Raw genomic sequence first — 576141 nt, forward strand, 5'->3', positions numbered from 1 at the left:
AGAGTGTAGGGATAGAGAGAAGACTCCTCAATTTCATAAAATCCATCTAAGAAAAACCAACAGCAAATATCATTCTCAATGGGGAAAGGCTGAGAGCCTTTCCCTTAAGATCAGGAACATGACAAGGATGCACACTCTTGCCACTATTGTTCAACATAGTACTAGAAGTCCTAGCAACAGCAATCAGACAACAAAAAGAAAAACAGGTTTTCAAATTGGCAAAGAAGTCAAACTCTCTCTTTTTGCAGATGACACGATACTTTATGTGGAAAACCCAAAAGACTCCACCCTTAAATTACTAGAACTCATACAGCAATTCAGTAATGTGGCAGAATACAAAATCAATGCACAGAAATCAGTTGTTTTCTTATACACTAACAATGTAACTGTGGAAAGAGAAATTCAGGAATCAATTCCATTTACAATAGTACCAAAAAACATGACATACCTAGGAATAAACCTAACTAAAGAGGTAAAGGATCTATACTCTAGGAACTACAGAACACTCACGAAAGAAATTGAAGAAGACACCAGAAGATGGAAAAACATTCCATGCTCATGGATCAGAAGAACACACATTGTTAAAATGCCTATGTTAAATTGCCCAGAGCAATCTATACTTTCAACGCCATTCCAATTAAAATATCAACGGTATTTTTCAAAGTGCTAGAACAAATAATCCTAAAATTTATATGGAACCAGAAAAGACCCCAAATTGCTAAGGATATGTTGAAGAAGAAAAAAAAAGCTGGGGGCATCACGTTGCCTGATTTCAAGCTATATTACAAAGCTGTCACCACCAAGATAGCATGGTACTGGCACAAAATCAGACACATGGACTGGTGGAACAAAATAGAGAGCTCAGATATGGACCCTCAACTCTATGGTCAACTAATCTTCGACAAAGCAGGAAAAAATATCCAATGGAAAAAACTCAGTCTCTTCAATAAATTGTTCTGGGAAAATTGGACGGCTATATACAGAAGAATGAAACTCGACCATTCTGTTACACCATACACAAAGATAAACTCAAAATGGATGAAAGACCTCAGTGTGAGACAGGAATCCATCAAAGTCCTAGAGGAGAACATAGGCAGTAACTTCTTCGATATTAGATACAGCAACTTCTTTCAAGACACATCTCCAAAGGCAAGGGAAACAAAAACGAAAATGAACTACAGGGACTTCATCAGGATAAAAAGCTTCTGCACAGCAAAGGAAACAGTCAACAAAACAAAGACGCAACCCATGGGATGGGAGAAGATCTTGCTCCTCTTCCCTGTAGTACTGGGATTTTTAAAAAAGCTCCCCAGTGATTCCAAGGTACAGCCAATGTTGAGACCTACTGCACTAAAGAAAACCGAAAACACAGCTCTGTCACCAACCATATTTAACTGGATAGTTAAGGTAAATTAATTGCAAGATAATTTTCTCAAAGCAAAAAGCAATTCTGTCAGCATAAAAAAATATTCTTCACAGCTGTAGCTAATAATACACAGTTTATTCCTGACTATTGATAATAACTCATTTTATCAAGAAAATTTTGGTCAAAGAACTAGGATGTATAACATATGTCTTTCTATCATTTTTAAAAAATCTGACATGGACTAATCGAATGCAATAAAAACAGGTACTTCAAATTGTCAGTGACATGCTAAAGTTCCATTATTATGCTATAATTCTAAGTATGCATATTTCTAACTGCTAAAACTTTTTTTTTTTCCTAACTGCTAAAACTTTTATGGGAATATTTTATGCTGACCGTTTAGGCAGGGTTAGACAGGATAGCAAATAGTATCATGGCTTTCTTCAAACTATTTATATTATTGACGTAATAATAAAAGCATTTTTTTGCTTTTGTCTCATTACCCAAATCTGTTTCAGTTTAAAGGTTGGTCATATTATTAGCTAAGTAAAACTTCTTTATACAGGATGTCTAAAACAAAGGTCATTCCAAATGAGGAAGTGTTATAGTTGTTATGTATGCAATTCTACTTCAGTTCACCCTGTATTAAAACACTGAAAACTTCCAGGGCTGCAAGGTTGGTTCAACATCCGCAAATCAATCAATGTGATACAACACATTAATAAAAGAAAGAACAAGAACCATATGATACTCTCCATAGATTCTGAAAAAGCATTTGACAAAGTACAGCATCCCTTCCTGATCAAAACTCTTCAAAGTGTAGGGATAGAGGGCACATACCTCAACATTATCAAAGCCATCTATGAAAAACCAATCGCAAATATCATTCTCAATGGAGAAAAACTGAAAGCATTTCCACTAAGGTCAGGAAAACGGCAGGGATGTCCGTTATCACCACTGCTATTCAACATAGTACTAGAAGTCCTAGCCTCAGCAATCAGACAACAAAAAGAAATTAAAGGCATCCAAATCGGCAAAGAAGAAGTCAAACTATCACTCTTCGCAGATGATATGATACTATATGTGGAAAACCCAAAAGACTCCACTCCAAAACTGCTAGAACTGGTACAGGAATTCAGTAAAGTGTCAGGATATAAAATCAATGCACAGAAATCAGTTGCATTTCTCTACACCAACAACAAGACAGAAGAAAGAGAAATTAAGGAGTCCATCCCATTTACAATTGCACCCAAAACCATAAGATACCTAGGAATAAACCTAACCAAAGAGACTAAGAATCTATACACAGAAAACTATAAAGTACTCATGAAAGAAATTGAGGAAGACACAAAGAAATGGAAAAATGTTCCATGCTCCTGGATTGGAAGAATAAATATTGTGAAAATGTCATGCTACCTAAAGCAATCTACACATTTAATGCAATTCCTATCAAAGTACCATCCATTTTTTTCGAAGAAATGGAACAAATAATCCTAAAATTTATATGGAACCAGAAAAGACCTCGAATAGCCAAAGGAATATTGAAAAAGAAAGCCAAAGTTGGTGGCATCACAATTCCAGACTTCAAGCTCTACTACAACGCTGTCATCATCAAGACAGCATGGTACTGGCACAAAAACAGACACATAGATCAGTGGAACAGAATAGAGAGCCCAGAAATAGACCCTCAACTCTATGGTCAACTAATCTTCGACAAAGCAGGAAAGAATGTCCAATGGAAAAAAGACAGCCTCTTCAATAAATGGTGTTGGGAAAATTGGACAGCCACATGCAGAAAAATGAAATTGGATCATTTCCTTACACCACCCACGAAAATAGACTCAAAATGGATGAAGGACCTCAATGTGAGAAAGGAATCCATCAGAATCCTTGAGGAGAACACAGGCAGCAACCTCTTCGACCTCAGCCACAGCAACATCTTCCTAGGAACATCGCCAAAGGCAAGGGAAGCAAGGGCAAAAATGAACTATTGGGATTTTATCAAGATCAAAAGCTTTTGCACAGCAAAGGAAACAGTTAACAAAATCAAAAGACAACTGACAGAATGGGAGAAGATATTTGCAAACGACATTATCAGATAAAGGGCTAGTGTCCAGAATCTATAAAGAACTTAGCAAACTCAACACCCAAAGAACGAATAATCCAATCAAGAAATGGGCAGAAGACATGAACAGACATTTCTGCAAAGAAGACATCCAGATGGCCAACAGACACATGAAAAAGTGTTCCATATCACTCGGCATCAGGGAAATACAAATCAAAACCACAATGAGATACCACCTCACACCAGTCAGAATGGCTAAAATTAACAAGTCAGGAAATGACAGATGCTGGCGAGGATGCGGAGAAAGGGGAACCCTCCTACACTGTTGGTGGGAATGCAAGCTGGTGCAACCACTCTGGAAAACAGCATGGAGGTTCCTCAAAATGTTGAAAATAGAACTACCTTATGACCCAGCAATTGCACTGCTGGGTATTTACCCCAAAGATACAAACGTAGTGATCTGAAGGGGCACATGCACCTGAATGTTTATAGCAGCAATGTCTACAATAGCCAAACTATGGAAAGAACCTAGATGTCCATCAACAGACGAATGGATAAAGAAGATGTGGTATATATACACAATGGAATACTATGCAGCCATCAAAAGAAATGAAATCTTGCCATTTGCGACGACGTGGATGGAACTAGAGGGTATCATGCTTAGCGAAATAAGTCAATCGGAGAAAGACAACTATCATATGATCTCCCTGATATGAGGGAGAGCAGATGCAACATGGGGGGTTCAGGGGGTAGGAGAAGAGTAAATGAAGCAAGATGGGATTGGGAGGGAGATAAACCATAAGTGACTCTTAATCTCACAAAACAAACTGAGGGTTGCTGGGGGGAGGGGGGTTGGGGGGGATGGGGTTATTATGGACATTGGGGAGGGTATGTGCTATGATGAGTGTGGGGAAGTGTGTAAACCTGGCGATTCACAGACCTGTACCCCTGGGGAAAAAAAATATATGTATATAAAAAATATAATAAAAAAAAATAAAAAAAAATAAAACACTGAAAACTAACCCCCTATAAATCTATGCTGCTCATAATTTAGTTTGAAACAAACAGCACAGGCATCACTTGGAATTTTGTTAGAAATGCAGTGTTAGTCCCCTCCCACACCTACAGACTCAGAATTTGCTTTTTTTTAAAATAAAGATTATTTCTTTAACAGAGAGAGAGAGAGCACAAGTAACCAGAGCAGCAGGCAGAGGGAAAGGGAGAAGCAGACTCCCCACTGAGCAGGGAGCCTGATGTGGGACTCAATCCCAGGACTCTGGGACCATGGCCTGGGCCAAAGGTAGCTGCTTAACCGACTGAGCCATCCAGGCACCCCCAGACTCAGAATTTGCTTTAACAAGATCTCCAAATGATGTACACTAAGGTTCACATGACCACTTTGGATGATTTGTATTCACATGAAAGTCTGCATGACCACCTTGCCAAATTCTCTAAATTTATCAAGTTACCAAAAGCACGGTTTAAGGAATAGTGTTGAATTTATCTAATTAATATATTCAATACCCATATTCTCCTTAGCAGCATTTTTAAGTAATGTATAGCTAGTCAAATGGTCAGGGTCATTGAGTAGCATAGTCTATTAATCTATTTTTATCAACATATTTAAAAGGAAGAAAACTGAATAAAATGAAGTTATTTAAATATATTCTCAAATGTAAAAATATTAATAATAAAGGATATATTCATAAGCATATACATTTAATGTATATTCTTAGTCTTTGAAAACAAATAATATTTTTGGTAAATTGCTAAATTTGGAAAACTGGCCATTTGGTGAAATGGTCATTTATCAAATTAAGCTTTAGAACGAATGGTATTTGGTACATTGATTTCCAGTGATCAGCCTCTCCCAGTGGATAATACCTAGCATGGAAAATCTACCAGTATTTGAACTATACTTTTTTTTTTCACTGTGGTTTTAAAACCATATAAGTAAGCTGATTAATAATTAGACAATATTAAGTAGGATTAAGAGATGTGAGTTTGAGTACACAATTCACTCCCTGTATGATCTTGATTAAATTATTTAACTCTCTAAGATGTTTCCCTAGTCTACAGGACTCTTGTGTAATCAACAATAATACAGAAGTCCCTGGTGTGTATTATTCTCAACTTTTTCTTTAAATTCCAGTTGGTTAACATACAATATAATATTAGTTTCAGGTGTGGAATTTAGCGACTCATTACTTCCATACAACACCCAGTGCTCACTGCAAGTGCCTTTCTTAATTCCTATCACCTATTTAACACATCCTTCTGCCAACCTCCCCCCTCCAGCAACACTCAGTTTCTACTCTATAGTTAAAAGTCTGTTTCCTGGTTTGCCACTCTTGTGGTTTTTCCCCCTACGTTCATCTGTTTTGCTGCTTAGATTTCACAAATGAGTGAAATCATATGATATCTGTCTTTTTCTGACTGACTTATATCACTTAGCATAATACTCTCTAGCTCTATTCATGTCATTTCAAATGGCAAGATTTCAATCTTTTTGATGCTTGAGGGATATTCTATTTTATATATATACCATATCTTTATCCATTCATCAGTCGATGGACATTTGTGTTCTTTGCATAATTTGGCTATTATTGATAATGTTGCTATAAACATTATAGCATGTGCCCCTTCAAATCTGTATTTTTATATCCTTTGGGTAAATACCTAGTAGTGAAATTACTGGGTCATAGGGTAGTTCTATTTTTAACATTGTGAGGAACCTCCATGCTGTTTTCCAGAGCAGGTACACCAGTTTGCATTCCCACGGTGTAAGAGGCAGTGAGATTTGAAGCAAAGCAGGCTAAACAGTCAGTGTCTGGTATAGTCACCCTCAGGAGGTGTCTCTGTACCTATGCTGAGGGGCAGGGGAAAGAAATGGTGCCCACCAGCAGCTTTGTCCCTGGAGAGGTGTGTCTGTGAACACTATCTCTCACAGATTAAAGAAGAATGAACAGTCCCTCTCTGTGTGCCTTCTCTGCTGATTCAACTGTAAAATTCTCATGCATTTAATAGATGCATTTTGCCAGTGATATATAAAAAATTAACAATTTGCTTAATCCCTACTTAGTTGAACCCCCAAAACCACAGCCCTGAGTAAATTCATTTCTGAGGAACAGACAGCCTTGGAATCAAGTGACGAGAGTCCCTATTGTATTATGTCAAAATATTTTAAGCTTGAAGCTGCCACGACATTCCCTTGATGAAATAGCAATCAGCCAGTTCCTGCCAAAAAGGAAAAGAATGAGTTGCAGGCAACAACCAACATAGCATTAAACACCACACATGGTAGAACTGATAGATTTGCTACTCATTGAGTCAGCACAAGGAGCTACATACCTTGGTTAATAAATTTCAGGTCTTCAAATAATAATTAGAGTTGATTGAATGTAACAAAAATGGATGCTCTGGTTATGAAACTGAAGGCAGCTAAAAGGTTTTTTTTAAATTCTCTTTGGGAAAAAATCATGAAAAGGAGGACATAATGTAGAAAAGTTTCTTTTACAAAAACATTTCTTTCTTTTCGATGGAAAATATGCCACAGTGTGCTCTTATAGAACTTGAACATATTTCTCTTCTGTTTACCAAAATAATGGCCATTTGTACAGGGCCAGTTTAATATCTAAACAAAGCAGGCAACAGCTTGTCTTGCCCTTCCAAACCATGCTCCCACCAACCTAATTAGGGGCTTGAAATTGCACTAATTCTCCCTTTGAGATAAGAAATGTTATGTTCCATGGAATGTCTAACATAAATTAAAAAGGTTAAAATATAAACTCATCAATAGTCTTTAGCCCATAGACTCAAATAAATTAATGTGTTAAATTTTTACAGTAAGACATAGAACATAGAACAACTAATTCTGTCAAGAGAAGGGTAAACAACATATGAGGCTATGTCCAAAGGTTGCAAGCTAGAACAGTAGAATTTAATGGAGAGACTCTGGCAGACACTGTGGACCTATATTCCCACTGGTAAAAGAGAAGAATAAAAAGGGAGAAAGAAGGAAGATGGATGTGAACTGTGTCTGTATTTCAATTTTGCCTTAGGGAAGCACTGGTAATTTTGTTTGGATGTATCCATTATCACTATATTCTGCTTTGCATATTTAAACTCTCTCATTTGAAAATGATGGCCTTTCTAATTTTTTCAGGGTGAGATACAGAATGAATAACCCATCCTTATTTAACAGTATGGTTATGTAGGTACCTGGGGAGCTGCTGGTCCAGAAGAGATGGGAAGAAAAATGGTATAGCTTCTGTTTAAGAAGAAGCAATAAGGGGAACCTGGGTGGCTCAGTCGTTAAGCGTCTGCCTTTGGATCAGGTCATGATCCCAGGGTCCCAGGTTCAAGCTCTGCATCAGGCTGCCTGTTTGCTGGGAGGCCTGCTTCTCCTTCGCCCATTCCCTCTGCTTGTGTTCCCTCTCTCGCTGAGTTTCTCTCTGTCAAATAAATCTTTTTTAAAAAAAGAAGATATAAAGATAAGCATTGGCAGTAGAAGTCATTTTCTCCTGTCATTCAAGGGCACAAATGTGAATGCCTTTAAAATCTCTTGAGCAAGCCTTTGGGGCTCTCTATGAGCAGTTTTTGGTGGCGCACCACTGGGAACCAGGAAAGACACATCAAATTCAGTCCTTGCTCTTAAAAATTTTTCCCACAGAGGACTTTGATATGACACTAAAGACACAGAGCAGTTGTCAGTTGATTACAGCTATTTTACACTCACCTAAAGGGTCTTGCTTGATTCTAACAGAAAGGTTTATTTGGTGTGCTTGGCTTTGAGTAGTTTTCTACTATAGGTGAAACAAAGTGACCTGTTTTAGCCATGGTTGCTTTTACCAGGGCACTCTGACAAAACACAAGAAATTATGTTGGGAAAAATCATGTATTGTGGGAAAAAGTATGAAAGGTGGCAAGCAAGGGACAGTCAGAAATGTACCAAGATTAGGAGAAAAAGATAGTTACTATCTTTTTTCAAAAAACAAAAATCCACAGGTCATGAAAATATGAGTTTTACAGAATACCTCCTATATTTTGACTTAGATCAACAACTGTTATATCATTAATTTAAAAGATACCTCCTTAGAGTGAGTGAGAACCCAGGATTTCAACAGTCCGTGGTATAGAGCTTATGGCCTCCAGAACAAAAGATCTTCCACAGTGATGACAATGTGGGTTTTATCTGGTGCGCATGAACTAAGGGTAGAGAATTTGTAAGATGTATGGAATTAATAGCTCTATATTTTTTTCTGCAATTGTTTTTCAATCTTCTTGAACTAAGAATGTCAGTAAAGAGCTTTGGCCATTTCTTTGTCTCACGTAGAATGAGAATTCAGTATTTGCCAATATGGGGATTACTGGCCTAGAAAATGCCCTTGGTGCGAAGAACATTTCAGGTATACTTGTTACCATATGCTACTTTTATCCACTATGCATTTCCCTTTTTACAAACCCTTTTGTCAAGGACTGACTTTCAATAGATAGTAGGGAGGGAGCTTCTCTACTACATACAAAACCTAACCCAGAAGCAAGTCATTTGTGAATGGTTTAGCAACATGTTCGTTCCCCATGATCATGCTTTTGTGTGACTGGTGAGTGGACAGCCCCCTTTTGGGCTAAGCCTGTTTTGGGAGGAGGGGTTCTCCACACTGGATCTGGCCAACTGGCAGGCAGGGATGGTCGGGGACAGCTTTGAGGCCAAAAGAGGCCCCAAGGCACTGCCTTACCATTCATTCTGCTTGGATGGGATTCTAACTTAGAGGTGTTCAGTCATAATCCCACAGATGGTTTTATCCATAATTTAATTTAGTTACATTAAATCTTTCTGGAAGAAGTTAGAAAGGAAAGAATAAAAAAAGAAAATGAAGACGAGAAGAAAGGAGTTTGGTTTATAGAAAGTGAGGAAGGCTGTGGTATTAACAGCTTAACCATTTTACCTATTTTTCAATACTGTAATTTTAGATGGGAGGAGGAGGTTAACTAAACACAAGAGAACAAGAGAAGATTTCCAATGAAAAATAATGTCCTAAACCAAAAAAGAAAGTGGGTTCTTACTCTCTAATGTTAAAAAGAACTGCCCAGTCTCCTACTTCATTTGCAGTTGACCCATGTCATAGATTAGTTCCTAAAAGCAAAGCCTGAGATACAACTCTTGTGTAAGTAATTTATTGAGGGACTGCTCTCAAAAGGATCCTGTAAAAGAATAAAGGCATAAAGATAGAGCAGAGGGAAAGCAAAGGGAAGATGTGGTATTAGCTTGAGACTAACTTCAGCTTGATCCCCCGGGAGTTCCAAACCTTGAATTTCACATCAAGACATGATGGCCAGATGTTGGTACCTCAGTTTCAGTCAGTCATTGCCTGCAGACTGTCCTATGACTCACAGGAAGGGGTACCGTTCTCCCAGGGAATGCAGTTCCCCTCTCTCAAGAAGGTTGTAGTTGTGAGTCTTTAGCGGCTGACATTCACAACAGCTAACAAATGGATGGATCAGTTCAGTAAGCAGGATGTGAGTGAGGCAGCACCCACTACCATCCCTTTAACTCCAAAACCAGAAAGTTAGATGATGTTAAGGGTTTAGAGCAGTAAAAACAACCTTATCATAGGAATCCTTTTGTACTAGTGCTGTCATCTAATTTCCAGGGATCTTATTTGAGTCCTTATGTGGAAAGGTTTCTGAGAAAATTATAGGAGCTATAATATAATATGGCATTTTTCCCATTAGCCATACCTCTGCAATTCATGCTTTAGAAGAGATTCCTAATTATAGTCTCACAAATATAATCTTAAAAAGTATAATATCGTTTTGAACCACGCTCCAAAAGCCCTAAAAGAGGAAAACTCAATAAGGTTATGAAATTATGCTTTGAGATCCCTTTTATACCAAGCTGTAAGAGCAAAATATTTTGTTTTGTTTTGTTGTCTAATAGATTTTATTCTTGAAATAAGGGTTATGTATTTACTACACCAGGTTTATATCATTTAACAAGATGTTAAAACTAAGATTTTGATTTGATTCGTCTCCCTCAGCCCATTTACTAACAATTCTGGATCTTTTGATGAGAGATTTATTACCCCCATTCATTCTTCCCAATGGGTAGCTGTCACTAATTTCATACCTTCTCTACCTTTACTTTCTTTTATTTGACATATAAAATGTAAAGAATAAAATGTTATATGACTATGAGGAAGGCATGAGTAAGACAAACTTAATTGAGTTGATCCCCCTTCTCAATTCTTAATAATCTCAGATATTTGTTCTCATGTTTTACTTAATCTTTAATATATTTTAATTTAAAAAGAACACTAATCATACATTTTGGTCTGAAGTGATCCCTCTCCTGAAATGCCAGATGCTAACTGTAATTCTGTCTTTAAAATAAAAACCCTAAATGTTTAATAAAAATGAGAACTAGTTGGCATTCTACTCTAAACCAGCTAGCCTAGGAAAAGAGGCCTTTGCATAAAAGTGGTGTGGTAGGCAAACTTCTAAGATGATCCCAAATTATCCCTGCCTCCTCCACACTCTTGTGTAATCCTTTCCCCCTTGAGAGTGGGCTGGACCTAGTGACTCACTTCTAATGAACAGAATATAACAAAAGCAACAGTATGTCTCTTCTCAGATCAGGTTTCATAAATATTCTGGCTTCTATCTAGCTTTCCCTTTATCATTCTCTTGCTTGTTTTCAGAGAAGACTGCTTCCATGTTGTAAAATACTCTATTGAGAAGCTTATATGACAAGGATCCAAGGGAGGCCCCTGGCCAACTGCCAGGGAAGAACTAAGTCTTCAGTCCAATGACAAGAAACTAAATCCAAGATTGCTGGGAAGACAGAAGAATAAGAGGACCCTAAGCTCACCTCATCCCACGGGTACAACTAGATAACACTCACATCAGTATAAATAATCCAGAAAATGACCCAAAGACTTGCATAACGAACTTCCCAACTAAATGTAGAGAAGAAGATGCACTTAAGAGGGTAAGAAAGATGGAGATGCACTCAGGAGCCAAACAGACCTGTGGGGCTACCTGCAGAAGGGAGGGACACACTGACACAGAGAGGGAAGAGAAACAGACTGTTATACTGGGGGAGCCTGCATGAAGAAGATGAATCCCCGTAACATTTGGCTTTGAAAACCGGGAAGCCAAATTTCACGAGTTTTTACAACCAATGAAACTTAAAACCTGGAATTTTAAAAATTATGAGGGGTGCCTGGGTGGCTCAGTTGGTTAAGCCTCCAATTCTAGATTTCAACTCAAGTCATGAACTTGGGGTTATGAGATCAAACCCAGTATCAGGCTATATACTCAGCAGGGAGTCTGCTTGAGATTCTCTCCATTTCCCACTGTGTTTCCTTCTGCTCTCTCTCTCCTCTCTCTCTCAAAAACAAATAAATAAATCTTTAAAGAAAATCAGTGGACTTTGCTCTGGGAGAGCTCAGAGGGTAAGAGGAAACTGAGTCCCCACACTTAGACAGCAAAACGAACAGTCCACAGAGAAAGAGCACTGAAGCAGCAATTTGAAAAACACCTGGGGCATATGAAAGTGAGAGTTAACTCATCTCAGAGATCACTGTGGGACTTTTCCAGGAACAAAGGAGATGGCAGACACCATTTCTCTCCCTTGTTCCCCAGCATAAACATGCAGCCCCCTGCAGGAAACACTGCAGCAACTACACTCCCCACCTAACTTCCTGACACTGCTTTGAGGGTATTTTGGTGGATCTGTCCCCTCCAGCCAGGCATGTATCAGGTCTGGCTATGAAGGTCCTGTCCCCCAGAGGACGTGCACACAAACCTTGCAAACACTGTGTGTCTCAACCCATGCACCTTTTGAATCATCCTCCTCCCAATAGGCTCTTGACTAAAGACCATCAAAAGGGGTACCACGGGGCACCTGGGTGGCTCAGTGGGTTAAAGCCTCTGCCTTCGGCTCAGGTCATGATCCCAGGGTCCTGGAATCAAGCCCCACATCGGGCTCTCCGCTCAGCAGGGAGCCTGATTCCTCCTCTCTCTCTGCCTGCCTCTCTGACTACTTGTGACCTCTCTCTCTGTCAAATAAATTAAAAATATCTTTAAAAATTTTTTTTAAAAGGAGTTCCACAAGCCTTGTGGTGTACAATTAGCCCCAAGAGTTGCAAAACCACCCCAAAGAGAATTCTGCCCTTGGGAGAATAAAGATAATTACATATACCAGTTAGACTGCAGCCCCAGCAATGGGCTGAGAGCAGACAGCTGGTATGACTATAGGCTCTGCCCAGCAATGAAAGCTTCTCAGGGAACAACACAGAGAAAGTGCCTTGCAGTTTGGTGCTACTGCATCTTGCACATGCCTGGTTTGATTCAACTCTAGCCCAAGGCAGCCCCAGACTGATCCACTAACCAAATAAGGACTAAACTTTGCCAATAACAGGCAAAGAAAGACACTTCAGATGAGGGAACAGAAGGAAAAAGTGGCTCAGCCACAACAGCAAGGCACACATAACACACATAAGAGACACCTCTGAAGTGCCAAGTTCCAGTGAAGAGGGGACACTGCACTGCAAGGCACTACAGGATCTCTTCTTCATTAGGCTTCTACTTTTAAGAGCCAGAAATGTAGCTGACTCTCCTAATGTGCAGAAAAAGACACAGAGAATTAAGACAAAATGAGGAGACAGTGGAACATGCCCCAAGTGAAAGAGGAAAATATCACAGCAAAATGCCTAAATGAAATGGAGATAAGGAATATGCTGGATAGAGAATGTCAAGTAATGATCTAAAAGGTAATCACTGAAAAAAGTGGAGGACCTCAGTGACACCCTTAATGAAGAGATTTAAAAGAAAACAATGAGAGATGAAGAACACAATAAATGAAATTAAAAATACACTAGATGGAGGGATACCTATGTGTTTCAGTCAATTAAACAGCCAGCTCTTGATTTTAGCTCAGTTCATGATCTCAGGGTCCTGGGATCAATGCCCATATTGTGCTCCATGCTCAGTGGGGAGTGTCCTTTAGGATTCTCTATCCCTGTCTCTCTGCCCCTTCCCCATTAAGTAAGTAAAACATTTAAAAAAAATGCACTAGTTGGAATAAATAGTAGACTAGAGGAAGCAGAAGAATTGATAAGAAAACTGAAAGACAGAGTAATGGAAAGTAACCAAGCTGATCAGGTGTGAGAAAAAAAAAATTATGCCAAATGAGAAGAGACTCAGGGAACTCAATGATATCATCAAGTGATATAACATTCATATTATAGGGACCCAAGGAGAAGAGAAAGAAAAGGGGGCAGAAAAATTATTTGAAGAATTAGTAGCTGAAAATTCCCCTAATTCTGGGTTAGGAAACAGAATTCCAGATACAGGAGGCATAAAAAAAAAAAACACAATAAAATCAACCCAAGGAAGTCCACACCATGACACATAGTAATTAAAATGGCAAGTTAAAAAAGGAGTAATGAAAGAATTTTAAAAGAAGCAAGAGAAAAGAAAACAGTTACATACAAGGGAAACCCCATAAGGTTATCAGCTTATTTTTCAGCAGAAACTTTGCCAGAAGAAAGTGGCATGATATATTCAAAGTTCCGGGGTGGGGGGGGGGGGGGGGGAGACACCTGCAGCCAAGAATACTCCATCCAACAAAACTATCATTCAGAATAGAAGGACAGTTTCCTAGACAAATAGAAGTTAAAAAAATTCATCACTACCAAACCTGTAAGAAATGTTAAAGGGGAATCTTTGAATGGAAAGGAAAGACCAAAAGTAAGTGTAAGAAAAGTAGGAAGCACAAAAGCAGTAAAAATAAATATAACTGTAAAAATTAGTCAAGGAAGTCACAAAATAAAAGGATGTAAAGGCCTTCCCAATGTAAATTTACGCAGTTATGGAATAAACAGAGAGCTTTCCTGTATCTGCTGGGTTTTTATTGCCTTTAACTTGAAATAATCATTATACCACACATTTTGGGGTGTCTCATCTTGTACCCCTTCACTTACATACATGCTCAGGTGCCTTCCTCCCTACTTCTTTATGCTCCTGGTAGGTCTAAATCTCAATAGTAAAACCAAAAGTTTTTGAGCCCCTTGCTGGAGCTCCAGAAGGACCATTTCCAACTCAGTTCTGGCTCCTGGCTCTCCACCTCCACTGTCCTCCTCATCCTGGCCTGGTCTAGGCAGGGAAGACTGGGTATGGTCAAGATAAGGAGGAACCCAAAGACAAGTGACAAACTAGAACCTTCAAAGAGCTTGTTTGTTTTGCATTGACATTTCTTGATGTAACTGTCAGCAGTATATCAGAGTAACTCTCCTGAAGTCACATGGAGGTCCTCTAGAACTCAGTGTTCACTCAGTATCAGCATGGGCCCCTTGTGACTTCTCACAATGCACAGATGTATCTGCTATGACAGCACCTACACTTACGTCATGGATAATGTTCATCTACTACATGAGGAAGAAAATATTCCACATTGCTGAACCTTGGTTTTTCATATTGCAGATGACATGACCCTCTCTGAACAGACCCAGGAACTCCCTTACTCCAAGACAAGGACACAGTATCTTGTTGTTTTGTTGTTTTAAGTTGTAGTTAAAAAGAGACATCACCTACAGTGATAAAAGGATATAAAATATAATATCATATACCCAAACATGGGGGAAGGGAAGAGTAACTAATGACTTCAAACTTAAGCAAATATCAACTTCATGTAGACTGCTATACGCAGATGTTATATACAAACCAAACAGTAACCTCAAATCAAAAACCAGTAATAGACATGCAAAAACTAGAGAGAAAGGAATAAAACCAACTAATCATGACAGAAGACAGCAAGGGAAGAAAGGAAGAGAGAATATTACAAAAACAACCATTAAAATGGCAATAAATACATACATACATATCAATAATTAATTTGAATGTAAATGGACTAAATGTTCTCATCAAGAGACTCATTTCGGACATAAAGACACAGCAGATTGAAAGTGAAGGAATGGATAAGGATTTATCATGCAAATGGAAGTGAAAAGATAGCCAGGGGAGCAACACTTACATCCAACAAAATAGATTTCAAACAAAGACTATGAAAAGAGACAAAGAAGGCACTATATAATCATAGAGGAAACAATACAACAAGAAGATATAACAATTAATTTATACACCACACATGGGAGCACCCAAATACATAAAGCAACTATTAATAGCTATTAACAACTATTAACAACTCTTAACATAAAGGAAGTAATCAGTAGTGATAAAATGATAGTAGGTGACTTTAACATCCCACTTAAATCAATGGATAGATCATCCAAACAGAAAATGAATAAGGCATCAATGGCTTTCAATGACACATTGGACCAGATGGCACTAACAGATATATTCAGAACATTCCATCCTAAAACAGAAGAATACACATTTTTTTTTTAGTGCACATGGAACATTCTTCAGAATAGATCACTTGTTAGGCCACAGAATAAGTCTCAACAAACTAAAGAAGATGGAAGTCATACATGGTTTCTGACCAAAATGCTGTGAAACTAGAAACCAACCCTAAGAAAAAACCTGGAAACAAAATATATGGAGGTTAAATAACATGCTCCTAAACAATGGGTCATCCAAGAAATCAAAGGGGCAATCAAAAAACACACAGAAACAAATGAAAATTAAAAAAACAATGGTTTGAAATCTTTGGGATACAGCAAAAGCTGTCCTACAGAGTACATTTATAGTAATACAGACTTACTTCAAAGGCAATAAAAATCTCAAATAAACAACCTAAACAAGCTAGAAAGACAAGTAAAATTCCAAACAAGTAGAAAGAAGGAAATAGTAAAGATTAAAGTAGAAATAAACAAAATAAAAACTTAAAAAAAAATAGAACAGATCAATGAAGCCAAGATCGCTTCACTAAAAGATCAACAAAATTGATAAATCTTTAGCCAGACTAGCAAAAAAAAAAAAAAAAAAAAAAAAAAAAAAGGAACAGACTCAGACAAACAAAATCACAAATGAAAGAGGAGAAATAACAAGTGACACTACAGAAATACAAAGGATTGTAAGAAAATATAAAAAATCATATGCCAAGAAATTGGCCAACCTAGAAGAAAGGGATAAATTACACAAAACATACAAACTCCCGAAACTGAATCAGAAAGACAGAAAATTTGAACAGACCCATTACCAGCCATGTAATTGAATCAGTAATCAAAAAGCTCCTAACAAACACAAGGCCAGGCTTAACAGGTGAATTCTGCCAAATATTTAAAGGATTATCAATTCTTATTTTCTTAATTTCTTCCAAAAATAGAGGAGGAAGAAAAACTTCCAAATTTATCCTATGAGACCAGCATTAATCTGATACCAAGATGAGACAAAGACACAACAAAGAAAGAAAAACTACAGGCCAATATCTCTGGTAAACACATATGCAAAAATCCTCAACAAAATATTAGGAAGCAGAATTCAACAGTACATTAAAAAAAATCATTCATTAATGTCAAATGGGATATATTCCTGGGATGCAAGGGTGGTTCAATATTTGTAAGTCCATCAATGTAAAATATCATATCAACAAGAGAAAGTATATAAACCACAGGATCATTTCAATAGATGCAGAAAAAACATTTGACAAAATACAACATCAAATCATGATATAACCCTCAACAAACTAGATTTAGACGGAACATACCACAATGTAATAAAGACCATATATGAAAACCCACAACTAACATCATACTCAATGAGGAAAAACTGAGAGTTTTCTCTCCAAAGGTCAGGAACAAGACAAGGATGTCCACTCTTACCACTTCTAAGTTCTAGCCACAGCAATCAGACAATGAAAAGAAATAAACAGCAAACAAATTGGTAAGAACGAAGTAAAACTTTCACTATTTGCAGATGACATAATACTATATATAAAAAACCTAAAAGACTCCTCCAAAAAACTACTCAAACTGATAAATGAACTCAGAAAGGTCACAATAAACAAAATCAATGTACATAAATCTGTTACATTTCTATACAATTTAAATGAAGCAGCAAAAAGAGAAATTAAGAAAACAGTCTCATGTGCAATTGCACCAAAGATAATAAAATTTAACCATGAAGATAAAAGACATGTACTCTGAAAACTACAAAACACTGATGAAAGAAATTGAAGATGACACAAACAAATGGGAAGACATTCCATAAGCAAGGACTGGAAGAACAAATATTGTTAAAATGTCCAGACTACCCAAAGCAATTTACAGATTTAATGCAATCCCTATCGAAATACCAGGAACATTTTTTCACAGAACTAGAACAAATCATCTTAAAATTTGTGTGGAACCACAAAAGACCTAAAATAGCCAAAGCTATCTTGAAAAAGGAAGACAAAGCTGGAAGTATCACAATTCCAGATTTCAAGTTATACTACAAAGCTATAATAATCAAAACAGTACCGTACAGGCACTAAAACAGATACACAGATCAATAGAACAGAAAGCCCAAAAATAAACCCACCGTTACACGGTCAATTAATCTTCGACAAAGCAGTAAAGAATATGCAATGTAATAAAGATAATTTCTTCAATAAATGGTGTTGTGAAAACTGGACAGCTACATGAAGAAGAATTAAACTGAAAAACTTCCTCACATCATACACAAAAATAAATTGAAAATCGATTAAACACCTAAATGTGAGACCTAAACCATAAACATTCAGAAGAGAGCACAGGCAGTAATTTCCCTGACATTGGCCATAACATTTTTCTAGATATGCATCCTAAGACAAGGAAAACAAAAGCAAAAATTTTAAAATACTATTGGGACTACATCAAAATAAAAAGCTTCTGCACAACAAAGGAAATAGTCAACAAAATGAAAAAACAACCTACTGAATGGGAGAATATATTTGCAAACGACATATCCAATAATGGGTTAGTATCCAAAATATATAAAGAACTTACACAACTCAATACCCAAAAAACAAATAATCCAATTAAAGCCAGAAGACATGAACAGACATTTCTCCAAAGTATATATACACAGATGGCCAACAGACACATGAAAAGATGCTCAATATCACTAATCATCACGGAGATGCAAATCAAAAACACAGCGAACTATCACCTGATACCTGTCAGAATGGCTGAAATAAAAAACACAAGAATCAACAAGTAATGGCGAGGATGCAGAGAAAAAGGAACCCTCTTACACTGCTGGTGGGAATGCAAATTAGTGCAGCCACTGTAGAAAACATTATGGAAGCTCCTCAAAAAAATTAAAATAGAATTCCCTTAGGATCCAGGATTTCACTAGTAGGTATTTACTCAAAACACTAATTCAAAAAGATATATGCACTATATTTATTGCAGCATTATTTACAATAGTCAGCTATGGAAGAAGCCCAAATGTTCATGCACAGATGAATGTATAAAGAAGTGCTATGTATATATACTGATTTTATTTATATATATATATATATATATATATATATATATATATATATATATGATTCATATGATGGAACACGACTCAGCCATAAAAAAGAATGAAATCTTGCCATTTGCAACATAAATGGACCTGGAGAATATAATACTAAATGAAATAAGTCACTTAGAGAATGATAAATACCATATGATTTCACTCACATGTGGAAATAAACAAACATAGGAAGAAACAAACAGGAAAACAGAGACAAACCAAAGAACAGCCTCTTAACTATAAAGAACAAATAGATGATTACCAGAGGGAAAATAGGTGGAGGGGAGAAGGGTGAAATAGATGAAGGGGATTAAGAGTACATTTTCTTGATGAGCACTGAGCAATATGCAGAATTGTTGAATCACTGCATTGTACATACACACCTGAAACTAATTTAAGACTATATGTTAACTATATGGAATTAAAGTTTAAAATTTAAAGTTAAAATTTAAAAAACTGCAAGGAAAAAAGAATTGAATCCCATCAACAGCTACTTGAGTAAGCTTGAAAACATGCACCCACCTCCAGCTGAGCCTTAAGACAAATACAGTCCCTAACAACACCCTGATTGGAGCCTTCTGAGAGGGACTGAGACAGAAAAGCCAGCTATTTTCAGATTCCTGACCCACAGAAACTATGAAATAATAAATGTTGTTGTCATAAGGCATCAATTTTTGGAATAATTTTTTGTGGAACAATAGATAATTAATACACAAGGATCGAATAATTTTTCTCTGTTGTAAATCTTTCCCAAATCCTTCCTTCTATCCTTAAAATAAAGCAAATACGCGCTTCACAAGTATTTTTGGCAGGTGGTGATATAAATGTTGACAGTGATTGACTCTTTGGATTTAAATTGCCATCACTATTTCCATAGGGAGTATAGGAGCTTTATGTAAATGTATGAAGAAAAAGCCTAAATTTGATATAGAACATTCCCAAAATGTGAATTGAGAGCTGTTTTGCCTAAAATACAGATAAATCTGTGTTCTTTTATGCTACCTTAAATTTTAGTGACTTTGGTTTGAATTTTTACAAACTTCTGAGCATCAGTGATGATATATTCATTTTTTCTCAAAGACATCCTGATGAAGCACTAAGCATTTTCACAATGGAAAAAAAGCAAAATATTGCTGAAAAAGAAAAGGAATAAAAAGGAATCTAAGAAGCTAAAAAGTAGAATAGTAAGAATATTTGCAAGTCTTACATACCAACTATCTTTGTTCTCTATCATCATGTGCCAAATATATGTGAGTCCTTGTGATATTTTAAAAATTCTTTTTGAGGGACTTTTTAAAGGAATGATTTATGAAAGTTAGCTTGATCCTTAACAATAATGAGAACAGGTTTTTTTTAATTACTTTGGATTTTCTCTATTCCTGATTTCAGGAATTCAAGAGTCAAATGGGGATGTAGTCAACAATATCCTCTAGCTACAGAACTCAGACTTAGCTTCTAGATTATTTATTCCCCTTCCTACATAGTCATTCCAAAATTAAACAAAAGAAAATGCCTAATGTTTAAGAAAAGGATTCCAGAATTAAAGTACTCTTTTACATAGGCTATCTCATCTTGGTCCTTTAGGTATTATCTTCACTGGTTTGAAAAGGCATGTATCTGGAGCACCTGGTTGCTCAGTTATTAAGTGTCTCCCTTCAGCTCAGGTCATGATCTGAGGTCCTGGGATGGAGCCCCATATCCAGCTCCCTGCTCAGCAAGAGGCCTGCTTCTCCCTCTCCCACTCCTCCAGCTTGTGTTCCCTCTCTCGCTGTCCCTGTCAAATAAATAAAATCTTTAAAGAAAATAAAAGGCACGTATCTTTTATTGTGGCTTTCAAATGGCAAGAAATGGGTTTTATTTGGTAATGTTATGATTAGTTATTTGAGACAAAATGTCCTAGCATAAAATGAATTAACTAAAGAGACAGGCATTCTAGTACCATGTTGGAAATTTTCTACAAATAGAGTGGGTGCATTCTGTTGGACACTATTATTTCTAGGCACTGAAATTACAAGGATGAGTCAGATATCTGAATAGATAGCTACAATTTTAAGCATGTACAGGTATGCATAAGTATGTATAGAACAAAGAAGAGGAAGGCTTTTTAAATGAGAAATAATTATCCAAATAAACATGCATGTGTTGGTTTGGTAAGGGGCATGTTGAGAGAATTCCAGAAAGAGGTGACCGCATAAGCTAAGATTCAAAAGCAAGAAACTGTATGCTATGTTCCAAGAATCTACACCAGACCAGAAAACACAAAACTCTCTAGCAAACCTGACAAATAATTTTTACTCATTACCAAAGAGAAACTAAAATATTGTACCAAAAACTCCCCCTTCTAGCTCCATACATCTGTTACAGTTGATTATTTATGTTGAAATTTATTATATAAATAAACATGCATAAACCTCATGTAATTAAAAAGGTTTACTAATTTTCAACAATATTTTTGCTCTATCAACTCTTGAAATACAGAACACCTTCATAATTATAGATTAATATCTAGACTGGGTCAACCCTATTTGAATCTTCTCATTGTGAATAAGGAGCCATTAGTGGGCCAAACCAGGTAAATACCAGTCAGTAAAATATACTTTTTCAGCAAAGGTTGGTTGTTGTTTTTAGTTTGCTTGTTTGTTATTTACTTTCTGGGTGTGCGGTAAGTTATCCAGGAGTTTTGTAGGCATTTTCCTTATTCTACCCCAAATACAGCCACTCAACTCCAAGTACGCTTTTCTAAAGCAAAGACAGTGAATTACACCCAAAAGATATTTCTTGAGCTGCCTTATTATTTCTATGGCACCATTTATTATTTATATCACAGCCTTTCAACTTTTAGGTCACACATAGCAATGTTGTCATGGGGACAGACGCTCTTTGGCCCTGTATTTGGCCCAGAAAATAATTTCATGCCAAGAAGTGGAAGACAGCAGTGAACGATATAATGAAATATAACTATAATCCCCCACAGTGAGTGTTTGTTGATTATTTATTATTTATTTATTTTTGTCACTGCCCAAAAATATTATTTGTAGCCAACTTAGTCAAAGAATGGTTGAATACATTTTTTAATTGCTCATAAACTTTCTAGCAACTTATTTTTCTGCTGTAGAAACATTTCTTCATACCATTTTTTTTGTTTTGTTTTGTTTTTTTGAGAGAGAGAGATGATGGGGAAGGCAGAAGGCAACAGAGAGAGAATTTTAAGCAGGCTCCATGTTCATCATGGAGCTGAATCTCCCAATCCTGAGATTATGACCTGAGCTGAAATCAAGAGCCAGAGGCTTAACCAACTAAGCCACCCAGGAGCTCCTAAAGGTAATGTATTTTAAATGGGATATATTTTTCTGCCTGGTATATAAATTAAAACTATCAGTGAACTGTTACAACAAATTATATTTAATTAAGCACTACTCTTAGATTTAATTTCTCCTTATAAACTCATTACTATAGGTAGATGAGAATCATTTAGATAAAAAGTGTAATTTCATTCCTTTTTCCACTTGAGTGTTTATAAAAGAGGACTTAAGAATTTACTAGAGAATAAGAACTGCTGCATCGGAGTGGAGGCAAGATGGCGGAGGAGTAGCAGACTGAAATGACATCAGGTTGCAGGAGTTCAGCTAAATAGTTATCAAACCATTCCAAACACCTACAAACTCAACAGGAGATCGAAAAGAAGAGCAGCAATTCTAGGAACAGAAAATCGACCACTTTCTGAAAGGTAGGACAGGTGGAGAAGTGAATCTGAAGGGACGGGAAGATAGACCGCGGTGGGAGGAGCTGGCTCCTGGCAAGCAGTGGAGCAGTGGAGTACAAAATCAGAACTTTTAGAAGTCTGCTCCACTGAGGGACATCACTCCAGAGGCTAAGCGGGGGTGAAGCCCTCACAGGGACAGTGTGGTTTCAGGTCCCACAGGGTCACAGAAAGATTGAGGGTGTCTGAGTGTGGCAGAGCTCCCAGCTATCAGAGTGGGGAAACTGACTACAGAGACAGAGCCAAGGAGTGAGCTCTCAGCTCAGGATTACCTTAAACCATGATCTGCAGCACAGTTGGGCCACTGCTCCTTGAGGAGGGACACTACAAGTGGCAGACCTGGGGAGACTCACCTTCGTCCTCCAGAGGAGCAGCACAGCAGGAATCTGCTGGGTATGGAGACTCCAAACAGGGCTGTGCTCCAGAGATAGAAACGCTCAGTCGCAGGCCTGGTGAGCTCAGAGTGTGACCAGAGACCAGGGAGATGGGAGTGATTGACTGCTTTTCTCTGAGAGCGCACTGGGGAGTGGGGAGCCTGAGCTCTCACTGGGAAGCTTCACATTGGGAAGCCGCCATTTTCATTCTTGTCCTCCAGAGCTCTACGGAAAGCGTTTAGGAAACAAAAGTGCCCGAGAGCAAACTGAGCAGATTACTAAGCCTATCCTCTGGCGAAGGCAGTGCATTTCCACCTCGGGCAAAGAAATTTGAGAATCACTATAATAGGCCCCTCCCCCAGAAGATCAGCAAGAACATCCAGCTAAGACAAAGCTCACTGATCAAGGAGAAGAGCGAAACTACAGAGCTAGGGGAAAGGAATGCATAAAATTCATGGCATTCTCCCCATGATCCTTTAGCCTTGCAAAGTTAAATTAAAATTTTCTAATTTTATTATTTTATTCTATCTTTAAAAATTTCCATGTCCTCTTTTAACATTTTTAACTAGTTTATCTTAACAATACCTTTCTAAAAAATATCTTTTTAAACTTGATTATTATAGTTACATTTTATCCTTCATTGTATTTAGCCTTCTTGTTTGTATACATATAGGGTTATTTTTTTCTTAAAAATTTTGGGATACAATCTCTTCTAATAGATCAAAATACACTGTAAATCTAGCACAAGGCTTTCTTCTAGATCCAACCTGAGCACATTCTCTTTTTTTTTTCTTTTCTTTTTCCAATAAATGTATCTTATCAATTCCTTTTTTAGAATTTTTTAAAAAATTTTCATCTTTACAGTCATATTCCATCCCTTCATCATGTTCATCCTTACTTTTGTGTATATGTAAGTTTTTCTTTCTTTAAAATTTTGGAAGGTAGTTTCTCCTAAGTGAACAAAATATACCCAAAATCAAGTGAGTGGCTCTGTTCTACTCACTAGTCTAATATATATATATATTTTTTTCTTTTTTTTAAATTTCATTTTACCACCTTTCTTCTCCCCCTGCTTTGGGGTCGCTTCTGATTTGGTTAGTGTACACTTTTCTGGCATCCTTGCCACCCTTTTAGTATTTTATCTCTTGTTCATTTATTCTTATCTGGAAAAAATAACAAGGTAGAAAAACTCACCACAAGAAAAAGACCAAGAGGCAGTACCGATGGCTAAGGACCTAATCAATACGGATGTTGGTAATATGTCAGATCTAGCGTTCAGAATGACAATTCTCAAGGTGCTAGCTGGGTTTGAAAAAGACATGAAAGATATTAGAGAAACCCTGTCTGGAGAAATAAAATCCCTTTCTGGAGAAATAAAAGAACTAAAATCTAACCAGGTTGAAATCAAAACAGCTATTAATGATGTGAAACCAAAAATGGAAGCTCTTACTGCTAGGATAAATGAGGCAGAAGAGAGAATTAGTGATATAGAAGACCAAATGATGGAGAATAAAGAAGCTGATCAAAAGAGAGTCAATCAATTACTAAACAACAAGGGGAGAATTCGAGAGATAAGCGATAACATAAGACAGAACAATAAAAGAATAATTGGGATCCCAGAAGAAGAAGAGAGGGAGGGGCAGGAGGTATATTGGAGTAAATTATAGTAGAGAATTTCCCTAATATGGCAAAGGGAATAAGCATCAAAATGCAGGAGGTATAGAAAACCCCCCTCAAAATCAATAAAAATAGGTCCACACCCCATCATCTAATAGTAAAACTTACAAGTCTTAGTGACAAAGAGAAAATCCTGAAAGCAGATTGGGAAAAGAAGTCTGTAACGTACAATGGTAGAAATATTAGATTGGCAGCAGACTATCCAGAGACCTGGCAGGCCAGAAAGAACTGGCATGATATATTCAGAGCACTAAACAAGAAAAATATGCAGCCAAGAATACTATATCCGGTTAGGCTATCATTGAAAATGGAAGGAGAGATAAAAATCTTCCAGGACAAACAACAACTAAAAGAAATTTGCAAACACCAAACCAGCCAGGCAGAAAATATTTAAAGAGGTCCTCTAAGCAAAGAGAGAGCATAAAAGTCTAGACCAGAAAGGAACAGAGACATTACACAGTAACAGTCACCACAAAGGCAATACAATGGCACTAAATTCATATCTTTCAATAGTTACCATGAATGTAAATGGGCTAAATGCCCCAATTAAAAGACACAGGGTATCAGAATGGATAAAAAACAAAACCCATCAATATGCAGTCTACAAGAAACTCATTTTAGACCCAAAGACACCTCCAGATTTAAAGTGAGGGGGTAGAAAATAATTTACCATGCCAATAGACGTCAAAAGAAACCTGGATGGCAAACCTTATTTCAGATAAATTAGATTTTAAGTCAAAGACTATAATAAGAGATGTGGAAAGACAATATATCATACTCAAAGGGTCTGTTCAACAAGAAGATCTAACAATTTTAAATATCTATGCCCTTAACGTGGGAGCAGCAAACTATATAAATGAATTAATAACAAAATCAAAGAAACACATCGACAATGATACAATAATAGTAGGGGACTTTAACACTCCCCTCAATGAAGTAGACAGATCATCCAAGCAAAAGATCAACAAGGAAATAAAAGCCATAAATGACACACTGGACCAGATGGACAGCATAGATATATTCAGAACATTCCATCCCAAAGCAACAGAATACACATTCTTCTCTAGTGCACATGGAACATTCTTCAGAATACATCACTTCCTGGGACATAAATCAGGTCTCAACTAGTACCAAAAGACTGGGATCATTCCCTGCATATTTTCAGACCACAATGCTCTGAAGCTACAACTCCATCACAAGAGGAACATTGGAAAGAACTCAAATACATGGAGGCTAAAGAGCATCATACAAAAGAATGAATGTATGAACCAGGAAATTAAGGAAGAATTAAACAAATTCATGGAAACAAATGAACATGAAAACACAATTGTTCAAATTATGTGAGACACAGCAAAGGTGGTCCTGAGAGGAAAGTATAAAGCGATACCACAGAAATACAAACAATTATAAGGACATATTATGAGCAACTATATGCCAGAAAATTTGACAATCTGGAAAAAATGGATGCATTCCTAGAGATGTATAAACTACCAAAACTGAACCAGGAAGAAATAGAAAACCTGAACAGACCCATAACCAGTAAGGAGATTGAAGCAGTCATCAAAAATCTCCCAACAAACAAGACCCCAGGGCCAGATGGCTTCCCAGGGTAATTCTACCAAACATTTAAAGAAGAGTTAATACCTATTCTCCTGAAACTGCTCCAAAAAAATAGAAATGGAAGGAAAACTTCCAAACTCATTTTATGAGGCCAGCATTACCTTGATCCCAAAACCAGACAAAGGCCCCATCAAAAAGAATTGTGGACCAATATCCTTGATGAACACCGATGCAAAAATTCTCACCAAAATACTAGCCAGTAGGAGCCAACAGTACATTAAAAGGATTATTGACCATGAACAAATGGGACTTATTGCTGGGCTGCAAGGTTGGTTAAACATCTGCAAATCAATCAATGTGATACAATACATTAACAAAAGAAAGAAGAAGAAACATATGATACTCTTAATAGATGCTGAAAAAGTATTTGACAAAGTACAGCATCCTTTCTTGATCAAAACTCTTCAAAGTGTAGGGATAGAAGGTACATACCTCAATATCATCAAAACCATCTATGAAAAACCCACAGCGAGTATCATTCTTAATTGAGAGCAGTTCCCCTAAGGTCAGTAACATAGCAAAGATGTCCACTATCACCACTGCTATTCAATATAGTACTAGAAGTCCTAGTCTCAGTAATCAGAAAACAAAAAGAAATAAAAGGCATCTGAATCAGCAAAGAAGTCCAACTCTCAGTCTTTGCAGATGATCTGATACTTCATGTGGAAAACCTAAGAGACTCCACTCCAAAACTGCTAGAATTCATTCAGGAATTCAGTAAAGTGTCAGGATATAAAATCAATGTACATAAATCAGTAGCATTTCTATACACCAACAGCAAGACAGAAGAAAGAGAAATTAAGGAGTCGATCCCATTTACAAATGCACCCAAAACCATAAGATAACTAGGAATAAACCCAACCAAAGAGACAAAGAATCTCTACTCAGAAAACTAGAAAGCACGCATTAAAGAAAGGAAGACACAAAGAATAGGAAAAATGTTCCCTGCTCATGGATTGGAAGAACAAATATTGTGAAAATGTCTATGCTACCTAAAGTAATCTATGCATTTAATGCAATCCCTATCAAAATACCATCCATTTTTTTTTCAAAGAAATGGAACAAATAATCCTAAAATTTACATGGAACCAGAAGAGACCTTGAATAACCATAGGAATGTTGAAAAAGAAAGCCAAAGTGGGTGGCATCACAATTCTAGACTTAAAGTTCTATTACAAAGCTGTCATCATCAAAACAGTAAGGTACTGGCACAAAAACAGACACATATATCAATGGAACAGAATAGAAATAGACCCTCAACTCTCTGGTCAACTCATCTTGGATAAAGCAGGAAAGAATGTCCAATGGAAAAAAGGCAGTCTCTTCAATAAGTGGTGCTAGGAAAATTGGACAGCCACAATCAGAAGAATGAAACTGGACCATTCCCTTACACCACACACAAAAACAGACTCAAAATGGGTCAAAAACCTCAATGTGAGACAGGAATCCATCAAAATCCTTGAGGAGAACATACGCAGCAACCGCTTCAACCTCAGCAACTTCTTCCTAGAAACATCGCCAAAGGCAAGGGCAGCAAAGGTAAAAATGAACTCTGGGAACCTTGTCAAGATCAAAAGCTTCTGCACAGCAAAGGAAACAGTCAACAAATCCAAAAGACAACTGACAGAATGGGAGAAGATATTCACAAATGACATATCAGATAAAAGACTAGTATCCAAAATCTGTAAAGACCTTATCAAACTCAACACCCAAAGAACAAATAATCCAATCAAGAAATGGGCAGAAGCCATGAACAGACATTTCTGCAAAGAAGACATCCAGAACAGGCCGAGAAAGTGCTCGACATCACTTGGCATCGGGGAAATACAAATCAAAACCACAATGAGATACCACCTCACACCAGTCAGAATGGCTAAAATGAACATGTCAGGAAATGACAGATGTTGGCGAGGGTGTGGAGAAAGGGGAACCCTCCTACACTGTTGGTAAGAATGCAAGCTGGTGGAGACAGTCCGAAGAACAGCATGGAGGTTCCTCAAAAAGTTGAAAATAGAGCTACCCTATGACCCAGCAATTGCACTACTGGGTATTTACCCTAAAGATAAAAATGTAGTGATCCGAAGGGGCACGTGCACCCAAATGTTTATAGCAACAATGTCCACAATAGCCAAACTATGGAAAGAACCTAGATGTCCATCAACAGATGAATGGATAAAGAAGATGTGGTACGTATATACAATGGAATACTACACAGCCATCAAAAGAAATGGAATCTTGCCGTTTGCAAGGACGTAGATGGAACTAGAGGGTATTATGCTGAGTGAAATAAGTCAATCAGAGAAGACAATTATCATATGATCTCCCTGATATGAGGAATTTGAGAGGCACAGTTGGGGATTTGGTTGGTGGGAAGGAAAAAATGGAACAAGATGGCATTGGGAAGGAGACAAACCATAAGAGACTCTTCATCTCACAAACAAACTGAGGGGTGCTGGGAAGGTATGCAGAGCGCGGTTGGGTTATGGGCACTGGGGAGGGTATGTGATATGCTGCATGTTGTGAAGTGCGTAAGCCTGACGATTCACAGACCTGTACTCCTGATGCAAATAATATATGTTAATAAAAATAAGTATTTAAAAAAATATTATAATTCAAGGCAAAAATATTAACAAACTAAGAATGTTTTCTATTATATTTAATTACAAATTATGTGTTTATGTATATGACAGATTATATAGACCAAATACATCTTGGTATTAATTATGTCCTAAACAAATTAAAAAGGTAATTCTGAAATCTGTTGACAGCTGTTTTATAAGCAGCCTCCACTGTTTTTAATTGGAACTTCACTCAAAAAGGAAGTTATAGCTCTTCCTTAAGACAAGTAGGGTTGGGCATCTGGGTGGCTCAGTGGGTTAAAGCCTCTGCCTTCAGTTCAGGTCATGATCCCAGGGTCCTGGGATAGAGCCCCACATCGGGCTCTCTGGTCAGCAGGGAGCCTGCTTCCCCCCTCTCTGTCTGCCTTTCTGCCTACTTGTGATCTCTCTCTCTCTGTCAAATAAATAAATAAAATCTTTTAAAAAATTAAGACAAGTAGGATTGATCTCATTAGTCTCAGGTGAAAAAGTTTTAACTTATATGATTCATTTCCGTGATTAAAACTACTAAAGCAAGCAGAAATGGCATATATTACTTGGTAGGTCAAAAGTACTTGAATTAGTGGGGACTGTACCACAGGAGTGCATATTTGTCTAATTACTTTCTCAGAAAACCATAAAAATGAATAAAATAACCTAGAAATATGAAGAAAATTCCATCCAAAGTAAGGCAACGAATACACACACACACACACACACACACACACACACACACATTTCCCTTGAAACTGATTTAGGAGAAATATCTGTCATACACAATAAAATTTAAGTCAAAATAAAGGAGAGCTCTAAGACTGATGAACAGTGATGGGTGAAATTATCAGGTAATAAATAAGAGACTGGTGAGGAGTCCTACCAAGATCCCTGAACCTGGAAATGAGGTCTGAAAAATGTTGGCAAGTCACAGTGGAAGCATTCAACTAGGAGCCACTTTCCACATGACAGTATTATGAGGGAGAGAAAGGTAAAGGAAAGTCTACCATGTGGTTAAATGACTTTTGTTTTCCCATATTCTGTCTTTGAGCCAATCAGAATAGTATGGAGATGCGGTGGAGCACAAAAAAGGTAGGAAATAGCATGTGCTAACCAGGTTAATGCAAAAGGAGACAACAGTAGATTTGTAGTCAAAATATACAGCTGCTTCAATAGAATTCACTAAGTAGAGCTAAATTAGATCAAACAACAAAAGAAAATATTTGAGTATAAAGTCCTTATACAAGAATTAAGAGAAACAAAATTCTATTTTTCATCCCTCACCACCCCTCAAACATTGAATAATAATCTGGAACAGAGAGTAAAAGCTTCCAAAAATTTGGTGGATGACCATTTAAATTACAGCAGCCAATTCTCTGTTGCCTCAGCTTACCAGCACTGCTTTTTAAACAACTGAATGACAATACTGAAAATATGTTTTCCAGCTCAAGTTTTAATAGAATGATTCAAGTAGTGCCCAGAAAAGGATAGTAGGATTCAGCAGAATAAAAATCCATATATTTTTCAGTGATGAAAATGTTTGGGTACTACTGTACGATTATTAAAAAATAATAAGAAGAAGACAGAAAAAGCTATAAAAAGTTTTTCAGGGGGGGCATCTGGGTGGCTCAGTGGGTTAAAGCCTCTGCTTTCAGCTCAGGTCATGATCTCAGGGTCCTGGGATTGAGCCCCGCATCGGGCTCTCTGCTCAGCGGGGAGTCTGCTTCCCTTCCTCTCTCTCTCTGCCTACTTGTGATCTCTGTCAAATAAATAAAATCTTTTAAAAAAAAAGTTTTTCAGGGGCACCTGGATGGCTCAGTTCGTTAAGTGTCTGCCTTCATCTCACGTCATGATCCCAGGGTCCTGGGATCCAGGCCCATTTTTGGGCTCTCTGCTCAGCGGAGAGCCTGCTTCTCCTGCTCCCTCTGCTGTTTCTCCTGCTTGTGCTCTCTGGCTCTCTCCTCTCTTTTGCTCTCTACCAAATAAATAAAATCTTTTTTTAAAAAAACCTTTACAAAAGTACTATGAAATACAAACCATACAACAATTAGAGGAAAAATTATTCAAGAAAAGTGAAAAAAATCCCAAAGCTGTTTTTCACTATTATAGAAATAAAAATTCTTTGAAATATGAAATAAAAAAGTACTAATTAAGATATTAACACAACTAGATTTTTAAAAAAAGAAGCCAATAAACATAAAGCAAAAGAAGAGAAAAATATAATGACTGAAAATCATATTACAAATAATCTACAAAAATAATAATAAATCATGGGCAATGAATTTATCCCAGGAATGAAAGATTTGCTTAACATTAGAAAACTGACTAAAAGACTAAAAGAGATTTAACTATACATTTTCATTTCAACTGATAGAGAAAGCACATATGCTAACATTCAATAGCTGTTCAGAATAAAATCTCTAAGCCAAAAGTTAAAAATTCTAAATATAGAAGGGAACTTAATGTGTTTAAAAATCTTTAGCAAATATCAAACTAAAGTGTAATACAGTAAATCATTTCATGTGTAGGTTAAAAGTGAAAGGATGATATAAAAGGATATCAGAGTAAACTGAGACCAACAACATTCATGATCAAATGACTCAAAATTTTAAATGTTAATTTTCTTTATCTTGATGATCCATAAGCTCAATGAAAGTTCAATCAGAATTAAAATTAACATTTTTATTTGCAGAATATGACAAGTTTATTCCTAAATGGTATGGAATAAAAAAGGGCTAAGAAAAGATAAAAAGAAGAAGAAGAAGAAGAGGAGGAGGAGGAGGAGGAGGAGGAGGAGGAGGAGGAGGAGGAAGAAAAACTCTTGGGGAAAAAGAAGAAAAAGCATATTGGAGAATTTTCCCCTACCAAATATCCATAATTTTTAAAAAGTTGTTCTGGGGCACCTGGGTGGCTCAGTCCGTTAAGCATCTGCCTTTGGCTCAGGTCATGATCCTTCAGGTCAGGGTCCTGCTCAGTGGGGAGTCATCTTCTCCTTCTCCCTCTGCTACTCCCCCTGATGTGCTCTCTTGCTCTCTCTCTCCAATAAATAACTACAATATTTTTTAAAATTTAATTTAAGTTTTTCAGTGTTCCAAGATTCATTGTTTATGCACCGCACCCAGTGCTCCATACAATACGTGCCCTCCTTAATACCCACCACCAGGCTCACCTAACCCCCCGCCCAACTCCTCTCCCCTCCAAACCTCTCAGTTTGTCTCTCAGAGTCCACAGTCTCTCATGGTTTATTCCCCATCCAATTTCCCCTCAATTCACTTTTCCTCTTCTTTTCCTAATGTCCTCCATATTATTCCTTATGCTCCACCAGCATTTTTCAAAGTGCTGGAACAAACAATCCTCTAATTTGTATGGAACCAGAAAAGACCCTGAATTGCTAAGGAAATGTTGAAAAGGAAAAATGAAATTGTGGGTATCATGTTGCCTGATTTCAAGCTTTACTACAAAGCTGTGATCATCAAGACAGCATGGTACTGGCACAAAAACAGACACATAGACCAGTGGAACAGAGTAGAGAGCCAGATATGGACCCACAACTCTATGGTCAAATAATCTTCGACAAAGCAGGAAAAAATATACAGTGGAAAAAAGACAGTCTTTTCGATAAACGGTGCTGGGAAAATTGGACAGCTATGTATAGAAGGAAACTTGACCATTGTCTTACACCATGCACAAAGATAAACTCAAAATGGATAAAAGACCTTAACATGAGGCAGGCATCTATCAAAATCTTAGAGGAGCACATAGGCAGTAAACTCTTCAACATCAGCCACAACAACTTCTTTCAAGACATGTCTCCAAAGGCAAAGGAAACAAAAGTGAAAATGAACTTTTGGGACTTCATCAAGATCAAAACCTTCTGCACAGCAAAGGAAACAGTCAACAAAACAAAGAGGCAACCCACGGAATGGGAGAAAATATTCACAAGTGACACTACAGACAAAGGGCTGATATCCAAGATCTATAAAGAACTCCTCAAACTCAACACTCAAAAAACAGATAATCACATCAAAATGGGCAGAAGACATGAACAGATACTTCTCCAATGAAGACATACAAATGGCTAACAGACACATGAAAAAATGTTGATCATCTTTAGCCATTAGGGAGATTCAAATCAAAACCTCATTGAGATACCACCTTGTATCAGTTAGAATGGTCAAAATTCTTTTGTTCTTCAGGAAACAACAAGTGTTGGAGAGGATGTGGAGAAAGAGGAACCTTCTTACACTGTTGGTGAGAAGGCAAGTTGGTGCAGCCACTTTGGAAAACAGTGTGGAGATTCCTCAAGAAATTGAAAATGGAACTACCCTATGACCCTGCAATTGTGCTACTGGGTATTTACCCCAAAGATACATATGTAGTGAAAAGAAGGGCCATCTGTACCCCAATGTTCATAGCAGCAATGGCCACAATTGCCCAACTGTGAAAAGAGCCAAGATGCTCTTCCATAGATGAATGGATAAAGAAGATATGGTCCATATATACAATAGAATATTACATAGCCATCAGAAAGGATGAATACCCAACTTTTGTATTGACATGGACAGGACTGGAGGAGATTATGCTGAGTGAAATTAGTCAAGAACAGAGAGTCAATTATCATAACTAAAATATTTTAAAAATAAAATTTAAAAAATTAAAAATTAAAAAAAATTTTAAAACTATGCTAATTTAAATATTGTAGCACTGGTTCAGAGAGAGATACATAGAACCATATAACAGAACACATCCTCAAATACATAGAAACCTGATATTTGATAGGGTGTCATCACAGATAATGAGAAAAATAAGTTTTTAATAAACAGTGATGGCATAGTTATTCATATGGAAAAATGTATTTAGATCTCTGATACAACATACTACACATAAAAATCATTTCCACACAGAGTAAATATTTAAATAAGAAGAAATTTAACTTTTAGAAAAATTATGGGGTTAGATCATAACCTTGGGTAGAGAAGAATTTCTTAAAGAACTAAAGAAAAGTAATAAACTGTAAAGGAAAAATTAATAAATTTTATTACATCAAAATAAAATATTTCTTGCAAATAAAAACCACAATGAGATATCACTTCATACCTCTAAGGATGGCTAGTGTCAAAAAGACAGTAAATAATAAACATTGGTATGATTGTGGAGAAAAGTGGATAGAATATGGTACACTGTTGGGGGAATGTAAATTGATACAGCCATTAAGGAAAATACTATTAGGTTTCCTCAAAAAATTAAAAATAGAACTACAATATGTTCTAGAAATTCCACTTCTAGGTAAGGAACTAAAATCACGATTTCAAAGAGATACCTGTATTCTCATGTTCACTGCAGCATTATTTACAGGAGCCAAAATATGGAAACAATCTAAATATCCATCAAGAGAAAACTGGAAAAGTAAAATGTGGTATGTACATATACTGGAATAGTATTCAGAAAAGTTAATTCTTATGTTAAAAATCTAAATGTTTCATAAAACCTAATCCCAAACTCTAAACAATTACAAAGTACATCCAGAAAAAGAAACCTGTGGAAAGAACCAGGAATTTCCTAATTTTAAGAATAATTATAAAATATATAAGGATGCTCTCATCCTGTCAAAATGTAAAATTTAATATGTACTTTGGTAATTAAAATAACAGGTTACTGATTAGGAATAGGCCAAGATATAAAATAAATAAATTGGTCAAGCCTAATATCTATAAGAATTTAGCACATAAAAATGATGGAATTTCAAGACTGTAGAGAAAACATCAATTGTCAAAAAATGGAGTTGGAACTGGCTTGCCAAGAAGAAAAGAAAAATACATGTTTAAAGCAGTCCATACATGGAAATAAACTTAAAGATGAATAAAATATTTTAATGTAAAGTATAAGATATAAAAATATTAGAAGAAATTATAAAAGAATATTCTAATCTTGAGGTAATACTAATATGACACAGAAGCCAAAAATAATTTTAAAAAACAATGATTTTGTGACCACAGGTTTAAAAGATAAATAAGAAACAAAGTAAAATATTTGTAACATGTATTTTTTGCATAGTACTTTGGGAAAATATAAGAAAATAAGAATGACAGCCAGTAATAATAGCATAAAAGACACGAACAGGTAATTCATCAGAGAAATGGATAATAAAACCACATCAGTAATCAACAAACTAAATTAAGAGTTTTCTTTCATTCACCAGATTAACCAAAATTAAAATGTATAATAATACCCAGTGATGACAAGGGTATGGTGAATGAGGCATTCTCAGACACTGTTGTTAGAAGTGTAAATCAGCACATGTGTTTGGGCAGTAATTCAAAATTTTCTATTATACTGTGAAATATGTATTTTTCATGACTCAGTAATTCCACTTTTACAAATTTATTCTATAAAACTCTTGTGCAGGGGCGTCTGGGTGGCTCAGTGGGTTAAGGCCTCTGCCTTCAGCTCAGGTCGTGATCTCAGGGTCCTGGGATCGAGCCCCGCGGCGGGCTCTCTGCTGGGCGGGGAGCCTGCTTCCCTCCTCTCTCTGCCTGCCTCTCTGCCTGCTTGTGATCTCTGTCTGTCAAATAAATAAATAAAAATCTTAAAAAAATAAAATAAAAAAAATAAACTCTGTGCAATTGCACAAGAACATGTACATCTTGCAGCACTGTTGTGATCAGATATAATGAAACTATATGTCCATTAACAGAAAGGGGTAAATAAGTTAAAAAATATCCATACAGTGGGATATTGAACCACTATAAAAAAGAATTAAGTAGGAGGAAGGCAAGATGGCAGAGGAGTAAGGGACCCTGTTTCAACTGGTCCCCTGAATTTAGCTGGATATCTATCAAACCATTTACTTTATTTTATTTTATTTATTTATTTTTAATTTTTTATTTCTTTTCAGCATAACAGTATTCATTGTTTTTGCACCACACCCCGTGCTCCATGCAATCCGTGCCCTCTCTTATACCCACCACCTGGTTCCCCCAACCTCCCACCCCTGGCCCCTTCAAAACCCTCAGATTGTTTTTCAGAGTCCATAGTTTCTCATGGTTCACCTCCCCTTCCAATTTCCCTCAACTCCCTTCTCCTCTCCATCTCTCCTTGTCCTCCATGTTATTTGTTATGCTCCACAAATAAGTGAAACCATATGATAACTGACTCTCTCTGCTTGACTTATTTCACTCAGCATAATCTCTTCCAGTCCCGTCCATGTCTATCAAACCATTTTGAACACCCATGAAATCAGCCTGAAATGTAAGAATATATACCTGGATCTCTATAAGCAGAAAAGAGACTGCTTTTGGCAAGGTAGGATGTGCAGAATTGTGAATCTGTGGGGAGATATCAGAAGATAAACAGAAGGTGGGTTGAGCAGCCATTAGCTGTCACCTAGAAAGTGATATAACACCAGAACGCAAAATTGGAACCCTGAGAAATCTGCTCTAGTAAGAGATATCCCTCTCTGAAAGGGGGTCTAGAAATGAAAAGGCAGAATTCTAGGTAGGGCACTATGAGGGACCACAAAGCAAAAGTAGATCCCTGAAACTGTAGAGGGCCCAAGCATTGGACACAGGAAGCAGGTTATGGTCAGCAAGCCCAGGAAGAAACTCTCAGCTCGGATTGCCAGAAACCTTGAACTGGGCGAGTCCATACGCACTCCTTCCTTGAACAGCTTGAAAAAATCTGAAACCAGTGGCTAGGAAAGAACTTTAGGGGGGAAACAGAACTGATTCTGGAGCTTCAGATGCTAATGCAAGCCCATAGCTACTAGCGGTTTTAGAGGCACAAAGGGCAGAGATACCCCCGGGACCCTGAAAACACTTCTGAGAGAGTAGCTATGGGAGCACACTGTGGGAGGCTGCGGTTTTCAGAGGCAGAAGCAAAAGCGGAGACTGTTTGTACTGCAGAGTTTATTAAAGAGGGCAGACTGTGAATTTTCTCCTCTGGGGCAGAGGTTTGGCTGCAGCCATTTTTGCTCTGATCCCCTGAAGAGGCTCAGAAAGGCCCCAGGGAACAAAAGAGGCACAAAAGGCCAGTTTCCATTGAGCCCATCCCCTGATAGGGGGTGGGGCAACTCCACACAGGCAAAATTACCTGAGAAATAGTACGGCAGGGCCCTCCCCAAGAAGACAGGCTGGAGGAACAAATGGATGACAAAACTTTGGATCCTATAAGATTGTAAAATCCCAGCACCAGGGGAAAATTGCATATTGAGCTCCAAGTGTGGCCTTACAAATTGCTTATTTTTCAGATATAATTCTCCTTTTCTTTTCTTTCTTTTTTTCCTTTTCCTCATGACATTTTCCCCTGCTATATTTTTCTTTATACCTTCTTCTTATTTCACCTAGATGTCTATTATACAAACTCATTTTTCACAGTTGCTTTTTTTTAAAGATTTTATTTATTTATTTGTCAGAGAGAGAGAGAGAGAGAGAGTGAGCACACAAGCAGAGGGAGTAGCAGACAGAGGGAGAAGCAGGTTCCCTGCTGAGCAAGAAGCCCAATGCAGGACTCGATCCCAGGACCTTGGGACCATGACCTGAGCTGAAGGCAGATGCTTAACTGACAGAACCACCCAGGCATTCAGTCTGTATTTTTATGCCCTATATGTTTTATAGATATATGCTTTATTTTAGCTCTTTTTTCACTCTACTCAGTTTTACCTTTTTATATATACAAGTTTTGCACTCTTAGTCATTTTGGGACATAGTCTCCTCTAACATAGAGATTGAAATATACCCAGGAATAACTGAAATATCCTGCTTTGTCTACACAGAGAGTGTATAGCCCCCTTTCCCCTCCCCCCTTTAAAATTTTTTAAACAATTTTTTAAGTGTTTAATTTTTTTATATTTTCAATTTTTAAATTTCATTCTTGTGTTTCACTTTGGCTTTGTGTTTTTAGTGGTGGTGGTGTTTGACCACTCCAGATTTTGCTGGGATACATCTCATTTGGGTCCTGGTTGCTATTTTGAACTCTGTCCATTCGTTCAACCATCCCTCAAAAAAGTGACTAGGAAAAGGAACTCCCATCAAAGAAAAGAACCAGAGACAACGTCCTCTGCCACAAAACTAATGGACATTGGGGTGCCTGGGTGGCTCAGAGGGTTAAGCCTCTGCCTTCGGCTCAGGTCATGATCTCAGGGTCTTGGGATCGAGCCCCACATTGGGCTCTCTGCTCAGCAGGGAGCCTGCTTCCTCCTCTCTCTCTGCCTGCCTCTCTGCCTACTTGTGATCTCTGTCTATCAAATAAATAAATAAAATCTTTAAAAAAAAACTAATGGACATGGATATAAGCAAGATGTCAGAGACAGACTTCAGGATAACAATTATGAAGTCAATAGCTAGGCTTGAAAAAAAATTAGTGACAATGTAGTATCTCTAAGGGCAGAAATGAGATCAAATCAGGCCTAACTTAAAAATTCTATGACTGTAGGCTCTGAGAAACAAACAGGGTTTTGATGGGGAGGGGCATGGGGGGTTGGGTGAGCCTGGTGTTGGATATTATAGAGGGCATGTATTGCATGGAGCATTGAGTGTGGTGCATAAATAATGAATTTTGGAACACTGAAAAAAAATTAAATTATTTTTTTAAAAAATGCTGAGGGAGATGCAGTCTAAACTGGATATTGTAACAGCCAAGTTAAATGAGGCAGAAGAAGGAGTTAGTGATCTAGAAGATAAGCTGATATAAAGGAATCTAAGGAAGATAGGGATAGGTAGCTAATAGCCCATGAAAATAAACTTAGAGAGATCAATGAAGCCATGAAATGTTCCAATGTCAGAATTGTTGGGATCCCTGGATCCAGCAAGGAAATTGAAGCAGTAATCAAAATACTCCCAACAATATAGAAAGTATATTTGAGCAAATCATAGCTGGGAACTTCCCTAATCTGGGGAAGAAAACAAGCATTTGGGTTCAAGAGGCAGAAAGGACCCCTCCCAAAATCAATGAAAATTGATCAACACTCCAAAATGTAATAGTGAAGATTGTAAATCTTAGAGCCAAGGAAGATATCCTGAGAACAGCTAGGGGGTAGATATTTTTTTATGCACAGAGGGAGGAACATCAGAATAACATCAGACATGTCCACAGAGATCTGACAAGCCAGAAAGGGCTGGCAGGACATACTCAGGGCACTAAATGAAAAGAACATGCAGCTAAGAACACCTTACCCAGCAAGGCTGTCATTTAGAATGGAAGGGGAGATAAAGAGCTTTCAGGGCAGGCAGAAACTCAAAGAATATATGGCCACAAAGCCATCCTTGCAAGAAATATTAAGGGGGATTCTGTAAGCAAAGAGAAACCCTAAGAGTCACATAGACCAGAAAGAAACAGAAAACCTACAAAATTAGGGACTTTATAGGCAATGCAATGGGACTAAATTCATACCTTTCAATAGTCACTCTCAACATGAAAGAGTTGAATGCTCCCATCAAGAGACTCAGGGCTTCAAATTGGATAAAAAAGCATGACCCATCCATATACTGTCTACAAGAGACTCATTTTGAACCCCAAAACACTTCCAAATTGAAAGTAAGGGTATGGAGAACAATTTACCATGCCAACAGACCTCAAAAGAAAACTCAGGTAGAAATTCTTATATCAGACAAATTAGATTTTAAATCAAAGACTGCAGTAGGAGATCCAGAGAGATACTATATGATACTTAAAGGGTCTATCCAAGAAGAAGATTTACAGTTGTAAATATCTATGTCCCCAACATGGGAGCAGCAAATTATATAAATGAATAATGAAAATAAAGAAACATATGTATAATAATACATTAATAGTAGGAGATCTTAACACTCCACTCTCAGCAATGGACATATCATCTAAGCAGAAGACCAACAAAGAAACAAGAGCTTTGAATGACACATTGGACCAGATGGTCTTTGTAGATACATACAGAACATTCCATCCTAAAACAATACTCATTTTAATCGAGTGCACATGGAACTTTCTCCAGAATAGACCACACACTGAATCACAATCATGTCTCAACCAATACCAAAAGATTGAGGTTATCCCCTGCATATTTTCAGGCCACAGTGCTGTGAAAGTGGAACATAATCAAAAGAAGAAATTTGAAAAGAATTCAAACACTTGGCAGTTAAAGCACATCCTTATAAAGAATGACTGGGTCAACAAGGAAATTAAAGAAGAACTTAAACAATTCATCAAAACTAATGAGAAGGGACACACACTGGTCCAAAACCTCTGGGATGCTGCAAAGCCAGTCCTAAGAGGGAAATATATAGCCATCCAAGCCTCTCTCAAAAAATTAGAAAAATCCCAAATGCACAAGCTAACCTTCCACCTAAAAGACACAGAGAAAGAACAACAAATAAGACATAAACCAAGCAAGAGAAATAATAAAGATTAGAGCAGAAATCAATGAAATAAAAACCAAAAGAAAGGTAGAACAGATGAACAAAACTAGAAGCTAGTTCTTTGAAAGAATTAATAAGATTAAGAAACCACTGGCTAGACTTACCCAAAAGAAAAGGGAAAGGAACCAAATTAATAAAATCATGAATAAAAGGGGAGAGATCACCAAGGAACACCAAGGAAATAGGAACAATTATTAGAAATTATCACCAGCAACTAGATGCCAACAAATTAAGCAAACTAGAAGAAATGGAAACATTCCTGGAAACTTGTGAACTACGAAAATTGGAACAGGAATAAATAGATAATCTGAATGGATGAATAACTAGCAAGGAAATTGAAACAGTAATCAAAAACAAGAGTCCAGGGCCAGATAGCTTCCCAGGGAAATTCTACCAACTTTTTTTTTTTTTTTTTTTTTGTCAGAGAGACAGGGAGAGAGAGCGAGCACAGGCAGACAGAATGGCAGGCAGAGGCAGAGGGAGAAGCAGGCTCCCTGCAGAGCAAGGAGCCCGATGCAGGACTCGATCCCAGGACGCTGGGATCATGACCTGAGCCGAAGGCAGCTGCTTAACCAACTGAGCCACCCAGGCGTCCCAATTCTACCAACTTTTAAAGGAGAAATTATACCTATTCTACTAAAACTGTTCCAAAAAAGAGAAATAGAAGGAAAACTTCCAATCTCGTTCTATTAGGCCAACATTACCTTGATCCCAAAACCAGAAAAAGACCCAAACAAAAAGGAGATATGCAGACCAATATCCCTGATGAACATGGATGCCAAAATACTCAACAAGATTCTAGCCAAGACGATCGAACAGTACATTAAAAGGATTATTCACAACGACCAAGTGGTATTTATTCCTGGAATGCAAGGGTGGTTAAACATCCACAAATCAATTAATGTCATAGAACACATTAATAAAAGACAAGAAACATATGATCATCTCAAATGATACAGAAAGAGCATTTGACAATATACAGCATTCTTTCCTGATTAAAACTCTTCAAAGTTTAGGGATGGAGGGAATATACCTCAATATCACAAAAGCCAGCTAGTGAAAGCTGACAGCAAATATCATTCTCAATGGGGAAACACTGACAGCTTTTCCCGTAAGGTCAGGAACATAACAAGTATGCCCACTCTGACCATTATTGTTCAACATAGCACTAGAAGTCCTAACAACATCAATCAGACAACAAAAAGAAATAAAAGGCATTCATATTGGTAAAGATGAAGTCAAACTCTCTTCACAGTTGACATGATACTTTATGTGGAAAACCCAAAAGACTAAAACCGCCAAGTTATGAGAACTCATACAGCAATTCAGTAATGTGGCAGGATACAAAATCAATGTACAGAAATCAGTTGCATTTCTATACATTAACAATGAGACAGCAAAACGATAAATCAAGGAGCTGATCCCATTTACAATAGCTCCAAAAACCGTGAGATACCTAGGAATCAACCTAACCAAATTAGGTAAAGGATCTGTACTCTAAAAACTACAGAACAGTTATGAAAGAAATTGATGAAGAAACAAAGAAAAGGAAAAACATTCAATGCTCATGGATTGGAAGAATAACTCTTGTTAAAATATCTTTGCTACCAGGGCACCTGGGTGGCTCAGTGGATTAAGCCTCTGCCCTGGGCTCAGGTCATGGTCCCGGGGTTCTGGGATTGAGCCCCACATGGGGCTCTCTGCTTGGCGGGGAGCCTGCTTCCCACCCCCCCCGCCTGCCTCTCTACCTGCTTGTGATCTCTCTGTCAAATAAATGAAGAGAATCTTTAAAAAAATATATATCTTTGCTAGATAGAGCAGTCTACACATTCAATGCAATCCCTATCAAAATACCATCAAATTTTTCACAGAGCTGGAACAAACAATTCTAAAATTTGTATGGAACCAGAAAAGAACCTGAAATCACCAGGAGAATGTTGAAAAAGAAAAGCAAAGCTGGGTGCATCAACAATGCTGGACCTCAAAGTATATTACAAACTGTCATCATCAAGACAGTATGGTATTGGCACAAAAACAGACATATAGGGGGGAGGAGTCAAGATGTTGGAGAAGTAGCAGGATGAGACTACTTCAGGTAGCGGGAGATCAGCTAGATAGCTTATCTAAAGACTGCAAACACCTACAAATCCAATGGGAGATCGAAGAGAAGAACAGCAATTCTAGAAACAGAAAATCAACCACTTTCTGAGAGGTAGGACTGGCGGAGAAGTGAATCCAAAGCGACGGGAAGATAGACCGCGGGGTAGGGGCCGGCTCCCGGCAAGCGGCGGAACAACGGAGCACAAAATCAGGACTTTTAAAAGTCTGTTCCGCTGAGGGACATCGCTCAAGAGGCTTACCCGGGGTGAAGCCCATGCGGGGTCAGCGTGGCCTCAGGTCCTGCAAGGTCACAGAAGGATCGGGATTGTCTGAGTGTCGCAGAAGTTGCAGGTATTAGAACGGGGAAGCCGGCTACAGAGACAGAGCCGAGGAGTGAGCTCTCAGCTCGGGGTTACCTTGAACCAGTCGCAAGCTCGGTCAGCTCGGAGTGTGGCCGGAGGCCAGGGTGACGGGAGTAATTGGGCGCTGTTCTCTGAGGGCGCACTGAGGAGTGGGGCCCCAGGCTCTCGGCTCCTCCAGGCCCGAGACTGGGAGGCCTCCATCTTCATTCCCGTCCTCCGGACTCTACGGAAAGCGCTCAGGGAACAAAAGCTCCTGAAAGCAAACCCGAGCGGATTACTCAGCCCGGCCCCTGGTAAGGGCGGTCCAACTCCGCCTGGGGCAAAGACACTTGAGAATCACTACAACAGACCCCTCCCCCAGAAGATCAACAAGAAACCCAGCCAGGACCAAGTTCACCTACCAAGGAGTGCAGATTCAATACCAAGGAGAGCAGCGGAATTCCAAAGGAGGAGAAAGCAAAACACGGAACTCATGGCTTTCTCCCCATGATTCTTTAGCCTTGCAGATAATTTTTTTTTCTTTTTCAATTTTTTTTCTCTTCTTCTGCCAATTTTTTTTAACTTTTGCCCTTTTCTTTTTATTGTTTTTTAACTAGTTTATCTAATATATACATATTTTCTCTTTTTTATATTTTTTCTATATTCGTTTTCTTTTTTTGTTTCTTTTTTTTTTTTTTTTTTGCTGAACCTCTTTTTATCCCCTTTCTCCCCCCTCATGATTTGGGATCTCTTTTGATTTGGATAAAGCATATTTTCCTGGGGTTGTTGCCACCCTTTTAGTATTTTACTTGCTCCTTCATATACTCTTATCTGGACAAAATGACAAGGTAGAAAAAATCACCACAAAAAAAAGAACAAGAGGCAGTACCAAAGGCTAGGGACCTAATCAATACAGACGTTGGTAATATGTCAGATCTAGAGTTCAGAATGATGATTCTCAATGTTCTAGCTGGGCTCGAAAAAGGCATGGAAGATATTAGAGAAACCCTCTTGGGAGATATAAAAGCCCTTTCTGGAGAAATAAAAGAACTAAAATCTAACCAAGTTGAAATAAAAAAAGCTATTAATGAGCTGCAATAAAAAATGGAGACTCTCACTGCTAGGATAAATGAGGCAGAAGAAAGAATTAGCGATATAGAAGACCAAATGACAGAGAATAAAGAAGCTGAGCAAAAGAGGGACAAATAGCTACTGTCCCATGAGGGCATAATTCGAGAGATAAGTGACACCATAAGATGAAACAACATTAGAATAATTGGGATTCCAGAAGAAGAAAGAGAGAGGGGAGCAGAAGGTATATTGGAGAGAATTATTGGAGAGAATTTCCCCAATATGGCAAAGGGAAAAAGCATCAAAATCCAGGAGGTTCAGAGAACCCCCCTCAAAATCAGTAAGAATAGGTCCACACCCCATCACCTAATAGTAAAATTTACAAGTCTTAGTGACAAAGAGAAAATCCTGAAAGCAGCCCGATAAAAGAAGACTGTAACATACAATGGTAAAAATGTTAGCTTGGCAACAGACTTATCCACAGAGACCTGGCAGGCCAGAAAGAACTGGCATGATATATTCAGAGCACTAAATGAGAAAAACATGCAGCCAAGAATACTATATCCAGCTAGGCTATCATTGAAAATAGAAGGAGAGATTAAAAGCTTCCAGGACAATTGCAAACACCAAACCAGCTCCACAGGAAATATTGAAAGGGGTCCTCTAAGCAAAGAGAGACCCTAAAAGTAGTAGATCAGAAAGGAACAGGGACAATATACAATAACAGTCACCTTACAGGCAATACAATGGCACGAAATTCATATCTCTCAATAGTTACCCTGAATGTTAATGGGCTAAATGCCCCAATCAAAAGACACAGGGTATCAGAATGGATAAAAAAACAAAACCCATCTATATGTTGCCTACAAGAAACTCATTTTAAACCCGAAAACACCTCCAGATTTAAAGTGAGGGTGTGGAAAAGAATTTACCATGCTAATGGACATCAGAAGAAAGCAGGAGTGGCAGTCCTCATATCAGATCAATTAGATTTTAAGCCAAAGACTATAATAAGAGATGAGGAAGGACACTATATCATACTCAAAGGATCTGTCCAACAAGAAGATCTAACAATTTTAAATATCTATGCCCCTAACGTGGGAGCAGCCAACTATATAAACCAATTAATAACAAAATCAAATAAACATATTGACAATAATACAATAATAGTAGGGGACTTTAATACTCCCCTCACTGAAATGGACAGATCATCCAAGCAAAAGATCAACAAGGAAATAAAGGCCTTAAATGACACACTGGACCACATGGACATCACAGATATATTCAGAACATTTCATCCCAAAGCAACAGAATACACATTCTTCTCTAGTGCACATGGAACATTCTCCGGAATAGATCACATCCTCAGTCCTAAATCAGGTCTCAACCGGTATCAAAAGATTGGGATCATTCCCTGCATATTTTCAGACCACAATGCTCTGAAGCTAGAACTCAATCATAAGAGGAAATTTGGAAAGAACCCAAATACATAGAGACTAAACAGCATCCTTCTAAAGAATGAATGGGTCAACCAGGAAATTAAAGAAGAATTGAAAAAATTCATGGAAACAAATGGTAATGAAAACACAACGATTCAAAATCTGTGGGACACAACAAAGGCAGTCCTGAGAGGAAAATATATAGCAGTAAAAGCCTTTCTCAAGAAACAAGAAAGGTCTCAGGTACACAACCTAACCCTACACCTAAAGGAGCTGGAGAAAGAATAAGAAAGAAACCCTAAACTCAGCAAGAGAAGAGAAATCATAAAGATCAGAGCAGAAATCAATGAAATAAAAACAAAAATTAATAGAACAAATCAATGAAACTAGGAGCTGGTTCTTTGAAAGAATTAATAAGATTGATAAACCCCTGGCCAGACTTATCAAAAAGAAAAGAGAAAGGACCCAAATAAATAAAATCATGAATGAAAGAGGAGAGATCACAACTAACATCAAAGAAATACAGACAATTATAAGAACATGCTATGAGCAACTCTACACCAACAAATTTGACAATCTGGAAGAAATGGATGCATTCCTAGAGACATATAAACTACCACAACTGAACCAGGAAGAAATAGAAAGCCTGAACAGACCCATAACCAGTAAGGAGATTGAAACAGTCATCAAAAATCTCCAAACAAACAAAAGCCCAGGGCCAGATGGCTTCCTGGGGGAATTCTACCAAACATTTAAAGAAGAACTAATTCCTATTCTCCTGAAACTGTTCCAAAAAATAGAAATGGAAGGAAAACTTCCAAACTCATTTTATGAGGCCGGCATCACCTTGATCCCAAAACCAGACAAGGATCCCATCAAAAAAGAGAACTACAGACCAATATCCTTGATGAACACAGATGCAAAAATTCTCACCAAAATACTAGCCAATAGGATTCAACAGTACATTAAAAGGATTATTCACCACGACCAAGTGGGATTTATTCCAGGGCTGCAAGGTTGGTTCAACATCCGCAAATCAATCAATGTGATACAACACATTAATAAAAGAAAGAACAAGAACCATATGATACTCTCAATAGATGCTGAAAAAGCATTTGACAAAGTACAGCATCCCTTCCTGATCAAAACTCTTCAAGGTGTAGGGATAGAGGGCACATACCTCAATATTATCAAAGTCATCTACGAAAAACCCACCGCAAATATCATTCTCAGTGGAGAAAAACTGAAAGCTTTTCCGCTAAGGTCAGGAACACGGTAGGGATGTCCGTTATCACCACTGCTATTCAACATAGTACTAGAAGTCCTAGGCTCAGCAATCAGACAACAAAAGGAAATTAAAGGCATCCAAATCGGCAAAGAAGAAGTCAAACTATCACTCTTCGCAGATGATATGATAATATATGTGGAAAACCCAAAAGACTCCACTCCAAAACTGCTAGAACTGGTACAGGAATTCAGTAAAGTGTCAGGATATAAAATCAATGCACAGAAATCAGTTGCATTTCCTACACCAACAACAAGACAGAAGAAAGAGAAATTAAGGAGTCCATCCCATTTATAATTGCTCCCAAAACTATAAGATACCTAGGAATAAACCTAACCAAAGAGGCTAAGAATCTATACACAGAAAACTATAAAGTACTCATGAAAGAAATTGAGGAAGACACAAAGAAATGGAAAAATGTTCCATGCTCCTGGATTGGAAGAATAAATATTGTGAAAATGTCTATGCTACCTAAAGCAATCTACACATTTAATGCAATTCCTATCAAAGTACCATCCATTTTTTTCAAAGAAATGGAACAAATAATCCTAAAATTTATATGGAACCAGAAAAGACCTCGAATAGCCAAAGGAATATTGAAAAAGAAAGCCAAAGTTGGTGGCATCACAATTCCGGACTTCAAGCTCTATTACAAAGCTTTCATTATCAAGACAGCATGGTACTGGCACAAAAACAGACACATAGATCAATGGAACAGAATAGAGAGCCCAGAAATAGACCCTCAACTCTATGGTCAACTAATCTTCGACAAAGCAGGAAAGAATGTCCAATGGAAAAAAGACAGCCTCTTCAATAAATGGTGTTGGGAAAATTGGACAGCCACATGCAGAAAAATGAAATTGGATCATTTCCTTACACCACCCACGAAAATAGACTCAAAATGGATGAAGGACCTCAATGTGAGAAAGGAATCCATCAAAATCCTTGAGGAGAACACAGGCAGCAACCTCTTCAACCTGAGCCACAGCAACATCTTCCTAGGAACATCGCCAAAGGCAAGGGAAGCAAGGGCAAAAATGAACTATTGGGATTTTATCAAGATCAAATCTTTTGCACAGCAAAGGAAACAGTTAACAAAACCAAAAGACAACTGAAAGAATGGGAGAAGATATTTGCAAACGACATTATCAGATAAAGGGCTAGTGTCCAGAATCTATAAAGAACTTAGCAAACTCAATACCCAAAGAACAAATAATCCAATCAAGAAATGGGCAGAAGACATGAACAGACATTTCTGCAAAGAAGACATCCAGATGGCCAACAGACACATGAAAAAGTGCTCCATATCACTCGGCATCAGGGAAATACAAATCAAAACCACAATGAGCTATCACCTCACACCAGTCAGAATGGCTAAAATTAACAAGTCAGGAAATGACAGATGCTGGCGAGGATGCGGAGAAAGGGGAACCCTCCTACACTGTTGGTGGGAATGCAAGCTGGTGCAACCACTCTGGAAAACAGCATGGAGGTTCCTCAAAATGTTGAAAATAGAACTACCTTATGACCCAGCAATTGCACTACTGGGTATTTACCCTAAAGATACAAACGTAGTGATCCGAAGGGGCACATGCACCCAAATGTTTATAGCAGCAATGTCTACAATAGCCAAACTATGGAAAGAACCTAGATGTCCATCAAGAGGTGAATGGATAAAGAAGAAGTGGTATATATACACAATGGAATACTATGCAGCCATCAAAAGAAATTAAATCTTGCCATTTGCGATGATGTGGATGGAACTAGAGGGTATCATGCTTAGTGAAATAAGTCAATCGGAGAAAGACAACTATCATATGATCTCCCTGATATGAGGGAGAGCAGATGCAACATGGGGGGTTAAGGGGGTAGGAGAAGAGTAAATGAAACAAGATGGGATTGGGAGGGAGACAAACCATAAGTGACTCTTAATCTCACAAAACAAACTGAGGGTTGATGGGGGGAGAGGGGTTGAGAGAGGGGGTTGGGGTTATGGACATTGGGGAGGGTATGTGCTATGGTGAGTGCTGTGAAGTGTGTAAACCTGGTGATTCACAGACCTGTACCCCTGGGGATAAAAATATATTATATATTTATATAAAATAAAAAAATAAAAACAGACATATAGATCAATGGAACAGAATAGAGACCCCAGAAATGGACCCTCAATTCTATGGTCAACTAATCTTCGACAAAGCAGGAAAGAACATCCAGTAGAAAAAAGAGAGTCTCTTCAATAAATGGTGCTAGGAAAACTGGACAACCACATACAGAAAAATGAAACTCAATCATTCTCTTACACCATACACAGAGATAAACTCAAAATGGATGAAAGACCTCAGTGTAATATAGGAATCCACCAAAATCCTCAAGGAGAACATAGACAGCGGTTTCTTCAACATCGGCCACAATAATTTCTTTCAAGACATGTCTCCAAAAGCTAGGGACACAAAAGTAAAAATGAACTTTTGAGACTTCATCAGATCAAAAGCTTCTGTACAGCAAAGGAAAGAGTCAACAAAACTAAGAGGCAATCCATGGAATAGAAGGTATTTGCAAATGACATTTCAGATAGAGTTGGTACCCAAGATCTATAAAGAACTTCACAAACTAAATACCCAAGAAACAAACAGTCAAGTCAAAAAAAGGGGAGAAGACATGAACAGACACTTCTCCAAAGAAGACATTCAAATTGCCAATAGACACATGAAAGAGTGTTCAACATCACTAGCCATCAAGGAAATACAAATCAAAACCACAATGAGATACCACTTTACACAAGTTAGAATGGCCAAAATTAACAAGACAGGAAACAACAAATGTTGGTGAAGATATGGAGAAAAGGGAATCCTCTTACACTGTTGGTGGGAATGCAAGCTGTTGTAGCCATTTTAAAGAACAGTATGGAGGCTCCTCAAGACATTAAAAATAGATCTACCCTATGACTCAGCAATTGCACTACTAGGTATTTACCCCTAAGATACAGATGTAGTGAAAAGAAGGGGCAAATGCACCCCAATGTTCATAGCAGCAATGTCCTCAATAGCTAAAATGTGGAAGGAACCCAGATGCCCTTCAACAGATGAATGGATAAAGAAGATGTGGTACATATATATAATGGGTTATTACTCAGCCATCAGAAAGGATTTTCATTTGCATTGACATGGATGGAACTGGAGGGGATTATGCTAAGTGAAATAAGTCAAGCAGAGAAAGACAATTATCACATGGTTTCACTCATTTGTGGAACATAGAGTGGAGGACAACAGGGGAAAGGAGGGGAAACTGAGTGGGAAGAAATTACAGATGAAGAAAAACCATGAGAGACTCTAGACTACAGGAAATAAACTGAGGGTTTCAGAAGAGAGGGGAGTAGGAGGATGGGGTAAGAAGGTGATAGGTATTAAGGAGAGCATGTGTTGTGATGAGCACTGGATGTTATAAGCAACTAATGAATCATTTAACACTACATCAAAAACTAATGATGTACTATATATGCCGGCTAACTGAACATTTAAAAAAAGGAATTAGGTATAGCTACCTGTACTGATATGGAACACTGTCCATGATATATTATAATTTGCACCTATATATGCACTATATGCAACAGCTATGTTGCCTCTGCTGAGGGAAAACAGGATCTCAGGGAAACCACATCAGGAAAAAAAAATCACGGAGACACTGAAAGTTGGAAAAATCTCATCTCTAGACTTCTGATTATATAATAAACATTCTAATTAAGTCCATTTTAGTCAGTTCTCCTGTTACTTAGCCAGAAAATTTATAACTATCATAGTTGCCTTATTAACACAACTGTAAATCTGTAATGTGATGATTCTAAAATAACTGATGGTACATTTTTGGTATTACATATGCATGGCCTTTCCAAAGAAAGGAAGTCCAAGGGACGGAATGGTGAATGAATTCTACCTGCATGATTCATTGTTTCTTTTCATGAGAATAAGATTAAATTAAGTCAAATCTCCCAGATTTAGACATTAGGTAACATCATATATGTTATAAATATAAATGTTAAAACATGAAGAGTTATTCTAAAATACAAGTAAAATTACTTGTATAATTTGTTGAAAGGGATAAGAACTTTAGGAGATACTTTTCCTTTCAAATTCATTTTGCTTAATACAACACATCACACTTTATTTATATTAGTGATACTTTTAAATCTGTATGTCTTAGCTTGAATTCACCCAAAAAGCAATCTGACACACTGGAAAGCCTGAAACGGTGAAGGAAAGAAAGCCAAGGAAGTGCTTTATTGAGCTACCTAGTTCTCTTGATAACTTGGGGCTCAAATCCACTGGGAACCCTGCCACGAAACATGTAGAATGCACTGCAGATTTGCATCCCTAAGGCCTTCCTGAGGCTTCGCTTCCTTCAACTGCAAAATGAGAACTTTTTTCTTTCCATGAATCCCCAAATCACATAGAGTTCTAAAATTTGTATTTATGTATAAACACAAATGCTGCTCTGATTAACCAAAAACAATACAACAAAAAACATCATTCAGTAAGCATGAGTTAAAAATTTTAGTCATGTATTTTGAAATATATACCAAACTCCTACAGTGCTGTTGCATATAATAATGCACAATGGGAAATGCAGTAAAAAACAAGCATAACCTTTAACTTATCAAAAATTGTTTTTTTTTCTATTATAAAGTATCTACTATGCCCAGACAGTGCTGGGAAACAAACTCAAATGACTAAAGTAAGAGCTAAGAATAGCTGATTCTTCAGTTGAAGATGTTTGGGATATTTTCACTCTACCAATAAATATTTCATTATATTTTAAATATATATTGATTCAATCATAATAACTATGTGCAATCAAAAGAAAAGGGAAATAGAAACTGTTATATCTAAAATAAGAGTTTGTTACAGTGATTCCAATTTGAAAGAAACTTTATCACAACTAACATTAAAGTTTTGGAAGTGTTTATTATAGTTGTTTATAACTGCTTTTTTCTTACATAAATATGTTACATCATTAATTATTTCAATCCATTGTTACATGTTCATCTTTTTAAAAAATTTTTTTAGTTACATGTTCATCTTAACTTTATGACTTACCATTCTACATGGGTATTTATTATAATTTTATAGGTTAGAGTAATAGTATAATGTCTTCTAATTTATTAATTTAATTATATATCAAAAATCATAGATTTTTATTAATATGCTTATGAAAATTCCCTTTTCTTAAGAAGCAAAATAGTTGATATATTTTCCCTACATTTTTGGCAATTACCTTTATATTCATAACTAACAATGACTTAAGGGAACATTTAAGAATATTTAGTTTTATTTTTTAGATTTGAAAAATGAAAGAAATTTCACAATGTATATCATTTCTTTGGTCAGAATTTATCACATTATCTTATGGCTCTAAGTTGGTGTTTATATGTTTGTTAAGATTAAAAAAAGTTTTATATTTCTCAGATTTTAATTTTCTCTAATGATGTTAACTGGTCCTCTGTATTTTTAAGATTTTATTTATTTTGAGAGAGAGAGTGAGCAAGTGCCTGAGCAGGCACAGGGGAAGACACAGAGGGAGAGAAAATCTCAAGCAGACTCCATGCCAAGTGCAGAGAGCCCAACTCAGAGCTCGATTCCACAACCCCAAGATAATGACCTGAGCCAAAATCAAGAGTTGGACACCACCAACTGAGCCACCCAGATGCCCCAACTCCTCCTATATTTTAATTATTGGAAGAAAATCTTTGAAATAATCTTCACAAAACTACCCAAGCAGATTTGATGTACTCTTTATATACTTACACTGTAACAATTCTACTTATCACTGATAATCAATTACTTCCCAAATCACCTTGGAATTTAGTGGACATCTTGTAGATTATAGGGAAGGCCTGAGTAGCATGGCCTAAAAAGCATTTTACTGTAATACTAATAGTCTTTGTATTGTTCAGGGTTTATTAATATTGCATGAAATTCTCTAATGTAAAAAGAATGTATACTAATATGTACATACTTTTGAAGGTGGATATAAATCTTCTCTTAAGCAATGAAATGAACCAAAGATTTATGTGTTCACTGTGGTGTGTCTCACAACATTGTGCCCCTATTAAAGTCCTTTCCCAGTATTAATCTTTTCCTAATCCATAACACAAAGCAGTCTGTGTTTTTGTGTGCTGTTGAGAGGGCCTCATAACTGAACTCACAACAAAACTCAACTGTGGCAGAATTATTTTCATTTTTGTAGATCTCGGGAAGAAGTGTCACCTAGGGAATTTAAAAAAACAGCACAAGTATGAAACAGGAGTTTGCATCTCATTAAGAATTTGGGATTTTATATAAATTGTTTCTGACAAATGTGTGGCAGATGAACATTTATATGTGATGGTTAGGAGGAATCATTAAAGGAAAACAGCTGTGCTAGAAACCTTAGTATCTTAACCACTGGAAAAAACGTAAAAGTGTTAAGACTTTTAGCAATTCACTTTAAAGCTTTATACAGATCAACACTTAAACAGTCGAGGGTCTGAAAAAATGGAGACCCTCCCATAAGTTTCTCTTTTTATCATATAAATTTTTCAACTAATTCTATATATGTAGTACTCCAATTGTTTTTTAATTCTCCTCCCTACTTCAACCAATCCTGAATTATCCAATAAACAAATTAAGTATATGCTAAGACACCAATACAAGAGCAGCATCCAAAAACCCTTTATAAAAAAATGTGAGAGCTGATATCTAGACCCCTCCTCCTGCATTAAAGTAGAATTGGCAAAGATTTAACTTAGTATTCTTTTCTTTAGCATTAACACCATTTCTTTTTACTTATTTATCAGGGCAGAGCGCCATACTTTTCTTTGTTTAGAATCTCTAACTATTGTCTTTGTTTCTAAAGTTTTATCATAGATATTTTCAAATACTGAAGTTGAAAGACTAGTATCATAAACCTACATACACCTATCACCCAGCATCAACATTCTATAACTCTTGATAATTATTTCATCTATACTTCCACCTACCATTATTCTGAAGCATATGTCACATATTATATCATTACATTTGTAAGTATTTAACTGTGTATCTCTAAAAGAGACTTTTTTGAAAAATTGAAATCTTCAGAAAAATTATAAAAATAGCACAATGAATACTAGTATTTCTTTACCAAGATTACCAACTATTAATATTTTGTCAGGTTTACTTTATCTTTTTCTATGTAGTATATAAATATATGTGTAAACATATTCCAATTATTTCTGCTGAGTCATATAAGAGTAAATTCAAATTGCAGATATCATGACCCTTTACCCTGAAAGAGTTCAGCATGTGTCTCTTAAGAATAAGGATCCTTGCTTATATAAACATATTACCATGATCAAATTCAGAAAATGTAACATTGATACAAAACTATTGTTTAATGCATAGTTCACCTTCAGATTTCTCCAATTTCCCCAGTAATACCTTTTAGAGTGAATATTTTCCAGTGATCTAATTCAGGATTGCATTTAGTTATCATATCCCTTTAACCTCATTTAATTTGAAGTAATTCCTTTGTCTTTTTTGTTTTTCCTGACAATGACATTTTTTTCAAAGACCAGTTGGTCTGGGAATGTTCTGAATTATCTTTCTATAGCCCTGACATCAACCATCTTCATCCCTGCTCTCTAGGCCTCTCACCTCTTTTGGGTTTATGGATGCCATAGCGAGAGATGAAATTGTCTTCACTTAGAATCTCTTTGATATAGAGAAATTAAATGTGTTTGGATTTGTAGGGAAGTAGAAAGGCAATGCAGAGAAGGAAACAGGAGTGGACACTGCTAAGAATAAGCTCAAAGTCATTAAGATTCAAACATTTAATGTTTTCATTACAAGCTTTTTCAACTGTTTTCTGTTACTATTTTTAGAGATTCACTTGACAAGTGTTCCAAAAAGAACATTTTAATAAGCAAGTGTGTGTATCTAATGAGATTTGGTGAACAGCTGAGACCACTGCTTGTAATACACTAGTTTGCTTTCTACTTGCCCTAGGCTGTCGTCCACTGCAATCAGAAGAACCTGTTTAAAAACACAACTATAATGATGTTGTTCCCCTGCTGAAACATTATGAATGAGATAAAGTTCAAGCTCCATGGCACAACACAGAAAGTCTTTCATGACATGATATATTCTAGTTACCATTCCAGTTTCTCATATTTCCTTCTGAGCTTCCCAAAGAAGAATATGTATGTGTCCAGAGAAATGAGACACTATGCCAGAGAGATCAGTATTAGTGCAGTTTTCTAGAACTTCAACTTTACACAGTGATAAGGAATTGTGGCATACTGTATTTTCCAAAGATGGATGCCAAAATATATCTCAACCTACACACTCCTCTTAAATGTGAAATTTGACAATCCTCCCATCGAGAGATAGCTCTATGTTACTTTCCCATGAAAGAAATGAGAGAGATTGTGTGTGTGATGGGGGGCAACATCTTCATCAATGCCAACCATAGCATAAAAATAACTTCATCTTCAATGTTTATAGCAGGAATGTCCACAATAGCCAAACTACCAAAAGAGCCCAGATGTCCATTAACATGTGAATATATAAAGAAGATGTGGTATAAATATACAATGGAATATTATGCAGCCATGAAAAAGTCAAATCTTACCTTTTACAATGACATAAATGGAACTAGAGGGTACTATGTTAAGCAAAATAAGTCACTGAGAGAAAAACAATCATCATATGATCTCACTGATATGTGGTATTTAAGAAACACAACAGAGGACCATAGGGGAAGAGAGGAAAAAATAAAACAAGATGAAACCAGAAAGGGAGACAAACCATAAGAGACTCTTAATCACAGGAAACAAACTGAGGGTTGCTGGAGGGGAGGGGGTTGAAGGGATACAGTAACTGGATGATGAACATTAAGGAGGGCATGTGATGTAATGAGTACTGAGTATTATATATGAATGATGAATCACAGACCTGAACCTCTGAAACCAATAATACATTATATGCTAATTCATTTAATTAAAATTAAAAATTAAAAAAAAACCTTCATCTTTCAGAACTGTCATTAGTTCTGTCATTAGTAAATCCAATCATGATTTTAGACCACTAGTTTTCATTGTGGGAGGTATATATATATATATATACCCCAGGGGATTTGCAACGTTATCCACTAGGATATGGGGGAAAATAACTAGAATGTGGAACTTCCTTTTATATATTTTTTATTGTCATATATCTTTAATTTATATTTTATGTTTTTAAATTTTTTTTAATTATTTTTTAATTTTTTATGTAGGCTCTATGGCTGGGCATGGAACCCAGTGCAGGGCTTGAGCTCATGATCCTGAGATCAAGACCTGAGCTGAGAGTTGGGAGCTTAACCAACTGAGCCACCCAGGTGCTCCTATATTTTATATATAAAAAATATAAAACTACAGTCTCAGATACTGTAGATATTAGTCACACATGATTATCAAACACTTGAAATGTGGCTAGCCTGGACTAAGATGTTCAAAGTTAAATACACAACAGATTTCAAAGATTTATTATTTAAAACTATATCTCATTATAATTTTATATTGATGTCATATTGAAATGATTTTTTGAAATACTGGCTTAATTAAAACATTAAAATTAATTCTACTTGTTTCTTTTTATGTTTTTAATTTGGCTGCTAGAAAATTTAAAATTACATATGTAGCGCTCATGTGTAGCTCACAGTATATTTCTACTTGACAGTGCTGACATACAGTTTTATAGTGTAGGAGCCCAGGGCAGGCCCCCCAAAATATGTCACTTTGGTATATTGAGTATTTTGAATTAAAGTTACTTAAGAAACACACAAATGTAGGAAGACTACTTTGACCCTCCTTTGTCTTCAGAAAGCAGGAAATAAATCCCCCGGTGAAAGGTACCCTCCTATATATAATGGGAGGTAAAGAGATATTCTTATCACCAGGGATAGAGAATTCAAAGCTGAAAAGGCTGTATAAACAAACCTTGTTACTTTTACTAATTTACTACCCTAGGCCACATACTGTTTAGAATTCCTTACTATTTGAAGCCCCCAAAGTTAAGTTTTCTTTGTCCTGTTAATTCCTCATAGATTTGTCTAAAATTTATAAAAACAACATGCCTCAGTCATTTCTTTGGGTCTCAATTTCATAATTAGGCCCCCATGTGCACATAATAAAAGTTTAGTTTTTTCTCCTGTTAATCTGTCTCATGTTTATTTAATTCTTAGACCCACTAGAGGAATCTTGAAGAAAAACACTTCTGTCCCCATCATTAGTAAAGATATATATTTTTAAACTAATAAACCTGTGTTGGGGAGATATGTATTTATACATTTTTGTGATAGGATTGGGCAAACAGAGGTGTTTGGAAAATGCTGATCTAGAAAGCCAATTGGGAAATCCCTCTTTTGGCAGGGGGTATACTTTTTACATAAGGTAGGACCCAAGGCACCAAAAGGAAAGAAACAGCCATCTCTATCTTTTTGCTTTTCCTCCTACAAATTCTCCAAAAATATTCATTATTCTATAAATCAATACTCCCCTACTAGGAGGGTCCAGTTTGCACTACTTTGAACTTTGTAGTTTGCTCCATGTATCCTACTGGCAAAACTGCTAGTGTAGGTCTTTCTTGCTAACCAGCTGTCTCATAAAAAGTTGCTCTCTTAGGTGACCTCAGGTCAGGAACTGGCTACTTACTTCTGTGGGCCAAAGCAAAAGGAATGGGGGCCCTTTGTTCAAAAATTATTAAACATTTCAAGAAACCAAAAACAGAGCATTAAACTAAGTGCAAGGCCCTTCTGAGCCCTTGGCCCTATGCAACTACACAGGTCACATGCCCATGAATCTGACTCTGCCTCAGGTCACGTACCTTCTCAGAGTTTCCAGGTGTTCTCAGTTCTTTCATACCCCCTAGATAATTACTTTGAGGTGCTGAGAATTCCCTATCCTAATTTAGCAGAATGATTATAGGTCTCTATAATTATAGTTCTTGAAGTAAAGGCTCTGCTCTTTCATTAAGCTGCAAAAACCATATGTTTTCTTAAGTCTTCTCTTGAGTCTCTCAGACTGTTTCTGGATGGAGCATTCTTGGCCACAGCAAAGAGAAAGTTTTTACTGTCTTCACAAGAAAAACATCTCATTCTTTAGCATTCTTGGCAGCTGTTTGATTAAATCTGAAGTAGAATGTTTTTCTTATTGAGTAAGAGACAATGTTTTAATGATAATTATTTCTTCACACAATATAAGGCCTAAGTGACCTAAGGCATGTTAAAAGAAATGTGGATGGCTGTCATTCTCACTATTTCATTAAAATATAAGAAATACTAACAAATTTAAATGTCTCATTACTGTATGAAATTTTTTAAAAAGATTTTATTTATTTATTTGAGAGACAGAGATCACAAGTAGGCAGGCAGAGATAGAAAGCAGGCTCCCTACTGAACAGAGAGCCCAATGTGGAGCTTGATCCCAGGACCCTGGGATTATGACCTGAGCCGAAGGCAGAGGCTTTAACCCACTGAGCCACCCAGGTGCCCACTGTATGAAATTTTTATCCCAATTTAAAATATCATTATTATGCCAGAAAGCTGCTTAAGAATGATAACAGGAAGGTACAATGTTTCTCTTGAATTCAAAAAGGTGAGTTTTTATCAACAGAATTCAAAGAACTGGTTCTAATTAACTTTGTGCAAATAAATCAGAGTAATGATTGCACTACAATAACATAACATATAATTTTTATTCATAAACTGACCTTCAATAAAGTATGTCTTCTGAAAGTAGAGGAAGTTGAAAACTATGCTTCTCATTGTGGAACAGAATAGCAGCTAGTGCATGGGAACAGGCATGAGTAATAGAGGTGCGGACATAGAAAACCTGAGTGATTCAAAGATACAATAAGAGGGTACATTTCATTAAAATAACAGCTGCCATAAATCCCATGACCTAATTTCACTCCAATGGCAGATGGTTTACTTTTAAATAACTTATGCCCATACCATGTTTGTTTTCATTTTAAACTTAATTGGGGATGAACTGAACAGAAAATAAAATGTTAAGTTTTAAGTCAAGGTAAGTAGGTATCAAATCAATACATGAAAAATAATAAAGTATAGTATTAGACAACTTTCATGAAGCTATCTTGTATTTTTGTAATAAAGCATTTGTATAGCCAACACAAAATTTCCAACATTATATGTAGTCAATTAGAATACTAACAGAAATTACTTTTATAATGACATGTCACCTGGCAATACAGTCAGTGTCAAAAGTTATTTACTTTTGGTCAGCATCTTTCTCCCCAGACATACAGAAAATAAAGTAGTAGAGATATTTTAAATTATATTATAATGTAAACATATAGTAAATGCCCAAGTGAAGTGTGCTGTTATTTTTAGTAACCACTGACTCAATGTCTATTAAGAGCGAGACACTTGTTTATCTCTAAAAAATAATCATAATGCTTGCTCTGCTCATTCAAATGAGAAAATAAATAAAGAAAAAACTACAAAAAAGTCTACAAATCACTGTGTAACTATATCATATTTGTGTATCTTAAATCCTTAGGATTGTTTTAGTTCTGGGGCTCATATGGGGTCCCTTCTCAGTCAAATGCTTTCTCCATGTAGTTTAGATTATTTTTCAACTATGCTGTGACTGTTGTCCAAATGTTACCATAGCATGTTTCCTCACATTGTGGATAAGCACATGGTGAGGATGATGTCCATCTCAGGCATAACACAAAACAATTAAATTTTTGTGCTGTATCATGAGTAACATGACTGTTACTTACACAAAACATTATAAATAAATAAGATTCTTCTACATATGTTGCCTAAGTAAACAATCTGACTTAATCACTACAATTGAACTTCCTAGCTAATGTGAATTAAGTAAAAGAAGAATGGGTCTTAGCAAGTTGCATTTTCTTTAGATAGATGACTCATTTTTCACATGGCTATTGATTATTCTGTGACACATGGAAGACAGCAGGTGAATGTGAATGAAAAAGGTCACTTTGTTCAAAGTAGGAAAAATAGCTGTGATGTGATTTTCATAACAGTCAATCATATTGATTCATATAAATGCAGAAAGTGACAAAGCCAATTCTAAAATGAAACACTTCTTACTGGCTATCTAGGAATAAAGGAAAAAACCTTCCTGAAGATCAATCCAGCATTTCCAGTGGACATTTAGTTCTCTTTCTAAAAAATAGATCACAATCATCTTATTTTGGTTATATATTATAAATGTGCTGAACATGATTTTGGGGTAAAATCTACTTATCCAAAGGCATTCTATCACAACAGGATGGATATGATGAAATAAGACATAACATGGGTCTGATTCAATTATAGTACCCAAAGAATTGGTGTTTACTACTTGTTAAGCATTATAAAAACTATGTATACAATAAGATCTCTAATTTTATTCTAAATACTCAGGTCCATTCTGAGTTATAACATTATAATTTCTCACTCCAAAATCCAATTTCAAGGGACAAATTTTTAAAAGGTTAAAAAAAAAGGCACCTGGGTAGCTCAGTAGGTTAAGGCCTCTGCCTTTGGCTCAGGTCATGATCCCAGGGTCCTGGGATTGAGCCCTGCATTGGGCTCTCTGTTCGGCGGGGAGCCTGCTTCCCTTCCTCTCTCTCTGCCTCTCTGTCTACTTGTGATCTCTGTCTGTCAAATAAATAAATAAAATCTTAAAAAAAAAAAGGTAAAGACCATGGTCCACATTAATTAGTACTTGGTTCATATCATAACAAAACAAAACAGTAAAGTGGAAAAGACCACAATGATTTTATTTCATGACATATATAAGTACACTAAGGCCTAAAGAGGTAAAATGACTACTAAACTATGTTAACAGCAGAGAAGAGCCTAAGCTTACATCTCTGGGATCCTAATATCTATTTTTATATGAAATAAGTTGCTCTTGTTACTTTTGAAAAAAGATTACTATATTTCTTCTTTGTAGGATTTTGTGTCACATAGACACTTGATTAAATCCTAAATTCTGGTTTCTTTCCACCTTACACACTAGCACTAACGACAACAACAACAAAAAGCTAAATAAGTAAATATTTGGCATCATCCAAATCTCACCCTTTTTCTTCCTTGGAATAGTGCTATGATCCATTTCAATTCTGATTTTCTAATATTATCATCTCTGGAGCCTCCTCAGAGAATAGGTAAAAGAAGAAAGTTCTGGTTAGAGAACAGTGGAGACCTACAAGTTCACAAAGGTAGTCCCAGTCCTCTCAACAGACTATCTTCCTGAGAAAAAGACAAAAAATGTTGCAATTTCTTCTATAGTTTATACCAGAGCTATCCAGGGCATCTATTTAGATTGACTGTTTGGCTGTGTGGTTGTTATAAGTAGATTACAGGGTTTCACTGACAACTATAAACATCATGATATACCATAGGACCTCTCTTGGCTGCTGCTTCTTGGGTCATGTATCATTTCTAACCCATCAGTCTCTTTCCAGCAATTAACATTGAGCAAGTGTTTTTAAACATCTTTTGTATGTCAGGAAATGTGCTGGCATTGAAGATATGTGACTATGATAAACCAGGTAGCTAAAATCCGAATCTGGCATGAGAAGAAACAAATGAAGCTAACAATGTGATAAAAAGAATCTGAGGAAATTTAAAAAGTAATATGATTGGGGCGCCTGGGTGCCTCAGTCCTTAAGCATCTGCCTTCAGCTCAGATCATGATCCCAAGGTCCTGGGATGGAGCCCTGCAATGGGCTTCCTGATCAGCAGAAAGCTTGCTTCTCCTTCTCCCACTCCCCCTGCTTGTGTTCCCTCTCTCACTGTATCTCTCTCTGTCAAATAAATAAATAAAATCTTGGGGCACATGTGTGGCTCAGGCATTTGGCATCTGCCTTCGGCTCAGGTCACAATCCCAGGGTCCTGGGATCGAGCCCCACATTGGGCACCCTACTTGGCAGGAAGCCTTCTTCTCCTTCTCTCACTCCCCCTGCTTGCGTTCCCTCTCTTGCTGTGTCTCTTTCTGTCAAATAAATAAATAAAATCTAAATAAATAAATAAATAAATAAATAAAGTAATATAATAGTGCCTGAGTAACTTCCACAGGTGGTTTAATTTCAGTAAAAGGGTTGAGGAAAATCTTTCTGAGAAGATAAAAGAGCTAATCCCTAGAAGGTTAGGAAGTTGATGTGGTTGGTTTGTAAAAAGTACAGTATTGTGACATGAAATGGAAGTAGGAGATAGAGGCAGAGTTGATCATGTAAAGTTTTAAAGTCTGTTGAAGGAGGTTTTGATTTTGTTAGTGCAACAGAAAGCCACTGAAGGCATTATGGAAGGACTGACCTTTTTATAATCTCAAAATACAAAAATAGATGAGACCACAGTGATTATTTTGTTTAAATATTTTATTATAGAGATGAGGACAGTAAAGCCTACAGAAATAAAATGACTAAAAGAGTAAGTCAATAGCAAAGCTGAGCCTAAACTTGGGTCTCTGAGCTCTAGAGAAAGGCAAAAAAAGGTAAATGTCAGGAAAAAGTAAAGAGGAGATATTTTTAGATCATTATATGAGAGTAAAAAGTAACCATGGGATAAATAAGTTTTAGGTAATTTCTTCTAAATGAAGAAAATGTTCAGGCAAAGCAATAGCCAAAAAGATCAATCTGAAGGTTGGAAAAACTGTAGCACCTTTTCTTTGGCAAAGGCAACATGGACATTTGTGTATTTTTAGGTCATTAAGCTCCAAAAAAAAAATCCTAATTTCCCCTAGTAATCCTACTATGGATGTAATTGATAAACACTGTGCTATCTATATACGTTTTCAGCCATACCATCTCTTATGATTCTGCTTCCAATGTTTGCTATCTACTATATATAACTCAACAATGACATTAAATAAAATTCTGAAAGTTTTCTTTAATTTCTTAAACTTAATTAATCTCAAACATGTTTCCAAATGCCAGAATAAATTTGCAACAATAACCATTAGTGGTTAATGTTTGTTGACAGCTATCACTAAGTGCTGAAGAAAGTATATTTTTAAATCATTGATTATTTCACATATTCTGAAGAGAATATTTAATTTAGCAGAAATGTATTTATTTATAAATGTATTTATTTTCCTAAAGTGCTTTATGCTTTCAGCATGTTGTACAATCCTGGTCATTAGTTATTTCTCAAATAATACTTATAACTACTTTAGCACACTACATATATTTTTTTCAAGTGAACTTTTTAAAAAATTCAAGTATAATCAACATAGTGTTCTATTAGTTTCAGGTGTACAATATAGTGATTCAACACGCCATACATCACCAGGTGCTCATCAAAGAACACTCCCTAATCCTCATTATCTATTTCACCCATCCCCCCACCACCTCTTCTCTGGAGGAGCTTGTTCTCTATAGTTAAGAGTCTATTTCTTGGTTTGTCCCTCTCTCTTTTTTCCCTTAGCTCATTTGTTTTGTTTCTCATTTGTACAAATGAAATCATATGGTATCTGTCTTTCTCTGACTGGCTTATTTGGCTTATTTTGCATAATACTCTCTAGCCAAATCCATGCCATTGCAAATGGCAAGATTTCACTCTATTTTATGGTAATATCCCTGTGTGTGTGTGTGTGTGTGTGTGTGTGTGCACATACACATATATTTTGATTTTTATATACATGTATGATTGTATCTGTGGGATAATTTCCCAGAATTGTCATTACTGGGGTCATCGTATAAAGTACTTGTTTCTAAGTTTACAGCATATATTTCATAATGATTTAATAGTCACTTTGCTGTTTAACTGATATTTAAGGTGTCGCAAGAATTGCTTTGTCTTCTATAATGAGTATTGTACTTATTTCTGGTTTCTTACTAAACAACAAGCAGTAGCAATAACTACTATCTTAAATGGTTATGAGTTGATTGAACAGCCTGCAGAATGTGTATAAATAAAGGTTAAGGCAGACCAGATGAGCCATGGCATGACTGGCTCATTGTCTTACTGGCATAAACTTTATCACATGTAAGAAGTGTACATACTCCCATTTAGGTGTTCCATCAGCCTAGAAATAAAACACAATGACTTGTCTAGAAAATTGGAATAATAATTGCCTATTTCTCAGATTACTCCCAAAGAAAGGATGTGTGAAAAGTTGTGGATCATTTCTGCACCTAAGTGTAGGAAACTTGCTTTTTCTAGGATGTTATGGCAACATTTATGGACCAAACGTTGTTATTATCTGTCTCTGCTGATGTGTCATATTGCACAGCTCTGATGCACTACCATCTTAATTTGTGGCTATACATTTTGATATTCTATCCATTCAAAAATTTGTGATAGAATAAACCTTTTTCCTTTAACTGACTTTAGGTAGAGTTAAGGTATAATTAAGGTATGGGCAGTATATAGTCTTTTTATGAAAAACCACAAACCAATAGAGTTTAAATAATCAATAATTAATATAAATAAATATTGTGATAGTACTGAACATCTCTTCTGGCTCAGAAAATGTTCACTAAATCCAAATCTAAAATCAGTTATGAAATCCAGACAAATTATTTGAGAATAAAGGCTTGAGCAGTCTTTATTCTGAAAGCTAAAAATAAAAAAGAATTGAGATTTCCTCTTTTAAGATTTTCCACTTCCATCAATGAATTTGATATCCAAGGTAGAACTTAGGAAGGTAAGAATAATACTAAGGTAGTTCCCAAAATTAAAACAATATATAGAACAGTTATTTCTCAGAACAGTTGCACATCATTGCTATAATTCTGACAGATACTTTATTTCCATCCTAAAGCTATCATCCTAAATGAATGAATGAATGAATGGTGTTTCTAGGGTAGTCAGATGGAAGACTAATTACCCCAATCAGCCTCCTAACTAAAAAATAATATCTTTGGGGAGCCTGGGTAGCTCAGTTAGTTAAGCATCCAACTGGTGATTTAGGCTCAGGTGATGATCTGAGGGTCATGAGTTCAAGCCCTACATCAAGCTCCGTGCTCAGCAGAGAGTCTGCTTGAGGTTCTCTCCCTCTGGCCCACCCCCCACTCACACTCACTCATTCACTCTCACTCTCAAATAAATAAATCTTTTTAAAAATAAAAAATTTAAAACATCTTTTCAAGTGCATTGGTGAGTTGATACAAAAGAAAGAATTCTGTAGAAGTAAAACAGTGAAACCTGGGATTTAAGTTAATGTCAAAGTTAACCTCATCCTGTGATTTCTACTGGATCATAGACACCTTAAGCTTTTGCCTTGTTAGCTGTATTAACATGGAAGGAGGACAGGAGATAAAGCCAGGATGCCAAAATTATGAAATATGACAAGAAACCCATCATAAAGATGGGCCCAAAGGTGTATAAGTACATGGATAAGAAAATCAAGTCAAAACTAAACTAAAAAACTACAAAAAAACAACTTACTAGGGGCGCCTAGGTGGCTTAGTGGGTTAAAGCCTCTACTTTCGGCTCGGGTCATGATCTCAGGATCCTGGGATCGATCCCCATGTCTGGCTCTCTGCTCAGCAGGGATCCTGCCTCCTCCTCTCTCTCTGCCTGCCACTCTGCCTACTTGTGATCTCTGTCTGTCAAATAAATAAACAAAATCTTTAAAAAAAAAACTTACTAATCTTGAACCTGATACTGGGTGGAATAGAAAAGAAACATTGCTCTTGAAAACTTATGAATAACCGTGAGCTGGTTACCTCAAGAATTTGTAGTCTAAACTCATATTACCTGAAAGGCCAAAAATATATTGAGCAGAAAATGTAATTTAAAGTAACTCGGAGATCCTCATTAAAGATGGCAGAGTACAAAGACCCTGAGCTCACCTTATCCTACAGATAAATTAAGGCTACAACTATTTATAGAGCAACGCTAAGAAGGACATGAAGACTGGCAAAACAGCTTTTCCACACACCAAAGCATATAGAAAAAAACACATCAAGAAGGGTAAGAGGCAGCGAGTAGTCTGATTGGGACCCATTCCCAAGTACAGTGAACCACAAGTGGAAGAAAAATCACAGTGGGGGAAGTCATCCCTGAGGAGCAAGAGGTTTAAATTCCACATCGGGCAGCTCCTGCTTGGGGACCTGCACTGGGGAGATGACCTCCTATAATGTCTGGTTTTAAAAATCAGTGGGGCATAACTTCAGTAGAGCCAAAAGCTATAGGAGACCAAGACTCTGCTCTTAACAAACCCCCACACTCTCACTTACTCCAAGACTAGCACACAGGCAGAAGTTTGAAAAGCATCGGGGCTAAACCTATAGTAGATTTATTGAGTAATTTTGTGGCAAGTGCTGAAGGGGCAGGAATCAGTAGGAACTTTCTCTGGGAACAGAAGCACTGGCAGGGGGCACCTGGGTGGCTCAGTGGGTTGAGCCTCTGCCTTTGGCTTAGGTCATGATCTTAGGGTCCTGGGATCGAGCCCCACATCAGGCTCTCTGTTCAGCGGGGATCCTGCTTCCTCCTCTCTCTCTGCCTGCCTTTCTGCCTACTTGTGATCTCTCTCTGTGTCAAATAAATTTTTAAAAATCTTAAAAAAAAAAAAGCACTAGCAGGTACCATTTTTCTTACCCCCTTCTGCCTAACTGGACTGATTCTAACAGGCATTAGATCTGACACTCTCCATCTACCCTGATAGCCCCCAATTGTCCCATCAAAGCATTCCCCTACTGACTACCCACCCTATACATCTGCCCTGGCAGGCATACCTCCAAAGGAGCTCCTACCTCATCATACATGGTGGGCATATATGGCTGGGACTACCACCTCTCCAAAGTTGCTGCTATACCACCACACCCTAAGGTATCCTCAGCTAGCAATGGTACCTCTCCAAAGAGGATTCTGGTGAAGTTGGGTAGAAGGAGAGCCCGCCCACTAGGATATCTGCAACAGTGGCAACCAGCCCTTATGGTCAGCCATACTGGAGGCTAGACCCATGAACAAGTGAGCCTGCAGCTGCCACAAATAGGCCTCTCAGCCAGCTGCATTAGGCAGTCAGACCCGCTGAGCAACACACCTACACCAGCTGTATCCCACCACAACAGGAAGGCACACACAGACCACACAGGGACACCATTGGAGGTCCTGGTTCTAGTGAGAAGGGGGAATGATGCTTCTGAACATAAAGGACACATTCTGAATAAGACCACTGTTTCAAGACTAGGAGATGAATCTGATCAACCTAATACATAGAAACAAACAAAGAGAGTTGGGCTAAATGAAGAGACAGACGAATATCTCTAAATGAAAGATCAAGACAAAACCTCAGGAAAAAAAACAAAACAAAATGAAGTTAAGCAATCTACCTAACAAAGAATTCAAAGTAGTATTCATAGAGATGCTCATCAAATTCAGAAGAATGAAAGAACAGAGTGAGAACTTCGACAAAGAGAAAGAATATATAAAAAAGCAAAATAGAAGAGTAACTGAAATGAAAATTACATGAGATGGAATCAACAGTGGATTAGAGGATGCAAAAGAATAGATCAGTGATCTAACAGACAGGGTAGTGGAACTCACCCAAGCTGAATAGCAAAAGAAAAACAATTTTAAAAATGAGAATAGTATAAGGGACCTCTAGGACAAAATCAAGTGTACTAACATTTGTATTATAAGTATTTCATGAGAAAAGAGAGAAAAGAGGGCAGAAAACTCACTTGAAGAAATAATAGCTAAAATCTTTCCTAACCCGGGGAAGGAAACAGACATCCAGGTCCAGGAAGCACATAAAGCCCCACACAAGGTAAACCCAAAAAGGTAAACACTAAGACATTTAATTATTAAAATGTCAAAAATTAAAGATAAAGGCAGAATCTTAAAAGTAGCGAGAGAAAATGACTACCTATGTACAAGGGAACACATATAATATTATAAGCTAATTTTTCAAGAGAAATTCTACAAACCAGAAGGGAAAGGCATGATATATTCAAAGTACTGAATAAAAAAGAAAAACTACAACCATGAATACTCTATCAAGAAAAATTACCATTCAGAATTGAAGGAGAGATAAGAAGTTTCTCAGACAAACAAAAGTTAAAGGAGTTCATCAACACCAAACTGACCTTAGAAGAAATGTTATAGGAACATCTTTAAGCAAAAAAGAAAAGGCCATAAAGAGAAGATGATGATGAAAGAAGAAAATCTCACTCTTAAAAAAATACATAGTAAAGGTAGTAGGATCAACCACTTACAAAACTAGTATAAAGATTAAAAGAAAAAAATAGTAGAATCAACTATATAAACAATAACTAGTCAAGGGATACATAGAACAAAAATGCAAAATATGAAATTAAATACATAAAGCATGGATGGAGTAATAAAAATGTTGTGCTTTTAGTATGTGTTTGAATATGTGACCCTCAATTTAACATAGATGACTACACAATCTTGGAAAAAGAAAAAAAAACCTGGAGGGATCATGGTCTGACTTCAAGATGTACTACAAAGCTGTAGAAATCAAAATTGTATGGTACTGCCACAAAAATAGACATAGAGATCAATAGAACAGAATAGAGCCCAAAAATAAACCCACCATTATAAGATCAATTAATCTTAGACAAAGCAGGAAAGAATATGCAAAGGGAAAAAGATAGCCTCTTTAACTAATGGTGTTGGGGAAATCGGTCAGCTACATGCAAAAGAATGAAGCTGGACTACATTTTCACACTAAACACAAAAATAAATTAAAAATGGATTAAAGACCTAAATGTGAAACCTGAAATCACAAAAATCCTAAAAGAGAGCATAGGCATTAATTTCTCTGACATGAGCCACAGCAACATTTTTCTACATATGTCTCCTGAGGCAAGAGACAGCAAAGCAAAAATAAACTATTGGGACAATACCAAAATTAAAAGCATCTAATAAATAACTAAATAAATAGCTTCTGCACAGCAAAGGAAATAATCAACAAAATGAAAAGATAACCTACTGAAAGGGAAAAGATATTTGCAAATGACATATTTGATAAAGGGTCAGTATCCAAAATATATAAAGAATTTACACAATGTAACACCCAAAACAGCAAATAATCCAGTTTAACAATGTGAACAAATAACGAGAGAGCAAGAGAAAAAAAAAAGGGGAACTGAGAAGACTTGCAAAAAAATTAGAAAACAATGAACAGAATGAAATAAGCACCTTTAATTACTTTAATAATTATTATTTTAAATGTGGAAGAGCTAAATGCTTCAATCAAAAGATATAAGCTGACTAAATGGATAAAAAAAAAGACTCATCTATATGTTGTCTACAAAAGACTCATTTCAGACCTAAAGACAAAAAGAAACTGAAAGTGAAGGGACAAAAATAGATATTCCATAGAAATGTAAATGAAAAGAAAGCTAAAGGTAATAATACTTACATCAGACAAAGTAACCTTTAAAACAAAGCCTGTAACAAAAGACAAACAGGGGCACCTGAGTGGCTCAGTTGGTTAAACCACTGCCTTTGGCTCAGGTCATGATCTTGGAGTCCCTGAATCGAGTCCCGCATTGGGGACTGCTTAGTGGGGAATCTGTTTCTCCCTCTGACCTTCCCCCTTCTCATGCCCTCTCTCTCGTTCTCTCTCTCTCTCAAATAATAAAAAAAAAAGACAAACAAGGGCATTACATAATGATAACGGGATTAATCCAATAAGAGGATATAACAATTGTAAATACCTATGCACACAACACAGGAGTACCTAAATATATAAAGGAACTATTAGCAGACATAAAGGAAGAGATTGAAAGTAATACAATAATAGTAGGGGCTTCAACACCCAAATTACACCAATGGATACATCATATAGGAAAAAAAATAAGGAAAACATAGCCTTAAATGAAACATTAAACCAGATGGAGTTAACAGATATATACACAAAATCCCACCCAAAACCAGCAGAATACAAATTCTTTTCAGGCAAATATGTAATATTGTCCAGGACAGATCACATGTTAGGCCATAAAATAAGTCTCAATAAATTTAAGTAAACTGAAATCATATCAGGCATCTTTTCCCAACCACAATGGTATGAAATTAGAAATCCTTTAGAAGAAAAAAGCTGGAACAATACAAACACATGGAGGTTAAACAACACACTACTAAACAACCCACAGGTCAATAAAGAAATCAAAGATGAAATAAAAACCTTAAGACAAATGAAAATAGACATGCAACATTCCAACATATATGGAATACAGTAAAAGCAGTTCTAAGAGGGAAGTTTATAACAACACAGGCCCATCTCAAACAAAACAAAACAAAACAAAATAAAAACTCAAATAATTAAACTTATACCTGAAGTGATGAGAAAAACAAAGCCTAGTGAATAAAACAATGGAAGTAATGATTATTAGAGCAGAAATAAATGAAATAGAGACTAAAAAACAACAGAAATAATCAATGAAACTAAGAGGTTATTAGCTAGATTCAGCAAGAAAATAAGAGGACTCAAATAAATGAAATGTAAAGTGAAAGAGAATATTTATAATTGACACCATTGAAATACAAAGTATTATAATGACTACTATGGACAATTATATGCCAACAGATTGGACAACCTAGAAGAAAAGGATAAATACCTACAATCATACAATCTTCCAAGACTGCATCAGGAAGAAATACAAAATCTGAACAGACCTATTACTGGTAATGAAGATGAATAAGTAATCAGAAACCTCACAATAAACAAAAGTAGATGACCAGACAGCTTCATTGGTAAATTCTACCAAATATTCAAAGAAAATTTATTTCAAAGAAAATTTAATAGCTGTCCTTCTCAAGCTCTTCCAAAATACTGAAGAGAAGAGAATGATTCAAAGCTCATTTTACAAGGCCAGCATTACCCTGATACCAAAACCAGACAAGGACATCAATCCCTGATGAACATGGATGCAAAACTCATCAACAAAATATTAGTAAACAGAATTCAACAATACATTAAAAGGATCATGGGCCATAATCAAGTGGGACTTATTCCAGGGGTGCAAAAATGATCCAACATCCATAAATCAATAAACATGATATACCACACTAACAAAATAAAGGATAAAAATCTTATGATCATTTCAAGAGATGTAAAAAAAATCATCTGAAAGTATTCAACACCCATTTATGATAAAAACTCTCAATAACTGGGTATATAGATAATATACTTCAACATAATAAAGGTCATATATAACAAACCCACAGCTAACACCACGGAGAAGCTAAAAAGTTTTCCAAAAGTTTTTCTCTAAGATCAAGAACAAGACAAGAATGCCAACTCTTGCTACCTTTATTCAACATAATACTGGAATTCCTAGCCACAGCAGTCAAACAAGAAAAAAAAAAGGCATCCAAGTTGGTAAGAAAGAAGGAAAACTGTCAGTATTTCCAGATGACATGATACTAATACATGTCAAAATACTAGGGGCAACTCATTGGCTCAGGTCATGATCCCAAGATCCTGGGATCAAGCCCCACTTGTCCCTCTCCCTCTGTGCCTCCTCCCCACTCACACGTGAACTCTCTCTCTCTCTGTCAAATAAATAGAATTTTTTTAAAAAACCCTAAAGGTCTGCCAAAAAACTATTAGAATAAATTAACTCAGTAAAGTTGTAAAACACTAAAATTATATACAGAAATCTGTTGCATTTCTATGCACTAATAATGAACTGTCAGAAAGAGAAATTAAGAAACCCATTTACAAGTGCATTGAAAAGAATAAAATAGCCAGCAATAAATTTATTCAAGGAGTTGAAACCCCTATGTTCTAAAAACTATAAGAAAATGATGAAAGGAATTGAAGATGACACAAATAAATGGAAAGAGATACCATGCTCACACACTGGAAAAATATTGTGAAAATGTCCATACTACTGAAAGCAATCTACATATTCAATGCATCTCTATCAAAATTCCAATGTCATTTTTCACAGAACTATAACAAATATTATTAAAACTTGTATGGAACCCACAAAATACCCTGACTACATAAGTTTTGTGGAAGAAGAACAAAACTATACTTGTCACACTGCCAGATTTCAAACTATACTACAAAGCTACAGTAAACAAGACAGTATGGTATTGGCCCCAAAAGAGACACATATATCAATGAAACAAAAGAGAAAGCCCAGAAATAAATTCATATTTATATGTTCAGTTAATCTATAGCAAAGGAGGCAAGAATATAAAATGGGAAATGGACAGTGTCTTCAATAAATGATACTGGAAAAACTGGACAGCTACCTGTAAAACACTGGAACTGGACCACTTTCTTATACCACACATAAAAATTAACTCAAAATTAATTAAAAACCTTTAACCAACCTTGTTGCAGCATTGTGAATGAGCAGCAGTTCAAAGTTTATGGTAAATCACCATAGTCAGCACTCCAAGCAAGGGAACCACTTCACCCTGTATGACCCTAAGGATCCTCAGGCTGCCTCCTCCTGAGGCTCAGCTCTGTTCCCCAAATGGGCCTCTGCTCAGTTCCCCAGGGCCTGAACCTGGCTATGTAGTGAACTTCTAATACCTTAGAATCTGTGTTCTGCTGTCTGCAGAAGACTGGTGGTAATGTAACTCTCCCCCTCTCCCCACGCCCAACAATTTTTTAAAATATTTCTTTGAAGATTTTATTTATTTATTTGCCAGAGAGAGAGCACAAGCAGGGGGAGCAGCAGATGGAGAGGGAGAAGCAGGCTCTCCACTGAGCAGGGAGCCCAAAGCAGGGCTCAATCCTAGGACCCTGGGATCATGACCTGACCTGAAAGCAGACACTTAAGTGAGTGAGCCACCCAGGTACCCTGCCTCTGTCAATGGTTGTGAGCAATAGTTTTCTTGTGCAGTTCCCTCTGCATGTTTTCACTATTTTTTCCTTTTTTTCCCACACTTTTTCTCTCCTCCCCCACTCTTGCTACTCCCTCTTTAGTCAGCGCTCCCTCTCATGTGGAATGCCCACCACTCTGTTCCCATGGATCAACTCTCCACAGTTTCTACTTTCCATGGGTCACTTTTCTTGTTTAACAGATGTGCAGCTTCATTCTCTAAGAATTTGGATTGATTTGGTGGGTGATAAGAATGATTTGATATTTATTTCACTTTGTTCAAGTGAGGAGGCAGGCTTAGGGTCACCCTACTCCTCCACCACCTTTCCTCTCCTGGATCAAGAACCTCATGTTTGAGTTCATACCCGTACAAAAGTGAACTCAAAATGTGTGATGGCTCTAAATACAAAATATAAAAAATAAATATTTTTAAGAAAAAAAAAACTTCATAGAGAATCTTAGGAATTTAGGGCTAAGTACAAAATTCTTAGACTTGATACCAAGAGCACAATACACAAAAGGATAATTGAAGAAGTGAACTTCATGAATATTAAAAACTTTGGGTCTGTGAAAGAAAACATGAAGAGAATGAAAAGACAAATGTATGGACTCTGAGAATGTCATGCAAAACATATGTCCAACAAAGGACTAATATCTAGAATGTATAAAGAACTCTCAAAAAAACCCTTTTACTTAAAAGCCAAAGGTATGAAAACAATACAAATGGAATATGAGCAAACAGATAAATAAGACAGAGTAAATCTTAAGTATTCTTATCATTACTACCACAAAAACAAAATGGTAATTATGTAAGATGATGGGTGTATTAACTAACCTTACTATGGTAATTATTTTCAGTACATAAATTTTTCATTTTTTTTTTTAAGATTTTATTTATTTATTTGACAGAGAGAGATCACAGGTAGACAGAGAGGCAGGCAGAGAGAGAGAGGGAAGCAGGCTCCCCGCTGAGCAGAGAGCCCGATGCGGGACTCGATCCCATGACCCTGAGATCATGACCTGAGCCGAAGGCAGCGGCTTAACCCACTGAGCCACCCAGGCGCCCCAGTACATAAATTTTTCAAATCATCATGTTGTAAACCTTAAACTTACACAATGTTAGACATGAATTACATCTCAACAAAGCTGGGGAAAAATCAATGTAATTGACTGTACTGACAAACTAAAGAAGAAAAGCAATATATCATCTCAGCAAATGCAAAAAAATGGACAAAATTTATTAATAATAAAAAAAATCTCAGCACTTGGGGAATAAAAGTCAACTCTGTTTATTTGAGGGAGTTACTCAAAACTAACATGCTCAATGATGAAAGACTAATGTTTCTCCATAAGATGAAGAACAAGGCAAGGGCACTTGTTCTCCTTACTCTTATTCAACAACATCCTAGAAATCCTATCCAATACAGTACATGAAGAAAAAGAACAAGATGTCCAGACTGGAAAGAAACAAATCTAACACTATGGTGAAAGAACAGGGTGTCTACATAGAAAGCCTTAAGGACTTTATTAAGAATCTTGTAGACCTAATAAGTGACTTTACCAAAGTTGCAGGATACAAGGTCAATATAAAAAAATCACTTATAGAGGAGGAGGGATGATGGTGGAAGAATAGGGAACCCTCATTTCATCTGGTACCTTGAATTTAGATAGATAGTTCTCTAATCATGCTGAACACCAGTGAATTCAACCTAAGATCTAAGTAAAGAATTGTTGCAATTCTACAAATAGAAAATCAACCACTTTTTGCAAGGTAGGAGGTGCAGAGAAATAAATCTGAGGTGATATATCAGAAGATAAACCATGGGGGAAGGATTTGAGAGATCAGTGATACCATAAATATATATGTATATATACATATATATTTATAATGGCATATTACCCATTCATCAGAAGATGAATAATTACCATTTCCATTGATGTGGGTGGAACTGGACGGTATTACATTGAGCGTAATAAGTCAATCAGAAAAAGACAATTATCATATGTTTTCACTCATATGTGGAATAGAAGGAACAGTGCAGAGGATCATAGGGGAAGGGAGGGAAGCTGAATGGGATGTCATCAGAGAGGGAGACAAATCATTAGAGCTCTTAGTGACAGGAAACAAACTGAGAGTTCTGGAGGGGAGGTTGGTGGGGGCATGGGGTAATTGGGTGATGGACATTAGCGAGGGTATATGATGTGGCAAGCACTGGGTATTATATGCAACTGATGAATTATTGAACTCTACATCTGAAACTAATGATGTACTATATGTTGGCTATGAATTTAAATGAAAGAACCGCTTATATTTTTATATACTAGCAATGAACAAAATACATCTAATTTAACAAAATACATGTAAAATCTGTATGAAGAAAATCAAACACTGATGAAAGAAATCAAGAACACCTTATAATTGGGTTCTATACCCACTCCCAATGTGTGGTAAGAGTTTTTCCACACCATTAAGCAATTCCTAGGACACCAGCTGGTGTTCTATAATTCAATTCCATTCTGACACTACTACCCAAAGACAGCATGAGATCTCACAGATTAAGAGTTCTGCTTCATAAGACTCTTTTCCCACTTTGGTGGCAGCTGCTAGTCCAGGTTATCACCTGTGCTTCTAACCACATGGCTATAAATATTAGGTTCCAACTACTTCTTCCTTAGATTTCATTAGTTTGCTAGAACAGCTCACAAAACTCAGAGAAACATTTTATTTATCAGATTACCTCTTTATTATAACGGGATATAATTCAGGAATAGCCAGATGGAAGAGATGTACACGGCAGGTTAGAGGAAAGGACATGGAGCTTCCATGCCCTCCCTGACCATGCCAGCCTCCCCAAATCTCTACATGTCACCAACCCAGCAGCTCTTCAACCCTGTCCTTTTGGGAGTTTATGGAGGCTCCACTACAAGGGCATGATTGATTAAATCATTGGCCATTGCTGACTGAACTCAATCCACGGCTTCTTTCCCCTCCAGGTGTTCAAGTGGTAGTGGGTAGGACAGAAAGTTTCAACCCTCAAATCACATGGTTGGTTCCTCTGCTGACCAGCTGCCATACTTAGTTGGCCTAGGGGTGTTCTCAAAGTTGCCTCATTAACATAACAAAAGACACTTTTCATACTTTCCCCACTTGGAAAATTTCAAGGGTTCTAACTCTCTGTGTCATTAAATGGAGAATGAAGACCAAATATATTTTTCTTATTATAAATAATTACATCACACCTAAATAAACAGAAACATACAACATGTTCATGAATTGGAAGACTTGATAGTATTAAGATGTCAATTCTTTCCTAACTGATCTGTAGATTCAACAAAATCCCCCATGAAAACATAGGCAGTTAGTTTGTAGACATCAATAAGCTGATTCTAAAATTTATATTGAAAGGCAAAGTAACTAGAATAGCCAAAAACACTTTTGGGAAAAAAGAACAATGTTGGAAGACACTACTACCTGATTTCAAGACTTACTATAAAAGCTAATGAAGACAATATGATATTGGTAAAAAGACATAAAAATCACTGAAACTGAATAGAATCCAGAATTCAACCCTCACAAGTACAACCAAGTGATTTTTGACAAAGGTGTAAAAACATTCAGTTGAGGATGGATACTTCTTTCAACAAATGATGTTCAAACAATTAGACATACATATGCTAAAACACAGATTTTGACCTAAGTATCACGCCTGATGGGAAGATAAACTCAAACTGTATCATAAACTTAAAGGTAAAACTTAGAGCTATATAATTTCTAAAAGAAAACTAAAGAAAAAAATCTTTGTGACTTTGGATTAGGCAAAGTTCTTAGATACGACAATCAAAAGTACAATTCACAAAACAAATGGAGCTACTATCTTCTCTTTATTTTCTCATATAAATTTCTGAAAAGCCTAAACTCAACTCTACTTCATCACCTAATATTTATCAATGAAGCTAACCCAGTCAACTTTCTGCCTTTATCCCCACTGAAAATTGTCTCATTATTTTCTAGAAAACCTGCCAACTATCAAATATTACTGGGCTTTTTCAGTCCCTACCACTTGGGCCTCTTCGTGTTTGACATTTTGGAAAGTTCCTCTTTGAAATTCTTCTCTTGTTGTCTTTCATGATACTATTCCTTTTTTTTAAGATTTTATTTATTGATTTGACAGAGAGAGATCACAAGTCGACAGAGAGGCAGGCAGAGAGAGAGAGAGAGAGAGAGAGAAGAGAGAAGCAGGCCCCCTGCTGAGCAGAGAGCCCGATGCGGGACTCGATCCCAAGACCCTGAGATCATGACCTGAGCCGAAGGCAGCGGCTTAACCCACTGAGCCACCCAGGCACCCCCATGATACTATTCCTCTTAACACTTTCTCTGTTCATACTTCAACTTTATTCTCATAGTTTCAACTGCCAAAGCATCATGGAGGGATACTTACATACCTAACTGTCTGATACACAGCTCTAATCAGAATGCCCCAGCATGATCTCAAAATTGCCATGTATATTTACATTCTATTCCTTTTCCCAAACCTTCTCCTTTTTTCTTAATTCTGTAACTCCACTGCAAGCAGTACAATCACTTATTTGCCCTAGTTAGAAACCTGTGAGTCTCTCCAACACAGCTCACATTCCATCAATTATCAAACCCTCGTAAATATTTCTGGAACTCCTCCCCTTTCTTTCCAAATTCAAGCCCTCACAATCTTTCACCTATATTATTATAATACTGCTTTCCCTATCTTCAATAGTATACTCTTCAAATTCATCCTCATCCCAATCGAATGATCTATCTAAAATGCAAACTCGAACCTGTCACTGCATTGCATAAAACTTTCTGAGGACTTCCTTTACTTCCAAATTCCATAATAAGGAAAATTTGGTCCTCTGTTATCTAGCTACTGATGTGAAATGTTGGGATCTAGAAGTGAAATGTCAAGAAAGAATTCTTGAAATGACTTTGGTGCCCAAAAAGTAATTTTATTAAAGCACGGGACAGGACCCATGGGCAGAAAGAGCTGCATTGGGGTTATGAGGAATGACTGATTGCATACTTTTACCTTGGGAAGGGGTTAGGGATAGCATAAGTCTCTAAGGAATTTGGAAGTAAGGTTTTCAGGACTTTGAGGAGCTGTTAAGATAAGGTCATTTACTACTGTCCAGTAAAACCTTAGTCATGAGACCCTGCAGACATATATCAGTGGGCCATATGTTTGGAGGATGATTGCTAACATATATCTTGGGGAGGTTAAGATAAAGGAAGTTTCCAAAGGGATTTTTATATGTTAAAGAAGACTTACAGGATCCTGGAGCCTGGGCTAATGTCAAGCTAACATTGACTTTTACCGCTAGCAAAGTATTAACATTGAGGCATTGAGTTTCTAGAGGAAGGTCACTGTGCATACTTATTAGTGGGCTGCAAGTTGCAGGGAAATTTAATTTTTTTCCACAAGTCTTTTGCCCTTCTTCTCTACATCAGCTACTGCTTGCCTTTTCTGCCTTGTTCTGTCACTCCTTTCTTCACTATGCCTCTGAAAAATCAATGTTTACATTTCCTCCTACATACCATGTACTTTCTGTTTTTAAGGTTTTTGCTTCAACCATCTTTTCTGCCTAACTACTGCCTACTCATTCTCTTAGACTCAGCCTAGAAAACCTTTCCTGAGCCCTCTGGGCTGGAATAGGTGCCTGTCCTCTGCTGTCCCATAATACCCTGTCATATAACTCTTTCACTGTAGGAATCTCTTTGATCAACTAGACAGTGTAGTATTTTCATATCTGGGTTTATTTTTCATTCATCTTTGTATCCACAACATTTAGCACACAACCTGCTATTCAATAAATGTTTATCAAATGAACTAAATTAGTGGTTGTTGGGTTTACTCATGTGAAGCTGAATTCATCAACATAATTGACCCCTTAACAACTTTTTAACAACTTTATTTATTCTATGATAGGTCACATTTCTTGTACATTAAGGAGTAAAAAGCATGACATACTGGTTCTGAAAATAAGCTTGTGAAAAACCACCATTCCAAATGACAACAAATGGAAGAACTCAATTAAGAAAGTACTTTCACCTTCTGTATTTAACTTGGTTTTTAACAGCCTAGTCAAATAACTGATATTGCTCTAAAGCTTAGATATTCCTCTATACAAAACAACATTTACTAAGTATATAATCTAGGAACTGAGAATACAAAGATAAACAAGATTAATTCTCAAAGGGACTCACCGCTTTCCTGAGTACTAAAGAGAAATGAACAAATCATTGGGAAGAGTGTCTTATTTTAGCTATAGGGTAAGGAGGGAGAGTTGATGGACGTTTTTTTTGGTGGGGGGTATGCCTGTTTAGCATCAATTTGTTTCTGGCCTACAGATTCAATTCATCCATCAGGAGGAAAACCTCCTCCAGAGATTATGCATATGTAAGAATAAATTGTAAACAGCTATTGGAAAACAAAAACAAATTTTAAAAAACTTAAAAACACAAGCCAAAAATGAAATCAAATAACAAAAAAAAAAACTGACCTCAGAGTGAATGTCTTATAGATAGTGAGGCAGTAATATCACTTTATAGATGAAGGACAGTTCCAGATTCATCAGTGATTGTGATGGTGAAGAAGTGCTTGTTTTACTAATAAAGGCTCTGAAGTAAACTGCTAATATTAGAGACTCTGCTTTGGACTTTCATGGAGCGTGAATTATTTCCCAGGGTTGAAACAGTCATCATAAATTCTATGTGGAAGAAATACAGAAGATGGATAAATATTCCACTTTTTCTAAAAGATAATTATTCAGCTCTGTCACTAGGAATCACATTTCTCTTTCAATTAGGTCAAGTTGTCTTTGCAGAGCAACCAAAACACACGTTTCATTCATTCTGCCAATGAACTTGCAGAATGATTGCATGATCTTTTTATTTTCTATTTCTCCATTTTAATTTGAAAAAAAAAATTTATTATTTATCAGACAATTCACTATGATAAGGTGATTTCTTTAAATAATATCATTTAGGCAAAGTTAAGCAATCTGTCTTCGTCAAACAAGCAACTTAATTTGCTATCTGATTTTTTTTGTTGTTGTCATATCAAGCAACCAACTGGGACTTAAAAAAAAATAATCCCAAATAAAACTACCAGGATTTTACTCTTGCCACTTTTATTTAACATAGTACTGGAAGTCCTTGCCACAGAAATCAGACAACAAAAAGAAAAGACATCCAAATTGGTTAGTAAGAAAATTTTCACTATTTGCAGGTGACATGATACTATATGCACAAAACCTGAAAAGACTCCACCAAAAACTATTAGAACTAGTAAATGAATCCAGTAAATTCATAAGGTACAAAATTAATGTGTAAGAATCCATTACATTTCTATACACTAATAAAGAAGTAGAAGAGAAATTAAGAAAACAATCTCATTTAAAATTGCACCAAAAATAATAAACCTAGGAATAAACTTAATCACAGAAGTGAAAGACCTGTGCTCTGAAAAATGTAAAACATCAATGAAAGAAACTGAAGACACCACAAAGAAATTGAAAGACATTCCATGCTCATAGATTGGAAGAACAAATATTACTAAACTGTCTATACAACCCAAAACAATCTACACATTTAATGCAATCCCTTTCAAAACACCAATAGCATTTTTTACAGAACTAGAACAAACAATCCTAAATTTTATATGGAACCACAAAAGACCCCAGAGTCAAAGCAATTTTGAAAAGGAAAAGCAGAGCTGGATATCACAATTCAGGACTTCAAGTTATGTCACAAAGCTGTAGTAATCAAAGCAGTATACTCTTGGCACAAAAATAGACACATAGATCAATAGAAAAGAAGAAAACACCAGGAATAAACTCACTATTATACGGTTAATTAATCTTTGACAAAGCAGGAAAGAATATCTGATATCTGGTAGGAGAAAGTCTCTTCAACAAATAGCGCTGGGAAAACTGGATGGCTACATGCAAAAGAATGAAACTGGACCACTTTCTCACACCATACAAAAAAAAATAAACTAAAAATGAATCGAAATGTGAGACAGGAGAGCACAGGCAGTAATGTCTCTGACATCAGCCACAGCAACGTTTTTCTCAATATGTGTGGCAAAGGAAACAAAAGCTAAAACAAACTATTGGGACTACATCATAATAAGAAGCTTCTGCACAGTGAAGGAAATGACCAACAAAACTAAAAGACAATTCACTGAAAGGAGAAGATATTTGCAAATGACCTATCTGATAAAAGGTTAGTACCCAAAATATGTAAAGAACTTATACAAGTTAACACCCCCAAAATCAAATAATCCAATTAAAAATATGTAGAAGACATGAACAGACATTTTTCCAACTATACTGGAATTAAAAATTTTAAAAACTACCAGGATTTTAAAATAACCTATCTCTATTCTACAAAGCTATGTGTAAGATTTTTAAGAAATTTCTTTTTAAAAGGGCATTTTTAGGAAATGGAACAAAGTTTAGTTCAGTAACCACCAGCTTCCCTACTTTGTATGTGAAAAAAAGTCAACATTTAAATCACTGATTGATACTCACATCCAAATACCTATGCTGTTACATTAGAGTGAGACATATTTCTCTCTCACCTACCCTCCAAATCAACTGTCCCCTCACCACTTGTCTTCATAACTACTTCTCATTTATTTTTTTCCAAGTGTTCATAATTTCTTACAAGAAAAAATTTGGGAAATCATACATAGAAAAAAATATTTTAGGGGCTCAGTCAGTAGAACACATTACTCTTGATCTCAGGGTTGTGAGTTCTAGCCCCACATTGGGTGTAAAGATTATTTAAAAATAAAACCTTAAAAGCTTTTTAAAAATAATTTAAAAATAAATAATATATTTAGATGGTACAAAATACAAACAATACTGAAAAATATATGTTGAAAAGCAAATCTTTCTCAAACTCTTCACCGGCCATCTAGTTCTCTTCCTCAGGGATAATTCCCATTATTTGTTATCTGTTTCCTGTCAGAGAAATGCACGTATGAGCATACAAGTGGACAAATACATCATGGAATTTTAGAGCTAAGCCTCAGAAAGAGTAAATATTTTGTTACAGCACCTTTTCCCATCTCTTTTTTATTACTCAACTGTATATAGAGCATTCCTTCCATGAGATTACCAAGGCAAATAGAGTAGTCTTACTCACCTGTTTGTTATTGAATATATATTTTTGTCATTATATGAAAGATTTATTCAGTTAACATTGGGAGAATTTAGATAAAACTAAATGTCCAGCAGTGTTTGAGGAGGTCAAATATTTTAAGATAGTTATTTCTCCACTCCATGATAGATGTAATGGTGACACAAGACTGCATAAATGACACAAGACTTCCATGAATTTCCTATATACTACAGTTAAATTATCCTTATAAATCCACAGCTTAATCATCTTTCTTTATAAATCTACTCCTAAATTCCAATGGCTCCCACTGTCTACCACTGTCAAGTTTAAATTCTTTTGTACAGCAAGCCTCTTCCAATTTGACTTCAAATTACTTTTCTACTGTTGTCTTGAAACTCAAGAGCCTACTTCCTTCAAATCAAACTACTGACATTTCTATCAAACAGAAGTTGGGAAGATCCAGTATTATACTAAAAAATACTGATTTTTTAAGAATGTTAATGTCTCTCACCAACAAAGTATATTTCCTTATAATTTATAGTTTAATTTTTTTGTATTCAATCATATAGGTAACAGAAAGAAAAGATAAACACTTGTATGTACAAAAATTATACAAACATTCATGTTCTATACTTGTATGACTTAAGGTACTTGTAATTAATTCAATTTTACTTTTTAAAAATAATATGGATTCTTCTGGCCTTATAATATTTTTTAAAGCAAAAGAACAATATTCTTGAATGAATGAAACATTTTTTTCCCTATGGAGATACACTAAGGTTTCTGTTGACTTTTACTCCTTTAGAGTTACCATCTTTCTTGTGGCTTCTTCTCCAGATTTGAGCATTTTTTTGTAAAGTTCTAAGAAGTTGGTCTAGAGAGAATTTACTTCTGAAACTTAAAAAACATTAACTTTGGAAAGCCATTTGTCAATCCAACAATGAAAGAATGGCACTCGAAGTTTTACAGATTTTCCTTCACCTTACCTTAAATTTCTTTTAATTTAATCACTAATGATCTAAATCACCCTTTAAAAAAATGAACCAAAAGTATACTCTAATTTAGGTGGCTTCTAGAAGAGCTCAAAAGTTTGTTTCTTCTATTGTCTGTTTACAGTAGTTATATATAAACCATCTGTTTGTCATGAATGCTGGAACACTGAAAAGAAATAAAATAAAATGGAAAATAACATGTTTGTCAAATTATTTCAGTGGTGGGAACATTCAAAAAGACAGGAAGATATATTTTCATATGCCTTTGCCCCCTTAAGTATGAATGGGTTATTTTTCTCTAAATGTCCATCAACAGTAGAAAGGATAGATAAATTTTGCTAAGTATGTAACTGATACACTACATAGCAATGAGAATGAATCAATTATTGTTATAACCAACAGGGGTGAATCTCACAAAGTACAGTCTTTCTTTGAATTAGGATGGAGTTAATGTCCTGATAAACCCAACATAAGCTGAAGATACCATAAGCTGAAAATGCATTTATTACACCTAATCTACCAAACATAATAGCTCACCCATGGAGTACCTGGGTGGCTCAGTGGGTTAAGTGTCTGCTTTTGGCTCAGGTCATGATCCCAGGGTCCTCAGATCAAGCCCTGCATCAGGCTCCCTGCTCAGCAGGGAGTCTGTTCTCTCTCTGCCTCTGTCCCTCCCCTTGCTTGTGCTCTTTTGCTCTCTTTCTCAAATAAATTAAAGTTTTTTTAATTAAAAAAATAGCTTAGCCTACCATATCTTAAACATGCTCAGAACACTTATATTAGCTTACATTGGGCAGAACAATCTAACACAAAGACTATTTTATAATAAATTGTTGACTATATCCCATAATTTATTGAATGCTATGCTGAAAGTGAAAAATGAAATTGTTGTATGGGTACAAAGTGGTTGAACATGTATTGATTGCTTATCCTTGTGACTGTATGGCTAACTGGGAGCTGTGGCTCACTGCCAGTTGTCAGCATCACAAGATAGGATAGTACCATGTATCAGTAACATAGAAAAAGATCGAAATTTTAAACTCAAAATACAGGGGCCCCTGGGTGGCTCAGTGGGTTAAACCTCTGCCTTCGGCTCAGGTGATGATCTCAGGGTCCTGGGATCAAGTCCTGCATCAGGCTTTCTGTCCAGTGGGGAGCCTGCTTCCCCCTCTCTCTCTGCCTGCCTCTCTGCCTATTTGTGATCTCTCTCTCTGTCAAATAAATAAATAAAATCTTAAAAAAATTTAAAAAACTCAAAGTACATTTTCTTTTTTCTCTTCTTTTCTTTTTTTAGATTTTATTTATTTGTCAGAGGGAAAGAAAGAAGTCACAAGCAGGGGGAGTGGCAGGCAAAGGGAGAAGGAGAAGCAGGCTTCAAAAGACAGCCACCCAGACATCCTGGAAGTACATATTCTACTGAATGAGTAACACATTCACACCATTGTAAAGTCAAAAAATTATAAGCTGAACCATTATAAATCAGGCATCATCTGTACCCAGCAAGTATTATAACATTACTGGTACCTTAGAGGCCCAGTAACTCATGAAGAACCATTCTTGGTTATCATTTTTTGAATGTTGAGAAGCACTCTTACTCTGAACGTTTCCTCCACACAACCATTTGGTTTGGAGGAGTTAAAAGAGTGCTTCATTTTTGTCTCCAAGACTTTCTCCAAGTATGACTCTCTTTCTATAAAATTTGATAGTGACCCTTGTAGTATTTATGCATGAATAGGCATTCATAGCTACATCTCACTGCTTCCTTGTTGACGGCAATTGTAAAATACCTCAATTATGAGATTCACTCCAATTACAGAGATCTAAAAATCTGTGCTTTGGAATTGATGAGATCAACAATGGGATTTATCCTTGAATCTCTATCTGTTAGAAATCCTTGAGCCTTGGGGCACCTGGCTGGCTCAGTCAGTAGAGCATATGACACTTGATCTAGAGGTCATGAGTTCAAGCCCCATGTTGGGTATAGAGATTACTTAAAAATAAAATCTTAAAAAAAAAGAATTCCTCAAACTTAGGTTGGTGATGTCTTTCCATACTGAAGACTTACCACTTGCCCATGGGCCTATGGGCCTATGGGCCTATGAGCCATTCCAACTGTGAACCACTTTGGGTTTTTTGGGGGGAGGGGAAGGGAGTTTATTGACATATAGTTTACATCTAATATTAATTTCAGTTATACAACATGGTGATTTGACATTTATACACATAGTGAAATGATCACACACTACGTCTAATTGCCTTCGGCTCAGGTCATGATCTCAGGGAACTGGGATGGAGCCCTGCATTGGGCTCCTTGCTCAGCAGAGAACCTGCTTCTCCCTCTGCCTCTGCCTGCCACTCTGACTACTTGTGCTCACTCTCACTCTCGCTCTCTTTCTGTCAAATAAGGAAATAAAATCTTAAAAAAAAAAAGAAAAAAGAAATTCCACATATAAGTGAAATAATGTGGTATTTGTCTTTCTCTGACTTATTTCAACTAACCTAATACCCTTCAGGTCCATACCTGTTGTCACAAATGGCAAGATTTCATTCTTCCAAAATACTACTATAGTTGAGTAGTGTTCCATTGTATACATATACCACATCTTCTTCAACAATACATCCAGTGAAAGACACTTTGTTCCCGTGTCTTGGTTGTTGTGAATAATGCTACAATGAGCAAAGGAATGCATATATCTTTTTGAAATAGTGTTTTCATTTTCATCAAACCCAGTAGTGGAATTGCAGGATTGGATGGTATTTCTATTTTTAATTTTTTTAAGAAACCTCTATACTGTTTTCCATTAGGGGTTGCACAAATTTACATTCCCACCAACAGTGCACGAGGATTTCTCTTTCTCAACACACTCACCAACACTTGCTATTTTTTTGTCTTTTTTGATAAAAGTGATTCTTATGGGTATGGGATGGTATCTCACTGTGGTTTTGATTTGCATTTCCCTGATGATTAGTGATGTTGAGCATCTTATCACATGTATGTTGGCTATTTGTATGTCTTCTTTGAAAAAATGTCTATTTGGATCCTCTGCCCATATTTTAATTAGATTGGTTTTTGTGGTGTTTCATTTTATGAGTTCTTTATATATTTATTTTGGATATTCACCCCTCACTGAATACATGATTTGCAAATATCTTCTCCCATTCATAAGGTGTCTTTTTGTTTTTGTTGATGGTTTTCCTCACCGTGCAAAAGACTTCTTGGTTTGATGTAATTTCATTTTTTAAAAATTTTTGCTTTTGTTTTTCTTGCCTGAGGAGACAGGTTTTTTTTAAAAAATGTTGCTAAGGGGTGCCTGGGTCGCTCAGTGGGTTAAGCCTCTGCCTTCAGTTCAGGTCCTGATCTCAGGGTCCTGGGATCGAGCCCCACATTGGGCTCTCTGCTCAGTGGGAGGCCTGCTTCCCCCCACCCTCTCTCTCTCTCTGCCTGCCTCTCTGCCTGCTTGTGATCTCTCTCTGTCAAATAAATAATAAAAAAATTTTCTAAAAAAAATGTTGCTAAGACCAATGTCCAAGAATTCAGTACCAATGTTTTCTTCTAGTAGTGGGTTCATGGTTTCAGGTCTTAATTTAGGCCTTTAATTCACTTTGAGTTAATTTTTATATGTGGTGTAAGACAGCTGTGGAGTTTCATTCTTTTGCATGTAGCTGTTCAGTTTTCACAGCATCATTTATTGAAGAAACTGTCTCTTCCCTGTTACATATTCTTGCCTCCTTTGTTGAATATACCATATATACATAGATTTATTTCTGGGCTCTCAGTTTTATTCTATTGATCTGTCTGTTTCTGTGCCACTACTCTACTGTCTTGATTATTTAAGTTTTGTAGTATAGTATGAAATTAGGGAGCATGATATCTCTGATTTAGTTCTTTTTCTCAAGATTGTTTTGGCTATTCTGGGTCTTTGGTGGTTCCATATATGTTTTAGAATTATTTGTTCTAGTGCTGTGAAAAATGACATTGGAAGTGATAAGGATTGCATTTAAAGTGTACATTGCTTTGCATAGTATAGACATCTTAATATTAATTCTTCCAATATATGAGCATAAGATATCATTATATTTATTTGTATTTTCTTCAGTTTCTTTCATCTATGCCTTATAGTTTTCAGTGTATAGGTCTTGCATCTCCTTGGTTAAATTTATTCCTAGGCATTTTGTTTCTGATGTGACTGTAAATAGGACTATTTTCTTGATTTTTTCTGATAGTTTGTTACTAGTATATAGAAATGCAACAGATTTATATATATTAATTTTATATCCTGCAACTTTACTTAACTCATTCATTTAACAGTTTTTACCAAAAAACCTTTAACATTTTGTATATATAGTATCATGTCATCTGTAAATAGTGATAGTTTTACTACTTCCCAATTTGATTGACTTTCATTTATTTTTCTTACTTAAGTGCTGCAGCTAGGACTTCCAGTATTAAGTTGAATAAAAGTAGAGAGAGTGGACATCCTTGTCTTATTCCTGATCTTAGACAAAAAGCTTTCAGTTTTACACCATAAAATATATTAGCTTTGAGTTTGTCACATATGGCCTCTATTATGTTGACATGCATTTGCTCTATATCTATGTTGTTAGAGATTTTTTTATCAAAAATGGATGTCGAATTTTGTCAAATGCTTTTTATGTCTCTATTGAGATGGTCATATGAGGTTTATCTTTCATTTTATTGTGGTATATCATGATGATTAATTTGCAGATGTTGAGCCATCACTGAATCCTTGAAACAAATCCCACTTGATCATGTTGCGGGATGCTTTTAATGTATAGTTGAATTTGGTTTGCTAATATTTTGTTGAAAATTTTTGCATCTATGTTCATCAGAAACATTAGCCTATAATTTCCTCCATCTCCCTTTCTCCCTCCCTTCCTTCCATCCTTCCTTCCTTTCACAGTGTCCCTGTCTGGTTTTATTATCTGGGTAATGCTGGCCCCATAAAATAAGCTGATGATTTATATTCAAAGATGAATTTTTTTGTAGACAACATATATTAGTCTTGTTTTTTGATCCACTCTGACAATATCTGTCTTTTAATTGGTACAATCAGACCACTGATGTTAAAGTTATTGATATAGTTGGAGTAATATCTAGCATATCTGTTGTTGTTTTCTATGTATTGCCCTTATTCTCTGTTTCTATTTTTGTCTTTCACTCTTTTCTGCCTTTTTGTGGTATAGTTATGTCTTACTATTTTAACCACTTTGATAGTCTCAGCTTTTAAGTTTTAGTGTTGAAATACACATTTATAATTAATCCCAGTACACATTCAAATAACACTGTACATGTCTCAGGTAGTGTGGGTGCCTTATAGTGTAATATTACCAATTCCTCCCTCTTACATCCTTTGTAACATTGCTGCCATTTATTTCACTCATACATAAGTTAGAATCACTCCATATATTCAGTTTGGAAAGTTTTTACTGATAATCTCTTCAAGCTCACTAATGCTTTGGTTATGTCCAGTCTCTAATGAATCCACTAAAGTCATTCATCATTTTTGTTTGTATTTCTAGAATTTCCTTTTGATTCTTTCTTAGTTTCCATTCATCTACTTCCATCACCTATTCGTTCTTGCACATATCCACTTTTCTATTATAGCCCTTAGGATAGTAACACTTCTTATGTTAAATTCTCATTGTAATAATTCCAAAATCTCTGCCATATCTGGGTCTGGTTCTAATGTTTGACTCTTCAGAATGATTTTTTGTTTTTTGTTTGTTTGTTTGTTTGATTTTGCCTTATTGTAAGCTTTGTCTTTTTGTTTGTTTGTTTGTTTGTTGATGAAAGCAAACACGATGTGTCAGGAAAGGAACTTAGGTGAACAGGACTTTAGTGTGAGGTTTTACATTTATCCGGCAAGGAGTTAGGCTGAGTTTGGGTGCTGTAACTGTAGGTATGGGAGACTAAGATTTCCTATAGCTCCCTCGTCTTTGTCTTCTCTGTTGTCTTTGGGTTTCCCCAGAAATTCCCTCTTAAATATAGCCTGAGCCTTGTAGTTCCTTCAAGCTGTAATCCCCTATTATTATAGAAGAGCCATGTTGATGTGGAAAGATGTGGGGGAAGGAGAAGCATTATATATCCCCATAAATACATCTTCATCTTTTACTTGGCCTGTGCCTCTGGGCTGTAACCTTCATGAGAGCTTCCCAATGTTTTGCCCTTCTTTAAGTGAAACAGGAAGACTGGAGGGAGCTAAAGATGGGTATTTCCCTTCTTTCACACTGGTTAGGCTCTGGTAAAATCCACGTGGGTTAGGATGTGGTAAAATAGTTTCTTTAAAGACAAGGTCTTTATTGATGAGAACATAATGTTCTGGGCATATTTCAAAATAGTAAATTTTCCCCCTCCCTTTGCCAAAAGCAAGAGGGGATTTTTCACAATCTCTACCCTGAGAATCTAGTGGAGCTCCTGGAAATACAACTCACAGAACTATGGGTGCCCCCCTATAGCTGAGTCGCTAGGAGTTTTTAATCTCTTAGGGTAGTCCATTCTCAGTCTCCTGAAATTTGTCAATGATCCTTTATGTGTTCTTACCAGACTCCAACTGCACCTTCTGATTTCTGGTAAGCTTGGATTTTCTGTGTTCCTTTACTCTCCAGTTTGAGGATCTATGATTTGCCCTATGACTACAATTCTCTGATCTAAGATACACTGTTGATTTCCAGTTTCTTCAGATTTTTTCTTTTAAGGATAGTAATGACAACTTCTAAGCTCTTTACATATTGGGCTTGAAACTGGAAGTGGACTGTGAGGATTTTCTTAGCTATTCCGGGAATCTCTTTTAATTAGTGTATATAAACAATTTACACTTAAGTTATTTATTGATATATTATGGCTTAAGTTGTCCATTTTATTATTTGCTTTCTGTTCATTCCTCTTCTTCTCTTTTCTTACTTCCTAGTGGGGTATTTGAACTTTTTTAAGGGTTCTTTCTTGATAAATGTATAGTGTTTTTGAATACATCTCTTTGTATAGTTTTCTTAACAGTTGCTCTAGGTATTATAATATACATATGTAACATCACAATGTGCTTTTTTCAACATTTTACCACTTTGAGTTAAGTATAGAAACATGACTTCCATTTAGGTCCCTTTATCCTCACCACTTTAAAAATATATTTGTTTAAAGCATGTCCTATACATATGTTAAGCACCACAGCAGCTGGTGTTATAATTTTTGCTTCAACCTTCAAATATGATTTAAGAAATTCATGAGAAGTAGGATAATCTGTTATATTTGCCCCTATTTTTACAAATTCAGTTTCTTTCTTTTCTGAAGTTCCGAGCCTTCTTCTGTTATCTATCATTGCCTTTCTGATTAGAGAAGTTACTTTAGCCATTCCTTAATGGGAGGTTTGCAAACAAATATTTATCTTAGTTTTTCATTGTCCCAAAATGTCTTTTTGCCCCTTCATTCCTGAAGGATATTTTTGTCAGATATAAAGCTTACCATTGGCAACTCTAAATCAGTGCTTGGAAAATGTGCCACTTACTCTCGATCTCCATAATTTCCTATTAGAAATCTGCCGAAATACCAATCAATGTTCCCTTTTAATAAAACATTTCTCTCTGGCTATTTTCAAGATTTTTTTTCTTTCTCTTTGGTATTCAGAAGCTTAATTTAATGATGTGTCATGACATGAACTTCTTTGGGTTTATTTTATTTGGGGCTTGCTCAGCTTCTTAAATCTGTAGGTTTATTTCTATTGCCAAAGTTGGATCATTTTCACCCATTATTCCTTGGAATAATATCTCAGGCCAACTATCTCTCTCCTCTCTTTTTGGAAGTCTGATGATACAAATGCTGTCTTTTGCTATTGTCCCACAGGTCCCTGAGACTGTTAATTTTTTTTTTAATCTATTTTCTCTCTGATGTTCAGATTGGGTAAATTCTACTTTGCTGTAGTCCACTTATTCTATCTGTTTTCTCTACTATGACCCATTGAGTTTTTCATTTTAATTATTATACTTTTACTTCTATAATTTCTTTTTTTGCTACAGCTTCTTTTTCTTTGGTGAGATTTTCAATTTTTTTTAAAGATTTTATTTATTTATTTGACAGACAGAGATCACAAGTAGGCAGAGAGGCAGGCGGGGCGGGGGTGGGGGAAGCAGGCTCCCAGCTGAGCAGAGAGCCCAATGTGGGGCTCGATCCCAGGACCCTGAGACCATGACCTGAGCCGAAGGCAGAGGCTTAACCCACTGAGCCACCCAAGCACCCCAGTGAGATTTTCAATTTTTAAAGAGAGTTCATAATTGTTTGTTAACACATTTTTGCAATGCCTGCTTTTAAAATGTTGTCAGATAATTTCACCATCTGATTCTTTTTGATGTGATTAATATACACCCATTTACTGTTTTTATCATTAATATTTGATTTTACTGGTTCTTGCTATACCGAGGCTTTTTATTATATCCTCAACTTGTTGGAAATTGCATGAGACAATGGATTCTATTTAATCTTCTTTATCAGGCAGTTCACCTGTTTAGGTATAACTCCCACACCTGGTGGAGTGTGTGTTATGCTTTCCACTGGGTCCTGCCAACACCACCCTGGCGAAAGTGGGGCACTGACTCACACTGCTTCATTGCAGATAAGTGGGGTGGAAGGTCAGCTCCTCCTTCAGTCTTGCTGATACCTTTTCAGTGAAAGTAGGACACTGGAAGGTTGGTGTAGAAGCTTAGTTCCCTACTAGGCCCCTTTGACACTATTAGCAAGGGAAGAGAAGTGCTGTCTAGCCTTGCTTAGCACCACATCATTCAATATCAGTGCTACTGGATGAATTTGAAAGTGTAGCTCTGCACTTGCTTTATTGACACCAAAGGTAGGTGGAAAATGGAGTACTTACTAGACCTGACTTGAATCACCTTATTCAGTCTCATTGATCCCAGATGGTTTAGAGGCTCAGCTTTCCACTGAGCCCTGTGACATGGAGGAGAGTATAAAGCTTAGTAGTGACAAGTCCCATCCCTCCTATCTTATTAAACCTCAGTGCTACTAAATATGACTAGAGGTTCAGCTCATACCTGAAGCACACTGAAACTACCCTGTTGGGGGAATCTAAGCACTGCCTGCTCTGCCAGGTGGGGGATGGAAAATACTCTCCCAGCTCAGTCCCACCAAGAGAACCCTGGTAAGGGAATTAGAGCAGCCCCTCCTTCCACCAAGCAGAGGATGGAAGATCAACTGTCCAAGTGGGCCAATCATTACTGCCTCCACAAGAAAATCAGGTAACTGCTGCCTGTTTCTGATCCCCACTTAGCTTGCTAACACCACCTAGTGGTGAAATCAGAGTGCCACTTGCACCAAGTGGAATACCACTGAAAGCATGGGGGACGAGGTGTACTTTTTCTCTTGCTGTTTGTCTGGTTTAGAGTGGGTATTGCCAAAGAAGTTTTCTGTTCTTAGGCCACCCTTTTCTGGGTTCTTTGGCTAGAGAAGAAAAAATGGTTTTTCTTAAAATTCTTTTTTTCTTCACTTCTTCTGTTTGGAGACTTCTACCAGCTCCTGACCAAGATTTTGGGAGGAAGCAAGGAAACCCAGGGAACACACCACTGTGTCTTTCCTCAAGTCACTAGGTACCTAGGCTGTCACCCTTCTTTTTTCTACTCTTCAGAGTCTCTATGATTGTGCTGTATCCAGGTTTTTTTAGTTGTGGGGGGAGGACCTGGAAAGAATCAAGCTACTTCATCTTGCTAGAAAAAAAGGATCCCAAAAAGTTATTTTAAGAAGATAATGTTTTCTATTTGTACTGTACTAGAATTTTTTAAAAAATAGGGATTCAATATTTACTTTTACCAAATTCTTTTCTTCTATGTATTTGGAGGTTAAAACATGTTTTGATCTTTGATTTGCTGATTAGGGTTAGGATGAGCATTTAGAAAAAATGCATATGATGGCATGAACTTTTCTGTGAAGGAGGCAAGATGGTGTATTGACAACCATTTTTTTAATCTAAATTAATGGATTTTTAAAATCACCAATATTGTGGAGAACCCGAAGTACTAAAGGCTTTAATATTTGATGTTTTTAAGATATACAATTGATGTCTAGAAAGTGTTAAAGAATCTAGTGAAACTAGAGTCCACCAGTGAAGCTGGAGGCCTCTCAAAACAAAGTATGTATAACTTTACCAGGAGCCATTGCAATGCTTATACGTGTGATATATTAGTATCTCAGCTGCTCAGTCGTCTCCCAATATTTTGTTTCAGCTGACGTCTGATACGTCTGTATCTCATATGATAACTGCCTAAAGCCTTCCTAATTTCTCAATGTTTCAGATATACATAAGAATCGTGATGGAGGCAACACTCAACCTTTAATTGGTTCCTATGAGAAGTCCATCCTAATCTCCTATATGTGCAAAATTATAAGATAAAATTTCATTATTGGATATGTTATATACCACAAACAGACCAATGCTGACCAGCTAGATACACAGACTAAAATTAAAACACAAATACATGCCTTTAAAATCATGTATTAAGGAACTAAAATTAAACACAATGTATAAAAACTTGATTCATAATACTTCCTCTCAGAGAGATCTCAGAATCAAAAAATAAAGAACGGACCATACATCCACACCCCAATATGGGTAAACCTCAAAAATATACTGAATAAAAGGCAAGACACAAAAATGCATACTGTATAATTTGCTTATAAGAAATTCTAGAATGGACAAAACTAACCTATGATGATAGAAACCAGATCATGGTTATTGTGAGGGACATTCACTGAGATGGAGCACAAGGAACTTTCTATGGTGATAAGAATATTCTGGGTCTTAATAATGGTACAGGTTATATAAGTTTAAGATTGGTCAAAACTGAATAGTACACACATACTATTTAGCTAACATACTCCAGTAAAAAGAAAAGTCAAGATCTATATATAAAACCAAAATACTTGGACAGTATACTGGCAGTATTACTAAATTTTTTCCTCCCTTAAGTTGAGTAAAAGTCCTGGAGCTGTAGGGCAAAGCCAGGAGGAAAATTTGAAGGGCAAAAATAAGACAGCCAGTTGTAGTGGAGGACTGTGTCCTTCCCTCCAGGTGCTAAATAGAATCCTGCCTTAAGTGTATTTGAGAGTATAAAGAATCCGGGTGGGGGCAACTGGATGTCTCAGTCGGTTAGGCATCCAACTCTTGACTTTGGCTCAGGTCATGGTCTCAGGGTCATGATATTGAGCCCCATATTGGGCTCTGTACTGGGTTGGAGCCTGTTTAAGATTCTCTCTCTCTCTCCCTCTTCTCCTGTTCTTCCACCCCCTGCTTACTCATGTCCTCTCTTTTTCTCCCACTTAAAAAAAAAAAAAAAAGAATCCTATATAAAGACTAAGGAGATGGCAAACCTTTAAGTCCTCCAAACCATTAAGGGTAAATAGCTATTGTTTGCCCATATTACTGTATTAGAGAGGGCCAGAGAAAAACTATGAATTTCCAGTGGGAGAGCATCTGGAAGTTTCTGAAGAGTTAAATAGCTAGGAAGAGAAATGAACCCCGCAAGAGATCTGCAGGTGATACTAATGACCACCAAAATTGAGAAATGTATAGCCAGGGATCCAGTAAGGTATATAGTTTGAGTTTAGCAGAAGTCAGCATTCAGGGAATAGGCCCAAGGATTAGACAGAAGGAGTTTCATTATAGAGGATGTCAGCATAACAGGTGCCCACTTTACGGAAACTCATATATTTCTTTAAGCTTCCTTCCAGCTTTACATCTACCTTGGAGAGTCAAAGGCTAAACTTGTGAATTTTCTTAAGAAAAATAACAAAGGTGAACAACTTAACTTGTTTGTGTCCAAATAAAACTTTCTCAGAAATAATTTTTCTGTCATTAGGTAAAATTTTTTGGGCACTTGATTTAGAGATGTCATTTAGTTATATAAAAAGTAAAGCTTCTCTTTCTGTATGTGTATTATCTTACAGAAAAGTAGTACAGAGAACTCCCTCATATCCCTTATCCATCAACCTGCTTCCCCCATCGTTAACATTTTATATAACCATAGTTTGATTATCACAAACATGAAATTAACATTGGTACAATATTTTTAACTACACAATTTACTCAAATTTTTCCACCAATGTCTGTTTTCTGTTCCAGGATCCTATCCAGGATCCCGCCTTGCTATCAAAACTGAGTCTGCAGCCTGAGAAATATATACTACTCATTAGATAACTACAGACATTCTTCATTTCTCCAACATCTTTAAGCTGAATTGAAAATTTTGGTCAACTCTCATGAGCATTTTCACTGATGATTATATATGTGATAAATACCTGGGAAAGAACAACTACATGATGTCTTCTGTTTCCGTGAGCTCCTACGTTTGCTTTTATTATGACGAACAACTTTCTAAGAGGCTTGCCTTCTACTTCAATGACTTATTTTCTTTGGAGAAATCTTTTATATAAATATAGATAGTTACAATTTTTTTTGACTGATGATGTTACAACAACAAGTTTTTCTCCTGAAATAATCAAACCTTTTGCTCATAATGCTGTGTCAGTATATTAACTCTCAGTTACCTTGAACAGCAAAATGCCTTGGTCACATTTGGTACCTAGATTTGATGCATGGAAATTTACTGCATTTAATCACTGATCTATGTGACCAAAAATGTCTCTACCCAATAAAACAACCTATCCCAAATCAAATTACCACTGATTATATTGGTCTTCTTCCCAAACTACTTGATAATAGAGCTTAGCTGCTATCTATGTTTGAGCAAGTCATTAAGTATTGATGAATTTGAAAACACAGGTTTTGATTACTCATTTGGGAAAAGAAAAATCATTAAAGCAGAACATTAAAGTCAAATTGTATAGATTCCCTCACTTGAGAATATTTTTCTAATCAGTTTATGGGAGAAATGTGACACAAGTTTCACTTACCTTAAGCTTCTGATTTTCTCTACCAATCTAGACAGATTTCTACCAAGACCTTGACTATAGGATACTATGTAAGGTGATGAAGGGTAGCAAAATATGCCTCCCTAAGATGTGCTGCTTGGTATATTGATTATTTTGACCTGAAGATGCTTAAAAAGAGCAAATGCAGAGAGAGGATTTCTCTGAATTCCCCTTATCAGCTATAAAGATAAATCCTTCAAAAGGAATTCAATTGTCAAATCCCCTCCTCAGAAATTTCATTAAGCAGACTGGACTGACTCTTATCACAGGAGAAAAAGCTGGAAGTCCATACCACACCCAGATAAACTTTGTCACAAATGACCATACCTCCCAACTATTCTCTTATGGGCCTACCTTTCCTAAAAATCATTCAGTCTCCCCTAAGAGATCTTCAACCTGCATCCTCTTTCCTCATTCACATAGTATTTGGTCCTGCATTCTAAAGCCACATTGCTTATTAATCTGTCTTTGGCTATAGGGGTCTCAGCTGAGAACTCAGAAGGTTAGAGGGAAAATTGTTTTTCCTGCCCTATAGTGAAAAATGGCAGCAATATTAAATGTGTAGAAACCAACTTCTAAGAAGCACATCTGAAGTGTTAGCAAATGATTTAATTCCTTAATTCAAAGTGAATATAAAACATAATTATATAAATGGCAGGTATCAGTTGGAGTCATCTTTGTCAAATGCATATAAGAAAACTCTGTATAGGGGCACCTGGGTGGCTCAGTGGGTTAAGCCTCTGCCTTCAGCTCAGGTCATAATCTCAGAGTCCTGGGATCGAGCCCCACGTCGGGCTCTCTGCTCGGCAGGGAACCTGCTTCCCCCTCTCTCTGCCTCCCTGCCTACTTGTGATCTCACTCTCTCTGTCAAATAAATAAATAAAATCTTTAAAGAAAAAAAGAAATCTTTGTATGAATGTTTGCTTTAGTTCACAAGAAATCTTGGTATGAATCTTTGCTTCAGTTTGTTTATTCTGTGATTTACCCAAACAGATGAATTAGTGTTAAAAGACTTTCTATTTTTACATGGTTATTGAACCAAAATTTGGTAAGATTCCATTAGAGGCCAAGTATACTTTTAATACTAAAAATTAGGTGTATTACATGTTAACAGAATACTTTTGATTCTACAAAACAGTTTCTGAAAGACTTAATGCCTTGCTGTTTTCATTATATGTGCCACTGAAGTGAGCAATGCCTTGCTATTTTCACATATTTATACCAAGAAAAATTGGGTAATCAATACAATAATAAAAAGCCATGATGAAAGAGAAACACACTGCATATGATAAAACAATTAATATCCTTTCCACAAAAGCAAGATCACAATGGGTACCTCATGTAATTTCTGCATAGTATTTTTTTTTAAGTAAGCTCCACAACCACTACAGAGCCAACACAGGGCTTGAATTCACAACCCTGAGATCAAGACCTGAGATCAAGGATTGGATGCTTAACTGACAGAGCCACCCAAGGACCCCAATTTTTGAATAGTATTTTTTAAACTAAATATTGGAATTAGTCAATTCTATCATCTTTCTAATCTATCTTTCCCTATTAACTACAACTTCATCTTCCTGTTCAGGAATATATTTTGCATGTTGTCAGACTTTGTTTTTCCATGAGATATGCATACCAGAAATTGTGCCATTAAGGAAATGAAGTTCCACATACTCTAAGCATGGCCCAATATTTTTCAGAGGAAAATCCATACAGTAATACTATGACTTCCATCTCTCCATGCCATGTGAGGATTCTGACAAGGCTGGGTAAGAACTACAGGTACCTAAGTTGGCATGGGGTTACTTGAACCACAGTTTACTTTCATCCAGCCTGCAGAAAGTGTATTTCCACATATGGAGAACAAAGACAAGGTTTAAACTTTTAAGACAATATTGTTTTATCTAGGTGCTCATTTGACTATGTTGATAGTGGTGTGAATGCCCAGCTCAGTCCCAAGAGCTTATGACTCCTAATCTCGGAATCATGAGTTCAAGCCCCATGTTTGGTGTAGAGCTTACTTAAATTAATAAAACTTTTTTTAAAAAAGTTGAATACATTGATAGTGAAGTATAATTTAGTAATTCAAACATTTTCCTTTCTACTCCCTCCCTTCCTCTTCCAATCTTAACTCATAATCTTGACAGAAGAAATAGTTTACAGGAGCTGTTCTTTTATTTACCTTTTAATACCCACACAGGAAAAAAATATATAATAACTGAGTAATTTATGTCTCATTTGACAAACATAAATCTACTTGATTATTTTGTGCTCTACCTTAAACTTTCAGACAAATATCTTAAACCAAATATGTAGATTTAAGATAAAATAACATAGTAGCTTATATGAAAACATTAGTAAAATGCAGATAAACATATTCCTTTAAGAATCTTAGCCAAAGAAATATAATAATTAGTGTTAAGCCTTTAAAACAGTTATCTTTGGGATACTGACATAATTTAAAATATTCTGGGAACTTTTAAAACACTGCCTTCAATAATTTTATGTGGCATGCTTTTTAAAATGTCCATTTTATAACTGTTCTTTATTTTTTTTCCTTAATCAAAAAAAGTATTACCTAATTAGAACATCAACTTTACTGGACAGACATGACTTCAAATAATTTTGACTATCAAAAATAACCTTAATGAAATAAAGGGTTGCCAGTCTTGAGGATATTTAGAAGACTGCGCTATGAATTCTATGCAACCTGAAAAATATAATCTTACATGTATATAGTTTATAGTGCTTTTGAATACATTTTCTCATCTGAGCCTAATGACAATTATAAGAGATGGGAATTCCAATGTTGCAGATTAAAATATTGAGGGTTAGTGGAGTTATATATCTGTCTAATAATACAGAGCATTGAACTTCAAGTTTAGACAGAAGGCCCAACTCTTCTCACTCCTAATTTAGTTCTCTAAGTACACCATATTGCTTTACAATTCTACATATCCTGGGAAGCTTATGATTTTTCTTGTAACTTTATATGAAATTTATCTAATATAAGTTGTAATAAGATAATTCTACAGCTGCTCTATGAGATAATTTTGATAAGAACACACACTTCAATGAAAATTAACGTTTGCTACTGAAAATGTTGTCTTTGAATTCACACATTCAGATTAATACCTGAGCAGATGTAAAGCTTCAAATCTTTATTTCCAAATTTCCAGACATCTGGTACTATAAGAGTCACTGTATTAGAAAAACCAATTCTTGATACCAATATAAAATCTGGAAACATTCAAAGGAAAATAAATAATAATTCACCCTTTCTCTTAATGGTCATAATCTCCCATGAAATAAACCAAAAAATAAGTATTGCTTTCGTAGAATATAAAAGCCACACAACAATGGAAAATGGCTTAGTAATTATGTCTTCACACATGAATTTTGCTAAAAGTTATTTGCTTAGGAAAAGAAAATACTGTCAGAATCTCATTATCAACTGATTCCAGTTTCTTCTATCGCATTCCAAATCCCATGAAAATTGGGTGAACTTATAATTGTATGACGTAGGAAAAAGTTTACCTCCTGTAACTAAAAAGATGTGCTGCTTCAGCCAAGCTTAGAAATAATATATTGTTCTAAAAATAAGGTTTCTATCTTAGAAGACATATGGTGAATCTTCATGAAATCAGAGAGAGAGGAGGAGTTGTCATGAAATGTGCTCCATTAGAATTGCCAGGGGGACAGACTGTACTTTCCTACTAACAAATGTCCCTTTTTTAATGTGGTTGTCCCTATATTTTCTTATTATATGCACAAGTCCTTTACTTTTCCCCTATGAATATGTGAAATGCTTTTTAGTTCAAAATTCCTAGAATTTTTGTTTTTATTTACTTATTAAAACTCAAAGGATATACTATATATCTATTGCATATAAAAATGAAATTTTTTAAAAAGCAAGCAAACATGCTAGAAAGGAGACAACAATTCCATCCTTCAGGGTGGAGAGGGGTTGATTTGGAAAAGGTTCCAAAGAAGAAGCTACATTTCAATATGGTCTTATTGGGTGAGAAGGGTACTAGACAAGAGATAAGAGAAGCAAGACTTTGTTTTTTGATGTGGCTAAAACAAAGTGTTCAAGGAAATGTCCAGAAATAGAAAGGCAAAACTAGATTGGGGTCAGGCTGTAAATTATTTCAAACACCATGCAAGGAATTTCAGTCTTTATGCTCAAGTCAGTCACAGCAGACTTCTGGTTTTATTTAAAATATTTTTTAAATGTTTGCTAAAGTAATACACGCACAAAATTTAAAAATCAAGTAGTATAGGAGGATTTAGATGAGAAAACCATAGTCCTTTGCCCCCTCTTATGTACTCCTATTTTAAGTCATCTAAGCTGATTGTCACTATTAATAGATTTGCTAATTTAGGACATTATCCATGGACTTTCTACCACAGCAGAACAGGATTTAACTAATTTATTGCATACCTCCACTGTTTGTTCATTCCCCCCAATGATTATTATCAGCTCTTTTCCATCAACTCTAAAAAGTATCTCATCACTCTTTCCCATGTAATACGAATATACAAACACTTCCACTTTTCTCCTTTAGTTTTCTTCCTTCCTTGAAATCTACTTTATCCAAGATTAGTAACAGCGACTTCTGCGTTTTTTCTTTGTTGTTTTTTTAAAGATTTCATTCATCTATTTGACAGAGATCATAAGTAGGCAGAGAGGCAGGCAGAGAGAGAGAGAGGAGGAAGCAGGCTCCCCGCTGAGCAGAGAGCCCGATATGGGGCTCGATCCCAGGACCCTGAGATCATGACCTGGGCCGAAGGCAGAGGCTTAACCCACTGAACCACCCAGGTGCCCCTCTGCATTTTTTTTTTAATTACTATTTGCTGAATACATCTTTCTCCATGCTTTTACTTTTCAACTTACCTGTGTCACTATGTTTAGAGTTTCTGGTAGAGATCATATAGTTATGTTTTTTAATTCACTCTGCAAATCTTTTAATTAGTGTGCTTGGCCATTTATATTTAAGGTAATTATTGGAGCTTACGTCTGCCATTTTAATTTTGTTTTCTGTTTGTTCTGTTTTTCATGTTTTCTTTTTCCTGTTTTCCTGTGTTGCTTGAATATAGTTTAGAAACTCATTTTATCAATAGTGTTTTTGGTTGTATATTTTGTATAGCTTTTTAGTGGTTGCTCTAGGTACTATATTACAGACTACCGGTTTCATCTTTTTACCATTTAAACTGAAGTTTTGAAACCTTACCTCTCTTTGTATGACTTTACCCTCCCCCATTTATACTATAACAATCATATATATCCTCTACCTACATTGAGAACTATATCAGACAATGTTATAATTTTTGCTTCACCATCAGTCATAATTTAGAAAACTCAAAAGAAGAAGTCAAGTTTATATTGTATTTACCCATATTTTTGCTTATAATGTTCTTTCTTCCTTCTGCATGTTCCTTCTTTAATCATTTCCTTCCTGTTTAGAGAACTTCCTTTAGCCATGCTTTTAGGATAGATCTGCTGGCAAAAGTTCTTAGCTTTCTTTCGTCTGAAGATATGTTCATTTATCCTTCATTCCTGTAGGATATTTTTTGCTGAATATAGAATTCTGAATTCTGGGTTTACAGCCCTTTCAACATTTGAAAAATGTTGTAACATTTCTTTCTGGACTCTATAGCTCCTCCATTTTTTGCGCTTTTTTAAAATACTTTTTTTGAGGGGCGCCTGGGTGGCTCAGTGGGTTAAGCCTCTGCCTTCAGCTCGGGTCATGGTCCCAGGGTCCTGGGATCAAGCCGCGCATTGGGCTCTGCTGAACCGGGAGCCTGCTTCCCCCTCCGCCTCTACCTGCCTTTCTGCCTACTTGTGATCTCTCTCTCTGTTAAATAAATAAATGAAATCTTTAAAAAAAATATTTTTATTGTGATAAAATAGACAAAACAAAACCTAGCACTTTAACCCTTTTAAATGTTAAATTCAGTAGCAGTGCCATTAAGTCCATCCACAGTGTTGTACAACTATCACCACTAACCATTTCTCAAACTTATCCATTAAAAAATTAACCACCATACTTCCCTCCCACAGTACCTAGTAACCATTATTCTGCTCTGTCCCTATGAATTTGCCTATTCTAGGTACCTCATATAGGTGGAATCATAATAGCAGTCCTTTTGTATCTGGCTTGTTTCACTTAGCATATTGTTTTCAGGGTTCATCTATGTTATACCATGTGTCAGAACTCCAAACCTTTTTAAGGCTGAATAACATTCCATTGTCTATATATGCCATATTTTGTTTATATATCTGTCTGTTGTTGAACATTTGGGTTGTTTCTACCTTTTGACTATTGTGAATAACTTTGCTGTGAACATTGGTATACAAGTATCTGATTGATTGAGTCTCTGATTTCAATTTGTTTGGGTATATACTAGAACTGCCAAATCATATGATAATTCTATTTTTAATATTTTGAGGAACTACCAGACCATTTTCCACAGTGGCTGCACCATTTCATATTCCCATCAGCAATGCACAAGAATTTTAATTTTTCTACATCCTCATCAATTCTTTTTTTTTTCATAGCTGCTTACCTACTGAGTGTAAAGTGGTATCTAATTGTGGTTTTCATGTGCACTCCCTTAATGATTAGTGATGGTGAGCATTTTCTCATTTTCTTTTTGGCCATTTGTATATCTTTTTGGGAGAAATGTCCATTCAAGTCCTTTGCCCATTTACTTAGATAGATTTTTTTTTAACTTGTAGGAATTCTTTTTTATATTCTATATATTGATTCCTTTTTTTAAGATTTTATTTTTAAGTAATCTCCACACCCAATGTGGGGCTCCAACTCACAACCCTAAGATCAAAAGCCACATGTTCTACCAACTGAGCCAGCCAGGCACCCCTAGATATTAATTCCTGATCAGATACATGATTTATAAACATTTTTTCCCATTCTGTAGGTTGTCTTCTTTTTTTTATAATGTTCTTTAAAGCACAAAAGTTTTAAATTTATCTATTTTTTTCTTTCATTACCTATGCTTTTGTTGTCCTACATAAGAAATCATTGCAAATTCAATGTCATGGAGAGCATCTTCAGTGTTTTCTTCTAGGAGTTTAATAGTTTTAGCTCTTACATTTATGTCTCTGATCCATTTTGTGTTAGTTTCTTATACAGTATAAGGTAAGGATCTGTATTCATTTTCTTGCATGTGAATTTCTGGGGTTTTTGTTATTGTTGCTGCTGTTGTTTGTTAATGTTTCTGTAGGGGGAAAAGAACTTGGAGTTTCCAGGTAGCCATATTACTGACATCCTTCTCAACTCTGCTTTCTGATAAGAAACCAACTATCAAATTATTTCTCTTCTATAGATAAGGTGTTGCTTCCATCTGGCTAATTTTTTTTTCTTTGACTTCAGTTTTCAAGACTCTGACCATCGCATGTCTTAGTGTGGATTTGTTTGGTTATCCTGTTTGGAATTCATTCAGCCTCTTGAATTTATATGTTTATGCCTTTTGCTATATTGGAAAGTTTTTAGCCATTACTTGAGTCTTTTTTCAATTCTGCCCTCTACCCCCTCTCCTATAGGACTCCAATGACATGAATGTGTTATCTATTATTTTTGTACCACAGGTCCCTGAGACTGTTTTTTTTTTTCATTTATTTCCTCTGTGTTGTTCAGATTTAGTATCTTCTATTATTCTTTTTTTTAATTTTTATTTATTTTTAAAATTTATTTTCAGTGTTCCAGAATTCATTGTTTATGCACCACACCCAGTGCTCCATGTAATACGTGCCCTCTATAATACCCACCACTAGGCTTATCCAACCTGCCACCTCCCTCCCCTCCAAAAACCTCAAATTGTTTCTCAGAGTCCATAGTCTCTTGTGGTTTGTCTCCCCCCCAATTTCCCCCAACTCCCTTCTCCTCTCCATCTCCCCATGTCCTCCGTGTTATTCCTTATGCTCCATAAATAAGTGAAACCATATGATAATTGACTCTCTCTGCTTGACTTATTTCACTCAGCATAATCTCTTCCAGTTCCGTCCATGTTGATACAAAAGTTGGCTATTCATCGTTTCTGATTGAGGCATAGTACTCCATAGTATAGTATTTTCTATTATTCTATCTTACAGTTACCTGATTCTTTCCTCAGTTCCCTCCATTCTGCTTCACTTCTACATTTTTGTTTTATTTTTCAGTTTCAAAATTTCATTTGTTTCTTCTTTATGTCTTCTATTTCTTTGCTGACATTTTTCTCCTATTTTTTTGTATGTTTCAAGTATGTTTTCATTATTCATTGAAGCATTTTTAGGATAGTTGCTTTAAAACCTTCATCAGATAATTCTAACTTTTCTGTCATTTTGCTGTTGGCATCTACTATCTTTTTACATTCAGTTTGTTACCTTCCTGGTTCTTGGTATGACAAGTGAATTTCATTTGAAATCTGAACATTTTGTGTATTAAGTTATGAGTCTCTGGATTTTATATAAATCTTCTCTTTTAGTTGTGACACTATTCCCTCAGAGGAAGCTGGAGTGTTGGCTTCTTTCTGTCTAGGTTCCCTACTCAGTCTTGATTGACACCTTAGAGTGGGGCTTCTCATTACTGCTGGGTAATGGTTGGAGTTCTAACTTTCCTGCAGGCTTCTAATACGTATGAGGCTGGGAAGGCTAGGAGTTACTTCATTACTTAAGCATGCTATTTGGTCACTGCTGACATAATGAAGTGGGAGGTATTCTCATTCTTATTGCATAGTGATCAAACTCTTAACTCTCCACAAGGACTTCTCTGACACCACTCCAGCAGGAAGGGAGACACTCTGTAACTGCTGGGTACAGGTAGCAATCCAGGCTCCACTGACAATGGAAAAAGAGGGGTGTTCATTACTGCCTGACAAGGATGAGTGCCTCAGTTCCCACTTGGCCTTCTCTGACACCACTGCAGGAGGAATACTGGAATGCCCTGCTATAGCCTAGCAAAGTAGAAGTCTTAGCTCCTTACTTTGCCTTTGCTGGAATAAGAGTGGGTGCAGTTACAGTTTTTTATGTTTATTTGGCTAGCAGAGTGGTTATTATCTCAGTGTTTTCTACCTTGTGAGGCTGCCTCTTTCCTGATCACTTACCTAGAGAGCAGGCTCTTCTTGGGACCTTTTTGTCCATGCCTCTCATGTTTGCAGGGTGCCAGTTTCTTCAGCTCTGTGATATATGAGCCAAAAATTTAAAAAACAGAGAACTCACCAGCATGTCATTCCTTGGGTCTGAGTTCTTGTGCTGGTTTGCTTTCTTCTCTTTCTTTCAAAGCCTTGTTCTGTTGGTTTTATATATAATGTCCAGGGTTCTTAGTTGTATTTAGTGGGAGGAATAAGGAAAGGTACCACTACTTGACCTTTCTGGAAAAAGAAGCCCCTCTCCTTAATTTATAAATATAAATCAGGTCATGTTTCTGACCTCCTTACAAGTGTTAATGGCTTTTCACTGCACTCCAAGCTACTTAACACATAGACTTATAAGATCCTTTGTTCTCCAATTCCATCCTATTTCTCCAGCCTCTTTTCAGCCTTTGCCCAGTCACTAAGTTTCAGTCATTCTGATTTCCTTTCTGCTCTTCAATCACCTCAAACTCTTTATTGCCAAAGGGACATCACACATGATTTTACTTCTCCCTTGAATGAGTTATTTCTGATTTTTGGCTTCTTGTGTTCTTTATCCCAAAAGATTGTATGTATTTATGTATGTATGTATGTATGTATTTATTTATTTATTCATTCATTCATTCATTCATTTATTTAAGAGAGGGATAGAGCCTGAGTGGGCAGAGTGAGAAGGAGAGACTCTCCAGCAGACTGAGCTCAGTGCAGAGCCCCATGCAGGGCTCAATCTCATGACCCTGAGATCTTGACCTGAGCCAGAATCAAGAGTCAGACACTCAACTGACTAAGCCATCCAGGTGCCCAAGCTTGTATTCTTCTAAAGGTTGTGCCTAAAAATCAACTAGTCAGAGAAGCCTTCTCTGATAACCTTAAGGAACTTCCTCTCTCCCTCACCCCAACAATTCTCTATCACTACACCTGTACATTTCATATCAGTACTTTTCATGATTTGCATTTACACATTTATATATATATATAATACATATACATACATATTTTGTTTCTTTATTAGTATATTGTACATTTCCCACTATGTTGTAACTCTATAGGGTCAGGAGCCATATCCATTATATTCACTAATCTACCCATGGTGCTTAGCCCATTATACAATGTACAACAGTATATTACAATGCCATCTTATAATCTAGAAAGATGCTTCTTTATTTATTCATTTGGTATGCATTCATATTTCCATATGGTGGAATATACCCAAAATACTTTTGCATGTCTCTGTCACTTAGCTAGCTACATTATATTAAAAAAAAATCTATTGGCATGCTTTGGTTTATAGGATTTAAAGACAGCAACCATGTTTTACTCATTTTTGTAATACTGCTTAGCATAGGGCATATACAGAGTAGATGCCCTTTTTGAAAAATCAATAAATGATAGCTTTCATTGAGCTACAAAGTATTTGAAACAGTGCTGAAGAAAAACTAAAGAAATCAAAATATTTTCATTCCTTAGATTACCTAGATCACCAAATTTACCAAGTTTCCTTTCAAAATCAAGAAAATGTCAAAAATAATAACAAACTTACATGCTTTTCTTTCTGGATACAGTTCCTGGTCACTGAAAACAAGTGATCTGTTCCCCTCGGTATAAGCATCCTTAATATGTCAATTTTCCTAGAAGTAAACAAAACCCATTTCAGAAAAAATCTCCATAGATAAAATCTATGGAGAAAGAAAGCAATCTTCCTTTCCCACTCCCCATCTTTAATCATCTGTAGTCTGTCAGTTATTTACCAAGGATTAAATAATTTGTCTTCTTTTGTAAACACTTTTTATATTTAAAAAAAATAGTCTATTGGGATGTACCAGTTAACCTACAAAGAGGACCTCTGAACTTATCCAACACTAAATTTGCTGGTTCATATTTGCCACTAGCAAGTAAGACTGCTAAGTGTTCAGAGAAAAATGGACCTAACATATGAAGGAATTCTAAAATCTAGGTGTTTTGTAAAAAATAATGTCAAAGCTCAGAAGAAAGGACTTATATCAGGGATTTGTTTTTATCCTGCAACATTAATACAGAGTTTTTATTAATTATGGGGTTAACTTGCAGAGCCCCAATAATTAGGAAAAATGCAATCTCTTCCAGTTTGAAATTGAGGTGGTAGTGCTGCTGCCACTCCTGCTGCTGCTGCTGATTTACTAGGCCAGAGCTGGACTGGCCTAGTTTATCCAGGCAGAGGTTCAGCAGAGCTCACTCTTTGGGGAGTATTTATGGACTTCCTAGATCAGATTTGTGCCAAGTGGTCAAGTAGTACCTAAGCAGCAGCATGGTGGCAGCTGCTAGGATGGCTTAACACACTTCCATAGATTTAGCTGGTAAGGTGAAAACAACCCCAAATGGATTTAGATAATTTATTATTTACACAGACAGCAATGCAAGATCAGCAGGGTCTCAACTCCACATGCCCCTAGTTCCAGGATGATCCCAAACGTGAGAGGCCAAATGATAGATGACACAAGTGGTGGGTTGCTCCATCATCAGGGAGCAAACTCCAAACGAGAGCTGAACAATTGTTTAGTTTGAAGCTGTACCTGAAGCTGATGCTTCACTGGAACTAGGATAGCAAATGAGAAATGGACTTGGGATAGTTCTTTACAAGACTGTGTTGCCATGTTCCAGGGAAGATCACAGGGCATTCTGACAAGACATGTGTCATATTAAGGTTGAGCCTTGTCTACACGGCCTGTGTAGAGAGGTGCAAAATCACCAGAATGCCATGGCAAAACTATTCTACAATCTTATGAGAGAAGGATTTCAAAGCTAGCCTAGTTTAAAAGGTGCTATCATTCTATAAGTGGCAAAAATATAATCACATAAGGTAGGGATCATTGTTAGCGTCCAGGATATCATTAGAAAAGAGTAATGCAAGTGATGGTGGTAAATTGGAAAATCATTACCATTCATTGCCATCTGAGTAAGATACACACATAGGTGGGCTATTAGGAAGGATAGAAGAAAAATTGACTCATGAAAAGTTAATGCCCTATAATATCACGCCCCCCACTTCTGACATCTAGTTCCTCCACAGAACTTAATAAGGCCATGAAGGATATCCAAACTCACAAAACCACCAGATTCTTCTCAATTCTTACTGGAACAACATCATTTTTGCACTTCCCACAGTTTTCCATGCCTTTCTACTTGAAATTTTTCTCACTGGGCTACCATATCACTGCATTCTCTTGGTTCTTTTCATAATTCACTGATTTTTCTTTTTCTTCTGCGGGCCTCCTCCATGGGCATCTCATACTATCCCTAATCTCATTCATGTTCTCCTTTTAGTAGTGACTCTCAAAATCTTTATCGACAGTTCAAAATGAGTTTCACATTAGTATATGTGAACGCAGAAACTGCCTACTGGAAATCCCTTTTTGGCTGTCCACAGACTCTCATGTTTAGAATGTCCAATAAAAAACTAATATTCCAGATTACTTCTGCCTCCCAAAACTGCTGCTTCTATTTTATTTTAGATGGGGAAGAAATAATTATTCAGTCACCCAAGCTAGAATCTTGAGAGTCATTTTTGATATTGCTTTTTTCCTAACCTCTTATTTCTAATCAATTACCAAGCTCTGAATATTTATTAAATCTACCTCTTTCTCTCCATCCCCACCTCTACTATTCTATTTCTGTCCCAAGACATCTATTCCACATCCTCCAAATTTAACCTCCCCCCATACTGTCCCTCTCAAATCTATGCTTTCAATGGCTACCAGTCAATATAAAACATAAATATATAAATATGGGGAGTCCATTCCTGAAAATTCTTAAATGGCTCTAACTTTTTAAGTTATATTTTAGTTTAATTTTTTCCCTGATCTGGCTATTTTCTACCCCTCCCACTCTATGTACTGTCACTGCCTGCTTTGCTTTTCAAATTTACCCTTCCAGGTACCTCTACATGGTGCTCTGTAACTTTGTACACACTGTCTTAGCTGTAAGTCTTTTCTACATTTGTTTGGCTGCCATACTTTAGACCTACAATAGTCATTATCTTGCCCAAACAGTCTTTACCTCAGTAGTTAGGTACTCCTCTGCACATAGTACTGGGCACATGTCTCATTGCACTTATTACATTATCCTATTAAATTAACAGTGAATGTTTCTGCTCCCTCTACCAGTCTATGAGCATCTTGGGTTATCTCTGCATGCATGGAACCAAACTAATTTTTTTGATCAAAGGATACAACTTAGGCCAGCATATTGGTAGTGTTCAAAAAATTTTTGTTGAATACTTTTATATGTTCTTAATTAATGCCTCCAAAGTAGACCAGAAAATTCCCTGATGGGCTAGGGCTCAATGTGTTAAAAAAATAAAAAAACCCTAGGTTTCCTAATCTAGGTGGGATCTGGGATTTTTATTAGACTGTGATTAGTATAGCAGCGAAAACCTGGAAAGAGTCCTTAAAAAACCCTATCAGGATAACCTCAACTCAAGCCTTTTTCTTTACCAGGAGATGATTGCTGTGAATCTTGGTCTGCAAAGGACATGGCTTGATTTAATACAGTTTACCCTAGAGGCAGAACAGCAAAGAAAGAATTCTACTAATTTAATTATAGTCTCTGGGTGCTTCTCCCTGATAATCTAAAGGGAGGTTTGGCCCAGAGCAGCAGGCTTATGGCCCCATTTACATTTAAAGGTCTCTTTCTACGTGATTCTCTGACTATTGTAGGCATGGATAGATTGTTATCTGGTGGTTAGTTGTATTAGAGGCTTTGGTTCTTTACTCAAAGCTGTTAGTTGAATTGCACTGCAAAAAAAAAAAAAAAAAAGAAAGAAAGAAAGAAAAGAAAACATTGTTCCAGAAATTTTGCAAAGCCTTCTTTGGAGCACATTTCATACACTGTTCTTGAGAATACCTTGCATTTTGTTTTATCACTGCCAGTCTTATCAGAATTGCCTAGCTAATTTTTCTGATCAAGGTATACAACTTGTGCCAGCATAGTACACCTAACTTTTGAAATTACAGGTAAAGGTCTGGGCAAAACTAAGTGAAAAAAAGAGGGCCCCTATCCTTTCCTGTGTTTTAGAATATGGACTACCCTCATACTTATTCTCTCTGTGTTGTCACTTCTCACTCATCATTCAAAAATGAAAGATAAGAGGAAAAAATTAATTTATGATAAAATATTACTCATTAAAAAAATCTAAAAATTAAACAGATAGCTATAGCAAAACACAATCTAAGTAATCTGGGAAAATCACCAGAAAGGGCTCTACAAGACATTTTGTCTAAATGTTAAATAATTAAAAACATTAAAATATGTCTGGCATGGCAGTCTGCGGTCTGACTCAGATCTAGCTTCTTAGTAAAAGACATGGGAAGTGACAGTTAAGGCCCCTATAAAATAACCTAGGTTGGAAAATGTGGAGGTTAGAGATATTCAGCTTTTAGCTCCAGAAGAAACATTCACATTATTTACTCCTGTCTATGACCCCAAAGAGACAAAGTCTTGAAGATCCTTCCACTGGAAGGCTTCCTCCCTATCTGACTCAAACCCTAGGAGTTAGAACCATTAATCACCTAGATTCCAGTCAGAGGACCTTTGTAAATTCCACATCTCAAGTACTTAGACTCATTACATATACTATAAAATCTTAACTGAAAATATTTTGGTTAAGAGATTTTAAGTTTTTATTGAAACCTAGAGGAAGAAGAATAAAAAAAGGCAAAACTATAACAATTGGATTAAAGGGGTATTTAAAATTATCTGTTTGGATATGGTTGCAAACAACTCACAAGTTTTAGGTTTCTAATTAATTTAATTAACTTAGTATTTACCCTCTCTCTGCTTCCAAAAAGAATCCAAGTTTTTTTCCAAAGGATCAGTTCTGCTTTTATATCTAAGCTCTTGAAGTACGTATGCCATTTACATTATATTTTGATGTATATTTTATGAAACATACCTTTTCCCATCATCTTTGGAATTGTGTTGTACATTAAGAGAAGGCAAAGTTAAGCTGCCACACAGTTTGTATGTAATCATGTTATATTATACTTACAAACATAGGGCAAGACATTAACATTTTGAACAATAGGCAGAAGAATATAAAACCTAGTTTATCTGAAAGGTTGTGGAAAGAAAATTGTAGGGAAGATTTAGCTGAGTCATTTGGAGTTAAGAATGAAAGGGAGAAGGCAATGATGATTTAATCCTTTTTCTTCTCTATTAGGGATATTTGAGTGAATAGCCAGTTATGCTCTGAACTAATTAAATGAAATAATGAGTGCCTATTACATTGTCAATTTTTTTTATTTTTTGCATCTTTTATAAGGGAAACCTCAAAGAGAACTTAGGAAAAATACCTAAGGCCTTGGTGAACTCTAAGATAGTCTAAGTCCACACCAACATTTTGACTCCATCATTCTTAGTTCTTAGAATTATTTTAGTTATCTCAGGTGATTAGACTAAATAAATTCCTTACTGCAACATAAATAGGAGAATATGTACAACTTAGTTCGATGTAGGGACTTCTTTAAAATCCCCTCTCCCTGGGATCTTTCTCCTTCATCTTTTTTTCACACCAACCTTTTCATGAAATATGTATCTTTTTAATTTTACTGTATCCTGATCTTTGGTGTTTGTTTTGATTGATATTTTATTCATTATGCAAACAATATCTCACTCTAAACTTGCTTGTAATATATAGTCCATTTGCTTGTCATGCAAGCCCAGTCAGAATATGCAGTTTGGTGTCTCAGCCAAATTTGGTCACTTCCTACATTCTCACAGTTGCTGGTTAGGAACACTTAAGGTGACTGCCAGATTCCTTTGTAGTTAACTTTCTGATGAGACACATTCGGTTAACATTCAATGGACCTTCCCCTTTCAAAGTACTGTTAATTTTATGATATAAATCTTCTTACTATTCTTAAAAGGTCATATTCTAAAATCACCTTAACTTGGTATTACAATCATATGTCATGACCTCAAATTACTTACCCTCTTTAAGCCTTACTTGTTAGTTTATTCAACATTTATTGAACAATGTGTAATAGGTTCTGGGAAGAGGAAGTGAATGTGAAAGCCAAGGTTTTCTCATCTGTAAAATGTGGCTAATGACAGAGCTGTTTCGAGGATAAAATGTATGTAACATACTTGCACATTGCTCATTAAATGTTCAGTTATTATTAGCAGTATTATTCTGATAAAATTACTATATTTAAAGATTTTATTTATTTATTTGACAGAGAGAGACAAAGTGAGAGAGGGAACACAAGCAGGGTGAGTGGGAGAGGGAGAAGCAGGCTTCTGAAGCATGGAGCCTGTTGCGGGGCTCCATGGGGTGCTCTATCCAAGGGTCCTTGGATCCTGACCTGAGCCAAAAGGAGAGACTTAACAACTGAGCCACCCAGGTGCCTCATTGATAAAATTACTTTTAACATCTCCCTATGACTGTAACCTCTAATGACTCACAGTGGGGTTGCATCCACTCCATTTCTGAACATAAAACTATTCTATATATAAATTACTGATGCTAAAAATTAACTTTTCTAGAAAATACTGTTGCAATGTTCTGAGACTCCATTGGAATGTAGTGGGCAAGCACTCCAAAATGTCTCTCACACCTGATTAGCTAAGAAAAAACAACCGTAAATCACAACCACGATCTGGATTGTGAATGGAAGGTGCTGTACCTGTACCCTCTGAACCTAGATTTGTCTGGATAACCTAAATTTCTTCCCATGTACTTTTAAGTTTGGATTATTAGAAAAATAAACAAGCATACAGACAGGCCATCTTAAGTTTTACTTGGTTTGTATCGCAAGCCTGAAAACATCAAAATATTTTAACTACTGTGATTTTAGTTATTTTTAGGTGTGGTGGGGGCTGGATATCAACTTAAGTCAGTTGAGAAAAGTGGCAATTCTGCAGCTCATGCAATAGAACTAGAGAAAATAGGTCACTGCAGAAACTGGCAAAACCAATTGACATTCTTGAAATGGTTATAAAAATAAAATGAGTTTCTCTTTTACTCAACGGGGCTATTTAAGAATGACAAAGAGAAAACATCTTTAATGGTGGTAGAGAGTTTGCATCTATACTTTCTAGGATTATTTGTCGTTTAAAGTGAAGCTTCATTAGGCAAACTGTTTTTACTAAAGGTTGCACAGTAGCCTCTGTAAGATTTCTGAAGACCGTGAGTTTTGAAGGATCGTGTCTACAATTTGTCACTTATTTTAAATCCGTGTTACCCCTCAGTTCTTATATAAGATTATCTGAAAACAAAAGGACATCCCGTAAAATAGGTACTGGGCACAATCGGCTTTGCGGAGTTGGCCGAAAACCCGACACTGAGCCCTTCAAAAGGCATGTGGGGCCGAACCTGTCTCGGTATCACTACGACCAGCACTTGCAGGTTCCAGGCTCCACGCCTGACTTCCCAGGCCCCGGGCACCACCAGGGGCGGTCTGACAGCACCGGCCCTCCTGCCTCGTCATCGCTGCGTTTCCGTCTGGCGGAGCCGGTTCCCGTCCGCGGCATTCCACGCCCCCGTCTCCGCAGGCGTGCACGGGGCTCGGGAATCACCTCGGAAGCCCACTCAGCCGCGGGGAGGGCGTGAGCGAGGAAAGCCCAGGCTCTCGCTGTAACCCCCGCGCTCGGCGGTGTCCCCCTCCCCTTGACGACGGGGCCACAGGTACCTCCTCAGCAGCCTGAGCATTCTGCGTTCAACTGGTGGACGGCTCGTCCCGCAGCCGCCACGTCCGCTCAGAGGCCCCTCGGAGCCGCGGGCAAATGACTGATTGACCCCGGAGCAGGGACTCACGCCGACACCGCTGCGCACGCGCTCCTAGCGCGCCTCTACCCCGGGGCGGCTCGCCGGGCGGGAACGCGATTCTGTGAACCGCTCGCACCTGCCTGACTGACAGGCAGACCCCGGGCTCGGGCCTCGTGCTGGAGCGCGCACGCGCACGCGCCTCGCGCGCCTGCCGTCGGCCCCAGGGGCGGGACCGCGCGGCAGCGAGCGGGCGGGGGGCTTGTGGCGCGCGCGCCCCGCACCCGAGGGCTGCGGAGAGATATTTTGGGTGGCAGGAGGCCCCTCGTCATTTCCGCCGGGCAGCTTGAGGTGCCCCGGGCTTCACTCCCGCGCGCGAGGCGAGCGGGCAAGTTGGTTGCGGACGTGCGGCGGATGCTCCTTTTCTCAGAGCCTCGACCCTCGGCAGTGCAAGCCGTGAACTGAAGCCCTGGAGGGACGGAGACCGGAGCGGAGTGGCGGAGCAACAGCCGCAGCCGCCTCTTCGGGGAGCGAGCAGAGAGTCCGCACAGAGCCGCGACCCCAGAGCGTTTCTCTCCCCGTCGCCGCTCCCGCCGCTGCTGTCCGCCGTTTGCTAAGACACATTGCAGCCGCGATACCCGACACACAAAAGCCCTCTTCTCGCCACCCGCCCAGCGAGGCAGCGGCCAGCAAGGGACCGCACCTGAGGGCGGCTCGGGCTACCGAGTTCGTTTTGTGTCTGATCTCCGCGCCCGGCGCGGTAGCGACCCCGTGCCCATGGCTCTGATCATGGAACCCGTGAGCAAATGGTCTCCGAGTCAAGTAGTGGACTGGATGAAAGGTAATGCCCGCTGTGCGGAGGACGAGGCGGTCCTGGGGCGCCGGGGTACCGGTGCGCGAGAGGGAAGGGGCGCCTACCGCGGCTGAGCCCGCTATCGGGGCTTCCACTGGCTGATCGTGGTGCGCTGGGGAGAGGCTAGGGTCCTCCGGGGCAGGCGGGGGCTCGGAATCCCGATCTCCTATTGTCTTCAGTGGTGGCTCCCCAGCTAGAGAGGGGCGCGGAGAGAGCGGGGGGTGCCGGCGCTATCGGATAGGGTTAGAAGGCGGGCCGCGGAATCCCAGTACATCTCGCCTCCTCCCCGCTCCTCAAGGCGCTCCTAGGCCGGGAGGACGTGACGACCCTTGTCTCTCCCCTCAGGGAGGAGCCCCCAGGGACCTGCTCCTTTGCTTATTCCTTCCCGGGCCCCTTTGTTCCTGGGAAACCTAACGCCCCCTCGGTGGCCGCCCCTGCCAGGTGCCTTTTCCAGCGCCAACTCTCCCTACAACTTTTAAGCCGATATAATGGGGTCAGGACGCGGCTGCTCAGGTTTGGATCGGGGGAACTCCTCCAGTCTAGGCTGAAGATGCTCGGGGGATGCGCTACTTTGGGAGAGAGGAAAACATGCTTCCCCTGGGACAGCATCCGCGCTGGGATCTGCGGGCTCCTTCCTGCGCAAACCCCTGCCCCTCGACTCCCCACGTCCTTTGCCTCTTTTTCTTCTCACGGGTTGAGGCTTTGGACCTCATGGCTTTTTATTGGGGGCTTGACGCCAGGTGTAAGGTGATGCGCATTCAAGTGCCCCCTCATTTCTTCCATCTTGAAGACTCGCCCGTTTTTTTCCCTGGCAATTTCTCATAACCACAGTTGTAGACACTCGCCCTCCTAGCCGCAAACGTGGGCTTTTTCTTTAGTCCCTGGGTTTTCCTGCCTCACTATCTCCCTCTGTTGTCTGAGTTAAGGGGCTTGTAGAGGATTCCCCTCACCCCCTGACCACTGCCTCCCCCCATCACCAAGATTCCGAAAATTTGCGGAATGCTGACAGGGATGGATGGGATGAAATAAAGGGTTCCTGGCCACACTTGGGAGATGTTAGAGCTTTGCTTGTGGTTATTCCTAAGCACAAACTGTAGGTAGATTAGTCAGGAGCCAAAGGCTTATCATTTGTGAAAATGCGTGTTGCGAAGACGAGGGAGCCCCTTTTGGGGGCTTGCTTAGCTGGCAGACTTTCTAAGCTCCAGGTGCTTTAGAACGAAAGGTGGGTGATTGGAAGTGATTAAAAGGGACAGAGAGAGACTCAATCTCGTTTCCTCCTTTTCCGAACATTTTCGGCCTCTTGCTTATTCTTATGGATTTTTCTTTATACATTTGCTTTCCTTTTATTCCCTTACTTGCCCCATTATTTCTCATTTAATTAGTTTTTTTCTTTTCTAATATGTGAAAAGTGCTTCGTAACTGCAAAACACAGTACACATGAGAGTGTATTGAATTAAGCAGAATTAATTATCAACTCCCTCCGTGTGTGGTGCGTTGTGCTAAGGTGCCATGGGTGCCATGACTAAGACAAAGTCCTGCATTGGCTCATCTTTTCTGTTTCTTCTTTTCATATTTGCTATTGAAATTACGCTCTCTTAGATTCCCACCAACCCCCGAGCCCTTTGGAATGTCGGAAACAAACATCTGTCTTCTCTCTTTCTCAGTCATGGAAGAAAGAGCCAGGCGGTGCGCAAGAAGCAAGAATGCCTAATTAAAACCCTTTCTTTGAATTTGCCTAAAAGGTTACTTTGGTTTGAGTCTGTTACTGAAATACTCAATAGAAAGGTATCTTGGCTCCATGCAAGTCTGATTACCTTCACAGATTCCCATGAGGTTTGTAGCCAGTGATGCATACTCCATCTTCTTCACCTCCACCCTCCCAGTATAATTTTGCAGTTTCTTCTTTCTCTACAGTTTAGGTCGACTGAAGCAAGTAGAACATATGACATACATATTCTGACACACATTATTAGATTTCCAGCACAGTAGTCCTTTTAAAAATCTCTCCAGCCCTTTAAAAATCTCTCCAGCCTAAAATGCAGCATCTTTGAAGTTGGACTAACATTGTTAGCTGTGATTTTAAATGATTGTTATATGTAAGTTGATTAACTTATTTTCATATCTGTTAGTGATTCATTTTAGAGCTATTGGGAAAGATGAGGCCACTAGCCAAGCTAGAATTTGTATATTTCTGTACACATTAGACTAGAAGAGAAAAACTGATGTCATTATATTTCAAGTCCCAAACTGCTTACTGCTGAAATGTCTATAATCTTCATATAAATTTGATTTAAGATAATAACAGAAAACAAGATTTTAAAGAAGAGCTGGACGAAATGAACATTTCCTCAGCTTGTAATTATACTGTTATCTTAATTTTTCCTCCCTACTCTTTTCCCCAAATAAACTTTACAAGTAAACACATTAAAAAAAAAAAAAAACAAAAAAGCTTTTCACCCTTTCCTCAGATGCAGTAATGTTTAAAAGTCAACTAATTTAGGCTGTAGCTTTAGAATGGCCAAACTTCCTTTGGTGTTGTATAATGTATAGTATTATAAAGGCAGTAATAAAGAATGAACGAGACTTTTGAACAACTGCAACATTGTGGGAGTTCTTCAAACCATGCTCCTAATGTGACAGTTTCATCATCCTTAACATTTAAAGTATATAGCATATGCTTTCAGCTAGTCACAATCACAAATAGTTATAACTATTTCGTAAGGTATATGCTTTATGCTCTTTCTAGGGTGTTTTTCTCTTCACTAAACAGAAAAGGAGACATTAAGCATATAAAAATTACACCGCCATATATTTATGTTTCCAGACAATTTAGATAAGTGGTATAGAAACTCATCAGAGGAGATGAAGGGGAAAAAAAACTGATGAGATTATTAAGCTTTGGTAACATATATTCAAAATTGTTTCTGAAGGGCCATTTATACATTGCAATTCATTTTGATCTTTTTTATTAAAATGTATTTGAGGGAGGCAAATATTAAATTTCTTTATTAATTATTAGTAAAGATATAAGGAAACACTTGCATTTTTTTCTATCACCACCAACTCTACTATTTGTAAAATCCGATACTCACTGAATTTTCTTCTAACAATCAAAAATTAATGTGACACAGTGTCAGTGTTAGTTCCAGTAAATATATGAACTCCTCATGAGTCAGTAAAATAAGCAGTTACCTTCCAGATATCTTCATAGTACTTCAGACTATTTGGAAATAAAGAACTTCAAAATTAATTTTATAAAAATATTTTTTGAGAAAATCAGATATGCATCATTTAACATTTGAAACCTTTTTTCAGTAGAAAATTGAATTCAATCCTCTTGTAGTTTTGACAAAATTATAAAATGTAAACCTTTTTAGAGTAAAAGGGAAGCCTTTAGTAGAGAAAGCTGTAGGTAGAAAAGTAGGCCAATAACGGTTTCTAATTTTTGCTCAGTTTATTACTCTAAAATATATCATATCTCAGCTCTTACCTATTCACTTGCAGGGCTTATAGAAATACTTTGTAATCTATAGTTGTTTGAGTTTACTTTTTTGCCCACCGAAATATAGCAAAAACATCTGAACACTTCAGGCCCCTATTACTAATTTCAGTATTAATTTTCCTTGTCTTTGTCACACCAAATAATTCTAGTTTTCTTCTCACACTTTTTCCAACTTTGAAACTCCTCCAAAATATCCATATGACTAAGATAAAGTTATTTTCTGCAGCTAACTCCCTTCATGACATTTTTTTCCAGTGATCTTTAATCCCTTCCCTGATCAAATAAAATGAATTATTGTTTTCAGAGTCAACCAACAGGCCCTGCTTTGCTGGTCTTCTCTTATAGTCTCTGTGACTTAGCTCTTTCTACTCTTACAGTATGAGTCCTAAAATCTAAATTTTTTTTTAAAGACTTTATTTATTTATTTGACACAGAGAGAGAGAGAGATCACAAGTAGGCAGAGAGGCAGGCAGAGAGAGAGGGGCGAAACAGGCTCCCTGCTGAGCAGAGAGCCCAATGCGGGGCTCCATCCCAGGACCCTGGTATCATGACCTGAGCCGAAAGCAGAGGCTTTAACCCACTGAGCCACCCAGGTGCCCCTAAAATCTAAATTTTTAAGATAATTTTTTTTTTTCAAACCATCCCACAATTAACTGCTCTGTTCTTTTCTTTTTATTATAAACCTTTTTCTTTGAAAACCATCACTGACTTCCACTTTCTATCCTGATGACTCAGCCATCTTGAGGACAGAAAATTATTTTGGGTATTAAAAACAAAGATAAAACCTTCACTTTGCATACAACCCTACAAAAGAGGGATATGTAGTGATGAAATAAGGTCTATTTATTATAAAAGTTAAATGCTACAATTAAGAATGTATCTGATAAGATACAGAAATTTTGACAAGCATGGTGATCTCTAATAGTTTTACCCCTCATAGGACCTAGAGTTTGAGGTTGAAATATATTTTACTAAGATGAAGGAAAATGTCAAATTTTTGAGTTTAAACTGTCTTGAGATAGAGACAGAGGAAAAATTTTTCTGGCAGAAACTTGAGAAGCCTGCATTATAAACTAGTCCTGTTGCTTTTGAAAAACTGGTTTTTTCCTCAATTGCAGTATGACTAGATAGTCACCAACAATCACTTACTCTCCATTTGACATTTTTTGAAACTCAATACTTGTCATTTCACACAAAGAAGAAATTTACCTTTTCTGTATGTAGAGTTTAGTTCACAGGAAACATCATTTTATTTATACTGTCATTAACCTTTACTCCTTAAGGTAACACTCATGATTTGTGCAGATTAGGAAAAAAGAGTCTATTTATGTAGATACATTCTGGTATTTAGAGATTATTTACTCTTTATTTCTACATGGAAGGGGTTTTAATGGATTGTTTTAAATAAATTATTCTCTGCTTTGGGGAAATTAGTCTCTGTAAGGGATGGCAGTGACATTGAGAAACTTAAGCCAAAACAGAGACAGGTGCCAACTAGAACATTTGCTAAATTTAAAAAATGTTTGCATTGTGTATACAAGCACCAGTGGAAAGACAAGATGATGTTTTTAATCAGGAATCCATGGGGAAGGTGGGATTTTAGCAACTTTTTATACTATTTAACTAAGACATATTCTAAGATGGATGTAGTCTAAATAAAGGCACAGCAAGAGACTTTGGAATTGAGATGGAGTAATTAACCCGAACAATTGTGTCTAGGTTTGTCTGGTTGAAGGAGAGAGGTGGGCAGTGGAGGGAAAGTGAAGGAGGAGCCATGAGTAGGTGGCACAAAAGTACAAGAACAAATCTGCATTTCACAAAGACAATAAAACTCTCATCATGTCCTGAGTTTAAATAAATATCACATTATAAAACTTTGGCTGCCAAAAATAAGCCCACAAAGAATGTGTATTGAATTAGTACAGCTGTTTCAAATCTGTTTCTCAGGAATGATTTGGAAATAATGTTAAAGTGAGTTATTTTGAAGATTAATTACATCATTAACATTATGTTGGATATTTAGAATTTTACTCATCCAAATTCTTATATGAAGAATGAAGATAAGCTTTTAAGTTATTGCTGTTGTTCTTAAAACCGTGATAAATTATCATTTTCATGTATAGCAGAGTGGGACTTAAATTTGTTCTTAATGACTTTTAGCTTTCCATGTGACTTCCCAACAGCACCTCAATGCATAGGGTTTATTGTGAAAGATGAAGGATTAGTTTCTATAAAGAGTACTAGAAGGGTGGATCATTTGTACTTTAAAAGAGGGAAGGGAGAATAAGTAATTTTTTTAAAAATGTACCCTTAGCTTTTTATTTTTAAGATTTTGTCATAGTTCAGTGTCTTGCTAAAGGAAAGCAAATGTAGTCTTCACTACAAGATCATTGTGTTGAATAACAGTCAGTGAGTGAATTCACAGTTTTTATGCATAGCATAGGCTTGTGTTCCCCAAAATGGAATGTTTCTGTTGTTGTGGGAGCTAAATGATCAAAAGAAGACAAAGACTTGATTTTTGTTAAGTATTGTAAAACATTGTTTTTGTATTAAAACAAACCTGGATATTAAATTCATGGTGTAGAAAGCAAAATTGGCATGATTTTAAAGATGATACCAGAGGCTTAACAGGAATTCTAGGCTTGGAGCAAGCTGTTTCAAGGAGCATTTCCCAGACCTTCCAGGGTTATGAGTAAATTTCGTTCAGCAATTGTGGTTGCATCAGTGGAACAATCTGAGGAGTGCTGCTTTGGTTTTAGAAACGGTAAAATTAATGTAGTTTACTTCCTCCTGTTCTCATATTGCAAAGGACAAAATATTATCTTTTCAGTCAAGGTCATGATAATTATAGCATTTTTGTGTTTGTTGGTTGGTTTTTGTTTTGGTTTGGTTTGGTTTTGGTTTTGGCATTTTGGGGGGGGGTTGTGTTTTTTGTTTTTGTTTTTTTTTTTTTGGTTTTTTTTTTTTTTTGGAACCATAAACCTATAGTCAGCATAAATTTCTCAAGAATATTTCTCCTCCTATCCTCTCCTCTCTCCTCTCACCCCCATCAACTTAAAAAATTCAGTGGTTTCTCATTGTTTTTAGGATAAAGATAAAAACCCTTAACATGGCTTTTAAGACCACTGAAGATTTGGCTACTCCTTTTGAAATAAGCCTTATTCCTAGCACTAACTAATGGCCTTTCAATCTCTTTTGCCTACCACTGAACCTTTGTACTAAATACCGTTTCCCTTGCCTCTTTTCTTCACCCAGTTAAGTCCTACTCACCCATATCTCAAGCCTCCCCTCTTTGCCTCAGAAAAGCCTTCTCCATTCTCCAGGTCACATCAAATCCTCACTTGTATACTCTCCAGGTACCATTTACAACCTCATTCCTTATGCCAGTTTTATTTTTACATTAATTTCTATGGTTATTTGTTGAGGACAGGGACCTCATCTAATTTACATAACAAGGCATAAGAAAGTATCTGGTGAAAAGTAGGCACTCAAGAAATACTTGTTGAGGGAAGGAATACCTAAATATCACAAATTCCTGGTCCTTCAGCAAATTTGCTTTCCTAAATGAAAATGCATGTAAAGTCCCTTATAATGCTCTAATGGATACTTTGGTGCCAAGTTGTATATTGTTTGCCAGAATATATTAGAAGTAGAAGTGGGGTTGCGCTAATTCATAGTCGTATCGCTCTAGTCAATTCAGTGATCTAAATCATGGTTTAGATTCCTTTCATTAAGAAATGTGAATAATTGCAGTATATCTATAACACTTCTGTGTTTAAGCTATAAATATTATTTGCTGATGTTGTATTATTAATAGGCCAACACAGTAGGCAAACATTACTTAAAAAATTAAAACAGATCTCTTAAGAATTTATTTTTTTCATACAGATTTTCTAATTGTTTCTTCATTTCAGTGGTTTAAAAGAACTCTATGTATTTTGGAATGAGTAGTAGAGTGAAAATAATAAAATGTCTTAAATTTCTCCTCTTACAGGGACACCTGGGTGGTTCATTTGGTTAAGCATCTGCCTTTGGCTCAGGTCATGATCCCAGGGTCCTGGAATCAAGTCCCACATTGGACTTTTTGCTCAGGAGGGAGCTTCCTTCTCCCTCTGCCTGCTCTGCCTGCTGCTCCTCCTGCTTGTGCTCTCTCCCTCTTTAAAAAAATTTTTTTTTCTCCTCTTATAAAAGAAAAAAACCCATGTAAGGAATTAAAATGCTTTTTTCTGTAGTGAAAAGAAAATACCCTTTGCTTGTTAATTTTGATGATAAAATGGAAAAATTGCCTTTTAATTTAATAATAACTATTATCTGTATTATAATTAATGTTGAATTTATATTTTTACTAATAGGAATAAAATTAAGATACTTAAAAATGCATCTTAAATCAGCATTTCTTACATGATTTTCCATCTCTCCTGATACTGAAAAATAAATTTTAATTTTTTAAAGTAAATACAAATTTGGACTAATTTTTAAGGGCACTCATTAAGAACCTATGTAGTGAGTTATTGTGCAGTGTAATTTTTAAATACTCATATGGATTCTTTTGTTAATAACATGTTACTGGATAATCAAGTAACAAGTAATAGATTTTTCTAATAAAACAAGTCCCTCCCCATAAATTTACAGTAGTTACAGTATAAATCAGAATAAGCAAAATTTTTAAGACTTTAACTTAGCTTTGTGCAGAGCTGTTAACTTTTAATAAAACACCTTCAGACTTAATCTTTCTAGCTAGTACTATAAAACAATGGTTGCAATTGTGCCCTGATTTAAACTACAAGTAACTATTCAATATGATAGAATTTTTTAGACTTTAAAGATGTATTTAATTTGTTTGATTTCAATTTAAATTACAATCATTCATTCTAATAAAAGTTTTCATTAACTTAATCATACTCTTGGCAATTTCAGGGAAGAAGGGGTTATGGGTATTTACATAAATTTATTGAATCTTAAATTTTACTAAGCATGGTACCTGCTGTTTTAATTTTCTATGTTCATCTGTTGACTATCACAACATAAAATTGTTTTAAAAACCAAGATTTATTAAATGAAACAAAATTCACAATGATACTAATGTATTATAGTTTGCCAAGGTCAAAACATAGTTATATCCACTACTGAGTGTTTATCCAAAGAAAACAAAAATACTGATTTGAAAAGATATGTATGCACCAATGTTTATTGTGGCATTATTTACAATATCCAAGATATGGATGCAATCTAAGTGCCCACCAATAGATGAATGTATAAAGGAGATGTGATACACACAGACATAAACAGTAATATTACTCAGCTATAAAAAAAGAATGAACTTTTTCCATTTATGGTAATGTGAATAGACCTAGAGAATATTCCATTAAGTGAAATAAGTCATACAGAGAAATACAAATATCATGATTTCACTTACATGTGGAATCTAAAAAACAAAAGAGCAAACAAAAGCGCACAGACTCAAATACAGAGAACAAACTGGTGATTGTTGTGGGGGATGGGGGATGATCAAAATAGCTGATGGGGATTAATAGGTACAAACTTATAGTTATAAAATAAGTCATGGAGATGAAAAGTGCAACATAAGGAATGAAGTCAATAATATTGTAATAACATTTTATGGTGATAGATAGTGACTACAATTATAATGGTGAGCATTACATAAGGTATACAATTTTTGAATCATTATATTGTACACCTGAAACTATTATGTCAATTATACTTCAATAATAAAAATGTTTTTAAAAATTTGCATCATTGATATCAAGTATTACACACTTATCTCTCTCCTTTTTTTAAAGAGAGGGAGAGAGAGAAAGGAGGGGCAGAGTGAGAGGGAGAGAAGATCTCAAGCAGGCTCCACACTGAGCACAGAGCCCTACCTGGGCTCATCTCACAACCCTGACATCAAGACCTGAGTCAAAATCAGGAGTCAGGTGTTTAGCCAACTGAACCACCCAGATACCTCAACCTACATATCTCTTTTGTATTTACTTGACATTAATGTTCCTGGAAATTAGTCCGATTAGGTAGGTTGGAAAGTTTTCTAATAAGGTAATAGATAAGAAGAAACCACATTGTTAGTTGCTTTAAAAGTGTTGCCCAATATCCTTCCTTTGTTTGTTTGTTTGGATTTTTTATTTTGTTTCAGCTACATCTCCTATTTTTAAAATGGGCTTGCAACATGTTTTCTCAAATAATATCCACAACAAATCAATGGAAGGCTGGTGTCGATCCTGGATTTTACTTTTTTAAACTTGTTTACCAAAGATTATGAAAGAATCTATTTTCTAGCTGGTTGTTAGACTTATAATGTGACTTATTAATAAAAACCTTAAAATGATGGCCATAAGTAATTATGCTGAATGGTTAAGTTCAACATTAGCTGAATTCTTATTATAATTTTGGTGTGTTTCATGTATACATGGGAGTTTATTTCATATACTATTATTTTTCAACCATCCACATTATTTTCAAAATGTTTAATAGTCCTGGGGGGTTGTGATGTTTTTCCTGGCTGAGCATAAAATTCATATTTTAATTTCATGTAATTCATTTGTAAGCTTTCAAAACAAACCACTGAGCTGTTAAAGACATATAAATGAGAAAATGTTGCAGTTTCTGTTAATGGAGCTCAAAACAGACATGTAGTCCAGTTGCTGGTTTCCCTTCCCACTTGCCAGAACCTATGTGGATTCTGAGTTCAGTGTGGGAAAGAACCAATGTGCAAGGCAGGGTTAGTTGCTCCTTCCTGATTTCCCTCCATAGTAGTGCCGTGGTGAGTCTTGGGGCAGTTCCTGTTGACATCACTGTTGCTTTAAATCAGTGGCAGAGCTTTTCTTACCTAAAAGACTGTTCCTTTGCCTTCTAGCTATCAGATGCAAGGTGTTCAGTTTGATGTCGAATTGTCACACACAGAGAGAAGCTTTCTATGAAATGCTGAAGAGTAGATAATTTTTCTTTCTAATCTGTCTCCAGATATAATTCTTTAAGTATATTTATGGTAAAAACATGTTAGTTCAGATCTTACTTGGGATTTGTGATAATTACATTAGGTTTTTATTGAAGTTTACTCAATATATGAAGGAAGGGTTTGCTGATCGATCTAATAATATAAACAAGGTTGGAAACAAATTGTTTGACCCCGGAGGATATGGTGTTTTCAAGTACTGTACTCTGCCAGGAGCCATTTCCGTACTGAAAATACACTAGCTAGAAGTGAGTTCATTTTTAGTTAGAATTTCTGCATACTTTGAATCATGGTTTTTTGGAGGGGGGGTTCAGGAATATTTTTGTAAACTTTCTGTGATATAGCTTGGTTCTTCCCTTCATTTGTCAAAGTTAGGAAGGTCTATTATTGGTAGTAATCCTTAAGATAAGGAACTGTTATTGACACCCTTTTACAGGTAAGGTGCAGAGAAGTTAAGCTGCTCAACAGAGATTGTACAGCTGTTCAGTGATGGAATTAGGTTGGACCTCAACTCTTCTCTGTTGAATTGGATTTACACTTTGGTAGGTGAAGAACACAATTCAGGATTGTACATAATTATCTTCAGACTTGACTTCTATTTTTTTAAGTTTTTAATTTAATTCCAGTTAGTTAACGTACAGTGTAATATTAGTTTCAGGTGTACCATATAGTGATTCAGCACTTCCATACCACACTTCTAAAACGTTTCCTAAATTTTCTACCCTGTAAAAATTGGCACCAAATAGGTTATAGTAAAGAGTACTTTGGAATCAGATGTCTGGCTTAGTTATATCCAGACTCTATTACTTCCTAGCTCTGTGATTTTTGAGGGAGAATTTAAGTAACTTGCCAGATTTTTTCATTTTTGTAAAATAGGGGTGATGGTATTACCTACCTCATAGGGTTGTGGTATACTTAAAACAATGCCTGGTACATACTAAGTGCATGGTAAATGCTAGCTTTTTTAAAATTAAGGAATGGATTTGCATTCTGTTGGCAAGCTTCAAAGGCACAACTACTAATAGATAATATTTATTGAGTACTTACCATGTACTGTGGTGGGTGCTTTCTCTGCATTATCTTATGCCTATCCTACCCCTGAAAGATCAGAATTATCACTGCTTTACAAATGAAGACAGTTTTGCTTAGAAACATTGAATGACTTATTCTGTATACCCAAAAATTTATTTAGGAGGTGTTCAATAAATATTTTGAAAAAGTAATAAAAAATAGACGAAGCAGAATTTGAATAGATTTCTAACTGGTTACAAAACATATAATATTTCTACCTTGCCGTTCTATCAGAGGTAGATATGAAATGAGAGGAATCATGGAAATAATTTCAAAGATGTGGATGTTCACTCCACCAGACCTACCTTCTGTAGTATGTGGTAAGGTGGACTATGGTTCTTGGGTCCTTTTGGCCTCTGGGGGGGGGGGGGGGTGGGGGGGGGTGAGTGGGTGGGTTTGTGTGTGTTGAGCTGTTTCCACTCAGAATAGTGCTTACACCAATGACAAAGATGCCACATATAATTATGGTCTTGGTGACACTTTCCTATTTTGATGTGAACCTCAGGAGTTTGAGTCTCACCTCTGCTGAGTCTAGACCTAAACAAAAGATCTACTTGAGACCACTGCTACTACAAACCCAGTGCTGGATGTTTTGCTCTAAAAGGAATGTTAATAAAAATACATGGTGTCTGATAATAGATGTTCATAAATGGCTTTATATTATATTACAAATAACGGCTTCTGTTCTTTTGTTTAGCTTTACTTAGCAGTGGTTAGCATTGCTATCTGCATTTTGTTAGTGTTTCTTTGAACAGCAGACTTTATTCAGTGCATGCCTACAGCTTTGAAATTCTTACCTACCTACTAGATGGTAATTTTTCCTCCCAAATTGTTTTGTTTTGTTTGGAAACTCCTTTATCTTAGACCAGATTATGATATGATATGATAGCATAGTGAATCACAAAAGGATTTAAGTGTTAAAGAAAATTTAATCATAATCAGTCAAAAACTATTGTGAAGTCAATGCAAAATACGGAGTGGTCAAGTTCAGCTAGAGATGTTTGATCCATTGAACTTATAAAGTAGTAATTAAAGGTAAAATTCCTTCTACATTATATTTTAAAATGATACACATGGTTTTGCATGTATATATAAAATAGATATTCTAGCATGTATTTAGGAACTTAGAAGTTGGATTCTTTCAGAAAAAAAACCCACAAAAATGGTATTTCTTATTTCTCCTTGTTTTTCTTTAATGCAATTGAGGTGAGTTTGCTTTAGACTGGAAGTTTTAAAATAAGGGAAAACAACTTACATTGTTCTTTGTGGAGGGAATGATTTGATACTTCTCATTCTTTATGAAAGCTATCACAATACCCACAATAATAGGCAAAAAAACTGAACTGTGGTAATTACCAGCTCTTTTAAAGTTGCCTTAGTATTATTGTCCATTTGATTACACAAAACATTTTTCCAAAGTGCTCATTATCTTTTAAAATCCATATGAATTAAAATTAACTTTGTTTGAGAATGTTTTGAGAATTTTATCACTTTCCTTGAAATAATTATTGACATTCTGTGTTAATAAGCACTCTGATAGAGATAGACTTTTAATAAGCAGTCTGATAGAGACAGAGTTTTAAATATAATTAACACCGTGAATCTCCATCTGCATTCATTTTAAAATGTATTTAATTTAATGTTTAAAGGAAATGGCTACTAATTGCGGGACTTTTTTTTACATGAGGCTGCTTTGTCACTTTATTCTTATATTTGTGACAAGAAGTAATTATAGCAGAACAATACCTTGAGATCTAATGACATTTTTCTCCTTAGTGATGCACCAATAATGAGATCACAAAAAATTAAGGCTGGTATGTATTTCTGAAAAGTAAGGATTTAAAAATATAGACATTGTGTACCCTCAAATGAATAACATGATTATCACACCAAAATTTATTTCTTTATATCAGTAAATATCTAGTGGTTCAAATTTCTGGTTTTATAAATATCATAAACATTTTTATAGTTTTTTTTCTCAAGTCAGGGTCCAAGTAAAGTCCACATATTGTAGTCTACCTTATTCTTTTTCCCCTGCGTCATTTCTTTAGGACCAAGTACTCTTTGTATGTACCTTATGTAATGTCTCCTGAAATAAAACTCATAGATAATAAAGCCTGCCTACTAACATAATTTTTAAAAATTCACCATAATGAACATATTGTAATGAAATGACCATATTGTAATAAAAAGGAAAAAATAATTTGTAAAAATAAAATAGGTCTTTATATGTAGGTACTCAATATGACTATGCCAGGAGAAACTAATTGATATTTTTTCCTGCTTATAATGAGCATATCTGGATTTAAGAGAAGCAGTAAGTTCAGAAGTTGTTCCATAGAAGTACAAGAAGATGGACGAACAGATGAAACGATAGACACTGCAATAAAAATGAATATTAGGGGAAATGGTACAAGCTAGACTCTATAATTCCTATAGAGTATTTTATAGTCATGTGGAAAGGAACCACAGCTTTTCAGAGAAATGGGATACCTCTAGGGATAGGGACAGAATATTTAAGATGAGCCTGGAGCATCTTGTAGTACCAGAAAGTAAGGAAGTACTCAAAAATCACAATGATGACAGCATGCAAAAGACTTAGGAGTCATTCTGAAACAGCTCTCAATGGCTAAAACTGCAACAGTTTGAGGAACAAAAGTAGTATTGGATTATAGCTCAATACATAAAATTAATATCCATGAATCCCTACTGATGTAAATAAATGTCTGAATAAATAAAGAAATGAGGAAAGAAAGAAAATCTCCCCTACAGAGAATTCCAAATAATTTACATAGATAATCCCCCCTCAAAAAAGTGGCACTTAATTCCCCACCCCTTGAATGTGAGCTGCACTTAGAGACTTATTTCCGAAGAGTAGAGTGTGAGAGGAGGAAGCATAACTTGATAGTGGAGAAGCCTAGTAAACACGCTATTGGCTAGATGATCAGGGTTTGCATCATCAGTGATAAGTCATGCTGATGATACCCTTAGTATGATATGATATGTTGAGAATGTCACTTTACCCATGTGGTCTTCCTCCCCCAAACCCATAAGCCCAGTCTAATTACGAGATAAACATTAGACCCAAATTTAGGACATTTTACAAAATACCTGACCAGTATTCTTCAAAACTCTTAAGGTCATCAAAAAACAAGGAAAATATGAGAAACAGACAAAAGGAGACTAAGGAGACATGATGATTACTTGTATTATGGTGTCCTGGATAAGATCCTGGAACAGAAAAAGCACACTAGGAAAGAACTGGTGAAATCTAAACATAGTGTGGAATTTAATTAATAACAGTCTACCAGTGTTGGTCCACTAGTTATGACAAATGTATCATAGTAATAGGAGTAGTTAATAATAGAATATGGATAAGAGGTATATAGAGACTACATATATATATATAAAATAGGATATAAATATTATAGTAACTTTTCTGTAGATCTAAAACTATTCTGCAATAAAAAGCTTATTTAAATAAAAAATAGAGTTTATTTTCAGATTTGGTAATATCAAAATGTAAGCAGTATGTCATACATAAAATAGCTTTGTTTTGCCTCTATAAGTGTTAATAAAGCTTTTCAAATGCAAACAAACAAAAAGTCCTGGGATACAGGCAGTTCTTCAGTGTGTAACTGTTGCATCTGTCTAGCAACCATTTGGTAACTAGATCATTGTGAGAACCCCAAACTCCTGAAAATCCTCAAAAGTCTCCCAACAGGCAACAATGGCGCTGTCTTGACATCAAAATCTCTTTGCCTTACCTCTTTTCTCCTGTGTAAACCTCATGTTTTTCCACACATGAAAAAATTTTCTTGGATCATTGGTATACCTGGTTTTCCTTCTACTGAAATTAATGTTTTAGTTGATTAGCTTTTTTTTTTTTTTTAGCCTTTTGCTAATCAGGAAAAGTATTTAAGAAAAGGAAACTGGGGGACCTGGATGGCTCAGTTGGTTGGGCATCTGCCTTCCGCTCAGGTAATGATCTCAGGGGCCTGGGATCAAGCCCCTTATCAGGCAGCCTCCCTGCTCAACTGGAGCCTGATTTTCCCTCTGCCTGCCACTATCCCTGTTTTTGCTCTCTGGCTATCTCTGTCAAATAAATAAATCTTAAAAAAAAAAACCAAAGAAACAAAAAATGAAAAGGAAACTGAATATGCATGGGATAGGGTGGAGACCACCAATAGTTAGCTCATGTTCTTGTTTTACCCTACAAACAGATTTGAAGTTAAACTCTTGGACAGAAGAGTGTGCTATTCTAAACCTTGTTAATAAAGCTTGATTTCCAATATTCCTTCTATAATGGTAGTTTCCTGAAGACACTCTCTAGGAATGTTAGAGAAGGTGTGAAAATTTTTAAGCAAATGTTGTGGTTTATAATAATTGATTTTAAGCTGAATAGATAAATATGTGTGTAAATATATGCATGTATTTACTTAGGGCACATATCTGCTTCAGGCAGATATACTGAAATTGCATATAGCTAAATGACTTTTTCTCATTGTTTTTCTGCAAAGAAGTCAACATTTTTCTTGTTGTCGCTAAATGTAACTCCTTATTTTCATTGTATTTTGGAGTCGTGTAGTGTGTTAGTACCTGGGTTTGGATATGAGGGTGGTTGTAACTTAAGGCCTCCTTTGGTCACATCTCTAAGAAATTATATTTCAAAATAGAACTGTTATAATACTTGCACTTTATTCCTTTATCTTTTTGGTTAAGATCTTCCATATTTTCTAGTTTACTAGTGTGCATATCCTAAAAGGATCAAGCTCTGATAATAAGTAGATAAAACTATGATCAGGAATTTAATGCATTGACCTGATAACTCTTCTTCTTACCATAATAAATTGAAATGTTATAATTATCACAGTTTCAATTTACTTGATTCTTTGTTATTAATCCATGTCTATAAAAGTGTGAAGTTCTCCTGATGTTGATATGATATGAATGTCTTAGAATTGTCTTTTTTTTTTTTTACTAAATGTCTTCTTTTTACTAAATGTCTTCTTTTTCTGACCTTGTGTATGCTCTGAGAATGCCAAGATATGCATTATGTTCTCTGTGAAATGTTTCTGCTTTTTGTACAAAGTGGTATTTCTTAAGCTACCCTCACAGGAATGAAGGAGAGTTTGTTTTGTTTGTCTGCTCTGTTTTGTTTTAGTAAGGTAAGAATGCTTTGCCAAAAAAAAAAACCCTTCAAAAAAACAGCCTATTTAAATTATACACTAAATATCAAGGGTTTGGAGCTACCATTGAATATGTGACTGGAAAGGATGTTAACTTTACAAAATTCTCCAATAGATATCCCAAGTTAAAATCTGTCTCAGGATAGGTGAACAACATTTAGATTGAATTTATTTTCATAACTTTTACATTATACTTTTCATAATAAAATTGTACAGACTTTGGATGACTACCTATTTCAACAATACTGTCTTATAATAATTAAAAACAGATTGTTAGAAGGAAATTTTGTCATTTGCATGGCTTTCAAAATGCAGATGGCTTAGAAGTAGAGTTGGAAGCTTTTTCCAGAGTGCAGATGGACACAAGTTCTTCAGTGAAGTTAATTAAGAATAATCATTATAAAACAACCATGGTCTTGTAGGCTGCCATGTAGAAGTAGTATTCTACTTTCCCAAATAAAAATGCCAAATGATGCTTTTCAGCGCTGCTGAAAACATTTTACCACCTGTACCCAGGCCAGAAGACTCACTCCCCTATCTACTACCTGTCACAGATGGATAAAAAATATTAAAGGAACAAACATCTAGGAGGAAACACTATATGTGGAAGATAATACAAACTATCTGGAAGCCTCTCCTTTATAGTCCAACCTCAGTTCTGTCCTGTCTTAGCCATATGTGTTTAACTTATCTTCTCCCAAGCCCTCAGTTTCCTTATTTAAAAATGGGGATCAGGAAAATGGGTTTCATAGGGAATTCTGAAGAATAGTCAGTCAAGATGCAGTCCACGTAGAAATGGAGTTAACATTTTGACACTGGCAAATAATGGCTTATTAATTACCGAACATGATTTTAAAATGATCTTTATGGAAAGGTTACTTTAAGAATTATATTTCAATTTAGAAATAAATTACAAGATATATCTCATACATGTTTGCCTTAAGACATGGCATACAAAGAAGATTATACTGATTTAAAAATGTATCTTGGCTATGGATTTCAGGTAGATAACTCTTTCTCTGACGGCTTTATTGAAGCATTGCTAACCAGACCATTTTTTTCTTGAGTCAAATGATCACTTAAGTAATTCAGCCTCATTCTTAGAATGCTGTATCTCACTCTTCGTGCCAGGGAAGGCAATACAAAGGCTTCGCAGTACTGCTGTTGATGACTCTCAAACCTGCTGAAGTCTGAACCAGTGTAAGCCTCCTCTCAGGAGTAGCCTGCATATCATGCTTCCTCATACTTCTCAGCATTACTTAATCAGAAGGTTCATGATCATTGAAATTTCATTTCTCAGGCTTTGCCAGAAGCACGGAGCGTAAGAGTTTTGTCATCACAGGCATATACGTGTTCATTATTATGAAACACTGAATCTCTGCGGTGAAAATGATAGGCATTTATGAGCACTAGAACTCCATTTAAGTGATAAGAATGCATTGACTTTTCATAGGAGAAACAGTCAGTTGTAAGAAACAAATGAGCCAATTCATTTGAGCCTGGATCACTGAAAACTAGAGAGAATCACTGGCAAAACAATGCCTTTTCTCATTCATGTGTCACAAGTGGTATTTGGATTGAGGACAATTGAAAAGCATTAAGACAACAAATTAGTTCCCTTGTTGTATAGAACAGTTGTTGGAAAATGTACTTTCCCAAAGCTAGTATGCTAGCCTCTTTTTTTTTTTTTAATTACCAGTAGGTTTTTTTCTCCTTAGAGCTCATATTTTGGCCTGCATTTGTGTTTTTCTTGGAAAAATGTTCTGTATATCCAACACTGGTGCACTTTGTGTAAAGGATGTCTACTCACATATAAAATTTGGTTTAGAGGAATTTCTAAAATATAGAAATTAAGTGTCTTCTTTTAATCAGAATAACAGTCTGACAATATTTGACTTTAAAGCTTTTGAGAAAGCTCTTTCACCAGGATTTTGTTGTTATTGCTACTTCTTCCATCTTTTTGATATTGATGTTTCTAAATGACAGGATACAACAAAATGCCAGATTTTATTCTTCTATTCCAACTTTGAAGGTCATATGGATATTTTTGTTTGGCCCTGAGCCATCTATATCTCATTTCTAAAAAACTGTATTAAATTTAAACTAAATGAATGCTTTAAAAAAAAAAGGATATCATGAGGCAGCTCTGATTCTATCAGTTACCTTGAGAGAATCATTTGAATTTCTGGTTTTCTTTACTATAAAGGAAAGTTGGGTGATATGTTCTCTGTTAAAATTCTTAAGTTTCTGTGATTCTAAATTTTTCTTAAAGATTTATTTATCTATTTTAGAGAGAGAATGTGTGCATGAGTGGGGGAATGGGCAGAGGGAGAGAGAGAATTCTCAATCAGACTTCCTACTGAGTGCAGAGCCCAGTATGGGGTTCCATCCCAGGACCCATAAGATGACCTGAACCAAACAAAGAGTCAGTTGCCCAGTCAACTCAGCCACCCAAGCACCCGTGTTTCTAAATTTTTAATTCATTCTCATATTTGTCTTAGAAGCAATGAATGGTGAACATCCTTTAATTTTTTATATCTAGTTTAATGACTCCTAGAGATACTTGGGCCTTCTGACATTTTGGAAGGTATAATTTTATTTCACCCTGCAAATTTAGTACCAGGCACAGACTGTCTGTGTTTTACATGAAGACTTGATATGCAACAAAAGCAAAAGATGTATTTTTGATGGTTTAGGTGGATCTGATCCCCCCAAGTTTAGGCTATCAGAGTCAGAATACCTTTACAGATTTTGGATTGACAAATTCCTGGGATAATATATTACAAATGTCTCTCCTTTTTCCTTTTTTCTTCTTTTTCCATTTTCTATAATCTTTCATTCCCCAAAACTGTAACTGTTGAAAAATAGCAAGCAGGCTATTCAGCGAATACCTTCTAATCCCTTAGATAAGTCTTTCTCTGCCTGCCCCTTGGTAATGTTTAAAAAAATTTTCTTCAGGTGGTCCTAAAGTCCTACTATATAAAAATAAGGCCATTATTTACAAATGAACTTATATGGAAAACATAAGTTAGAGTGGTAAGTATAAGATGTAGATTATCTGACAAAAACCAGTACTTTTTGTTTTTGATGTACATTTTTAAATCATAGTTGTGAAATCATGGATTGTGTAATGCAATAGTTCCCTCAGTTAATTTTAGATATGTGCAGATGCATCAAACAGATTTTTATTATGGATGTACTTTCCTTAAATTCTTAGCAAAAATTTACAGCTGTTTTATAGATCTTTAACACTTATGGTTTTAATTATACTTGATAAGCAAATTTGAAACACAGATTCAAATACAGTTCTTATGTGCGTCACTGAAATACATCACTAGTTAAAACAGTTTGTAACATTTTTTATAAAAGAACATGCTTAGTTTCTCTACACACTGACACTCTTGTTCTTTGTGAAATGAACTGATAGAAAGTTAAAATCAGAAAGACCTTTTAGAAATTTCTTGGTCTTATGCCATCATATTACATGCAAGCAACTAAGCTCAGAGAGGTTAAAGGACTTGTCTAAATTCACATATCTTTCTAGTAGCAAAATTAGTATGACAACTCAATGTATGAAAGCTCAGGAATAGTATGTTGCATAGATCTTTTCATTGTTTATAAGGACATCTCTGTTAGGAACAAAAGAGAATGAGTTCTTTTGATGTCAAAGCTGGAGAATGTCTTGATTAACACATACACTTGTAAATCTACTTTGCAGAACAATCCTCTCATAACAATGTTTGGTTTAGATTTCATTATTATAATCAAATGTAATATTTTGAGAATGCCAGACCCCATTTACAGGGAGTTAAAATGCTATGAACTCATGAAAAAACTTCTTCTACTTGTCTCCTAACTCCCATTTTCTGAGGCTTTGTGGATTGGTAGTATAATCCAGTGCAAAAAATCCGAACACACAGTAGATTTTGTTGTTTGCTTAGAGCTGAACAAGTGGTTTGTTATGTTGATAGTCTATTACAACTCACTTACTTTAATAATTTGCTTTTTTAAGTATGAACAGTATACATGCACCTAAAACTCTAAATGTGGAATAATTTTTTTACCCTCTATTCTTTAACTGTCTATTACTTAATGTAACCTTATTTACACTACTGGGATTAATAGAATAAACTGGTCCTTACCATATACAAATACCTGTCCTTGATATGTCAAAAAAATGTGTTTGAAAAGGTCGAGGTCACTGAATGATTTTAAAATCTGTTTATAGAGTTTGCTTACTGTGAGATCCTCCTTTGCACCTATTTTAAATAATGCCTTCTTCCTCTATATCATAGATATTATATAATTTATACTGTTTCTGTCTCTTTCCAACATTCCTGTGTTTCAGTGTTGAAGTCCTAACAGTTGGAATCTCTGATTTCAAAGAATATTTGTTTAAAATCTAGAGGGCAGCAGTGTGACATGCATTTATCAGTAATTTTTTTTTAAAGATTTTTATTTATTTACTTGACAGACAGATCACAAGCAGGCAGAGAGGCAGGCAGAGAGAGAGAGAGGAGGAAGCAGGCTCCCCACTGAGCAGAGAGCCCGATGCGGGGCTCGATCCCAGGACCCCGGGATCATGACCTGAGCCGAAGGCAGAGGCTTTAACCCACTGAGCCACCCAGGTGCCCCATTTATCAGTAATTTGATATGGTATGTAAATTATATGACCATAGTGAGATGTCTGGCAATTATTTTTTAATAAATATATAGATACCAAATAGGGAGAAGTAACTAAATAAAAATATTTAACAAAATAGAAACAAATTAATGGATTTTTCAAGTTTAATATGTGTGTAGGTCTCTTATGTGTGCTGTCAGGTATTCAATAACTAGATGAAATGGAAAGTAATTTTTCTTTCACTATTGAAATATCATTGTGTGTTTTCTATTGTAAATTGCCTTCTAATGGCATTCACTGTCCTTTAGGAATTACTCTCTTTTATGTGTTAATTTTTATGTATTTTTCAAGATTTGCCATCCTTTAAGAAAGGCAAAATTATGTAACTTAATCACTGAAGAATGAACTCTGGCATTATGCACATTTTCTCATAGCTGCTGCAAAGATGGAGCAATAACACTTTTCTTTTTCCTGCCACCATAAGAAATGTGGTCACCTCAGGACAAGCACTGAGTCATACTTCTGGGGCCAGTAGGAAAAGTTTGCTTCATTGGCAGCCACCTGGGCTCTTCATGTTCCATGACAAATGACAAACTGGCACATGGTGTAACTAAAAAATTTCTCAAATGTCTAAGTCCTAGAAAAAATTAATGTTAAGGAGTGCAAAAACTGAAGTCTGTAACTTATTTTGAACCAGTAGATTTGAATTCTTAATTTAAGTATGCTTGTTATGAAAATTTATAATTGTATTTTACATTAGCTAAATTTATGTGATAGCTTAATATGGTAAAACTAAAGCAACTTGTACAGTAAAGAACTAAAGAATTGAGTCTTGTTTTTATATTTTTTAATGTGCTAACCAGTCTTAATAACCTAGACAACACTGGACTATGAACCTTAATATTTGTTTCCTATCTATAGATACCCAGCTGTTAATTTAGCCATGGTAATTGCTAGACTTCTAATTTAAATATATACCTAAAGTATTTATTTTACAATTACGAAGAACAGTAATACAATATTAGGAAACTTGATTGATTTCCCTCGTTAATATCGATAAAATTTTGAACCACAGAAACTGCCCCCCTCCACTTACTCAAACAACTCTAAAGCATAAAAGCTATTTTAGAGTATTTTACTGATATGATTTTCAATATCCATATGATTAAAATAAGCACCTTGTAAAAACAAAACCTTTATTTGAATGGGTTCTTTTTGTACTCAAGTCACACCTTATGTATTTGTTTATGAAAATTGATTATATATCCCTCAAATAAAAGGAAATTTGTCTTAGAGACATTTCCCCCCACTATCTTTATAGTTGTACTTGAAACATGTATTTTGCTAATTATCACAGAGCTATTTCTTTATGTTTAGATAACACTTATATTTACATGTAGGTTGTTTGGTTATTCATAGTAAAATATAATGTGTGCTACACAATTAGGTATTTTTAAAAGTTGCCCTACACATTGGAGCCTACCATAAAAACTTTTTAGGGTAGTACAGTTGCGGGACCTGGCTGGCTCAGTTGTTGGAGCATGTGACTCTTGATGTCGGTTTCAGGAATTTGAGCCCCATTTTGGTCATAGAGTTTACTCTAAAAAACAAAAAGGATAGTGCAGTTATTCTTTTCTTTTGGTGATCAGAATGTGCCTATTCTAATTCTGAATTTGGTCAGAGTTTTTTATTTTTTATATTGTTTAATTACATTAATTTGAACTCCTGTCAGGCCTAAACACCATGACTGTTGTATAACTAACCACCTCCAGTAATCTCAAGTGGTCATTCTATCACATTCTATTACCGTGGGGGAAAGGCGGGCTTTGAAGCCAAATACACTTAGATGTCAAGCCAGCTGTAGCACTTTAAACTTCAGCTTTGCTACTTACTGGTTGTATGGGTTTGGACATAGAACAACCCCTTGAGCTTCAGTTTTCTCCTTTTAAAAATGAGCAAAAAACAACATCTACCTCTTAAAGAGCATTGAAGTTGAAATGAAGTGATCTGTGTAAAAGCCAAACCTCAGTCGTCATACTTGGTAAGTCCTAAATAAACATTGGCCATTAGTATTACCACAACCAACCACACCTATAAAAGAGGGTTGTAGTCAGGTTGATAATGTATGCAAAGATCAGAGGAGGAACGGAAAAATATTGGTTATTATTTTTACCACCAGGTGTCATGCGGGTGGCCTACAATTACTATAATTGATGACGAATGTAAATAGATTTTTTTGAGTCACTCCAATAGAACTTCCTTGAAATCACATAATGAAACTCAAGAAAAACAGAAGTTTACTGAGAAGATGACTATAGTCATGAAGATTACATAAGCACTTGGTTTATATTAAAGTCAGAATCAAAATTCTGCAAAGAATGGACCACCAACTCAGCATGGCCTACTCATACAAAAATTTCTGATTATGCGGCTCGTGACTTGATATACTTGGATAACCCTGTTCTAACCATTTAAAAAGCCATACTTCTGAAATGGAGAACTCCACATATTTCCATTTGGCTATATAGAATATTTTATTCAGACTTACCAACATTTGAGTTTTAGAAGGCTTTAAGAATAACATCTGGCATATTTGTGCAATAAATAGTTGTCAAGTGAAGGAAAGAATGAATGAAATCAACCCAGCTATTATAACCCAATCTAAGTTAAGGACTACTGTTAAACTTCTGTTTCATATGTAAATTTAGGGACATTGCCAGGAATATATTTCTTCTCTTCCTCCCTTTTAAGACCTAAGAAAGATACACTTTTATATTTTAAGAGCAGAGATTTCCCCTTTATGTTTGTATAGATTAAACATTATTGAAAGCTTTTCTTCTGTGAACTAAAAGTTCAAAGGCTATTGCCTGAGTGAGAAACCAGAGCAAAATATATGAAGAAAACTTCATTTTTTCAAAAGATTTTATTCATGTATTCATTTTAGAGAGTACCAGAGAGTGCAGGAGGAAGAGCGGAGAGAGGACAGGCAGACTATGCATGGAGACTGAGCCCTGAGCCAGAGCCTGAGCCAGACACTGGACTTGATCCCAGGACCCGGGGATCACAACCTGAGCCAAAATCCAGAGTTGGCCACTTAACCAATTTACCCACCGAGACGCCCCAGAAAACATCGTTTTTAAATGAATACATTTTCTTAGTTATTTTTGGGCAAATGCCCAAATTTGGAAAATTGATTATGAATGAGAAGAAAGAGTTGAAAGAAACCTTTTACAGCTAATCTATGTTTTATCACTCCTTCCTTAGCTCTTTACAAGTGTTTTGTTGGAACAAGTATGCAAATAAGTTTTAAAATCCTTTAGTTCTGCTTTTTCAAAATGTTATTTATCTATTTGAGAGAAAGAGAGATAGTGAAAGCACGAGTAGGGGAGGAGCAGAGGCTGAGGGAGAGGGAAAAAGCAGGATGGATCCCTGATCAGCTGGGAGCCCCATGTAGGGCTTGATCCCAGGACCCTGGGATCATGACATAAGCCTGAGGCAGATATTTAACCAACTGAGCCATCCAGGTGACCCTTAATTCTGCTTTTTAAGAGCACCTTAGAATTGAAACATAAAGCTATACCTGTTAAAGCTTATTCCTTTTGGCCAAGATGTATCTTTTCTGAGCAGTGTTTTATTAAGTTAGGAATTCCATTACAAGATTGGAGGTTAGCCAGTACTAATAGTATTAGAATGAATGAACTTAGAAAACTGGGTTAGGAAATGATCAGAAAAGGGGTGCCTTGCTGTCTCAGTCTAAAGTGCATGTGACTTTTGATCTTGGGGTTGTGAGTTTGAGCCCCACATTTGGCTTATAGATTACTTCAATAAATAAACTTTAAAAAAAAAGAAAAGAAATCAGGAAAAAAGTAAAAAGGCTGGACAATCCACTAAAAGGTTAGATTCGGAATAGCTGAAATTTGTAAAAGACCATAACCTTTTGAGTTTTTATGTTCTGTGGTCAGAGATAGAGGGTTTTAAAATTGGAAATAATATATATTCCTATTTATTGATATTTATCTAAGTGCAAACATTTAACCAAAGTGGTGATGGAATGAGCTACTAAGATCTGGCTCAGAGATAATTCATCTTGACCTTTTTCAAAGCCATACAAATCAGTTGTGGGTTCAGGAGGTGTGTTATACAGTAAGAAATATGTATTTGGTTTTCCTTCCTTTTTTGACCCAGAGCTTCTAAAACCCTTGTAATTTTCTAAGTGATGAGCATGATAAAGGTGTCTTGTTATATTAATGAGCTGACTTGGACCATACCTACGGTTGGTGGTCGGTTGCCAGTGTAGCTAACCATGTGATTAGAGGGTTGGAACTTGTAGTCCATCCCCCACCTTCTGGGGAGGGGAGAGGGTTTGAGAGCAAATTCAATCAACAATGGCCAGTGATTTAATTAGTTCTGCCTCTATAATGAGCATCCATAAAAATCTGAAAGGATAGGGTTTAGAGAACTTTCAGGTTTTGAATGAGTGGAGATTTGGGGAGAGTGGCCAGCTCCAAGAGAACAGCTCTGTGCCCTTTCCCCATACTCTCTCCCGTCCATCTCTTCCATGTGGCTGTTCCTGAGTTGTAATAAAGCAGTAATCTAGTAAGTAAATGTTTTCAGAGTTCTGTTTCTGTGAACTGCTCTAGCAAATTAAACCCAGGGGCGATAGGAGTCACAGGAACCTCTAATTTATAGACAGTTGATCAGAAGTAGAGGTAGCAACCTAGACTGGGATTGTCATCTTGATTTGAAGGGGGTCTTGGAACATCCAATTTGTAACTGCTCAGCCAGAAGCACAGGTAACAAGCTGGGTTTGCAGTTAGCCTCTGAAGTAGAGGGTGGTCTTGTAAGACTAAGTCCGTTACATGTGTAGTCTGATGCTCTCTGACATACCCTGAATAGTGTCAGATTGAATTCTCTGACACCCTGCTACATTTGAAGAAGTCTTTTTTACTCTGATAAAAGGGCAAAAACATGGCTGCTGTGTTTTGTGTAGCTTTTTACTATGCTGTATATGGTTGTACAGTTTTTGCACTGCACAACTTGAGTATCCTCGGCTAAATAAACTTCATAAAATTACTGGTTTTACTTATCCAGTAAAATTGAGAAAATTAGAATAAATCATAGTATTTTAGAATGATTTTGTTTATGTTCATACTTAGATTAGGTAAAAAAAATGTTTATGCCAAAGGCTATAATTTATGATGATATTTAACAGGTTTATTATTTTTAAGGAACACAGTGTTGATATAATTTTTCTAATTTTAATCAAGCAACTAAGCTGAAATTTTAATGGCAAGTGACCATATAGATTATACTATAACATTTTACAAACAAAAATACATTTTTCGGTATCCTATAACATGAAAATAGTTGACATTTAGTTAGCTGTTAAGAATTTTATGCTACAATAGAAGATCATACTAAAATAGTAGACAGTGACATTTTCATATGTACCTGACAATTTAATTTTTTGTGCTTGGTTTACCATTCTGTTTATGTGTGGGACACAATTCCTAAATTAGTCTGTTGAATCCTTGAGCTAATGATTGAGTATATCAGTCAGCAAACCTATAGACCTATCAACCCTCTGAAAAAAATGAAGAGCCAGGAAAACACTGCAAAAGAAAAACTATTAGGGGATTAGCTTTACCAGACATTAAAACATTAAAAAGCTCCTATAATAAAAACAGCATGGTGTTGCCACATGAATAAACAAATATGCCAGTGGAACAGAATAGAAAACCTAAACTAGGCCCCAGCATATACAGAAGCTTACTCTATGATAAAGGTAAAATTAGATTCATACATCATACCATATATAAGAATAAACTCCAAATGAATTATGAATCTAAATGTAAAAATGAAACCACAGAAGTAGAAAGAAACTAGGATTTTAATCTCAATGTACATTTTAAAGAAAATTTACATAGAGTAGGAAAATTTTCTATTAAAATGGCACATTTTCCCCTCATTTTGCAGATGTCATACTTGACAGGTAACAGGCACAGTGGAAATCTTTTCTTCTTCAGTATTGTCAATCTTCTAACCTAGTACATGTATTTTCTTTTTTAAAACATCACTACCACAACTATGAATTCATACTGATACTACTTACTTACAATAGACTCATTCCCAATTTCCAGTATAGATGTGTATATATATTAGCAACTCTACCTTCAATTTTTTTGCATGAATTTTTTATCAGCTTGTGTAACAATCTGAAATATCAAATGTACTCAGATTCCATGATGGTGAAACAAGAAATGTATTTTATTTTATTTTTTAAATATTTTATTTATTTATTTGAGAGAGATCACAAGTAGGCAGAGAGGCAGGTTGGTGGGGGGGGAGCAGGCTCCCTGCTGAGCAGAGAGCCCAGAACCCTGAGATCATGACCTGAACCAAAGGTAGAGGCTTAACCCACTGAGCCACCCAGGTGCCCCAAGAAATGTATTTTAAATTCTACTGTGACTAATGAGTGGGGCACCTAGGTGGCTCAGTGGGTTAAATCCTCTGCCTTCAGCTCAGGTCATGATCCCAGGGTCCCGGGATTGAGCCCTGCATGGGACTCTCTGCTTGACGGGGAGTCTGCTTTCCCCTCTATCTCTGCTTGACGGGGAGTCTGCTTTCCCCTCTATCTCTGCCTGCCTCTCTGCCTACTTGTGATCTCTGTCTGTCAAATGAATAAAATCTTTTTAAAAAAATAAATGAATGGGGTGCCTGGGTGGCTCAGTGGGTTAAAGCGTCTGCCTTCGGCTCGGGTCATGATCCTAGGGTCCTGGGATTGAGCCCCACATCAGGATCTCTGCTCTGCAGGGAGTCTGCTTCCTCCTCTCTCTCTGCCTGCCTCTCTGCCTACTTGTGATCTCTGTCTGTCAAATAAATTTTTTAAAAATCTTTAAAAAAAATAAATGAAGTTGAATTATAGAGAAAAGGGAGTTAACTGGTGATGGGTTTTAGAGGGAGAAACCATAAAATTTAAAGAAATCTCACAAATTTAACTTGAAACCTGTTGAATTTTGAAATAAAGTAAAAGAGTTACCTATTATGCAGACACGTAATTGAGTACCTTCTGTGAGCTAAGTTCTGCTCTGGAAATACAAAAATGGTAGAGGTAGTCCCCTAGCTAGTCTACTGACTGAAATTAAATGTAGAGTCATATCCTAAGGGTCATTATATTGATTCCAGTATATGACTTTATATTCATTATACAGCTGCTATATTTTACTTAAACCACATGCTGCTTGTCATAACAAAGGTTAAATACAATGGAATATCACTCAGCTGTCAAAAAGAATGAAATCTTGCCATTTTCAGGGACCTGAATAGAGCTAGAGAGTATTATACTAAGTGAAATCAGTCAGACAGAAAGACAAATACCATTATGATTTCAATCATGTGGAATTAGGGAAACAAAACAGATGAATGTGTGGGAAGGGAAGAAAAAGAGAAGGAAAGAGGGGGAGGCAAACCATAAGAGACTCTTAAGGATGGAACAAATTGAGGGTTGCTGGAGGGAAGGTGGGTGGGGGAGAGCATAGATGGGTGATGGGCATTAAAGAGGGCACTTGTGTTGAGTACTGAGTGTTATATGTAAGTGATGATGAATCACTGACTTCTACTCTTGAAAGCAGTATTACGCTATATTAACTAGATAGAATGTAAATAAAAATTTGGAAGAAAAAAGCTATAAAAATAAAAAATAAATTGATATATTTTAACTGCTTCCAGAAAATAGCATTATGTAACATACTATTCCACATAGGGTCTTTCTTGGCAACTTCTATAATCATAAATAGAAACATGCAGCAACATGTACATAAAGTTAACTAGATTGCAAGATTAGCTTAATTGGTTAAAGAGAATCAGTGCACTTAATCACTAACCTTTCACAGAATTTGCTTTGAAAGAAAACACTGATTCTGGGATCCATATGCAAGATACAACACGCTTCTAAAAAGAATAGCAGCTCACTAGAGCTTAGCTTCTTAAAGGAGTAAAGGGAGGAAGAGGGAAGACAAGATTTTTATCATAAGCTAGGGCTCATATGTATAGTTTGAAAAAGTCCTCTAAGTATCTTTTATCAGAAAAATACTAAATTTTAACATAGCTGTATTTGTCATTTCCCCCCTTTCTATGACTAGTTGGTGTTGTATCTTAGGAAGACCTTGTCTAGCCCACTATTCTTAAATCTTTTTCTATATTTTGTTCCACTATACTCATATTTTTGAACCTGAATTTAGCTTTTCAATATGAAAAAAAATTTTAAAGTACAATACATAAAGTGGGGAGGGTCTGACTTTATATTTTTACCAAATGGGTAGCCAGTTCTTCTAACACAACTTATTAGATAAGATGGTCTCTCTTTTCCTCCCATTTAATTGCCAACTTCATATAAAATTAAAATGATGAACCTCAATTATGTAAACTAAAATTCACATGGATAGGTCTGTTTATGGATTCTCCTTTTGTGTTTCATTTATCTATTTTCTTTCAGTGCAATTAATGTTGCCTTCTAGAACTTTTATTGTTTGAATGGCAAGTATTTCCTACCATATTATAGGTTAATTTGGAGGAAAATTCATATCCCATTCACTGTTGGTTCTTCACATCCAGGAATGCATATGTCCTCTATTTACTTGGATCTTCTTTTATAGGCTTTGGTGAAATTTGATAGTTTTTAAATAAATAAATAGATTTCTTTTTAGGTATATTCCTAGGTAACTTGTTTTTATTCCTATTGTCAGTGGACTCTTTTTCATTACATTTTCTATTTGGTTTTGCTGTGAGTAGGGAAGTATCATATACTGGTCTGGTATTTGGCCACTTTAATAAACTTGCTTATTAGTCTAATACTTTTTCAGTTCATTTTCTTGAATTTTCTGAGTAGACAAACATATATGTTGAAAGTTTTTTCACTTACTATCTGTAACTCTTTTTTTCTTTCATTTTCATGTTGCCTAGGACCACTGCTCAATGTTGAATATTCTTGACCTTAATGAGAATGCTTCTTGAGTTTCCATTATTTTATTGATACTACGGTTATGAATTTTTCTAAATGTGTCTCTGCATTTGACAAGTTCTGGTTAGTTGATACATTAGTTTATAGAAATAGTGATTTGAAGTACAAGTTTGCAGTCTTCTTGAGATCTTCTAAGTATGTGAGAAATATTAATCTTATTACCATGTAAGGCCTGTTTTTAAAAAAGAAAAGGGAAGTGTTGTGTTATCCTCCATTTTTTTCCTTAATAATCAAAGTATGAAGTTGAAAAGTGTCGTTTCTGCTCCTCATTGTAACCCTTTTTGATTTTGATTTTGTGGCTTTACTAGATCATAGTCACAGAGGCACTCTACCTTTTGATGGACTCTGCCAAGGCTTCTACCTGTGGAACATGAATGAGAAATTTATTACTTTTTAAAATAAGTCTAAGAGTTGTAACATAATTTGAAACAAATGTAAAATTGTAGTTAACATTGTACTCTTAAAAATTATTAGAAGGTCGAAATGTACAATAAATAAATAAATCTAATTTCAGAAAAAAATGATCCTAATTTAGATGTTATTATCCACCTCAGTTTCAACTAGTTAACCTCAAGGCTGGAATACACTGTATGTGTTGGAGAAAAGATGTCATAGTAGAGCATTGGGGTAGTTATGATAGACTCACATGGGCCATATTTTGTTCTAGAGAGGACCAGTTTCTCCACATTAATTCTGTTCTGCTTCCTATGGTAGGTTTTTATCATTTTCAGTTTCTTTTTCTTTTTTCCTCATTACTGTGCTCTTATAAGATATCACCAACTACTTGCCTCTTCTATTCAAGCAAAAATAATTTTGGTTGTTTTTTTCTTCGTTTTGACATAGTTCGAGTGCCGTGAAAGTAATGAAATCAGCTCTTTTTATATATAATACCTTCCTGGGATGACATGACTCAGTTTTGAATAGAAATCTAAGGTTCCATTTTGAATTCTTTACCTTTTTTTGGCTTCTAGCTCTGGGAGGTCAGGATCAAGAATGCTTTGTTTGTGGGACGCCTGGGTGGCTCAGTTGGTTAAGCAGCTGCCTTCGGCTGAGGTCATGATCCTAGCGTCCTGGGATCGAGTCCCGCATCAGGCTCCTTGCTCGGCGGGGAGCCTGCTTCTCCCTCTGCCTCTGCCTGCCATTCTGTCTGCCTGTGCTCGCTCTCTCTCCCTCTCACTCTGACAAATAAATAAAATCTTAAAAAAAAAAAGAATGCTTTGTTTGTAACTAGTGGCATCCAAAACTTTTCACAAGAATTTAAAGTTGACTTTATTATTATTGAATGAATCACACTCTTCCAAAATGACTTTTAATCTGTGATGCTATAACTAAAGATAGCATGTTTCATAGGAGGCTGCTTACAATAAAAAGTAATTGTAGGTTTTCTTGCATTGTTATATATTTTAGTATATTTCATATTTTCTTTATTCAGATGTGGAATTCTTATTCACTCTAGGCTCCTCAAAAAATTTTCCATTTCTGGAATTAAATAGCCTGCTATTTAAAGTTATGAATAACAAACTATTACCTTTGGAAAAGGAGCCGTTTTGATTCAACTGTAAAATTAAAATAGACAATATTAACCTTTCTCTTACACACTTGGAAATTCTACCAATATTGTTATATCTTTCACCAACATTATTTGTAATGCTTATTACAAATAGTTTTACTTTTTTTAAAAAAATTTTATTTATTTGACAGAGAGCGAGCATATGCAAGCAGGGGGAGTGGCAGACAGAGGGAGAGGGAGAAGCAGGCTCCCTGCAGAGCAGGGGAAGCCCAACATGGAACTCCATACCAGGACTCTGGGATCGTGACCTGAGCGGAAGGCAGTGGCTTAACCAATTGACCCATCCAGGCACCCCTAGTTTTACTGTTTATAATATTTGCAAAGCAGTGCAAGAAATAGTTTTTAGTTTGTGGCTACTCAAGATGACTCTGTAAGTGCTTAGTTCCTTTCACAGGTTGATTTACAGTGGTCTGGAATATAGGTCTGTGTTGCAGTCAGTGGTGGTGTATTTATATATATGCAAATCTTGAATCCCTTGGGGTATTTCCATTGAAATTCACCAGTGGAGAGACTTGAGATTGAATTGAAACAGAAGCTTGATAGAAGGAAGCCTGGGTGGCTCAATCAGTTAAGTCGCTGCCTTTGGCTAGGGTCATGATCCCAGGGTCCTGGGATTCAGCCCTGCATTGGGCTCCCTGCTTAACGGGAAGCCTGCTTCTCCCTCTCCCACTCCCTATTTGTGTTCCCTCTCTCTCGCGCTCTCTCTCTCTCTCTCTCTGTCAAATAAATAAATAAAAATTTAAAAAATCTTGTTTGAAGATTGTTTGCACAGCTGCTTTCAGGCAGAGGCCTGAGTCTTATAGAAGGGTGAGTGAATAGCTCTTGTTGTCCAAGCTCAGAAGTTTTGGGGTAACACTTGGCATAATATAAAGTGATTATATGTGTTGGATTTTTGCTCTTGCCCTAACTTCCCCAACCCCCACATTCTTTTTTTTTCTTTCTTAGTCTCCTTTACCTAGAAGAGCGAATTGTTTATTCTTTGTGTCTCATGCAGGTAATTTCTTAAAAACTGTCTTCTTACATCTAGTGATCTTAAATTACATTTCCTGTTAGACAGTTTTTAAATTCTGAAAAATGAGTGAAGACAATGTCCATGTGTTTTTTTCTTCTTATAAACTGCTGTCTATGAAACTAGACTTTTAAGCAGTAATTTAATCAGGAGAATCACAATGACTTTAACCTCCATTAACTGTTGAATTGCCAACAATATGAATCCCGGATGAAATTATGACTTGGAGCTTTGCAAATGTTATCTAAAAGTTAATTCTTAAATTCCTGGCAAGCACGTGCAGTCTGCTAAGAAACAGATGTTCTGGAGATTAATTTGTGACTAGAGAAGCGATGTTGTTCTGCAGTAGGAGTAAGTGCAAGAGTTTTTTTAAAAAGTAGGACCATCAGACTGTTAGACACAGTAGTAGTCAAGGCCCTGGAGTCCTCCCTCACCCACTTTATTTCTGATTTGTATGTATGTATGTAGGACTTTTTTTCTCCTTTCTAATTTTCCAGTATTTCTGATTCTGACCCACATGAAGGAATTTGTGGAGTCTAAAGGGAATACAGGGAAAGCAGTGCTGACTGATACCCTTGTCCACTTTGGCAAAAGGAGAAACTCCACTTCCTAACAGACTGTGATTACAGTAGAATGCTATCATAATGAAGGAGAATTTTACTGAACAGAGGGAAAGTATGAACAATATTAGAAGATTCTTGTATCTTAGGAGCTCTTTGAGAAATGCTTAATGATAATGGGACATAAGTTTGTATTGTTTGTGGTTTCTTTTCCTTTATTTTTATTTTATTTTATTATTTTTTATTAACATATGATGTATTATTTGTTTCAGGGGTACAGGTCTGTGAATCATCAGTCTTAACATAATTCACAGCACTTATCCTCCCCAGTTTGAAGAACTTCCACTGTACTCTTTTGCAGTTGATAGCAGTTGTTATGGTTGAGACTGACTGTGCTCTTCCAGCCTGATGAATTTCTCCATGGACTTAACATTTTAGAAAATTAGGAAGTTTTCTAAACATGCATCCTTAAAACATCCAATTAAGGATTTATTTAAATAAGCATAATTACAATTAGTTTGGAATAGCTTTTTTTTCTTTTCATTTAGTTAAAATAATATCTCTAGCTTATAGAGTGAGAAATTTGTTTCTTTGTGGTTTATAAATTTATGATGAATATTAGTTGATCCTTGGGTATCATTATAAATGTATTTCCAAATTGGGACTGGTAGGCCCATAAAGAACATGACTAGAGGGGTGCCTGGGTGGCTCAGTCAGTTAAGCATCTGCCTTTGGCTCAGGTCATGATTCCACTCAGCTGGGAGTCTGCTTCTTCCTCTCCCTCTGCCACTCCCCATGCTTCTGATCTCTCTCTTTCGCACTCTTGTATGTCAAATAAATAAATAAATAAATAAATATTAGCAAAAGAAAAAAAAAAAGAACATGACTAGATATTTTGCAGCCTGTGTCTGTGTGTATTATCAGTCATCATGATTGTCCTGTTTGATAATTACTTCATCACTTGTCGAAAAAAAATCAAGTCTCTTTTTGCCTCGGACAAGCATTGCTCTGGTAGTGGCCATTGTTACTTGGGAGTTTGTTAGAAATACAAAATCTCAGGCCCCATGCCAGACCAACTGAATCAGAATCTACATTTTTTAAAAGATTTTTATTTCATCATTTGAAAGTGGGAGTGTGTGCACACACACAAGCGAGCAAGCAGTCGCACATGCCTGAGCACAAATTGGGGCAGGGGGGAAGGAGAGAGATTAAGCAGACTCTGAGCTGAGCTGAGCAGGGAGCCTAAGCCTGGCTCCATCTTGGGACCCTCAACTAACTGAGCCATCCAGGCGCTCTCAGAATCTACGTTTTAGGGACGCCTGGGTGGCTCAGTGGGTTAAAGCCTCTGCCTTTAGCTCAGGTCATGATCTCAGGGTCCTGGGATCGAGCCCCGTGTTGGGCTCTCTACTCAGTGGGGAGCCTGCTTCCCCCTCTCTCTATACCTGCCTCTCTGCCTACTTGTGATCTCTGTCTGTCAAATAAATAAATAAATAAATAAAATCTTTATTAAAAAAATCTACATTTTAATCAGATTCTCAGATGTTTTGTGTGCACATAAGATTTGAGAAGCAGTGGAAAACTGACATTGTTTTGAATTACAGTTATTAGAATTATTTTGAAGAGGTCTCGGGAATTTTAGGGGGAAAAGTCAGCCCCTCCAAGTACCTATTTCCCTAGGTCGAGTAAAATTTATGTCATAGACTAATAAAAATTATTTGGCTTTTAACATAACTGTATATGCAATCACATACTGATTTCATGAAGGACAATGAATACGAAATTCAATAATCACCATATGTTTCATTAGGCAGCATAGAAATGACTGTCAAATAAATGTAGGATTCTTTCTTTTCTTGAAAATAAATCCTTATGAATACATTTTTCTTAAAGAGTTATTTATTTTAGGGCAGGAGGGAGAGAGAGTGCACACATGTAAGTGCACACAGGGAGGAGGGGTGGAATGAGAGGGAGAGAGAAAATCTGAAGCAAACTCCCTGCTGAGCATGGAGTCTATACGGGGCTCAGTCTCACAACCCTGAGATCAAAACCTGAGCCAAAACCAAGAGTTGGACACTCAACCCACCCAGGCACCCCAAATCCTTATGAATACATTTTTACTTTGTGTTAAAAGGTCAAAATTCATAACTTTATTTTAATTTTAATATTAAGTAAAACTAAGTGATATGGAAACATAAGATGGAAAACACATGCTGACAAAATTAAATTGGGTCTAATATTTTAGAACCTGTTTTAGGAGACCTAAAGATCTTAAAACACCAAAGGTTTATTTTTTGCTTGACCCTATGATATTATTGAACAGTTAATAATGCTGACATTGATTTATAGTGGGAAGGTGTGTGTGTGTGTGTGTTTATGTGTGTGTAACACTGAAGGAAGCTCTAAACAGTGGATATGAAATGCTGAAAAAGATTTGCTTTGTGTTAAGGGACAATTGTAGATGTGTTGAGATTAGGTTTAATGGTGGATGGCAACCTTTTTCCTTCAGTTACTTTTACGCTAGAGTTTTCTTTTGTAGAAGTTATTTCATTCAGAATTCATGAGTTCCATATGTCTGAATTAAAATGATCAGGTATAACTTCTAAAAGCAGTTTTTATCTATTACTATACTGTTTTCTAAAATCACGATTTTAAAAGATGTTTCTACCTCTTTATCACATTTTCCTATTGATTTTTTAAAGATGTTTTTAATTAATATATAATGTATTATTTGTTTCAGGGGTACAGTTCTGTGATTCATCAGTCTTACTGATTTTTATTTGTTATTCAGGAGACCATGGATTTAGTTTTAAACAACATAGGTTCCACTTGTAAGATTTTTCTTTACCTTCTTTTACCAGGAAGCGCATAAGAGTGGTATAGATCAGCACAGAGGAATAACATGGCCAAAGAAAGGGCATGTTAGGTGGACCTGCATGCTTCAGCTCACATAGCTGAAATGGCAAAGTGGAGGTGTTGAGCAGGAAAATGAGTTCTTGCCAAGGATGATCATTTCTTTGGCAAAAGGCTAACTGGCCACAAGTCATTGTTCTACGCATTGAAGCCAGAGAGTTTTTAAAACACAAGTCTGAACACATCCTTCAGTCATGGTGGCTTTCTTTCAGTGCCCCATACTCAATCCTTTCTGCTACTCCTGTGTCTTTGCTGTTTTCAGAGTCTGATCTAATGCTCTTCCCTCACTCTTTTCCTTATAATTCACACTTCTCCATACCTCAGTTCTGGCCACACTTCTCCCAGAAAACCTACTCTTGATCTGTCCCATTTGGTCAAATTGTTCAGTTATAGGCTTTTGGAGCACAACACACAGGTACCTTTCCTTCCCTTCAATCTACTTGCCGTGGTTACTTGTGTGAGTCTTTACTAATTGTACTTTTTTCCCAGTCAATGAGTAGCTCAGTGAAGGAAAAGACCATGTCTGTTTCTACTCGCCGTTGTATTCATACTCCCTAGATTAATGCTTACTTTGTAACTAGGCATTTAGTAAATATTTGTTGAGTGAATAAATGGAAGTTGATATCAGGAATTGGAAAAGCCCTGGGGTAGAGATCCTGATATAGGGGACAGGAAGAGGGGAGAGATTCCATAGTTCAGCAAGCTAGCTGGTAAGATTTGAAAGTCCCGTAGAGATCTGTGTTGTGGTAGAAATATAATGAATGGACAGTTATGGATTTAGGAAGCTGATTTAAATCTGAAGCAATCATAAGTACTAAGGAAAGGCAGGAGCTGAGATAAACCAAGATTAGATGTTTCTCCAGAAGAAAAGGTGGGTCAGGAAGTTTTCCCCTTTACAATGGCACAACTCCAGGGTTTTCTCCACAACCAAATCTACCTCCTCCCTCACCCCAGGAGAGGCAGCCTTCTTCTTCCCATGGGCATATCCTCCCTACCGGAAGGGACTCTGTCTCAGAATTCAGACAAAGATGACTGATTAATTCTTTATTCCTTCCAAATTTATCTGGATGGCATTTGGATACAAAATTCTTTTTTTCCCCTCTTGGTGTGTCTAATGTATGATTTTTTATAGAATTTAAAACTCACACATTGCTGAAAAAAAATTTGGCATGTCTTAACGTTCAACAATGCTGTTTCAATATTAAATGAAAGCAGTAAAAAGATGGCAGCTATATTAATAAGTCCCGTTGTGATTAGGCAAGTTATTATTTTTTTAAGTAGTCTTTATGCCCAGTGTGGGACTTGAACTCCACCCCAAGATGAAGAGTTGTATGCTCTACAAACTGAGCCACACAGGTGCCCTTAGGCAAATTATTTTTCATGATGAATTAGTTTGTGTGAGATACCATATTGATGAGTCCCAAGTATGATGTACTGAATTTAGTAAATCATTGGCTTTGATGGTTTCTTCATAGTCAATAAAAAGGAAAATTGTGTTTTCATTAAATTTTATTATACCTGGACATAGCATGTATAATCATATATAAAATAGTAATTACACCTGTGATGTTCATATACCCATAATACCTCCCCAAATGCCTGGGTTTAAGTAAAATATAAAAGTAGCAAATTTAAACTATTTAAGATTGATCTGTTGGTTAACTTGTATTTTTCTCATTGTGGTAAAATATGTATAGTTTACTATTTTTACCATTAAAATTTTAATTGTAAAGTACACATAACATTGAATTTATTATCAGTAATATTTAAGTGTATATTTCAATGATGTTTAAGTGCATTCACATTGTTGTGCTACTGTTACCACCATCTGTCCCCAGAACTATCTTCATCTTGCAAAACTGAAACTCTGTACCCATTAAACACTAACTCCCCATTCCCCTGGCAACCACTATTCTACTTTATGTCTTTATGAATTCCAGGTACCTCATGTAAGTGGAATCATACAGTATTTGCCTTTTTGTGACTTGTTTATTTCACATAGCATAATGACTTCAGGGTTTGTGTTACAGCATGTGTCAGAATTTTCTGAATTTTTAAGACTGAATAATATTCCATTACATCTGTACACACACACACACATACACACTATGTGTTGTTTGTCCATTCGTCTGTTTGTGGACACTTGAGGTACTTCCTTTTGGCTGTTGTGAATAATGATGCCATGAACATGGGTGTACAGATATTTCCAAGACCTTCCTTTCAATTCTTCTGGATATATATCCAGAAGTGGAATTTCTGGATCATATGGTAGTTCTGTTTTTAAGTTTTTGAGTAACTATATCATAGTATTTTTCATAGCAGCTGCACCATTTTACATTCCCAGTAACACTGTACAAGAGTTCCAGTCTATTCACATCCTTGCCAGTGCTTGTTATTTTCTGGGTTTTTGTTTTTTCTTTGTTTGTTCGATGTTTGTTTTTGTTTCATAGTAGCTATCCTAATGGGTGTGACATGATATTGTGATTTTGACTCACATTTCCTTAAGGATTAGTGATGTAGAACATTTTCTCATGGGCTTATTGGTCATCTATATATCTTCTGTGGAGAATTATCTATATAAGATTTTTTTTTGCCATTTTTATTTTGTTTTCATTGCTACTGAAATGAAATTACAGGAATTCTTAATATATTCTCAGCGTTAGTACCCTGTCAGATTTCTGATTTGTGACTATTTTTTCCCATTCGGTGGGTTGCCTTTTTCTCTGTTTGCTTGTTTATTTTTTAGAGATTTTATTTATTTATTTGACAGAGAGAGAGAGAGCACAAGAAGGGGAGCGGCAGGCAGAGAGAGAGGGAGAAAAAGGCTCCCTGCTGAGCAAGGAGCCTGATGCAGGGCTCCATCTCAGCACCCTGGGATCATGACCCCAGCTGAAGGCAGACACTCAACCGACTAAGCCACCCATGTGCCCCGTTTTTCTCTGTTTATAACATCCTTTACTGGACAAAGTTTTTAACTTTGATAAAGTCTATTTTATCTGTTTTTTTCTTTTGTTTCCTGTGACATACTTTTTAAAATAAAAATCTGTAAACTTGCTTTACATTTTTTTAAATGCTTTTATTTATTTATTTATTTGACAGAGAGAGACACAGCGAGAGAGGGAACACAAGCAGGGAGAGTGGGGAGGGAGTAGCAGGCTTCCTGCCGACAGAAAGCCTGATGTGGGGCTTGACCCCAAGACCCTGGGATCATGATCTGAGTTGAAAGCAGATGCTTAATGACTGAGCCACCCAGGTGCCCCAGCATGCTTTTCAAGATATGAAGTATAGCAACATGTGTCGTTCATTTTATTTTACTTTTTTATAAGTAGGCTCCAGCCCAACATGGGCTTGAACTCATGACCCTGAGATCAAGAATCACATGCTCCACCAACCGAGCCAGCCAGGTACTCCAGGAGTCTTTCATTTTAAATTGTCATTATATTGAATAAACATATAGTATGCATCTCCAGACATTTTAGGTACCTTTTGACAAACTATCAATTTTCTAAAGATGATTCAAACACAACTCACCTATTTATTTCTTACCATTGTAAAAGCGAAACCCTGCTAGCTATTTTCTCCATGGAATTATAACCTCTGTTGATAAATGGTAACCACTTTAAAACAGGTAAATATAAATATTTTTTATGATAACAAGTTATTATTTGGTGTACAATATAATATAATTTGGGGGAAAATATATTTTAGCATTGCTGTAAAAAGCACTCCAGTGGAAACTTGTGGTTGTATTTATTGAAACTGTTATTGAAGGCAGTGTTCATTATATCACACAAGGATTTCTTCCCTTAAGAAATGGGTGAGCCTGGTGGTGGGTATTAAGGAGGGCACATATTGCATGGAGCACTGGGTATTATATGCAAACAATGAATCATGGAACTCTACATCAAAAACTAATCATGTACTGTATGGTAACTAACATAACAATTTTAAAAAAAGAAATCTTTTTTTCTGGTTTTAGTCAGGAATGGAGGAGTTTCTCTGAAAAACTGGCTTGCTTTTATCTAATGAATGTTTTTAACTATGTACCTAATGCTATTTTCCTCTTTATCAGTTTCTAGATAATTTTCAGCCAGTGTTCTAGCTCTTTCCACACGTCAGCAAGTGTCAAGTTCTTCACTGTTATGAATTTCTTATACTACCATTATTTCTGGCTCCCATTTTATGACTAATGGTATTTTCCTCTAACTATATTTTTCTCATCTACTTTTGATTTGTGTCACCTTTCTGAATTCTGCATGGGTGGGTGTGTAAACAACATATTTAAATCTATTTTGATACAAAGGGTAATTTAAATACATGTTCTTTAAAACAATGTATTTAAAGTTTTAAATTGAAAGTAAAAAAATATTTTTGGCGTAACATCTTTTGGTATGGTACAGATGGTCAGTTTGGGAACAATCCCTTTGAGGATTGGAAACAACCCTTTCCACCCTTCACCAGCTTCCTCTAATTTAGCTTAGGCTTTAAGGGCAGGGATTTGGAGTCAGACGGACCTGGGTTTAGACCTTGCCTTTCTATTTATTAAGCTGTAGGATCCTGGGTATGGTCTCTAAATCTAAAGTTTTTATCTGTAAAATCCAAATAACAACATGTAATTCATAAGATTGTTCTAAGGATTAAATGAGAAAATATTTGTGCAGTATTTGAAACCGTGCTTAGCACAGGGTGAGCACAAAAAATAAATGATAAGTATTACTGTTGATCAACATCAGTTCTTCCATTCGGAGTTAATGGAAGATTATTTCCAGCTTAGCATTTTCTAGAAGAAATTAGGACAGAGTAAATGAGAAAAGGCCCAGAAGAAAGTTGTTCTTCTTTTCTCTATTTTATTTGGTTTGATTAGGAATCCTCATGAAAAGAAATCATATACTATTTGTTATAAAGCAACTGTTTGCTTGAAGGAGGAGGGTGACTAAAGGATGGTATTGAGGAACTAGGAAGAGTTCTCAAGTAAGTGTGTAGTGCATTGATTTCAGGGACATTGCTCCTTTCATTCATTTTAATGCAACCGTAAAACAGATGTCAATTGGGTACTGTACACTGTTTAATTCATCAGGGTATATTAGCATAGAATTTGGTCCTTGGTAGTTTTCTTTAGAGTGGGGGAGGGACAGAGGGAGAGGGACTGAGAGAATCTCAAGCAGGTGCCATGCCCAGCATGAGCCTGATGTGGGGCTCAATCTCACAACCCTGAGATCATGACCTGAGCCAAAATCAAGAGTTAGACGCTTAACCGATTGAGCCACCCAGGCACCCCAGTCCTTGGTAGTTTTAAATAATTTCTTTCATGTAGGTCTGTAAGAGCATGATTTTATTAGCCACCGTTTTACATGATCCCTTCTTCATTTTAATAACTGTATGTTCCAGTCAAGCTTCATTTAGTTGTTTGTAAGCGTATAAATCTGCTTCATTGTGAAGATATATTTTTTTCAGTCTTAAAATAGTCTGATGTAGTCAAAATAGACTGAACTTCAGAATCCTGTGGGACTAGGTTTTAATCCTTGCTCTGCCAGTCAGTTACTTACTGTGTGGATTTAGGAAGCTACTTAATTTCACAAAGAGTTTGTTCCTTCATCTCTAAAATTGGTATAAGAATAGTCCCTTTGACCTGGCATGACAGTTTCCTGTCCACTCTCCAGTCCTCACCAATAACACATAACCTCCTAAAAAAATACTCCACATGTAAAGCTCTCTACTTTCTCACCCATCAACTCTTATGTCCTAACTTCTATTTCTTTCATTATAATACTCTCTGGTTAAAGTCACTGATAATCTCCTAATTGTCAGATTCAGAGTGGGCTTTGAACTCTAGTAATCTGACCCATAGATTGGGATATTTTGTTTTGGTCTTGGTTTTGGTTTTGGTTTTTGGTTTTTGGTTTGTTTTTTTTTTTTTTTTTAACCACAGTCCTTTACTGTCAGTCTTGAAACATTTTCTTCCATTGGCTTCCATCACACCACGATTTCTTCATTTTTTTTTTCATTCTCTGGCTGCACTTCCTTAGTTTTGTTTGTGGGTTTGCCTGTAACAAGCCTTTCCTTTTTGGGGTTTCTTAGAGTTCAGTTCTAAATTCTCTTTTTGCTCTACTCTTTTTCCCTATTTAGTCTCAATAACACTCATAGCTTCAATTGTCTACCTAGATGCCAGTGACTTTGAAATATATTTCTCCAGAGCAGATCTTTATTTTTGACTGACTATTCAGCATTTCTACTGGCCTGTCTCAAAGGAACTGTAATCTCACTATGTCCAGAAGAGAGCCAGCTACCCTAACCTACCTCTGTGGTGTTTCCATTGTCTGTGAATAATGGCACTATTAATCCATTTCTGTAATCCAGTAATATAGGCGTCATCTTTCCCGTGGCCATCCCTCCATCACATCTAATCCAGCATCAACTCCTGCATGTTTTATCTTCTTTCTAGTGTTCTCTTCCTTTCCTGCCATCAGCCTTGGACAGACTACCAGCATTTGATAATTACATTATTTCAAATGTCACCTAACCTGCACCTCTTGGCAGCTTCCAATTCATTTCCTATATACTACAGCTGGAGTAATGTTTACAAAACGCATTTTAATGCTACCTCTTTCAAATCCTTTGATAACTTCTCATTGCTGTTGAGTCACACTGCATCATCTTGTGCCTGGCCCATCACGCTAACCCTATACTGTTCCATTCTTTTATTTCTGTATTTCAGTCACACAGAGTTCTTTCAGTTGTTCCAGTATATGGTGTTCCTTTATGTAGCACAGGGTCTCCGCATATGGTGTTACTTTTGCCTGCATTGTCCATGCCTCCCTTTTGCCTAGCTAACAATTTTTAAGCTTACAAATCATAATGTAGTCATCAATTCCTCAAGTAAGTCTTCCATTCCTGATTTGTCATCTCAGCATAGGGTTAAGTCTTCTTTTTTTTTTTCCTCACAGCACAGCGTATTTTTTTCCTTCATAATAGTTATCATGGCCTGTATTTATACATCTGTTTTGCCAATTAAGTTATTAATGATTAGTGGTCATCTTCAGTATTATATAAATTCCATAAAGTCAAGGGCATGTCAGTCTTTGCTCAGCAGTTGATTCCCAGTGCTTAGCACATAGCAATCACCTCAGTAAATATTGATTAAATGAAGGACTGACTGATTATGTGTCAGATGCTCTCTGTGCTCAGTGCTGTGTGAAGGGGTCAGTGATGTCACCCTTCAGGATTCTCTAGTCTGTTGGGAGAATAAGGCACAAATACAAAGATTATAACAAAACAGCATGAGTAATATGTACCGTAAGTGTAAAATCCATAGATATAAAGAGTAGAGAGATCTCTCTGATTTAATGATCAAGACCTGACAGGATTTCAACAACAAAATATGTAGAATATGTAAATATTATTCTGGGTAATAGGAACTATCACATTAAGGAAATAGTTGAGTTGTTCAATTTGGCTGCAACATAGGATGCATGAATGTGTAAGAGAGAATGTCAGAAAAGTAGTTTGGGGCCTGAAGTTGGAGGTTCTTGAATGCTGGAATGAAAGATGTAAGGCTTAAATGGCCTTAAGCTTCCTTAAACATAACAAAAAGTAAAAAAATTATTATCTACTAAGTTGTAAAATGTACGACATCCCTAATCTCTAGGTTTGCAACTAATTCCTTTTGCTTGGTCTACCTGTGATTCTTATTAAAGTCATTTTTCTGTTAATAAAATATTCTTAGCAAAGACTGTAAAGACTTGCAAAGAAATAGCTTCAATGTTACTTAAAACTTGTGAAATGGACTGTTAACTTGAGGGAGAATATGTTATCTTTGAAAACTGTTGTATATGAATTCTTAAGTATATAATGGCTTTAAGCTTCATGATAAAACCGGTCAGTCTTTGTTTACTGAACATGTCATTAAAATCATTTTAGACTTTGTTTTTAAAAATTAAAAGATGAAAGTGCAGAATAATTGCATAATATTTTGAATTTTTATTTCCTGTTTATTAAAGAACATTTAAAAAGCTTGTAAGCGGGGCAGCTGGATGGCTGTCAGTTAACTGTCTGCCTTTGGCTCAGATCTTGATCTCAGGGTCCTGGGATTGAGCCCACGACAGGCTCCACACTCTGCGGGGAGTCTGCTTCTCCCTCTGCCTCTCCCCTCCCTCGTGCTCTCTCTTTCTCTCTCTCTGTCTCTCTTTCTCAAATAAATAAATAAGCCTTTTTGAAAAAAAAAAAGCTTATAGGTTTCCTAAAAATCACTTTGAGAACAACTGCTTGTCCAGCCACTCTACCAAATTCTGGATACAAAACTTTAAAAATTAAAAATTATAAAATCATTCAAACATTGTTTTGTGTGATGTGCATTTTAAGGTTGCTATCTCAGATTACCATATGTCACTATTGTAAAACTGAGCAGTTTTAAGCAACTTGATCTTATGTCCGTGGATTACTTTGTCCTCTTTTGTTGTTGGCCTTGATGTAGTGTTATCACTGGATATGTTTTTAAGGACTTTTTTGTGACTATTCTGATTTGATATGTCATAACAAAAATTTGGGAATTTTCATGTAGTCAAATCATACATCTGTCTTTTTCTTTACTGTTTCTGGCTCTGGTTTGATGCTGAACCTAGATTTCTTCTAATACCTTTTTATTTTTTTTAACATTAAATCTTGAATCTTTTAGGTAGTTGGCACTGTCTCCTGGTTTCACTGCTGATTAAGTTTTCTTCTTTACTTTTTCTTTCTTTCGGTCATATTGTAGAGAAGAGAGTTTTAAACCAGATATTTCTTGGAAATTCGTTTTGAAATTGTCTGGCATTTAAAAATCTATTCTGGTTTAAAATGAAGAACCAGAAACAGATTGTAAGGAAGCTGAATTATTTTTCAAAATGGAACAATTGCATACTGTTACCCAGTCAAGATTTTTTTTAGTCTCTTAAAGACAAAATTAACTTGTTAGAGAAACAAAGTAGGTCTGAGAAGAGTAGAAATGATGACGATCAGTGTAGTGAGGCTTGGGCTTCTCAGAAGTCTTCCAGAGACCACAGGCATCTGTGATTGGTTTTCCAATGCATCAGTCTACACACCATGTATTCTTTTTTTTTTTTTAAAGATTTTATTTATCTATTTGACAGAGATCTCAAGTAGATAGAGAGGCAGGCAGAGAGAGAGGGGGAAGCAGGTTTCCCACTGAGCAGAGAGCCCGATGCAGGGCTCGATCCCAGGACCCTGGGATCATGACCTGAGCTAAAGGCAGAGGCTTAACCCACTGAGCTACCCAGGTGCCCCACACACCATGTATTCTATACAGCTTTAGGGAGAATTCTGTCTATAGCCTTTCAGCTCTGCCAATCAGCAGAGGAAAGGAGTCTTTTCAAAGGTAGTTTAATGCATTGGTGTACCCTGCCCCAAACTTAGTAGGTGCTTAATAAATAGACGCTGAATGGAATGCTGGAAACATTGTTCCCTCGTCTGGGTCTTTTATATCAAACACCATGAGAAAACATCAGAAGGAAAATTTTACAATGAAACTTGGAGTTTAATAGTATTTTCCAAATGTTTGTTGCCTCAAATTCATTTGTAACTGAAAAAATATTTTTAATTAATGGAATAAAATTGAGTGTTTTGGTGTTAGAGTTGTAAGCATTTTAACAGATGTATAGAATTATACCACCAGCACACCATAGTCATGATACAAAACAGTGTGATCACCCCCAAAAAACGCCCTCCTATTGCTTAGCCTCTTCGTATTGGGAATACTGGCAACTACTAAAACGCCCTCCTATTGCTTAGCCTCTTTGTATTGGGAATACTGGCAACTACTAATCTGTTTTCTGTTGCTATAGTTTTGCCTTTTTCAGTATGTAGTATAAATGGAATCATCCAATAACTTATTTCAGAGTTGCCATTTGCACACAGCATAATACCTTTGGAATCCATCCATGTTGTATATATCAATAGTTCCCTTTTTATTGCTGAGTAGTATTTCATGCCATGCCCCACAGTTGGTTATTCTTGTTCACATTGTTTTTCAGTTGTTAAAACACATACTGCCTTTTTTGTTGTTGGAATTTAGAATTTTCTAGTGGCATAGGTGTTTTTGAAGAAAACTTTTCCTTTTTTTTTTTGGTTGAACAAAATATAAACTGGAATATAATCAAAAGCACAGCGAAGAGTAAATATACTTTTACTTACTAAGTAAGGGTGATAGGCAGCTCATCTGTGAATTAAAGCAAGAAATTATCAGGCAATGTCATCCGAGAACTATGTGGAAATTGTTAAAGAAATTTTTAACTACGTAGGTTCTAGATCAAAATCTCATTTTTCTAGAATATTTCAGGAATTTATTTTATTAAATATTCTGAGTGTGTTAAGTAGCTTGTATATTTACATAGGTTAGCCAGTTTTCCAATAATTAGAATACAGTAAAGTCATTTAGTGCCAAAATGCTTTAGAATGTAATTTCATCCTTTTCAGATGGTTTGGGAAATATCCCAAGATCTTAAATAGGAATTGTCTTTTGCTGGATCATTTTTCGTTATGTATCATCCTGTGCATAGAAGAAAAGCATGGTTACATAAGCTTTCTGGCTGTTTGTAATGTAGAAAATGCTTTTATTGTCTATAGTAGTTGTAATTAATACACAAATGCTAACTGATAATAACATCCAAGACTCCTTCCCCAAAAAAGCCTTAAAAATAAGAAAAGATTTTTGAATTTTAACCTTTTGGCAGGAAAACTCTGACATTTTTTGAATTGGGAAATGGCTTGATCAAAGAGTGTTTTTAGAGATCTGATAGTGATAGACTAGGCAGACTGATGCCCGGGGGAGCAGATGGGCATCAGGGCAGGCTGTACAGCATGAGTAAGCTGGTGACAATGAGATCAGGAATGAAAGGACAGAGCAGCAGCTATTTTGAATGAAGAAATTATGTTCTTTACTAACTGACAAGATAAGAGATTAAATTGGGGAATTATCTAAGGTGGTTCTGAGACTAGAAAAAAGGTGGCAGAAATAGAGAAATAACTCGCTTAGGGAGAATGAGATTGAAAATGAGGCAGTTGAGTCTGGTGTGATTTTGGTCATTGGAAAAAAAGCAGTGTCAGTGAAATAAGGGGAATGAAAACTACATTAGGGGTGCCTGTGTGGCTCAGTGGGTTAAGCCTCTACCTTCGGCTCAGGTCATGATCCCAGGGTGCTGGGATCGAGCCCCGCATCGGGCTCTCTGCTCAGCAGGGAGCCTGCTTCCTCCTCTCTCTCTGCCTGCCTCTCTGCCTACTTGTGATCTCTCTCTCTGTCCAATAAATAAATAAAATCTTTTTTAAAAAACTACATTAAAATTAAGACCTTCTGCCTTGAGTTACCATTCATGTATTTGACTCCAGAAAACATATTGAATTTATATGTGTTCATTTTTAATCTCCTGACCTTATTTTGCAGAAGGGACAAAGGTCCTCACAAATCTTCATTTGTTGGTCTTTGTTCTTCACAGTAAATAGTGGCAACAGAACTCTAACAAATGAACTTACATTTTTATTTTTTGCTTAAATATCAGAGTGTTCTGCTTATAGATAAGAGCACATGTGTTATGTATAAAATGGTGTATAAAGTAAAGTTTCCTGGAGTAAGGACAGAGTCATCTTCTTAATACCATTTTAAGTTGGTTTTTAAGATTTTGAACATTAGGGTGCCTGGGTGGCTCAGTCAGTTAAGCATTTGACTCTTGGTTTTGGCTCAGGTCATGTTCTTCCAGTCTGGGATCCAGCCCTGCACTGAGCTCCGCACTCAGTGCAGGGTCTGCTTCAGATTCTTTCTCCTTCCCCCTCTAACCCTCCCTGCTCATGCATGCTCTCTCAATCTCTTTCTCAAATAAATAAAATCTTTTTAAAAAAAGAGATTTCAAACATTGAATATAATAGTTTGCATCTTTTATATCTACTTCCACATATAGTAGATTAATTTATTTTACTCTGTCTTCTGTGATATTGTTGATTTACTGGAAATTTGTGCATCCTTAGGAGATATCTTGTCATCATTTTGTAATCTGTCATTATTTTTGGAACATCTTTCTAGATCCATTATTATGTTAATTCCTCTTCCCTGAAGTTGGTGGAAAGCAGTGTAATTCACTTTGAAAAAGTCAGAGACACATGTCATAGTAATGATTTCAAGCCTTCTTCTTAATTGTTTTAACGCGTGGTTTTTTAAGACACAAAATGCATGTAGTTTAATGTTTCATTTGACAAAAGTGCATAATTTTCTTCATGGTACACTTGTGTGGTTTTTAGAGTATGGATCAAAATTTATTTTCTGTATATTTTCTTGAGAATAATAGCAATTTGTAAGTGGAGCTTATAAAATGTACTTATAATTATTTAGAATATTGGTCAACTTAGGGTAAAATTTGGTGGAAAGTAAAGAAATATTTTATGCCACATTAAAGCTTTTTTAAAAAAAAGAGGTACATAACCACTTTTAAAATCTGGTATATATTTGTTCCCATTTTATCTATTGAATAAATGTTACAGTGTTGAAGACTAGTCATAATCACCAAAGAGCTTCTCATTCTTGAAAATGGGACAGTTCTTCTTTAAATAAAATAGTATATGAGTGAGTGAGGAGGTTTTAATTGTTACATGTATGCTGTATAGATCCCAGAATCATGAAGTTCGGGCCTTTAGGCCAATATTATGATGTATTCATTTTTGTGATTTTTGTAGATGGCTTTTTGGACCATATTTTCTCCATACACAGATTTGAGATCTTGATTGTGACCTTTCAGTCAAAATAACAAAATAAGGTCATTTATTATTTATAGTTCAGGGAGGAAAAAATTGTATATAAAAGCACTTTATAGTTCATAAATATGCATATTGACACAGAGTGACATTATTATCATTGTATTATAATATACATATATATTATAATATCCTAGCTGTGTATTTGCCATATATTTTAAATACAGGAGCCAAGATACTATATGATGGGGTAATACATATTGATCGTTAAATTAGGCAGCAATTAATGTGATCTCTCCCTTATTTCTCCTCTGCCACATATTATGTGACTTGGTCTGTAACCTTACTAATGATGCTGGTGGTGCTGGTGCTCTAAGAGATCATTTATCATTCCTTTACATAGAAGAATCATAAGAAAAATCAACTCAAAATAATAGCATTCTGTCTCCTCTTACTCTGCAATGTGTTAAGACATGAGTGCCTCAAAATGCCACATACCAAATGTTCCTTCCCTCCACTCTTATTTTTAGATTTAGCTCTTATTTAAAATGTTCCTGATTTTCTCGACCAGGTGATATAACATAAAATTATGTCTGATTTGTTCATTTTATACTTACTGAGCCCTACTCTGTGTTAGTCACTGTGCTAAGCCCTGGATTTTCATTCAGAAGACACAGTCTTCAACTTCAATGAATTTCCAGGCTATTTATTGGTCATACAGAAATGAGAACAAAATAAAATACAAAGTGGGCATTGTTGTAAAGGAGGTCTGTAGTGTAGAATGGGAGATTATGGAGTGTGTCTGGAATAAGTCATATAGGAAGGCAAGGTCCAGATCAGGAAGGGCCTTGAACACTATATAAAGGAGTTCGGATTATATTCTGTCATAAATATGAAGAAACTGAAAAGTTTTGAGATAAAGAATGACATCAGAATTTTTATGTTGGGAGAGATGAACTGGAGGGGATAGTGACTCACAACAGGAAACCCATAAAACAGTTTTAGTCTGGATGAGAGATATTTATGGCCTGATTTAAGATTAATATCTTTCAGTTTTTGTTAATTGCCTCATTTTCTTGGTGCTTCTTACTTAAAAATCTGGAGAAAAGTAATCTTGTTAGTTCAGTTCACCATTTAATCATCATTTGTATCAGGTTATTTCATAGGTAGTTGAAGCTGACCCGTCTATAGCCTGGCTGTTCACTTATAAAGTACCCTCAGTAATCCTGAAAAATGTATCCACTCTGGATTTCACTTTCAAATTTGGGTAAAATCTATATGTTAGTGGATAAGGGAGTACAGTGCAGGTGGGATAAAAAGGTAAGGAACTTGGCTCTGAAGGGAATAACAAACTAGGGGGGGAATACAAGATCTAAGAAATCAAGGAAAGGTTTTTTGTTTATTTTGTTTTTTAAGCTGGCAGAAGTTTGAATACAGGAGTCAGTGGCTAAGAAATGGTTGAAATAAAGAGAGTGTTTAATTTTTTTAATTGTTGAAGTGTGTTAAGGTGGCATGAGGTGGGATTCCAGAGCACAGGACGATCTATTAGTCTTTACAGGAAGGAAGGATAACTGTCCCTCTGCAGTGGGGTTAGGGAAGAAAGGAGTGAGATGTAGGTAAGTTTAGAAGTGGGGAGGACCTGCTTATTAACACACTTTATGAAATAACCAGCAAAGAGAAATGCTTGAGAAGTGAGGTAAAGATTTCCTATAATTGCTGAGGAAAATTCAAATAAGAGTCTAACAACTAGAGATGTCATGAAGTGGTTTTTTGCCTCCTGCAATCCATATATGGGTTGAGAAAAAGTGGATGATTAAACTAGTTCAGAGTTGAAACAGGCTTAACTTGTGACTTGGTAGGAGTTAATGCTTATTTTATTTTATTTTTTCTGTTTGTTTCGTTCCACTGTTTTTTTTCATTCTGGTCTTCCATATTTTTCTTCTGCAGGTCTTGATGACTGTTTGCAGCAGTATATTAAGAACTTCGAGAGGGAGAAGATCAGTGGAGACCAGCTGCTTCGTATTACGCATCAGGAGCTAGAAGATCTAGGGGTCAGCCGCATTGGCCATCAGGAATTGATTTTGGAAGCAGTTGACCTTCTGTGTGCACTGGTAAGGACATTAAGTGATTGGAAAGGAAACTTGTATTATTTCCGTTTAAATTTTTTTCCTCTTTTTAGTTTTTTTCCTTCTTTTTCTTCTCCTTTTAAAAATAATTTAAATGCAATTAGGAAAAACTCCTCTAACTAGAAGTGGTATTTTCCTCCTTTATTAAATCTGGTATACTATCTGGTGCCAAATTAAAACTTAAAGAGGCTTATAACTCAACCAATGACATTACATTTAGTTCAGAAACTTGTGTTAGAGCTCTCACAGCATCATTTGGGATATGCAATTGTAGATAATCAGTTATAAAGTCCATTCCCATCTAAAAGTTTTGATTTATGGGGTGCCTAGGTGGCTCAGTGCGTTAAAGCCTCTGCCTTCAGCTCAGGTCATGATCTAAGGGTCCTGGGATCAAGCCCCACATCAGGCTCTCTGCTCAGCGGGGAGCCGGCTTCCTGCTCTCTCTCTGCCTGCCTCTCTGCCTACTTGTGATCTCTGTCTGTCAAATAAATAAATAAAATCTTTAAAAAAATAATAAAATAAATGTTTTGATTTAGTAACATAAATATTAAGAAGTCTTATTTTAGAAAAATCATCCTTAATCAAATTATTTGAATGTTCTAAATGTACATATCCAATAAAAATTAAATATCATATATTATAAGGTTACTTTTGTTGACATACAAGAGAAATCAATGTCAAAATAATCCTCCAAGATTCTGATAATACACTAAATATTCCAAAAGGAACATAGATTTTTTCCATGTTGGTTAAGATGACATTTGATTGGTTTTAAATTCTTATAGATATTTGTAAGGGGGCTAGAGCTACAGTGAGATTTAAAAAAATCAGTCTTATAATAATCTGTGATTTAAATTAGGCTCAGTCAGTTACTGACATTTGTAGGCAAGTAATTTCATCATAACCTTGGTTTATTTATTTATTTTTTATTACTTTTTTTAAAGATTTATTTATTTGGAGGGGGCCAAAAGAGAGAGAAAGAAGCAAACTCCCCACTGAGCATGGAGCCTGATGCAGGGCTCAAACTCACAACCTGAGATCATGACCTGAGCTGAAATCAAGAGTCAGACACTTAACTGACTGAGCCACCCAGGTGCCCCACCTTGGTTTTTCAATATAAAATGGAGATAATAACAGTTGACTCTTGGAGGTATTGTGAAAAGCAATTGAGATGGAATTTGTGTGGTGCCTGATTCAGTGCCTGACACACAGTAGGTATTCAATAAGTAGTTAACTATTAAGATGATGATAATTAACAAGAAATGAGTAAATGATTATATATAATTCAAGATTCAGTGAATATACGAGAACTTGTGTGTCAGATGTAAGATGTATTTCCTGCCGTCTTGAAAAGCCTATGGGGGAGGGAGTGACACACAAATAATCACAATACTGTATTATAAGTACTAAAATGAAAGTATGAACTAAGTATTATAGGGGCACAGAAGAGAAAATAGCTAGCTTTAACTATGACAGATGGGTTCATATTGCAAAAGAAGTGATATTTAAGGAGACTAGAGGAAGATGAGCATGTGTTTGGAAGAACAAGAGGGAAGGGCATTCTATGTAGTTAAAACAACACATACACAGGCACACAGAATAAAGAGGATGCCTGGTGGGTTTGAACAAAGGTTAGCTATTTTAGACGACAAAATTCATGGGAAACAGTGGCAGAAAATTAGTCTTTAAAAGGCCCAATAGGTCCAGACTATAAAGTATCTAAACATCATGATAAGAGATTTATACTTTCTAGGGTGGATATTGGAGAGCCATGTAGGAATGATCAAATACTTGTTTTAAAAATGTAACTGATGGTAGTAAAAAGGAGGGAATGGAGTGGCTATAATCTAAAGACCAGATGAATAGTTTGGAAATGTTTTATTTTTTTTAAAGATTTCATCTATTTATTTGAGAGAGAGAGAGAGAGAGAGAGACCACTGGATGGGAGAGGGTCAGAGGGAGAAGCAAACTCTGCTGAGCGGGGAACCTGATGCAGGGCTCAGTCCTGGGACTCTGGGATTATGACCTGAGCCAAAGGCAGATGCTTAACTGACTGAGTCACCCAGGCACTCCAGAAATGTTTTAAATAATCTACTTAGGCTATGAGTAGGGCTTAAACTAAGGATGAACAGGAATAGAGAAGATCTGATGAATCTGAGAGGTAAGATAAAGGGAGAAGTTGAGGAAGATTCCATGTTTTCTAGCTGCAAAGATAGTGTAGATAATTTTGCAATAATGAAGGTGGGCAATAGTAGCAAGAATAGATTTAGGTGGGAATATAAATTGAGTTTCAGATTCATTGAATTTGAGTCATCTCTGAGTTATCCAGAAAGAGATACTCGTCAAACAATTGAACATACAAATTTGGAGCTTGAGAAGTAGCTGAAGATAGAGATTTGGGCGTCTCCAGGGTATAAGGATTGAATCCAGAGAGAGAGAGAGAGAGAGAGATCACCCAGGGAGGGACTCAGCTCCACCCTGGGGCTGGGAAGGAAGAAGAGACTACAGAGGAGGCTTGCAGAGTGGGCGGAGAAATGTGAAGACAGCTTCACAAGTATTGTCACAAAAGCAAGGGGGAGTGGTTTTTTTTTTTTTTTTTTTCAGTAAGGAACATCAATAATACCAAATTTCGCTAAAAGTCAATAGGATAGGCAAGGAAAAACAACCTGACTGTGCAGCCCCTGACTGGATCACTTGGTAGAGGATGCGGCTCTTGGCCCTCAGGGTCATGAGTTCAAGCCCCCTATGTTGAGTGTGGAACCTATTTTAAAAAAACGTATTAGATGGTTAAATGTCTGCATTCTGCTCAGGTCATGATCCCTATGTCCAGGGATCAAGCCTCACGTTGGGCAACCAGCTCAGCAGGGAGTCTGCTCCTCCCTCTCCCTCTGCCTCTCCCCCTGCTTGTGCTCTCTTGCTCTGAAATGAATAAATAAAATCTTAAAAAAATAAATAAAAAATAGACCTGACTGAAAGCACTTTCTAAGGAAGAGTACAATCTGAAACCACATTGATTGACTATTACCTCCCATTTACACATCTCAATCTTAACCTTGTCATTTCCTCAAAAAAAACATTTCTCTAATTATTCCCTCACCACTGGTGGAGGTTAGCCCCTTACTGTTATTCTTTTAACCCTCATCTCATTTTCTAATTAGATATTTATATGTGTATTTATCAGTTTAATGTCTGTTTCTTCTGCTAGACTGTAAGCTGTGTGGGAAAAGACACGACGCTTACTAAATACCTAGTGTGTAGCACAGATGCCTGGCAATAGTGGATGCTGAATACTTTTTGAAAGTGGTATTGTAAGAGTCTTGAGATGTTTTTCATATGATAGTTTGGGATCTTATTTTCCTACTCCTGAGATCAGAGAAATCAGCTTAGACTAGAATACACACTTGTGCTCTATCCCTTATCAGAATCAGATCACAGAAATCATGCCACGTATAAGACATAGTACTCAACATAAGGTAGGAGACCTTATTGTTTTTGTCTACTGATCTCCAAATCTGGGTCATTGTGGCCATGAAGGTGCAATAGAAGTGGCTTGGAGATGAGTGCATGATCTAGCAGATGTTACTTGCTATATCTTTCTTTTTTTTAAGAGAGGGAGAGAGTGGGGAGGGGCAGGGGAAGAGAGAGAATCTTAAGTGGGCTCTATGCTCAGAATAGATCCTGATGTGGGGCTTGGTCTCACAACCCTGCGATCATGGATCATGACCTGAGCTGAAATCAAGAGTTGAATGCTTAACCAACTGAGCCACCCAGGTGCCCCTATTTGCCACATCTTTTATAACAGTAAATAGTTGGGTGTGTCAGAGTTTGAAATTCAGGACGTTATGTTTCATAAGCAGGACTCCTCAGAGATAAACCACTTATGTGCTGGATTTCGAGCTGTCAATTTGAAGAAGGAAATAAAATTGATGATTACAGTGCTAACTACAAATAGGCTGAACCTCCAGGCAGAGTCTGGCCCATGAAAAATCTCTGCTGACCTAAACTTACTTAGAAAGATGGCTTGAGAGATAGATGTCTAGACCATTTCAGTGTTCTCACCATAGAGCTGTGGTACGTCTCTTCATATGCTGAGTTTTAATTCTTCCACAGTTCTGGGTTTAAGCACCGTAGTGTTGCATTGTTTTCTAGGAGGAAAAAAACACATTAAATTCATTCTTTCTGTGCTTATTCAGCAATAAATTGCTCATACTCTCCAAAGAGGACAAATATTGAATCTCCCTTCCACCACTTTCTAATGACTATACATCAGCAAGTTAGAAGTAAAGATATCTTCCACTTTATGCAATAAATATTTTCCAGTGAATATCAAGTGGATATCTGAGCAATGAATTCTGATTTACTTCTACATACCATTATAAAATTAGAAGGTGAGATCCTTCATCAGCAAGCTGAGTTTACTAGACCAGGAGGTGTACTGTTGGGAATGGGGAATTGTTTATTATCTCTTTAAAACTTTAATATCTCTATGGGTTTTCTACTTTATTCCTTATGTCTATTGTTTTTATTTATTTTAACAGTTATATGTTCATGCTCAAACAGCTATACCACAGGAATTAAAAAGATGAAAAAGGCATAGTCAGTGCCCTTTTTTTTTTAAGATTTTATTTACTTATTTGATAGAGATCACAAGTAGGCAGAGAGGCAGGCAGGAAGAGAGGGGAAGCCGGCTCCCCAGTGAGCAGAGAGCCTGATGAGGGGCTTGATCCCGAACCTGGGATCATGACCTGAGCCGAAGGCAGAGGCTTTAATGCACTGAGCCACCCAGGCGCCCCATAGTCGGTGATCTTAAAATGTATACAGTCCATAAAGAAGACAATAGTCATTAAAAGGTTATACAGATTTAAAGAGATCCCAGGAGAGTTCAGAAGGAAATGATGAACACTACTGTGGGGATCCAGGAAGTGTAGGTGGGATTTGCATTGGGAATTGCAGGATAAGTAGATGTTCACCAGACGGAAAGTTGGGGAAAAGTTATCTAGGCAGAAGAAATACCATGTGTAAAGACAGAATTGTGAAAGAATATGAAGTGTGCAGAGAGATATGACAATTTTGGTTTGTCTGGTGCAGAGTGGGAAGTGATAGGAAGAAAGGCAACTTATGTTTTGTATCACATTATAATTTTTTGCTTAGATTTTTTAGGTTCCCTGCTGAGTCCTTAGCACATAGAGGATATTAAATTAATGTTATTTTACTGAATGAAGTTATCTGCTTTTACCCAGAGCACTGTAATTTTTTTCTCTTGCCTCTGACTCTGAAGTTTCTGTTCCTAGTATAAGGAAGATGCAGAACATTTATCAGATTCCTCTGTTTCTTTCAAGCTATGGAATATTTTCATCTGCTTTATTTTAAAGTTAGTCCTGATGGGGAATAAATGTTATGGCAGTTGATGAAAATCAAAGGTTTGTATAGTAACTTATTCATTCATGCAACATATATGTATTTAAGCACCAACTATATTGTTTGTACCATGTTATTCTAGAAAGAAGTAAGCTGTTCATGATTTGGAGGTGTGTTAACTTTTTCCTTCTGTTACGCTATCATTTAGTATGCTTCAATAGAGAGTACAGTATATTAACTGAAATAGTAAAACATAAATAAAATATCAATGTATAGCCCTTAATTTATGCTCTGACAGTACGCCTGGTTATCGAGAAGTATAAGTGAATCATTTATGACAGGATAAGAACAGTTTTCATTTCATTCTTCATGCACTTTTCATATAATAGGTATTTTGCATGAAAATTTAGATGTCTACAATTGCTAGGATTTGTTTCTTTGCAACATAATTGCTTGGTTCATTCATCTCAAAATCATTCATTTCTCAAAAATATTCATTAAAGCAGTCCTTTTACGACTCACTCACATTTATAAAGCAAAGTATTATGAAACCTAAACACCTGCTCCATGATGCAATCAAATTAAGAGCTCTGAATAAAATAGCATTGACATTGTAAAATATGTGGTGCCAATATTGAATATTTTGTTGTGTTTAGAGAATTCACCACTAGTGAGGATATAGCGAACTTGATCTTCTAAAATGTTAAGTGTATCCTTCATTTGTTTCTTGTGCTTTTGCATGCATGTATTTAAAACAGAAGAACAGTATGAACGTAGCACCAATTATTTATTGGCTATGTTGAATCAGTGTAGCCACAACAGGTTACTGGCAGACATATATGTAAACAAATAAGTAATATATAAGACAAAGAAAATAGCTAACTACAGGCCATGTCTAAGCTTTTGTTTTCTTGGTGTAGTTCTTTCCAAATCAGTAGTAATGCATATTTGTCCCATGCATATCTAGTACAAAGCCAAGACTGTAATGAATAAATCTGCACTTTTTAAAAGTTGAGGGGATAGGTAGGAGAGAAAGATGGTGGCAGAGTAGGAGGACCCAAGGCTCATCTCACAAACACACCTAGATAACTATTTAGTCATCCTAAATACCCCAGAAATCGAACAAAAAGGGCACAGACAATCTCCACAGGGACAGAAGAGGCCACATCATAAAAGATAGGAAGTGTGAAGACATGGTTTAGGGGAGAAACAGATCAGGGTGTTGACAGAGGGAAGAGAGCCATGGTCCCAGAGAAGGGCTACAGAGAGAGGAACACACAAGGGAACACATAAGTTAAACATTTCCCCAAAGCCATTGGCTAAGAAAATGAGATTGAATTTTGTGAGTTTTTGCAACCAGGCTTAAAGCCTAGAGTTTTAAAGATCAATGGGCTTGGCTGGGATGGGGCCCTGAGGGCACTGCACTACTCCTGAGGAGAAGGCAGGCAAACAACCTGGGGGAAAACAGCCTGAATTAGCAATTTGAAAAATGCCAGGGGCTGACAGGGGAGAAATTATTCACTCAGAATGCATCCCTGAGAGGCAGCTTTCACAGAGACATCTCTCTCCCTAGGAATAAAGGAGCTAGCTAGTGCCATTTCCCTCCCCCACCTCTCAGCAGGAACACTGGCTACCTAATTTGTTTATACCAAGCCCCACCCACCACACTCTGGCAGGACTGCCCTTCGCAATCCGGTTTGCCTCAGTCCCAGCACTGCAGGACTCTCCCACAGAAGACCATCCCAGACTCCTACCCACACCACATCTCCAGACCAGAGAGTCCTGCAGGGCCTCAGTTCTGGTGGAGCTGGTGTCAGGTCTCATTTGACAAGCAGGCCAGGGAACACTTTTAAAACTCTCCATATTCAGGCCAGGTACAAAACACTGCCTACAGCAGGCAAGGAGAGCCTCTGCAGATGACTGGCCTGAAGAATAGACCAGCCAGAACACAACAGCAGAGCACATGAAGCACACACCAGAGACACTCCGTGAAGTGTCAGACCCTGGGCACTTTATGACCTCTTCTTCATAAAGTAATTACTTTCAGGGGCAGGAGACATAACTGACTTTTCTAACACACAGAAACAGAGACTTAGATGAAATGCTAAGATGGAGTGATTTACCCCAGATGAAAAAAGAAGATAAGGCCATGGCCAGATATCTAAGCAAAATTATAAAAGTAACAAGCCTGATGGAGAATTTAAAGTAACAATCCTAAGGATACTCACTGGGATTGAAAAAAGAATAGAAGACAACAGTGAGACCCTTATCACAGAGCTAAAAGCATTAAAAAAGAATCAGAGATGAAGAATGCAAATAACAAGATTGGAAACAGGCTTGATGCAATAAACAGCAGGCTGGAAAAGCAGAGGAATGAGTTAGTGACCTAGAAGACAAAATAATAGGAAGTAATGATGCTGAACAAAAAAGAGAAAGATTATGAAACACAAGAATATACTTAGGGAATCAGTGACTATATCAAACATAATAGCATTCATATTGTGAGAGTCCCAAAAGAAGAAGAGAGAAAAAGGGGGCAAAAAACTTATCTGAAGGTATAATAGCTGAAGTTTTCAGCTGGGTAAGGAAAATGGACATCCGTATCCAGAAGTCACAAAAAACCATCATCAAAATCAACAAAAACAAAGCCAACACCAAGACATTGTACTTCAATTTGCAAAATGTAGTGTTAAAGAAAATGTCTTAAAAGCAGCAAAATAGAAGTAGTCCCTAACTTACAAAGGAAAGACCCCTATGGCTAGGTGGAGATTTCTCAGCAGAAACACGGGATGCCAGAAGGCAATGGCAGGATATATTCAAAGTGCTGAATGGGAAAAACCTGCAGTCAAGAATACTCTATCCAGCAAGGCTATCATTCAGAGAAGAAGGAGAGCTAGAGTTTCCCGGACAAAAACTGAAGAAGCTCATGACCACTGAGCCAGCTCTACAAAAAATATTAGAGCGGACTCTTTGAGTGGAAAAGAGACCCAAAATGACAAATACAAGAAAGGATAAGTGGAAATCTCCAGGCACAACAACAGAACAAGTTATAATATGGTACTAAATAGATAAATATCAATAATTACTTTAAAATGTAAATGGACTAAATGCTCCAATCAAAAGACACACGATGTCAGAATGGATAAAATATCAAGACCTGTCTATATGCTACCTCCAAGAGACTCATTTTAGGCCTAGAGACATCTGCAGATTGAAAGTGAGGGGAAAGAGAAACAATTATCATGCAAACAGATGTCAAAAGAATGTCAGAGTAGCAATACTTGTATCAGAAAAACTAGACTTTAAAATGAAGGCTGTAAAAAGACACAATGAAGAGTAGTATATAATCATAAAGGGAACAATCCAACAAAAATATAAAAATTTTAATTATTTATGCACCCAAATGGGAGCACTGACATATATAAAACAATAACAAATATAAAGGAAAGAGAGGAGCAAGAAGACAGAAGAGTAGGAGGCCTAAATTTCAGCTGGTCCCAGGAATTTGCTAGATAGTGATCAAACCATTCTGAACACCTACATATTCAGCAGGAGATCAAAGAGAAGAATAGCAGCAATTCTATGAACAGAAACATGACCACTTTCTGGAAGGTAGGACATGCAGGGAAGTGAATCTGAGGTGATATACTGGAAGATAGACTGTGGGGGGGGTGGTGAGGGGAGGGAGCCTCTATCAGCCAGCTCCCAGCAATTGACAGATTACTGGGGCACAAAATCAGAAGTTTTAGAAGTCTGCTCCACAAAGGGACCTCATTTCAGTGGCTAAGCAGTGTGGAATCCTCACTGGGAAAGTGTGGTCTCAGGACCCTCAGGGTCACAGAAATACCAGGGTGCCTGAGTGTGGCAGCACTCCCAGGTATCACAGCAGGGAAGCCAGCTGCAAAGATGGAGTCGAGGAGTGGCCTCTCAGCTTGGGGTTGCCAAAAACTATGATCTGAGGCAAAGTCAGGCCACTGCTCTTCAAGCAGGGATTCCACAAATGGCAGATCCAGAAAGCCTCCCCTTCCTCCCCGCAGGAGGAGCGGCACAGGAGCATGCTGCAGGAATCTGCTGGGTTTGGAGACCAAACAGGGTCATGTGCCAGAGATAGAAATCCCTGGTCACACGTTGGGTGTCGTTTTTACCCTTTTAGCATTTTGTTCTCTTGTTCATCTGTTCTTCTCTGAACAAAATGACAAAATGAAAAAAAACTCACCTCAGAAAAAAGAACGAAAGACAGTACCAACTGCTAGGGACCTAATCAATACAGACATTAGTAAATATCAGAACTAGAGTTCATAATGACGATTATAAAGATAATAGCTGGGCTTGAAAATAGCATAGAAAATACTAGAGAATCCCTTTCTGGAGAAATAAAAGAACTAAAATCTAACGAAGTTGAAATTTTAAAAAAGCTGTTAATGAGGTGCAATAAAAAATGGAGGCTCTTACTGCTAGGATAAATGAAGCAGAAGAGAGAATTAGTGATATAGAAGAACAAATAATGGAGAACAAAGAAGTTGAGAAAAAGATGAACAACTACTAGATCATGAGGGGACAATTCAAGAGATAAGTGATACCATAAGACAAAATGATATTAGAATAATTGGGGTCCCAAAAGAAGAAGAGAGGAGCAGAAGGTACATTGGAGCAAATTATAGCAGAGAACTTCCCTAATTTGGGGAAGGAAACAGGCATCAAACTCCAGGAGGCACAGAGAAAGCTTCTCAAAATCAATGAAAATAGGTCAACACCCCACCATCTAATAGTAAAACTTAAAAGTTTCAGAGACAAAGAGAAAATCCTGAAAGCAGCTCAGGAAAAGAGGTATGTAACCTACAACAGTAGAAATATTACATCGGAAGAAGACCTATCCACAGAGACCTGGCAGGCCAGAAAGGATTGGCATGGTATATTCAGAGCATTAAATGAGAAAAATATGCAGCCAAGAGTACTATATTATGCTAGGCTGTCACTGAAAATAGAAACAAAAAAGCTTCCAAGAAAAACAGAAACTAAAAGAATTTGCAAACACCAAACCAGCCCTACAGGAATTATTGAAAAGGGTCCTCTAAGCAAAGAGAGAGATTAAAAGTCCCACAGACCAGAAAGGAATAGAGAAAATATACAGTAACTGTCATCTTAGAGGCAATATAATGGCACTAAATTCATATCTTTCAATAGTTACATTGAATGTAAGTGGGCTAAATGCCCCCAATCAAAAGACACAGGGTATAAGAATGGATAAAAAAAAAAAAAAACAAGACCCTCCAATATGCCTTCTGCATGAAACTCATTGTAGACCCAAGAGAACTCCAGATTTAAAGGGAGGAGGTGAAAAATAGTTTACCATGTTATTGATCATCAAAAGAAAGCTGGGGTGGCAATCATTATATCAGACGAATTAGATTTTAAAACAAAGACTATAAAAAGAGATGAGAAAGGACATTATATCATACTTAACAGGACTGTCCAGCAAGAAGATCTAACAATTTTAAATATCTATGCCCCTAACATGGGATCAGCCAATTATATAAACCAATAGATAACAAAATCAAAGAAACACATCAACAATAATACAGTAGTAGTAGAGGACTTTAACATGCCCCTCACTAAAATGGACAGATCATCTAAGCAAAAGATCAACAAGGAAATAAAGGCTTTAAATGACACACTGGACCAGAGGGACATGAAAGATACATTCATAACATTCCATCCCAAAGCAACAGAATACACATTCTCCTCTAGTGCACATGGAACATTCTCCATAATAGATCATATCCTGGGCCACAAATCAGGTCTCAACCAGCACCAACAGATTGGGATTATTCCCTGCATATTTCCAGACCACAATGCTTTGAAACTACAACTCAACCACAAGAGGAAAGTTAGAAAAAACTCAAATACATGGAGGCTAAAGAGCATCCTACTAAAGAATAAGTGGGTCAACCAGGGAATTAAAGAAGAATTTAAAAAGTTCATGAAAACACAACTGCTCAAAATCTTTGGGATGCAACAAAGGTGGTCCTAAGAGGAAAGTATATAGCAATACAAGTCTTTCTCAAGAAACAGGAAAGATTTCAAACACACACCCTAACCTTACACCTAAAGGAGCTGAAGAAAGAACAGCAAATAAAGCCTGAACCCAGCAGTAGAAGAGAAATAATAAAGATCAGAGCAGAAATCAATGAACTAGAAACCAGAAGAACAGTAGAACAGATCAATAAAAGTAGGAGCTCGTTCTTTGAAAGAATTAATAAGATTGATAACCCCTGGCCAGACTTAGCAAAAAGAAAGGAGAAAGGACCCACATAAATAAAATCATGAATGAAAGAGGAGCAATCACAACCAACACCAAAGAAATACAAACAATTATAAGAACATATTATAAGCAACTTTATGCCAGCAAATTGGACAATCTGGAAGAAATGGATGCATTCCTAGAGACGTTTAAACTACCAAAACTAAACCAGGAAGAAACAGAAAACCTGAACAGACCCATAACCAGTACGGAGATTGAAGCACTCGTCAAAAATCTCCCAACAAACAAGAGCCCAGAGCCAGATGGCTTTCCAGGAGAATTCTACCAAACATTTAAAGAAGAATTAATACCTATTCTTCTGAAACTGTTCCAAAAAATAGAAATGGAAGGAAAACTTCAAAACTCATTTTATGAGACCAGCATTACCTTGATCCCAAAACCAGACAAAGACCCCATCAAAAAGGAGAATTACAGACCAATATCCTTGATGAACACAGATGTGAAAATTCTCACCAAAATACTAGCCAATAGGATCCAACAATACATTAAAAGGATTATTCACCACGACCAAGCAGGATTTATTCCTGGGCTGCAGGGTTGGTTCAGCATCCTCAAATCAATCAATTTGTGACACAATATATTAATAAAAGAAAGAGCAGGAACCATATGATACTCTCAGTAGATGCTGAAAAAGCATTCAACAAAGTACAGCATCTTTTCTTGATCAAAACTTTTCAAAGTGGAGGGAAAGAGGATACATACCTCAATATCATCAAAGCTATCAATGAAAAACTCACAGGGAATATCCTTTTCAATGGGGAAAAACTGAGAGCTTTTCCCCTAAGGTCAGGAATATGGCAGAGATGTCCCCTATCACCACTGCTATTCAATATAGTACTAGAGAGAAGTCCTAGCCTCAGCAATCAGACAACAAAAAGGAAAAGCATCTGAATCAGCAAAGAATAAGTCAAACCCTCACTATTTGCAGATGATATGACACTTCATGTGGAAAACACAAAAGACTCCTCTCCAAAACTGCTAGAACTCGCTCAGGAATTCAGTAAATTGTCATGATATAAAATCAATGTACATAAATCAGTAGCATTTCTTTTCTTTTAAAGATTTTATTTATTTATTTGACAGACAAGTAGGCAGAGAGGCAGGCAGAGAGAGAGAGATTGGAGGAAGTAGGCTCCCTGCTGAGTGGAAAACCCGATGCAGGGCTCGATCCCAGGACCGTGGGATCATGACCTGAGCCAAAAGCAGAGGCTTTAAACCACTGAGCCACCCAGGCACCCCAAATCAGTAGCATTTCTATAGATCAACAACAGGACAGAACAAAGAGAAATTAAGGAGTCAATCCCATTTACAACTGTGTCCAAAACCATGAGATACCTAAGAAGAAATCTAACCAAAGAGGCAAAGAATCTGTACTCAGAAAACTATAGAATACTCATGAAGGAAATTGATGTGGAAGTGGAAAAACAGGAAAAAAAAAGGAAGTGGAAAAACATTCCATGCTCATGGATTAGAAGAAAAATATTATGAGAATGGCTATGCTACCTAGAACAATCTACACATTTAATGCAGTCCCTATCAAAATACCATCAACTTTTTTCAAAGAAATGAAACAATCCTAAAATGTGTATGGAACTAGAAAAGACCCCTAAGAGCTAAAGGAATGTTGAAAAAGAAAACCAAGTTGGCAGTATCAGAATTCCATAATTCAAGCTCTATTACAAAGCTGTAAACATCAAGACAGTATGATACTGGCACAAAACAGACACATAGTTCAGTGGAACAAAATAGAGCCCAGAAATAGACCCTCAACTCTATGGTTAACTAGTCTTCATCAAAGCAGGAAAGAATGTCCAGTGTAAAAAAAGACAGTCTCTTCAACAAATGGTTTTGGGAAAATTGGACATACACATGCAGAAGAATGAAACTGGAACATTTCCTTACACCACACACAAAAATAGAATGGATGAAAGACCTCAGTTGGAGAAAGGAATCCATCACAATCTTTGAGGAAAATACAGGCAGCAACCTCTTTGACCTCAGCTACAGCAACTTCTTCCTAGAAACATCACCAAAGGCAAGGGAAGCAACGGCAAAAATGAACTATTGGGACTTCATCAAGATCAAAAGCTTTTGCACAGCAAAGGAAACAGTCCATAAAACCAAAAGACAACTGACAGAATGGGAAAAGATATTTGCAAATGACATATCAGATAAAGGACTAATACCCCAAATCTATAAAGAACTTACCAAACTCAACACCCAAAGATCAAATAATCCAGTCAGGAAATGGGCGGAAGACATAAACAGACATTTCTGCAGAGAAGACATCCAAATGGCCAACAGACACACAAAAAGTGCTCCACATCACTCGGCATCAGGGAATTACAAATCGAAACCATAGTGAGATAACACCTCACACAGGTCAGAATGGCTAAAATTAACCACTCAAGAAATGACAGGTGTTGGCGAGGATGTAGAGAAAGGGAACCCTCTTATGCTGTTGGTGGGAATGTAAGGTGGTTCAGCCACTCTGGAAAACAGTATGGAGATTTCTCAATAAATCAAAAATAGAGCTACCCTACAACCCAGCAATCGCACTACTGGGTATTTACACTAAAGATACAAAGGTAGTGATCCAATGGGACACGTGCTCCCAATGCTTATAGAATAAATGTCCACAATAGCTGAACTATGGAAAGAGCCTAGATGTCCATCAAGAGATGAATGGATAAAGAAGATGTGGTGTGTATATATATATATACTTTGTGTGTGTGTGTGTGTGTGTGTGTGTGTGTGTGTGTGTGTGTGTATACCTACAATTGAATATTATGCATCCATTGGGGGAAAAAATGAAATCTTGCCATTTGCAATGATGTGGATGTACCTAGAGGGTATTATGCTAAGCGAAATAAGTCAATCAGAGAAAGACAAATATATGATCTCTCTGATCTAAGGAATTAAAGAACAAGACAGAGGATCATAGGGGAAGGGAGGGAAAAATGAAACAAGATGAAACGAGAGAGGGAGACAAACCATAAGAGACTCTTAATCTCAAGAAACAAACTGAGGGTTGCTGGAGGGGAGAGGGTGGGAGGGATGGGGTGGCTGGGTAATGGGCATCGGGGAGGGTATGTGCTATGGTGAGTGTTATGAATTGTGTAAGATTGATGAATCACAGACTTGTACTTCTGAGACAAATAATACATTATATGTTAATAAAAATAATAAAGGAACTAGTTGATAATAACACAATGATAGTAGTGGACATTAGTACCCCACTTACATCAATGGACAAATTATCTAAACAGAAAATACGCAAGGAAACGTGGATTTGAATGACACACTGAATGAGATAGACATAACAAATATATTCAGAACATTCCATCCTAAAAAATCAGAATACATGTTCTTTTCAAGTGTACATGGAATATTCTCCAGAATAGATTACGCATTAGATCACAAAACAAGCCTCAACAAGTTCAAAGAGATTGAAATCATATCAAGCACCTTTTCTGCCCACAACACTGTGAAGCTGGAAGTTAACCACAAGAAAAGTTAGAAATATAAGTAAATGGAGGTTAAACTACATGTTACTAAACAATGAGTGAGTCAGCCAGGAATCAAAGAAATATAAAAATACATGGAAACAAATGAAAATGAAAACACAATGGCCCAAAACCTTTGGGATGCAGCAACAGTGGTCCTAATAGGTAAGTATGTAGCAATGTAGGCCTACCTCAAAGCAGGAAAAATCTCAAACAACCTAACCTTACACATAAATAGCTAGAAAAAGAACAACAAATGAAAGCTAAAGCCAGCAGAAGAAAGGAAATAATAAAAATTAGAGTAGAAATAAATGATATAGAAACTAAGAAAACAGTAGAACAGAGCATTGGACCTGGAGTTGGTTCATTGAAAGAATTAATTACGTTGATAACCTTCTAGCCAGACTTACCAAGAAGAAAAGAGGAAGCACCCAAATAAATAAAATCACAAATGAGGGGGCAAAATAACAACAACTGCCTTGTAAAAGCAATTATTAAGAGAATATCATGAAAAATTACATGGCAATACATTGGACAACTTGGAAGAAATGGTTAAATTCATAGAAACATAAACTACCAGAACTGAAACAGGAAGAGAGAGAAAACTTGAAGAGACAAATAACCAATGAAGAGATTGAATCAGTACTCAAAAATCCCCCAACAAACAAAAGTCCAGGGACAGATGGCTTCACGGAAATTCTACCATACATTTAAAGATAAGTTAATATTTATTCTTCTGAAACTATTCCAAAAAATAGAAAAGGAAGAAAAACTTACAAATTAGTTCTATGAGTTCAGCATTACCTAATTCCAAAACCGGATAAAGACTCCACTAAAAAAGAGAATTACAGGCCAATATCTCTGACACTGTATCTCTGACAATACATTAAAAAATCATTCATGATCAAATGGGATTTATTCCTGAGTTGCAAGAGTGGGTGAATATTTGCAAATCAATGTGATACATCACATTAATAGAAGAAAGAATAAGAACCAAATGATCATTTCAATGTTGCAGAAAAAGAATTTGACAAAGTACAATATCCATTCATGATAGAAATTCTCAACAAAGTAGGTTTAAAGGTATCATACTTGAACATAATAAAGGCTATCTATGAAAAATTCATAGCCAATCTTATCATCAGTAGGGAAAAACTGAGAGCTTTTCCTATTCAGTCAGACATAAGACAGGGGTGTCCACACTCATCACTGTAATTTAACATAGTACTGGAAGTCCTAGCGAAAGCAGTCAGGCAACATTAAGAAAAGGCATCCAAATTGGCAAGGAAGAAGTCACATTTTCACTATTTGCCAATGACATGAAACTCTCTATGGAAAACCTGAAAGACTCCACCAAAAAACTGCTAGAACTGATAGAGGAATTCAGTAAAGTCACAGGGTACAAAATCAATGTATAGAAATCTGTTGCATTTCTATACACAAATACCAAAGCGGCAGAAAGAGAAATTAAGGAGTCAGTCTCATTTACAATTGCACCAAAATCAGTAAGATGCTAGGGATAAACCTAACCAAAGAGGTAAAAGATCTGTACTCTGAAAATTGAAAAATACTCATGAAAGAAATTGAAGATGACAGAAACAAGAGGCAAGATATTCCATGCTTGTGGGTTCGAAGAACAAATATTGTTAAAATGTCTATACTACTCAAAGCAATCTACACATTTAATGCAATTCCTATCAAAATACCACCAGCATTTTTTGCAAAACTGGAACAGTCCTAAAATATTTGTGGAACCAGAAAAGACCCCGAATAGCCAGAGCAATACTGAAAAAGAAAAGCAACGCTGGAGGCATAGCAATTCCAGACTTTAAGTTACATCACAAAACTGTAGCCATCAAGACAGTAAGGTACTGGCACAAAAACAGACACATAGATCAATGGAATGGAATAGAAAACCCAGAAGTAAACCTACAACTGTATGGTCAGTTAATCTTTGACAAAGCATGAAAAGAATATCCAGTGGGAAAAAAGACAATCTCTTCAATAGACAGTGTTGGGAAAACTGAAGAGCAACATGTGAAAGAATGAAACTGGACCACTTTTTTATACCACACACAAGAATAAATTCAAAATGGATTAAAGACCTAAATGTGTTATAGACCTGAAACTGCAAAAAACTAGAGGAGAACGTAGGTAGTAGACTCTTTGATATCAGCCATAGCAACTTCTTTATAGGTAAGTCTCCTGAGGCAAGGGGGGGAAAAAAGGAAAAATAAACTTGGGATTTCATCAAGATAAAAAGCTTCTGCACAACAAAGGATACAATCAACAAAACTAAAAGGCAACCCGCAGAACGTGAGGAAACAATTGCAAATGACATATCTGACAAAGGGTTAGTATCCAAAATATATAAAGAACTTAAAAAACTCAAACTCAAAAAACAAATAATCCAATTAAAAAATGGGCAAAGACATGAACAGACATTTCTCCAAAGAACACATCCAGATAGCCAACAGACACATGAAAAAGTACTTAACCTCACTCATCATCAGGGAAATACAAATCAAAACTACAATTAGATATCACCTCACACCTGTCAGAATGGCAAAAATCAATGACACATGAAACAACAGGTGTTGGTGAGGATGTGGAGAAAAGGGAAACCTCTTGCACTGTTGGTGGGAATGCACACTGTTACAACCACTCTGGAAAACAGTGGAGAGATTCCTAAATAAGTTAAAAATAGAACTGTTCTATGATCCAGCAATCACATTACTAGGCTTTTACCCAAAGAATACAAAAATACTAATTCAAAAAGATTCGTGTACCCTGATGTTAAGATCAACATTATCTAAATAGCCAAATTACGAAAGAGTCCCAATTGTCCATCGACTGATGAATGGATATAGAAGTGCTATGTACATACAATGGGATATTAACTCAGCCATCAAGAGTCTCTTAAATATAGGAAACAAACTGAGGGTTGCTGGAGGGGAGGTGGAAAAGGATGGGATAATTTGTGATGGGCATTAAAGAGGACATGTGATGTGGTCAGCACTGGGTGTTATATGCAACTGATGAATTATTACAGTCTACATCTGAAACTAATGATGCACTACATGTTGGCTGATTGCATTTAAATTTAAAAAAATAATAAAAATAAGAGAATGAAATCTTGCCATTCCCAACAACGTGGATGAACTAGAGTATATTATGCTAAGTGGAGTAAGTCAGATAAAGGCAAATACCATATGATTTCACTCACATGAAACAAATTTAAGAAACAAAACAATCAAAGGGGCAAAAATAATGAGAGAAAGGAGAGACAAACCAAGAAAGACTCTTACCTGTAGAGAATAAATTGTTGGTTACCAGAGGGGTGGTGGCTGGGAGGATGGGTGAAATAGGTGATGGGGTTTAAGGAGTGCACATGTTGTGATGATCACAGGGTGATGAATGGAAGTGTTGAATCACTACATTGTATGCCTGAAACTAATATAACACTGTATGTTATCTAACTGGAATTTAAATTAAAACTTTTAAAATATAAAATTTGAGTCAGTACTTATTGTCTGCATACTTCTGGACCAAAGCAAAGGAGTGCATTATTCACTTGTCACTTCTTGATGTAAGAGGCATGGGAGCATGATTTACTGGTGACTTAGTGAGACACAGCACATCATCTGCTCTCATGAAGGAAATAGGAAGAAAATCTATATATTGTCAGTAATTGATTTTGAGTTCTTTAGAATTGAGAACTTTGATGACAAAAATTAACTTGAGATCAACTAATCTATCCCTTATGTTAAAATAGTACCACACAGACACTTGTATACAGATAAGCTTCTAACCTATTTTTATAGTCTTACAGAATTTTCTTCCTTTTTTTTTTAAGTTAAGTCCCTGTGTGGGGCTTGAACTCACAACCCTGAGATCAAGACCTGACCTGAGATCGAGAGTCAGCCACTTAACTGACTGAGCCACCCAGGCACCCCATTGTCTTGAGAATTTTCTTAAAAATGCTTTTGAGTTATTGGTTTAACTAGTTTTATTGTGTTTATTTTTATTGGTTTAACTAGAATTAGTTTTAAGAATTTCCTCTCCATCCTCTACTACACATCTTTTGTCTCTTCTTGCCCTCTATATTCCTCTGTCCTCCTCATCTTTCTCCTCTGGTCCATGTAGGATATTTCTTTAGTAGATTTCCAATTTAGGAGCAGTTCTCTCAGGATATCCTTCTAGGTTTTTTCCCACAAGATTTTTTTATTCTCTAATTCTTGAGTTGTATTTTAAAAAATAATTTTAGTATCATCTTAAATTTTGAAGGCTTCAAAGTAGTTTTACTTTGACTTCATATTTTTATTTATAAGATCTGTTATCCTTTTTACATTATTCTGACCCTTTCTAAGAAAATATTGAGATGCTAGTATTATATATAAAGGAAATTAATGTTGTATGGCAACCAATGGCTATAGAATGAAAGTTACATTACAGGTTGATTGATTAGTTTCCTCTCTAATGAAATATTATTATTTGAGCTTCTTTAAGAAATTGTTATGTTTATAAATGGATGCTTTCTAATGAAAATCATTAATACACAAAAATGAAAAACGAGAATCCTTTTATACTTCAGGGAAGATGCTTTAACACAGGGGAAAACTTCTGAATATGGTTTCAGGAAAGCACTTCAGATGCGTCATTGAAATTTAGTTCATAGAGTCTCCAAAGGGCAGCTGGGAATGAGCTTTGGAGGGGACCAGCTCATGTTCCTGACCTTGGAGAAGGCCTTTCCCTTCCTCCAGCGAGTGAGTGACATGCATATTCAGATGTAATTGAAGATCTTAACAGGGGGAGATTAATTTTGGTTACCCAGGTGGGCTCCAAATCCAATCACAAATGTCCTCATGAGGGAGAGGCAGAGGGAGATTTGGTACACACAATAGAGGTAGCCATGTGACCTCAGAGGCAGAGACAGGAGTTATAATGGCCACAAATCAAGGAATGTCAACAGCTACCAGATTCTTTTTGAGGCAAGGATTAGAGCTCCCAGAAGAAGCATGTATCTGCCAACACTGTGATTTTAGCCCAGTGGTAGTGATTTTGGATTTCTGATCTCTAAAGTAAGAGAAAATAAGTTTTTGTTGTTTCAAGCCAAATTAATAAATAAAGAAGTTGATATAAATTGCTCTTATCTCGTCATTAGAGAATATCTTCAATAAACTTATAAAAGGATTTCCTTCTTAATATACTGACAAGGTAGAAAAAAATCTCCCAAATGTTTCAGATAATCCATGCTTAGATGCAAGAGAATCTGAATAGAATGTTTTATTTGTGCAAAGAAAATCTTTTGACTTGAGAAAATATTGCAATTCAAATTTAGTAGTAGGTATTTTTTTAAATATTTTATTTATTTATTTGACAGAGATCACAAGTAGGCAGAGAGGCAGGCAGAGAGAGAGGAGGAAGCAGGCTCCCCGCTGAGCAGAGAGCCCGATGCGGGGCTCGATCCCAGGACCCTGGGATCATGACCTGAGCCGAAGGCAGAGGCTTTAACCCACTGAGCCACCCAGGTGCCCCGTAGTGGGTATTTAATATACTATGTTGTGTTTTTTTGTTTGTTTTTTATTTGTTTGTTTGTTTTTAAAGAGATCCATGGGGGCACCTGGGTGGCTCAGAGGGTTAAGCCTCTGCTTTCCGGCTCAGGTCATGATCTCAGGGTCCTGGGATCGAGCCCCACATCGGGCCCTCTGCTCAGCAGGAAACCTGCTTCCCGCCCCCCCGCCGCCTGCCTCTCTGTCTACTTGTGATCTCTGTCTGTCAAATAAATAAATGAAATCCTTAAAATAAATAAATAAATAACAAATAAATAAATAAAATAAAAATAAAAAGAGATCCATGGCTCCAAAAGGAATATTCTTTTAATAAAAAATGTAAATTTTTAGCAAAGAACATTCAGACTTTTTATCACTATGAGACCTTCAATGGTAACATACATAACTTTGGTATTTATTCATATATGTATATGTATATATGTATGTGTATATATATGTATATATGTATGTATATATATGTATGTATGTATATACATATGTATGTATATATATGTTTTTATGTAACTTGGTATTTTATGTTTGTGTCCAAACCCTCCTCTAGTCCCTCCTTTTTTCCTCCTCCAAGTTTCTTTTCTTAAATTACCATAGAAGAAATAAATTTCATATGAAGTAGTTACCCAGTGGTTGTTGACTTAATACAGCTAAATTTCTTGTGCCATTTGCTTCCCTTTTTCATACCCCTAGTATTTTATCTACCATTTCACTTAGACATCCCCTCACATACGGCCTTGTGACTTGTAGTCCCATTCTGAACTCTATCTACTCTAAGCTCTGTAAGCACACAGAAAATCTCCCTGTGCCTCATTGTCCTCAACTGTAAAAGGAGGATAAATCAAACTTAGAATTCATTTGGGCTTCAGAAGCTATCTAAAATTCCTTGGGTCTTATGATTTTCTATAAGGTAGTAATACTTTTAATTTTACACATGACAATAACATATATGCTGCTAAGTAGTTTAATGAAAGTCATCCTTTGAGTAGGTTAACCAGCCTTTCTTGGAGGTGTTTTACAACTCACAATCAGCTCTTTTAAAATTTAATTGTAACTTATGAAGTCTTTCCCTAAGGTTTATTTGTGGAGATCTTAGAGTGTTTTGCATTGAATGTGTTTTTTTAAAAGTTTATTTATATTGATTCATATAACTTCTTTCTGCATTAATTTATAGACATAATATTTAAAGTGAAATAGTAAATATTACTGCAAATTCAAAAGTGAGACCAAGGAAAAACAAGAAAACAAAGTTAGCAAAAAGTCAGTATGATTGTTTTCGATGTGCTTCATATTTGACTGTGAGCTAGTGCAACCATGACAAAAATAAAAATTAATTCAGTTTCATAATTTGTATTATAAAAAGGAGAAAGCATATTGGATCCACTGAGGAATTTGTTTTCTTCTGGTACCATATTATAGATGAAATTTCTTATGTGTCATTATGGAGAGGACACAAAATAAAGCTATATTGCATATGATTTATTTCTTTTTCATTTTATTGTTAGGTTGTGCTTTCTTTGCTCACTTGGGGAAAGCAGAATTTTTCATAGCATCTACATTCATGACTATGCATATACTAATAGAATAGATATTGAAAAATAATTACTGGGGTGCCTGGGTAGCTCAGTCGGTTAAGCATCTGCCTTCAGCTGGGGTCATGATCCCAACTGGGGTCCTTGGATTGAGCCTCTGTGTCAGGTTTCCTACTCAGCAGGGAGCCTGCTTCTCCCTTTCCCTCTGCTCCACCCCCAGCTCATGCTTACATGCACTCTTTCTCTCTCAAATAAGTAAAACTTTTAATAAAAAAATAATTACTTATAAAAATGAATTTCACAAGTAAATGAACTTAAGTTTGGGTTTAAAAAAAATGCTTACGAGTCCTAATAATCTTTCTTTCTTGCGTGGCATAGTTCCAGGAGATAATGCCCTTCTCTTTCCATGTTCACACTAGCATTTAACACATTTTATTGTAATTTGTTCATCTGACATTTGCCCATTTGATCCTCACTTGACTGTGGGCTCTTCTGGGCCAGGAATCCTATCTTAGTCATTTTAACTCTTAGTACTAATTTTATTGCCTGTACATAGTAACATATTCAGTAAATATTTTAGTGAATGAATATATTGACTTCAAGTATATTTGTTTTCTCTCTTTTTATAATTCAGAATTATGGCTTGGAAACAGAAAATCTAAAAACCCTTTCTCACAAGCTGAATGCATCTGCCAAAAATCTGCAGAATTTTATAACCGGGAGGAGAAGGAGTGGCCATTATGATGGGAGAACAAGCCGAAAATTGCCAAATGACTTTCTGACTTCGGTTGTGGATCTGATAGGAGCAGCCAAGAGTCTGCTTGCCTGGTTGGACAGGTAAAATCTTCCACATGTTTCATAAGTAATCTTCCTCAGACACTGTCTTGAATATAACATTATTTCATGTGTTCTCGTGAAAGAGTTGGATAGGTAAAGGAATAGCATGTTATGAATGTCTAACTATGATTCATCACAATATAGGGGTATCATCAAATAGACATTAATCATTTGTAAATTTTTGTATCTAACTAAGTAGCCAATTAATAATTAGTCCCTGACAGTTTCAGAATACCTTAACTGCTTTACAAGCAAAGTCATTTTTTGGCTGTCACAACAAGACTGATAGTACTGTTTTAACTCCTAATTTTCTTTATCTTTGTATTAATTGGTCATATTTAAGGGAGTGAGCATTAGGATTCTATTTACTGTTTTAAATGGGTAATTAGACTCCGAGACTTTAATAGCATGCAGTGCATATCTCCTTACCTTGCTAAATTCATTCTTTATTATTACTTATATTGTACAATCTTGGATATCATAAACACAGTTTAAGATTTTTTTCTAGTTAATTTTTATTTATCTTAGAACACATAAACTAAAAAAAATTTTCATGATATAAAATGAAAAAATTTTAAAATATGTACTTAAACATTGTAATGTTAAAACAAATTACAATTTTTTAATTAAGCTCTTTCATTTTTAGAATTTTTTGTAAGGGATATGTACTATGTTATTATGGTGGTTAAATAACCAAATTTTAAAATACATTTTCTCTCTCATAACAAATTCTGGTAATACACAATTTTACCAGAATTCTTTCTTGAGTAAATGTCAGTGGGATATACATTATATATAATATTTTGGCTTTTTAAAAATCTGAAGCCTTATATAAAAATAAATATTTGTATTTTTAAACTAAAAGCTAAGATAATTTAACTTATATTATCTAAATTTATATGTATTAATAATAACATATAATATGATGATACTAAATCCAAATCTTAATACTAAGCTCTGGGTCATTAGCTTTTTGATAATTAATTGCTGGACAGAATATTTCTTTTGCATTATGATATCATTAAAATTTAATTCTCATAATTGTCTAAACTATATTTATCAATTGTTTAAAGTTGTACTTTAAATATGTAAATTCTATAAGTTTCATAATGATCAATAAGTAAAATACATTTGAAATATGGCTTAGTCCTTAAGTAATGTAATATATTTGTTTCAGAAGGCTTTTCAGTAATTATAAAGCTTAAAGAACACATACTCGATTTTCGTTTTATTCTCTTACACTATGACCTGCTCTATAATTGTGAATTTGCTCGACCTTAATAAATGTATTTAGTAAATTTCATTTTATATTCGTTTTACACTAGTACTTGTCAAATATGAATATAGAATATTTTCACTTTTTAGTGGCTAACATGGCTATTTATCATATAAATAGCTTCTAGAACACTATGACAGTTTCTGACATTTTACTGTATTACATAATTTTTTATGGTGACTTTTTTTATCATCTAAGAAGATGCTTTTAGTAAATGCCTGTTCACCTACAAACACATATCAGTGCACGCACACATACAAACACACGCATACACTCCATGAAGTCAATCAGTAGTGTTTTGTGTTTGTTTCATAGGAAGAGAAAATGTGATAAAAAGCCTGAAGAAAATAATTTAAATAATCTGTTTGGCTTCTATTGCTGCAAGGTTTTCACAATGCTTATTTTGTATTACATCATACCACAGTGATGGATTAAATCAAAATTTAATATTTTGACTGTAAAAATGAAATATGTACTTGGAAGGAAAAAAAAAAGACAATTTTGTGATAACTTTAAAATCATCTGCTGAGACTGTAAATTGAAAAAAGAAACTGAAGTTTATATTTTGAAGATCTTTCACAGAAAATTTCAGCTTCAGGTTGGCTTGCCTATAATGATGATGACTTTAGCAACTTAAGTTTTAGAAAGGAAAGAAGGAGGAAAAAAAAATTTCTTACATGTTAAGGCATTTGGACTTACCTGAAGGCCTTCAGAACCTGTTTAGTAGGGTAATTGTGTTTAGGCCTCTGGATCTTGATGATTAGTAGGACTGTAGTGTTGAGAAAGATTAAAGAAGGGTAAGGATAGAAGATGGAAAAGTAACTTAAGAGGCTATTTTGGGAATTAATCATGCTGCTGCTACTGTTGATGATTTTGATGCTAATACCTCTAGCCACACTCATTTAATCAAAGCAACCCCAGGAGGGTTGTCTTCATTTTACAGCTAGAAAAACTAGCACTTATAGAGGTTAAATTCAAAACCAAATGGCAAGTAAGTGGTGGAACCATTATTCAGTCCAGGCATCTGACAACAGAGTTGATCCTGCTATTTCCTGAGGTTTTTAATTAGAGGAGCAGAAGTGAGGATAGAAGAACGTTAGAGATATTTATACAGATAAATAAGATTCCAGGACCCGTAAGATCTAGAGATGACAGGAGACATCTAGGTATTTGACTTTGCTGGTCCAGTGGATGGTGATGCCATTATCAAAGCAGGAACAAGTTATGGTGGAAGATGAATGTTGAGTTGAGTGAGGCATGATAAACTGTGGAAACTTCTTTAGATTATTGCTGCTCAGAAAAAATACATGATCTATAGAGACTTGGGAATAGTTAAAATATAGGTGATAAAGTCACAGATGTATTAATATGGTGGTCTGAGGAGAGTTTTAGAATGGATTCCTTTTATTCTGCTCTATTTGTCTTCTGTACCACTTATACCCTTCTAACACTATATCATTTTCTTATGTATTGTTGTTTTTGTCTGATTATATGATGTATGCTTCAAGAGAGCAGGGATAGTCATCTGATTTGTTTACTGCTGCCACAATTATCTAGACGAGTTCGTGGCCTAGAGTGGGTGCTCAATAAATATTTTTGAGTAAATGAAGAGAACTGGGATAAGGAGTGAGCTCTGTGACCCACCAACAACTGAAGGATGAGTAGAAGTGCAGCTTGGGGGAAAAATGAGAAGGCATAACCAAAGAGGTAGGAGAGAATTAGATGAGAATGTGTCATGGAAGTAAAGGTAGTAAAGAGGTGTTTGTTTGTTTGTGGGTTTGTTGGTTTTTTTTTTTTTTTGAGATTTCAGTATTTACTTTTTTCCAACTTTACTGAGCTGTAATTGACAAATAACTGTGTAAGTTTAAGATATACAGCATATTTAAGATATACATACATATATGTATCAAATTATATATATATAAATATACATATGTGTGTGTATATATATATATATACATACATATATATATATATAGCAAAATGATTACCGCAGTAAGGTTAGCTAATACATCCATCACCTCATTTAATTACTTTTTTTGTCTGAGTTGTGAGAACATTTAATATGGTAGTAGAGTTTTAGGGGGAAAAGGAGGTGGTGAGTAGGGTCAGATGTTGCTGAGTGATTAGGTAGTTTGAGAACTGAAAGTATGTAGTGAATGAGGGAATCAGGATATATGTGACCATACTAGCAACAGTTTAGTGATTTTATTTAGAAGTCATGAAAACTGGAATATATGAATTGGTTATGAATTAAAGGTGAGAATTCCTCTCTGAAGAAATTTTTCTGTGAGATGGTTTGTAGTTCAGAATAGTTTTGTGTAATGTTAACTTCCATTTTTCATAGATTCTTAAATTTTTAGTGGTGATAGAAGAGAGGTAAATGATGAATACTACTTCTGTATTTGGGAGCTTGACTTTGCTTCCTCCTCTACGGTGGATTGTATGAATATCTTAACTGTTCCTTGGTTAATATAAATTTCAGAAGGTCCTGAAATCAATTTAAATATAATAGGACTTTATCTATAACTATGCCAGGTAAAATGCTTAGGCTGTTTGTTTTCCTGATGGTAACCCAGACTTTTATCAGAGATTATTAGTGGGTCTGTATTTAAGTTATATTTTTATTCCTTTCAAAGAAAAAAAAGTTTTCTAGGTAGCAACAAGAACACAAGACAACACTTCATATGTCCTCTTGTTTCACTGTGTCCAGAAGCTACACAGAAAACAAAACCCATTAATCATTGCTAGAATAGCCAAAAGAACATTGTTCTCCATGACCATGATTGTGAATCCTGGCCAGAATGCATCATGAAGTAGTAGTGCAAAGGAGCAAAAGGCTGAGAAAGGGTTGAATTTCAGCTCTGCCTCTAGTCCTGAGTAATCTTGAACCTTAACTTTTGTTTTTATTTTCTTTTTTAAAATAGGATATAAAACCCGCAGAATTTGAAGTTCTCTTCTAAGCACTACTATTCTATAATTCATTGACCTTGTTCACCAAAGGCATATGAGGAATATATTGAACTTATTTCCTTCTAAATAATATCAAAGGATGAACACTAACAACATTTGTTAGTTACTTGTAGAATCATTATTTAACTCCCTACTTCTTCTCTAAATAAATTTAGTTAATAATTTTAAGTTCTAGAACAAAATTAAGCTCTTTATGCTTTCTTTATAAAAGGTAAGAATGTGTCCTGTCTTGTTTATTTTTGTTTGCTTTTGAAGAACTTAGAACTTAGGTACTTAATTATAAAAATTTCCATAGAAATGACATTGACCAAAAATTCTTAATATTTTAATCTGTTGGTGTAGATTTATTTTAATTTAAAGAAACAGTGATAAATGTTTTGGCATTAAATTTTGTACTACATTTTGGGAAGAACTTGCATGCATGGCAATATGATATGTGTTTATTGCAATTTTTATTTTATCTCACTTGAAAGGGGAGAGAGGAAAAGAAAGAATAGGTGAAAACCTTGAATTTAGTTGTAGATACTGAACTAGATGCTTCATATATATCAACTCACTGAATTCTCATAAAGCAGATGTCATTATTCCCATTTTACATATGAAACAGTAAGTAACTTGCCTAAAGTCATTCTTCTACCAAGAAAATTAAAATTTGAATCTATTTTTGTTTGATACCAAAGCCCTTCTTGTTTTTCATTTGTCATGTTCTTTTGTCATGCTGCATCTCCTTTCCAATGTTGACTAATTCTTAAAAATTTTGAGGAAGTTATTCTTAGGAATGCAACATATATAAACATTTATTTTCATTTTGGTATTTCTCTTCAAGTGCTAAACAAGAGTGTCACTTCTGATTTTGGCCTAGATACTTAAAAATCACTATATAGAATTTTAATTTATAGAAAATTTAGTTCACATTCTACTTTGAAGGCATCATGAGATATCTTTTAATATCATTGAAACCTTTTGGGACTCCTGGATGGCTCAGTCGGTTAAGCATCTGACTCTTGATTTCAGCCCTGGTGATTATCTCAGGGTTGTGAGACTGAGTCCCACATTGAGCTCCGCTCTGGGCATGAGGCCTAATTAAAATTCTCTCTTTCCCTCTCTCCCTCTGCCCCTACCCCTGCTCCCACGCACATGCTCTTTCTCTCTCTCAAAAAAAGTAAAAACCTTTTGAAGTTTTAAGACTTAAAAGTTAGGGGGGAAATGTTTACAGTTCACAAAACCTTCAACTTCAGTGGAGCTTTCATCCAAATAAAATTCATTTTCAAAAACCAGTCATCTGTTGAGGGGCATGTGACGATTTGTCATACGGTTTCACTCATATGTGGAACATAAGGAATAGCACAGAGGATCATAGGGGAAGGGAGGGAAAACTGAAGGGGAAGAAATCAGAGAGGGAGACAAACAAACCATGAGAGACTATAGACTCCCAGAAACAAACTGAGGGCCTCAGAGGGGGAAGTGGGCAGGGGGATGGGATAACAAGGTGATGGGTATTAAGGAGGGCATGTGTTGTGTTGAGCACTGGGTATTATACACAACTAATGAATCCTTGAAAACTACATTAAAAACTAACGTTGTACTATATGTTGGCTAACTGAACATTAAAAAAAAGCTCTTTACATTTCTTAAATCATATAAAATCTAAGCATAACAAAATTGCTGTTTATCCCTTCCGTTTTAAATATTTACTTGAATGAAGCAGCAGACTTTCCCTGAGGAAGAGCTTCAGAGATTAATCACATTTGGTAGCTTTACTGTTTATTTTCAATGCATGGTTTACTTGTCTATTTTTAACCTACATCCTGCTGCTCTTCACACCTCATCTTTCTTGCAGTTTTATAGGGCTTTGCCAAGTCAATCTATACTTAGAGGGTTAGAGATAACTGTATGTATCACATTGTACAGTAACATCATTAACATTGTTTGTAAGTATTATTTATAGAAAAGGTTTATTTTGTTAATTATAGCGAAAGTTCATTATTTCCTCTCATTTTTTAGCATTCACACCTAATTCTAATTGTTTGTAAACGACCTTTCAAGACCACTCTATTTTGAAGAGATCAAGGAGATATTATCTTTTTATGTCATTGAAAACTTTTGAATGTTTAAGGCATAAGAGTAGAGTGACAAGGCAAAAATATTTTCTTTGAAATCTTTTGCCCTATCTTAAAAAAAAAAATGGTTGAACTGATTTCTTCTTCCATAATGGAAAACTACAGGACAAAAGCTAATTGTATACTAGGAAAAAAATTACAAAAACCAAATTACCTCAGACACTACCAGATACTATAGCCCGCTGTTGCTTGGCCTTCTTTCCTCTCGCATGCTCACTGCTCTCACTTGGCACCTCTTTAAAAAAAAAAAACAGATGTTATTTTATTCATTTGACAGAGAGACAACAGCGAGAGAGGGAACAGAAGGAGGGGGAGTGGAAGAGGGAGAAGCAAGCTTCCTGCCAAGCAGGGAGCCCGATGCAGGGCTTGGTCCCAGGATTCTGGGATCATGACCTGAGCTGAAGATAGACAGTTAACTAACTGAGCCACCCAGGTGCCCTCACTTGGCACCTTTTGTTCCAGAGATAAGCACTAATGTTAAAACTGCCACTGTTCATGGACTGCGCTCAGGCTCAGCAGTGCCATCCTGAGAAATAGTCTGGCAGTCCAGATATCCTTATTAACTTCTTAGCTTTTTAGTTTTCCTTCTTGGCTTCTAATTTGTTTAGCATTTCTGAACCACTAATAACTTTTCCATAAGTGAAGTACTTTTGTTGGAAAAGAACGTATAAAGAATACTTTCTTACAGGGTCATAAACCTTTACACTTGAAAGAGTTATAAGCATTGTATTATCCATATGGTGATTTAAGAAGAACAGTTGCTTAACATTTTTAATTTTATTTTTTCAGTGTTCCAAGATTCATTGTTTATGCACCACACCCAGTGCCCCATGCAATATGTGCCCTCCTTAGTACCCACCACCAGGCTCACCCAACCCTCCACCCTCCTCCCCTTCAAAACCCTCAGTTTGTTTCTCAGAGTCCAGTCTCTCATGGTTTGTCTCCCACTCCGATTTACCCCAACTTTTCAGATCTAAATAGGATAGTTCCTGTGATGGCTATTTATTGATGAGCCAAGGATTTTTTTTAACTTTCTGGCATCAGAAAGCTTTCCTGCCATGAATTTAATATCCTTTACTTGGAGTCACTGTGTTCGTTTCTCTAAGTAGCCTGAACTCTAGCTTGGGCTTTTTTTTTTTTTTTCCGTCAGACTGAAAAATAAATTTCTCTTTCTTTTTTCGTTTTGTGTATGAACTTATTGTGCTCATGTACTCTACAGAGCTTTGTTTCTCTATCTAGATGATCATTAAGTCATGACTGAGTAATCATCTTCGATAACTCATAAAGATTGGAACCTGTCAGTCTTCATTTATTTACATATGTGTATAGCCAAAATAATCATACCAAACATTAACATCTTCAGGATAAGAATGGTTCTTCAGTATAGTTATACATGATTTGCCTTTAAAATAAAAACTTCAGGGGAATTCCCTACAAGAGGATATCCGTGTTTTCTTTGGTATATGCTTAGAGTTTTTCCCCTAGTTTTCTTGACATTTAATCTTGAGCTAGAAACTTGTCTTACTTGAAATATGAGTGGTCAAGAAAGTGGAAAACATGCCTTAGAATTCAGTTTGCTACAGGCATTGGGTCATCAAATAGATTTTTCCTTTTATATATTTTGAAGATCAAATTTATGGGACAAATCATGCTGTATTTCATCTTATCACTTTTGAATGAAGTTTTTAGATTTTATTAACAGACTTTGACCTTTTCAAACCTAAGAACCTAAACTATTTCTACTCATGCCAGAAGCATGTTGAATTCTTAATTAAAATGCCAATTTTTATGCTTCAGTGCAACAAAAATGTCCTTTAGTTACGTTTTTAAAAAATGATTTTGTCTTAGAAATGTTTATATTTTACATCCTTTTAAAAAATGGTTTTATTGAGGCCTAATTTAAATTCTATAAAATTCACCCATTTTAGGTGTACAGTTTAATGAGTTTTAGTAGATTCAGATACACCTATGCAATATCCCTCTATATTCCAGTTTCAGACAACTTCCATAAGAATAAATTTTTTAAAGCTGATTACTCACAAAGAAGTTAATTTTTTTAAACTGAGAATGTAGATTAATTAATTACATATTTTCCCAATTAACTTTATTTGAATTCGTAATGTCTCTGTTTTAGTAAATTATGGTGAAAATATACTGAATTTTTGGAATGTAGATTAGTAAAAGACAGCCTAAAATAGGCTATGGTATATAGAATTATTTAGAAAACAATACATTAAAACCACTGGAGAGGGGTACTTGGGTGGCTCAGTCATTATTCGTCTGCCTTTGGCTCCGGTCATGATCCCAGGGTCCTGGGATCGAGCCCCACATCAGGCTCCCTGCTCGGCAGGAAGCCTGCTTCTCTCTCTCCCACTCCCCCTACTTGTGTTCCTGCTCTCACTCTCTCTCCATCAAAAAAATAAATAAAATCTTTAAAAAAAAACTACTGGAGAAAAAAGGGTCATTTAATAAATAGTATTGGGATGCCTGATAAAACCTGAACCCTAATTTTAAGTATGTCACTTATTTAAGTGAAAAATAAACCCATGAGAAAATACAGACAAAAAATGATTGCTAGATGTAGAAAGACGTAAGGATTTAAAAATATGGAATAAAATACAAATGACCATCCCAGTTGACTTTCACTACAAAAAAACTGAAAAATGTGACAAATTATAAGACAGATGACCAACTGGGAAAAATAAATACTTGCAACAAACATGAGAAACAGAATGTTAATATGTACTATGTGAATATTACCTTTGTATTTTTTAAAATATTTTATTTATTTATTTGACAGAGAGAGAGAGAGATCACAAGTAGGCAGAGAGTCAGGCAGAGGGAGCGGGGGAAGCAGGCTCCCTGCCGAGCACAGAGCCTGATGCGGGGCTTGATCCCAGGACTCCGAGACCATGACCTGAGCCAAAGGCAGCAGCTTAATCCACTGAGCCACCCAGGCACCCTTACCTTCATATTTTAAAAATACCAAAATGTAGTAGATGAGCACATAGACATTTCAAAAGAGAGGACACAGAAATCACTGATAAGATGTATGAACCAAACTTCAGAGCTTGGAAGTAAAAACTGATGGAACAAGAAGAAAAGGACAAATCCATAGTTATAATTGGGTATTTCATATCCACTCTCTTGATGTTGATAAAACTATCAGACATAAATTCAGTAAGGATTAGAAGAACTGAATGCCACCACAAAAACATTATATAATTGACATTTTTAGACTACTTCATCCAACGGGAGCAGAATACAAATTCTTTTTAAGTGCCCGTTGGAACATTCACCAGGATAGACCACATCGGCATCATAAAGCATACTTTGACACATTTAAAAGAATAAAATCCAGGGGCTCTTGGGTGGCTCAGTGGGTTAAAGCCTCTGCCTTCAGCTCAGATGATGATCCCAGGATCCTGGGATCGAGCCCCGCATTGGGCTCTCTGCGCATTAAGGAGCCTGCTTCCCTTCCTCTCTCTCTGCCTGCCTCTCTGCCTACTTGTGGTCTCTGTCTGTCAAATAAATGAGCAAAATTAAAAAAAAAAAGAATTAAAATCCAGTTAGAGTATATTTCTAACCATAATGGAATCAAACTAGAAATCAAACAACACATTTCCAAGTAGTACATGGATAAAAGAGGAAGTCTCAAGGGAAGTAAAAAAATATATTAAACAGAATGAGAAGAGAACAAATAATAACTTTTGTGGCACACAGTGATAAAAGAAAAATTTATAATACTGAATGCTTATATCAGAAAAAAAATCTCATCAATCCGCTAAGCTTCCATTTTAAGAAAGTGGGAAAATAATAGCTAATCAATGTGTATAAATTTTCAGTTAAGCAAGATGAACATTTCTAGAGGTCTCATATAAAATATTGTACCTGTAGTTAATACTATACCTGTAGTTAATGATACCATCTTGTACACTTAAGGTTTTGTAGAGGGTGAATCTTGTGATAAGTATTCTTATAATAAAAGAAAATAGAAAAATAAGAGCAAAATAAAACTAAAGCAAGCAAAACAGGGTAATAATGACAAAGGATTAAAAATCATTGAAACTGAAAACAAACACAGTGTAAAAGTTGATCAAAATAAAAGGATCATGAAGGAATACTACAAATAGGTCTTAATACATAAATTTTACAGCTTAGATGAAATTGACCAATTTCAGTTCCTTGAAAAACACAAACCAAAATTTACTTAAGATGAAATATTATCAATAATCCTTTGAGTATTAAAGAATTTGAATTGTACTTAGAAACATTTTTTGTTGGGGTATAAAAGGTCCAGGCCCAAATGATTTCCTTGGTGAATTCTACTATATCTTTAAAGAGGAAATAATACCAATTCACACATTGTTCCAGAAGATAGATGAGTAGGTAATTCTTCCCATCTCATTTTATGAGATGATCACGATCCTGTTCCCAATACTCGATGAAAACAGTACAAAAAAAGAAAACTGTGGACCAGTATCTTATGAACTTACATGTTAACTTGTTAACTTATATGTTAAAATCCTCCACAAAATATTGGTAGAACCAATCCAACCATATATAAATATAATTATACACCATGACTAAGTAGGAGTTATCCCAGGTATGCAATGCTGCCTTAACACTCAAAAATAAATCAGTGTAATCTACCACATCAATGGGTTAAAGAATGAAAATCATATGATCATAACAGTTAATGTAAAAAAGAGCATTTGGTAGAATCTTATACCCATCCTTTAGAAAAATTCTCAGCAAGGTAAGAACAAACTAGTAATACCTGAACTTGATATAAAGCATATATAAAGTGCAACAGCTAAACTTATACTTGCATTATGAAATATTGAATGCTTTCCTCTTAAGACTGGGAATAGGGTAATACTGTCTGCTCTCATCCCTCCAATTTAATAACCTATTGGATGTCATATCCAGGGCAGTAGGCAAAAAAAGGAAACAAAAGGCCTAGAGATTAGAATGAAAAAATAAAACCTCCCCTATTTGCAGATTATATATATCCTTGGATAGAAGATTCCAACCTATCTATAAAACATCTGTTAGAACTAATAAGTAAATAGCAAGGTTGTAGGATACAAAGTCCACACACAAAAATTAATTAGATTCCTGTATACTAACAATGAATAACTAGAAACCAAAATTTAAAACACGGTACAATTTACAATTGCTTCAAAAGTAGTGAGTTGCCTACACATAAATTTAGCAAAATATCTACAGGATCAGTATGTGAAAACTATAAAACACTGATATAGGATATCAAATAAGATATAAATAAATGGAGATGCATGCTGTATACTGTGTTCATGAATTGGAAGACTCAGTAAAAATATCCATTCTCAAGTCCCTCTACCGGTATAATGAAATTCATATGAAAATTCCAGCAGGATTTTTGTATAGCCATAGACTGTGTGATTCTAAGTTTATACTAAAAAGAAAAAAACTGGAGTTGTATATCAGTTTTGAAAATGATATTACTCAATTTGAACTATTATGTAACTATAGTAATCAAAATTGTTGGTAACTGGATAGACTCCGAGAGAGTCCAGACTGTTCCTTTATAGGTCTGTTTAGCTGATTTTTGACAGTGGAGAATGGCTAGCCTTTCACAAATGGTTTTGGAGCAGTTGGATCAGCATAGGGGAAAAAGTGAAACTCGACCCAGACCTTACACCTTATGTAAAAATTGACTCAAAAATGGACCACATATCAAAAGGTAAAACATAAAACTATAAAACTTTCATAAGAAAATATGACTTATGATCAGGTGAAGATTTTCTGAGATATAGGACTAAAGGTATAATCCAGAAAATATTATTAAGTTTGACCTCATTGAAATTAAAAACCTGGTATGCTAAAGATCCTATTAAGAGGATGGAAAGAAAAGCCTTAGACTGAGAAGAAATATTACAGGTCACCTATTCAACAAATAATTTGCATACAAAATGTGTTAGGAACTCTCTAAATTCAACAGTAGGAATACTAAAAATCCAAAAGCAAATGGACAAAGGGTGTGAGGAGCCATTTCACTGAAGACTATATATATATGGATAGGAAATATGCACATGAGGCTGTTCAGTATCATTATGGATTAGAAACCCACTCAGGAAATACAGATAACTATTAGATATAGGTAATAAATAACATAAATATAGATAAAACACCTTGGTGAGATTAAAGATCTAAATGTGAGACCTGAAACCATAAAAATCCTCGAAAAGAATATAGGCGGTTATTTCTCTGACATTGACCATAGCAACTTCTTTCTAAATATGTCGACTGAGGTAAGGGAGAGAAGCAAAAATAAACTACTGGGACTGCATCAGAATAAAAAGCTTCTGCACAGTGAAGGAAACAACAAAAATAAAAGGCAACTTATGGAATGGGAGAAGATGTTTGCAAATGATGTATCTGATAACGGGTTAGTATCCAAAATATATAAAGAACTTATAAAACTCAACACCCAGAAAACAAATAATCTAATTAAAAAATGGTCAGAAGACACGAAGAGAGATTTTTCCAAAGAAGACATCCAGATGGCCAACAGACACATGAAAAGATGCTCAACATCACTGATCATCAGAGAAATGCAAATTGAAACTACAATGAGATATCACATCATACCTGTCAGAATGGCTAAGATCAACAACACAAGAAACAACAGGTATTGGTGAGGATGAGGAGAAAAAGGAGCACTCAGGCACTGTTGGGAATGCAAACTGGTGTGACCACTGTAGAAAATAGGATGTAGTTTCCTAAAAAAATTAAAAGTACAATTACCATAGGATCCAGTAATTCCACTATTTGGTATTTACCCAAAAAATACAAAAACACTAGTTCAAAAAGATAGAGGCACCCCTATGTTTATTGCAGCATTATTTACACTAACTAAAATATGGAAGCAACTGAAGTGTCCATGGATAGATGAATGGATAAAGGAGAAGTGGTGTATATATACAGTAGAATATTATTCAGCCATAATAAGAAGGAAATTTTGCCATTTTCAACAACACAAATGGACCTAAAGGATGTGATGCTAAGTAAAATAAGTCAGAGAAAAACAAATCCCATATGATTTCACTCGTGTGGAATTCAAGAAAAAAAAACAAATGAGCAAAGGGGCAAGAAAGGTGACAAAGCAAGGAACAGACTCTTAACTCTAGAGAACAAACTAAACTGATAGTTACCAGAGGAGAGATGGGTCGGGGGATGGGTGAAATAGTTAATGGGGATTAAGAATTGCACTGGTCATGATGAGCAACAGGTGATTAAAATAAAAACTTTTTTAAAAAGAAGAAATATTTTGGGGGAATTCAAATTATATAGCTAACATAATGGCCAACATCAGAAATATGTAAGTGAAAAATAGGTTTAAAAAATGTAACCAATAAAGGAGATCTCTTAGACCTATGTGAGAGTGGGAGGTGCTTGAGTTGTAGAGTTTGCTAGAAGAAACAAATTATTTATGACCCAGGGCAGTTCCATATATGCATTCTTAGTAAATTTCCTGAAGAGATATAAAATAGAAGGAGGTCTAAAGCACTAAGGATGCAATAATTTCACTAAATTTTCACCTCCATGCCTTCTTTTATATTAGTGATTTTATTTTCTTTTCATTAAACTGAACCTCCCAAACCCTATAAGATTTGGCCTTAAAAAACCTGATGGGCCCTTCTTTTCACTACATCTGTATCTTTGGGGTAAATACCCAGTAGTGCAACTGCAGGGTGATAGGGAAGCTCTATTTTTAATTTCTTGAGGAATCTCCACACTGTTCTCCAAAGTGGCTGCACCAACTTGCATTCCCACCAACAGAGTTGAGGGAAATTGGAAGGGGAGGTGAACCATGAGAGACTATGGACTCTGAAAAACAACTTGAGGGTTTTGAAGGGGCGGGGGTGGGAGGTTGGGGGAGCTAGATGGTGGGTATTAAGGAGGGCACGTATTGCAGGGAGCACTGGGTTTGGTGCAAAAACAATGAATACTGTTACACTGAAAAGAAACAAAACCAAAAAAAAAAAAAACCTGTTGGGCATTCACAGGTGAGAGTGGATAAAAAGTAATGGAAAGTCACTATGAATTCTTTTGGTGGCAAAACACTTGGTAAGAAAGACTGCTGCTATTTATCTCTGACAACCTTGTAAATATAAACCTTATACCAGAATACATTTATTATTTGTCTACCACATTACTTGAAAATATAAATCTTATACCAGAATATATTTATTATTTGTCTACCACATTACTTGAAAAAAAGATGTGAAGTGACATTAATAATTGGTTTAGTACAAGATAAAACTTAGTAAGTTCATAGAGGCAGTATGTATATTAGTGTTTAACTCTGTGGAGTGTGGGTTCAGACTTCCTTGGTTTGAAACCAGCTCCTCCCACTTACTAGCGGCCACTTAACCTTTTTGTATCTCAGTGTTCTCATACGTTAAATGGGAATAATAGTGGTGCCTACTACATAGAAGCTTTGTGAAAATAATTTATTACATGTAAAGCATTTAGAAGAGTACCTGGCACATAAGTCCTCAATAAATGTTAGCTCTCATTACTAGCTCTGAATCGTGAATGTTTGTTTCAAGAAGAGACTGTATTAAGAATCTTCACTTGAAAATAAACTAAAATATTGTCTTTGTTTAAAATACTCCTTCATTTGTTTTATTTTAGGTGTAGTAAAGAGACCTTATAGGTATCAAAGAACCAATAAATATTACAAACTAAAAAAAGAAATTTGATGAAAAGCAAACATTATGTTTCTTGGGGTGCCTGGGTGGTGCAGTCAGTTATGCTTCCAAGTCTTGGTTTCTGCTTATGTCAACATCTCTGGGTTGTGAGATCAAGCCCTGAGTCAGTCTGCTTGAGAGTCTCTCTGTCCCTCTGCCCCTCCTTGCCACATACTCTCTCTTTCTCTAAAATAAATAAATAAATTTTTAGAGAAAAAAAAAGAAAAGTAAACATTATGTTTCTTGAATTTACTTCTCTTCTAATTTCTGAATTAAAAATAAATAATTTTTAAAAATAAAATTTCTGAATTTTTATCTAAAATATGTAATAAAATTTTTTTCTAAAATCCAAATACTTTTTGTTGCTATGTGAACTTTAGAACAACTCATTTCCTATCATTTAAGATCTTGACTTAAGGCTGTTGCATTTGGGGACGTTCAAAACCTGTTCCTATTTTTTTTAAAGATTTTATTTATTTATTTGACAGACATGGTGAGAGAGGGAATACAAGCAGGGGGAATGGGAGAGGGAGGAGCAGGCTTCCACCAAGCAGGGAGCCTGATGCGGGGCTCGATCCCCCCTGGGATCATGACCTCAGCCAAAGGCAGACACTTAATGACTGAGCCACACAGGTGCCCCAAAATCTGTTCCTATTAATCACAATTTTCCTTTTCCCTTTATAGGTCACCATTTGCTGCTGTCACAGACTACTCAGTTACAAGGAATAATGTCATACAGCTCTGCTTGGAATTGACAACAATAGTGCAACAGGTACTAGCTGATAGCATTTCTTTCTGTTAATTTATTATCTATTTCATACTCTAACAATGCAAAGTATTCCTTTTTTACCAATAGTTTATAAGATACTGGTTTGGGAGTTTCTTACTCTAAGACAAATGGTTCTAAATAAACTTATATATGATTTGAGAAACTATTCATGTAGCCCAATAAGCAAGCTTTTTATTTAGCAGAAGATGTAAAAAAGTAAAGTGAACCTCTAGAGAAATCACTATTAGGTTGTAGGTCTGGTAGTCTCACATTTTAGTGGGAAAGGTTGTACTTCCTTTCACAAAATGAGATTGCCCCATTTAGATAACAGTCTAAAACTTTTGCTCTAAGGCACTGTTCTTTATTACTACAACTATTAGTTTCACTTATATATTGCACATATGAGAAAATATACATAACAGCTTTTAACAATGATGTATTTATATGTCCTGGTTTTTTACTTTAAATATTATCCAACCCAGGGATCCCCAAATCAAATGCCTTCAGGAGTGCTGCAGCTAATATAAATGTTTGAATCAAGCCTAGGACAAGGTATGAAGATACATTATGGTGGTAAATTGACTAGTATGTATTTTACAATATTTAATTAAAGGTAATAATAAAACACATCTGTGAAGTCTGAAGCCCACTGTTACCATGCTGCTTAAGCCCCGGTGGCAGCCTGTTGCCACTGTGTTCTCAGGACCCAGCATTTGTTAACCTATCCAGTGATGCAGAATGAAAGCAGACGAGAAAATAAGATGATACAGAAGATTACTGGGGACGCTGATGATTTATTCTTCTACTCCTTGTCCTTTATTACCAGGGATAATTATAGGAAGAAGAGTAAGTTCATGACTTTTAATTGTGGAGCACATCGGACATTCATCAGGATTCTATCATGGCAGTGAGAAAGCAACTCGTGGTTACTCAGAGACATGCGTGGAGATTGTGAACGTTTTTATGAATTTTGAGATATATTAACAGTCTCACTGCATGTCTTTATATTTGATAGCAGTAAATTTAACTTCTGAATTTCAAAAATCCCAACTGGATAATGGGGAGAAGAGTGACATTTTAGGACAAGGGTCAACAAACTTTTTCTAAAAGAATCAGACACTGAGGACTTAAGGTTTTATAAGCTGTGTAGTGCAGGCTATCAGGGTATGTTGCAACTACTCAACTCTGTTGTAGACCAAAAGGAGCCAGAGACAATGCGTGAATGGATGGGGGTGGTTAAGTGTCTGTAAAACATGTTTTGAAAAAAAAAGGCTACAGGGTGAATTTGGCCCATAGGCCGTCTTTAGCTGACGGTGTTCTGGAGCAGTGCTAGGCCAGGATGGTCTGCAGATGAGCAGCATTATCACCACATGAAAACCTGTTAGAAATTCAGATGCTTGGCATACATCCGAAATGTACTGTGGGAAGTTCCCAGGAATCTGCATGTTTGCTAGTTTTTCAGGTGATTCTGGTTTTCCTACATTGTTCTAGGGCCCAGGAGTAAAAGCATTAATATAATCTGTGGGTTATTTTTCTTATAGTTCTTTATTATCAATGACACTTCTTAAAAATGTACTTTCTACAACACTGTTTCTTTTAAAGGCATTAAACTAAACCAAAGATTTGAGGTATGGATAACAGATTATTAGAAATTCTCTCTGATTTAGGGATATATATTACACAGTATTTGTATGATAATCTTGCATAGCCTTTTAATATAGGTATGTGCTCAGTAGCGATCTGTATTAAGCAATCCTAATAAAACAAGAATTACTAAGTGTTCCATATCCAGATCTGTAATAACTGTATTATATTTGTTTTGTAAGCTTTTTATTTATACATGAGACCGAAAACAACTGATACAAGGTAGAATTAAGTGTGAGGATTAAAAATATATATTTTTTAACTTTTTATACATGAGAAACTCCTATTTATTGTCAGTTCTATGAGAATGTAATCCATCTGATATCACCTTGCAAGATAACTTCATTTCCAAGCATAATTATGACAGAAAGTGGTGTTTTTCAGTTCTTTCCTCTCCTCCAAATATCTGGACCTGAATACCCTATTTAAAGTTTGCTTTTGAGTAATTGGACAACTCTCTGTTGCTTTATAAACTGAGAGTGCAAATCTAAACGGCGATTATGTTGTTTTCGTGACAAAGAGCACTCAGGTGTATTCATTTTCGTTTGATTAATACAGAATGTTTTCCCATATCAAAAGGGGATCAACAAAGTGATCTTGAAAAAAAATTAGCTTTAGTTAAGTATAGAGTGAGGTCATAAATGGGGAGTTTTCTCTGTTTAGGGCTTACAGGTTCCAGAGCATACCTTTTCTAAACTTCAAATGTTACATCGAGAAGAAGGTCTGAAATTATTTTCAGTGAATTAAGATCTTCTGTAGAGAGATTGTCCAGTGGTGAAAGTGTGGTTTATGTCAGATATGACCAACCAACTCCTACCCAGTCTGCTATTTTAAGAATCTACTATCCAGGTGACAAGTGGTTCAGCTTTTGTGTCCAGAATGTATGAGTATCTGCTATTGACAACTTCACAATCAACATATGCCGTTCTGATACTGCCCTCAGAGGCTGTTTATGCTCTCAGCAGGACCTCTAATAGCTTGCACTGTGTGGCCTGACATTCTCCTTAGGAATCTGCTTCAAGGCATTAATGGGTTTAAGTCTTTCTCTTTACAGGTCAGGAAACATTAGGTAGAGAGAGATGTTTTCACAAGTTGAACTGTGTGTACATTCTGACTTGACCACATACAGAATTACTGAAAATACTCCAGATAATCGAAATACTCCAAATACGCTCAGATGTAGGACCTTCTGTACTCTCCACCCACTGTACACTCTGTTCTAAAGAAGATGCCTTGCCCTTCATAGGTCATGTTGCTCTAACACTACCTGTTTCTATTTTTTGAAGTTCAGCTTGTAATATATGTCACAGTTCCTTCTAACTCGCTCCCATTTTCCCATGACATGTCCTGTTCCATGTGTCACCTTTAAGATGCTTCTGAACAAAAACCTCTGTACCTAGCTGGTTTGGGTTCTTGCCTTGCCATCCCAACATGCACCTGACCAGATATCTTAAATCATCTATTTTAACTAGGTCTTCTCTGTTGTACCTTTTTTTAAAAGATTTTATTTATTTATTTGAGAGAGAGAGAGCGAGCACAGGGGCAGACTCCCCACAGATCAGGGAGCCAGACTCAGGACTTGATCCCAGGACCTTGGGACCATGACCTGAGCCAAAGGCAGATGCTTAACTGACTGAGCCATTTAGGTGCCCCTATTCTGTTGTACCTTAAAGAAAATGTTAAGATACCAATTTCCTTTGCAGAAATATCTGTTCATGTCTTCTGTCCAATCAAGAAATAGGCAGAAGTGATATCTCATTGAGGTTTTGATTTGTATTTCCCTGATGCCAAGTGATGTGGAGCACTTTTTCATGTGTCTGTTGGCCATCTGGATGATATATTAGTGTTTATAAATCGTCTCTTAAATAATCTCTTATTTTTCTACTGTTACATGATGTCATATCTTTGGTACTGAGTTTTTCTGGGTTCTTGTCTGTTACTACCTATCGTAACAATAGGAATGATGTTGATTGATAAAATAATGAAATAAAATAGGAGTTTATTGGGGCACCTGGGTGGCTCAGTTGGCTAAGCATCTGCCTCGAGCTCAGGTCATGATCCCAGGGTCCTGGAATCAAGCCCACATCTGGCTCCCTGCTCAGCAGGAAGTGTCATTCTCCCTCTCCTCCCTACTGGTGCTCTCTGTTGTTATCTTTGTCTCTGTCTCTCTCTCTCTCAAATAAATAAATAAAATCTTTTTAAAAAGTTGGTGTTGTTTCCTGATAATGAAATTACGAGGGATTTTCATTTAGACTACTTTCCTTTATTTTCTGTATTTTCTTTTGTTTTAATTATCTTTATTAACATGTAATGTATTATTTGCCCCAGAGGTACAGGTCTGTGAATCATCAGTCTTACACACTTCACAGCACTCACCATAGCACATACCCTCCCCAATGTCCATAATGCAACCACCCTCTCCATACCCCCTATTTTCTATATTTTCTAAAATGAATTTGAGCTGTCAGAAAAAAATGAATGCTATACATATTAAAGTAATACTTTGATAAAAGAGCACAGCATAGACAATTACTGTATTTTTTTAGATTTTTATTTATTTATTTGACAAAGAGAAAGAGAGCGAGAGAGGGAACACAAGCAGGGAGAGTGGGAGAGAGAGATGCAGCATTCCCACTGAGCAGGGAGCCCAACATTGGCCATTCTGAGCACACTGGCATCATAACCTGAGCCAAAGGCAGACACTTAATGACTGAGCTCCCCAGGTGCCCCTACTTACTATATTTTAAAATAAATGATACAGTTTACAGTCAGTGTCCATCTAATGATCTCATTCAGCCATTGTATACACACTAATCACTGCATTCATTTGGAATTGTACGCAGTATCAGAAGACAGGAATTAAACTTAAGCTACCAGTAAAAGAGGCCAATCGGAATAAGCAAAGTGTAGATTTAAAAAAAAAATATCTAGGGCATGCATTTATTACCAGGCTTTCAAGAAATCTCATCTGAACAGTTATGATGATAGTTACACTTTGAAATATGCTGTACTTCAAATTATTTTTCACTCAACTTTAATTATTTTTATTCCCTTTGCAGCAAGAGGAGATGATCAATATCTAAAAATAAACTGTCACAAATAGCTTTTTTCCCCTTCTTAACACAAAGGGGTGGTACTATGAAGTAAGTGGAAAATGCCTCTTGATATTGGCTACCTATATTTAAATTGGTGCTAACATTAGAGGAGAAAGAGACTATAAATTTCTTTAACAAGCTCTGTTTGGAGGAATTGATTTAATCTACTATATTTGTTTTAATTATTTATAGTTGTGATGAGTTTAGATAATTATATTTAAAGTCTTTTTAAAAGAACCCTCCCTCAACACTTTCCTTTCCACATAAGGTTGGTTGTAATAACACATTTGAACAAAAGGAGAAGCTAGTTTTAAAATCGTAAATGGAAAGAATTCTCAGAGAACCGAAGCTTCATTTAGAGCACTGTCAGAAACAGAATCAGGAAAATGAGACAGGTACCATGCACTTACTTACTTATTTATTTGAGAGAGAAAGAGAGTGGGTGAGAGAAAGAGAGAGGCCAAGTGCAAGTCACAAGGGTACGGGAGGCAGAGAGACTCCCCACTGAGCAGTCCCCAAGGCACAGGACTCAATCCCAGGACCCCAGGATCATGACCTGAGCCAAAGGCAGATTCTTAACTGACTGAGCCACCCAGGTGCCCCAGCACCCATTTACTTCTTGTCAGTATTGAAATAATTTCTATGATGCCTGCCCTAACAGGTAGCAGCTCGATCGAATATTATTCTACTGTGCCATTTTTATATTTTCCACTTCAGACACAAAAATGATTAGATTGTCACTAGTTAAGAAATGGACACAAAATATCAGTTTGTAAGTGAAGTTTTGGTGGAATTCAGAATACTTGAAGCAAAGGACCAGTGGTAGAGATCGTGAATATTGGGAGACTTGAGGCTTAGCCCTATTGCTCTAGGACAAACCGTGTGCATTTGCTTGTGCCATTTATAAACAGAAGTAATTCTGTTGTGAGAATCCAATTAGACTAAAAATGGTTCACAAATGTGAAGTAAAGTAAAAAACAAAAGGAAAGTAATATTTATAGAATGGGTGAGAAATAGAGACTTGATAAAAGGAATTAGAACAACAACTTTGTTTTAAATAGTGAATATACAGATTTTTTTTTCTGCATTTGGTGTTCGTTTTCTTTAGCTGCATCTAAAGTGAAATCTGATTACATGCTGAGAGAAAAATTTCAACAGGTTGTGAAACACTGTAGATCAGATTTTGAAATGTTGTATACCAGGTTCTGGTAATTTACTTTTACCTGAAATGTCTCCTCTAAATTGTGTATATTAAAATGTCTTTCTGTTTTCTTATGGGCTTGCTAATTTTTCAAACTTTTTAGATTCATTTTCTCAGTCCTTGGATATCACTGGCTTTTTGAATAGTGTTTGAAACATTACTTTAGATTACCATTCCCAGATGAAAGTTGGGTAAAAAATAGAAAAATCAGTAGTCTTTCACATGAGATTATTTAAATTAACTTGTGAATGCAAATGCAAATTAAAAGGAAATTCTAGAAACTTTTCTTAAAAGGTCCTATTTTAAGTGTGTAATTGTTACCTACTTGCTCAGTCAACGCTTTCCTTCTCCATCCTTCAAAATTTAAAGAAATAGCGTGTACTGTTCAAAAAAATCTTAACTGAATCATCATCAAGAACTGAAATTTCATTTAGATGTTGAGTTCTTATGATCTTTTCTTGCATTCATTCCATTGATGTTTTATGCCATCAATATAAAGGTTTATATATAGTACATCTTATAGTATGGTTTTTTTCTATATCTTTAAAAATCACAGAAGTAATATACACTTTATGGAAAAATTTGAAGTTTTGAAAAGAAAAAAAAATTGCTTATAACCCTTCTACTCAAAGAAAATTCTTGTCATCATTTTGCTTATTTTATTTCATATTTAGTTTTATGCCATTTTTTTTATTTACCACATCGTTCATATTAGGACTTATTAAAAATTCCAGTGTAATTAATATACAGTGTTACATTATTTTCAGATGTACAATATAATAATCCAACAATTCTATATGTTACTCAGTGTTCATCATGCTAACTATACTCTTACTCCCCATCACCTATTTTACCCATTCCCCCCAAATATCTCCCCCTGTTAACCACCAGTTTGTTCTCTGTTTAAGAGTCTGTTTGTATCCTTTTTTGTGTGTTCATTTTGTTTTCTTAAATTCCATGTATCAGTGAAATAATATGGTATTTGTCTTTCTCTGACTTATTTCACTTAGCATTATACCCTCTAGATTTATCCATGTTGTTGCAAATGGCAAGATTTCAGCCATATTTATGGCTAAGTAATATTGCATTGTATGTGTGTTTATCCATTCATCTATCGATAGACCATTGGTCTGCTTCTGTATTTTGGCTATTGTAAACAATGCTGAAATAAACATAGGGTTACATATATCTTTTTGAATTAGCTTTTTTGTATTCTTTGAGACCTTGTTTTTTAAAAAAAAGTTTATAAAGTGACAATATTCATTAATCTTTTAAAATACAGTAAACTGTAAAAAATATTTACAGACATCCCAACCTAAGCACCAGAAAAAGCTGTGCTATTACTTTGAGCTTTCCTACAATAAATATCTGTATTTAAATTGTGAGTATGACTTTTTTACAATTCATTTGTTCCATTTTATTCTACACTTACTCATCAGATGTATTTTATTTCTTTTATTTTCTAAACTTGTTATTTTTATTATTTTTAAAATTGAAGTATAACTGACATAAAATATATTAGTTTCAAGTATACAACATAGTGATTTGGTATTTCTATACGTGATGAATTTCACAATAAGTGTAGTTGCTGTCTGTCACCATTCAAAGTTATTACAGTATTACTGACTATATTTCCTATGCTGTAAATTATATCCCCATGAATTACCTTTTTTTTTAATAACTGCAAGTTTGTACCTCTTAATCCCCTTTACTTATTTTGCTTGTCTTCCTGACTTTGCCCTCTGGTAACCAGCAGTTTGTTTCTTCTATGAGTCTGTTTCTGTTTTTTGTTTTGTTTTGTTTGTTTGTTTGTTTGCTTGCTTGCTTTTTTAGATTCCACATGTAAGAGAAATCATACAGGATTTGTCTTTCTCTCCCTGACTTATTTCACTTAGCATAATGCCCCCTAGGTCAATGCATCTTGTTGCACATGACAAGCGTTCATTCTTTTTTATGGCTGAGTAGTACTCCATTGTATATATATACAACATCTTTATCTACTCCTCTGGGGATAGACACTTAGTTTGCTTCCTTATCTTAGCTATTGTAAATAATGTGGCAATGAACATGTATCTCTTTGAATTGGTATTACCATTTTCTTTGGATAAATACCCAGAAGTGGAATTGCTAGGTCATATGGTAATTCTTTTAGTAATTTTTTGAGGAACCTCCAGTATTTTCCATAGTGGTGACACCAATTTACATTCCCACCAAAAGTGTAGGAGTGTTCCCTTTTCTTCCTATCCTTACCAACACTTGTTACTTTTTGTCTTCTTGATAATAGCCAATCTGACCGGTGTTATTTTATTTTTCAATCTTTAGTCAAGAAAATGGAAAAAATATTCTTTTTTTTTTAAGATTTTATTTATTTATTTGACAGAGAGAGATCACAAGCAGGCAGAGAGGGAGGCAGAGAGAGAGAGAGGGAAGCAGGCTCCCCGCTGAGCAGAGAGCCCAATGCAGGGCTCCATCCCAGGACCCTGGAATCATGACCTGAGCCGAAGGCAGAGGCATTAACCCACTGAGCCACCCAGGCGCCCCAGAAAAAATATTCTTCAAAAATCAATATTGAAAGTGTTTATTTCTGATGGACAACTCGGTCTAGATTATATATGTTTTCTAATCTCTTTTCTTACCTTTACACTATTTTAAATACAAATCAGTGAAAGTAAATTGTTTACAAAATATTTTCTAAATATGCATTTTAAAATAAAAATATAAATGAACATATTGAGTGTATTACCCTTTTTAAAATGTATTCCTACCTGAATCTAATCTATTTTAAGCCAGTTGTTATTTACTCAAGATAAATACTTAAGAGAAAAGAAGAGCTTTTTTAGGACTTATTGAATTGGTATTTGTGGTTTAAATTCTTAGAACATGTATTTGTGAATACTAAAAAACATAAAAATAAAGATTGCATAATTTTGTAAAAATAAATAGCCTAGAAGTGATTTTTAAAATTTCATTAAAGATTGGGGTGCCTGGGTGGCTCAGTTGGTTAAGCATCTACCTTCGGCTCAGATCGTGATCCCGGGGTCCAGGGATCGAGCCCCACAATGGGCTCCCTGCTCATCGGGAGCCCACTTCTCCCTCTCTTCCTCACTCGTGCTCTCTCTCATTATCTCCCTATAAAATCTTTAAAAATAATAAATAAATTTCATTAAAAATTTATGGAAGGAAATTTGGCCTATAAATTTTCTGACAATAGTTATTATATTTTGCTTCATTATACCTTATCTGTATGAACAGTACCTGCTTTACCTTCTTGATTGACATTTTTATTTTATTTTTTAAATTTTATTTCATTTTATTTTATTTACTTACTTATTTTTTTTAAGAAGAACACTCACCCAGTGTGGAGCCCAACACGAGTCTTGAACTCATAATGCTGAGATCAAGACCTGGGCTGAGATCAAGAGTTGGACACTTAACCAACCAAGCCACCCAGGCACCCCTTGGTTGACATTTTATATCATTTAGTCTTCTATTTTGTGGCACAATAGTGTAGTGAGCTTTGATATAAAGTATAGCTGAGTTCATTATCTTAGCTCTGTTTTTTGATACCGTGTATGAACTTTAACAAATCGTTTCACATTTCTGATACATTTTGTTTTATTTGTAAAAATGGGTCATATCTCGTTGGATTATGGTAGGGTTGTTGTGAGTAATGGAAATTGATCTAGCCCATAATCTGGCATTCAGTGGGAGCTTAATAAATGACCATTTTAATTATCTTATATAGCAAAAAAGCCCTTGGAAACTGAACTCAGGTAGTTTTTACTCTGTAAAAATTAGAAGGAGTGATGTTCTGATAACTTTCAGTATTGCGTACCAGTGAAGAAAGACCTATTTCTAGAATGAGTACTTTTTTAAAAAGGACTTTGATTTAATTTAGGATGCTCTTTAGATTTTAATGCAAACTGATGACTGTGCTTCATATTTTGGAAGATTTTTGATGTAATACAGGAGCGAATTTTGGTCACCTGTGAACTTGCCATCCCATCCACATATTCACAATACCTAGAATTGAAAATGGAGAACTCAAAATATATAAAAGTACAATGCCTGTGTATAATACTCAGTCCTACATAATGTGTGTTGTAAAAGGAATATTAAGATTCAAGTAGTAAATCTATGTGAAGTTTTAAAGGGATATAAATTATACTGGGGTAGGCATGGTATATATTATACGGTTCATGTAGTCAGTATTAAAACCTATAAAAGCCCAGCCAGGATAGCCTCTCATTCATCTCAGACACAACTTTAAATACTATTTTTGCTATATTAGGGTTAGTGTTTAAACCTTCCCGAATCAGACATTCTAGGTGACCTGAAAATTAGACTGGGGCTCTTGAGATTGAAACTGGGGCATTTCAGACAGAAAACCAGGACAAGTTTTATATGTAAATTTTAAACAATGTGGATTGTATTACTTAGCATACTTGTTGATGGAAACATTAAAGGTGATTCTGGTTTCTTTACTTTGTATTTAAACAAACAGTATATTTAGTTCAATGTAATTATACTTAATCCTTTGTTTTCTTCAGCTGTTTTACTTGATCATGAAGTAGCAAAACCAGTATTTTTTTTAAGATTTTATTTATTTATTTATTTGACAGAGATCACAAGTAGGCAGAGAGGCAGGCAGAGAGAGAGGAGGAAACAGGCTCCCCGCTGACACAAGGCTCAATCCCAGGACCCTGGTATCATGACCTGAGCCGAAGGCAGAGGCTTTAACCCACTGAGCCTCCCAGGCACCCTGCAAAACCAGTATTTTTAAAAATACTTCTCTATATAGTCCTTATATAGTGAATCAGAAGTTAGATCTAAAACTATTAGGCATAATACCCAGATAACTTGATGACTTTTATTCTAAAGACAAATGTAAAACTAAAAATATATAGAATTTGCAAAACTGAGATTATATTATATTTGTATGCCTGTATCTTTTTAAAAGGCCTAGAATACAGTTTTATAACTGACATAAATATAAACACACACAAAGAAATCCTCATTCTTGATATAAAATATTTATTGGTAGCTATAAATTTTCTGAAAGCTCAGGATGAAAAGGTAAATAAGCGTGATAAGATTACTGCATGCTAAGACTTTAGGAAAGCACTATTTAGAACACTGGGACATAATCACAATATCCTTCCAGCTTTCTGACACTGGCCTGACTTATGAAAAAAACTTAAAAATTTTTATATATTATATGAAAATGAATGCTGAAATTGTTTTCATAGCTTTATTTTTTTTGAAAACCTAGACTATATTTATTATATATGAGCATCCTGCTGAACACTTTTAAAGATGTAGACAGTATCACCATCAGCAATAACAGAAGAACTGGAGGTATGGTGTACTATACTTGCCCAATTCTTTTACATGGCAAGTGGCAGGATAATATTTCTCAGACTTCTGTTTTCTTCCATGCATTATATTTTAAAATTTATATAATACTTTATATATATGCAAGAGAATGCGTGTCATATATATGTTATGAGGCATAACAATCAATCAAATACTCGTGAATGCGTCATCTAATAAGTAGAACATTACCAGTATTGTTTTAGTTACATTTGTGCTCCTCCCCTATCTCATTACCCCCACCTCTTCTCAGGGTGTTTATTGGTTTTTTCCCCCCTTAAAATAATTTTTTTAAGATTTTATTCATGTATTTATTTTAGACAGAGAGAGAGGGAGGGAGAGAGAGTAAGTGTACAGGGGTGGGAGAGGAGCTAAGGGAGAGGGACAAGCAGGCACCGGATTGAGCGTGAACCCAGAGCAGGGCTCAGTCTCCCAACCCAGAGGTCATGACCTTAGCTGAATTCAAGAGTTGGAGGCTTAACCAACTGCACCACGAGCCACCCCTCTTTAAAATAGTTTTATATATTTTTCTTAAACATACCATTTAGTTATGGTTGTCTTTGAGCTTTGTAAAAAATGGTATCACTGTGCATATTACTTGTTTCACTTGATTTGTGTTTCTGAATTCATTCATGTTTTGTCCATTTATGTAGTTCATTCACTTAATATAATACTTAATTGTGTATCTACTCCATATTTATTCACTTTGCTGAACATGGACATTTGGATACGTGCCTACTTTTAAATATATTACATGGAAGAGTAATTGGACATGCACAACTTTATAATTGTACTACATCCTGTTCTGAAAGTTTTATTGCTTATTTACGTAATGTACTTTCATTGTCTTCCTACTCTCTGAATTACAATATGTTTGCCATGCTGTCTTATGATGTATTTCATCTTTTAAGAGGCTATTAAAATTTTCTCACAAAGACCCTAACAAGATAGAACTTCTACCATTGTTGCTATGTTATGTGCATGGAAGCAGATATAGAAAGATGGATTATGGGTGCCTGGGTGGCTGAGTGGGTTAAAGCCTCTGCCTTCAGCTCAGGTCATGATCCCAGGGGCCTGGGATGGAGTCCCGCTTCCGGCTCTTTGCTCAGCAGGGAGCCTGCTTCCCTCTCTATCTCTCTCTCTGCCTGCCTCTCTGCTTACTTGTGATCTCTGTCTGCCAAATAAATAAATAAAGATCTTAAAAAAAAAAAGATGGGTTACATGATTCTTATCCCTACAGGTGATAAAATAAACTTCAGGAGAGAGTCCCTGATATGTTACCATTTGTCTTATACCATGATGATTCTTTTTAAAGATAAAATCAAAAGTAATACCAGTCCATTTAAGAAAAGATTTGCTGTGAGAGACTTGGTGAAAGCAGGTATCTGCCTCATGCATTTCTGTGTCTCTGGTGCCTGGCAAACAAATGTTTGTTGAAAGAATGAAAGGACTCATTTCCCCTTAAGATTCCCCCCAAAAAAGGACTACAGATTATAGGTTTAGCTGCTATAACTCACTGTGATGCTGATGAAGACCTAAAGAGAATTAAGCCTGAAAAGAAAAAAAAAAAACAATTCTTTTCAAAGTCGATGAAATCCAGGTCTATTGTCATTATTACAAATACACAATTAGTCCTTAAAATTTTAAGGCTGCTTCTTCCTATGCTTTCTCCTACTAACCCTTGCAACTTCAGGAAGATGAGTGGGGGAGGCAGGAAACAGTGGTGTGATAGTACCAGTGTCCTCCATGAAACAGGTAATGAGCTAGTGAATTGGGGAAGGGAGAGAAGATAAGAGGAAAGAAGAGGGGAGGGAAGGAGAGGTTCCTGTGGAGAGGACCAGAGACTAGGAGGAGAGGGCTAGTTTTGGAGTTAGAAAATGTTACCATTACTGTCCAGTCTGCTCAGCCTTCCCAAATAAATCCATGTGTGCATTTCTGGTATCATTTGGAATGCTTTTGTAGCTTTAAAATTCCAGTCTTGATTTGATACCAAATTTGGAAACCTGAGCTATAAAGGAATATAGAATATAATGTTGAGACTGTGTAGTGCCAGAGTAGGAGTTATGAAAGTACCTAAGCAGGAAAAAAGAAAAGGTTCGATTACGTACTTTTATTTGTCCTGGTTCTGTAACTATTTCACGTATCTTGCTACAGTTTAAGTGCCATCCCCAACGGCATTTTAAAATGTCTTTTAAAATGTCTACAGTTGTGCTATTCAGCAGTTACTAATAATATTACTGTTAATTTCCATTTTAATGTTTCACTGTCTTCCACAGGCCTCCTTACCCTACAAAATATCTCGCTAGGCTTTCTGTTTCTTCACATTTAAACTGTCTACAGAAATATTTTCCTGCTTTCTCTCCCAACTGAACTGACTTTTAGAATTGAAGTATACTGCTCTGGGCTCTTCTGTCCATTTTTGTAACCCTCCCTCAAACCCTATCTAGATGAACCCTATTCCTTATGACATTTAAAAATTATTGGAAGAACAAAATGTCTATACAAAGTTTGATGGTCAGGGAATAATAACACGGCTATTTTGAGGTTGGCCAAGTGCTTTTACAACATGTTATCAGAATCAGATTTTTTTCCTCACAATAACCCAGTGAAGCAGGTAGACCAGATGTCATTATCTCAGTTTTATAAGTGAGTAAATGGAATTTCAGAGAGGGAAAATGACACAATAAGTGACATGGCCAGGACTTAGATCCATGCTTTGACATTGTTTGTAATACTTTCTGCTCATTTCTCCTCATGTTTGGCTTTTCCTTAGAATGAGGCAAGGAGCTTTTTAAAAGCCCTGATATCTGTGCTCCATGAGACTTATTAAATTAGACTCTTTATGGTCAGGCTTGGCATGAGTAGTTTTTAAATGATGCCTCCATTGATTCTAACCTGAAGCCAAAGTTGATAACCACTGTGCTCATAATTAACTGATTTAGAATGAGAGGAGTATGAGGTGAGAAGAAAATGGATGGGTTCAAGAATAGTGTTTTCTCAAAGCCTCGTTCATGGTCTATAATTCACCTGGGGAAGCTTGTTAAGAGGCAAGTTCCCCAAACTCTACCATAGGTTGAATGACTGAGAACTGTGGATCAGTAGGTTCAACTATTTATAGGTGATATCAACCCAGAGGTGACACATTTATAGAGGAGGCTAGTTAAGCATGTTCTTTAAGACATCAAACATAAGATATTAATGAAAATGGTCATTGTGCATTTATAATAAGGGAGAAATCAATGTTAGAAACTAATATGCTGGGAACTTAATAAAATAAGAAGAAATAATAACATTTTCAGCATGTTATGGATCCTTATGTCCTACAGAGATTATCATTAAATCATTACAAATTTTCATGCTTATAAAAGATTAAAGCATACCAAAAAAATATAGGGAGCTACTAGTTACAGGCACCAATTTTCTAAGACATTCGTCTTTACTGACAAAGTAGTTTTTAATAACCCAGATCCCTCGGGTTGGGTCGGAATGACAACCAACATCACACAGGTAATTCAGATGAAATTAGGCCCTAACACAAGTGAAATAATGGACTGAGATTATACTTGATATTGGCATGTTTGAAGAACTGGTCAGAATTAAGTAATTAGGACAAGTGAGCATAGATAAGACTAATAAAATGAGACAAAAATGATATACAAACACAAGATGGTGAAAGACTAGATTTTAATGAAGTTAAGAGTGTAATCTGAGGCTGACTGCAAATTGCATTGTGTAAGGAAAGACATAGCATTTCTGAAAAGTAGTACATTTCTTGAAATGAAGTCTAGCATGTAAAATTTATAAAATGGGGGCTCTTGTCTGGCTCAAGTCGGTAGAGCATGTGACTCTTGATCTCAGGGTTGTAAGTTCAAGCCCCCCATTGAGTGTAGAGCTTACATTAAAAAAAATAATGGAATAGTTATTGCATTAAACTCTGCATTGGTTAGGTCTTCATTTTCATATGTGTTCTAGCTTTAACCCTTCTATCTGGTGGAAGATTGTATCAGTCGAGTTAAGCTAGATTATGCTGCAGTAATAAACAACCCAGAAATATTTGTGCTTTTAATATCACTCCTGTCCAGTGCTCATGCTTCATATCCAGCCTGGATTACTATAGCTCTACTCCATATCCTCCTCACTTCAAATCCCAGAGTAGCCTCTTTTTGAACATTGCTGGTCATCACAGCAGAGAGGTAAGAGCATGTTTCTGCAAATGGGGCAAGCACATCTGCCCACATTTCATTGGACAAAGTAAGTCATACAGCAATGACTGACTTCAGTAGCTACAGGAAGTTTAATATTTTCTTTAAAAGAAGGGAACGTATATTTAGAAAGCATAATACAAGTCTGGTATAGCAAAGAATATATAAAGAATTCCAGTATAGCATTATACCAGAATTTTAAGGACAATAATATTGTTTATTTGAACATAAGGAAAGCATAAAATTAAATTATGTGGAAAATTTTGAAATATCCAAAAAATATGTTGGTAAAAGTTGAGTTCAAAGAATTTCTTCTCTCTTCTCAATGATGTGTTCTTATGCATTGGTATCTCTTAGTATCTTAACTAATCTACTAAGAAACTATCTTAGTATCTTAACTAATCTACTGCAATACTGGTGATAGGTTTTGTGGGAAGGGGAAGACCTCTTGAAGTTTTTCAAAGCATAAAATTCTGTCTTATAATCACTCAGTGTTACTAGTAGGAAACCCTAAATGGATACTGATTATTTATGATAATGATTTCTGAGGGTGTACAAAATGTATGCCTAGATGTAGGCTGCTATTGTTACTTGGACAATTTAGTATTTATCAGGATTTAAGTATATTATTATCATTAATGATCTAAAAATATTTATTGAGTGCCTGGGTATCAATGTTACCTTTTCAGATATACATATTGAAAAGAAATGCTTCCATTTTGTCTAAGAAAATGCAATCTAAAGAGATAAAATGGATAAATATATATGGACTAAAGAATTTTTAAGACTAATACTTGGAATTTGTTTCAAATATACCATAATTTGCATTTATTTTTCAGGCAGCCAGAACTGATGAAGTAATGTTTAATTTATATTTTCATTTATGAGGGGTCATAGTATTTATCTTTGCTTGAGCTCCTTAGTTGAATTTGTCACAAGGGAAAAATTGTCTTTCATCACTTAGACTCTATAGATATTCTTTCCCTTATGATATATTAGATGGTCATTGCAGTAAGTAACATGAACATTTGGAAGCTAGAGAGACTTTTTGTTACAAAGAAATGTTAACTTTATTGTACAAATATAAAATTCTTGATGTCTTTTACATAATATGAATCTTCACGCATGCAGAGAAAGCCCAATTATTTTTGTTGTAAATATCTGCTGAGATCATGCAGATTAAAGTTTAAAACTAAGCTCATCTTTAAAATTATTTTAAAACTGAAACTCAGTCTATTTTGGTACAAAATTAGAGTGTAAAGAAACTAAATGTACTGTGTTAGTTTGGCAATTAGAAATTTTATTTTTTTAAAAATGGCTTTAAAATTTCATTTATGTACCTAATCTCTAAAGCCAATGTGAAATGTTTATTATAGAATGTGAAAATAGAGAATCAATGGAATAAAATACTCATAGATGATAAATTGAGACTATACTTATAGAGTGAAAAGAGAACCTCAAGAATTTAAGACACAATTGAGTTCGTTCTTTGAAAATACTGACCATCTAATGGGAGAGAGTAAGATTAACAGATAACCTGTGGAAACATAAAATATAGGACATAGGCCTTTCAAAAATGTTTAGGTCTTGGGATGCCTGGGTGGCTCAGTTGTTGAGTGTCTGCCTTTGGCTCAGGTCATGATCCCAGGGTCCTGGGATCGAGCCCCACATCCGGCTCCCTGCTCAGCAGGGAGCCTGCTTCTCCCTCTTCCACTCCTCCTGCTGGTGTTCCCTCTCTCGCCGTTCAAATAAATAAATAAAATCTTTTAAAAAATATTTAGGTCTTGACTCAAGACATGCAGAATAAACAAACTTAGCTCATGATGGGGATTAGCTCACTGCTTCTTCAGGTTGTCAAAATAAAGCTATTAAAGTTATAGGGATCACAGTCACCCTAATGAGTTTTCTGGTCATTAATACCTTAACTTGACATTTTTCCTTTTTATCCCTTTTGACACTCAATCTTGATTAGCCTGAGTAGTTTTTAGATTTATTACAGAGCCATTAAGATGCTGAAAAAACAATCAGCCATACTTCTCTGCCTGCATTTCCAAGTCTTTATATGCTAGATTAGTTTCCATATGCATTCAACTACTGAGACAGTAGTCTTCCGTTGTGAAGACTGGAATGATTAAAGCCAGACTGGAGTGACACCTGGGTATCTGGGTCAGTTACACATCTGACTTTTGAATTCTGTTCAGGTTGTGATCTCAGAGTCTTGAGATCAAGGCCCATGTTGAGTTCCATGCTCAGTGGAAAATCTGTTTCTCTCCTTCTCCTTCTCTCTCTGCCCCTCACCCAGTTCGTGCTCTCTCTCTCTCTCTCTCAAATAAATAAATTAATCTTAAAAAAATACTAAATCCAAATGTGCTTTCATTTTAGATGGCCTCTGAGGGAGTGGGGGAGAAAGTAGACAGAATTTTGAAGAGCAATATGATGCAAGGTGCAGATGAAAATGGCTGTGTTCCCTGATGGAAAGACTACAGATGACCACTAAGGTCATGCCCACTCACATTCTCCTCCCATCCCTTGTTTATTGCTCTTTGTATGTTACAACTCAATACCTTATTTAACCCAATGAAAAATCTTAGCTATTTCTTTTCAAAATGGGTCATTTGAAAATTTCAAGAGGGGCACCTGGGTGGCTCAGTCAGTTAAGCATCTAACTCTTGGTTTCAGCTCAGGTTATGATCTCAAAGTCCTGAGATCAAGACCCACTTCAGGTGAGCTCTGCCATCAGCACAGAGTTGCTTCAGAATCTCTCTCCCAGGCGCCTGGGTGGCTCAGTGGGTTAAGCCTCTGCCTTTGGCTCAGGTCATGGTCTCAGGGTCCTGGGATCGAGCCCCACATAGGGGCTCTCTGCTCAGTGGGGAGCCTGCTTCCTCCTCTCTCTGCCTCCCTCTCTGCCTACTTGTGATCTCTCTCTGTCAAATAAATAAATAAAAACTTTTAAAAAAAAGAATCTCTCTCTCTCTCCTTCTCCCCCCATTGTTCATGTGCTCTCTCTTTCTAAAATAGATAAATAAATAATATCTTTAAAAAAAAAGTTTAGGTTCTTTTTTTTTACATTGTATTTTTTTATTGTGTTATGTTAGTCACCATAAAATACATCATTAGTTTTTGATACAGTGCTCGAAGATTCATACCATTCTTCATGAATTCTCTTCTCATTCCCAAAACAATAGCAAGAAGACTGCTCCAACAAGTTTTTGGTCATCAAGCTAGCCAAAATGGTGAAAGGGTTGCCAAGGAGGAACTTGCGCAGCGATTGGTTATACCTTTGCCTCTCTTGTTTGCCAAGGATATTTATAGATCTGAAATTTAACAGTAACATTTTGATAACACATTCAAGAAGACTGATGACTGTCTATTCACTATGGACATTCTTTTCACTCAGGGCACTCAGTCAGCTTTTGCTCTTTCAATGCATCCAAATTTTGTTTGGACTTTTATCTTCCATCCATTGCAAAGCCTTTACCCCTGGCACTGCTTTCTCTGTGCCCACAAAGCTAGGTGATGACTACTTCGAATTCCTTTTAATAGCTCTCTTCTGTGTATCATCCTACAGAAAGAATTGCTTTCATTGTACTATGCTGCTACTGTAGATGTCACAATAGACTGGAATCAGCTCTTGTGGGAGAAAAAAAAAAGTGAAGCATCTGGTCAATAACTGGAAACTAAACTCTTTCATGTCTTTCTTTTCAGCTGCTGCTTTATTGTTATTTGTTTGAAAATCTTGTTAAGTGGCTTCCCATTTCATAACTGTTGGAAGGACCATAGTATATTTCTCTAGACCTGACCTTCTGGCTAGCATGGTGACCACTAGCTGCATGTGGCAACTGAAATATAAATTTAAATTAATTAAAACTAAGTAAAATTATGAATCCAGTTCCTTCTTTGCACATTTTAATTGCTCAGGAGCCACATATGTCTAAAAATTACTAAATTTGGGGGTGCCTCTGTGGCTCAATGTGTTAAGCCTGTGTCTCCGGCTTAGGTCATGATCTCAGGGTCCTGGGATCGAGCTCCGCATTGGGCTCTCTGTTCGGCGGGCAGCCTGCTTCCCCATCTCTCTCTGCCTGCCTCTCTGCCTACTTGTGATCTCTCTCTGTCTGTCAAGTAAATAAACAAAATGTTTTAAAAAAATAAAAACTACTGAATTTCAAGCAGCACAGACATAGAACATAATTATGATAATCCTCTTATCACTATAAGTTTTAACAAGTATGTTTCTGTAGTACAACTTTCTACCCCTTACTCCTGGCCACACAACTAAGCCTTCCTTCCTAGACAATGTAAGCATTCCCAGACAATGTAAGCATTGTCTGAGCTTCTGTCCTCTGCTATCTTCTCACTATACATTTTCTTTTTTAATGAATTTATTGTTGTTTTCTTGGGCCTTTAACTGTCACTTCAGTGTAAATACTCACAGGTCTGGCTTTATTTTACATCCAGTTCAGTTTACTCAGTTGCTTGCTGGACAGCTTTGTATAAAATATCCTATCTTTCAGCCACCTCTAATTTCACATGCCCCAAATATAATTATTTTATTCTCCCCAGAGTCTCTCCTAACATTTCTACTCAGCCATCCATCCATTTGCTCAGGTTTGAACCCTGGAGTAATATTTAACTTTCTTCTCCCCATCATCCTCTGTGCCTGATGAATCAGTCACCCAATTCTTATTCTTGGCTACATGTATGTCAGCCACCTCTCCTCAACTTGCTTTCCATCATCATAAACTCAGTTCAAGATTGGATTACATATTACATTTTCTATTGAAAGAGCATACCAACTGATCTTGCTACCTCCAGTTTTCTTCCATTCCAAATCCACAATTTCTTCTCCATTGTTTTCATAAACATATATTTGACCACATACTTCCGATGTTCAGACATCTCTGAGCACTTCCTTGAATCTGAGTAAAGTACACACTCCTCCATCCTCCCCAGAGATGAAATGTCTACTTGGTATATCTAGAAAGATACACAGCTTTACACAGATTCATTATCTGAAAAATGACCTGTAAATGACTCTTGTAACTAAGGGAAAGTTAAAAAAAATGAGAAAAGGACCAAGAAGAAATGGCTATTAGAGTTGTTAGCTGGATCACAGAGTTTGGACTCCTCTCCTCCTCCCCTTGCCCACAGCACACACGCTCACCATTTTAATGTTGCTGTTTAACACCAGCCATGGCACTATGTAAGCTACCCTGACTTTAATCCCTTCCAAAATAAAGTCACAAGAAATTATCAATTGACCAATTAAAGTGCTATCCTGGTTGAACAGGGCTTCAAAATAGATTGTCACGAAAAATAAAAATTGTATTCCCTTCAAAACAAAATTTCTCCAGCCTAGCGTTGGTAGCTCTCTACAGTATGACCTCATGTTATTTTCTAGACTTTCTTTCCTGTTGCATTCATTCCACATATCTTATGCTCTAGTCTGGTGTGCTTACTTCTCATCATGCCTTCGTTCATTATGTTTGCATAAGCTGAAATGTTTGTTCCCTGTGAACCCCCAATTTCCAGATTCAAAAGCTATTTAAGGTCAGTAAAGTGCCTCCTCCAGAAAGTCATTCCAGATTAACAAGTTAGGATTTATCTCTTTTTTATGAGATCTTCTGTGAGCATTTGTCATGTACCTTATATTATTATTTGATCAATTTCTCCACTAAAGAATGATGGCCAAGGGCCAAGTTTAATTTATCTTTGATTACCTGATAGTGCCTGACATTGAATTGCACTTACAAGTTGCCCCAGGAACCATTTTTGGTGAAAGGAATTGTGACTTGGGTAAATGAATGAGTGAATGAATAAAATAAACACTAACTCATATGAATTAATCACTTAAGCATTGGAGACATTTTGGTACCTTGACAATTGGATATGTGAAATACTTGGTATGAAGGTGTCATTATTAAAGGTTTGCATAGATGGATTATTTAAATATTACATATAAGCAAAACAGTATTTTTTAGGGGCACCTGGGTGGCTCAGTCAGTTAAGCATCCGACTCAATTTTGGCTCAGGTCCTGATCTCAGGGTCATGAGAGAGAGCCCTGTCTGAGGCTCTGAGCCTGGAGCCTGCTTGATATTCTCTCTCCCTCTTCCTCTGCCCTTCCCCTTTGTATGCGGGTATGCTGTCTTTCAAAAAAAAAAAAAACAATAGTTTTATATTATATGTACATGTATACTATAATATACCAAAAAAAGATATGAAAACTTAGAGCATTCATAGTTCCAAAGTTCCAAGAAATATAATTGTATGAAGCATTAGAAACATAGACTATTTTTCTTCACTTTCTTTATGTATTCAATGTTAATGAGCTATTCCTATGACTATGATACACAGTTGATGAGAGATAATTACTTTTACTGAACATCATGACCCCAGGATGCTTAAGATGTGTTGACAAAGTAGGGAACATCAGTGAGAGCTCTCATAGGATAGAAGGGTTTCTATGTGTGTAGCTCCATATGGCAGTTGCATCACTGTTTCACAAGAACAATAACTGATTATGATCCTGTGTGGGCATATAACTCATCTGTGGAGGATGGTTTCTGTGCATACTTAGCCTTCTCAAAAAGAAAAAATTGATCAAAACTAAAGAAACACTCATTATCTTTATGAATATTGTCTTGTTAGGAATTTGATACGTTTAAATGTGCATCACATAGTTGGTAGAAGCATTATATGGAAAAGAATAAAGAAGAAATTGCAAGTGTCATTTTCCATGCACAGTAAGAGACAGATCATGAGCTACTGAAGAGAATTCCTAGGAGTATATAGCAGCATAGCTCTAAATCCACTTTTAAAAATCTAAATTTAATCCTAACCTAAAAATAAGTAGAACGTCAGAGGTGTACCTTTTCTTAGCATGAATAGGTCCTTTAAAATGTGGATTTCTCCATATTTGGTGCTATTTTCCTTTTAAAACTTGGGATATGATTTTTGGGGGGAAAATATTTGGCCCTAAGTTTTAATAAAACCCACACTTGAGAAGCCAATATTTTAAATTTATGTCTTGATGGAAATAAAATAACTTATTAATAAAATGAATCCCCTAAGGTACCTACGGCTATTTAAATATTCAGCATAATAAAATGAACTCCTTAACATGATAGCTTAAGTAAATAGAACAGAGTCATTTAGTTTCTGTTCTTCTCCCTAACATAAAGTAGCAGGTTAATACATAATTTTTTGTGTTGTTTTGCTCTGTTTGGTTTTTATTATGCTGTGTCCCAACCTTTGCAAAAGGCTTTGGCTTTCAATAATGAACAGGCCCATGCAGCTGAAGGAAGGTAGAGATAGATACAAGTAGAAGCAGTTATTCAAAGTGATGAGCAGTTGAAGAAAGAAATAAGTTTACTGGGTGGAAAAAAAGGAAAAGTCAATCAATAAATTGGGGAGAGTGTGAAACAAAAGCAGATAGTTCCGCGGAGTTGAGAACTGTTTTGACTGCGCCAGCAGATACTATTTTCAAATCAGTTTATGGTCTTTCAGGTTCTATATATTTGGTCATTTTTGGTTTGATTTGTTTTGGTGTTCTTCTGTCACATCTTATCCTATAATATAGATTGTCTTTCAAAATACCATCTTCATCAAAATCATGATGGGGCCCCCACTCCAGGTCTACCCTGACCATTTATCTGGGGCTGAACCCAGAAATCTGCATTTTAACCCACTTTGCAAGTGATTCTTACATGTATACAGAGCTAAAATCTGAAAATTATTGCAGTAGTTTAGAAGTGTTTGAGGGTAGTTGGATTGCTTTTGCAGTAGCGCTGCCTTTATTTTCTTTACCTAAAAACCCACTTTTTCCAAGACTCAATTAAAAATCACCTTTCCTGGGGCGCCTGGGTGGCTCAGTAGGTTAAGCCTCTGCCTTCGGCTCAGGTCATGATCCCAGGGTCCTGGGATCGAGCCCCTCATCGGGCTCTCTGCTCAGCGGGAAGCCTGCTTCCTCCTCTCTGCCTGCCTCTCTGCCTACTTGTAATCTCTGTCAAATAAATAAATAAAATCTTTTAAAAAAAAGTCACCTTTCCTGATTTTTTAAAGGCAGAGTTAGTTGTTTCCTCCTCTGCTCCCCCAGCCCTATGACCCTGCCTTTATTATAGTAATTGCATGTGTCCCAAATGTGTTAGTGCAAATTTAAGCTTTAATAAAGCCACATATGTGAATATGCTACAAACATAATATAAACATCCTTTCAAAATTTAATTATTCCAATATATTTTATAGTCATTTGGTTTTGTTTGTTTCAGTAGTAAGTTTTTAATTTTGATATTTGTGATAGTTTTTTAGACTGGTGGAAAACCTTGTCCACTTCAGTCACCTGATGTATCTCTTCTAGATTTTGTCTTCGTTGGCCATGTCAGAATTGTCAAGTATGCATCAGTACTTCATTCTTTGAATAATCTTAAAGCTCAGATTATAGATATAATCCTTCAGGTCACTGAGAAGCAGGAGCTGATGAATGTGTTTACAAAGTTTGAAATTTGACTTGAACAAGTATATAGCACAATTCAGTGGGCACTTTGCATTTTAATGAGAAATATATCAGTATTATAAAATTTTAAATAATTGGCCTTTCACATACTGATTTCTATATTTTGTGGCCTTCATGCTTGTGAAGTTATTGAAACTTAAACTTTATGAAAACTTTGGCATTCTACATATTTTAACTTATTTGTGTGAATGCCTATCTCCCTAACCTGTGCTTTTTCTAAGTCAGGGGCCATGTTTAATATATGCAGTATTATACAACTGTTACTGAATATTTTTGGATGTATCTGGTATATATAAAATTAATCATCAACTGTATTAATATGTATTATAATTAGTATGTAATTTACTGTTTCCATCCGTTGTAACTATTATTTTTTTTAGTTTCCTAAATTGTTCCATCTTTGGCCAGTAAGAGTCAGTTAATGTTGACTTCCGAATCCTGCTGAATCCTTCCGAATCAAACCTTATAGAGTTTAATAGCTTCTTCTTATCTGTGTCACAGTACAATCCAAGCTCATCTTTTACATTTCCTACCCCAGACTTGGAATCCACCATTTTCCTAGAAGGCCCAGGCAATGATATTTGAAAATCACTAACTGAGGAATTTATTCATTATTCAGTTAATTGTGTCTTTTCAGTGGGCGACCCTAAGCAATACATACATGTACCCTAAGCAATACATACATGTACCCTAAGCAATACATACATGTACATACATACATGTACCACATGATACATCAAGAGACTCTAGGTTCTACTTACCTTCTTGTATATGTATCTACTTTGTCTCATGCTAAAATTACTTAGGATGCCAAAACTGATAGAATGATAGTAGTATCGCATAACTGTTCAGTTGCTTCATCCTATAAAACACAGTAGTTTCAGCAAAACAGTGAAGATTGAAAACACTACTACCAACAAACAATATGATTACTGACAATAGTATAAGATTTTATTTACCAGTTCTTTTTGTTATGTTACACTAGGGATGTGCAAGTAAAGTATGATATTTTGAGGAACTTGAAATAGTTATTCTCTGTGTGATTATTGTATCACTCGCAGGATATCCATTTAGATCATATTTGCTTTTTTCCTTGAGGAGAATCCCTTTGAAGTTTGAACATATAATCATATTCTCTGATTCGGGGAAGGTAGGTAAATAATCAAACTTGCATCCATTATAGCTGAAGCAAGTTGTACAGGCGGCTTGGGGAAACTGGGCAACTTTCCAACTTTTCCCAAATCATCTCTTACCAGTGTAATTGTGTTTGAAATTAATTCTGTAAAATTGGACTCTTCCAAATTCAGATGTAAGTACAGTGTACTTTCCCAGTATAAATACTTTATCTATACCTTGTCTCCCCTGTACACATAATTCATACTTAATTTATAGAGACACGAATATGGCTAAATTCGTAACCGACTTCTTCGTCAGCACAGAAGCCCTTCAGTATGGCAAGGCCCAGTCCTTAAGTTTTTCTATTAATTTGAGAAATAAATCACCTAAATTTAACTCTAAAACTTTTGCCGCTGATAAGAATATGTAATATTTTTGACAAGTTATTTTGGTGAAATGGCATTATCAAAAACTATGTTCAACAAGATCCATTTTTAAAAAAATTAAATTCGGGGAAAAAATGAAATGGGCTATCATTCCTTAAAATATACAGTACTGTGAAACATGGTTATTCTTTCAAAATTAGATGGTCAAATAGTAATTACTTAACTTCATATTTTGAAGTAAAGGTAATTAGTTTAAATTTTTAAAATAAAGACATAGAACAACAATAATTCATGGTTAAAATGTATTTATCACTTATTGTATGCCATATACTGTGCTAAGCTATTTATCCATTTTCTCATTTATTCCTCACAATACCCTTATTGGTTTACTACTAATATCATTCCCATTTTATAAATTTCTCAAGAAAAATGAGACATAGAAACAAAGTTTCTAAGCAAAGATCACTTTGCTGTATTTCTGCTCATTATAAATCTAGCAACTGCAGGTAAAAAGACAATGGTGATTTTTAAAAATAATTATAATTTCAAAGATTCTAATTTAAGTAAAAAACTATGAACTTGATATTTATTAGTAGTGTGTATCAATTTTAAATGCATAGTGTAAAGGATATTTGATAACCTACAACAGTTGAAAATATAAAAGCATTTTTGAAACTAAGACTATTAAAATAAATATGTTTTTCCTAATGTTCTAATCTATAAAAAAATTCGTATTTGAAATATTGGGAATACTGCAACAAAAAGTATCACACAAAAATTTAGACAGAGAATGTTACAATATTTTTTAATATTTGATTTTATTTCTGTTTAATGTAATCTCTATGTGTGTAAAATTAGAAAATATAGTTTAACAAAAATAAGAATATCTCTGTAACTGACCATCAGAACTAACTACTATGAATATTTTAATATATGGCATTCTGGATTTTTTTTTATTCTTATTGCTGTTTTTGCTTGAATTGTCAAGACTTTTTCAAATTGTAGTAAATTTCCTAAGAAAGTATTTTAAAAGGCATGTCTGATTTTTTTAAACTAATGAATACATTTCTTTTTTTTGAAGGACTGTACTGTGTATGAAACAGAGAATAAAATTCTTCATGTGGTAAGTATGTTTGGATTTATTTTCATCTTCATTAGAAAATATTTCTTTAACTAGTAATTAAATAAAATGGTATAGCCTGTGAAAATGAGCTCTGCTTGTCTCATAGGAAAAGTACAAAAGAATATAAAAAGTATAAAAGAACAGGTTAAATTAGTTACAACCATTCTTTTGTATCCTAATAGGAAAATATGATAAAATGTGTTACAAATTTTAAGATTGTAGTATGTAGCAAGGTTGGAATATAATGAAAAACCTTAAAAAAGAAAATTTGAAATCAGAAATTTTTTGTGACAAAAAAAGAGAAAAGTATTTGGTTGTGGAATGGGGTAAACAACCTGTCATTTGGATGAAATACTTAATAGAATAATCAATCTGCCTTTGATAAGATTCTATACTCAGCAAAGAACCTTCCAAATTTTAATTTGGTAATATTTATGTAATCAATTAATGACTTTGCAGATATTTTATTTTATTACTAGAAATGGAATGTGAGTACATTACACTTTATAGGAAGGTATTTCCTTTCTTGTTAATGAACAGTTTGCTACTTTTCTTTATAAATCTATAATTTGGCTGATGCTCATATCAGTCCTGATAACTTCTTCACCTCTGTTAGAAGTAAGTAATAACATAAGTAACACTGAAGAAGTTTAGAAGTGAATGCAATTTATTACTTTGGCAATTTCACATTCCAGCTAGTGAGAATTTAAAGATCCTATCTGATGATGATTGAGACTGTGGGTGGCATTAACCAATCAGTTCAGCTTGGAAAGCACTTGTATTTCCTTCTTTTTTTAGAGTTCTCCTATTCTTTTATTTTTTATTAACATTTTTAAAGTTTTTATTTAAATTCCATTTAGTTACCGTGCAGTGTGATACTAGTTCCAGGTGTACAATATAGTGATTCAGCGCTCCCTGGTGCTCATCACAAGTGCCCTCCTTAATCACTATCACCTGTTTCACCCACCCTTCCACCCACCTCCCCTCTGGTAACCACCACATTGCTCTCTGTAGTTAAGAATCTGCCTCTCTCTTCCCCCCACCCTCTGCTTGTTTGTTCAGTTTCTTAAATTCCACATATGGTGAAATCATGTGGTATTTGTCTATTTCCACTTCTCCCTTCCTGGCCTTTTAATGTGCTAGCTTTCAGTAGAAGGTTATATACTTGTGTGTTACTTCTCACAGTAAGACTCTTTTCAAAAAATAATAAAATAATATTGAGTTATTCCAACCACTTGGCATATGATGCTGGAATACTTTCTTTAAAACAAAATATTTAAAAAGTCTCTTTCCAAATTTTCTGTAGGGTAAAGGAAATCACATTAAGTCTAAAGTACTATCTTAACCCTAATTCTAACATTTTGTATATCCATGACCTTAGTCAAGTGTTTGAACTTTCTTTGAGATTTTTTAAGGTAAATTTTAACAATTAAAAAAATGTATTGCTATAATTGACACATAACATTATATTAGCTTCAGGTATATGACATAATGATTTGATATTTGTAGGAGACTTTGTTCTTAATATCTAAAATGAGAATATTAGGGGCACCTGGGTGGCTCAGTGGATTAAATCCTCTGCCTTCAGCTCAGGTCATGATCCCAGGGGCTTGGGATCGAGCCCCGCATCAGGCTCTCTGCTCGGCAGGGAGCCTGCTTCCTCCTCTCTCTCTCTCTGCCTGCTTCTCTGCCTACTTGTGATCTCTGTCTGTCAAATAAGTAAATTTTAAAAAATCTAAAAAAAGATAATAAAATAAAATGAGAATATTAGTATCTGCTAAGTACAATCATATGTAATCTCATGACCTTCTTTCCAGTATTTATGTTTCTATTTTCCCTTTTTCTTTTTTATGTGCACCACAAAATAAAAACCTGAGTTTTCATATAATTTGTTTAGAATCAAGTTGTGACTGAATTTGAATGTTCTCTTTGTTACTATAATAGTTGAGTCAGAGTACTCATATAAATGAGTAGAGACTACAGTAGCTTGAGATGTGCACTAGAACATCATCTGTCTCAGCCCAAACCCAATCCCTATATCTTTATTTTGCCTGGAGGGTAGGGAAGGCAATTATGAAGAGGAAGGAGAACTTCTCACTTATGAAAACCTTCTATATCCTAGGAGTTCCATAGACAATATAAGCATCAGAGTACTCTTCAGCACCTGGACAAATTGACATAACTCAGAAGTTATGAGGTGTGTCTTTTCTTGAGACAGATTTTTATTTAAGGATGAGTAAAGAAAAAGAATGGGAAAGAGAAGAAGTATCTTCTCATATATCAGAAGAAAATCCTTTCCCATGCAATAAGTTTATTAAAAACATCTATTTAATGATCTCAGTAAGAATCAGAAGAACATTGTTTGCATTAAAACAGAATACCATATTGTAAAGAAGACAAAACCACGATAGGCTGAGCGCAAAATGAACTTTAAAAAAAAAACGGTCTTTAAAAATAAGAACACGGAAACAGAAATTAAACCATGGTGATAGCTATAAAAAACATGCTGGTTATTCCAGAAAATTGAAACAATGAGACAAAAAATAAACTTTATTGACTCTCAGATTTTTAGTAAATTAATAAAAAGACAAAACATGAGAGAAGATAATGGCCATAGAAGATAGGTTATGGTTAATGCACTCTCAACTAATTATTAGTTTCTAAAGAAGAAAACAATAGAAAGTAAGGATATAATAGAAAAATTTAGGAATAGAAACTGGGAAAATTGAATTTTTCAACAAAGTCAGAAAATGAGTTGGAAAGATAACAGCTTCAAGATATTTTCTGGTAACATTTTACAGTTTTATGGCAAGAAGCAACTCTGTTCATTTAACCACGGGAAGAGACACATGAGAGGTTTTGACTTCAAAGAAACAAATTATATTGTATTTGGATGTGTACTATAAAACCATAACCGCCAGAAGACAATGAAACAAAATCCATAAATCTTTTAAGAAAAGTAATGTCCTAAAATGTTAATATCTAAATTATCATTCATGTGTGAAAGCAACAAAAAGATATTTTTGGATCAGCAAGATCACTAAGGTACCTTTTTGAAAAATATATTTGAGTAATTTTACCAAATAAATGAAGCTGAAGTTTCTAATTCCAGAATAGGAAACTTGTAGTAGCAAAAGACTGGAGTGAACAACAAAATCAGATGCCATTCATGCTGCTATAACAAAAATACCCTAGCCTGGGGGGGTTTAACCAACAAACATTTCTTACACTTCTGGAGGCTGGGCAGTCCAACATAAGGGCACCTGCAGATTCGGTGTCTAGTGAGGGCCTGTTCCCTGGTTCATAGAGAGTCTTCACATAGTGGAAGGGGTGAGACCCTCTGGGGTCTCTCTTTTTTTTTAAAGGAGAAGAGCAGGATACATGTTATGGCATATGCAGTACATTAGAATGCGATGTGCATTACAGGCAATGAAATTGGACCATTCCCTTACACCACACACAAAGATAAACTCAAAATGGATGAAAGACCTCAGTGTGAGACAGGAATCCATCAGAATCCTAGAGGAGAACATAGGCAGTAACCTCTTGGGGTCTCTTTTATAAGGACACTAATCCAATCCAATTTAAGAGGGCTCAGCCCTTATGACCGAGTCACCTCTCAATAATTCCACTCCCAAAAACCATCATATTTGGTCTCAACATAAGAATTTAGAGGGAGGCATAAACATTGAGTCTATAACACTGAGGAATAAAAAAAAATATGTGAGTGCTATTTTTTAAATGAAGGTTATTAAATAAATAAGTAAGTATCATTAGATAAATCAGAAAGATAATGCAAATATCAATGGATTTATTTATTTCTTAAAGAGACAAACTCCACATCTCTAGATTAAATGACAAAGGCTCCCATTACTTTCCAGTGGCAGTTTTCCTCAGTAAACATGGAATCCCTGTAAACAGCAATGAAATACACTTTTTCACATATCAATTCATAAACACAAATATACACACAAAGACAAACACTAAAAATATTCAAATGCTGGTGAAAATCTAATGAAATTAAAATGGACATACCTTACTGCTAGGCATGTACATTCATTAAGCCTTTTTAAAGTTTCAGGCAATTTTAAGGCTCAGAAACATTAATACTGATATTTATATAGTATTTACAGTATGCCTCAGGCACTATTTCAAGTACTGTGTATAAACTACCCATTTGGTCCTCATAACAGCCTTATGAGATAGGTTTTATTACTATCCTCTCCATGTTACAGATGAGGAAACGTGAAGCACAGGATGGTTAGTTGACTTTCCTGAAATGACACAGTTGGAAAGGATTTAAGACAGGTTTTAATGCGGGCAGTTTGACTCCAGAGTGTATTCCTAAACTGTCTTGGGAATATGGTCTAAAAGCAAATTATAAAACACAGTAAGATTTTTTTATAGCAAGAATTTAGAGCAGCATTACTTATAATAGTAAAAAATAGGAAATAATAGGGTAATGCATCAGTAAATTATGGTGCAATTACAAGATGAAATATTTACTATTCATAGTTACTATTTGAAATTATATCTGAATATATAATTTATGAATAAATTACATTTTTGAATATACCTAAAATATTTATGTTCAAATGTTCAAGGAAAGATTCTAAATAATAATGTTAATTAAAGACCAGATTAAAAGCATTATAAACGTGTCATCATTGTTGAAAATTTTAAAAGAAAATATTCTGTGTTAATATTTATTGTGTTTGCTTAGTAAGATAATAGCTAAGTTTTAATGTTTTTAAATATTTTCCCAATTTTCAGTTAGTTTGCTTTGCTTTTTTTTATTTAAAAAATTTTTTAAAGATTTTTATTCATTTGAGAGAGAGAGAGAGAGAAAGCATGAACAGGGGGAGGGACGAAGGGAGAAGCAGCAGGGAGCACCATATGGGGCCCAATCCCAAGACCCTGGGATCATGACCTGAGCCGAAGGCAAATTTCTAACTGACTGAGCCACCCAGGTGACCCAGTTTGCATTGCTTTTATAATGAAAAGTCTTACAAGTATGTATTCTATTAGATTCATAATACTGATGGCTTTCAATGGATAATTTTATAGTGCACGTGTTAGATTTCCTGATGCTCACTGTTCTTGTCATTAAAACAGAAGTCTTTTAGCTTAAAATTCTAAAGTAGTAAACTCTGAAGACCAAAAAGTTGGGTGGAAAAGAGGGTTGGTTGATTGGTTGGTTGGTTGCAGTGGTAGACAAAGATGTCTGTTAATATGAAACATGAGAATGAATAAAAGGAAACTGGACAACTTGGGTTTCCTTGGAATTCATCAGTAGGTATAATGGAAGTGACCACACAGTGCAGCCATAAAGGACAAAAAGAAAATGCAGATGATTAGTTCACTATACATCTGAGTGATTGCTGACTAATGGCAAGCAGTAAGGTATTTCCCCTCTATTGACTTGATATTTCCCTTTGGCCCTAATTACACCTCCCCTGATAGGTTGGAGCACATCTGTTTTTGCTCTGCACAAATGCTGGTTTTATACATAGTAAATCAGTTACAGGGAATCTGGAGTTTTCTTGTGTTTCATATTCTACTTTCTCCTCACTCCCACCTTTCAGTAAGTCTTTGAAGGTGAGGAGAGAAGCACTCCTGACAAGCCATTTGAGACCTTGTGCTTCAGCAGACTTCAACTGTGCTTATCACAGCCCTGCTGCTCTCATTGGTGAGACTACGACACTTGCCAGGCATGATCATGAAAGCCACATTGTTTAAATCAGATTGTGTTGAGCTCAAATACTCCTTTTACATTGACCAACAGTGTGATCTTCTATATGGCACTTGCTTTGTACTGGCGTTTTATTCCCATTGCTTTTGTAAAAATAACAGGAGGACTAAAGACAATGAATGCCTATTATTTTAGTGTTAAGATTATCTATTTGTTATATAGTACTTTACAGTTTATAGAAAGGACATTCTCATAAATGCTCTCTTACTTTTCTCTTCTCCCTCCAAGCTATTCTTTTCCTTCACTAATTTAGGTTTGATCATGAATTAGGCTGATTTTGATATGTTGACTATTTGTTATATTTCAAAAACATTCGTGTAATTTTTTCCTATCCTTAAATGTAGGAGTTCTTTACTCCTAAACTCCAGCTGGGCTGAGAGTATTGTGACTTCTCTGCTATCTAGACTAGAAATGGCTAAAACTACACAGAACCGACAGGTCTAATGGAAGAGGCCAGAGGAGAAAATAAAGAGCTCATTTGAGACTTTTCCCCACCATCTATGCTGTATCATTTATGTAAGCATTGCTTTCTTCTGACTACCCCAAATCTCGAGGATATAAGTACTAAAACAGCAGCACATTCTATAATACAATAAAAATGATCATATTGATATTTTATCTTTAGAGATTTCCTGAAAATAGCAGCACTCTAATGACATCATCAAAATAATTTTACATTGGTCTTCCAAAGATCCCTAATGCTTTGAAAAGGCAGCTTTGGCAGTTATAGCTGGACTCTTCTCTTAAAGCTGTGGTTTGGGGCCATTGCAAATGGAGATTTTTTTCCTATGGCTGACATTTTGGCTGCAACTGCAACATTTGGCCATGAAGATCATGGGCCATCTCATTAAAACGAATTCTAATACTGAGTTTTGTAGATGAAAAACATCAAGGGGCTTCTTTGTTTTCACAGTTAATGTGATCCTTCTGTCTTGGCCCCTTTCACTATCTTTGTGCTCCACCTGCAGAAGCATGCTAATAAGACTATTACTGAAATAGACATTGATTTCTTGAGCGTAGTATTAGACTATCTTCAGGTTTTGACATTTTGATAGTTAATTGCCTTATAAATTATTTTAACTCTAACTTAACTTCTCTGCAATCAGTGTCTTATAGAGGAAAGAAATCAGAATATGATGGAGGTGAAAAATGTTTGTCTTTTCTAGGACAGAAGGAAAAAATGTGTATATACTCAAGGGAATGTGGCCATACATAATGAATTAAGATAATCTCTTTTTAATGTGTCATGATTTGTATAGACATAACGAACATCAGTGTATTTATATGAATGTTCTTGCTAACATCACGTTTGCTGATCACATTAACATTATAAAATGCTTACACAGACTAACTCTGAGTGTGCAGTCCTTGTTCTCGAAGAATACTTGTTTTTGTTGGGGAGTCAAGTGAGGCAGAGTAATGTAGTAGAAAAAGTACCAATTTGAAAGTTAAAGAGATTTGGTGTCCTGACCTCATTCTGGCACTTCCTAGCTGTGAACAAACTAAATTAGCCTTTCTGATTAATTTGGAAGATTGGAGTATCTGTGTTTTCTAAGGTTTAAATGCCATAATTTTTTGGTGATAACTCACAAAGTCAGGGAAAAACAATATGGTCTCATGAAGTGATAAATTGGAGAGATGTCTTCATCTGAGACCGTTCTGTATGTGATCAGAGACACTCTGGGGTTTTTTTTGACACGTGAATTTTTTTTAAACTACAGTTGCAGTCACTATAAATGTAAAGATTTCTTCATCAAGGTAATGGAATCAATCTGGAGAGAGAAATCAAATCATAACTTAAACAAGTTTGATCTAAATTATTATTACACAGAGGCACCTGGGTGGTTCAGTTGGCTAAGCATCTGACTGTTGATTTGGCTCAGGTCATGATCTCAGGGTCATGGGATCAAGATCCCTTTTGGGCTCCCCAGTCAGCATGGAGTCTGCTTGTCCCTCTCCCTCTGCTCTCTCTCAAATAAATAGTCTTTTTAGGTAGCTAAATAGATAGATATTAAACTATGATAGAAGAGTACCTATACAGATGTAAAGAGAATGTAAACCATTCCCCAGGACGTGGTGGGGAGGATATGTACAAGGAAGGACAACTTACAAGCAGGCGCTCTCCCACCAGCCAAGGATTGTAGGTTGAGGGTCAGGACTCATTAGAGCCAGAGGGTTGCACTGGGTTGCCCAAGACAGAGCTAGTCCACTGTTACGAGGAAAATAGGAAACAACCTTCCAGGATATAAGCAAGTGATGCTGGTGGTAGGGCTCACTGAGAGAGTGGGGTGCTGTTATGGGTATGAGTTTGAGAGGGCCCCAGGATGGTGGTCACTGAGCCCAGGCCGAGACTTCAAGGTCACCAAGGAACTGCATGGTCTGGGCACCACAGGATGTTCTCACACACATCCATCACTGATGGGCCATGCAGCAGGAACAAGACAAAGCAAAATGCAACACTGGGGAACATGAAAGAGAAGCCTCCTTCCCCTTGTGATGTTTCTTTAGCGCCCTCTATTGATAAGATCTTAACAGTGTGCTTTCTGTAATTTCAATAATTTCATAATTGGCCCAATACAATTAGCTCTTGACTCCCATAAAACCACATATGGCAATTTTGAATTTCTCAACTATAAGTGAAGACATTGCTCCCTGGTCTCAGCTATTTGTTCCTATTTGCCCATAAAAAATATATATATACACACATACATATACATATGGTGCCTGGATTTTCCTGAAGTCCATCTAATTATAATGAACTGCTTCAGTCTTGTTATTTGAGTCTAAAGTAAAATGATACCTCTTCTTGATAACCTTCATCTTAATTGAGCTATTGGTATGGCCAGACCCTTGTTAATTTGGAGACTGAAAAGTAGCACGCCCCCTAATGAGTGCTCTCTCAACTACCTGGGGACCCACTGCAAGCCTGCCTAGCTCTATTTCTTGCCAGAGAGAGCAGGCAAATAGAATGGAGATTTTCCCACATCAGCTTCTGGTTTCCAGCAGATTGTTTCCCTATCAGAAACTAGAGGACAGTGGAGCCTCTTGTGTCAACTTTAATTCAGACCAAGATGTCTTGGGGATGCCATTAGAAGTAGGTTGGAAGTGTTGTGGGTCCACTTCTTGCTCTTCAGAGCAGGTACACATTTGGGACTTATATTCTCTCACTGTTTGGTACTGACCTCATCATTTACAGATGATAGTTATTTTCAAGTGTTATTGCCTCTTTTCCATTATCAGGAACACAAGAGCAGCATGCTTAATGTCAGTGCTGATCAAACTGATCACGTGAAACACTTTCTCAGGTTGTGAAATCCTTGAACATAATAGTGGGCATTTGAATCATTAGCAGGTAGTCACCCTCAGTGGTTGTTGAGTGAATGAATAGCATTATGGAATGGTGGTGGTGGTTTCTTTTTCATTTTGTTAGTGGTTTTGTTGTGTTTTTTTCCCCACCATCAGAATTTGAAACTTAAAGAAATTCCAGAGTTTTCTAGGACTTGTTGGAACAGAGTTCATGTAATCTTCATTTATTTGCTCCTACAGTTGCATTCTAAAGCTATTTGAAACTCTTAATCTTCACTGTATACAGATATAATTTTTACATTAGGTTTAAATTGAAATTTTATTGTATTATATTACTTTTTAAGTTTAAAAGAATTATCTCTCCTTCGATTCTCTTTACTCATATGAGCAAGAATTCTTCCTTTGTTGGGGAATATTTATGTAGAATAATAGTTTTGAATACCAATTAAAATTCTTTTTGTGGATTTTACTATTTCAAAGTTACCTGTAATTGTTTTACTCCTTGCATCTTGTCAGGGAACCATCAAAATTAGAAGTATAAAATTGTTAGCTCAACAGAGATCTGGCAAGTATTAAAATACTACCACTATATTTCTGAATGAGGCTTATATCATTTAGAGCTCTAATATTAGAATAAATGTGAACTGTTTTATAAAAACAAAACCTCTTCTTGTTCACAAAATACATAGCAATTGTCATTTTAAATTGGCATAGAATCACATGATCTATAATACTGAATTACACTAATATACAAACCAAACAAAAAAAATAAAAACATGCTCTGTCTTCTAGACTATTTTAATTGAAATAACATTTATATTGATAATATGTATGCACTATCAAAATAAAACTTTTGTTACTATTTTCCATTTTATTGATAATAAAACTTGAGTCATTTAAGCTGTTCTTAAATTGTAGCTTTCACATCATTGTTGCCTTCTTAAAATGTATATGCATCCGCTTGTTGTTACCCCTGTTTTATCTTGGTTTTATATTCTTGTCCCTTGTATATATGTATATACCTTAAAAAGCAGAAATGTCCTTTTGTAAAGTCTTTTTTTCATCTTTTGTTAAGCTTATGAGCCTGAAGTTCTTTTTTATGTCAAATGAATTCCTAATTTTTTAATCTGAAGATAGTTCCATTCATTTTCTCCAGTACACTCAGAATAACTGACCCAGCACTTCACTTATTTAGAAAAACATAAATAAAAGTACTTTGAGTTCCATCCACATCGTCACAAATGGCAAGATTTCTTTTTTTTTTTTTTTTGACATGGATGGAACTAGAGGGTATTATGCTTAGCGAAATAAGTCAATCGGAGAAAGACAACTATCATGTGATCTCCCTGATATGAGGAAGTGGAGAGGCAATGTGGGGGGTTTGGGGAGTAAGAAAAGAATAAATGAAACAAGATGGGATCGGAGAGGGAGACAAACCATAAGAGACTCTTAATATCACAAAACAAACTGAGGGTTGCTGGGGGGAGGGGGGCAAGGAGAGGGTAGTGGGGTTATGGACATTGGGGAGGGTATGTGCTATGGTGAGTGCTGTGAAGTGTGTAAACCTGGCAATTCACAGACCTGTACCCCTGGGGCTAATAATACATTATATGTTTATTAAACATTTTTTAAAAATTTTTAAAAAGAAAAAAAATATTTTGAGTAGCTCAATCATGTCTCAGTATGCTCCGATTCTAACCAACATAGAAAAGACTTCTTTCCTATCCCTTAACTTTTCAATATTATTTGTACTTAGAGTATGTACAGTGTTTCCCTTTTGAACTACAATAGCTGAAACTTCACATATTAATAATTACTTGATAAAGTCAGTGATAATGAAATAATGGTATCTGTTATTATGAGTTAATATATTAATGTAAGGTTGCTGTTTCTTGAATCTCCACAGTGACTAAAATGTTGCTTTTTTTAAAAAAAAAAGATTTTATTTATTTATTTGAGAGAGAGTGAGCGAGAGAGAGAGAGAGAGAGCACATGAGCAGGGGGAGAGAGAGAGGGAGAAGCAAACTCCCCTGCTGAGCAGGGAGACCGATGCGGGGCTTGATCCCAGGGCCCTGTGACCACAACCCAAGCCGAAGGCAGATGCTTAACCAACTGAGCTACCCAGGTGACCCCTAAAATGTTGCTTTTACAACAGTTTTAAAGCCATTCCTTTTATACTAAACATGCTGTGTTCAGATCTTTTTTTCCCTTTAGAACTCAGTTTTGGGTGAACCAGTCATACACATATATGAAAATATATATAAAATATGTATATACAACAGAATGTGAAAACTTTCCATTTCGTTCCGAGAAAATGTTCCATTATATTAATTCATAATTGACATTAATATGAACAACTGGAGGGGAGAAAAAGTCACAGTACCACTAATTCTAATCCATGATCCTCTTTTGTTTTAAAAGGTTCTTGACTCAGCTAGCCTTGTTTGTCAACTGCTATTTAGTCACTATTTTTTTTTTTGGTCACCATCTTGGGTAGCTTGTAACAGAATCTACAGGGTAGGTTATAAAACTCATTGCCATCCTGTGTTCCCTTTAGCTTTAATAAAGGCATGTTATTTACTAGGCTTTAATTTTAGGTTTAAATTTTTCTTTCTGTTTTTAGAATTAGAGATAAATAGAATTTAAAATTCTTTGCTATGGATATTGCAAAAATAGCAGAAGGATACCCTTAATACAAGTGATTACCAAGTCATCTTCTAGCTGGAATAGAGTTGTTCTTTTGCTGCTAAAATGACTTTAAGTTTTCCCGGAGAGCTGTGCCTTTCAGAATCTCAAATCTACTACTGTTTATCTAAACGACATTCTAAATTGCAAGAAGATTTGCAGGACTGCCTTATATTTCATTATACTATGTAGTTTTAATGTGCTATGTAACATCCACTTAATAAAGACCTAGGTTTTAAGCAACACAAAATGAAATTGATCAAAAACAAGTTGAAACTTAAGGGTTGAAACAAGATAGGGTAAGCATAATGATTAAGAATTCAAATCCTTCTTCTGCCAAGGCAATGACCTTGATCTGTTTATTTTGACTTGCTTTCTCCTCTGCTGTGCTGGCTATGATAACATCTACTTCAGGAACTTGTTATAGGGATAAATGATATAATGAATGTGAAGCATGATTGACCCTTAAACAATGCACTGAACCACGACACAGCTGAAAACCCATGTATAACTTTTGACTCCACAAAACCTTTAACTATTAGGTAGCCTACTGTTGACCAGAAGCCTTACCTATGAGATAGTTGCTTATCACAAATTTTGTATTTATAGTGTGTTCTTATAATAAAGCCAGCTAGAGAAAAGAAAATATTAGTGAGGAAATCCTAAGGAAGAGAAAATACATTTACAGTACTGGACTCTCAAAATTCTGCATATAAGTGGACCCATTCCATTCAAATCCATGCTGTTCAAAGGTCAACTATTTAGTATTGTGCCAGACATGTGGTAGGTGCTCTGTAATATTGATGTTCACTTATAATAATAAAGATGTATTTTTCTTACCGTTTGATAATTTTCTTTTTCTAGACTGTACTATTAAGTAGCAGTAGATAATACAATGCTTTAAAATGATAACATCATAATATCACACAATTTTACTGAATGAGCAAATTTACTTTTTACAAAAATATGTTAAATAACTTCCCTGGAACTTTGCCTAGTATTCTTAATGTGATTTCCTGCAGTGGCTTGATGTATGACAAAGTAATGAGTACAGAATTAGCATATAAAGCCAGGCCATTTTATACCCCTTCTAATTGACTTACTTAGTCAAGTGCCAAATACTACAATATAAAGGTTCTAGCACATTATCTCTAAAACAGGCAGCAAGGTTCTAGTGGAGTTTCTTTTCTAAGTCTTTCTATTAATTTTTCAAGATCTTTAATCTGTTAAATCCTGATGGCTTTTCTGGTAAAGTCAATGTTTTACTCATCTTTTGTATTCCAGCAGACCTTGCACATAGCAAGTATTTGGCAAACAAAATTACTCAAGAAGAGGAATCTGAGAAAATGATTTGCAACTTAATACGGTGGATTTAATTGGTATTTTCTTTTTTGTAAACACATCTCCAGTCTAGTATTTCTGCCTTTCCTCCTTCTACCCCACTTCTAAGTGCTTCCAGTGCCTAAATACAAGAGCTACTCTTGTTCATTACCAGTGTGTTCTATGAGGCCCTGAATGTTATAATGTATAAATATTGAGCCATTTATATATGACCATTACTTTCCTATTTATTTATACTTTGGACTCTTGAAATATTTCAATTTGTAGAAACTATGAAGGTTTTTTAGCTTACTGATATAGATACATATATCTGTATCAGTTTATATGTGTATATATATATATATTTATATATATGTAGCCTTTAGATTGTTAGATTTCTTTTCGCATACTGGTTTAGATTAATATATCCTTTAGATTATCATGCAATCCATGTATCTTATTTAGAAACTCTTTAAGAATTAACTATATTATCTCCCCGCCTTGAGATAAAGAGAAAATAAGAATGAAAATGTACCCACACATGAGAGGAAAGGAATAGCTAAAAGATTTAAATATGCCCAAAAGTGTTCTCTTTACTTTGAAGCAGCAGTAATTTGAAATGCAGCCAGTTGTTGTATGTTAAGTGCTACCATTCTGTCCTTTGCCCCATGGCTGCTGGTGAATATTTTCAACAGGATTTTAAACACACACACACACACACACACACAACTGGGATCCCAGGTTGTGTTACATAATATGTGAGACCTAGTGCAAAATAAAAACACCAAGTCGCTCCTTTGTTCAAGAAAAATGGAAAATTCCAAGACCGTAAGAGCAGAGCATAATACTAAGGGCAGACCCCTGTGCAACTGCACAGGGCACATGCCCACATCTGGCCCTGTAGGATTCCCAAGTTCTGGGACATGGTCTTCCTCTTGGTACAATGCTTAGCAATTCTTTGGGCTAAATACTTTCATTTCCGAGCATTGAGATTTGAACATCAGAAAGAATAAGGTGATGTTAACTCTCCCATCATGGCCATGCAGTGTGGTCACTAATCATTGTAACATGGTCAACAAAGCCGTGGAATGAATAATGAGAAAATTCATCCCATGAGTAAGGATTAAGCACTTTGAGGGTAGTGAAAGCAACAGGGGAAAAATAAGCATTTATTTAGTATGTTCTTTGGATAGGAGCCATATTAGACTGTCTGTTTATACATTAACCTGATTTGCCATATAAATCATATAAAGCAATTTTTATTACCCCATTTTCTACTAGAGGAAATTGAGCCTCAAGGGTATAAAGTAAGCTGCTGACAGTTGCACAGCAAGTAACTGGCAGTGTGGTGATTGCCCACATCTGTCTTCATATCAGAGGCATGTTCTTTCCAGGGGTATTGGTATTTTGATGGCTGATGCAGAAAGAAGTGCGATTACAAGCTAAATTTAGTTTCACAGTTTGTTTGGTGGGAGGAAGCTGAACCCAGCACAGACCGAGGGGCCATGGGCCATGTACAGAATGCAGCAAATAAAAAGAGAGTCCTTATTATCCTGACCAGGCAGAGATAACTGTGTCCCTTAACAACAGAGCAATGCAGCGGTCACAGAACAAATGTGACATGTTAGAAATGGACAGAAGATGACATTTTGATTGTTGCAAAATAATGGCTCTTCCCACAATGAAGGTAAAATAATAATAACAGTAATAAATAATAAACCAAATGATGGACACCAAGTTTCAGTAAGTACAGCTGAAAGAATCTGAAACATCTAAGGGCCAGCATATTTAAGGGAGTATACTCCAAGATTCATTCAGTTATGTTCCACTTTCTTCATGATTTTACCATGTCTGACTTTTAACCTTATCGTTATGGAGGTGGCATTTTAAATCTATTCTATAAGCAGTATGAATGGATTTATCCTAACCTAAAGTACTGGCTTTCTGTCCTCAGTCCAGGCACTGTGCTAAGTGTTAAAGCTCATTAGCTCTTCAGTTTATTCAGCTTGCATTTATTGAGTACCTTACATGTTATAAGGTCTCTCTACCTGCTATGGGTGATAGGGTGAAGGCGGGGAGTAGGAGAAGTCATAGATGAGTAGGACATGGATCCTGCCTCCAGAGGACTTTAGAATGAAATTAGACAATTTCAGACTTCAGAGAATGCTGAGGAACCAGTTTTGAGGAAGTGGCGAACTTTGCCTGGAGGAGGTAGGGAACTTTATACGAAGGTAACCTTGAGCGATAAAGTCCAGACAAATAAGTAGGAGGAGTTCACTGAGAAGATTTGGAAGATTCTTCTTCCTGGTCATTGACTGGATTTTTTTTTTAAACTTTTCTGATCATGGTCATCAGTGTTTTAGAAATTACTGAGTTCAGTTCAATCCAATGGTTGTTATCAAGGATTTCTCAGATTATTAAGCTTATTAAATCATTTGACTTTACATCTGATGAATCAAATAAGAGAAACAAAACAAAACCATAACTTTCTTGAGTACTTCAATGTTTAGTTCCTATATGCATAATTTAAAATATAGGGGTGTGTGTGTGTGTATTTTTTTCACCTGAATACCTTTCTTATGCAGATTTTGTAGACTAAAATGTCAACTACTTCTACTATTGTTTTTATTTTTCCTTGTAAGAGAGTTAAAACAGAAAGTGATTCATATGTTGCACACAACATGTGTTTACCATAATTTTTTTCTTTCAGTGTAAAACTCTTTCTGGAGTCTGTGACCACATCATATCCCTGTCATCGGATCCTCTGGTTTCACAGTCTGCACACCTGGAAGTTATTCAGCTGGCAAACATCAAACCAAGTGAAGGGCTGGTAAGAGCTACCATGTTTGTCAAAGCGACCATCCATCAGAGGCCAGCTAATGATGTGGGCAAAGCAGCCTCCAAATATGGGAATCCACAAATTCTAACAAACTTTGAATATTTTGGTTTTTTTTTTCTAGAGATAAAGTAGTGGGAGTTTGTTACTCTGAGAATTTTTATGAAGATACATGAAAATGAAAGAGAATTTTAAATGGAGATTTATAAATTACCTTGTTTACTTTGGTATTAAATTAGCATTATTATGTTCTTTCACCCCCTACCAAAATTCCTTAGGTTTATTAATTTAGGTCCTTTCTCTTTTCTTTTTGATAAGTCTGGCCAGGGGTTTATCAATCTTATTAATTTTTATTAATTCTTTCAGAAAACCAGCTCCTAGATTCGTTCGTTTGTTCTACTGTTCTTTTGGTTTCTAGTTCATTGATTTCTGCTCTGATCTTTATTATTTCTCCTCTCCTGCTGGGCTTAGACTTTATTTGCTGTTCTTTCTCCAGCTCCTTTAGGTATAGGGTTAGGTTGTGTACTTGAGACCTTTCTTGTTTCTTGAGAGAGTCTTGTATCACTATATACTTTCCTCTCAGGACTGCTTTTGCTGTGTCTGAAAGATTTTGAACAGTTGTGTTTTCATGTTCATTTGTTTCCATGAATTTTTTCAATTCTTCTTTAATTTCCTGGTTGACCCATTCATTCTTTAGTAGGATGCTCTTTAGCCACCATGTATTTGAGTTCTTTCCAACTTTCCTCTTGTGGTTGAGTTTTAGCTTCAGAGCATTGTGGTCTGAAAATATGCAGGTAATGATCCCAATCTCTTGGTATCGGTTGAGACCTGATTTGTGACCGAGAATGTGATCTATTCTGGAGAATGTTCCATGTGTACTAGAGAAGAATGTGTATTCTGTTGCTTTGGGAAGGAATGTTCTAAATATACCTGTGAAGTCCATCTGGTCCAGTGTGTCATTTAAAGCCTTTATTTGTTGATCTTTTGCTTAGATGATCTGTCCATTTCAGTGAGGGAGGTGTTAAAGTCCCCTACTATTATTGTATTATTGTCAATGTGTTTCTTTGATTTTGTTATTAATTGGTTTATATAATTGGCAAAGTTCCTTAGGTTTAAAGGAAGTTTGAGAGTTTTATACTAAGAACCAGTGTTATCTGCCCATGCAAGTAGGTGTTTTGTTTGTTTTGCTTTGGTTTGTTGTGGTTTTAACAGGACTCTTTTTCCTTAGGTTGTGTAAGCTAAACAAATGCAATATTGTTTAAAACTCACATCCATTCTTTCTTACAAGGGTGAGTAAGCAGGTGGATTTTGCCAAAACTAGGCCCACATCTAGATGTAATTTTTTTATTATGTAATAGTAAACATAATCATCTTCTATATTTTGTTCAGTTGATTAAAAAATGTATTGGTTCTAAATTTAACCCAAAGGAGAGTTTTTTTTAGTAGTTCTCTAGAAAGAAAGCATATAAAATTAATAATAATGAGAGAAAGAGACAGAAAACAAGAAACTGGCTAGAGAACATCTTACCCACTACATAACTATCGCTTGTTAGGTCAGTGCTGCAGTGTTTCTGCTTTCTCCCTATGGATGAATTTTCCTAGGATATAATTACTGATATTTTAGAAAATAGAAATCTTAGAAATAATATAATTCAGCTACTATAGTCTTAAAGATCTCCAAGTTTAACTTTTTATGTGGCTTTTCTTCAATTCATAACACTGAATTTTCAATATGAGGCCATCTATTCAATAGAGTGACTTTTCTGCTGACACTTGGCAGATTACTTTTTGATGACTATAGTTTCTCATGCTTTTGTGGCTTTTATCAGTGTTTTCCTGGGAAGATGGAACTCATGATATCAGACATAGCAAGTATGTCATCATCACAGCCTTTAATTATAATATCTAATTTTAATTTAAGAGCTTATTTTTTAGCATTTATAAACTTATTTGATTTTAAAATTTTTACTATTTTACGATTTTAAATTCTTACTATTCCTTTTGGTTATCTTTACATAGTTCAGTTTCATTTAAAACATCTTTCAACCTATAATATTGAAGAATTTTCCTATCTCTCCCTTCTCAGTAGTTATAAAGGAAAGGAGGCTCTCTCAGCATGATTTGTAGAGTGAGAAATTCAGAATTAATATATATTATATTAGACTAGGAGTTGGGATACCTGGATATAAATAATTTACATAAAATATAGCAGTGAGTGTGATCCTGAGGAGGTAGGGGATTAAAGTTAGCCTCCTTGGCCTTGCTATTTTCATGTGTAGAATGTTGGGGGTGGGAAGGGAGGGTGGATTAGATCAACCTTAAGGCTTCCTCTAGTTCTTTGAGTCTGTGGTACTAAGGACAGTATTTGGAGAAAAGAGCCTAATTTTTTCCCCCACTAATTTCCACTGAAATCATGGGAAATAGTAACCATATAAAGTAAGTCAATACAGTGTTAATTAATGGATGTTATGAAATCTTGATTTGTTTTTAATGAAAGGTATAGCCTTGGACACATCTTTTATTTTTTGAATTTGGAAGAGGTAGATATGGGTCCGGTCTTTGAAACAGTCATGAACTTAAAATGCTAACAACCAGATTCAGTTAGTCTGAGAAAGAGCTGGAAGAGAAAAGAAAATACTTGAGTGCTTATCATTTGCCAAGCATTTTCTCACAACTCTTTAGAGTAGAGACATTCTTATTTTGCAAATGAGAAATCAGATCACCAATTTGCCCTGTGTCACATAGGTAATATACAATAGAGTCAGGGTTTAAGTCCAGGTAAATCTCCATAAAGTACACCTTAACAAAGCTTATCCCGTATTTAACTTTGGAATTGTCAAAGGGAAATATGAGATGTTTAGGAGGGTAACATTAAAACTGTAACTACCTAGTGAAATCATTTTTAAAGGACAATTGGCAGCACTTCATTGGGAAAATATTTCCAAGGTAGGAAAAGAAAAACCCAAAATGTTGAGCATTAATAAAAAGTGAAATAAAAACTATTTCTTGTGATTCATGTTAAAGAGATGCCTAAATAGAAATTTTTTTATGATTTTATTCAAGTCATTTTAAAAATCAGATATCATTAAGCAAGTTTAGTCAGTCACATTTGAAATGAATAGATTTGAGGATTTTGGTAACATTTAGCATGTTCTTAGCCATAGGAAATGTCTATACGGTAAATGAAGGAAAGAAGTAGAGATGGGAGAATGCCAAGTTAAAGGAAGTTTAATTAGTTTAAAACATCTGCAGAAGGTCTTCTGGCAGTTTCAAAACAACATTTATCATAGGCAAAAGGTAATTGCATGGTTCTTCCACTGATAAACTGGGTAGATTGTTCATCGGCTTTCTACCTAATTAGTCAAATCCCCTAAGGTTTCTTAGCTTTGAGAGTTCTAAGCATTATAACAAATGATGGGAAATGTACTCGTTATGATTAAAATATGCAGCTAGCTTCTAAAATGCTTTTAAACAACAGTGATTAGCAGAAAATTAAAGGAGGGAGAATGAGAGGTATTGGAACCTATCGAAACTATTATCAGAACCAAGAGATGAGTTGAATAGAGAGGAAGGGGCTTGAGGGGATATTCTTGGAGAAGCCTCTTGGCCTCAGAGAGCTCTTTTGCTGTTAGACACTTGGATTATCCTCAGATGTGCCTTATTTTATTGACTCGACTGTGAGGTTGCTTTGGCTCCCATTGGTTAACTGACATTTGGAGACCGAGTGAAGCAAATGTCATTTGGGCAAGCTAAGCAGGAGAGAGGGAGCTGTTCAAGTCAGCTCCAGAACCAATTAATTTGGTTTGTTTTTTTAATAAAGAAGAGAGAAGGAAGAATAAAGGTTTTGATGAAATGGAAGACCAGATTTGTCTCAGTTCCAGAAAGAGCCATTTGAATTACCTGTCCTCCTACTGTTTCACCCTTTTTCAGAGGTGAACAAGTGATCAGCTCTAATTCTGTAGCCTCTTCATTATTTGGAAGAGGATTAATTTGAAACTTCATCCAAGCAACTTGCTTCTTTTATTTTCTTTGGGTACCTGAGTTTTTTGGCCATTTTTCTCATTAATACTACCAGAGGAAGATAAAAAGAATAAAATCAGTTTTGATCATTAAAAGCATTTACAACAAATGGTTTATTAAGGTTAGAAATGAAAATATTACATAAAACAATATCTTTGTTCTTTGTGGCAGTTTTAAAATTGCTTTGAGGTTGCTAGAATTGAACTCTGTATACATAGTTAGATCCTCCTTTATTTAAGCATTTTAAAAATATTTTTATCCATCTGAAAAATTTACTTTAAGTTATATAACATTTAATTACATGAAAATAATGATGAGATCCTCTTCCTTTAAATAACAGATACGGGGCACCTGGGTGGCTCAGTGGGTTAAGCCTCTGCCTTCAGCTCAGGCCATGATCCCAGGGTCCTGAGATCCAGACCCACATCAGGCTCTCTGCTCAGCAGGGAGCCTGCTTCCCCCTCTCTCTCTGCCTGCCTATCTGCCTACTTGTGATCTCTCTGTCAAGTAAATAAATAAAAAATCTTTTATAAATAAGTAAGTAAATAATAAATAACAATACCTGCTTTAGCTTACAATTGCCACTTTTGAGGTTCCTTTGTGTAATAATCGCACACAAATTTTATTTTCAGAGGCACAACTAGATTATGTCCATGGGTTTTTATTATCTCCATGACTATATTGCCTTTTCTAAACATTTATCTTAGGATATTAGACTTTCTCTATAACCTAATCATTAATGAAACTATTGAGAGCTCTTGTCAAATACCTGAATTCATAATCAGTAATATGCAGTGTTGAAAGAAATGTAGAGAGAAACATAATCAACTTCTGCCTGCCATTTTCAGAGGAGACAGGTCAATAAAATAAATTTGTAAAATATGAAACCCAGTTACTCTTTATAACCACATTGCACATAGAACATGTGTGCTAAAGAGTCACAGTCTTTCACAGTAGATGTTAATCAGTGAATAGTTGAGTTTAGTACCTACAGTTGCCAAATATTATGTTATAATAAGAAAAGTGAAGGTACACAACTCTCCTGTTAATAAATAGGTAAATCAGGAGCCTAGTGGTTGAGAGTGTGGTCTGGAGTCAGACTGCCTAGGCTTGAAACCTGGCCTCACCACCTTGGGCAGACTCCCCAGCTTCTCTGTGCCTCAGTTTCTTTATCTCTAAAACAGAAGTAATGAGGGCCCCTGGGTGGCTCAGTTGGTTAAGCGTGATCCCAGAGTCCCAGGATCCAGCCCTCCATCAGGCTCCCCACTCAGCAGGGAGTCCACTTCTCCCTCTGACCCTCCCACATCTTGAGGTTTCACTCTCTCTCAAATAAATTTTTAAAAATCTTAAAAAAATATAAAACAGAAGTAGTGATAGTTTACACCACATTGGTTATTTTGAAATAAATATAAAACGCTTGAAACAGTCCCTGGCACATTGTAACCAGTAGATAGATATCTGTGATGATGAGAGAATGATAAGTGAAGGCTGTTTTGTATGTCCAAGTGGTATGTCCTGTTTCTTTCCCTGTCTTTTCCCACTTATTCTTTCATGGTCCTTCTGTGTAAAAAACTGAAACAAAATTTAGTGTTTAGCTCTTACAAATATACTTTAAGATTCTTTATTAATCTGACATAATTTTGTTAATTCCTGGAGGAAAATGATGGCAAGGATCTTATCTTCTTCTAAGTTCTATAATGGCACCATTATATTTACCATCCCATAAATAATGGGATAAGCGTTAACTTAAAAAGTAAGTATGCTGTACAGTTGTCACCAGTATAAGGTTGAATATTACCATATGGTCATAGGCAACAACAGCTAGCCAATTTCTTAATTAATTTCTCTATGTACTTCTGTTGAGGTTATTTATTTTATATGAAATAATGAAGTTGCATTTAAAATACTAGAGTTCACAAGTAAATGAACACCTTTTAAAAATCACGTTCATTTTGTTTCATGTTAGTGATCCAGGCTTAGCCATTTTTGGAACAGGTACCAACATTTTAGACATAATACATTACTGAAATGATTTCAGAATTCACACCTACCCAGTTTTTTAATAGTACAATCCCATGAACTTTACCACTTCTTGTTTTTATTTCTTACTTATTTCAATGAAAATACAAGTCCTTTCAGTTATATGAATATATAATTAACCTAAAGGTATGGGAAATTAACATTATAGCAATTGTCTATACAAGTGCTAAAATTAGTGCTTTTCTGAAATATTGTTGGTTATTATTAAGTCCATTATATTTTAGGCTTTGAGTTCATTAAAATTCATATTTTTAATTTTTGAAAGCAATATTTTAAAATGCAAGGAACTTGTATAAGTAAAACATAGGCAATTTTTTTCCAAAGAAAAAAATGGAATCTCACTCTTCTTATTAGGACAAGGACTTCCCACACCTTACCTCTTAATTATTGATATAGAAGTATTGGATATACTTATTGAAACTTTATCATTGAAAATAAAGGCAGGAAATACAGGATTTCACAAAAGAGATGGAGAAAAAAGTTTACATTAACAATATTTTATCACTCTTCCATCTCTAGTTAGTTGTAGTTGAAGTAGCTCTATAGAAACCTACCTTTTATTGTGTAATATATATCCAGTATAATATGCTAATAACTAATATTTGAATTTCCCATTATAACTTTTATTTTGCCACAAAACAAATAGTAAGTACTGTCGAAGGAGTAAGGTGTGTTCTTTCTTCAGAATATTGAATTGCTACATATTTTAAGTTTCATAGGCAATTTACTTATCAAGTAGTTATTTAAGTTGAGTACAGGTTTCTTTTTTTTTTTTTTTAGATTTTTTTTAATCTAACATTTATTTGTCAGAGAGAGAGAGGGAGAGAGCGTGAGCAAAGGCAGACAGAATGGCAGGCAGAGGCAGAGGGAGAAGCAGGCTCCCTGCCGAGCAAGGAGCCCAATGTGGGACTCGATCCCAGGGCGCTGGGATCATGACCTGAGCCGAAGGCAGCTGCTTAACCAACTGAGCCACCCAGGCGTCCCTGAGTACAGGTTTCTTAAGGCAAACTTTAAAAACCAGAACGTTCAGATAGGAATTTTTTACTAGTTTAAACTTGGCATTATTGAATATGGATTCATGGAACACGTGGCAATTTTGATAGGATAATTTTTTAAATGATTTTATAATATATTGAAAACATTCCAATTGTATTTTTTTCTGATGCTCTCTTTTTCTAGGGTATGTATATTAAATCAACATATGATGGCCTCCATGTAATTACTGGAACTACAGAAAATGTAAGTATTATAACATTTCAGATTATAGTGTTGTTTCCTTTTTATTGTTAAACAATTTATATGTCTCACATAATTGAGGTTGACTTCTGAAGACATGAACAGATTAGGAGAAAAAAACTAAAAGAACACATTGAGTTAGTAACTGCTGGTTTGGGGAGAATTTCAGTCATTTTATTTAGTTTAGAGTACCTATTTACTTGGACAAAATCAGATGTTTTCTGTTCACAGCCAGAGATTTGTCTTTGTTAAGTATTTTCTGGCTTATGACAAGTTGCTGTGACGTCTAAAAGAATCCACACTTTCATCTGTCAAATAGTTTAGCTATATTAAGAAACTTACATAAGAAAGAAACATCAGATAATTCAGGCTTTCTGAATATGCATTGTCATTGAGCTTAATTCAATGAAGAGAGAGCATGGTATAGCTCACTGGTTTTCACCGTGAGTTCCCTCCTTGGATCAGCAGCATCAGCCTCCCTTGGAGACTTGTTAGAGATACAAATTCTTGGGCCCCACCCCAGAACTACTGAATCAGAAATTCTGGAGACCAGCCTGTTTCTTAAGAGATTTTATTTTTTGTTTTTAAAGATTTTATTTATTTATTTGAGAGAGAAATCATGTGCTTAAGAGAGAGCACGAAAGGCATGGGGAGGGCAGAGGGAGAAGCAGGCTCCCACTGAGTAGGGAGCCTAATGCTGGACTTGATCTCAGGACACTGGGATCACTATCTGAGCCAAAGGCAGACACCCAACCACCTGAGCCACCCAGGGGCCCCAAGAGATTTTAAAAGGTGATTCTAAAATATGCTCAAATTTGAGAACCAAGACAAGCAGCGGGTCAAGAGTCCCTAGGCCTAGTCCTACAATTGGTTCTGCACCTTAATGGCAGTATAATTTTTGGCAAGTCACTTACCCTGTCATTGCTTTCATTTCCTCAACTATAAATTGGAAATATTATCTGTATGACATACCTCACTAAGTTGACGTGAAAATAAGCTAATAAATGCGAAAGCATATGCAATAAAGAGCTACAGAAATGTGAAGTGATTTGTGTTGAGCCTGAACATGATCACTAAAATAGATTTGAATAGTATAATAAATCATTATTCCTTCATTTGGTTGTCCCAGACTTCCATCTTACTCTTAAGCAAGTGCTGAGTTTGAATTTTATTTTCTTTTAGAAATTCTGACAAATTACATGTTTATAGTATGTCCCTTCAAAGAAGACTAGGGCGGAGTTAATCTCAAGTTGTTATAGATCTCAATATTTTACTAACATTTTCTTTTTTTTTAAATCAACATTCTTTTCATCTAGTTCACTTACTACTTTAATCATTTATTGCCTTTTTGCCCACTCACTTCTCTTGGTTTCTTGAGAATAGTGAAACATATAATATACACTACAGTTGGATTACTGTACTAGCTTCACATTTGGTATAAAATAGGAGGTCAGAAATATCAGTTATATGCATATTGTCAACCAGTTAAAATTTTTAAATGCAGTAAGGTACTGTGAACGATACTCCTCTATCATTGATTGGTCATTTTTGTTTATTTGTACATTTCTCCGATCATTCATTTATTCATTTGTTCTTGTAACAAACTTTTGTTTCATGTCTGCTATGTTCCAGGCATGGGGCTAGGTATTGAAAGCATTTTTATTTTTTTAAAGATTTGTTTATTTTTTTATTTGACATAGAGAGAGAGAGAGAGAGAGAGTGAGAGAGGGAACACCAGCAGGGGGAGTGGGAGTGGGAGAGGGAGAAGCAGGCTTCCTGCTGAGCAGGGAGGTGGATGTCCCAGGGATCATGACTTGAGCCAAAGGCTTAATGACTTGAGCCAAAGGCTTAATGACTGAGCCACCCAGGTACTCCAAAGAATTTTTAAACTAAACTAGCTTGCTTTTCCTAAGGAATGCAACTAGGGGATTATGTGTATAAACAGGTACTGAAATTTGTGTAGTCAGACAAAGGAAAGAATCATAAATGCTGCAAATGAAACCAAAGAAGTAATCACAGAAATGATTTTGAACTATATCTTAAAGAGTTGATAGGAATGCATCTCTGTATTGTCTGGGGTCTATAAAAAAGTTGAGTACTATGTACTGCTCATATTAATTACTCAGTAATATTTGATAAATGGTTAGTGACCTAACAAAGATTAATCCTATGAGTAGTTCAGATATGAACCTTATATTAATGGCTTATCATTTAATTCTTTTTTCTTGAAAACATTTTACTATTATTGGTACCCTCAATCATATATCATGAGTAGATCTGTGTTGAGTCTTAGTAAAGCTGCTGACTAAAGTGGTTAAGCTATTTTGCTTTGCTCTGTCCTAGTTTTGTTGTGTTCTTTTAGGTAAAATGAGAAGTTTGGACAACATGATATCTAGGGTCCCATCTGACACTCAAAGTCTATGATTTATATGACTTATTCCATTTTTTACTTATCTGTGAAAGAGGTTGTTTCAGTTTCTTTCAATTTTATATACCAACTATCATTTTCTCACACCATGGTTAGAACTATTGGCTTGATATTTTTCTTCTATACTCTCCTTTAAAAAGATCAGTTGTGAGCCAGATAGCACAGGGACCGAGTATAGTTACAGCCCTATTACAGTAATGATTTACACACTTTTCACAATTGTTGCATGGTACTTGTCTAATTTGATGATATGCCTACCTCCTAAAGGTCCTGTGAAAAAAATACATTTTTTTCTTGTTATGGTACCATTCTGAGGGTTGAGTTCATATCCTAGATGAACTACCCTCTTAAGAATATATTTGTGTTATTACTTGAGTAACTGGAATTCTCTGAGCTATTATCCTATCTTGAATTCTGACCTATGACATCATCCTTTTGTGAATTTCAAATTTTGTTGAATTGAGGTTAATATTGTTTCAAGACTTCTTTGTTTTGAAATAATTAGAAATTGGGAATGAATAAAAAATAAACCGGAAATCACTTTTAAAATAAATCCGACTTTCTATTATTAGTTATCTATAGAGTGCAAATAATATATTAAACATTAGTAGTCATTTTGTTTAATTTTTTAAAGATTAATTAATTTCTTGATCTAATTTAAAGAGGTAAACTTATTGTAGTATTTTCAGGGAAAGGAAATGAGTGATAAAATTTATGTTCTTTATCATTTCCATTATTTAAATTTAGTCACCTGCAGATCGGTGCAAGAAAATCCATGCTGGAGATGAAGTGATTCAAGTTAATCATCAGACTGTGGTATGTATAATTACTTTATGAGTCAGTGGGAGGAAGTAATATAAAGATTTGCTAAAGCTTTAAAAGGATATCAACGAGATGAAATGCCTGTTTTTGTACAAAAAGATTGAGTAGCCTTTTTTTCAGATAGCTGAATGAATATTCTTAATTATTTGACAAGATGAGACATAGTTTTTAAAAAACCGTAGTGTTAATACAATTATTGGAAATACTGGTGTTGACTGAGGTTATATATACACATTTCTATATAGACAGGTACAAGATAATGTTATATGCCCCATGAACTGAGATAATAATTTTGGGCTAAAAATTAAAGTGATGATGCACACAAATTCAGCCTTTTCTGGATAAAACTTTTAAGTTTTACTTTACAAACTACAGAATTACCTAGTAGATATGTTTTGTAAGGGCATACATTCATTCATCTACTTTAACATTGATTTGTTCACCGAAGTGTCTGGTAGATTGGTTTATTTGAAATGTTAATTTTTTTAAACAAATTTAAAAATTAATAGCCAAATTGGCTCTTCAGTTCCCAAAAGAGGACTACAGTTTTTGTTTAAAACTGTTGCATGTAACTAAATAAGTTCATAAAATTTTCTTGCTCTGTGAACCTCACAAATCCCTTGCTAAGCTAAGATCTTGAAACAGTGGCGTTTTTCTGTCTATGGTAGACTTTCAAGGGCTATTTTTCTTATTGTTAGTTTTAGAAAATGAATATCATATGATTTTCACTTTGGGCCATTTTCTGTCTTAGTTGATTTACTTTCTTCTTCTGTATCTGCCAAAATAAAGTATACTCTCTAAAACAAATGAAGTTAAAATAATCTGATTATCAATATAATAAACTTCATTTGAAAAAATGTGGGTTTTTTCTGGTAAATATTCTACTTACAGCTCACCATCCTTTGGAATGAATAATTATTTCTTATTGTGCCTTTTAACTAAATTTGTTTTTGCCTGTTCTAGTCATAGAAGAAACTATTAAAAGGAAAGTCTATATTTGAGGGTAAGGAGACTGGTATGAAAAACTCCAGTCTTTCTCACTGATTCTGATGTGAAGGCAGAAGTCATTTCACTTTTGGCTTTGAGTAAACTGAGAACTTTATGCTATTAGGGAGGGGATCCTGAACACTGATAATTAAAGTTACACCGTTTCTTCAATGAGTTCATTAACTTAAGTGAATAAAAATTAATGAATTTAAAAATTAAATGTATAGGTGTTTAATAATAATTAATACAGAATTCTGGTCATCAGCAAAGCCTTTCCACACTATGACAGTTCTCATAATGAGAAAGTTGTCATTACTAGAAACCATACAAAGTGGTTGTCCTAACTAAAGTCTCTTGTTCCCTAGGATGAGGATTTGGGCAGTGGCTTAAAGCAGCTGCTTCAGTAGATGGGCAGCTTCTCCCTCTTGCACTGTTCGTGCTACATCATTTTTGCAATGTGACCTGAACAAATATGACATCTGTTCAATAGCTGGACCAGTTTCCAGTTGGTCAATTCTAAGTGGGTGGAATTAGTCTCTAATGAAAAATAAAATTGCTTAAAGGATACTGTTTGTGGGACAAAGATTCTGATGTTGATCAAATGAATATGAAAGTTTTTAAAGGACTACAGGGGAACTAATAAAATCTGTATAGATTGGTAACACTTAAATACTGTGAGAATGTGTAAATACATCTTTGCATCACAGTAATATTCTAAAATATTGAAAGCAACACAGAATGATAGTTGGGGAAACTTGCTTCCAAGTTTTGCTCTGAAATTGACTTTTGGCTTTAATTGAATCATAGTAACCATTTAAGTATCAGTTTACCTTTTTATAATAATAATAACCATAGCCAGTGTTTACTGAGTTCTTACAGTGTGCTGAGCATCGTATTACATACTTTACATATTTTATCTCATTTACTACTTAAAATAATTATACAAAAAGTGCATCTGGAAATTGAGACTCAAAATGATTAACCCACCTACAACTCAAAGCTCTCTGACTCTAAGGCCTTCGGTTTTAGTATATTCTCTCCCCAAACTCAAATTACAAAATTATCAAGCAAAAGGGGTAAGAAGTCTAATGATCATGTAAGTGAAACTCAGGTTCAGTGAGAGATTAAGGGGGGCTGGCAAAGGTAAGAGAAGAGGAAGGGGAGTGAGAATTTACATAACTAGGGCAGTGAATCAGTTGGAATAAAATTAGAAATGGGTTAGAAATTGAACTTTATTGCTACTTCCTCACTCCTTTCCTTCAGGTCTATATGTAAAACACCTATTACAATGCCAGGCACACATTAAGAGCTCAACAAAAATTAACCTTCCAACCCACCTTCCCCCCTTTTACCTGCAACAACTCTTGGGCCAGTTGGAGTCTGGTGTCTCGACAGACTGCTACTAGAACCTAAATGTTCATTTTGGATGATAATAGAGACATCCTCTGACAGGAGAATGTGTTCAATTCCTTAAAAGTAACTTTCCTTAATAATATGATCAATTACCAGATTATCTTCTTTGTGTTCAAATGAGAGGCCTATTTGTATAAGAATGGCTCATTTTATTAAATGCAGCCTAGTCTGCTCTCTCTTTCTTGCTGTTGCCTCCTTCGTGGTCTGTACAGTGCTTTCAACTTCTTACTAGACAATATACAGAGGTGATGAAATGGAAATTATCTCGGTTTTGTTACTATAAAAGGTTTGGTAGGTAGATAAATGAGTTGAAACAAGTATAAATTATTTGTAGTCTACAGTTACCCCTTCTGTCCCTTCATTAATTACCAGAGACATTAAGGGTTAGTTATGATATAATAACTACATTAAGGGGTAGACTAATACATTTGAAACACTTATTTAATATTATTTTTTAATCCAGTAATTAATTGACCAGAATAGTGGGATAATTGCCAATATTGTTCTATACCAATTTAGATTCAATAATGAAGAGTATTGTTCAGTCTTATATTTTGAATGTTATTAGCCCAGTTAGTATTTTTTTGTAATGCTAAAATTTATTACTGCTAAAGGTAGTAATATTCAATATAAAATCTGACAACTTTTCTTATTTTAAAATACATAGAAAAGCATCTTGAAATTTTTCCCTAAGGTCTGAGAAAGTTGAACAACTCACAGATGAATTCAAATACTATTTTTAAAAAATTGTTAGTATGGTATATCTTCAAGATGTCCAATTAGATGTATGTATTTTCTAGTTTGCTCTCTCTTTAAAACGTATATTTTCTTATTTGAAGTGAAACTGGAAGTCTTATGTCCTTTTTCATATTGCTATATTCTTTATTATAAATGGCTTTTAAGCTTTTCAAATCAACCTACTTCTGTGGCTGAGAAACTGGCTGCCAGGTAGGAAGAAGAAAAAATCATGAACATCCAAGCAAAGCAGACTGAACCCTATTGCATGTCTTCCCCGCCAGTGAAGATCCAACTCCTCAAAGCTGCCGGAATCTCCCAAGATTTTTTCCACTTCATCTGCCACTACATCCCTCTCTCTGGGAGATACCTCGGCATAGTTTGAACCAGCAACTCTGCCCTCACGATGCACTTTTAACACGTTTTTTTAGCTGATGAGATTATTTATAGTTATTAAATCTATCGGGGCATATTCCTAATGAATCTGTTAAATTTTATGTTAATACTGTTTTTGGTGTGTAAGTGTTTTAAAGATTCTATCCATACTAAAAACAGATATTTTCTTCTTAGGAATATCAGTTCAAAGGAGTGGGGTATGTGGTGGTTGAATCCAGCATTTGGAAAATTTCCTTTCATTTTATGTAAATATTAAAACATATTCACTATTATTTTGAAAGGTCTTCTGGAACCTGGTGACTACATTCTGGCACAAAATGGTTTAATACATGTGGCTACAGAGGCTACTGGAGTGGAAAATAACTAGGTTGGGATAGTCAAAAAGATAGATTAGAGCAATAGTTGGGATGTTGGACATTGATTAGTGAGAAATGGAGGATGAGTACTGTAAGCTAGTGTTCTTTATTATACACCAAATGGTAAACATTGCTCAAAAAGACTTACAGGTTGTGGCAGTGGGGGCTGGGGAAAGGGAACATATTAAAGGACTATTGAGTCATCTGGAAAGGTCATTCTAGCTTCATTTATATAATTCTCAAAAGTATCTCCCTTATTCTCTCTTACTCTTACGTCTCCTTTTTGACTTTGTCTTTACCCTCTTGCTCCTTTAACCCCAGAACAGGAGATTATCGTTTACAAGGGAAACCAGCATCATCAGAATGGATACAGAATGTGGTGACACTTTAAAGTCCAGCTCTCCCCTCCCCTCCCACTCACCCTACCGCCCAGTCCCTGAACTTCAGCAGGAAGTTGGATGGCTTATTGAATGGAATCAATACCATGATATTGACTAACACCAGATGTTCTTTCTTTCTCTCTCTGTTTTTAAATTTACTAAATTGTTGTCTTTATTTTTTAAGGTTTTTTTTCTTAATTCCATTTTCTTCTTCTTTCCCTTACCATCCTCATCACTTCTCACTTGACTGTTTCTCCTCCATTCTTCACCTTGCTCACTCTTTTTTATTTTTGTCTATTTTTTCTGTACTTCCTTCTCAGATAAGGAAGTATTTATCTTATAATTCCTTATGCCCAAAATATTAAAAACTGACACCTCAAATGGCAGTATTTCTGGTGTACCTCACGTCTTATTCCTGTAAACCCAAGGTGTTGCTAGAGTACAGAGGTTGAATACATTAGCATGGCATTTAACCTATTGCTTAACGAATGACTATGAAAATACCATAATATAACTCTAATAGGGTTCTGAAAAATTGGTATTCTGAAACAAAGTTAATTGTGCTCTTTTGGAAGGGAAGAAAATCATGAAGAGTCATTTATCAAAAATTAAAGGAAACAATGCATGATAGTTTTCAGTTATTCATAGTAGTATTTTATTTCAGGTTCTGCCTTACATAGTAGGTAGTTTATGAGATTATCATGTTTTTTCTTTTATTTTGCATTAAACATTGTAGATTTGATGAGAATGTGTGGAAACTGGTTTCGAAGTGCCACATATTGATATAAACTATATATTATACTTTGCCTTGAAAAATCAACTCATTACTTTATTATCAATACAGTATTTTGTGAGTTTTCTGTTACCAACTGAAATTTATTATATTAAGTCTTTATATAAAGGAGATAAATTTTATGATGCCTTAATGATGGTAACTTGCTATTAACCAATTTATTTTTTTCTGCAGATTTCTACATCCTGACTTATTTCTTTCTTAAGCCTATACTTCTTACTAGCTTCACCAGGAAAAATGTAATTGCCTTTCAAAATGGTTACTCCCAATTTATTTTTATTAGTAGTATGTATACATCCTTTGGTATCAACAGACAGTTAATATAATCCAGTTATTTTACATGGAATTTTAAGGTTTTTTTTTTTAATATATAAGTGGTTATTTTGTATGTTTCAAATGTACCTATTGGCTGATGTTCTTACCTGCTTTGGCTTATTAAGAGTGCAACTCAACTTGCAAATCAGTATCCATAGCTGCGGCCCTTTTCCTTCCCGTATAGAAAAGGCAAAAATCAGCCAGTCACAATTGCCTAATTTACTTTCTGTCTGTAATAGGGGTGGGCAATTAGTAGATAATATTTAACTGTCTGAAAAAGATAAAAATTATTGCATGAAAGGGAAACACATTAGAGTACCATAACACAGGAAATTCAAGAGATAATGATAATAATCTCAAATTCTTTTTAGGTTATTTAGCCCTAGGATTCAAATATAGGCTTCATCCACAAAATTAATATTCTGATCAGCCTGGTGGCTGAAATTTTAGGTAATGTAACCACTAATTACTTTTACATTTCTCTCATCATACTACCCTAATACTGGGTAATAGAGAATTTTTTTGAACTAGAACAAATGGCTGAGAGAGTTCAATATGGGCCCACTTGGAGCTGACACTGAGTTACCTTTTTTGTCTGAGTTGTTGGATTTCTGGTAAGATGATTTCTAAAGATAACTGTTACAGTGAAAATATTTTGAGCCCTTATGGAAGTTCTTAAATTTTTTATTGATAAAGATTTCCAATGATGTTTATTTAGCTATATATATGCATATATATACATGCTTTGGTTTCGTTTTCATACAAATAGACATCTATTGCAGTATTTGATTATATTTTCAAGTAAACATGTCTTTGTTAGATGTCTGACAATAACTGATATCATAAACATTATTCACAGCAAAAGCACATTTTTAAGCATGTCACTTTTTGAATAGCAGGGTTTGGGTTACTTTTAACTATTTTTTTCATTTGGATTCCCAAATTAAATTTAAGCATGGCTTTTCATAAGTATAGAAATTTTTTTTATTCTTTCTCAGAATTCTTATAAGTAGGAGCTATAGATTTTTAGATAACAGTGCTTTGTTTCATCCTTTAGTTTTGTTGACTAAGACTCTATTTTAAGATGTGTATTTGCAGTATCTTTGCAAGAACAGAAATGAAATATAGGAAGGAATGGCTGAAATGTAATAATTTCCTAATATATAAACACAAAATTATTTAAAAATTTAACTCATGTAAATATCTTTAAAACTTTTAGCTAAAAACCTGTATTATTATGGTTCTTTTAAAATATGTTCTTAATTTTTGGGAGATGAGGTTCGGTAGTATGATCAAAGATTCTCCCCAAAAGCCTTTCGCTGTAATGTGATTGTCTTCTTCCTCCACCTTTCCCTGGCTAAGGCTTTCAAATTCATTCAATTATATGTTTTGGAATGAAATAAAAATAGCATTGGCTTTGATTCAGTTTGCTATAGCATATACAAAGGTAAACCATTAAGCCTCCAAAATAAACCTTTGGCCTTCAGAGACCACAGCATTACCAAATACCATATGGAAATGGAAGAAGGGAAAGAGAGCTGTATGCTCAAAATGCTAAATTGTACCCACAGTTCTTGAATCAGCCAGCCACAGAAGCAGAAACACCAGTGATAGAAAGGCTGCGGGTAGGGTATGTGATAGATAACAGGAGATGATGCAAGTAACAGGCTAAGTAAATGTGTCAATTTGGTGAAAAATATGTGGGTGAGTCGTAAAACATAAAGAAAAAAAATGATGACTGTTTTCTTCTTCCCACAAGCTTCCCCATGAGCCAATCAAAAAATTCAGATGTAGCTTTACAGAACTTGTTGGTTATGGAGGAAAAAACTCCAGGAAGGTGGTGTGCAATAGGTAAAGGTACTAGTTTATTGTAGTCCCAAGTTGACTTTCTGCCTTGGACTACTTCTTCATTCTATAGCAGTAATAAATGTGCTTTCTCTTTAAATAGAGTACAAACATTGTATATATGACTCTCTGAAATTCACATGAAAATATTAAGTACTAAGACATACACGTAAACCAAATTATGAGCAACTCAACATGGTCCAAATTTTAGAGTAAAGTTAAGCCATATAAAAAACAAATGCCTTAGAAAACAAATGCCTTGATGTCCTCTTATTTCACTGGGTAAGTGCCTTTTAAAGTTAAGGAGGATGTGAGATGAAGAGTTCAAGGAATAAAGATGTAAGATTGTGGGGGTTTTCCCCTAATGAAAATAAAACCTTTAATTCCCATATTCCTTCTTTTCAAATGCTTGTTCCTTTTCTCTTCTCCCAGGATTACCTTTACTAAACTAATGTTTATAAAAATATCAACACTAAGGTTTTATATAAAATAGTTACACCTTAAGGCATTTCTGCATACTGTGAATTACCTATTTAAATTACTTCATGGCTAGAATTTAAAATCTTTGTGTGTGTGTGTGTGTAGTTACTTAGCCAAATGCATACCTTCCGGCTTATATTCACTTATATTTGAACCATGGGCAAATCTCTGTTTCTACTCAGTAAATGAATGGAAGAGCAGAATTAGGGTATCTCCAAACATACTATAATTTAATATTGTAAGAACTTCTCATTAATATTTTGTGGAAAAAGATGAATTTAGGTGAAGGTGAAGTTTCTAGATTGGTACTCAAGTTTTATAGTTCTAGGATCCTTGTAAGATACTGTATATCAAAATTCATTACTTCCAAAATGTTTATAACTATGACATTTCTTCCACATAGGTTGTTTTGCTAAAGAAAGAGGAAGTCACAGATATAAAATGTTGATTTTATTAGGTATATCAATATCTTCTTAATAATGTGAAGAAATAGAACATTATAATAAATATCTCAGCAACAGAAAATTTGGTAAAGACAGAGTGTCACTAGTCACAGCATGGTGTGTTCTGTATTAAATTAAGTCTCTAAAGTGCTTTTAAAAGAGTAGAAGGACATTTGGGTATATCATGGCTCATGTCATCAGACATTCATATAGGCACACCTCAAGTCTCTTTGAAATATCCTTTGTGAAGAGGTATAATTTATACATTACAACTTGTGAGTAAAAGTGTGTATACACAGGAGCATGTATAAATGTTAATGAATCTGTTACTTTGTCTTGTGAAGGATAATAACTTTAAAAATAGTTTAAGAAATGTTCTATCTTCCTATCTAGGTATAGAGATGCTTTCTTTTAACTCCAAATACAACTGTGCTAAAGGTAAAGAAGTTCTGGGTTGATAGGCTTCAGTTCTTACCTTTATGCTTATTTTAACTTTGGCTTCTTGGGACCATAGTGTAGAGCTTCTTTTTGTACGCTGATCAAATACTTCACCAAGTGTTTGGGAATCAGATAGGCTAGTGTATGACCTAAAGGGATCAGAGACTACTTCTTCCCTCTTTGTACCAAGAGGAAAAGAAGCCACTCATCTCTTCAGCACCAACCCCAAAGCCTCTTATACACCTAATCTGGGCAACTTATTGTCCAGGGACCTGCCACTTATGTTGGCCGTCACCCCAGGAATTACAAGGCCCACATACAAGAAAGCAGAACCTCTGTTTTTTAACATTGGGTTACCTTAAAGACTTTCTTGGGAAATTTAATCTGGTTTGTGTTGTATGTAAAATACATTTCAGTGTGCAAGTTGGCGATTATATCTAAACTAGTAAGTAATATGGCTTGCCATTGCTTAGAGACACTGGCTTTTGCTACCTTGGACAATCACGAAGATAATATTAGTAGTTCAGCTATGTGAAAAACATATTATCTATAACTAATACATAATTTGTATAAGATGCATATGGTGAATTTTAAAATACTCATTCCAACCCATGAACTTAATATGAATGAAATATTCTAAAAAATGTTGAGAAAATTGGACTACTTACAAACACTTTAAAACAGTTTTCTGGTATAAAAAATTTTTAAAATGCTTATATAATGTGTATGACAGAGCAGAGTCTTTCTATGACAAATAGGAACTTTATCCACTGTTAACATTCCTTTTCATAATGACATCACTGTGACTTTAGATCTGGAGTATCCAAGATGCAAATACTACTTTTTTCAAATGTTCACTTATAAGAAAGTTTATTTGATAATTTAGGGTAAAGAATGTCTATTATAGCTTTAATATCTTCAAGTATATACATTTAGAGGAAAATTTAATACATCTTGGTTTTGCATACTAAATTCCTGTTGGAGTTTCAAGGCACTTTATTGTCTCTGAAACACTTTCATTCTCATTTCACCATATGATGTCACTAGTCAAGTTTTTATCAGATATTAAGTATCTACCATTTGTAAAGCAAGTATTATTTGCAAATATATCCAGACACATAGGACTCTGGTTTTATACTCAAATAAATAAATAAATAAATAAATTAAAAAAACCTGGAAATCCAGTTTTAGGAGGGTAGCTGGGGAGGGTGAGGGAAAATACGTAACTTTAATAAGAGGCCGTATGTGAAAAAATGCCACTAGAGAGATACAGTGTGCTATGAGATTCACGTGAGGAAAATAGAGTTCTAGATGTTGAGAAGATTTATGATGGGTATTGCACTCACAGTGATCCATTATGGATACATAAGATTTTGTAGGTGGGAGGACAGTTAACAATCAGAAGGAAGGGTGCTTTTGCAGAGACGTGGCCGAGAAAGAAAGCAGTGTTGAGGAGAGTGTATATTTCAGTCCACCACCTCTTCCACCCATAGAGAACTGGAAGCTGCTCAAAACAGTGATACTTTTTCTTACGCTTTTCTCCACTCCCTCAAACTCCACATCCCCTTCACCTGTTGACCTCCTAAGAAATTGAGCTTATGCCAATAGAAAGCCTCTCCTCCATCCCAAAGGACAGGTTGGATGTCCCTTTTGGGGGCTCCCATTGCACCTCTATTCACCCTATATTGAGGTTCTTCTCTTTATTGTAAATGTTTCCCGCTGCTCAGTATGCTCTTTAACGAAGCTCAGGCTAGTGTATGCACCATTACATGCATACTACATGGAAGGTACAAGAGAAATAAACTGACTTTAAGTTATTATAGTTAATCTTAAAAACATTAAGCACTTAAAATATTCTGGACATGGGCGAGTCACTGCCTTCAAGAGGCTCATCGTATAGTACAGCAGTTCTGAAAATGTGGTTCCCAGACCAGTAGCCTGAGCACCACTTGGGAATGTGTTTTTAAAATGCAGATGTCACCTCAGACCTACTGGATCAAAAACTGAGTGTTAAAACACAGCATTCTGTTTTAACAAGCTTTCCAGGTGATTCTAACACATGCTAAAGTCTGAGAGGTCCATTAAAGAAAAATTAAGACAAGACAGCTGTGGCCATATTGACGAAGGAGCTATTTGAGGAAGTGATTCTTTAGTTGGGCCTTCAGAGAGCTTTTCAAAGGTTTTTAAGGGAAGAACACTTTCTCACTGTAGCAGCATTTCGGAGGTACAAAAGACTAGAGGCAGAAAGACCAGTTAGGACTCTACTTTAAATCTAGCAATCAGGTAAAGCAAGCCAGAACTAAGGCAGGAAGAAGGGACATTAGTTGCTAGGATCTATTCTGTAGGACAAGTGGATTAAAAAGGAAGGGAAGTGGTCATAGGTGACCCCATGCTCCAAATTTGAGACAACGATGGGGAACTTTTTTACTGATGTTGAATGAGAGCAGGGAGATAATGAGTTTGATTTTCAAAATGTTGCATTCATTTGAATTACCAATGGGATATTTAGAGGGTGGGGCATGCTTGCTTTCGTAATGCTTTATGCTTTAGAATTAAACAGACTTGAATATAAATTCTGGCTTTGCCACTTAACCAAATTTATAATATTGGCTGAGAAAACTTAGAAACTCTTTTTGCTTCAGTTTCTTCACATGTGAAACGGGTTTAATAGTTTCTCTCATACAGATGTTAAGACTGAAAATTCAAAGAAAAGAAACATAACATAGTTATGAAGAATATAGCATAGTGAATTATTGTTGCTTGATTATTCAGTAGCTATTAGTAAGGATGAACTGAACTGTTGGAAGTATGTCACTAGAGTTCTAGGAGGCAGGGATGATTAGATGTGAGAGGCATATACACAAAGTTGGCACTGGAAGCTCTGGAAAGAGAGGAGACCTTTGTAGGAAGACGGGATGCAGTTTTAGAAAGGAGCCTAACAGTTAGCCTAGGGTAAACACCTGCATTTATTCGTTGTGAGGAGGAAGAAAAGACAGAGAACAAGCAATCAGAGATGTACCAGGACATAATCTGTTGTTATATCACCTATTTGCATTTTCCTACCCATTCTGCGTATTACAGTTGGAATGAGTCATGATATTGGAAATCTATTGTAATCATTTAGTCTCTGCAAGAATATTGAAACATCTCTTTTGGTACTGAGCTCACTATTTTACAAGTCAGCTGATTCCTTTTTGGATGTCTTTGATTATTAGTATATTTTTCTTCACATGTATCCTTAACCCACTGTCTTGTGAATTTTTTTACCTTATTTAATTCCTTTCCGTATTAGTGGATTAGCCTCTTATGTTAGCCACCACTAGGATCCCTTCTTCCCTTTTTCAAATCTCCCTCAATCTTCCACTACAGAAAAGCTTTTATTGCAGCCAATGTAAAGAATACATGACAATCATTTTTTTAAATTACTTTTATATCATTACATGGTTTCTAATTCGGGTCTGTCACACAATATTTTAAAACTATAGCCAGAAAGAAAGGGGAAAGTGGAGAGGTAATCTTAGAAAATGATTATTTTGCTTATTTTCACATGAAGTTCTAACTCATATATTGCCTCTTTATATCATACCAACTACCCATGCCCCCCTATAATCTTCAACCATAAGTATCTCAATAGCAGTTAAAAGAGAAATAAATTAATTTCAAGAATTCACTATGCTTTATTATATGGCTGAAAATGTGTTAGGATATCACAGAACCAAAGCTGGGAATCATTTTTCCCAGAGCTTTAATACCATGTCATATTTGCCCTTGAACAGAACATAGTACAACCCAATAAATGGTTACAATTGTTACCAATTATATATAGTAGACAACATAGAAGCTAATGAAGAAATGAACCAAATTAGAGAGTTTGAGATAGCTCCTAGGAAAAGGACTATTTGAATGAGAGACTTGAGGTCCAGTTGCTGTTTAGGAGTGTAGAAGCCCTGGGTGGGACTGGTACAGCTAAAACCTACATCTGTTATTGAGAAAAATGTCACACATAGGCTGTGAATTGCTCAGCCACCTTCATTCCCATTCAGTAATTAATATGTGAACCTGATTTAACAGTTAATATCTACTGAAATCATTCACTGAACCAAAAATCAACAGATAATACAGTTCTTATTAAACACAGCTGGGCAATATTTTTTTTTTTTGCTAATCCCCTGAAAGTATAATTAGCAGAGAAGATGTGGTTCCCCCATCACTAACTTTTACTGTTTTAAATATTGTTGTCTTTCTGGTTCTACACTTTTTGTGGAAATTGTCCCTATATAATAAACAGTCCTCATTAAGTAATTCATAAAATTCATGATTTTCTAAATGGAATATTACTATTCATGGACTAAGTCCATTTATTTTGTTCATTTTGTTGTTTACAAGAATAATGTGTTTATCACTAAAAGTTCAGCAAATAGAAGTATAAAGAGGAAAATATAGACTGTAGACCTTATTCCCCCTTTAACATTTTTTAAAATTTATTTTCAGCATAACAGTATTCATTGTTTTTGTACCACACCCAGTGCTCCATGCAATCCGTGCCCTCTCTAATACCCACCACCTGGTTCCCCCAACCTCCCACCCCCCACCCCTTCAAAACCCTCAGATTGTTTTTCAGAGTCCATAGTCTCTCATGGTTCACCTCGACCTTATTCCCCTTTAACACAACCACTGCTCATGATGTTGTGTGTCTCTATGTTTTCTATATTTATATAATTTTTTTTTACAAAGGTAGAGTTGAGTTACATTTGCTATTTTGGAACTTCCTTTTTTTCTACAGAACAATTTTTATATCCCTTACTAATGGGCATTTACATAATGTACAGTTCGGGGTTGGTTTAAACAGTACTGTGGCACATGTGTTGCACATTTATCTCTGCTTTTATCCAAATCATTTCCTTATGGGATTGGAAGTAGAATTGGGGAATCAAAGGTACATACTTTATATGGGTCTTCATGGATATTTGCTTACCTTTGTTTAAAATATTCCTGATGCTATGTCAGTCAGAGGGGGAAGACTGATTGATAAATAGTAAAACTTGTGTTGAATTTAAGTATTGGGGCACTAAATTCTACACCTGAAACTAATATTACACTGTATGGTAACTAATCGGAACTTAAATAAAAACTTGAAAAAAAAAGAAAGAAAACTGAAAGAAATAATGAAAGTATATACTTTTATGCCATGTAATAACATTAAGCTATAAAATTAAAATCTAACCAAATTGTTGCTTTCTCATCAAAAAACATTCTACCTTTTCATGGAAAAACAATTCTATTTCGGGGGATTGTATATTCAAAAAGAGCATAAAGTGTGAAAGAACAAGATGAATCAAATTGCAATGAACATCATACAGGAAAACACCATCTAGCCTTAGAAATTCTCAACTAGTCACAATGATCATAACAGAAAAAAATGGAAAGAAATTGATGGATAGAAATGTGTAATTGCTGAGAATACATATGCTAAAAGAAAAAGACCATCATATTGACTGTTTTAGTATAGTTAGTAATTATTTGAATAAATAAAATTAATGAGAAAATGTGGTTATCATTAATAAGTTGTTCATAAACTCTTCATATAAACAGCACGTTTTCTCTTCTAAACTTTGAACTCAAAAATCGGCTCACTTATTTTTTTGGCAAGCAAAATGAACACTTGGATTTGAATTCATTTTGCTTTGACTCTTGGCTTATAGAAATGACTGCAGAGATACTTCTTAGCTATCAGAGGATACAAACTCAATGTAGTACACCTCTGGGCACATAATAATCCTCACCGATATGTAATGGGAGACATTTGAGTTCTCTGCATTAATGTGATTTTAAAAAAACTGGCAGCCTCTTATTTGTGTTAGGCAAGTATCACAATGATCGTTTTGATTCATATCTGGGACCCTTCCCTGAGTTTTAAAGCATTGTACCATGTCAACTTCTTTTCTGTCCTGACTTTTTCTCTTCACCATCACTCCTTTCAGCTGCAGTAGCGGTTGGGATTTAAATGAATGCTCATGCATTATGTAAACCACTGTGTCCCGTTATCCCACAGTGGCTGTAGTCCAGAGCACTGCTTCATCGTAGTCTCAGGATCTGTGATTCTTTCGGTGGAAGTGCTTATTCTTTTCAGCTTGATCATTATCTTCCAGGCAAAAACGTGGCAAATAACAGACAAGGGTACCCATTCCCTTGCACTTGGGTGCCTAGGAAGAAACTAGATTACTGTTCAGACCACTTGTCAAATCCTGCTTGTAATCCAGGATAAATTTTGATCCAATATATTTGTATGACATCCTGGAAAATTCTAATCCATTAGAGTAAAGGTTCTTCTCTCTTTTAAGTGTGAAGTGTGTGTATGTGTGTGTGTGTGTGTGTGTGTGTGTTTTAAGTCTTAGAGCAATATCTATTTTTAATGTGCTTCAAAGCATAGAGGATTTCAGTTACCTGATTAACTGCATAACTAGTCCATCTTCAAGCAAACTAACAAATTATTCTATGTTTAAAATCTTAAAAGGATGACGAGTGAAGTGATTTAACATGGAGAACAGTTAAGTCAGGTTTCAGGACATTTATTAAGTACTTGGATTTAATTATACAATATGTTTTGAGGTGATACTCAAACAGAATGGCTTCATTAAATTCAGCACATTATATTTTAAGTTCATAGGGTCGTTTGGGACACATTTCCAATAGCTTCTGCAGGGAGTAGTGTTACATTGTCGTTTTTCTTCTATTCTTATAGCATGGTAAAAGGTTAATTTTATTGATGCTATCTTCCATGCATCAGAATGTTGCCTTGCTTTGTCAGTACCAGCTATCAGTAGTTTAAAGTCAGTCTAATTTAGAGAGACTTATACCACATATCTCTAAAAGATGGTGATGAGAAAGCATGTGGTATAGCTTGCAAGCTCAGGACATTGCAAAATCCTTGTTTTCAAGAATGTGGATTTTCGAATTGTACTTGTGAACAGAGCTCGGATCTAGGCCTTGCACAGCATTAATGATGACATAATTTCTTTAAACTCTAAATTACTCCATTGGCAGGATACAGTTTTAGTCTCTGCTTTGACATGGTAAATGTCCATTATGTTATCTCATAATAATATGGACTCTAATGCAATAACATGGTTAATCAATTCAGAGATAAAATTTCTTTTTTGAGTATTTATCTCCTGAAAATTGATAGGATGGTACACCAATTATGTGGTTTTCTTTTTTTTTAAACTAATCTTATTAAAGGGGGAGAACATTAAATCTTTGAATACTGTACCTCAATTTTATTGTAATGATTTTGCTGGTTACCAGGTGGGGTGGCAGTTGAAAAATTTGGTGAATGCACTACGAGAGGACCCGAGTGGTGTTATCTTAACTTTGAAAAAGCGACCTCAGAGCATGCTTACCTCAGCACCAGCTTTACTGAAAAATATGAGATGGAAGCCCCTTGCTCTGCAGGTAATGAAGCTTAATCATAAGTCATACACCATCATTTTAGCCATAGATTATCTCAGTAATGCTTCTTTATTGTGCCTCATCTCAGCAGCATATGGATTAATCTTGTATGCTTTTGAAAATTGGTTTGTGAAATTATCTCTTCACAGCTTATCCTAATAGGCTTAATTGTGATGAAATCTGTAAGTTACTATAACTAAAACCCAAATGATAAAGAACTCTGCCTTAATTTGTAAACATTTAAAGCATAATTACAAAAAAACATAAGCAATTTCAAGCCAAAATATGGATAGAGAAGAAAATGAGAGGTTTCATTTTGAGATGTAATCTTCTATTTAAAAGTTACACTCTCATACTTGGAGAAACTGGATGACAGTTTCTTTTAAATCAGTTCATAAGATAGTTATTTATAAACAGTAGGTAAAGAAAGTTTTATGTCGTAATTAAAATATACCTACTGCATTCCCTCTGACTGATCATTTTTTCTTTTCCACCCTGTTGGGTAGCAAAATAGGGAAATTATTGCATTAGAATTTCTGCATTTTTCTTCAGCATGAAACCACTCCAAAAAATTACTCTATGGATGTTGATAAATTATATTCATTAAGAAGCATAGTTATCTCAGAAGTAATAAGAATATGATTCTGATTAATGAATGACAAAGAAGTAATACATTTCTTTCCATTTTGGTCAATGTAATCTTCAAACGCATCATAAAAGAAGTTTTTGTCTTTCCCAAAACCTGCATTTTTAAAATAGGAGACTATTACCTTTCTTAGAAGTGTATTTTTTTTTTTAAATTGCAATTGCTCACTGAACTAGAACATTGCCCTTTGTTCAGATAAAAAAGAAAAGCAATATATGTGAGTGCCATTGTTGTCACTGCTATAAAAATTGTTACTTCTATATTAGCACCTTATACCATTCTCAGATGTTTTTCCCCCTAAAATCTTAAATTCTCCATTACACATAAATGCCCTTATGGATTATAATGATTTGTCATTGTTTAAAACTTTACTACTTATTGACCTCAAAGTTGCATTATATTTAAATAACATAAAAACATATAAAATGTTCTAACATTAAGGTCTTTAAATTTTTAATGTTAATCTTTCATTTTTCAAATGAATATATGTAAACTGTATGAATATGTCCAAAAACATTTGAATTGCAGTATATGTCTATTATCAAATATTTTTAATGTCATTAAATTTTAGAATTCACTGTTTCTTAACTCATTAAATCATAAATTAGCAGATCAGACTTTCCCATCACATCATTTTATTTTCTTGCTGTATTATAAGTTGCTTTGTTGTTCCACTCTGTAGTTTTCCTATTGACATGTCTTCCTCAAAGATCCTGAGAGGTGCAAACACTGAAGAAGAGTCCCACAATTATAGCCATTAGGGTTTTTTCTCTATATATGTGTAGTTAAGTTTAACAACTTCTCTCTAATCCCTTCTGTTTCACCTCAAACACCAAAAAGACACTATTTTCATACTGGTCCATGAACTGTGCTTGAGGAAATATATCTAGGAAATAAATTGATAATTTGGTCCCTTTTTTAGATTCTTTTCCACAAGCACAAACTGGAGATTAAGTTAATGACGCTATCCAGTTAATCACTTTTATATAAGATGCTGAAATAATTGAAAGACCAACATTTCTTTTTTGCCACACATTTGGTGTATATATTCAAAGCTGGAGAACAAAGACTTTGATTTTTTAAAATTATTTCACATCATGGTTTAATTATAATTATAATATGTTATTAGGATACTATTTCTAGGTCCATTGCTAACTGCCAAGAAATATGCCTCACCAGATCACTAATTATATTTATTCCTCATTGCCTATACAGTTACTCTGGATATATTTATAAATTTACTTTTTCAGATTGCTGAAATCAGAAAAAAGAAAATCAGCATTTCCATAAGTGCTTATATGTATCAACATTTTTGTAGATTTGTTATTTCAACTGAATTTAGTTCCACTGAAATGTATTGTCCAAGCTCGACTCCCTATAGATAAACAGTACTGTTGGGAGGGTGGGGAACTTGCTTTGAACTTCTTTAAAAACTGCCGCAGTGGCTGACTTTTTACAGAGCAGAAAGAAGAGTATTAGTTTTAATTAAATACTTCCTAATGGTGGTAAAACAAGCTCTTGGTGATAAGAGCAAAGGATAAGTTCTCCAACCTCCTATACTACCATCACCAGATATCCCTGAAATTTTGAAGACCTGAAATCGTACCATGACACAGTTGTTTCTTGACTTTGCAGCTTTGGGCTACTCCAAAATACAGAGACACCAAAAGCGTAATGGAAACTCTGGTCAGAATTTTTATAGAGTGTAAATTAACCAAAGATGAACAAAACTTGATGGTACCAGAATCTGTAGATTAAAGGTAGACTGCCTCCCAGGCGGGGGTGGGAAGTAAAAGAAATAAGGAGATAAGAAGGTCTTGCAGGCAGTTTTGGATTCCTTTGTGACTTTGCCAGAGGCCACACATTTTTCCTAGTGTCTAAAAAAGGACCTCAGATGTAAAATGCAATGCTTAATGCAGGAATAATCCTCTATGCTGACTGAAGTACCAGTCTTACTGTATTCATGCTTCTGGTATGTGTACAAACACATTGGAGCTAAAATGTCCATTAACTCAGTTAAATATAAATCTTCAGTGTTCGCACCTGGAGAATTGGACCTTAGGTTATATTTTTGTCCCAAAAGTCTACTAAGAACAATTTAGATAGAGGTTACAAAAAGAAATAATTTATGGCATTTATTTAATTTAATATGTCTATTTCAACTTCTCCTCCACCAGGCTTAATTTACCTACTAACATTTTCAAATAAAATATGGCCAGGTTTGTGTATTGTGGAAGCCAGACACTAATACACACATCTTAAAAAAACAAAAACTTTATTCTAACATGAGGAATAATTATTTTTTTAAACTAACAAGGAAATAATTTGTACCTACACAAATAAAATTATCCTTGTCTACCCTAAGGTAGAAGACTGTGAAAGAATACCACATTTTCATGAAAGAAGTTTTATTTCTCAAAATATTTGTAAGGGTAGTAACTTCTATTATTAATCAACTGCAATAATAAATTTGGATTTGGATTTTTCTTGTGAAAATCATTCATGAAATCATAGCCAAATAAACAAAAGCATACAATTCAGCTTCATGCTCACAGAGCAATTTCATTAGTACATTTCATGAAATCTGGCTGTTCTTTTTTTAAATTTCTGATTTCTCAAACATTTTGCAATAGAACTAAAAGACTTAGAGATACCTTAGTCAAATATTACAAACAAGATTTAATCTGGAGTTGAATTCTGTTGTCATCTGCACCATTTTTATAAATAGTAGTTTTACATGAGATAGAATCTTTTGTTCTGTGTGAGCAAACCAGGGATTTCCTGCTTTCCAAGAACTGTTTTTAAAAACGTGTTCTTAGTAGCATTTCTAGTAATGCCCTGGATTTTGGTGACCTTAGTGATTGCTTATGATCAAGTTCTTCCAATTTAATGAAGAAAATCCCAGGGAATTCTGGACGAACTTCAAGGTGTATTTTTGGTGTTTGTGGCTTTAAGTTAGTGTGAGTAGGTCACAAGCATGTGTGGGTGGTGTCATTTTTCTTCTTAGAAGAGATGCATGGGACAATTAGCTGGACACTAGCAAGAATCTTGGTTGAAATCATCACTGGGAATCAGCAATTTTTTAAAAACATCAAAGAACCCAGCTTTTTTGTGAGAATGCCTCTCAAATCATCACTATAATCAATGTTGGAATTCAACATACGGATGTAGGTTTCATTAAACACATTCTTATATGAAATAACATCAAGCTGTATCATTAGAATTATGTTCCTAAACTGCATTCTAATCCATAAATTTCTTATATCTGTGTGAGAGTTCCTTGTGTGGTTTTGTGCTTTTCATTTAAAATCTTATTGCTTAGCATTATCTTGATGCCATTTTTACAGGATATTTAACTTTGAGCAGAAAAAGAAATGGAAAGCAAATAGTCCTAACAGTCGATTTTGTCTGTCAACTGGTATAACAACAGAACACTAACTGGTTACATCACATTTCAAATACACACAAATGTGAATGGTTAAAGTATTCTGTGAAAACCAAAACGTAAGAAATAATAAAATTTGTTAATATCGAAGTTATGGATCAGGGTGACCAAAAAAACCATTACTAACAAAAGTTATATTTCTGAGAGTTTTATTTTAAAAGCATGTTTTGAAGAGGAAGATAACCAATATTAAGGATGACACTAGAGAAGAAAGGAAATCTTAACTAAAAATGTAATTGTGCTGACTGAAAGGCAGAAACAATTATATGTTTTACATGCTCAAATTAGTAAATAGCTGCAAGCAGTTGTCACATCAAATTTTTGTTCAGCAGTGTTTAAGCAGATTAATTAAAGTATCTAAATCACAATTGTGTTTTTCAGCCAAATGCTTTCAAATGTTACACTGACTACAGATAATCACCTAAAATGCAAAAATTATTTTTCAGTTTCTTTATTCTTTAGTTTCTCATTCTTTAATTAATATTCTAAAAAAATGTTTACTGTAACTTGAAAAAAATGGAAGTCCAGTTTTAATGTTGCAGTACTAACTATGCCAGTAAGACTGGACAACACAAGAATAAATATGCTCGTTTTAGTACAGTGTGCAGAATTTGATGACTCAGTGGATAAAGCCATTTTGTAGTGTGACTCTGATCTATATTTCTTGTGTATCATGTAACTACATATTTTTATGCACATATATCTGTATTTTAAAACCTATACAGATATGGTTTCCTGATTAAATTAATGGTCAGAAAAACAATGTTTCTTTTCTTGGTGGTCTAACAGAAAAGGAAAGATTACATGCTTATAAAAGAAGACTCAAGTCTTTTGTATGTATGAATTTAGATTCTAGAAAAAGCTGTGCAAACATTGAGAGTGGGAGAATTTTGAATACACGATTTCCTTTGCCTAGGTTCTTTTCAAATAATTTAATACTCAAGAAAAGCTTTCCCAGGGAAAGTATGCCCAATAATTTTCCAGATTAGATCTAACATTCTTGATATGGTCAAGAAGCTTACAAATTGTATACAATGTCTTGCCTTCCAAAATCCAGCATACATTTTCTCTGGAGCATTTGTTTAGATGATTAAGAACAGAGTTGCTAACATAAAACAACATTCTGGTACTTGTGTTGGGAATTATAATAAAAATGTGTTTGAACTGAGTAAGAACTTTGTGTTAATGTTCTATGCTAGAATAATGGGGTATTGTCATCCATCCGAGTCTGTGCTTATTCCCCAGAGCGACTAAAATAAATGGCCAGGTTTTATACTTTATGTAATCATAAGTATTTCAGTGGGTGTTTTCCCCTGTAAGGCAAAGCAAGCTCTTTGTGATCTTTGCATTCGTGAATTTTAGAACTACATAATGTATAACACACTGTTTTAATCTTTAATTTTGGGGTTGTCTTTTTGTCACTGGTGTCATTCAAGACTTTCTATAGCTCTATGAAAGCCAGGTCACTTACCAGACAGAGCGACAACTAAATTTAAGATAAGCTTGCCAAGAGTTCTTAAAATGTAAAATGTTTCAAATAAAACCTCAATGTCAAATGTAGTTTCTTAAGTATGGAAGCTCTTTTTCATAATCTTTAAGACCATAGAGGTTTCAGAGGTATACCTTCCAGATGTGCTCAGTTACCTTAAAAACGTTAGAAGTGGGAACATAAGGAAAAGACCTGAGCCATCAGAGGATTTAAAGTGAGATTTCAGCAATTCCTTACAAACGCTGAAAATCTTATTTTATAACAATAACAATCTTCCAATGCTGTTTAAACTGAAGGAGTAGGATATTATTACTGAAGTAATCACACATGATTTTCAGAGGAAGATTTGTGTAGTACCATATTGTAGGATACAATTCGAAAGTATTTATGTAGCTCAAACTGACAATATGGAAAAAATGTATGTGTATGTTTAACCTAGTAGGTTTCTAGTAATAGTCCTATTGACTGTAGTAAGTTATCATTAACTGACCTAAGGTTACCAATGTATATTTGAAGAGATGCATATGATCATTTTATTTAGAATCTGGATATTTTCAGAGATGCATTCCAGTGCCTGAGAAATCTATCAGAGTTGTTTTAGCAGAGCTTTATGTCAGTAGGACCATTTACATATAAAAACCAAATGTTATGATAAGGTCCTTCCAGGAAATAACACTGTTCACATAGAATCCAAAATGGATCCATATCGTACTTGATTGCATACTGTAGCATATCAAGTTACACGGAAGCTTCATGTTTATTTGAGTAACAAGATGCAGTCTTAAAATAACCTTGTATTTAAATGACGATAATTCTTAATTCTCTTTCCATATTTTGCCAATATAAGAGAAGGTATCGAGGTGGCAAGAAGAAAATTAAAAAGTATTACCCTTATTTCTACATTTTTCTTTAAATTGGGAATTCTTCATAGTGCTGTAGTAACTACTTTCTATGTTATGAACAGATGATGGAAAGTAAATGTTGCCAAGATAGGAGAAGCTATCTTTATGCATTATTATGCTAACTTATTTAGACATTTTTCTGAAACTAAGAAATATGCTTATTAAAATGTGAATTGGATGCTGAGAGAATTCCTTTTTTGATTCGAGAGAAGCTGTATATGTCACTTTTTGTGTATTTTCACACACTTAAATGGTTATTGGTGGTGTTTGTAATTTTAATGCCACTTGTTACAACTAAGAATTTTTTGCTGGTGATTTCGGCTAATAATATCATTTATTCTGTGCTTGATTTAGTCAAATTTTGCCTATCTTTCTAATGTTCTTTAACGCCTTTTTCATTCTTTTTAATTTTGTATTCAGTTCTTGTTCAAAGGTAGAAAAATTTTTAAAAGATTATAATTTTAAATTATCACAAAAACTTCTTTTGGAGTTAAGCAGCTATTTCTATTTTCCCATGAAGTTTCTATTTTACCATATTTTATTTTTTCATTGCTTAATGTATAATTTTTTAAATAGGATTCTCAAGAAGAATGTTTACTTTTTAGTGTGGATTAGCTTAACAAAAGTAATACAATTAGTAGACAAAGTATAATGAATATATTTAATATTTACTGTGCGTTTTATTTGGTAAAAAGCATACTGATTAGCCAGATGATATCTGCATGCAGCTGAAATGTTTCCTGTGATTTATCAGTTAATACAATAACTAGCCAGTTGTGTTAAGCAATAGGGTTGACTAATTTCTGTTTTCTCAAAAGAATAAGTTGTTTTTTTTCAGTCACTTCAATTCATTGAACCAGCTGGCACAGTCAAACCTGTTATTCATTTAAACATATTTAAGAGTCTTTTTCATCTACGTATTTATTAATTTAGCGCATCATTCTAAGTGATACATTAATAGCAACTTCTTTCTGAAAATAGAAACCTAGAGGAAATAGCAATTTGAAGAAAGCTGACATGGCTAATATTTAAGCTTACTGGAAGTGGAAAGACACATGCACCCTAAGGAATCCTAGTAATAATCCACGTAGAATGCTAGTAATGGTCCAGGCAGAATAAAAATTCTGTTGGTCCTTACCTCATACTTCATGGCTATTTAAAATATACTTGTAAGCACTGACTATCGTTTCTCTTTTTTCCTTCCATCCCTCCTTTCTTCCTTTTGGTTTAGGAAAGGAAGAGGTGGGCACTAACCAAAAAAGATTATCTTTACTTCTATAAGTGGTAAAAAAAAAGGAGAGAAGTCTTCAGAATAGAAAGAGTGACCCTAAAACAAAAGAAAGAGAATAAAAATTTGTTAGATTATTTTTAATTGCTTATTTTTTTTAGAACTTGTTCTTTAGTTCACATGCAGTATTAGAATAATTTAAAATAAGAGATACTGGAGCATTTAAAAAGCATACTGAATATAAGTTTTTCTCTCACACTGTATGTTACAGAGTTTTGGAAAGCAATGTACTGCATAATGGATTTTTTTAATATTTCAATAATGATGAAAATTACTTATTTTTATGTCATCTGTATCTAGTACCAAGATGTCCTAACAAAGAGGAAAGCAATTATACAGTCACATCACAGTGATTATATATAGTATGTCTAAAGACTTGATCTAAAGAACCTATCATTCAGAGATGTGCTGTAGAGGCATGTAACACATCACTAGAAACAATACGCTTCATTTCCTCAGACTTCATGGTGTTCATCCATACAGATGGCTCTTGATTACCTACATAATCTTGTGATTTCCCATCGCCAAGACTTTTGTTACTAAAAGATACATAATTGAACTGACACTCTTTCAAAATCGGCAGTTAAACAAAAGTCTACTGCACACTCATAATACTTCAAAATTTCTTAACATGTAAAGTTTCTGACCTCTTTTACATTGTATGAGATAGAATATTGTAGAGTCCCAAAATAAATTATCATTTTTCCCTTCTCTCTCTCTTTCTTTAATTTCTATTTCACATAGATTAAAATTTAGCCGTCATTTTGGCAGGATGTGTGATTTCGAGCTATTAAGGTGAGCTGTGTAATAAGGAAGGTCAAAACCCATGAATTTAGTCATAAACTATGTAGCCTACCCTAGTGGCCTACATTGTGCATTGTATTTATGCTTGGTTTTTTGAATATTTTGTTTATCTGTAAAAAAGCATTGTCACAATATAAAATAGCTGTAATATGCCATTTTTTTTTGGTCCAGCAATACATGTTAAAGTAATAGAATTGTGGGTCTATATAGATTGGCTAAAAGTGTTTTCATATTGGCTAAAATGGCAACATCTTATCATGTGAAGTTACAGTTCATGTTGTGATCATTACTTTTGTGTTTGCAATTGCACCAAAATCCTTATTTTTAATATGTTATTGTATATATAGCTAATCCATAAGATCTGTAAGATAAACATGAACATTTGTGAATTTTAGTCTCACTTTAGGATAATTTTTCAAAGCAAAAGATCATTCCAAATGCTTTGAAGCTTAGAATTGGGAGAGCTCTTAAGTTAATGCATCCTGGTGTATCACTTTATTCAGTATATATGCTTTTTTAATTTTTAAAAAAGCATTTCATACTTAAATAGGCATGAAAATGTGATCTATAGAGGTGTATCTAAACATTATTTTAAACCAATGCTAAATGTGTGTGCCTATGAAAGGTGGAATGATTGTGTTACATTAATCACCATACTTTTGAAGGTGTACCATAAAATGACCTTGAGAAGACAGTTAGTTGTGTTTATCTTTATGAAAAAAGAAAGTATTCTCTCATATTGGCCTTTCATCCTCCATTCTTGTAAACTTTTCTGAGAATCTGTGACATTCTGCTAACTTAGGAGTATGGTATATCTTTTGGGGGGAAAGATAAGAAATATCTTTCTTGTGTATCAGTCAGGATGTGAGTGAACTAATTTTTTTGAAAGTTACTCTTTATTATCTTCCCTTCAAAGGTGGGATTCCAACAAAGCAAATTTAATTTAAATAAGTTTCTGACTGTGAAATAAATCTTACCATTATGAAACACTGAATGGTGCTTTTACCTTATAAATAGTTTTTACATGGTTATGCCATAGAGTAAGGTGAGTTGAGAACTAAGTGGGAACCTCTAAAGTAATAAATTATTTGGTTTTGGAGATTGAAAAGAGTATCTGTGTGCTAAATAACCTGCTTCTTGATTTCAGCCAAGTTCAAAAACTTTGCAGAAATAGATAATTTTAAAATGATAACTATGTGTCGTTGTTGTTGTTGTTTTGTGTGTTGTTTGTGTGCGTATGTATTTTCTTTTTCATTTTAACCAGCCTCTTATACCTAGAAGTCCCACAAGCAGCGTTGCCACGCCTTCCAGCACCATCAGTACACCAACCAAAAGAGACAGTTCTGCTCTCCAGGATCTCTACATCCCGCCTCCTCCTGCAGAACCATATATTCCCAGGTATGAAACCAGCCATCCCATTGTTCTGGGCAGCTTCTATCCAAAGACTAGCCTAACTATGTAAACTGTGAAGTAAATTCTCAAGGAGCACCTTGAATGTTTTCTTAGATAGGAACTCTAAGCATATTCTGGAAAACTATTGCATTGTAGAGAATGCACTTTGCTTAATAATAGTAGTAATGGGCACCTGGGTGGCTCAGTCGGTTAAGTGGTTAAGTGGCAGGGAGCCTTCTTCTCCCTCTCCCTCTGCCTGTTGCTACTTGTGTGCCCTTTCTCTCTGTCAAATAAATAATAAAACCTTTAAAAATAATAATAGTAGTAGTAGTAACAATAACTAATCTGTATTAAACACTATGCATTAAGTATCTTGTAAACATTTTCTCATATAATAGAAAAGAGTAGGAAAGTAACAATAAATAACAATTGGGATTCTTTTAGTAAGTAAGGAATAAGTGAGGGTTCTTGGCTAAGAAGACCCAGAACATCTCAAGTTACTTTGAAGCATTCTATACTTTTTTTCTAAAAGAGAAGTTTATAGGTAACTTCTATGCCTTCTTATATGTGTGCAATGAGGGAGCTCTTGGGGGAGGGGGTAAATGATGAGAAGAGAGAGTATAGTATCCCCCCTAATATTTCTGTATCTACAGTTTCTCCTTGATTAGTTCAATAATGTTTCTGTCAGAAAGTGGAAAGAATTTGCAAGAGAATGAGTTGCCTTTAGAGCCTATTTTCTAGATTTCTTGAGGCTATATCTCTGTTTCATTTCCAGATTCTATTTGAAATTCCTGGCAGGTGTGGAAGATTACAACTTTGTGCCATAATGCATTCTGTCCAAAGCATTCTGATATCCAGCCTTGTGGAATATAAAAATTATGGAAAGGGGCCAGCACTAAATGGGGATAATTAATACCAATCACAAAGAATTTGGTTCCATTTTTAAATTAGGTTTGCAGTCATTCTAAAACAGTAATTTAAGGTCCCTTATTTTCAAGCCACACTTCATATTAAATTTCTTCAGTATATAAAAGAACTGAAATTCCTTTTTTAATTAATTTTCGTTATTCTTTGGTACACCTAATGTTTCAATTCTCTCAGATATGAGGGTACTGACATTTTACTATCTAAATGTTACATGACAGCATAGTGTGTCTGCAAATACTGTATTGTTGTCTAGTAATAAAACTGTAGTCCATTTTATAAACATTTTAGTTCTTAATTTTGAGAATTAAATGTAGCTGTGGGAACATGGTTTATGAGAAGACATAATTTACTAACCTGGCTTTTCACAAATCTTTCTAATATGTAATTTACAGTCTTACATTAAAGTTACAATCAGATGCACAGCTCCATCTGATATCCTAGCCAAACGCAAGTGACATTTTAATTCTATTAAGATGGTGTCAGGCTTTGAATACTCTTGCATGAGGAACAATAAAAATGTGTGCTTCAAATAGTGACTCTTTAGTTTGTTTTCATTTTAATTGGAAAGACTTTTATTTCAATGCAAATGGTTATTTAAGAAACCTTACCCCAAGGGCTACATGTACAGATAAACATCAGAAGATTATTTTTATCAAATATCTGCAGTTTTTTAATCTTCTTTCCTTTTCTCTTGTGTAGGTAGGAAAACTTATTATAAAGAAAGTATTTCCTAGATAGAAACTGTTTAAAATATACTTCAGGAGACAAAAGAATAAAATGATTGAGTTCTGTCCTCTGAGTATGGTGGAGATAGGATTATGGCAATGTGCGGAAGCCAATAAAAAGCTTGAACATACTATTTAAAAATACTAAAGATATTAGAAGTTGAAGTATCAACATGTTGATACTTGTTTTGTCAGTATTGTTTGAAAGCTTCATACTTTTCAGTAAACTTCATAATCACTTTAATTATTCTACATATTTTTTATTTAATGTAATTACTATTTCAGAATATGAAAATACTCTAGATATATTTTGAGTTAAATTATTAATTATCCAAGGCACACAGTCATTTGATATAGCACAGTCAGAACAATCCATGCATCTGAGTTCCTTGTATATATAAATTATCTGCATTTTCAGGTGTGACTTGAAGTTATGGCATGGATACAGCCTTGACACTTTTTTCCCATTTTGCTGTTTTGATATTAAATGGGGCTTGCCTAATTTAACTCATCTGAATGTTTCTTTTTTCCTATATTAAAAAAATTTTTTTCTGTAGGGGAGGCATATTAGTGTTCATTTGAATTGTAAATAATAAAAGCTTCCTCACCTTAAAACCAAAGAAACCCTTAAAAATGGTAGGGCTAGTTGTCAGGTGGAAACTTTTTCATGGGCTTACAATTCTTTGAACACATTTATTCCAGAAGAAAATATGGTTGAAAAAAAGTGCCTTTTCTCTAAAAGAGAAGACACTCATATACATGGAATGAGTAAAATTTGGTCAGTTTTTTATTATATGTCTTATGACTATATGTAGCTTCATTAAGCATTTACATAATTAACCAAATCTCTTTTTCCATGACAAAAATCAAGAATTTGTAGGTCTTTGCACAACTCTGAAGTTCAAGCACTAGCTTCTGTCAGTTTTACTCTGAACCATAAAATATAAAGAAAATCCACTAAAGCAGTAGTCTAACTTTACATCTATTTCCTTAAATCCTTTTCAGAGTAAAAGTGTAGGTTTATCTCGTACATAACACTAAGAGATTTTTTTTAAAAATCTATACAGCAGGACCAACTAATATGTTGAGTTACTCAGAGACTCATGATGTGAGTACATACACACATGCACACATAAAGAGATACGCACACAACTGTTCACACACTTATACACAGAACACATATATCGGTTCATTCTACTGCAAAGATTGTGTTTGGTTTGTACATTTCTTAATTAAACTTTATTTGTATGCGTTTCATATGGACATGTTTAATAAATCAATCTTGTTGGTATGAGGTGAGACCACCTTTACTGTATCATTACAGAGTAAGTAATATCAGCCCTTGCAATTTTCTGCCATGGGGATGTCCATATAAATAGAGCATGGTGAATTAACTAGGGCTGAGTCACCCTCTGATCTCAGCTGCATTAACATTCATGTCACAGGCCTGATAGAAATGTTTTCCCATTTACAGATAGGCAAAACCTTACTCCAGTGCCATGAGTTCGTCAGGGCTGTTTTAAAGCTAATTGCAGTGTCAATTTCTTTTTGGTAGAGGACTAACAGTAACAAAAACACCAGGCAATTTGTTCAGGAAAAGTTTTCAGCTTGCTGAAAATGAAATTCTGCCTGGATTTTATATTTGTTTTCTTCATGTTGCCTGAGAACTAGCTGTCCAGTGCAATTTAGCAATAGGCAATATTTTTAATTTAAAAAATAAGAGTGAACAGCAATGTAAATGGCAGTCTCAACTTGTGAGGTGTTAAATACATGAGACAGCTTGCTGATTCAATCAGTCTTGAGAATATTATTTACTTCTTTCAATATATTTCAAATACTAGGAATGTAGCTCTCTTCATTTGGACAGACCTAATCTAGACATTTGCATACACCTACAAAAGCATAGTATACCCTCGTACGGAAGTATAGAAGTATAATATTCTTGCTGAACTGTAACTCATATTTTAGGATTGATTTATAAGCTCATCACCATTTTATAAGACATAATAATGTCAATTAAAATTGTGTTCCTTTTATCTGTCTCATTATAATTTAGCTAATCTGTTGATTTAAGATTTCAGTCTTAGCACTTAACATAAAATTAAATTTTTCTCTGGTTTGATAGCATTCACGACACTGAGGGTAGAACTGGAAGCAATTAAGAACTAGGAGGAGATAAAATTAATGATCTGCAAGGGAAAAAACATTGCATTTACAATCATAGTCGTGTTCTAGAAGACAGGCTTTTCTAACAAAGACTTCATAGCTAGTCATAGTGAAACACATCATAAAATAAACAAGGTTCAATTTAACCCATCCTAAGTGGAGTATTTCTACCAAAATTCCACTCATTAGGCGCCCAATTGCCTGGGCTGTGTAAATTAATACTGTATGTGAGTAACAATTTTAGGGATCCCATAAATGATTAGATTTTTCTTTTTTAGAATCCTATAGAAAATCAATTTGCCATCATCTTAAATTCCATATCTTGTCAGGTTTCTCTGTGTTCTCTCCACAAGAAGTGTTGCTGATTTGCAATGAAATTTTGAACTATCCATTTAGAATTAGTTCTATGAATGTGTGTTTTTGATATTAAATAAGATACATAGATTTTAAATATTGAAAGTCATTCTATTCAATAAGGTTGATTTTAAATTACTAACAAGCTGTTTGAAATTCTTATAATGCCAGTTTACAGAATGCTAATTTGGTTCTTAAGGCTGCAAATGTCCTTACAAAGGTGGTAGTTCTTAAACACATCTTTGTTTTTAAGCAGTGCAAATACTACTGTACATCAATTAGTTAAACTGGCACAAGAAAGCTATGTTGGTAGCATCGTTAAACTTATACCTACTATCTTGAGCACCAAAAGTAATTTATGTGCTGACATGATTTCCTTTGTATGACATAGCACAGTGAAAATGAACTAGAGTGGGAGTTAGAAGATCCAGGATTCATGTCCAGCATTGTCATTTATTAGCTGTGTGACCTTTAGGCAAGTTATTTAACCTCTCTGATCCTCAGCATTTATTTTCCTACAATATAGGGATAGTTAAAAATTATGCTTTAAGCCTCAAAGAAAGTTTAAAAAAATCAGAAGATATATTGTAGGAGAAGGATATTATAAACTGTTTTAGACCCTCTCTCCTATTTTACCACCCTAACACTTTCCTACATCCTTCTCCTTTACTTTTCTTAAGGGATGAAAAAGGAAACCTTCCTTGTGAAGACCTCAGAGGACATATGGTTGGCAAGCCAGTGCATAAGGGATCTGAATCACCAAATTCATTTCTGGATCAAGAATATAGAAAGAGGTTTAATATTGTTGAGGAAGATACTGTCTTATATTGCTATGAATATGAAAAAGGAAGATCAAGTAGTCAAGGAAGACGAGAAAGCACCCCGACTTATGGTAAGAGTTCTTTTCTTACATTGACAGGAGAACATGTCTCACATGAGAACCTCTATTTCTTTTCATAGACTTTTGGGTTATGAAATTCCTTGATTTACTTGATAGCTTTTGAATCTTTATAATTGATCTGTGTCTGTCATGTGCTTCTAAGTGGAATCTCAACAGTGTGAAGTGTGATATTAAAAATTATTCAAAATTTTCCAAAGATAGGTAAGAATAGTAGGTAGCATTTTAACTCATTAATGACTTAAGGACACCTTGAATCACATGTAATTTTTGTTATGTCAGATATCACCAAATTGGAATAATTGAATTTTCCTTTTTTTAAAAGATGAATGCTCCTATTAACTTGACTTATATAAAATTGACTCCTTATTCCTCAGGGATTAAAAAAATCTTTAGATAAACTTTCTGGGGAAAAAATCTCACCACAGTTTTTGTGTTTTTTTAAGAAGTTGGAAAATTTGAGTGGAAGTGGGTTCTAAATAGGAAACACACACTGTATTTAAGTCAGAGATGACCTTAGAGTTACCACATCCCTAGGATTTTTCATCTTTGACTTCTGTTTTTCTGTGCATGACCAAGACCAAGAGACCAAGAAAATAATGCAGTCACATGTACTTTAAATTGATACATTGTATGTGAAAGATTTGCCTATGAAGTTGCCTAAAGTTAAAGTAGTAAAGCTATTATCCTACCGCAAGAGTGAAAGGATTTAATTGAAACTCTGTGCTCCTCCTTTTCCAGTTTTCAAACTGATCATTTTTAGTGAGGAGCATAGAAAATGGGAAAGACAGTATTCTTGCTGATTAGTACAGATGATCAGCTGGAGCTGAGTAGAAGGACAGTTGTCTTTAGGGGTTTTTTCCACTTGCCCTCCTTACTTGTCCACTATGGCCATATGTCTCCCTCCTGTGGTTCCAAATGATTGGTCATCATTTACCTTACTTACTACATGTGCCTGATTTCTTTACAGCTCTTTGGTAATAATTATATATGAGAAGTTTTGCCCCAAATGGTCCTAAACAATAGGAACCATACTTACCTTGTGTTATTCTCTGTCCATGTGCATTTTTAAATCATAATAAGTAATGATTTTTTGAACATAGCTCCTCAATTATACTATTCTGTGGGTACTTTTCTTAAACTGTCATAAATGGAAGGTATTTGCGCCTTCACTTTTCTCCCCTATTATATTGTAAACTTCTGCAGTACAGAGCAGCATAGAAGCATACCATCTTTGTTATCCCTACCCTTGCTTTATCACATAAGATCTTTATTTTTATTCATTCATTCCACAAGTACTTACTCACTATCTGTTATTGGATAGGCAAAAATGTATATCAAGTCTTTTTTTTATCTCTTAGAATTATTTTGGCTCTCTTCTACTTATTTTGAAATAGATAAGAATGTTTAAGGGAAAATTCTAGTCACCAGATGAAGTTGATTGCTGATAGCTTTATAAAAAATTGTTACTTGATTCTCACTTGAATGGCTTTGTTAGTCTCTTCAGACTACAGTTTTAAATCACCTAGTGTCATCATATTCTACAAATCCTCTCTCTCCCAATAAAACAAAATGCTGTTTAAGTTTTAGAAAATTAAGATATCCTATAGATATATATTTTGTAAAGATTGATTTATTTTAGATAGAGGGAGAGAGAGCACAGAGGGGAGGGGAAGAGTGAGAGGAAGGAAGAGTCTTAAGCAGACTCTGCTCCAAGCAGGGAGCCTGACATAGGGCAGGACTCAATCTCCTGACCCTGAGATCATGACCTAAGCTGAAACCAATAGTCAGTCACTTTATCCACTGTGCCATCCAGGTCCCCAATATGATAGAGTTTTATAAACAACTTAGAAAAAAAGAAATATATATGTATGTGTGCTTAAAAAAGGGGTAGGAGGTTTTTTAAAAATAAAGTTATTTTACTTTTGATCCCGGAAGGTTTTTTTTTTTTTAACTTTTGAACATGAAATATAATCTGAACTGTCAGTGGAAATACTTACAGATGCTTCAGTGAAGATTTTCTAGCAGTTTAATGTATTAAAACCTTTTTAAAATCAGATCATAAGTAATAAATTCTGCCTGTCACACACATGAATTTGAGTCCTTAATTTTCCCAAAGATTAATTCATTTCTAAATTCATTCAGCAATTATTTGTTGTGTACATAAAATCATCCAGTCACTGGGGGTTCAAAGGTGAATAAAACAAAAATTTTCCCTGGAAGGCAGTCATAACCTAGAGGGAAGAAACAAATAAAGAGATGCATTGTAATAACTTTAGGTAAGTAGGAATATGTGAACAAAGTAGTACACTAGCCCAGGAGCTGAAGCCCCAGAGTCTTCCCGGGAAGTCACATAACTAAAAGTCGCATTTGTGCTGAGTTTTTAAATAAGTAGTCATCTAGGGTTTCTAAATGTTAGTTATCCCCACCAAATATCTGATAATTTCTCAAACCTCAGTCAGAGATCTGAGGATTTGTATAAATCTTTCATCCCAGAACCTAACGGTCCCAATATAAATTATTTCAAAACTTGATAAGCAATTATCAATTACTTCTTTATTTAATCTATAAAGTAGTCCCATTTCATAGACTCCCAAGTGTGACATTATTTCCCTATATTTAAAAAATAATGATAATAGGGGTGAGTGGGTGCCTTAGGCATTTAAGCATCTGACTGTTGGTTTCAGCACAGGTCATGATCTCAGGGTCCTGGGATCAAGCCCTGCATCAAGCTTCACGCACAGCGGGGAGTCTGTTTCTCCCTTTCCCTCTGTCCCACCCCCTACTCTTGCTTGCTCGCTCTCCCTCTCTTTCTCTCTCTCAAATAAATAAATCTCTAAATAAATAAAGAGAAAATATATATAATTCTGTTAAAGTATATTGCATAAAACCTAAAGTACAAAAATGTTCATGTTTCATATTTTCTGGAAATGACAATAATTTAACATGTTAGTCCTTGTGTGATGCCTTGGAATGTAATGAAGAAGGTATTTGGGCTTACAGTACTCAACTTACTTCTTAGTCACAAATACCCTTATCTTATATAGGAGCTTAGCCGCCATTCTCTCCTATTAACTCCCCAGATTACATGTTTGTTCCAAGAGGTTTAGAGTTAAGATTATAAGAGTATAGATAGGATTTTGAAAAGCAAAGGAGAAACATGATTCAGTACTTTTTATGTTTTTGGTTAAATGGGTATATACATGTCATATTACCTTAGTACATTCATATTTTAAAGTTAGATATATAAAACAAGAATATTTAGGGAAGCTCTGCTTTTGGACACAGTGACAAAGAAACACATGTAAAGAAAAATACCTGAAAATATCCTAACTGTGGACTTTAAAATATATATTTTTTAGGCAAGTTTCTCATTTTATATCATAGACCCACTAGTTGTTGCTAAGAGTAAGTTAAAAGAATTATTATTTACCCTAAACTATCAGACAAGTATAATACTGATAGACAACAGATGGCCCTTCTAGAAATAACTCAGTAATGCCTGTGAGCTTTTATATATGCCAGGCACTGTGCTAAGCATTTCAAAGGCATTGACCCATTTAATCCTCACAACCCAGTGAAGTAGGTGTTAATAGAATCCTTATTTTACTGATGGATTAAATAACTTACCCAACTAGTAAGTAGTAGAGCTGAGATTAAGTACCCATACATATTTGGGACTCTACCAGTGGTACTAGCTAGCTAAATGTGATGAAAGTAATTTGCTAAATTGTAGAGAAATAATTTCCAGAAATTGAATTTCCTTCCAAATTCAAGCATTTGATTTCAAGCAAACAGAAGTAGGTCTGATTCTATATGGTCTCGTATGTGTTGTTTTATATTTATAGGCATTAGAGTAAATATGTTTTTACATAGACATGGCCCTGACAGACCTTAGGAAAAGGTAGCTAAATTGAGGGGTAAAATTAGCAACAATGTGTTATGTCCTTTTTAAATCTGAGAACCTAAAATGGGTTCTACTTTCTTAAAAAGATAGATGAGACTAATTTCTGGAAACACGGAGTGGGGGAAGCAGCCTACATCAGTGGTTACTAGCACTGTGGCATCAGCCCTACTTGGTAATCCTGTCTTTTATCTAATTACTCTAGTGTGAGCTTGGGGATGTTGGTCTCAATTTTCTCCTTTGTTAAATGAAGATGATAATACCTGTCTCATAGACTTTTTGTGAGAATTTCATGACAATGCATTGTAAGTTGCCTGGAAAGTGTGCAGTATATTTAGTCTCATTGTTGCCACTGTTGCATAGAAACTTCAGTGCTGCTAAGAGAATACACGTTAAGTATTCTCACCTCACAGAAAAAAAGATAACTCTGTGATGTGATGGATGTGTTAAAATTGATTGTAGTCATCGTTTCATAATTCTCTGTATATCAAATCATCACATTGTACAAGTTAAATAAACAATTTTTATTTATACCTCAATACAGCCTGGGGGGGGGGACCAAAAGAACTTAAAGATCTCAATACATAAATAATAATAATAGTATCAACCACTTTAAACTTAGAAGAATTAGGGTAAATAAACAGTGCAGTTTTTAAGTAAGTAACTTTAATGTAAACATTAGAAGAGGGGCAAAAGAGAACAGCATTAAATCCCTTAAACTATTTGGTCTCATCTACTCATGCTTCAAAGGTAAAGGTTTGAATTTGATGAGATCAGTTGCTTGGCAACTTTTCAGAATGATAATGTGCCCCATCAGCTTTCCTTTTTGCTGTTCACAGACTCTTCACCCTTGCCTTTCCATCATACCACATTTCTATGCATAGAAACCGGCTAAAAGGTAGATACAGTTAACTAAGTCCCTTTGTGGCTATGGAGTGGTCATATTTTATAAGAATAGGAAGAACACATATTTTTTTACAATAATATCACATAATAGTAGTGGTTTGAAGGAATCTAGACTTTTCTGATTTATTGAGAATCCAGGACCTCACAAAAAACACAGGAATGAGTGCAGAGCTGTTATTTTAGAAATGTTCCTCATCAATGTTATTTTTACCCATTGTGCACTGAGGAAAATTAATTTCTATACCATTATAACTGAACATTTTCCACTCAAGTAGTTGGGACAAGAGAAAACTACCATGTGCCATTTATCCACATGAATAGCTAATGGCTTGAAATGACTTAAACCAGTATGGTGAAGAACCTATGGGCAGTGACACTATGAACTGTTCTATTGGTGTGAGGAGAGGAAATGATCCATAGGTTCCAGAGTCTCTTATCATACTTCAACACTGTCTTTGTCTTACAATGTCATTCTACCTTTTAGTCAGCTAAATTATAATTAATAGCACTGTTTAAAACTTTTCTTAAAGGATTACATGCACACAATACATTCATACTTCTTTATTTCTGAATATAAGCCTTCTCTCTTTCCTGTGATTTTTTACATATAAATTGTCTAACTAATCAGGTTAAAGTTCAGCTGTCACTCATCACCTATGCAAAAAAAAAAAAAAAGAAATTGGGATTCTAACCACAGAAAATGTCTTTGTTCAAGTAAAATGTACCATTTCCAAAGAACTAACCATAGAAATAGAAATTAGTGAATCAAAAATGTAGAAATATGAGATGTATACTATACCCACAGGAATTGTTATTCCTTTGGACTTACTTAATACAGTTCATAAAGACTGCATGTTGATTAGCTTCACAAAATAATTTTGAACATTAAGCTGATGGTGATAAGGGACCATGTAATGGATAGAAAAGTAGTTCAGCAATTGTTTTGAGAGAAATGGAAACGTGTCTGTTCCTAATGTAAGTATCAGAGTAATCAATGAGAAAAGGTACTCTTTCCTAATTTGTGCAATTTTACTGATAGAAATAGCAGAGCATGAATTTGAGGTCAGATAGATCAGAACTTGGTATCACAGGTTGGCCTTTAATAACTGATTGACCTTGAACTTGAGCCTTACATCAATGTGTTTTTGCTTCCTTATCTGTAAAATGAGATGGCAGGATTACTTGTGGTGTTTTTATGAGGGTTAAATGAGATAATGTATGTCTAGTACTTGGTACTGTTCTTGCCGCATGGAAAGTGCTCAAGAAATAGTGCCTAAATGAATTGTTCCTACTCATAAATGAAAATGTTCCAAAGATTGTCAAGTGCCTATAGATCAAATTAACAATCCATCCTCTCCCTGTGGAGGGATTTAATAAAAGACAAAAGGGCTAGAAATATTCCCTTTGTTTGGTCTCTTTCCCTACCCACTAACCAGCCATTTAAATCATAACAGTTAAAAGAAATATGAACAGATTCGGTATGTTTGTTTTGGTTTGGTTTTGAAACGCAGAAGGAAGAACATTCAAATAGGTAATAATACTAAAAACTGCCCTGATCCAAATCTTCTTTTAAGTTCCATTATGGAAAACAGTAGCTCATACTCTGGACAGAAAGGCCTAAATAAAACCTCACAGCATCAGAATTCTCAGAACAGTTCAGACCCCACACCTTTTTAAAGTTTAATTGCTAGGGAGGAAAAGGAGAGCAAAAATAATATATAAAATAAATAAAATAGTTGGAGACTCCCAAAAAATGAAACCAGGCAAGAAAACAATCAGCTTGAACAAATTAAAGTGCTAGATAATGAATAAAATAATAAGATGAGGAAAAAGGAACTCTTTTTTTTTTAGTTTTTATTTATTTATTTATCATCTTAATTTTATTTTTTTTCAATGTTCCAAGAGTCATTGTTTATGCACCACACCCAGTGCTCCATGCAATATGTGTCCTCCTTAATACCCACCACCAGGCTCACCCATCCCCCCACCCTCTCCCCTCTAAATTCCAGAGTACCAATATGTGGGTAGAATGGAAAGATCAGCAAACCAAGTGAACAAAACGGATGCAACTGCCAGAGGAAAAAAGTAACTCTTAAAATGAATTCATCAACAGAAAAATATGAACTAGGTGAAATAGTGCTTCCCTTAAAGACAAAATGGGAAGCCAAGAATAGAAAGAGCCTACCTAACTCAGGGGTTCTCAGCTGGGGTTAGTATTGCCCTCCAGGGTACATTTGTAATTTTGTGTGTGTGGGGGGGGGTGTTTGTAGTTGTCATAACTGCGGGTGGAAAGGCTACTGGCATGTAGTGGGTCGAGGCCCATAATACTAGTCCACATCCTACAAAGAGCAGGACAGCTCCCAGCAATAAAGAATGATCCAGTCCACAATGTCAAGAATGCTGCTTTTGAGAAACCCTTAGCTAACTTAAGAAGAATCAACTACAGACAGATTTAGTACTGAAGCAGATACGTATGACTAGAAAATCAAAGAGCCCTTGTATGATGCAGGGCCAATTGCTTTTTTTTTTTTAATTCAAAGAATCTCTGAAATTATTGCCCTAAGAAGAGACTTACATTTACTCACCATTAACATAGTCTCTGGGCAAAAGTAATATAATGTTGTGAGTGTCTGGGATGACCTATCCTACCCTACAATAGAAAATCCGATTGTGACATTCCCTGGAGCAGGAGGGGACCTGTATTCCCTAGTTGAAATCAAAGTGAATTTTATCCTATGGAAAAAAAACTGTAGTAAATGGTAGCTAGGTAAAATTTAAGAGTGGTTAGTGTTAGCTTTCACATCACAGTGTGGATTAAGGATCCATCATTTCCCCAAATACGTTCTTCAGATCTCTAGTTCTGAAAGAGGATGTTTGCAAAACAAAGAAGTTTTCTGGTTAAATATGACTGGAGACGTCTGAGTATTTTATCCCTTTCTTGGCAATTAATAAGTGCATGTAAGCATACTTAAAGGCTTTGAAGGTCTTCTTGAATTTGGATTGCTTATTGTTTCCCTGATGTATTTGTACATTGAATCTTTTTTTTGTTTTGGTCACAAAATACTTACTAAGCTCCCAATGGAAGGTTTGATGGAATACATTTTGGGCAATGCTAAAATAGACTTTGGTAGCTCCTCTTAAAGACCAATGATAAAAATTCCTTTATGTTTTAAGTTACAAACATCTGACTTAATAGGTAAGGATTTGGAAAGACCTCTATTCTTGTTTGGGGTTGGGGATGGAGAATCTGAAGCAGGCTCCACGCCCAGCACAGAGCCTGACATGAAGCTCAATCTCACAACCCTGAGATCTTAACTGGAGCCGAAATCAAGAGCCTGGTGGGTGTTTAACTGATTGAGTCACCCAAGTGCCCCTGGAAATGCCTCTACTTTTAAGTCAAAATCTACCCCAGCAAACGGTGTATTGAATGTCACCTTCAGTTTTATCTTGCAGAAAAGCCATTTTCTAGAGTAAATCTTATATGTCCAAACTCAAATAATAAATTATTACTTGTCCAAACTCACGTAGTAAATACTAACTAGAAAGATTAGTGCATGGTGTTCTGTACTCCAGGTTCCTTGTAGAATTACTGGTATCACTGCAAAACAGTTTGCCAGAAATCATGGAGGATATAGATCCTTTGGACGGGAGAGAGGGGAGGAGGTAGAAAATGTCAAGTGTTATGTCGAATCTTGTTAAATAAGAGATAACTAAAAATTGTACGTTGATTACCTTAAAGATTGGAGACATTAGAGCAAATAATTAAGGCGATACAGAAGCATTTAAAAGTATACATATGAAAACCCAACATTCTTTTGTAAGTCTCTCAGCTTACAAGTTGACACATCATGCCAAAGCAATGTATTTTCCATCTTTGTTAAGGTGATGGACAGCAAATACAAAGCTACATCCACAGTTTATGTTCTAATCCTCCATTAGTTCTTCACATAGCTTTTAAGAATTTTTTGCAAGAGTTGCATACTGGGTGGGAGGACACGTAAACAAAAGCAGTCATCATACATGTCATTGAATTATTTTTGAAGATAAAAGAATTGGATTTTTGTGTAATGCACTGGTCTTGAATTCATACCAAGGCAATGTGATGTAGCAAGGAGAGCAGTGGGATAGGAAGTTGGAAGTGTATTTGTGGGCTGACTCCAACACTAACTACTGGTGAAATCCTGACGAATTAACTTTGGTGTGTCTTAAGTTTTTCATCTCTCCCTTTCTTGCCAGTTGTACTGACTGATGTAATCCCAAACGGAAAATTATGTGAAAGGAATTATAAAGTTATTACAAGATATCATTCTGTTTATTTCAAAAGAGAGTCTTCAGTTGATGGTCTTAATCATTGTCTTTTTTACTCTTCATGAGAAAAGGGGACTCTTTTCCTTAAGTTGATAAGATTTTCAAGACACTGCTTTACTAAGATTTTTTTTTTTGTAAAATAGAGTGACTAACATTACACTGTATGTTAACTAACTGGAATTTAAACAAAAACTTGAAACTACAAAAAAAAATAAAAGAGGGCTTTAATTTGTGGTTAACTTGAAAATTGGATGTTTCTAACCAAGTAACATTTCCATACTCATGTCATCTTTCTTGTCCACAACTGTATTAATGCTGAGCACAGCATGGGGCAATGGTATTTTAGCATAGCTCATTTTATCTTACCCACCAGAGCCATCAGAGGAGGACCCAGAAGTCTTTTGCCACTTAAACAGTATTTAAACCATCTGAATCTTTCCTAATCCTCACACCCCTCTAATGTAGAAGTGACTCTATGCACAGTGGCAAACGTTTCAACTTAGGAAAACCTGTCTTTCCAGACTCCAATGTGTACTGCACAGTTGTTCTCTTTGTAGAATTGTTACAAAAGGTAATCTTATTTAAAATATAATTAGCCTTGAAATCAAGTGTTAAAAGTCCCATATAATTTTTGATACAGTTCAAAATTTTCTCCTTCAATAACTTTTATATTACTCCCCATTTAAAATCTAGATCACTTTTAAAAAGCAATATGAAAATTTAAAAACAAGATGTAGTTTATTCTTTGAAATGAGATTATAATTGTTTTTGTTCTCCATTAATGAAACTGAAAAGATTTCAAGTTAATAGTAATTAGATTTGTATTTGATTTAGATTATTACAAGGTTTTAAAGCCAGTACTTAAATAATCATCACATTGCAATGTTTACAACCCAACTTTTTCCCAAGCTCTTTTATCCAAAAATGAAATTCAAAAAAATATGGCCCTAAAGATCAAAGTGCCTGTTTTTACTTATTTTATTAGATCCAGATATGTTGCTTTTATTCTAAAAAATTACTGACTTTCCATTCAGTTCCATGTTATTCCTCTTTAAATGTGTTATTGTCTACCTTAAATTACCTCGGGATGTTTTCCTAGAAATGCAGTCAACCATCTGAAAGTAATTTTTCTGTCTGGTATGTGGGGAGTTTGATGGGTATATGTGGCATGCTTGTAGCTTAACATTCCTTACTACACTCATTTTCATGAAAATATTGGTTAAAATATTCAGAACAGATGTGTATATGTATATATTTTTTCTCCTTAGACTCTAGAGAAAGCTTTTTTTGTGAGCATTAAAGGGCATGTCAGATTTCTCTGCAGTCTTTTTTTCAACTGTAAGAGAGAATATTGCTTCTCAGGTGCTGTTTATCACCTTGAAATTTAATGATTTTAGCATGTCTGAGAAAAGAATTAAAAAGGGGGGATAAATACAATTGAAAAAGGCAGCAATTCAGTATTATTTCAACAGATATCATGGGTAGCCTATTACAGGAATGTCTTCACCTATCAGGAGGCAGGACCCCTCGTTTGTTGGTTTGTGGTGGGTTTTTTTTTTTAGATTTTATTTATTTATTTGAGAGAGAGAGCGTATGCATGAGTTGGGGGAGGGCCAGGCAAGGAGGAGGAACAGACTCCCTGCTAAGCAGGGAGCCCAACATGGGGCTTGATCTCAGGACCCCGAGATCATGACCTGAGCTGAAGTCAGATGCTCAACCAACTAAGCCACCCAGGTGCCCCTGGACTCCTATTCTGATGTATTACCAAACTGCTCCCTAAGGCTTGATTTGTTAGAAATGAAGGCAGTCGGTCAGGTTGACATACTACATTGGAAGGAAGGGAGGGAAGGTGGGAGGGAAAAGGAAGGAAAAATGAGGGGGAGGGGACTGGAAAGTCGACAGGAAGGAAGGAGAAGGAAACTATGAAAATAAAAATTAATGGCATAGCTTGGACAGTTTTCAGTCCAGGGTTTGAGGAAGGACCCCTGTTTACTTGCTTAACAAGTAATCAGTCACTAAGTATTGAATAGTTACTGTGTTTAAGGCCATGTGCTATGTGCTGGAGATACCACAGTAAACAAGAGAGAAATTTCTCTTGTGAAATTTACATTCTAGAAGAGGGCCAGAATTCAAGCAACTAATTTAATAAATACTTATTTGACTATAAATGGCATGCTATGAAGAAAAACTACAACAGAAAATGAGAACAAATACAGAGAAACCCGGCCTAGAATAAGAGGTCAAGGAGAGCATCCATGAAGAAATGACATTTTTGGGGCGCCTGGGTGGCTCAGTGGGTTAAGCCACTGCCTTCGGCTCAGGTCATGATCTCAGAGTCCTGGGATCGAGCCCCGCATCGGGTTCTCTGCTCAGCAGGGAGCCTGCTTCCCTTCCTCTCTCTCTGCCTGCCTCTCTGCCTACTTGTGATCTCTCTCTGTCAAATAAATAAATAAAATCTTTTAAAAAAAATGACATTTTCACTTAGCTTTCAAGGGTGTATGTGAATTTAGCAGAAGAGGAGAGGAAAACCAGAGGAGGACAGAGTCCTGAGTCGGATGAAGAAAATGTTACAAAGAAGGGAATAATCCTATGCATCAAATGATACAGATAGGTCAAAAAAGTCAAAGGTTCTAAGAATTGTCTTTTGGATTTAGCAACATGAAGGTGCTAGTGAACTTGACAGTAATGGTTTTGGTATAGTTTTGAGGGCAAGAGCCTAATCAGAGAAGGTCCAAGAAAGAGAAAGGAGGCGATTCCACATAAAGTGGGATGCTACACTATGTCTTTCTATGTCTGGCTTATTTCATTCAGCATGATGTCCTTTAGATTCATCCATGTTACCACAAATTTAGGATTTCCATCTTTTGTGGCTGAATAATACTCTGTTGTATACATATACCACATTTTCTTTAGCCACTCATCCATTAATGGGCACTTAGATTGTTTCCATGTCTTAGCTATTATGACTAATGTTACAGTGAATATGGGAGTGCATGTATCTCTTTGAGATACTAATTTTATTTTCTTTGGATATATACCCAAAAGTAGGGTTGGGGAATCATATGGTAGCTCTGTGTTTTATTTTGCTTTGTTTTGTTTTGAGGAACCTCAATACTGTTTTCCATTTTTATACTTGAAATTTGAGAGTAGATCTCAAGTGTTCTTACCACACATACCCACACATACAAATGGTAACCATGCGAGGTGAAGGATGTGTTAACTGGATTGTGGCCATCACTTCACAATGTATATGTACATTAAAACATCATGTTGCACACCTGAAAAATCATGTTGTAAGCCTTAATATATAACATTCTTATTTGTCAGTCAGACCTCAGTAAAGCTAGAAAAAAGGGAGAGGAATTAGAGAATGAGAACATAAATGAGTTTTATATTCTAGGAGTTTTTCTGCAAAGGAGAGCGGAGAAATGAGGTGCTAGTTGAGTGGCAGTTTGCTGGTGAAGGGAGGAGGTGTTTTGGTTTTTTTGAAGATTGGAGAAATTACAGCATGTTTATTTGCTAATTGGAACCATTTGGTAGAAAGGGAACAATTGATGGTCCAGGAGAAAGAAGCGAACATTGCACGAGATAGTTTTGAGTAAGTAAGAGGGACTAGGATCCAGTGAAGGGCCCAATAATTTGGGTTATCTCTAATGTTAGTATCCTTCCATTCAAGCATTCAAAAAATTTTAATCATTACCTGCTGTGGGTCAGTATCTTTGCCAGGAGCACTCATAACAAAGATACCTAAGACCCAGTTTCTGCCAAAAGGTAGAAAAACCTTTAACAGAAAGATATAATACAGTATCATAATATATATACCAACAACACTATGAAAGAGCCCAGAAGAGCGAGCACTTAGCTCTGCCAAAGGCCAGTGTAACATTTGCAATAGCACCAAATATGCTTTCTTATCTAAGGGAAATGTCAGTTTATTTTCAAGCAAGTCTATGCAGTAATACTAAAACGTAGCAATTTCATTTAAAAACCAGTACTTTAGATCATTACAAAGTACACCATCATTGTCAGTATTCTTTCTTTTAAAGATTTTATTTATTTATTTTTATGTATTTTAGAGAGAGAGAGGGCACAAGTGGGGGAAGGAGTAGAAGGGGAAAGAATCTCAAGCAGACGTCCTGCTGAGCATGGAGCCTGGTGCAGGTTACAATCCTGAGACCATGACCTGAGCTGAAACAAAGAGTTAGACGCTAAAATGACTGAGCCACCCAGGCAGCCCTCATTGTCCATATTCTTAAAATTATATTTAGTGTTCTATTTGTGTTTAGTTACAGCTAAATATAGTTCATAATAAAAAACTACTTGCCATTAATTTCAAAATAAAATTCAAATAAAATCCAAAAATAATTATCTTTCAACTCTGCATTTATTAGAATACAGTAAGAAATACAGTGCACAATTCCTGCTTCTATGGAAATCCAAGTTAGAAGTCTCCAGTTGTGCAACAGATATGACAAGCAAGTAACAAAATAGTGTAAACTGTGAGACCGTAGCATGGAGATATCACAAGGCTTATGGCAGGGTGTCAAATATACTGTACAATTAATAAATATTTTATGCTTGGAAGGATAAAAAATTTTAAGAGAAAGTGGTCAGCAAAATTTATAATAGGGCTCTTAACTTTATTTTTTTACTGTATTCTTGACTACTATTATTAATTTTCATCATGAGTTAGTAAATACAATTGTCACTACCTAAAGAGATGTCTTAAAATTTTTCAGATTATTTTTCAGAGATTTATTATTGGTGTATGTACATTTCCATAAGGAGTGAGTCAAATGTACTTAATAAGCCTTTAAAAGTAATTACAAACATAAAAATACTTTGCATATATTAATAATAGTGTACATTTGACTTAAAACTAAAATAATTATACTACTCTTCTTTCTTTTGACCAGTGGTACTGCAGCAACAAACCATAAATTTATTTTTCCATTTATACTTTACTATTTTGTGTAATTCCAATTACTTGCAGTGGCAAACACTTCCACGCTACAATCAAAGATCTCTGTATTTGGAATTAGGAATAATTTAAGCCATTCTCTATTTTTCATTTTGCCAAGCACTGCTGTTTATATGAGCATTTCCTCATTCTCTTTTATTAAGTCTGTTTCAATATTTCAGCACAATAAAAAAATTTATAAAAGCAGTAATACTTATAAGCAACATTATTTCTTATAACCAAACAAATAATACTTTTAAAAATGATTATTTTTACTTGGCATTGCTAAATTCAGAGCTTTATAACTAGTAAAAAGCAAAAGACTGATGTCCTCCAAAAGTGAATTTTATTTTATTTTATTTTATTTTAAAGATTTTATTCATTTATTTCATGAGAGAGAGTGAGAGAGGGAATACAAGCAGAGGGAATGGGAGAGGAAGAAGCAGGCTTCTGGCCTAGTAGGGAGCCCGATGCAGAGCTCAATCCTAGGACCCTGGGATCATGACCTGAGCTGAAGGCAGATGCTTAATGACTGAGCCACCCAGGCACCCCCAAAAGTGAATTTTAATTAAGGGTTTGATCTCAGCTTTTTGTTTAATTCAAACCTTTTTCTCAATTTTGTATTAACAATGTACAGTATGCTCTACTAAAAGATCACCAGAAAATCAGTGTTTACTCTTTTGCAAATTTTTTTTCCTATGGTTAATAATATAACCAGGCATATCAAGGGCTTTAATTATATGCCTCAATGACTTAGCTCCTTGAGAATCTCAGAGAAGATGACCTGACATACAACAGATAGATACAGTTATTTATTTCATATTCTATGCAAGAAGCATGTTTCCTTTTGGTTTTGTGCATATTTATTTGACTCCAAACAATCAATTCTTTGAAAAATATCAAAATACTTTATATATGCATATAATAACATATAGACTTATTTATTGGGTTGTTCACTTTCCAAAGGATTTTCTTGGTGACAGGTAGAAACAGTTTTAGGGCTGTTAATTGTTTCAGTTTCAGTACACACATGCTGAAATGGACTTTACTTTAAAAATCAGATTCTAAAGAAATAAGTTGTAGGAATTTTGGAAACACAGAATTCAAAACATTGAAAATATGGAGGATTGATTCTGGCAAGCAGTTGAATAGGCATGACAGAACTGAACCTTTCCCAAAAGTTTTACCTAACCCTGGGAGGGCAGGATATATGGACCTGCATCAGCTCTCCCAAAGGTCTCCCTTTATAAAAATGCAGAGATCTGCTCTATGAGAATTTTGGAATCTTAGGTGATTGTTTTTAAAGTAGTTTGCACACCTTGAAAGGAAACCACTTTTAAATAAACAATATATTTTTTGGCTTATTAATAATTTTATCATATCTACTTCATCCTCAGACTTTCAAAAAGCTTAGCAAAATATACTATGTAAACTCTATCATTATACATAGTATAAAACCATAAGGTTACATCTTCCTTAGGAACAGAATTAAAAGTCTCCTAATGGAATTTTTTTAAATACATGGACTGATCATAGTAACTGATCATGAAATTTAGCTGGGCAAGGAAGGAAATGAAGAAGTATATAGTGACTGAGAGGCCTTAGAAGGGGGGAGGGTCAGTAGATTAAGGAGGAGGATATTTGGATTTGGGGTTCTGCAGGAATTGCACTAGAAATACAGAAGACTGTAGTTGAAAAATGGGATGCTAGAAAGGATTACAGCCTTTGCAGTTAACGGGTTAAGCATATAACCACAGGAGTGGGTAGAGGAGAGAACCTCAAGAAACTGAGAAACCAAAATATTGGAGGATGAATATTGAAGTCATCACGAATTATGGCAGAAGTAATGTTTAAATGCCTGGGTTTCATCCCTGGTACTACACACTTCCCAACTGTGTGTCCTTGGGCCAGTTACAATACCTGTCTCAGTTTCTTCATCGGTAAAACGAGGGTAATGATAGTCTATTTCTCCTAACTATGAGGATTAAACAATTTAATATTTATAAAACCCTAGACAGTTTTTGGCATATGGTAAACGATATATATATGTTTAGTACTATTATCACGTGCATCATAATCATCATTATTATGATCCAGTCCCGTGAGAGTCTTGGCTTTTCATTCATTTAAAATTTATTGAGCAGTTATTGTATGCCAGGCATTGTGCTAGGTATGCTTTTTAAACATTTTTGTGATTTTCTTAGGCTCTTTTGTGCTTCAGGAATTTCAGGTTGATCAAAAATAATATACTGGAGCCTCACCAAAAAGTTATGCTTGCAGTCTATATCATGAGTTCTGCTTGCTAAAGTAAAATGTTATTTAGTAAGACTACAGACAGAGGGAAACAGGCCAGGCCGGCCAATGCAGTGATTACTTGGATCTGGAATCTAGACTTGTTCACAATAGCAAAAGAGATGCTTGGGGGTGGGGCAAGCCCAGCTATAGGCCATAAATGGGAATCCAGCCATATTGGTGAAGCATGGTGATAAATCCAAAATATATTGTGACAGGAGTTAGGAGGCAGTGGAGATGGGAAGTCAGCATGTAGCATTCCAACAGCCACAGCAGGTTAATATCCTTGCAGGCATGTTAAACACAAGGGGCTACTATCTTGGAGACTGGCTATCAAGATTTAGACACTTGGGCATTGGGGAATAAGGCAGAGAACCAGTGACTGAAGAGAAAGTGAAATCCCTAAAATAGTGATACTCTTTGTAAAGGACCATACCCTTAAAGTCTGGGGCTCCTAAGAGAGCAAGCCTAGGCTGTTCTTTATTATTTATAAAAGGATACCTTAAGATTGCATTATCACCTGGCCAGTTGCCACAGGCAGTTTCACCTTCTGGCTCAAAACACACATTTTTCATCTACACAAATGCCAACCATAACGTTGCATATGAGTGAGTGTGTTTTGCAGACTGTAGCTAAAAATCAGTGTTAAGTATGAGCGGACATGGGGAAGAAAAACAATGTGATGTGAATTTTGTTCTCTGTGTTTAGGCAAGCTACGACCTATATCTATGCCAGTGGAATATAATTGGGTGGGGGACTATGAAGATCCAAATAAGATGAAGAGAGATAGTAGAAGAGGTAAGTGTTCTAGAATTTCAGTGTAGGCTGGGGTGTTGGAACAAAAAGCAAATTTAAATGTTCTTTAAATAGGTTGTTATGGCTTCAGTGGAAAACTTCATTCTCTCGTTGATTTGATGATACACCCAAACCAACTCAGACCAACGTTTGACTATCTTAATATGTTATTAAATAGATACCTTCTCTGAATATCTCTTAAGGGATTCAGGGCAGATAAGTACAGTGTAAAAAAAATAAAAATCTGATTGTTATGTCAAAGTCACTATTTGGAAAAGAAGGTCAGAAGTGTGAAACTGCATAAAAGAATTAAGTTCAAAGAATAGGAAAAGTTTGTGATCAGTCCCCATTGGTCCGCAATGCAACCTCACTACTTTTTAATTAGTACAATCTTAAAATGGGTATTGACGTACATGAATAAAGCTAATGGAAACTGGGCCAGTGACTAATGAAAACCATATAGAAACGGAAAAAAAACACTTTGCTTTTTTTTCTCTTCTGTTTGTTGTTCAGGGTTATCTTCTTACTTGGGGGTGGGCTACACATGAAGTATCTACAAAAGTAAGTTTTTATGTTCACTTATCCTGCTGTTGATGTGAGCAGTAAAGAGAGCCACTGGAAGTCTCACTACTAAATGGGACTCGACCAGCTGTGGATATGATGAACTACTTCTGCTTTCTGAAATAGAGAGCCATAAAGTTCTAGATAAAAAATAAAACAAAGCAAAAAACTATTCATAGGACCTCAGCTCACTAAGCTTCCTTCATAATATATTTAACCCATTTGCCTGTTATTTCTAGCTGATGTGCTGAATTTACCACACAGGGATAAACAAGCATGAATATCTGCTTCATTAGTCTAGTTAACACTTATTTCATGGAGTGAACATTTCAGAAAATGTTGGTAAATACAGGAATATTGACAGCTTCCTTTACATCTAAGTATTCATTCCATTTTCCAAATTTTAGTTTCTGACTTCATTTGTGTTATAGAATCAATCAAGAAAAAAGTAAAAAGAGAAACATATATGCTATTACTGAGTCATTGTTTTGAGACTTGATATGATGATGATATCTTGGGGGAAAATGCTTTATGAAGTTCTAAGTGATGGCTGTCAGTTTAAGCATAGATTCTATGAACTAAGTTTCCTGACTCTTGGTTCAGAATATGGGTTTTAAGTTCTCCAAGGATGCTAGTCTGTTATAGGTCACTGTTTGTCATCGATTTTTGGCAGAATCTCCCTGGGGAACTTGTTAAAAATTTTATGAGCCGCACACCCAGAATTTCTGATTCAAGTTTTACAGTGATTGTCATATAGTTGGTCCAGAGATAAAACTTGGATAAATAATCTGTACGCTATTTCTTATTGCCCTATGATCCCAAATGATTATGATGCTCTATGTTTTTACTACATAGGTATTTTATAAATTAAATCAAGTTACATTTCAGAAATGAAATCTAATAGCACAATCAGGGAAGAGTGATAAATTTGGAATATTTGCATATTTATATTGGTGTATTTCTCTTTTTATATAGAAAACTCTCTACTTCGATACATGAGCAATGAAAAAATTGCTCAAGAAGAGTACATGTTTCAGAGAAACAGCAAAAAAGACACAGGGAAGAAGTCTAAAAAGAAGAGCGATAAGAGTAATAGCCCGACTCACTATTCATTGCTACCTAGTTTGCAAATGGATGCACTGAGACAGGACATCATGGGCACGCCTGTGCCAGAGACCACACTATACCATGTAAGTAAAATTTCAAAGACTCTGTGCGATAGCTTCTATTAGGAACCTGGGCCAAATGACTCTTTTGGGCAAAGTCCAGATTGCTTATCTTTATCCTATTGCCAGATTTTCATAAAAGGTCCTAAGTTTAGAAATATTTTTAAATTTATTTAAATTTAAAAATATATATATTTATATATTTAAATTTATTGATTTGTTCTTCAGGTCATATATTCAGTGAGTTCATATGTTATAGCAGGTTCGATTTTTTAATGAAATAATATGCTCAGAATTGATGGAGAATAATAATTAATTAGGTGATTAATCACCTATAATAATAAACAGTAAGTAGATAGCTATAAAATTCAACATTAAAGATAGGATTTTTAATGCATTCATGAGCATCTTTTATGTGCTAGACTTGGAGCATGGTGCTTGAGGTAAACATGAGAATACATAGATAGCACATTATTATATGAAGAGAAAGACACACCAAGGATTCCAATGGAAATTGATTGTTGTAATGGGTAGGTGTAAGAAGTATAGGAGGAACATGGGAGAAGGAGGAACTTAGCTTTCTGGGGAAGTGAGAAAAGGCTTAGAATGGGGAGTATTTGGGTAAAGAGGGAAAGATGAGAGGCACGGGAAGATATATGGAAGTATGCCCCAAATGTGTGAGAATTTGGTATGTTCCAGGAGCTTCCTGTTGCTCAGAATGACCAGTTCATTAAAAATTGAGGGAAAGCCGCGTAGGGCTCTCTGCTCAGCAGGGAGCCTGCTTCCCTCTCTCTCTCTCACTCTCTCTCTCTGCCTGCCTCTCCATCTACTTGTGATCTCTGTCAAATAAATCAATAAAATCTTTAAAAAAAAAAAAAAAAAAAAAAATTGAGGGAAAGCTTGTGGGGAAGGGGTAGTAGATGGGCCTAGAGAGGTCAGCCACAGTTAGATCAGGAGTTTTATAAACAAGTACTTAGGCTCTTTCTAGCAGTGATTAAAAAAAAAAGAACTATTGAAGAATTTTGAGCTGGGAACTCAAATGATGAGACTGGCCTATTGGATCTCTATGTTGAGGAGTACTGAGCAAGAGGTCTGAGATCAAAGTTGGAGCCATTACGCCCAGGCCAGGCAGATGATGAGAAACTAGGATAGTGACAGTGTGGAGGTTGAGAATGTTATTAGCCAGAACATTCAATTGACAAAATCAACCCATTGTACACCATTTTGGTTAAAAGGGAATTTGTTGTGCCAGTGGAACTATAGCATCTTACTAGGAGCCCTTGAAAAACATGGATTGCAAGTTTTAAAGTAATTTGGATCACAGTATCAAAATGCTTAATCTGTCAATGCAGCATCTAGGTATACAAGGTATGAAAGATAAATAGCTCCTATTTGAGTTACTTTTCTGAGCCAATATTTTAAATCTTCTGCTTAGTTATTCTAAAGCTCTCTCATAAAACTAGAGTGTAGAAAAATATTTCCATTTATTTGGGTGGAAGTAGGAGAGCAATGAGCTCTTCTAGGTCCTCATTCTCTACCCTCCCCAAGCCTCTTCTCTCTAAGAGATAGTGCCCATATCAAAACCTGCTCCCCTAAGTGACTGACACATCAAATGATTGTACTTGCCACAGTCATTTTGTAGTCAGTCTGAAATCAGTACTCTTAGCTGTATGAAGGGGGCCAATTTTGCTGTCACTAGTCAGAAATTCTGTCTGAATACTAAGCTCCCTCTAGAATCTGGTGCTCCAGTCATAAGTAATGTTGTGCAAACAAAGACCTAAACATAAGGGACAGGTGGTCTGTTTGAGAGGGAGGTTGGTAGTGTGAAATGAGGCTGCAGAAGGAGGAAGAGACCACTTCACCCAGAACATGTAAACTATTAAAGGGTTTGGATTTATCCTAAGAGGAGAAGTAAGCCATTGAAGGCACATTTAAACACTCAGCCTTTGCCATCTTGTCAAGCACATCTGGACAGGAGTAGACTGTAAGAGGAAGGAAAATAGATGAATCTTGTGGATTTGAGTTATTAATTTATGGAAGATAGTAAATGGTGAATCAAACTGGTAATGAGGAATATCTTGAGGATTGAGTATTGTAGAGGAGTATAAATCGTTACCACTTCCCTGAAGGTTATTATTTCATTATATGTATCAAGAACCAAGTCCAGTAGCTTCACTTCTAGATTATTCTAAGAAAGAAACCAGTCTGCTTTTGCTCCCTATTTGTATTATGTGACCTGAGTCTGTAAGAAGGCATTTCCCAGATAGATGATATTTATCTCGGCTTTTGACAGAGGAACTGCATACAGTAAGGAATATTATTAGTTGTCGGGGCTGGGGAGAGTCCTCCCATGTAACACTGACCCGCTAATCCTAGAGTAGAAGGCTTGACACTTTCTAACTCTATTCTCCGGTTTAAAGGAAGCTAAATGGGGGTGCCTGGGTGGCTCAGTGGGTTGCACCTCTGCCTTCGTCTCAGGTCATGATCTCAGGGTCCTGGGATCGAATCCCGCGTCGGACTCTCTGCTCAGCAGGGAGCCTGCTTCCTTCATTCTCTCTCTCTGCCTGCCTCTCTGCCTACTTGTGATCTCTGTCAAATAAATAAATAAAATCTTTTAAAAAAAATAAAGGAAGCTAAATAATTGTTAGCCCTAAAGTACATGCCTAACCAATGTTCAAATGCCTATAGCCAATGTCCACAAAGAGAAAATGGGGTTTCACTTGGCTCTAAGATCCTTGAGGACCTTTTAAGCCTTGCACTTACTTAACATCTTCACAGGTATCAAGGGAGCTTCAGCACTGATTGTCCTTCACACCTCACAACAACCACCTTGGCAAATGACAAAACTCAAACTCAGAAAGGTTAAGTGATTTACGCAGAGCTGTGTTGCAAAAAAGTGTGAGAGTAAGGACTAGAACCCAGATCACCTACTTGAGTGGTCTTTGCACTCTACCCTGCTTCTCTATGCATGGTAGGCATTCCTTACACAAATGAATTCATGCTTTAGTGACTAACTGCATGAATTTTGAAAAAACTTGATTTTAAGAAGCATGTGCCTTCATATGTTGATTTTAAGAACATTTTCGGTATCTGGATTAACTTGCACCCAGATTTCTCTTTTGCTCTGTTACTATTTTTCATTAAGTTCAGAAAAACATACAGATCTGCTGCTCTTATAAACCACAAGTAGTTCTTTGGCATAATCTATTGCTCAGACTATGGAGTATTATAGTTCAAATTGTTTGGACCTTGGAGACAAAACAACATACGCTTAAATGATTGTTTCTTATATTTCACAGGAATTCTTCGCTTTTTAATCTGTTTATACACACCTAGTTAAAAATTAAAGGATTTTTCCTTATATTAAATTGTCCCAAAACACAAGATCAATATCAATATTTAATCACCTTCATGATGAACCACTAAACATTCTTACCAATTATTCCTTTGGATCACACAGCTAATTTTAATGGCCTAAGATTTATACAGCTCCCTGTGGTCTGAGTTCACATTTAGACAAAATTTAGTTGAATTTAATAACAGGATTATATCAACATTAAATATCCTTTGAACAGTTTACCAAAAAACTATATTGTGGATGTGGGGGGAGGGCAAGTGAGGTTCCCCATAAACAGATCTAGGCTAAAATCCCCATTGGTCTGTTTTGGAAAGCAGCCCAATAAAAATACACAAAGCAAGGCAAATACAGTTTGCTTTCGCTGTTTGACTCATTCCTCTCAGCAATTATAGCAGAAATGTGTATATATTAACAAAGAAAATTGAGAAGTTCATGGTATTATAAAACAGTTTTTTATTCATCTATTTGTTATTCCAGTATATATATTTTCCTTAAATTGTTTAAAAGGAACTCACTCCCTATGCTCTGACTACACTGACCATCCACTAGTATTTGCTATCTCTTTCCTTTGTGATATGCTATGCCTTGTACTGAAACTGCTTTTACCCTTTTTTACCCCCAGCTGACTCCCGTCTAAACCTGAAATTACAGAAGGGCTTTGCCTGACCACTACCCTCTAAACTAAATCAGCTTCTCCTACTTAAGTCTGTTAGCACCCTTTATATTTTCTTCAAAACCTTTTTTATGATTTATAATTATATACTTATTTATGTGATTATCTGTTTAATGTCTTTCTCCCTTATACATAGTAGGGAGGACATGCCCATGTTCATGACAAGAAAGGAAAGTTTTTCCATTTTGTTCAGCACTCTATTTCAACACCTAATATAGGTATAGTATCTTATAAATGTTCAGTAAACATAAGACAAAGAAATGAATAAGTGAGTGAATGTGACAGGAGCTCACTGTCATTCCCACCATCTCTCAGTTGATGTCCTCAGCCTGCAAACAGCTACCTCCATGTGCCCAACCCGAACAGGCCTTCAGTTGGAATGTAATCATAGTGGAAATCGCCAGGAACTTATTACCATAGGCTCAGTGTCCCATGTGCCTGGGGAGAGCCCTCAGACTCTGAATATCTTCTGTCATGTTTATCTAGTCCATATAACTAAATTCTTCCTTGGTTTATCAATTAACATTCCATTTCACTCCAATAATCGGAACCCTGCCCATACTGGCACCTCTGCCAAGGAGCATCTGGCTTGGTTTGCTGCTACAGAAGACAGACCATGTGCAACCTACCACTGGCTACCCACCCATTTAAAAGGGTATTGGAAGTACCTGGTAACTTACACTTACCATGTTGGGCTTCCTATCAAAGCAGGTCCCAGTTTGCACCTTTAATCAGGGTGATTTACAAGACTTCTCTGCTTTACAGATGCCACTAGGGCAAGAGGATTAGCTCCCCATCAGTCCCCACCCCGCCTCCTCTACTCCAGCTCAGTTTCAGTTCCAGCTCATACTTGCTTTCTTTCTATCACTGCCATCTCACTAGGGAGGTCACGATATACCTGTCAGCCAAGCATGTTAGGGTATTTTTCTTTTCTTTTCTTTTCTTTTCTTTTTTTTTTAAAGATTTCATTTACTTATTTGGCAGACAGAGATCACAAGTAGGCAGAGAGGCAGGCAGAGATACAGAGAGAGGAGGAAGCAGGCTCCCCGCTAAGCAGAAAGCCTGATGCGGGGCTTGATCCCAGGACCCTGAGATCATGACCTGAGCTGAAGGCAGAGTTTTAACCCACTGAGCCACCCAGGCGCCCCTTAGGGTATTTTTCAAAAGACGATAATTTTATTTTACCTACTCACTGATTCTCTGTCTGAAAATGCAGGAGTTGTTAGCTGCCAAAGCCCTCATCTGACCTTGAAAGCATAGGAAGAAAAGTCAGGCAGCAGGTGTGTGTGTGTGTGTGTGTGTGTGTGTGAGAGAGAGAGAGAGAGAGAGAGAAGGAGGGAGGGAGTGTTGGGGGGAGAGAAAGGGAGACAGAAATTCAAATGTAGTGATAAAAGTTTTTAGATAAAGAATGTTTGGATTCAGGTCTTTTTTTTTCTTAATAAGATATACATATGACAACTTGTTCTCACATTAAAGCTGCTAAGCTAAATTCATAAACAGAATTATATGCTATATGCTATATATGCTGAGATGCCGAAACAAGCAAAATTTGATAATGGATCCAGACAACATGCAGGTATACTTTCATAAACTGATTAATGTGATTTTAGATGGCTTATTCAAAACAGATTTAGAGTAGGTGTTCAAAAATCTGGATACTCTTTTCATAACATGCTAACACTTATGTGGTTTGTCTTAGTTATTTAGGATATAAAGGCAAACATTCAGTTGTTGTTTTACTTCTTATACATACTTTTAGCCATCCTCATCAACTTGTGAAGGTATTTTTGGTGAAACCCCTGGAAGAAGGAGGTGGGGAGCCATTAAAAGACATTTTTAAAATTTTACAAGTAGACGAACATTATGAAACAGACACTCTTTTAAGTAATTTACAAATCTTAACTCATTTCATCCTCATAACAGCCCTATGAAGAAGGTGCTAGTGTTAACCCCATTTTATAGATTAGGAAGCTGAGGCATATAGATTAAATAAATAGTAAGTGATAGAGCTGGGTTTTGAACATTAGCAGTCTGCCTCTTTGCATACTACATTGTCTCTCAAAAAAAACAGAAACCATAATTTAACAGAAACTCTATAGCAGTTCTAGTAGTGTCAGCCATCCGTAAAGCCCAGTCTAAGTGCTGTGGAATATATATTAACTAATAATAATATTGCAAGTGTTGCTATTAATAGTAGCTGACTTTTGTTGATTGCTTACTAAGTTCCTATTGCTAAACATTTATACACATTATCTCACTGAATCCTCAAATTGACCTTGTGAGATTGCTACTGTTATTATATCTATTTTGCAGAACCGAAATACACAGTTTGCCTTACTTGTGGTAAGTAGCATTCTGCTACTTTCTAGCTGTGTGACCACAAGTAAGGAAAACTCACATTTCAAACTCACTTTGAAATGTGAGTTCAAGCAGTCTGGCTCCAAATTTCCTATCTGTAGATGAATAAAGCCATTTCTACTCATAAGTATTTTACCATCAATTAGAGAAGACAGAGCTATTATTATCACAATGATGCAAAGTATGATGTATTTTCAGGACATAAACATTTATAATTAAATTTATCTAGTCATGAAGGTTGGTTTGTCTAATCGCTACCCAACTTGGCTCCATTGTTTCAGGATCAATGACAGTAAGATGAAACTAAATTTTAGTGTCTAAAAAAGCCATCTCTGACCTGTTATTTATAACAACCACTTTTTCTGCATTTTGACTTTACCCACTTGGAGAACAGCCATATTACACTGTAACGTGATGTTTTTCTTTATCAGGATGCATGAAGATGTGTTGGATATCCATTGTAAACATTATTGTATTCATATTTGTATGTACTCTCTGATTCCTATGGATGACTTGATTGTTTCTAGAGTGTTAATGTCAAATTTAGTAAACCCCTGCATATTGTGAAAAGCATTCCTATTGGGCCATTTTACTGGAGCAGTGACTCTCCACATATAGGTTATCTTTGGCACAGTGTTCCTAGTAGGTGAAACTTGATGCAGAAATGAGGTCCTTTCTTTGATTCTGATGTGCAAATAAGACATCATAATTACACAGATTTTCATTTTCATCTGTGACTAGGTACTGCTTACTAATAACCTACTATTGATTTTAAGAGGCTATAAATTGAATAATTATAAAATAATGCATTAGTAGAGTTTACCAAATATTCTAGTTTACGGTTTCTCCAAAAAGTCTAGTATCCATGCAATTGACAGTGCAGTCACGCTCTTACTGCACAAGCACAAGTGCAGATGGTTCAGGTTCCCACCATTTTCGGGAAGAATGCTATAATGATATGTCATTAGGGTTTGTTTTAAGTTATCTGTAGTTTTCAGTTTCTGTTTCATTTTCATTATAAACTACCATTACACTTCATCACTTGTGGTTTTCGTTTCTTTGAGGTTGCTTGCTTTTACTGTGTAGCATGTTGTGATTCGTATCACTCACAATTTTCCAGAAATGATACTCTGAATCATCCATACCCAACAGTACTTACACAGTCATAAAGTGGGAACCAATGGACCGTGGAATCTGTTGGTGTGTCTTAGGGGGCCACAATCAAAAACTGTTAAGACGCCCTACTTTAGACTGAAGCCAGTCTTTTCCGTTTCATGTTTGAACGAATATGGATTTCACTCAGCTAGTTCCTGGTTAGATAATGGCTGCCAGGAAGCAAAACACAAAATCTGGCTTCATTACTTAGGCATCATACAAAACAGGACTCAAAAGAATTAAATTAGGAATTTATTAAGTTGAAATTTATTAAGTTTGAATATGATTACTAATTCCTTGTTGCCTGTGAAATAATGAAATGAAAACTAAATTGTGATGAGAAGTCTTCGGCTTGGTTGTTAAGGTCAATATTTGGGGACATACTTTCCTTGATCACTGAGATCAAAGAAGCCCCATTCTCTCATATTGTAGACCTATGTCTTCCAGCTTTATAGCCTCAGAAAAATATCTTCATATTCTGTTGGCAGTAGGCCTTTTTTGCTCCCATAATCATCTTACCCACATTATTTCACCACCATAACTCATTTAGTCAAACATCTCAAGTTTAAAATCCAGATAAAACTATTTTACCCCTAGAACTCTTTACCCTCTTCTGATTGAAGAATTATAATCTATATCACATTATTTTCTTCACCCAACTCCTAAATATATTACCCCTTGGACTGTTTTAGCACACCCTGATTCCACAGTACAAGTCTAATGATTTGCTGTATACCTAAATGTCATACAAAGATTCCTCTTAACTCCATGTCTGTGTCTCTTGGCCCATATCTTATATGAGAATGAAGTTTAGGGCAAAGTTAATGACTACTTTACATTCTAGTTTCTTGCAGAAAACTTTTCTAAGAACGGTGCTACAGTGCTAAATTGTTTGCAGCCTCCGTGGACCCTTCATTGGCTTTTGGCTCAGACAGCAACTGGCAGTGGGCCAAAGTACACAAACTCAACCTAGAGTCCCAGTTCTTTTTTTTTTTTAAGATTTTATTCATTTATTTGACAGAGAAGGAACATAAGCAGGGGGAGTAGGGGAGGGAGAAGCAGTCTTCCTGCTAAGCAGGGAGCCCGAGGTGGGGCTCGATCCTAGGACCCAGGGATCATGACCTGAGCCGAAGGCAGAGGCTTAACGACTGAGCCACCCAGTGCCCTAGAGTCTCAGTTCTAAATGGTATTGCTAAATCTGTTTTTGAACATCTCTGCAAATAACCAGGTTAGGCCAAGAACAGGATCCTAACAGACCTGATCCCAAAACCATCTGGAATGTTGAGAAATAGATCAGTATTTCAGTTCCTTTTCTTAATATATAAATAATTTTAAACTAACTGGATACAACCTTTCCTGCTGTAAGAAATGGGAGATTAAGTTATGTTCTTATACTTTATTTTATTGTCATAAATTTGGAGCGGACTTGAGATAGTGGTTCTTGTATCCAACAACCTCTGAGTAAAAGGGCTCAGCATTAAAGAAGAGAATTGCCTTTTCTACGATTTAGATGGCCGAGAATCATGCTGTACTTCTACAACATGAGCTTGAAGCCAGCTGTATAAACGAAACACATTTCTGAACCTCAGTTTCTCATCAGTGAAAAGATGATAATACTTACTTAACCTAGCTATTTCACAGGTAAATCATACATTGTGTATAAAGTTTTTTTTCCACTCTGCTGGGCACATAGTAATTATTCTTAATGCCATGTGGAAAAGAAATTAATTTATCTACATGGAGGGGAATTTACTTTCTTATGAGCAAGTCAGAAAGCTTTCTAGGACTAAAACATATGTCCTCTTTGGGCATTAATGAGTGTATCCATTAGGGTCTAATCAGGGAAGACGGAGCACTAAGTAATATGGAAGAATAGATCCCACTCAGTTGAGGAGCTGGTTAAGATGCTTCAGCAGAGCCAGTGGCCATGAAGAAAATCTGAATGTGAAGCCAGGGAGAGCAAGATAAACTCGAACCCATGAGTACAAACTGGAACCCTGCCTCCAACTTCCACTGTGGAAGTTCACAGACTCCTGGTCCAGGACTTGGGAGAGCTGAAGTTGCGGGCCCAGCTGCTGAGCCATACCAACAGGCAGCAGAGCAGTGACAATGTGTGTGAGCTGCAGCGCTGGGTGACATCCTGTGCCAGCCTTCAGAGCACCAGGCTGCCTCCTCCCTTGTGTTCTCCAAAATTCATGCAAATTGATTTGTGGCCAGCCCTAGCTAGAACCATACAGAGAAGGGAATTCTGAGACACATAGTTCCCCGCTTTGCTAAGTTGACACAACAGGAAGCCACCACATTGATGTTTCCTTTTCTGTGGCCACTGTAGGTACCTACCACATTAAATCTGCTTTGCAAATTCTCTAGTGACAGTCAGCATGAGAATCAGTGGTCAAGTGAAAAATTCTAAATCATCGTAAATCTGGAGTGACCTCAAGGTACAGTGTATCTCTCTGAAGGTATCATCCCTACAGCACACTGGCTTAGTTTTCCAAAACACATATTGGAAAATATAACTTCCAACTATCATTTATCTACCTTCAATCAAGAGATTGACTAAGAGAAGCAATAATTAGGATAACACATCTAGTTTACCTAAAGAGGTTTCCACTTAATACAACGCATTCACCAATTCCTTAAAGAATTCCTTTGTGTAGTCTGAGGAGGAGTACCATAAGGCCAAGACGTTGACCATGTTACCTCAGCCAGTTGCTGAACTGATCCTTTGTGTAGTTGAGTTTTAGTATCACAACCTCCTTTTTTATCAGATGTCAGCCATGAGAAACATCCATGTGAAATCCACTTCTTTGTTTGCTATAAAAGTATTTTTAAGGTTACTGTGTTTTCTACTCCTTTGTGTTCCCCCACCCACACATGTTTTTGTAATTGGGTAAGAGCTTTGACTCTCTGTGGTAACAGTGTATGTGGAGCATCTGATGCAGGGTCTGGCAGTATGGTAGCTCACCGATATTCTTAGTATCTTTCCTCCAACTGTACTCCCCAAATGTCCACAACACCGGGCTGAGATCAAGTCCAACCTCATCTAGGTGCATTTAAGGCAACCAATTCTGGAAAAGTGTTAGCACACATCAGGCCCTATAGAAATCAATTTTTCATATCTGAGATTGCATAAATTTCTTTCTCTCTCTTACTCAGTTTTCTCATCTACAAGATGAGCATAGCACTTCAGAGAGGACTTTGGGAAATGCCATCTAAATTGATAGCTTAATGATGATTTGATTCCTGCTGCAAACACAGAATTAAAAAAAAAAAAGAAAAACTTCCCACCAAGTCCTTTTTTCCCTTCTGTTAGATAAAAACAGTATTACTTTCTTAATCTCAAAATCATGTCCCACTAGATGTTTCAGAATGGAAGAGAAGAAAGAGTATGGTTTATCTTTCTCAATTATTACATTATAAAATGAATTGCATATAAAGTGACTTTAAAAACTTTCTAAATTTATCTTTTATTTTTATCCAGTCTTCCCTTTGAAAGATTTTCTGGTAAGAAAAGAAAATCTCAGAGGGGGGGTGGGGTTATGGACATTGGGTAGGGTATGTGCTATGGTGAGTGCTGTGAAGTGTGTAAACCTGGCGATTCACAGACCTGTACCCCTGGGGAAAAAATATATTATATGTTTATAAAAAATAAAATAAAAAAAATAAAAATAAAAAATAAAAAAAAAGAAAAGAAAATCTCCAAATCAAGAAAACTGCAGCAAAACTAGCAGATATAGAAACATTTGAAGTTGTTGTTTTGGAGAATTTGTCTACTCTCTAAAAGCAAAAATCTCAGAATAAAAGCTTGATATAAACATACTTTTATCCATAAAGTTATTTAGATAAAAGCTAGCATTCTTGAAATGAATTACACTGACATGGCAAGTTTCATGATGAGAAAATTTGTACAATGTATCAGAGCAACAAACCTAAATATAAAGGTATCCAGAAAAAGCTGTTAGTTTCATATTCTTCAAAGTAAAGCCAGTAAGTTAATAGCCAGGGAAATTTTTCAGTAATTATAATTCAGTCATGTCATTGCTGACAGCATTATCATGCCATATACAGTGGTCTCATTTGAGATTCTTAGGTTTTATGCGTTCTTTATAGAGGTGATTATTTTTATGTTATTTATTTCTCTATTTTCTTTTACATGTAATTTCCTTGTCACTGAGTAGTCTTCAGAAGGAAAATCTTGTTCCCTGTTTTTCCCAGTCATGAACGTTTCATGTTCTGACACCCAGACGTTGACAGCTTGCCAAATAGAAGCATCAGGAGCAGGAACTGCCCTGGTTCTGCTTTTCACCTGTTTAGACTTTCTGCCTCTGTCTCACGCAAGATCTATGTTAATTGTACACATTAGTCAAGCACCCAAAAATAGCTGTATCTAATGTGGCTGACGATAAGTTATTTCCATACATGGTGGAGCTCAAGCGTAAACTTAAGTGTCTTCCAATGAATAATCTACCATTGTTAAGACTGACACTGACTGTGGTATATATAATTACTAAAACATCAATAATTGGATCGACATTGGTGACTAGCCATTTTTTCCCATAATTTTAAGTCAGAATCATGTACAATTAGTGATCTTTGAGATATTTTCAGAGCATTTGGTCCAAATCCCTGATGTTGCAGATGAAGAAATAGAGGTCAAGAGTAGTTCAGGGACTTGACTGCAATCATAGAGCTGGAATATAAAGATCTAGAAGTCAGGTCTCCTGATTCCTACCCCAGGGTTGCTGCAGCACCAAGCATTCCATTCTTGCTGAAGCACAGACATTCGAAATGTGTCACTCCAGCTGGTGTGTTGCGAATAAACTGAAGGGGCTGACGTAAGTGTGGAAGCAGAGAGACGAGATAGGATCTGCTCGATTCCAGTGAGAGATGATAGTAGCTTAGCCCTGGGCCCTAAAGTGGAAGTGATCAGAAGGGGTTGGATTCTGGATATGTTTTGAAGAGAGAGTGGACAGGATGTGCTGACAGACTGCATACAAGACGCTGTAACGCATAGCCTCAGTGTCCTGCACACATATGTTGTCGGGAACTGTTTGATTCATGCTTTCAATAGATAATTATATGTCAGGTCCTGTAGTAGGAGCTGAGTATACCCTGGTGAGCTAGAGCAGATGGCTTCTGCCTTTACAGAAACTAATACAGTAGTTAGGAACCACATCTTGAGAAAGTGAACCAAGTAATTTTAAGACATTGCATAATAATCAGCTGCGTATCAGGTGAAAAATTGCATAACACCATGAATCAGCTCCAAGACATTTCTCCTGTGTAAAGAATTAGTGGAGAGGCAGGCTTGCCTTATTTGGATCACTGATTCCCTCATCAGTATTGACATAGGGTTTTTTAATTAGACTGAGTTCAGTTAACACTGTTAAGAGGCTTGAATAAAATGTGATTGCAGTCTCATCCTTGTCTAACTTGGCAGAGTCTTATTAGCTTTCTGTACCTTAGTTTCTATCTAATTTGCAAAATTAAAATGTTAACATGAGAGTTCCTCTCATGAAGATATTATGATTAACAGTCTCCCCCCCCAAAAAAACATGCAAATCTTTAGTTTAATCCACACAGCAATATAAGCTGTTCATTAAAATAAAATTGACAAAGCATGAAAATTAAAAATTGACAAAATGTTTCCAGTTTGGATATCCATTAATAATAAAGTGTTACCCTTAGTATCTTTCTGTTTCCTAGAATCCTTTCTTTCCACATAGCCATGTACTTACATCAAATGTTATGAGAGGTTTCATAAGTGGAAGTCATCATATCACAAGCAGTTTTTCTTTACTCTCACATTGTTACTATGACTATAGAATACTTATTTGGGAGGCAGGATTGAACAGAGTGATTAGGAGAACAGGTTTTGGGATCGACAGACCTGGGATGAATTTTAACTCTGCCACTATCTGTGTGGTCCTGAGTGAGCTGTTTATACATTCTGTGTCTCAATTTTCTCTTTTTTAAAATGGGGTAAATGATAACTACTTTCAAGATTTATTGTAGGATTTAAGGTCAATAACTGATGTAAAGTCCCTAATACTATGCTTGACACAGAAGCCCTCTATAAATGCCCTCTATAAATGATCATTATTATGACCCAAGAATGGCAGTTCCTATTTCACAAGGGTGGTGATTTTTTTTTAAGATTTTACTGATTTATTTGAGAGAGGGAGAGACAGAACACCAGCAGGGGAGGGGCAGAGGAAGAACCAGACTCCCCACAGAGCAGGGTGCCAGCACAGGACTCAATCCCATTACCCTGGGATCATGACATGAGCTGAAGGCAGATGCTTCACCAACTGAGCCACCCACCCAGGCATCCCCCGAAGCATGGTGATTCTTGTTACCCTTCTCAACTACTCACCACTAATCACTCTTCCTTCCTTACCACCCCATAGGAAAAGAGGAACCACCTTATGGGATCCTGCATAAAATTCAATCACTTCCTTCCTTTAGAATCTGATACATATGATATTCTTTTTTTTTTTTTTTTTATAAACATATATTTATTTTTTCCCCAGGGGTACAGGTCTGTGAATCTCCAGGTTTACACACTTCACAGCACCCACCATAGCACATACCCTCCCCAATGTCCATAACCCCACCCCCCCTCTCCCAACCCCCCTCCCCCCAGCAACCCTCAGTTTGTTTTGTGAGATTAAGAGTCACTTATGGTTTGTTTCCCTCCCAATCCCAACTTGTTTCATTTACTCTTATGATATTCTTTTGATGAAACACTGCTTCTGTCCCACCTAATGAGTTTGACCTCTAAATTCTACCCTCCCAATTACTGTCTTTCTATTCTTTGATAGCTTATTTATTAGCATGCTCATTATTTTTAAAAGCAGACTAATATTTGAGAGCCCGTGGAAGCATTTTCAGTCAATATAAAGTCAGCTTAACCTTACTGACGGAATCCCAAGCAACCTCACCCCGCTCTACTCAGAGACCCCATGGGCATGCAGTGTCCCATCCCCATCCCACTCACTTCACAGTTGCTCTCCCATGCAGCAGAATGTACAAGGCTACCACAAATAGGACACTTGTTCAATTCTGCATTCTTATTTCTTATAAGTGGAAGAGTTCTTGATTTAATATTTAGTCCCAATAGCATCTTACCCCCACTTCCTCATTTTAGACCCTTTTTTCTATTAGCAGGCAATAATGAGAAAGTAAGGCAAAAATCCTATTCTTTGTGAAATATTTAAATCTCAAAGACATTTATTTATTTAAAAATCAAATATGTGAAAGTAGCTATCATTTATCCCAAGTGTTTCAAATTGCTAAGCACCTTCTTTTCTTATGTGTAAGAAAATAAGCTATTGGTTTGACTAGTCAGTGCAGAAATGTTGGGACTTTGCAGAAAATTACAGTAAGAGGAAGTTGCTATATTGCAACAAGAGAGTATTTTGATTGCAAATTTTTCCATAAGTGTGGCAATTTGCAACTTGAGAAGAATTTAATAGTAGCTGAGCTTTCAAAATGTAACACAGAAACTGTCATTTTCTTCCACAATTAAAATAAGTGCTTCTGAAAGTTTCAGGATAAGAATGACCCAAATTACCCTCCCCCACACTTCCTCATCTAAAAGAGGAGGGAATAGAGTTTGAACAGAACATCTGTGGACAAAATAAAAGATAAATGGTCTTTCTTTTCAGGCAAATGTCTAAAAAAGGGATCTTTTATAGCCAAACAGAATACTGTTGCATGCATTGCCATGGTTAAGTAGAGGATCAACAATACTTTCATAATGGCCTTTTATTTTAGCACATTCTATTTTTATGGGTAGAATCATGATTTCAACGCACCCATTCATAATTCATCATATAATTATTTGCACATATATCTTTTGACACAGATTTAATGTCCTTTTGCCAGCCACATCTTGAAATCAATTTTAAACTATTAAGTGCCCTAAGACCGTCTCAGTGCAAGTAGCGCTAAAGTAAAATGGATATAAAGAAATATTTCTTATCTACCAGAAGAAACGACCTACTCAGAACATACCGATATGTGGATTACTGGAGAACAGAAACCTGGCTTGTTTATTTCCCCTGCTGAAGGACTTCTTCAGGTTAAAACCATTGGCTGATTAAGACTATATCCTGTGCTCTTTGCTGATGGTTTGCTCAACTTCCATTCACTCAACCAGTATTTATTGAGCACTTCCTCTGTACTAGGCCCTGTTCTAGCAGAAGATGAAGCAGTGCATAAAATAAACAGAATTCCTCTTTCACGCCATTTATATTTGGAGGGAAAGCTGGGTAGTAAACAAGAAATATAAGTACTTTCAGTAATGCTGAGTGCTAAGGAGAGAAATAAAGCTAGGAAGGGAAACAGGAAGTATTGAGGGCAATGAGAATAACAATTTTAGATAGGGAAGCCTGGGAAGAATTTACTAAAAAGGAAGCATTTGAGTTGTGATCTGAAGAAGTTAAGGGAGTGAGCCACAACAACATCTGGGCAAAGAACATCTCAAACAAAGGGAACAAAAAGACTAAAGGGCATAAAATGGGCCTTCGTATGCTCCAGCTACAGCAAGTGTGACTGGAACAAAGTTAGCAAGGGTAGGGACAGGAGGCAAAGGGGCCAAGCCATACGGCCTTCAAGGCCATTGCAAGGATTTTGGCATTCAAATTCAAAGTGGGATGAGAATCCAGTTGAAAGTTTTGTGTAGAGGAATGACATGATTCAAGTCATATTTTAACAAGATCACTCAGGCTCTTGTATTAAAAATAAAGAAGGTAAGAGCAGAGACAGGAAGGACAGTGAAGAAATATTTCAGCAATCCAGGTAAAGGATGATGGTAGCTCAGACCAGGGTGCTACTAGTAGAGGTAGTAAGAAAAAGTCATATTGTAAACATATATTTAAGACAGAGCTGATATAGCTCACTGATGAGCTGGCTGTGGGATGTAAGAAGAGTGTTAAGGTTGACTTCAGGATTCTGGGTGGGAACTCCTATTGGGGTAGGGGGAATGGAATTGCTATTTACTAAGTATAGAAGACCAGGAGAGGAGCAGATTAGATGACAGGTGGTGGATATCATAAGCTTAGTTTTGTAAACATTCAGTCTATTGAGTTAGGAAACCTGAAGCTCAGTCCAGAAGTCCCGGCTAACAATATCAAGTCATACATTACCAAAGATCAGAGTTTGTAGACATTCTTAGGGAGAAAGTTCAAAGAACTTTTGTCCCGATGCTCACTACAATAAACAGAAAGTATTAGTGAGGCCATTAAAAAGATTTTACTGAGGGCACCTGGGTGGTTCAGTCAGTTAGGCATTTTGGTTTCAGCTCAGGTCATGATTGCAGGGTCCTGGAATCCAGCCCCACATCATGCTCATCAGTCAGCGGGGAGTCTTCTTGAGGATTTCTCTCCCTCTGCCCCTCCCCCTGCTCATGCACTCTCTCGTGCTCTCTCTCTCAATAAATAAATAAATCTTTAATTTTTTTAAAAGATTTTATTTATTTGACAGAGAGATACACAGTGAGAGAGGGACCACAAGCAGGGGGAATGGGAGAGGGAGAAGCAGGCTTTCCGCTGAGCAGGGAGCCCAATGCATGGCTCAATCCCAGGACCCTGGGATCATGACTTGAGCCGAAGGCAAACACTTAACAACTGAGCCACCCAGGTACCCCAATAAATAAATCTTTTTAAGAAGAAAGATTTTATTAAATGATAATTTAGGAAATAAGGTAAAAATACATTTTAAAGGCGGTTAATCATCACAAATGCTTACAAAGGGAATCTATTTATGGTGATCAATAAGCATTATGAACTTATGTTTTAAATACGCACACACAGACACAGACACTCACACACTCACCCTACTCCAAACACACAAAATGTTATGATCATGGTCAAAAGCAATATCTAGCCTCCAAGGACCAGAAAAAAGAACAAAATTGCTCGGTGATAAATCGGAACTAAAGCCATATACCTGGTAACCTCTGAGTCCAGAAAGAAGTAAAGATGGCTGGGAGTCCACTGTAATGGGTATCAGGGAACAAATGGCCTGCAGCCATGGCAGGAAACTGAGGATTGACTTCACTGAGTGAAACCAACTGGGAAAGCAAGAAGAGCTTGCTCACCCATGAGAAAGGAACTTGAATAAAAACAGCCACTGACCAGAACTATGACTTGTACTTGAGTGATTCTTTCCTTACTAAATACAAATTATGGAAAATCCACAAAAGCACTTAAAATTAATTTTGAAATAATAACAGGATGACTAAGAACAGTGGATATTCAAAAGAGCCAATAACAACTAGACATCCTGGATATGTAAAATATAGTCAGTGAAATAAACACTCTATAAATGGGAGAAACCCAAAACTGGATGCAATAAGAGAGAGAATTAGGAAATTAGAAGACATCAGAATGAATTTACCTAAAAAGCATTGCAGAAATATGAGAGGATAAAAAATACGAAAGATACATGGTTGATAAATTGAGAGATGTCAACATAGGTCTAGAGGGGAGAAAAGAGACTGCTTAGGAAGACCACTTGAAGACATATTGCCTGGGAATGTTCAGAATTAAAGAAATAGTATCTTCGAAGACACACAATGAATATGAAATAGGATTATTTAAAAGAAATTATAACCTAGAAACTTCATGGTACAATTGCAGAATATCAGAGATAAAGAGAAAAATATTTTAAGAGCTACTGGGAGACTAAAGACAACTTCTGCAAATGACAGCGTAGCCACAGATGTCTTCACAGTAACAATAAATGCCAAAAGAAAATAAAGTGATATATTCAAATTGCTGAAGGAAAATGATTTTCAATTCAGTATTCTATGCCCAGCTAGGTTATTGTTCAAGAGTGAAGGATTTTCTATGCAGCCATCAAAAGAAATGAAATCTTGCCATTTGCGACAACGTGGATGGAACTAGAGGGTATCATGCTTAGCGAAATAAGTCAATCAGAGAAAGACAACTATCATATGATCTCCCTGATATGAGGGAGAGGAGATGCAACATGGGGGGTTAAGGGGGTAGGAGAAGAGTAAATGAAGCAAGATGGGATTGGGAGGGAGATAAACCATAAGTGACTCTTAATCTCACAAAACAAACTGAGGGTTGCTGGGGGGAGGGGGGGTGGGGGGGGTGGGGTTATGGACATTGGGTAGGGTATGTGCTATGGTGAGTGCTGTGAAGTGTGTAAACCTGGCGATTCACAGACCTGTACCCCTGGGGAAAAAAATATATGTTTATTTAAAAAAAAAAAAAGAGTGAAGGATTTTTATATTTTCAAACATAAAAATCTAGAAGAGTTTGCTATTCACACAGACTGTTATGAAAGAACTTTTAAAGGATATACTTGAGCATGAAACTGGGAGAAGGATGATCTGAAGCTAATAAGAAAAACACAAAAATAAAATATATTGTAAATTTCCACTGTCACGAGAAAAGCATTCATCATGAAAGCAAAGATTTCAGCCCTCTCTTTTTTTTTTCAGTCATAGCACCTTATATGATCTGCTGCGTTAGCCATTATAGTCATGGGTCTGTTCTTAATGTCTTGCTTATGTGAAAATTTTCATGATATCATTAGAAACTGAAAAAAAGTGACATCAATTAAATATTTGTCATTCAGAATGAATAATCCCATCAGTTCTACTAGAAAAGACTCTACAGAATTATAAATTTGCACCTCAGGAGTGCTTAATCACCCTGTCGCTGATGACATGAGGAAACCTTCACTGTCAGGAGATTATTTATGCATATGAACAATGAACAATTTTTAATATAAATTTGTAAGACTCTTTTGAATATGAGGCTTTTTCAGGGGTCTGCAAGATCACCCACATGTTCTGTGATCCACTAGAAAGACTCAAAAGACTCAGCATGTAGTTCTACCCACAGCTAAGATTTACTACAGTGACACAGCAAGGAGGTATAGTCAGAGCAGTAAGGAAAAAAGATACCTATGGGACCTGGAGAAATCTATGTGCAGGCTTCCTATGCTTTCTCCTTGTGACAGATCATGCAGAGTACACTCTCATCCAAGCAGCAAAAAATGCCCAGGGAAGCCCATTAAAGACTCAGCACCGAAGGCTTTTGTTGGATTGGTCATAGAGACATCCTCTGTCTAGCAACTACAAAAATTCTAGATTCCCCAAAGAAAAACAGGTGTTTAGGCCCTGGGTGAGCAAAACAGTCTTGTTGCTTAGTGAAGCTCATGTCGGTATAGGGAACTGTTCACCAGCCAAATTCCCAGATGATGAGTGAGACCAACCTTGCAAGCAGGCCGCTCTGAGACAGCAGCCTGAAGCCGTGTATGTTAACTCTCTTCTAGAGCCCTATTTCCTTAACTGTAGTTTTCATTGCTTTTCCTATTACTTTCAAAAGCATGTACAATTGACCCTTGAACAACACAGGTTATTCATTTATATGTGAACTGCATGGGTCCACTTACGTGTAGATTTTGTTCAATAAATATATTCGAAAACTTTTTAGAGATTTGTGACAATTTGAAAAAAACTCACAGACAAACCACATCGCCTAGAAATACTGAAAAATAGTAAGAAAAATGTATTATTGGAAGTATACAGTACATAATATATATAACATACAAAACATGTTCATCAACTGTTCACAATATCAAGAAGACTTCTGGCCAACAATAGGCTATTAGTAGTTAAGTTTTGGGGGGGAGTCAAAAGTCATAGGGTTGGTGCTCCTAACATCCCACGTTGTTCAAGTTTCAACTATAGTTCAATTCGTTTTCTTATTTTACAAAATGTCATGTCATATGGAAAAATTATAAAATCTCTCTTAAGATAATTTCATTGTAATATTTAGAAAGGACATCTATGGCTTTGCTTCTTTGAATGTTGGATAAATCTATATTGTGTACCTAAGAGTTCCTGAGTTTCAACAGGATGTGCACTGATTATACTCTGCAATCACAGTATGAAAACACATCTATGGGGAAAGAAAATCATTCTTATTAAAAAGGAAGCCTGGAGAGCATAAAATATGGTTTTGTGTAGATTTTAATCTAAGGAATAGCATGCAAAAGGCATAGGAGGTACCTTATATAACTTAATTCTTTTGAGTTGTCTATTATACATGTAGCTCCCTAAAAACAAACCACCCCCATCTTTATCATTTTTTAAGAATAATGAACTGTAAGATTATTATGAGTACTTCTGGAAACACAAAAGGGAAAAAAACCAATCAGTAATCTGACAGACAAACAATTTAGGGAAAATAACTCTATGTAAATTACCTATACTTGAGCACACTAGCCTGAGTTATTATTTGAGCTCTTATTTTGAAACAGAATGCACTTAGGAAAATCAATACAGCATAACGGGTTTTATCTTTTGTTTTCTCTACAAAATTTATTATGAATTTCTGTAGCCATGTATCCTGCAAAATTTTGTCAACACACACACACCACGTACAGACATGTTTCTATTGCTTTGAAGGTGATTATTTCTGGATTACACTATACATCAGCAAATTATCTGATCCTTATCTTTAGGACTGGTATCCATCTGTAATACCACATTCATGAGAATACACAAAACAAGAAAATTGCTATATAAGTAGAATGTTATTTTATGAACAAAGAAACCAAATAAAAAAGTATGTCACAAAATACAAATGTATTACATGAAACTGAGACCAGCAAATATTATGTAAGCAAAATCCAATTACCCCTTACAGGCATACCTTTGTAAAGAGGAAGATTTTGTTACCTAAAAGTCATTTTGAAGGCATATCTGTGAATTGAAATTACACATGCTATCTCTGTACCCTGTTAGCTAGCTAATCACATGAGCATAATTAACCTCATTATACCAGTGAACAAAAGTGTAGCTTAGTAGACTGACTAGAACCAATGATTTATAGTCACTGAAAGCTAGACCAGTCAATACAGTTGTGGGTTTTTCTCTTAAGACATTAAGCAGATGGGTTTAGCTGAGATGGTTGTTTAGCTAGACAAGTATGACAAAGAGAGCATAGAGCAACATAATGATTTTAATGTCGCATGAAAACTGAGTGAGAAAAAAAGACACTAAAGGGTTGTAAGGTCGACAAACTGGATGCCTCAGTGAAGATTTTCTAAAAATGACTGGGTTGGAGCTGTTGGGTTACATAAAATGTCGGTAATAGAGGTGGTGATTGGGGTGTGCTTAAGATAACAAACCCCGTCATGGGCATCGGTATCTGAGGAGAGAAGTGAAGATCATTGGAGATGAGGTACTGACATCACTTACACGAAGATGACTTCCTAGTCCTAGTAACAGAAGTAAGTGTGACAAGAAAACATTCACTCAAGTGCTGGTGGCTTATGGAAGGGAATGAACTTCAAAGTAACAAGTGACAGTCCTATTTGCCTGACTCCTTCATAAGTCCTTGTGAGAACCAAATGAGATATGGCCTGGGAAAGCACAATAAACCCGTTTTTTAAAAGGGGTAGGAAGTAGTACTACACACATACACACAAACACACACACACACACACACACACACGTGTGTGTGTGTCTGTGTTTGTATGTATAAATATATATATGTAAGAGCCCTGAGTTTTACCACTGCTTTGTGCCCTGCTTTCTCTGCCTACAAAAGAAAGACAATGATCATATCTTCTCCCGCTTCATGGGAGATTAGAAAGTTAAGTGACATGATCTATATGAATTTGTTTTGAGTTTTTCTGTTTCATTTGAGTCTTTGGAAAAAGAAAATGCTTTCTCTGGCCTGAGTTGAGAGTCATTGTTCAGCTCTGGAAAGTTCTGTACAGCATGCTGGCACTGTGGATGGCACCCTGAGTGTCAAATAACATTCTTCCCTTCCTTGGATTTCAGACATTTCAGCAGTCCTCCCTGCAGCACAAATCAAAGAAGAAAAACAAAGGTAGGAAAAAGAAATGAAATCTATAGCTGTTTAGTTTGCACTGTGATAATCACCAGCATACTTCACGCATCCTCTCTTGCCTGAGCCCATGGTGGTTTGGAAGATCACAACCCCCTAGCAAGAACTGCCAAGACCAGCTTCTCTTTCAAGTCAATTATGATGAAGGGACACCATTTACAAAAAGGTCTCGATGGGTTTTGAGACTGGGATTACACACTCCTGATTCCTTTGCATGTCACTTAGGTGAGGGGGGGGTACTAAAGATTTCCATAGTTTTCTATTCTGATAAAATATAAAAATAAGAATTTTTAAGGTTATTAAGTACCCAGATTTATCTTTATGAGCTATAGATAATCTTCTACCTTCACACCTGTATGAAATGTAAAGAGCATTTTTACCTACTATGATCTTTAGGTCCTATAGCTGGCAAGAGCAAAAGACGAATTTCTTGCAAAGATCTTGGCCGGGGTGACTGTGAAGGTTGGCTTTGGAAAAAGAAAGATGCAAAGAGTTATTTTTCACAGAAATGGAAGAAATACTGGTTTGTCCTAAAGGATGCATCCCTATACTGGTATATTAATGAGGAGGTAAGTAAGACAAAGCACACTTTGTTTTCTTATCCATTTTCTGTCTTTAATCCAAAGAACCACCATTTGGGGACTTACATTTTAAAATCATATAACCACCTTAATTTCAATTCAGGAGAGTTCCACTAGTTATTTTTTAATCTGCCTTCTTAAAATGATTGCATTTTAGGGTTATGGAAAGAGTTGTCTCGATTATTCAAATGTGGCAACATATCTAAAATACAACACAGATAAAATTCTGTGTATCTAATTCAAAATTCCAAACTAATTCTAGTGATAGCTTAACTAGAAGGATTATGCATGGAATATGAAATAGATTTTTAAATGTCTCAGTTTTGCTCGAGGTTTTAAATTTTTTTTTCTGTTTTCTTGGAGGAACAAAGTTCTTTAATAATTTAAGTAAATTAATAGCACTTGAATTTGTTTTCCTTAAAGAAAATGTGAACTAGAAGACTAGCTTTGAAAATCTGCAAGTATTCATTTCATTTGGCCCAATTGAGGGGTGGGGGAAGGGGAGTGTATATAGTATATTTAAATTGTTCTTATGATTTTCTGTTTCATTTGCAGTAAACAGATATTTATCCAGAGTAGTTATATCATAACCTACCACCTATCACAACAGATATGCAACAGTATACCTTATTTGTTGACATTTCTTTGACTCTGCATTTATTTTCATTCTTTTGCAATAGTTAACTATCAGTTCACTTTAGTAAGATTTTTTAACAATAATTTCTATTGTTAACTTGTTTTCTCAAAAAATGGACATGGTTTAGTAGAGTGTGCTAGCTAAATAAATAAATGTTAGGACATTCATCAATTTGCATTTGAAGATTAATTTTTGAAATATAATTTGATAACATAATTATGCTTATTACTATAACAAAAAATGTCTAGAGGAGTTATGTTTGTCATGGTTAAGAGAATAGATTTAACCCATCTGAGTTATGATGCATCAGTTTCCTCAACTACAAAAAGGGAGAGTAATAACAGTACCTAGCTCACTGCACTATCATATGGATGAAGTGAATCAGTTCATGTAAAGCCACTTAGAACAATGCCTGACATACACCCAGTACTCCGTAATATGCTGTTAGTAATATTTTTCAAATTGACCTCATATTTCATTTGTAAAATCTTAAAGTAACATTTTGCTATCAATATAAATGCCAATATTATATAGAAGGATTTGGTTATTTTCTGTGCTTTTGATATTATTTGTGCCAATCAATCATACAATTACATAAAAACCCTTCTATTTCACTAAGTGTATCTTATTTTATATATAAAAAACAATTTTTCCAATATTTTCATTTAACATCTATCAAATACTTTTTGTATGCCAAACAAAAAGTTATCAAAATACAGTCTTCATTTCTCTTTAAGTTCACTTGTAGATTTGTCTGCTGTATGCTATATTATATTCTTTCAAAGTGTAAGTGAAAAAATATAAGACTCTTTTATATTGAACAGTAGCTAAGTTTCATTTAGAGTTGTTACTGTGTTAGCCTTGTGAGAAGTGAATGAATAATTCCATAGTATGCATAATAAGAATACCAGCGTGCTTTTTTAGGAGAAATGTAAAAATCCCTCATCACATCATTAGGGGAAGATACTATCTATCCCAAAATTATTTTAAATCGTTCAAAATTTAGAATTTTAAAGTTAAAGGTATCAAGATTAATCTAGCAGACATCAAAATTGAAAAAAAGATTTGAAATTATTGCACTTACCTCAAAGTTGGAAGAAAAAACTACTCAAATATTGAAAAATTTTGAAAAAGTCATAAACTCTCTTTTTTTATAACATACATTTCAGCCACTATCAGTAATATCAGATTTTTATTAAGTTTTACATTTATACATACATACTGAAAGAATTAAGAATCTGTATTTTTTTTCTTTGAGATAGCAGATAGGGGTATAGTATCACTTGACTTGATATACAAGGAGCCATGAACTGATAACACCACAGATCAGAGTTTGGGAGTAAAATTCCGAGGAGCCTGGTCATGACCATGAAAGGGAAAACAAAAATGAAATCATTTAGCCAAAGGTAGTCTTAACCTAATTGGAATAACTTATATCTAACATAAGATTTTGGATAACTCTCCTATCTCGTTTTTCCTTGCCACATTAGAGGGAGGAGGATTTTATGCATTTCATTCAATTGTCCAAGTAGAAAATGACTTTTATATATATAGCATTCATACCAAGGTAGATATTTGAAGATCAAATTAACTTATTTCATTTATAAAATCTTGAATACACAGCATATTTAATTCAGGTTTGAGAAAAGACTTTTTTAGAGGCAGAAAAGGAATTGAATTATTAAACTTTAATGTATTTTACATCTGAACATTTAAAATTACAGAAAATTATGAATGGCCAATGTGGACTGAAGTTATTTTATCTGTTATAAAAGTATATATACATTCTGGTGAGAAAATTACTAATAAAACATGTTTCACTTTGACTGTTTAAAGAATTTTCTATTTCTAATGTAAGAAGGATTTTTCAAAATTTTTGTGTATATCTTAATTTGTAGTGGTCTAAATGTTTAAAGTATATCTTCAATTTAATAGAATATAACAAATAAGAGTGGGACTCTAATCTCAAAAATGTCAAATTTAAAAATTAAATGACCAGATTTATTAGTATAGATTTTTACAGCATAGTTACATAGTATTATCAGCTTCAACCCTTTGTGTATAATATCCTAAATAAGAGTGTTGCCTCTTTAGGATGAAAAAGCAGAAGGATTCATCAGTCTGCCTGAATTTAAAATTGATAGAGCCAGTGAATGCCGCAAGAAATAGTAAGTTAATTTTATTTGGGGAGAGGGAGAGAAAGGAAGGGTTTTTTTTTTAATTTCTAGCTTTTAAATTTTAGGTTACTTGTCTAATGCTTTCAAATTGAGGTAATAAGAAAGCAGTTTGTGGGCAGAAAATTGAGTTTTTTACTGATTTCTGTCATCATGGCAGAAGCATTATATATGTGAACTCAGATTAGATGTTGAGGTAATTTTACCCATAAAAATTATTGGTTCTAACTTATTTCCCAATTTGAAATAAAATAAGTGTACTTTGTTTCCTTTTGCAGTGCATTCAAAGCCTGTCATCCTAAGATCAAAAGCTTTTATTTTGCTGCTGAACATCTTGATGATATGAACAGGTAAAATGTTACTTAAATTTCAAAGTACTTAGAAAGTCAGTTAGGCTTAGAATTCTAAGCTTTTCCACATTAATGTTAGAGAATAATGTCACCATGATCGATCAGTTTAAAATAAAATGGACTCAGGCATAGCTGCATCTAGCCTTAGCTAATTTCAGTGAACAGCATTTTAAAGGTCAAAATGAACCTGTTGACTGTTTATCAAGTTTACAAAAAATGTGCCTGAATCCATATATAGACCCTTAAAAAAAAAATCCACTGTAAAAAAAAAAAAAAAGGTTTGTTTCAAAAGTCCATTTCAAGAATGTGTCTTCAAATTTATTTCCAGGTGGGGAGAAAAGATAATTACAAAAAAAAACTGACGTTTCCGAGTGCTGAGCATTTATGACACAACATCCATCTCAATTATTCAGTCCTGAGCAAAATTAGTATTTCTTTTTGTCATCTTTCTTCTATCACTGGACAAGATTATACTGCCAAGTGATTAAATGGCAACATGGTTATTTGGGGCTGTTGGAGGGGAGGGAGAAATATATATGTTTTTTTACATATATATATATCTCCGTCATCTATAACATTCTGCACCAGGTTTCCACTTTAACTTTTATGAATTTGATGACGTCTTCCTTTTCCTTCCTTTCCCATCTCTCATTTCTAGACTTCTAGAAATTGGATTTAAGATTCAGATTTTTCCTTTTCACAGGTCTTCCATAGGCAGTGCACATGACATATATAACCTACCAACAACTAGGGAGAGGCAGCATAACACAGTGATTAAGAGCATAGACTTTGGAACCAGACTGTCCAAATCCTAGCTCTCGCACTTACTAGCCGTGTGACCTTGGCTATAGAACTGGACCTCTTTATGCCAGGTATTGGCCCCTTTAAAAAATAGTCAAAATAACCATCTCCACCCAATGGACTATAGTGAGGAGCAAGTGAACACACATAAAGGGCTTAGAACAGTGCCTTTTCAATTATAAGTGCTATTTAAGTGTTTGCTGGCAATATATATTCCTTTTATGTACTTTGGGCTCTTAGCCCATTTACCTTTCTTTGTGTGTCTCCAAAAAATTAGTATCCGGGCTTTTTTTTTTTAAGATTTATTTATTTATTTGAGAGAGAGAGGGAGCAAGAGACAGGGTGGGGAGGGGCAGAGGAAGAGGGAAAAAGAAAGTTTTAGGCAGACTCCACACTGAGAGGAGAGCCCCAGGTGGGGCTCTGAAATCATGACCTGGGCTGAAACCAAGAGTCAGACATTTAACTGACTGAGCCACCCAGGCGCCCCCAGTATCCAGATATTTTTAAACACAAAATTGTGCAACTTTATAAATGTGCTTGAGCACACTAAATGAACACTTAATATGCTTTTATAAATAATCTTGTGGGTTTTTTTGACACTTGGGAGTAAAAGCACAGTTTGTCCAAAGCAAGAATATGAATACAAGGAAATGACAAAACAAGTGTAGAGAACACTTGATAAAATATTTTATTATTAATAAGGGAACTGAATCTTTCTTGTACTTCTCACAATCTTCGTTTGATTTATCTTGCAATTCTTGAAATTTCACATTAGGCAGTTAGAATTTGGAGAGCCTTTTCTCCTTAATTTGTTCTCAAAATGAAAATGTTTATTCACATGCTCATGATGTGGGGGGAAGTTGTAATGCTCTATTTTGTATTTTAATAATGTTATAATTCTACTGTTGTAGTTACTCACTATCTGTTTTATCACATGTTGAGCTCAGTGCCCTTAGGATAAAGATGAAGGGTTTACATCATGACCAAACAGAATTAGTTTTAAAAATGAACATTATCCCATCTTACAAGATGGATACACTAGAACACAATCACCTCTATCTAAGAATTAGCATAACTTAAGTATTTAACAAAACATGTTAATCAGGGTCTTTTTTAGGCATTAAAAAGTGCCTTTTTGGGACACTTGGGTGGCTCAGATGGTTAACCGGCTGCCTTCAGCTCAGGTCATGATCCTAGGGTCCGGGGATCGAACACCACGTCGGGCTCCTTGCTCAGCCTGAGAGCCAGCTTCTCCTTCTGCCTGCCACTCCCACTGCTTGTGCGTACTCTCTTTCTCTCTCTCTCTGATAAATCAATCAATCAATCAATCAATCAACAAATATATTGTTAAAAAGAAAGAAAATGCCTTTTTATAAACTATAAAACCATTCCTGGTCTCCACTCCCTGCCCTGTGTTAGCAAAAATTTCAAAAGTGTGTCATGTCACTATTCTTCCCTAGTACTCCTATGGATGTATCTGGTTCAGAATCTCATAGAAGAAGCTAAACCAAACCCATGTGTTTCATTTTGTTTTTTCTAAGCAATGAGTCAAAGGAAAAAAAAAGGATCTGATCAAATATGTCATCTCCATATCATACATTTATGAGTTCTGTTTTATGTGAGCCTTGCTTGGTACATTATAACCTTCAGAACTGCATTGTCCTGAAATACTGAATCTTTTTAAAAATTTGAGTATAATGGACTTTTATTGTTTTTTTTTCCTTTTTTTTATAATCATATTCCCAATGTCTACTTTGAATAGGCAAGTTTTTAGAAATTACCTGTTAATAGAAAGGAGGAATGCCAGTGCCGGAAATAAACAGAGAATCAGTGGTGGGAGAGATGTCCCCAACAATTTTTTTCTGTAGCCTGATTGTTAACATAGCAGCAAAATAATCTGGGCATTGTTCATTCTATATACAACCTTTTAAAGGAATGTACCTAAGTCTTCAAGAGATTTTATATGTATAATATTATAATTATGCTAATTATAATATACATATGAGCTTTATCTGGTTATTTCTTGATTTCTAAAGTACTACTTTTAAAAGTATACTTTTAAAAGTATAGTGATTTCTGACATACACATACCCAAATTTACATATAACTATATAACCATTCATACATATACCCAAATTTACATATACCTATATATATATACATACATATACATATACCAAAATGTATGTATATATACATACATATATACACATGGAATATTAAAATCTCACCTTCTATTTTCTGAGCAGCTATAAGTTTGATTGTGAGGTAATTTGCAAAAACACTTTTGAGGCCCCCACCCCCATCCATCTGTTTCCTCCTCAGAAATGAGCACTGAAACATGAAAAAAAAAATTGCCAGTATTTGTGAAATCTGTGGGAAGGAAACAAAATATCATGTTTCTCAAGTATTCTGAGACTTATTTACTGAATTCATTTGGCGTATATATTCCTTATCATGTCAGCACATATGTCCTTGCAATTGTGAGGATTCATCCATTTCTATTTGGTAATTACTATTTGTACATTTCTCCCATAATTCTTACTCAGTTTTTTCCTCTCAATACATTATTATCAGTTATTGACAACTTAATGAGAATGTTCACTTCAGGCTCAATATCCCCTTACCTATATTGTCTTAAAACATTAGTGTTACAGTAAGGTGCTGAATGTAGACCTAGTATTAAAGCACTTCCCCATCACTAAATTCAATGCTTGTATCCCCAACCAGTTTTTCTTAAAATAGCCTCCCCCCATTCCTAGGACCTTTGACTTTCTAAATTTTTTGCCTAGTTGTTTTTGTAAATGGCACTTGATACTAACTTGACATATGTTTATTTGTATTCCTATTTATTGTCTGTTGCCTTCACTAAGATGTAGGCTCTGTGAAAGCAGACACTTCGTTTTGTTTCTCTCTGCATCCTTGGTGCTTGGAACAGGACCTGGCAGACATAGGTTCTCATTAAATATTTCTCGACTCTGTTAATGAATATATATCTCCTGTTATCATGGCCTTACATACCAAATTATACTGCAACACGTATATACGTAAGCCTCTTCTAGCTGAGGCCTTAAGGACAAGTTTATCCAAGACAGCACCAACAGCTGTGTAGTGTTCAGCCTTTTGTGTGTGTAGACACTGGCCTGAGTAAGCCACACACTTTCTGAAGAGTTTTTATCACGAACTGAATTTTTCTTCTGAAAAGTAGTCGAATTTTTCAATTGTCTTCTGACATTTAGCAATTCTGGAACTCACTGAAGGCAGGAATTATGTCTTACTCATTTTTGTGCCCCTAAAACATAGCTCATTGTTCAGCATATATCAGGCATTTAGTAAATTTGTTGCACCGAAAAATCAAGGAAGCTTCTTTTTAGTTTTCTGATTCATCTCATAAGGAATTCATTGTTCTTTAAACTTCTGACAAAATGAAATTTTAGTGATGTCTTTTAAAATAGTCAGTATGAAGTACTGGATTAAAATCTAATAATACATGTTCCTCTAGTGCTATTATCATCATTTTCACCCAAAAAGCATCAGGCAGGTCTTTCTTAAGAGTGCTAAAAATTGCCCCGTAGTACAAATTCAACACCTTTCTCACTACAAATGACCTATAGACTACATTTCAATTTTGACCTTTTCTTAGTGATTAGAGTCATTTTTTAAAGGTTATTCATCATGAAGTTGACTTCTTATCATTTGTAATTTTCTAGAGTGTGGGAGTATATGCTACTGAATTTATTTGATCAATCTTTATTTTATTCCCTTTCTGTTCCAGTCCCTTCTTCACTTCCCCAAAAAAAAAAATAATTACATTGTAATTATCAAAGTAAAGTTGAGCTTTAGGTGACTTGTTCTTCAAATTAAAGCTCAAATATCCATGGAGGTGATTTTGTCAGTGAAAGACACAACTTTCTTCCCTTTTCAAGATATTCTAACAGTCTTGTACACAGTGAATACCACTGGGCATAAATGCTGAAATATATGACTTATTTCAAAGCATATCATCTTCCATCTGACACAGGAGATAAACTTTTAGGAGAAAAAGTTCTCAAACACCATTTTTTCTTAAAAATATATCTTGATCAGATTATTCCACACTTTAATGATGTTAACTATACTATTGTTTCCAAATTAAGATAGTTTGGAAGGAGGGGTTCTTCCTTAATTTCTGATTTGAGAAAGTATATGGATCATAGCTCAGAACGGACCAGTGGGAAATTGCCAGGTTAATTTAAAGATTTTATGATTCAATAATCTGATGCAGTGTAAACTGCCAGAATAATGAACACAGGGAGAGATCTGGTGGGACAAAAGATGGCGACTGAAACGATGCAGGCTCCTACACTGGCAATAGCAGCACTACTGAGAGAGGGAAGGTTTATTTTTAAGTTACTATTGTTTGTGGAAACAAATTTGCAGGATCCGAACAGAGGTTAAAATTATGTTTGTTCATTTAGAAAACCTAATACCCTTGTATTTAGAGACACATTTCCAAAGTACTCCTGACGTGTTTTCCCCTGGATCATTAAACTTAAATAACCTTCATCAAAACTAACATTTCATAGTAAAACTTATTTTGACAAGCAAGGTTCATAGCTTCCTCCCTCATCAGTATATATTGTATGATATTAAGTATCTGTAAAGGAGCATTTGTTCTGAAGACACAATCAGCAGTGATATTTGGAGTGCTTCTGAATTTGGAGCAACAGAATTAATAGGGCTCTGATCACCATAAAACCCTCTATATTATAGATATGAATAGGTTTGCCTAAGACTTTTCTATCAAAATAGCATCTTTAGTTTGGGAACAATCTGTACTACAGCAAATTATAGCTCATTGAAGACTCCATGTGTCAAGAGTAGCAAAGAACACATCTTTTACATAGAATTATCTCATATATTCTTAAACATCTTAAATATTTTTATTACATTTTGGAATTTGGGGGCGCCTGGGTGGCTCATTGAGTTAAGCATCCGACTCTTTTTTTTTTAAGGTTTTATTTATTTATTTGACAGAGAGAAAGAGATCACAAGGAGGCAGAGAGGCAGGCGGGGGTGGGGGGAGCAGTCTCCCTGCTGAGCAGACAGCCCAATGCGGGGCTTGATCCCAGGACCCTGGGATCATGACCTGAGCCGAAGGCAGAGGCTTTAACTCACTGAACCACCCAGGCACCCCAAGTCTCCGACTCTTGATTTAGGCTCAGGTCGTGATCTCAGGGTTGTGGAGACCCTCGTCAGGCTCCATGCTGGACTTGGAGTCTGCTTAAGATTCTCTCTTCCCTCACCCTCTGTCCCCCCCTCTTCCCTCTCTAAAAATGATTTTTTATTTTAATTCCTATATAGTTTTATGTAATTCCTGTATAGTTAGTAAAATAGTAAAATAAACATTATTTTAATGTTTTATTTTAATTCCTATATAGTTAATATACTCTCTTATTAGTTTCAGGTATACAATGTACTGATTCAGCACTTCCATACATCACCCAGTGCTCATGATGACACTTGCACTCCTTAATCCCCATCACCTATTTCACCCAGCATGCCTCACTCCCATCTACCTCCACTCTGGTAACCATAAGATTGTCCTCTAGAGTTAAGAGTCGGTTCCTTGGTTTGTTTCTCTCTTTTTTCCCCTTCATTCATTTGTTTTGTTTCTTAAATTCTATATATGAGTGAAATGATATGGCATTTGTCTTTCTCTGACTGACTCATTTCACTTAACATAATAACACTCTAGCTCCATCCATGTTGTTGCAAATGGCAAGATTTCATTCTGTTTTATGGCTGAATAATATTCCATTGTATATATACACCACATCTTTATTCTTAAAATACGTATTTTTAAGAAGTAAAATATAAGAAATTAAGTTGCAATGTTACTGATTTTAATTTTTTTTCAGATGGCTTAACAGAATCAATATGTTGACTGCAGGATATGCAGAAAGAGAGAGGATTAAGCAAGAACAAGGTAAAGGGATATATATACTTGTTTTACAGTTGTAGGGTTTTTGTTTTGTTTTGTTTTGCTGTTATCCTAAGCAGTGACTCACTACTGTCATTTGAATGAACATGGATATGTCAGTCTGTGCTTATTGTTTTCTGGGCACTTTGAATCCAAACCATAGCATCTTATAGGTAAGGTTTAGTAAACTAAACAATAGGGAATAAACTGAAATTTTTTGAGCTCCTAGTGTGGAGTTTGTTGCTATCTCTCTCAGTCTATTTCCAATGGAGGAAAAAACCTTTAAAAGTCTGTAATTGGTCCTAAATATCAACCAAAGTTCAGGTACTTGTTGGTGCATTGTTTTTCTCTGTTTAGCAGTTTCATAGACAGTTAAGTGGACTTTTATGCAAAGAGCTCAGATGGATGACCCCTTCTTCCATAAATTATCTCAACTGGTTATGTTCTTCAGTCATCTTCATCTGTTACTCTGTGACCTAATGGAACTTGCCTCAGTATTGACCTCAGATTTACAAAAGACAATGTCATTATGCAGAATTAAAATTTTACTGAAAGTTGTAGTCGCCATTCCAAAGTTGCTTTACATTTCCAAGAAGTATTTATTGTACGCCCTTGGAGGCATCAACAGGTTTTGGAAATCTTTTGAGACTTCCTCAAATCAAAGAAATTCTGCAGATTACATATACATATATATGTACATATACATACATATATATATGTATGTATACATATATATATGTATGTATACATATATGTATGTATATGTACATATATATGTATATGTAATCTGCAGAATTTCTTTGATATATATGTATATATATGTATATGTATATGTATCTGCAGAATTTCTTTGGTATATATAATATATATACATATCTGCAGAATTTCTTTGATTATATATATATATATTTCTTTGATACACATACACACACACACACGTGCGCATACATACACAAACACATTTCTAGTTGTGTCTCCAGTGGGCATTGCCTATTTGTTTATGTGGAGATCCTAAAAACCTTCTGTTTCCTCTCAGAGTAAAACCTCAGCCAAAACGTTACTAAACATCTAAAAGCTAAAAGTTAGAGAGCTTTAAAGAAGATAAGCAGATCCCAAAACCAGTCTGTCAGCAAATGTATAGGGCAGGGGTTGGGAAACTTTCTGTGAAGAGCCAAGTAGTTAGTATTTTAGGCTTTGCAAGCCCATAAGATTTCTGTCTAAACTGGTCGAAGTCAGCCATTAGAGTATTAAAGCAGCTGTGAGGAATGTTGCTGGGCTCCAATAAAGCTTTATTTATGGACACTGATACCAAATTATTCTTCCTCTGGGTTCTTAACCATTTAAAAATGTAAACACCATTCTTGATCCACAGGTACGTAAAAACAGAGAGCCTCATTTGGTCTCCAGGCCTTAGTTTACCTAGCCCTGGTTTAGAGCCATTGGGTGAGGGAATGAGCACGAATAGAGCACCGAACAGTGAGGAGTTAGGGCAGGGAGAGTTCAAAGAAATAGCAAACATGGTTCCTGCCAATACGAATATATCATCTTATTGAGGATCTCATAGATACACCCTTGAAATTGCTTAAGAGAAAATAAAGAACAACAAAAACAAAAAAACTAGTGAGTTACATAAAGTAAATAAGTCCTAATGATTGCACAGCATGCAACTGACTTTAAAAATTTGCTAAGTGGATGCAAATTAAAAAAAAAAAAAGAACCTGGGAAGGAGGCAGGATTAATGAGGAAATGACTTGTTAGAGGAAGTGATTGTGAGCCTGGTGTAAAGTCAGCAGCAGAGGGGAAGAGAAGATATTTTATTCAATATGAAGCTTTTGTGTGTAATGCCTTCAACTAGCACTCTGATTAAATTAAGGTGAAATAGGCACCCATCCTGCCTGAAATTACACTGAATTCTAGTAGAAAGGCTACTCTTAATATAATACAGAAAATGAAATGTAAAAGTACAAATCAAGTTCTGTGGAAATTCAGCTGGAGAGATTGCTTCCAGGAGGGGAAAGGGAAAAGGCTTTTTGTCAACTCCATTATTTGAACTTGTTCTCACAGGATGAGAAGGAAGGAGAGTTAAGGAAGTAACAAACAGCATCCCTGAGAGGGGAAACAGCATGGATAGTTCCACAAATAACGTGGAAGCATTCTCCATCAAATCAGTGTGCACAGGCAAATCCCAGCCAGAACTAGGAAGTGTGTCAGGCCAGTCATTAAGCCACATTTCTTCGTTGTTAAAAGTTTGGTTAAGGAATAAACCTTTCATACTTCAACTTAATTTATAGGCCTAAGATTGTGTTAAGAGTACTAAAAAATACTAGTCTTTCTTTTCACATTTTTTAAAGTCATAAAACAGTTCTTTATAGGTGTACAGATTTGTTTCTGTTCTTCTTAAGAGGCAAAAATTAGAAGTGAGCAATGTACTGAGGAAAATGAATCTTTGAAAAAACGTGATTTACATGAATAAGGAATCTTGGATTTTCAGGCTCAACTCTTGTGTTTTATCACTTTGAAGCTTAGCATGGTCTTGATTTTAGTGAATTTTCTTTGTACCTGGTGTTATATGGCCAAATTTCATTATGGATTAAAGAACTGGTAAGTTATATTGCACACATAGGTTCCAATAAGTATTCAGTCCAAGGATTCATGCTGCCCTGGTCATGTGAGTATATACTTCAGTGCCTTCTGGAGTGGTAAACATTCACTGGCAGAAGCTAATAGTTAATAATTCACCCCTCTCTTGCTAGCACAATGCAACCAGAATCTCTGAAATAATTTGGATTTCCACAGAGTATATATTCCTCAGGCACTCTGACATAAGTCAGAAACATCTGACACTTTCCTACTTTCTGCATAATTAGGTCTCATGATATATTCTATATAGAAAACAACTGGATGCCTGTGTCTACTCGACACTTCTATACAGTTCTTTGACATCTGCAGAGTACCATTCTCAGTACTGAAGTTAAACTTCATACAAAATACAGCTCTTTGAGGGTTGGGAATCTTTCACAAACATGCAAAGGAGAAACTAACTGCCAAGCACTTTTTATTTAAGTACCCCGTGCAGCTTGGAAGTGACTCTTGCATTGATTTAAATAAAAGTTTAGTGAATTGCTATCGGTAGCTATGGAAGTATAAAGGATGTGGGCTTCTCTTTCATTATTTGTTATTGTACTTAGAGAAAACAGGGTTACACTAAATTATGCCAAGATCACAATTTGGCTAATTGTCTGCTAATTATTTTTCTATATTTTCCTACCTTCAAGTCAGACATTCATAACACATTATTTTCTCTCATACACAAGGTCTTCCTAAAGCTTTAATCACATAAAAATGAATGAAATATATTGCAATTTTGGCAGTTTTAGATGAACAAGTCATTCTTTTTTTCAAATTATCCTTTTATATCAACATGAGAAGTAACGTGGAAATGTTCCTGTTCTACTGACAACACTGTTTATTCATGATTAGTTACTTATAAAATTGAATACCACTGCAAGAGACATTAAAAGTTCCATTTATTTTGTGCTAAATAGAAAGCTAAGAAAAATAAATTAATTTGCTCTTAGAATGCAAATCAAACTGGTTTTCAGCCTCTGAGCAAACAGTGTGCCTGTAATTTTCCACACAAACCCCAAATAAACCATGATTGAGTTTTCTGTGTAGGCTCCTCTATGGCATTCTCTGTCAAAGACACACAACTTACTGTGAGAAATGAAGTTAATTTACAAGGTGGGATTTCAGTCTTTTCTTCGGTAAGCCAAGAAAACTATAGATTGATGGTACTTTTTAGTAAACCAAGAATTACATCAAATAGTGGACTAGATTTCTTCCTAATTCGGCTGAGGGGGAAAAACAGAATCTCCCACATCTGTCACTTATAGTGATAGCTATAGAGAATTGGATAAAATGGCAATCATCTCCTTCTCAACATGCTAATAAGGACCACTTGAGGTACTAATTCCTTGAGACCCCCAAGGTATCAGTGCAAAGGTCAAGGAGAAACTCAACACAGGTGCCAGAGTTTCAAGAAATAGTGGAAAGGGTAAAAACAAAGTGATCTTGGTAAACCACTGCTTGGGGCTGGGATAGGGAGGAGCCGAGTATCTTCACCTCCAGCAATGACTTCCCTGTGGTATTTCAAGCTCCCACAGAACTACCTAACCCAGAACCTAGAGTTTCAGAATTCACTTTTCACTGCTGCAATTGCTATGAGAAAAAAGAAACTAATATCCAAGAAGTTAAACACAAGGCATTTATCTCCTATGTGATCTGGGTCAGACTGTCCTAGAATGCTACCTACAAAATCACCCAAGAAGATCAGGGTCCTAATATTTATCGAGTGCTACCAAGGTGCAAAGCGCTCGAATATATATTACCTTATTTAGTCCCCCCACCACACACATACACACATACACACAACTCTGAAAGGCGGTTATTATTAGCCCCCTTCTACCGATGTTGAAATAGACTCGGGTTTAGTAACCATGACAAGAGCACTGAAATGGTAAGTGGTATAGCCAGGAATTGAACCTACATCTACCCAACTATATAGTTCATGCTTTTCCCACCATTGTTTGTTGGGTACACCTCTGGGCAACTACATCAATTCGTATTTGATTAGTATTTGGTTAGTATACTGGCTGTCACCAGCATGGTCCATTGTAAATACCGACACAAATTTAGATTAACTAGTTTCTGCTTACCTTTTAGTCGAAGGGAATAATTAAAGTAGGAATAGCATTTTCAAAGTTTTAGTATTTTGAGGCCTGAATATAATAATCTCTCTCCATTGTTAAAGAATTGCTGTACTTGAGAGCCAGAGTAATAAAGCAGAGGGAGGAGGGGGCTTAAAGCATCATGAATAGGGGCACCTAGGTGGCTCATTTGGTAGTGTCTGCCTTTAGCTCAGGTCAGGATCCCAGAGTCCTGGGATCGAATCCTGTATCGGGTTCCCTACCCAGCAGAGAGCCTGCTTCTCCCTCTGCCTGCTGCTCTCCTAGCTGGTGGGCTCTCTCTCTCTCTCTCTGACAGAAAAAAAAAAAAAAAAAAAAACTTTAAAATTTTTTTTTAAAAAGCATCATGAATATATGCCAAATTCAATTCTCCCACCTATGTCATACAAGAGTCTCCTCAAGGTTTAGGGCAAGGTGATTTTTTAGTTCAAATCCCAGCTCTACTAATTTCTATTCAGCATATATAGTAAGCACTCAATAAATGTTAGTTATACTTATCAATAAACACCACAAGGAAAATTTATATGAGTATTACAGTATAGGAATTCCTGGGTGGAGAGGTGTTCCTGTAAAAATACATGTCACGATTTTTCACCTAAATCTGAATATCATTTAGGCCTCATGATGGTTCTTTTGTGAACATATGTTTTAATAATTTTTTTCCTCTTTTATCATCTGAGATTCATATGGGTAATGCTTATAGGTTTTTCCTTGTAACTCTTGTAAAGAATTAACCCAGAGTTAAGAGTGGTTAAGGTATTAGTGGAACAGGTTTTGATTATTGGCCTTTGTGCTGTATTTCACTTACGCAGCTGATTCATCTCTCCGAGTTTTTTTCCCTTCCCTCTTGTCTCAGGTCTGCCAAAACTAGCGGCTTACATTTTCTACCCTTTTAAGTAGTTCTGGAAGTTTGGAACTTGCGGCCCACATCAGCAAATTTGCCCTTTTGCATTTGGCAAGAATCGGAATTTGCCATGTGTTTTCAAGTAGAGGTGGGAGTATGGTGTTCTAGAGATTCATGTCAGCATGACTCTGGAAACAGCGATTGTTAGATAACCAGTGAATTGAAGCCAGAAAAGAGAACTGAGAACATTATTTCTGGAGCTCTTTATATCTGTAGATCTTTACAGATCTACAGATACATTGCTTTCCTTTTTAGGGTAAAATGATACACCTTTCAGAGGCATTATGTGTTATCATTCATTAATTAAAGGTTCAGGATAATTTGGTCTGAAATCTAAAGCACCCTAAACCCGATCTGGCTTATGCAATGTCTTTTTCTTAACTCCTTAAAATTGCAGCTGTGTATAATTGCTTGCTTTAAAGGTGGGAATTAGGTGATTGTACTCTTCCTTCCTCCTTCTTCCTCAAAACCCAGCTGAAAATAAATGTCGGTGGGCCTGGAGTAGGAGGTGCTGGGGAGCAGAGTGTAGGAGTGGAATTTAAATGTCCTTGTGTTAGCTGGTAGTGTATGTTCCTGAAAATATGGCTAGAAACATTTAATAGAATGTTATTGTATCTATGTGTGTGAATTTACAGATTACTGGAGTGAGAGTGACAAGGAAGAGGCAGATACTCCATCAACACCCAAACAGGACAGCCCTCCACCCCCCTACGATACATACCCACGGCCTCCCTCTGTAAGTTGCCAGCAGACATGTATGTAATTTGGCATCAGATTCTTTGATGATATCCATTCGTTCGTTAAAAACAGTCATGTAGTGAATTGCATGTCAGACCTCCGGATTCTTAAGAGGAAGGAAAATAGGGAGTCTAAAAGCAATAAGGGGAAAAAATATTTAAGTATGCAAAGACAGTTTAATCAGGAGAAACAGTCACCACAGATTCCAGGCATCAAATATCTGCCCAGGTTTATTAAAAAAAAAAAATCCTACTTGTGTCAGAGTAGCCTTCATGGAAATATGAGCAACAAAAATATTTCCTTAGAAAAAGGTATGTAAATGGACCTTATGTGTTTCCACACTAATAAAGTTCATTCCTGTGTCCTTCAGAAAAAACTCATAAAAATTAATATTACATCTGTATTGAACACATGTTTCAACATACATCTTTTTAGATAGTCATTGGTTCTAGATTAATGTATATGTTTATATGGTACTCCAGACTCCTTAAACCTGTGTACATTATTCTGCATATAGACTGTACTTTAATCTTTTAATGGGGTAAACAACTGTCCTGGTTTTCTTGGGACTATCCCACTTTATGCACATTTCCCATCCGAAGTACTAAGAGCATCTCAGTAGTGTCCCAGTTTCGACAATATATTGCATGGTTACGGCATCATAAGAGTCAGTTCTGCCTATCTTGGGACTGAGTCTTCCACACAGGAAATGGAAGCTGAATTTAGGTGACAACAGCAGTCAACCTAGTTATACCTCCATATTACTCTAGAGGATTTTAAATAAGAAAGGCACTACACAAGATGGTGACATAATTTGAGGCCACTTCTCAACCTTGGCTGTGCATAAGAATCACCTCTGGAACATTTTAGAAATGCAGATGCAGACATTAAATCAGTATATCTGGGGCTACAAACAGCTCACTGGACTAGACTATGGACCTTCCGTGAACAGGGACCCTGTTGGATTGATCTACACATCCCTGTGGTGTAGCACAGCACTGGCACTTAGTTACTAAGTGCGTAATAAATATTTCTGAAATAAGCAAATGGGCACTTTTTTGACCAATAACTAAAAGGGAAGCCACATTTTAGTAACAACTTTGGATGACAAAGTCTATTACCTAAGAATTTTTCCTATATGTATACACACTTTATTTAATGCAGCAGTTCACTGAGTGCAACAGAATGCAAGGATGAGCGATAAAAATGAAATCACAAACTCAGTGACAAGATATAGTTTATGTCATATTTTCCCTCTTCCCCTAAAACATCAGGGCCTGAATAATGCCTTTAAAATATTTCTGAAAGAGGAAGAAAGGGAAGCTGCAGCTTCATGACCAGCTCTTTAATCACAGCAGCATGGGGATTTCAAGAAAGAAACTATTTATGTTACTAACATGTGGGAAGATAAACTGCCCCCAGAAGATGCCACTTAACTTCTCCTTTAGCCCAAGGGGCAGTATGAACTTTCGCCTCAGCCAGGCTTGTCCTGACCACAGCTGCAGCCCCGTTTGCTGTGACCACATTTGATAAAGTTGGCTCCTTCTGCCAGAAAGGAGCCGGGCTGATCTGTTAGCTGCCAGAGCTAGAGTGAGCCTTGTCCCCAGCGGGGGCGCCTGCAAGTCCTTTACAGCATTCACTTGATACTATATGGTATGTTCCCAAACCTGAAATTCTGGGAATAAAATATCCCATTTTTCTTTTATGTTTATGTACCCTGAGGTGCCCATGCTCAAGGCAAATGCTAATCCCCACCAGGGTATAATCTCATCCTGCCTATATTTTTAACTCTTTACAAAGTGCCACAAATTGAGCAGACCCTAAGAAAGAGTTTCCTTGGCACCCATAGGAGGAGACATTCAGCTGTGAGGAAGAGGAGGGGTTCTGTCTGATTATAGGCATCTTGTTTTCACATCCAAAAGTCTCTCTCCTTGCCCTCAGCCCCAAACTCCATAAAATCCGGAAATATGAATTTGGCAACAATTGTTCACATTTCAAATGCATAGAGATTTTTAAAACTTCCGATTTGTGTTGTTGATTATTTCTTACGTAAGCATTCAGATTTTCTTATGCTTCATTGTAAAATTTCACATGTTAATATGTCAGATTTTTCATGAGAGTCTGGTAGAGCTGCATTTGAACACTCCACATCTCAGTCCCTTAAAAGATCAGCCAGGGCCCAACTTTGAGATGTCTGTGAACTTGACTAGTCATTAACTTAACTGGTAAATGTTAGCCGGTGGAAATCTGACTTGTGCCTTGCTGACAGATGTGGTCCGTTATTTCTATGAAGACTGACCAGAGGCTCCTTTCCACAGATGAGTTGTGCCAGTCCTTACGTGGAAGCAAAACACAGCCGGCTCTCTTCCACAGAGACCTCTCAGTCACAGTCCTCCCATGAGGAGTTTCGCCAGGAAGTGACCGGGAGCAGTGCGGTGTCCCCCATTCGCAAGACAGCCAGTCAGCGCCGCTCCTGGCAGGATTTAATCGAGACGCCCCTGACAAGCTCAGGATTACACTATCTTCAGACTCTACCCCTGGAGGATTCTGTCTTCTCTGACTCTGCGGCCATCTCCCCGGAGCACAGGCGGCAGTCCACTCTTCCGACTCAGAAGTGCCACCTACAGGATCACTATGGGCCGTACCCCCTGGCCGAGAGCGAGAGAATGCAAGTGTTAAATGGAAATGGGGGCAAGCCTCGAAGTTTTACTCTGCCTCGAGATAGCGGGTTCAACCACTGCTGTCTGAACGCGCCAGTTAGTGCCTGTGACCCGCAGGATGACGTGCAGCCCACAGAAGTGGAGGAAGAGGAGGAGGAGGAGGAGGAGGAAGGGGAGGCAGCAGGGGAAAACATAGGAGACAAAAGTAAGTATATTGGAGATGCTTAGCCTGTGTACACAGATTCCTAACCTTTTCAAACTGCTTATTTTAAGAAAATAGAATCTTGTTTCCCTTTTTTCTTAAAATAATGGTCTTGCTGCATAGGAAGTTAGGTATCCCTTGGAGTTTTTCTTTCAGACCTTGAGTAATGTGGGGGACAAAAGATGGATAACGAAACCTATATCCCAGGACACCCAAAGCTAGAGCCAGTGGTTTTCCCCAGTTACCCATTTGCCTTTTAAGGCCGATGATAGTCATTTCTTTTCCTTTTCATTCCTCCTCTTACCCACGTTCTTCTCCCTCGCATGCGTCATCCCTTTGGTCCACAGTCATTGTCCCCTGAGTTTGGGTTAAGAAACTAAACGCTTCATACAGGGTGTCAGCAGAACCTTGCTTGAATATGTAAGTGAATACACAGACACACACGTGCATGCACACACACACACACAACTTCCTTTTCCACCATTAAAAGATTTAAAGGAAAAATTCGGAAGGGTTTTCCAAGAAGAAATTTCAAACAGCACTTCTGTCAAGTCCAAATAGTTGAAAAAACCAGTTTCCCAAAAGCATTTATTTACTTTCTTGGTATGTATATCGATTGCAAAACTCAATTTATGTGAATCAACTCTTAAGAGAGACAAAGTCAATTAAGTAAATCCTCTGACTTGCTGGCATTAAGACTATGTTTACTAATTATCAAGTTCTTTATCCAACATCCCTTACCAAGCATCTGTTTCTAATTAATGTGCTACAACAGGCCAGAAACCCAGCTTATTTTTAAGGGAAAGGCTAAAACTCAGTTATTTTACTTAGAAAGAAAATCTAGGTTTGGCTATAAGTCCTGAATGTAAAATTACCCCCCCCCAAAACAATAGTGTTAAAGGGGTAGTATAAAACTGTTTGCATGTCTTTGTTCAAAACGAAGTTTGGGCCAGTTAGTGCAGATGTCCCAAGCCAATGTTGATAAAACCACAGTTGCTGGTCTGGTCCCACTAGGGCAGTGGATTTCTCTTTTTAAAGGATATAAGCAGAGTATATCCATCAGCCCATTTTGTGAGAAAATGAGTTTGACTGTGGGATATAGTACCATAAGTTCTTCATCATGACTGGAAAACAGCTCAGAGCTCACAGAGGACCAGCAGGTCAGGAGCCTCATCCCCATGTTAAGTTTGGCTTATTTAAAATGAGGCTCACTTTGGAGATGATTAACAAGAAAATATAGTAGACCTCCTTTTATGGGATGGATCTTCATTGCATTATTTAATGGGAATTCAATTATATCTTCTACCCTATATGAGTCTCTTGTAATAAAATTCATATGTTAATGCAGTTTCCACCTGAAATATATTTTAGCCATAATCTCCACAAGGAGCATTACAAAAGGTATACTATTGGTGCAGGAAATGGTAATTACCATCTGTTACCTGTCATGGCTTCCCAGCATTCACATTTATCAGAGATTATGGAAGAGTCTGGTGGAAGAAATACCTAGGAGCCACGTTAGGCCTCTGTAGGACTTCTGGCAAGGATGATGATACATTTTTACCATTACGATGTTTACCGAAATTAGTACATTGTTTTCTAAAATTTAAAGCTGAGTTAGAAACTGCGTTTCGACGGTCATCCAGGCGCTGCACGATGGCTCTAACTATGTGAGGTTTGTTCAGTATTGTACAAACAGAGCAGGGAAAATACTTTATCTCTGCTATTTTAAAATAAATTGTGTTGACATTTGCACAGCCCTCTGGACTAGAGAATTCTGTTCAGAAAACATCTCATGGCCGCAGGTAGAAGTCATTGATGCTATCTTTCTCGCTTAAGCCAGTTACTCCCCAGTTCCTCCTGGCCATGAGTGAGGGAGTACTGGAGAGGAGAAACCATATCCTCGAGCCTGAAAGACAAACCTGGGCCCACAGAGCATCCGTAGTTAGATGGCTTTCGAGTTTGCTCTTCCAGTGTCGCTTTTTGGCTGTTTGTTGACTGGATACATTTCTACCATATAGATGCACTCCTAAGTTGGTGGGTTTTTTCTTCAGTTTCCCAAATGAGTCAAGTGGGCAGTTATCCGGTATTATCCATCTCTTTCAGGGGCTCTTTTTCCGTGGAATAATTGGGATAAGGCCAAACAACCGTAGGAAGTGTATCCATAAATCTAGTACTGCACATTTTGCTTTTTGGTTCAATGTCGTGTGGCAGCTAATGCTGTTTCAGTCAGATCTGCTTCACTAGAGGTGGCTATGCACTGTCGTTCAGGACCCCATTTCTTTCTGGACATTTCCCCCAGATCTTGCTGCTTGATGTGTCAGTGTTCTTCAGACATTTCTCAGCAGAGCAGTGTGTTTCATGGTCGCCTAGTAGATGTTTTTTACTTAACGGAATGTATGTTTGCCTTCCTAACGATCGACTTTCTGCATTACTGTTTTTGACATTTAGGAATGTTCGAGTCGATGAACACACAATTTGAGAAACATCAGTTTTACAATCAGTGTTTTCAAAAGAATTTTTAAGGCCTGGCTAAGGGATGTCGTGTTCGTGACTGCCCCGGGTCAGCCATTAGGAGCAAGTATTCCAGGCTTCTTATCCAAATTGAGCTACTGGGTGTTCTATAGGAAGAGCCCAAATTATAGGCATGAAAGAAGCTGTGGCCACGCCATCAGACCTGAGAGCACTCGCTCTGCCCAGAGCACTCGCTCTGCCGCCCACAGCTTTGCCGGCTCCTGTGCGTGTTATAGTCGAGGCCCTGCAGTGGTGTGTTACTGTAAACCAGCCTGCTCGAGGCCAGCATTTGGTTTGACCTACTAAAGTGAACTTGCAGTAATCCAGTACAGACCTGCAGGGGAAATAAATTTTGTGTCTCCAGGTCCAAATATTTTTTCTCAGTTTATCAAGAAATTAAAAGTAGGAAGCGTCAGGCAAGTGGGCAGGAGTAATAGAATAAAATGTGAAAATATAGCCTATCTTCTGCTTTACAGATGAAGAACTATGTCATCAACCAAACTCCTCTCTTATCATTTATATTTACTTTAACTTTATATAGTATGATGTATATTATATAGTGCTCACAAGTTTACAAAGCAGTCTAAAAAGCAAGGTGTACCTAAATCGGTGACTTAGATTTTTTTTTTCAATTTCCCTGCTTATGAGGTATAAATTCAGCCTCCCTTAGGACAGTCTTCAATCTGTGTCCTCATGATTGGACTATGTTTTCTCTTATTTTGAAATTCAGTCATTTAACTGAATCATACTATGATTTTGCACAGGCTGAACTCATTTTGGTGTAAAATGAATGATATTAAAAGTACACAGATGAGACCTGTCTTGTTTTCCTTTGACTGAAATTCAGCTTGCATATTAATTATCCTGACCTACTTCACTGGCATTTGGGAGAAGACAAGTAATTTCCTATTATCCCAATTAGCAGTTTCAAAGCTTACTGAGATGTGGGCCTTCTAATACCTCAGTTAAATTAAATAATAAATTATGACTGCCTATGCAACTTCCATGGAATATAAATCATAAAAGTTGGACAAAATATAAAAATATACTTCATTCAGAAATCATCTGCCATAATAACACTGAAATACTGTTTTGGTTAATGCAGTTTGAAGTCTACTTGGAATGGCTCTTTTCTTAAACTGTCTAGTACACTGGACAGTTTAGATGAGGTTTTTCAAAAGCTTTATCCTTTTAATCCTACTGATTTCCCTCTTTACTAGCCGTACATTCTCGGTGCTTCCATGTACTTGATGAAGTTATAATGTGCTCTTTTTCATTGTCTTAGAGATAAACTACCAGTATTCTCACTTAATCTACACATTTATTAGCTTGCTCTTAGAAATCTAAAGCAAAACCCCGGGTGTTTTTGGTTTCGTTTTTGTTTTTTCCAGAAGTGGAAGGGCGGATAAAATCTGTCAGCTTGTAGCTACAATGCACATTAGGTTACCTGCCGAGATACTGACTAATGCTTCCAAAGTGGGATTCTCTAAGAAATGTATTTTTAAGTAATTTTTTTAATCTAAACCTCCTTTGTACAACATTGGTAAGTTAAGAGCTATGTAAAATATGCAGCTCAATGGCCTAATATCTTGAATTATTGAGGCAGAGAGGATGGATAATGACTACCAATACAGGGCAGAAGAAGATTAATCCTCTTCAATCATTTTAAGGGTCCTAGAGTAATTTCCTGAAGAGTCTTTAAAAGCTATGAATTTTATTTTTAAGAACATCCAGGTACAAAGTATGTGGGCAAGGGGAAGATATTCCTAGAATATGAAACTGCACAAAAGGAAAAGAGAAGCAAGTTGAAAATGAAAGTGTTACAGCACATTTTACTGTTTTATCGATTGTTGAGATCAATTATGCACAAAGAATTTAGAAGGGCATAATCACCACTAATATCTTCAGTTACAGTTCAGGTCTAAAGGAAAGAGATGGGAAAGCTATATGAGGAATATGAATAAAAAGACATGTGTTAAAATCAGAGAAAAAATAGCAGAGAACCCTAAATACGACACTTCTGTAAAGTTTAAGGGCATTATGCTTGGCTTGTTATGTAACAAGTATATATAAAGAACACAGAAAAATCTAGAAAGTATTAAACAAATATTCTCTTAATACCATATTTTCTTGAAGATTAGATATAGAGTCTAACTAAAATGCTGATACTGGTTATAGTTTGGATTTGTAATGACACCTCACTCAGTTGTTGACTTAAATGATGAGGAAATATTATTATCATTGAGAAGTTCAGAGGTGGGTTGATCTGGAGTGAATTTTGTGGCTCTACCGTGTCAGGCCTCTCAGCTAATTTTCTGTAATGCCAACAGCTCTAGGCATCACTTCTTATAAGACAGCGTCCCGAGAGCCAAAGACCAGCATCTAGGGCACCCTAACTTTAGTCTTCTTTGTAAGAGCAAGGAAAAATTTTCCTACATCCTTCCAACAGACTTAGCTCCCTATTGCATTGGCCAGAATTGCATCATACACCCAAAGAGCAAGGGAAATGGAATAACTATGAGTAGTTGAGACTAACCTTGATTTGTTTTTAAGGCCATAAAGAAAAAAATGTTGTCATTTTTTTGACAAAGAAAAAACCGCTTGTCATTACTATCCATATGAGCCTCTCCACTGTTACGTATGTTACATCTGCAAACAAATTTGTTCAAGCAGGGTGGCACTCTTTTAATGTGTGTGTGTGTGTGTGTGTGTGTGTGTGTGCAAACATATACCCCAGATCACATCACATCATTTAAGTCTTGGCACTAACGAAAGGTTTCATATCTAAAAGGGGATACATATTATGTAAACTGAAAATACAGCAAGTTAGAAGGAATTATTGTTGACTTTTGAAATGAATAAGCATATTTTCCTATAAACACTAAGTGATCAGAACTTAGAATACAGTCTCTGAATATATTTCTCAGTTGAAATCCTTGCTTTGTCACTCTACCACTTGTAAGTGGTATGATGGATCAAGTTATTTCACACCTTCTTCATGTGTACATCATGTAGTAGCAGTACCCGAGGTTTTATATGGATCAAATGAGGCAACGGCAGAAAGCACTTAGTTTCCATATGTGACACACTGTAAGTCTTGAAATAAATTTTTTATAATTGTGTAATTTATATAGATTTTATGCATATTTGGATTTAGGCAATAAGGGCAATTATAATACTTAAATAGTGAATTAATCCTGGCAAACCTCAGTAAATAACATGTACCTGACTGCGTGCCCTGACTTTGTTCAGTTCCAGCTACTGAGTTAAGCCATATGAGTTGCTGTTTTTGTAGGTCAAAATGATGAAATATCAGCGATTTTGTACATTTCAACATAATACATTAGCCATATCCTAGGAGCTAAAATAGAACTGTCCCTCACTTTACATTCTTATCACTCACTATTCCTTTCCTTTTTGACTTTGGACATTTGGGAACCCAAAAGAAAACTTGTGTTCCAAATAACAATAACTATATATCTATTTACTGAAATGAGTTTATAGATGCCATGAGGGTCTCAGTACACATATTTTCCCCTCAGAGGGTTCTACTCTGACAACCCAGTCTGACCCAGAGGACCCCCTCACCACCATAACCACCACCATTCATTCTTTGAAATATTGCCCCCTCTTTTATAATCTTCACAGCTTTATCACTCTGAGTATAATATCAAATATTATTCACTGATTTATTTTCCATCTCCACCCACCAGAATGTAAGTTTCTGAAGAGCAGAGATTTTATTCCTGTTTTGTACACCTGGTGCCTAAAATGATATATGGCCCCTGGTAGGCCAGACACTATTGGATGAATGAATGAATGAGTAAAGTGAATGAATAAATAATAGCTAACCCCTTTTGTCACCACTTTTTTCCATTTTATTACATAATAGTAATATGATTCACTGAAGTTAATGTTTTATCCATTGTGTGACATAAAACAGGAATAAAACCATTGCAGAATCCTTCATGTTGGGTATTTTGTAAAGAGAAGGACAGTACTGCATGGCCGGCATACCCTCTTCATGCTGGACACCACAAAGCTGGGGTGTGAATAATTAGAATTACTGCTTTTTGTGTTATGGCTCACTGAGAGTCACCTTCTCTACTACTGAAACCCTACCCTCCCAGTTTAATCCCATTTCAAAGATGAAGGCCACAAGAATAGGACATGTGAGAGAACCAGTTCGTGGTTAGAAACCAGATCTTCCAGCACCCCTGGGCAGTTGTTTTCCTCCCAAAATCTACTGTCTGCCAAGGCAGACTGGCTCCCTGGGTGGATGAAGCAACCTAGTTTCGTCCTGTTTCCTTTGTAAAATGGTAGCTACTGCAACTTGTACTTGGGTGAACAGCCAATAGGCCTGCATTTGCCAGGAAAACAGTCTCACGAATGTTCCTAAGCCAGGAAGCCAGATTTAAATGGCAAAATAATGAATTCTCGATGCTACAGTGTCACACCAGCAGAGGATGTGAGCAGATAAGAACTGAAGTTCACATAAAAGAATGACGGTCCCTTGCCAGTGTAGGTAAGACAAGCTAGGATTTACAGTTTCGCTTGCTACTAGTTTCATGCATCAGGAAAGCAAACTGCTTTTTTTCAGGTCAGTAATGTCATATTGTCAGGTTCTCAAGTAGAATAATTTCTAGCTTATTTTATGAGAATATGTCCTAAGTTCAATGCCCTTTACCTTGGCCACCCTTGCCAGAGAAACCTGAAGATCCCAAAAGCTTCCCTTTCTTCAGTTTGCATGATATCCCCCTCCTATGCTTAGTAACTACTGGAAGGTGGGAGATAAAGACATAGCGGGATTGCACCCAAAAACATAGATTGGAAGTTTCTCAGTTTCCCCATGTTTTTCATTTATTCTTTTGATTGAAAAGTAATAACTTGTTTATTGCTAAGTAAATAAAACAATGGTAAAAATAAAAAACAACCCACTCTCCTCACTCTCCAGAGGTAACTTCTGTTCAAAGTTAAGGTTTTAAAAATTCATTCTTATATGAATTTGTTTTCTTTCTGTATCTTTTTCCTGTCACTCAAAAAAAGGTAATTTTTCCTCAGAAACTCTTTTGATAATGACCATACTTTATAATAGAAGCAACAGTCTTGTGACAAAACTTCCATGCCGCCTCAGAACCTGGCCCCATCCCAGCATGTCCCCCTAGAAAATGCAGCAGTTACTTGTTGACCTTTTCAAAAACGATGGGAGGAGAAATGTGAGAAGAAATGACAATAGCTGTACGTGCACACTTACACGCTCTGATACACATCCCCATGCTCATGTATCAGAAGCTCATGGCCAACCTGCCTAATGCCTTGGTGCCATAAGACTTTTGCCTGGCCTTCTTAAGGAAGGTCTTCCAGTAATGTCATATGATCCCAAAACACTGCACTGAAAACAGCTAAGCCAGAGACAGCTAGGTAAAAAGCATAGCAAGTCTAACCTCTGAAAACTAGAATTTAGAACTCAAGAGATGGGCTTCAGAACCACTGTACCTGGTGGTCAGAGTTTACCTATAGCTTCTGGTTTTAAGTTATAAAATACTTATAAAATATTAAAATACTTATGAAATATTAAAATACTATATAACCCTTCTACTAAATCATCTTCCTATTTTTTCCAGTGTTCTCACCAGCTCCCTTCTTCTGGCCTTTCTTATGTTAGGCCATAAGCACATCTTAGTGCTAATAGTTGGTCTTCCATAGCTCTGTCTGTTATACTCTGAAACTTTTCCTTTAATGGAAAAATATTCTTACTATGCCATTCAATAAGGGGGAAAGTGCCTGTTACTATATATTTTAAATACAGAAGTTGGTCATAAAAAAGTATTTTAATATTTAAACCTCATGCTTGATAACTTCTAGAAGGTTCTTACCTCAGGAATGTAATATGACAATTTCATATGCACATGTTTCTATTACGAGCACAAAGTATGCCAATGAAATCAGCTTTGAGTTATTTCGCTGAAGTTGTACAATACTTGAAAATAAGAATGACAGTTATTGGGATATATGGGTGGCTCAGTCGGTTAAGTGTCTGCCTTCGGCTCAGGTCATAATGCCAGGGTCCTGGGATCGAGTCCCACATCGGGCTCCCAGCTCTGCGGGGAGCCTGCTTCTCCCTCTGCCTGCTGCTCCCCCTGTTTGAGCTTGCTCATTCTTTCTGTCTCTCCGACAAATAAATAAATAAAATCTTTTTTTAAAAAAGAATGACAGTTATTAAACTCATGGATTCAGTTCAGAGCTACAAATTCTTTAACTTTCTTAGTCATTGATCCCCTAACATTCATTATCTAGATTTAGCTTACTAAAATGTAAACTAAGCGTCCATCTTGTTGTTTGGTTTGCTGTTAGCAATATGTAGTCTGTTTAGTTCTAAGCATGTGTTCATTTATTCCTATTCACTTATTTGACATTTATTGTTTGTTTACTACATACCAGATAGTTTTTTAAGAGTTTATCTTCCATAGCTCTTCATATGTCTGCTTACAACAAAAATTAGTGCATTGTCTTCGAGAAATAAGAAAGGTCTTTCTGATAACATGAAACAGAATAAACAATTTAAAGTTTGCAGCATCTCTATTGTCTTGTGCCAGTCACTTTCCTAAGTAACCAAATAATAATCTTATAAAAATTATTCTTTGAGAGATGGCATATATTCTGTGTTCATGTTAAGGTACTTATCACTTATGCAGAATTAATAAAACTGCTTGGAATCAGATCAGATCACTTCTAAAGCGATTTCATCTTTGGCTCATTCCTTAGACGTTATGGTTGGGACACTTGCATTCCAGTTGCCCAACTATACTGACAAACACAAATCAGATGTCCAACAATCCTCATTGATTTGTACTATGCACCTTGGAAGCATCTTCTCAGTCATCAAAGGAATACTGATCTATGGTCAGTATAATATGATAGTGGCCCTAATACTATACTGGCATAGTAATATACTGACCATAGATTAATATTCCTTTCATGACTGAGAAGATGCTTCTTCATTTTACAGCACAACTAACATGGAGTTGAATTATCAGAAAAACCTACCAGTGTTAGCAGAGTGCCAAATACAGAAAATCATACTGTATTTCGATTCTCTATTTTAGGGAAACTTGAACCTTAGTATTTTAAACCGTTTTTCGCTTTCTTCCACATTTATAACCCCTAATTTTCCACAGTTTTGAATGTGATATTTTTATTGTGCTATTTCTTTTTTTGGTAAATCATTCATAGAATATTTTCACTTCATGCCTAAGATCTATTCATTTAAGACCTCCAAATTTTCTCATCCACGACTTTATTGGCTTCCTTAGCTACAATTTTTTTCCTTAAATTATTGTTGTGGTTTTTGTTGGCCTAATTTAGAGTCTATTCTGGAAGTTAGAAAATGGAAACTCTAAAACAGTCATCCACTTTAGGATTCTTGGTGAGAGAAAATAGCCCACAACTTGATATCACTGAACTTAAATTTTATACCTTTTACCTTGAACATCTCTGCTGTTTTCTCCTTGTTCTTTAACAATACCAGTACACAGGGGGGGGGTTTTCATGCCTTTTCTAAAAAGAATAGGGAGGAGGGCCGCCTGGAATCACTGTGGCTTTAACACAACCCTTCTGCCAACTCTGACAGTAAGCCCCACCCCTCACTTTGTACTCTATTGTCGACTTACACCGTATGCATGTGCTGGGCAGCCATCCCTTGATTTAGCATCCTGGGTTCTAAGACTCTTTTAGTAACATAATTGGAAGAAGTTTTGCCCCGGCACAGGAGGTGGGAAAGATGTTTACCATTCCAAAGATAATTCTGTACAAATGCTGAAGATCTTTGCTGAATAATTAAGTGAAAAGTTCGGCTTTACTTTGAATGCTTCTTTAAATATGTAACAACTTTGTGGACATTTTCTGGGTATGTGCTACTGTGAATAGTGTCTCTCTGGTTAATACTATAGAACTCATTTTAAATGCTTTATGTTAAGGTAAAGAATTCATTTAATAGATAAATTGGTTTTTTTACTAGAGAAGGCATATGACATGTGCCATGCTATATGTAAATATGCAGAAAAACTAGCCATCTCAACATAGAACTTAGACTTTGAAATATTCATTTTCCCACTTCATACAGAAATACTCTTTATACACTTTGAAAATTGTTATTGAGACTCTGCTTGGATACTTCAGGCACTCCGAGCTTACTGCCCCCAGGCAGGGTAACTCATGTTGGACAGCTGTAATTAAAAATTCTCCGTTGTATTGATATGAAAGCTGACTTTCTTCAAATTTTCCACTCACGGATCTTGACATCACAACTTAGAAAACTACAGAGCAAGTATGTAAATGGCTGACATGTGGAAGAGGGCTAAGACAGTCTTTGAAGTTTCAGAAGGCATAGTAGGTACAAGGTACAGAGGAGCTTTTTGATTGATATGAGGAGGAAATGTTCCAATGGTTGCACTTGCCCATGAATGGAATAAATGGTCTTGTCAGTTTGGTGGGCTCCCCATTACTCAATGTTTAAGAGTGGGCTGAGTAACCAGCTACCAGTTAGGGCTTCCCAAGCTAATTGGGACACTTGAACCTGATGGTTTCTTCGATCTCTAAAGTTTCATGGATCTCTTCAGTGTAATGGCATTGCTTTTGCTCTCACCACAGTGCCCTGTACATTGTACATGTCCAAAACTATACAGTGGAATTTTATTATCTAAGATATTTTGTGTTGTCTCATCTCAGAACTGAATGTATATAACCACCTTAACTTTATCACGAGTCCTAGATAATTCAGTGTCCTGATGACCTTCATCTGTATGCCTTGTTTCTTTTTAGTGTCCCCACGCCAAGTGCATTGGAACTATTACAGTACTTTATTCATAAGGATATCATGCGAAATTTAATCATATGCAGGACACGCTCACTGCTCTTGGCTTTCCTCTTGTCTCCCAAACTAGAGATACTGTCCAGAAAGGAAAAGCGAGTTTAAAATGCTCCATTTGTGTTGAATCCACATTGGTCCTTCCATTGAAATTTAAAAATGAAACTCCTCCCAATCACATCATATTCTAAAATGTTTCCATGTATCTATATCAGATCTATCATTTAGTTCTCTGTAGAATCCATGCTGGGTTTGTTTTTTGGATAGGAGAACTCTCTTTAAGCAATAAATTTTGAGGGATTCTGAGAATGGCCCTGAGATAATTTCCAAAAAGTTTGTTCAGTTTCTAAAATTTTTCTGCTGGTTCAAAGAGACCACAAAGTGGGTCTTAGTAGTCTCTTACCTTGAGAAGCACTTCTTTTTTAAATTTCCTAAGTACGGAGAATTTTCCCCATGTAGGAAAAGCGTAAAATATTTTTGAAGCAAGATGTTTCTACTTTCTTGTGTCATTTATTTTTTCTTATTTTTTTTAAACTCTGTCTCCAGTTTTTTCAGAAGCCTCAGCTGAACATTTGCCTTCCTTACACTCTTCTTATAAGGAATCAGTATCTTCTGTTTGTTCATTTCTAGTAGCCTCCTCTTCCCTCTTTTATAGAGATACTCCATCTATAGTTTTTTCTAAGGAATCTCCTTGTAACTACCTTGACTTCAGATGCATCTCCTTTCCCTCACTTATTGGAACAGTTTACATTTGTATTGCTGGAATTTCATTTTTTTAAACTACAGACCATTGAAAACTCGTATTTGTCTAAAGTTTTAAAATCCTATTTGTTATCACCTAGGAAATAGTATGTGTTTTCTCTCCTCACCACTAGAAAAACAAAAGCAAGGGACGCCTGGGTGGTCAGTTGCTTAAGTGTCTGTCTTCAGCTCAGGTCGTGATCTCAGGGTCCTGGGATCAAGCCCTGCTCAATGGGGAGTGTGTTTCTCCCTCTCCCTCTGCCACTGCTCATCCTCTCTCTCTCTCTCTCTCTCACTCTCTCTCTTCTCCTCCCTCCCCCTCTCTCAAATAAAAAAATAAAATATTTTTTTAAAAAGAAAAAGAAAAACCCCAAAATTCTAGGTCTTCTTCTGGTCCCCTGCATGTCTCAAGTACCGCTTAGTTCTTCCCTGTGGTTCAATGTTAGATCGCAAATACATTTTACTCATGTCTTTATATTTTTGATTCATGAAAGAATCAGGGCTTTATGCATGCAGCAGTTACTTACGTGTATTCATCTCATTTTAATGCATTCCTCTTATAGTTAGTATATTGGTGATAAGCAAAAATATTAGAGCTTACATAATATCATTTGTTTTTTCCTCTTCAGAAAGTTTCATACTGACCCACCAGCTTTTATTCTGCAAATAAGGGGGAAAGTAGATATAAAAATCAGGTGACCTCATTACAACCTTTGCAGAATTTTTAATCCTTTGTTGTTACATTCCTCAACTTATACCTGAATGTGTCAACATAGAGTATTAGAACCATACAGACCTTGGCTGTCTACAAAAGTTAGTAAGAGTAAAGAAATCAGAATAACAGAGATTTCTACTAATTTACTGTTTTAGACCAGAGTCCTATCCCTGATCAACCATATTTCTTGGTCAACTGAATTCAGTCTTTCCTAAGAATTATCATTTCTACATTGTAACCCAACTCACAGCCCCTATAGCTTCAAATTATAGAAACAAGTTACATTCACACCTCTTCATGTTAAGCTCTCTTTATAAAACAGTAAAGTGTTGGTAGCAAAAAACTACACTATCAGTCTATGCTGTAAAAAGATTATTGGGTGACATTTGAATATTTCTGTTTATTAGATTACTTGCTGTAGTGGTCCAGTGCTAGATATGTGCTGCCTGTGTATAAAGGACAAGGTTATTTCTTGAAGGTGATCTCTTTGTTATGGTTTTTAGAGAACACATGGTAAGAGTTTATAGCATGTGATTTAATGAAAAGTAATGTTGTTCCATTGTCCATGTTCCTTGAAATTTTCACACAAAGCCAGAGCTGTATCTCCCAACTGAATAATTAACATATCTGATAGTAAAAACAAAAGAACTAGATTTAGCCCTTCAAAAATTACATGCCTATAGTTCATTGATCATGTGTATACTAAACAAGGTTTATAGCCTGTTCTTCATTGTTATGGAACCAAGACTAAATAAATACTAAATACAACTATTTTAGGGATTTATAGCTTACAAAAGTACTGTGTATACCATTGGAAGAAGAAAGACATAGGTGTCCAAGAATTGGTTTCTTATAAATTGTAATGTGGAGAATGAAAAAGAGAATGGAATAACTTTTCCTTTATAATTCTAGCCAAAATTTAGCAATCCCACCTATTAAATTGAGCAGTGCATTTATTAGTAACTTTCAGGTTTTTAGAGTTTAATAAACACACCCCAACAGTGATAATGAAGGAGGCAGATTACACGAGTGACCCACTGTTTAAACATCAGTAATATTTCCACTGGTGATATCAAATCACAGTGTTCAATTTATGAAATGTGTAAAGAAGTTCTATGCATTACTGATATTCAGAAATATCTTCTTAGTATATTGAGATGATTGACAACAAACCAGGAGTTTTAAGCCAGTTAAACTATTTTCACAAAATGCAGAGCTGTTCTATTTCACTGTGTCTTAAGTTTAAAAGAGAAAGAAAAAGAAGGAAAAAAGACATAATACAGTTTGTTTTACTTGACAGTCATCGAAAACCTACTAAACAGGGCTTGGTTAACATCCCAAAGGTGAATCATAAAAGCAGTCATAAACCAGATGTTTTTAACACAGCATATATCTGACCAATGACTAAAAATTCCAGAACACTTTATTATATTTGCAATTTTTAGCAGAGTTAAAATGATGAGTATTGTGCCTATAAAGTTATAATTCTTATGGCTAAAGAATGGGAGCAATCTGGAATCTTTTTTCTGATATAAAAAGAAATAGGATGCCCTTGAGTTTCCAATCATGACTTGTTCCATTGCTTTCCAAATTAAGAAGAATTATGACGTATTAATGATTTATTTACCTAACCAAGTTTTATTCTATCCATTGCTCAATTTTTAAAATCAGAGGTTGTCTGTATCTGACATGCTTGTATATTACCTCCAATAGTTCATAATTCAAATAGTTACTGACCAATTAAATGGAAGCTTGAGTGATATAAGCCATTAGGTTTGAGAAAGGTAGAATACTAATTCCTATGTTATAGTCATCTCTAATGAGTGACTGAATCTTTAGAAAAACCACTTAATTGATCCAGTGATACAAGAAATAAGATATTTTTAGTGATTGGGGAATGTTTATTTAGAATGAAGGTGATCTCAATCCAGCTTTCAAAGATTATTAGAATAAAAGTATGTTATATCCTAAAAGTTAAAAAGGAATGAACAAATGGGTAAATCACTGAGATCTTTGGGTAAATTTTGGCTGCTCTTTTTCTGTTAAATTCTCAATATTTTATGGAAATGCCAAGATGAATAGGTATGTAATATGGCATTTTAAAATGGTGAAATAGTTACTAATGGCTATGTCTTAGTAGTATCTATTTTTTCTGATCCCTCTGGTACAGAAACCTAGCCATTCAAAATCTTAAAGACTAAATTTTAGACATAGTAGTAAACCCATATCAAGCACTTTGGCTACAACCCCCTCCAACACCTCCTCAGTATAGCAAGGTGATAAGATTTTTTTTTCTTTTGCAGTAGTTCCTTCTAATCAGCCTCTATCAACAGAGGACTTTTAGAAAGTATAGTTGTAGCTATATTTACAATTAAAAACTCACCTTCAGTCTTAGTAAGATTCTGACTCACGTCATTTACTCCTAATAAGATGACATATGAATAACTTGACAATCTAGGTCATTCAAAGAAAATATCCTGTAGCAGTGGCTAGACTATCACTTCATATAAGGTCTAGATCATTCTTTCTTGACATAACAGTGCCATAAATAGTGTTCTTTGACCTCAGTGACCTATCTTCCTAAGGTTCTCTCCTCTGCCACATAGTTCACATCAACGATTTGATGTAGATCTTCTTACTAAAATTGAAAATCTAGTGAGGTAAAACACCTTGCCCAATTGTTCAGTAGAGCTCTTTATTCAGTGTTCAGCTTACATTTCATATTCTAAGACATTAAGTTAAAATGCATTTTAGTAATTTAATTCAATTTAAATAATATTTATGGAGCAGCCACAGTGTTCTGAGTACATACTCTGCTAAGTGAAAAAGATATTTTTTAAAAATCACATAATCGATATTTATCATCTAGTGGGAGAGAAAAAACATCCAAATGCAACAGTATAGCATGTTAAGTATTTTAAAAGGTAAACAAGCCAAGTTCCACAAAAGCACTTTAAAAGTCTTGATTATTTCTACCCTGTAAAATAAGGCAATGTTTCACAGAGGCTGTGAAATTTGAGCTGGATAAGTAAAATTTCACCAAGAGGAAAAGGGGCGAGGGGGGTGCATGCTATGTGGTTAAAAAAAAAAAAGTAGCATCAGCAAGGGCAGAAATGGGAAATAAATGATTTAGAGAGACAAAAATTTATGCTAAAACTAGAATATAAAGGCCCTGGTATTCCATACCAGAAATTTGGATTGCATCAAAAAAAAAAAAAAAACCACCAAAAAACAAAAAAAAAAAAACCCATGATGGAGAGCCTATGGAGATCTCCTTAGGAAGATGATATAATCAGATGTAAGTTTCAGCAAGGTCACTCTCATGGCAGTGTAGAAGATGTATTGGTGTGGGAGAATATAAGAGATAGGATTAGAAAAATTATTTCAAGTTAGAAAAGTATTTCAGCAGTTCAGATGAGAGAAGCAAACGTGGAGGCAAAAAGTTACTTGCTAATGGAAAATCAACAGGTAGAGAGTAAGGCTTGAAGACTCTAATGGAAGTTTAGAACACCCCCCAATGGGGAAAAGGAAACTGAGCTAACCAAGCACTACTAAGAGATCCATCAAGTAGCCCTGAATGACCAAAAATCAGAAAACAAATTTAGAACGGTGCCAGTCAGCATGGATATACAGTTTTCTCCAGAATTGCTTAGTGGCCATGTAGGAGTAAGAAAGCAGATGGCTGATTACTGGAAAGTGTATGTGTAGTGCATTTTTGAGAGGGTGAGGGAATTGACGGGTCTTGTCAGAGTGGTCCAGATTGGATAAGGAAGTGAATTCAGGAGGGGACTGTGTTCTTGAAATCAAAGATTAGACATAGCGGAAGAGAGAGGAGAGGAAACTGGAATCAGGGAAAAGCTGTAACACTTCAGAGGCGACATGGTTCACCATGATGACAAGCTGAAATGTGTGATGTTTTTGGATTTGACAGCAAGAACCAACACAGAGGACACTTATTTCAAAACAGTCTTCAATATCTCACTTTTATGTCTGCATCTTGAAGGAAAAAACACTTAGAATTCTTTGCCACATTAGTATTTAAAGTAAGCTATCTAATTGCAAGAGGGAAATACCCATTGATAAGGGAAATAAATCCCACTTATATTAATATGATTTATTACATATTTCAGTTGTCCAGTGAAGTATATTTGATGGACATAACTTGTATTACAAGGAAGTGAAAGCTGAAGAGGTTTTAACTTGCTACCTCAGCTCTAAAGTCAGTCTCAATTAACCTGGTTCATTCAGGTTTGCAGCATCATTAACAGACCAGTCTTTGAATAAAATAATTTTAAAGATAATATCAAGGACACTCTGAATAGAATTACTGAATACCACGTATTTGTCCTTTACTTTCACTGGTGTCTCAGGAAAACTCATTTTTCCTTCCTGTGAACTATGCCTGTCTATTGAATGAAAGACATTTTAGTGATTTATCATTTCTATAAAGGTATGCTACATAGTCTGGACTTGAAATAAAATCTGCGAAGCCAGGCATGCCCATAAATCTGGATCTTTCATTCTTTTCCCATGAAGAGAGAGAAGATATTTTTCCACATGGAAACAACACTAAAATAGAATTGCCTTCCCTGATGGAAAGCCAATATATCTGTAGTATAGTGCATTTCATTAAATCTCGTATGTTTATTGAAGAGATATCTATCCAAATAATAGCTAACTTTTTTCAATGAGTGCTAACTGCTAGCTAATGTCCTTGCATGATATAACTCACTGAATCCTTACAACAATCCTAAGAAGTAAATACTGTGTTGTCCTCATCTTCTAGATGAGGTTTAAAGAATGTGGTCCAGGACTCCCAGCTAGTGAGCAGCAGAGCTGAGATTCAGGCTAAGATATCCTGACAGCAGAGCAAATGCTCTCAACCACTTACTGCCCCCTCAGATGCATCTCTTTAATTCAGGTTAAAATTGAGCAAAATGTTTACTTTTTCAATATATGTATGTATGTACACGAACATACACACACACACACACACACACACACACACCAGACCCATATAAAATAAACTAAAATATTTAGGTTTTATTACAGCAGGTCAGGATCACCATTAATATGCTCCATCAAGTATAGCAAAAACCTGCGCACCACTTTACCTTTTATTACTAACTACTGCAATCTGTGTACTTCTAATTTTAACTTATCAGAATCCAAAAATCAAGTACCTTGACATCTGTCGACAGTGAAACAGTTCCACCCCCTGAGCCAAAACTCTTGTTTCATATTTTAAAGTTTGACAGGATTCCTTTCACAGCTCATGTGTGCCAATGTTGGGATATTAGGGAAAAAATAACCACTTGCAAAGAATTAAGTCTTGAGACCAATTTGAAAGTATCTCACATGGCAGCCCAGGTTCATTGCAGATTTTCCCTCCAAGTTCTCTTTTACCCATATTCACCAAAACAATCTAAATATATCTTTCTTTTTATGAAATCAGCCAAAGAATCTTCTTATATATTTATTCTTTACTCTTTTGGTGGACGTAGGGAGTGGAAGGAAAGTACAGTGGGGAGATCCACTGATCTTCCCAGTTCCTCTTCACAGATGCCAAGTCTGAGATGTTGTAGGTTACTTGGTTTTCTCTCATGATAAAACATTACTTCCTATCACCTCTTAGAAATCCAAAAAGTCAGCTCACGTGCCTTGCAAGGAACTATTAACAAATGCAACATTCACACCTTCATCTGTTTCCAACTTCTGATTTCTCACTTGTACTATGCAGTAGGTATTATAAAATGAAAATTCATTACCAAAGTGAACTCTAGTGAAAATCTCCCAGTTTCTGCATATTCTTTTAAAATATTGTATGTAGAAGCACTTTACAAAGTAGAAAGCAAAACAGAAATGTGTTGGTATCACACTCCTTGTTATTACCAAGCTAACAAACTAAATCAATTGGCCTTCAGAATGTTTACAGACTGTTTAAATTGAAGAAGAAGTAAAATTTATTCAGGGTTATTTCTTAGGATTTTTTACAAAGGAACTCTAATTAGATTATACGAAGTTTGTGAAAACAATAATGCCTCTATTAAATTCATGGGTCCTGTTTAATAAAACCAAATTCAGAACTAGAGAGTAATTACTACTTTGAACCCAGAGCTGTCTTTTGAGTTAACATTTTAGTAGTTAATTGGTGTGGGTATCTGTAACCCACCTTCCTTAGCAGATTGCCATGGCAACAGCTGAGGTATAGTACCAGAATACTGAAGCTTCAGGCTTTGTCAGCGCTAAATCCAGAAGCTGCATTTGATTTCAGCTTGTCTGTTTCTATGGGAAGCAATGTACCACACTTCTTTACACTTCCCAGGCTTACTTTTTCATTACCATGGAGACCAGATTTGCCCACACAACCAAGATCTGAAACCATTCCTAGTATGGCTAAAACTAAGGCTTTGGGAACCGAGGCCTTCTATAATTAAAGGGCATTGTTTTGTTAAAGAAGAGTTTCTGCTTCTGCTTTTGAAGTACATTGATTTTCCACAAAGAGAAAAGAGGCTTTCTAGTTCTGTGCTGAAGGTTTACAATAAGGAGAAAGAAAATGTCATCATGACATTTTCCTTGGTCAGGTTCTGGTTTTGTGTATGTTTATGGTGTATACTCTGCATAGTCAATTACTACAGAGTAATGTTTCATTTCAAATTATGTGACAATGTTATCTAATAGTAAACACATTTAATGTACTCGTGATGGTCATCTTAAAATGCTCCTTTTAATTTTAGTGTGGGATTGTGTGAATTTGTTTCTAAATCCAGTGTTAGTTTCTTTTAAATTAGTTATTCACTTGCTCACAATAAAATCTATGTGAGAAAAGTTATTCTGGAAATTTGATCATAACTATACATGGATTTAACAAGAAAGGACTGGTGTAATTTATCACTGTAAATCCAATACAGCACATCCAGATAGAGCTGATGAATTACCTATGGAAGATGACACACACCAGTACTACTGTATTCTAATGTATTCTTGTTTTCAGTTTTTCAATTTTATCTTATTATGGTAGTAACATGGTTACACACACACACACACACACACACACGCACGCACACACACACACAAAACCAGTATCACAAAAAGAGCCAGAGTTCTACAGTTCTTCGATGCTCATACTTGTTTAGGAGATAATTACACCATAGCTGCTATCACTACAGTCTCTGCTCCATGCCCCCCACCCAGTGGCACCCATCAAAAGAGATGGTAAGGGAGTCTTAAGTGGAACTTGAGAAGCCCAAATTTACCCTTTGATTTGCACATCCTTACAAATTCATATATTTAATTTGATGGGGTTTTTTTAATCCCAGAGAAGGTAGCATGGGTCCCTGTCTTAATGTAAATAAACTAAACAGGAATTTTTTTTAAAGCCTGGCTTCAATATTTTTCAGAATATTATAAATAAGCTAGCACCATGAAGTGCTATGAATTAATTTATGAGTGGAATACAAATTGATTAATATCATTGGATTTTTGGGTTTTGTTCATTAGCAGGAAGTTAGCAATTCATTGCTATATTTGAGTACAAATTAAGTTATATGATACAGAGAACCTTCTGACATTTCAAACATTTGGATTTTGCAAAATGAGCTATCATCCTAATGAAGTCCCTGTATGGTTCTAGTTTTCTGTAATTACACTGATGAGTGTGAAATTCAACATGAGATGCTAAATGTTAAACACAGATATAGCTGGAAACCTTTTGCAGTGGCTATAAAGACATTTGTATTTGTCTATAAGAACACTGAGAGTCAGCATATCTCTAATTCCTTAGTAAAACTGATTTTCTTTAAAAGGGTAAGTGCTATATAATTTTTTCAGGAAGGAAAAAATGAAACTCCTATATAATAGAGCATTTTTAAAAAGTATTCTGCATATGTTCATAGAGTGTATACTTTTCCATCCCAAATACAAGATGAGTTTGCTAACCCAAAATGTAATAAACAATAATTTCAAGACAACTAAGATGGAGTTTGAATATTTAGTATTCTAACTTCTGAGTTTTTTACTAAGATGGATGATTGTGCTAATTTGTTTACATCCATGCTGTATTTCTAAGAAACATGATTTTATAGTGGTTTTTACCAAAATGTTTCTTCTTATGTACACAATACATTTTGAGTACCTAAAAATGTATTAATTTGAATATCATAATATTCGGAAGACTTTAACAAAGGGAATTTATGTGAATAGTTTATGGTGTAATTATTTTAGATTGAAAAATAAGAGAGAATATGAAAATATTACTGATTAAGTTGGGAAATTAGATTTGTAACAGGTTTGAGGTAAAGAAAAATAAGTATTCTGATAAGGAACGGTTATGATACAACTTTAGGCTCTTATACATGTCTCTTGAATGTTCTCTTTGACCTTGTTTTGCTGGGAAAGGTTGTCTTTATTGCTACAAAATGTAGTTGGCGCACAGTTCATCCTTGCTAGTGCTGTTAATGAGGAAATGATCCAAAACAGCAGGCTGGTATGCCAAGGAGATCACTAGCAAGGCATTAACATTTAGAAGGTATTGAAGAGGGAGAATAAATATTGCAACTATTTGTAATATCGTAAGCTCATCCAGAAGAAGTAAGCAGACATCCATTTCAAGCTTTTATAATCATAAACAATGTTACAACATGAAAGGAGATAATGTCTTTCAATTTTTAACATAAGAATGACTCTTTTTCTTACTCTACTCCCCAACCTCCCCCACACCCCGGCATACACCACCTAAACACGTGTTTCGATGTACTCTTGTTGAAAATACTTTATTATTCCACTCACTTTTGCATATCAATTCCACTTTTTCCCTTCACCTAGTCTCAGGGGATGTCATGATACTGGAGCTGATACTGAATGGCATTTTTTAAGAAGTAATCCACCGATAGGAAGATGGCAGTACTCTGAGCATAGTATATGAGTTTAGTATGAGACTAAGAATAGGGTGGACTCTGGGGCGCCTGGGTGGCTCAGTTGGTTAAGCATCTGCCTTGGGCTCAAGTCATGATTTCCACAATCCTGGGATCCAGCTTTGTGTGAGCTCCTCCGTGCTTATCAGGGAGCCTCCTTCTCCCTCTCCTTCTGCCCTTCCCCCACCTGTGCTCTCGTGCTCTCTCTCTCTCTCTCTCTCTTGCTCTCACATTCTCTCTCTTAAATAGATGGCTAAAATCTTTTTTTCTTAAGATTTTATTTATTTGACAGACAGGGACCATAAGTAGGCAGAGAGGCAGGCAGAGAAAGGAGGAGAAGCAGGCTCCCCGCTGAGCAGAGAGCCTGACTCGGGGCTCAATCCCAGGACTCTGGGATCATGACCTGAACCAAAGGCAGAGGCTTTAACCCACTGAGCCACCCAGATGCCCCATGATAACTAAAATCTTTAAAAAAAAAAAAAAAAAGATAGGGTAGACTCTATATAGCAAAAGCTCACAAAGATCTTTGTTACTGCTAATTTGAAAAATATATATGTTTTTATTTATTCTGGATCAAATTTTTAAGAATTAAATTGTGCCATTGATTGTATGGTTACTAAAGAAACTTGGGCAGTCGTACAATCCACATAGCACCAAAATCTATCCATCGCAGACCACGTTTGCTGATCAGCAACTTGGCAGAGGATATAGAGCAAAGTCCTTTGTTTAGTTTGAGTAGAGTCTAATGGAGTGGACATACTAAGTGTATCTTTACAACCCCCATTCCCCAGGAGCAGATACCCTTACCTCTTATTCCACCAAAATGTCCAATTTGGAGCAATCAAGTCAAGTGTGATAGACAAATCAAATAGGTTGGGTCATGGAAGTATAATCAGTGTCCTGAAGACATTTTTACCACTCAGCCACATAAGCACTTCCGGTTTAGATAAAACTGGAGCTGCTCTTTAGAGGGCTTATCAGGTAGCAAAGAGAATGTCACAAATGGGTTAGGAAGTACCATAGAAGAACACACCGAAAGAAACAGACAAGAAACCAATTGAGATCTATTTGGTCCCAGTTTGCCTTTTTATTCTGGCAGACCAGATATGCTAACAGATGAAATGTTGTGTCAGTATCACTTACCCATTCACCCCATTGGCAGTTCTCATCAGTGAGTTACATCACACCAATTATCATCCAGAGTGAATATGATTGATTCAATTATATCCTTTTACTATAACCACCTAAGATTGTGGAAGAGGTTGAAAATTCTCATAAATTGGGATGCCTGGCTGGCTCAGTCGGAAGGGCATGCAACTCTTGATCTCTAGGTTGTGAGTTCAAGCCCCAAGTTGGGTATAGAGATTACTTAAATGAATTTTTTTTAAGATTTTATTTATTTATTTGACAGAGAGAGAGATCACAAGTAGGCAGAGAGGCAGGCAGAGAGAGAGAGAGAGGGAAGCAGGCTCCCTGCTGAGCAGAGAGCCCAATGTGGGGCTTGATCCCAGGACCCTGACCTGAGCCGAAGGCAGCGGCTTAACCTACTGAGCCACCCAGGCGCCCTTAAATGAATTTTTTTAAAAAAAGAAAATTCTCATAAATTAAAAATGTGCACAGGGGCGCCTGGCTGGCATAGTCAATTGAGCATCAGACTCTTGGTTTCAGCTCAGGCCGTGATCTCCAGGTTATGGGAGTGAGCCCCCCACGTGAAGCTCTGCACTCAACATGGAGTCTGCTTGAAATTTTCTCTCCCCCTCCCGCTGCCCCTCCCACTCGCGCTCTCTCTCTCTCTCTCTAAAATAAAGGAATAGGGTGCCTGATCTCAGAGTCCTGGGATCGAGCCCTGCATCGGGCTCTCTGCTCAGCAGGGAGCCTGCTTCCTCCTCTCTCTCTGCCTGCCTCTCTGCCTGCTTGTGATCTCTCTCTGTCAAATAAATAAATAAAATCTTTAAAAAAAAATAAAAAATAAAATAAAATAAAGGAATAAATCTTCTAAAAATATATAATTATTCATATCTAAAGTACTTGGTATACAAAAGTCTGTTTCCTATAGTGGGTTCATGTCTCAGACTCCAACTATATTACCTCTGTAGCTATTTCATCTGGAAATGAGAATTTTATTTGTTTTATTTTATTTTTTTTCAGTGTTTCAAGATTCATTGTTTATGTACCACAGAAATGAGAATTTTAGAGATTATCCTAAAATAAATAATTCCTAATCATAAAATAGGTTGCAACAGGGACACCTGGGTGGATCAGCCAGTTAAGCCTCTGCCTTTGGCTCAGGTGATGATCCCAGGGTCCTGGTATCCAGCCCCAGGTCAGGCTCCCTGCTCAGCGGGAAGTGTGCTTCTCCTTCTTCCTCTGCTTCTCCCCCAGCTCATGCTCTCTCTCTCTCTCTCACTCTCTCTCAAATAATAATAAAATCTTAAAAATAAAGAATAGGTTGCAACAGCAGCCCATTCTGCCAGTAAGTTGCCATCCATCCACATTGCTGAAAGAAAATTTGCCAGGAATGGTTGTCTTTTTATTAAGGTTGTCTCATTGGAGTTTAATACAATATTTTAATAACCTCAAAATAATTTTATCTATGAAATATTTTTAAATGTAGGTGTGCCTGGGTGGCTCAGTCATTAAGCATCTGCCTTCGGCTCAGGTCCTGGGATCGAGCCCCACATCGGGCTCCCTGCTCAGCAGAGAGTCTGCTTCTCCCTCTCTCATACCCCTGTTTGTGCTCTCTCTCTCTTGCTGTGTCTCTCTCTCTCTGTCAAATAAATAAAATCTTTTAAAAAAAATATTTTAAAATGTAGATGAATTAGTATGGAATGGTTTAAGAGTGATCTAAATGTTTTATAGAGTAGGAAAAAAACATTTCCTCTACCCTCCTAGGTTTTTTGCCTGGGGCCTGCAAATTAAACTAATGACAGATTAACAGGAAAAAAAGCTATATAAATTTTGTCTTATGTCAGCACTTTAATTTTTATCTGTACAGACACCTTCACGGAAAAAAAGTGAAAACCCAAAGAAGTAGTTAGACCTGGAAGCTTATATACCATTTTAACAAAGGGCAATAAATTATAGAGAAGTAACAAGATCAAGGAAAGGGAATTGGGCTTCTAGGGCCATAAATTGTGGAAAAGTAAATATATGGGGGAGAGTAATGCAAGATAAAGGTTACTTTAGTAAGGTTTTTTTTTGTGCAAACCCATCTTAATGTCCGTTTTCTCTCTCCAATGATAAGAGTGTTCTTCTCCTGGTATAGAAGAGGTGAGGAAGAATATCTTCATAAAGAGAAGTTTATGTCCTGCTTTTAGGCAGATCAGGAGAAGCCAAAGGTGTGTCTATGTTTGCTGCTGCTTAATTACCTTCAGCTCAAAATAATCCTGATGTCAAAGTGGCATATTTTGGGGTGGCACATTACGGTCCCCTTCAGTTCTAAAGTCTACTGTAAGCATCAAAACTCAGCACATACATATAGACATTAATGTTTTAACCATCTTATTTTTTAAGTTTTATTTTATTTTTTTCAGTATTCCAAGATTCATTGTTTATTCACCACTCCCAGTGCTCCATGCAATATGTGCCCTCCTTAATACCCACCACCAGGCTCACCCATCCCCTCGCCCTCTCCCCTCCGAAACCCTCAGTTTGTTTCTCAGGGTCCTCAGTCTCTGATGGTTCATCTCCCCCTCTGATTTCCCCCAATTCGCTTTCCCTTTCCTTCTCCTAATGTCCTCCATGCTATTCCTTATGCTCCACAAGTAAGTGAAACCATATGATAATTGACTCTCTCTGCTTGACTGATTTCACTCAGCATAATCTCCTCCAGTCCCATCCATGTCAATAAAAAAGTTGGGTATTCATCCTTTCTGATGGCTGAGTAATATTCCATTGTATATATGGACCACATCTTCTTTATCCATTCATCTGTTGAAGGTCATCTTGGCTCTTTCCACAGTTTGGCGACTGTGGCCATTGCTGCTATGAACATTGGGGTACAGATGGCCATTCTTTTCACTACATCTGTATCTTTGGGGTAAATACCCAGTAGTGCAATTGCAAGGTCATAATATAGCTCTATTTTTCATTTTTTTAGGAATCTCCACAGTTTTTCAAAGTGGCTGCACCAACTTAACCATTCTTTAAATGTGCCCTAAACTTCAAATACTCATATTTTCTATGTATTCCAAATGTATTTAATCAATTTAAATTAATGTGTCCATATAATATACTATTAATGTAATTATATATTATGATTACATATATACATTAGGGTAATTATATAATTATAATCATACAGTTGAGTTTAAATATGTCTATATGTGTATATATATATTTGTATTTCATAAAGTAGAGTTTAATTTTATTGATAATCCTTAACTATAAAATTTTAAGACCGAAATGGAGAAAGGGTCATTCAACTACACCATGAACTCTTTGAGATCAGACCATAATCTTTGTATTTTTATCCTAACATTTGATATAGTATACATACCCATAGGTACCCATTAAATCCTCACTGAATAATGCATGTCTATAAAAATGAACTCCTCCCATTTTCTTTTTTTTGGGGGGGGAGGGGCAGAGGGAATGGGAGAGAGAGAATCTTAAGCAGGCTCCAGCCCCAGCACAGAGCCCGACACAGGGCTCCATCTCACAACCCTAAGATCATGACCTGAGCCAAAATCAAGAATCAGACATTTAACTGACTGAGCCACTCTGGAGCCACACCCCCCTCCCATTTTCTATTTTAAAGTCTGATTGGTGATATTTTGGATGACAATATAACATGGCCAAATTCCAGAGTGCATTTTTCTGAAATATCTTTAGACACTTCATTGAAAATAAACTGTTGATAAATTGAATTAACATATCAAGTACTTCTGTGACTATTAAATATAAAAGACCTCTTCAAAGGTTGCTAATAGATGTTACATTTAGAGAGTACTTTGGATGTGTCTTTATTTCAAAAAGTGGTTTTTCATGCAGGTAGGAAAAAACAGAATGGGTGGTATACTTGGAATAACTAATTAAGTCCTAAATGCATGCTAATGTCATAGTATAGCAATAGGTACATTAAGATGAGATACTACTTTCATAAGGAAATACTCTGTCTCCTGTGAATTATACACAAAGGATAGAACTGTGATTTAGCAATTTATAGGAACATTCTAATTATCTGGAAACAGTATTTCCTTATCTGTTTTGCCTATGGCTAGGTTTATCAAATATTTTATTTTACCTGGAATTGCTAATCAAAGACCCCATAAGTGCTTTAAGAATAAGAACAAAATATATTACCTTTTACTATTTATCACTTTATTTAAAAAAGAATACTTTGTCATGAAAATTTTACTTCCCAGTGCGCCTGTGTGGCTCAGTGGGTTAAAGCCTCTGCCTTCAGCTCAGGTCATGATCCCACGGTCCTCAGATCAGCCCCTCATCTGGCTCTCTGCTTAGCAGGGAGCTTGCTTCCTCCTCTCTCTCTCCTCTCTCTGCCTGCCTCTCGCCTACTCGTGATCTCCCTTTTTCTCTCTCTCTTTCTCTCTCTCTCTCTGTGTCAAATAAACAAAATCTTTAAAAAAAAAAAGAAAGAAAATTTTACTTCTGATTCATAAAATAAAAATAGTCTTTCCAGTTCCTTTCCCCTATGGTATTAAATAAAAAATAAGCAAACAGTTTTTTTACATCTGATATCCTGTCTTTTTGAACTTCAACTTTTACAAGAAAACAGGCCCTCACAATTAACAAGTGTCTTTGGTTGGAACATTCTGAACCAAGGTATATCATCAGCCCACTCTTTCAAGATTGACACTAAGTATCACCGATTATCAGTTCTTGATGTTAGATATTCAAAAAGGAAAAACCTGAATCTGAATAAATATTTAAAAGGTGAGGCTCCAGATAATAATGTTAAAGAAGTTTGGTTTATGTTTTGGTTTGTTTTTTTAAGCACACAAAACGCTCCCACTCTCCTGGGAACTCCAGGGTTGCTTGGATGTCTGCTCTCGGTGACCTTTGTTATCTGCAAGCCACTTAAGACCAGTAATCAGGGACCTTGCCCTTAAATTTGCCCTCAATACCACTGATAATGGTGTAGATGGAACCAAATTTTCTCTTAGAACTCAGAAGTGGGAATTGTTCAAAGTGCTGTCGCAGCTTAAGCACTTATTTCCATTTTCCCATTTTTTATTCTCTTTCATTCATTAAGAAAAAGATTTTTGTCACCTATTTTGAATTCAAACTTGATCATTCTCTTGCAAGTATTCGTGCCTATGTGCTTACCCCATAATCTAATTCTCAGGTATTTGATTGAAGGATCATCAGCTCTTCCCTGCAGGCTCACTGTTAGAAGGCTGATTACATTTCTAAAACTTACGTTTCTAGAATCTCTATTTCTGCTTATTATTTGTATGATTCTTAGTGGGGAGATTTTTTAAAATTTATGAAACAAAAAGGGAAAAAACATCCTCCTCAACAATCGTTTCATAGACACAGTCTGTAAAGAACTTGCATAGGAAATGGATCCAGACTGCAATAAGTTATCTTATACATGACCCAACGTGGTATTACCTCTGGGTTCACCTTTCAAATCTCAAGGGGTTTAGTAACAGGGAAACAGGATCTGTTTCTTTTTAACCAGCTGGGCTGGTGGCCTCACAACTGGAGGTTTCAGTGATGAATGGAAGTTCAATAAATATTTGTTAAGTAACATGTCAAACAGAAACATTACTGATTTTCTTGGGACAGGATAGAATGCTGCTATTGTTTCAAAATGTAACTGGTTAAAAGACTGCTAAGTAGTGAAGTTTCTTTTAATAGCAGGAAGTAGAGAATATTTTTATAGTTAGGATACTGGCCAAAAGAATGCAAAACCATCAGGAGCCATATAATTTAAGGTTTTGTTGTTTTCTTTTTTTTTTTTTTAAGATTTTATTTATTTATTTGACAGAGAGAGAGATCACAAGTAGGCAGAGAGGCAGGCAGGGAGAGAGGGAAGCAGGCTCCCCGCTGAGCAGAGCCTGATGTGGGGCTCGATCCCAGGACCCTGAGATCACGACCTGAGCAGAAGGCAGAGGCTTAACCCACTGAGCCACCCAGGTGCCCCAGGTTTTGTTGTTTTCTTAAAAGGAACATGTAATTTCCACCTGTTCTTTCAAAAAGGAATAAAATTAGTCTTATTATAATAAATCAGTTTTAACTGGTTTAGATATTGTGACTATTGGGGGATAAATGAAGTTGTCAGCTGCAAAGAAGGGTAGAAATAGGGAGGGAGAGAAGGTCCAAGGGAAGTACAAAGGGAGAGAAGAGAGAGGGTGTTGAGAACCAGAAAGAGACTTGGAAAAGTTAAAGACACATATAAGTATGAGATTTCCGGATGTCCAGGGTAGGCTTTCATGGAACAGTATCATTTACGAAGCGGGTTGGTTTGTGTTCTGGAAATTCCCCGTAGATGAGCCACACACGAATCCCACAGAGCTGCCCGGCCTGTCTGCCCCGGCTGCTGCTCACCCGGCAGATTCCTAACGCAGGGGCAGACAGTGATTTCAGGGGCCCTGAGCCTGGAAGTAACTTTACAGTCATTCCATGTGCCTCAAAAATAAAGAGGAACTATTTAACACTACCTTAAAATAAAGCTTAGAGGAATTTATTCAAGCAGTTTACCCAAGGCCTCTTTTATCTTGCCGTATTCTCTGTAGACAAAGATATTTGCATCCAGTTCCTCAGCAAAAAACCTTGAATTTGTGTGAGGGGTGACACAGTGTTATACTGGCAGCACTCGCGACTTACAAACTATGCGTATACGCGGTACAAAATTGCCGTCTGTCCATCCCGCCCTGGCCCCGATGCAGCCCATCCCAATGTGCCTGGCCTATAGCGGGGTTGGGGACGGCGGTTGGCGTAAGAATCAAAAGGGTTGCTTGCTCTAAATGCAGATTCCTGAGTTCCTTGCCCAGAAATTCTGATCCAGTAGATTAGAGGTAGGCCCCCGAAATCTGTGTTGAACAAGCAAACCTCCACCCCGGAGATTTGATAGCCAGCGTCCGGACCACCGCTAGTGGAACGAACACCTTTCCCTAAGGAGTTCTCTTCTCCCTTGCCTCTCTGTCCGGACTGGGAAGCTAGCTGTAGCCACTCCGAGGGGCCATCCATCCCCCACCCCCGCCATCCTGCACTCTGGCCAGGTGCTCCACTGACAAGGGGTTTGCAGCCTCCCGGAGTGGAATTCAGCAATCACATAAGAAACATTATCACAAATGTAACTAACATGTGACTTAACTCTCAGGGCTCTTGTTCAGGTTCAGCGTGGGTTAAATGCACTAGAAATTAAGCCCCTTGTGTAACGTTGTTTCTGAGGGGGAAAGAGGGATGTGCTGAAAACAGCTTACAAAATGTTTGAATTGCTTAGACAAATTAGGAACAGTTTAAATTTAGAAACGACCTTGTGCCCAAGGTAGTTTGCCTCTGATTTTGCCATTTGAAACTCCATGACCTTCTGAAACAAAGCGGTGGGAGGCAGAGCTAGCGTTCCAGGACTAACATTTTCTAAAATGCTGTATTGTCTTTTCTTTCATTTGACTTCCCTCTGATTACTTAATGTTTAGCCCCTTTTCTGCAAAAGAAGGATATGATGTAATAAACGTTAGTTCTGCCGATTTCTGAACTACACTGTGTCCTGTTATCTAGATGCTATGCTATGAGCAAATGCAGCCTTCCATTTTCTAAGGGAGGTGGTAATGAACAATAGGCTTTATCTGTTCCCTTTCCCACTTCGTTCCTTCTTGATAGAACTCAAAAAAGGATGCCACGGGGATATTGGAGATAGAAATCTGCCTCAGGTTAGAAAGAAAAAATACGACTGATTTGTGCGCGATGACAATTTTTGGATTTCCCCAAACCCAAAAGAAAATGAACTAAAAGAGATTACAGTTTCTTTTATCCCAATTGTTCTTTGTTGCCCACATCACTTAGAAATTTTGGTCTCTTGTTTCTTAATTCCTCACCATATGGCTTACGCTTAGGTATAAAGTCACCACTTCACCGTGTTTACCCTGTGAGGGCTTTTCACTTCTCTCCACTTTGGATGGGTCAGCGGGCGGCCTCCTCATTGGAGCCCTGCTAGCTGGGCTCTTCTGTCTCACTGATGAACACGTGGTCGCATAGGGATCAGGGCAGTTAGGTAGAAGGCAGACCAGGAAATTTTTCCTCGAGCTTCTTGATTGGATAAATCCGAGGAAAGCTCTCCTACAGAAATACAGTTTCATTTTCTTGGAAGACTGATCACTTTACATGTATATGGAGAATACTTTGAACATAAACTTTTCTGATTAGAATTACAGATGTGCATATGCAAGCATAGAAGTGGGAAAAGATGTATCTGCGCTGTGAATTATTTTGTATAATAAGGTTCGCGTTTCCAAATAACCAAGCATAAAACAAAAACTGTCCTGTTTATGGCCAAGTAGACTTGCATGCCAACAGAAAGACATGATGGTATTAAAACCATATGCAATTCTAGCCATTTTTTTCTCTTTTCTCTTCATGGGTATTGCATGATGGTATTTCGAATACAAATACTAATGTGCTTTGGAAATAATGGCACTCGCAGGTCTTTCATCATATTGTATCACTGCTTTATCATATTAGGCTAATACACTGCGAGAGTTGGTAGAACCTCTCCATGCCAAATCGGATCCACTTCTGTTGGCACTCAACCCATTGGACTCACAGATTGATAAGCTAATGTTTAGAGAATTTAGATCGGAGAGAGTCGGCACGGCGCAGACTCAACATCAACCTCTTGCAAGCAACTAAAATGGCCTCGTCCTTGCTGTTTATAACAGAAAACTGACTTTTAAAAAGCTTAGATCATCAAGTGTGTTGGATTGGGGGCCTCCCTAAAGGGATATTAAGAAGGGCAGGCCACTCTTAAGAAGAATGCAAGCTTCCTACACTGGGACTAGCATAAGATCAAAGCCCATCAAGATGGAGCACAGTGACAGAAAACTGCCATTTCTGTGGGAGAACGGAAGGGAAAGGGTACTGACTGGGCAAGGGCTGTGTGTGGTGACACCTCAGTTGTATTCTTCTGACACCAGGAAAGGAGAGGGATCAGCTCCGATAACTAGAAAACCCTGGCTATTTAATGGACTCCTTGGTGGCCTCTTTAAGGCAAAGCAGAGGAAGCAAATTCTGTGTATTAAGTGTATTTTGCATTTTTAAAACTTGACGTGCTGTATTGTACTAAACTAAGTGTAACCTATTAAGGCAAGGTATACACACCCTGCTCTGAAATTTACTATGTTTCTTCTATTATCAAGTGTATTCAGGTGCAACACAGAGACTGCTTTCGGTGACACTAATGAAGAAAATTCCTCATGCCAGGCTTTATTAGATTCCTCAGCTAAAATCCTAACTTTCTCCTTATTTCTTGGCACTTATATACAAATGGTATTGCCTCGTAGGACAGGCATGAGCTATTCTTTTTCTGTAAAATTTTCCAAATCTATAGGCTGTGGTTCTCACTTTTGAAAAAGTATTTTGTCTGGATGTCTTTCAAACTAGCTTCAGATATTATTTAATACTATGTAACTGGGTCCCCTATGGCTCAATATTGCTTATTTTTCTTCTGTAGTGGATGTGAATTTTCCTTAATTTAGTTGGATTAAGACACTCTGTAATAATTTCAATGCTAATCAATGGATATTTCATACTGTGCAATGAACAAATAATTTAACATTGTATTTGGAAATGTTTTTTCTCCTTCCTGTCGCCGCAGTGTGTGGTACTGCATAATGTGAATACCTGTAAAAATATAAATTACTTAAAAATAAAAATATGACCAGTTGGTATCAAATCTTTTTAGATAGCTAAATAATTTGCTAAGTATGCTTGATAGTAACTATCCAAAGAGAAGTAATCTCTGCTTCTTTCTCACAAATGGAATTTGTGTTGTGAATAAAAATCACATTGATCTGCCTTACAATTGCCTCTGTGCTCTAACCATTTTAATGTGTTTTTTAAGTATATATATATAAACAATGGTTGTAGTATTTAGAAATCCATTGAAAAGCTTTTTGTTCGCATTTAATATTAGTAGGATCACCTTGGGTCATTCTCACTGTTGAAGAATAGTAAAATGTTACGATAAAAAAAATTTTTGTTTGTTCTCGTTAAGGCATATGGTGACTCCACATCAATTTTTGAATATAATCGTGTCTTCGCTTTGGTTTTAAACTGTCCTCTTTATGAATTCCTGCCTGAGAGCCAAGTACTTTGACCTCCATGTCTCTACTAGTTAAATTTTCTGAATTCTATGGGCAAATCTAGAATCTGTCATTTATGTCTGTGATTGTCCTTCAAAGAACCTTCCCTGTGGATCAATAAATCAATGCCAAGGATACCAAGACTTTGCCATCTGAACTACTCATCATCAAAACTGCTATAGGGCCCAGAAAATTCAACCACTGCTTATTTCTGGCATTAAACCACACAATTTGGCAGAAACTACATGCTCGGAGAGTGAATGCAGGATCAACTTCAGTTCTGCCTCTTTGGGCACATCTTCTTGGAAGTAAGCGTGCTTTCCTGTTGTGTGGAAGGGATTGCCTGACACTAGTATGGGCTCTACTTAATTTTGATGAAGCACAAGGTCATTCTTAACAAGGATGGGCTTCACATGTTCTTCTTTAGAAAAGATTCACTCCAGCTCTTCTTTTAAAAGAAAGGTGTTTCTCCCTTAAAATCATTTTTCACCATTATTTTGCCTCAAAGATGTAAATTACTTTTAATTACGAAAAGGGTGCTTGAGTACAGAGCAACAGGTAAAAGCCAGCTCTCAAAATCTCCTTTTTCCTTTTCTGCTATAGCAAACTGCCATGTCTCCAGTTCTACAAGGCTAGGCATAGCTCTTGGCTTCTATAAAAGCATGAATTAGGAGCTCTAATATTTAATCATAAGACAATTCAAATTATAGTGTAAACTCCTGAATACATAACCATCTTTAGCATAAAACCGAGAAACACTAAACCTGTCTACACCGAACCCATTAAAAGTTTAATTGGCACCTTACATATAAATAAGTTGTTTATTATAGCGTGCTCATAAATTAGTATTCACAGAAACTGGTCCCATTTGCATCAGTGCAAATGTTCATTGCCCTTCATGACAAGAATAGTGCTCGACAGACGTGACACCCTTAGCCTGGAAGCCTCCGAGCGCTCTGCGGCTGCGCGAGAACAAATGCCTCTCACATCTAACCAGTGACTAATGCTACTATGTCCAGCCTTCTCTCCCACTTGTGACTTAGCTTTCCCCAGTCTGCTGTGCTCGTTACCCAGCTGTGTTGCGGAAGGAACAACTGTTTCCATGAGGACATCATTGTCCAATTTTAAAAGAGCACACTTCCCTTCCAAAACATGTCCCAGAAATGATTATCCGTTGTTGGCTTGCTTCTTCAAGAGCCCCGTTGGTATACCGCATCACGTTTTGTTTTGTTTTCTTTTGCTCCTCTCCTTCAACATTGTCATGCCAGGGGCAGGGAAACTTAGGTCTCCAAGTTCGTATTCTGCTCTCCTTCATGTGCACCAAAGAAACCTGAACGAAATCACACAGTAAGCTGTCATAAAAATTACACAGTCACAGGATAGGGAGACATCTTTGGAGTACTTTATGTATAAAGTAGAGGAGACCATCACTCACTTTAAATGCTGAGTGCCAAAGGCACCACGCCTGGGAGAAGAGTGGGGAATGCAAAGGAGAGGGAGGCGTACTTTGCTCAGGGAAAGTCAGTCTCCGTCCCAGTATATACGGGGCCGTTGAGCTACAGGAGAAAAAAAAAAAAAAAACACTAGAATTTCTCCTCAGGTTTTATAACTCGTCCTTTCGAATTTATTTTCTGTGTCTGTTTTGTAACATGCATATCTATTAATATACGGTAATACATGTATGTAAGTTATCAACAACGCAAGTGTTTTAACTGGTAAGGATGCATAATCAAAAAAGTTCGGAAACCACCGATCATGAATGTAGGGAAATACGTCAACCAAACACCTTTTAGTATCTGAGAGAGGCATTATCATCTGCTAAGAAGCTATTTGCAGGAAAGTTTCAACAAACTACATATTATTTTGCGTTAGCTCGTGTTTATTTTTTCCTTGAGCTTTTTTTTTTTTAAATCACCACCCAGAAGTCATGTGCAACCTGAAACAACCAGACAGTGAATCATTGTGATACCACATTCCTAGAGTCCCCCTATTTCATAGTGTAGTTAGAGTATGAATGAGAAAATAGAGGGTCTTCTTTCTCCCCTGCCAAGTAGGACACAGCCAGAAATGATGCCCTCCAGCCCCGCAACACAGAGTCCAAATCAACCTCAGTAACTTCATTGTGATCCTCAGATTATCAGCCAATGAAATTTTATGTGTGTGTTCATTTTGCTTTAATAAAATTGAAAGAGTATGTCATCTGATAAAGGACTAATTTACTCATTGTAAATCTAAATAAAATTTGGGAGGGAATTTATTCCTGCACAGACCCAGAATTCCTGAGTAAATTGGATACAAATCAAAATTTCACTGTAGCAGTGATACACATCCTCATTAGGAATTGCAGAAGGTTCCTATATACGTCCTGCGGTTTGCATGTGGTCTTCTACAAGTTGCGAATGTTCAGAAAACATTCTTTCAAGTTACAAAAGAGCTGGCTTTCCGCCAGTGCTCCAAATGGCTGAACATTGAAAGAAAGTCAATTGGGAAGCAGAACTCAACAACTGCTTGCCTCATCTTCCAAAGCAAGCCTCTTCTAGAAGAAGAAAAGCCAAAGTATAAAAAAGAGAAACCAGAAGTGAGGAGACAAAGAAGAAGAAGAGGGCAAAAAGAAGAAAATAAAGGTGCTTTCATATTCTTGCAAAGTTGCAACAGTATCCCCAAGTTGACTTAATTGGTATTCTTCTGAGAAAAAAAAAATCAAGGAAACCAATTGAAAATTATAAAAGAAAATAAAGGTCTGTTTTTGTCTTGAATGTTGAGTTCTGTGTTGTTTTGACTGTTGAGCTCAGTGAATCAGATTTATAACGTGACTTTCCTCCTCACCCCCGTCCTTTGGAAATAAAAGGACTCTTTGTCTAGTCTTAAAATGTTAAGTAATTGGTGACATTTTGTGGTAGCCTGGCATCTCAGTCCCTCATCCTTTCTCATCCCACTGCTGTGTCTTGTGGTGTTGCATATGTGTATGAAGTGTATGAACTGGGGGGAGGGGATCCTTACTTATCTCTAGTAGGAGCTGCACTATTCCATTAATGTACTTGGAAATGTTTCTGTGTTCCGTCTCATTGTGATTACTTGTTCAAATGTGCTGCCTAGAGATAAATCTATACTGAATTCTTCTTAACAGCTGTCAAACCAGATTCTTCACAGAATTATGTTGTCCTTTAACCGCAAGAAGGCGGAAAAAAACCTTTCCATTTGTATTTATTTAATAGCTGTGTGTCACTTTTTAGTATTAAATCTTTACTTATCCTTCTTAAGTAGGACCACATTGAAATTTTACAAAAAAGTCAGTCCCCTGGCCCAGTATTCCACAAACATTAAGAACTGGGGAGAAAGAAAACTGGGTAAGAATGTTTTTAAACAAAATATATACTCCGTACAGTATTAGGTAGTTATCTTAAAATAAAAATTTACTATATAAAATATAAAAATACTTCTGCCTCCCAAATTCCTATAACTCAATTCTGAATCCCTTTTTTTCTTCACATTCTTTCAAAAACTGAAAAGCTACTGATGCATTAGGCTACCTGATACATTAACCACTATAATTCACATCAGTTAGGCCTCCCACCCTTCCTGCCCACCCCCCCAGCTCTATGAAATTACATCTGGCTTTAGATGCAATCCTGTCCTGAGGCACAAAGGATGATGATGACCAAATAATTCCTCAGGGTCTCTTCTTGGCCTATGATTTATGAAATGGAATTATGCTGTTCCAACGCATCCTTGTTTTTACAACTCCCATTTAGTTACTCTCAATGACCTTATGATTTTGTGCCATCCTGGCTCCAAACCATTCTCAGTCAAAACTCCCTATCTTATTTCCATCTTGCTGTTAAACCACAAAGCAGTTCCTCCTTTGCACAGTCCTCCATTCACCCATCCCTCAAAATCATCTAGGTGTTGTTGACATCCAGGGATGAGCCAACAGAATTTAAAAAGCTGTTGTTTAAGAGGGATTTTTGTATTTTTATAGTTCTAACTTAGGCATATGATTAAAAAGTTAAAAATTCGTTAGAGAGGGATTAAAGGTAGCATGTGCTGATGATAACAAGGAACTTTCTAATGGAAGGACTCAATAACCATACTGGCCATTAGTTGCTAACCTCTGCAGCAGCGCCAAAAATTGAATATGAAACTGAAATGAAGTGACTTTTTACTGCTAAAGGTGATCCTTTCAAGTTAAGGTACTGTGTTTATGGGCTTTGGGGGCAGTTTCAGGTACACTCTCAGAAATTTTTTTTAAGAATGCTGCTCTTTAAGGAAGTCTCACAGATTCATCAACGCCTATTGTTAAATACACAGCTCAAATGACCCCTAACAAAACTGGCAGTAGAGAATTCTTGTTAAGATTGTGGTGGATTCTAGGGCCAGACTGTCCTGCTGCAATTCTGGCTCTGTCACTTACACTTACTAAGTATGTCCTTGAGCAAGGTACTTCCCTGCTATCAAATGAAAATCAAATAGATCTCCTCTCAGTATTGGGAGAATTAAGAGAGACTGTGAATGGTAATCATTTACCCTTCTGCCTGGCACATATAAATGTTAACTACTGTTATTAGCAATTAGCAATTAGGGAGGTTTTTTTTTTTTAAGTATGTCAGAAAGCCTAAAATATTCACACGGACCATGGTGGGATGAACAACATTCCATATCTACTCCTTGAGTCAATATAATTAGTATTCCTCAAATAGTACTCTTTGGCTCTCTATTAAAGGAAATGTGAGATAACCCTAATCCTATCTACCACTCAAAGCAAAATCTGAGTTTATCTTTGTTTATCATTATTGAGAAAGATATGACATCAGTGTTCAGTCGATTAAAGAACAAGATGGGAGTTTGATTCATTCAAATAGATCAAAGATCCTTTCCTGAACCAATCTCTAATTTTTTGTCCCAAAAATACATAATTGGAGTATTTCCTTCCCAGATCTTACAAACACTGAGTAGCTTCTCCTAGTATGTGCCAGATTCTTCCTTACATTTGCTTAGAAACATTCTCATATTTCATTTTAACAAAGGCATTATTATTAATGAAAATTTATGATCATTTACTACATTTACAATGTGGCAGGCATTACTGTGGCAGTCACATGAAACCTGGTACATTATTGGAAGATTTTTATAATCAGATATACTCCAGTGAATGCCATTCCATCTGACGCAGTTCAGAAAAATGTAAAAAATAATTCATTCAGTATTGCTACACCAGGAGAGCTCTATTAATCAGCACTTCTATGCTTCTGAGGATAACAATAAGGGATATTCATTCATGTATTAAAGTATTAAATTATGTGCAGGATTGTTTCTGTGTTGTGTACCTTTTGTACTCTGAATGTGATGGACTCAAGATATATACGGCGATTTGCTCTTAAGAGAATATTCTGTTAATCAAACAGTTTATTATTTGACCATTCCAAAAAATCTTACCTAATATAACTAGCAGCTGTGGGTTTTTTTAATGTAATAGAGTGTTTTCCCAATCATTCATTATCCTGTTTTCCAGATGGTTTAGATTTTTTTTTTAGTAGATTTTTGGAGTGTCCATTAACTGTCTATTACACTGGATTCATTTCTCTCTCTCTCTCTCTCTCTCTCTCTCTCTTTTTGGACATTGCAGGTGAAAGTAGGGAGGAAAAGTTAGGAGATTCATTGCAAGATTTATACAGGGCATTGGAGCAAGCCAGTCTGTCACCACTGGGAGAACATCGCATTTCAACCAAGATGGAGTACAAGCTATCATTTATAAAGAGATGTAATGACCCTGTAATGAATGACAAACTACACAGGCTGAGAATTCTCAAAAGCACTTTAAAGGTAAGATACGAAATGGAAGGAGAAATTCCTTTCAAGAGATTCATTCTTGAGCTCAGTGGATTACCAGCTACTCTGAAGAAATACAAAATGGGGAGGTGGAGGGGCGGGCAAGAAAACAGGAAGAACGTGAAGCTGAGCTGTTCCTGTGGCGTTGTCAGTGCACTGGTAGGGAGGAAATAACCCTAATAACCCTAAATTTTCATTATCATCTCAGAGTATTGGCTAAATGTTAGGTGACTTAGTTCTTGGAGAAAACAGGATATAATTAATTTTTTTTTCAAAAATGTGGGGCTGGAGTTATGCCTCGGTCTTTCGTTTTCCTAACATAAATATGCCATGCAGTTATTAATATAGTTATTAAAAGAACACAGCATGTATGCAGGATGCACTAGTGGGCACTGAAATGCTTACAGATATTTCATGAATATCTCCTACAGCACATTTGGAGTGAAGCCACAGTGATTCGTGTTCCGTGTACAAATTTTATAATTGTTCTGTTTACGCTATCAGTTCCCAACTCACATGTAACTTTCTTATTCTACATTTCCATAAGGGCTTACATTATCTCCAGTCTCCTTATTATGCCACCCCCAGACGGGGAGGAGGTGGTGAAGAGAGGGTCGCAGAGAGGCAGGAAGTTGAAGAGGGAGGCAGAAAAGAGAGCCCCCTCACTGTGTGTGTATGAGGGGAGAGGGCCTGCTCTACCAGTTCTCCCTACGCGGGCCTTCCACCCTGGAAAAATCGAAAACAGAAAAGAACTACCACACAGAGTATGTGGTGCGGTCATTTCAGGAAACAGAAGGTCAAAGGGCTCCTTTGGGAAATATTTCAGATCCATAGTGTGCTGCTGAGGTTTGGTGATTTTGAAGTATTGATGAGTACCAAGGAGATAAACTAGAGAATGCATGATTTAGAAAAGTTTCCAGGAGCTAGCAGCCAAGTTTTCAGAGTCAATTAGCTTTCAGTTGGCATTCATGCAAGCACTATTGCAAATCCATGGGACAACTTAATGGCCTTCTGGTCACTAAGGCCAGAATTCTAAAAAGAGCTACAATATTCATAAGAATAATTCTGCTAGGGGCGCCTGGGTGGCTCAGTCTGTTAAGCATCGGACTCTTGATTTTGGTTCAGGTCATTATCTCCGGGTTGTGAGATCAAGCCCCATGTTGGGCTCTGAACTCAGCCCAGAGTCTGCTTGTCCCTCTCCCTCTGCTCCTCCCTCTCTTGTTCCCTCTCTCTCACACACAAATAAGTAAAATCTTAAAAAAAAAAAAAGATTCTGCTGATCAGCCCTGCTCCAAAGATGACCTCACCTTCCCATCTTACAGAGCACCCCCACCCCATTCAGACCCAACTATCTGGTTATGAAAACAAACAGGCATTTTGAAGCCGGTCAGGCTCACATATTTTTAAAGACCTGCTTCTGTCTTGTTCTCTCAGTGCTTCATACCTGTCTTTTATGCTCTAGATTCCCAAAAGCATTTACTTCCATAGGAAAGAATTTGAGCTCCTGCCAGTGATCAGTTCATTGAGTACTGGTGAGTCACTAGGGGTGTGAGGCTGTGCTCTCTCTCTGGAGAGATGATGATGAAAAGTCACTGGAAAGAAATGCCCCTCGTTGATAAAACCGAACGGTAGAGCCCCATATTTTTTAGTGTAGGAAGTGAACAGAGGATGGAAATCTCCCGTGAGGGAAGGACAGGTGCCCAAGCAACCCTGGAGGTGTGTAGTCCCTGGAATTGTAACAGGCCCCTCACCGAGTACAGGCAGGAAGTTGCAGCCTCAGCCCAGCCTCGCTGTCCCCATCTGGCCCCAAGGACCGGAGCAACTGCTTAGGCACCTTGCTCTTTCCCGCCCAGCTCTCCCTTCCCACTTCCTGCAGAACATTCCCTAGACTTCTCTGCCCGTTCCTTGAGTCCTTAAAAGACAGGCCGTAGCTTTTCAGAGTGTCTTACCCCCTCATCTTCTGTCACCCCCCCACTCACCTGGAAGATTCACTTCTCCCATAAAAGACAGCTGTGCTGCGTTGAGTTCTCCCACAAGGAAGCTCATTCTTCACCTGAGAGCGGGCCTCCAGCAGAGAAGGGAGGGCTCCCTTGCATTGCAGACCCCCAGTGACATTCATACAGCAAGAATTATGTATTTGTGGTGACAGGAGGGTCATGCCCTCTCTCATGCAAGTATGAGGAGCTAACCATCTAGCAGGAAAGACAGGACCAGGCAAAAGTTAACTCGAGACATAGTATGTGGTAAGTCCACTCAGTGGGAGGGATAAAGTGTTAGGAGGACATAAATGAGGGAGAAAACTTTTTTTTCGATTTTTGATGGAAAGCTTTAAGAAATGAGAGGCATCTGAACTGGATCTAAAAGAATGAGGAAGGTTTCCATAGGCAGAGATGGGAAACAAGACCAGCCAGGAGAAATGAACCACACAGAGTGGGCAATCCAGGGGTACCTTGGGTGTAGAAAAAAGTACACTAGGACTTGAGTCTAAATAGCTGGGTTGGAGCTTACCAGAGCCCTTTGTTATGGGCTTCTTAAGATTTGCATATTAACTTCCTATTTTAAATGTGAATAAAATCTGTACCCAACTTAACTGTTGAATCCTTTTTGCTTTTCAGGCCAGAGAAGGGGAAGTAGCCATTATTGATAAAGTCCTAGACAATCCAGACTTGACATCTAAAGAATTCCAACAGTGGAAGCAGATGTACCTGGATCTTTTCTTGGATATCTGTCAAAACACCACCTCAAATGACCCATTAAGTATTTCTTCTGAAGTAGATGCGATCACTTCCTCTCTCACGCACACTCACTCGTACATTGAAACACACGTGTAAGTGCACTCTGCCCTCTGGCCATCCGGTACCTTCTGGTACATTGAACAAGTATATGAGGTAGTTTTATAGCAGTGTGTGGGACACTTGACAAGCTATACTTTAATGTTACCAAACTATATGAAACAAACCGTATATGGTCATGATACCACTGTCTTTAATGAGCATTTGTATATTTTATATGCAATTAGTGCTCAGCTTATGTTTACCATGTGCAAAATCAACTGTCTTCAATGACTTAAAATTAACTTTTGCAAACAACTCTGAAGACAGGTGGTCTTCAAGTAGTAAAACCACAAAAAGGCAGTTTTCTATCTAAGGTCATCTTTTCTCCCTCTAAGTTAATTTTATATAAACAAGACTTCAAAAAGTAAATCACATTTTTTCAGGTGCAGACATCCTTGTGGGTGGGAAAGAATTTAAACCTTTTTTATATTTATTAAAATGTTCTAAGAATTTTCTTAAACATTGCACAAAGTTTAATGCTGTAGTTTTATTTTTGTGAAATGTAGATGTGCATACAAGAGTTAAGCAAAATAGAGGAGCATCAACATAAGAAAAGTTCAGGTATCTAATATTCGTCTTAAAAGTCTGTTAACTTGTGAAAGCCGGTTAATGGAAATACTATTCCAAATCTATGGGGACACTTAATGGTGTATCAGGGCAAAGCTTTGTAAGATGTTTTTGTAACTAAGACCAAAATTGAAGATAGAGCTGCTTTATTTTCTTGGTTTAAATCTTCCTTTATTTTTGTAGTGATGAAATGCTGATTGTGTACAGAGGAATTTGAGAGTGGATTTTGTAAAACACAGCTAATTCGCCCAGAAAGGCAGCTAACAGATTATATATATACACACGTATATATGTGTGTATATATATAAAACTTCAGCCCAAATTCATGTTTTTAAACTCCAGCTCCTAAAAAACAAGGGATAAACTGAAATGAATCAACTTTCCAGTTAGTTTCCAATTCTCCCGCTAGTCCATTAATTAAACTTACGTAATTATATTTCAGACAGGGAAGTAAAATACGTTTAGTTACAGGCTAATGCGTGTTATAATATAGAAAACAATATTGAAAAATTAAAATGCGCCTCTCTCCTGAGGAGCAAGAGGATAATGGTCACTCAGAGATCTCTTACATTGAATTGTATGAGAGAAAGAATTTATAGAGGTTTTTCCTAGCTTCATGAATTGTTTCTATAGCGTGGATGAAGTCTGTGAAAAGTCCTCTTCATATATTTTCCATTTATAAGTATCTCGTTTTTGAAAGTGATCACAGCATGATAATGACTGTGCTGCTTTTTAGTGTCTGGCTGCATAACGTACAAATCACAATTTGCTGTTTTTTTAGGAGGAGGAAGGGACCCTCCTTTACTATTCTATATCCTAAAATCTACTTCTAATCAGCTTTATACTGTTGCCTGTACAGCTCAGTGAATGTACTTTCATCTCTAAGAGTTCAGATATTATGCCAGTGAGTATTTTTGCTGTAGAGGAGAAAGTAAAAACTCCACAGCAGGGATCTTTTTCTTTGCTTTTGAAACCAACATTGAATCACTATCGTTTTGCAGACTTTGCACACTGTACAGGAGAGTGGCCTTTCTACAGCACATTTTCAGTAATCCTATATTTAGTCAAAATGGATGAGAAATCATGTATTAATGTTTGTATGGAATTTTGGGTCTAGTGTAATATTTTTATCATTTAAAAAAACCTATTTGTAAAAACATTTATTTACTGCATGGATATTGACGTACATTAAATTTGTGGAATTTTGTATATGTAAAAAAACAAACAAACAAAAAACACACCAAAACCTCTTGTCCTAAAATGAAGTGTGCTTGTTACAGGTGTTTAGACTTGTTGATGTTTACTAGACCAAATGTGTACATTCACTTAAAACTATTTGTACCTGATGGATGTGTCATGAATACAGTGGCAACATTGTGCCCTGTAAAGAATGAGCAGTTGATGGAAAGACTAGTTGTGTTGCTACTAAGCAGCTTTTACTTTTGTAAAGTCAGCTCTGTTGTTTTAAATGGTAAAAATTAAACTAATGAATTTTAAAAGACTCGTGACTAGCTTAGCATGAAAGAGACCTTTTAACACTATATTTATCTGTACATTTTATTGCATTAGTTTCAAATCTAGGAGAGAGGCAGCACTGTAAACTGAAGTGAAATAAATTTAGCTCTTAATGAATCCTTTTAAGGCACCTACTTTATTCCTACAGAGTCCTCACCACCTTTCTTTGAGACCTCATCACAGAGCCGCCCTTCCCCGACCCCCTTCCCTAAGTCAGGAGTTGTAACTTTGCCGCCGTCCAAGCCAGAAGCAGCAGCTGTTCATGAGTGCAACGGTCTTTTCTGAGACCCTGCAAAACCAAGCTCCTTCCCCACTTAGAGGACACAAACTTGCACCTGTTCCTCTTTCCTTTCTGTTGATTCTTGGGAAGTTGGGGAGGGGGAGGGACTGCCAAAAATGTGTTGTATGTTTGTTTGTTTGTTTGTTTGCTAACAAATATAACCTACGACCTGTCTGCAGAATGAACTTTGAAAGAAGATGAAAGAAATAAGTTTGGATTTTCCTAGATGTTCCACGTAACCAGAAGAACCTGATTATTATGGCCAAGGACTGCTGAAGTAAAACTGAAACCAATGAGCTGACTAAAGCCAGGGCAAAAGCAGGCTAGGGGTAAGAATGAGGGACAGAAAAACTTAACCTAGGATATTTTCTCAAAAAAAAAAAAATTCTTTCTTAGAGATTTTCTTCCCTCTCAGTCCTATATTTATATTAAGCCATCAGAGCAGAACTATAAACATAGTTCTGAATCATAAAATCATAGTTCTCCTTACAATGACTTCATGCTTTTAATGAAGGCACTTTCTCTTCACTCTTTACTGAGCTAATGCCGTCTTTTCTAAGTATTTATTACAGCCTTTGTAGCTAACGATTTTCCGGGTTTTGTGTTTAACTTCTCGTGGTACATTTTTGGCCTTGTTTGGCACAAAAGTAATCACTGTTTAGCACCTAGGGCAATACTTTAACTATAAGAGGAAAAACAGGACCATATTTTATTTTCAAAAGTCCATCTCTAGACCGGTATGAGTCTTCCTAGAAATCCCCAGCTCACTGAAGCCGATTCATATATCCTATTTTGACCCCTTCTGTCTCCCCATTCTCAACTTCAGGGGCATTGTTCCTCCTCGACCAAGCCCTTGTTTGCATCCTTAAACTTGAGCCGCCGCTCTGATCCCAGAGTCCCATTCTTAGGAAAAGCCCACGCGTTACTCTGTAAGCCTGCTCAAGCGCGACTTTTTCTCCTCTGTCGTCCCAAGACTGCACTAACCCATTAAGCTCCGCACTAAATCTGGCGGCTCTCCGAGCCCTCCCTCCCTCTCCTCATCCCCACCCTCAGCCAGCTGCAGCACTGCGCACTGCAGGCCGTTCCAGGCCCAGGGTAGCGCGCAACCAATGTCCTCCCAGCGGTCCAGGTCGAGGTCATAGCCCACCACGTTGCGAGTAGGCACCTGCCGCGAGTCTCGCCACTTGAGGCCGCCCAGCAGCAGAGCCGTCTCCTCCACCACGGCCAGCCCATAGCAGAAGCGATCATAGGGTAGCGGCCGCAGCCGAGTCCACTGGTCGGTGCCGGGGTCATAGCGTTCGATCTCAGAGAAGGGCTCATAGCGCCCCAGAAAGGCGAACACCGCGCCGCGCAGCACAGCCATGTGGTGCCCAAAGCGGGCGGTGCTCATGGGCGCCCTCTTGCTCCACGCTCGCTCCCCAGGGCCCAGGGAGTACACGTCCCGGAGGCTGCTCGCGCCGCCCTCTCCTCTTCCCGCCTTACCCCCAGAGATGTACACGACGCCACGGTCCCCGACGGCCCCCGCGTGGCCGTGCAGCGCCCGCGGCAGCGCCCCGGCCGCCGTCCAGCGGTCCCGGCGCAGGTCATACATCTCTACGGACGCCAGCGCCTGGCCGTCCGCGCCCAGACCCCCGACAGCCAGGAGCCCCTCGCCCACCGCGCCGCACCAGAAATGGGCCCGCGCTTCCCGCATAGCGGGCACCGCCGTCCAGGCGTGGAAGCGCGGGTCGTAACGGTGCACTTCGGCCGTGACCGGCCGCACGCCGTCTGCCAGGGGTGAAGAGGCGCCATCAGGACTCTCCCCGCCCAGGACGAAGAGGAAGTTGCCTGCGGTGCACACGCTGTGCCCCAGCAGCGGTGCAGGCAGCCGCGTGAGGCTGCGCCAGCGGTGGTTGTACACGTCGAAGGCCACCACGTCCTGGGTGAACTCCCAATCCTCCTCCTCCTCCTCTTCCAACTGCTCGTCCTCCTCCTCCTCCTCCTCCTCCTCCTCCGGCTCCGCCGCAGCGCCTCTGCCCCTGGCTACCACCTGGCGGACCACGACCTCCTCGGTCACCGCCTCCCGCGCCCTGCGCCCCCCTACCAACAAGATGCGGGTTTGGGGACTCCGGACGCTGGTCTGCTCGCCCTGCAAGAGCGGCTGGCGGGAGGGCGCCGTGTGGTAGTTGAGGGCCTGGATGATGAGGCCCTTGACGCGGGCGGGCAGGGCGAGGCCAGAGCCCGAGTACACGCGCCGCAGCACGTCGGCACGTACTAGGCCGAAGCGAACGCGCTCGAGCAGCGAGGTGCAGTGGGCCAGGCGTTCGGCCTCAGGCTCCTGCCTCAGCCAGGCCAGTGCCAGACCCAGCAGCCAGGCCTCAGGCACCCGCGCCAAGTCGGGGGCACCCAACACAGCCTTGAGCGACGTGGGGTTCAGCTCCAGCAGCCCCATGGGGCCCGCGCCCCGCAGCAGCAGCTCCCGCAGGTGGCGCACGATGCAGCTCTCCGCGGCGCCCAACGTGTGCGCCAGGCCGAAGCGCGCCGCCACGTTGGCTGCGAAGCAGCAGTTCTCCGGAGCCAGCTGGCGCTCCAGGTAGCGGCCGCACAGCCCCAGCGCCTCAGTCACCTGCAGGTAGCTGGCGGCCTCCAGCGTGTCTTCCACCGTGTCCATGGACAGCGGCAGCCAGGCGGTGTAAATGAAGTCCAGCAAGCGCTGCAGGCCGGCCGCCGACGGCACGTGTAGGTGGATCACGCTGGCCCTGGATTCCCGGGTGTGGCTCTTGAACAGAGCCCTGAAGTAGTCGCTGGAACACGCGAGCAGCGACCTATGCGCCGGGAACTCGCTGCCCTCAGCCTCCAGCGTCACGTCGCACAGGAAGCCCTCGGCGCGCAGGGCCTGGTAGCCGGTGAGCAGTGCGCCGCCATGAGCTTTACAGTAAGATAGGAAGTAACTCATGATGTCCGGGGCGGGACGCGGCCTGGCCGGGGCTGGAGCCCACCCGGCACGGCCAGAAGCATCTCGGGGTACGGCACTCCAGGGCCCCCTACGCGAGCCCCAGAGCCCCTAGCAGGGCCCCATTTTTGCCTGCTCAGCTTAAAGCCCAGGGCTCCTTCATCCAGGCCTGCAGATATCCCTGTACCCTTCTCAGAGCAAACCCGGTCGGGGTTGGTTTCCAGAAGCTCCCAGTAGCCGAGGGCGCGGAATTTGGAGTCTTCCGGAGGGAGCGGGGTTTGCTTTTGGCTGCTGCCGAGGCTGCCAACGCATTGCCCGAAGCCCCCTCCCGGTCCCAGTTTGGGGAGCCCACACCTGCGCGCCAGGGGCCGCAGGGGCCACGCACCATCACCTGGAAGGGCCGAGCTGTGGGTGGACTGATTCTGAGGGGTGCTGGATCTCCGACAGCGCTGATGCGCGGATGTGGCCCGCCTCGGGACGTCCCGGGAAGTGCGGGGCGAGGGCTCTGGCCTCCCGGGGGTGGACGAGAAGGACGGACACTGCGGGCACCCGCGAGGGCCGGGACAACTGGGTATGGGGCGGAGAGGGGGGTGAGCTTGTTCCGCGCGGAGGATCAAATCAAAGCCTGGGGGATTAAGGAAGGGGGGGGGCGCAGGTCAGCGCGGCGGGTCGGAGGCATGATTGGGCGCCGTACATAACATGCCGGTAGCTCACAGGGACAGGAATAGCGCGGGGCCTCGGCCTCCCCGGCGCGCCCCGCCCCGCGCCCCGGCTGCTGGCCGCGAACCCAGGGCCGGGCCACTGGAGGGAGCGGCCTGGGCCTGGGACCTGACTCTGGTGACCTGATGAGCCGCCGGTCACCAGGGGGGGGTCTCTAGAACTCGGCTAGGGCTGCAGGGATGCGAGTCGCCCGCCGAGGACCCTGTCCCTGGTGGTGTCTAGGGAGAGGCGGCCGGCTGGACCGGAGGAGTGTCTACTCCCTGGTGCACTTGCGCCTGGGAAAGAAGCCCCTGGCTCAAAACTTTCTGCTTTGAGAAGGCCCTAATTAATCCGGCGGGGGCGGGGATTAAGCGGCGACTTTGCGCGCTGACACCCAGGAGGTCGCTGCGCTGCAGTAGAGCTACTGGCGGGAACCACGCCCGGGGGAATCTGGGTCTCCCCGCCAGCTGCGCTCGGTAACACGTCCCTCACCTGGACTCACCCTTTCGAGATGCCGGGCCTACTCTGCGCCCTTCCCGAGGCGGCCCGCGTGTCCTGGGATAGCTTGTCTCACATTCCGCGCTGGGGAATTTGCTCCCACCCCCGCTCCCTGATCCAGCCAAGTTCTCCCTTCCTGTTCTTGGATTCTGCCCAACCCATCCCTTAGCAAAGTGGACAAGGAAATTGGGTTTTCTGCCTTTGAATGACCACTTCCTTTAAGAAAATAATTCCTTCCAGTTTCTCTCCCTTACTTTCCAGACTGTGGTCTAATTACTGCCTGCTACATCCTAAGTGCCCCGACAAGATAATGGGCAGTAAGATCGCAGAGCTCGGTAGAGGCTAGAGTTTCCTAGGGCCCCTTTTCATGAAGTTATTTATAAGATGCACACAGCACAGAAATGATGACTAAAACCACCCGGTCTTGAGACATTAGGAAAGCATTTCTCCATCTCCTCCATCCTGCTCTTAAATAACTAAACGATTAATATAACTGTTCTTTCTTGCCAATTTGGAGCTCCTGTGTTTTGCTTTCATCCAGAATTGATTTTTCTATTTTCTAATGCAACCCCTCTAGCAGTCTGTTTTAAGTGAACCTTTTGAGGGCATCTGAAATAACTTGCATTTCTGAGAGTTAGGGTTGTGTTTCATAAAAAAGAAGTCGTCTAAGGAAGTATAAAAATGTATCGTTTTTGCCTCATACTTATAAGGTCTCTAATTAGAATTCTTGAAGTGCATAAAAATATTAGTAAAATGATCCTGCTTTCTTGTCAAAGATGGAATTGCTTTATGACTTAAATTAGCCAAATTATAAAATGCAGGCAGAGGCTCAAGTTAAGGGCTTGCTTAAACTCCAGAGGCTAAAAATACTCTAATTTGAATTCCTAATGTTAAAACTACAGATGGATTCAGGCAGGGTGCTGGGTTTTGTTTTTTTTTTTTTAAGTACTAAAATTCTTATTTCAAAAATAAAATACCAGTTTGGTTCAGTGTGCACAGATCCGAATGGTGAAATTAAATGGCCTTTACTCAACTTAATAGAAATTTGCTAGAAGGGATATTGTAGATCATTTAGCCAAACTTTCCTTTTCCTCTGCAATTTCTTGTTTTTCTTTTCAAGCAAATGTGGCAAATGAGCCCCAGAGAGAGTACAATTTGTCTGGGTGACTTAGATATTGAGTTACAGAGTCTGAACACGAATCCAGGGCTCTCTCCCCACTAAATTATGTGACCTCCCTTATGATAAAAATAAAATAGTGCAACACACCATCAGATTACTTAAACCAAATTTCAGAATGATAAAGTTTAAATAAAGTTTTTCAAGCGTGTTTTGACCCCAAAATCGATCACATCTACAGAGATCTGTCCATCGTCATGCATTCAGGTTAAATCCAAAATGTCACACTTACTTGAGAATAAAGCTGTGGAAGGTTTTACATCTTGACATCAAAAATCAATGGTAGGCAACAAGTATGTGTTCATTGCTGGTGCAACCTGCCATCTTTACGTATTTTGCCATTGAGGATACAATGAACTGTGTTAACAGGAGAAATTTTCATATTGGATGTGTTTCCAGGGTTTTGTCTAGAAAATGTAATTATCAATCCATCCAAGAACATTCTTGTCCTTTAAGTAATGTCTGTGGAAAGGATCAAGATTTTAATTTTTGTCCAATATTAAGTGTGCTAAATAATGCTTCAGTGTGTGCTTTTTTAGATGTCATGAGAGATGTGTGTCTTAAGCTGGATCCCCTGGAAGCAATCTCTGCAGCCCAACCTGAACATGTGGGGAGCACATGTGGTAGGCTATGATCATCACATTGAAAATGATCCGCTCTGAGTGGCTCCCCATTTAGACTATAAGTTCCTCAAGGACAAGGAGTATTTCTTGATTTTTTTAACTTGTAGCCCCATCACAGTCTTTGGCATAAGTAATGTTGAGTTGAACAGACCTAGGGAACGGTACCTTGTGCTATCATCTGTGGGAGGAGTCAAGGGTTATTAAGAGGAACTTGACGGAGACAATTAGTTCCTTCTCTCTGGTTCTCTTTCTTCCCTTCACCTAGCTGGGGGTGAAGATGCATCCTGCTCAGGCTGTGAGCTCACCACCATAGGAATCAAATGGGTAACTCTGAGTGATGCCTCACCGGACCTGACTCTTCTGAGAAGCCCCGACCACCTCCCCCAGCCCCCGCTGCAGGCCAGCACCACCCTGCAGCCAGAGTCCTCTACCCAGGTCAGTGCCACATGGCTCTCAGAATCTAGTCAGACGGGCTGCTGCTGCTTCTACCTGTACAAGGGGCCCCAGGTGGCCCCGCAGCTGCTCTGTACCCCAGTTTATATGGCCAGGCTTCTACTGAAGGCCTGGCTACACACTCTGGCATACCTGATGGGACCCCGAAATTTGCGCTGAATCCCTGACCCCTTGTCAAGACTGTGACCCACTGTCATCATTCCCTTCCATACATCTGCACCACCTGTGAGAGATTGTAGAGCTGAAGTCCTCTGAGCTCACGCCTGACTTCAGGGGGGAACTGCCGGTCAGCCATGGTGCTTCCCTTTGCCTGAATCGGCTCTATCTAGCTCAACCTAAATTTCATAGTTCTCACCTCTAAAAGAATTGTATATGTTTAAAACTCAAAACCTGCAAATATCCATGTATAGTAGACACAACATTTTTTTGCAGGTATAACATGCTTTCTTTGGTAATGACTTAATGGAGATATGATGCACATACTGTACAAGTCACTAATTTAAAGAGGACAGTTCAGTGCTTCTTAGGGTATTTACAGTTCTGTAGCCAACACTGGAGTTTAATTTGGGGACATTTTCATCCCTGCATACAGAAAGCCTATGCCCTGTAACTCTGGCTTCTCTATACCACCAAGTCCCCAGCCTTAGGCAAGTGCTAATCTAGTTTCTATCTCTGCACTTTCTGGACATGTCATACAAATGCTCTCACACGGTACGATACCCGGTCTTTTGTGACTCATTTCTTTGACTTAGCATGTTTTCAGGGCTCTTCCATTGTAATGCACTTTTGAGGAAGAAAACAGTTATGTGTACGAACAACACTGGGAACCTTTTCTCAAAACCACAAAACTCTAAAATGTGCCTATTTGATATTTAAGATACAGTGTTAGGCAGGTTAATTTCTTATCTCTCATTACGGACTCCTTGCAATCTCAATGTGCTTCCTTCCGACGCATGGCTTCTGGCAGCCTCCAGAGAGGGCCTATAATTAGAAATGGACACATTTAAGTTATCTAATTATAAAAACATGACTACAAACAATAACAGACACATAGTAGAGGAAAAACTCCTGTATTATCTTCACTCTGTTCCAAGACCACTTTCTGTGTACATTAAATTTCTCTTATCTTTGTGACATGCAGTTAAGTGAAAGAATTTCAAGGAGCGTCGTGTGTGTGTGTGTGTGTGTGCGTGTGTGTGTTTTAATCACATGTGATTTTGACATTCTGGCCCAGCCGACAGTTGAAGAAGTAGGATGGCAGTGGGGGAAGGACTCAGCTTTGGGGTCAGACCAGACAGACCTGGGCTTTGTTTCCAGATCTGCCCCATGTGACTTTAAGCAAATGACTTAAATTCTACGAGTGCCATTTTATTGTGTTTTTTTTTTAAGATTTTATTTATTTATTTGACAGAGATCACAAGTAGGCAGAAAGAGAGGAAGGGAAGCAGGCTCCCCACTGAGCAGAAAGCCCTATGCGGGGCTCGATCCCAGGACCCTGGGATCACGACCCGAGCCAAAGGCAGAGGCTTTAACCCACTGAGCCACCCAGGCACTGCCATCATTTTATTGTTTTTAAAAGGAAGATAATGACTCTACACTCATAACACTATTCAAATTTTATATATATATATATATATATATATATCTGCATATATCTGCTTCTGGTGTAAGTACACACAACAGATAGGAGTTTTTCCTTCTTTTCCCTCCCTTCACTAAAGTTTTCTGAAAACTCAAAATACCAGAGCCTAAGTACACAGGAAGAGTAATAGAGTAATTGTTCTCAGTGGTCCTCCTGCAGTATCACCTAGGAACCTGTTATGAAGTGTAAATTCTCGGCCCTACCTCAAACCTATTGCATCAGAAGCTCCAAGAGTGGGGCCCAGCGATCTGCTTCTCGAAGCCCTTCCAGTGATATGAAACACTCAAAATTATGAGAACCACTGTAACCGAGCATTGTTAATTTCTGCTCCACCCTGATATCACCACTCTCAGTAACAACTTGTTCTGGGTGTGATGTCAACATTTTCCAAAGAAGAGAGGAAACCCACTGGCTCCAGAAGGTCAGAGGTCGGAGACCCAGATGGGAAAAATTAGTGGCCTCTGCCTCATGTCATATGACTGGTCATATTAACAAAAATAGATTATGGACTTGCTTGCCCTTTCATACCCCTACAAGATGATGATAGTAACAGCAGATCACTGGACCACGAGATATGATGACTTGGTAAGAAATACATTTTCTCAAACACTTGACGGAAGAGTCAAATCAGAAGACCTGATTTCCTATCTGGAGCCACATTTTCAGAGGCTCTCAGATGAATCAGGGAGTGTCCAAAAAGGCCAGCCAGAAGGAGGGGAGGGTCTGGAAACATTCTTTCTCTCACATAGGGAGCAGGTGAAGGAGATGAAGATTTTAGGCCAAAACAAAAGAATCCTCTAGAGGTTAAATGATCACGGTCGGCAACTTTCTGAAAGGCAGGAGAGACAAAGGTGGTCTTGTGGCTACACAGGGCAGACCTAGGACCAGTAAGTAGAAGTTACAAAGAGAAATTTGGCCACAACATAAATGAGAACCTTGTAGAATTTGGAACCTTGAAAGAAAATGTGCAAGTAGAAGTAGAACACACCAGGCCATGAGAAGAGTTGTCTGAGCCTTGAAGAGGATAGGGAACTTGTCCAAGGTGACACAGCAGACCTTGTCAGAGCCCCGCCCATGCACAACCATCCCTGTCACTTTTACTCCCAGTAGCCAGCACCTGTGTCCCTTTGTGGGTAGAAACCCCCACCCCCGGCCCCTGGAGTCCTCCTTGCCAGTGCATCTGATCTGAAGCAAAAGTACCTGAAAAATTCTATCTTGACAGCTTGATACCTTGACAGCTCCCTTTCCAGGTGTGACCCACACTGTTTCCAGAGATTTCTCAATGGGACTAAGCCAAAGCCACCCTCTGTGGGACCCTACTTGGTGACTTCTCTTCCCAGTCTCACCTCCATACCCATTTTTTCTGGGAATACTTCCTAATAAATTACTTTCACAGGAGTCCTCATCTCAGAAGGAAACCCTGCCTCTAGGAAACCCAGCACAAGCCATGTAACTAGCAAATTTCTCAGAAGCGGGTGGCCCATATGTCCACAAAGGGCCATCCATCAGCCCCTTGCCGACACAGACAAAGCACAGCAGATATGTCATGGAGATGTATTTGTGTGTCTGGTGGCCCAGCAGTCCTGGAAGTCAGGACAGCCTGACGCCAGGGCTGAGCATGTCCTCTTCCACCCTGGGTGTGGTGTCTTTCAGGGTTCTTGGGGACTCCACGAATGCCAGGGTCCTTTCAAACTCAGCATGCCCCATTTTGAGCCACCCACGCCTTAAGTCTCATCTGCAGGTACCATCTACATGTGAGCTTTACCCAAAGTCTTTGTTCTATAGGATTGATTTGGTTCTTCAGGGTCATGCTCCCCTCACCAGGCTGGCTGCCTGGCCTCACCACCTCCAGCTTCCAACTCATGTGCCTGGAACAGCCCAGCTGTTTCCTTCTGATCCTTCTCTCTCCTTCCTACATGGGATGGCCTCGTGTCCATTTCTTCACTCTACAACAGTTCACATCCGAGGTCCCACTTTCATTCATGCTCATGCATGTGCCTTGCCAGTCTTGGCTGCCACTGAGCTTTGCAACTGACTTGGTTTCCAAAGGGGCAGTTGATGACTGATAATATTCTCAGCGAGAGTGATATGACCCATCTGTGGTTCTGACCAGGTGGTTGGAGACCACCAGACTCAGAATCTGCAGAGCTTGTTAAAAGGCAGCCTCCTGGGCCACACCCCAGACCAACTGGGCCAGATTCCCCAGGCATAGAGACAGGGGGGTCAACTCTTGTAATAAGCTTCCTGGGTGTTTCTCACTCACTCTCAGGCAGTGCTGCTCACAGTGTGGTCAGCTAACCCACAGCACAGCCTCACCTGGGAACCTGTTAGAGGTGCACATTCTCAGGCCCCGTCCCAGACCTCCAGAATCAGAAACTCTGGGGACAGAGCCCAGCCATCTGTGTTTTATCGAGACCTCCAGGGAATCCCCATGCACACTAAGGTTTGAGAAACAAACAGCAGCACCCATGACTTTTGATGGTTGGACCTTTTTCAAAAAGATGAAACATTCTGACACCAACATCAGGGTCTCTTATGCATCTTTCCAAGATGGCTGCATAGTACAAACCAAGTCACACAATGAAAAGTGGTTTAGATATGTCATCTGAGCACAACGAGAAATAAAATCATGGAACACCTTTGAGGTGTTGGTAAATTTCTCTGATCACCCATGCCTGTTTCAGCAGTTGTAGACCTTGGGGCCTCATACATTTTTGTTAACCAACACTCTTCCGTAGAGATATTATGCTCTTTCCTGAACTTTCCCTGTATCTGACACATGGCCAACATGTCAGCTGCACCAATCACTTCTGCTATTTTCAGAATCTTTTTCTAATGATGCCGGTCAGTGACTAACACGGAAAAATTCTGCACAAGAACTTGCCAGCAGTGGGGAGCTTACAGCATAGTTTGCTCTCAACTGCTTGTAACCTTCTTAAAGGTGTTCATAATCTTAACAGCCTCAAAATCTTGTGGCATTTGCCCATTTGTTAAGAAAAATTTTACGGAAGAGTCTACTAAGAGTTACTGTTAATGATGGGCAAGAAATGGTCATTAAACAACTGATGGTCCTCTGAGCCGTGTTTAATCCCGTCACTCAGGAAGTTTCAGTTTGAATTTCAAGCAGGAGACATTTCCCACTAGACCAGTCATCTAATTGCTCTGATCTGCCCTGCCCTCTCACCCTGCAAAGAGCACAGAATTATGAGGACATAGGGCCAAGAGTGGTGTTTCCAGAGCCTGCCCCTGTAGAAGGTCCACGCACCACCATTCCAAGGAGCAACAAGCACAACCTTGGCTTCAGCCTCCTTTAATGGTTCAGTAAAAATGGCACCACCTCTCTCCCTGAAGATGGCGGGGGAAACCCAGGATTGCCCCAGTAACTCTGAAGAAACTCAAAGGACTTACATCTCTCCTAATAACTCCTTGCTCCAATTCTTGCTTCTGCTGATGGCTCCATATCACTTGTGGTTTTTTCTTGGGATTGTTCCCTCTCTATTCTGTACTCACCCACCCATGGAACATGGTCACTAAACCTTCATTCTCCACCCTTGATTTTTCCTACAACCTGTGGAGGACTAAAAAACTTTTACTGAAATCTTGGGTAGGACAGTCACACAGAAACAGCAAAGGATAGAGTAGAAAATAAAACCCATACCTATTCCAGCTTTTAAAAATCGTCCCCCTGTCAGTTATTGCTCTTCAGGGATCATTGTGCCGTGTAGGGCTCCGTCTCCTTCCCTTCTCTTGTGCCCCCACCACCCGTCTCCCAGACATGTTTAGAAATCCAAAACAGATGCCATTTCATTGTTGAGAGAACACTTCAGCTCTCTCTTTTCTCTCAGGACTTTCACCTGGCCAGACCTGACTCTGGTGTGTGTGTGCGTGTGTGTGTGTGTGTGTGTGTGTGTGTGTGTTAAAGTATACATAAAATTTACCATTTTAACCACTTTTAAGTGCCCGGTTCAGTGACATTAAGCACATGCACTTTGTTGTGCAACCACCACCACCATCCACCTCCAGAGCCTTGTCATCATGTCGAACCAATTCTGTGTACCTGAACCACTAACTCCCCAATTCCCCGTCCACCCAGCCCCTTCCAACCACTATTCTACGTTCTGTCACTATGAGCTTGACTATTCCAGATACTTCATACAAGCGGGGTCATATAGTATTTGGATTTTTGTGCCTGGTTTATTTCACTTAGCATGATATCTTCAAGGTCCATCAATGTCATAGCATATGTCAGAATTTCCTTCCTTCATATGGGTGAGTAATTTTCTACTGTATGTATAGACCACATTTTGTTTGTCCGTTCATCTGTCAATGGACATTTGAGTTGTCTCCACCTTTTGGCCATTTTGAATAATGCTGCTCTGGACCTGGGTGTACAAATATCTCTTACATTCTCTGCTTTTCATTCTTTCGTGTGTATACCCAAAAGAGGGATTGCTGGATCATATGGTAACTCTGTTAAGTTTTTGAGGAGCCGCCATACCGTTTTGCATGGCGACTGCATCATTTCACATTCCCACCAGCAGTGCACGAGGGCTTCCATTTCTTCACATCCTCATCAACACTTGTTCTGTTTTTGCCTTTGATAACAGCCATCCTGATGAGTGTGAGGCGGCATCCCATTGTAGTTTTGATTTGCATTTTTCTAATGATTAATGATGCTGAGCATCTTTTCGTGGGCTTATTGGGCATCTGTGTATTTTCTTTAGAGAAATGTCCGTTCAAGTCCTTTGCCCAGTTTTGAATTGGGTTGTTTGGTTTTTGTTGTTAAGTTGTAAGACCTGTTTATATTTTCTAGATATTAATCCTCCATGAGATGAGTGATTAGCAAATATTCCCTTCCATTCTGTAGGTTGTTTTTCACTCTGTTAACAGTATCTTTTGATGCACACAGGTTTTTAATTTTGATGAAGTCCAATTTATTCTTTTTCTGTTGCTTGTGCTTCTGGTGTCACATCCAAGAAATCATTGCCAAATCTATATTCATTGAGACTTTCACCTATGTTTTCTTCTAAGAGTTTTATAGTTTTAGCCCTTACATTTAGGTCTTTGATCTATTTTGAGTTAATTTTTGTATATAAAGTAAGAGTCCAGCTTCATTCTTTTGCAATGTGAACATCCAGCTTTCCCAGACCATTTGTTGAAAATACTGTCCATTCTCCATTGACTGGTATTGGCATCCTTGTCAAAAATCATTTGACCATATATACAAGGGTTTATTTCTGGGCTCTCTATTCTATTCCAATTGTCTTTATGTCTGTCTTTATGTTTTGATTACTGTAGCTTTGTAGTGAATTTTAGACACAAGAAGTGCAAGTCCTCCAACTTTTTTCTTTTTCAAGATTATTTTGGCTATGAATTCTTTATGAATAATAGGAAGGAGTTTTCTGTTTCTAAAACAACCATCATTGGGATTTTGGTAGGCTTGCACTGAATCTGTAGATGGTTTGGGGCAGTATGGCCATTTTAATAATATCGAGTCTTCTAATCTGCAAACACAGGGTGTCTTTCCATATGTTTGTGTCTTCTTCACATTTCTTTTAGCAGTGCCTTGTCATTTTCAGTATACACGTCTTTCTCCATTTTGGTTAAGTTAGTTCCAACATAGTTTTTTCTCCTTGAGGCTATTGTACGTGAAATTGCTTTTTTAACTTCCTTTTCTGGAATGTTTGCTGTTAGTGCATAGAAAAGCAATTGTTTTTTCCCTGTTGATTCTGTATTCCATAACTTTGCTGGATGCATTTATTGGTTCTAAGTGTGTCTGTGTAATCTTTGGGCTTTCTACAGATAAGATCATATCACCTTTGAACAGAAATAAATTTACTTCATTTTCTTTTTCTTGCTTAATTGCTTGGACTATCACTGCCAATTTCAGGTTGAATAAAAGTGGAAAATTCAGGCGTCCATGTTTTGTTCCACTATTATATCTTGGGCCTCCCTTTTATATGCAGAGAAAACTTCAAAGCATTTTTATACACATGTCCCTGACTGACAGAGTCTGCACTGTGCAGAGAAGATGTGGGAGTCTAGCGGAAAGTAAATACCAGGGCAGACTTGGAAGTGGTCTAAACTTCGAATGTACTCCCAGTGCCTGGAAGTGATTTTGTAGGAAGTATTCCCAGGAAAAATTACTAAGGTAGATAAGGGGGGTCTGGGAATGAAAGGAGGCCAAACAAGGATGCAGCAGCCAGCAAATCCCACCAAGAATAACTTGGGCTTTTTCCTGAGGGGTAACTGAGACAAGAGAGGTCATACTTCAGAACTGTCCCCATTAGGAGCACAGGGACTGGAGTATTGGTACTCCTGGATGTCAGTCATTGGTCAAGGGCCAAATACCCCTGGGGACACTTCCAGCTCCTTTTTCGAACAGGGAAAGCAAGGGCCAGAAGCCAGAGGCAGTCCTCCAGCAAGGAGATGCAGTTGCTGCTGTTGGGAATGAAAGCGCTCCCACCAGAAGCACAAAAATGGTGAAGGAAGCCAAAGTCTGTGGGTGCAGCACTTACTGAATCTCCTATGCTGACATCAAACTAACAGGTCAGCAGCGTCTGCTTATGTATAGGGAGACTCTGAGACCCCAGCATTCCCACCCCAGGAGAACACTAGATGGGTGTATCCATGGTCCCAGCAAAGCCAGCTACTGGTGACATCATGAGGATCAAACACATCCTACCCAGATAATTCTTGATGTCAAATACTGGGTAGACTGCCCATTAAGCACTGAACAGACTTGTCCTGAGGGGCTACGTGGCTAAGGACTGGTGACCCAAAGACACTGCTTGATGCCCAAAGATCAGTGAATAAACATATCACAGGACCAAGTTGACAGGTGTTGTGAGGGAATTAGAACACACTTTCACTCTTCTGTCCACCCACTAGGGCAGTGGTCAGCCAGCATCCCCCAACCCCCACCCTCCAGGGGGACTTTGTAGACCAACATTACTGAAAGATGGCAAACTCTTGGCATACTCCTATCCAAATAAGACTTCTGGGGATGACTGCATGGACTTGTGCTGGTCGTTTGTCTCACCCCAATCCCTGTCTCCCTCACTGATATTTCCCCCAAGTCTAGCAACTGGTTGCAATTCCACGGACAACTCACACCTCTGTGCTTTTTTACCTACAGAAAGAAAAACGTCTAATGCAGTGTTAAAAGGGTGGGCTCTGGAGCCATTGTGCCTGACTTCAAATACTGGCTGTATCATTCTCAAGTCATTTAAAACGGGACAATTTTTTTAGCCTCCCAGTTTCAGCTTTTTCATCCTGGAAGTACAAATAGCAAGGATAAGGAGGGTGTTAATTCATAACAGCACTCGGTACATTATAAATAATAAACATGAATATTCTCCCTAAATTCATTAGGGAAATACACATAGCCGTAGAAAAAAATGACTTTCATTCCAGAGTTTTCATATATTGTTCATTCTACATCAGTGCAAGTATGCAAAACATCTTAGAGAAAGGCATAGGGTAGCCCTTGAACTATGGAATTTAATAGCAAGGATTGATTGGTACAATATTTTAACTTACTAAACAACCATTCATTAGCAATTTACGCTTCCGGTGGAAGGAAAAATCATTACATGGGAGGGATCGGTAGATTCATGCCCTATAAATGAGATTTTGACCAGGATCCCTCCAAGGCACTCAGGCTTACTTAGGGGTAGAGTGGGACCTAGAACCCAGTTTTCCAGAGCCCCCTAAAATAGGATTCGGCAAGAGAAGAGATGTGCTGCAACACCAAAAAAACCCCAAGAACAAGTGAGGTTATCCTTGTAGTCATGTTCTCAGATCAAAATAAACAGCATAAAGGGAGTTCAAAAAACATTTCTTTTAGCCAAAAACCTCCAGGGAACAAGCTTGTGTGGCATAGCTCTTTAATAGATAGAAAACATTGAGGAGTTTTACAAATTGATGTTGTAAACGGAGTACATCATATAAGCCTGTGACCATTAAAAACCTGTGTATCATCCCAAGCCATTGTGGCCTGATAATAACACTCTGTGTCAGTGTTCAGATTAAGACTTGTGCAGACCAGCCATCCTCCTGTGCTTAAGGATATGGAGCCACATGTCTTACAGTAGACCCGCTGCATAATAATATACAATAAGTACTGTTAGCAGTTTTCTAACATACACACATTTTCCCCTTAAATAAACTATGTTTTTAATGTTCCCCATCTCTGTTCAAAGATATAGGAATTTCAGATTTTTTACCAAAACAAAGAAAGCAAAAGTACCTGAGGTCCTTCCATTCAGGAACCACTACTATCCCTGGGGGTTATAACTGAATGGAACATAGTCATATTCATGTAGACTTAGAATAAATAATTTTGCCTGAGTGAGATCACACCACATGCTGTACTGAGGCCAAATTTTTCATTTAATTATATGTTGTGGGCTTATGCCCAAGCAAATGTATATGGCTATATATACCCTTTCTAATATTTGTGTAGTATTGTTTATATAAAAGAGGCAAAGCTTAATAAGTTCTCTTCTAATAGATATTTAGATTATTTTGTTGTTTTCATTCTTATAAACTAAGCTGCAGGGAACATCCTTATACAAATCTCTCTGCATTGCTGTGTGATTAGTTCCTTGGGATAAAGTCCATAAATGTAATTCCTAGATTGGAAAGAATGCATTTCTTAAAGGGAGGCATATACATAAGCACTTCCATTGTGCAAATACAAGTCTGGAAGGTATAAGCCAGAATACTATCAGTAATCATAACCAAGTGAACTAGGTAATTTTGTCCTCATTTACATTTTTTAGTTTTCATAGGGCTATAGATATCTTTTCTCCTATGTTTTTAATATTCATAAAGCTATCAGCTAAAACCTAGTTATGGCTAAGAGAAATACTTAGGATAATCACAGGAATATAGATGAAAGCATAAGAGATGAAGAAAATAAAAAGAAGTGAGTATATGTGAAAGATAGGTAATGATGATCCAGTACAAAGGTAATTGATGTTCTCAAAATAGAGAAGCCCATTAATGAAAGAAGGGATGCTTGTCAGAATTATATAAGAAAACTTCTGTGGGGGCACACGGGTGGCTCAGTCGGTTAAGTGTCTGGCCCTTGATTTTGGCTCAGGTCACGATCTCAGGGTGGTGGGATCCAGCCCCTCATCGAGCTCTTCACTCAGTGGAGAGAGTGCTGGGGATTCTTTCTTGCTTTCCCTCTGCCCCTCCCCCTGCTCATTCTCCTTCTCTCTCTCTTTCTCTAAAATAAATAAATTTTTTAAAAAATAAAATCTCCCTGAAATAAATAAAATAAATGAATCTGTTGATTGCAAGGTAACACTTCATTCTAGGGAAATATGCAGAACATTCAACAATGAGACATATTTTCTTTTTAAGCAACTGAACTCTGAAAAAAAAAAACAAAAAAACAAAAAATCAAGTGTCCAGCAAGGCAATGAAGATAGCCACAAGTAGGAAATAATAATCGGGTTGCCTCAGACTTATTCATACCTACCACCCAACAATTCTATATGTAGAAAAATAATCTAAAAAAGTAATTAGTTGAGTTTCAACATTTACATACAAGAATATTTAATGGTTATTTATAAACTTTTTTTCAAATATGTGAAATTCAAGAAAGTTTAAATGGTAGAATACTAGGAAACCTTTAATATTATTTTTTAAAGACTACTTAGTGACATGGGAAAATGCCCATAATATGATTGTCAAGTGAAAAAAAATCATGTTACAAAAAATCATGTTACAAAAGAGTGATCACAGTATTATTCTAACTAAATCTATGCACATAGGGAAGGAAAAAAGACCAGAAGGATGTACATTAAAATGAAAAGGATAATTATATCTAGTGGAGTATTACAAAGATACTTTTCTCTTTTTACTTTTCTACATATACCGAGTTCTCTACATTAACAAGTACTGCTTTTATATTGGGGATAAAATGATACATTTTCTCAAAAATATAATCTGTAACACCAAAGAATCTTGCCATGTGTTACTGGTAACAAATCAGAAAGATTTAAAATGTAGAGTTATGAAATTTGGGCCCCGTTTCTCAGTCTAGACTTTTGGGAAACTTAGCTGATCCTATTTTCAAGCAATTAGCCTGGGGATGTGTTGCTAGAAGAAATAAGGTTTTGAAAACTTCAAGTTCTGAGCCTGCTCATGGTCCTCATGTACCAGCTTTCCTTGGGTGTTGCATCAGATGAAAGGTCAATCGGGCTAGAAATTTAAGCAGGTTACTCTAGATGGGAACACAGAACATCTCTGTATACTTGGATAAGCACCATTTGCTTCATGGTATGAATAAATGTATCCCACAAAATAAGCCTCTGAAACAAAACTAGTTTTCTGACTGCTGTCAGGACGCACAGCACCAGTGACACATGGTGTGCATAAAAAAACTCACATTTGTAGAGGGAGAATGTATAAAAGAAGAGACAGCAAGTGCTAGCCTCCCAAAGTGGCATTACCCTCCTGCTTACCAAGGCCAGTGTTCTAATAGACAGGGCCCACCTCTCCCTGGTTGATACTCCATATACTGTAGTTCCAGGGTCAGGAACTGTATAATGTAGTGGAAGTTTCCTGGGGGCACTAGTGGCCTTGTTAGAAAGGAGAAGCCTCCAGACCCAGTAGCCAGCAGCAGCCTGTCCTTTCCCTGAGCCAACTAGACATGCTGAGCCAGATTGTCCCTCATCTCCCATAAGTAGGGAGGAAATCAGGCCCCAGAGCCATCCAGACACGTCTTGCCTCACTGACGTTTGACACATTTAGAGTTGAGACCGAGTTTCTTAAAACTGCTAGATATCTGGATTGCCACAATGAATTTCCCCCACCAAATAGGAAGTAAGAGCTGTCCCTCTGTTTGGAAATTTGTCACCCACCGTGTGGAAACCCTCGATTTCTCACAAGACCTTGCCCAAATGACAGCCTCTCCCAAGTCCTCCCTTCCATTCACAGCTGGAAGTGATTTCTTATCCCCTCGTCTCCAGGTGGAGACTCTTCCAGCTTCAACATTCTGGTTGGATGACACCAGTGATGACTTCTGAGACTGATGTACCCGCTCCTTGGGGGGCCTGTTCTAGTGATATTTTAAATTTCAAAACCATTTTAGTCATTTGGTCAGTCCTTGACCTGTTATCAAGAATCTGCTGTTTCTTTTATTTGAGTCTTGGGATTTTACAAAATAATTTTCTTTCATGCATTTATTTTTTAGCTGATTTATCCTTCTATAGCGAAGTGACAGGTTAAGCCGGAAATATGCAAAAAAGGGTTCTTTCTTTCTTTCTTTAGATTTTTTTTAAATGTTTTATTAACATATAATGTATTATTAGCCCCAGGGGTACAGGTCTGTGAATTGCCAGGTTTACTCACTTCACAGCACTCACCACAGCACATACCTTCCCCAATGTCCATAACCCAACCACCTGCTCCCTACCCCCGCCCCCGCAACCCTCTGTTTTGTGAGATTAAGAGTCTTTTATGGTTCATCTCCCTCCTGATCCCATCTTGTTTCATTTATTCAAAAAAGGGTTCTTTCTTAACATTGTTATGACCTAAAATCTATTGAAGACAAAAGCCCTCTCTCAGTTCTTAGTGACCTTCTAAAAATAGTGCAGAACTGGTTTTTTTTCTCCTCACAAGAATTCCTTTTATGATAAGCTTAACATTTCTGCAAAGAAAATATTACAATACCAGAAACTTGTAAGTTGACATTTACTTAGTTTTTACAAGAGGAATATTTAAAATTTACACAAGGCTTACATCTGAACATCTTCAAGTTTTGTAGGTATAAACCGCAAAGGGTAACTCTAAAAACTTAGAGCCACTGCATTTTCACAGGTAAATAGAAACATGTCCACGTGACTGGTTCTAAGTCAAGATGCTCAAATCCTTGCAACTTCGCTGGGTTACGATCCCAGGTAGCCATCTGCTTGCCTGGAGAAGCAGATCCCGTGAGCCATGTACCCAGAGTGATTTACGCATGAGAAGCAACACGTGGGAGCAGTTAATTATTTACTTTCCCCATCCCATAAAACCCAGAGACCGCCTCGGGAATTGAGCATGAGTAATTTAAAGGAAGCTGCACCCACGGAACCATTCCCAGCCTTTCATTATGAGGACCTTTTTGCAAAGTAACAGCATTTTACAACCCCTCACTTAATAGTGGTCTTGCTTTTCATGGTTGACCTTCAAGAGGAAAAAGAGAGAGCCCCAGTGTCCTTGGCAACATGCAACACTATTTGTGAAATCTAAAAACAAAGCAGAATTAGAAAGTATAAAAGAGAAAATAAAAATTATTCACATTTCCACATCCAGAAGAAAATGTTAATATCTTGGCATGTTTGCTTCCAGAGTTTCCTCCTCCCTTACTGCTCCCTCCAACCTTCCTTCTCTCTTTCTAATTTTTTCTTTTTTAAACAAAAACTAGCCTTCTTTTGTCAACATAATACATGCCTATTTCGAAGTTGACAGTCACCCACAAAATACCATCCCGAAGCAGTTATCACTGATATTAAGAAGGTTCCAGATAACTGCCTAGGCTTATGCAAAAAGATGGGTAAGTAGATGGACACAGAGAGGCTTTTAATAAAATGCTATTATTTAAAATAATAAAAGAATTAAATTCTACTTTAATTTCTGTTTTATTTTTTCTTTGGTCAAGAAAAAGCTAGCCTTTTTTTGTCAACACAGTACATGCTTAGTTTGAAGAATTCAAATGGTTTAGAAGAGTACATGCCATCGTATAATGGCATATGCGCACACAAAAAAATTAGGTAGTCGATGTTTTATATGTTTAAGTGCTTTAACATTTACATCCTTCGTTCATGGTTCCAGAGAGCTTTAAGAGGGTTCCAGTGATATTTGAGAAAATTGGTTGCAGCTTTTGGATGGGCTGGGAATACATTGTTTTTGCCATTTAAAATAATAGAATATAAGCTTCCTTTATCTGAAAATTTGCTGTTCCACGTGTTTTCAGGAGTGGATTAGATGGCAGATAGCAAGGGAGGTCCGCGTTCACAAAATGAATGTTGAGAGATTGAAAGGCATCTGCCAAGAATTCCTTTGCAACATTAAAGAACTTGTCTGGTTGAAAAACTGCCACTTTCTTGTCACGTATTAGCGGCCTCCTGACAGAACATGTGCATAAGCCAAAGGGGGGAAATTGTAGCGTGGTGGTATGAAATACTTGGGGAAATACGTGAACACTTTTTAGGATTTTAAGAAAAAAGAGTTCAAGGGCACACCAAGGTAAAACTCAAGGCCGTATGGAATGTCAGCTCGAATTCTCACCGAAAAATAACAATGCAGAGAGAATGACGTTTGCAACCAGAAATGATGTGAACCAGGTTCCTCAAATAACCAATGTTTACAGGTCACCATCAACCACAGCTAGTCAAGGACAGGTCTAAAGGAAAACTCCTGTCTTGACAGAGAAGCACTTGGCATCATTCCAAGTACAGACGCCATTAACCAAGTCTACACTTGAGCATTGACATTTCTCGCAACAGGGGCGAAGCAGTCTGCTGATTATGTAAAGTTCAAAAGGAGTCAAACAGCATAGAATGATCCAAGAGGAGAATTTCTTGTGGAGATAGGTGATCCCAAAAATCAGCTGTCCCCTTCTGTTTCAAATAGACATAGGTCAAAACACATGGAGAAAATCTCTATAAGAATAACTTGCAAATGCCCATCCAGTAGAGGTAAATTGCATCTGGCCTGAAATATTTGCAAAGGACCCCAGGCATGTAACACCAAACAGAGGCATTCAAAGAATTTCAGCAAGAATAATGCTTTTAATTAGGCACTTAGAAACCATGGTCAGGGCATTTATTCCATGACCACATTCGTAAGCCTATATGATTTCAGAATTCACTCTGCATATATCAAATTACTGGAGGGAACCAATAGTCACTTTAAAGTGGAAATTATACTGTTCAACAAACCCTGATTGCATCTATAGCTGTAAGGAATGAGGTACTGTGATGCAACACTCTTTGTTTATCTCTGCCTAAAAAGTGTGTCTGTTCTAGGAATTCTGGAAGCGGGCCGAGGTTAGTCCTGTCATAACAATTGAGGCCATATGTCTTGATACTGACAGATTGCTCTATTTTCACTAGATATATACAACGGGGGCAGTTGATTCTCAAAATTAATATGTGAAACTATGTATTCTCTAAAGCAACTTCTCATTTCTTCATCCAGTGTGCGTTTGCCATTTTGTTCCATTTAAATAGACCTAATTCTATTCCCAGGCACAGAATTTTTCTGTCTGTACACTTATCCCTCAAATTATTTCCTTTATTTAGAATACCTTCTGTTTTTCTCTGAAATCAGGTACATATCTTTCAAAACTTTTTTTTTAAGATTTATTTATTTTAGGAGAGGAGGGCAGAGGGAGACAGAGAATCCCAGGCTGACCCTCTGCTAAGTATGGAGCCCACACAGGGTTTGATCTCACGACCCTGAGATCATGACCTAAGCCAAAACCAAGAGTCGGTCACTTAACCCACTGTGCCACCCAGGCACTCTTTCAAATCCCTTTAACCCTTATCTTAAAAACTCCTCACACCGAAGTTATCTCTCCTGGTCTTGTTGAAAAATACTGACCGAGCGCTCACCATGCAGTGGGCACTAAGTCATTCTCTAGCATGGGCCAGAAAAGTCCCAAGATTGGCTAGATCAGAGAGAGACAGACAGTTTAGCAAGTAAAGCCACACAGTGTAATTGGGCCCAGATCCAAGCATCACAGTGTCTCCATGAGCACTGGGCAAAAGGTGATCTCCGTAAAATCCAGGATTTTTCCCGATGTCCTTGAATGTTGCTAGTAAACACTCTAAAGACAAGACACCAAGTACGCAACATTCTAAGATCAAGGAATTTTCACAAGTTGGGGAAAGCCAAGCTGGCTTGCTGAGAGGCATTAGTTCAGACCCGTCCTATCCTCGAAGTCTATATAATCCCACCAAGAGCGCAACACGTTGGAGGCCTTTTGGGTCAGTGCGTTGTTCAGATAAAGAGGCTAGTTTCTCTTCTCCTCATCTCTTAAAGCGAAGAGAATCAGTCGTTATGCAAGTGTTGGCAGGAAAGGTCAACTGACATTTCATCTCCAGTTGGCCACTGGCTTAGCCATGGGACTTGTCAGTCGGTCCCTGGCTTCCTTGAACAAGGGCAAAGAGAACAGGCAAAAGGTGACAGAACTAAGAAACGAACTGGTGACAGACTTGCTTACCAACCCACCATTTGGGGTGGGGAGGATTGGGGAGCTTCCTGTGGTTTGAGTGGACACCTTGGAAGGTAGCTGGGCTTGAGTCGTGTTGCTTGTCTCTTCCACCAAAGGAGTGTGCGGCAAAAAGAAGCCAAAGGGTAGATTGTCTTTGTGGAGGAGAACGGTGGGAATGAAAGTGGTCCAGGTAAAGGCTGGTCTCCCAGGACAGGAAAAAAACACAGTGAGGAAGACTCGCATAGATCCTGTGAAGGAGCCACATGGAGACATATGTGCTCCATGAGACTCAGATAACAAGGAGCCTGCTGAAACGGGTGTCTGTGTGCTAGTGGTATGTGTTAGTGTTGGCCAGAGAAGCAGGAAAAAGCAAAGGAGTGTCAACTTAATCAATAAAGGGGCACCTGAGTGGCTCAGTGAGTTGAGTGTCTGCCTTCAGCTTGGGTCATGATCCCGGGGTCCTGGGATCGAGTCCCACTTTGGGATCCCTGCTCAGAGGAGAGCCTGTCTCTCCCTCTGCCTCTGCCAGTGCTTCCCCTGCTTGTGTGCTCTCTCTCTCTCTCTCTCACACACACACAAATAAATAAAAACTTTTTTAAAAACTTAGTCAATAAAGAAAGGGACATTACCTCTTTTCCTTTGCCTTTCCTCTGCCCTAAAACATGGAGAAATTAGTGTCTCCAACACGGAGGAAGGGAATGTGTGTGAAGAGACCACTCCAAGCCTGACCTGGGTAGAGGCAGCGGATGAATTTCCATTTGACCTTGAGATTGAAATTTGAGAGTGAAGAGGACTGAATATTTAAGCTGAAAGGGAATTGTTCTGATAATCAAAAGTGACTGGTCAAGATGTTTTTAAGGATCTGCTACCTGGAGGAGAGGGGGAAGTAGTAATTGGACAAAAAGCAAACAAACAGACTGAGAGTCCTCAACAAACCATTTCCATCTGTTTAGAGGGCAAGGGAAGGCTTGTCAACGGAAGTGATACCTTGTGATAAACATTGGTGCCGCTAATGGATAATTCTGCTTTTCGTAATTCTTGGCACCTAGAAAGATTTTACATTCCTGGCCCCTTGATGTTAGGCAGGGCCTTTGGCTTTGTGACTATTCTGCCAGTGGGTTGTGAACGCAAGTCACACGTGTCCCTTCTAGGCCAGAGCCATCATTGGTTAGTGTGAGACCCAGCTTTTCTTTCCTCCTCCTTTTCCCCAGGCTGATATGGGGGTGCAGTCCTCAGCCAGCCTGAGTAGGGAAGCTGCGCTGGGGAGGGAGCTAGGCCTGCCAAGGACCTCATGTGAAAGAAAAACACTTGTCATCTTAAGCTACAGAGATTGAGAGTTTTCATTGTGACATAGGGTCGCCTTTCCTGGCCAGTATACAAGTTAACTGAGACCCAAAGGACATAAAGTAGTCTGCCGTTGGAAGGAAGATGTGGGAAAAGTGTCGCAAGCAGTGGGAGTAGTACGTGTGAAGTCTAGAAGGTGAGAAAAAGAATGGGACATTCTGTGACCTGAGGGAAGTACAGAAAGCTAACTGATGGTGGGATGAGAGATGAGGTGCCGGGAACCAGATTGTGAAGAACCTTGTCAGCCATATGTAAGGGTTTGTGCAGTTTTTAGACCATGATTTCTGTAAGGACCAAGCTATAATTTATCTTCTCCAATGAACCCACTGTAGAGTTAAGTGTGGGGCAGGAAGCAGCAAATGCTACCGATGGCTTTGCTCCCAAATTGAATCCTAACTTTCAGGTTTTTTCATAGGGAAAATTTTACTCCCCTAATGAATTTTCTTCAGGGTTCAAGGAAAGGTATCAGAGATATTTGCAAATTGGACATTAATCAGAAAAATAAAGTGGCTGGCCCTGCATAGAGACTTTATGAACGTGTATCAAATGAATGAAAGCAGGAATACATAGAAGGCTGTTTTAATACAGACCCTAAACTGAAAGCATCTCTTGGTTTCACAAATTCAAGTGGAGAAATTGCCATTATTTTGATTTTGATGAATGCCTCCAACTCTGCCCATTAAAGCGTGGCCCATATGCTATATACATGCTCCAATAATTCATGCGGTTTATAAAAGATTAATAAACTATATCATATCATCATCCCCGTAGTTTAGCATACTTCTGTTGAATCATGCTTCTCACTAGAGTTGATATTCATAGTTTCATCGGATTCCATACACTGTTGATCTTCATAGCCTGGTTGTGAAATTGCCTCATCTTTTAAAGAATTATTTTTTTGAAGGACAAACTCTATTTTTATTGCAATGAAGAGAAGACAGATTCCAAAGTTAAAGAAATATTAATGAGCAGTCTTTGAACCTAGAAATATTGCTTAAATCCCCAAAAGTTAAAAATAGAGAATTGAGGGGCACCTGGTGGTGCAGTCAGTTAAGCACCCGACTCTTGGTTTCAGGTCACGTCATGATCTCAAGGTTGTGAGATCGAGCTCTGCATCAAGCTCCACACTCAGTGTGGAGTCTGCTTGAAGCTCTCCATCCCTTTCTCTCTGCCCCTCCTGCTCCTGCTCTCTCTGTCTCTCTCTCTAAGTAGCTCTCTAAATAAATAAAAAAATCATAAAAAAATAAAAATAGAGAATTGGCCTTTTAGAACCATGAGAACCAGATGCAAGGGGAAAAACATTAGGCCCACAGCTGAGAAATTTTTATACATTTAAACTGAAAACTGGAAAGGAGGAAAATGTCAAAAGAGTGATTGTTATACAAAGTTCTACTATGCAAATTATTTATGCTGCTTCTTCTAAAATGCTTGACCTTGGAATCAATTTCCAAATCAGTTGGAAACCAATTTCATCCAGAGTACAACCCATATATTCTCATTCAGAGGGAGCTGGGACCTTGCCATTGTACTCCAGACATCTTCCCGTGGGTTTCGCATCTGGGTGTGGAAAAGGGAGGATTGTAATTGTCCCTTCTCATTTGCCTTATGCCCAGGACACATCTTAAGAGATGTTTATCATCCCCGTGGTTCAAACCAGTTATCCATAACAATTTGTGTACTTTTTTTTCCTTTAAAAATGTGTTTTGGGGCACCTGGGTGGCTCAGTGGGTTAAAGCCTCTGCCTTCGGCTCAGGTCATGATCCCAGGATCCTGGGATCGAGCCCCACATCAGGCTCTCTGCTTGGCAGGGAGCCTGCTTTCCTTCCTGTCTCTGCCTGCCTCTCTGCCTACTTGTGATCTCTCTCTCTCTGTCAAATAAATAAATAAAATCTTTTTAAAATTTGTTTTTATTATGGGAGAATTTAAATCATGTACCAGACAGAATAGTGTAATGATTGCCCACATACCCAACCACTCAACTTCACCATTACCAACTCATGGCTGATCTTGTTTTATCTACATGCCCATTCAGACTTTCTCTCCCATAAAATTTTGAAGTCAGTTTCACTTCATTTGTAAATATTTCAGAAAGATAACATCTTATCTTTGGATAAGAAAACCACTATTCATCCTCCCAGTTCTCTCAGATGGTGACAACAGAAAGTTGGGGGGGGGGTTATTTAGAGTCTATTCTTTTCAGGCTGCTCTGAGGCACATATCTTAGCACACTATCCATGTGTCCCATCTCGGGAACTCAACTCTTACTGGCAGGCAGGAAAAATGACAGCGCACATGCATCATTCAGCCAGCCTCAGCCCTCTTTGGGTCCGTGTCAGAATCAGCAGGGGCCCAAATGCTTTTCATCAACTGTAAGTTTTTGCTTATTTTGTTCCCCTAGGTATATTTCTGTTATGGATTTCTCGTTTAATCCACTTTGATCCGAGAGCTTACTTTGTACAATTTCAGTCTTTGACTTATTGAGACTCATTTATGCTCCAGAATCTTGGTTTGTTTTGATTAATGTTTCATCAGATTTCTGCAGGTGTTCTACAAGTGTCAATTAGATCATGTGGGTTGATAGTGTATTTAAATTTTTTATGTCTCTATTAATTTTTTTCCTACTCTAGCAATTAATGAGAGAAGTTTAAATTGTGCAAATAAGATTATTGATCTGTCTTTACTTTCAGTTCTGTCGAGTTTTTCTTTATGTATTTTGAAGCAATGTTATTAGAAGTGCATTCACAATTAAGATCACTATGCCTTCCTGTTGAGTTGGTTCTTTTATCATTATGGGTCATCCTCTTTATCTCTAGTAATACTTCTTTCTCTATAGTCTACTTTGGCATTAATATAGCCAGAGTTTTCTTTTCAGTATATCTTTCCCATCCTTTTATTTTTAATTTTTCTGTGCCCTGGTATTTCATTTGTCTTTGTCTTATCATTGGAGCATTCAGTCCATTTACATTTTTTATAGGAACAAATAAGCAGATAATTTTAATAAACTACTATGATTAGTAAGTACAAAGTAACAGTGTGTGTTCCACATGCAGGCTGAACTCTGTTTTGTTTGGCTTATATATTGCTTTACAAAAAACTAAAAGCTAAAAATGAGAAGCTCTAATACTAACTGCTTTACCTGTCCTCCTACAGATAGTCAACTAAAGGCAAGTTAAGGCTGCTCCCTGTAGATGAGGCATATAGTCTTCAGTTTGTCCATTTACATTTAATGCAATTATGATACAGTTCAGTTTAAGTCTACCAAGTTACTTCTGTTCCCGACCTCTCTCATTGCCTCAGAACTTGGCAAAAGACCTGTTGGAGAAAACTGGTAGGGAAAACTGTCTATATGTTTGGGACTCCTGTTGACTTCAATCAGTTGTGCCACCCCACACAACTGTTAGAAGCTTCCCTGGTTTCTTTTTACCCCTATAATGTCTCTCTGCATCTGGCAAGCCTGATCATCAGTTCTTGCCCACTCTTGGTAAATTCCTGCTGAGAGAAGAGCAGTTGTGTTTTTCTGCTCACTTAGGAATGGTTCTTCCCTCTTTGGAGTTGTTTTGAATGGGGGAAAAAAATGGAACAGAGAATAAGTGAGTGAGATTTTTCCTTGAGCACTTCCTTGCTTTTTGTACTATAAGATGCTCGAGGCTCTCCTTGTACCTTCTGTGCCCCACGCCTGGAATCAGCCATTTCTCCAAGGAGAGTGGTGGTCTTCATAGTGGTGTCCAGCAGTCAGTGGTACATCTCCATATCCAGTGGCAGTTCTAATGGTGTTTACGTGGTTTCAGTGCTGGGGTGTGATTTGGGCATCCTTCTTGGCTACACAGCCTGCCAAACCTTATTTTCTGGCCCTGCTGGGGATGTTATGAGCCACTTGATACCATTTAATCATTCCTTGTGCATTTAAATGAGCCAGAGGGTCTTTTGCTTACAGCCAAGAACTTTGATTGATACAAGCACCACATGATTCACATAATAAGACTGAACTCCCTGTTCTCTGGGTGGCAGTAGATAATCCACAGCCTGTGGAAAAGGGTGATGCGATAATGGCTCATAAGAGTAGATTAGATAAAAATGAATTTAATAGCACTTTTCAGTTCTGTGGCACTTTAAACACCATCTTTAATACCCTTGACATGTTTGAGAGATATATTATTTTCCTCATTTCAAAGATGAGAATTTGAGGTAAATGTTGTAAGAACATGTATTAGAGCTGAACTGTTTGAGGATAAAAGGTGTGTTGAAAACTTGAGCAAAAAAAAAAATAGGAAAATACAGCCAAATATGGTTTTTTTTAGTAGTCACTTCAAGAAGCCCAAATCAACAAAAGCATCCAAATGTTAGTATCTAAACTTAGGATCTCTTGTCCCTGAGTGGTCATTTATCTGCAAAGGATATTATATTGAATCCATGAAGATATTACAGCAATCATTAAAGGGGACTGTACTAAGAATATAGTAAGAGCCTGGAGTAAAAAGAAATGGGATGTAAATTACTAAGATAGAACATGAATTTAAATGGTGATGGTTTGTCACAGGCAATTGAATTAAAAATCTGATCTCCATTAACTTCACTCTGTAAAATCTCCATAACTACTCTTGCCATTCTCCTATGCTTGGTCTTGGCTCCATGATTCTCCATGAGGGTGAACTGCCTGGAAAAGCATGTAGTCGTACATATTATTCCAGGTGTATTACTTATTGTTTGCCATGTAACAAATTACCCCATGTCTTAGTGGCTTAAAACAACACATGTTTATGAATTCACAGTTTCTGTGGGTCACAAATCTAGGCATAGCTTAGTTGGGTCCTCTGCTTCATGGTCTTTGATGAGGCTGCAGTCCAGGTGTTGGCCCAGGGTCTTCAGACTCGCCTGAACGTTCAACCTCTTTACAGGCTCATTCTCTGGTTGTTAGTGACATTCTGTTCTCTGCTGGCTGTTGGCTGAGGCTGCTTTCAGCTTCTCCCAAGTGGCCACTTACTTCATCAAAACATGCAAAGTGAGAAATTAGTAGATAGAGTCTGTTGCAAGACAAAAGTCACAATCATTTGTAACATAATTGTGGAAGTGACATCCCATCACCTTTCCTGTATTTTTTTGATTAGAAGGAGGTAACAGATACCATCCACATTCATGGGAAGAGGATTGCACAAAGGCGTGAACAGCAGGATGTGGGGATCATTGGGGGGCATCTTAGAAGGCACAGTACCAAGCCAAGGGCACCATTCTGAATAGAGTGTTGGGACAGCCCTTCAAAGATGGCTATTCCCAATGAGATGGAAAACGTATCTCGGGCTTACTTGTGATCCACGGTATCCCTGAACCATTCTTCCTTGACTTTCTAAAAAGTGAGCACTTTGGGGAAACTGATTGCTGAACATTCTGTTGTTGGTTTTTTTTTTTTTTAGGATAGATAATTCTTAAAACATACATTTTAATAAATCAGTCATCATTTAACAAAGACTTTAGGGACTATATTCAGTTTTATTCAGCACAGCACAATGTGTGCAGGGAGGCAGGGGAAGGATAGAGGGATATCCTGTATTTTTGATGCATGTAAATATGAAATATTCATCAGTGTAAAAATATTGTCACTCATCTTCCCGGGATTCCTTCTCCCCATCCCACTATCCCCTGCTGTGTTTTCTATTTACATATTTTCCTGTTACCTAGCACTTACCTCTAATTTCCCCTGACGAAGGGTTTTGTATCTCATCAGGAATCTCCCTTTTTAGGTAAGTTGCTTGCTTTTACTCTTTGAAACATTCCACACACTTTTCCTAAGTCATATTTTTCTTCTTATGATCCTTTTTCCTTAAAAAGATAAGCCCCACAGCTGTGAGTGATGGAAGGTGCCAGAGGGAAAGGAGGCTGGGACCTCCCAAATCTGGAAGGATGTTTTATCTGGTTGGTTGAGAAACATAAGATACAGAGGTTAAATGGCAGGGAAATAAGTTCCCCGTTATCCCAAAAGAATTGTCCCCACTCTACCACCAGCCTATGAGGAGCTAGTGGTAGTGGTGCTGAGGTGGCTATTACTGGAGACTTCGGTGACACCTCAAAGATGTGAGAAGCACAGGGCTTGGTGCAAGAGCACCAGGACCATCAGAAAGCCCTCAGAGGAGGATTTCAGGAAGGGTCACTTGCAAGACTTCCCACCTATTCAACCAAGACAGGGTAGAGTGTGAAGCTTTAGACTGCCAGTGAGAAAAAAATAACATGCTTGCTTTTGCACCACAAAGGAAACCATTAGCAAAACAAAAAGGCAACCTACTGAATGGGAGAAGATAGTTGCAAACAATATATCCAATAAAGGATTGATATCTAAAATATATGAAGAATTTATATAACTCAGTAACAACAACAACAAAAACCCTAAGCAACCTATTTTAAAAATGGGCAGAGGCCCTGAATAGACACTTTGCCAAAGAAGACATAGAGATGGCCAACAGACATGAAAAGATGCCCATTATCACTAATCACCAGGGAAATGTAAAATAAAACCACAATGAGATACTACCTCACACCTGTCAGAATGGCTGTTACCCAAAAGAAAAGAAATAACAAGTCATTGATGAGGATGTAGAGAAAAGGGAACACTAATGCACTGTTGGTAGGAATGTAAATTGGTGTACTACCATGGAAAATTGTGGAGGTTTCTCAAAAAATTAAAAATAGAACTACCCTAGTAATACCACTACTGGATATGTATCCAAAGGAGATGAAAACACTAATTTGAAGAGATACACACACCCCTGTATTTATTGCAGCATTATTTACCATAGCTAAAATATGGAAGCAACCTTAGTGTCCAACAATAGATGAATGGATAAAGAAGATGTGGTATGTATATATATTTGGAATACTATTCAGCCATCAAAAAAGAATGGGATCTTGCCACTGGTGGCAACATGAAAGGACCTAGAGGTTATTATGCTTAGAGAAATAAGTCAGAAAGAGAAAGATACCAGATGATTTCATTTACATATAGAATATAAAAAACAAAAAACAGATACAGACTCATAGATACAGAGAACAAACTGGCAATTGTCTCTGAGAGGGGTGGGTGGTGGTGGGACTGATGAAATAAGGTGAAGGAGATTAAAATGTACAAAATTCCAATTACAAAATAAATAAGTCTTGGGGATGTAAGATTACAACATAAGGAATTTGGTCAATAGTATTGGAATGATTTTGTATGGTAAAAGATGATAACTTGACCTATTGATGTGATTATTTTGTGATGTATAAAATTTTCTAATCATCTGTTGTATACCTGAATCTAATATACACTTGAGCCTTGAACAACATGGATGTGCAATGTGTGGGTCCACTTATATGCTGATTTTTAAAAATAAATAAAGTAGGGTACTGTAAATGTATTTTCTCCTCCTGATGATTTTCTTTTTTTAAAGATTTATTTTATTTATTTGAGAGAGAGAGAGAGTGAGCAGGGGGAGGGGCAAAGGGGGAGGGAGAGAGAGAGAATCCTGAAGCAGACTCCTACTGAGTATGGAGCCCCATGCAGGGCTCGATCCCACAACCCTGAGATCATGACCTGAGCTGAAATCAAGAGTCGGCTGCTTAACTAACTGAGCCACCCAGGTGCCCCTCCTTATGATTTTCTTAATCACATTTTCTTTTCTTTATCATAAAAATACAGTGTATAATGTACGTAAAATACAAAATATGCATTAATCGACCGTTTCTGTTCTCAGTAAGGCTTCCGGTCAACAGTAGGCTCTCATTGGAGAGCCTACTGGTTCAGTCAGTGGTGCGAGTGACTCTTGATCTTAGAGTTGTGAGTTCAGGCCCCATGTTGGGTGTAGAGATCACTTAAAAATTTTAGAAATCCTGAAAGAAAACGCAGACTTTAGTAGTTAAGTTTTGGGGAGTCAGAAGTTGCATGCAAATTTTTGACTGCACAAGGGTCAGCACCCCAGCACTGTTCAAGGGTCAACTGCAATATTGTATGTCAATTATAATCCATTTTAGAAATGATTTCTTAAAAGATACACTGTTGAAACACCGAAAAGTGGGGAAGGAGAGGTGGGGGGGGATGTGAAAGTATGAGCATCCCCCTTGGTCATAGCAGGGAGTCAATACCGTCTAAACTTGGAACAGGTATTTAAAACATTCCACCTTCAACCACTTAATATTTTAGAACCTTCCTTCTTATACTCAGGAGTCACTTAGGAAATAATATCTTGAGGTGAAGAAACATTGATTAGGAAGTCTTTAGTTTCACTTCAGTCTCTTTTTTCTGTGATATTTAAGTAAAATTAGAAGTAACATTTTAATTAAAATAGCATTTAACTATTTCATTATTTTAGTTAAGAAATAGCATCCTCTTAAAGGCCTCCCTGTCTATCTATGTAATTATGGTTTGTTTTTTGGGGTGTTTTTTGTTTTTGTTTTTGTTTTTTTGCCTGAGCCCAGCCAGTTATATGGAACCTTCCTAAGATCAGTGATAAGTGCTTCTGGATGATATTTTGTGGGTGACCATCAACTTCCCTAACTTTGTACTTCTCTAAACTCTTTGAATTCTTTAAAATAAGCATGTATTGTGTTGATGAAAGAAGGCTAGTTTTTCTTTTTAAAAAAGAAAAAATCATTACAGAAAGAGAAGGAAGGAAGAGTCAGAGAGAGAGAAGGAGGAGGAAACTCTGGACGCAAACATGCAAAGATATTAGCATTTTGTTCTGGGTGTGGAAATGCAAAAAATTTGTATTTTCTGTTATACTTTTTTAAAATATTTCCTCATAATTGACATACAGTATTACAGTTGACCATTGAAAAACGTGGGGATTAGGGGTGCCAACTCCTTGCACAGTTGAAAATCCTCATTTAAATTTTGACTCCTGAAAAACTTTACTAATAACCTACTGTTTACTGGGAGATTTAGCAATCACATAAAGAGTTGATTACCACATATTTTGTATATTGTAAGTATTATATAGTGTATTCTAACAACAAAGTAAGCTAGAGGGAAAAAAGTACTTTCCATTTGATTTTTTAATTTATTTTAGAGAGAAAGAGAGAACATGAGCAGGAGGGGAAGAGGGAGAGGGAGAGAATCCCAAGCAGAATCCACGCTGAGTGTGGAGACTGACCTGGGCTCGATCTCACAACTCTAAGATCATGATCTGAGCCAAAACCAGGAGTTGGACACTTAACTGACTGAGCCACCCAAATGCCCCTTTCCAGTCGATTTTCAAACAAAACAAATGAACAGGCAAAACAGAAACAGATTTCCCATTTTTTCAATTTTGGCATGTGTCATCTGGGGAGTTGTGCTTAAGCACGGAATCATGGGACCCAGAATTTCAGATTCAGGAGGCTGTGTTGGGACCCAGGAATTAACATTTCTAACGAGCTGCAGAGTATAGATATGAATTTCATCCTTCTTCCACATTCAATGAGCATCACTGAAATATAAATAACCAGAGTGGAAATAGTATCTTCAAGATGCTTTAAAATGATGAACGAAAATTACACTTAGAATAATGAACTAATAAGGGCAATTTTCTAGTGATGGTTATTGGCCAGTGGAAGAGTTGCCTCAGCTCAGCAGAATCTGGTGGCCAGAGGAAGGAGATGGAAGCTTCAGTCCAGTGGGTATTTGAGAGTGAGTAAAAGAGTAAGTGGACCCATCGGGGCTTCACTTCTGGAAAGTCCAAGTACAAGGAAGTGGGGGACAGCTTTCTCTGGCACGGGACGCTGCACAAGTGGGTGTGGCTCTGAGCCAGGCTCTGAGGCTGTAGACGTAACCACAGGAAGGGACAAAAGTTCTCAGAATGGTCATCTGTGCATCTTCTCTTGGCATCGGGTTCTGTAGCTCTGGAGAGCACGCGACGGGGCTCGGCACTGCATGGCGGGGCGCCGTGCTTCCCTTCATGTCAGAGCACCCTCACTCACGGCGGCGCTGCTCTTGTGGGTGTGAGCCGCTATTTCTTTTTGAAGATTCAGCACTTGGGCGCTCTTTTCCCCTTCCTCTAAATGCTGGTGACCATGAAGTTAAATGAGCGCTTCTCTCGGAGAAGACATTTATCACTTAATAATTGGGAACACCGGTCCTGTGAATGGTGCTGGGACACATTTCAGCAGCATGTACCCCCTTCAGGCCGCAGCTGAGCTAGGACCCAAGCACAGCCTCCATCCTTTTACCTGGACTCACTTGCACCGTAAACAGGCTTTCTGGCATTTGCTGACTGATTTGCAATAGGAACTGTTTGATTCAGACAGTAAATCTGGAATAAACGTTTCTGTAAGTCAGTTTAGTGAGTAGTTGGAGAGGGAGAACCCAGCTAATGAGGGATCTCTGGGTGAACGAGACCTTTACTGTGTGGCAGGCATAGGCCTGGGTGCTGGGGGGGTAGGAAGCAACACGATAAATATAGTGCTGCCGTCCCGGCCTTACAGCAGTGAGAGAGAGACAAAGGCAATAAAGCAGCAAAGAAATAAAATGCATGCCCCTGTGAAGTGCGATAAAGACTGAGAGGAAAATAACAGGATGCTTTTAGAGATAATAATGTAGGGATGGAGAAGGGGGCGGGGAGCCCTTCCGAAAAGGTAATATTTTATTTTTGTTTTTGTTTTTATGGAACATTTTGTTTTGAGTTTTCTATGGAAATGTTTAAAGAGCAAAAAAGTACCAGGAAGAAAATAACAGCCACCCACATTCCCACCATCCAGAAATAACCTCGTACCACTTCAACGTTGTTGCTTGCAATTAAGGCTTGTAAAAAAGCTCCTTCGCTGCTGGAGGGGAACAGTGGATTCAGCGGAGAGCTCGGGGCGGCCTGACTCAGTCTCTTGACTGGCTAAGGAGGAAAGGGACTTGGGGGTGATGGGGTAAGTGGCTGAGGGGAAGGGAAGCAAATAGGATGGGCGATGATGATGTCATGAAGGAGCTAAGAAGGGGGTGTGTGAAACAGGTTGGAGGTGGGGAACGGAGACCAAGACTGCAGTCATTTTGAAGATTCACGTGAAACACCTAAAAGGAGCTGTGAAGTAGGCCACTGGAGGAAAGATTCTGGGGCACAGAAGAGACAGGATATTTATTAGAGATGTTGGGTATGGATGCTATTTAAAGCAGGCGGATGGAAGAGATGGCCTGGGAAGAAAGTTTAGAGAGAAAAGAAATGGGGTCAGGACTGAGCCCCCAAGAAAAGCCAACATGAAAATGAATGAGAGGAGTAGCAACTGAGCTAAAAGAGGGAAAATGACTAGCCATGGGTGTGGGAGGAAAACCTGGTAAGTTCTGTGGTATGCAGAACAGTGGCCAGGAACCATCCACGTCCTGAATCCTGCAACCTGTGAAGCTTTACCTCAGATGGGCAGAAGGGACTTTGCAGATGGAATTAAGGTTCTGGACTTTAGATGGGAATGAATCCTAGATTCCCATTTGGGCCCGGTAGAATCCCATGGGCCCTTGAAGTAGAGGAGGAAGACGATGGTAGAGAAAGAGGCTAGAGAGAGTCAGCGTGTAGAAAGACTCGATCCACCATTGCTGGCTCGGAAGACGGAGGAACGGGCCATGAGCCCAGCAAGGTACTAGAGCAGCCTCTAGCAGCTGGTAGGTGCCCTTGGCAGCCAGGCCGTGGGGAAGGGGCACCCCTGGCCCTCCAGCCACAGGGAACTGAATTTTGCCTCCAAACTCAGTGAGCTCCAAGCAGATTCCTCCCCACAGACCCTGGAAAAGAACCCAGCCAACACCTCAGCGTTAGCCTGGAGGGACCTGTGCCAGACTCCTGGCCTCCAAAACTGTAAGATAATAATACACCGTGTTGTTTTTCTTATGGCATTTAGTGTTCAAACAATAGTAGCTATCATTCTTATCCTTTTTCAGACTTCACTGTTTAACCCATGAAAGTCGGGATTCTCTCTCAGTGGGTGTGGTCCTGTGAGAATTGCTCCTCTTTTCTGTGGCCTGGGGGGTGCCCTTACAAGGTTCCCCCAAATGACGCACACGGACAGCCTCGGGGGCGTTGGTTGATGAGTCTCCCGTTAGGTCAGCCTGTCTTAATCGGTGGCGCGGCTCCCAGCTGAAGGCACAGGGATGCCACCTGCACACCGCACAAGGTATGCTGCTGTGTCACTCCGTCAGTTCTATTTAGGCCATCTGGAGTCTGCCGGCAGCGTCCCTTCCCGCCCCGTTAATGCCGCCTCCTCAGAGAAGCAGCGAGGAGTTGCATACAAAGTAGCACAAGTGTTGAGAAACCCTGTGCTCTCTGCCTAAATGTCAGCCTTTGACAACTCTGCGTTCTCTATTGTTCTGCCAACACGCGTAATGTCAGAGCTCCTGAGTCTGCTGCAGCCACCCCGGGAGAAGCTGCAGCCCATTGTCTTGGAGCCGTATTTCTCAGCCCTGGCTGCACAGTAGTTGCAGCTGGGAATTTTTTGGAAAATACTGGTAGTTGGGCCCCGTGCCAAAGCCAGTGAACCAGACCTCTGGGTGTGGGGCCTGGGCACAGGTAGGTTTTGAAAGCTCTCTCTGGGTGATTCCAAAGTGCAGTGCCGTTGGAGAAGCATTTCCCTCTCACTGCTGAGGGGCAGGGAGGCAGCCTCTCCACCCAGGTGTCTGTTAGAGCCTGAAGCCCGCAGAGCTGGTGGACGGAGCGTCCTCCAGGCAAGGATCCGGCTGAGAGACCGGGAGGAGACAGCCAAAGACAAACGTCTCCAGGTCGGGGTGGAGGTCGCAACCGCAGCTGCCTTGACTGGCGATACCGTGCTCGGGCTCACCCGGGCCACTGGCAGGGCCTAAAGCCTGGAAGACAAGGATAGTTCAGTCTCTCGATTCTCATGCTCATTTTTTGAGCTTGATTCGCGATGCTCATTTTTTGAGCTAAGCAGGAAAAGCTCATCAATTCTGGCTGCACAGCGGGGCAGACAGAATGCCCTCTAGAGGTCTTAGCTTGGGCTGCTGTAATGAAATACCACAGACTAGGTGGCGTAAACAACAGGCATTTATTTCGCACAGCTCAAGATCAAGGTGCCAGCTGATTCCGTTCCCGGTAAGAGCTCTTGTCCTAGCTTACAGATGGCCATGTTCTTACTGTGTCTTCACATGACTACAAGAGGAAACTCTGGGGTCTCCATATGTGGGCACGAATCCCATCATGGGGGCACCCACCTCATGACCTCATCTAAACCCAGGTACCTCCCAGAGGCCTCCCCTCCTAATACCAACACAGGGGGTTTGAGGGCTTGAACACGTGAACTTTGAGGGAACACAATTAGTCCATAGCACCATATTACCATATGATTTCTTGAGAACCTATAAATTGAAACGATCAGTGTCCTGTAGGTACCTCCAGCAACCCAAGTAGCCAGAGCTTAATAAAAGTGGCAGGAAATGACACCTTTTGAGCCCTTGGCTAAGACTGACAGAGGATTGCTGTGGTAGGCAGAATGCCCCCCACCAAAGATGTCCATGCCCTCATCTCTGGAACCCATGACTAGGTTCGTTTACCTGGCAAACGGGACTTTACAACTGTAATGAAGGCTACAGGCCTTAAAATAGGGAGATTATCCCAGATTATCCAGGCAGGTCCAATCTAATCACATAAATCCTTAAAAGCAGAGAACCTTCTCTGGCTGGTATCAGAAAAGACAGTGCAAAAGGGGAAGTCGGAGAGCCTCGAAGCAGGAGAGAGCCTCCGTGCCCCATCTCCACAAAGAAAACGGAGGTGGCAACATGATAAGGATGTGACGTCCTGAAGGAGCTGAGAGAGGTTCTCACGTGACAGCCAGCAGGGACACAGTGACCTCAGTACACTAACTACAAAAGAACCAAATTTTGCCAACAACCTCAAAGAGCTTGGGATCAGATTCTCCTCCAGGATGTCCAAAAAGTTGCTCAGGCTACCCAGCACCTTGGCCTCAGCCTTGAGACCTAGACCAGAGAAAGCAGGGGTACCCACCCAGACTTCTGACCTACAGAACTATGAGGTGATACATTTGTATTGTTTCCAACCACGAATTTGCGGTGACTCCTCAAAGGCAACAAGAGAAAACTAATATAACAGCAAGACACATTCTGAACTACTGCCCCACTGATAAACAACTTCAGCGATCAGCGAGGACAAACCACAAGATGAGAGGCACAAAATCGGGCAAGCTTTGGTGATCAGTTGAACCCTGGAACATGTAGGCCGACTGTTGACTTGCCAAAGATGAGCTGTGATGACAGCAACTTGGATGACCTTCCTCCGTACGAAGTCCTCAAAACACAGTTAAGGGAAATGCTGATGGGTGTCAAAAAATTGCTATGCCTGGCCAGCCCTCTTGGAAAAATACGATGCAGAGCTATGATGATTGCAAAAAAAAAAAAAAATGCTCACAATAAAACGCATGATTTGGAAAAGAGGTCTAACTATCATGAAGACAATTTTCCCCTGTAATAGATCTAGGAGAACAGTAGGGACTTCTGAGCAGTCTATCCTGGTCATTTCCCATGGACGTTATGTGAAGCAGCCAAACACACCCACAGCCTTTATGTTCTCCTCAATTTCCCGGCAACAGACTTCTAGCTCCTAGCCAAGGGTCTCATTAGGAAATGCCTGCGTTTTAGAATCATAGCATGATCCTTTAAAAGGCTTCCTTCTGGGCATATTTTATTAACTCCAACAACAGAAACCGACTCTACTTACCTTAAGCAGAAAATTAATTTATTGCAGTAATTTATCGAATAGCTCACAGAATTAACAGGAAGGTTGGAGAATTGGCTGTGAAAGGGGACAGGAAACAAAAGAAGCCCGGCAGTTGAATCCACTGCTAAAATTATATCATAGGAAGAATAGATTAAAGAAACCACCCCTGAGCCACTAGTGCTGTCACCCCTGACTCTGTCACCTCTGGATACTGGCTACTGTGCCTTTAGCTGCAAACAGTTCTAAACTCTTCCCTCTTTCTGTCTCCATCCAGAATCCCAAGCAGAAGGATTTAATCTTGCTCAGCTTAGATAATATGCAAAAAAAATTTTTTTTCTAGCTACCAAGGGTCAGTAAAAGCACATATTTTCATTTCCTTAGTAGGAGGCTGGACTGTTCTTCCCTCCAAAATTCTGACTGCATGCCATTCCTCAGACATGAGAAAGGGTACAAGGTGGAGAGGGCTCTCCGGCCCTTTCGTTGTCCAGCATCTCTGAAGATGCCTTTTCACATGTGTCTGAAAACACACACACACACACACACACACACACACACACACACACACACACATATTCCCCCTTCATATAATGCAGCCTACTTGATTCCCAAAGAAAATAACCCACTATTTCTTCAGTTCCTTCTTCTGTCCTCCTGCCCAGGGCATCCGAGGGATATCTAGTTCTGTCTTCATCTCTTCTCAACCACCGGCCCACTCTGTGCCAAGCAGCAGGTCGGTCACTTCACTTGTGTAAATATATACATGGCACAGTGAGGAAGAGAATCTGGGTAGAGGCTCTGGTCCTTGTTTCTGTACCTGATCATGAGGTATTTACCACCTCCCTCCTCCGTTACTCCATCGTGTTCTCATTATCCTCAACCCCGTTGTGACTGGCTATGGCAGTATGCTGGTAAATGTTTACCCATAAACTCTCTGGGGAAAAAATGATATTCACTATAAATGTAATTCATATAAAGGACGTTTGCCACAATGTACAAATAATAATAAAATACACAACGTTCTTTATTGTAAATTCCATATTGTGGGTTGATTGTCAAAGCTTGGGTTTTTTAGGGGCACCTGGGTGGCTCAGTCAGTCAAGCATCTAACTCTTGATCCTGGCTCAGGTCTTGATCTCAGGTCGTGAGCTCAAGCCCCACAACGGGCTCCACACTAGGTGTGGGGCCTTCTTTAAGAAAGAAAGAAAGAAAGAAAGAAAGAAAGAAAGAAAGGGAGAAAGGAAGGAAAGAAGGAAGGAAGGGAGGAAGGAAGGAAGGAAGGAAGGAAGGTTCAAAAAAAAAAACCTAAGTTTTTTTTTCAATTTAAGTTTATTTTTATTATTATTATTTTTTTGCCAACGTATAGTTGCAGTTCAACCACGATTTGACAAAACTGGACTACAAATGAAGGTTTGAGGACTACTCCAACTCAGCCAAGAAGTTGCTCAAGTCATTAATGAGTGTAGTTCTGACATGGATATTGATTGATAACTCTGTTTGCATTAACAGGGAAGATGGCAAGAAAAAATAAAGATACGTGACAGAATTTCATTTGTTTATCAGAGACATGAGCAACTGCTTTACTGAATCAAAGAAGTTTTGAAACATTAGAAGACTATTTCCTCAGATTTTTGTGAGATATATATATATGTACTAATCATCTAGAATTGTGTATTTTATCTCTACATGTCAAAAATCTTTAGACTAACTCATTAGTTATTGTTCGTGCACAATTGATCCAAATGACCTAAATATAAGTACTGATAATCATAAAATTTTAAAAAAAACAAATTTTAATGGGAATTGCATTTCTTAGTGATATGGAGGGGGCCAGTTTTTAAAAACTCATTCACCTAACTGGGTGAATATGAATGAGGCAGCAGCAATTGAACAATATATTTCTGCTTTTTCATTGTTAGAGATGTAAGTACTGAGAAATCTTGCTCACTTAAATAAGTACATAAAAATGGAGCAATTCTGTCCCTCAATCTGTTGAAGACTTTCCAAGTATGTGCTAAACGTTCCATAGCGATCTAGCAAGACATATTATTTTCAGTGAGGTAGCAGCTCCCAGCTCATAGGTTTTTCACTTTTATCAAAAGCCAAGAATTAGAACCATATGACTTGAGAAATAAATTGTCATCTACTCTTAGCATCATTTACTTTCTCCCATTTCAAAGGGTATTCTGAAAAGATATTACCGTGACTTACAACACAACTGTTAATATTACTTGCTGCCCTTTCTGCAACGGTCGTCTCACTTAGCCTTTATTCTCAGAAAAATTTGCAAATATTTTTACCTATATGTTGTTACAGTATTATTTATAAAGTATTTTTATATCGCCATGTGCTTTAATTATATTTTCATCAAAAGCTTGGAACCACAGCTTTACTGAGCTCTTTCAAGTTTTGGAAAGTGTCTGCCATCTCATCTGTATGGGAAAGCCCATTATCATAGTCAAACCAGTTCATCAAATCCTGTTTTTCTCTGTCCTTTTCCCTGTGCCATCTCATACTGACTTGGACTTCTCATAGTGTGGTGGTCTCAAGGTAGTCTGGTCTTCTTACACAGTGACTTTCTTCCAAGAGGCGGGAAGCAGGAAGTGCCCGGCCAGTCAAGGGTTACACATAAAACTGGGATGGTATCACTTCTGCCCTATTCTGTGATCAGAGCAGTCACAGAGCCCACACAGATTCAAGAGGGTGGAGAAATAGACTCTACCTCTCATTGGGGTAGTATCAAGGTCGCATTTCAGAACACTATTGGGATGGGAGATACAGCATCCATCCTTGGAAAAGAAAACCAGTCTGCCACAGCGTGTTTCTGAGAATGTCTTTCATCCATGCTTAGGAACTGAGGCAACAACCCGGGAATGGGTTCCCATAGGCATTACCGTGAGGTGGACTCCATTTACTTTCTGACCATTCTGACTGATGGGCCATGGTAACTTTTAGGGTCCTCAGGAATTAGTGCGTCTTAGAGACGGTATCCAGTAATCCCCCAGACAAGCATGTGTTTCCCTTTTCCCAGTGCATGTTTCCAATGGTAAACCATAGAGTATCTCTGGTGAGGGCCAGAAGGAAGAGCCAAGAGGTGCTGGGAAGGTCTTTACAGGGTCCCCACTTCAAGGAGCTCTGGTCTGGAAGGGAAGTGATTCGGGTTTTTAAATGGATGAGAGGTCATAACCTGGTATTTTTATTTTTTGGTCCATGTCTAACCTCTGTTAAGCAGATAAGGAGTTTTGTTGTTATTTTAAAATATAAATAGTGCCTTAGTGGACTACCCAAGATCTTCAGACCTGGTGATCCTGCAATCAATCCACTACCGCCAGAGATCCCCATGGCTCCGAATCTTCTGATTCCTGCTCTCATCATCTTTCCTCTAGTGGTGAATTAGTGTCCCCTAGCCTTTGTCACTCTGATGTATTCCTAACATACCAATATCAAGAAGCCATTTTGCATGTCATCTCCTGTCAGGAATTCTGGCCTATAGAGAAGAGGCTCTCCCTTTGCCAATTATTCCTCAAGGCCATGGGGAGGGGATTGTCTTCTGGAGGGGTTCTCAAGTGACATCATTAGTGGAAACATAAAGAAATCAGCACAAGCCTTAAATATGTCTGTAAGTCTTCAGAATTCTTGCACATGAATTTCTTGGATCTCAGCCTCGTTTAGGTTGAGACACAACTGACTCCAGGTTTTAGTCAACGTCGAGTGAATTCTTAGACCTATTTTCAGCCTTTCAAGCTAGTTTACTTGATCCACAATCTCTGGGAAGTGGCCCCATTTGATTAATTCAGCCCAAGATTAAGTTGTGCTTTTCCGTTTTTGGTCTAATACCCTCATTTTCTACATATTCCCCAGATTTTTGCTGATTATAAGTGAACAGCCTGTAATTATTTTGGCTTAGAAGTCTTCTTGTTCTGGAGTGACTTGGTAATTGGCCACCAGAACATGCTGATCTGATTCTAGTGGTGGGAGGCGTAGAGGGTGACGATTGGCTTTCTGTTGCATTACTTCCTCTAGGAAGTTGGGAGACAGAAACCACATAGCAATTTGGGGAAAAGTTTAAACGATTACTAGCTAGTGACAGGAGACTAGGTACTAAATAGTATGGACAGCTGTAAGGAATACAGGAATAGTGGCTAGAGAGAGAGAGAGAGCAGCCACTGCCACTCAGCTGAGGCAGAACACATAAGGAAGGAACAGATCTGAAAAAGGCCCCATCCGTGCCGAGGCTGAGACTCTGACCTCGATGGAGAGAGTCAGGCTGGAGTCCTGGAACGCGGACAAGTTTGCTGAGGTGCCACGGAATCCATATGGCAAGCTGGGAACTAACTGCTGGAGCATCAGTGAGCCTTGCCCGGAGGCTGCCTGTTGAGATGCTGGTGCCACTGGCTGGAAACCGCCAACAGGGACACATGGACACTTGCTGGACTGAGAGTCCCCCTGCTTGTCTTGCGCCTCACTGGCTGCTGCCTGCTGAAGGTGCAAGAAACAGTCCACTAGCATCAGGGGGAAAAAGCCCCTTCCTCCTGCCCTGGCCTCACAGTTGCCATCTACTGCCAACACTTAATACCATGCAAGAGAGCAAAGGAGGAAAGCTTACCAAGCGTCTGGCTCTAGAAGGCAATGAGTGGATAAAGGGGTAATTGGCACAGGAATGACCTCCCCAAGCAAAGGCCTGTCCCCACTAATCCCTTGACATTAACCGGACCTACCACCAATGATCCTACCATCTTTTCATTCATATTTTCCCCTCTGGTCCTCATTGCCCTTTTTTGTTCAGCTTTATTTCTCTGGTCAACCATTTCATTTCCCTGCCCTGGTTAAACCCAACTCCACCTAGTCCATTGTACTGTGGTTTTATATCCACACCAGCCTCACGTGGCTGGATGGTCGGAATCCTGGGACTAAGTGAAGTAAGTTGTAACATAAGAGGTGATGGTCAGAGAACGGATACTCGAATCTGAGATTAGGGAGGATTAGTTTTAGTAATAATATAATATATAATATAATAATATAATATAATAATAATATAAGGTCTCTGTATGACCATGAGAATGAGTGGCCCAGGTAGGGCCGACAGCCAGAGAGAGGTCAAGGATCTGATAAGCTAGGATATAGGAAGAAATACACAAATTCACATACTTCAGATACATAAATCCTCAAAAAATAAAACTGTGCTAAAGAGAACAGTAGGGAGCCAGGAGACAAAAATCCTCAAGAAGTGAGGGAGAGTGGACAAGTGCAACAAGGAAGGCCAGTGGGAATGTAGTCTGATGGCAAGAGATTCAAACTGGTGGGGAGTGGGTGATTGAGAAAGGAGGGAAGAGTGTGTGTCGGGGTGGGGGGAATGGTCTGGAACTGGTCCTGAGGACTAAAGAAGACTTCTACCCATCTCGATGTTCTGTACTATGTGAAAGATGAAAGTAAAACAAAACAAAACAAAACAAACAGCCACCATCTGTGAGGGATGAGCAGGAAGTAATGTCCTCTGGAGAAAGCTGGGTTTTCATTAAAGTGTGCCCTCTGCTCCATTAGGGAGCCCTGTGCTCAGAGTTTGTTCAGAAAAGAGGTTGAGGACAGAGGGGTTTTGCTGATTACCAACTAGGGGTGCTTCAGAGGTGGGACAGAGGGCTAGGAGGTGGAAACTGAATAGGAGATACACAGAGCTCTGTCGGGTTCCAGCAGACAATAGGAGGATGACATGTCAGTCTGGGCTTCTTGGAATGAAGGAGGAGAAGGGAATTTAGGACACAATGAGACTAGTCCTGGTGGTCTTGAGGCAGATGATGGTGAAGGGGTGTGTGTTAGGGGAAAGTGAGAAAGATGGAGGCCTCCAGCTGCTTGCCTCTTCTCTCCTGCCAGAAGGAAAATGATCCTACCTCTTGTGGGGGTGGAGAGGGTTTCACTCTTGACGTTGCCAGGGGAGATGTAGCAGTCCGAGGAGGGTTGAGTCTTCAGTGAGGACATTATTCTGGGGACCATAGATACTTAATGGGCTGGGTTTCCAGTACCTGCCATAGCCCTACCTTTTAACATCACCTTCAGACCCAATAAGGACAAATAACTCATTTCAGTAACTTCTGTTTCTCTAAGGCTATTTGTTACAAGTCATGTCCAGATGACAATTTCTGTATGAGTCAGGGTTTCTGATTGCATGCAGTAACCACTGACCCATCGTTGGAAGGGCACTGGATAATTCACATATTCAATGGGAATGCTGGAGAAACAGGACTGGAAGGAGAGGAGGAGAGAAGGGCTAAGTGTGAGAACTATCACCAAATCATGCCAGAGAAAAGTTGGGTGAGAACCCCAGTGTACCAGTGCCCAGTACTCAGCCTTGCCTTAGGCACCGCTGCCATCAGACTGGGCAGGCCACTTTCATCAATCCGGAGTGAATTCTAAATAAATTCTGAACTGTCCACTGCTCCTTTTGCCATACTCAAATGACCTGCCTTCATGCATGTGCTCAAGCTCTGGCTCTCCATGGAGGCAAGTATCAACCCTTTCTGTACAGGGAGGCAGGGAGAGATACAGAACGACTGAACCTCTAAATGTAAGAGGAGTGAGTGAGTCCATTTGCTGTTCAAACAGGAAAATCTATTCCAGCAAATAACTCACAGGTTCTCATATTCATCTCCACGGAAGAATGGTCCTTCTACTAGTCAAAATAAGGTTCAGCTGAGTAACAAAACCTCCAAGTACAAGAAAGTGGTTTCTCTTCCTTCCCTCAGAAATGTGGGTGGTCCAAGAGGATTATGGTGGCTCTTTGGGCTCCAGTCAACACAGCTTCCACAGCATGGCTCAGGACAGCTGCTGCTGCTCCTGCCGTTGCATCTGCAGTGCAGCTAGGAGGAAGCTGACCTCTCCTTTAGTAATACTTTGCAGGAGTTATAAACACTACTTTTGCATAATGACTCTTAGCAAGAATTTTGTCCTGGGGCCCCTGTGAGCTGCAAAAGAGGTGTCTGTGCAGGTAAAGTTTAGAGGTTTTACTGCTGAGGAAGAAGGGGAAAAAAGAGTACTGAGGGACCCCTAGCACTGTCTACTGTTTCCAAGACATTTTTACATTTGGCAGCCGTGAAACTGCCTTCTGTCTTTTCTGGACTCACAGCATCCTGACTCACTGTGGCCTGGAAGCCACTCAATGGAAAGGATTTGCTTGCTACCCTTCAACCTCAGGCCTTCTCAGGGCCCCTTGTACTGATCTACTCAACGGCATTTCCACCTCAGATGCTTTCACTGCTAATTCCTTCGGGATGCTCTTATGTCCTTTGCCAGTTTCCCTGCAGAGCGAGCACTTCACCAAATCAGTGATACCGAGTACATATTGTGTTCCAAGTTCTCCTTCTCTCTCACTCTTTTTACCACTTTACTCAAGAGGGCTTTCTTATTGAACTGATACTTAAGCCCCAAGTCGTGGACAGTTTTGTAGTGACATAAACAAGAATGATGAAAAGTCAAGGGTGCTTTGGGGCCATGGGGCTTAACCATGAGGATATTTTATTGCACAGCTCAAAAAAATTCTAATAGATGAAACTGCATTTACAGAAAAGAGAAATCTGGGTCTGATGACCTGTTTTTCTAGGGACACATCCATCTATTTTAAAAATAAAAACAAGCTTTCATCGTTATGTAATCTTGTATGTTAATTATATATGGAGAGCAAATAACATTAATCATGTAGTAATTATCTGTATAGATATACTTACATGCTTATTTATATAGATATATGTTTAGTTACTATAGATAGATATATGCCTTCCTGGCTTTATCTCTATATCATTATGATGAAAATGTTGCTTGAAAAATGTATAGAAGGGGGATAGGGGGAGAGTTGTGAAATTAATTGCGATAAGATGTCCTATAGACTTTCTATTTTTAAAATGATTTTCATCATCAGTAGGTTTCAAAATGTAGGTGGGGGGAAGAGGATGTTACTCCCCTATCCCTGGGTCCTGGGTTTTACCCTTCACTCATTTGTAGTGGAAAAATACCAGGAATGAGTCACCTTCTGGATTAAAGTAATGACGGATATTTAGCCAGTCGTATCTTCAGTAGAAAATGTGTCCACGATCTACAATAATATTATTTTTATGTTTTTGCCATTTGTACGTAGAAGTCATAACAAGCGCTGGGCCTCACCTCTTGGCTTGTTCGTTTCAGCACAAATGACTCAGCTTCCATTCTGCCGGTCTCCGCCTGCCTTTGTCCGGGGCTTTCCCTGCCCGGCAGAGTCCACTCGGGCTGCTGCTGCTGCTGGCAGCGCTCGACCAGTGATGGATGGGAACTGGCCCATAAATATCCCAGCTCCCTTGTTTGAACTGGGAGCAATGTGTTCTCTTCAGACTCCCTGAGCTTCCCCTGTAGAGTTAGGCTTGAGTTACCCATAATCCTAACTGGCTTCCTGGCCCGATGTCACCTGCCCAGACCCATTGCTGATGTCTCATTCTCCACCCAAACAAGCTCCCTTCACTTGACTCTTGCCTCAGAGTCCGCTGCTAGGAAAATAAATGAAGACAGAGCAAACAAATGATTATCGATGTGCTTACTACCCTGAATATTGGCCTAAATCACAATTTGTGATTTAGAGGAATCTGGATTATGGCGGATTTAAATTAAATCCAAATGACTTGATCACGACTTAAATCATAAGCTATATAGATTCATGGTAAGTCATTGTTGGTAATCGCTCCGGGTAATTTGGCACTGCATATACTCGTCACACGCGGCCCAAAGTGTCCCCCCTCCAACAGAGTCTTTGCCACTCTTGTTTGAAAGTGTCTGGGTGAAGGGACGGCACGAGGCACTGTTCTTTCCTCCAGTAGTGCCTGACCCTGCACTGAGTTGAGGCTCGCTGCCTATTGATTTGGTTGCAGTTGTCGTTTTGATAACACATGCAGCATTTTAAGTGATTGTTACTCTAATAGAGCAGCCAGAATTTAAATGCAGATCAATCTGAGTTCAGAGACCGAGCTCCTAACTGCGTGCAGAACTGTGGAGCTGGTCCCTGAAAGCAGGAGGGAGGGCTGCTCCCCAGGGCTCTGTGGGCTGTGGCTGTGTTAATCTCACTGGAGTAAGGAGAGCAAATAAAGGATTAAGAAAGGGCTGGTGCCTGAGTCACCCCAGGGCAGCTCCAGGTCACATGCGCATCAAGGCTATGTGACATTTAGATGTCTCGGGTCACCCCAAGCCAGATTATCTTTTAGTCCTTGCTTGGCTCCCCCATGCACTTGGAAGCTCTCATGCATCCTCCTTACTCTTCAGAAAAAAATAGATGATGAGTGTTCAATTGTGCACGAAACAGATAGGCTTCCTGGGCTCAGCCAGACCTCAGGGAAGCCACGGAATTTTCCTCAGTGACCTGACTCCAGGGCTCTAAAAGCAAATCCTCTCTCCCTTTTTTCCTCTGTCCCTCTCTCGTTTTCTCTTTCTCACTGTCTCACCCTCCTTCCCTCCTACACACGTTTCTCTTCACTACTTCTAAAGCAGCAAGAAAGCCCTGAAGCTTAAAAGCATGTTCTTTGACATGTCTTTGGGTAAAGCACGTGACGCCAGGCCACCCCTCAGACATTCTTTGCAGCTCCCACCTCTCTGACCCACCCACGTTGCATCTGGGTCTCTGTAGAGTTCTTAGTACATCTGTTATTAGGCCGAATGGGTCAGGTCTCCAGAGAAGAGTCGGTTGTCCTAAAAATCTGATTCCCAGAACCACAGCAAGTGATTTCAGCTTATTTACTGAGATCAAAAGTTGGCAAATAACCATGATGTCTGAGGACGAGAGACTGTTACATAATCATCCTTTGGCGGAGACAATGGGGTCACATGTTTGCCTGTCTAATCACTGATCGGGGACATGTTTGATTGCAGATAATGTGCTCACTGGCCCACAACTTAATTACTGAGTATCTGAATCAACGAAGCTTTCAGATGTAGGTCTTGCCTAATGGTGCATCTGTTAGAGATCATTGCCTCCATTCGGCCTCTAAAAGAAAGGTCTGGGGGATATGGTGGGTCACTGCCAGCACTGTTCTCTGTGACCTCTCGTTGAAAAACATGCCAATTCCCATGGTTTATTTTCCAGCCAGCAATAGGCATTATTGTTTATATCCAGGGCCAAATGAAGGAATGACTCCAGGGGGACAGATACTGGTAAAGCTTCTGGTGGATGCACACTCTCCGAGGAAATTAATGCCACAGTTATTTCAGCATATCTGCAGCCAGAGTCCAGTTATCCGGATGGGAAGTTTCCAGAACACAGAGAGGAGAGAGTTCCTTTCCCAGCTGGTAAAGAAAACATGTTGGAAAAAGTCTAGGGAAATAAGCAGTAAGTAAAGTAGGGCCAAAATGTTGAGTCTGGGGGTTGGGGTCCCAACAGTCCACCAGAGTCTAACTATACAGTCTGGAGCCCAGTGGGTCTCATTAAGGAACATCTCTCCCGGCTCTTTCCTCCTTTCCAATTCCAGTCTGTATGTATGTGGTTTACCTGGATTCCAAGTGAAGCCTCCAGCCCTACCCTCCTCGGCCATCATTATCATAATCACAGTGCCTGGCAATGACTTCAAGATTTGGAAAAAAAAAAAAAGCTTGGGGTGGGATTTTTTTTGGGGGGATGGTTTTTTGTTTGTGTACGATTTAAGGAGTCTTGGTCTGTGCACAATTATTTAATCACTAGGGACAAATATGCCAGTTTTCTTGCCTGCAGATTTAAAGAAATCCTGCATGCCATGTTAAAGAAATTCTAATAAAGTTGGATTCAGCCAGATTTTAGAACACTAAGGAAATGCCTAATTTCCAAGACTGAGCAGAAAAATCCATGCCGTCATGGGTGTCCAACCCCCTAGGAGTCAACATATTTCCTTTGGCTTCTTCAAATGTTCATCACCTCCCACTGAATGCAGGAAAGCTCAGGTCAGGCTGGGTGAGGAGGGTGAGGGTTGCCTGAGCCCAAGAATCTTTCTCTGTGTGGTTAGAGCCAGAAGATGCGGTATCATACCAAGCCAGAAAAAAAAAAAAGTTATAAGCAAGGCACAAAACCTCCCTTCCCCTTTTTTTAAATTAAAGCTGTAAAACAGTATGGTTTGTGTGAGTGTGTGGCTTGAACATTGGTGTGTTTCAGAAGGCTCCTGAACAAATTCCTCCAGCACCCTGTCTTGTCTAGCATACCGTAGATGCGTGTGCAACGTTAAAAAGTAGGAATTGCTTCCAGAGGAGCCTAAAAATCTCATTTTGTTTGTCTAGAGACCATAAGCAACCCGCACTGAGGTTAAGCCCTGCCTGCATTCCACTCCACCCCCCAGTTGCTCCGCCCAACTCAGGATCACATTTGAAAGTTAGATTGTAGAGGACAGACCTGCTTTTGCTTTGCAGCCCATCTGCAGGCATCCAAACCCCAAAGGGAAAGTCCCTTTCCCGGTGGAATCTGTGTCTTGTATATATCTTCACTGAACCAGGGAAAGAGCTGGTCATAAAAAAAAGAGCCTTGTTATCTGATGGTGCAGCATCTCTTAGTCAAGGGTGGCACTGAATTATTTTGCACAGAAGTCAAATGTTATAAGAGTGATTTTTCTCCTTTAATAAACAAACATTGGGTTGAAGGATATGAGGCCAAGTGCCTCCCAGAATCTGAAAATGATTGCTTAATTGAGGTTGTTTTTCTTTCTCTGAAGAACACCTCTAGGTGATGGTGTTGTTAAAGCTATAATCTTATTTTACAGCTGAATCCCCTCTTTTAAAGTCAGCATATATATATTTTTTGACAGTGTGATTTGCCTTCAGTGCAGAATCAAAGCTGGTTTGGTCATTTGCTTAGACAAAGAATGAACTCAGGATATAAACTCGAATGGTTTTCTTCACCTAGCAACATGCTGGTGGGTCATGTTCTCTCCAAGTGGGTGCTCTGTGCGGGGCTTGTTGACTGAATACACAATCATGTCTGAATGTTATAGTACTATATATCCTTCTTAGAGAAGCACAGAAATGTCATTAATGGTATGTGAGGCAAGAAAGTAGCTGCGGGCCACATCGATGCCTACATTCGGCATCGGGTTAAAATCCCAAGGGAGCATCAATTACCAAGTTAAATGCGGTTTCTATTTCAAGCTAGATTGCAAAGCACTGGGTGATGCCACACCCCTTCAAGGGTAACTAGTTGTAATTGATCAACCTGAGGTCCTTGAATCCAGATGAGCCCTGTTCTCATTCCTCATGAAACTTTCCATGTCTTATCTCAGAGGCGGGAGCCCTAATTGTGTGTCAGCCCAAGAACGTCAGAGTGGTAGCTGCATGGTCTGGTACGTTCAGATTAGTAGTGTTCCTTATAAAAAATGAGAGGCTTTTTGTAAATCCTCTAACTGTTCTAGTTGGAAATGAGGGATTCATTTGAGTAATTATCATGTCCAATGCCCTGGGCCTAACGTTTAAAATTCTACTTTGTCATTCAGCTACTCAGGAAGTGACCTTGGAAGCAAAGCTAATTACCTTCCAATCTGTGCTCTTAAAATGTAAAGATCATTTAAAAAAATGTGGTTGAGAAGGTTTTGGAGAGCCCTGCTTATTCCAGATGGCTTCTGCTCCAAAGGGAGAAGCTTTTCAAGTGTCTCACACAGTCCTGAACCTCGAAGGGCCTTCTCTTTCACTCACTCAAGCACAGTATGGGGAAATCCCATCCGGGGAGGGAGGGGGGAGAGGGGATGTGAGGAGGGGTGGTTGAAGCAAGGTGATCTTCTGGGTGAATGTACCTGCTCCTGCCAGCACTCAGCGGAGAGCCTGCCACAGAGTAGGTAGCCAGGCAGTGTGGGCGGAGCGACTGTGATCACACTCAAACATCCCCACCTGTCAGCGGAACAGCTGACACTCGTACCATTTACAGCACTTGTACTAAAAATGCTATTGTACCTTATGCTTTACTTTAATTGCTCAAACTGATGTCATTTCTAGTTTTGTTCTCTCTCCTCACTAGCCTTCAACTACTTTTATCTGGTTTCTTCCCCATGGAAAAGTTGCGTACTGATTGGTTGATTACAAACGCCTAAGATAAATAAGGCTGTTTCAACATGATATACGGGTTTTTAAAGAGCCATTTAGTGAATTTTTTAAATAACTTCATTGAAAATATACTGTTTTTCCTACATTATATGTGCTGTCCGATGGATGATAGAATGTGGAACTTGCTAAATCCCAAATACAGTGAATTTATGCCTTAGCAAAATAAAATACGTAGTAAATTAAAAGCTCTCCACAGATCGCTGAATTTGTCTGATGCCTCCACTCTGTATTAGGCTTCACATTTGACTTGGGAGACTGCAGGAAAATGTGAAGACAGCTTCTGTAACATCCAACCAGAATGTCGTTTTGAAACTGAATATGGATCGTTTATAAATAAACAAAGGGAACACAGAGATTTAAAAAAAAAAAAACAAACCCTACCCAACTACCCTAATTAGGAAGGAGCAGAATGGCCTGAGGCAACACAATGCCATGTTATTTAGGACCTGTTCTGCTGACAGACGATTAGGCAGGCCAGGTAAGCAAGTTCTGTTCTGACATTCTCCTGCCATGTGTCTATATTAGATTTAGATCTCCAGGCTGAGCCATAGCCCAGAGAGATACCTGGGACCCGCAAAACCAGATGGCCACCCTTTCAGGAAAACCTAGACTCATCAGGCCCTACTGAATCCACAGCCAGTCACGTGTGTGCGCATGACAGTCCTGCTTGGGGAAACTGATCTCTACAAAACAGAAAAGCTAAAGGCTAATTTTTGCTTCAGATGTTTAGAAGTATGTCTGGGTTTTTTGTTTTGTTTTGTTTTGTTTTGTTATGAATGAGAGGCCCTGAAGCAAGGCAAAAAGTCATGGTGCTGGGTTCTCTGCATATCAGACAGGAGACACACTTGCCTTTAAGATAGTGTGGTTCCCTGAATCTGGTTCCTCGGGTCTTCACACTGTGAAGTCACTCTGGCATCTGGAAAGATCAGAAGACTCTAGAGGGACATGGGTGGCTCTTTCTGGTTTATGATAGCGTTGGGCACTGATTAAGTTTCACAAAGACTCTCCATCTTAGCAACAGGAGACACATTTCACCTTTCTTTGGATGACTAAGGTATGAACTGCCCCTCTCTTTCATCCTGATCTTTCAGCTTTATTTTGTTGTGCCTTTTGATGAACTCTCTCTCATCTGGGCAAAGGAAATTTCTGAGCCTCTATGGAAGTAAAAGGCATTCACTGTAAAGGTCGTCCTTGGAGGAGGAATATCAACGATGCCCAGTTCCTAAGGCAATATTTAACTTCATTTGCCATCATCGGTGAGCCATAGTTTTATCCATGCTACCCAGTTATTCAGAAGGAGAAGCCCCCTGCAAGCAACGTGGGATTTGGCTGGCTCTTTTTTAAAAAAATACTTATTAATTTTTTTTTTATTTCAAAGAGAGTGAGTGAGAGTGCTAGTGGGGGAAGGGACAGAGGGAGAGAATCTTCAAGCAGACTCCCCACTGAGTGTGGAGCCCAACACGGGTCTCCATCTCAGCCCCCATGAAATCATGACCTGAGCCAAAACCAAGAGCCAGACATTTCACTGACTAAGCCACCCACGCACCCCTGGCTGGCCCAGATCTCCTTTCTCTCCATGTAGGGGAATATGTAGCCATCTGAAGATATGAAAATTAATTTCATTTAGATTCACATTTTATATTTACTCAAGTTTGAACTCATAAAAAGTTTATTGATATGATTTAGGATGTGAAGAACTAAAATACATTCCAAATATTGATCAAAATACGGTGTAGAGAACTTTCTATCAAAATCATTGTTATGCATATTGCCTTATCCCTCTCTGTAAAATCCTGTTCCTCCTCAAAAGCACACCCTCCAGTTGGTAAATTCTTGAGCTGATTTACTTTGCAAGGTGCCAAACATGAAGATAAATTATAGTAAGTAGTGCAGCCAGCTAGAAGGCAGAGATATAAATGTACAAACAAGACATTTCTGTCGGAGTCTCAGGCGTTCAGGAGGCTCATAATCTTCATACAAATATATAAAATGTTTTCATGAGCTTTTTTCATTTGAATCCATTCTTTCTCTTCAGTTCTTCACATCAAGCCTGCAAAAAGAAAAAGAAAAAAAAAAGGAAGCATTAGTTTTGTTTTCATGAGATACATTTAGGGATAGCTTGAAAATCCGTATGATAGGTGAAAGTCAAGATTGAAGACCTCATTTTCACTTGGAAACTTCATCTCTTGTTTCTGTGGATGTAACATGAACTCTGAGTAGGTAAAACCATTAGCTCGGGCTTTAGTGATCTAAGTAATTCCAAACTAAATTAGGATGGCTTCCTTCTGAGAGAATTAGAGTATAATGTTAACCTTGTGGTTACAACTTGCAAGACCTTTGGTGCTTGTGGTAAATTTGCAATCATGGCTCCAGTTCTCTACCCCTCCCTGTATCCATCCCCATTGCCATATAACTTTTTAGTTTCCTACTATCATAGATAGGGTATAAATTCCTCCTGTCTGAGTTTGGCCATGAGACTGGCTTCAGCCAACAGGATGAGGCAGAAGTGATGGTTTGCCAGTTCTGACCCTGGACCTCAAGAGGTGTCACATGTGTTTGCTAACTCTCTTGCACATCTGCCATTGGCCTGCCTGCTGATCCAGGAAAAGGATGAGAAACGTGCAGCTGAGCCACCCCAGCTCATCTGCCCCAACCAAGCCCCATCTAGCACAGAGCCCCCAGCTGATCCCAATGCGCAAGTGAGCCCAGCCTAAATCAGCTGAGCCATGAACATATGATCCAGGGTAATAAATGGCTTTGTTCTAAGCCATTGGATTTGGGGGGGGGGGTTGTTTATGCTCCACTGGCTAATGGATATGGTCAAGTCTCTTGGAATGCAAAGATCACTTGACGTTATTTACACATTTATTTTCCATTATTCCTGGGTGTCATTCCTTGTATCCTTTACTTATGTGAACAGGTTGAATCTTTTCTAACTGGAATGCTCACATTTTTTTATTGTCAGTGGCTGGAGAAATAAAACTACACAAACAAAGATCTCTGGCTGCCGGGGCTGACACTAGAGCTGGGGGTCTCTCCATATCCGTTCTCAACTACCTTCACCCTTGTTTTTCTCTACTACAAAGGCTAGTGACCAAACACTCTACCTCCTGGTATCTCTTCAAAGTAGGGGTAGCCATGGGACACAGTCATGGCCAGGGAGCCCTGAGGAGAGTTCAGTAGCCGAGGTCTTTTAGAAAGCTTTGCTTTCCTGTGTTTTTTTCTTAGAGCCCATTGTGTCATTGAACAGTTACAGCATTGCTGCCACACAGCTTCTGTTGATATGGACACACCTCGTTTTCTTGTGCTTCGCTTTATCACACTTTGCAGATACTGCATTTTTTGCAAACTCAAGGGTTGCAGCAACCCTGTGTTGAGCAGATACGTTGGCGTCGTTTGCCCAACAGCCTCTGCTCACTTCGTGTCTCTGCCACGTTTTGGAAATTCCCACAATAGTCCAGACGTTCTCATCATTATATTTGTTAGGGCAATTTGTGATCAATGATGTTTGACGTTACTATTGTAATTGTTTCGGGGTGCCGTGTACCGTACCCATGGAAGGGGGCAAACTTAACAAATGCTGTGTGCCTTCTGACTTTTCCACCGACCAGTCCTCCCCCTGTCTCGCTCACCTCAGGCCTCCCTATTCCCTGAGACATAACCCGATGGAAATCAGGCCAGTTAATAACCTTACAGTGGCCTCTAACTGTTTGAGATAAAGGAAAAGTCCTTTGTTGAGGCAGACTTCACTCTCGTCTTATTTTAAGAAGTGGCCACAGCCACCCCAGCTTTCAACCCGCAACGCCCTGATCTGTCAGCAGCCATCCACACCAAGGCAAGACCCTCCACCAGCAAAAAGAGTGCAACTTGCTGAAAGCTCGGATGATGGTTAGCAGTTTTGTGGCAATAATGTATTTTATTTAAGGCATGTACGTTGGTTTCTTCGACCTAATGCTAGTCCACACTTAATGGACTGCAAAATAGTGTAAAAAAGTCACGTTTTGGGAAACCAAAAAGTTCATTTCAGTCGCTTGATTGCAATGGTCTGGAACCAAACCCACAGTGTCTCCAAAGTAGGCCTGTACTCAATGCTGAGATGAAATACATAGAGGTCAAAAGGCAAAGGAGTGGGCTCCAAGTCCTACAGCTGGAAGCAAAGACAAGCTGGCATTTGAACTCAGGTGTTTTGACTCTGGGGCTTTTTCCACACCTCTAACAGGGAAGTTTTGGATGGTATGCAAACCAGAGGCAAAGAGAGGGAAAGATTAATAATTATACAGCTAAAAACATTACCAACAGCAGTCAGCACAGGCTCTCATATTTCTTTAGCATTTTTTTTTTTTTTAGAAACTCGGTTTTTGGTCCATGCCAGTCACCAAGAAGAAGCAAGATACCAATTCCTTCCCAGTGCAGGACCTCTGGCTGAACTGCTTTTTGTTGACCAGCTACTTCGCAGCCTCATCCGGGCCTTCCAGCTGGTTTGTATCTGATCACTGTCCCTCGTGCACCCCATACTCTGGGTTTGCCGGACACCTACTGCTTCTGAAACATGAGAAGAGCCCTCAGGCCTCTCCCTCTGTGCTTATAACTTTGGACTAGAGTCCCCTGGCTTCTGGCTTCTGACCATGACTCTCCGCATAACATGCTGCATGGTAATTATCTGTTCTAGGAGTCCTCTCTGTCCTCTCTTGTCTTTTCTACATAGCTATCCTGCCACAAAGCTGTCACCTCCGGGAGCGTGTGGACATGTCCTACTCATTTCCACATCGCACTGCCTATCACAGCACCTGGCCCACAGCAGGGCCCTGAGAACTGACGAGCGGAACCACCGGGGACGTGAGAACAGGAGGAGAACTGGACTTGCAGTTACAGCCAAAGCCACATTCATCAGCATGAGGCAGCAGGAATGAGCGAGAGACCACGCAGGTACCCCAGGAGTGTTGATTTGATGTGCTGGGTCACCATGGTGCTGTCACACCGGCCCTGGGACCCAGCTCCAGTCCCATCATGGGACGCTCAAGCCATCTGACTGCTGTGGTGACTGTGCTAGGTGACATACGGCCAGTCCCTCTGGCTTAGTGAGAGACTCACAACAATCTGCACTCAAAGCTGAGACATTCCTTCAGCTTCTCTGAGCAGCATGGAGGGAGTGATGAGTCATAGCAAATTGTCACTGACGCATCTTCTGTGAGGTGTGATTTCTCTCCCAGAAGTGTCCAGACTGTGAAGTGCCATCTGCAACCCAGAAATGGGAGCCATTTCTGCGACAAGCTTGATCTGGAATTTGACCACCACATATATGTCCCTGGCAGATGAAATTATGGCCAGACTGAGATGTATAGGATGAACCATTTACCATGATCCTTCAGGGACCCCATGACTGGGGTCAGCTTGTGGACCTCTGATTTTGAGACAGTTTTGGAAACACAGGGAAATATTGACCCAGTCTTCCCGGATCATCATTGCCACTTTAAGAGGGCCAGATGGTTTAGAAAAATAAATGCGTGGAATTCTTTATGCAACACACTTCCCAGGGGAACTGTGCTCTTTCCCCTTCACTTGCCGTGCCCACAAGCCATGGGGAGCATGTGGAAGCTGGTGGAAGAGGGGGCCCCTGTGCCCAAATCACTGGCCTGTGCTTCATATGGGGGTGGAGAAGCCGCTGATGGTGTCAGTTCTGACCACCTAATGAGTGCCGCTTGACACAGTTATTTAATCTACAGTGTGAACTCTGTTCTCCCTTCTAGAAGGAGCCAGGCAGCAGGCAGCTGATGGGACAGTGGAATCATGGCATTTGTCCTTCTGCAGCCAACCCTGTGCCTGCCCCCAGCTTTCCTTCTCCCTCCTGGGTCGCAGTGGAATCCAAGAGGACCCAGCAACCCTGGACACAGAACACTGCATATGGCTATGGTCACATATGGTCCTTCCAGCCCTGCCAAGTCCCCAAAGGACCAGAGACTCCATCCTTGGCCTTGTGGGACTCAGTGTATTCTCGGAATACCTGTCAGTTAGCAGAATACCAGAATGCAGGAATTTGGAGAATTGGGGTCAGGGCTCAATTTTACAAATGGGAACAATGGGAAAGGATCCAGAGCTAAAAGTGCTCATGCTGCAAAGCACACTTGTTTGTCGGGTTGTTGGAATGCAAGTGTGTTGGGCGGCATCCCGGGCCACGCCGCTTTGCTGCCTAGACAGCAGCTGTCAGCTACTGGGCTGTATCCTGTTCTCCTGTAGGGACATTCGTAAGAACGATGGGGGCTGTCAGGCACCCTGCTGAAAAGCCAATCTCCAGATATCCCACGCACCTTTTGTACCCAAATCAAAAAGACACGGGCCCCACTTCTAGTTTACACGTGGGAAGAACACACTTTGGTTGGTACAGGGTGATGATACCACATGTCTCCCCAGTGTCACCCTAAGTCCAGGCTGAGGAGCATGTGATGTTTACGCCTTGCCATGACCCATTTATAGCTGTGTTAGTCATAGTGACCACGGTCCCTCATACATCATTAATGAAACAGAGTCCACTCAACACTTGTCTGCATTTAGTCCTTTAACCAGACACTCGGGGACTGTGCAGTGATTACTTCCTCCTAGGGGGTGCTAAATCAGCCATAAACACAGTGACACTCAAATGTCATCAAGAGAAAGGGTGTACCTCGTACTCTGTCTGGTTCCATATGCAATCAATGGCTGACCATGCCCCCGGCGCCAACTGGTGGAAGCTTTGGAATTGGTTAGAGGGCGTTGGTAGGGTCCTCTGAGTTGATACAGAACGTTCACACACAGTGGCCCCTGTCGATGCCCGCGTGGGGAGGAAGGCGGCACAAGCTACACCCAGGGCCCTCTGGAACCTCCCGCGCCAGGGTCAGGGAAGCAGGAGGAAGTGCACCACACTTAACTCCAAACCCAGAATTCTCTTTGATCCCAAGCAGCCACTCAGAAGGTAAAAGAAACAAAACTTGAAGTAAAAACTTTAAAAACGTTTTTCTTAAACCATGAAGCATCCACCCAAATTGGCTTTTGTCCATCAGGAAGCCTTTGGTGGAGAAAGCGAAAACTCAAAGTTTCTACCAATAACTAGTAAAAGCAGGGAAGAGGAGAAGAAGCACAAACAGCAGGATTTTTTTTTTTTTTTTTTTTTTTTTTTTGCAAAATTCTGCACTAAAATCCAGATTCGGGGCGCCTGGGTGGCTCAGTGGGTTAAGCCGCTGCCTTCGGCTCAGGTCATGATCTCAGGGTCCTGGGATCGAGTCCCGCATCGGGCTCTCTGCTCAGCAGGGAGCCTGCTTCTCTCTCTCTCTCTCTCTCTCTCTCTCTCTCTGCCTGCCTCTGTGTCTACTTGTGATCTCTCTCTGTCAAATAAATAAATAAAATCTTTAAAAAAATAAAAAAAATAAAAAAATAAAATCCAGATTCAAACAGTGTTCTGTGCTGGACATGGAGAATTTGAGTAAAGAAAAGGGAAAATGTGTGTCCAGGTCAAATCTCAGTAAAACAAATTCAGAAGGTTTTGGGGGGGTTTTTTTGTTTTGTTTTGTTTTTTTGTTAATCCTATTGTATTGAGAACTTGTTGTACTGGTTAATCAAGCCAGAGTTGACAGCCGGCAGCTGAGACAACATTGAGCTTGTTTGGGGAGATTTTAGCAGACAAAGGGGCCAACGAGACCAGTCATCACTGGCAGCCCCTGGTTTTGTGGTCAGTTTCTCTCCATCCAGCAGAGCGCAGACCTCCCTGTTTCTAAGGGGGACAGTGACTTACTGGAGAAACACTGACCCAAGACTTCCCACGCAAAGCAGAGCTCACCAGCACCAACGGTAGGCAAAGTGATAAAACAAATGGAGTAGACTGGTATCCTATCCAAGAGATTCTCAGAGGTTCCAAAGATGGCGACCCCCTTCTGTGTTGTTTAGGTCTGAGCATTCAAGGCCTAGAAACAATGGTGCTTGCATCAGAAATATCCAACATCCTCTTTAGAAACATCTGGCAACAGATCTATGGCAGTCACAAGTTCTGGAACATCCAAATGGTAAACCAATTACTTGACATAAGATTAACAGAACCAATAAAATAAATCTACTGCTCTCTGTCTCTCTCTTCTAAGGTGTCCTGTAAAACACATTGCCATGGAGATGACCTTAGAGCTGACTGACCTTTTTTGTTTGTTTTTGCAGTAACTGATGATGGTACCAAGAGGTCCAAGGACTCAGTATTCAAATAAAAACCTAGCATTTGATGTTCTGTCAGGCAAAGATAGAACTACAAAGCTTTAAAACTTTTTGAAGATGAGCAGAACTAGAATTGTAATACTGCTCATTTTAGAAATTAGGAAATTAAAATCCAGAGGGTTTGAATCACTGGTCCAAAATCACACAAACTATTTAATGGCTGGTCCAGGATTAAAAAGCCTGTCTGGAGCTCTTTCCCCAATGCTAAAACTCTTTTTCAAAACTCTTATAAAATGGGCACAAGTCATCTGTATGTATTGACAGTATTGGAGACACCTTACAGGAACAACTGATACAAAGAAATACATTTGTAGTGTATCAATAATTAGACTTAAACATTCTTGTACTTGTTCTAATGGACACCAAAATTCAACTTAAAAAATATTTCTTGCCTTCTCAGAATTTAGCAGTATTTCTTTTTTAATATTTTTTTGTCGAGTAAATGCACAAATCTTAAGGGAACAGCCTGATGGATTTTTTTCTATGTATGTGTGTATATAGCATGTATGACTTTTATTTGTACATAGCTTTTCAACACTACTGGATCTGCCAGCATATCCTCAAGGGTTGGTTGCTTTGTCGGTTTATTTGAGAAATACTAGTTCCAAGAGACAATAAAACAAGTTTCACTTTTGAAAGAAAAGGAAGGGAAGAGGGAAAAAAAAACTTGCCATGGTCAGATAAAGACTGGGTTAAAAACAAAGATAAAGCATTTTCTAAGTTTTACGGCTGCTAAGAGCTTTATTTTCTTTCATTTTTTAATTTAAATTCTACTTAGTTAACTTACAGTGCAATATTAGTTTCAGGAGTAGAACTCAGTGATTTATCACTTACATACAACACCCAGTGCTCATCACAAGTGTCCTCTTTAATCCCCATCACCCATCTAGCCTAGCCCATACCCCACCCCTCTCCTTCCAGCAACCCTCGGTTTGTTTTCTATGATTAAGAGTCCTTATGGCTTGTTTCACTCTCTCCTGTTGTTCCCCTTTCCCATATGTTCATCTATTTTTCTTCTTAAACTTCACATATGAGTGAGATCAAATCGTATGCCTTTCTCTGACTGACTTATTTCGCTTAGAATAATACACCCTAGCTCCATCCGCATCATTGCAAATGGCAAGATTTCATTCTTTTTGATGGTTGCATAATATCCCATTGTATATATACACCACACCTTCTTTTTTTTTTTAAAGATTTTATTTATTTATTTGAGAGAGAGAGAGAGACAGAGAGAGCACGAGCGAGGAGAAGGTCAGAGAGAGAAGCAGACTCCCCGTGGAGCTGGAGCCCAATGCGGGACTCGATCCCAGGACTCCAGGATCATGACCTGAGCCGAAGGCAGTCGTCCTACCAACTGAGCCACCCAGGCGTCCCATACACCACGCCTTTTTTTTTTTTTAAAGATTTTATTTATTTATTTGACAGAGATCACAAGTAGACAGAGAGGCAGGCAGAGAGAGAGAGACAGAGGAGGAAGCAGGCTCCCCGCCGAGCAGAGAGCCCGATGTGGGGCTCGATCCCAGGACCCTGGGATCATGACCTGAGCTGAAGGCAGAGGCTTTAACCCACTGAGCCACCCAGGTGCCCACACCACACCTTCTTTATGCATTCATCAGTCAATAGACATTTGGGCTCTCTCCATAGATTGGCTAATGTTGTTGCTAATGCTGCTATCGACATCAGGGTGCATGTACCCCTTTGAATCTGTATTTTTGTATCTTTGGGGTAAATACTGAGTAGTGAAATTGCTGGATCATAGAGTAGCTCTATTTTTAACTTTTTGAGGAACCTCCATACTGTTCTCCAGAGTGGCTGCACCAGTTTACATTCCCACCAACAGTGTAAGAGGGTTCCCCTCTCTCCGCATCCTGGCCAACACCTGTTATTTGTTGTGTTGTTAATTTTAGCCATCCTGACTGGTGTGAGGTGGTATCTCATCGTGGTTTGGATTTGTATTTCCCTAAAGATGAGTGATGTTGAGCATCTTGTCATGTGTCTGTTAGCCATCTGGATGTCTTTGGAAAAGTGTCTCTTCATGTCTTCTGCCCATTTCTTAACTGGACTATTTGGTTTGGGGGTGTTGAGTTTAATAAGTTCTTTTTAGATTTTGGATACTAACTAGATTGCTTTGAGTAGTATAGATGTTTTAAAAATGTTTGTTCTTCCAACCCATGAGCATGGAACGTTTTTCCATTTCTTTGTATCATGTTCAATTTCTTCCATAAGTGTTCTAGAGTTTACAGAGTACATACAGATCTTTTATCCTCAGAGCTTTAAATATGACAGATGTATATTGTGTGTTGGGGTGGTGGGGATGACACCATGTAGTGTTTTCAAAATTGACTTTATTACTGAATCATTCTTCTGGTTTTCTGATGTTTGTATTCTTTTTTTCATTAATCATTCATTAATTCACAAATAGTGTCTGTAGTATTTCATCAAGTGGACACCCTAGAGTTTACTTAATCATAATCCTATTAATGGGCATTTGGGTTTTTTATCAGTTTTGCTATCATAAATGAACAAAGCTTTTTCCACATGAACATTTTCTTTAGGATGGCTTCCATCAAGGCCTAACTGGGCTGGGGGAGATAGAAATTTGTCATGGCTGGAACTTTCTCCACTTACTAAGCCCCACACCCTCATTGTGTAGGCTAGTGGGGTGCCCCCTATACGGAAGACACTCAGTATCTATGGAGGGAATAAGCAAGCATCTGTTTCATGATCATTTTCCAACTCCTCTTGGTGAATATTATAAGAGGAAAATTGTTAACTCTTTTTTCATGGAGCATCCCTTTGATTACTAGCGAGGCTGCACATTTTCTCATGCTTCTCTAATTATACATCCACTTTTGTGAATTGTGACTTCATTTCCTTTATCTGTTTATCTATTAAGGTGTTAGTGTTTTGCTTCCAAATTTTCATGGGCTCTTTATATAATTGCACATTTCATGCAAAACAATTTTCTTGATAGAGCTTGCTGTTTAACGTTTGGATTTTTTTCAAGTACAGACATTTTTTTAAATTAGTAAGATTTTGAGAGATGATTCTGCTGGCTCTTCTTTTTTTAAAGTTTTTAAATTTTTTTTTATTTGAGTGTAGTTGCCACACGATGTCACATTAGCTTCAAGTGTACAACATATGTGATCGGACAAGTCTACCTATTATGCTATGTTCACCACAAGTGTAGCTCCCATCTGCCACCAGACAGCGCTATGACAGTATCACTGACTATACGGCTTTTACTTCTTTAAGAAATTACCTGGGGAAGGTTAAACCAGTGCCTTCATTTTCTTTCCCCCAAATTATTCCAGCCATGATTTTAAGTTAGTTACAGCCAGACCCTACCTTTTGAAACCATCATCAAAGGACTTGAATTCTATCATCTTAAAAGGGATAAGAGGTCAAAAAAGAAGGATATTCATCGGAAGGAAAGAAGCATCCCTTTGGAGAGGTAAGGTCACATTTATAGGCTTTTGGAAATCACTCCCAAAGCTGTAGGGCAGGTTGTTTTTAAACTACCCAGAACAAGAAGCATAAACTTGGCTGCAAGTTAGAATCTCATGGAGAGTTTTTTTTTTAAATCCCAAGGCCCCAGGGGCACCTGGGTGGCTCAGTGGGTTAAAGCCTCTGCCTCCGGCTCAGGTCATGATCTCAGGGTCCTGGGATCGAGCCCCGAATAGGGCTCTCTGCTCGGCAGGGAGCCTGCTTCGTCCTCTCTCTCTGCCTGCCTCTCTGCCTACTTGTGATCTCTGTCTGTCAAATAAATAAATAAACTCTTTAAAAAAAAATCCCAAGGCACCAGCTGCCCCCAGACCAACGACATCAGTTTCTGAGGTCATGAGCAGTATTCTTTAAAGTTCCCCAAGGCCTCTGATGCTCAGGCAGGGTTGAGAACCACTGGCCTAGAAGGGCTTCTCAGTCTTTAATGTCCATAGGAGGCACCCAGGGATCTAGTTAAACTGCAGATTCTGACTCAGGAGGTCTGGGGTGGGGCCTCGGTTGTGTATTTCTAGCCTCCTTCTGAGAGATGCCGTTACTTTCGGTCTGTGGACTACACTTTGAGAACCCAAGGTCTAGAAGAGTCATTCTCAATGTGTGGGGTGGTGTTTTGCCCCCTCCCATGGGCATGTGGCAATATGTAGAGACATTCTTGGTTCCAATGTCCAGGAGGAGGAGGTGCCCCTGGCATCCGGTGGGTAGAGGCCAGGGATGCTCTAATTATCCTCCAGGGCCTGGAAAACCCCCACCCGGAAGAGTCATCCCACCCAAATGTGAATATTGCTGAGGTTGAGAAATGCTTCTGTGAAAGAAAATGATCCCAAACCAGAGCTGGGACAGCTGGGTGCTCTGGTGTGATGAGTCGTCCCTTGTGGTGCATTTCTGATAAAACATAAGAATGATTTTCTGATCAACTTTAATTAGATTAAGAGCCCCTCCTGGGGAAATTAGATTTACCTACCTCACTAAATCAGCCTTGTAACAGGGTTTAATGACCACTCCTACCTGGTCTAACAGGGTGATCTAACCACATTATTTCCTATTACTAGCCTTTTGAAGCCTCTTTAAGCAACTTTGTTTTTGTTTGTTTTATTGAAGTTTGGTTGACGCCCAGTGTTACATTAGTTTCAGGTGGGCAGAATAGTGTTTCAACAAGTCTCTATGCTATGCTGTGCTCACAGGTGTAGCTAGCGTCTGTCACCATGCAATGCCTACAGTACTACTGATTCTGCTCCCTGGGTTGTACCTTCATCCCCGTGACCTACGCAGCTCACGACTGGAAGCCTGTATCTCCCCCTCCCCCTCTTTAAACAACTTTGAAATAAAGCTTTGACATGTACTTGCAATCATTTCATCAGAGAAGGGGTCCACACCCTTTTGCCTTGCCAGCCACCAGAACGGTTCCCAGGTGGGACCCTGTTTAAATGCTCAGCTAATGTTTACTGAGTACCTACTGTGGAGACATTTTAGCGTAGACTCTGCCTTCGGATCCCGGCTCTCCTGCTTCCTAGCTGCGTCTCCTTGGGCAGGTATTCTTTTGAAGTGCAGGAAACTAATAGTATCAAGCGTATAGGGTTGTCGGGAGCATAACTTATTAAAGCATTTAGCAGAGTGCCTCCCATGTAGCAAAAGAAGGGGGAAAAAAAGCTTACAAGTACCACAAAAAAAGCTTCTAAGTCAACACATCCCTTCCTCCCTTTTGCCTTCCAAGCAAGATTCAGTCTTTGTCATCTTGGCTGGAAGCTCGTTGTGGTGCCGATGGTTGGTGGAGGTCTGAGTGGCTGGAGTGGAGAATTGAAACAAGTGACCTGAGTCGAAATTACAGAAAAAAGAACAGCTGGGGCAGTCAGTGGATAATTGGGTTTCAGGGAAATAACGAAGAGAGAGTTGGGGTAAGAGGTCTGAAGGGTGAAGGGATCTTGGGCTGATCACGAATCAAGTCAAGAGACTTTTGGGCTAGTTCTACCGTGTGTTTTACAGTGTAAATCCTGCTTAGATGAAATCTGCATTCATTTTTGAGGCCATTTTTGGCAACCAACTTATGCTTCTTTCAGATGTGGCTTGGGGCTTAGATGTGCTTAAATGGTCTTAAGGTGGACACCAAAATGCCTGGCTTTAACTTGGTTACAACATACATGAGAAAATGTATTAGACACTGTGGCTACCCTAGGGGACACGTTATTCCCATTCAAGAAACTGAACGTCTAGAAGGACAGTCATAATAAAATAAATGGTAGCCACTGTGGGTGCTATCCAGTTAAGAGGCCATGGAAGGGCTTTTCAGAAAGTCTATTTCAACTGAGACTCAACGAGGGGTAGGAGGCAGCCAGTAATGGGTATGGGAGAAAGACTTGAGAAGAATATTCTGAGCATGTGTAGCGGCCTCGTGTCAGCATGGCACCTCCATGAACTGGGAGAAGTTCGCTAGGGTTGGAGCAAGGAATGCTCTGAGTGGAGCCGAAATGCAAGATGGGGAAAAACTGGTGAGTGTGAGCCAGTTCACGTGGGACCTGGGGGTGGTGGGGGACCACTGAAGGATGTTCAGCAGGTAGTGACATTATCACTTTTGTGATTTTTCTTTTTTTTTTTTTTTTGAAAGGTCTGTTGACTGCAGGGCTCTGGCAACTAAAAACAAGTGAGAAAAGGCTTTGAGAAGTGAAGTGCACAGGTCACTTTGACAGCTGTGGGCCATTAATGCTCCAATTGTTCGGTGAGGTCACCTGTGTGACAGCAGCAAGAATGGCGGGTGAATGGAGTTTTGCAAACCTTCTTTCGAGGTGAGGAGAGGGGTCAAACATGTCAGAACCTCCTAGCACTTGTCCAAGGGCTCTTGCCTGAGGATTGAGAAAGGAGGCACTTCGCCATTAGCAAAGGCCCAAGGGCTCCTCAGCGAAGCTGAAGCATTTCAGCTCCAGATCCGAGACTTTTATCAAGGGCTTAGGAAAATTCCCATGGGTCACACAAGCATTACTCGAAGAACTAAATACGAAACAAATCGCAAGTGACCACAGACTGCTGGGGAGGCACTGGGAACTCATACCAAGCTCTCACCTGTCAGTTCGCAGTATTTTGTGGGTTAGGAAGAATGTGAGCTTAAATAGAGCAGAAATGGACAGTCTCCCCGATCCCAAGGCTTAATTTATTGAATAGGGGAAATAAGCCTTGGGAAGGAGACAGATCTGCTCCTAACGATTTAACCATTAATGAAGCCCTGCTATAAATGGAACTCAGGAGAGAAGGTAGCGTGGCAGAGGGCAAAGGAGTGGGCCCCATTAGACAAAATAGGTCAGGCAGGGAGAGAGTCGTCCTGTCTCCTGATTAGTTACGGTGATCAGAGATGACAGGCCTTGTCATTTTTTAACTGATAGAAAAGGAACAGAGAATAAAGAAAAGGTTTCTTTCTTGTTATCTTTCTTAGAAGATGGCCATTTCAAAGAGGATCCTCAAGAGATAAGGACTGATAATATTGATCGGTTCCGGGTTTTGTGCTTAAAAATCTAAGTGTGTGTGTGTGTGTGTGTGTGTGTTTTCAGAGACAGAGACAGTTTTTCCAGAAAAAAAAAAATTCTGTACTCTCCTAGGGAGTCCCTCTGGCCAGATCACTGCCCTTTATCTGGGATTAATGAAACCCAAACTCCTAAGGAGGGTGGCCTTGTCATTGGTTTGATTTTGGGGGATTGTCTCTGCTCTTTCCTTATTTCTTCTTTTTTTGTTCTTGTTTCACCCTCAGAAATCAAAAGAAAGAGCAGGGAAACATCATAATATGGAAATAAGCCAAGGAGTGAGAACAGCATGCAAAAGGTAAAATTTATTCCTCAAACACTGGATTTTTAGTTGTCTTCTGGATTTGCCTTCCCTTAGAGGTTCTGCTTTTTTTTTTTCTCCCTCCTTCTGGAGCACTTCCTCCCTAATGACTCAAGGAAGTGAAGAAAAACCTTTCCTGAGTGCTTGGAATATACACTTGGCTTATACATTGTCTGGTTTCTGAAGGCTTCCTCTGTTAAAACATCAGGGAAACTGGCTTCACATTTGGAAATAATCTTTCCAATCTTCCCAAAGATAAACAACATTTGGTGTTTTAAATAAATACAAGAAATTGTGGGTGGTAAGGATCGGTGGGGTTGAAAGAAAAACAAATATTGAAATGTTAAGGCTACGTGACTTTGGGCAAACCTCACTTCTCTGGACCTCAGTGTTCTCATTGGTTTAAAAAAACAGACATTAGGAGAAGGAAGGGAAAAATGAAGCGGGGGAGGTCAGAGGGGGAGACGAACCATGAGAGACTGTGGACTCCAGGAATCAAACTGAGGGTTTTAGAGGAAAGGGGGGTAGAAGACGGGTGAGCCCAGTGATGAGTATTAAGGAGGGCACATATTGCATGGAGCACTGGGTGTTATCCGCAAACAATGAATCATGGAACACTACATCAAAAACTAATGATGTACTGTATGGTGACTAACATAACATAATAGAAAAGTTATAAAAAGAAGGATGCTATTGCAGGCATCCTCCCAGATGGCCCCCAGTAAATCTTGCCTCCTGGTATTCATACTCTTACATAGTCCCATCCAATACCGAACAGGACTGACGTGGGTAATCAGTGCCGTAACAGAAATGACAGAGTGTGACTTCTAAGGCAAGGTCATAAAAGCCACTGCAGGTTCCACCTTGCTGTCTCTTGGATTACTTGCTCTGGGGGAAGCCAGCCACCGTGTTGTGAGGGCACACAAGCAGCCCACTGGTGAGGTCCACATGGGAAAGCACCAAGGTCTTCTGATAACAGTCATCACCCATTAACCAGTGGCGTGAGTACACCATCTTGTTAGTGGATCTTTCAGTCTTTGTTAAGGCTTTAGAGGATTGTGGTCCCAGCTGACATTTTGACTGCAACCTCCTGAGGGACCCCAGGCCAGAACCACCCAGCTCATCCACTTCTAAATCTCTGACCCCCAGAAACTCTGATATAATATTTATTATTGTTTTAAGCTGCTGGGTTTGGGGTAATTTGTTATGCAGCAATAGATAATACAGTTGCCCAATAGCCAAATTGTGGAAAGAGCCCAAATGTCCATCAACTGATGAACAGAGAAAGAAGTATATATCTATAATGGAATATTACTCAGCCATCAAAAAGAATGAAATCTTGCCATTTGCAATGACATGGTTGGAGCTAGAATGTTTTATGCTAAGTGAAATAAGTCAGGCAGAGAAAAGACAAATACCATATGATTTCACTCATATGTGGAATTTAAAAAATAAAACAAAGAGGGGAAAAGAGAGGAAAACCAAGAAGCAGACTCATAACTCTAGAGAGCAAACTGCTGGCTACCAGAGGGGAGGTCGGTGGCGGGGGCGGGGGGGGGGGGGGGAGGGGTGAGACAGGTGATGCGGATGAAGGAGGGCCCTTATCTCGATGAGCACCAGGTGATGCATGGAAGTGCTGAGTCACTGAATTCTATACCTGAAACTAACATGGCACTGTATGTTGACTAGCTGGAATTTAAATACACACACACACACACACACACGTAATACAGTTGCTGTAAGCCAAGTCCATCTCTTGTATTTTATGTGTCAATGAATAGGTGTTATTGGTGGGAAGCACAAAAAATGGCACTTATGTCAAAAACCAGATCCTTAGCCACAGGAACATACTGCTTTGAGCATTTCTGAAATATTCAGCAGCCAGACATTAGAGACCTGGCATCTTGAGAACTCATGGATTCAATTTTGAGGGCGCAGGCCAACATAGCTGACTGATATTGAACCAAAGCTTATAGTACAACTCTTTAGCACTCAGCGATTAGTGCTTTGCACATCATACCAAAAGACATAACCCCCTTGTATTATGTTTACACCCAAAGACTGAACAAGTTAAACTCCAATTGAATAGGACTTACTTGGACTCTCCTCTTAATGAGTCACTCCAAAGGGTGCAACTGAGATTATATGGAGAGAACAGCAACCTGGTAGTTTTTAGAGTGAGATGGATTGGGACAGGGCTTAAAAGTTGCTGAATTCACAATGAAACCCAAGTTACTCTCCAGTGCAGGGGACATATCCAGAAAGCGGGGAGTATAGAGAGGACCTACTGGGCTGGATTGGACTAAGTGACACTGATGGTCCCCTGACCTATGAGAATATGGCTGGCTAAATACACATCACAACACTGACAAGGCACACAGCACACTCACTAGAGAGGATGAGATTGTCTTCAATATGGGTATTGCTCTGGACTCAATGGCATTCTGGATAACACTATCTCTTCCACATGTCCTACCTCAAACAGAAGCTGTGGCTCACCATTGGATCACCCTATGAATAAGTGTACATCTATGCTCCAGGCCTTTCCAACAATGCTTGGCTATATTCCACACTTAGGGACTTTCATCCCAGCAACCTTGACATTCAACCAAAGAAATACTTTCCTAAGCAAGAAACATTTCATTTTGGTTTGTCCTGGGAAGAACTGAGAAACATTCTCTAACTCAGTCCTTCTGACCCAAGCTGCACATTAGACTCACCTTATGGGCTTGTGAAATATACTCCTCCCTCAAAGAGTTCATCGGGTTGGTTTAGGTGATTAGTTCATTGGGTTAGTTTAGATTTAGTTCATTGGGTTAGTTAGTTTAATCTAGGTGATCCTAGGGTGCAGCCCACATTAAGGACCTCAGGTCCAACTGTATCCAGCAATTCACTACTGCCTGATTCTAAGACTATGATAACTAGAATAAAAACAACTGATTCCCACCCAAAGCCCAAGACCTGGGCACTCAGTTGTTCAGAAAGAAACTGGCTTCAGTTCTTATGTCATATTTGACATACAATTTCTTTTCAGTCAGCCAAGTAGCTATGATCCTGGTCATGTCTTGTGTTGGACTTGAAAAGTGTTCAAATTTGGAACCTCTTTTGTGTTTTCTTTCTACTTCCTGGATAGCCCTAACAGTATACCTAAGTGAAGATTATCAAACCTGGCTTTTTGGTCTCTGCATATATTTGAAACATGACAAGGCCTTCCTTAGAAATATTTCTATAGAGATTGGAAAAATGATTTTTCTTCTTTCTTCCCAATCACTGCATCCAGGGATGTCTTTGTAATATTTCTTACAACCTCATGTGAATCTAGGATTATCTCACTGTAAAAAGTTTTAAAAGGAAACCACATGGTAGGCAGGATTTCGCCTGTGGGCCCTAGTTTGCCAACAGTTGGATTGTAACAGTGTCTGATTAGACACTGTAACAGTGTCTAACAGTTACAGAAATTAACGCTGAATCAGCTTAAGTGACTGGTAGGTGAGTTGATGCCACTGGCAGAATTCCTCATCCATTATATTAGGGTATTAATATGTTGGAAGACTACATAAATTTAAAGAAGTCATAAACAGCATTTATTACATTGGTATATTAAAAAAAAAATTCCTTCTGAATTTATACAACACATTTCACCTCCATGGCACTTATCCTATCTGCCACATGGGGAGTTAACCTGGGGCAAAAGGTTAAGAGTCAGATAGAATCCTGCTTACCCCATTGTCTAGTTGGGCCACCTTGGGGGAAGTCACATAACCTGTCTGTGCCTTAGGTTTGTCACCTGCAAAATGGAGCTCTTACGTATACTCACTCATTTAAGAATCACAAGGTAAAATAGTTGGCACAGTGCCTGACTCTCAGAAGCACTGTCATAAACATTAATGATTATTGCTACATTGATGCTTTGTGTATCAAAATTTCAGCAAAGAAGTTTGTCCAAGTTTCTCACTATACCTTTGGATACTAGCTATAAAACTGTGGACCCAATGATGGGTTAGTTAGAGATTTCAAATGACTAGGCCTAAACAGTCTTGGTTAGTGGCTCTAGGTCAGTTGTTCTCAAATTGTGGTCCCCAAACCAGCAGCAGCAACCCACAGGAACTTGTCAGAAATGCAGATTCTCAAAGCTACCCTAGACCTACTGAATCAGAAACTTTGGGTGTGGGGCCCAGCAGTTTGAGTTTCAGGAAGCCCTCTCTGTGAAGCCGACACCAGGGAAAGTGAGAATCTGCTGGAGGCCCATCTAAAGGGTTTCCATTGCCACAGACCACAGGATGCTGTCCTTGGTGCTAGCTGGTCCCCACTCTCCTCAAGATCTCAGTTTAAAGAAAGGGATGAGCTTGTTTCTTAAATTGGCACATCGGATGCGCAAAGCCAGCCTGGAGGGATAACAACGCCACTGGATGCTAGAATATGGACCTGAAATTATGTCAGTCAGCTGGGAGTGCCAGCCGAAGTTCACAAAGTCATTTTAACTTTTAATGGAGATAGCTTTATTTTCACCTATCACAAGTTTTTAATTCAAGTTTCTTGGCATTTTAACTCCTACGTGTTTGGTGAAGCTGTCAGTGGTGACGTGGGTATCCAGGCCCTGTGTTCCTCGTTAGCACCGTGGCCAGCACTGCAAGATCGTGATGGGCTGACCACAAGTGCGGGAGCAAAGCCCTGCCTGCCATCCCTTGGCATTTTGTAATCTGATCACATTGTGAGAAAGGGTGCCACCCACGAGGGAAAATGGAGTCTGGAGTCAAGTGTGAAAGATTGGTAGTGAGATGGTGAGGAGGTTCAGGGGGCACACTGGCATTTGCCATCTGTGCTGCTCTCCAAACTCTCTCGGCGAATTTGTGTTCTCTGAACCATGAGCTCCTCTACCCACGTACGGGGAGCCCCTGCCAGCCAGGGGCTCTGAAACCAGCTGGGTTGGTGGTGTGGCCCATTCCTGGCAGTGGAAGCAGGTCTATAATTGGTCCGTAATTGAATTGGATTTGGCTCAGAATGATTCCCAGGCTCTCTCTCCCCTGACAGATAACCAGCAGTAAACTTCATATATGATTCTGCTGGGAATCCAGGATGCCATTTCTTGGCTGATGGTGACAATGGAGAGCTTTCTGGGAGAGTTTACCTTTAGGGTGATGATTTCGGGGTTTCTTAAACTGGAGTCTTCCCCGGGGGCAATTGTTTGTCACCTGGTCTTTCTGAAATGAAGACATTTCAACCTGATTTTCAAATCTGGGATCAAATCCGTGTGTGTGTGTGTGTGTGTGTGTGCGCGTGTGTGTGATGTTTATATGTATACAATATGGGGCACCTGGCTGGCTTAGTCAGTGGAGCATGCTGCTCTTGATCTTAGGGTCATGAGTTCAAGTCCCACATTGGGCATACAACCTACTTTTAAAAAATTAAAGAAATAAAATGAAGGATACAATATGATTTTTTTTTAATGAGACAGCAAAAAAACCATACATAGAGATGAAAGTTCAGATAGTACATTTCCTTTGAGTTATATTTATAGATAGAAGTAGATAGATTAATCCTAGCTCTCTTTTCATGTCCATGAGAAAAATTCTCCTGCCTATAACCAGAGCCATTGCCTGTTCAGTTCTGGCCCGTGGTGTGGGTTGTAACTAACCCTTCTTTGGCACCTGCTGGGGACTGTGTGGTAATCCTACTTTTCTGATTAAAAGAGATCACATCCATTTTTATAAATGCACTTAGCTAGGCTTGGTTAATAACTAGTCTTAAAGTAAACTTTCTCTGGAAGGAGATGATGACACATCCCATAGTCTTCTACCCTGTGAGAAGTTGGAAGTCACATGAGAAGGACCTGCAAAATCAGTGCCCAGCCTATCTCATGAACTGTTGTGAGCCTCACAAGAGAACACAGAAGCACTTTGGAATTCTTAAAATCAAGTGCAAGGGCTTGTTAATATTATTGCTACTATTAGCCTCTCGTTAAAATATGTGATTTCATTTTTGCCATTAAACTCCAAACAAGCCTCGTTGCCTGGCTCCTGATGCACCCCCCTCCCCCGTAAGTGGCCTATTCACAGTGGCTGAGCTGCCATGTAGTTTGGCTCCTGTGTTTGTTAATGTCTGCCTGCTTGTTTCACTCTTATTGCAAAGTCAACATTACTTAATAATCAAGTTAAGTAATGTCAGGAAGAGGGAGAGAACACTCCTGGAGAGTAAGAATAGGTGTAAGCTGGATGTGAATTGGGCAAAAGGCAGGACAGGATGTCATAGAGAAGACACCCAGGGCACTTTCTGGATGTTTAGATTCAAACGGATCTTCTTTTTTGTTTCTAGACCAGACTCCAACCGTACATAGTCTGTGCACCAAAGATTCCTAAAAAAGATGAGATGCCTCTTTTTTGGCCATCAAGCCCGTTCGAAATGCTCCATAAAATGGTGTCTCAAATGCATTGTTTCCCTGTTCCTTGATAGTCGAATGGCAGCTTGACCTTCCGAATGTTTCTTACACTTATTTTCTTCGGGGAAAAGTCTGAAATTATGAACCAGATGTATTTGCTGCTTAAAAATGGTTGGGGGGTGGGTATGGAAATCCCTTCAAGTCTCCAAAACAAAATGAAAGTGCTCGAGTGAAATGTTTGTTATTTTACTGCCGAGACAAGGGCTTGGGAAGCTGGAGCTGCTGCAGGTTTTGAAAAATGGGACTGCAGTGCCTCCTCCAGGAGAAGGAGTGTCCGTGCAGCTTAGAATGTCTGAACAGGTCAAGCTCAGATAATGCAGGGTAGGTGGCAGCTGAGAAAGAGAGCCTCTTGGAGGCTTCCACAGGGGCTACGGTGAGCACCTTTGAGTCCCAGCCAATGAATGGGATTTCACTGTCAGTGAGCTCTTTCCTATTCCCTGGTAAAAGATGCAGAGCTACTCTTTAGCAAGTATGTCATTTAAAAACCGACCAATGGACAGATGCCTGCCCTTGGCAGAAAGGGGCAGAGGACAAAGCCTATAGGCAAGGTGTGGGGCCAACGAAGGGAGTGAACACTCTGGGAACAGTGGTTCGTGCCTGGTGCCCCATCTGAGTCCACTCCATGTCTTTATGGTTCGCTCTCAAGATGGGTATTATCACTCCTATTTATAGATATGGCTCAGAGTAAGCAGCAACCTGCCCAAGGCCACAGAGGCTCTATGTGGTACAGCTGGAAGCGGAGCGCAGGCTCGCCTGACTCTAGTACATCTAGTGTCACCGGTGGTGACATGCTGTCGTCAGTAATCATAGCTACCACTGGCCTGAGGACTTCAAACCCACCGTGCAATTCAGTGTTTCTCAGCCTCGGCGCGACTGACGTTTCTTGTGGGGAACCACCCTGGACAGCACTGTGGGATGGTCAGTGGCATCCCTGACCTCAACCCACTAGACACCAATAGTATCTCCCCTGAGGTGTGACAACAAAACATTTCTCCAAACGTTGCAAGATGTCCGTAGGGTAGGGAGCAAAATCACGCCTGTGAAGTAGCTACTTTTCCTCCTTTTTTCAGACAAAGACACAGAGCAATTATCCAAATCATAGACCAAGCAAAGCTGGGGCCTCGACCTACACTCGAGTCACCTCTAACGTTTTTGGTCTTCAATCTCCTTTCAGTAGAATATCTGTTTTCCACCTTCTCTCTAGAATCTTCATCACCAACATCCAAAGCCTGTGTCTTTTCTTCATTCATGCTTAGGTTCCCTCTATCATCGTCACCCACCTGCCCCGTGAGCTCCTGGAGGGCCCCTGCCTTGTAGGGCCTTCCTCCGACATAGCGCTACCTGGCCTGTAGTAAGTGCCCAGATGTTCACTTACTAAATTCGTGAATCATTCCAGAACTTTCCACCTTCCCACTGAAATCCAGTTCTTGCTGTTAACTTACATTATGAAGAAAAAGGTTAATTCAGCCAAAGTAAATTCCAAGTAGCCCATGTACAAAATTATTAAAAGATGAAATGTAATTGAGTCTAAATAAATAGATAGTTGAACACTCAGAAGTCAATAAACCTGTTTGATAAGTTCTCCAAAATTAATCACTGCCCCTGGAACTAAAGGGCAGCCATGATCCCTATCATCTGCGTCCAGAATCGGGGGCGAGATGAGAGCTAGGCAGTGCGCTGTGTGTATCCCCTGCTGAGGATTAGGCTGTGCCTGCTACATGTCAGGGCAGGTCTTCTGGGGAGGGAGGGAAGAAGGGCCACCATCCTTTCTACAGAAGGCAGCCCATGACTCTGGGGCAGTGCGACCCGCTTGCTTTCTGCTGTCTTTCTAGCAGTCAAGATGAACCGTTCCGAGCAGCCTTTCTGCCACCTGCCTGGACAAAAGTGACTCCAATCTGTCGACTGCTTAATAGAAATTTCCCTCCCCGAGAAGCCAATTGACGGACCCTGCCTGGGATGAAAGCAGCCACCACCTCGCCATCTGCATAAAGCCCTAAACCAGAGGGTATGGAATGATCAGTTCCCAGGCAGGGAGCTGTGGCGAGGGAGTACAAGGGAAATGTGCAAGTCTTGATTTGCTCCTCGTGATTGCTTCTCCTTCTCAAATGCCACAACGTGTGCAGGGAGTTAAAACGAGCAGTGTTGTCACGATGCAGCCAAGCCTGATTAGACAGCCTGGAATTCACTTCCCCAGTTTTTCTGTGTGGGCTGCACACAGCGGGAGAGGGAATGAGAGAAAAGCCTTCAGGGGTAGGAGCCGGCTGCCTACCGATGACACAGATGCCTGCCAAGCCCTCGCTCATCCCCAGAGAGGAGCGAAGGTGGCCTCTGCGGAGGCCTGGCGTTCCTCTGGGGCCATGTTGTCAGCACCGAGTCGACGCTGTGTCAACCCCAGCATGGCCACTGTCGCTGCCGTCCCATCCCCTTCTCCTTTCCTTGTCCACTCCTTCCTTTGCCTTTCTCTCCATTTCTCTCTTTCATGCTCTCTCTGATATTTATGGGTGTTAACCCTTCCACTTTTTCAAGACCTTTAAGAAGAGCACATTATTATTGTGCTCCTCGGCCGCGTTCTGCACCTTCACCTGAAGCCTGGTAGACAGTCTGATTCGTATTTGAGTTGACAACACTGATATCCTCCGCACTTGGCACATGCTTTGTGCTTAATGAATGCTTGTGGAATGAATGAATGCATGCATGAATGAATGAATGAACAAAAGAATGAACGAATAAAGCAACGTGTCAGAGTTACAGTGTCACCACTTTGTGAAGGTGACAGTTTCTGCAGTCTCTTTAGCCTTTGCTTGTTTTACTCCGACCTAACACAGTGAAATATTTGCAAAGCCTGGGAGATACAACTAAGAGAACATGTTAAAAGAATGCAGTTGGTGGGGCACCTGGGTGGCTCAGTGGCTTAAAGCCTGTGCCCCCAGCTCAGATCATGATCTCAGGGTCTGGGATCAAGCTGAGCATGGGCTCGCTGCTTGGCGGGGAGCATGCTTTCCCCGCCCCCCACCTGCCTCCCTGCCTACTCGTAATCATTCTCTCTGTCAAATAAATAAATAAAATCCTTTTTAAAAAATAATACAGTTGGGTGACAGTGATTAAAAGGAGTGGCTACGGAGTGTGACAGATGACAGTTTGCATCTCACCTCTGTGGCTTACAAGCGCGGTGACCCTGGTTAAGTTTGTAAAGTCTCTTAGCCTTCTTTCCCCCATAAGTGCCCAGGCAGCATCGTATATACCCCACATAGTCAGCGTGAGGAGTGAAAGAGATAATGTATATGAGGCACAAGCCTTGCGTCGGGTATCCCCTGAGCACATGCTACATATAGTAATGGTAATGAGGGCAATAAAAATGATGACATTGACATTGGTGCTGATTATCACAAATGCTTAACATTCATATTTTAAAAGACTTTATGAGCTGGTAAGATAACCTACTGCTTCCTGATATATTTAAGATGAAAAAATAACCTACAAAAAATAGTTGTGTTTAAGGCCTAATACTATAACTCAGGAATGTTCCATATATACCATACGCCATAAATATATTTTGTTTACCAGTTGACAAAAGAATTCTATTTAAGAGGGTTTTATTTTTATTCCTCAGTCTCTGATGACCATAAAGAGATAATAAATACTGGGCCATTAATTATTGTTCTTTTTATTAATGCTTTCATTTCTGTAAAACAAAACACACTGATTGTTTGGAAAGGTAAGTTTGCAAAAAGTCGGTCCTGACGTCAACCTTTAAACTAGGTAAATCAGGGTTACTTACTCTCAGCACTACTAACAATTTGGGACTAGATCATTGTTTATTTTGGGCTAGGGGGAGGGGCCCGTCCTGGGCATTGTGGGACATTTCCTACCATCCCTGGTGTCTTTGCATTTGGTGACAGTAGCAGCCCATACCCATACCTTCTTCCAGGTGTGACAACTCAAGCTGTCTGCAGATTTTGCGCCCCCCCCCAACCAATCCCCAAACTAGGGAGATGGGGTCATGAGTTCCATTTGTTGCAAGCAGGGCAAGTCCTGCCAGCTGTCACCATCCCTTAGCCCATGGAAATCTATGTGCTAGTGTCCAAGGCTCTACAGAGTTGGGTCCTGAGTCACCTGGGCCTTCTACCAAGCTACCTGGAGAAGGTGTGTTTCTCTGCTCTCAGATCTGCTCCCCAATTCCGGCTCCCTCCCACTGGCTCAAGCACAAGGCCCTCCAGATCTCTGTTTTATTGGGACCCATCCGGATAGCTTTTGTGTGTTTGCTGTGGAGAGGCTCTTAAAGCAACGGCCACAATCAGCTCAAAGGCGTCTTATGTTCATCCTCAAGAGCACTTTGCTCCCAAACAGTTTGTAACCAGGGCTTAGAATAATAGCTTTGCTGGTCAGGAAAACAAATGAATAAAACCTTGATGCAGTTCAGAACCACAGCAGAACTCATCTTTATCCTAACCAAGTGGAGAGTAAAAGAAAAAAAAAAAACATCACAAATCAAAAGAAATATGGCTCCACTAGAGAGTAAAAAATTTCAGGATAAAGCCATTTCCTTCCAAGAAAGTGAATAGAGCGTCTATAATTGAGTCAAAGCAGGAAGCATTTTAAAATTGAAGCAAAATGTTCCAGCAAATCTCAGAGAAGATATTTGGAGGGGTTTCTTTTCTTTCTTTCTTTTTTTAATATTTAGTTCTGTATACAACTATAAATCAGTCCTTTGTCTTCTGGAAAAGGGAAAAGTTTATGAAATCATGATAAGCCAAACACTATGAGAAATAAATCATCTTAATTCTGGAGACCACAAAGAAGCATAAAAAATATTCTTAGGGGAAAACTTAGAGTGGAAAAAGCAAGATACGAAATCGTACACGTGCTGTGAATGATGTTATGTAAGAAAAAGTAAAAGCAGAACCGGTTCCCATTTTTGCCTAATTACCCTGTCCCAGGTGCCATGCCCACATATGCTTTCTTAAATCTATACATCTCCCTGATCCCTCACGACTACCCGATGAGGAAGACACCATTTCCTACTTTTTCTGAAATGAGGGAATAGAGACCCTGAGCTCAAAACTGCAAAGGTAAAAGGTAATGGGACCAAACTTTCCATGACCCGAATACCCCAAATCCCATATCATTAGCAACTTTGTTGTACTGTATCCAACATGTAAACTCAGAAGAAAATAACTGGAGCGGCAGCTATCAAATTGAGTATAATGCTAAAATGGTGATCTTATGGGTGATTATTTTGATGTTCCCACCTTCTGTTGTTATGGTATTTATACAAATCGATTTTTTAAAGATCTTACCATTTGAAAGGAAGGATATTTCCATGTACACATCAATTTAATCATCTGCCACATACATAGAAATCAGTTAGGTTTAAGATAATCAAGAACATGTTTTCCTCAAATGGAGCACTAATATGGATTTGATTGGTTGGTTATTGATTTAAGATCTTTCTTCTTTAACGTATGTGTTTAGAACTGTAAATTTCCTTGTGAGCACTGCTTTTGCTGCATCCCACAAGGATATTGTATTTTTGGTTTTGTTTGTCTCAAAGTATTTTCTAATTTCCCTTGTGATTTCTTCTTTGACTCATTGGTCATTCATCAGTGTGTTATTTAAGCTCCACAACTTGTGGATTTCCCAAACTTCCTTCTGTTACTAATTTCTAATTCCATTCAACTGTGGTCTGAGAACATACTTTGCTTGATTTCATTCCTTCTAAAGTTACTGAGACTTACTTTATGACCTAACCTGTGGCCTGTCCTAGACAATGTGCCATGTGCGCTTTAGAAGAATGCGTCTTCTGTTTTGGGGTGGAACATTCTATAGATGTCTCTTAGGTCTATTTGGTTTATAGTATTATTCAAGTCTTCTATTTCTGCTGTAGACTGAATGTTCGTGTCCACCCAAATTCATATGGTGAACCGGTAATCCCAATGTGATGGCATTAGGAAGTGGGGCCTTTGGGAGGTGACTAGGTCATGAGAGTAGAGCCCTTTGGAATGGGATTAGTGCCCTTATAAAAGAGACCCCAAAGAGTTCCTTTATCCCTTCCAATGTGTGAGGATCCAGTGAGAAAATGGCCAGGAAGCAGGGCCTCATCAGACCCCAGAACTGCTGGAATCCCGATCTTAGACTTATCAATCTCCAGAGGTATGAAAGATAAATTTCCGTTATTTATAAGCCCCCCCCAGTGTATGATATCCCATTATAGCATCCCCAGAAGACTAAGACAGTTTCCTTTTTGATCTTCTGTCTACTTCTATCCATTGTAGAAAGTGGGGTATTGAAATCTGCTGTTATTATTGTTGAACTCTCTATCCCTCCCTTCAGTTCCATTAGCTTCTGCATCATGCACTTCAGGGGTCTGGTGTTAGGTACTAAATGCATTTTTCATCAAACGTCTGGGTACCTCAATTTTCCCTCCTGCCAACACTCTCAAAATTAGCCCTTGAGTCAGCAGGAACAACGATGATGTGTAATATTTAACATTTAAGAGTAATGAACAACTTATGTTCTCTTCTAGCAGAAATGACATCTCCTTGGATGAATGTTTGGTAAATATGTCTTATCTGGGCCTAGATGGTCTTTGGAAGATAAACTGAAATAACTCTTGATAATTCAATTATTTTCTTCTAGTTTTATATTTTTTTCTCCCCTTTGAAGACTATGAGCCAGAGTTGACATTTTCCCTAATTTTTCAGTTTCCCATAGGAATAATGAAATTATAATCAATGAATTCATGTCAAATTTCTGAGCCCTTTACTGATCATGGTCAACAGGGTTACTTTCAGACCTTGCAAGAAGAGCTAGTCTTGATTTTGAGTAGTAATCTTCCTGAGAACACAAGGACTCAGGAAGTCACAAGAACACATTTCTAGGGGTCACCAGACTTGCTTTGGTCACAGCACCAGTAATATGCTATAGACGTGCCTTGTGTGCTCATGATGGATCAGGTACCCTCCACCCCAGCCTTTAAGAAGCTGTATCCTGGCATCATGAAGAATGTATAAACAAGAAAACCAATACATCACTCTGGAAGTATTGTAACAGCATACCCAAAAGATGCTAGGGGTGGGGCAGAGTGTTGGAAGAAGGCATACCTCCTCTATCAGGGCATTATAGTGGTTCTTTTCAAATCCACAAAATCCAAAAGCAAGGCTGATTAGCTGACATGGGATGGAGGCCAACTCTAGATCACAGGGCTGTGTATGGCTACACAGGCATTGAAGATCATTGGAACTCACTCTCACTGCCCTACCACGGTGTTTCACAGAGAATGGTCCAATGCCCACTGGTTGACCTCAAAAGTCTTCCTGATGCAAAAATGCAAGTGCTTTCCTCAGTTCCTTTTTTTTTCCTTTTAAAAATTTAAATTCAATTAATTAACATGTAATGTACTATGAGTTTCAGAGGTAGAGGTCAGTGATTCATCAGTTTTCTTTAATACCCACTGCTCATTACATCAGGAGCCCTCCTTCATGCCCATCACCCAGTTACCTCATCCCCCCACACGCATCCCCTCCAGCAACCCTCAGTTTGTTTCCTAGAGTTTAGAGTCTCTTATGGTTTGTCTCCCTCTGTGATACTTTCCTCAGTTCTTAATGGCAAATAGGGATTAAGTCCATAGTTTTTCCACTTACATGCATGGCCAAAAGCTATTAAGTAAGTTATTAAGAATCACTAAATTTCACATCTTTCTGAAAGCCTGGTGTAGTGGGTAAGCAGTAAGTCTGGCTGACACAACATGTAGGCAGGCCACAATGGCTACCACAGAGAGTGAGAATTCCTGCAACTTCAGAATGAGTTTCTTTCTATGGCTTCATCAGTCCAAGAACTTTGGATTGCTGCTCTTTTATGCTCATTGATGTAACTGTAGGCTTATTCTTAGGGTTTACCCTTGTTAATCAGTTTTTTTTAAACTGCTGCATGGCTAACACTTAAGTACTTATTTTGTTCCTCTCCAATTCTTTGTTATCACTGAGTTCTTTTACTGCTGGAAAAAAGACAAGAGATGGTATGGGCTGGTCATAGGATCTTGTTTTTTTCTGTTCCAGAAGGTTAAGGAAACTGCCCTAGAGGAGCTGTTTGATCTCACTAGGCTTGTCTATTAATCATTTTCTGGACATTCCATAAGTCCGGAAGCTAATTCCCAGCCTCTGTTAGACTATTCCATTCCCACCACCTCCTTCAAACTGTCCCTGAACCAAAATCATCATGAGTTTCCCCTGTCATAAATCATAACACTGGTTATCTTTACTGCCTACTTAGGGGATCATAAACAGCCATGGGTGCTCTTGAATCACTGAGCTGCTGTCTAATTCTTTTTTTTTTTTTTAAGATTTTATTCATTTACTTGAGAGAGAAAGAGAGAGAGAGAGAGAAAGGGAGCGTCCAACTCCCCACTGAACAAGGAGCCCAATGTGGGGCTTGATCCCAGGACTCTGAAATTATGACCTGAGCAGAAGGCAGATGGTTAACCAACTGAGCCACCCAGGTGCCCCCACTGTCTAATTCTTTAAATTGCCTGTTTTATCTTTCCACCAAGATCGAAGTGTCCTGAGAGCAGACACCAAGTATGACCTCTATATATCTTAGCACAGAATGAAGCAAAGGCCCATGGTAGAGAAGCTAGTCATAAAGGTTCTTTACAGGGCCCCGTAGTCTGATCTGAGGATTGAGAGGCGCAGAAATGGACACAGAGAGCTGGACACAGGCACTGGACAGTCCTCTTGGTTCCCCACATCCCTATCTATGAAGTCTGAGGTGGCATTGCTGTAGCTACAAGCAAACAATGGTGTCTTCTGACTATAAACATGGGGGATTCCTGATCAATCAGCAGACAGTAGGCACAGGAGTGTTGGAGGGCTCTTAGTTTTCAGACATTGCCGCTGGTCCTGTCTCTTCATCTGGCCTTGCTTAAATTACCATCTGGCCACCTTAAATCACAGCCAGGAGAATCCCAAGAGGTACATGACTGAACACCCTACCTGCCCCATGCCCTTACCAGCCTGGATTAGGGTACCATTTGGGATACTACCATGTCTCTTGGTCTTGACTCAGTACATGCTGTCCTTGTGTAGTCTGGCTCCAGTTCCCAATTGGGTCCAACCCCTAAGTCCTTTGCCAAAAGCCATGATTCCCAATCCCTAACTGGCTAGTCGCTGTCTTTTTGGTTCCTGTTCCATAACATTTTTAACCAATTTCCATGAACAATTCTAGCCATTGCACAGGGCATGGAAAGAATCTGAAATCCCATTTAAAGGGAGTCACTAATCTCAGCTGGAAGGACATGCTGGTCCATATTATTTGTTGAATTACTGTAATAGTTATAACCTGGACTTTGAGCTTTGGGTTGCATGATATTCACAGTGTGTGATACTATGGACTTACTCAAACTTCAGACAACAATCTGTTTGATCAAATCATTGAACAGGACGTGGTGAGGGTAGGTGACAAAGTGGTGGCCCAAGAAGGAGGAAATCAATCCAACCAGTAAGGGGCTACATGATGGCTGGTCCAGGATATTTACTGCTTAGGAGTCGACTGAATCTATCAATGTTTAAAAAAATGCTCTCCCTCTATGACTACAAACCATGACCATGGAAGTCTCAAAATCTGACATAATTGCAGGAGAAGAATTGATAGGTCAAAAGCAAACCAGCCTAATACCTCTCCTACAAGAAATAAAGATCATTCCTTGGCTTAAAAGAATGACGGTGCTCATTTGGAATTCGGATCAATTACCCTGACAATGTAGGGTAAGAGTAAGGAAAAATAGGCCTCTCTGAGTGGTTTCACCTTATTAGAGTTTGTTTGGAAAAGAAGGATCATTAAAGTCCTCTCTGAGAAAACGAAGGAACAAAAATTTTTCCTGGGTATTCTCTGATATTTTATCGAGTTGGTATTGTTCCCCATTCCTGTAATCGCTGCCAGATAACAGATAAGATCCTCTCTGAGCTCATTTTAAAACCGCATTCCTTTGAATCTTCAAAACCATGTTCTTTTGAAACTGTAACTGGGGTTAAATTTAGGTCGACATGGATTTCATAAAAGCAAAATCCTTTAAAGTTTACATTACAGATTCATGTGTCTAACTGGCCTTGGTTGGGCGAGGATAATAAATACTACAAAACATTAATTTCCCTTCCCTGGGCTTTCTCACAGCTAAATTCTGCAGCTTCGTCCCAAGCCTATTGGAGTATTTTATCCCAGCTTGGCTATATGAGCAGGACTGAGTGCCATGAGTTTCATCATCAATTTGTTTCATTCTGTCATAAATAATAACAAGTGCGTGTAGCCACACTTCAGGTCACTTCCTGCTGGCGTCACTTTGTCCCTGACCAGGTTCCCGGGATTCATTCTCACCGTCTGAGAATCCACAGTATTTTATCCTTACCCGTTTGTTCTTTTACGGAACTGTGCTGAAAACTCTAGGTACTGTTGTGTGATTTTTAACTCCAAACAGCTCCTCTTTCTCTGTCCTATAAAGAAAAGATTTCTTTTCTAAAGATAGCCAGAACTGACTTGCAAATGTCCTAGGAAGCCACCGTAAGTATGACACAAGTAGCATTGCCCCTACACATGGGATTCTCTCAGAGAACATTCTCTTCTCCGTTATGTCTACGGGAGAAGGCACAGCAGGGCTCCAGGGCGGTGCTTACCTCTGTCTACACAGTCGGAGGATTTCAAGCTGAAGCCACCCAGAGAGTGCCGTCCCTCTGTAACGTGCGGTGAGGAAGGGATGAAGTGACATAGCAAGTGAGTGACAGCACCGACCTTGAAGTCACACGCCCTCTTGAGGACACACGACAGATGGGGAAAACCACTGTTCCGTGGGATTCATCTCAAGAACGCGAGCGATAAGCGGATGTTATAAGGCTTAACGGAAGCAGTGGATCCTAGACTTCACACAGCATCTGGCATTCGGAATATGATTAATATGTTTCTCAAGCTGAGCCCGTAGCGGATGCTCAGTAAACACTGGCTGAAGAACGAATGAAGGGGCAGTCCGCCAGATAAATACCTGTTTTACGTTATCAGTAGAGATTCCTCTCTCCTAAACTTAAACCTCGCTTAAGAAAAAGAAGGAGCTGTGCATGGTGGGATTCAGTAACGTTGGATAAGGGACATTTGCCGGCAGGGTCCCACAGGAGAGTTGGGAAGAGAGGACAGGCCACCTCCATACTCCCCCTGCTGGCAGAATTCACAGGCGTCAGGTCTGCAGACGGAGCTCAGGGCTGAGCTCTCACCAGAGGGGTCATCATTGAACAGATCCAGTAACAATGAAAACTCCTGTGGTCTGCTCTACACACACCTGGGTTACTTGTCTCGAGGCCTGAACTGGTCTCTACCCCCTTTACACTTCCAGAACTCTGCAGCACCTTGCTCCGATGAGCCTCTCCTTGGAACTAACTCATCACTCTTTCTGGCATTTGGGTGAGGAAACCGAGGCATGGAATGACGGAGGCCCTCCCTGAACCCCAAGGTCACAAACTCCTCAGGGCCCCCTCCCAAGCATCTTCCTTCTCCCAACCCTGTCCTCCCCCAGCTACAAAGGTGAGCAGAAAGGAGTTGGCAAGCAAACATCCTCGATGTCTCTCTGGCTGGTTATATGATGGGCCCCAAAGCTTGGTTTTACCAGAAAACCTTTGCACCAGAAAAAACTGGTCTAAACTGAAAGCCCTGGTACTTAATGAATGCTTCCAGAATTCCAGACTCCTTTTGTGGAAGGCTTCCTTAATCCATTTCACAGCGGTCTTTTTAAGTGGAAGGAAATAATTTTTCACTCACCTTCTTTCTTCCAACTACTGCTCAGCTTTGGGAACATACTTCAGTTCACTTTTGATATTCTGGATCTCTGAAAGATTGACCACAGGTCCCGGAAGTTTCTTCGCTCCAGGCATTGGCTTCTTCTCCTCATCCGAGGTAGGAGGAACACCCTGAAGAGAAAGAAAAGAAAGAAAGGATCAGCTCACTGAAAAAGGCATTTGGTCCCTGCCAAAGTGTTCTTCTAGCTGCGTCACTTCTTCCTCTGCTACTGAGACACCCTCAAAGCTTCCAGAAGATCTGAGGTTTGTAGACAAATATGGAATAAAGTTGGAAGAAGAAAACAAGTAATCTCCACGTGACTTAGAAGACACAAGACTACTAGTCAACATCTGATAACTAACAAAAATTAGGCTAGTTAAGATGTGTGTTTCCAAGAGAAGCACCTTACGAGAACGAATTTAATCTGGCATCCTTGGATCCTGATATGCCTGAACAGCAGAGATCTGTACAATGTTAGCACACAGTTGGCTCTAACAATGACTTAGTCCAGAAGCTTACAATTTTTTCAGTGGGGGTGCAGTAGCTGCCAGCCTCTGTTCCAACATCTCTGGGAAGCATAAACAAACTGATATTGACATAAGCAAAACCTTCTTGAATGTGGGTGGCATGAGATGGAGCAACAAAGGAGGCCCAGTTCTCCCTCCCAGCTTTGGGAACGATTTCCAATTTCCTATTAGTTAATGTTTTTATGCTGTTACCGCTTTAGGGCAGGACCACGCCCTATGCTTTTTTTTGTGGCTCCTCCAATGCCTGGTACAGATGTGTGCACTTATCCATTGTTGTTTAGCTGATTAATCCCAAGAATGTACCATAAGGACAAATATATGTCTCTGTGTATGCACGCCAAACATACACATTCACAGTGACTGTAACACAACGAGCTCCGTTGCTGTGTGTGGCTCTTAGAACTCCCAAGTCATTGCTACAGAAGAAAGTTGCCTATTAGCTCATTCCTCGTATGCTAGAGGTGGGGCGCTCTCTGGCCCCAGAGGGAGGGTGTTGGAGGAACACTTGATCACCGTGGCAGCCACAAGAGCACGCCTCCCCGATCAGTTTTCTCCCGGGAGGGTAGTTAAATGACTGGCCCCAGCTGCTTCGCCCTGCAACCCGCCCATCACCACACTGAGGTCATACTTCCCACCGCTGCTCCTGCCCAATGACTGAGAGTCACAGGATCCTAAGGCCGGCCCGTTCCTGGGAGACAAGAGACTCCTGGGGAGGAAATTGAGCTCGAGAATTTTCCTTAGACCCACAGCGAGGTCTAAGAGGTTTCACCCTCACCCTCTGCCCCGCTCCTCTTCACCCACATCATGGGTCTAATCACACTCCCACTTTTCCTTAAAAGCGGTCTCATCAATAAACATTTTGCATGTCTAAGCCCATTGTTCTGCCGGCTTCTTGGAGGACCCAAACTGACACAGTGGCAGTGTGGGTCTGCCAGGGCTTCATCTGCTCAGCCAGCAACCGAGTGAACAGTACAGTTTCAGGGAAGAGGAGGAAGAAACCGCATGTTTGCCTCTGCTTCAAGCTCTTGGCCCATACTTGTTGCCAGCCTAACCAGGCAGTCCTGTGACTTGGGTATTAAAGCTAATGCTGGGCTTTGGCCCCATCTGGCTCCTAGGTCTAGTTCTCAAAATGTCTAGAACCGAAAGGGAAAAGGAAGCAACTGTTTAAGATTCCCAACCTCTAACCAGTTATGTGGTAGGCATGTCCTACAGAATTGTCCATTTGAGGGGCAAGTAGAAATATAAAATATTGAGGTACTGTTCTCCTAAGGACTGATGGTTTTTCCTGTGGTCATTTTCTTTGAATCTTGGCAGAGCACTGATGAAAGAGCTAATGTGTCTCCCACACAAAATGATAAAGTAATTCAGTGCAGACTGTACCTGATGTAAATATTTGGAAAACGGTACTTCCTCAGGCCAACGTACAAAGCCATAGGCTCGGCTTCCTTTTATCACGCACACACATTGATCATTTATAAATGCAGATTTAGAAGCGATCATTAAAACTATTAAATATCCACTTCGAGGACCAGGTATTCAAAAACGTTCTTTGCTAGGCTTTCGGAAAGAGGTTTGAAACAAGGCTATAAATTGGGGGTTTTTAAATACGTGTAGCAGTGAAATGAAAAATGTTTCCTCACTTATGAATGTTCCCATGGTTGTTAGGTGGGTAGATCTTAATAAAGAAGCATGAAGAAGAAAAATGTTTCTAATTCCTTCTGTTAAGTTCCTGGGTACGTCGTAATCACTGTGTTTGTAATATCAAAATGTGCTAGTTTGGCACATTTAATGCGTAAAGCCAATGTGTGTAGTTATGTGTCTATGTGCAAAGACGTATTATGTGAACATACATGGATAGAGGATGATAATATTTAATATCAGGCCCTTTCAAGTTATTAAAACCTCAGTACACTGTGTTTTTTTTTTAATAAGGTAAGATTTCTAGCACTTAATTTAGTATGGTCACATATAATGGAAATTATAAGTGGATATATTCAATAAGTAGACATGTCATAGACTCGAGAAGGGGTTAATGGTGGGGCATATTCTTAACCAAATTTTCTCTCATCTTTTAAAAAAAATTGGAATCCGATTCCATTTCTTCTAAAATTTATTGTAAGAATTATAATAAATAAAGGCATGAGTAAGCAGGGCTCCAGATGGCTCCATTTGGCTAATACAGAGTACATTTTTTTCTTCTGTACACAGATATTTGAATTGAGAAGGGACATGGAAGACATTCTTTGGTTGAAATAAAGAGAGCTCGAGAAAGGGCTTATCAGCCCAGGTGCCTTTACCAGTTTCAGGAATGGTTGTTGTCAAGGGAAACATTCCCCTGTGGAGTGACAGAGCATTTGTAAAATTTGCCAGGATGGTGAAACGTTTTCTGCTATCTTTCCTTCATCTCCCCCTTTACTAGCAGACACTCTGCTGAGTTTTCCCCTAACCTCTCCTCTGCTCATTCATGCTTCGACACCGAGGACTTAGTACTAAAAGCAAACACTTACACTGCTAGCTGTTCTGAGTTACACATGCTAACTCATTAATCCCCACACCAACCCTATAAATCTGCTACTGTTATTCCCATTTTATAGCTGAGGAAACTGAGGCCCAAGGCAGGGCAGGAAGGAGTGAGAACCTTGCCCCTGGCCTCACAGCTAGGAAGGAGTGGGGCCAGAATTAAATAGTGTGTTTGCATCTTGTGAAAGGGACAAGCTGGAGAGGGAAATAATTAACAGAAAGCCCCAACATGCTATTTTCTGGCTTACTAATGATGGAATTACAGTCAAAAGAGAGATTTGGGAGGCAGAGTGGAGTGCTTCAAGCCACTTGAAGCAAGCAGCTGCCTTGTCTTATCCAAAAGATGAGCCCTGCTTGTAAGGACTTGGCGATAAGACCTCTGTGTCGGGCACATGCCAGACTCTAGCTGGGCTGAGCAGACGGAGAGTGGGCTCCAGCTCTGTGAGCAGAGCAAAGGGCTCACAGAGACCATAGGTGGGCTGGAGACCCACCCAGTGCTCACAGGTCTTGTCAGACAGCCAGAGGCTGATCATGACTTCCTACTGGGGGACATCCTCTTCATATAAGAGACGGTGTCAGGATTGAGCCCAGTGAGCTGCTGGCTATGATGGAGGTGGCCTGTTGTGTTCAGGGATGGTACGTTATGATCTCCATTTTATACAGTGATTATCTTAATGCAAGGCTAGGCAACAAATCCCAAAACTAGATACATAAACTATTCCAGGTTTGCAAACAAGATAATTTTTTTAAAGTGTGGCTGTATACGTTATTTTTATTTCAGATTCCATTTTCCCCTCCAAACTATGGGACAAAAGGTGGCAAACCCACAAAATCCTACTTAACACACCTTGTAGCCAAGCCAGGCTGCCTAACTGGTCCCCCACAATGTTGTTTCCGTGAGAAACTTACTCCAAGGTCCAACCTAGACCTTGAGTCATTAGATCCAACCCCTACCTAAGACCCCACGAGTCCCAAAAGCTCATTTCTGCTCTGACAGGAACAGAGTACCACCCTCAGCTTCACCCTCCCAGCCCATGATCCCCATGTGAAAGGTATAGTTCAGTTCTAGAAACACTCTGGGGGTCTCTGGGTCTCTGTGGATACCTCACTCCCTCCATCCTGTGAAGAATACTGATTAGCCAGTTGTACAAGAGGCTTATCATAAAGCAGGTGTTCACAAACAGGCCATATCAGTTCTTGTCTATTTTGGAGTGTGCTGGAACCATCAGACAAGAGTGAGAGCAACATGCTTTCCCAACCCCCTGACCGGGACACTTGTGAGGAGGAAAGTACCAGTTGCACAGAGAAGAACTGAGGGTCGTCTGTACAACAGAGGGAAGATGAGATACAAGTCTCCAAAACAGCTATGACATCCTGCAGTTTAGTGAGAAAACCGGGTCAAGCTACCTCTTGACCGACGGCCATGGTAGTGACAGACACAGTTTAAGGAAGCACGGGAAGAAAAGCTAATTAAAGATAAATGGAGGGTGGGAAGAATTTCACTGCCCTCTCTTCAACCTCCCCATGCCTTTTTCTTACAACATGCCAAATAACAGACCTGGGAGTCCGTCATGAAAATGGGATAATTAGATCAATTGATGAGCAATCATTTACTGAATGCTTGCTAGGCTGTGCCATGTCCGTTATATTGCTGACTCCTCTCAGCAACCCTTTGAGGAAAAGAGTGGATCATATTTGGCAGACACAGACCCAGAAATGCTTGACCCCAGTCCCAAAGGGAAGGCTCGCGATCAGGAGTGAACTGGGTAGACAGGTCAGTAGCATCAGAGTTTGAGATTATGTACCAGAAATGCAAGGTAGTGCTGGGTCTTTTCAACATGTGTGTTCAAAATCCTTATTCATCAAAGGTTACTTAGTGGCAGAAATTCCAGAACTTGGTGGTGTCACTCAAATACTCCATCTCCTTCTTTGAAAAATTATCTTTCTATTGATAGGAGGCTGAAACTCCTGACTTAGGACTATGACAGGAATTACTTACAGGGAAGAAGGGGTTTGATGAGAGGCAACCGAAGTTTTATTAGGAAACTTTAGAATGGTGATAGTTTTTTTTTTTTTTTTGGGGGGGGGGGGGGCCCGCAAACACCAAAAAGGTCACCTACAAAAGTTCAAAGAAAAAAAAAGTCTTTTTAAAAAGATGAAATACAGTTGGCTATGCCCTGGTGGCCTTGTTTAATTCCATTTTCCCTGTCTTATGTGAATTGACAAGGTCCAAAACCTTTCAGAACCAGACCTTCCAGGTTTTATCAGAAAAGTCACAGTTGGTAAAGGAATGCAGACATTGGTGGGGGGCCCCTTCTCTATTTACTGCACTTACTCATTTTAGCCTCCCTTTCAGCCAAGCGGGCATCTGCACTTGCAGGAGAGGTAAAGAATTCGAGGGAGGAAAAGAAGACAGAAATTGATCGGCTCCTTTGCAAAGTCCTCTTTTCAAAGGAAATACCCAAAGACTGGGGCTTTTTGTTTGAATCCGCAAGTAATTTAACGTGCATATTACCTGAGCTCCCCCTGGGGTTTGTCACTCATCGGAGGCTGTACTAAAGATCCTGCTCCGTTCCGTATAAGCTCTGAGGGAAATTTACCGAGCTAGTGAATGTTGCCAGACCGAGAGCATGTGAGAGGCTAGTCTCCCTCACCAAACCCCCCTCCACACACACACGCTTACTCAGTCAACAAACTGCATGTTAAACTCAGCATCTTCAAATAACTGTGGCAGGCACTTAAATCGCTGAAGGGAAGTGAGGAGCAGTATGTTTCATGGCTAAGAGAGCAAGACAAAGAAATGTAGATACTATGGGGTGACTCTTTGATCCACATCCATTCACACCTCCCTTGTTCTGGGGAGCTGACCCTCACCTTGCCTTTGCCCCCAGCTCTAGTCAGGAGTCTGGAAGGGATAGACAGGGGGATCGCTGCCAGCTAAGTTTTCCTCACCTCCTCTGTTTCCGGAGTACACTCTTTTCTTCTGGGAGGTTGCCCAGCTCCCGGCCGAAAGGCTCCCATTGGGATGTTGATATTTGCCTAAAAGAAAAAAGCAGGGAAGATTTTGCTCAAGAAGGGTAGGAACCTTAAATGACACTCAGAGACCCTAATGATTACGAGGAAAAATGCATCTGAAAAGTCCATCTTTCAAGCTTTTTACCTCAAGAAAATTGCCATAATGACAAGACAAAAATATGCAAAGGAAATCTTGACATTTATTACAAATTCCTGGAATTGATCCTTAGGTCTGAGTGGTGATTTCACAGTTCCCTGTTGGATAGAAGAATTTCGAGACAGTTTGTTCTGGCTGTTGCCCTCCTGTGGTGCTTAATATTTTCCTCTCCCGCAGATGAGGAAAGAACGTCTAATGATAGGGAAGGAGAAAACAGCATCCACAGAAGCCATCCTGCACCTTAGCCCTCCTTCAGTCAGCGTCTTTCAGATTCACCCTAGGAGGGCTGCATTCACACCTCCCAAACCACCTCCTTCTTTTCATAATGTCCCAGGATTGTTCCAGCACTTCCTGAGGTCTCTCTCCATGATAGACACTCCTCTACCTCCTCCACAACACACCACTGTGTGGGTCAGTGCGTCAGGAGAGTGCTGGAAAGTCAAGTTCACTGGAGTCACACTTCATAGATTCTTGTCCTTTATTCAGATTACATGTGGGGTGCCTGCTTGTGCTCTCTCTCTTTCTCTCTGACAAAGAAATAAATAAAAATCTTTTAAAAAATGAATTTAAAAAAAAAACCTTTTTTTTTTTTAATGGAAGCCTGGGTGACTCCGTTCGTTAAGCACCCGACTCTTGATTTCAGGTCAGGTCATGATCTCAGGGTCGTGAGTTCAAGCCCCTCACCCCGTTCTGTGCTGGTCATGGAGCCTGCTTAAGATTCTCTCTCTTCCTCTGCCTCCCCCCACCACCCCAACAACCGTACTCTCTCTCTAAAACAAAAACAAAAACTTTTTTCTTAAGTAGAACACAATTTTCCCACTTAAGGTAAAGTGTTGCTTTATGAGCAATTAGATATGTGGACTTGAAAAGTGGAAATTGCACTTTGATATTATGCATGAAAATGATGCCTGAGCAAAGGGGACAAAATATTTTACTACCTTATGATACAGTTTGGGAAATTTTGGGGGCACATTAAGGCTGAGCATTCTGTGCTATTCTTCTACTTAATATCAGGTGGCCTAGAGTGGGAGGAGGGAGGGGCATAAGATGGGGGAAATATGTCTTACATGGTGGCAAATATGATAGCATACTTCGTGAATTCCAAGATGCACCTCTTTTAATATCTCTGAAATCAAAATATGTCTTACAACCAATGATTTTTTAAATTTTTAATTGGTACATTTGTTTTATTTTCTCTTGGCAGGACATAACATAATGGTATTTTATAATCAGAAGTGTCTTAGACTGGCTAAAATATCATTAGGGTCCTGCAATAAGATCAAAACTATGTAAATAAGACCCACAGACAATTATCTATATTGAAGCAATAACTATCTCGATTGCTACTGTTTGGTTGGAAAGGGGGGGGAAAGTAGATATAGGGACACTGGGGAGAAGGTTAACTAGCTAAAAGTTCAATTAGATTATTAAGCATCTCCAGAGGGCATCTTCCTAATGGTGAGTTGAAGTTAACATACAGTTTCTGAAAGACTTGATTGCTAAACCAACCTTTTTGATGAAGTGTGCATGCTCTGTAGTCGGTTATAGTTTTCAGTAAAGAGACACATAAGGTCATCCAGGATAAGGCACTCAGTAAAGCACATACTATGGGAACACCATCTTTTCTTGCTCAGAGTTTAATTTTAGCAACGCGCATCGCCTCTCCACAGTAGTAAACAGGCGGCTGCTGCTAGTGCAAAGAGCCCCGTACTAGGAGTTGGTACAGATTCTCTGTACTTGAGAAAGTGACAACTGTTCTGGGTCTCAGATTTCCCATTTGTGATATGAATATTAGGCTTTGTCAGTGGTTTTCAAACCTTTCAGCTATGTAACCCTTCCTTCAAGTAAAGTATTGTGAGAACATCGAAAATGCAAACCAGATGGAAGCAGAGGCAGAGTTGTTCTGGCTAAGGTGGAAGGGAGTGTAGAACCCCATCTGCTTCCCCCAAACTCTGGGCCATGAGCAGTTCCTTCCAGTGGGAGGGGGTGCCCAATCTGACAACCGTTGAAAGAGATCATCCTTAAGTAGATGAGCATGGACATGTACTTAAAATGTTCATTCTTCCCATTGTTAGGTTGTCTGTAATTTACTTTCAACTAGCATAGACCACGTGCTATTTTATATGTTCAGTTTGGTTTACACTGCAGCTCTAGAGAATTCTATTGCTCTGAGTGGGAGTTTATCCTCATAGGGTGGTGATGAGGTGGTAAAATATCACCAAGACCACATTCCCACGGTTGCTACTCCAAGTCCTTCTGTTAGTCATCTGTCCACTAACACCTGAGGTTTTGATGTATGAAGAAATGTCAAAAATAATGGCAGGAGCTTTAGAAATGGCTCTTGTTGGAGAAACTAGAGGAGGTTAGGGTATGCAGATTGGTAAAACTGTTTTGGAGACTATCCTTCTCCCTGCCTCTACCGCCGGCCCCCACACAGAACAGAGTGTAAGAATCTGACAGTGTATAGATTATATCTTCTGAGACAGAGCTTGAGAAGTGATCCCTAAATGGGCCTGTCTCCAGCCATCGATAATGAGGATTTCCAGCTGGGTGCTGCCAGTGAGGGGTACAGAATCCCCACCTGCCTCATGTGAGCCTTTCATGTGAGTTGACAGTCACTTGGAGCACTTACAGGAACAAAAGCCAAGGCTTCCCGGAGCTCACAGACAGACTGCATGGACGGTTTTCTGCCGGCTTGCTAATGAATGTGTGTTTAACAAACGTCCGTCCATGTGGCAGAGTTGGCTTTGAGACTGGATTTCATCTTCACCCTGTGCGAGTTGGGCACAGTAACTACTCCCCTGGCCATCCATCCTACACTACTTTAGCCACCCCAAACCCCGATTCAGCCACGGTCCTACATCCTCACAACAAACTCTTGAGGAAGAAAACAGCCTCAGAGAAGTTAAATGTCACACAAAGAGTTTGAGGAAAAGCCAGGATTTCAAATCAGAGCTGCCTGACCTTGGGGACAGATCTTTTCACTCTATCAAGCCCTCTCCAAAGCGCTCTTCTTACTTGACCAAAGTGAGCTCCAGTCACTCTGAAATGCCCTAAACTGGCACAAAAATTACAGGCTTACACTTTGAGAATGGCCTTGGAAAGGGGGCACATAAAATGGATAATTCCAAAATATGTGTCAAAGAAAAGTCACATTGAAAAATGAGCCATTAGCTCAGTGACTTGATGCTTTTTCATCTTTAAGGCATCACTCAAGAAACCAGGAACCTAAATGGGTTTTTTGACAGCAAATATTGACAGGATCCAAAGCAGCCCAAGAACACGTCAAATATCCAGTCATTAATGTATACCTAAAGGGAGTGTCAAAAGAGTGCTTTGTAAATGATTAGAGACATTTCATTAATATAATCGTAGGGTGGTAATATTTGAGTGACAAATTATAGACTAAATTATAGCCATAAGAAAAATTCCTTATAACTTGAATTTATAAAAATATGTAGACCCTAGCTCTCTTTTTTATTCCATGGCCAGAGAATTCTGTCATAGTCTTGTTTTTCACTGACTCACTCTATTTGAATGCAAATAATGCAAATAATGCAATGATTAATTTTTCCATCTGCATATTGGGTATGGTATCTGCTATTCAGAATGGATTTCAAATATAAGGTACATTTTTATGGAAGAAAATGGAGTCAGTCCAGGTCATTGATGTTAGACTTTCTCTACATTGAGGTGACTCCTCGTCATTGATGTGATTAGACTTTTTCTGAGTTTGTTTATTTTCTAAGGTTGGACTTCTTCCTTCTCTTTATAGACTCTGTGTAAATGCAAAGGAGGCAGGCTTTTGTTTTTTCCTTTTATAACACATTCCCTTGCATTTCTTTTTCCTCCCCAAGTTTTATTCATCTTAGATATTTTCAAATATGCGCCTGACGCAGCAAACCCAGCACATCACTTGCCCAAGCTATACATAATTTGTTACATCCTCGAAGTTGGGGATGGAAAAGAATCTACTAGATGATCTTTTGCCAGAACAGGATACAGTTCCCCGATAATGGACCTATCTGATGTGAAATGAATACTACACTTGATCTCACCAGGTGAAGAAAAGTAGAAAGAATTCCCTGTAAGTTAATTCCACTACTCCCTTAATTATTTGTATTGTTCTCCTGCTTGGCTCCAGCCTTTGAGCCGGAGGATTCTGGAAACAATATTCTTTCCACAGCCACTCCTGTGTGACTTACAATGGAGTGACATCTTCTTTCTCCAGTGGGCTGGATTCTGATATGAGCCCGCCACTAGCTACTTTCAATCCTTATCCACTTTGCTTTCCATAGCCAGTGTTCTCTTATCTCTCCCTCCCTGTCCTCCCTGTTGGTGCCCACTATGTCTCTCCTTTTATTGTTGAGGCTTTTGGAGTTTCCTCTCATTGCATATTTGTTTGAGATAACCACCACACACACACACACACACACACACACACACACACACACACTAAATCTATCTTTAGCTTTCAAAGGTCTCCAGCTGCTCCAGCCAGATCTATAGCCACCACAACTCCCCCACCCCATGGCATCCTCCCAGGCCACAAGCAGAGGAAACCCTACAGGGTTGCATTTTGCCGTATTTCTTTCTGCACTTTCCTATTCATAGTGTCCTAGACCTTCTCTGAATAGAGCAGGATATGACATTTTGAGATTTCTAGCATCTTCATAGAAGACTTTCAACAAGAGCTTTCTCAATAGCTGATTAGAAAATGAGATTCTTATTTGATTTCTTAGCCTAAATTTAGACAGATGAAACTAACAACTAAAATACAGTCCAACCTATTTTAAAATATAATTCTATATCACTAGAATATAACTTCTTTATCTTTAGGGATTCTTGAAATCTGGAAAGGATTCAGAACATATAAAACTTACCCTCTCAACACAGTCTTGAGGAACTCCCACTCAACCACTGTCCATCACCCATGGTGTTTCACACTGAAAGGCTTTCTTCTGTATGTCTGTCTGTCTCTCTCTCTCTCTGTTCTCATCACTTCGCTCTTTTTAGTAATTTCCTGAATGACTCAACTATAGGCTTGTCATCCAGAGAAAAGCAGATTTCAAGAATGCATTATGGCTGTTAAGATAATGTTTACATTTGGTTGAGGGCAGGTCATATATCTGAGATACTTGTAAAGGTCAGCCTCAAAAAATGACATCTTGGGGCTCCTGGGTAGCTCGATGGGTTAACCTCTGCCTTCGGCTTGGGTCATGATCTCAGGGTCCTGGGATCAAGCCCCACATCTGGCTCTCTGCTCAGCAGGGAGCCTGCTTCCCCTTTTCTCTCTGCCTGCTGCTCTGCCTACTTGTGATCTCTCTCTCTCTCTGTGTCAAATAAATAAATAAAATCTTTTTAAAAATGACATATTTGGCCAGCATATAGACTACTTGCTTCACGGTACTAATATGGAACCCTGGTCAGAGCAGCAAAGATTATCAGCTGGTGGTAGCACTGGGCCCCCTCTGGAGTCAGTCTGTTAACATTCAACTTCTAGCTACATGTTAAAGAAACCAGGGTTAGAAATGATAAACAGTGTATTATAGTGGTCTACATAAGCAAGGAGCAGTAGATCCATGATCAAAGAAAAGGCCTTGGCTCTACATTAAAACAAGTGACAAATGAAAGTTCATTTTTAATTTTTAAATTTAAATTAGATATTAAAGGAAGGTATATATCTTTTTTATTTACTTTAACCGATGAATTTGGTTAACTGCCCAAACATGGGTAGTGCTCTATTATTCCTTTGTGCCAAGGATCGTCATGTACCTAGAATCCTTTTTCAACTAGAAATCCCTATCAGGAAGCACGTAGAGTCTCTGACACCTGTCTATAAAGACTTTGGTCAGGCTGTTTTCTTCTTCCATGGAGCCTTTGTGCCTGGGCAATGAGGAGTGGAAGAGCAATGATAACAGGTCGGGAAGAGAAAGAAATATCAAAGCTCGGGGCTTCATGATATTCTGTTCTATGCATGGATTGGGTAGCAATGGACAAGTTCCTATAAGAGGCCACAAAGTAATGATGGCAGGGTTCATGTAATCATTCCTTTAAAATATATAATAAAAATTAGGTTTAGTTTCACAAGCAGCTTGGTTAAGTGAATTAAGCAGAGAGGTGGTAATTCAGTGGCCACAGCTCTTTGTATTTTGAGACCATGCTTGTCACCAAATAACTTTATTTTGTCCTATTCACTCAGAGCCAACTTACATTTAAGATGATTTTAGTCAGGGTGAGCTATTAGTTTCTTCTTCCCTAAGATGGTGATTCTTTCTAATGTCACACGAGCTCTTTAAAAGGGAGGACCTGGCTTGGTACTTATGATTACCTGTTAGATGGTCCCACCCACTCCTAGTACTCTTTCTGCCAGGGTGGGGATGGTAAGTAATAAGACTAGAGAATGTTGCAGAGTGGTTCCACACACGGGCTTTGTGATCAGACAACAAGGGTTCGGGTCCTGACTCTCCTACTTACAAGCTGTGTGATCCTGGCCGTGCTGTTTCCCTTCTCCATACCTTTCATTATAATCCATGGAGATCTCATTGCACTGTGTCAAATACATAGTAAACCCTGAAGAAACTGTGGCTGTTATTATCATCCTAATAATAAACCTCAGAAGTTATTCTCTGGAAGTTCATAGACTATTAGAAGCTACACAGAGGTTTAGAGACCATTTAATGCAACACCTTCCCTTTGCAGATCATGAGGACCAAGAGGTGAAGTCATAGAGCAGACCTAAGACTAGGGAACAGGACTCTTTTGCATTCAACCATGAAGCTCTCAGATCTCATGAGAGAGGACAAATAATAGCTCACTTTGGTCAATGGTAGAGAGAAAAGCCAGTAACGACCCAGAGAACATTGGCTCTGGGTGGGCTGAGGCCCTAGGGAGGCCCATGGTGGTTTCCAAAGGGGGTGTGCTCAGGAGGAAGGGGAAGGATGGGCAGGTGATGTTTGTGACCAAAGTCACTTGGTCTCATTAGAGAGACTTGCCGAGAAGATCATCGATGGGATTGGATTTCCCAGCAGCTCTAGCTTTCCCCACCTGTCATGTCAAATGCTTTCATCTGAAGGGAACAGCCCCACTATGCTGAGTGTGCTGATATTAACTTGGTTGCAATTCCATCCCCATAAACAGTGGGGTTTAAGAAGCAGCCTGGAGAGTACAAATGAGGGCTAGTAAACTATGGCCCATGGACCAAATCCAACCTGCCACCTGTTTTTATAAATAAAGTTGCACTGGCACACAGCCACACTCATTCATTTATGCATTACCTATGTCTGCTTTTGAGCTATAATGGCAGAGTTGGGTAGTTAGAACAGACACTCAATGATGTGCAAATCCTAAAATATTTACTATCTTGCCCTTTATAGAAAAGATTTGCCAACCTTTGGTATACAACCTTATAGCTGCTTAGGAGACAAAGGCCCTGACCAGGCAAAGGAAGGATCAACTGATTCCTTCAGGAGAGTTTTATGTCCCTGGCATAAAAAGTGATTTCTTTAGTACAAGTGAAAGAAAACACTGACTTGGAATCCCCTTCCAATTCAAAGGCCACCTTTTCAAGGTGGGTATGAAAGATAGTTGTCCAAGTCCTCTAAGGGTTGGCTGCATTCTGGCCCCCCTGTTAATCTGGGGCATGGAGAGGTTGGAGCCAGTTGAAGAGAAACCAAGGCAATTCCATGCATTACTTGGACAGTTAGAAGAGCCATCTCTTAAGGAATTGTGTGGTATAAACCAGGCACTTACCATTCATTATTTTATTCATTAGAACAATCCTTTCAAATAGTAGGATTGTCCCGATTTTACAGAAGGGTAAACTAAGGGAGAACTAAGGTCCCAGAGTGAGTAAGTGCCAGGTGGAGATTTGTAACTATTTGGCTCCATGTTGTCTGATGCACGTAGGTGCAGAAGTTCAACTATCTAAATGCCTAACCGTTTTAAGTATAGCTGACAGTGGCTTAAGTTGGCGCAGTCCAGACAAAATGGAGATCTAAGTCATTATTTTCTTGAAGTTTGCACTGCAAAATACTCCGCTGCAAAATACTCATTTGAAAGTTCCTGTATATTTAGAAAACTCTGCCTACGTTACCACTTTTTTGAAAATCTACAAAGTCATTAGCAAGTTATGGACTCTGAGAAATTCTACAGTAAAGATCCTATCCAACTTTGCTGAATTTAGTGTTTCCCAAACACTTTATCATGGAACCCTGTAGTTAACAAATGACATCCCATAATACTAGTATTCTAAAAGATGCACTTTGGGAACTGTTGAACTAGATGATGGTGATGATGGTGATGATGATGATGACTGACGAGTGATGATAACAGTTAATATTTATTAAGCAATTCAACAAGCCAGGCACTGGCCTAAACTTTCACACATATTAATTCATTTAACTCTCACAGCAACCCTATGAGACCAGTACTGTTATTAATTCCCCCACTTGATAGATGAGAAAACCAAGGCACAAAGAGGATAAACAACTTGTCCAAAGTCACAAAGCCAGTAAGGCCTGGAGACAACAAGCTCCTCAAATGGAGGGATCAGGTATCAATTCACCTTCACATGGCCTGCACTTTGCACAGTGCCTGTCACAAATACCCAGGAAATGACAGTTGAACTGCCTTGGAGATAAGACCCTAATAAAAAGGAAAAGCAACTAGAACACGTGGAATAGAACATTTAACATCTTTAAGTGGTATTTAAACAATGAAGGCACTCCTCATCGTTTGGAGTTTCTATTTGTTCCAGACATAACTGTACCCTAGATAATGTTACTACTATAAACCATTTTTATAGTGAAACCATTTTCATATTTTCTTTAATAGACCCTACTTTCGGTTAATGAAGAGATGATAGAAAAATATCAGATAGTACAGATCCTATTTAGCCACGAGAAATAATATTTCATTTGAAGGCACATTAAATTAGACTTTTTGAGTGGCGTAAAATATACTGAAAGAGGCAAAACCACAACCATAAGGAAGCACTCTATTGCCTTTGTTGGTAGAGTGGATGGAATTTTTAAATGTAGTAAAATAACAGTTACTGAGAAGAGTCCATAGCAGCTTTTTAAATATTACAGACCTAAAAATATATCAAGGTCAAAATGAGTAGATAAAACACTGGTGGACTTTCAGCATAGATTTGAAGGAAGCCAGAAAGCACTAAGGAAAAAAAAAAAAACAACACACTTTCAGCTTTAAAAGGAAGAGAAGCAAAAACAACCTGAGAGAAGACTATGTTTTTGAGTCCTGCAAAATAAAAAAGAAATTTTATGTTTAGCCCATTGGGAATTTCAAATTCAGTGATTAATTCACAGATTAAATTTCTCATCATGTTAACAAAGAACACTCCTGAATGATAATTATTATGATAATAGTTGACACTTAATGAGGGTTTACTGTGGTGTTTTAAGCAACTTGTATGTGTAGCTCTAGGACATGAGTGCTATCAACCCCACTTTACAGATGTGGAAAGAGAGGCAGAGAGATAAAGTAGTTTTCCCATGATTCCACACCAGTATGGATTAAGGATTCAAACTCCAGGAAATAAGTTTCAAAGGCTCAAGGATGCCCACAGGTCTGGGAGGCAAAATGAATTCTACTACCGATGTCAAGGTGTGGCAGAGACTCAGTAGGTGCACACAAAAGGGCCACATGTGGCAATGCAGAGTTAGATCCTTGCCAATAGGCTCTTCCTTGATAGTTCATTCTATGACAAGTTTCCAAGGGTTGCAATACACCTTGCCACTTAAGAAGCCCAATCCACTTAAGACTGTGCATTAGTCTTGGGGTGCCTGGGTGGCTCAGTGGGTTAAAGCCTCTGCCTTCAGCTCAGGTCATGATCCCAGGGTCCTGGGATCAAGCCCTGCATTGGGTTCTCTGCTCAGCGGGGAGCCTGCTTCCTCCCCTCTCTCTGCCTGCCTCTCTGCCTACTTGTGATCTCTGTGTGTCAAATAAATAAATAAAATCTTAAAAAAAAAAAGACTGTGCATTAGTCTTGACAGGTAAATATCTGTGCCTCCACCCATCTCTGCCGCTGGGCCCATGCACGCCCCTCCAAAATAGGGTCAATGGCTTATGTTTATGCTGTGTTAGTACATCACACCCCAAATATCCAGGAACTGTGCCACAGGTCCCATGGTATTCAGAAAAGTCCAGGAAAAAAAAAAAAGTTTAAACGTTCCTTTAAAGGTAGCACGGAGGACTCCATGTCGATGCAAGAGAAAAATGGAATTTTACAATAAAGTATCATGACCAGCGTCACATCGTGAGAGCCATTTGAGAGTTAAACACAAAACCTTCAGAGAATAGCAAATTAGATACAGAGTAAAAACAAATACTGAAAGTTATTTTCATAATTGTATTTTTTTTTAGATTTTATTTATTTCACCGAGAGAGAGAGAGACAGTGAGAAAGAGAACACAAGCAGGGGACGTGGGAGAGGGAGAAGCAGGCTTCCCGCTGAGCAGGGAGCCCAATGGGGCTCCATCCCAGGACCCCAGGATCATGACCTGAGCCGAAGGCAGACGCTTAATGACTGAGCCTCCCAAGCGCCCCTCATAACTGTATTTGTGTTCCAAATGCCTATGTCCCCCTCCCCTTTTTTGGGGGGTGACCCTTAAGTCAGCTGAAGCAACCAAAGAATTTGTTTGCTGGGAAGGCATGAGGAGATATAACCGCACCCAGACTTTACACGAAGCATACCCAAGCGTTAGGAAGGACACTTGACAAGAAAGGATATGTTCTAAACAGATGGGTCAACAAATTCAGTTACATATAAAAATGGAAAGTGAATTTTTAAATTCATATCAATGAACGTATCAAAAACATACACATCAACAAATATATCCAAAAATTAAACACTGCATTTTTGTAGACAGTTAATTCTCATTCATAACTTAGTCTCACAATTCAGCACGATCGAACAAACCAGCTTCTCCCTCCGCAGTTGTACCTTCCCAGACTCAGATCCTGTCTCATTTGCGCCCTAGGCATCAGTTGTTTCTTGAAGTGAATTACCAATGAACAATCAGAAAAGGTCTGATTTATTAAGCAAACAGGCTAGGAGTCACAGAGCTGATGTTAAAACGCAAATACGCCTACTTACCTGGATGGCTCTGACATTGGAAACCGGCTGTTTCGACATATTCGCGGGGTCTTATCCCTAAAAAAACAAGTGAGAGACTGTTAGAGGTGGCGGCATTCAGATTCTCGGGCTTGATAAATTAGAACTTAACTCATGATTCAACTGGGCAGTCACCCCTTTCAGTCTCAGTTTCTGAAGTTACTTACGGACTCTCCTTCCCAATGCCTCGGGGAGAGGGAACACTAGAGCTCCCGGATAAATCATTCAGGAGGAGAAATGCTGAGATGCCTCGCCCCTGATCGAATGATAGGCAATCAGAAACGTGAAAGGCGCTATCATCTCCTTCCCTGCTCTCCTGCCCCCACCGCTGAGAGCAGCAAAGCAAAGAGGGAATAAAACACCCTTGTTTGGGGCCTCTGAAGCTCTCTGCTTGAAACTGAACTTCTCATCTGAATGAGCTGTTGCCAGGGCTGCGTGTCAGCCTGATGGGAGCTCCCCCTCTCCATTGAACACCCGAGGAGAAATGGCCTGGACCACGTTCTCACTACTCACTGCACACGTGTCTGTTCCAGGTGGGCCCCTGGGAGACACTGTGAGGATGGGGCCTCATCTCCCCACTCTGGCTGTCCGGCGCCCGCTCTAAAGCCTCACCCATCCGCTTTGCTTTTAATGAAACAGCCTCAGAAGGCAAATAGGATTTACATGACCATGTCGTTTCCCCAAGATGTAGCCATGCTTCCTTCCCAAAGGACTTGTGCTTTCTTTCAGATGGGGAGATCTGACTTAGAGATGACTAGTGGCCAAGGTTTGCTGGCGTGAGGGGGGCAGGGAACAGCCCGGCTCCGGCCTGTTGTCGCACTTCTAAGTATTGTCATAGCTGGGTCGATGAAATGTTGACAGGGCCAACAGGAAAAGTTAAAAATTCAGTGAATGGAAAACATGCTGTTATTTAAACCCAAACCATAAAATGGGTTGACCGACTTTCCTCTACTGCCTGGTGTAAATGCATGTGCGACCCGTCCTGTGTCACGTGGCCCGTGTCACTCAACATTTCTAGGCCCTTTTCCTCTTCCTTAGATTTTACCTGATTCTTGAGCTGTGGTGAGACTCAAAATGACATAATGTTCCCAAAGCTGCATCGGGAACTCTAAAGCATCATGCAGATATTGATGGTTTCATTGCCATTGTCCACGGCTTGTGACTTTTCAGTAATTTACTGACCTACAGCTTCAAGCAAAGAGTAAGAATTGTTGTAGTGACAATGCCCCTCACCACTTGTACATATAAAAGATCTGAAAACTCTGAAAAACATTGTTTTTGAAATCTTCAAAGTCATAGGCCCTGTTACATGAAGTTAAACAATTACATAATTTTTAAAAATCTCTAATGTAGCCAAATGTAAGTCTTTGGAGTCACATACATGAAAACAATGAGATTTTTTCTTTAAGTTTCACCTGCATGTTTTGGTAATAGACGTAAATAGCTTCCATCTAGAAGGGTCTACGTAGAATTATTTTTGCTTTGGTTAAAAAGTTAAAAAGCCACAACAAATGGAACAATTAGGAATGCATTTTTCTCTATGATATGTTTCAAATACATTTCTATCTTTCCCACAGTGTCAAAGAGTCAATGAAGGCTTTTTAATTTTCGGATCTCCTATACACAGTTCAATATCAAAAGGAAAAGCTTGGTAGTTTAATTTTTAATGTTTCTATTCCTTAAAAGCTATTAGAAGCCATGCAAAGCAATAATTCTCACAGGACTTTAAACATCTCAGCATATAGTTTTCTCTGTGCATATACAACTATGGTTTAAACAATATCACTTGGGAACTTAACAAAAAGTTACTGTATATCGATTTGAAACATAGGAAGTAGGAAATTTCTTTTGTTATTACAATAGCATGTTGAAAGGTAAAAAAAATCAGGCAATGAATGATTGTGTTATTTATATTGCATTGTTTTTCTTAATTAGGCTGATTTTGTTTTTTTCACTAAACTATTGGATCACTTTGGTTTTCTGTGGACCTCTGAGCCTAAAAGATAGATAGACCTTGGGCCTCATCTCCTATATAGCCTTGGTATATCTCATTTGCATATAAATTCCTTCTGAACATATATGTCAGTCTTCAATAGAGACATCTTTGGAAAGTTGGTCAGATCCCAGCTCTCATTCCTTGCAAACAGGCTATATAACATTTGTGTAAATCCGTCCTGCAGCCGTTCCTGCTGTCCTCATTATTCGCAGAGAAATCAGGGCAAAGCACACTGATGAATAAAAATAGACAGTGTTCCCTGGCTGTTTCCCTGGCCCTGCATTCACCTCCGTTAGGGATGTGGTGTAGAATGCACCTGCCTTCTTTATCTGCATGCATCGTCCCGCGACCAAAAAAGACAGCTATGTCTTAGATGCACAACTCTACTCACAGCTGACCACAGCTTTTCATCCAAAGAGGTACCCTTTAAAGTACTCTATTACTGTGTTTCCTGGTTCTAGCTAAAATTTGGAAACGTGGAAACTTTGACAAGACGTATATTGACTTTTACAAAGCCTATACTATAATGGAAATGCTGGCCAGCTTAGCACAGTTGTGTTGGGTTTTCCTGGAAGATCAGCAAGTCAGTGGTGAACTTTAATGGGGGCTGTATGCTGAGTCATAGACAATATATGCTTTTTTGATTGGGCAGGACCTAATATCTGACTTCTAAATAGCACTTGCTCCCTTACTAAAAATTTGTCAACATTTATATCACTAATTTAATAAGGGAGTCAGAGTAAAACAAATCAATATTTGGAGAGAAGGGGCTTTGTTTGTTCTTTTTAAAGGTCTACTAAATGGCTAGAGCTCCATTTCAAAGGGAATTATCTTCTGTCCTGCAGCTAAAAATAATTCCTGAGAAGGGTGTAGAAAGACATTCAGCTGTCTGAACTGACTAACTCCTTATTCACTTTGCCTGAAATACACTGAGAGGCAAGAGGCACTGATCATCGCCGGGTCTCAGAACCTGGTACCCTCACGGGGAGAGACAGGTGCTGCCCTCCACCCTGCTGGGTACCTGGAACACCACGATCAAAGCACCAAAGCGGGGCTTTCGAAAAGATGGTTTTGTAATGTTAATCGATCTGTACAGTTGATAGAACTTTATCTCTGAGGTCAAGCCTGGCGCGGAGGGAAAGGGGAAAAGCATTTTCGACTTGTACTGGGTGACGACTGACAATAATTTGCATTTAGGTAAATCAGAGAGCTAGCGTGATACCTTTCCTCTGCTGCAAATCCTGCTGATTATTCCTAGGCTACCAGCATGAATCCATCTGTAGCTGACTGACTGTAACCCTGGCCAGGAGAATGAAAATGACATAATGTTCAGGGTCACGGTCACCCTATGTGGATTGTGGAAATTTTCTTAATGTCACAATCAACGAAAACTACTTTTAGTTCAGTCTTCTGTCAGATAGCTCCCCCCGCATACACAGACAATTTCTAAAACAGAATCAGCAACACCACCAACGAATAGTGAATTTACAAGGAAGCTACAGCCACTAGTTACAAGCCTACAAAGTTATAAGTAGTCACTTCAAGTTAGGCATCAAGGAAATTTCCTTCAGAAAGCCCAGTTGCCCGAGCTGGGTCCTCCTGCTTACCTGCTCTATGTATTTGTTTACTGCCTGAGGAAAGTCCCGGCAGCCAGATGCGAGAATACAGGGCTCCTCAGAAGGTGGAACGGACGCCCGATGTCCTCTGAGCCGTGATCTCAATTCCGATGCTTTGCATGTGGCGGAAATAGCTCAAGTGCTCAGTGCCTCACTCAGTGCTGAGAGCTGCTCCCCGCTCGGGGCTGGAGGGAAACTCGGTTTAAGGCTAAGTGTTAAAGAGAATTCCTGTCATAGCTCACAGTTGTTCTTCCTAAATATAGAGTTTGATACAAGCCATACACTGGCTGCCTCCGAAAGGCTTGACCGTGCTGAGAGCAGGGCTCAAATGTCAGCCGGAAGGTGGCTACGGAATCTTCCAGAAGATGCTGGCTGCACTTTCTCACATGTTCTGAGGGGGCACAGTGAAGTTTGAAAAGTAGGAAAAGTTTCTATCTTTAGCATTATTACCTGGAGGCTGGACCATGAGGAGCGTAAGATAAAAATTAGAGAGAAGCAGCGTGGCTCGGAGCTTCTTAGCAGGGACACCGACATCGAGCACTTTTTGAGTCCTTGCTTGGTCACTTAGGAGCTGTTAAAATTTTTCTTGATCAGCATTCGATACATGCTCACCAAATGATGATAATTATAATATTATGTGCAACTATAAGACATCACCCTTTTTGTAGGTCATAGATGGTCTCAGATCATTCCACTCAAATGTGGTTCCAGGGCTGAATCGTTGCTATCTCTGTTTTGCCTCTACTGGTGACAAGGCTACGGACCACAGAGCACAGGAGACAATAGCGCGAAACCAAACAAAGAGGAAATACCTATTTTAACTATGCCAGGGGCGAGGACCACGTATGAGGCAGAACACTTTTTCTTTTAAAGATTTTTTTTATTTATTTGACAGAGATCACAAGTAGGCAGAGAGGCCGGCAGAGAGAGAGAGAGAGAGGAGGAAGCAGGCTCCCTGCAGAGCAGAGAGCCCGATGTGGGGCTCGATCCCAGGACCCTGGGATCATGACCTGAGCCGAAGGCAGAGGCTTTAACCCACTGAGCCACCCAGGCGCCCTGAGGTAGAACACTTTTTAAACAGAACACTACCAAATCCTAGGGCACGTGCTCATTATCTTTGCTCTGGTTTGGTTTTTGGGTTTTGGCTGTTGAGGACGGTTGGGTGGGGTTTTTTTTCTTTTTCCTGTGCTCATAATTTTTAACACTGCTTTTATTAATCAACCAATTTACTTTGCCTCTTCGGTCTCTGAAACTATCTTTACATAGAAGTTCCCTTCAGTAGAAGGTTCAGAGTGAGCATACTTACAATTCACCCACTGAATGAAGGTGACTCCACGTCTGAGCCCCTCACAGTATGGTCAGCCACTGAACCACCACCAGCAACCGTCTCCTCTCCCAGGCCTCTCGTTCCGTGAGGAAAAGTACTTCCGGTTCCTATGAGCCTCTGAAGTCATGTTTCTGTTCCCGGCAGCTGAATGCATTCCAAACGGAAGCAACCAGCTTATTTTCAGGTTGGTGAAAAGAAAACCAACTTTCTGTAATCAGGAGCTCAGCAGATAATTGTGGTTCATCTCAGTTTGGATCTCACCATTCCGTTCTATTCATGCTGCTTAAAAGAATCTTTAAAGCTTGTGGGGCACCTGGGTGGCACAGTCAGGTGAGTGTCTGAGTCTCAGTTTTGGCTTAGGTCGTGACCTGAGGGTCATGAGATCGAGCCCTGCGTCCACCTCCACGCTGAGCACGGTCTGCTTGATATTCCCTCTCCCTCTGCCTCTCCTACTCATACCCTCTCTCCCTCTCTCTCTCTCTAAAATAGATAAATAAATCTTTTTTTTTTTCCAAAAAAAGAATCTTTAAAGTTCAGACATCATGCTTAGAGATGATCTGGCACCAAAAGTGAGTTATTTTTCACTGGAGAAGAGAAAGCACCTTCCTGTTTCCCCAGCTATTTGGCTAGTCTTATGTGTACACAGTAGGTGGCATCACTCCACGGAAAGACAACAACAATGAGCCATCCCCAACTCCTTGCCCTGCAGTTAGTGCATAAATTCTGTCACATGCCTTCTGCATTGCGTGACTGGTGAGTAGCCAGTGGTGTCATATATTTCAAGGAAAGTGCAATGCCTTGGACTAGGGACTGGCCCGACGTGGGTGTGGCTGCCTCTGCGGGAAGAACTGAGGTGAGGGGCTGTTGATGTCTTTGTCAATATCACCTCTACCTGCCTGAGTTCTCCTGCAGCTGTAGACCGGTCCCAGGACACTGTCACACCTCAAAAGCCTGAATCTCTGCCTCTTTGCACTGGGGCTCTCCCCATCTCCAAGACAGGTTGTCTGGTTGTGCTGCAGGCATGACCCAGAAGTGCCAGGGAGCAGACACCCTAGGGACAAAGTTGAAGCAATGGGGATGGTGGTCAATGGCCCTGCCTCCCGTCCTCTGGTGGGCTGATTCCCCAGTGTGGTCTACAGCTTCCCAGAGGTCCCCAAAAAATTGAGCCCCAGTGGCTCACCGCAGGAACCTGCTCACTGATACACCCTTTTGGCTTTCTCTTTTCCTTTTCTCACAGCCCCACTCCCTCACATGTGTTCTCTGGGATCATCACCCAAATACATTGCCCACAACCAAGACCTTGTCTCCATGTCTGGCTTCGAGACAGTGCAAACCAAGATGAAGAGGTTCACTGGAAAAGTTTCATACTGTGGCAGGAGTGGAGGTGACTCTTGGAAATAACCAGAACTGAGAACTCAGACCTCCCTAGAGAGTGCCACATCTATTTCTCCAACTCCAGTTTTTAAAATCCCAGGGTTCTGATGGCCCCCAGCCTGAGTCAATCACCTAATTCCTGGCCAAGGGCAAGGTCACCTAGCATAGAGGAGGCTCCTGGGGTTCACATATCTGTGGAGGAGGTTCCTTCCAGAAAAGGGAGCAACTGTGAGCTGAACAACCCCCCACCTGGGGTCTCTCAGAAGCACCAAGAAGCCACATACTTGTCCTTGACCTCCTGCCACAGCCCCTTGCCATCTCTACTCCTGTTATCACTTCATCAGTTTAAGGCCCCGACATAACAGAAGAAGCCCCAGGCACACACCAGCACATAACTGGATTGGTGAGTGACAGTTAACTGGGACAGAGGAGATGGGCATAAATGAGTCCATTTCTCACTGGGAGGAACAACTGGAAGGAGAGGGACACTTAAACAGTGTTTAAGTATGGGAAACAGTGCTGGGCCCTAAGCGGACAGCTTGAAACCTTCAGGAATATTTCAGTGGAGGTCACCGAAGAGGGGCAGTGTGAGGGATTGTTAGCAAAAACAGAATTCACCTACGTCACTCCTGCCTGCATGCCTTTATCCCTCGTCCACTACAGTCCAACAGCCGGAGAATCCCTAACGCCTTACGTCCATAGAGCCATTGCTGAGTTGCAAGCACTTTCATTTGTATTACTTTTATTGAGTCCTCCCAACAACTCACGGGTTAAGTGATAGTATATAGTATTCCAATTGTATAGGTCAGTAAGTCAAGGCTCAGAGTGTTAAAGCAGAGCCCGTTACCCCCAGGTTTCGACTCTCATATTTAGTGCTCTCTCCTGTTATACCACAATGACTTCAAGGAAACACACTCACACGCGCAGCCCCACGTTAGCACTATACACACTGTATCAGGGTGCACTGGCGGCAAGTAATGGAATACCCGAGTAGAACTGATTCAATCAGTGAAGTCGTTTAGTCATCTCACAAGACTAGAAACCTGAAGGGAGGTAGTTCCAGATGGGTTCAAAAATTTTATGAAGTCAGAAATTCCCAGGCAATTTCTAGTTCTTTCCTCTGCCACTCTCATCAAGTTAGTTTTTCATCCTCATGCTTCTTAATTCCTGTTCCCAAGGTAGCTGCCCCAGCTCCAAGAGTCAGGATCTTGCACTAGCAACCAAATGAGAAGGAAGAGCAGGGATGGTGGGAAAAGGGGCTTTCCTCCACTCAGGGAAGAAACTCTCCCAGAAACCCCAGCAGATTCCCCCTTACATTTTGTTAGCTAGAACTACATCTCATGGTTGCAAAGGAGAAATGAGAAAATCTTCATTTTATAAATGACAAAATACCTTGAAAAGGGTAAAATCACATGACTAAGAAGCGTCCGTGACGAAACCCTAACCTGGGTCTTCAGGCTCAGAATTCCAGAGGTTTCTGCGTATTCCTCTATGCGCAAGCCAAACGGGAAAAAACCAGGCTGCCAAAAAAAAAAGAAAAAAAAAAGCCAAACTCATTCCTTGCCCCATCCCTGAATGCCCTCATGGACTCTTACCATGTGCCCCAAACTACAGTCTTCTTGTGGGGTCCTCCTTGCTCAATTCTACTCTATCATAGGTCTGCCTACAGTTTGGGCAAAGTGTAAAATAAATCACATCGTGGGAAATTTTAAATGAATTAATAGATAACAATCTATACCATTATGTGTAAAGACATAACACCCCCAAAACTTTACTGGCTGACACAGATAAGATAATTAATAAATGAAGAATGATTAACTAGGAAGAAAGAATTAGGAAAAAGAAACTAGCTATGATCTATGAAAACACTTCATTTTGTAATAACGTTTACTTCTATGTTGAGTTTTAATGTTTGACACCATTAACTGTGAACAAATCAATGCTTGTTTTTCAAGCAGGTGACAAGGCTTGTCCCCTGGAGTGCATGCTGTGTGATGACTTCCTTCCTTCTGTGATTTCTTGAGCCAAACCACTTCTCTCCTTAACCCTGGTCCCCCATGGTGAGGAAGCAGCCAAGTTTATGACTCCTTCCTTGGAATTTACCTTACTTCATGAGTAGCCACAGAGAGGAAAAACCATTAAAAAAAAAAAAGCAATGTGCAGAGTTATAACTCTCCCCACATGAAAACCTCTTTTACAGGGCACCTGGGTGACTCATTCGGTTGAATGTCCGACTTTTGATTTCAACTCAAAAAAAGTTGTGACCTCAGGGTCCTGCAATCGAGCTCTGCATCGGGCTCCCAGCTTATGGGGAGTCTGCTTCTCTTTCTCTCTCTTTCTCTTCCTGCCCCTCTGACCCTCCTCCTGCGTGCGCATGCTCTCTGTCTCTATCTCTCTTTGTCTCAAATAAATAAATAAATAAATAATTTTTTAAAAAAACCTTTTACATAATTATGCAGAACAGTTTAGAATCTCCTTGTCTGCAAACTTTTCATTTCAAAAAGGGAACTTTTTTCCACCTTTTTATAGCTCAACAGCTTTTCCCCAAAAGTATTTTCCTTCCAGAAATAAAAGAGCTGTCTAGCCTCAGAAGTGAAATTCAGAACTCCATCTCCAAAACCATGGCGTTGGCTTCTCTGTCCTCAGAGGAAACTGCTGGCATTCACCGCTTAGTCACTCCCAGCTGGGAGTGGACATTCCATTCATTTATTCATACATTCATTTATCATTTATTTTATTAAGTGCTTACTGTGATTCAGGCACTGTGCTAGATACTGAGGGTTTAAAAATAAGTAAGAAATAGTTCTGTGTTCTAGGAGCCTGTTCGCCATGGTCTGGTGGAGGAAAGAAGTAAATAGCGTGGTTGTTAGATTTACGTGCTATCTTCAAACTGTTATAGGAATTCACAGGAAGATTGCCCCTAACTCTCCCATGGTGCTGAAGGCTTCGCAGAAAAGTACCTGTTTACATTCGATGTCCTGAGCATCTACTAAATGCCAACACTGTTCTGTCCCACCCGCCCCCCGCCATCACTTGTGTGAAGAGTGACTAAGCCTATGTGTCTGCCCTCAGAGCTTATAGTGGGGGGAAAGAGGACACAGACAAATCTAAGTAAACGACTAAACAAGATAACTGTAAATCCTATGAAGTGATATAAAGACAAACAGACAAAAGGCTGAGGAAGAGGATATGCTGGGGTAGGTGTGGCAGGAGCAATATCCCTCTAAGAAGAAGTGAGATTGATAGGGTGAGAAAAGAATACTTCAGGCAGAGGGCACTGCATGGGCAAAGGCCCTGGGGTAGGAAAGTATGTTCTCGGGACTCAAAGGAAAACAATGCAGCCCAAAGATAGAGAAGAACAGCATGAGACAAGGTGAGAGAGATGAGCAGAGGCTAGCAGGGCCTTCGGAGGCCATTTTGACAAGAGATGCTAATTTTCTTCTAAGTATGGTAGGAATCCTTATAAGGTTTTAAGCAGTGGAATTGTTTGATCTCAGCTTTGATGAGCTCACTCTCACTGCCATGTGGAAACAGGACTCTACTAGAACGAGCAGGGAAGAAGGGAGAACCATTAAAAGGCTAGAGATGATGGTGCCCCGAATAAAGGTGTTGGCAGTGAAGAGAAAGACAAGAAGAGAGATTCAAAGTGTATTTTAGTAATAAAGTCAAAAGTAACCTTGCTGGAATGCCTGGGTGGCTCGGTCGGTTAAGTGTCTGACTCTTGGTTTCAGCTCAGGTTGTGATCTCAGGGTCCTGGGATCCAGCCACACGTCTGTCCACTGTCTCTGAGCTCAGCAAGAGTCTGCTTCTCTCGGTCTCTCCCTCTGCCCCTCACGCTCAAAAAAATAAATAAATAAATAAAAGTAACCTTGCTAACTGATTGGATGTGGGAGGATGGAAGAGAGAAACATGGTGCTCTGGGGGAGGAGTGAAGCAATGAATCAGAAAGCCAGGGTTGACCTCGGAGGGAAGCGTTTCCACAGATGGTGGGAGATGGTTCAAAAACCAGGTCGCTGCAGGTTGTGGTGCAAATGAAGAGTTGAGGCTGCACATGGACTCGTCTCCTCTAGCCCCGTGACTAAGAACAGAGAGGAAGGATAGCGGTTGGGTTTGGAGATTTCCAATATGGAGGGATTTCAGGGGGGCTGTATCTTTGAACAGTCTGAACAATATTCCACCCCGTTTAGAAGCCGTCGTGATCGGGATGATAAAGGTCAGAAGGAGGTCACTGATGAGCCGAGTCGAAGGAGGGGAGGCAGGAACACAGAGTCTTTCCTCTGAGAAGGAGCTAAGCTGATCCCAAAAGGGTCGTAAGAGGGTCTCTGGGGCTGGCGAGGAGGAAGGGCGAAAACAGAGGCCACCTGACAGCCTGCCTCACCTTTCTAAGGGTCTAGGAAAAGAAATCAGTCATAGAGAGTGGGGAAGAGCTGGAAGTACCACCCAGCAGTGCTGAGGGTCCAAGTGAGACTGGGAAACTTGCCGCCTAGGGGATGGCTACTCTGTCAACGTGGTGACTGCTTTGCAGGGCTGTTAGTTTAAAGGACATGTGTCTTCAGCTGGGCTCCTCCAGAAGCTGATCTTGAAATGAGGATTTGTGTATAACTGATTAATTAAAATGTTTCCAGGAAAAACTAGGGGAACAAAGATGGGATCTCAAGTCCCATAGAAGCTATCTCCCTTTTGATCCTGCAAGAGAGCTCTGGAGTGTGAGAACTTACACCATCGAGTCCTACCCCAGGCAAGGAGGCGGAGCTGTCATACTCCTGCACCTGTCTGTCATAAGTTCAGGGCTGCCGGGGGAGGGAAGGGGACAAATTCCCAGGGCTTTTGGCTCTCCTTACCAGCTGGAAAGGCATGCTCCAGAGGCCCTAGGGCAGGCATCCAAAGGAGCACTAAGGTGTTAGAAACAAAGGCCCAATGAAGCCAGGAGCAGACAACAAATGGGGAAACGGGATGCGAGGAGTCCTGGGCAGAGCTCCGTCACTGCCCAACACAGCTATCCTTTATGGCACCTAGGCCTCAGCAAAGTCCTTCTGAACTACACTGGCACCTTGTTTCTAAAAAGCCTAGTTCATTTGAAACAATCTTCCAGAGTACATTGTTGCAGTGTTGAGCACTTCTGTTTCTTATTAGTCGTTTTCTAAAGAGTGTTGAAAGGGACTATTTTCACAGAGTTTGGACAGCCTGTACGTGTATTTAGAATTACATTTTCCTGCATTGTCACATGAGACCTCTATAATCTGGCTCTTTTTCAAAAATGGGTAACTCTAGTCCCTTTGGTGACACATGGTAGATGGAGAAGGGTCCTCCTCCAGGGTTTGAAGCAGTAACAGTAGCCACCTGACACACGCATTGGAGATCTGGAATGTGGCCAAAAATTCACTGCAGCCCATGTGCCCTTGAACAAAATGTGTACCCAACTGGAATTCTACCCAAGGTCAGGATCCGAACAACTGGAGAGAGTCACAATTGCACCATACACTGTGCAGGGCAGTTTCCCAGCTCTCCTTTCCTTCCTGCCCTGAAAAGTTGGGTTTTTTTCTCTAACCTAGACTTTTTTTTTTAAGATTTTTATTTATTTATTTGAGAGAGAGAGAGAGAGAGAACAGAGCGAGAAAGAGCACACAAGTGGGGGGGCAGGGGCAGAGGGAGAGGGAGGGAGAGAGGGAGAGAGAGAAGCAGGCTCCCTGCTGATCAGGGAGCCCAGCTAGGAGCTCATTCACAGGACCTGGGATCATGACCTGACCTGAAGGCAGACACTTAACCAACTGAGCCACCCACCTGTCTTCTCTTCCTGGCACATAGACACTAGATTTTCCAGGCTCCTCAACTGGCTCGGGCCATGTGACTGAGTTCTGACCAATAGGATGTGGGCCCAATTTCTATAAGCCATGCACCAGTACCCACTTGTAGATTGTTACCAGTTTGCAATGACCTAATACAGAAGCTTTTAAGTAAGCTATTAGGGACTTTTATGGCCATTTGACATTACTATTATATGTATTCCTTTTCCTAGTAATTCATTTTTGTTGCATTTTTATAAAAGTATTGGTATGTGATTGATTAGAAAATTTCATCCTGATGGGGTGCCTGGGTGGCTCAGTCAGCTAAGTGGCTGACTCTTGATTTCAGCTCAGGTCATGATCTCGGGGTCCTGGGATAGAGCCTTGAGTTGGGCTTTGCGCTTAGTGGGGAGTCTGCTTGAATATTCTCTTTCTCCTTCTCCCTCTGCCCCTCCCCCCACTCACACTTGGTCTCTTTCTCAAATAAATGCATAAATCTTAAAAAAAAATTCATCCTGAGAAGGTTTAAGAAGCACTGCCATAAGCCGTTCCAAGCCTGGTCTTTAAAAGCATCCTGTGCAATCCAGACCTGTCTCCCCCACCTGTAGCAATCTTAGAAGCTGTTGGTCCTAGATGTCATAGCTACAAGATGGAAAATCAGACTCTGACATGAGTGACAAATAAATGTTTATCATGTAAGTCTATAGAAAGTTGGGCTCGTAACTGGCACAGCCTAGGATTATTTGACTTATACTGGGGATTATTGCCCTTTTTGGGAGCTGGACCAGCCGGGGCTGGAGGACCTGCTTTCAAGATGGGTGCTTCCTGGGGTATCTGGGTGGCTCAGTGGGTTAAAGCCTCTGCCTTCGGCTCAGGTCATGATCCCAGGGTCCTGGGATCGAGCCCCACATTGGGCTCTCCGCTTGGCAGGGAGCCTGCTTCCTCCTCTCTCTCTCTCTGCCTGCCTCTCTGCTTACTTGTAATCTCTGTCTGTCAAATAAATAAATAAAATCTTTTTTAAAAAAAAAAGATGGGTGCTTCCCTCCCATGTCTGATGTGCTTTGGCGGTGATGGCTGGAAGGCTGGGTCAGCTGGGACTGACAACCAGAATGCCTACATGTGGCCTCTCTAGGATGGCTCCCTTAGGGTAGTTGGCTTCTTACATGGAGGTTCAGCGTTCCAAGAGCGAGGGATCTAGTAAAAAGAACAGAGGCCGCATGACCTTTTATGTCTTGCCTTGGAAATGCCATCGTGTCACTCCTGTCATACTCTGCGACCCAAACAGTCACAAGCTTGCACAGGTTGAAGGAAAGGGGGACATGGACCTCCCTCACTATGGGAGGAATGCCATAAAATTTCTGGCCATATCTTAAAATCACCTCACCCTGATTATAATTTGGGGTTCTGGTTCTGGATTATCTTATATTCCTTTCAAACCATCTGACTCAGAGCTTTATCCATAGCAGATATCCATTAAGTGTAGATCGATGATAAGGAAAGGGGACAGGCAGGGATATTGCTCCTGCTTTAAGGGTAACTGAGTATGTGGTCATGGGAATTTGAGTTTGCAATAGTTCATGGATTCAAAGATTCACATTTTTTACATTTTAACATCTCTGAAATTGACACTCGTTAAAATTTGTGACATCTTATAATGATGTTTAGCAGTGCTTTCTCTTTCTTAGGGGCACATAGGATGACCTTGTACCAGCCAACCAGTAGCTTCTCAGTTGAAATGCAATAAATGCCAGGGACTCGATATCTGTAAGATGGAGCCCTAACTAATGAGAAGCAATCAAGGAAAGTAAATGATGGGAAAATGCCCGCTGCCTTCAAGCTGAAACTGATGAGCCAGCAAAGGAGACAGTAACACATTCCTCCCATTTTAAGGAACCCAGAAGGACATGGTGTCCAAACTCTCATGCAATGGCTGCCTCACCACCACATTTGCTCCAAATATAGGCAGCATCTGGATGCCCCTGCACCCCATGCTGTATCAGAAAATGCCATAAGCCTTGGAGAGGGGCCGCTGAAGTTCATATTTGGGCTTTACAATTTCCTCTTTGAATTTCAATCTCTTCACCTGCAAAATGGGTAGTTATAATGATACCTACCACCAAGTGAGCCAGTGGAAATAGGGCAGAGGGCCAGGCACATAGGAGGTGACCCATCATGTTTGTTTTCCTTCCCGTTTCCTTCGCTAAAGTTTCCCACTGTTTACAACTTGCCTTTCTTGAAGCCCTGAGATAATTCTCTTTGTTACTTTGTAGCCTTGAGTCTCTGCTTTGTTAAACAAAACTATAGAGAATGTTCTCAGACTGTATTTCGTATGCCACAGTCCTAATCTTCCAAGCATGTAGAATCTGATAAAATAGGCCCATTTTAGGGGTGGCTAGGTGTCTTAGTCGGTTAAGCCTCTGCCTTCGGCTCAGGTCATGATCCCCGGGGTCCTGGGATCAACCCCTGTATCACGATCCCTGCTCAGCAGGAAGCCTGCTTCTCCCTCTGCCTGCCACTCCCCCTGCTTATTCTTTCAAATAAATAAATAAAATCTTTTTTGAAAAAGTTGTCCATCAAGCTGTGTGATGCTACCCCACTCCTCCATTACACAGCACAGACTTCGTACCTGGTGATTAGGAGGCATGAAGGGGAGATGGGTGTACAGGGTGGGGCCTACGGTGGGGCTGCTGGATATACACGGGGCTGGACAAGGGGGCCAGTGGGGCTGAAATTCAGTCAAGCACGTATCATTTGCCCAGCCCTGTGTCTGTGGGACTGCACCGCCCGGACACGAGGGCTCCCCTAGTTTAAGTTCCTCCCCATTTCCGTTGATGTGCAGCAGTCCAGGTTGGAACTGAGCTCCAACTACACGTCACTGGGCATAGTGCTGGCTGCTGGGCTTCCATCATCAGCAAAGCGGGTATGCTTGCAGTCTAGGTTTCCACTTTCAAAGGGCAATTCCTGCCCATTCTTAAAGTCACAGCTTAGCCACCATTACACCCTCGGGGGAGTTGCAGTGGCTGCTGTAGGTGTCCATCCCCACCCCCCCACCCACTGCCGCGCGCACACACACACACACACACACACCCCTGCGCCCTCATCTCTGGTGCTTACCCCTCATCGCCAGCATCCTTTTCTTTCTTGAACTAAGGGAACGTGCTGACACTGGAGCCTCGCTCAGCTGCATGTAGACCAGGGGACGCTTGGCAGTGTCTAGAGATGTTCTGGGTCATCACCTGTCACTGTGTGTGGGACTGCTCCTGGCATCCAGTGGGCAGAGGTCTGGGAAGCTGCCGAACAGCCTCCCACCCTCCCCTACCCAGAAACAAAGAGCAAGCTGGCCCAAACGTCAGTCATGCCAGGCCAAGAAATCCTGATGGTTATACAGCTCAGAAGTGTGGGTATGTGTATGTGTGTGGGGTGTGTGTGCACGCAAGCCTCAAGAACAGAGGACAGAGGCACTGGGTAAATGCCCAAGGTCCCCTGTGCTCTGCTGAGGTAACTCTGTGGTATGTTCTACACAGTTTCTCGAAGGGTCCCCAGCAGGACTGAGCCTCAGTGGCCCACAAAGGCAAATTGCTCACTATGGCACCTCTCCCTGGCTTTTATAAAAATCTTTCCATCTCATTCTCCCTGCTCCCTTGTTCCTGTTCCTAGGGATGACTTCCCAAAGCAACTACCTGCATCCAGTTTCTCTCAGCATCTGCTTTTACTATAGATTCCATTTCGGATTCTCCAGCTAGATTAGCTTTCTCTTCCTGGAGTGCAGCCACCCGCTTTGTAGTGACTTTGTGTTTACTGCCTTCTTCATAGACCATGAACTCTATAAGGACGGGGTCTAATGCTATCTTTATTCATTGCTTTATTTTCATGGCTTAGTGCAGTTTCAGGCACATGGTAGATGCTCAAAGGCTATTTGTTGAATGGCTGAATGAACAAATGAATGAATTTAGGCTGTTTTCTTCCTCTGAACTGGGAGCCTCTTCTACATGTTCGTTCCCCGCAGCTTTGAACGGCTTACTGAGACAGCTGAGAAAACCTTCACAAGTGGGGAAAGATCAGGCCATGGGTGATTTGATGGCAATATTACTAAGTTTAAAATGGGCCCATTTAAAAAGAAAAAAAAGATTTTATTTTTATTTATTTTTAAAGATTTTATTTATTTTTGTTTCTTTTTTTAAAGATTTTATTTATTTATCTGAGAGAGAAAACCCGAGCACAAGGAGGGGAGGGGCAGAGGGAGAGGAAGAAGCAGAGTCCCCACTGAGCAGGGAGCCGAATGTAGCATTAGATCTCAGGACCTAGAGATAATGATCTGAGCTGAAGGCAGATGCTCAGCTGACTGGGCCACCCAGGCGCCCCCCGCCCTTGATAAATGACTTTAAGCTACTGTCCCGAATGTCTTCAGCTCCTCTTGCTATGGGCATCACTAGTATAAACTGTCACTAGCTGCCTTTCTCCCCAGCCTCCACGCTCTGCCCTATTGCTCACTCCGACCGGCTTGCTCTCCCCAGGTCTCTTTGTGGTTGTCTCTGTAGCTCTATCCACACCTGTCTCTCTTTATCGCTCTTTGGCTCTCTATCTGTTGGTCTCTGTCTCCCCCTCCACAACTTCTGATCCTTCCTTCCAGTTTTTCGTCTCCCCCTTTATTATGTTCTCTCTCCACCATTGCATCCCACCCAGGGCCATTTGTCTTGCCTTAAAAAGTTTGGGGAGGCAGCTCTAATCCCTGAAACAAACATGCCCATTTGCTGGGGCTCTCTCACCCCATTTCCTCCTCCTGGCCTTCTGCACTTAAAAGGGCCAAGATTCAGCCTAGGTTTAGGCTCTGAAAAGAAGGCTGGTGAAGCTAGACAAGGTGAAGCTAGACAAGGTAAAGGGATTTTCTGTGATATCCATGAGGTGGCACTGTGATGGGAAGCCACAACTCCACATGGTAATAGAGCCTGGTTTGCCCCCTGCGTGTATCTGTTTCCCTTGAGGACCATATCCGGGGGTGGAGTGGAGGAGATAATGACGAGTAAAAGATTACTTTGGATATTCCTAAGCCCCCTTAAGAATGTTCTCTTAACTTCATATTCTTAAAATCACCCCAGAACTAGGTGGAAGAAGAACAATTTGTAAAGTTTCTAAAGTAGGCACCTGCTTGTCATGCTGAACCAAATGGCTATAGAGCAGCAAGCCAATGGGGTAGAGTAAAACATACATCCACAGTTAGATCGTGTAAAGCTTTAGAGAATCTTCTATGTACCAGGTGTAATTCTAGGTCTTCAAGGTACCTCAACAGACAAAACAGGAATCCCTGCCCTTTTGGATCTTATATTCTAAGAAGAAGCCCCAGCTGCATGCCTAAGCAAGTCAGCTAATGGTGAGGTGGGGAATTCTGGATTGGGGCCACAATGGAAGAAGCAGATTTGGGGGAAGAAAACAAAGTTTGGTTTGGATAATGTTAAGTTCATGATGCCTGTTAGGTGTCTAAATAGAGATATGACCGAAGTTAGAAATCCAAATACAGAGTTCAAGAAAGAAGTCCAGGCTGCAAGCCAAATTTGAGGGGTCACCATTGTGGAGTTGATACCTGACACCAGGTTAGATGAGATCTCCCAGAGGAGTGTAACTGGAGAAAAGATAGGGTCAAAGCACTGAACCCTGGAGCAGGACAACATTTAGAAGTCCAGGAGAGACTGAGGAGTGGGGGAGGCTTGGGGGTTAGGGTTTCATAGGTCCAGCACTTCCATTTTGCAAGGTGAAAAGAATTCTGTGGGTGGAGGAGGGGTAGTGATGGCAGCACAACATTGTGATTGTACTTAATGCCACTGAGGTATACTCTTAAAAATGGTTAAGGTGAATAAAAGGGTTGAAAATTTTTAAAAAAATGGTTAAGGTGGTAAATTTTATGTTATGTATATTTTACTACAACCTTAAAAAAAGGAAGAGAGAGAGAATGAGAGAGACAAATGGGGACAAAAAATCCAAATGAAAGAGGTCTTTCCAGAAGGTAGGAGGGATCAACCAAGTCAAATACTGCTGAGAAATCAACAAAAAGTTAACCATTGGTTTTGGCAATGTGAAGAGTGGCAGTGACCTTGAGAACAAAACAGGTGGAGGTAAATGCTTGCTTGAAGTGAGCTCAAAAGCATCAGGAGGATGAGTTAGGGAAGATGGAGCAGGTGGCTACCTCCTCAGGCAGCAGAAAAATGGGCGCAGTGGCTGGAAGTGGTCATAGGAGGAGTCTTATTTTAACACAAAAGATAACACATCAGATTCCAAGGCTGAGGTTAAAATGGTCCCCCAGAAAAAGAAACAGTGATGAAACAGGAAAGAGAAGCTGAGTAGCAACAAACGGTGGGGACCTGATTTGCAAGGATGGCAGGGCTGGCCTCTGTAGGAACAAAGGCAGCTAGCCAATGTGACAAGAGGGGGACAAGGCATGGGGCTACAGAGGCAGGCAGGTTGATTCATTTGCTAGGGGGATGTGCTTTTTTTTTAAAGATTTTATTCATTCATTTGAGAGAGAGTGAGAGTGAATATGAGAAGGGGGAGGGTCAGAGGGAGAAGCAGACTCCTGCCAAGCAGGGTGTCAGATGCCCGACTCAATCCCAGGACTCCAGGATCATGACCTGAGCCGAAGACAGTCACTTAACCAACTGAGCCACCCAGGCACCCGGGATGTGCTTTTCTGATGGAAAATAATAGTTCAGAAAAATAAGCAAGGTTGGCAGCTGAGAGTGAGGACTGAGGAATAAGTTTGGGAATTTTAAGAAGGTTTAAAATAGCCCTCTTAGAGAGAGAGAGGGAATCGCCCTGGAAAGTGTAGTTGGTTCTTGAACCCAATTAAGATCATAAATTTCAAGTGAGACCAGAATCAGTCTTCATCCGAAGATATTTTCCTTAATATTTTCTTAATAGTGTGTCATTTCAGTTTTGATTTCCTCTTTTATTCATGTATTATATACAAGAATTTTTAAATATTTCTTTTTGGGGGGACAAATAAAGGGTTTATTTTTTTCAAATGTTAAAAACCTAGCAAAGTTTTTTTTTTAAATTTCTTTTCAGTGTACCAGAATTCATTGTTTATGTACCACACCCAGTGTTCCATGCAATACATGTCCTAAGAAGTTAGGAGTATTTTTAATATAAATATAAGCCACCAAAATATATCAATCATGAATCTCTAAGTACTGATGGCATTTTATCAAAATAAAGAGAGCAGAGACTATTTTAAATAAAAAAAAGTTCTGACAAAACACCTCTTCAGAATTGGGAAAACCATCTAGTTAAAAACAGAAGAGTATAATACTACAGTTATTAAACCTGATTGACTATATATGTGTGTATATATATATATATATATATATACATACATACATAATTGTTCACACATACATGTTTAATTTGGCATTCATTTCTTACTGCCATGAAATATTTTTTATAGATTTTATCCATCTATTTTTGAGAGAGAGAGAGAGAAAATGAGCACTAGTGGGGGGAGGGACAGAGGGAGAAGTAGACTCTCCACTGAGTAGGGAGCCTGACCCAGGACTTGATCCCAGGAACCCGAGATTACAGCCAAAGCTGAAAGCAGGTGCTTAACCAACTGAGCCACCCACACACCCCTGTCATGAAATATGTAAAAAGTGTTAAGGTTGGGGTGCCTGGGTGGCTCAGTGGGTTAAAGCCTCTGCCTTTGGCTCAGGTCATGATCCCAGGGTCCTGGGATTGAGCCCCACATTGGGCTCTCTGCTCAGTGGGGAGCCAGCTTCCCCCTCTCTCTTTGCCTGCCTCTCCGCCTACTTGTGATCTCTGTCAAATGGATAAACAAAATCTTTTTAAACAAAGTGTTAAGGTACTATGAAACCAGGAAAACCTGAAATGCCCACATTTAGTACTTGTATATCCAATCTCTGATCCAGATGCTAAAAAACTAGAAGTAAGCAACAAAAAGAAAACACTAAAACTATTAGGAAAACTCTGAAATACTCTTCAAATAACTCAGGAACTGAAGAAAAACATGAAAATTACAACTACAACCCATTTACAAATCAACCACGGTGAAAACAATGCACACTCAGAGGCAAATTCATAGCCCTAAAGCTCTACTTCTTGATGCAAGTAACTACAAAATAGTGTGGCCATGTTTTTCAGTCACCATGGAGGCAAAAAATACAAAGGTTCATTGGGCTAACTTGGAAACTTCTGCAGGGTATATCTTCTCCTTTAGAAGATACTTTTGAGATCTAATTTAGTAAGCTCAACTACTTCCTGCTTAGGAACAAATGACTCAAAATGGGGGCCAGCAGCAATTCACCCCTTGGTCCAAAACCATCACTGAAACACCTCATCCTGTCCATCCTCTTGCATTTCAAGGGCATGGCCAGAACAAGAGAGCATCCTGCCTTGTCTCCAACGTCAGGGAAATAACGAAGTAGGGGATTCTGTCTTTCTCTTCCTTGTCCGCTGTGCCCGTAAGAGTAGTCCTTGTTTCCTTTTTAACTGTCTGGTGTTAGATGCTCCATTAGGTTCATCCACACAGGCAGGTTACATACAAGGAAGAAAACTCTCTGACTCCACCCTCATTCTTTAGGTCAACTGAAATATCTTTAGGAATACAAATAGCATACATATGGAGGATTCCAAATGTGCAGGACTCAGAGGAGCAGCTGCTTTGAAGAGTAAAACGCATCGCTGAGACAGAGCAAAGTAGTTCTCTGTCTACACTGAAGCAGAAAGAGAAGTACAATTCATGCGTTGAGTTCACAGGAAATGCCCTGAGTTGATTCCACACACACTGCAGGGCACTGGAGAACTGGCTATGAAACCTGCCTTCAGGAAACTCGCGGCTCATAGAGGCTCTCATTCAATGCTCCTTAAAGCTGTCCTCCTCAGTGGTGAGAAAAGAGTATCTATAGTGTTATTTCTCCTGTGTACTGTGTAGTACTTAATCATGACAGTCTCCCTAATGGATACATAGGAGCAGTTGGCAAACTATGGCCTGCTGGTGGTGTTTGTAAACCAAGTTTTACTGGCCCGCAGCCACGCCCATTCACTTACGCCCTGTCTATGGCCACTTTCCCCCTACAGAGGCAGCGTGGAGTAGTTGTAATGGAAATGGCCCCGCCCACAGAGCCTAACATGTTTACTATGCCTTTTGCCGCCCAAGTTTGCCGATTTCTGCTACACTGTGACATTCAGATGTTCCCTGGGTCACTCATTTCTTCTAAATCCTCCTCTTCCCTGTGGGGAATAACTGTATTTGCTTTCATGTGTGAAAACAACCACCTTCATTCATACAAATTCTTTATGATGACGTGAAAAAACGTGGGATGGTAGGTTCTCAACTGTTCCAGCAATACATATAACTATATTTAGATGCTAATATGATGAACACGGAATTATAATTACTGTTTCTTTCTATTTTACTGAATGATAGGAAATAAAATTCTGCTTTTATAAATGAAAAAAAATTTAACAATGTGGTAGCTTGCTTTTTTCTAATTTTTTTAAAGGAAAGCTTTTTTTCCCCCTTAAATTGTGACAGTCTTTCTTGTAGAAGAAATAATTGCTTTGTGTTAAGGTGGCTTGCTTTATTCTGTTTTAGTATTGCCAAGCAACCTCATCTTAAATCCCAAAGTTCTAACTTCTTTTAATAGACATAGAAGTATTATCTGAGTTCCAAGAATTTATATTAAGCTCTTACAAAGTGTATTATGAATGTAGCCCACACAAACACTGAAACATAACTCTGGGACAGCTGCATTAACACAAGGTTGGTTTCAGTTACCGCTCAATCTTTGAATATAACAAATATCCAGCGGTGAAAAACTCCTTGAGAAACTAACATATCACTTGGCATTGAATTAGTCCCAGATGGGCCTTGGTGAGCATCAAAACCCTGCTGTCATAGCCACATAACCTAATCAAGGTAGCCCCATGAATTTTCTTCTTCCCTACCAAATAGTACTTTATATGTATTCTAAAAATCATCACTCTACCTAGAATCAACAGGTTTTCTGTCCTTTGACATTTGAAGTAGGTTTTAGGGGGGAAAAAAAAAACCTTTGGCTTATGAACTAGAACTTAGGCCTTGAAGAGATAGGAACTAGGCAAATGTTAGCTTTGAAAACCTCAAAGATAGTCATACTTAACATTCGCAGTTCTGTTCATTGCTGCCGTCTGGACACATTGCTTCCCCAGTCCCTGACTTCTCTTCTAATAGTTTGTTCTAGTCACCATCCATTGAGTAGTTTGGGGAGTGTTGGGTCACCTGTTGCAAGGACTGATATCCTCCCAAAATAGAAATGAAAAAGCAGCCTAGGGCAAGAAAGGCCTTGGACATAAACACATTCATTAACATGAGAATGTTTTGGAAAGTAGATAAGAGGAATGTCTTCAGGACAAAGGAAGGAACAATCCTGCTTGTCTAGAGAAAGACATTAGAAATATTCTTGCTAATTCTGTATTTTATGTCTACATTTTATCTGAAGAGTTTACCCATTAGCAATTCTACTTCTGGGGCATAGCTAAGCTTTAAAATGATGATTGGTACTTTTCCCAGTAATAGATGTTATGGATTGATTTGTGTCCCCCCGCCAAAAAAAACATACGTTGAATTTGTGACCCCCAGTACCTCAGAATGTGACCTTATTTGGAAAGAGGATCACTGCAAATATGATCTGTTAAATGAGGTCATACTCATGGAGTACAGTGGGCCCCGAATCCAATATGATTGGTGTCCTTATTAAAAGGCGAAATGTGGACACAGACATGCACCTGGGGGGAATGCCATGGGAACATGAAGGCAGAGATCTGAGTAATGTATCAATAAGCCAAGGAAAGTCAAATACTGCCAGCAATCCACCAGAGCCTAGAGGAGAGGCATGGAACAGATTTTCCCTCACAGCCCTCAGAAGGAACCAAACCTGCCAACACCTTGATATTGAACTTCTCGCCTCCAGAACTGTGAGATAATAAATCCCTGTTGTTTAAGTCCCCCAGTTTGTGGTACTTCGTTATGGCAGCCCTAGCAGATGAACACAGTTGAGTACCCACCCCCACGCTATTCTCAGTCGCCATCTGCGTGTCTATAACAGCACTGCTCCTAGATCCCAGGGCATCCCTCCTCGCTTTATTCCTTCTGTAGACCACTTAGGAGAAAACTCAAGTCAAGTGTATGTAAGTTAATTGTTCCTATATCTGGTAATGGTTAGTTCACTTTTTCATTCCTCTATTAAAGCAGCCGTTTCCCAACTTACTAATTTTTTACTTCTGGTTTCCAAACTAAAGTTCTTTGGCAAATTAAAAACAATGCATACATTCTTTCCTTGTCCCTCATTGGATTAGAACGAATGTAGTATCTGAAAAAAAAAAAGACACTAATTTCAAAACACAAATAACCAGAATACTCACTGAATGCTTTTCTAAATCAGTATATGCCTAATCATCTCTGTATATGATCTCAGTTTCTTTCATTATTTTTCTCCTGATGAACAGTAAGTAACTATACAGGGATCTACCAGATCTCTACATTTGAAGAGTTGTGTTTCACTGAGACAAGTAAACCTCAAACATGAATTATTGAAATTCTCTCTTTAAAAGTAAAATTAAGGTGAGGCACCTGGGTAGCTCAGTCGGCTAAGCATCTGACTCTATTTCAGTTCCGGTCTTGATCTCAGGGTTATGAGTTCAAGCCCAATTTTTAAAAAAAATGTAAAATTCAGGTAAGAAAGGAATCTTAACAGACATATAATAGTCAACTTTGTGAGAAAAAACAGTTCACAGACTTTGGCTATCATCAAATTCATAAGACATGAATAAAGTGGAAAAGAATGTACACATAATAAAGTAAAATATATTTAATGTTTCTATACTGAATGTGGTTAAGTGCTTTATTCCACTGCACAATCTTATAAAGTAGGTAGTACTAGTATTTTTCCCATTTTATACTTGTAGAAACTGAGACACCATAAATTAATTGCCCAAAGGTCACAGAGCTAGTCTTGGTGGTGCTCTGGCAGCCCAACTCCCCAGTCCACCCACTAACCCCTCTGTAACAGAGCCTCTCAACATTCTGGCACATACACATTTATATTTTGTTTCTCTCTTTCTGCATGTGGGAAGTGAAAGGCAGTATTTTTTAAAAAGTCAGAAATCTGTAGTCATTTAAAGACATTTGGGGTCAAGAACTGAGGAAATTGAATTTAATGCTTTTAGAAGCACTTAATCATCATATTTTCTAATTGTTGGTCTACCATCTTTTTAAATTCTTGCTATAATTCTGAGAGGTAGGAGTTATTTGCCTTTTAAAAAAGATGAGGAATCCGTAAGAAGGATTTTGTATATACGTCACATTAATAAGATCAGGTACCAAGGAAATCTATGGCATAAGTAGGAGAGACTTACTGCTTTTCAAGGCAACTGATAAGCTTTTAGGCAAAGGCACTGATTATACAAAAATAGAGTAATCCCTGTCCCAAATCCAAGGCAAAATTATGAAGCCAGTGAAACTCTGGTTCTGTGTTCTGATGCCTCTTGTTTTTTGCTCCTACCTTCAATAAAACTGGCCTTAGGAAAGAAGAGAGAGAGGGAAGGAGAGAAGGAAGGGATGAAGGGAAGGAGAGTGGGAGGAAGGGAAGGAGGGAGATATAACGATCTAGGTCCTAATTTGGGGTCTCTGGAAGCAGAGTCTGACATGGTACTCTTGTTCACGTGATTGTGGTGGGGGTGCTCTGGGGAGAAGTGGTGTGAGGGAAACAGGATAGGAAGGGTCAGATGTTTTGCAAGAATGTGGTCTCAGCTGGAGACCAGCTTTAGCCTGATGCAGTAAAGAGCTCTGGAGTACAAATGGCAACACACCAATAAGGCAACAGCATTGGCACCCCCGTGTCTTTTCTGCGGGGTTGGAGGTGGGAGAAGCCACATTGAGCCAAGGGCAACTCTGGAGAAGGGGCTCCCAAACTCACAGGAGCTGGGTGGCTAATGCACTTAATAGTAAAAGAGATATGGGCAGAGCACCAACAGCATCCCTTAGGCTTCAAGAGGTTGTCAGGTGAGTTCCTTTTCAGAGGTCGTTTCCACCAAGAAACCTCCACTGAACCTCCCGTGTGGGTCTGAGAAAAAATGCAGCAAGACCAAACTTTCATGCATTTTCCTTTGACTCTAGCAAGCAAACAGGCTTCTCATAATAAAAAATACTGGATTTCTACAACTACAGCTGAATAATGCCCGGATTAGGGGCATGTGCTCTTCACACAGTAAAAAATCCAAGTGTAACTTCTGACTCCCCAAAAATGTAACTGCTAAGAGCCTACTGTTGACCAAAAGCCATAACCAATAACATAAGCAGTGAGCACATATTTCACTTATGTAGTATGTACCGTAGTCTTACACTAAAGTCAGTTAGAGAAAAGAAAATGTAATTAAGAAGATCATAAGGAAAACAACATTTACAGTACTGCAGTGTAAAAAATTTCCTTATAAGTGGACCTGCACACTTCAATTTCACGTTATTCAAGGGTAAACTGTAATACAAAACCGGAAGGAGGGCTAGCTGCCTCTGGTACATCAAAGATACCCTACCCAGTGGCATGAAGATTTGCCTCCCTATCCTTCCTCTATCTTTTGTTAGTCTGCTTTCTACATTGGCCTTCCTCAACCTCTGTTACTTTTTCTCTTCTACTTCTGTTCTCTATTGCTCTCTCTAACTCCATCCAAGGTTACAGGGAGTTTATCAGACTTATTTTGTGACATTGCACAGGGCCAACTTCAAAATGACAGACCACAAGATGGGGCTGGAGGTTAAGGGTCCCACCTCAAACATAGCACCTATGCCTTGATCTGCTGTCTACATTGGCCTTCCGCGAGAAGCTATTGTTTGAAGACGGGGCTTAATGACTTTACAAAGATTAGAAAACACTGGTCCACACCACAGCTGCATTTATAATGTTTCATTTGAGGAAGCTGAATCCTTCTGGAGACCATGGATTCTTACTTTTCTGCCATGGACCCTTTTGCGTCTAGGAAAGCCTATGGGGCTTTCCTCAGAGTAGTGTTTTTAATGCATAAAATAAAATATATACTACTACAAAGCTAATCAATTATGTGAAGATAGTTATTAAAATACTAAAGATAAACTTGTGATATAATATATGTGCCGATTTATTAATGCATTCACTGATAAAATCCAGAGGTATTTCCATTAATTATCATAATTTCCAACTGATGAGCATAAACAGTGTTTCAACAATTGCAGCAGTTATAATGTCCTTGGAAAATATATGTTCCATTGGTGATAAAGTTACAGATTAATGCCTAATTGTATTGTTGTGGTTCATTGCCTATATTCATAATTGAGGTAAATACGAAATTTTGGTGAGAAGATAGTGAAAAGGAAGATATAAGTCCTTAAGCTCCCTAAATTAACTCTAGGTTAAGAAGCCCCAGAATGGGTAGAATTTAGAAGACGGCTATCCGGTCAGTCTTACAACTGTGAGGTAGCTCATACAAACACACACAGCAGAAGAGACATTTTTGTAGTGCATTCCATCAGATCAAATGCCATGACCAGTGACTTGGCTCCCATGAAGACCCAAAGTCATCTTTCGGGGTCCAGTTCATTTTTCAGCCCTACAAAACAAGGTCAGACACTAGATGGATGCCCTGAATGTCCTTAAAAATTAAAAGTGAAGGGTTTTTGAGAACATTTACATCTAAAATCCCCCCAAATTTGGAATATTAAATTGAGTGGTAGAAAAATCACTTGCCACCACAGTGTGAACCATGTGGTTTGCAAGATGTTACTTCCAATTGGCACTTGGGGGGGCTGGTGTGAGATGTGTTGTTCCTCATCTCCAGAGTTGTTTCTGACCCGCTTTCTCCCTGACCACCCCACCAGGAAAAAAGGAGGAAAAAAACTTTGAATTTGCTCTGAGTGTTCTCCTGAATACTTTTAATTAAAATATTTTGAAGAATAATGTGCCTTCATAAAAATCGTAATAGCACTTGTCTTTAGAGCTCACATTTTATGTCAGCAAGCAGTTATGACCCAGATTCAACAAAGTTTGGGCCTGCCTCCTTTTTCTATTAATATAGTAATAACCCCTCATGAATATTCATAATTTCTCCATTCTTACTATTTTTACATATCTCCCTTAGATGAAATAGCCTAAAATTCCCACTCTATCATGGAGGAAATAAGCATAGCTCATTTCAAATAGGTAATGTAAATTTTTACAAAACTTGGGTTAGTTTTCTTCATTGATTTTTGTGTAAACGTATTTAATTCTCAAACTCAAGTCAGAGTCCCAATCTTGAAGACTACCTAACACATCAAGTTCTTTCTTTGCACTCCCATATGATCTCTCTTCCTCGAATAAAAGTGTTTATTTTCAATCCTTAGCTACTAGAATGTTCTAAACTTCAGATTATTCATTCAGCAAATACTTACTGAGACACTCCTCTCTGATGGTCATTGAACTAGACCTGGGAATACAATGAGAAATAAAACATGTTCTGATCCCCGAGAGTTTCATAGTGAGGAAAACAGATAAACCTAACTAGACTGGGGGTGCAACAGAGGCAGGGACTAAATGCTCTGGAAGGGCTGAGGAACTCACCATTAATCTGCTTACGGGATTAAGGTAAGACTTCAAAGAAATAATGATTTTTGGATTGGGCTCTGAAGGATGAGAAGGAGTTTTCCAGGTGGAGAAGCCTAGATGAAGACACTCCAGCTCTGGGATATAAAATGTTCAGAAAAGAAAATTCTGCTAAAAATTTAAAAAACAAACCTAAATATATTAATCCAAAGTTTGAATGATAAGGATACATACAAAACACACAAAAACAATTACCTCTAGGAAAGGAGAAAAAAATGGGGAAACAGATTTCAAGTTTAGCTATAATGCCTCTTCTATATAAAAAATAAATTTGATGTTAGTCATTAGCAAACTATGGCTCATGGGTACAAAGGTACTTATTATATTGGTCTCTATACTTTATCATATTTCTTAAAAATTGTCAAAATTAAAAAACAAATAATGAAAAATACTAAAGACATTTATTTTATTTACTCTAAGATGGAGATGGCTAAGGTAGCTAAAAAATTCAAGTAAAAGAAAAGCAGAGATCATCTTTTACCCATTCCTTATAAGGAAATGTTCCCCAACTCATAAATTGCAGATTTACCAGGACATTGTGAAATTTTACTCAGTCCACCTCCAAACCATTTGCCAACACAGTACCTTCCCTCTCTGAACCCTTGTCCCTGCACCTCCAACTTGCACCTTCTGAATCAAGAATGTTGAAAATAAAGCATATAAAAATAGATGCCAACATAAGTACAATGACATCTCAAGGAGGTAAAGTATTATATTAAATTACTAATGAGGTGGTGATTAAATCAGAGAGGTCAAGTTACACATGCAAAATTATAGAACAAGACCAAAATGAAAATAGCTTCATTTCAATGGATTACCTGATTCAAATTCTTTTCTAGGGTTCTTCCACGCCATTCTTTCAGTCAAAGACTGGCCTGTACCTCTCTCCACCACCTCTAACTTATTGTGCTATGGAAAGCTATTATGATTCACATACCTGGTTATGCTTGATGTACCTTTGATTTTTATCACACAAATAAGAGTTCACCATGACAATGAGTTGAACATAATGAATATTGTCATTATTTGTCCTACAGGATATAGTTTGGTTATATATAATTGTATACCCTCAAATTTCAATCACTTCCTAACTTTTATTGTTGCTCTCCCAGCATTGAGACAATTCCCAAACTCATTTCTGTTGAAAGTTTCTCTGACTAGACCCATTAGGTTAGTGATATTTGAGCTAGGTATTGAAGGTATTGAAGGTATTGTAGGATGAGTCAGCCACATGCAAAATATGGTAAAGGCATGAAGAGAAGAAAGGCTAGGTCTTGAGGACAAACTGTTGGCAAAGTGACAGGATCAAATATGTGTTTTGCAAACACACTAGTGTTTAGACCACCTGTATGTCCTTCAGATTTGCCCAAGAGGGAGACTATCATAGCCTTCAACATCAAATGAGAGTACCAGAGAGGAAAGTAGAAATATGAGTAAAGAGGAAGTGTGAGGTATCATGGTATGAAGTAAGACAATGAGAAAAAAAAGAAGAAAGCTGAGGAAGAACAGACTTGATGCAGATACTAAAGAAGTTGTAAACATCCTGAACCTGAATCTGTTGATCTGAGTGGTTGGGAGCAAGAGTATGGTGTGGCTTAACTCTGCTACGTACTAGCCAGACTTCCAGTTATCAGCACCTGTAGTCCTGGGCTTTAGGGCCTTCTCTGGCTACCATAGCCCATTTTGCCTGCAGGCTAGAAGTGGCAGAGAATTAAGAGTCCCTGGGAACAGTCCTCAACCAAAGACTGGCAGGAATTGGTAGATCCAGTTTGTAGCTCCCTTCCTCCTTGGATGGCATAACTCCGAGGAATGTGTTTACCTTTTCAACCAGATTAAGCTCTAGTTGCCCAGAGTGGGCACCCTTGATAATGCATCCTTTATTATTTGCCTTCCCTGCCCTGCTTTACTTCCCCATCCCCAAATGGAGATTTCCCAGGATCACCTCTCTAAGGAATGACTTGTATTTGAATCCTCATTCCATATGTTGATTAGAAATAAAGTATGTGTGAGAGAACAAATAAGAATGGAAAAGTGAAAGGTTGAAAGGCGAACATGAAAATAAATTAAGAAGCAGGAAATACAGGTGTGCCTGGGTGGCTCATTTGTTTCAGTGTCTGCCTTTGCCTCAGGTCATGGTCCCTGAGTCCTGGGATCAAGCCACATGTCAGACTCCCTACTTAGCAAGAGAGCCTACTTCTCTCTCTGCCTCTGCCCCTGCTCATGTGCTCTCTCGCTCTCTCTCTCTCTCTCAAATAAATAAATAAAATCTTTAAAAAAGAGAAAGAGAGATAGAAGCAAGGAAGACAAAAAGGAAACTTGCCAAGTCCTAGAAGAGATGCAACAGAAGAATTCAACCACAGATCCCTTAAAGCAGAGGTTTTAAATTTTGGCTGCACGTTAAAATCACTTGAGATAAAAAAACAAACCATTCTTTTTATGGCTGAGTAATAGTCCATTGTGTTTATGTACCACTTCTTCTTTATCCATTCGTCTATTAATGGATACTTAGGATGTTTCCATACCTTGACTAAATAATGCTATAATAAACACAGGGATATGTATATCTTTTTGAATTAGTGTTACTTAGGAGTGGAGTTACTGTATTTTTCATTTTTTGAGGAACCTCCATGCTGCTTTCCATTGTAGCTGCACCAATTGACATTCTCACCAACAGTACACAAGAGTTCCCTTTTCTCCACATCCTCACCAACCTATTGTTTCTTGTGTTGTTGATTTTAGCCATTCTGACAGGTGTGAGGTGATATTTCATTGTGGTTTTGATTTACATTTCCCTGATGATTAGTGAAGTAGAGTAACTTTTCATGTATCTGTTGGCCATCTGGATGTCTTTGGGAAAATGTCCGTTTGGGTCCTCTACCCATATTTCAGTCAGATTCTTTGTTTTCTTGGTGTTGAGTTGTATGAGTTCTTTATATATTTTGAAAGTTAACCCCTTATCAGATATATCGTTTGCAAATATTTTCTCCCATTTAGTAGATTGTCTTGTTTTACTGATGGCTTCCTTTGCTGTTCCCTTTCCAAAGCTTTTTAGTTTGAAGTAGTACCAATTACTTTTTTTGTTTTGACTTCTCTTGCCAGAGAAGACAGATGCAGAATAATATTGCTAAGGTTGATGTCCAAGAGATAACTGCCTATGTTTTCTTTTAGGAATTTTATGGTTTCAGGTCTTGCATTTAGGTCTTTAATGTATTTTGACTTTATTTTTGGGTATGATGTAAGAAAGTGGCCCACTTTCATGCTTTAGTGTGTACCTGTCTAGTTTTCCCAGCACCATTTCTTGAAGATATGTTTTCCCCGTTGTATATTCTTGTCTCCTTTGTCTTGGATTGGCTGACCATATAAGCATGTGTTTATTTCTAGGCTATTTTGTTTAATTTATCTGTGTGTCTGTTTTTATGCCAGTACCATACTGCTTTGATTAGTACAACTTTGTAGTATGTCCTAAAATCTGAGGTTGTGATACTTCTAGCTTTGCCATTTGCCAGAATACGAATGAACCTAGGGAATGTTATGCTAAGTGAAATAAGCCAGACAGAGAAAGACAAACACCATAGGATTTCACTTACATGTGGAATCTAAAAGGCAAAACAAACAACAACAACAACAACAAAAGCGAGAGAACCAAACTCATAAATAAAGAAAACTAATTGGTGGTTGCCAAAAGGAACAGAAGAGGGATGGGCCAGATGGGTGAAGGGGATTCAAAGGTACAAGCTTCCAGTTATAAAATAAATAAGTCACAGGGATGAAAAGTACAGTATAAGGAATATAGTCAATCATACTATAATAAGCTTACTGTGATGAGCATTTCATAATGTATGTAATTGTTGAATCACTATGTTGTATACCTGAAACTAGTTTAATATTATATGTCAACTATACTTTAATTTAAAATTTAAAAAAAAAAACAGTGCCCAGGTCCCATGCAGAAATTCTAATTTAACTTGTCTGGCTGGGGTCTGGGGCCTCTGATATTTTATAGAAATTTCTCCACGTAATTCAAATGTGCAGTGGGTTGAGAACCACCACATTGAAGGGACAATGACACTGTTTACAAGGTAACAGGGACACAATAATTGTAAATATACAAAGTGTGTCTCCTGACTCTTGTGCCCGTCCACCCCCTCCTTTGTGCTGCTCTGATATTTGGTATCATTGTGATCAGGGGAATAGGTTAAAATGCACACTTGTAAGATCAAGTGACTGAACATGAATGGAAAAGGAGGTAAGAACAAAAGGAGAGCTAGCTGAGTATTGAATAAAGATCCGCACAGTTCTTGAAGGCTTTAGAATTAGATTGGATTTTTCTTTTAAGTGTATAATCGCACTGAGGAGGGCCTTGGGGTAGTCTAGATTTTTTCAGGTTCAAGAGAACAATTCTTTTAATGAGCATTTGATTGACAAGATCTGTAAGAGGAAGGAATAGAACAAATGTGCCTAAGGAGAACACAGGACTGGGTCTGGAAATTGCTTTTACCCCACTGGGGACAAATCCAGTAGACTAGGTGACACTTAACTCATGGTCTCTACCATCCTGATTTGGAGTAGAAGATAATTTCCTAGTTGATTTTGGACAAGCTTTTAAGGAAAATAATGAAACTACTCTATGTTTGTTGGGGACTGGGTTGCCAGAGAGACTAGTATGGGAATAGATTGAGGATCAAGTCCAAGAATCATCATTGAGTGAGCCAAGGGTTCTTCCTTCGATAAATGGGATAGAAATAAACACTGCAATAAATGCAAGTGCCCCAAAAGTCATCTTCTCAAGGAGGAATACAAAAATTGTGGTACAGACAACCTATTAGCAACCCCCAAATGAAATCTAAAGCAAACCTAGAACTTGAAGAAAATTAAGCTTATTTTCATTCATCAACTATTCTTTTTTTTAATATTTTTTTTATTTATTTATTTGACAGAGAGAGATCACAAGTAGACGGAGAGGCAGGCAGAGAGAGAGAGAGAGGGAAGCAGGCTCCCTGCTGAGCAGAGAGCCCGATGCGGGACTCGATCCCAGGACCCTGAGATCATGACCTGAGCCGAAGGCAGCGGCTTAACCCACTGAGCCACCCAGGTGCCCCATCAACTATTCTTTTTTTTTAAGATTTTATTTATTTGACAGAGATCACAAATAGGCAGACAGGCAGGCAGAGATGGAGAGGAAGGGAAGCAGGCTCCCCGCTGAGCGGAGAGCCCGATGCGGGGCTCAATCCCAGGACTCTGGGATCATGATCTGAGCTGAAGGCAGAGGCTTTAACCCACTGAGCCCCCCAGGCGCCCCATCTTCAACTAATCTTCATTTATATCTTCAAATTACCAATTTTACAGGTAACTGGTGGTGAATGACACTCTATGGTGCAATAGAAAGAGCTGGACTTTGAAGTCAAACACACCTGGATATAAATCCCAGCTTGCTAGGTGTGTGTTCTGATGTCTACATCATTGCGTTGTTGCCAGGATTAAATGAGATAAATACAGAGCATGTGGCTGGTGCATAGCTATTGCTCAATAAAATTAACCAGCCATTTCAGTGGTAACAATAGTAATTGCATTCATATTCATAACCTTTCTCAACCGCACTTTCTTCATCTGTAAAGTGAGAAAAACAAGACCCACCTTTCAAGGGTTTTGAGAATAAATTTGCAAATCAACTAACTTATTTAAAATACCTAAGCCTTGGGGCGCTCAATCGGTTAAGTGTCTGCTTTCAGCTCAGGTCACGAATGATCCCTGGTCCCTGGGATAGAGCCCCGTGTTAGGGGCTCCCCACTCAGTGGGGAGTCTGCTTCTCCCTTTCCCTCTTCCCTTTGCCCCCACTTGTGCTCTGGCTCGCTCTTGCTCACTTGTTTTCTCAAATAAATAAATAAAAATAAAATACCCAGGCCACTGCCTGGCTCAAAGTAGATATTCAATTAATGTAGTAGTTATTGTTATTAGTGTGCTGTTATTTCCCTGGGACCTCGTGATGTTCCCTTACTCATCCCAGTCCCCAACTCCTTGGACATGTCCTCAAACTTTCTGCATGTCAGCAGTTTGACCACTGGACCACAGTTCTTTCTCGACCCAGGTGCGCATGACATGCATTGAGAAATGTATATCATCCTCATAGTAGAGTGTATAGGAACGTTAGTTTGGTCTGGTCCTCACTCTAAGTCATCTGTCTCTGATTCCTTTGGCACTCTTCCCCTCACTGGCACTCTTTAACTGTTACCAATCCCCTTTAAGTTGTTGCTTAAACTTAAGAGTTTTTATCTGAGGAAAGGAAGCGGGATTATTACAGAAGACAAAGTCCTCAGGGCAGTGACAGTAGGAGACTGGTGAAGACTTTTGCTTGGACAGTGAAAGGAACAGCCCAAAGGAACAGGTACAATGGGAAAGAACCCAACTCCTGGTCCCGCAAAACACAGGAGGCGCCAAGTGGCATCAGGCAGCTGGTAAAACATGAAAGACTGCTTCTTCTTTTGTAGCTTATTTACAAACCTCAAGTGATCTCCATTTTGTTGAGGGGGACATTGAATCTTTGTAATAGAACAAATTCCAGCTTTGATTAAACACCTTTCCTGTGAAATTGTAAAGCACCTGAATTTACAAAATATGGCTTTAGCAAAGCTAAATTGTGCAGAGAAATCTGGCTCATGATGATGAACTCAGTCAAGCACAGAAGAAACAACCATTTCCTGTTCCACTCAGGTTGCTGAGGTAGCTATCTTTTTCATTTATCTTAAATTTCCTCTGGCTTTAATGCTAATTGTTTCAAATGAGCAGTGAATACAGAATAAACATGGCCTAACTTTTTTTTTTAAGATTTTTTTTTCATTTATTTGACAGATCACAAGTAGGCAGAGAGGCAGGCAGAGAGAGAGAGGAGGAGGCAGGCTCCCTGCTGAGCAGAGAGCCCGATGTGGGACTTGATCCCAGGACCCTGAGATCATGACCTGAGCCGAAGGCAGAGGATTCAACCACTGAGCCACCCAGGCGCCCTGGCCTAACTTTTTTTAATTAACTGTGGAATCCTGTAGGACTAACACTCCCATTTTCCATTTCCTGTCATCTGTCCCAATTAAGCACAATTATGAAATGATGTACAGCTTGATTCAATCAGCTGCCTTTAAAAACATATATATTTGTCTTTTTGTCTGTATAGCAAATGAAAAGACATTCATTGTGAAGGAGATGTAGACATGCCACAAAGGCCAAAGAAAGAAAAATTACTCATTGCCCCACCAGAAATATACTATTAACATGTTAGTGAAGATCGCTCCTGTATTTTTATATGCATTTGTATGTTTTACTTAATCAGGATGGTAAGGTACATATTGCTTTTATGATCACATTTTAAAATCATTCAATGTCTTTCTCAATATGATTTTAATGACTGCACAGTTTTCTGTCAAATGGTTACTTTAGAAAGCCAGTCTCTAATTGTTGACCATTTGGGTTGTTTCGAGGTATTTTTGCTATTTTAACACTTAAGGGAACATTCTTATACATACATTTGGGGACAAATGTATGATTATTTCTCTAGGGCAAATTCCTAAGGGGAAAGTTTCTGTATAAATGGAATGTTTATTTTAAAAGGTATTTTTTACTTTGTAGAACCTATCACAACTACAACTAAATGACTCTTCTTGTAATTATTTTTCAAATGACTGACTTCCCAAATAGTCAGTTCTAACATTTTGGCTTCCAGTCTCTATCTTCCTCGCTTTCATGTCTGAAAGAAGTGTAAAAATCTTTCGTTGAGAACATGTGTCTATGTTTTTAGTTTGGGAAACATGGTGGCCATAATAATGACATGCCACAAAAGTAAAGTGCTCAGTAAAGTCCCACATATTGGCACACCCAACACAAAGTAGAAACTCAAAATCTCCTTCCTGAATAAATGAATGAATGGATGATTATCTGGTAAGGATTATATCATTCTGCATTCCCACCAATAAAGAGAGGAACTTACTTTTTATAATTTCAGTCAGCCAACTTTTAGGCAAAAATTCTCTGTATTCTGTATATGCTCAACTGTTTAAGAAAATATATTTCAATGGCTTAAGCAATAAAGCTATCTAAAGGAATCATTCAGTCTCACCAAAGTAAAAAGCAATGTGATGTTAATTAACCTACTTCATATGTGTCATTCTAGAACAGCACTAACCAACAGAAATATGATGTAACCCACTTATATAATTTTAAATTTTCTGGTAGCCACATTAAAAACAAATAAAAAGAACTGAATGGAACTCATTTTAATAATATCTTTCATTTAATCCAATATGTCTAAAATATTGTCACTTCAACATGTAGTAAATACACAGTATTAAAATTTTACATTCTCTTTCATACTGTCTTCAAAATCCAGTGTGTTTTAACTCAGAACACACTGCAATTCAAACACCAAATTTTCATTAGAAATTCTTGACCTGTGTTTAGATTTCATAACATTTACAGTTATTCCATACTGAGGGTGTTCCAAATACTCACAATACAAGTCGTTCCAAATATATTGCAAAGTTTTCCAATAACTGAATCAAGTATCAGTTTTTAAATTTTAATTCAAATAAAACAAAATTCAATTCCTCAGTGGTACCAGTCATATTTCAAATGCTCAGTAGACACACATGGCTAGTGGCTACCATATTGGACAACATTGCAGAGTCCAGTCTTTTAAATGAGTAGGGGCTGTCAGCATTTAACAAGTTATCCCATAAATTAGATCTTAATATCCCCGTTTTCAGAAAAAGACACAGAGGCTCTGAGAAGTTATCATTTGTATAAGATCACACAGCTAGAAATTATTTTAGCCTCAAATCTAGGCATTTAGACCCCAGAGGATGAATCCTTTTCCTAGTCCCACCAGCAAAACAGAACATCTGTGTTAGGTGTGCAAGTATCTAGGACTTTCCAAGACACTTTGCTTTCATGGCATATGGTTATGGCTACCATGTTGTCCAAACTGAAAACATAGACACATGGTTTTGACAAAAGATCTTTGCACTTCTTTCAGGTGTGAAAGACAGTGAGAGAGACACAGTTTGGAAAACAAAATGTTGGAATTTGAGGACATTTCAATGGTTTGTGGCTGTGGTTTCCAAATTCTTTTAAGCAGCAGAACCCTTTTATTCCTGAGATCTTAGGTGGAACCCCAATAAGTAAAATCAACAAAAGTGAAGCTGTTCCATAAAATCATAGGGAAGGGCTCCTAGAGGATCAACGATCACTCCACACTCCCCTCTGTCTCCCTCTCCCCTCACCATAGAAGCTCCTGAGGTAACACCCCAGAAGCCTGTGACCTCATGAAATGGCACTTTAAAACAACTTTCAGAAAGGATTTCTGCCTTCAGAAAGATAGAGTAGTTGTACTTTGCCCTATTTCACTCACTAAGGATACCCTAAAACTCCTGGACATTATAGATCAAACAAATACAAGGAGATTCAGAAAGGTAGAGAAAAGAAGGTAGAGAGGCTAGAGACCTTGGGGCCTGAAAAACAACATGGTATGAGTTTCTGGTTATTTGCTTTTTGGTTTTTTCTCAAATACCCAAATAGCCAGTAGTCTGGCTACTAGAGAAGTTGACTAGCTAGAATTCCAATGGGCACAGACCAAAAGAAGCCCCAAGAAAAGCCTGCCTGACCTAGCCAAAAGATCAAAGGGAACAAACTAGAAAGACAGAAAACTTTTAGACAATAACCCTTCTACCCCAGACTAAACCAGAGAAAATACTCTAGCAGCTACATCCATTTTCATCAGCAAAGGTCGACTGGGAAATCCGTACTTCTATATGTTTTTGGAGAAGGCCAAATGAGGAGCCCAGACTTTCTTCTCCACTGAGCAGTAACAAGGCTTACCAACCTCCTGGTGTCAGCAAAGACCACATGGGAAACCTGGACTTCCACTCCTACCAGTCAGTAATGAGGCACACTCCCCTTCCCCCATTGGAGTGGTGTCAAAGGGGGCCTAGCAGAAAGTCAAGACTTTTACAACCACCCAGAGGTAATGAGGCCGCCCCCTCATGATGTCAGTGGAAGCTATATGGGGAGCAATAAAAAGGCACCCTGTTCCTCCCAGCCAGGGTGGTATTGGCAGAGGCCTAGTAGGAAATGAACCTGGACTCCCACCTTAACCCAGCAGTAATGAGGAGCCCTTCCCACCCAGGTGTGAATGGAGGCCATTGAAGAACCTGGATTTCTACTTCCACCTAGCAGTAACAAGGCAACAGCCCTCTCTTTTCCCTGCCAGAGTGATGTTGAAAGAGGCCAGCTAAAACAGAAACTTCAAATAAGATCCACCATCTCATTACATAATACCAAATATGTCCAAGTATCAACCGAAAATCACTTGTCATATCAAGAACCAGAAAATCTCAACTTGAAAGAGAAAAGACAATCGACAAACACCATTACTGAAATGGCACAGATGTTAGATAAGGATGTTGAAGCCACCATCATAAAAATGCTTCAATAAGCAATTATGAACATGTTTCAAAAAAAATGAAAAATTAGACAGTATTAGGAAAGTAATAGAAGACATAAAGAAGCATCAAATGGAAATTTTAGAAGTAAAAATACAATGACCAACATTCAAAATTCATTGGATGAGCTAGACAGCAGAATGTAAAGGATATACAAGGGAATTGGTGAACCAGAAGGGAGAATGATAAAAATTATCTAATCTAAGGGCGCCTGCATGGTTCAGTTGGTTGAGTGCCCAACCCTTGATTTTGGCTCAGGTCATGATCTCAGGGTCTTGGGATCAAACCCCAGCTCAGGCTCTGTGCTCAGCACTGAGTCTGCTTGCTCCTTCCCCTCTTCCCCTCCCCACTACTCTCGCTCTCTCTCTCCCTCAAATAAATTCTTTTTTTTTAATTACCCAATCTGAACAACAGAGAGAAAGTATATTTATAGAAATAAATGATAGATCAGGGACCTGTGGAACTATAACAAATCTAACATTCATATCATCAGAGTCCAAAAAGGGGAAGGGAGAAAGGTCCAGGCTTATGAAGTATTTGAAGAAATCATGGTGAAAACTTTCCAAATTTGACAAGAGACATGAACAGATTCAAGAAGCTGAGCAAACCCCAGACAGGATCAATCTAAGGTATTTCACAAAAAGACACATCATAGTCAAACTTCTGAACATAAAAGACAAAAGGAAAAATCTTACAAATAGTGAGAGAGAAATGACACATTACCCACAGGGGTTAAAACAATTCAAATGACAGCAGATTTCTCATAAGGACCTGGGGAGGTCAAAAGATTTCTCAAGTGCTAAAGAAAAAAAGAACTGCCAATCCAGAATTCTACATCCAGTGAAAATAACCTTCAGGAAAAAAGGAAATAAAGACATCCTCAGATCAAGGAAAAATAAGGGATTCTGTCCCTAGCAGATCCATGCTAAAATAATGGCAAAAGGAAATTCTCTGAACACAAAGGAAATGATAAAAGGAAATCTTGGAACATTGGGGAGGAAGGAAAAATAATGAAAGGAATAAAAATATGGGTAAGTATAATAGACCATCCTTCTCTTCTTGAGTTTTCCAAATTATGTGTGACAGTTAAGGCAAAAATTATAATACTGCCTGATGTAGTTCTCAAAGTATGTAGACGAAATATTTTAGACACTTATATTATGAATGAGAGAGGGTAAAGGGGGTTAAGGAGAAGTAAGATTTCTACACTTCACACAGACTTGTAAAACGTTGGTACTAGCAGACTGTGATAAGCTACATATATGTAATATACATATTATATACCATTTACAACGTTATTTAGAGGGATACATTGTGAAACACAGTAAATCAAATACAAATCACAGAAACAAAATAAATCAAAATGGGATTCTAAAGAAAGTTCAAGTAACCCACAGGAAAGCAGGAAAAAACAAGACAACAAACAAAATTTAAAAAGAGTGATGAAACCAACTTCTTCCAAGGATATAAAGTAATGGGATGTCTCTTACACTCCTGGGAAGAATGTAAAATGGTATATAGTCTTGCGAGAAAATCGTTTCATGGTTTCTTAAAAAACTAGACATATACTTACCTTATGACCCAGCAATCTCACTCCTGGGCATTTATCATAGAGAAATGGAAACTTAGAACCACACAAAAACCTGTACATGATTTTTCATATACAACAATTTTGGCTGGATCTCAAGGGCACTATGCTGAGTGAAAAAGGCAAGCTCAAAAGTTCACAGACTGCAAGAGTCCACTTATGTAACATTCTCAAAATGACAAAAGTATAGAGATGGGGAACAGATTAGTGACTGTCAAGGGTTGGGATGGTATGGGGAGCATGGTGGGTAGAACTATACAGCTCTGTATCTTGATCATGGTTCTTCCAATTGGTCATTATTCCGAAATAAAAAGTTTAAAAAACAAACAAACAGTGATCAGACTGAATCATGTGAAATGTTCTTAGGAATGTGGAGTGATTGGATCTTTCATACACTGCTGATAGAGGAGTATACATTGATATAATCACTTTGGAAAATAGTTTGGCCATTCCTACTAATGCTAAATGTGCATGTCTGTGTGTGTGTGTGTGCGCGCACGCACGCGCGCGTGCGTGCACACGCGTGCACGTGCACATATGCCTGTGAACCTTTTGGTTTGAGATATACACACACAGAGAGAGAACTTTTCATTTGACGACTCCATTCCTCGGTATAAACTCAAGTGAAATGAAATCATATGTCCACCAAAAGACGTGTACGAGATGTTGTACTTTTATTCATAATATCCAAAAGCTAGAAATAACATAAACATCCATGAACGTTAAAGTGGATGAGTAAATTGAAGTATATGCCTACAGTGGAAATGAGACCATCATGAAAAGAACAGACTAGTGCTACACACAACCACAAAGAGGACTGGTAGGGACATTATGATAAGGAAAAGCCAGATGCAAAAGAACACATACTGTGTGATTCTATTTGTGTGAAATTCAAGAACTGACAAAACCAACTGATAACGATGATAGAGATCTACCCTCAAGAGAGGGGTATGGGGACTGACTGGGAGAGGACATAAAGGAACCTTCTCAGGCTATGGAAATGATCTATATCTTACTCTGGGTGGTGTCTACATGGGTGTATCCCTTTAAAGAAATTCATCAAGCTGTACACCTAAGATATGTAAGGAAAACCTCAATAAAAAGTCACAAACGAGCAAACCAACCAATGAGAAATGACAAACCAAACCTCTGGTAGTGGGAGACTGTTCTGTAATGTCCAGGCTCCTGGGTCTCTTGGAATGGGGGCACTGAGGTGAGGAGCTTTGTGTGTTGGGCCCAGAGCCACCTTCCTGCTCTTTGGGGCCCCTGGCATGGAATGCCCTTCCCACTTCTGTCAACTCCCTTAGTGGCACCGTTTAAGCCCCAAACCTGGTGTCCCTGACTCTTCAACCCAAGCCATGGTTATGTTTTAGTACATTTACCTCCCTTAAAGAGGTTGTCATGCCTTGTGTAAATATCTGTTTGCAAATGTTTGCAGGGAGAAATGTGGCACAGTGCTTAGCCGTGTGGGCTGTGGAATCAGGTGAGATTGCCTGGGTTTGAATCCCTAAGCAGTCACCTACTAACCCGACTTTGGGCAAGACCTTAAATTCTGTGGCTCTTCACTTTCCACCCGACAGCGGGTTATGATATCCAGTAAACTCCAAATTAAAGATAAGTGAGGGGCGGCTGGGTGGTACAATCGTTTAAGCCTCCCACTTGCTTCTGGCTCAGGTTGTGATCTCTGCGTCGTGGAACTGAGCCCCACATCGAGCTCTGCACTGGGCACGAAGTCTGCTTGGGACTCTCTCTCTCTCTCTATCTCCCCCCTGCCCCTCCCCCACCTCAGCCTCTGAAATAAATAAATCTTTGGGGCAAAAAAAAAAAAAAAAAAAGATAGGTGAGAAAGGCATAATATGCCAGTCTCTCAACTTGGGGACAAGAAGCAAATCTGGTTCACTCCTGTGTTCCTAACAATCCAGTGCTTGCCACACAGCCATGACCACCATAGCCTAATGGTTAAAAGTAAGGACTCTGGAGCCACAGAAACTTGGGTTCAAAAGCCAGCTTTACCACTTAGCAGCTGTGTGGCTTTGGGCATAACAGTAAACCTCTCTGATATCAATCTCCTTGTTTATAAAACAAGAGAAGAAATGATAATTGATAATGCTCCGCACAGTATCTAGTGTACAGGAGAAGCTCAAATAAACACCTTAAACTTAAACATCTATTTAACTAAATTGAACCGTCGAGGGGCTGTAGTTGAATCTACAGTATGAACAATTGTACTTCTCTGAGTAATCCGAACCTAAAGCCTGCATGCAGTGTAGAAGAAAATATTTGCCCACAGAGTATCTATCATAGCTGAAATGTAAAATGTATTATTCAGGGGGAGGGCAACTTCTTTTACTTCAGACTCAGCCAGTGTGGGGAGACAAGATGTGAATTGTCCCTTCCTCTGGGGGTGAGATGGGTGAGCCAGAAGGATGGGAAGGAAGAGCTATCCTTTCCATCCCCTCCTACTACTGAAGGCTGGTGTGTGGCACTGGGCCCACTGAGGGGTATTGATTTGCTCTTTCCAGGAAGAAATGCACATTATTCATTTTTTAATAGGCTGTCTTGTTCTGGAAGGCAACTCTGGTGACTTTGAAATAATGCATTTGTGTGGTTTAGGTGTAGCCTGCTTTGGAGGAAATTCTGCTTTGGAGCTATGCTGTTTTGATTAAGTGGGTACACAGGAGAGCTCTGTGCTCAGTCCCATGATTAATGGAGGAAATGTCCTTAGTCCTGGTCTCTGCCTGTTCCTCGCTTGACTCTCATGGTACACGATCTCCCCAGAGCTCATTATGACTAACAACTTGTTCTAGGGTGCTGTCTTCTCCCATATGGCCAAATGTGTCATTCTACATGAGGGTTTGAAAAATTCCTAGTCCAATCTCACTTTGTCTGGCACCGGTCACTTCCTTACAACAAAAACTCAGTGAGGTCACATACTGACCCGTTCCACTAGCAAGGAAAGTGAAGCACGGGCGGTAGAAAACAGGACAGGAAAGAATGAGAGTTAACCACCTTGAAGAAGGAGGAGAGGCAGAGGCATTTGAGACCTAACAAATCATGTATTAATTAAGTAAAACTATATAGCAGATGGTGCTTTTTCTACTAAGAAAAAGGAGGAAAAAATAGATATATTGAAACACTGGGAATGTCAGATACTTAGAAACACTTTCCCAAATATACTGGCACAATTTTATTGGAATAGGGATTCCGAAAAACTATACTAAATATAATTTCCTTTTGTATCTGTGAGTTTATTCATTAATTGCCTATCAATACCTCTTGTACGCCACTGAAGTATAACACACACCGGAGAAATGGAAAAACGAAGAAAATCATGTGACCTCAAGAAGTTTCTCATCTAGTAGAGGAGAGTTTAAGATACACAAATAAAACAGCATATGGCAAGTGACTCGAGGTTTGCAGAGGAGGGAGAGGCCCATGGGAGCAGCAAGCAATCCCAGGGAGGTTTATGTAAAAGGCATCTCGGAGCCTAGAGGAGTTCAGAGACGGCCCCCAGAGAAAGCAACTGCTGTAGAGAAACACATCAGAAGCCAGAAAGCAGAGGACTTTCTTCAAGTGTCAGGTGACTACAATGGGACCTAATACTGTTGAGGCCGATTTTGGAAGGTGTCAGAGAAGGAACCCGAACTACATTCTCTCATAATGTGGATTCTCCGCAGGGGTTATGCAGTGTGCAAATTCAGAGCAGCGTTCGGGAGCTTTCTGAAAGCACAGGTGCGATTCTCTGCCACAGGAATGTGGCAGAGGAAACTTGCCTAACCACACCTGGTTGCTACTTTCAGTAGAAACGAGTCCCAGGGAAGCTCACAGATAGAGTCTAACCGGGCTGTGCAACTTCTGACCCCAGAAATGATTTGGTCTCGAAGGCCACTCTGAAAACCACCCGGGCTTCCAGCCAGGCGGGTTTTGTTACCATCCAGGATTTGTGTCGCCGTGTTTGGTGAGCCCGAACGTGGAGAGCCGTACAGTTCTGGGCTGAGAGCTCCCCTACCCTGGATTGGGCCCCGACAGCTGTTCTGGCTGTCTTTGCTACGTGACCTTCTCTATTGTTGCCTCTGCTCAAGGGATAAACCTGGAGAGGAGGTGTAAATTCCCTTCCCAGCAGGCTGTGGCACAGGGGGATTAGGACGCCACCTGGTTTGTGCCCTCATAGAATGACTGACCTCTGTGGCCTGGAGTGGCCTCTGCTATTATTTTTAAGCCAAGTGGTTGGGAGTTAGTCATCACCTAGAATTTAGTATGTGTGTTTCTTGGCCTCCTAACAGAACACTTTGCTCAGTACACACGCAATATATATATATATATTTTTTTTTTTTAATATTTTATTTATTTATTTGACAGACGGAGATCACAAGTAGGCAAAGAGGCAGGCAGAGAGAGAGGAAGAAGCAGGCTCCCTGCTGAGCAGAGAGCCCGATGCGGGGCTGGATCCCAGGACCCCGGGATCATGACCTGAGCCAAAGGCAGAGGCCTTAACCCACTGAGCCACCCAGGCGCCCCTACACACGCAATATATTTACCCTTGGGTCCAACATATAATAAAACGGCGCTGTTTTGCAGTAGTCCCTCATATCATAGTCCAGGATGATGGATCATCTTGAGCCTTCAGCTGCTCACTTTGGTCTCAAAAGGGAATGGCTTCAACGATCCTTCCCCACAGGTAGGTTTGGGTCAGGATGTGTCTTCATCTAGATGCCCTTCCTCGCAAACCAAGATCCATCCCGGTTTTCTCCCTGTAGCAGTAGGAGGGATACAAGAGGCCTTCTAGCTTGGGGGGATGGCCACAGGATCAGAGCTTATTAGTTTCCAGGTCCTATAATGCCTTCTGGATGATCAGTTTGGACCCTGACCCCTACTCTGCCCAGCAACTCGGTTTCTGTGGATTCTCTGGTTCTTTACTACGCGGCCGCTATTCGACATTCTGCCCGTTGCCTTCCTGGCTGCTCAGTCTCCCTGTCTGTCAGCTCTGTTCCCCTCTCCCTTGATCTCCTGCAGTCTTTCTGCAAAGGGACCGTGTGCCCAGCTCCTGACCCCTGGCTCTGCCTTCCCTGTGGATCTGACCGAATCTCAGCATCTTAGAGGACGACCATATGGTCCATCTCTTCCAACCTTTTCTTCTCCTTGCACTGATCCTTACCTCAGCCCTCTGGATGTGGCTACGTGTCTTCTCTTTGCAAATCCCTGCTGCCTATGTTGGTGCTAATGACACCATGGCCACGTGTAAAATCCTTACCACTCAGCATCCCCACCCTATCCAAATGAACTGGAAGTAGGGACTTGACCAGATCTCTTTACATGAGCGCTCATAGCAGCACTACTCACAACAAACAAAAAGTGGTAACAACCCAAGTGTCCGTGGATGGATGAGTGGATAAACGGAATGTGGTCTGTCCATACTATGGACCGTTACTCAGCTGTGGGAAGGAATGACGTTCTGACAGCTGTCATAGCATGGATGAACCTTGAAAACACTATGCTAAGTGAAAGAAACCAGACACAAAGGACAAATACTGTATGATCCCACCTATACAAAATATCCAGGATAGGCAAATTCACAGAAATAGGAAGCAGAGTAGAGGTGACCAGGAGCTGGGGCAAGGGGGAAATAAGGAACAGTTGTTGAATGGGTACAGAGTTTGTATTGGGGGTGAGGATAAGTTTTGGTAACGGGTACCCAGTATTGGAAATGTAATTAATGCCACTGCACTGTACACTTGCAAATGATTAACATGACAAATACCATGCATATTTGACCACAATTTTTTTAAAAAAATTCTCTAAAAAATCTCTATTACCAGCTCTGTATGAGTGACCCCAAATGGGCTTTCTTCTCTTGGTGCCCTGCACCCACTTTGCCTCTCAGCACATCTGTGGGCAATTGCTGGCACCTAGCAATGCTCAGATATGAAAAACTGAGGAGCTTCCCCAAGGACAGGATTGACTGCACACTACAGGCCCCGCCATTTCCAGCAGAGCTAATGTAGCAGGCCTGCCACCGAGGTTGGTCCGGGCCTGCTTTTCTTATCAGAGCAGAGAGAAGCAGCAGAGTAAATTGAAAAGGAGAGAAGGTACCTCACATATGCCAGAAAGCAGGAACACGGAGCTCACTGGCCCCCTCCCACTCCTCAAGCTTCTTTCTTGGATCAGCACACTCGTAGGAGAAACCTCATCCCCAAACAGCCATTCTGTCCCTGGCACCGTTGTTTCCCCCAAGAGGGCAGTGTCTCTGGAATTTGTCCAAGAACAAAATGGATTTTTAGGGATCACAGACTTAATTCACATAAAAAGCAAGGTTTACAGCTGGGAAGAATTATTATTTGGTGTTTTTTTTTCCTCCTTTCTGTAATTTATTTCTGGTGTGTTAGAAAACCCTGAGGGAAAATTAATGTGATTTGTTTAAAATTAAGACAGGCTCCAGTGAAATTTTCATTATACTCCCCAAACCTCAAAATTAAAAAGACAACATGAGACCTTACAGAAATTTCCCTCAGTGCCCTCAATAATTTCTTCAAGGTGTACTCTGTAATTTTTATTGTGTCTCTGAGTTTAAAAATCACTCCCTAAAATGTGTAAATGGCAGTGTCGGGCAAAGGAAGGACACCCCGTTTTGTACATAGAAAATAGAAGCCCAGAAAGGAACAGGAGCAGCCTGTTTTGATTTGTTTGTGGGAAAGGCAGGACCAGAGCCAAAACCTCCTAACTCTTCAAATCCAGGCCTCTTTTCAGAGAAACCACTCTGAACAGATGCAGTGTAGGGACTAAGATCAGGTTTCTTGGCTAAGGTCAAAATGACAAGTCAGCAGCACAAGAAATTCTGAGCAATGAGGGATAAAGCACCCTGAACTCAACATCTTCAGCCCCAAGAGGAGCAGTTTCAGGACCTTAACCTTCCCAGCTGTGTGGGTCCCAGCCAGTGTGGGCCTAGCTACCAGCCATGCTAGGATGTCGCCTCAACCAAAGGCCTATCAGGGAAGCGGGGGTCAGGCAGAACTGGGCAGGGCTGGGACTCGAGGAACTGACCTTGCCTTGGGAGGCCGGTAGTTCAAATTAAAATGTTCCAAATAATAGGGAAGACTTGGGGCTAGAAGGACTTCAACATGCAGGGGTGTGATTCAGTAAATGTGACACCAGGGCAGGAATATCGGCCAGATTCTGCATGTGAGAACAAGTAAGCAGGGCATCCTTGGGTCTCAGCCAATGGCCAAGGACAGTCGACTCCACCACCTTGGAGAGAGAGAAATAGAAAAGCTGGTGAGGTAGTCAAAGCCTGGTCAGACAAGGGCCTGCCTCCAGGCCAAAGGTTGTACAAATCAGAACAAAGGACAGCAGTTCAAGTATACAACTAGACACACAGAGTGAGAGTTAAGGCACCATTTGGAAATGCTTCTGGCTGTTAGTATCAGAAAAACAGCTAACAGTGGCTTAAACCTTAAGAGCATTTATTATTTACTTCATAAAGAGTCCAGAGATAAGCAGTCCCAGGATTCATTCAGGAGCTCAACAAGGAAAGAGATTTCAGGGGGTTTCCATCCTTCCCTCCTACTGTTCTTCAGCATATTGGCTTTTCTGCCCTTGGACTCGCTACCTAATGGTCACAAAATGGTTGCCACAGCTATCAGCATTTTATCTTCAAATAACTGTCCCCAAAGGCAGAAAGTAGGAGGAACTATTTCTCAGAAGAGTTCTACTTATGTCTCATTGACCAAAGCTGTCACATCAGTACCCATAAGACCATGTAGTATTTGAATTTGCGCTTCTCCAGTGTGAAGTAGGCAAAGGAAAAAGAGGAATGGTTATAGAATAACCAGCCAACAGTATCTGCCACAGCATGGCAGGAAGGCTGCAGGTTGCTAGGACCTGCTGGGGCCCAGGGTCTCCCCATCAAGCACCCCAGACACCAGGCTTGGGCAACCAGACCAACTCCAGACCCCCATTTCCTAGTAAGGATGGAGGTACTAATACTCTTGTTCATATGGCACAGGGCCTGTGTAGGACTAAATCTTTGGTTGTAGGTCTTTAGCGCAGACATATGTTTTGGAGCAATCCTCTTAACCTAAAACCATTGTATGTGAAATCCTATCTTCGTATAAGAAATAATGGCAAAGTCCATCATTAGGGATGGCCAAGCCTACCTTGGCCCCACCCAGTGACAAAATTTAGTGAAACTGCCCCCCCCAAGTCTCTGGTCTCTTGGTGGCCTTTGGGAGACCAGGGCCTCAAATTGGTTCCCATGATAGTCTTTCTAGACATCTTGGCACCTGAGTGTTCCAATAAACCAAACGGACCCTCTCCTGACAGATGTAATTCCAAATCACAGCAACCAGGAGCAATGACAGCTAACCAGTGACAGCTAGCACTTACAGAGCATTTCCCATGAGCCAGGAACAACATGTTCTATCCCCTTTCTGTTCCCAGAGTCACTTAACCCTCCTAACAACCCTGTGAGTAGGCATAGTCAACATCATACCCATTTTACACATAAGGAAACTGAGGAATTTTTAGTAAATGGCAGGGCCAGGTTTTGAAGTAGGACAGACTAGCCCCAGAATCCATGCTCTGAACCACTACCCTGCCTCTGATCCAGGTCAGCTTTGCTGTGCTTTGAACAACACATGGCAGACGTGCAGCACACAGAAGCAGGAGGAAGCATGTGGTTGAAGAAGGAATGCCGGGCACTGCCATTCATTCATTCGTTGTCTCCCGGGGTCTGTTGCCCTCACCCAGTGCTGTCATGGTAGGTTGTGGTGGCACCCACTGGACAGGGAGGATCACTCAATCTGGACAGTGGCACACTGTGTTAACAAGAAACCTAAACGGAGAGTGTCCAATCCAAATATTTGTGAAAAGAGCAGTTTCTGTAGCTAGGTTGCTGTGGGCCAGGCAAGATCGGCCACAGCCCATGTTAGGATGGAGTTGTCACTTGGGTTATATTTAACATTCCCACATAATGGAGTCTTTGTGAACTTTTTACAATACATAAACAAAACATCTTGTTTCTCATGTGGTTACTTCAGAGAGATTTTATGGCTCTTTGCCTAACGCTGACGTGAGATCGCTTTTGTCTGAACTGCCAGAGTCACGAGGGACAAAAAGCTTGCTCCTATCTGATTTCATTGCTTTGTGACTTTTTGTCCATGAAGTGCCAAGTATAAAATTCATTTTAAAAGGGTTTTGTATCCATATGGATTTCCTCCAGGGTTCCTTTTAAAGGGTACTCACAACTCTATAAAATATAGGAAATTGGGATTAAAATATGTGGCTGTTTAATGACCTAAGGTTTTGAGGTCATAACGATGCCTCTGACTTTGGCCGCACCTTTAGGTAACTCAGACTCCGTTGAGGGGGATGCCAAAATTCTAAAAGCTTAAAATAATATTTCAACTGGGGCACCTGGGTGGCTCAGTGGGTTAAGCCTCTGCCTTCGGCTCAGGTCATGATCCTGGAGTCCCAGGATCGAGTCCCACATCGGGCTCCCTGCTAGGCAGGGAGTCTGCTTCTCCCGTTGACCTTTCTCCACTCATGTTCTCTCTCTCTCTCTCTCATTCTCTCTGTCTCAAATAAATAAAATCTTAAAAAAAAAATAATATTTCAACTAAATCGGGTGTTTGAGATTTGCTTCTAGGTGATGTGTGCATCACAGGGCAAGTATACAATATTTTCAGCCAAAGGGTGACTCTCTAGTGACATAATCTACTTTTGAGGCCACCATTACCTCACCTTAAGCTGATTCACTTTAATGACACAATGGGTGACGTTAATGACAATGTGATAAACAATCACCATTGAACACCTTAATTTGACCTCTTTCATCATTTAAAGTTGGATTATGAAAAAAAAAGAAGCAATATAGAATGAAGACTTTGTTTTATACCGCAAAGGTGGAAATTGAAATTTAATATTTAGGATATAGTCCAAAAGCCACCATCTTAAAAGTTCCTTCTGCCCCTCATTAGAGACATGGAATAGCCTCTTGGGAAAGGGTCGGCCATCTGGAATAGTACCAAGTAAGGAAGAACCTTCTAAGGGTCAGGTACAGAGCTTAACTCTCAAGGTTGGCCCTAAGCAAACATACGAAGTTGGTCAATTTTGCCTGTCTGCAAACCCCATGTCCCTTTCTTAACTTGGCCCCCTTCCCCTCACCCTCCCACCTCTCTCCCTTGCTTTCTCTCTAGTGGAGGAAGTGATGGTCAGGGAAGGCCTCTACATCACTGCTTCTTTTCCAAGCTCTTGACTCTTACTTTCCAGTTATCCAGGTTGATTAGATCCATTCAGATACAACTCAGGCAACCCAGACTCAGAGGAAATGAATGTGTAGCAGCATTCCAAGTGAATAGCTTATAGGAGAAATGGCAGTTTCTAGGCCAACTGGTGGATAATACATTCCCTTACTTGCAAGATGGTGTGCTTACAAGGCAGAAGAAAATGGCAACAGTCAGGATAGACTAAGTCAGCCCATGGTAACAATCAACTCCAAACTTCAGTGGCTTACACTGAGCAAAAGGTATTGCTCACTCACACCCGATGTCTGGCATGGCTCTGCTCCTTGCCATATTCCCTCAGGAATATGTTGAGGCAAAAGGAAAAGAGAGATCATGAGCCACAGGGAAGGGGTACTGAAGAGAGAGAAAAAAAAGGGAATATTTAGGGGAACAGTAACACAATCTGCCACAAGTGCATGGGACTCTTTCTCAGAAGACCCCTAGGCGTAGAGTCAAAAGACAGGGTTCCCCTTCCAGCTCTGTTGTCTAACAAACTCTTGACCTTGGACAAGCCTCTTCACCTCTCTGAGCTTCATTTTACAATCAGGAAAATAAGGGCACTGAATCCCATGACTCTCAAGGTGCCCTCCAGCTGGGAGACCTGAGGTTCTGATTGCTAGAATAAGGACCCTCTCACCAACCAGGACCTTCAATACACTGCTGAAGTTTTTCTCTAAACTCTTCTGAAGGTATCAGAAGGTACCTTATTTGGGCTATAAAAGCCTGATGTCTCAATTGGGAATCCATTTCTGAACCCCAGAACACAGAAGACGATTCAGGTGACAGTGTTCTTAATTCTCCCAAGGATAGTTGAGAATAAGCACTATTCCACATGCACAGGAAAGAAGTTAATGCATTACATTCAATGTGTGATGTGCACCAGGGTCTACATCTCTTGGAACTGTCTTCTAATTATCACCTGGGTCTGTTCTTTGGATTTGAAGGAGCTCAGTCAGCTCAAGCCTCTCCAAACCTTGTGAGAAACTCAAAGCTGTCCCCAAATGTCTGCAAATGCGTAGGAGTTCATAATTTCCTGACTGCTTCTCAGTAGGAATCCCAGCTCTTCCTGAGTCTCACTCACACATTTCTTCCTATTCTGTTACCTCATCTCATCTCTGTCCAGGTGAGAAAGGCAATGCCTTTATCCTTCATCTACTTGAGGGAAATTAGCTATCCCCAGAGCAAAAAAAGTTGTTACGTGCCCCAAAAGTTAAAAACCCAATGAACAAAGTAGATCCTTAATGTTTTGCTCCCTCAATGTTTAATTCCTAGGTTCTTAGTGAATACGGTAAATCTCTCTCTTTTATTTAGGATTTTATTTTTAAATACTCTCTACACCCCTGCATGGGGCTCAAACTGAAAATCCCGAGATCAAGAGTCACATGCTCTATCAACTGAGCCAAGAAGACATCACCGCAATTCTTTCTTTTTAAGTCACCTAAATCTTTTTCTAGGTGAACACTCATTCTGTTTACTTTGACTTCCTTTGTTTTCAAAATGTATACTTTAATTGCTTTCCAAAGCTGTATAAATCTGTTTATGTATACAAGAGTCTTCATCCCCTGCGAATCCCAACACAATTTCTGGAAGCAGAGGGTGCATCTTGGACCACACACATGATTTACAGAAGTGGTAAAACTGGTGCGTTAAGAACTGAGGCAAATCGTCATTTGGTTCTGGCTTGCAGGTGCTCTCTTCCTTTCTTCTCACATAAGTAGTTTTAGTAAATGCCAAGTGTTTCTATTTGAAAAATTGCCACTTGAGTCTGTGGTCTCATTCCCACATCAGTTTCAACAGAAAACGTTCCAAAAAGGCATAAGTATAGAGCAAATACTGAGTACTGGATGACCTTGTTCTCAAAGTTTTCCACTTGCTCACTGCCAGGAACTTCTCCAGAATTCAGCCTCCTGCCCACTGCCTGTCCCCCTGCCCACTCTCAATCTCAGCCTCACACCCACCTTGGGTCTTCCTGTCTTCACTCACTCCAGGAATACCCATCCATTCCCATATAGGCAATTTTGCCGAGACCTTTCTCATCTCTTCACTCTGTCCCAGTGCTTCATCTTCCATCCCCTAAGCAGCCCTCCAAAGGATTTCAGACCCTTCCCTAAATTCTGGTAGCATCGAGGATAATCAGATGTTCATGCTGGTATGCTGTTTTACAAGGAATCATTTTGTAGAGGTACAAATACTTCTAGGATGGGTTTGACCAACCTTAGTAACCATGTTCCCAGGTTTCCTATCAGTGATCTCATCCTCCCAATATCTGGGAACTGGTCTTTCTGTCTGATTTCATTCTCTCTTGTTACATACCACATACTCTAGAACCTAGGGGCTTAAACAATCATCTCATTCTATTTCACCATCCCTTAGCTGACTGAGCTCAGCTGGGTGGTTCTCCTGTTCCACCTGATGTCAGCTAGGACTACAGTCATCTGGGTGCCCAGCCGGTCTAGAACATTCAAGATGGCACACTCATATGGCTGGCAGCAAATGCTGGCTGTCTGCTGGGCTCTCAGCTGGGGCTATTGAGCAGTGGATGTCAGCTCGCCTTTATGTGGCCTTGCCTTGTGGCCTGAGTTTCTCATAGCACAGTGAATGGGTTATGAGAGGGACTGTCTCAGGAGGGAGTATCCCAAGGGGAAGAAGCATAAGCTGGCAGTTCTATTAATGACTGGGCTCAGAATTCCCAGAATATCACCATAAAGCAAGTCACAGGGAAAGCCCAAATTCACAGGGAGGGAAAAGAAGTTCTATGCTGATGGAAAGAGTGGTATGTGTGTAAAGGGAGGGAAGATATTACTGGGGCCAGCTTCAGAGACCAGCTAGTCTATTACTCCCAGCCACTCAGTTCCTGCTTCCCCAATACCTGCTGTCACATCACTGTAATAACCAGATTCTGGAAAATCTTCTAATGACCTGATATAGGCCTACCATACTGACATTTTTTACCTTGGGCTATCCAAAGATAATCATATGCTCTTACTCCTTTCCTTGTAAACCAAGCTTTTGGTTTGAAATTTTCATTGCAAAGCTCCTAGAATTTTTTTTTCTGCTTCTGTTTTTCTGTTTAGACCCTGACTGTATCATTTAGGATCCAGTCTGGAAAACAGAACCCAGACCAGTTATTTTAACAGAGTGAGTTTAATATAGGGGTTTAGTAGAGCAGGTACTGGAGGCCTGGAAACATAAAACAGGAACAATGAGGTAACTCAAAGACAGTAACTGCCAGAAACAGATACCCACCCTAAGGCTGAAGAGACAAGGGGAAGAAGTCAGTTCCCAGAGGAAAGGTCCCGTGGAGCTGGGACCCAGACCTCTGATCGGGGAGGGGTTACGCTGGTGCTGGTGCATCAGAAGCATGGCAAGGTAACACTGCTGACAAAGTGAAGTGTAGTTTGGGCCGAGGCTGGACCCAGGAAGGAGCAGTGCTTTCTTCTTCTAGCCTTGCGGTCCCTCCCCGGGGACCCTACAGCCAGAGCCTAACAGGGACGGCTGGCAAAGCAGGCACGCTCACAGAGTCCCCATGCCAGCATCACAAAGAGGAGTTCGGAATTGAGGAACAATGGCTAATAACGTGCACACTGCTTTACTGTGAGGGGCAGGGATTTTATTGAGTTATTTCAGTGAAGGATGCGTATAATATCGTTCATTATATGCATGAGATAAGTGGGGGGAAAGGAGCATAGGAATTGCTACAGGACTGAAAATGTACTTTAATCTACACCCCCGCGGCAGTTAGTGAACACTGAAGGGCTCTCATCAGTAAACCACATTCCAGGGTAGCTGTGCAAACACGGCCATCTGAATCTTCCGTGGGGCTTTTGTGTGAACTCAGGGGACGTCGGAAATCATTGCTCACTGGTGAAATGAGTGGTGTTGGAGACACATGAGGGACCAGAAAGATTCCAGGAGCCTCACAGCTCTTGCATAAATAAGAAAATAAGAATCTACTACACCTAACAGCCAAGCGGGTCGTTACACCCATCTATTTGATATGGCGAGCGCTCCCTTCCAAAAGGACAACAGGGGCCTGATCTCACCGAAAGGCCCGGTCACCTGTCTTCACAGCAGGACCAGGTCTGCCTTGGATGAAACCTTTGGGACCAGGAGCTTGTTGGAAAGCCTAAGGAGCTGACAGTGAGCTCACTGAACTCTTGGGGACAAGTTGTCTGGTGACTATTCGCTCTAAGTACTAGTTACCTTCGGCCGAATTCGGTTGGCTTTGTAGTGGTATCCACCTGCTTGTGGGGGAAGAGATCCATAACTCTCATCTGTCTCTGCTCATTAAGTATTTCCTTATATTAGCCAAAAACCCTGGCAATGACCGAACAACCACACTGGGTCAGGTTCCTTTAAAGAACGCTGGGAGGCCTGCAGGTGTTGGCAGAATAGCCATGAGAGGGCCCCAAGGAGGTCGGATTCAGGAGGCAAGTCAGAAGAGCATGGTCCGCAGAACACCCATCCCTGCAAGTTCGTCTTCCAGGGCCGCTCCCTGGAGCCCTGGAAATGTGTGCATGGAGAAGCCATTTCTTCACCTCGTAATCCATGATCTTCCAGGCCTCCAGATCCCGGAATAGCTGCTCCCTGCAGCCTCAGCCCTCTCTCCCTCCCCTGCCTGGCTCGTCTCTGTGGCCACCGGAACAGGTTCACTGTCCTGTGAATGACGAAATGCGCAAAGGGGACCTGCCCAAGGCTGTTGTGAAGTTCAGGCAGCTGTGCTGAGAATTTCACGGCAACTTCTGCAGTAATTGGGAGATAAAGGCTCACAACACAGAGGACGGGAGACATTTCGAAAGAGGTTAAGCATGCAATCTGGAGTCCTCCACATCCCTGCTTGCACATGTAAAGTGTTTCCACCATCTCTTTATAACCACTTCCCACTGCTTCCCGACACACACGAGCCCACGTGCTTTTCCGAAGAGATTATTGATCTCATCTGAAAAACAGTCAACTCCGTGTTGCCAAGCAGGGAAATAAGCAGGGAAAAATCAGGCTACATTTTAAAAGGACCGAGCTTTGTATAAGAAGAAATGCAGAAAATAGAAAAAATAAATAAATGCCATGAGTCTATCCTGTAACCTAGGATAATTTGGGCCCTTTGGCAGAAGCTGTTTGGCAGCTTTGGTTATGATATCTGTTCTACTGTTTGGCTAGGATGGGATTTTTTAAGGCATTCATGCAGCTCATTAAATATGTTATTATGTTGGCTTATGTTTCTCTTTCAATTTAAGAACTCAGCTCTTAGAAAACATTTGCCTGAAATGAGTCCAAGTAGTTTAAGCCTCAGAAGCAAATCCATTTTGACTAATAAAAGACTAATTCTCTAAATAAGCAAGATGGTTTTTCTTAAATGAGAATCTAATTGTGAAATCCTATATCCTTAAATTTAGCAAATTACTAGCATAGACATTTCTAAGCCTATGCAACTTGGATCAGATTTCTCATCATCAGAAAAAGGAATAATTTCTCTATCATCAGAATTTGAAATAAGCTGCAAGAACACAGGCCTCAGCTGGCAATCACCTCTCGAAGTAAACAAACCCATATGCTGGGACCTGGAAGGTTTGGGTCCGCCATGACTTCTTCCATCCCCACCCCCCCAAAGCACACCCCACACCCACCAGCCAGTCACCTTCAGATCTTTACTTGGTCGTCTTGTCTGCCCTTTGCTGGGGACTAGGAATGGCTCCCGTCCTTAATGAAATTTTCTTCCTCAAATTCCAGAGACAACACACTAGTTCTCATATTTTCCTGTAGAGCAGGTAGTCAGGTGTGACTGATAGACTCTCCCAGCCCTCAAGCCAGAACTGCATAAATTGACACACTCTAAAGAGAAAATTAGCATATAACATCTGGGTCTTTTCACTCAGAAATGCATCAATTAAGAATTAGTCTTCTGGCTATAAACAAATAACTTAGAGCCTGTGTATCTTAACAAAAGCAGATCTCACCACTGCGTCCTGGGGGAAATGCTTTTGTCCCTCCTTGTTCGTTCAGTCACAAGAGCTGATCAATATTCGGGCTGTATCCTTTGAATTGTTGCAAACATAGTCAGCCCAGTTCTGTCTTTTTATTACAGCCACAGGGTAAAGTCTTTCCTCACACTACCGGGCTCACCGGCAGGCTGTCTTGCAACGCCGTGCGCAGATGACAAAAGTCTAACTAAGGGGAGATTTGTGTAATGAAAATAAGCATCAGAGACCAGAGAGGACTCTGAAAAAATGAAAAGGCTATGCACATATTTTGAGCCTTTTGGACATGTGTATATCCTAGACTTTTCAAAATAAATTACTTTGAGCAGACCCTCAAACCAAATCGTATTCTCTGTTGTCTGTTCCTGCTTACGTGAACCTTCGATGAATTAAAAACAGAATGAGTACCTGTATGCAAGGCACTAACTGGGGCCAGGCTGGTGAAACAGAGTCACAGTCTCCCAACCTCAGGAAGGTCCCAGTCAGTCAGGGGAGCCAGTCAATTACAAACAATGCCTGGTGATAAAGGTTCTGATAAAATCAAGTGCTGCAGCCATGGCAATGCAGAGAAGGAGCGACCCGCTCAGTCCCACGGAGGTACGGCTTACACCCACAGCCAGGAAAGATGAATCCCGTTGGGCGAGTGGGAGCAGGGAGATGGGGGTGAGGGAGAGAGACGGACGAGTGCATCAGGAGACGGCGGTAGCATGGATGAAGGCTTGCAGTGAGAGAGGTGGAGAAGCTGCAAAAGAAGATGGGAAAGTAAGCAAACAGATGGAGAAGGGGTTTTTGGACTGAACCCTAAGATTGGGTTGTTGCTCCCAATTCTTTCCGCCCTTCATGTTACAGAACTGACCACAGCTTTACGGTGTGCAGAACGAACGTCCCTGCCCCTTGACCTTGGGTTTAGCAATACGACTGGCTTTGGCCAATGAAATGGTACCGGAGAAGGCCCGTGGAAGCTATGAATGAGCTACTTGGGTTCACCTGCCCTTTTGTGCCCCTGTGGTGGTCTGTGTCCTGTACAAGCTTCAGGGATCCGCTGCCCCTTCAGGCTCGGCCCTGGAATGACACCTAAACCCAACCAGAAATCTGGAGTCCTACCCAGCTGAAGCCAGCCTGGGTGAGCCAAATTGCTCAAAATATTTATTTTGGTAAGTCACTCAGATGTGGGGACTGGTTATACAGCAAAAACTGATGAAAATACAAAACTATGGCAAATTTTGCAAAAAGAAATGACACAGACATAGTCGTATTTTAAAACACTCCCTGGCTCCATTATGAAGAACAGATTGAGGGAGAGAAGACCAGTTGGAAGAGGAACACAGCCAAGCTGGGTGATGGTTTTGTTAAACCAGAGAAAAGTAAATGATGTTGGCCTTGCCTTGAGTGTCAGTGATAGGGGCCAGAGAGAAGCCCTGATTCTTGTTTAATATGTATTCCTTTAGTGCAGTATTCCTATATTGTGTTTTTTTTTCTTTTTAATATAAAATCTGGTTTCCCCTAAGATCAAGATAAGCACAATCTCTCGACATTAGCGCTCAGGACTGTTCAGCAACCCGGCTTCATTTGTTCATTCAGGATTAGTTCTACTGACATTCATGGAATGTCTGCCAAGTGTCAGGATAATGAAATACACCATCCCTGCCATCCCAAAGGCCGTAGTCCAGGATGGACAGACAGACACATGAGCAAACAATTGCAAAAATATATTGAAAGTACTGGGGCACCTGGGTGGGTCCAGTCATTAAGCCGCTGCCTTTGGCTTAGGTCACTATCCCAGGGTTCTAGGATGGAGCCCCACATAGGGTTTCCTGCTCAGCGGGAGGCCTGCTTCCCCCTCTCCCACTCCCCCTGCTTGTGTTCCTTCTCTCGCTGTGTGTCTCTCTGTCAAATAATTAAATAAAACCTTAAAAAATAATAATACATTGAAAGTACTATAATAAAAATGAGAATAAAACCTACAGGGACATGAAGGGGAGAATAAAATCCTTAATTCTATTAATGTTCCTGGAGACATTTCTATTCATTTGCGTGGGCAGCAGTCTTTGTTTTACCCACTGATACATCACAGGTACCTGAAAGAAAATGCCTAGCACACATAATTACTGGATGCCTTATAAATATTTAGGTTTCATGCTTAATTTCCTGAACTGTGGCTCAGATTCACCCTTCTGTCTCTCTGCAGTCTGGACTGCCTCAGATAGGATTCCCGTGAACTGAGACGGTGGTTCGCAGGTTCAAGTAGCAAAGCGAGTATAGGATAAAGACTGAGAAGACATTGCTTTGGGCCACCAGGACGGTCCTGCTGACTTTTAAGGGCAGAGTTTCATTAGAGTGCCGGGGTAAAACACCACACTGCAAACACTAGCTTCCTCGCCTTACTTCTTTTTGTTCTAAGTTCTTGAGCAGTGGGGACTGGAATAGTCACCATATGCACTGTAGACGGGATAGGAAAGGTACACAACCAAGAAGGGCCAGCAGGATGGCTACTCCCTTGATGGTGTTTATCTTAATGAATTCACCCTGGTCTAAGTCTGGCCCTTGGTTGTTACTGTCTATGAGCTTTATCCCCGAGATCGTGATTCAGACTACCCCACAAGGGACTAAATATGACACCCTAAGATGCTTCATGACGAATTTTTTTTTTAATTTTTTTTTATTTTTTATAAACGTATATTTTTTCCCCAGGGGTACAGGTCTGTGAATCGCCAGGTTTACACACTTCACAGCACTCACCATAGCACATACCCTCCCCAATGTCCATCACCCAGCCGCCCTCTCCCAACCCCCCTCCCCCCAGCAACCCTCAGTTTGTTTTGTGAGATTAAGAGTCACTTATGGTTTATCTCCCTCCCAATCCCATCTTGCTTCATTTACTCTTCTCCTATCCCCTTAACCCCCATGTTGCATCTCCTCTCCCTCATATCAGGGAGATCATATGATAGTTGTCTTTCTCTGATTGACTTATTTCGCTAAGCATGATACCCTCTAGTTCCATCCACGTTCATGACGAATTTCTATTGGGAAATAAAACTGCTGAGTGGACTTTTTTATTCTTATCTGTCTAACCAGTACATTTTTCCCTTTAAAGAAGCTATATGGGATATCTAATCCTTAGAAGGTGGCTTGAAATTGGCTTGAGATATTTGGAATTAGAGTAAAGAAAGAGGATTTAAGTGTTAAAATGGAATCGGGTTTGTTTGTTTCTTATAGTTGACAATGTTACATTAGTTTCAGGTGTACAATGTAGTAATTCTACAAGCTTATACATTATGCTGTGTTCACCATAAGTGTAGCTCCCATCGGTGCCCGTACATCTGTCCCCATACATCACCATTGCAAGATCATTGACTGTATTCCTTATTCTGTGCCTTTTATTCCCGTAACTTATTCAGTCTGTAACTGAAAGCCTGTATCTCCCACTCCCCTTCCCCCTGCACCCTCCTTCCCTATAGCAACCGTCAGCTTGTTCTCCGTTTTTATAGGCCTGATTCTGCTTTTTGTTTATTCACTTCTTTTAGAGTCCACTTATAAGTGAAATCATATGGTATTTGTCTTTCTCGGTGTGACCTATTCCACTCACCACAATACCCTCTAGGTCCATCCATGTTGTCTCAGATGGCATCATGTCATCCTTTCTCATGGCTGAGTAATATTCCATTGTGTGTACATGCCACATCTTCCTTATCCACTTATCTGTGGATAGGAAATTAGGTTGCTTCCATATCTTGGGTATTGTAAATAATGCTGAGATAAACATGGAGGTGCATATATCTTTTCAAATTAGCGTTTTTGTTTTCTTTGGGTAAATACCCAGTGGTGGAGTTATTGTATCCTGTGGTATTTCTATTTTTTTTTTAATTTTTTGAGGAACCTCTTTACTCTTTTCCACAGTGGCTGCACCAATTTACCTTCCCACCAACAGTGTACAAGGGTTCCTTTTCCTCCACATCCTCACCAACACTTGTCGTTTCTTGTCTTCTTTGTTTTAGCCATTCTGACAGGTGTGAAGTGATACCTCATTATGGTTTTGATTTGCATTTCCCTGATGATGAGTGATGTTGAGCATCTTTTCATGTGTCTGTTGGCATCTGGATTCTTCTTTGGAAAAATGGATGTTCAGGTCCTCTGCCCATTTTTTAATCAGATTGTTTAGATGGGTTTTTTTGTCTGGTTGGTTGGTTGGTTGGTTGGTTTTGAGTTGTCTAAGTTCTTTATACATTTGGATATTAAACCTTTATCAGATGCATCATTTGTAAATATCTACTCACATTCAGTAGACTGCCTTTTCGTTTTGTTAATGTTTTCTTTTGCTGTGCAAAATCTTTTTTTTTATGTGCAAAATCTTTTTAAATCTTTTTATTTTGAGGTAGTCTCCCCCCCATTTTTTTTTGCTTTTATTTCTCTTGCCTTAGGAGACATATCTAGAAAAATGTTGCTAAAGCAAATGTCAGAGAAATTACTGCCTGTGTTTTTTTTTTTAAGATTAAAAAAAAACGTTTTTTTAATCTCTACACTTAATGTTGGTTTCAGACTCACGACCCCAAGATCAAGAGTCACATGCTCTACTGACAAAGCCAGCCAGGCACACCCTGCTTGTTTTTTTCTTCTAGGATTTTTTATGATTTCAGGTCTCACATTTAGGTCTTCAATTCATTTGGAGTTATTTTTGTGTATGGTGTTAAAAGGTGATGTAGTTTCATTCTTTTGCATGTAGCTGTCCAGTTTTCCCAGCACCATTTATTAAAGAGACTGTCCCTTCCCCAAAATGGAATCAGGTTTCTTTAGATTGCCATAATTTCAGGGTTTGAAGCATCACACATTTTGGACATTTGTTGAGACTCACAGTGGACCCATTCCCCAGGACAGTGTGTAGAATATTTACCTAGCTCACCATGCTTTTTTTTTTTTTTTTAGGGCTCCATTACTGACCAAATCTTGCTTCTGATTGACACTTAGGTTTCTACAAAGCTTTTGAGGACAATTCCTTACCTCAAGGCCATGTAGCTCTCCTACATGGTATGTTTCAATCCAGAAAGGTTGAAGAGATGAATGCAATTTGTGAAAATAATCTGCAAGTGAAGTAATGCTAAATAAATTAAAATTTGACTGGCTCTTCTTATAAAGCTGGTTGTAGGACCATAATGTTGGCACCCTGATTTTCATTTGGGGTTATACCTCCATGACAAAGGGTTAGGGAAAATTTCACAGCTGTTTGTTTGAACAGTCTTTAGTCTTCCAGTGAACCACAAATTACTAGACTGTTCTGTTAGTGATGCATTCACCTTTACATCTCCCCCCAATTTACCCTTAATTGACTCAGCAGTTTCAAGATAAAATTGTATGGTACTGAATAAAATGTAAGCACACACATGTAAATAATATCACCATAGATCACCATTCTTATCAAATTTAGCCTGTCTGCATTTACCCATGTATTTATTGCTCTGCAGGTTATTGGAACAGAATAGCAGATTTCGATTGGCGGTGACTTTCAAATCACCTGGTCCAGTGGAATGGCAGGATCTTGCAACTTTTTCCATCTTAACTGGAAGGGGAAGTTCTTTCTCACTGACTTAAAATACTCGATTGGCTTGTTAGTATTTCCACTACAACTGGTACTTGGTTTCCTGCATAAATTGTTGTTTTTCTTTTGAGGTATCTGTACTCCTCGGATGTTGGGTTATTTTGGCCTTTGAACTCATATTCCCATGGAGGTCCTGGCAGCGTGGCCTCACACCAGCAGGTGATAGCTGAAGGCCAGCCCTAATCTGAGTCAACTCTGAAGTTGAAGGGACGCAGCAAGGAGTACTTCCTGTATGCAGGTTTTCACACAAGGCTCTAACTCTATCGTTTGCTGGGGACAGGATGGTGAAAGAGTCCCCTGTTTACTCTCATCCCACTGGACAAATTCTCAGGCTTAGGGTACACCTTTGGACTCTCAGAGTAGTGGCACTTGGAGAAGGCAGTCCACCCTGGCTTCAGCCACTCTGCAGCACCCCAGGAGCACCTGGGCTCTGCTTAAATTACTCCCACAGTCCCCCACAACCTTGTTTTGGTCTCACTTGATTGTGCCCCTCAAGAGAAGTCCTGCATTTGCTTTTTCCAAGAGCCCTGAAAATGATCCAGTCTACAATCATCTCTTAAACTAATTTCCTAGCATGGGGCTGCCAGACCACAGAGGTAATATGAATTCGGACTGAAACCGACCCTCAGGAAAGGTGATAATTATTCATTCCCGTGGATGTGTGTGTGTGTGTGTGTGTGTGTGTGTGTGTACCCCCTCACTCAAAGGTCAGACAAGCATAGCAAGCTTCGTTGTTTTCTACCTCAGCTAATGAATGGCTTTGCTTTCTAGCCCACTGTAGCCCTCTCAGGGTCCCAAGTTTATACAAGGTTCTTAGTTCCAGTTCCCCATCTTGTCTGCTTCCAGGCCCTTTTCTCTGGACCCCCAAGGCCCTTAAAATCTAAGCATCTTGGTTACAAAGATTAAGAGTTCTCTCTTCCTCTCCAGAGGGAAACAGTGTCAGCAGCTCCTTACCATGTGGAACTGTAGGTCCAGCTCTGATTTTGGCCTTGAAATATTTTCCTTACTCTCCTAATGATGCATTTAAAATGATACTTGCCAGGGCGCCTCAGTGGCTCTGTCGCTTAGGCTTCCAACTCTTTTGGGCTCCAGTAGTGATCTCAGGGGCATGGGATCAGGCTCCGAGTCAGGCTCCAGACTCTGTGCAGGGTCTGCTCCAAACTTTCTCTCCCTCTCCCTCTGTCTCTATCCCCATTCATGCCATAAATAAGTAAGTAAGTAAGTAAATAAATAAATAAATAAATAAATAAATAAAATCTGTAGATAAACAGATAGATAAAATGATATTTGCCTCCTCAGGGTACCTGGGTGGCTTAGTTGGTTAAGCATCTAACTCCTGATTTCGGCTCAGGTCATGATCTCTTGAGTCATGAGGTCAAGCCCCAGTCTGGCTCATGCTCAGATGGGACTCTGTTTGAGATTCTCTCTCCTTCTGCCCCTCCCCCCACTCACGTGAGAGTGTACATAGCTCTCCCCCATAAATAAATCTTAAAAAAATTATATTTGCCTTCTAACAGAAAATAAATAAACTTTAAGAAAAAGTTTGGGGGGCACCTGGCTGGCTCAGTCAGAAGAACATGTGGCTCTTGACCTCAGGATTGTGAGTTTGAGCCCCATGTTGGGCATAGAGATTAATAATAAAAAGAATAAAATTTAAAAATTAAGAAAAAAAATTTTTATAAGAAAGTTGCTCGCCTTATTTTATCCAGCACTTCTAGGTGTTCTGTAGCCGAAGGGCTTTCTGTTTACCCAAACTGCCACGTGGCACAAAATGGAGGTCTTACAGTAGGAGCCTAAAGAACATGTAAACACGAACATGTCCATGCTCCAGCCTCAGACTGTCTCAGCCTTGCATCCAGCCAGTGGCCAGGACTAGGGACATTGTGATTCTCTGATTCTGATGTGTGTCTCCACTTAAAAACCACTGGAACAGAAAACAAGACTGGATCATTACAGCATGCAAGGGGACTGTTTATATTTTGCTAGAGAATAATCTTTGTCTATTTTTCCAAAGAAATGAAACCTTTATTAGCATCTACAAAGATAAAATGCTTTTGCTACAGATGATTGCCTTTTGATGGTTAGTTCTTTTTATAGCTAATTGGATGCAGAAGAATTTGTTGAAATTATGTATTATTATATAGCAGACAATTCCATTTTCTGAAAGGTAAGAAAAAATAGATGTTTGCATCATGTTTCCTGCATGAAAACTTTTCTTGGCCAAAATTTTGCTGAGCTCTGAAAACAGTTTAAAATTTTTGCATCATTTCCTTTGGCCTGTCAGTATGCCAAAAGCCGGTATCAGAGGTTTTGAACTTTGGCAATTTTGTAGCTGAATGCATAATAATTCAGCAATTTTTAATTGTGCCACTGATAAGATAACTGAATAAGTAAATGAAAATTTCCAAGTGCCAAGTACAGATATCCAGTTTGCAGTTCTCACCAACACCCATTGAATCCAAGTGGCAAAAATGTCCATTGTGAATACTGTACATAATACTGTACAGAATTTGTCCAGAAGATACAAGCTAAATTTTTCAAGTCAGAAATTATTGTTGACAATCAGAATTATTGTTGACACAATATATGCTGTGTGTGAAAGTGATAAAAATGGAAATTTTAAAAATTAGCTTTCTGCAAATTTCTTAGCTATCAAAAAATATTAGAAAATAAATGGAGGGGTACCTGGCTGGATCCATCAGTGGAACATATGACTCTTGATCTCAGGGTTGTGGATTCAAGCCCCACGTTGGGTGTAGAGATTACTTAAAAAATTAAATTTTTTAACGGAAAGAAATGGAGAAGTTTCTTCTGTTGTTTTGACAATCCTCATTATAATATCAAAGCAGTGTCTCCTTGCCCCATTTTGAACCAGGCAAAAATCCATATTCCATATACCGTAAGTTTTTTTTTTAAGATTTTATTTTGGGGGTACCTGGGTGGCTCAGTAGGTTAAGTGGCTGCCTTCAGCTCAGGTTATGATCTCAGGGTCTGGGATAAGCCCTGCATCAGGCTCTCTGCTCAGCAGGGAGCCTGCTTCTCCCTCTCCCTCTCCTTCTGCCCCTCCCCTGACCCCACACCATACTCCCTACTCATGCTCTCTCACTCTCTCTCTCAAATAAATAAAATCTTTAAAAAAAAAGATTTTTAAGTAATCTGTACACCCAATGTTGGGCTAAAACTCACAACAATGAGATCAAGAGTCCCATGATCTTCTGACTGAGCCAGCCGGGCACCCCCATGATAAGTTTTACAAGAGGTCCCTCATTTATTCCTTGCAAGAAACCCCTGCTCATATTATCCACATTTTACAAATGAGAAATGAAGTAATGTACGAGACTGCACAACTGGGAGGTGGTAGAGTTTTGATTTGAACCTAGAGCCTGTATGTTTAAGAAAACTGCACTGAGGCGTGCTGGGGTGGCTCAGTCGTTTGAGCGTCTGCCTTCGGTTCAGGTCATGATCTCAGGGTTCTGGGATCGAGCCCCACATCAGGCTCCCTATTCAGTGGGGAGTCTGTTTCTCCCTCCGCCTGCTGCTCTCCCTGCTTGTGTTCTCTCTCTCTTTCTGACAAATAAATAAATAAATAAAATCTCAAAATAAAATATAAAAAAAAGGAAACTGCACTGGCTCTTACATTTAAAAAATTAAAAAGCCCCCACATAGAAGCAGCTGCTTGTGTCCTTCTCGAACCTCTCTCAGGTTCAGCCTGCTCACCTCCACTCTAGCCTCCACCATGTCCATCAGGGTGACCCAGAAGTCCTACAAGGTGTCCACTTGCAGCCCCCGGAGCCTTCAACAGTCGCGAGTACACAAGTGCACCTGGCACCCACATCAGCTCTTCAGCCTTGTCCCATGTGGGCTGGGCACTGGCGTGAGGATGGTCTGGAGCCACCACGTGGCCGGGGGTATGAGGGGCCTCACTGCTAGCTCAGTGCCTGCTGAGCCCCCTTAAGCTGGAGGTGGACCCCAGCATCTAGGCTGGATGGACCCGACCTAAGCTGGTGGACCCCAGGAGAAGGAGCAGTTGGAAACCCTTGACAAGTTTGCCTCCTTCATCAACAAGGTATGGCACCTGGAGCAGCAGAACAAAATTCTAGAGACCAAGTGGAGCCTCGTGCAGCAGCAGTGAACAGCTTGGAGCAACAACGGCCAATGTTTGAGAGCTATCACAACCACCTTTGGTGGCAGCTAGACACCCTGGGCCAGGAGAAGCTGAAGCTGGAAGTGGAACTTGGCAACATGCAGGGACTGGTGGAGGATTCAAAAATAAGTAGTAGGGGGAGATCAAAGAGCATGCAGACATGGAGTATAAATGTGTCCTAATCAAGCAGGAGGTGGATGAAACTTACATGAACGAGGTAGAACTGCAGTCTCACCTCAAAGAATGGACCAACAAGATCAGCTTCTTAAGGCAGCTGTATGAAGAGGTCAGTGAGATACAGACCCAGATCTCAGACACGTTCGTGGTCCTGACCGTAGACAACAGCTGCTCCATGGATCTGGAGAGCATCCTTGCCAAGGTCAAGGTCCAGTACAAGGACATCACCAACCACAGCCAGGCTGAGGCTGACACCGTGTCCTAGATCAAGTACAAGGAGCTGTGGATATTGACTGGAAAGCAAGGGATGGCTGCTGTCGCACGAAGATGGAGATTTCCGAGATAAACAACAACATCAGCCAACTCCAGGCTGAGATGGAGGGCCTCAAAGGCCAGAGGGCTTCCCCAGAGACCACCATCACTGCTGCAGAGCAGTGTGGGGAGCTGCCTCTTAAGGATGCCAATGCCAAGCTGGCCAAGCTGGAGGCCACCCTGCAGTGAGCCAAACAGGACATGGCATGGCAGTTGCATGAGTAAGAGGAATTCGTGAACGTCAAGCTGGCCCTGGACATCGAGATCACCACCTACTGCAAGCTGCTGGAGGGCAAGGAGAGCCAGCTGGAGTCTGGGATGCAGAAGGTGACTCATGTGGGCTCAGTCTACAGTGGCCTCATGAGCCCTGGCCTCATCTACAGCCTAAGCTCCTTCCAGTCCAGCTTCAGCTGAGGGAAGGCTCCAGTTCCTTCAGCCAAGTCAGCTTCTCCAAGACCATGGTTGTGAAGCTGGTGTGCACAGTACCTGATGTGCAGTCCCAGTAAACAGCCACTGTGATCCCTTCCAGCCTCCCTGCTCCTGAGGCTTCCGTAGAGCCTTTGGGGGAAGGAGCTGTGCAAGGTTACATCAGGAGCAAGAAACATACCTGAGGCTCAGCCTCAGACCTCAGCCTACTCTTGGAGGCATCTACTGCCTTGGGTACCCCCTCTTGCCCATGCCCCCAACCAAAAGCCGATTCAAGTGTCTTTTTCCAAATAAAGCCATCTGAGGCTCAAAATTTTAAAAATTTTAAAATAAACTAAAAAGCAGAAACACACAAAGAGGAAACCTACTTAAAGAACAACATAGGATCACAATGTTTAATATAAAATTTCATTGGCTAGACCCCTCCAAATATATCCTAAATCCAACAAGCTGTCACCTCCACTGCCTCTCACTGGGACATCACAATCAGGGACCTCAGTGGCTCGCACAGCACAGTGTGCTCTTGGGATCAGCAGTATGGGCATCACCTGGAAACTGATTAGAAATACAGATTATTGGGGCATCTGGGTAGCTCAGATGGTTGGGCATCTGCCTTCGGCTCGGGTCATGATTTCCAGGTTCTGGGATTGAGCCCCATGTTGGGCTCCCAGCTCCGTAGGGAGTCTGCTTCTCCCTTTCCCTCTGCCTCTTCTCCTTCTTGTGCTCTCTCTCTCTCATGAATAAATAAAATCTTTTTTTTAAAAAATGCAGATTCTCCGCCCCCTCTGCCACCCCACACCTGATTACTCAGAAATTCTGGGGGGTGGGAGTGGTGAGCTGTGGTTTAATGAACTTTCCAGGGTCTCTGATGCACATTCAAGTTTAACAACTGGCCTGACAGAAAGATGCATTATCCCCTCTTCTGACGTTATCTCCCCTTAGCCAGTCTTTACTGAACCATCTGTCTTTTAAGAGCCATTCTTCTATCTTCTATCTTTACAGAATAAAATTTCACCTTCAAGACCACAATGGTCTTCATCAGTTCTTCTCAAATATATGCTTACTTCAACAGCTCAACTGGATCTGCACAAACCCAAAACCTCAGGTCTCCCGTGACCCAGATAATTTTCAAGGCTTCATGTATCTGTCTACACACAGAATTCTTTACACTCAAGCATGGAGTGACTGGGTAGCTCAGTTGGTTGAGTGTCCAGCTCTTTTTTTTTTTTTCCAACTCTTAATTTTAGCTCAAGTCATGATCTCAGTGTCGTGGGATCCAGTCCCACATCAGGCTCCATGCTTAGGATTCTCTCCCTCTCCCTCTTCCTCTGTGCCTCCCCACCCCTGCTGGTCTCTCCCTCTCTCTAAATAAATAAAATAAATAATAAATAAAATAAATAAATAAAATAAAATAAAATGAATAAATAAAAATAAGAAATAAATTAAAAAGAATTCTTTATACTGAAACAGAGTTTAACAACAAAAATATTTAAAAAGGACTTCTAATCTCTGCTTGTGCCCCTCAAAAGAACACTAATGGTGACTAAAATTAAAGAGCTGAAAATATCAAGTCCTTATATGTCAATAATATCGCAATGCAGCTGGAAAAAAATATTTAAATATCAAGTCCAGGCAAGGACATGGAACAACCAGAACCCTCTCACGTTGTTGGTGGGAATGTACATTGGTACATCCCCTTTGGAAAAATATTTAACAACAAATACTAAGATATAAATATGTCCATTCTATGACCCAGTAATTCCACATCTGGATATATACCCAACATAAATGAGTGATTATGTCTACAAGACATAATCTACAAGTGATTATGTCTACAAGACATAATCTACAAGTGATTATGTCTACACACACACACACACACACACATATACATTATATATATATATACACACACACACACAAACAAGAATGTTCATAGCATTTATAATAGACAAACTCTGGAAATATCCAGATGCCTGTCAAGTAGACAGAAGACAATTAATTTGTGAAATACTACAAAAAACCTGTTTCTAACTTAAAAAAAATAAAGGTAACTTTTGCTACCTACCAACAGTATTGATATCTTTTTCTTTAAAGAATTTATTTCTTTATTTGACAGAGAGATCACAGGTAGGCAGAGAGAGGGGGAAGCAGGCTCCCCGCTGAGGAGAGAGCCCGATGTGGGGCTCAATCCCAGGACCTCAGGATCATTACCTGAGCCACCCAGGCACCCCAACCCCTACTGATATCTTACAGAGGTAATGTTGAGTGAAAGAAAGCAGACACAAAAGAGTACATACTGTATGATTCCATTTTTAGGAAGTTGAGAAAATAGACAAAAACTAATCTATGGTGATAGAAACTAGAAGAGTTGTTACTTCTTAGGGAGCAGACTGGGAAGGGGATGAGGAAGGCATGTGGGATGCTGGTATGTTCTTTATCTTGATCTTGGTGGTGGTTACACAGGTGTACACATATGTAAAAATTCATCAAGCTCAATCCTTAAGATTGAGCTTAATCCCAGGTTTGACTTGGCTTTTCACTAAATTTTTCCCTCTTGCTCACCACCTCTCAGGTCCAGCTCCTCCTAGGTCCATCTTATTCTTCCAATTCTGCATCCTGAAAGATCTCCAGTAGGATAGCAAAGACAAAATTCTCTTTACTAGACAGTTATGGGAAGAGAGGTAGAGAATCCTCAGCCAGTAATGTATCATATCTTCTCATACACTCAGCTATGAAGTTAGTTAAACTTTCCTGTGGAAAAGGTACCACTGAGTAATTTTTTCTTTTTAATGATAATGGGTACCCGTACAGACAACAGACTCCTCGCTTAAAATGTGGTAAGCTTTGATCTCGCTCTTCTTAGCAATATCTACTAGCCCATACCAGGACCACCATGCCTCATGGGGGTTTTTTGGCTGAAGGTTATAAAGGTAAAACTGGGAAACAGCAGGACTTCTGGAGAAGGGGAGAAAAGCCAAATTGCAATTTCCTAAAATAGGAATATTGGCAGCACATGTCAACTTTAAAAGGAACTGGTCGTTGGCACAGAGCACAGAAATAATCAATAGCCACTTGCCTGGTATAAGTCCCCAATGTTAAATTTATAGTCTTTGACCCTTTTTCCCTCAACCTAGGGCCTGAGGATAGCTGGGGTTCGGCAGATGTATTCTTAAAGATCTGCAGTAACTTACCCCTTTAAAAGAAGCCCATAGGGGGTTGCCAGGGGCTGAGAGGAGGAAGGAATAGAAAGTTATTATTTAATGGGTTCAGAATTTCTCTTTGGGATGATGAAAAAGTTCTGGAAGTAGTGATGATGATTATATACCATTGTGACTGCACTTAATGCCACTTTGAAATGGCTGAAACTGTAATTTTTATGTTTTGTATATTTTACCACTATTTTAAAAAACAGGTCTAGGGACTTCCATTTCCAGTAATATAGCATGTTAGCTATCCTGGGAAACTTCCTAGGACAAAAATGCATAAAATATTAGAAAAGTATTTTAAATATTTCATAAATTTATGGTTGAGGTAGTGGAAAGTAAGGGAAATCCTCAAAGGTTTTGGTGTTTTTTTAAGATTTTTTTACTTATTTGAGGCAGAGAGAGAGAGAACACAAGCACGGGGAGAGGCAGAGGGAGAGGGAGAAGCAGAGTCCCCGCCAAGCAGGGAGCCCCATGTGGGGCTCCATCCCACAACCCTGAGATCATGACCTGAGCCAAAGGCAGACACTCAACCAACTGAGCTACCCATGCACCCCTCAAAGATTTGTTTTAAAAATTCAGGATGAGAAAACATGAATTCAGAGAGGGGAGTAAGCTTTAAAACCAGTGGCCGCCCTGATGTCATCTGCTGACCTTAGCTATTTGAATGTGTCCTCAGTAGGAACAGAAGGTATAGAAACTGGACCCTTGGTGAGGGAACTAGAACAGAACAACCATCCCCAGAGTGTGACATTAAAGAAGAAACTCGCCCCTCCTGGCCTTGGCTATAGATGGAAGAGGGAAAAAAAAAGTCTCCCATGAAATTTTCTGATTACAAACTAGCCTCCAGCAGCTTTGGAGCTTGTAAGTCTCCGTAATTCCTATTGCTCCCAAATGAGGCTTCTTTTCAAACACCTCTTTCTTTTAGATGTGAAAAAAAATCATAATAGATAAACTTTTCAGGTAGAATTCACTTAATTCATTCACCTGTTCTCCATATGACGTATTTTCCAGACCTCTTACCCCACTAACAGTCTTTCTTTGGGTACTTTCTGGTTTGTTCCAGTATCCTCTTCAGGAATGATGGCCACAAGGGGAAATAATAACATGGATTTGGCTCAACCTGTACAGAGTGGAATAGGACTGTTACTGCTGGTGATTGGTGTGATACTTATCTACTACTTGATAACAAATTACACCAAAACTGAGTGTCTTGAAGTAACATTCATGTCCTCACCATTCTGTGGGTCAGGAATCTGGGCACAGCTTAGCTGGGTCCCCTGGCTCAGGGTCTCTCACAAGGTGACAGTCGAGTTGTCATCTGGGCTGCAGTCATCTCAAGGTTCCGTGGGGGAAGGATCTGCTGCCAGCCCTGCTCATGAGGTTGTTGGTCTGAAGGCCTCAGTTTCTCACTAGGCGTTAGGCTGAGGCTGCCCTCAATTCTTTGCCTCTTGACAGGACAGCTTAGAACATAGTAACTTGTCTCATCAGAGTGAGCGAGTGAGAAGAGCGAGAAAGAGAGAGAGAGAATAAGGAAGACAGAACGCACGGTCTTTTTTTTTTTAAGATTTATTTATTTATTTATTTGACAGACAGAGATTACAAGTAGGCGGAGAGGCAGGCAGAGAGAGAGAGAGGAGGAAGTGAGCAGAGAGCCCATGCGGGGCTCAATCCCAGGACCCTGGGATCATGACCTGAGCCGAAGGCAGAGGCTTTAACCCACTGAGCCACCCAGGCGCCCCAGAAGGCACAGTCTTTGTGCCATACAAATACAATACTGCCATCATTTTGGCAGTATTGTATTTGTTAGAACCACGTCACTAGTTCTAGTCCACACACAAAGCAAGGGGATTACACGAGGTATGATCACCAAGAGGCAATGATCATTGGGAGCCATTTCAGAAGCAGCCTATCACAACTGGACTCCACACCTCTAATCCATCTCATTGGGACCTAAAAAATTAATGATTTAGATTTAAGTGACCCCTCAGGTTAGTGGGGCCTTTAGGTACTTGGCAAAAGTAAATGTTACTCCTCTCTGGAGGAACTTACCTTAAGCTCCGGCATTAATTACTTCCACCAGATAGAATTCCAACAAACATGAGTTTGCAATAAAAAGGGAAAAAACCACACATTATCATGAGCAATAATTAGCAGAAACAAAGGATCAGAACAGCCAATATTATAGATACTGGAATCATCAGATACACAGTATATGATGAATATGTTTAATATGTAAAATTGAAAACATGACTAAGAAACAAAAGAAAGTAAAAAAAAAACAGCAAGTCAGATTTGAAACAAAACCAAATGTAATTTCTTGATATTAAAAATAAAATAATTAAAATTGGAAAATCAACAGACTGGTCAGAACAGCAAATAAACACAGCCAAAGTAAGAAATAATGAACTGAAAGATGGATTTCAAGAAACTACCCAGCATGCAGCATGATAAAGACATGGAAAATATTAAAGAGAGGAGAAAAAGACATGGAGGATAAAGAAACTATTATATCTAATCGGACTTTCAAAATGAAGGGCAGAAAAAGAATGTTCAAAGTGAGAAGGGCTAAGAATTTGCCACATTTGATGAAGATGACAAATCCTAAAATTCAGCAAGCTGAATAGTGCTGGATACTCATCTAGCTTTCTGCTCCACATTCATCCTTCTATCCCCAGCAAGGGAGCCCTGGGGTTGGGTGTTCGCAAAATGCTGTCCTAGGCTCCTTTAGCAGATATCTTCCTCCTGGATTCCACCAATAAGGGGCATTGGTACCTAATCATAAGTAGAATGGGGGTAATAGTAGGAGTTCTTCTCTCACACTTGCTCTCTTATTTTTTCTCCTTCTGGCCACAAGCCCTTGGGCACAACATTTCCTCCAATCATCCAACCCAACAATTCCTGGGATGGTGACTCCCCTCTTCTCGCCTCCAAGGTTCTGGTAGCACAACCTCCTCTCTTTGGTGCCTTGAGCCCTAGAGATGTAATAGCTGCTTTATGCTTTCCAATCTCCCAGCTACCTCACCTTTGTTCCTCTTTCAACCTTCCAATATATGTGTAGCCAATTCCCTTATAAAATCCTGTTTTGAAGTACCTAGCATGGTTGCCATTTTCCTGCCTGGACCCTGACCCATACCCCAACAAACTCCAAGCAAGTTAAATAAAAAGAAATGCACATCTAAACATGCCGAAGAGGAACACCATAAAGAAGACGCATGACCTAAAACAAGAGACAATTAAACTGACAACAGACTTTTTGACAGCAGCTAGAAGCCAGAAAATAAGTAACATTCTCAAAATGTTGCATGAAATTAACTTTCAACCTAGTATTATATGCCCTATGAAACTATCATCTAAAATAAGAGGGAAATCAAGATATTTTCAGACAAGCAGGAAGAGATTACTTTTGGAGCCTGCTGGATCAGATAACAGGGATGCACTGAAGTTTTGTTTAAACCTTAGAATTTAACATTTGGGATTTTGTTTCCCCCTGAGCCTTGTCTTGGAAGTCCAAATGGCTGCAGCAGAGCAAAATATACCACCCCAGAATGTGCCTTTTTGGCATATTGATTATTTTAAACTAGTTTGGTGGGGTTTTTTTTTGTGTGTTTTTTGTTTCCTTAAACAGCTGACACACAGGATGCTCTGAAAACAATACAAGTTACCCTTTGTAAGAAAGAAACATTTACAAGGGGAATCTGTGTAGGGGTGTCTCCCTCTGTACCAGAAGGAGGAGGAAGACTCTTAATCTCTAGAAACTCTTATCTGTGCAGAAGGCAACAATTTAAATCAGCTTAACAACCTTACCCTTGTTCGTTGAGCTTTTCCTGGTCATCTCCCATAACTGGCTTCCCCCACCAACGTCTTTTGTTCTTAGCAGAAGGTATTTAAGATAGTAGCTTAGGCCATTTCAAGGAGTTACTCAGTTTTCCTGGGTCTCTCCCCTGTATACAGGATGTGTACATTTTATTAAGTTTCTGTTTGCTTTTCTCCTGTTAATCCTTTATTATGGTGGGTGAGTCTCAGCTGAGGAACTCAGAGGGTAGAGGGAAAATTGTTTTTCCTTCCCTATATGGCCAAATGCCTATTTCAACATAATTTCTGGAAACTCTGAAAATTTGCACAACTGGTGATCATATGACAGAGTAGATATCATTATATATAAGTAGTGAAACAATGTAAATAATATGAATAACGTATGTCACTGAATGTACTGTAAATATTTTAATATTCACTTTCAAACATACACGCTTGCAGAGTCTAAAATAACTTGAGGTGAAAAAAAATTTTACGTGCAAAGTTTATTTATTTATTTATTTAAAAGATTTTATTTATTTGACAGAGAGAGTGAGAGAACACAAGCAGGGGAAGCAGAAAGACAGGGAGAAGCAGGCTCCCCACCGAGCAGGGAGCCTGAGCCCCACGGGTACAGCATGGAACTCGATCACAGAACCCCAGGGATCCTACATGCTAATTTTAAATCCATCACTTGATTAGCAAATGTATACCCATTACTGAAGAGTAAAATGCTATGATAATTATAACTTTTAAAACTATTAAGCTTATGGGGTGCCTGGGTGGCTCAGTCGTTCAGCGGCTGCCTTTGGCTCAGGTCATGATCCCAGGGTCCTGGAATTGAGCCCCGCATCCGGCTCCCTGCTTAGCAGAGAGCCTGATTCTCCCTCTCCCACTGCTTGCCGCCCTGCCTACTTGTGCTCTCTCTCTCTCTCTGTCAAATAAATAAATAAATTTTTTTTTAAAAAAACTATTAAGCTTATGTAGAGAACCAATTAAGAATTTGAATTGCTTGGCCTTTGCTAGGTTATGCTGTAGCAACAAATTCTGAAATAAAGAACTGTATTTATTTTTTTTCTTCACTTCCACGTAGGTTATAAGCCTTACAAGAAAAAAATCTCACTAAGGAATTATTCACATCTTGCAAGGGTAAATTAATGACAAAATGTCAGTTTACCATGTCAAAATTTCACAAGCAGGAAAAATTCCTAAGTCCCTTTCTATAGCACCCTTGATAAATCATCTTTGGTTTATACATAAAGAAGGTGCTAAAGCAAAATGAGATCTCAAAACAACATTTTATTCCCACGTAGCAAATCTCTAAATAATAGACTTCTTGAGAAGGCTTTAAGAAGAGAAGTCCTGGGGTGCCTGGGTAGCTCAGTGGGTTCGGCCTCTGCCTTCGGCTCAGGTCATGATCTCAGGGTCCTGAGATCGAGCCCCGTATCGGGCTCTCTGCTCAGCGGGGAGCCTGCTTCCCCCTTTCTCTCTGCCTGCCTCTCTGCCTACTTGTGATCTCTCTCTCTGTCAAATAAATAAATAAAATCTTAAAAAAAAAAGAAGAGAAGTCCTTATAGTTCTATTAGGGAAGCTAAAAGTTAAAGAAAATCTTATCAACAATATTACTATAGATCATAGGTCAGCACGCTTTTTCTTTTAAAGGCCAGATAACGTTTTAGGCAATACAGGCCATTAGGTCACTGTCACAACTACTCAGCTCTGCCGTGGTGCAAAGGTAGGTAACATGCAAACAGAGATCATGGCTGTGTTCCAATCATTTACAAAACAGGCAGAGGGCTAGATCTGACCCTCAGGCCATAATTTGACATCTACTACATACAATGAACTATTTTCAATAGTCAAAGATGAAAGGGGTTTTTTTGTTTTGTATTTGCTGAAGCTATGAATGCTAGTTCTTAAGTTCCTTCTAGAAAATGTGTTACTGGAAAATTTCTTGAATAGTGTTCTGTATGTGGAAAGGCTATAATATTGTTAAATGTGCTACTTTATCTAGGACATCAGACATTTGGATATGCAAAAACAACTACAGGTCATATTTAAGTCAGATGATATGGTAGATTAGTAATGAATTCCACTCTGCTTCTGTTCAGTAGCTCTGACTGAAGAACTACTTGTAAGATGGAAAACCAGTTGTAAAATGTGTCACTATTATTAACAATAGAACTAACATGGTAAAGGCTAAGAGTGATTTAGGAATCATAAGTATACAATGTTTTTTTGATACACACTTCAGTACTATAATCAGAAAGTCATTATCTCTGTCTATAAGCAGAAGGATAGTGGACCATATCATCACACTTCCGTCAAAGACAAAGGTACATGATGTCCAAAGATTTGGAATTGCCTTGTCATATATTTAACAAGATGTCTAAACGTGTTTAGAAGCCATCTTGAACAAAACCAAAATTATGTGCTTTTTGGATGAAAACAATACATCTTACTAAAACTGCTTGCAGAGAAATTACTTTGCTTGCTGGAACCTGATGAAGGAACCAAACTGATATTTTCAGAGTACAAATATGTGTTACATGATAGCTGCTAAAAAGATTCTCTCCTCACTCCACAAAGATGAAGACACTAATGTACACTAAGTGAAACTGAAATGCAGGTGGAAAAACCTAGATGATTGTTTTCTTGAAAGCAATTATTTTGCTCCATTAGCACATTTTTTGAAACAAGGTTTATACAGACTTTTTTTAAAATTGTATTTATTTATTTGACACAGAGAGAGATCACAAGTAGGCAGAGAGGCAGGCAGAAAGAAGGGGAAGCAGACTCCCCACTGAGCAGAGAGCCCGATGTGGGGCTCAATCCCAGGACTCTGAGACCATGACCTGAGCTGAAGGCAAAGGCTTAACCCACTGAGCCACCCAGGCGCCCCAAGGACAAACATTATCTACACGACTGTAAAGCAGCAGTTGCAGTCAAAGTCTATATACATTAGGAATGAAACATAAGTGAAGACAGCACTTTCAGAAGAGATTCAGAAAATATTTTCTTAAACTGGCACTAGAAACTTCCATTTGTGGGACTGCTTCAACCAAACTGTGCCATCTTCAGCAACCATACCAAGACTGGATTTAAAATGGAAAGGAGGGGCACCTGGGCGGCTCAGTGGGTTAAGCCTCTGCCTTCAGCTTGGGTCATGATCTCGGGGTTCTGGGATCGAGCCCCACATCGGGCTCTCTGCTCAGCAGGGAGCCTGCTTCCCCCTCTCTCTCTGCCTGCCTCTCTGCTTACTTGTGATCTCTGTCAAATAAATAAATTTTTTTAAAAAAGATCTTTATTAAAAAAATGGAAAGGAGTCTTTAAGTCGGTTCCTATTAAATGGAAAAGAAAGACTTAGTAATCCTGTGGCAGCATCAACACTAGCAATATCCCATAATCACGGCACTAACCAAACATTTTGTGCCACCGTATCCTCCCTAGGTGAGAGTGAACGGCTATTTAGGCGTAGATTACACTGCTGTGTATTTCCAGGTGTTCTTCTCTCCTTCCAGGTGATGACACTCCATCTGCTCTTCTTTTTTAAGATTTTATTTATTTATTTGAGAGAGAGGGAGAGAGAGCATGAACAGGGGGAGGGAAGGGAGAAACAAACTCCCTGCTGAGCAGGAAGCCTGATGCGGGGCTCGATCCCCAGAACCCGGGGATCATGACCTGAGCGGAAGGCAGACGCTTAACTGACTGAGCCACCCAGACAACCCCTCCCTCTGCCCTTTTTGTTAAGTACAACTATTTGACCACTTTGGCTAATGAAACATGAACGGAAGCAACATGTGCACATTGGGGCCATCGCACTTTACTGCCAGTTGTATATACTCTAGTCTTTTCTTTCTCTGTCCCAGTAAATGCTGAACCTCATTTTGAGCATAATAAAATGGTCAAGTCTCCATCAGCATGCCAAACAATGATGGATACAGAGCACAAAGAAAAAAATAATTCTTTGCTATTTTTAGCCCTTGGGATTTTTTTTAAAGATTTTTTTTACTTTAAATTTTAATTTAATTTAAAGATTTTTTAATTGGGTGCACCTTAAAAAAAGAAATATTCCTGCACAAAACATCAGACTTTAAAAATCTAAATACTAATATTCTTCGTAATGAATTTGTAATAATATTTTAAATTAATATCTAATGTTATATCTCAAGTTGATCTGGTATCTCAGAAGTTTATTGAATGATGTTGATATTCTGCTTCAGCCAAATATTGATTTTTAATAATGAAGCTATTTCGCATTCAGCAAAAATACATATCTGATGCCCCCTCTAAAAATGATAAAATTGTATGAATAATTTTATAATAATAGAGGCTATGTGTCCTCTATTTAAAATAGTTACCTGACAGGGGTGCCTGGTTGGCTCAGCCAATAGAACATGCGATCTTGGGGTCATGAGTTCAAGCCCCAAGTTGGGTGTAAAGTTTCCATTAATCAATTAATTAATTAATTACCGACAGAAACCTGAAGCGACTTGTAAACTAGGTCACAAATTTGTTTTTAGGAAAAATACTTTGATCTTCTGGAATTCAGGTATTTTTTTGTGCTGCCATCTTGCATCCTCTATCTTGTCTCGTCTGCTGCCACCAGCTGGCTTCCACCACTGATAAGTTCCAGAAACCAGCAGGATTCAATTCAGCGTTTTGTATTGGCTGCTGGGTCCCTGAGGAGAACACCAAGTCAGCTGAATAAGTAAATTTTTAGGTTGGGAACAGAAAAACACAATCAACTCATTTCCTACATATTTCAGGTAATCATATAGCCACACAGTAACTGGTATTGTCCCAGCAAGGGGTTCAGACAAGGCTCCAGGCTAACAAAAAAAAAAGATCTTAAATTCATATTCTCTTCCCCGGGAAGAACAGTGTTAAAAACTGCAGTCATTATGTAAGAGTGAACAAAGGCCAATTCAAACACAATAGCCTACCAATAGTCTTAGTGTAGTTTTAAGTTTTAATAACTTCAGAAGTACAAATTCCACAAACTTAAAACATCTTTTAAAATAAAAAATACTGGGCGCCTGGGTGGCTCAGTGGGTTAAGCCTCTGCCTTCGGCTCGGGTCATGATCTCAGGGTCCCGGGATCGAGTCCCGCACTGGGCTCTCTGCTCAGCAGGGAGCCTGCTTCCCCTCTCACTCTGCCTGCCTCTCTGTCTACTTGTGATCTCTCTCTCTCTGTCAAATAAATAAAATTTTAAAAATAAATAAATAAATAAATAAATAAATAAATAAATAAATAAAAATACTATGGCAGCTGGATG

At 38.3% G+C, this 576141-nt stretch overlaps 3 protein-coding genes and 1 pseudogene across 8 annotated transcripts; 2 read left to right on the top strand and 2 right to left on the bottom strand.

Moving 5' to 3' along the window:
• Positions 1 to 113756: 113756 nt before the first annotated feature.
• Positions 113757 to 393558, top strand: CNKSR2 (connector enhancer of kinase suppressor of Ras 2). Of its 5 annotated transcripts, XM_032840743.1 has the most exons (22): positions 113757 to 114130; positions 165240 to 165403; positions 188335 to 188537; positions 204332 to 204419; positions 231025 to 231066; positions 246840 to 246959; positions 254205 to 254264; positions 257437 to 257505; positions 273398 to 273544; positions 283380 to 283513; positions 288360 to 288571; positions 305656 to 305745; positions 307279 to 307493; positions 329856 to 329904; positions 330319 to 330491; positions 333235 to 333308; positions 333593 to 333664; positions 340366 to 340433; positions 346712 to 346812; positions 349133 to 349679; positions 388318 to 388514; positions 391136 to 393558. In XM_032840743.1, the coding sequence occupies exons 1-22, from the start codon at positions 114067 to 114069 to the stop codon at positions 391349 to 391351; spliced, it is 3105 nt and encodes a 1034-aa protein (XP_032696634.1). In that variant the 5' UTR covers positions 113757 to 114066; the 3' UTR covers positions 391352 to 393558. The 5 variants fall into 5 exon arrangements, with proteins under 5 accessions (XP_032696634.1, XP_032696631.1, XP_032696632.1 ...); XM_032840740.1 differs by lacking the exon at positions 305656 to 305745 and having other exon boundaries at positions 113957 to 114130; XM_032840741.1 differs by lacking the exon at positions 273398 to 273544 and having other exon boundaries at positions 113957 to 114130.
• KLHL34 (kelch like family member 34) lies at positions 393452 to 397383 on the bottom strand. Its single transcript, XM_032840745.1, has one exon. The coding sequence runs from the start codon at positions 396649 to 396651 to the stop codon at positions 394696 to 394698; it is 1956 nt and encodes a 651-aa protein (XP_032696636.1). The 5' UTR covers positions 396652 to 397383; the 3' UTR covers positions 393452 to 394695.
• A 50261-nt stretch (positions 397384 to 447644) lies between these two features.
• SMPX (small muscle protein X-linked) lies at positions 447645 to 500962 on the bottom strand. 2 transcript variants are annotated; one of them, XM_032840831.1, is made up of 6 exons: positions 500746 to 500962; positions 497125 to 497181; positions 485786 to 485872; positions 479769 to 479917; positions 470555 to 470567; positions 464532 to 464542 (listed from the first exon to the last, which is right to left on the bottom strand). In XM_032840831.1, the coding sequence occupies exons 2-4, from the start codon at positions 497161 to 497163 to the stop codon at positions 479783 to 479785; spliced, it is 261 nt and encodes an 86-aa protein (XP_032696722.1). In that variant the 5' UTR covers positions 497164 to 497181; positions 500746 to 500962; the 3' UTR covers positions 464532 to 464542; positions 470555 to 470567; positions 479769 to 479782. The 2 variants fall into 2 exon arrangements, with proteins under 2 accessions (XP_032696721.1, XP_032696722.1); XM_032840830.1 differs by lacking the exons at positions 464532 to 464542; positions 470555 to 470567 and adding an exon at positions 447645 to 448055 and having other exon boundaries at positions 500746 to 500961.
• Positions 500963 to 562538: 61576 nt separating this feature from the next.
• On the top strand, positions 562539 to 563941 carry LOC116857032 (annotated as a pseudogene).
• The last annotated feature ends 12200 nt before the right edge of the window (positions 563942 to 576141 follow it).

This window comes from Lontra canadensis, unplaced genomic scaffold (assembly GCF_010015895.1).
Source record: "Lontra canadensis isolate GAN:19392208 unplaced genomic scaffold, GSC_riverotter_1.0 scaffold116, whole genome shotgun sequence".
NCBI lineage: Eukaryota > Metazoa > Chordata > Mammalia > Carnivora > Mustelidae > Lontra > Lontra canadensis.

Coding starts and splice junctions, on each gene's coding strand:
- CNKSR2 (XM_032840743.1), top strand. CDS start 114,067: ATGGCTCTGATCATGGAACCCGTGAGCAAATGGTCTCCGAGTCAAGTA. Junction 204,420..231,024: donor TGACAACAATAGTGCAACAG/GTACTAGCTGAT, acceptor TTTTTTTTGAAG/GACTGTACTGTGTATGAAAC. Junction 257,506..273,397: donor AAGTTAATCATCAGACTGTG/GTATGTATAATT, acceptor GCTGGTTACCAG/GTGGGGTGGCAGTTGAAAAA.
- KLHL34 (XM_032840745.1), bottom strand. CDS start 396,651: ATGAGTTACTTCCTATCTTACTGTAAAGCTCATGGCGGCGCACTGCTC.
- SMPX (XM_032840830.1), bottom strand. CDS start 497,163: ATGTCGAAACAGCCGGTTTCCAATGTCAGAGCCATCCAG. Junction 485,873..497,124: donor CCAATGTCAGAGCCATCCAG/GTAAGTAGGCGT, acceptor TTTTTCTTTTAG/GCAAATATCAACATCCCAAT. Junction 479,918..485,785: donor GTACTCCGGAAACAGAGGAG/GTGAGGAAAACT, acceptor CTTTCTCTTCAG/GGTGTTCCTCCTACCTCGGA.